This window comes from Ochotona princeps, chromosome 2 (assembly GCF_030435755.1).
Source record: "Ochotona princeps isolate mOchPri1 chromosome 2, mOchPri1.hap1, whole genome shotgun sequence".
Lineage (NCBI taxonomy): Eukaryota > Metazoa > Chordata > Mammalia > Lagomorpha > Ochotonidae > Ochotona > Ochotona princeps.
The window spans coordinates 54353616-54863111 of NC_080833.1; the positions used below are offsets into that span (position 1 = coordinate 54353616).

The 509496-nt window shown below is 38.0% G+C and overlaps 2 protein-coding genes across 5 annotated transcripts; both read left to right on the forward strand.

Annotated features, from left to right (window-relative positions):
• The first annotated feature begins 9461 nt into the window (after positions 1 to 9461).
• LOC131477924 (cAMP-specific 3',5'-cyclic phosphodiesterase 4B-like) lies at positions 9462 to 380594 on the forward strand. Its single transcript, XM_058681101.1, has 6 exons — positions 9462 to 9558; positions 19894 to 20132; positions 362426 to 362620; positions 372416 to 372452; positions 372583 to 372653; positions 380486 to 380594. The coding sequence occupies exons 1-6, from the start codon at positions 9517 to 9519 to the stop codon at positions 380592 to 380594; spliced, it is 693 nt and encodes a 230-aa protein (XP_058537084.1). The 5' UTR covers positions 9462 to 9516.
• A 73983-nt stretch (positions 380595 to 454577) lies between these two features.
• Positions 454578 to 494800, forward strand: LOC101536684 (cAMP-specific 3',5'-cyclic phosphodiesterase 4B). Of its 4 annotated transcripts, none has more exons than XM_058657729.1 (11): positions 454578 to 454758; positions 455279 to 455391; positions 477364 to 477457; positions 482741 to 482919; positions 484056 to 484154; positions 484298 to 484462; positions 486168 to 486267; positions 488143 to 488297; positions 488415 to 488537; positions 489236 to 489418; positions 492614 to 494800. In XM_058657729.1, the coding sequence occupies exons 2-11, from the start codon at positions 455302 to 455304 to the stop codon at positions 492977 to 492979; spliced, it is 1554 nt and encodes a 517-aa protein (XP_058513712.1). In that variant the 5' UTR covers positions 454578 to 454758; positions 455279 to 455301; the 3' UTR covers positions 492980 to 494800. The 4 variants fall into 4 exon arrangements, with proteins under 4 accessions (XP_058513712.1, XP_058513698.1, XP_012783482.2 ...); XM_058657715.1 differs by lacking the exon at positions 454578 to 454758 and adding an exon at positions 454788 to 454916; XM_058657724.1 differs by lacking the exon at positions 454578 to 454758 and adding an exon at positions 455005 to 455023.
• The last annotated feature ends 14696 nt before the right edge of the window (positions 494801 to 509496 follow it).

Here is a 509496-nt window from a genome sequence, read left to right on the forward strand (position 1 = left end):
TGAGCCAAAAGCAAGATTACTAAAAGCTGCATCCCAGTTATACTACTAACCTAGGGTAAATTTTGATAAAACTCTGTTTCATCTATAAAATAAGGGAATCATCCTATGTGGTGAAAGTTACCAAGATGATATTTGAAAACATGATGTTTGAAAAACAGTTCTTACAGGCACTCTATGGGAGTATCATTAGGGAGATTGTCCACTTTTTCTTTTTTAAGTGCCAGAACTTCTTGCCATATGAAATTTTAGAATAAGCTCCAGAAGGAAAGATAGATAAAAATGGAGATCCTCAGGCTGCTAAGCTGTTTTGTCTACTTACAGTTTACCTTTGTAGTCTCGTCTCCTACATGCGAAATGTATGAGGTGCTTGTCAAATTCATGGGTGAATTCATTCTGAAGACAGTTAACTTTGGCATCCTTAGATATAAACAAGAAAATTGTACTTTCTGAATACAATTTAAATATCAATGAAAAAGTCACTCTGTGGTTATTTATGCTGTATCCAAACAATACTTCATAGCATGCTGACATTGCTAATTTAGTTTTAGCCTTCAGCTTTTGAGATTAATTCTGTTTTTCCTATGTCTGCATCCAACCTGAATTTCCTGACATTTTAGTAATGCTGGGGCAAAATGTCTGGGCAGAAATTGAGTATCTGTCTAAATATATAGAGATCATGCAGACTTAACACTTCGTTAATTCAGCTAAGCCAATAAATATACTGTCAAATTCACTTGAGGTCCTGGAAAGATCTCTTCTATTTTTGTGAAATTCCTCATTGGAAATCTCTTACGATGTTGTATTTATAATTCTGAGAAAGGAGTACAGAAATTTTGTGAAAAAGCTTGCTTGAAACAATAGTGCTTTGCATTTTCTTTTTTCGTCTACTCTAAAGAAACTAGTATTTCTAATTATTCATTAGGATGTGGGATCTTTGCATGTAGAAAGAAGAGTTTGACCTGAGTCTTGCCTGTTTTTCAAACATCACAAGGAAGAGGTTTGAACAGCATGGTATAGATGGACAGTTGTAGAAGTCCATACACACAGCACTTAATGAATGAATGTCAATTGTCCTTGGCATGAACTTTAAAAAAAAGATATTAAATAAAGACCTAACTTAGAAAAAAAATCTACTCTTGGATTCTTGTTCATGCATATGATAAACAAAGGCAAATTATTATGCCTTCTTTCGTTTTGTTTTAGGTTGAGGTTTCATACACATAAAGTAAGTGTTCTAGTTTAATGTAAATGTCTATGAGATTATGTAAAGAGTGGCTGTTCAGAGACTCCATATGTTTTGCAAACTGCAGTCTTCTCTGTTTCATCATTTCTAAAAAATCTGTTTCCTTTCTTGTATTAGACTCTGATTTTCTCCTTAAGTATCTTAGTCTTGACCTGAACTCACTTGCTGCTCATTACCTGAAAAATAATGGTTGAGTGGAAGCAGTGGAGGGTAATGATTGATTTCATTGGATCTGTAGGTTTAGTTTCTGGGAGCAAATCCTACCTCTGTCTTTTTCTAGATATGTGAATCTGGTTGAGACATTACCCTTTCTCTCCCTCAAAATTTTCATTTGCAAAGTGCACATAGGCCAAGTTGTGAGAATAATGTGAGATGATACTTTTAAGGGGGAGAGAACAGTGCCTGCTTTACTGCTATGTTTTTCACCCTCTGAAAGATATATATTCTGTCAGGATTTATGAGCTGATGCTTGTAGATTACCAGACATTTAGATTCTTTTTCCTGCCCCTTTCTATTTGCTGAGTTTGGATCATTGTGTTTTCAATAAATGCAGAAAAACGTACATTTTCAATAAATATTTGGCATAGATGATACAGTGATCAACAGTATTCACTATGAGCTTCTGAAATGTATTAGAATAATCAAATATATATTATATATATAATTGTGATAAATACATAATTGTGATAAATATATGGCCAAGAAAAATAATTTGGTAAGAACTTTTAATAAGTAGGGGAAGTCATGAAAGGCTTTTCTGTGGCAATAGTGTTAAAGCAACAGGCTGAATAATGGGTTAGCCAGTCAAAATTCAGGGTGTATTTTGGTGTGTAAAAAGTTCTGAGACAACTAAGAATTGCTCTAGAAACCCAAAATGAATGTCTTCTAAAGATACATAAAGACTGGTATGATTAATCATTATATTAAGGTTGTGGATTGTTCTTAAATTAGCAGAAAATCACAACAGATCTAACATAGGAAAATAATATTAGGATTTTTGTATTCTTAAAAGATCATTCCTCAGGATAGATTAAGGAGGAGTAGAACAGTTCTTGATTACGGTATGTGCCAAAGTACTTTAGACCTGTCACTGAGGCTTTCCCTGATAGCATTTGACTATAGATTTCACCTCCACTCCCCTTTTCTCCTAAAGATCCCATTGTATGTTCCTACCAGAGTGTCTCCTCAGTGCAACGTGGACCTGAGATATGCCAAAGGCACTTTCATTTGTGTGAAGAACAGTCGTGAAATCTTCTGTATAGTCTCCTAAGACTAGACATTAGCCATTTAATGGTCAAGGACTATGTCATAGTCATCTTTATATTGTCATCTAGCAAATCTTTGTTACATATCAGGTTCTCATTTTCATTGTTAAGTAACCAAATGAAAATATATTATCAACAATTTAGTATGTATACAAATAAGGTTTTGGAACATGGCTGTAATTTAATATTTTAGACTCTCATTGAAAGTTGATAATATTACTTGGGATCCAGAATAGCCATAACAGGTTTATGAAGATTAGTAAACAGCTCTGAAGCAGAATTTGAGAATCTAAATTTGAGTATCAGCAGCCACCCAGGAAATATTTATTAAGTGAATTCAGTATGTTTCAGCCATATTTGCCCTATGCATCTGTTTGTAGACCTTTGATAATATATTTTAAGAAATGGTAAAAATTCCTCAATCCTTCCTAAATCTTCCCTTATAACAACTTCAGTGTGCTATAGTGATCAGTTAAATATGTAAAGAGAGCTTATGGTATCATTCTTCACAGATTTACACATAGAGCATGTTAATTTGTTCTTCCTTATATCAGGTAAAATTAGAAATACCTGAGAAATAAAGGCAATTTATATGCACCTTATATTTTAAGTGCCCCCAGCTATTTAGAATATGGAAAATCATTCAGTTCTTTTTTTCAAGGTTTTATTATTTTAATTTAAATGCGAGATTTACAGAGAGAATGAGACACACAGAGCGAGATCTTCCATTAACTGGTTTACTCCTAAATAGCTGAACACTTGAAGCTGAGCTGCTCGGAAACAGGAGCCAAAAGCTTCTTCTGGGTCTCCTGCGTAGGTTCAGATGTTCAAAGACTTGGGCCATTCTCCACTTCTTTCCCAAGCCATAAACAGGGAGCTGAATCAGAAGCAGAGCAGCTGAGATAGGAAACAGTGCCCATAAGGGATCCAGGCTCTAGAGGCAGAGGACTGGCTTGTTGAGCTACTGTGTGGGTATCAATCATTCAGTTCTTTAAAAACTTTTCTAGTTTGTATTTACCACAAAGAAAGTCATTAAGAAATCCACTAAAGCATTATTTAAACAAGGAGAAACTTGGGACTAGTTTTTTCACTTTCTTTCTGCTGTACTGTTATAGGAATTTAACGTGAATCAAACAAATTATATATTAAACATTCATTCTTTCTGTTTCACCATTGTGTATATTGATTTCAGTTTGAACCACATTAGTAATATAAATACAACACATTTTGTAGTGGAAATTGGTTTTAAGTCATTTTTCAGGAGACACATTTTACTTAGAGCAGTATTTAGCATGGCTGCTTTGCCGTGAGACTATTAAAAGAATGCCATTATCTCCTCATTACTTATCATTTTTTTTGGTTGAGCTAATGGTGTAAGTTCATTTAGTTATTAACACTTTTCAGTTTTCTTTTTTTTAAATCTCAGAAGTCCTTGGTGCTAATTACCTCATTGAACAAGCTGATCTTTCTCTCCAGAAATACTTACATTTAAATGTTAGATGCACAATGTTATATTCTTGAGTTATTGTACACAAAAATGACTTTTCTTATTACCTCTATAGTGCCTCAAATTTGTAATCCTGATTTACTGAAAAGGTCCTAAGATCAGTAGATACAAACTCATGAAAGGAATTTAATATATTAATTGAAAAAAATGGAAACAGAGGAGGGAATGAGAGGTAGAGAAAGGAAAAGAGTTAGTGAGTTGGAGCATAAGAGAGAGAGAAGTCATCTACTAGTGCAGTCCTCAAATATCCACAACATCTAGGATTGGTTCAACTAGTAAATGATAGCTTTATTTCTGCCTTTCTGTATCTTTTTCTCTACCTCTCACATAAATAAATAAATAAATAAATAAATAAATAAATAAATAAATAAATAAATATTTTCTGTTTATTTATTTATTTGAAAGCCAGAGTTAGACAACGTGTGTGTGTGTGTGGAGGGGGGTGGGAGACAGAGGGGAGAGAGAGAGAGAGAGAGAGAGAGGCTGTAATAGCCAGAGTTGAGTTGATCTGAAGCCTGGAATCAGGAGTCTCTTCCTGGTCTCTCACATGGATGCGGAGGCCTAAGTCCTTGGGTCATCTTCCACTGCTTTCCTAGTTGCACTAGCAGGGAGCTGGTTTGGAAACAGGGCTATCGGGATTCCAACTGGTACCCTTTGGGATGCTGGTACTGTAAGGCGTGGCTTTATTTAGTATGTCAAAGTGCCAGCCAAAATTTCTTTAAAAAGTGAAAAGAAAGGCACATTCCTGGTTCATTTTATCATTACCATTTCATAAATAGAAATTCTTACATCTGAAAGTGATGAATAGGAAGCCAGAAAGAGCAACAGTAACCCAACACAGTGGGCAGTCATCAAAGCTCCCCATATTTTCTAAGGAGCGCTGAACAACAACAAAAATGATTAGACACCATTACTTCTGAATTGGACAGATTTTGATACCAATCATTCTAGCAACACAAACCTTATATAAATAGACTAGGTGAAAAAAATAATGGAAGCAGTTGTTGGAGAAGTGAGTTATTGGCTTACTGAAAATTAGAACCACTTCTAGGGATGTGGATGTCTTTAACAAAGGGAAGTTGAGGTTGTTTAGACCTTAGGCTCCCATTAAGAAAACAAGAAGGATTTAATACAGAAAACACAGTAATGGGATCAGCTAGGGAATCAGAGTCAGTTAGCAGTAAGAAGCAACTGCCATTTTCAGGGATAAAGGGAGAAAGGGAAGAGTTTGTGGCAATGTGGGAGAACAAAGGAAAGATTACCCTGGTGGGAATGGGGTGGGTGATCAAGGATGTCATCATGAAGCCAGTAATGAGGTCTCTGTGAGAGATGTCATGTGGGTGGTTATGAGTCTTCCAAGAGAGGTACTCAAGTGTCCATACTGCAGTAGTGAGGAAGAGGACCCCTTCTTTTCAAACACCCTTCTTCCCGCCTCCTGTTAGTGACCCAGCACATATGGGACAGCAGCAGAGGAGCACCTGAGACAAATGTGATATCTCAGCCCCAAAGAGCAGTTTAGAATGATTAGTTTGGGGCTGGAAGTCACTGCTAAGTAATGAGAGCATTTTATTTATAAATCATTCATTCATACAGAAGATTTTCTAACATGTTTCTTGTGCCTTTTTAAGCACGAAGAGTGAAAGAAGTGGAGGGATATATTGGGGCAGAGAGGAGAAAACCTAGTAATGTAATCTACACCTTCACCTCTCACTGTGACTTTCACTAACCTGTCATTTGACAAATCAGGAGAGGAGACTGTTAAGTGAAGTTCTTGTACCAATAGTTTTGGTAGTTTTGGAACCTAGAAAATTTGTTTCTTCCTAATGTCACATGTTAATGTTCTTCCTATTTTCCACTAAGAAAAGAACTAACATGTGGACTTGCCTTGGAGCAAGCATTAGGGTATATTCTGTTTTTGCTGGAGAAACTGATTCGCGACAGGGTACAGAACAATACGGCATTTGTTCCTTTTCACTAATCGTCTATTCTGCAATATGTGGAATGAAATAGAACTAGAAAGGGAAAGGAGAGAAAAGGAATTAGAGAATAGATCATTCTCTCTTTTAACTACTAGTTCTGTATACCATTTGTTGGGCTGGGAAATACTGGCAACAGTAGGTTGTTAGCTGTCAACCTAAACACAAGGTAACAGATATCAACAAACAATCAGCAACAAAATAATATGTGTAGTCCCTGTTCTCACAGTGTTGAGAATTACCCACATGAGTGAGGACATCAAACCAGTTTTATCTCCTGAGAGCAATGTGAGATAACGCCTGTTGACTTTTGTTTCTCAAAACTTCAACACCATTCTAAAAAATAATCTTGCTCATTTATTCTTTGAACAGTTATTTACATAGGCTCTATTTGTGTCAGTCCCTGGGCCAAGCGCAGAGGAATATTGTAATTTTACTCTGTGAATTTGGAAACCTGGGGAAGCAAATTAGTATAAGTCATGCCTAGTGGAGAAAGGGTTATCCTTCCAAAGCGATTGGTGAGGTACTGTTGGGAAGCTGCTACCAGACCTGCCCTAGGAACAGTGGCCTGGAGTAGACTATTTCAACCATTGCTGTACTTCACCCATTGGGACCTCTCTTTCTCTTGACCTCCAGTCTCCTGTAAGTGCCTTCATTGGCTAGAACACCCAAGATCCAGAGGCCTGGAGAGATGCCTGGCCTCCCAGGGCACAAGCTGGGAGATCTGGGAATACTAGGGAGGGTTTTGGTTCCACATGGGCAAATGAGTAATGTCCAGAAAATTATGTATTCTCTTTCTTTGCTTATTTTATGGAACAGATGTTCTTTTTTCCCTGACTACAAACGTAATATGTTTTTATTTTGGGATATTTGGGAGATGGCCATTGGAAGGCGTTCCTAGTTGAAGACTGACAAATCTGTCTAGTAAACTCTGAGATGCCAAGGATTATAAAACATGAAATTTATTTTAATGGCTAAGACCTCACAGCAGTATTCATGGTCATGAAAAGATCTGATAAAGACCTGGAACATTGAGTTTTTACCTGTCATAGATTGTCATTTCATGGCATGATTTTACGTCTATGACACTCTTGTAACACTGAATTCCTTTCTGTATCTTTTGATAATTGTTTTGTCCCGTATTATCTACACTAAAAAAATTCTACCTATTTCTTAATAATGGGGGGAGATGCAGATACTTCACATAGTGGTTAAGTTGTCTCTTGGAATCCCCATATAAAAATGACTACATTCAGTTGCAACTATTTCCAGCTGTAGCTTCCTACTAAGAGGTAGTGGTGATGGTCTCCTGGATTCATCCTAACCCAACTGTGGCTGTTGTGAGCATTTGGAAAGTGAACCAGTTGATGAAAGTTCTTGTTCTGTCTGTCTCTGTGCTTCTCTGTCTTTCATATAATAACAAAGTAGTACCTAATTTTTTAAATTTAAAAGAAAGCCCAGCTTTGGCTCCCCATCCTGTCTTGCACTGACCATCAGCATTGCTCAGGAGCCCCCAAATTAGCTCAGATAGACTATATAGTACCTTACTGGTCTGGCTCCCATTTGGCTTTTCCTAGACCTCACCAGGTAGAATGTAGAGTTCAATTATTCCTCACTTGCTAAGTTATTGGGAATTTCTCTGCTCACCTGCCTAAGACTTATCTACTTTTCAATTGTTAATATGTGGCTTGTTAGAGCTATTAAAATGTTTTGATTACCCTAAAAAAACAATATACATTATAAACTCAAAATATGAAAACAAAGCCTCATATAACTCTTTATTCTCAAATGTTTAGGGTTATTGTCATTGAATACATAATCTATCCTGTATGTAAATGATTTTTTAAGCTAAGTACCATTCTTAAAGGTAGTTACCATTCTTAAGGTAGTTAAGACAGATGGAAACTTCAATGTTTCTGCTAATGAACTACTTTTGTTTGATTTTGAGCAGATTTTGAGTAAAAGCTTTAAAATCCTGTCTGCTGCTCTTTGGTCAGCATCAGAACACAGTAATTATGACCATTCCTTTGTCTATGATGAGAAATTCTTGTTTGTGGATTTAAATACTTAACAGCGCTTCAGTTTTCTCTGCCTAGAACATATATAGAACCAGTGTTTCTTCCTTCCTCAAATCTCTTACCCACTTTGTCAGTTTCGCTGCCAATTCCTGCATAATACAGTCAAATTAAGTGTTAGAAATTCACCCTGGTTTCCTGGGTGATGGTACAATGCCACTATTTAGTATTCCTAGTCACATAACATATAATTTCATCATGCTCTTAATCTATATTTAACTTCATGTTAGAGAAGCAGACATTTCTAATCAGGCATATGTTAAGCATTTAAATGTACAGAATGAAAATAGATAGAAGTGCTTGAGTTTTGCAATAATATAGAATGTTTTGATACCAACACCTGCTAAATCACTATATGAATTGACACTTTTTGGATTGATAACTTTTGTAGTGTGTCTTTTCCAGTTGGCTGAACTCAGAATTCTTCATATTTGCTTATAACTTCTAATATGATTAGACTTTAAGTTTGAATCTGCTTTTAAGGCCTGAGTCTTCATAAACTAGTTGTGAGGCTTCAGAAACTAGTAACTAGTTTTCTTGTAAAGGTACACAAACAGAGTGTACCCTTAAATATTGGGAATGTTGAATTTTTTTCTGAAGTAACTTTAAGCAACCTACACAGAACAACTGTCATGAATGGCCGCATCCTTACCTCAAAATTGTCAGATTTTGATTTAAACCAGGAAATGGTAGATCTTTCTAAACATTGACTGCTAAAATTCACTGTGATGGATATTTGCCTATATACTTCTGTGTAATAGGGGTTTAAACTGGAGGTGTAAATTGAAATCACATTTTTTCCTGTCAAGTGCATTTGGTAATGTTATGCTTTTCTTTATATTTTTTACTTATTATGACATTATCAAGGCACATTACTTAAATTCTGACTGTCATATTTAGCTGTTGCTTTGGCCAAATAATTTTTTGAAGCTGTCCTCTTTCAATAAGGGAAAACATGAGCACTATTTTACTTGCTTTGAGAGGGATTAAATGAAATTTATTATGAGAAAATACTAGGCAATCAATCCCCAGATGAATACATATGCTTCGTATATTTTCTATGATCACTAATCATTTGGTAGCCTAATTATCACTCTCTGTTCTTATTCTTTCTTCAAAAATAGTTTTGTATTGATTTCTTTGAGTTTTGTGTTTTGTGAACCTTTTTTCCCCTATCTGTCAAATATGATTATCTTGGTCAATAGTGTTGCCTATTTATACATATACATTTTAAGCATTTTAAATGTCCATTTAATAGGGGCAGAAGGAGGAGGAAGGGAATCCCAGAGCTTATGAAATTTATCATTCAAAAATATTAATTTAGATACTATACTACATATTTGTATTTAAGCATAGAGATAATCTTTTTTTTTGTATTTTTTCTCCTGTAGATCCACAAAGCTGTGTTGAATAACAGTCATTTTAAAAGCCAATATTTTCTACCTCTATAATGAAGAAAAGCAGGAGTGTAATGACAGTGACGGCGGATGATGTAAGTTGCAGAATTGTATTCCCCTCACGCTTCATCTATCAAGTAAGGAAATAATTCCATGCTTGTGTTCAAGAGCAGACAAGGGTGTTGAAATAAGGGTCCGACTAGACATCTCTGTGGCTGTTTGACCCAGCGTTCTGCAAGGTGAATGGCAAGACACTGCCTAACCTGCTTTGACATGGCTGTATTTCAGTGTGGTGAGCATCATCTATAGAGCACCAATCTCTGATCCATGCTCATATCTTACTCTAGCTAATTCCTCTGCCCACTCTTCTTGTGTCCTTTAATGACATCCTTCCATACTAACCCTTGAAAATCACTTACTAGAGTAAGATCTTGGCAAGTATTTCTGAAAAGTTTGTGACACACATTTTATCTAGGTCTTTGCTAGCTAAGAGTGATCCTTGACCAAGCGGCATAGCTGCATTGGGGTATTCATTCAAAGTGCAGAATCTCAGGTCACATCTCAGATTTGCCAATCAGACTGCTATTTTAACAAGTCCCAAGGATGACTGAATACCCAGTGTGTGATTGTTGGCAATGTCCTGCTGCTAGTCATCTGACTAAGGTGTAAACTCAGCAGCTTACAGCTTTGGGTCTTTGTCAGCTGAGATTAATGAGCTACTTGTTTCCAATTTCCCACTTCCTTATCAGTGCTTCTCTAAAATCTGGTTCTTACCTAGTTACAGTTTGCAGGTGAACTGAAAATTACATGTACCACTATAATTTGTAAAAGTATGGAAGAGGAAATGAAGCAGCTTGGTGGAATGCAATAGGAGGAGATATTACATAGGCTGGGAGGGAGGGAGCCCTGTGAAAATCTGGAAAAACATTTCTAGTATAGGAACATTAAGTGAAAAAAAAACTCTGATCACATACAAGTCATTTTGTTTGAGTCTGTAGGAATAGATAAATGATAAATGAGTGAATGTGATTCCTTATATATTTGTGTTCTATGTATAACTTTTTTTTTAAAGATTTATTTCATTTTTATTACAAAGTCAGATATACTGAGAGGAGGAGAGATAGAGAGGAAGTGGAGCTGCCAGGATTAGAACCAGCGGCCATATGGGGTCAAGGCGAGGACCTTAGCCACTAGGCCACGCTGCCGAGCCCTATGTATAACTTTTTAAAAAAAGATTTGTTTTATGTTTATTGGAAAGTCAGATATACAGAGAGGAGAGACAGAGAGGAATATCTTCTGTCCAATGGTTAACTCCCCAAGTGACCACAACGGCTGGAACTGATCCAGTCCGAAGCCAGGAGCCAGGAGCTCTTCCAGGTCTTCCACGTGGGTGCAGAGTCCCAAGACTTTGGACCGTCCTCGACTACTTTCCCAGTCACAAGCAGGGAGCTGGTTGGGAAGCAGGGCCACCAGGATTAGAACCGGCAACCATATGGAATCCCTGGCGTGTGCAAGGCAAAGACTTTAACCACTATGCTATCACACTGGGCCCTCTACATATAACTTACTACAGTAAGTAAGTAAGTCTACATAAGACTTACTACAGTGCATGTCATAGGAATGTTACCCATTAGTGCTTTGCATTTAGGAACCAGGTTCCAGAAGTAAGATGTAGGTTAATGCCATTCAGTACTGAATTGAAGCAATTAATCACAATGAATGTGAAGTAGTTTAGTAGAGTTAAGGAAGTTGCAGGATTAGAAGTTGAAATGAGAAAATGAGTAAAGAGGCTAGGGGAGAAGAACCAGGAAATATCTATGTAAGTGAAGGAAAGAAAATGTGAAGTATATATATTAGGAAAATTATGCGTAGATCTATAATGATTTTTCAGCAACATAAACTGGTACTTTTAATTTTGTTTTCCATTAGCCATAAAAAATTTATATTATTTTGCTTGGAAATGCAGAGTTCCAGAGAGGAGAGACAGAGAGAAAGATCTTCCACTCATGGGCTCACCCTAAAATGTCCTCACTGACCAGATCTGAACCACATTGAAACCAGGAGTTTCCTCTCAGTTTCCCAGTGGATGCCAAGGCTCAAGAACTTGACCATTCTTCACTTCTTTCCCAGGCCATAAACAGAGTGCTGGTTTTGAACTGGAGCACCTGACAGCACAGTGCCCATATAGATGCCCATGCCACACATGGAGGCTTAGGCTACTACATCATAGAGCTGCCCCACGTTTAGTTCAGTTCTATTCATGAATGTTGGAAGTTTGTTTTAAAGAAGCAAATGGAGTCAATAATTGATGAAAATGACCTTAAGACAAGCCATTCCTATAATTATGCTTCTATGATGAAACTGCTGTTTTCAAAAAAAACAAAATTACTTTATTATTGTCACATGGAGCATCATAATATTTTGCCTTGATCAGAGTCCTAAGTATCATTTCATATTTCTCAGAATTTCTGTTTCTGATTTTGTGAAACTTAGAGAATACTGGCCTATGGTCTTAATAGAAAGTTTATCTGGACATAGGAGGTATCCTTGGAAGTATGTATCCATTTTATTACCATAGCTTTATTCTGAGACACTAAAAATTTAGACAAATATTTAAAATTTCTTAACATGGCAAAATATTGTAGTACCTGCAACACAGTCTTGACCACGAAGGCATCAGTGAGCCTCATTGGGAAAGCTCAATGGTCCTACCCTGCCTTTTTCATTGTGAGAACAGGAGGAAGAGATCAGTTACACTGGAAATAATATGATTTTTCACCAATGATTCAGAAACATGAAAATAATCCCAAATTAGATTGTTTACTTTGGAATTATTCAAATATAACGTGAACTTTGAATTGTGAAAAAAAAACACTGTAAAAGTTGTAATTGGAAAAATCAAAACAGTGGAATAGGGTGAGGACAGATTTAAACAGACGGAGAAACATTAATCAGGGTGAAGCAGAGAGGGCATATTCCAGGAAAAAGAAGAGGACAGACTGATGGCAGATGGACACTTGGGGATTAAAGGATATAGGAAATCAGCAGAGACAACGGTGTGGTGCTTTAGCGACCTGATATGACAGCAGCATTCAGCAAATGGCAGTCTGAACTCCACCTGCGGCTGGAACTCCGCCAGCAACCAGATGGGAAGGGGAGTTTACCAGAAATTCAGGAGGTGAACCCAGAAAAAGAGCTGCCTATCCTTTTGGTTTGTTTAATTTGTCCAGGAGCAGAGACAGAGCAGAAGATCCCAAACAGATGGTACAGAAACAGCGTGGATTTCACAGCCCAGACCCCCACTAGAGCTGAATTGGGTGCCATCTTGTGTAGTGAGACAAAGGCTATGGGACAAGATTGTGCATACACTAAACTGGGAATGAATTCATTTTTCATTCAATGAATTGCAATGACATGGCATCCTATAGGTTCCACCAAAAATAGGTTCAGGCAGCCCCCAGATCTAACAATCAGCAGATCAAGAACTTCACAAGTGGCACAGAAGGCATCATTTTGTACACTTGTGGGAAAGAGTCTGAGACTGCAAGGACAACAGTGAATTGCACATGTGCTGAGCTGGGAGTGAACTTACTGAGCTCAGTGCATTGCACTGGTCCCACATCAAAAATAATACAACTCAAAATAAGTCTGTGTTGCCCTCAGATCTAATGGCTAGCAGGTTCCTGCAAGAACAGCACCATCAACAACCTAGTTTTTCAGAATGCCTAGTGTATCCCTGATCCAGGAAACTGCATAAGCCAAAAGTAGAAGAAAGGTTGTATAGGCAATGGTGCACCCACAGCACAGGATCACAGGACATAGAGAGTGGCAAAAACGGAGGTTGGGCTACAGAGACCATGGTACAAGTCTAACATAAAAAGCCTAAATCTGAAACTCACTGGAGGGAGTGGCACAAGTGACTGCAAATAAAGAACCAGGTACCAACTGCAATAAGTAAAATTCATTGTATACCTGTGGGTGACACAGCTTAGAAACCTCCCATAAGGTGAAGACACAGCTAACCAGAAATACAATGACCAAGAGCAAAAGAAGAGACAAAGGCACAATGAATATTACTGAAGACTCCCCTGCAAAGCAGCAAAAGCCTTTGCCAACCTCAGAGTAAACTGAGGAGGACATCGAGAAAATGGGAGATACAGAATTCATAACACTTGTTATAAAGCTTCTTATCAACAAAGAGAAGCACATGCATAAATTTAAGAAATATGTCACAAAGGAAATAGCAACACTGAAACAAATCAAGCCAAATTACTGGAAATGGAGGATGCAATAGAACAAATTAAAAATACAGTGGAAAGTCTCAATAATAGAATGAAGAAGGCAAAAGAAAGAATCTCAGAATTGGAAGATATTTCTTGTTACCATGGGGAAACAGTCAAAAATCACGAAGCAGAGCTGAGTCAAGTTATAAAAAGTATTCAAGACTTAAGAGACACTATTAAAAGGCCAAATATAAGTTATGGGAGTTCCAGAAGGCACAGAAAGAGAAGCTGGGTAAACAGCATCCAGGAGGGTCATAGAACTCCCAACAGGGTTGCCCAAAAACAATCTTAAACATTACACATTCAATTGAACATAAAGAAAAGATCCTTAACTGTGCATGTGAAAAGAATCAATTGAACTATAGAAGAATGGTAATTAAAATCACAGGAGACCTCTCACAGGAAACTCTTCAGGCTAGACAGGAATGAAGTGACAAATTCCAGATTCTAAAAGCAAAAAATTATCGACCCACAATAATGTACCCAGCAAAGCTTTCTTTGTTTTTGAAAATGAAGTAAAATTTTTACACAGTAAAGAAAAACTGAAAGAATATGCCTCTTCCAGAACTGCCCTACAAATGATACTTAAAGGGCCTGGTGGCGTGACCTAACTGCTAAAGTCCTCGCCTTGAGCGCTCCAGGATCCCATATGGGCGCCGGTTCTAATCCCGGCAAATCCACTTGCCATGCAGCTCCCTGCTTGTGGCCTGGGAAAGCAGTTGTGGACGGCCCAATGCATTGGGACCCTGCACCCGCGTGGGAGACCTGGAAGAGGTTCCTGGTTCCCGGCATCGGATTGGCGCGCACTGGCTGTTGTGGCTCACTTGGGGAGTGAAACATCGGACGGAAGATCTTCCTCTCTGTCTCTCCTCCTCTCTGTATATCTGACTTTGTAATAATAAAAAAAAATGATACTTAAAGATGTTCTCTTGACAGAGAAAAGGAATTGCACCCACCAAAACCAAAGGCAAATGTGAAGAACATCCTAGTAAAATAACAGCAAAAGACTAACTTAATGAACAACTCATTGCCAAAGGACAGGACCAGATTACTTACCCTGAATGTAAATGGATTAAACTCATCAATCACACATCATAGATTAGTAGACTGGATTTAAAACACAATGCCCATTTATTTGTTGCCTGCAGGAGATATATCTCACCAACAAAGATCAGCAGAAACTGTATCTCATGGATTTTGAAGTTTTTGTTTTTGTTTTCATTTCTTTAAAACAGTTTTATTTCTCATATTAAATTCTTCACTGACTCACAGCTCATAGAGTAGCATCACTTTCTTCAAGAAGGTTCTTGATTTTCTTTCTCATTTCTTCAGTGATGCATTAGTTGTTTAGCAGCATATTATTTAACTTCATGGCATTATAAATTTCTTTTTTTCTTCCTGTTATTGATTTTGCTTTGTGGCTTTTCACTTGGGGGTACCTATAGTGACCTTGTAGTGGAGACTGTCATGTCCACATGTGAGAATATGGTGCAGTGTGCATCTCTACTTCCAGATTGACCATGGACTCCCAGTAAAAGTGTTGGATATGTCTTGGCAATGGGATGCTGGATTCTCTGCCATTGTCCCTGCCCATAATGATGAAGTTATGACTGTTTAGAAGAATTATACTGTTGTAATGAAATGGGGGAATTCAGTGGCGGGGGAAGATTTGTGGAGGGGTGTAGGGGATATGGAATTGTATCATAAAATGATAATAATAATGAAAATTTCCTACAAGAAGGGCAAAAGTTATAATTGCCATATATAATGTTCAAATTAATATTTGCCACAAATATTTGCTTTAGTGAGTAATGGAGAGTATTAGAATAAAGATAATTAGAATAGGAAAAAAAGGATGAGATCTGAAATTGAAAAACAGAAATGACTGCATCACATATTTGAATTTGAGGTTATTATTAATGTGGAATAGCTATGTGAATTATGTGCATGAATCTTAGTGTTTGAAATCATTATGATCTCATGATTAATGAAAGTTTATGAAACATTATTAATGTGCTTGCCTTTAACTTAATTTACAAAAAAATCATCCTCTTATATTCCTGTTGGGTGGCAATTTGTTTTCACATTAATTAAGGTCTTATGAAATAAACCTTTGCTATTTCACAAAGTCTTCAAGTCTATGAATTCAAGCTGGTTGGCAAGTTAGTTTGGGAGGTTTTTTTTTTTTTTTTTGGTACTTTCCAAGTTAAGAAATACTAAATAAATATACAGTTAGTTCACTTACAACAACTAAACATGATTGGTGATATTTACTTTTTCTAAAATAGAAAAATACCCAACAAGTTAATTAGGAAACACTGGTGGTTTGTAGTTTAACTAAATGCTATGTTTGTGTTCAGCAGTATGTTGTGACTTACCTAAGAGGTGAAGTATGTAACCAAGACTGTGGTTTCAAATAGCCATTATTTTCTCTGTATTTCTTTATATGTTTCTGTATATTTGAAGCTAGATTTATTTTTTAAATTATTGATTTATTTGAAAGGCAGAATGAAAGAAAGAGAAAGAGAGAAGGTGAGACAACGGGACATGCCTTCCCTTTGGTGGTTCATTCTCAGAAAACCAGTTTCTGAGAATGGGCCACAATGAAGCCTGGAGACAGTAGCTTCATCCAGGTTCATCTAGGTCTGCCATGTTGGCACATATATAGACCATTTTCTATCACTTTCCCAGGCACATTGTTAGGGAGCTAGAAGTGGAGCTGCTGGAATTTGAACTGCCACTCATTGAGGATGCTGGCCCTGCAGGCAGCAGCTTAACGCTCTATGCCACAGTATACTGACACTATTGCATTGATTTAGTTGTGAATTTTAGATTTTGTTTGTTCTTAAGTCTCGTCAGGAAAATTTTGTATGTTCGTCTCCTAAATTAGATTTTTGAGAAAGAGATTTACATATACCCACACTATATCCTTCAGTCTCTGAATTGTCTTTATCTGTGTTTTTCATAGACAAGCATACACTGTGCAGTAAGACCTAGTCCTATCTGGTCTCATGTGGATTAGCTAAATATAAATTATTGAAATAAAGGTGTGAGAGCAGATAATGTCTCTTTTTGTTACTCTATTTTTTCTAAGTGGCACAGCACAAGACTGTAAAACATATACATCAAGTATGTGCTGAATGAACCCAGCTAGACCATCAAACTTGGGATAATCATCTGTAGGCCAGCAGGTTTTGTAACCCTATCCAGCTTGGTTTGCCTCCATTGCCAGCTCTCATGCTCACCAGGGGGAGCAGTGACCCAGCAGAGCAGCCCCTGCAGTCTCCCTGTTGGGTTTGCCATTCTGCGCCTCTCTCCCACCCCGTCCAGACTTATATGTGCTGGTTGGTGCTCTGGCCCAGTTGACATGGCCTGCCTCACCTCGGCATTCAATGATGGGTGCTGCAACCTGGCTTGTCTTGGTCTGCCCCCAGTTTCAGCTCATGCTGGCGGGTGCTACATCCTAGCCCAGCCTTGAAAGTTCCCAGTCCCAGCCCTCATGTGAACTGGCTGGTGTTGTGGCCCTAGTTCTCACCTCTGACAGTGGTTACTGTGTAATAGCCCAGCCAGGCCTGTCCCTAGACCTGACCCAAATTTATACTGGTGGATTCTTTAAGCTGATCTGGTCTGGGCTGCAACCAACCAGTCTTGGTTCTTGTACTCACTTGCATGGATTGTGTCCTGACAGAGAAGTTCCCCAAGCTCCTCTATCAGTTAACCTCCAAGTTGCTGATCTCTGACACAATGGTGGGTCCTTGGGGCCCACCTTCTATCTCGGCAGGAATAGTGGCCTCGCCTGACCAGCACACACCCATTCCAACTCTTAATATTGGGTGGTACAGCTTTTGTATGATTCAGCGGGTGCTGAGACTTAAGCCCAGCCTATCCTACACCCACTCTAGCTCTTGCAAGCATTGATGAGTGCTGGAACCTAGCCCAGTCAGGAATACCCGAGACCCATTCCACACCTATGCCAAGGGACATTACAGCCATGACCAGTACACCACCCCCATTCTGGTTCTTGTGCTCACAAAGTGGAAACCCAGCCTAGCAGGGGCATCCCATTAGCTCCCTCACCAGACCCGCTCCCAGCCACAGATCTTGTGAATGCCACTGGTTGCTCTGACCAAGCCCTGTATTACCTGTCACCTAACTTGGTCTTTGCCATCAGTTGGTGCAGCCTGGCCTGGCCTGCCCCTGGTGTCAACTCTTGCCGGTGTGTGCTAGCCTAACTATGCCCAGCCTGCCGCCATCCCTGGCTTTCATGCAGACCAGTAGGTGTGATAGCCTAGCTTATTCCAGTGTGGCCTGCACTCTGTCCTGGCTCTTGGACATGCCAGTGTGTTAAGGTTTGACACTACCACTCCAGCCCCTTAGTGGCAACCCACACATTTGCTGACAAGGGAAGCAGCACTTCCCGACCTGACCAACACTCAGCTCTGACTCACATACTTGCCAGTGGGAGCTACAACCCATCTGGATAGCTCCCCGAAATCCCCCAACAGACCCACACACCAGACCTAGATCTCCTGCATGCCAGTGGGTGCTAGGCCCTTATCAGCAGTCTGTCCTACAATCTTGGCCTTTGTGTGTACTTGTAGAAGTTGTGGCCCAGCCCATCCCACACCTAATTCTTGGGTGTGCCTGTGGGTGCTGCAGCTTGGACCAGCCCAGCCTGTTCCCAACCCCAGTACCCATTAGTGTTGGTGAGTTCCATGGTCATGCCTAGCTCGCCCATAACTATCCCCTGTCCTTGAGCAAACCAGTTGGTATGGCAGTCCTATAGGAGTGAGCTCTCAAATCCCCACAGAATCTGTTCTCAGACCCAGTCCTTTCACGTGATGCTTAGTGTCATGGCTCAGCCTAACATGGTCCATATTCTGGCCTGGCACTCACTGAGGTTACTGTGGTTAAGCCATGCTTGCCAGCCCCTTTATCCATGGCTTTTGTGTGCACTGGTAGGCAGTCATTGATACCAACAATCCCAGCTCAGTTATCCCACATGGGCAGGTGTATTAGTTAGGCCCTGAAAGGTCCTCTGGGTTCCCTCTTGTGAACCACTTGGTTACAGCCCTCTTGTTTGCCTGTAAGTGCAATAGCCTGGCTGGTGGTCCCCCAGAACTCACTCATCACTTGTCATGTTCTCCCTCAGCAGTCATCTCTTCCACACATCTCCAGATCTGCTTTCTTGAGCAATTCATAGCCCCCTATGCCCATGCACATGGAAATCCCCAAGTCTGGTTATCCAACAGTGTGCCTGCCTGGGCCCATGCATGCTCCTGCATGGATCCTCAGACCCTGTCTGCTGGTGTGCTGGTATCTACCCCCCCACATATGCTGGCACACTGGTATAGTGAACACAAATTTGGCATTAACCAGGCCCAAGATGTCTACCAGCTATTAGCTGGTTTTCTCACAGTAATGCAGCACTTGACTGAGTACAATGCAACCTAGGCAGTTGCCTATAGCTGGGGATAGCATTAATTTCCAAAATATATTTTCAGTTGAGCAAATTGATTTTAGCAAATTAAAGCAGGAAAAGAGATAAGAATCCCACCAATCTAAATGCTGTAAATCACAAGCATTATCCACATGCCTTAAAATCTCCAGAAAATATACAACTGATAAATTTAACTCTAAAAGTTGAAAATCAGCCTCCCTTTAACTTGTGTCTGAAACTTTGGACACCAATGTTGAATTCTAGTTGTGAAATGATGAATTTGGAGTTCATGGCAGTCTGATTCTTTTTTTTTTTACAGATCTATTTTATTTTTTATTGCAAAGTCAGATATATATAGAGAAAGATCTGTATGTTGATTCATTCCCCAAGTGGCTTCAATGGCTGGGGATTAGCTGATCTGAAGCCAGGAGCCAGGAGTTCTTTCGGGTCTCCTATGCAGGTGTAGAGTCCCCAAAGCATTGGACCATTCTTGACTGCTTTCCCAGGCCACAAGCAGGATGGGAAACGGGGTCCCTGGGATTAGAACCAGTGCCCATATGGGATCCAGATGTGTTCAAGGTGAGGACCTTAGCTGCTAGGTCACCGCGCCAGACTCAGTTTGATTCTTTAGTTTTTTTATTTCATTCCATCAATTTAACTCCTTGTTTTCATTTTCTTTTTTTTCCTTTCCCCCGTGATTTCTCCAGAATGCTAAAGATTATTTTGAATGTAGTTTGAGTAAATCCTACAGTTCTTCGAGTAACACACTTGGGATTGATCTGTGGAGAGGCAGAAGGTGTTGCTCTGGAAACTTGCAGTTACCGCCGTTGTCCCAAAGACAGCATGAAAGAGCGAGGACTCCTGAGGGAGATGGCATTTCCAGGCCCACCACGCTGCCTTTGACAACACTTCCGAGCATTGCCATAACAACTGTAAGCCAGGAGTGGTGAGTACCCACAAGTTCAATGTTACCTTCCAGTTGCTGCAGATATAATATCATGCTATTAAAATGTGAGTTCACTCTGGGATAACTAAGACAAGTGGCATTTTGAGAAGCTGTTCTACTTTGGGTAGCAAGTTGCGGTCTTTGGAGTTGTAGAGCTATTTTCTGTTTCCTAAGATTGGAAGGAGTTTGTTCTAGACAGAGCTCACTTAGGTGGAAATGAGAACCGTTTGCATTAACAACAAGGGAAGGCAAAACTACTGCCTCATATCTGGATATAGAAAGGACTGTTTACTATGCATCAGTACATTTTAACTTATAAAAGCAAAGTTAAGTAGGACTACTTTTAGGGTAACATCTATAGTAAGTGTCTTCAAAAAAGATTATAAAAATTTATATGATGAAAAAGCTATTTATACATTTCAATCTAAAATTACTTTTGATTTCATTTCCCATAAAAATTTTGAGGTTCCTTGCCTATGTTGTTTCTGTTGTTATATTCTACATATATCCATATCTTCGCTTTAGTAATCTGCTAATGTTCATCTATAAAACACTTCCATGTAATTCAAAGGGGAGTGAAAATTGTGGTGTAAGAGATGCTTGGGCAGTTTTGCAATTTATGTTTGCGAAAGAAGCTATTTAAGATTAGTGTTGAAATTTTAATCAAGAAGATGAAATCTTATAAACAGTTAAAATTACATCCCAACACTGCTTGGATATGTGTTTTATCATGTACGTAGCCACTAAACTTTTCTGCCTTTATTTTCTTTTTTTACATATAATTTAAAGTATTTTCCAAGAAGTACTTGTTTAGATACTACAGCTTCATTAAGATGAAAAAAGTTTCTCTATTTCATGAGACTGTATATTCAAGAATACAACACTTTTAAGACCAGCACTTGTTTAAATCATTTGTTAAGAAGGATTAAACATTAAGTTATGGTGCAGTGTGATTCTGGTCTTCGTGCTGTGCCGCGTGCTGAGTTCTGCAGTGCTGCTGCTGCTACGTAGTCCAGCAGGTGTTGTTTGAATTACACTGGGTGTCTCAGTCATTTGGTGTTGATTTAATATTCTATGCATTAGATTACTGAAACTCCGGTGGTCACAGTTATTAGCATGAAACATTTCATCAAGAAAAGCCGTGTGTGATCAGGAAGCATGTTAAATAACTGCATGAGAGGAAGGTTAAGAAATATTAGAAGCTATGACTTACACCTGCTCGCTGAATTAATGAACAGTCATGACTGATCAAGAAGATCTAAAAGGGACATATGGCTCTCAGTTTACTCAGTTACACAGCCTATGGCCTAATTTTGGTTATGCTTTGGCATAATGATGGATTTGGAGATTTAAATTTATTTTTAGATTTGTTTGTCAGGAAGTTGGCAATGGTGCAGATGTATCAGTTGTTGAAACATTAAATGGCTTGTTTATCAATGAGTAAATGATGCTTTCTCTGATTACCTTACTACCATGTCTGATTCTCGAGATTACCCACCCCCAAATTCACCATAACCAGGCAACACAGAGGTGGTGACTGGCATAGCAGAGTCCTGGTTGTCATCAGTGTCAGTGATAAATGCCTCGTGAGGTATTTTGAATGCCATCCTGGAACAATATTTCTTGAAAAACAATATACCCTGTAGAGTGTGAGTTCTTTTAACTCAAGGGCATGCTGACAATTGTGGAATTCTCCTTTCTCAAAGATATGAAACCTGGACTCTAATGCTTGGAGCAGTCTTATTTTCTTTTCTAGGCTGAATGTTTTTATTTGTACAATACGGCGAGCTCTACTCACCTCATAGTCAATTGTGAAATTTAAATGAAGTAATCAGTATAAGGAACTTGGCTTAATAAAATACATATTTTAGGCAACCGCCAAGTGTTAGCTTTTCTTCTCCTGATCAACATCTAATAAAGTTTTTCAAATTTAGAAACCATGTTCAAGTATCAACTACCTCATTCCGACAGCCAGTTGTTTAGAGGGAAACGGAGGATTTTGATATTTTCCAGGCAGTTTATGTTACATCATCACCTGCAACTACCCCACATAAAAGTTATTCGTTCATAATCTGTCTGTCTTACTTAAGTTAACTAAGTATTTTTAAGGTATGAGAATATTTGGTCATTAATGTTGCAACTAAAATAGTTTTACACATCCCTTCAAAATCCTTCCATTGGAAAGTTTGATTCATGACTGGTTGTATGGCTGGTGTGATATAAACATTGTTTGATTACAAGTTAGAAATTAGAAATTCAGCTATCATCATTGCCATTGACTTGATGAAATCTCACATAAGGAAGGGGCAATGAAAATATAGGTTCAGTCTCCATATCTGGAGCGGCAAACTTTTTTTTTTTCTGCAGAGTCAAAGAAGTAAATACCAGAGGGTTTCAGAGAGTTCACAGAAACTGTGCATATCTACTTAAGATTTTAAAATTAATTTTGAAAATAGTTTTTGAAGGAAACAGAAACAGAGAACGGGAATGTGAGGAGAAAAAGGTTAAGAGAAAAAGAGAGAAAAAAATTCTAAAAAAAGAGAAAAAGAGTGGAGTAAAAGGAGGGAGAGAGATTTTCCATTCACTAATTTGATCCCCAAATGCCCATTGCAGTCCACATAGGGCCAGGCTGAAGACAGGCCTCTTGAACTCAATATAGTTTTCTCTTGAGGGTGTCAGGGATGCAACTATTTTACCCATACATCACCATCCATATCCCAGTAAGTGCATCAGCAGGAAGCTGGTTTGGAAACAAAGATGTGTCTTTGATATGAGATGCTGCTTTCCTATCCGGCATCTTATCCATGTATTAAATGCCTGCTTCCACATTACCCTTTTAAAAATTATTTTAAATTATTTTCCATGATACAGTTTCATAGGCATGGGGATTCTACCCGTTTCCTTGCCTTTCTTCCACTTCATTTTGCCCTCCCACCATTTTCTACCGTATTATTACAGTAGTATAATCCTTCTGCTATAGTTTAGCTCCGTTTTTTTTTTTTTTCAATGAAGTTTTACAAGTCCCTCCATATTGTCAGTGTTGTGTGCTTAGTACTCCTGTGGTCTCAGTATTGCCTTTATATTGTGAAAGTAGCCATGGACAATATGTCACTGAATACGTGTGACTCTGTTTTAACAAAACTTTGTTTTCCACAAGTAGCAGGCTAGATTTGGTTCAGCTTGCAGTGTTTCCTGACTGCTCTTGGAAATGAGTACAGACCACTAGAATGCTGGTCCTGGTGGCTAGTCACCGTGGTGACTACCATGAACAGAACTTGGTACTGAGTTCCTGACTTGTATGCTAAATAAGGCAGATATGGGACTATGAGGTCTGGATGAAGCCATTACAGAGTTTGAGTAATTATTACTGAAAAATATTACCAATTTTCATAAACATATATAAAAATGGATATGACATGTTTTGGGCAAACATGTTGCGTGTTAAATGCCTATGATATAAGCACAATGGTTTATTTATTCCAGAGCAAAGGATAATTAGAAGCAAACCTAACCTAATTTTATTGGGTTCCTTCTATTTTGTTGCTTTTCACATGAATTTCTTTGTATTTCATAAGAAAGAAATGAGGCAAGAATGTAGATGAAAATACTCATTTCTAAATGTTGTGCATCTAGCACAGTAACTAGTACTCAAGTATTGTTTGATGCTATTAATTATCAGTGACTTTTTTTTTGCCTTAGGCAGACTGAGTAGCAGAAAATATTCCTTTTCTAATTATTGGAAGTTCTAGGGTAGGTCTTGTAATCAGCTTGAAATATGGCAAGAGAAACTTAGAGATGGGGTAAAATGTTCATTTATTACTGACAAATTTCATATTAGACTGTAATTTATGTCAGTTGGAGACTAATTCCTAACACCAAACATCATAATTACCTCAAATCACCACAAAGTAACTGGAGATTTGGGTCTGGTTAGGCTTCCTGCATTCCCCATACACTCACAGAGGGAAAATCTATTCTTTTGGAATACAGAGAAAATCTGTAGAAATTTGCTTATGTGAGAAAACTGTCCATGAACAGTTTTTCCTTTTGAAAAAAAATAAGTAAGATTCGATTATTCCTTTTAGGAGGTGAATGTGGATGGAGACTGGGAATGTTGTGCTGATGACCTTGTTGATACTTGGAAGTGTATTAAACAGTTATAAAAATATGCTCTTTCAAAAAATATATACTTTTTTGCGAGATTCTCCAAGTGAAAAAAAATTCTTTTCATGTAAGGTCGAGGGTCTTATGAGGTGTTCAGCTATTCCTTAGAGGTGTCAGCAGTACACAGGAATAGTTTACCTGGCAAATAGAGATTGCTTTTGATACCAACCACTGTCCTTTTAAACATTTGAAGAAAATAGAATCTGAAATCAAAGTTTCTTGTGTATATAAACTGCCATTCAAAGGAATTTATGTCTCAAATTTATCATATTGTTTTTTATTACTTTTTAATATAGGGGGAACAGATTTCATGTATTTTGGGTGATAGTCACACTTTACTGCCTTCCAGTCTCGCTCCCTGAATCATTCTCTCTCCTCTCCATCCATCTCTCCCTCCCACCCTCCTTCCTTCCTCCTTTCTTACCCTGCTGCCTTCCTTTCTGCCTTCTTTTTCTTTAATTTTTGTTAAAAATGTAATTTCAACTCAATATAATTGCAGCATTAAAGCATCACTAACCATACTATTCAACAAATGGAAAAGTAGGTAGACCACAACTCCACAAGGGTATAAACCAGGGCTTAATTGTCTCATTTTGTTAGTGGATTCTTCAGGCTTTGTGTAGAGTTTTGTAAGCAGCTGCAACCTGAGCCATCTTCCTGTATCAAGGCTGAAGCTTTTAAAAATGTGTGGCAGTTTCTTTATTTTAAAACTTTGAAGTTTCTCCCTGACTTTTGGCTTCTGGTTCTATTGTGAAAAATCAGTTCTCTGTAATTATTACTGCTTTTTTTTAAAAAAAAAAACTTATTTTATGACAAAGTTCATAGGCTCTTTTATTACAAATACTTTGGTGTTTTTTGTCTACATTAAAGCAGTCTAACATTGACTTTCTTACTCTGTCTGGAACTTGTTGGACCCTTGAGTATGTAAATTCATGTTTTTAGAAATGTAAAATTATTTGCCATTATTTGTTCAAATAGTTTCTCTAGCAGCATTTCTCTTCTGCTCTTTGGATTTTGGTTAAATATATTTTTGATTTCATTATATTCCATTTCTTAATCTATTTTGTAAGTGTTTTTATATAACATACACATGGTGTATTTCAAACAGGTTATAAAAAATATGTATTGTGCAAAATTATTCATGGTCTTCAAAAATTTTACACTAAAATAAACCTATATTTAAATTCAATTTTTAAATGAACTTTTTGAACTACACTTAAAACATTCTGATCTGCCTTCCCATTTGCTAATTCTGTTTTAAACTATATTTAATTTGTTACTAAAACTAGCATAGTAAGATTTTCCATTTTATTATTTGGTTTTTTAAATTTTTTTACAGTTTTTATTTAAGTCCTTTAATATATACAAGACAACTTTTTTCGCTTCCTATTCCTTGCAATATTATTTAAAAATTTATATATAATAATTTCTGAATACAATGCTTTAAAATGAAAAAAAAAAAGATTAGTCATCATCTTAATGCTTTAGGGTCCAGGCTAGCTGTGGCTCACTTGGGTGCCTCTCACTTGGAGGTTAGAATCAAGTATTAACTTGATTAGACTAATACTGTGGTCATGCTTGATTGGATGGGTAGTAAGTTGCAGTTCTGCCCCCAAGCTCTCTCACAAAGGTCTTGGCAGGCTCAGTTTCTGTCTTTCTGTTGACTGAAAACCTTGCCTTAATGACCTCATAGAATGACATGAGGGGTACTCATTGTTAATATGTTTTCTCCAGAGCAAGGACTTTGAGAGTAAGAGGCCAGTAGAAAGTACGTGGGATAGAAGTCAAAATCTTTTACAACTTTATGTTTGGAAATGATATCCTGTTATTTTTACATATTCCATTCTTTAAGCACAAGAGGTGGAGATTTTGCAAAGAAGTGAGTACAAAAGTTTAAAAACATTGTAAACTAATTTTGAAGTTGGAGTTCACACTGTAGATATCCCAGGCTTTTAAAAATGATAAGACTGCTTATTTTACTCTTTGTTTATCTTAATCTAATGATTATAATGAGTCTATGTTCTACTATTTCTTTTCAGGTGATTATCACTAATAATTTTTGCATATCTTTGTATTATTGGTATCTTTATTAATATGAATAGAACAGATTTCACGCATCCTTTAGGTACTCTTTCAAGAAAATAACCACATATCCATTTCTTCCTTTTACCTCTCCTCTCTTTTTCCACTCTTCATCAATTTTTGCAGCATGATTTCAATCCACTCCATAGTCACAGGCGTAGTTCTCCACTAGTGGTTATATTCAACAAGCGAAAAATAGGAGGACCACAGTTTAACAGGAGTATAAACAAGGTCTAAAAACAATAATCATATCACAAAAGTTCTTTTTTCATTCCTATACTTCTTTTGTGTTCTAAAAGAACTGTCACATTTTACAGAAAACATGGTATTTGTCTTTTTGAGACTTGCTTATTTCACTGAGAATAATTGTGTCCAGTTGCATCCATTTTGTTGCAAAAGGCAGGCTCTCAATCTTTTCTACGGCTGAGTAGCTTTTTTTTATTTTATTGTGTATACATAAAATGTTTGCCTTATCTAGTCATTAGTTGGTGGACATTTGGGTTGATTCCACATCTTAGCTGTTATGACGTGAGATGTTGTAAATATGAGAGTACAGATCACACTAATTTGATTTCATTTCATTTGGGTAAATTCCCAGGAGTGGGATAGCTGCTTCATATGGTAGATCTATTTTAGATTTCTGAGAAATCGCCAAGCCATCTTCCGTAATGTTTGTATTAGTTTGTATTCCCACCAGCAGTGAGGTCGGGTATTATTTTTTCTAGATCCTTGCTTGATTTCTGAATTATAACCATTCTAACTTGAGTGAGATGAAACCTCATTGGCGTTTTTATTTGCAGTGCCTGATGGCTAGTGGTGCTGAGCGTTTGATCATGTCTGCTTGCAATTTGAATTTAATCCTTTGAAAAATGTCTATTTATGTCCTTTGCCCATTTTGTAACTGAATTGTTTTTCTACTTGTGGAGTTTCTATAGCTCTTTATAAATTCTGGATATTAGTCTTTTACCAATTTCATAGTTTGCAAATGTTTTCTCCCTTTCTGTTGGTTCCCACTTCACTTTGTTGAGGACTTCCTTTACAGTATGAAAGCTCTGTAACTTGATACAATCCACTTTGTCTAATTTTGCTTTAAATGCCTGTGCTTTTGAGGTCTTCTCCGAGAAGTCTCTCCCCGGTCAATATCTTTCAGATTTTCCCCTATGTTTTCTTCTTGCAGTTTGATGGCATCAGGTCATAGATTTAGATCTTTAATTCATTTTGAATTTGTTTTCGTGTGAGGTAGGGCTCTTGTTTCGTATTTCTGATGAATCTTTTAAAAATTATTAAAGGACATTCTTCATACACACACTTTTGATAAAATTTTAGTAATTCGCTACGACCATGTATCTAGTAATAGAATGAAGAAATGTAACTTTACTAGTTTCCTAGAAACCCCTTGAATGCTCCCTCCCTGTCACTAACCTCTCACTTCTAATAGCAATGTTTGGTTTTGTGTTTTAACTCTGTGTGGACATAATCACAGTGCTCACTATTTTGTGTGACTTATTTTCCTATTTTCTAGAGTTAAAAGATATTCTTAATCTGAAATATTTTGTTATTTGATTATTAAGGTGCTTTGGGGTACTGGAGCATTGATAGTCTTTCTGGAAACATCCTTGTCCCTGGATCTCAGTGATGACCTATCAAGGGCTCCTTCTCCTCTGCTTGGATTATCACCAAAGAACGTTTCCTTGCAGTCATCTGCATGAACAGAGTAGTGACTTTGCTTTTATGATTGTCCAATGGGAATAGCCCTTTGCAAAACGAGTTTGAGAGGATGTCACTGTTGAGTCCTTCACCATGGGCTTTACTGGACTTTGATTTCATCTTTCTCCTGGTCATAAAGACCATAAAATCACTGTTCACAGTCACTCTGTGGCAGAGGTGCTCAGGGCAATAGGTACTTTGGTGAGAAACATTTCCTTGCATTCTGACTTGCTGTTTCCTTACTAACTTGTTTCTTTAATTGTGTCAAGAAAATAAGGGGATAGTTTTTACTCTTTTTTTTAAAGATGTTTTAAATTTTTTATTGGAAAGGCAGTTCCACAGGGAGCAGAGATGCAGAGAAAGATTTTCCATTCACTGGTTCCTCAAAGTGGCTGCAATGGTTGGAGTTGGGCCAATCTAGAGCCAGGAGCCAGGAACTTCTTCCAGGTCTTCCACCTGGGTGCAGGATCCCAAGTCTTTGGGCCATATTCTGCTGCTTTCCCAGACCACAAGCAGGGAGCTGGATGGAAAGTGGAACACTCAGGACATGAACAGGTGCCCATGTGGGATCCTGGCACTTGACTGAGGAGGATTACCAATTGAGCCATTGTGTAAGCCCGGTATTCATTCTTATAAAGCAAAGGCTTAAATGTAATGAATGAATCTCACTTCACCAGAAAGTTTTCATAGCTATTTGCTATGAGTCTCTTAAGTTCTTTCATGTGATGTTTTGTTTCAGCTGTAGAATTGCTTTTAGTGCATTCCTGAACTGAATGTTGCTGTTACTTTTGAGTTTGTGCTCCTGTGGACCTAGTAAAGACCCGAATCTTTGACATAGTCTTTTTTTTTTTAATTATTTATTATTTAACTTCAGTAATTACATTGTATTATGTGACACAGTTACATAGATACTTGGGTTCTCCCCACCCCTCCCCAAACCCTCCCACCATGGTGGATTCCTCCACCTTGTTGCATAACCACAGCTCAAGTTCAGTTGAGATTTCCCCATTGCAAGCGTATACCAAACATAGAGTCCAGCATCTTATTGTCCCGTCAAGTTCAACGGCTTCTTAGGTATACCCTCTCTGGTCTGATGACAGAGCCAGCAGAGTATCATCCCAGTCAATGGAAAGCTCCAACATACCATCAGCAAAAATTTACATCATTATGGAATTAATTGACATAGTAATGAGTAACCAATATGTTAAAAGTAAATGCGGGTTCCCAGCCACCTTCTGTGACCACCTCACCTATACATCAATTTTAGTTTATACACAACATATAACATTCAAAACATAACATGTTATACATAACATCATATCATCTTAAATTAAGGCAAACATGTGGTATTTAACCTTTTGGGATTGGCTCATTTCCCTTAGCATTATGGTTTCCAGTTTGGCCCATTTGGCCACAAAGAACTGCATTTTGTTTTTTTTAATAGCTGAGTAGTATTCCATGGAGTAGATGAACCATAGCTTTCTTATCCAATCCTCTGTTGATGGGCATTTTGGTTGTTTCCATGTTTTTGCAATTACTGATTGTGCTGCTATGAACATAGGAGTGCATGTTGGTTTCTCATAGAACAAGTGTTCTGGATATATTCCTAGGAGTGCTATTGCTGGATCATACGGTATGTTGAATTTGAGTTGTTTGAATATTCTCCATACTGATTTCCATAGAGGCTGTACCAGCCTGCAGCCCCACCAGCAGTGGAGTAGGGTTCCCTTTTCCCCGCAACCTCGCCAACAAGTGTCGTTGGTGCTTTTATTCATGTGGGCCAGTCTTACTGGCGTTAGGTGGTACCTCATTGATGTTTTAATTTGGATTTCCCTTATTGCCAGGGAACTTGAGCATTTTTTCATATGTTTGTTTGCCATTTGGGTTTGTTCCTTTGTGAAGTGTCTGCCCATTTCCCGTGCCCATTTCTTGAGTGGGTTGCTTGTTTTGACATTTTGGTTGTTTTGTAGCTCTTTGTATATTCTGGATATTAGCCCTCTATCACCTATGTCGTGTGCGAAGATCTTCTCCCATTCTGTGGGTTGCCTTTTTACTTTGTTGATTGTTTCTCTAGCTGTACAGAAGCTTCTTAGTTTGATGAGGTCCCAATTGTTTATTTTGGTCTTGATTTCTACTGCATCTGGAGTCTTTTTTAGGAAGTGAGGGCCTACCCCTAAGTGTTCCAGTGTGTTTCCAACATTTTCTTCCAAAAGTTTGAAGGTTTCTGGATGTAGGTTTAGATCTGTTATCCATTTAGATCTGATCTTAGTGTATGGTGAGAGATGTGGATCTATTTTTTTGTTTCTGCAGGCTATCAACCAGTTGTCCCAACAGCATTTATTGAACAGACCTTCCCATTTGCCTGGGTTGTCGTTTGTCTTTTTGTCAAAGATTATTTGGCTGTATCTGTGTGGGTTTCCTTCTGGCGTTTCTATTCTGCTCCATTGATCTTCCTCTCTATCTTTGTGCCAGTACCACGCTGTTTTGATAACCACTGCCCTATAGTATGTCCAGAGGTCCGAAACTGTGATTCCCCCTGCTAACTTCCTGTTCTTCAGGATAGTTCTAGCTATCCGTGGTGTTTTGTGCTTCCAGATGAACCTTTGGATCATTGTTTCCAGTTCCATGAAGAATGTTTTGGGCAATTTGATTGGGATTGCGTTGAATGTATATATTGCTTTTGGCAGTATAGACATTTTAATGATATTGATTTTACCTATCCAGGAGCATGGGATGTTACTCCATCTTTTGAGGTCTTGTTCAATTTCTTTTTTAAGCAGTTTGTAGTTTTCTTCAAATAAGTCTTCTACATTTTTGGTTAGATTTATTCCCAGATATTTCATACTTTTCTCTGTTATTTTGAATGGTATCTTGCTGGTTAAGTCTTTTTCCATCTTGGGGCTGTTCGCATACACTATGGCTGTTGATTTTTGTTCATTAATTTTGTACCCTGCCACTCTACCAAACTCTAGTACAAGTTCTAGCAGTCTCTGTATTGAGTCTCTTGGCTCTTCTACATAAAGAATCATATCATCTGCGTATAGTGAGAGCTTGACTTCTGGACATAGTCTTTTAAAGACATTATTTTCTGCTAGTATCCAAATGCTCTTGGCTTTGAGTTGTATGTTTACTTATTTTAATAAATGTCTGTACTGTTTCAACATCATTTTAAAGGGGAAAAAAACACCCAAGTTTGTAATTACTTGATCTAATTCTTGTTTTACTACTTCTCCTTAGTACATGTGAGCCTACACAGATCATTTAAGCTCATTTATGTTCCCATGGATATTTGATTCTGACATTTGTTATTCAATAAAATTGTAATATTTGAGATCTGAATTTATGAAAGCCTCCATTATACAAATAAACCTTATCATCATGCTACTTTCCAGAGTAGATGATGCAACTTGTGAGACATTTTCCCATCAGGTCAGTATTTACTAGATCTTTGAACTCTATTCTGTGCTTTTTGATTCTGTTTTCATATGCCTTATCTTAGTTCTGCTTTTTTTTTGAAGTTTAAAAACTACATTTGGACAGGAGTTTTTCTTTTAGAGCAAGGAAAAAATTGGTATATTAAATTCCATTGTAATAGTATTACTTGGAATAACTCTTAGTAATTCACAGTGTTATTATATTTTTCTTTTTTTAAGATTTATTTTATTTTTTTAATTGGAAAGACAGATATAGAGATGAGATACAGATCTTCTACCCCTGGTTCACTTCCCAGGTGGCTACAATAGCTGGAGCTGGGCCAATTCAAAGTCAGGGGACAGGAGTTTATTCTAGGTCTCCCACACAAGCACAGGGTCCCAAGACCTCTTCTACTCCTTCCCCAGATTATAAGCAGGGAGCTAGAAGGGAACTGGAGAAGCCAAGATATGAACTGGTGTCCATGTGCAATCCCAGTGGATGCAAGGTGAGGCTATCGCTCCAGGCTCAGTATTCTTATTTTTCAACTTCACACACTTCGAGCAAGGCACATGAATTTATGTTTGTTTGTTTCTTAATCTTTATACTGTTTTCTCTCTGGTTGTAAATGTAGAGGAAATCAGCAAATCCAGTTAGTACTGCCCCCTTTGTTTAGTAACAACAGTATTGGAACTTCACTATTGTATATAGAACATGAGGAACACTAAGCTAATTTGACAGTATTGGAAGCCAGGAAATGCTGTGCAAACCCTTTTTTTCCCAGTGAGTCAAGCTTTTGCTTCAACTTGTATTTGTTTGTATCATTAGAGTTCAAGCTGAATATACTAACATGACAGTGAGAAATCCTAGATACTGCTCCTAAATTAGGGGGTGGGGGAAGCTATTCAAGCATAAATCTCACCAGCTTCTTATGATAAAGAGCCCCTTCCCTCCAAATTGTCCTATGGCTCAGTTAAGGAAAGAGAAAAGTAATTATTAGCCTATTTTATATAGAATCATATATTTATTTTAAGAGTTACACAGAAGGAGGGAGAAGCAGAGAGGCAGAGAGAGAGAGACACCTTTGTCTAATGGTTCACTCACCGAATGGCCTCAGTGGCCAGTGCTGGTATAGGCCGAGTCTAGGCATCAGGAGCTTCCAGGTGTTGCTTGTGGCTGACAGAGACCCAAGCAGTTGAGACATCTTCCACTTGTTTGACCGAACTGTTAGCAAAGATATGGATTGGAAGAACAGTAGCTGGGACAAAAACTGGAAATCATAGGCGATATTACCATTACAAGCACTGTTTCTTTCTTTTTAAAAAGATTTATTGTTATTGGAGGTCAGATATACATAGAGGAGGAGAGACAGAGAGGAAGATTTTCCATGTGCTGATTCACTTCCCAGGCGGCTGCAATGGGCACAGCTGCGCTGATCCGAAAACAGGAGCCATGAGCCTCTTCTGGGTCTTCCATGCAGGTGCAGAGTCCCAAGGTTTTGGGCCGTTGTCGACTGCCTTCCCAGGCAAAAGCAGGGTGCGGGATGAGAAGCAGGGCCAATGGGATTAGAACCAGTGCCCATATGGGATCCTGGCATGTGTAAGGTGAGGACTTCAGCTTCTGGGCTACCACGCTGGGTCTGCAAGCAATGATTTTAATTGTTACGGTGCTGGTCCACAGGGTAAAATAGTTTGTTATCTAAAAAAAAAAAATGAAATTATAATCTGATTGCCTTTTGCTTTTTTTTTTTTCTCACTTTCTTATGGCTTTCTCTTTAATGGCTGAGTAGTATTCCAGGGAGTAGATGCACCACAGCTTCTTGAACCACTCCTCTTTGGATGGGCATCTGGGTTGTTTCCATGTGTTTGCTATTGTAGATTGTGCTGCTGTAAATATAGGAATACAGATCCCCTTCTCATATGCAGTTTTCATTTCCTTTGTATATATTCCTAAGAGTGGGATAGTTGGGTCATATGGCAGGTTTATTTGCAATTTTCTAAGCACTCTCCATACTGATTTCCATAATGCTTGTACTAACCTACACTTCGACCAGCAGTGAAGGAGGGTACCTTTCTCCCCACATCCACATCAGCAGATGTTGTTAGTAGAGTTCTGAAGGTAGGCCATTCTCAGTGGAGTTTGGTGGAACCTCACTGTTATTTTGATTTGTATCTTCCTGATGGCTAGGGAGCCTGAACCTCTTTTTATGTCTGTTGGCCATTTGCATTTGTTCTTTTGAAAAATATCTGCTCATTTCCTTTGCTCATTTCTTCACACTTTTTTTTTCATGTCCCTGTGTTTCTGAAGCTCTTTGCAAATCCTGGATATTAGTCCCCTATCAGCTGTGTAGTGTGCAAAGATTTTTTCCCATTCTGTTAGTTGCTTCTTCACTTTGTTGATAGTCTCCTTTGCTTTGTTTGATGTAGTCCTATTTGTTTATTTTGGCTTTTACTGCCTGTGCCTTTGGTGACTTTTCCAAAAAGTGTTTTCCTAGTCCTATATCTTGAAGTGTGCTTCCTATGTTTTTCTGTAATAGTTGGATGGTTTCTGGGTGTAGATATAGGTCCTTGATCTATTGAGAGCTGATTTTTGTATAAAGTGACAGGTGTAGGTCTTGCTTCTTACCTCTGCAGGCTGCTATCCAGTTGTCCCAACAACGTTTGTTGGAAAGACCAAGCTTTTTACCCTGGATTGTTTTCAGTTCTCTTCTCAAATCTTAGTTGACTATCCATTTGTGGGCTCCCTTCTGGTGTTTCTATTCTGTTCCATTGATCTTCTTCTCTGTTTCTGTACGAGTACGAGGCTGTTTTGATGACCACTGCTCTGTAGTATGTTCTTGAGGTCTGGAATTGTGATTCCTTTAGCTTTACTTTTATTTTTCAGGATAGCTTTTTTGATGGATACCCAGAGTGCTGGAGGCGAGGAGCTGGGTCCACTCCAGATCTGGCATGTCGTGCAGGCATCAGCCAGGAACAGGAGGGGCCGCAGGAGCCAGTTATGTCAATGGCCTGGTGGGATTCCAGTCTACCAATGACACATCTGAACAGACATTCCTTAGTTAATTAAGGCATGTACAGCCCATTTGCCAGCCCTCATGTCCAGAGGAGTATATAACTCCCCAATACATATCTCAGCTGCCCTTTTCCCTCTTTCCTCCACTTTCCCGCTGCTTTGTGCGAAGGGGGCCCAGGAGCGGATTTTCCAATAAAACTTCCATTACAACTTTGGAAAACTTGCTGATATTACTCCACCAGCGGGAGGTTGGCAGTCATCATCTAACACTTTGGATATTAGTGGTCTCTTGTGTTTCCAGATGAACTTTTATATCTTCTTTTCTAATTCTGAGAAGAGTGTTGGGATTTTGATTGGGATTTCATTGAATCTGTATGTTACTTTTGGTAAAATGGACATTGTGATGATGTTGATCCTGCCAATCCAGGAACATGGTAGGATTCTCCATTTTTCAATGTCTTCTATTTCTTTTTAAAGTGTTTTATAGTTTTCATTATAGAGGTCTTCCACACATTTAACTAGTTTAATTCCCACATATTTAAGATTCTTCTCCACTACTCATGCAAATTGTAAGATCAATAACCCTTTCCATACTGTTTTTGCTGAACCCATGTGTTTTGATGTTTTATTTTTATTTTCATTTCTTTCAAAAGTTTTTCTCTTACCAAATTCTTCACTGACTCAAAGATCACACAATAGTATTATTTTAGCCAAGAAGCTTTTGTGTTTTCTTTTTCATTTCTTCATTGATACCTTGGTTATTCAGTAGCATGTTGTTTAACTGCATGGCGGTGTAAATTTTTTCTTTTAACTTCATTCCTGTTCTTGAATTTGTTTCATGGTTTCTCATTTGAGGGAAAGTATAGTAGCAGTATAATGGAAACTGTCATATCCAGGTGTGAAGATATAATGGAGTGTGCATCTCTACTTCCAAATCAACATGGACTCCAAATGAAACTTTTGGATATATATATTGACAACAAATGCTGGACTATCTAGTATTGTCTGTACCAGCCATGTCAGGATACATTTAAATAACAGGCTGATGGATTTATGACTGCTTATGAAGAACTATACTATTGTAATAATATGGAGAAAATCAGACAAGAGTTTGGGGAGGGGGCTGGCAAATCCTAGACCCTGTAGATTTGTACCATAAAATTAAAAAATGATAATAAAACGAAAAATTTAAAAAAAACTGCAAAATGAGAAGAACCTAAGCCAATATTCAAATGATCTCCAGAAGAGCCTGCAATATTATATATACAATAAATGTAAGATTAAAACAAAAAAATTGAGCATAAATCTATGAGAATTATAACTGGAAAATGTAGCAAATTCAAAATATTGTTCTTTGAAAAAACAATACAAGTGATAAATTTCCCATCAGCCAAGACAAGTAAAATAAAACCTGTCACAAGAGCAAAGAAAAAAACCCACATATTGCTAATTAAAATTGAAATACATGTGATCATTAAAGACATTGATTTAAAGACATGTAATCTAATCCAAAAGGAAGCACCTGATTACAATAGTTTTAGTGGATGATTACACTAAACATTCAAGGGGGAAAAAAAAAAACGCGCCATTTTCCACAATATTTTTGAGAACTTTGAAAAAGTGGAGCATAGTCTCACTTTATGAGATCATCATTATCTTAATAACCAAATCATATTAAAAAGTTAGGAGAAAGGAAAATCACTGAAAAAAAATCTGTGATCCTAGATGCAAAATCCAAAATCCTAAAGATATGTTATAAACCACAATCTATCAATGTACCATGATTATAGTAGTATATTCTTAGTACGTAAAAGCAGACTAAAGAAGACAATTCACATGATCATATCAACTGTAGCAGGAAAGGCTTTTGGTGACATATACAAACAATTCGTAATAAAAGCTCAGCAAGCTAGGAAGAGACAGAATTTCTCCGGCTTGTTTAAGAAGCTACAAAAGCCCTGCATCTGATATAATATGTAACGATGAGAAACTGGGCACTTAATTGTAAGGTCAGGACCAAAGTCATGATGTGTTTGACAACAAATTTTGTTTAATATAATACTGAAAGTCCTAGCAACTTCAGTAGACATGGTTGGAAATAAAGGATAAAAAGAAGAAATTAAAAGGTCCTTGTTTTCAGGATAATGTGAATGTGTATGTAGACAGTCCTCAAATTTTTGAAATTAATAACCAAAGTTTACCAGATACATGGCTAATATACATAATAAACTTATTTCCTATACAATGGCAATGAATAGTTGAAATTCAAAACTATTTTAAAAATGCAAGTTCCAGAAGTGACATAAACAAGATGGCTAAATAAGATTCTTTCTGCTGATTTATTAGCAGCAATTCCATAGCAATTCACAGAGAAATTGTCCATGAGAAATGAAAAAAAAATTAGAAATCTAATTGAGGAGCTTTTTTTACACAGACACATAAAAACTAATAGGAAGATTTAAGATGCCCATTCACTCACATAAGTTTGATGTATTTTCATTTGATTGGAAGATATCCCAAACTCCCACTTGCTGCCTGCAGAGTAGGGGCTGGCCATTTGTCCTAATCTCACAACTTACTGGGGTCTTCCCATAGGACTGTCTGCTTTTTGTCAGTTAGGAATTCAGCATAATCTAACCACGTAGATAGTGAGAAAACAGAAGTTTGGATTGATAGACTTTCGCCCATCTTAGCAGACACATCCTCAGGTGGTCCAAATTATCCATAAAGCAGATAGAGTATAACATCATTCAAAATTTCAGAGGCTTTTCAAGGAGCTGGTCTGTTTTCTGATCAGTTTTGGAGTACTAATGGGCTTGGTACAGTCTAGATGTCTGAAGAACAAAGAGACCATGCTGAAATAGTGTTTGTTACAGCTTTTAGTTACTATCACCAAATATGCGACATGTCACTCATGAATGAAGCTCACAGCTTTGGAGGCTGGTAGTCTTAACAGCACAGTGTTGACTACATGACCGCTGATGACTACTGCCCATTAGCTACATCATTCCATGGTGCAAAAAGCAACAGTGGGATCTTGTACAAGGAGAGAAAGTTAATAAATATCACCCAAGAAAGAAACTGAGATCTCACAATCAGTTTTGGAATGCATGATTTCGAATTAGTAGGGATGCCTCACTAGGTAGCTCTTCAATTTGAAATAAAATTATGCTAAACAGCAACAATAACACAAGGAAATATGAAATTTGTTGGTAATTACATATACATATATACTGAAAAGTGTAATGCTGTAACGGTGATGGGTAAAATAACTTTAACTGTAGTACCAAAGTGAAAGGTAAAAACATTTAAAGTCTCAAAACATTTAAAACAACTATAAATATTATTAATCAGTGCATGATATAAAGTTGCAGTTAGAGAGAAATAAAAACAGAATATTTGTATGCAGTTGTACTGTAGCTCATATCAACTTCAAATAGATTGTTATGACTAGAAGATATTTTATGTAAGTCTCATGGTAACAGTAAAGAAAATGGTTATAGAAAATGTAAAACTTAAAGAAAGGAATTACGGGCCCGGCGGCGTGGCCTAGTGGCTAAAGTCCTCGCCTTGAACGCGCTGGGATCCCATATGGGCGCCGGTTCTAATCCCGGCAGCTCCACTTCCCATCCAGCTCCCTGCATGTGGCCTGGGAAAGCAGTCGAGGATGGCCCAATGCATTGGGACCCTGCACCCACGTGTGAGACCCGGAAGAAGTTCCTGGTTCCTGGTTCCTGGTTCCCGGCTTCTGATCGGCGCAGCACGGCCATTGCGGCTCACTTGGGGAGTGAATCATTGGATGGAAGATCTTCCTCTCTCTCTCCTCCTCTCTGTATATCTGACTTTGTAATAAACTGAATAAATCTTTAAAAAAAAAAAAGAAAGAAAGGAAGTAAATCATAACAACACATAAAACTTAATACACAAAGGAAGACAGAAAGAAAGGAAAAATAGTAAGAAATATGAGTTATTCCAAAAAATTAACAAATATATATGAAAAATCACATAACTTTTATGGAAGAAATCCAGGATCTGTAAGTGGAGAGACACTCTATGTTCATGGATTAGAATATTCAAACTTGTTAGGATAAAACTTGACCTATAGATTCAATGCAATTCCAAAATCCCAACAAATCATTTTGTAGACACTGACACACTCATATTAAACTGTATGGAAGGCAAAATATCTGGAATCAACAGCAAAGAGGAGGAGAAGTAGAGGAGAAGAGAAAGGGAAGAAAGAAAAACAATGACAAAAATTTTGGAACTCATATTTGATTTTAAAGCCTTATGATAAAACTTGATTTGAGTTCAGAGATGATTTTGTTAGATACACTACCAAAAAGATACCAACAAAAATGATGAATCACACCTCATTAAAATTCATGACTTATGTTCTGTGAACTACAATGTTAAGGGGATGAAAAGACAGTCTAACAGAACATATTTTCAAAATATATATTTAATAATGAGTGCATATCCAATAAATGTGCCAGAAACTTCAAAACACAACAACCAGCTCATTTAGAAAATGAGAAAATCATCTAGAGCAGCACTTTGCCAAAGGAAATATGCAAATAAGAATACATATTTCAAAATATGTTCAACATCTTGTTTTCTTTTGGGAGTTATAAGTTAAAGCAATAAGCTAGTCTCCTATGCACTTGTTAGAATGGTTACTATCCAGAAAACTGACAAAACCAGTTGCAGGTACAGATGAATAATAACAAGAACTCTGCTTGGTGGTGGGATATGTAATGACAGAACCATTTTGAAAGACATTTGGTCAGGTTTTTTTTTACAAGATTGATTATAGGAATGACACAGAAGCCTGCACAGATGTCTGGGTATTTATTAACTTATTTCAAAACTTACATATATTACAGAATCCTGCACACAAACATTTATAGCAACTTTATCCAAAAAGGCAACCAAAATCCAGAAGAGATAAGATATTCTTCAAAGGATGAATTGATAAATAAATGGCAATACATTGAAATAATGGAGAATGCTGTCTGGCTGACAGCAGTTTTTTATGTTGAAACTATAGATTGAGATGTGACTTTCTTGTGAGAAAACTGAGTTTAAAAAAAAGTGTTCAAGGTTAGAACATGAAGAATGTAGAAATTATTTAATAAATTCACTGGTTTTAAAAATAAGGTGATTATAGAACTGTATTTTACATAGTAATAAACAGTATAGAAATTGCAAGGAGAGAACTTGAAGTTGGAAAAAGAGGTTTTGGAGTGAGGTGGTTAATAAACATTGAGGAAATTGAAAATGAACACCGTTGTGCCTGTCTGCTGGCAACTGATCACCCTCCTCAGATTTATTTCTAATAGATTAAATTTTTCTGTGAATTAAAATTTTCTGTCTCTTAAGGGTCGGAGATAGTACTGGAGAGTTTGTATTTCTAACATTTTCCCAGAAATTATTGATCATATTATCCGTGGATCACATTTTTTTTGAATAATGGGCTACATTTTCTCAGGTTGGGTCATCTGCTGAAAGGAAGTGGGAATGGGTCTTCAATTTTTCAGTGTTCTTTCAGCCAAATGCAAGCATATTCCACAACACTGGTGCATGCTGAGGCTAGAGGTTTAACCTGGGTACATTTCTTCCTCTAATCCCAAGCCAGTTGAACAGTGGTGGTGGTCAACTTTCACGTGAAATATTAGTTACTTAGTTGAGAATGCTCAGAGCTTAATGCTAAAATAGAACTGTGGTCAGCTCCATTTTTCAGTCAGACAGGAATAGGTACAGAAATAAAGAAGGCAAGGAGTCGTGTTTCAGAGCTTTCCTGATGTAGTCCTTCATAAGAAACTGTTCTGATTTATCTTTGTTTCTTCCTTAAATAAGATATAAATAATATCACTGGTCTCCCACCTCCATCTGCCAGAGGGCTATGTTTTGATTCTCTGATGTTCCAGTTGTGAACATGATTCTATTTGGGCATCTATTAACTTAGACTTGTTGTTCTTAATGTTCCCTGCCCCACCTTTCACCCTCATTGGAGAGAGTGGTGTTGACTTTCAAGGTGCTGCCTGTAAGGCTGAGAGCAATTTCAGCTGTTCTCGTTGTCATGGAGGGGAAGGCATTGGCCCACTGAGGTGGCAGCTCCAAAATGAAATGTGCTGTTTTCCTCCCATTGTCTGTCACAAGTTGAAAGTCCTAAGAGCTTTCAGTGAGAATATTTTAGACAGATCCTAAGCCCTCTTTTAAAGATCAGAATACCCACACATGTGATATGCAAGTGCTGGAGATTCAAGAAAAGATGGTGTGAGGGTGGAACACTGATGGCACGCACACGTGTTCAGCCCTCACCAGACTTCTCCTCCTCTTGAAATCTCGTCACAACAGAAACTGTGTTTGTGATTTGTGCATACACACTGTAGTCAACAATTCAGCAACCCAGATTTCCCTCCAAGCTCCCCATCCCAGGAATGTGAGATAAGCGATACTGAATACTGAAAATTACACATTAACCCCTCTACACCTCATTGTCTGTAATTCTGTAGTCAGTGTAGGTTTACATATAAAAAAAGAGTTCCTAGAATAGATTTTTGACCTTTCTGATGGTAATATTTGTAGAATAGATAATATTCTGGCTATAAAATTATAGTGTATAATGTCCTTTTCCTCCTCTATTGTATTTATACTTAATGTCACAATAACCTTGTGCCATGGCATTATCCATTGAAGTAAAAGAAAAACAACCGAAATGGCTTTAGTGAAAGGTACTGATGCCTATTGCTATCCAGGGTTTGATAATAAAGAGAAAAAAAAAACCTGTATTTTTTATATTTGATGGCTGACAACTTGAAGTTTTTACTTCTCTTCTTTCCTGTTTACCTCACATTTAGGAAAGAAAAAGAAAGTTGAATATGCCTTCTATTGATGCTTGTTGAAAATTCAAGCCACATAATCTCTTGCCCCAAGACTGCCATGCCAGACCCAATCTCCTTTATCCATACTAGCAAAGCTAAACCACTGTCACCGCCATTTCAACTTGTTTTACTTTAGAGTTGACATATGTCCTTTTCCTTGGGGATGTGTGAGTAGCAAACTTTGTTTCATATCTATACTTTTTGTGTGTTTTTCACCCTAGCACTATAAATATTTGCATAAGTTATCCAGTGTTCAACAAGAAATGTCATTTACCGAATTTTAATGCTGTTTAAAATTTTATAGATGCTTTATTTCTTTAAATGTATAGTCATTTCAGACCAAAAACAGTGGTAGTTTCAGGAGATTAGAAAAGGCAAACATGTTAATTTAAAAATTATGGAACAATCTTATGTATTTTATGGACAGAGTACTATGGAAAAGCAAAAGAGGGATAAAATAGCTTTTTGGGGGGGGGTGAATAATGTGTATGTAAGGTCATAAAACCAAACCAAAGCAAAACAGAAAACTACCAGGATTGCTTGTTAAATAAATTTTTGTTTAGCTTCGTTTTGCTGGAGGACCAGATGAGTGTGTTGAGATGCAAATGCAAAGGGCTTGAAAGGTCTCTGTGCACAATGGATTTCATCCTGAGGGCACTGGACAGTTGCAAAAGGTCTTTAAGGAAGGAAATTAAAGGAGAATGTGCTTATTTTAAAGACTTTATTTGATAATGTAGAAAGCAGGCAGGAATGGAGACAGAAACCTGATTTGCAAATGCCAGACTTATAATGCAGCTGATGCTAGTGATGCTGGTTCTCTGGAGTTTCCTGACCAGCAGGCCCCGAGACCACAGAGGGGTGGGGTGACGGTGTTCTTTGGCCACAGAACCACCGAAAACAAACTGGGGAGGGATGTTAGTCTTAAGATTAGGATCTTACAAGCTTCTATAAGGACAAAAGGGGAAGACAGGAGGGGAGTCCCAACAATACTCCACCCAGCAATCATTGCGATTAGCTAATAGACATGCTAGTCTGTCTGGACCCTCCAATCACAGATCATGTTCTGCACTCAGGGTGGAAACTGTGCTCAAGCCTTTGGTAGGTAAACCAGATCACGCACACGTTAGCACCTAGGCTGAAAGCTTTGCCTCAGGACATATTCATCACAGAAAAAGGGTCACAATTAGCACAGCTCACCCAAGGACAGAGAAGAGAGGCTAAGGTAAAGCCCACTGCTCTCACCGCATGCCCAGGGAACAGGCCAGGATGAGGTCAGGGGTTAGCCAAAACCATGATCAGGGGATTCTCCTGGGATCACGGTGTGCTGCGTTGCCTAAGGCTTCACACATGGGCTAGGCAAGCAGAGATCCAGGGGCAACTTTCCACAGCTGGCACCAGTTCACATCCCTGCCACTTTGCTGCCAATCTGGCTTCATGCTAATCCACCTAGGAAGACAGGAAAGCAGACCCAGTGCTTGGACACTTGCCACTCTGTCATAGATCAAGATGAAACTTCTGTCCGCTGGCTTTGGCCTTGCTTGGATCTGGGTCACAGGTTCTTTTCGAGGAATGAACCAGTGGATGGAAGATCTCTTACTCTGTCTCTCCACATTTCTGTTGCTCTGCCTTATAAATAAAGGAATAAGCAAGTAAATAAATATGGTAAAAAAAAAAGCCCTACTTTCAGACAATATTGCTTTAGGCCAAGTGAATGATGATTATGATGGCTGAATCAGAGAAGAGGCTTGGAGATGAACTAAAGGAGACAACGTGTTCCCAGGTCTCTTCTAGGGGCTGTGATACAAGGTTGAAGAGGATGAAGGAATTCTGTTTTCCTTTTACCTTTACACCTCCCATGGAGGAGAATATCTGGTATCCATTCTTTCCTTTTCTGCAACACAAAGAAAACTCCAGAGTTGTAACTGAGTATGTGATACCAAAGACATAGATTGCGTTTTTCTGCTATCCTTATAGTTTCCTCTCAGACTAGCTTGAACCCAGGGACAAACTAAATTCTGGCCAGATTATGATCCAGAAATGAAGAGACATTCTTCTTTTCCTCCTTATCCTCCCCTCCCCTTTTTTTCTGGTGATATTTTGATGGATGTATATGTTGTATAATGAACAATCATTATGTATATATCTGTGCCCTCAAACATTCAATATTCCTTTATGGTGAAAACATTCTAAATCTGTCTGTATCATTTTTACTGCAGAGAAATATGTGGTATACTGTTACTATTTGTTATCAGTCTACTGTGCAACACAATATTATAATTTTTCTGCCCCCTATTATAACTTAATATTCAATCAAAAATTTTTTCACATTCTACACTTCTAAATTTCCCCAGCCTCTGGGTTTTTGTTGTGCTGTTGTTCTGGTGCTGGAGCTCTCCGTTGTGTAATGTGCAAAGATCATCTCCCATCCTGTTGTTCTTTTACCTCACAGAAGCTTCTTAGTTTGATGTAGTCTTATTTGTTTATTTTGGTTTTTACTGCCTGTGCTTTTGGTGACTTTTCTAAGAAGTCTTTAACAATGCCTATATCTTACAGAGTGCTTTCTATGGTTTTCTCTAATGGTTTGATGATTTGGAGTTCAGATACAGGTCCTTGATCCATTTAGAGCCAATATTTTTATATAAGGTGACAGGTGGGGCTCTTACTCTTACTTCTACAACAGTGTTTGTTGGACAGACGAGGTTTTCCTCTGAATTATTGTTAGCTCTCCTGTAGAAGCATAGTTGGCTGTACATGTATGGGATGCCTTTTGGGCTTTCTATTATGTTCCCCTGATCTTGTTTGTTTCTGTACCAGTACCAAGCTCTTTTGATGACCACTGCCCTGAAGTATGTCTTGAGGTCCGGAATTGTGATTTCTTCAGCTTTATTTTTATTCTTCAGGATAGTTTTGGCTCTTTGTGGTATCTTGTGTTTCCAGATGAACTTTTTTTTTTATTAACTTTGTTATATCTGATAAAAATATTGTGGGAATTTTGACTTGGATTGCATCGAATCTGTATGCCAATCCAGGAACTTTTAATGTCATGTTCTATTTCACTGAATATGTAAATTGCTTTGAGTTATATGCATATTTTTAATTATTGATTTTTCCAAATCATGAATTCAGGATTCCTTTAATTTCTTTGTGTTTTCTTAAATTTTTTCATCAATGTTTCATATTTTGATTGAAATTTTTCTTCATTATTTGGTTAAGTTTATTCCTAAACATTTTTGTAACCATTAACAATGGGATTAACTCTTTTAAGTTTCTTTTTCAGATAATTGACTATTATATACCATAATTAATGCTCTTTGAATGTTGACTTTGTATCCTGAAACTTTATATTATTGGATTCATTTATTGTTTCTAATTCTTGGTAGAGTTTTTTTGGTTCCTTTGTACAAGCTCATATGACAAGCAAAGAATAATACTCTGACTTCTTCTTCTCCTGTTTGAACTCCCTTCACTTGTCTCTTGCCTAATTGCTGTAACTTTGTTCCAGATTCCAGAAAACCTTACCCTTTCCTCTAGAAAAGATTATTAACTGTTAATTCATTACGTGTGGCTTTCTAGGGTGAAGTGTGTTCTTTCAATATACGCGTTATTCAGTTTTCATCATGAGATGTTGAATTTGTCAAACATTTTTACTCATATATTAAAAATAATCATGTGATTTTAATCTTCCATTTTGTTGAATGGGGCATTATGCTAATTTGAGTATTTTGAACAATCCTTGCATACTTATAATAAATCCAACTTTATCAATGGTAAATAAACTTTAGAAGAAATTTTTAAAATGTTATAAATAGGAAATAGCTTATGTATTTCACAGATAAAATCTATGAAGATAATAATTTTCCTCTCACCTCCTGCCTCAAGTCCATTCATTCCTTTACTTTTTTGTACCTTTTAAGTTGCTGCGGCACATTTTCAGTTTTCTTTTTAATCACTGGCTTAGTGCAACAGTAACCAAAATGTTCAACAAATAGAAAGCAGAAATACTATCGTTCTACAAATATAGACAAGAACTATAAACAGTAACCAAATTATAAGATGTCATTTAACTCTTTTACTTTTTCTTGTTATTGTGTATTGACTATCACATATTAGAGACAATATATGACATTTGTCTTTAATGGACTGGGTTACTTCACTAAGCATAATGATATTCAATAATATCTATTTAGGTGCAAAACATAGTATTTCATTCTTGAATAATATGTCACTGTGTAAATATATATATGTGTATATATATCACTTTATCTAGTCATCATTTGATGAGCATAGTGTAGCTAATATGAATTGATCTGCTATAAACACGGAAGTACAAACAATTCTTTCATATACTACCTCCGTTGTTGTGTCCTTGTCTTGTTTTAGTATCAGTGTAATTAATGAAATACTCACCTCATAGCATGAGTATGAAACATTGTTTCCTGTTCATCTTCTGGAGTAATTTAAGAAGAATGGGTGTTAATTCTTTGAATATTTTATAGGATTCAGCAGTGAATCCATGCTATGTTAGATTATTCTTTCAAGGGAAAATTTGTGTTTCTGCTTCAATCTCAATACACATTATTGCTCTGTTGAGATATTCTGTTTCTTAATGATTCAATCATAGTAAAGTATATGTGTCCATGAATTTATAAATTTTTTTCTGTATTATCAAACTTATTGCCATGTAATTTTCCTGGTAGTCTCAAGTGATCCTTTATGTTTCTGAAATATAAACAGTAATATCTGAATTTTCATCTATGACTTAAAAAATTCTTCCCTCCCTTCTTAATCTAGATGAAAGCTTTTTCAATTTTTCCTTAACTTTTAAGATAACCAATTCTTCATTTATTTTTAATAATTGTATTCTGAATATTTACTTCATTTTCTCTGAGTTTTATTATTTCTTTCCTTCTGCTCATTTTAGGTTTGATTCATTTTGTATTAATAGTTTCTTGAGCATGAGATAAGATCTAAAACTTCGGAGTGCAAGTACTAGCTGAAAGGATCTATTAGGATCTGCCAAATAGGAGGCTGTGTCAACATGCCACTTAATAGCTATGCATTGTCCTATGGTTCTTCGCTGTTTCCCCAAGGTTAAATAGGTGTGTTAAGAGTACTATTGGCCAAACAGGATTGACCTAAAGCGGTCTTCACCACAACACATGATCATCAAGCTCTCTTCATTCGAACTTAAGAAAAAAATCCTTAAATGTGCACATGAAAAAAAAAGTCAATTGACATATAAAGGAATGCCAATTAAATTCACAGGAGACTGCTCACAGGAAACTACAGGCCAGAAGAGAATGGAGTGACAAATTCCAGATTCTAAAAGCAAAAATTTGTTGACGCACAATAATGTACCCAGCAAAACTCTCCTTTGTCTTTGAAAATGGAATAAAATTCGTCCACAGTAAGGAAAAGTTAAAAAGATACTTAAAGATGTTCTTTTGACAGAGAAATGGAATAGCACCCACCAAAACCAAAGGCCAATGGGAAGAACATCCCAGTAAAATAACAACAGAAGACTAAATCATTGAACAACCCATTCCTAAAATGACAGGACCAAATTACCACCCATTCATATTAACCCTGAATGTGAATGATTAAACTGATCAATCAAACATCAGAGATTATTAGACTGGATTAAAAAATAAAACCCGTTTATTTGTTGCCTACAGGAGATGCATTTCACCAACAAATATCAGTGGAAACTGTATCTCATGGATTTTGAAGTTTATTTGTTAATTTTACCTCTTTAAAACACTTTCTTCTCGTTAAATTCTTCACTGACTCATAGATCATACAGTAGCATCGTTTTCTTCGAGAAGATTCTTGATTTTCTTTCTCATTTCTTCAGCGACATATTAGTCATTCAGTAGCACGTTATTTAACTTCATGCTGTTGCTAATTTTTTTTCTTCCTGTTGTTGATTTTGTGTTGTGGCTTTTCATTTAATGGGATGTATAGTAACTGTGTATCATATCCATATGTGAGGATACAATGCAGTATGCATTTCTACTTCCAGACAAAGATTGACTCCCAATGAAACTGTTTACTACATCGTGACAATAGAATGGTGACTCTCTGCCATTGTCCATGGCTGCAATGATGAACATATGACTGTATATGAAGAAGTATACTATAATAATGAAATATTTGAACTCAGTGCAGGGTGAGGGAATTGGGGAGGGGTTAAGGGAAATCCCAGCACCTATGGAACTGTATCGTAAAATAATAATAAAAAAAGTAAAATTAAAAAAATAAAAAAGTAAAAGAAGAAATAAAAAAATCTTTAAAAAAAGTATCCAAATGCTGAGTAGGTAGGCAGCAAGGCTGGATTGAATTTGGTAATTTGAATACCATTTACGATTTCACATTCTCTTATGAGATTGTGCAGAAACACATCAAGCATGCTACCAGACTTAACAACTACATTTGTTGTTTTGTAACTTTTGGTCTTTATACCTGCAGATCCGTAAGAAAAACAAACAAAAGTTACTATGTACAATGACTGGGGTAAATGAGCCTTAATCTTCTTGGTATAGGAGGGATGCTGCTAAAAGGAAAATAGGAAAACGAATCCAAGGCAGCATGATGACGAATGAAGCTGCTCCTACCTTTGGGTCTGGATTTTCCTTTTGAGGACTATACAACTATACAATACCTATGGATTTAAAGTGTATAGCTCATTCTAAATATAATGGCCCATTGTTACCTTCATGCTTGCACCTCACTTGGAAATTTAAGTTTATTACATTCCTTTCTAAGTTAGCAGTTTGTGAATGGTGTGGTGGCAGTGTTTCTTTTTCTGTATCTATAACGTGATCCCTTAATTCAACTTTATATTATGTGAGATTTCAACTCATTTGCACAATTGCTTTGAGTCTGTTGGTAGTGGGTTTCCTGGCATACTATGCATGGTAAAGTTAAATGCAGACAGAAAATGCGTGTTAGTTCTGGCTAGTCTAACTTTTTCTCAGAGGAAAAGAGTTCTATGTAATCAAGTTACCACTAGGTGGCAGGTTGGTTTCTTTGATGGGTGGGATAGCATTGCTTTTTGTTGTTAGCTGATCCGATCGATATTCCACAGCAGCAGTTACTGGATCAGCTTGGAAGAGCTGGAACTCGCGCTTTCATTTTCATCCGTAGCCTCTGTCTCTACCGCTGTGAACTCTCCACAGTGGACTCTCCACAGTGGACTCTTCTGTCTGATAAGGTCGTTACCCACGCAGCAAAGTGGCCAAGGACAGAAGCTCTGCAGCATTTACTGCATAAAACAATTTTGAGAATCTTTTACTTTCTTCTTCAGGAGATTCTCTTGTAGGCATGAATTTACAATATAACAACCCCTACACTCTGTGTGCACTCTCATAGTGCCATCCACTTAACTCTTATTAAGATTCTGCCATTCATGTCCTCGTCCTCATACTTGAATGATATTTTGAAGGCCCTAGTCTGTCACTTAAATGATTGTCATTAATCCATGTAATTCAATTTCAGGCTGCTTATTTTCTTCCCCTAGCAACTATTTTTCAAGGCTATTCTGCAATGAAATAGTGATGCATTTTCAGCTTACACATACATATTGAATTTATCTATACATACACCAAACGAGTTCATTCTTTTATCCATAGGTCATGGAAAACACTCTGAATTCAGGCATGTGAAAATAGAGAGTACTGTTGTTGCAACAGTAAAGGTTTGATGCCATGGAAGGTTCGGGATATTTGTGCTGTTTCTTTATAATCTGTGGACCATTCTCACATCCTTGCAGTGGATTGCTTCTCAGGTCGTCTGACCCTGTGATTAGTTAGGTTTATAAGCATCCATGATATTATTGTCAATATCTAGTAAAAACCTCTGAAAACTACTGCTCTGTCCGTAGCATTTCTTGAATTCTATGGAATAAATATTTCCACTATGGTTCATTTCAAGTGCCTGATGTGGAGTTTGAAAGCTATGTGCTGGTACAAACTATCTCTTCGACTTCACTGTGTTCAGTTGGTCACAGGTGGCCATGGACACATGACCTCTAGTACAGATGTGATATTTTTAATTTTCATTTTAAAAGGTGTGTTATTCCTGTGCAAGGGTGTACAGTGCTTTAGAGCCACCCCTTGGTCTTTGCTACAACAACTTGAGTCATAATTAGCTACTGAGAATATTCATCCTGATGTTACATTTAGGGGGAACCACCAATACATACTGTGAGACAGATAAGCTTTGGAGTCATTTGTTATTTGGCTTCCAAATACACCTACTCCTACCCAAAACAATGTGATAGTGTTTGGAATCTTTTTCTACCCAACATCAGTCTATATTCAATAGTTCTGAAAAATCTAGGTAATTCACAAATCTAGCCATGGGGTTGCAAGGTTTTTGCTTTTCTTTTGTTGATGTATTCTGGAATATGAAAGTGATTCAGACATAAAATTTTGCCAAAGGAACATGACTTTTCACTGGGAGTGACTGGCAGCAATCTTTTGCTTCTCAGTCACTGATGCAATTTGAAACTATTCACATATATCACAGTAACCTTATTGACTGGCTATCTAGCCTGGAAATTATGAATAACATGTTCTAAGAGCCATTTCCATAAACTCTGTTGGTCAGGCCGTACTGACCTATTCCATATTTGCTGCAGATCCTAGTAATCCAGCCCCCTTCCCAAAAGGTACATGCTGACACTGGGCCTTTGCTATTCTCAGACTCTGTCATCCTCACTGTTATTATGAAACTCAGTATCATGACAAAGCCTACTGGAGTGCTCCTCTAGCCTTATTGCTTTTATAAAGGAAGTGTCTTTTGAAGCTCTTCAAGGAATATGGCTAGTACAAAAGTTTGTGTCTTACAGAATGTAATAACACCTTGCATACATGAGCCTTCCAGTCTGTTAAGCCCCTCATCCATGGCTTGCTTTAAGACTTAGGGCATTTCCACATATAGGCATTTCCTTTTCAAGCTTTCAAAGGTCATTACAGTAGCCTGTTATAACTGTCACTAGAGCTCCTGTTGAGGTGTTAAATCCCATATGACTGGAGAGTAACCTCATATTGGAAAAAAAAACCTCTAATAAAGCTTTAGATTCTGTCCTATCCAGATATAACCTCCCCAGTAACCACTACAGTTCCTGATGGTAACAGGACTGTTTTCCCTTTTCTTTACTTTTCTTTAGTTAATGTATTCTGAATTAAGAAAGTGAAACTTTAGGAGGGTCCTGAAGCTTTGTGAGCTTATTACTTACTTATTTATGTAAGATTTACAGAGAGAGAGAGAATGAGACAGATAGATAGTTAGAAGGGTAGATAGATAGATAGATAGATACATAGAGAAACAAATTACCACAATGACTGGGTACGGACTAATTCTAAGGTAGGAGCCAGGAGTTTCCTTTTTGTCTACTGTGTGGGTGAAGGGACTTAAGCATATGAATCCTCCTCTGCTGTTTTCCCAGGCACATTAGTATGGAGCTAGATTGAAAGTGGAGCAACCAGGATGAACTAGGACCTAAATGGGATGCCAGAGTCATAGACAGCTGTATTATCTGCTTAACCACAGTGCTGCCCTTTGGCTCAGTATTTCTTATGTCAGATTGTGTTGAAATTTGACCCTTATTATGAGATAAAGGAGGAGAGATAAAGAAAATACTAAAAATGCAAACAAAGTCATCTAAGATGTATGCCTCATGTGAATCCTTTTTCTAACTTTAAGAAGTGTGTGTGTGTGTGTGTGTGTGTGTGTGTGTGTGTGTGTGAGTGAGAGAGAGAGAGTGAGTGTCAGCCTAGCTGTATCTTCCATTATGGGAGAATTGGCCATTTCTAGATAGATACAGAATTCTGGATAGCTTCAGGATTCAAGGTTCCAGTCATATCTACACAGATTCACCATTCAAGGGTCAGACTCCAACTGCTTCCCCTCCAGCATCCGATTTGTCTAGTAGTCCTGTTTGGATGAGATTTAGACTGCTGAAACTCTGCTAACAAATACATTTCTATTTAGTTCTTCAGTCATGGCAGCCTTCCAGCTACAGGGGAATATTTCTCTAACTGTTGCCAGGGAGGCCCTTTTCCTCTCATTTCTTGCTTTGATATATGATTAACAGACCTGAGCCTATTATTTTTTTCTCCTCAATTAATCATGCTTACCCATAGCTTACTGAATCACATACTTGTCTTAGCCTTATGCCTCCAAAATACCAAAACTACTTTTCCAGCTGCTATGTTCTCTTCTTTTGTACCCATCTTGGGTCCAAGAATGGTGAAAGCCAGACCAAAGCACAAGCATTCTGGAGATTCTTAGTCCTTCACCTGCCATCAGTCACAGGTCCTCTCTTGGCTATCCATTTGGAAAATGATTATCTTCACATTCTCCATCCTGACAGGTTCCAAGGAAAACTTCTCATCTTAGGTTGAGTTCCTCACAATAAAATCTGAGGTGGATGCTCTTGCTTAAATGAGCCCTTGATGTGTAACCTCAAAAGAAGGGGAGGGAAGGAAGTCAAACACAGCAGTAGCAAAATGCAAGCAAGAAATGTGGCATTGGTAGAGAATAGCATCCTTCTTTTTTTTTTAAGATTCTATTTATTTATTATTGCAAGGTCACATATACAGAGAGGAGGAGAGACAGAAAGGAAGATCTTCTGTCCAATGATTCACTCCCCAAGTGACTGCAATGGCCAATGCTGTGCTAATATGAAGCCAAGAGCTTCATCCAGGTCTCCCATGTGGGTGCAGGATCCCAAGGCTTTGGACTGTCTTCGACTGCGTTCCCAGGCCACAAGCAGGGAGCTGGATGGGAAGTGGAGCTGCCTGCCAGGATTGGAACTGGCGCCCATATGGGATCCTGGCGCGTTCAAGGCAAGGATTTTAGCTGCTAGGCCACTGCGCCGGGCCCAAGAATAGCATCCTTCTTGAACTACCAGACACTATGGAACAGAAATTACATAGCAGACATGGAGACAGAGAGGTCAACCTTATGGAGGCTGAGTTAGCCTTTGTTGGGCAGGGGAAGTTGGCTCCCATTCGGCTCGGGAATGTTCTAGAATAGAGATAAGATTTTTTGTTATTACTATCAGTACTCTTAGTAAATATCAAATGGTACAGCCAGAAAAGAAATATGGCTGAATACTGACATTGTTCAGTACAACAATGCGTAACTATTATATGTAACGATCAGCAAATTCTGAGTTATTCTGTACCCTTGGTTGGAAATCTGTTTCTTCTAAGTACTTGGAAAGTTTCTCTAGGCAGGGATAGGAAGAGTGTTATTTATCTCCCATCTCATTAATTGTATTATAGTCAATCCTTTGGCAATAATTCTGAAGTGTGTAATTCCCATATCTGCCTAGGAACTCCCATGCAAATGCAGTCTTTTCTCCTGGACTGCTGTTGACTCTTTTTTGTTCGTTTTAATTTATTATTTTATTTTTAATTTTTATTATTATTATTTTCCATGACACAGGTAGAGTACCAGACTGAGAGTGTTTTTCCAGATTCCCCCCCGCCCCCATACATTCTGTCACTTTCCCCTCCTGTTTCCTTACCTTACTTTTACTCTACAATGACTGGATCAGGATATTATAAACACATATCTTTTCATATTCGTTATCCTATTTGGATGATATAATGTGAAAATTACCAATTTAGTTTTCGTGTAGTGACAAAAATAACTCCAAACTTGTATATAAAGAAAGAAAAGGAAGGGAGAGAGAGAAACGTGGCAGGGGAAGAGAGAGAAAAGGAGGCAATGGAAAGCATGGAAGGGGAGGGGAAGAATTTAAACAGAAGTAATGCGCAGGTGTTTGAGAGTAAGATTTGTTTTTTGTTTTTCAGGTTAAGTTTGGGAACTTGTGGTTTTTAGATCCAATAGCAATCACAAAAGGCATGACGTCATTTCAGGATTTTGATGTTCTTGAGTGTTTTGGGAATTGGACATTTTCACCAAAGTTGACTTAACACAGTTTGCAATGAGAATCATTCTGTTTCTAACTCCCCAAAGTGACTGCATTGTGCTAAACTAATTGTATTTGTTCCATCAGTCCTGGAAAGATGGTAATGCATGCAAAGTGCATTGGAGCTATGAAAATGCATGTGAAAATGAAGTTGCTTTGTTGATCCTCTCATTTTTAATTTTATTTCCTCAACCCATTAATCCTGAAATTTTTTCCCCACTTTCTGCATTCTTTCTTTCCTTCCTTCCTTCCCTCCCTCCTACCTTCCTTCCTTCCTTCCTTCCTTCCTTCCTTTCTTCCTTCCTTTCTTTTTCTTTTTCTTTCATTCTTTCCTTCCTTCCTTCCCTCCCTCCTACCTTCCTTCTTTTTTTCCTTCTTTCCTTCCTTCCTTCCTTCCTTTCTTCTTTCCTTCCTTCCTTCCTTCCTTCCTTCCTTCCTTCCTTTTTTCCTTCCTTCTTTTCTTCCTTCTTTCCTTCCTTCCTTCCTCCTTTCCTTCCTTCCTTCCTTCCTTCCTTCCTTCCTTCCTTCCTTCCTTCCTTCTTTTCTTCCTTCTTTCCTTCCTTCCTTCCTGTCTCCCTCTCTCTCTTTCTTTCTTTCTACAAAATTCCATCCCAAATTCTGTATTGGACATGAACTTCACAGTGAGGAGACACATCCTGAGCCTCCAGTGTTTGGTGATGATGGTGGCAGGTGGCATATGAGGTTGCCTAGGAGACAGATGATGGCAGAAACTGGTGAGCTCCATTCTTGTCACTTAGATTCTCTTCTCCCTAAGGGCGCTTGCTTCTGTTGGCACAGCAGTCTCAAAGGGTGGTGGTTCCCAGGCGATAATCTCAGCATTGGTGGAGAAAAATGTCAGAAAATGAAAATCACTGACTCCATTTGGCATCTTACTTTTAAACTTTGGTTGAGAGATCATAATTTTATTCAGTCCTTCAGGAGCTGCTGGGCCCTGCTTAAAGTTTGAAACACTATCTGAGGAAATCTCTTACTATTTGCTTTAATTCCTTTTTTAAAATTTATTTTTATTGGAAAGTCAGATTCACAGACAAAGGAGAGACTGGGAGAAAGATCTTGTATCCCCTGGTTTACTCCCCAAGTGCCCACAATGGCCAGAGCTGAGCTGAGCTGATCTGACATAGGAACCAGGAGGTTCCTCCAGGTCTCCCACACGAGTGCAGGGTCCCAAGACTTTGGGCCATCCTCTACTGCTTTCCCAGGCCACAAGCAAAGAGCTGAAAGGGAAGTGGAGCAGCTGGATGCAGGTTGATGCCCATGTGGGATCCCTGCATGTGCAAGGTGAGGACTTTAGTCACTAGGCTACCATGCTGGGCCCTGCTAATCTCTTTTGATACCATCTTGCTGGCTTCAGAAACTGATCTTCAACTTAAAATTTCAGGCTGAACAAACTCCTGGTTGTCATAACACAGTTGCAACATTCACACTAATTTTCCTAATGACTTATCACTAAAAAAGGGAAATTAGTCCCCAGCGTAAAGTATGATTAGCTACAATGATTCATGAGAACTGAAAATGTATTACAATGATTAAAAGCACCACATTTGTAGTCAGACCTCTTTGATCTAGGCTTGTCACTTAATCATGTTCCTATTAAGCTTTTGCATCTGTGAAATAATGAGGATAATAATACCTTCCTTTTATGAGGATTGTGAGAATTAGGTGAGATAAAGAAAAGCAAGTAGCAAGTGCCTGACTCATAGAAGGTGTTCAACGAATGCTAAAAAATTGCAACTTAGTCATGATTTGTTCATGGATCCACATCAGCGTGGGCCTCTTAGACTAGCTCTCAGACACCTCCCCAAGGCATTGCAATACCCTTCACTCTTGGACTCCAGATGTAGCCTTGAAGATGCCCTGAATCCCTGTTGCCGAGGCCAAGGGAGATGCAGGGAACTACTGCAGTGCAAATTCTGGTTTTTGTCTGTTTGCTTTGCCTTAATACCCTTTTCTTACTTAGGCAATTGTTTTGGGGAAAGTATACCTGCCTTTGACATTTACACGACATGGACATGGACACACCTTATTTGTATTCTTGAACTATACAAAACTGGCTAAAAATCCTTTTTTCTTTGTGTCAGCAGAGTACCAGCCTTGTCATCCCTGGATTCAGACTGTTACCCTTCATGATAAAAAAGACTTTGGGGGGTGATTAAATTAAGGCATTCATACATGGAGATTTTTCCTAAGTGACTGAGTCTCATGGATTCACAGGAGTTCTTAGAGGGAGGCACAGGAGTCAGAGAAAAAGATGTGACAAAGGAAGCAAAATCTGGAGTGAGATGAAGCTATGAGTGAAAATGCAAGAGCCAATTAGAATCTGGGAATAAAATGGGCAGATGGATTTTCCCCTGGATCTTACAGAGTGTGCAACCTTGTTGAACCATTTTGGGCTTCTAAGCATCTGAACAATCAGACAATATTTTTATGCCATTCAATTTGTGATATTTAATTACTGTAGAAGTCAGAAATGTTAAATTTCTTAATGTGCATATAGGTTTTTTTTAAGGTATTAATGATTTAATTTAATGCTTATTTGCATTTCAAATGATCTTTGCATTTCAAATGTTAATCTAACATTTGAATTAAAAAGATATGATTCAATAGTAATGTTTATTCTGTAAGTTATTTTGATTGCCTTTATTTCAAAACAGTTATGAGTTAATGTTGTTTTTCAATTGACGGTATTGAAAAACTAGGTTGCCTTTCTTGGGTTATTGGAGTTCTTAGATAACTTTAAAAATTAATTACAATGTGAGTAAATGACTCTAACAAGGCAGTAGCAACTGAATTTTCATCAAACTCTGGGATTTAGAAATAAATGATTAATTAATATGTCATATACACATATTTTCATAGGATCATGTATAGTACATCAAAAGAACTGGATTAATCACTTATTTAATTTAAGCAAATAGATTATTATTGTATTTAAATGGATCTTCAAAATGTTCAAGGAAATTGTGTATTATGGAAAATCTATGTATGGATTTCAAAAATATTTCTCACCAAAATAAACCTATCCTTTTAAAATATGTTGTGCATTTGAGAGTCAGAAACACACACACCCACACACAGTGAGAAAGGAAGAGACAGATTCAATCAAGCATTTCCATTTTCTGGTTTACCCCCCCCAAATGCCTCTTGTGCTCAGGACTGAAGTAAACCAAAACTAGGAGCTGGAAATTCATCTGTCTCATGTGAGTGGCAGAGCCCAATTACTCTCCAAGGTCTGCTTTAGCAAGAAGGTGAAAGCAGGAGCTAGAGTTGCATATTGAACCCAGATACTCTGATGTGGGGCCTGGTCTTCTGAACTGGCATCTTATCTACTAATCTAAATGCACACTCCAAGCTTATCTGGCCTTCAATGTTATTTTCTGTGAAATTTTTGAAATGACTTTTGTATGTTATGATTTTCAAGATCCGTAAAGCAATATTCATATGTATAGTTTTGCTTAAGCCCCTCCTCCACAATCTTTTTAATGTTGGAATACTGAAAGGAGATAATAATAATAAAGTTACATCTAGATCTATACTCACCAGAATATGGTGTCAAGGTTATTTGTTTATAAATCTTCTTCATACAATCATTTTAACTTTCTAATTTTAAATATCTTAATTAAAATATGATGTTGTTGCATATTTCATATGTAGTTTAGTTCAATTTAGGGAAAAAAAGCATACCTTTTTTCTTTTACAGTGAAGTAATAGAATTTAAATGTGTATTTTTGTAAGTGTTTGTAAGTTTTAAGCAGGAAGCATAGATTTACAGTGAACCAATTTGTGACTACCTCAAGAACCATGAGAAAGAAAACAGACACTTGATGTTACTGGAAAATGGGATGATGTTATGCAAGCATCTGTTGCATCCAGCTTCGAAGGACTTTCAGGAATTAGTTTGTGTTTTCTCTTATCTCTGTTTCCCTATACTCTGAGGTGATGGCTACCAGATGTCATGTTCATACAGCATGTGTATGTATCGGCATTCATACACAGTGGCCTTTAGCTCTATGATCTGGGCCGGGAGATATCCAGAAGACCATTCCTGGATATGGGCAGTGTATGATAAGTCAAGGAAGGTTATACCGTGACATCTGCATCTGCCACTCAGAGATGTGTCTTCTTTGTATTCTGTGAAAAATGATGGCAACAAAGGCTTAATCAAGGATGGCAGCATAATGTAATGAGCCAAGTGGCCCATGTATGTGCACTGACACACACACATGCACACACCAATTGAAAATTAATTAGCTGTTTAAACTGTTGTTAGTGACAGTTGCATGTGAGTTACAAGCCCAGGTCTACTTCTTACTGAGCTCATTCTGGTATTTAAGCTTGTTTCCTGAAGTACATAGTTTATCCTTCTTTCTCTAACTTAAACATCTTGGTATTTGTCATCCTACCTGGCCCATATTTCACTTCTTTGAGGAAGAACTCCTGATTCTTTTTTGAGTTTTGTACTCACAATTCTAATGTTACAAGAAACACATTATTAATTGGATTACATACTACTCATCCTTCTGGCCTCTGAATTCAGAGCACAGATATGATGTTTGGCTGTTTAATGCGTTTATGAGGCCTGGGTACTTGGAATTGTGAGGATCTAAAATTGAATAGTAAAAATACTGTTGATTTTTAAAGAGAAATCATCTGCTATTGTAATTTAGTAAATATAGAGCCATAAAAATGGGCCTGACATTTTTAAGTGTCTTGAGGTCTCAAATGGATAGCACCCATGACATTATAAAAGGAATCCTCAAAAAAAAATTCTACTTTTCTTCAGTAATTTATTCAAAACAATGACTGTTTCATACTGTCAGCAGATTCTTTCTGATATTTAACCTGAAGCAGTAACCTGAAAAAATGGCAGGTTGAGCCTCTGTATTCACTCTGGTTTCCAAGATCTTGTTCTCATAATTGGGTTATATTTAAGGTTTGGGAAAGTTTCAATTCAGCACATTCGAAAGTACAATATTTTTAGTTCCTTGGGCAAGTGGTCCTGTTTTAATCCAAGAAACAGAAGGTAGTGTTTTTACTAACAGTGTGGTAGAACCTCTAATACTGTTTCACATTCTCTGAAGTCATTGTGTCATTCACAAATAATTCACCTTTTCCTCCAGGTTCTCAAAGCCCACATTATTTTTACTTAATGCTCTTAAAATTTTCTTTTGTTAAAAAGCTTATTTTATTTATTTGAAAAGCAGAAGTACAGACAGGAAATCAGAGGAGGAGGAGAGCGATTGAGAGGTCTTATCCATTGATTTACTCTCCAAATGGGTGCAACTTCCATGACTGCGCCAGACCAAAGACAGGAGCCAGAAACTTCTTCCAGGTCTGCCACATGGGTGAAGAAATACAGTAGCAAGAGGCTTGGCTGCTTGGCCACAAGTGGGACAGATAGAAACGGTGGCGATTTGGGATGTGGCTTCTAAAGTAGGGAGAAAGTGAAGGAGAGGAGAAGGAAACGGATATCTTTGATCTTCTAATTTGTTTCCTGATTGGACTTACTAGCCACAGCGGGGTTGGGCTGAAGTCAAGAGCTGGGATCTTCATCTGGGTATCCCACATGAGTGGCAGAAACCCTGTGCCACTTCACTGTTGCCTTAGCAGGGAGCTGAATCAGAAGTGGAACACTGGAAACTCAAATTGGCACTCACATGGAATACTACATACTGATATGTGAAATGATGACTTGGCTGACTATGCCTCAACACTGGCCCCAAGCCAGTTTAATTAAACAGATATCCTTGTTTGCAGGAAAGCACACGCAGTGTTACAGTACTACTGTTGCAGTGCTGTCTTAGATGTAGAGATAGGAGAAAGAGATTACAATTCCTTAAGTTTCTAAAGGCTTCTTCATTATCTTTATTGTGCCTTTCCAGTGTCTAGAAATTGCTAACAAGGTTAACCAACTTCAAATGTCTATTTGAAACTTGTTTTTATTAATAGAAAAATAACAGATTTTGTTTATTTTATAGATAAAATTTAAGAGTATAATGTTATTTTACTCCCTCCCTGTTTGTTTTTTTTAAAGTTTTGCAATAACATATTTCTAATTTACTATATGGTCTTAGGCTTAATAGTCTGCTAAATATAGAATTCTGCAAGTAAAATGTAGAAAGGCCACTGTTTCACAGAAATATAGACAAAGGCTGCAAACAACAACCAAATAGCAAGAGATCAATTTCATTTATATATGTTAGGGTTTTTTATGTTTTGTGCACTGATTACTAGCCAGTGTAAATCACATTCATTGTGATACATGTCTCTTTGGATCTTGCTAATTCCACTAAGTGTAATGGTCTCTAGTCACATCCATTTTGTTGAAAAAGACAGGATTTTATTGTATATACCTTGGTAATATTCCATTGAGGATACCTAAAATACTTTCTTCATCCATTCATTAGTTGAACGATATCTTATCTCATCTTAAGTATTGTGAATTTAGTGGCAATAAACTTCAGGATGCGAATAACCCTCTTGTACATTGATTTTATGTTGTTTGGGTAAATTCCCTAAAACTGAGATTACTGGGTCGTATAGTTGATCCTTTTTGGATTTCCAAGGAGTCACCATACTGCTCTCCCTAACAGCTGTATCAGTTTACATTTCTATCAACAATATTATCTATTATTCATCCGTATCCTTGCCAACATTTGTACTTATGGATTTTTGGAAGATAGCCTTTCTAATTGGAGTGAGATGAAACATTGTAGTTTTCATTTGTATTTTCCCGAGTGCTAATTATCCTAAGTCATTTTTTCATATGTATTTTTGTCATTCCTGTTTTATCCTTTGAAAAATGACTAACCCTGTCCTTTGCTCATTTCTTAGTTTGTTTTGTTTCTTTTGAGTTTCTTGAGCTCCTTATCTTTTTATATGGACATTAATCCTTTATCAGATGCATAGGTTGTGAGGATTTATTCACATAATGTCCCTTGGCTCTTCACTTTGAAGTGATTACTTTGCTGTGATTACTTTTTAGTATGAACTAAAAGCCCCATCTTATATTGTATATAAAAGTCAAATTACAGTAACTCAAGAATCTAAATCTAAGACCTGAAGCAATCAAATTATCAGAAGAAAGAAGAAGCACTGAATGACATTGGAATAAGCAAAAACTTCTTGTGTGAGATTCAAATAGTACAGGCAATGAAAGTGAAAATATACATAATGAGATTATTTCAAACCATGAAACCATTTGTTTTTCTATTTTCTGTGACATTCGTGTGTCGGTGCTTTGTTCATTTTCTTTCTTTATTAATGGTTTGAAAGTATTTTTAATATATTTAAATACTAATATGATCTACCTTGGTGAGCTGCAAATATCTTGGTCCAGGTTGACTTGTTGTCTTCCTTTTCTTATAGTGTTTCTTGATGATTAGAAATTATTTCTGTTGGGCCTGTCATGGAAGCATAGTGGCCAAAGTCCTCGCCTTACATTTGCTAGGATCCCAATGGGTACTGGTTCATGTCCCAGCTACTCCACTTCCCAACCAACTCCCTGCCTGTGACCTGGGAAAGCAGCAGAGGACAGCTCAAAGCCTTGGGACCCTAGCCTGCATGAGAGACCAGGGAAAAACTCCTGGCTTCTGGCTTTGGATGGGCTCAGCGCTGATCTGTGTGGTCACGTGGAGAATGAACCAGTGGATGGAAGATCTTTCTTCTCTCCTTCTCTCTGTAAAATCTGCCTTTCCAATAAAAACAAATAAATTTTTAAAAAATTACTTGTATGATTTTTGATGTAGCTGACTTTTAATTTTTTGTTTCATATGGTCAGTGTTCTGTGCCAACCAGTTCTTTTCTATCCTTAATTCAGAGAGATATTCTTTTGTATTTTCTCTAAAAGTGTTGAAGTCAAGCGAAAAAAAAGTACGAAAAAGTATGAAATCAGCATACTGTGTGTTAATTCAACCACGTCCTGATAATTTGCACTGCTGTTTTTATTATGGTAAGATTCCAGTTATGCAGGGATCTGTTTCTAGCCTCTATTCTTATTTGTTTGTCCTCTGTGTTTGTCTCTGAGATTAATTAATAATGTATGTCTGCGAGTCAATTTCCCTATTTTGTTATTCCTCAGAAATTATTATTTCTGTGCCATTTATTTAAAATTTAAAGATAGCTGATTGTGTCTTATGAATACCTATTAGAATTTTGATTGTGATTACATGAAATCTGTAGAACTATTTGGGAGAACTGTCACTTTATGTGGTATTGAATCTAGTCACTCGCATACATATTTTATATTTCTTTATTCATTTGTGGACTTTAAAATACTTAGTAAAGATTTATAAATTTTACAACTGGATTTTACAGTGTTCTATTTGATTTTTATTTTGGTGCAAAGCACATTAGTTTTTCAGTTAGTGATTTTTCAAGGAACAAGATTATAACATTATGATTATGACATTACAGCCAACTCTGTTACCATATTACTGTCTATAACAACTTGTATAGATTTGCTTGTCATTTACATATAAATCCATTTTCTATAAATATCAACACTTTTGTTTCCTTATTTCTAGCCATTATGCCTTTAAAATTTATTTTATTGTTTGAGGTGAAAAGAGAAAGAATCTCTTATTATTAGTTTCACTGCCCAAATGCAGATGATGTCATTCAGGAATGCCTAGAGCTGGGGCTGGGCACGCAGTCTGGCCTCCTGTGGGTAGCAGAGACCCAACCAGCTGAGCCGTCCTGCTGCTTTTCAGGATGAGCATTGGCACTGAATTGCAACGGAGAATGATGCCCGTACTTGAGCCTAGGGATTTTGATATGTGATGTCAGTGTCCCAAGAAGCATCTTAATAGATTTACAAATGTTGTCCCTAATCTTCAATGAAATTTGTATTTCTATAATTTTATTGAATGTTTGTAATAGATGCGTTTGTCATTCGTATTGTAGATGACACTTTAATCAGTCTTAAGAATTGTATTTATTGCTAGTCTGTTATAGTTGTCTTGTTTTAGATTATGAAAATAAAAATATCCTTGTATTCTTAAGAGTTGTAATATTTTGTTTAAATCGGGTATGGGATAGACATTAATTTTTTTGAAAACTTCATATTTTGTCTATTATTTTTATAGTATTACACTTTTGCTTTACATTATAATCAGAAGATTGATGATCTGCTGCATAATTTATCAAAGAAATAAAAAGAAAAAGACATTATTCCAGCAATAAAATAGGCAAGGACTATAAGTATTAACCAATTATAAAAATATTCAATACAAAATGTTTGAAGTAGTCAAAAAAATCATTAAAACTACAGTAGTGTATAATTCTTAAAAAAATGGCAAGTGCTAGAAAGGTTGTGGAGAAAATGATACCTTAGTACAACCATATGGGGGAAAGTTTGAAGATTCATCAGAAATCCAAAAATAGATCAACAATATGACTCAGCTTTTCCACTGCTGGGAAATTACCCAAAGTGAAATCAGCATATGAGATAGTTTTTGCATCTCTGTGTTTATTGCAGCTCGATTATTGTAAATCGAGCTAAGGTATGGAATCAACCCAGATGCCCATCTACTGACAGAAATGACATCGATGCAGAGCTGGCTACAGGGACATGAGCTTGTGTCACAGGGTGCTATACATTCTGAAAGTCCTACTGTTAACGCTGTCGTCTCCATGAATGTCATTATTATTACTTTAACAATTATTTATTCCTGAAGTAAATACTCCAGTTCATTGATTCTCTCCCAAACTGCGCACAATGGTTGGGGCTAGGCTAGGGCCAATCTGAGGCTGAAGCTGGTCATTAAATCTGGATGACCCTCATGGATAGTAGGAATCCAACTTCAAGATTCACAGTTCCCGCATTGCAAGGTCTATGGTAGCAGGATGTTAGAATGAGGAACGAGCGCTGTGAATTGAACCTAGACACTCTGAAGTGGGTCATGTGCCTTCTGAATTAGCGTATCAACTACTAGGCCAAATGTCTATTTCCATAAGACCCAGTTTTTATTTTTTTCATGAACTTCCTAGATAGAGTATCTATTCTTGGGTAGAAAGTTTGGTGTAGAGGAATATGGTCTTCCAAAGTCTAAACAATCTGGGGTTGGATCTTGCCTTTTGTTTTCTGTGTTGTATGAACCCTTTTCCTCATTGGAAAAATGATGGTAAGAAGGCAAACAACCATTTGAAATTTTATGATGAAAGTATAATTGATAAATATCAATACAACCATGTGGGATGCAGCTGTTGCAGGGAATAGCTCTACCTGTTACACCACAATGCTGGTCCCTAAATATATTCTGTAATACTACTCTGATATGTCATTACAATTTTAAATTTTCCAACAGAAGCCTTATTTTAATTATTTTTTTAAAGATTTATTTATTTTTATTACAAAGTCAGATATACAGAGAGGAGAGAGGAGAGACAGAGAGGAAGACTTTTCATTCAATGATTCACTCCCCAAGTGACTGCAATGGCCAATGCTGTGCCGATCCGAAGCCAGGAACCAGGAACCTCTTCCAGGTCTCCCACGCGGGTGCAGGGTCCCAATGCATTGGGCCGTCCTCGACTGCTTTCCCAGGCCACAAGCAGGGAGCTGGATGGGAAGTGGAGCTGCCGGGATTAGATCCGGCGACCATATGGGATCCTGGTGCATTCAAGGCGAGGACTTTAGCAGCTAGGCCACTGTGCCGTCAGGCCCAACAGACCTTAAAAATAGCATGTTCACAATTGGAAGTGACATTCCATAAACAAAACACATCTGTGCTACAAAGTGTCAACCATAGCTTTGAGGCCTTTTCTAGTATAAAATTCCCTGCATAACCTGATTTTCAATCCCCAAATTGTCCTTTAATACTTCTTGGCAAGACTTAGCACCCAAATAACTTTCTGTATGCCTTCAAATACACATATACACTCTGTTTATTGGTGAATGGTAGCCTTTCCTTAATGAGGGAAAGGAGGTGTGGGGCCTTGGAGCAAAGGGACTTTGTCTCATGGGTTCCATCTCCTCGGCAGCTCTCTGCAGAACATTTTTATTTCACCAGACTATACAGGTAGAATCTACAGGGTCCTCCTCATGCTTGTCTGTCATTCATTTTCATTGAATGAGAATGTTCCTGGTGACAGCTGCTGAGAGAAAAAACCAAAAGTCAGGATGCAGAAGGGATGAGTGTAATCATTTTCTTCAAAAACCATCATAATAGAGCATCCATCACTGACATCAGAATTGTATTTTCCCACAGTTCTAGAGGTTTGATGTCTAAAATAAAATGGCCAGCAGGGCTTAGTGTCCTCTGAAACTCTGTGTTTAAGAACACCCTTCCTTGCCCTCATCCAGCTCTGGTGTGGCTTGCAGATCCTCAGCAACCCTTGGCTAGGAGCTGATTACAGCCCCCCACGCTGCCGCCATCACCACATGGCATTCTTGCTGTGTGTCTCTATCTTTACTTGCATTCTCCTTGCCTCACCATCAGTCATGTTGGATTAAATGTTTTATACAGTTACACTGTAGTCTCACATTGATTTCATCTGTAAAGTCCCAATAAGAGTTCATCTATTCCCTGCCGCACTTGCATCCCATATGGTTGCCGGCTCAATTCCCAGCTGCTCCACTTCTACTTACCTTACTACTAATGGCCTGGGAAAGCAGAAAACAGTAAGTGGCTGGGTGCCTGAATTTTGATAGCTTCTGGCTCCTTACTTCATTTTGTAGCCATATGAGGAGTTAACCAGTGGATGCAAAGTGTTCCTCTTTGTCTCTAATTTTCTGTGGCTCTTCATCTAATATAAGTGAATCATTTAAACCATTTAGGTCTGGTTCCATTCCTGGGGTAGCAGAAATAAAACGCTTTGTGTATTTTATTTTCTAACACTAGGGGGCAGTATTGCTGCACTGATCATTTCATGTATCTAACACAGTACTTTGCAGGTTTCAGGACATGGCACCTCTTTCTGGTGGGTAATCATTTGGGAATTCAACAGAGGTTGACTCAGCCTATTTATTGTTAACATCACATTACTTTTAATGCCAGCTTATAAAACAAAACTTGTGATGAGGGAAGACATTTCAAATGTTGTGTATTTGCTTTATTGTTGGCGATTCTGTAACTTCTGAGAGTTCTGGTTCTATCCTGTTGTAGAGTGTCTACAGATGCTAATAGTTTAGAAATCTAAATTCCTTTAAGGGAACTTTATATCATGTTAATGGGAAACAAGGAAGAATCCACTCTTTGACATCCAGGATGAATAACCTACAAATGGATGAACTTCCTGTGGAATACGATTTACATGTTTACAAGAGGTTGAAATTTGTGTCAAGTACATACAAGTCAATTTATTTGGCAATAGAGGGTACAGTTGTCATTACAAGAGTAACAATAAGTACCTTTCGCTCCTCAGTGTAACCTAGGAATGCTGTTTCAGTTAAATTCCTTTTCATAGAAGAATCATACAATGTGCATATTATGGCTTCCTTGTTTTTATTATTTTTTAAAGATTTATTTATTTTCATTACAAAGTTGGATATACAGAGAGGAGGAGAGACAGGAAGATCTTCCATCCGATGATTCACTCCCCAAGTGAGCTGCAACGGCCAATGCTGTGCCGATCCGAAGCCGGGAACCAGGAACCTCTTCCAGGTCTCCCACGCGGGTGCAGGGTCCCAATGCATTGGGCCGTCCTCGACTGCTTTCCCAGGCCACAAGCAGGGAGCTGGATGGGAAGTGGAGCTGCTGGGATTAGAACCGGCGCCCATATGGGATCCCTGCGTGTTCAAGGTGAGGACTTTAGCCGCTAGGCCACGCCGCCGGGCCCTATGGCTTCCTTTTTTTCAGATAAGGCAGCAAGCATGTGCCTCACCCTTAGGCTGTGAAGGACATAGACAGCAGTGCTGAACCTATACTTGCCCCTCTGCCCCACATTGCCCAGCCATCGGTAAGGAAAAGAGTTGAATCCAAGTGATTCAATAACAGATAGTTCTATGGAACATTCAGTCCCCTTCGTTGCCTGACCCATCCAGGTTGTGCACTGGATTTGATGACCTTCAATCAAAGACAAAAAGTTATTTGAAGTCTAAATTTTATAAGTTTATTTTTCCTCTCAACTTTTTATACTGAGCAAGTGTTTAATGTCTTATATCTCTGAATATCTTTAATTAATTTATGTTTTATTTGACTCAGAAAGAGAGAGAGAGAAAGGAAAAGAGAAAAATCTTCCATCCACTCGTTCAATCCCTAAATGCCTGCAATGGCTGGTATCTTCAGTAGCTGGGGCTGTGCTGATCTAATGCCTGAAGCCGGGAACTTATTCTCATTTGTTAAATGAGTGGCAGGAGTCCATGGACTTGAGTAATCTCTGCTGTTTCCCACCGTGTGGGACCTGGAATTGGAGTTGAGAACAACGACTTAAACCCAGACAGTCTGATAAGAAATGTGGGTGACCCACTTGATATGTTAGCCACTGTACCAAATGCCTGCTCCCTGAGCATCTTGATCTCAGTGGGAGCACTGTGTGGGAGATTCCAGAAGAGACTGAGACTTTTTATAGTTGCCATTTCACTCTGCTTGCTGGTCAGTGGCTGAGGGCTGGAAATTAGGGTTTTGTGTGTAGCACAGTAGATTCACACAACACATTTTCCTCTGAGGAGTCTGAGGCACAAGCTAAGATTCCAGAATAGAATGTCCCTGCTTCCTAATGATTGGACTTCTTGGACTAATACCATTCTTCATTTCTGGCCAAGGAATGTGTCTGTTGAGATTTATAGCACCATGGAATCAGACTGGCTTGTGTCCTAGCTTTGCCAATTACTGCATCTTGATTCCGAACAAACTTCATGGGCCTCGTATAGGAGATGAGTTTTTTCATCTGGAAAAGACAGATAAGAATAGTAGCAGTTTCTCAGTCCTGTGAGAAATATAGTTAAGCATTACAGCACACATATAACCATATATATATATATATACAAATAAAAATGCACAATGGATATTTTTATGAATGTACCCTGCTTTGTGATCCGGTCACAGCTGTCTTTAACACAAACCCATCACTAGTCTGAGCAGTGCTCAGTGAAGCCACTGGGTGTCTCTATAACACTTAAAGAGTAAAAACAACAACAACAAAGGATTGCGAATGTGCTTGTAAATTCTAAAGCCTGGTAAAAATACCAAATCACTACAATAGCCCCCTTCTGTGAACCCAACTCCTTGACACACATCTAGGCTTTGCATTTACCTAGTCAGATGAAATCAGTACACAGGTATTGAGCACCTAAGAGGTGCTAGGGAAACATTCAGTAACTTTAAAGGTGTTTCCTAAGAACCCAAATGTGCTCTCAGAACACATGGATCGTATGAAGCATGTTGCTGATGGTATGAAGAAAACTAAAACCTTAACAATGGATGACTTTCAGTCATTTCCCTGAACAGGAATGAAAGAAATGAATGAGTTATGCAGGCATCTTCGAACACAGTTCTTGGAAGAGGGAGCAGAAAGCCAGAGGCCTTCAAATGAGGAAGTGTGCTTGTTATGTTTGTGAAACAGCAGGGATGCCTGGGCAAACCATACTGATTAGTGGGTTTCCTGTGAATTCATTTCCCTTTGAGAGATAATGTCCATTATGATGTTATAGTTTCTCTTCTATAGGTGCTCATAAGAAGAATGATGGTAATTAGTGCTTGTGTTTTCTTGCTGTGTGCTAAATTAGTTCTTATAACCTTACCAAATAAATGTAATTTTCTGCTGCTATTCAGATAATCTAGTGAATTTTCTTAAGGTAAAATCCAGTAAGTTGGTGAGGCAGCAGTATATTACATTTAAAATTTCCGTCTGCAGGATCACTCTAGGAAAAGCCAGATGAGTGAAAAATGCACAGTTGTGTTTCTGATGTTGTGGAAAGCTTGCAAGAGGAGTTTCTGGGTGACTTAGCACTGTCAAGGATGAGGGTTAGTTTCTTAAGTGAGGAGGGATGGGGTAGGAGTGGAGAGAGAGCCTCCTGGCAGAAACAAAGTGCAGAAGTTTGGAACCTCATAGTGTGTGTAGGGAACAGCTAACTTAATGGCATTAAATGAGAATGAAGAGTCCAAAACAGTAAATCTAATAGTCAAATTGCTGTGTGCAAGGGGCTGTTCCACCACTGAAGAGTGATTGTCCAAATATTTGACTTTGACCTAAATACAGCAGAATCTGTCAGGATTACTCTGTTGGTGGACTCAAACAGATGAGCTGGTTGAATTGGATTCTCTTTCTCAAAATTTTATAGCAAGGGTGTGGAGAACATAGGTATTCCAAGGAAGATGGTCCCAACTGAGAACTCAGAAGCCAGTGGAGGCCATGTGAAAACTAATTAGAAGGTTGTCTATAGATAGAGCAAACTGGAGCCAATCTAGAGGAGCAGAGAATGTCACGTAATCTCTGAGAAATGAAAATTGCACATCCTCAGCTCTGTTGCATTTCCAGTTACCAGTTCTTATGACCTCATGAATCAGGCACTCTCCTCATCTTAAAATTAGAAGCATCATGGAGTTTTTGACCCACACTGTCAGTTTTTAAGGTGAAAGTGGGAACTAATAATACTAGTTGGAAAAGTCCTGGGAAAGCTAGCATTGTATGTGATGGTGGCTCTCCAGAAAACAGCAGTAGCAGTGACAACAATGGGCCCAAGTATGACTGATTGTGTATGCCAGGTTCCATGATGTCAGACTCCCATGAGGGATGGTTCCCTGTTACCAATGGGATGTCATCTTGCTTGAAGATTTCCCAAATTCTTCCTTATGGTGTGACAAAGCCAACCCAGTTCACCACTACCTGTGAATTGCCTTACCTAAAACACTCTATCCTGCACCTCTTCCTCTCTAACTTTTGTTAGGGCTTTTGAGTATATTTGATCCTTGCAACTACAAAAAGAGTAGACTAGTAATGCACTCGAGTCTGAATATGCAGACAGCTCCAAGCCTCTTTTAAGCTCCTTGAAGTGGGAGACTGTCTTAATTTTCCTTTTTCTTTCTACCCCAAATACAAAAGCTGTCAGCATCTTCTGAATTATTATTAGAGGCATCTATCATTGAACACTATAGCAATGCTACCCAGCTGTGCTCTATAATTTTCTAGTTAGCAGTGGGCAAATAAATTCATGAAAACAGCCATCTTATTTTGTTGGTATATTTTAAGACCTGGGTTCTGACTTTCTCACCCAGATCTGATTATTTTCAACTCACTACCCCTGTTGAAATCTAGGATTCTGTTAGCAGAAAGTGAATCTTGATAATTTAATTAAAGGATAGAATTATTTGTGGCCACATGGATAGTAACTGCTTGATCAGGCTTCTCTTTCGCCTGTTCACATCTCCCCAAGGCAAGCACTGGCAGACTCATTCACTGTTCCTCATTCTTCAAATAACATAATCTTTGCCTTCAGACATAAATTAGACTTGAAAGCTTATTAGTTTGTGTTATACATGTACATTTCTTTTTCAAATAGAGATGTAAAATTTTTCCTTTTTCTTCCTATTTGTGTGTAAAATATCTTTATACTGTTTTGTTTATTAGCAAGGTAGTAAAAGAATTCAATTTTGGTCAGATTTTGTAAAAGAAATTTTTTTTCTGTTTCTAAGTGATAAAAATGAAAGACATTACCTCAGAACATCCTAAATGGGTTAGGGTTAAATGATTGATTTGGCAATATGGCAGTTACAGTGAAATAAAATTTATTCCAAGTGAAGTGTGTGTGTAATCTGATCTCTCTCTATTTCTTTCTAGCTCTCACATGTCTTACACACACACACACACTTTCTTCTGTAGCAGTTCTCAGTGTGAATAGAATTAACTGAAATTGTGTTTCTACCAACACTATTCTTTTAAAGTAGATTGGTTAAATCTTTTTTACTTACAACAGTTTTCCAAGGTTATGAACCATGCAATAAGATGATGAAAATATTAGAAGTTTTTCAAGACATATTATTCCAAAATACTGTAAAAAGTAAGCCAATAACTCATACTTGTACCTGAAAATGCTTAAATCTCAGGTTTTTTTCTGTAGGCCCGTAAATTACCATCAAGAAGGCTGAAAGTTCTTGCTACTAGTATTTATGGTTGTAAATCATGATGTGAAAATCAGTTTCGGATTTCTATATGCTTACATTGTATCAATTCATATTTTTGTTAATGTAAATTAATGACATCACAAAGTTAAATAATAAGTAATCACAAAGTATGCACATCATGTTATTTTGTATACTCCTATGAGATATTTTCTAAATCATTGCTTATAATTTTGAAAAAGAACCAAAATGTTACATCTAATAAAGGGATATGATTTAATTTACACTCAGCAAACAGACTGCAGTGTGACTACTTCAAACCTTGGTGTACAAGAATATACTAAGTGGTGAAAACAAACTCTGAAACATTGTGGTGATGTTTTTTTTTTTTTTAAAGATTTATTTTTATTATTGGAAAGCCGGATATATATAGAGGAGGAGAGACAGAGAGGAAGATCTTCCGTCCGATGATTCACTCCCCAAGTGAGCCACAACGGGCCGGTTCCCGCCGATCCGATGCCGGGAACCTGGAACCTCCTCCCGGTCTCCCACACGGGTGCAGGGTCCCAAAGCCTTGGGCCGTCCTCAACTGCTTTCCCAGGCCACAAGCAGGGAGCTGGATGGGAAGTGGAGCTGCCGGGATTAGAACCGGCACCCATATGGGATCCTGGGGCTTTCAAGGTGAGGACTTTAGCCACTAGGCCACTCTGCCGGGCCCTGTGGTGATGTTTTAAACACTGAATGATAAATACGAAACTGGAAAAATGATGTTGGTGTTTTCACTTATTAAACACCGCAAAAGAAAGAAAGAAAGAAAGAAAGAAAGAAAGAAAGAAAGAAAGAAAGAGAAAGAAAAGAGAGAGAGGAAAGAAAGGAAGAAAGAAAAAGAAAGAAAGAAAGAAAGAAAGAAAGAAAACATAAGAAAGGAATTAGGGAGGGAAGTATTCTTGTTTTTAGAATTGTATTTTTGAAATATGTGAAATCTGTTCTCTTTATATAATCAAAAACATTTAAACTATGTTAGCAGTGGTTGTAACTGATACAGTAATTAAAGTCATGTCACTTTACTGTCCTAGTTATATTTTTAATTTGTGTTCTGTTTTTGCTGTCTTTAAAATCCTGAGCAATATAAGCTCGAGGGACCATCACAAATCTTCACAAGTGTATGGGAGCATCAGCAGGTGCATGAGAAGTGCACGGTATGAGTGGATTTAAAAAAAATTGCACCAGGGCTCGGCAGTGTGGCCTAGTGGCTAAGGTCCTCGCCTTGATCCCATATGGCCGCTGGTTCTAATCCCGGCAGCTCCACTTCCTCTGTCTCTCCTCCTCTCAGTATATCTGACTTTGTAATAAAAATAAAAAAATAAAATAAATCTTTAAAAAAAAAATTGCGCCAAAATAAAGTTATCTTTTAATTCAATTTCCATGAACCTTAAAATTATCATCTTATATTCTCAATACAAGAGCATGTAAATATTTCATGAAATTTCTGTCCTTTGTTCAAGATTAGGTTTTAGAAAGGTGAATGGGTGAGCTAGAGGCAAGAAGCATCTTGGGCAACCTAAATCAATGGCTGCTTAAAGAGCTAAGGAAGCTCATCTTCCCACAGAGCAAAGAGAACAAAGCTTTTACTGTAGTATTAATTAGAATGCAGCTTTGCATAGTCTCTGGTTACAAACATCAGTGAAATTCGTACAGGATCCTATTCTCAAAAGGGCACAAAGCACATATTGTTGTCAGAATATATCCAGTACAGAAAAATGACATCCTTGGAATAAAAATTATAAACATCTTACATGGAGCAAACCCATGAAACATGTTTACAGGTTTAAATATTCAGTCATGGTGAACAGTTCCAGAGATCTTGTCAACTGGTTTTAGTTCTTGTTACATAAAACTAATGTCCTTATATCTCAGGAATCTTAAGACTTAACATTTTTAATAGTTTATCCTAGGAGATTTAAAAAAAAATGCCTGGAATGTAAATATTGTCAACCATGGTGGTTCCTAATTAATGCACAAGGTAATTATGAATTACACCTTGCTTTCATTTGGGTAGTGCAGTGGTTGGCATGGTGTGTAAGCTTGATAGGACCAGCAAATGTGCTCCCTTGAAGATTTCTCATCTATCCCTGCTATTGAGTAGAGTGGTGTGATCGAAAGAGTAATGAACTGAGAGACCAGATCTTTGGTTTGAATCTTAGCCCTTCTATTATCGTAAAGTATGACATTTTCTGTTTGTGATTCCATTTGTCCATCTTTTTAAAAAGATGATTTAACTAGATTAACTCCAACAGGTGTTTGTTTCAGATATGAACAACCATGATTCTAAGGTTTTTGGTTAGGTTTTCTTTCCTTTCTCTGTCTTTTTGAAAAATGCACGCATTTGTTAATGCACGCAGCATATGCTTATTGAATTTCTTTGGACCTCAGTTATTGTGCTAAACTGTGCAAAATAAACCTGCAAGCAGGTTGCTTTCAGTGTCTGACTTTGGGCTCTCATTCTGCTGTGATTATATTATGCATTACTTGACAGCCTGTAATTAAAAACAAACAAAATTTTTTTTCTCATAGTTTAAAGTACAATCTTGAATGAAAAAATACTCCTGTTGGGGAGAACTTTTTGGTCAACCTTTAATGAGGTAGAGGAATTTATGAAGATTAAAATCATAATTCACGTTTTCTCACAGATTGGGGCAGAAAAATGACAAAGTTAACATTTTCTGCTTTTTAGTAACATTCTGGGTATATTTCATATTATTATTTTAGCATGTATTTAAAATGCAGTTTGTAAATTCTATTTTATAAATTCTTGTGTTTTTAATGTACCATCAAACTGTTTACTTGATGGAATATTTCAGTAACACATAATGAATTATATTTTTATGTAATTATTACCCAACCTATATTTTTATTTTATTACCTAAACTTTTATTTAAAATAGTCATAGTTACATTTTGGTGTAACATAGCTGTTTATTGCTTTGATCTAAAAGTATGCATGAAATAGAATATAATAAGATTTTTAGTTTTACTTGAGAAATGCCCTGCTTTCTCTGTAAGTCAGGAACGACTGACTAGGATGCAGAATCTTCCAAATTCTCAGAAGTTTGAACACACTATGATTTTTCTCCTTGTTTACACCACACATTCATATTGGTGTTCAACATTGACTGAGCAGTTAGTGTCTCAAATCTTTTCCTAAGTGTGAAAGGGCAAAGAAGTTGTGGCAGGTCCACCTAGGAAACAGATCATGGTTCTGAATGAGTCACATGCCCCATAGTCTCAAAAAGCAACCTGAACCTGCTCTCCTTCTATGACTGAGAGGAGGACGGCTGGGAACACTCATTACCTTTATGCTGCAGCATGGAATGAAGGGATTGTTTTCAGGCATTAGGTTGTTTAATTTGCCGGTGGCTCAATTAATTGCTAACTGCATGGCAATGTACTTAGTTGGGAAGCCATTTAAAATACATTAAAGTATTAACTTTCTTGAGCAGTGTATTACAGTATATAATCCACTGTAAGAATTCTTCCAGAATCTTCACATTTTAGATTTCTGGCAGTGTTTGTAATGGTATATATTTTTGCAGTTTTCTTGAGGAATACAACTTGCTTTGTTACCATGATTTGTATAAGCGTTAGAAAAGATGAGAAAGGTTTGGTTATGGGATTATTGGTTTGTATAATTCTTCTTTCTTTTTGGGTTTTCATTAGGCTTTTTTAGGCTTTACTTTGACTTTCACTTTCAGCATTGTTCCTTTCAGGGAGCCTGTGGGTGCTTACTCATTTTCTTTTGTAACTTGGTTTTGATCAGAAGGCATCGGAAATTTCACATAGAAAGATCCTTTGAAACTTACAATATTTCTTGATATCAATCTTGAAGATTCATTTCACTGTTCTGCTTCCTAAGGTAAAACAGTGAATAATGCATAAGTATCTTTTGTTTTATATCTTTATTTTAATATACATTAATAATGTTATTAGTTTATTGATGTGTCCAACATACCTGTTTATTGTGTTCTTCCTACGTAACAGGCACCCAGATTGACTTAATTATAAGAATATCACAAAGGTAAAAAATGGAAAATGCACTTTAATTATATCATTAGCGTCAGGACTAGACTAGCCTGTCTCCTATGTTCTTTTGTACAGGATGATATCTGAAGACATTTCAAAATATTTGTGGAGAATGAGCTAAAAGGTACACTAATTTTGGTGGAATTAAATATATATATATATATTAGGAGTCTTTGAAATATTCATGGAAAATGAATATTGTGAAAAAATTAGGCATGGATTGCAAGATTTTTACACCAAAATAAAGTGATCTTTTAAGTCCATTTCCCATAAATGTTTTGAAATAGCACTGAATGTACTTGAAAGATTACTGACATGGAGGTAAGTGCATTATACAGCACACTTCAATGTTTTGGTACCATGCTTCTTTTTGTGTGTCTACATTGGCCCTATGCTTTGATGGAACATAAAACTTTTTATGGGGTCCAGCGTAGTGGCCTAGCAGCTAAAGTCCTCGCCTTGAACACACCTAGATCCCATATGGACACTGGTTCTAATCCCGGCAGCCCCTCTTCCCATTCAGCTCCCTGCTTGTGGCCTGGGAAAGCAGTCAAGAACAGCCCAAAACCTTGGGACCTCGTACCCACATGGGAGACCTGGAAGAGGATCTGGGCTCCTAGCTTTGGATTGGCACAGCACTGGACATTGTGGTCGTTTGGGGAGTGAATGGAAGATATTTCTCTCTGTCTCTCCTCCTCTCTGTGTATATATCTGACTTTGCAATAAGAATAAATAAATCTTTTTGAAAAAACGTTTTGATGAAAGAGGCCATTTTTTCATGGATTTTATGTACAAGGGGGAAAATAGATGTATTGATATATAATTGACAAATAAACAGGGTAATAAACTCTACAGTAAAAGAATATTCCATGTGTAATGCAAATACCAAGATTGTGAATAGCTGATCTGGAGGTGTCATTAGAACGTTTCAAGAGAAGGGGAACTGAGTGCCATTTGACATGGGTCGGGTCCTAGGTAGAAGACTTTGGAAGAGAGGGAAGGAATGTCACTGGAACTACATCAGGTGGAATGATTGAGTAAATGCCCATGGAATAGGACTTTGTCTTCAGCTTACTCCAAACTCAGAAGAGATCTTTTCTAGATAAGAAAAGAGAGAATAAAAAACTCCTTAAGAGGCATTTTGTAAAGGATTGGAATTTATCTTGTAGGTACCTGGGGTAATTAATTCTATAAAGCAAGAGAAAAGCATGGCTGCACCGTTGGTTGGAAAAGAAGAGGAGAAACTGGTAAATGGGGCTTGGAGGCACTCACAGGTTAAAACATCTCAGCATTGTCAGTTTAATTCTCCAGTGCGTAAGTTCTAGGCAGTTAATATGGGTGACTAATTCTTATGCTCTAAGTTATAATATTATGACTATGTACTTAGAAAACGGCAGCTGGTCTTTTAATAACCTGGTTGCTTTTTTTTTTTCATGAAATGTCTCCATGAAATTTTCTTTGAAGTACCATTACATTTGTTAGAAAGCAGTAGACATTAATAGCAGTCATTGCTGCTTTCTGTTATGAAAATACATGTAGAACAGAACACTTATTTGGGTATTTCTATCAATAGACACTAATGGGTACAGTGGGGAAATTTCTCAGAGATTCATTTTTATGAAGAGGCTTTAGTGACTTAAATGCAAAACCCTATTAGTAAATGAGGGAGAGATGATACCATACACATCAACTTTTTGAGAATACTTCAAAAATTTAATACAAAACTGGAGTTAAGAGGTTAGTCTATTTTGGTGCAACATTTTTTCTGATCCATGCATTTGAAGGCCTTTCAATGTTAATGGAACATATGTAGTGTAAGGAAACTGTACGTAGATTTCAAAATGACTTGCATAAAAGTAAATCCCATTTAATTCTGTCTTTTCCATAAGATGTTTGAAGTCCTCTTGCCGGTATCCATTTTCATAGTTTGGATAATTGAGATTGAGGTTTGTTGCAACTACTCCAAAAGTACAATAGGATTGCAGTGTCCAGAGAAGATGCTCTTATTAGTAATTTCAGCTGTTTTTGACAAATCAAGAATAAAAATGGAGGATGAGTTGTGCTGGAATTGGCTAAAATGTAAGAAATCATGGCTGGAATGCTTAAACAGGTTCTTTGCTGAATTTCTTGTAACTACAGTAATTATCTCAGAAGTGAGCATCGTTATCAAAAAGTGAAAAAAAAGCAGTTCATAATTTTTTCTTCTTTGAAGTTTTAAATGCCACATCTTGTATCTTATGAATATAAAGGCTATTATATGTACTACCAAGATATAGATACCATGGTTATGTATGCTCTGATTCGCTTAGGGCTTCTGCATTGCTGTACTTTAATTATCAAAAATTTGTTTCATTTAGTGTTTCTGCATTGTTATTTTTTTACTTTCAAAAATTCCTTGACCTAGTAATAGTTGCACTATAATTGTCTTATACTTTTTATCCCACTAAACATAGAAGAAAATAACATACTCCATTGTTTTAATTTCTCTAGAACCAGTTGAATATATAATGAATTGTCATTTTGTAGAAATTTTATACTAATTAGTATTTTGTCTTGAATATTCTTTGATTATATTTAGGTAAAGGTTTAGGAGCAAAGTGGTTTGTTGGCTGAAAATCTATGCCTTCTGGTTTACTCAGGAAATCTTAGGATTCACCAGCTTTGAGTATCAGCTAATTGATAAATACTGGGAAAAATACCAGCCAAAAATGAAGTTTCGTTTTGCTTTAATTGAAAACCCATGTAGGATTGTTCATTACTGCAGTTTCACTTCCATAGAAGTAAACTAAAGCGAACTGGATGTTAAAGACATGCTTCAATGTACAGATAATTGTGAATGAGCATAGATTTGCCAATGCAGACATTCAAAGTAAGCTATTTTTTATATTTACCCTAAAATATTTGAATATATATTTATATTTTATTTGTAAAATAGAATTTACTCTAGAAAGTAATTAATTTAATTCAATTTGTTTATTTTTTGAGTTTTATTTGTTTTAAAGTCAGAATACATATAGTGAGAGTGTTGGAGAGAGAGAGGTATCCTTACATCCACTGGTGTATTTTCAAGGGTCCACACCTGCCAAGGCTGGATTAGGTCAAAGTCAAAAGTCAGGAGCTTCCTGTGTCTCCCAAAAGGGTTCAGGAACCCAAGGGCTGGGTCACTATCTACTGCTTTCCCAGGCACATTAGCAGGGAACTGAACATGAACAAGCACCTGTTTGGGATTCTGCACTACAGGCAGCATCTTAAGCCGGCATGCCACGCTGCCAGATCCTATTTATTTGTTTAATTACACTATATTTGTGTGTGTGTGTGTGTTTTAAAGATTTTTTTAAACCTGCAACACAGAATTGTAGAGGAGAGAGGGAGAGTTAGAGAGAGATCTTAATCTGCTGGTTCACTCACCAAATGACTGTAATGGTAGGGCTGAGCCAAGACAGGAACTTCATTGAGGTCTCCCATGTGGTTGCAGCAGATAAATGATTTGGGCTATCTTCTGCTGCTCTCCCAGGCACATTAGCAGATAGTTGGACTGGATATGGAGTAGCTGGGATTAGAAAAAGTGCCCTTATAGAATGCCAGTATGGTAGGTGTTAGCGTAGCCTGAAATGCCACAATAGTGGCCGCAGTAGTTAAATTTGAGAGGTTTAGTTGGAGAAAGAAGTTAGGATTGGGACATATATGGGCTTGGAAAAAGCTCTCAATGCTTGCTAGTTTTTGACTTTGAGCTTTTGCCCATGAATTCCTAAAAGTATATAATTGGAAATGGAAATACTTATCTTGCAAATTTACTAGAGTAGTTGCACTCAAGAATTAGCATTTTTCTTTTCATTTATTTTTAAACTGGTATTTAATTCTGAGGAAAGGTTTACAGGAAGTCATTGTGAGAATAATATAAAATACCAAATTTCAACCTTTTAAGGGAGATTGTCATAATTTAGTTGAGATGACAGATACATTCTCCCATTGTACAAATATGAAATAATAATTATAGGAGGATAAAACAATGCAAAACATTTACAGCAAATAAATGTAGTGCTCAAATAATTTCTGTCAATGTGATGAAAATTTTAGAATATTACTGTTCTTTCTTTTAAACTCTGTACAGATCCTGTTCCTCCACATGACTATGATACAACGATTTTAGAAATTTTTATTTATATAAGAAAGAGTGAGAACGATAGAGAGAGAGAGCCCTCTCACCAACTGGCTCACAGTGCCCCAAATGTCTTGTAGCTGAGAAGTCAGTCTAGGTCTTCCATGGAGGTGCCAGGGACTCATCTGTTTGGAGCTTTAATTGCTAGATCAGTGTCTGCATTAGGAGGAAGCTGAAATTGTGAATGGAGCGATGAATTGAACCCAGGTGTTCTGGTAAGAGATGTGGATATACTAGTAGGTGTCTTTTTTAACAATTTATTTTTAAAAATAATGATTACATGGTTGATCAGGGTGGGAAGGATCAAAGTTTAGGGAAAATTGGCTGAATTCGTTGCTTCCAAATTTGCTATTTCTTCTTGTTTCTCTCCTTACCCCAGTAACAAAGGGGATTACCGCTCATGACTTTCCATATTTCCCAATACCCAGAGATGAGGAACTGTCACCTCATATCAACCCAGAGTCTCAATGTTTGCATGTTCCAAGGGTTCTGTCCAAGTGGTTTGGACAGTTATGAAATGCTACTGAGTTCACCGATCCAGGGATGATGTCGCCCTCCCAATGTCGATTGGCTCTATTCACCGAAATTTTTTTCCTGTCATTGTTTGTTTGGGTTGTTGTTCAGTTAGTTCTGTTCTGCTACAGCACCAAATGTGCTTATTCTCCTTTTACAACAGGGCCTGTGTCAACTGCTTCACTTTTTTCATGCAATAGGCATGTTATTGCTGGCAAGTCCAAGAAGCTGGGCCAGGTGTCCCAAACATCACTGAATCCTCCACCCCTGGGGCTCTCGAATCCGGTACCCACCTATTATGTGGGTCCTGAGACCCAGAACAGGAGAGACAAGCCCCACCAGATTCCCCACCCTGGGGCTCACGGAACCAACATCCACCCAAAAGGTGGGCCCCAGTGTCTAGGCCAAATGACCCATACCCCACTGGTTCCCCTGTCCCCGGGGCTCAGGAACCCATGCCCCACCACACATTTGGGCCCCATAACCTGAGCCAATCTACCCTACTCCTGTCAAATCACCTGTCATTGGGATTCACATATGTGGCCCCCACTTGGGCAAGGCTGCCATGACTCGCCTCTCCTGAGCTTCTGCAGTCTTATTGCACTGCCTGGCCCAGTCTAGTCCTCCTCCCTTCCCCCCTCCTGTTGGTGGGTGCTGCAACCTATCCCAGCCCAGCCTGATTGCTGTCCCAGTCGTGATATGAACTGGATGGTGTTGTGGTCCAATCTGGCTCCTTCCGCCCACTATGCTCGTACTCAGATCTGCCAGTGGGTGTTATGTGCTGGCCCGGACTGGCCCAACCCCAGACCTGACCCACATGTATGCCGGTGGGTACTGTAACCTGGCATGGTCTAGGCTTCTCCTTGCCTTGCTCCTTGCACCCTCCTGCAGGGTCTGCATCCCAATGGAGGAGTTTCCCAAGTTCCTAGGAGGTGTCTTAATCGTTTTACACCAACTACTGCCTTCTAGAATATCTTATGTAGTTTCAAAGAAGTTCACCAAGACCATTATCAATATCTGGTATGTATAGCCATAGTAAATATTAAATGGTACTGTTTATAATCATGGGATTGCTTCAACTCAGTTCTGAATTAAAATCTCATTGTTATTTTCAATGAACCATCCGTTAAAAAATACATTGGCTCTTAATATAGAAAATTCTCAGATGTTAACACGATTACAGGTTCTTATAATGAAACATTCTGCCTTACTTGGGTGATGTCATTCCCTTCTCTTGTGTACAGCAACCATTACTAGTCACAGCATTCTTTTGTACCAAATTCAGTCTCAAAAACCGTATTATCTCATTTTTCAAAAAGTCACAACCTATTAATTTGGCTTGGCATGTGAAGAGACTGCCTATTTTACATCCTGATGTAAGCATTTTTGAGTTTGAAAACGTCTCTGCTCACTATTTTAAATGAAGCTTCCTTCTAGCCCAATTACTTTATATTTGTGAAAGATACCAGATTTAATTTGTTTTTTTATTTTTCTGTCTCATTATATGCTAGAACTCTAATAATAATATCTCTAAAACCATGGTTGAATGCAGTGATTCTCATACTCATTGCTATGTGTCCAAATCATTGAAAGACTTCTTAATGTCCTGTGTCACCAAAGCATGTCAATTGTAAACCATGGCAATTGTTAAGAATTGTAAAGAATACCTTTAGAAAATACATAAAACTTCTAGTGATATTGGTGATACCAATCATAGAAACATACATGTTGAACAAATAGTGTAAGGAAAGGTATATAGAATTATAGACAAAAGAGCCTTGGTGCTTTGACTATAAATTTCTTGGGCCTCACTTTTCTCTGTAACCCAGTGTGTGTAATGCAATTAAATGCCATACCATGGGTTTCTGAGCATTACCACAGAATCATTTTATCCATTTACTGGCCATATTCCTGTGATGGAAGTTTATTACTTTTTTGTACTTTTGATTTTGCACTTTGCAGGGAAAAATATGTTCTAACATTCTTCTGGATTCTGTACAGAAATGGAGACAGTGATGTGTTGCTCTTCCTCATTCTTCTAGGAAATGTCACACATTCTAATATTAAGACATATACTCAACATTACTGTAAGGATTACACCATAGCTTTTCTTTGTTCTGAAAACCTCACTTTAGGCTAGGAACAGAATTATAGCACTTTAGAAAAGTTGATGAAATGCAATCCAGTAGGAATCTGCAGACGAAAGATGAGGCACGATATTCAGGCTGGAATTTCCCTCTATGTTAGGAATACTTACGGATGGACATGATAAAATCTGTGAAACTTAAATTTTGCAACTTTATTATCTAGGTATATCACCAGATTGAATTGCAAGTGCAGTACCATTTATATTCTAAATGATAATTTGCTCTCATGTTAATTACCAAGTAGACTGCTTGATATGAACATTTACATGTATGGATAAAGGTTTGTGCTACAGAAACGAATGAGTTGCCTACGGTTGGGTTAGGTTGACTCTCAAAGCACAAAGTCCTATTAAATAATTCATTCACTTACGTCAGTCTTCTACTTGATTGTTCTTTAATTTTTCAGGGGTTTAATTTTTTTCCACATAAACTTTTTCACGTGCAGGTTCTTTATAGTTTACTGTATTTTGCTGCTTGGTTCTTAATGAAAATATCAAGAATACTCTTTAAAAAATACATTTTCTGTGGCAAAATAGTTTTTAATTAAAATGCGTGTTTGTATAAATGCATTAGAGTATAAATAATAGCTGAGAAATCAAAAGATAATTACCATGCTTGTCATAAATCACCTTGACAACAAGCTCAATGTTTTGAATACTAAATCATTTAGAATTTCATGCAGATGTACAGGTCTCTCACCTTGGCATCTCATCTTTTTTAAATCCTTCTGAGATTTTACCATTATTCAAAAATCTCATTAAAGTTTGTTGCTGTACTAGATATTTTTGTCTGTCTAACTCATTTGTATTTGAAACATTTCCTCAAGTTTTTACCATCATCATCACCTGCACCTTTTTCCAATATTTATTGAGCTGTAGATATTTAGGAAAACAGTATTTAAAGAACACTTTGATCATTAGAATATGGGAACTGCCCTCCAGAAAAAAGTGATTTGCAGAAAAAAGTCTTCCTCCTAAGGGACTTAAACATCACTGGGTCAGTTACCATCCCCCAAAGTGCTCTTGCCTCTTATGTTAAAAGGAAAAGAGAGCCCTCTCAGTAGATAGTGTTCTATGCAGATTGCTTTCCTGCCTTGGCAGAGCTCTTGTTTCTCCTGTGAATCATTCCTCAGTACACAGTGTTACCATTGTGTTATCTGAAAGAGCGAATCCTGCTGGGTGGTGGTGCAGCTACTCTGCTGGGAAGGTCACAAGTTCATGTCTGCTTTGCCTTTCCACTAGTAAAAAGTGTTCTTGCTGGGGAAATAGAATTGAAATCTTTCTCTGCTAAGGGAGGTTTAGGCCTTTCATGGAATCCCCTAGCAGTGGTGGCTAAAGGGCCATTAACGGTGGTGAATTCCAGACAGGGTTTACCCATGCCTGCTTTCTGCCTTTTTTGTGTGTCTTTTAGCATTTCTCCTTAGTAACTGCATAAGCAAAATTGCTTGGGAAATTGGTTGAAGTGATTGACAATGAAGCAGATGGTGCTTCATGGGAGCTGGGAGCAAATGTTCCTGTAGTTTAACTAAGTAACCTTTCTTTATTCCACAGATTTATTATATACTAGGCATCATTTTTAGGTGTTAGAGTTAGTGTGCTAAGCAAAACATGAATATCTGTGCTCATGGGACTTTTATTTTAGTGAGGATGTCACTGTTACCAGGCAGTTATAGAAGCTGTTAGCAGAGTAAAGTTGAGGAGGGAAGAGAGTGGGTGGGAACTGTTCTACACAGGGTCATTATGGGCAGCCTTTCCCGTAATATTGTGAGCAGGTGCCTGAAAGAATAAAGGACAGCCTGATGAAAAATCTAGAGGAGTTGGGCCCAGCACAGTGGCCTAGCTGCTAAAGTCCTCACCTTGAACGCCCCGGGATCCCATATGGGCGCCGGTTCTAATCCCGGCAACTCCACTTCCCATCCAGCTCCCTGCTTGTGGCCTGGGAAAGCAGTCGAGGATGGCCCAAGGTCTTGGGACCCTGCACCCGTGTGGGAGACCTGGAAGAGGTTCCTGGTTCCCGGCATCGGATCGTATTGGCACAGCACCGGCCGTTGCACTTACTTGGGGAGTGAATCATCGGATGGAAGATCTTCCTGTCTGTTTCTCCTCCTCTCTGTATATCTGACTTTGCAATGAAATAAATAAATCTTTAAAAAACCAAGCAGAGGTAAAAGCAAACACTCCTGCAGGGGAAGTGTCTTGGTCTTGAGTCTGGCCATGTATAAATTTAACATTTATTGAAATAGGAATAAATTTGTGGATAACTTAAGGAGATTTGTAATTAAATTTAAAATATCACATTAAGAAAAAACTTATCTTACCACTTAAAAAATATGATGTTATGTATAACATGTTATGTTAGGTATGTTATATGTTGTGTATAAACTAAAATTGAAATGTCAATGAGGTGGTCACAGAAGGTGGTTAAGAACTCGCATTCACTTTTACCATATTGGTTACTCATTACTATGTCAATTAATTCCATAATGATGTAAATTTTTGCTGATGGTATGTTGGAGCTTTTAATTGATCGGGATGATACTGTGCTGGCTCTGTCTTCAGACCAGAGAGGGTATACCTAAGAAGCCGTTGAACTTGACTGGACAATAAGATGCTGGACTCTATGTTTGATATATGCTTGCAATGGGGGAATCTCAACTGAACTTGAACTGTGGTTATGCAACAAGGTGGAGGAATCCACCACGGTGGGAGGGTTTAGGGAGGGGTGGGGAGAATCCAAGTACCTATGAAACTGTGTCACATAATAGAATTAATGAATTAAAAATAATAAACAAATTTTAAAAATAAATAAATAAATAATTATGTGCATGTGATGCAGACATAATAATTTTGTTACAAATCTCTTTCCATAGAGACATCAAAAGGTTGGAACAGCATACTTCAAACTTAGTGTACTGTAAGTACTTTTTTTAACAACTGAAAATGTACAGAAAACGTTTGGACTGCCTAATTTTAGTATTCAGCTGTTGCTGTCACGATTCAGAAACCTGGATCACTGCCTTAAGAGGCACATTTCCTTAGCTGTAAAAATCTGATGGGATCCACAACTGAAATCATATTCTGTGATTTTAGAATATAAAAGGCTTCACTAAAAGGGGGAGAGTGGTGGTGTTTTCTTCATTTGAGTCTCATTTGTGTTCTCAATATGCATTATTTTGAGTCTGTTCATATTCCCATGAAGAGCTAATTCTATTTTGTTGCAATATGTGGCAAGCAATGTCCGTTTATTTTAATGGATACTGTTCAATCAAGTCACAGCATGTGTCAGAAAATCCAGAGAACTGAACCTAAAAATGGTCCTAGTCACAGATAGGAAAGAGGAATTTAAAAATCCTGACATGTAACTGTGATGGTTAATGTGAAGTGGGATCCTCATATGTCTTCCAAATGCATTTACATTAGTAAAAATGAGAAAATTTAAAGAGATTACACAAAAGCCTTAATAACAGTTTGGTTATTCACCTCGAAAGTTTGTTAGCAAAAATAAAAATATTTGATTGTAGGTAAGTTAGCACAAATTAAAATGTAAAACTCTAACCTAGAATTTGCAAAATCAATATAGTTTTCACTTCAAAATTCTATTCATGGTAGTGATAACTCTGAGAATTTAGCAACTGACCTAGGAATCTCCAACTATCTATCTCAGGTGTGTTTCTTAGAAGGTAAAAGAGACTAGAAATGGAATCAGGGCAACATTTTGATTTCAAATATTTAAGGTCGAAAAGAAGAATATTTTAACAACATGTGAAAGTCAGAGAGAGAGGGACAGAGAGTGAGTTCTTCCATCTGTGGATGCACTCCCGAAATGACTGAAACACAGCAGGCTAGGCCAGCTGAAACCAGTAGCCAGGACCTTCATCCTGGTTTCCCAATATAGTGCAGGGGCCCAAGTACTAGAGCCATCTTCTGCTGCTTTCTCGGGTGCAGTAACACCTGGATGGGAAGTGGAGTAACCAGGACTCTACGAGGCCCTGTATGGGGTGTTAGCGTTACCGGGGGGCTGCCTAACTTGATATGCCACAATGCTGGCCACTCAAAGTAACTTCTAAATAATTAAATGATAAAGTTAGTCTGTTACTTGAATAAAACTTATTTCATCTTCAAATTACATTATGTTGTTCATAGTATCAAACTTTGTGGTGTCCTGATCGATGACTTTTTAATAAGCATTCAGCACACTAGTTTTGCAATGTAAAATGAGAGAAAATGTTACAAAGTATTTATCATCTTATTTTGGGCATAAATGCATGCTTCTTTTCTGTTTTTGCTTTGTTTGTTATGAAGTTAGAAATCAAGTTTTGAAAATTGGTTCCACTAGGTTTCAATCATGACTGAGTGAATGGGGTTGTTAAGTCAACCTTTCTGTTTTTCAGTTTTTTTATCTGTCCAGAATAGCTTGTATTCTTTGAAGAGGAATAATGGAATTTAAATGTATATGTATAAAAATGCTCCACTGCACATTCAACTCTTAATAAATGCTAGTATTTACATTTCATTTTCATATATTACATTCAAACATTACATTTTAAAATCTGTCTTCCTTCCCACTTTCTTTGAAAATTATTTTTCATAATACGTTTTTATAGTTATAGGCATTCTCCCCTTTCATTCCCCTTTCCCGCTACATATGTTCCCCTCTCACCATTTTCCCCAATATTATTACAGTAGTTCAATGCTTTAGTAACAGTTACAAGATTAGCAATTGCTATTTAAGTTCATTATGGCCTTGTTGCTACAGACAAAATAGAGAATTTAGTAATATATTGATGAGGTATATTTAACTATTTCACTAGTCCTTTTACTCAGGAGCAGAAATACCTACTGCAGTATATCTTCACTTCCTAATACGCTAATCGCCATTATACAGAGCGTTTGTGAGAATATATGTATGTACTGTTCGCATATGTATCTGTTTTGTATTTTGCAAGAACACTGCCTTATATTAAAGAGAACATATGATATTTGCCAGTTGGGATTGTCTTATTTCACTGAGCATAATGGCCTTCAGTTGGGACCATTTCATTTCAAATGGTAAAATTTAATGCTGAATAGTATTCTATGGAGGTGATGGACTATAGTTTTTTTTTTAATTGATTTTTTTTTAGATTTATTATTTATTATTATTGGAAAGCCAGATATACAGAGAGAAGGAGAGACAGAGAGGAAGATCTTCCACCGATGATTCACTCCCCAAGTGACCCACAACGGCCGGTGCGCGCCATTCCGAAGCCAGGAACCTGGAACCTCTTCCAGGTCTCCCACACGGGTGCAGGGTCCCAAAGCTTTGGGCCTTCCTCGACTGCTTTTCCAGGCCACAAGCAGGGAGCTGAATGGGAAGTGGAGCTGCCGGGATTAGAACCGGCGCCCGTATGGGATCCCTGGGCATTCAAGGCGAGGACTTTAGCCGCTAGGCCACGGCGCCGGGCCCTATAGTTTTTTTTTTTTACTTCTTTTATTATTGTTGTTGTTGTTGTTTTATTATATAGTTTCATAGACCCTGGGATTTCCCTTACCCGCTCCCTAAGTGCCCCCCACCCGCCCACTGAGTTCCCCTATATTATTACTATAGTTCTTCACAAGCAGTCATATTCCATCATTGCGAGCATGAACAAGGGCAGAGACTCCAGCATCCTAGTGTCAAGATACAGTTAACAGTTTCATTGGGAGTCTATCTTTGATGCGAAAGTAGAGGTGCATACTGCATTATATTCTCATATCTGGATATGATAGTCTGCATTACAAAGTTATGGTTTCTTTATCCATTCCTCGTTCAATGGGCACCTGGGTTCTTTCCATGCCTTTGCTGTTGTGGAGTGTGCCTCTATAAATATAGGGTTGCATGTCACTGTCTCATGTGCAGTTTTCACCTCATTTGGATATATTTCCAGGAATGGGATAGCTGGGTCATATGGCAGATCAGTTTTCAGTTGTCTGAGCACTGACAATGCTGACTTCCTTAGTGGCTGTACTAGCCTACACTTACACTACCACTAAGAGTGGAGTCGGGTAGTTTTTTCCTCCACATCCATCATAGCAGGTGTTTTAAGTAGATTTCTGAATGTATGCCTTTATTACTTGAGTTAGGTGGAACCTCAATGTGGTTTTTATTTACATTTCCTTGGTAGCTTAGGAGCCTGGGCTTTTTTTTCATGACTGTTAATCATCTGCATTTATTCTTTTAAAAAATTCATGCTGATTTCCTTCACCAGTTTCTTCACAAGGTTATTGTTTTGTTATTGTTTCGTTTCTGAACCTTTCTGTATAACCTGGATGTTAGTCCCCTATCAGTTGTGTAGTGTGCAAAGATTTTCTCCCTATCTGTTGATTGCCTCTTTGCTTTGTTGATCATTTCCTTGCTGTACAGAAGCTTCTCAGTTTGATGTGATCCAAATGGTTTATTTTGGCATTGACTGCCTGTGCCTTTGGTGACTTTTCTAAAAAGTCTTTACCAATGCCTTTCCTGTAGATTAGTTGGCTATACATGTGTGCAATCACTTCTGGGGTTCCTTTTCTGTTCCATTGATCTTCATCTCTGTTTCTGTACCAGCACCAGTCTATTTTGATGACCACTGCTCTGTAGTATGTCTTGAGGTCTGGAATTGTGATTCCTCAAGCTTGATTTTTATAGTTCAGTGTAGTTTTGGCTATTTGTGGTATCTTGTGTTTCTAGATGAACTCTTGTATCATCTTTTATATATTTGAGAATAATAACTGGGAATTTTGATTGGGATCATGTTGAATCTGTACATTACTTTTGGTAATATGGACATTTTGATGATGTTGATATATCATTCCAGGAACATGGTATATTTACCCATCTTTTAATGTCTTCTTTTATACCTTTTTAAAAATGTTTTGTAATTTTTATCATAGAAGTCTTCTACCTCTTTGTTTATTTCTGGGGATGTTTAAGGTTCTTCTGTGCTATTTTTAAGAGACTTTATTTGCAAGTTGTTTGTGTATACTAAGCAATCAATTTATGTTTCTTGACTTTATATTCTGCTATCTTGCCAGACCCTCTTATGAGTTCCAATAGATGACTGAGTCTTTTCACTCTCTTATGAGTCAAATCATCTCATCTGTAAACAGGGATAGTTTGACTGCATTCATTTTATTTCTTTTTCTTGTCTTAGCTCTAATAAGGACTTCCAATACTATGTTGAATATCAGTGATAAAAACGGATGTCCTGTGTAGTTCCAGATCTTAGTGAGAAAGCTTCCAGTGTTTCCCAATTCAGTATGATGCAGGCATTCGTTTTCTCATTTACTGCAATTCTTGTGCTGTAGATAGTTACTTCTATGCCTATCTTACTTAGTGTTTTTTTTTTTTCATGAAATGGTGTTGTGTGTTTTCAAATGCCTTCTTGGTATCTATTGAGAAGATCTTGAGAAAAATCAACAGAATAGATACCCTACTATCTATTTATTTCATTTGTTTTATTAATAATAAAATAGAATGAAACAAAGAAGAAACAAATCAATAGAATCAGAGAAAAATGGTATATAGCATATATAGAATAATCTAGAACTGCTACAAGCAAGTATATGCAAACAAATTGGAAAACCTAGAAGAAGTGGCTATATTTCTGGACAAATGAAATTTACTAAGACTGAATCATGAGGTGATTCAAAATTTTTATAAATCTGTAACCAGGACAGAGGCTTAGTCAGTAGTCAAATCCCTCCCAACAAAGAAAAATGCTGGACTAGATGGCTTCACTACTGATTTATACCAGCTGTTTCAAGAAGAACTTACCTCAGCATCCCACCAGTATCTAAAACAATAGAAAGAGAGGCATTTCTTCCAAATTCTTTCTATGAAGCCAGCATCACCTTAATATGAAAGCCAGATAGAGAATAAGAGAACTACAAACTGATGTCCTGATGAATATAAATGCAAAAATCTCAACAAAACTTTTGTCAACAGAATCCAACAATACATCAGACAGATTCTTCATCTAGACCAGGTGGAATTTAGCTTTGACATATAAGGATAATTTAACGTACAGAAATCAGTAAATGTATATCAGTGATGTATATACTGGTTACTCAAAATCATGTCAATTCCATAATGTTGCAAATTGCTGTTGATGTTATACTGGGACTCTTAACTGACTGGGATGATATTCTACCAGCTCTAACTTCGGACCCGAAATGGTCTCCCCAAGAAACTGTTCAACCCATCTGGACAATAAGTAGCTGGACTCCATGCTTGGTATATGTTTGCAAGGAAAGAATCTTGATTGAATTTGAACTGTAATGCTGCATCAAGGTGGAGGAATCCACCAGGGGGGAGGGGGGGGGGAGGGGTGGGGGGATTCCCAGAGCCTATGAAACTGTCACATAATGCAAAATAATTAATAAAAAAATTTTTAAAAATGTGATGTATAACATCAACAAAATGAAATAAAAACCTTTCCACTTTCAAAGAAAATGATTCTTTATAGTCCTATGAACCCATCCTACCAACATATACATTGACTTTTGTGTTTCCAGTTTCCAAAACTCTGAAATAATACATTTCTCCTTTTTTAAGCCTCTCTGTGATGATACCAGGAATTATTAAGGTAGTGTTATAACAAATACTTTATAATCTGGAAATGCCTTTTGATTTGGTTTGTTCAGATACTGGAAGAAATTTGGAGATTTTGATGGAAATGTCTATATTGCTTTGAGAAAACTATTGGTAAAACCCTGAATGTTAAAGTTGCTTCTATTAAGGCCTCAAAAGTCAGAAACATTTAATTGGAAATAGGTGGGAAGATCATCTTTGAAACAAAATAGCAAATAATTCGGCCTAATTGTGTTCCAGGATTTTTTAAATGAGAAGTAGAACTCCTAAATGATGGTCTGGTGTGAACAGATTTGTGGCCCAGTGGCTTAAAACACTGTTTGATATGCCTGTATTTGCTACTAGAGAGCCAGTTCCAGTCTCAGCTACTCTTGACAAATCTATTTTGTTTAAAAAAAAATAGGTGGTACTGTGTGATCTATGAGTCAGTGAAAAATTTAATAAGAGAAAAGAAGCTATTTTGAAGTAATGAAAATAAAAACAAAAATATAGAATCACGTTTTCCAATAAAGTTTTTTGCTTTGGTTTCATTTCTTCATCATCATATCGATTATTCAGTAGCACGTTATTTAACTCCATGGTGTTGCAAATTTTTAAAAAATTTATTCCTGTTATTGATTTTGCTTTATGGCTTCATATTTAAGGAGATGTAGAGTAACTGTGTAATAGATACTGTCATATCCGGACGTGAAGATGCAATGCAGCAAGCATCTCTACTTCCAAATCAAAGAATGGCTTCCAATAATACATTTAAATATATCTTGACAATAGATTGCTGGACTGTCTGCCATCTTCTGTACCCACAATGTCAGGATACATAGCAGAATGATGGACTTATAAATAGCAGAATGATGGACTTATAACTACTTATGGAGGACTATACTATTGTAATAACATGGGGGAAATCGGGTGGGGAGGAGAGATTTGAGCATGAGGTAAGGGAAATCCCAAAACCTATGGAGTTATATCATAAAATTAAAAATAAAATAGAAGGAAACTTTTAAAATATATAAATACACTACTTGGGAGAACACCGGGGGCGGGGGTGAAATGATGACTATTTGCTGAAAAGTCTAGGTGTGTGATTCATGCATCCAATTAACCATCTCAGCAAAAGAAAAGAATGTAGAGGTAGTTGTTGAGAAAAGAAGTAAGGAGGTACTTCTTTTTTTGTGAATTGAACAATTTATGTGAAATCAGCAAAAATTTTAAAAAGGTTTAGATTGGCCAAAATGCCACCAGTTTAGAATAAAGGGAGTATAGAAAGGATGAAAGAAAAGAGTTCTTTTTTGATATTCTACAGGCAGGACATGGATTGATAGAGCTGTCTGTCTGTAAATACGTATTATCTTCCAGAAAAAAAGGAAGAATAACCCTGAGTGAAGTTCAGAGCTCCGTGGACCTGTCACTGTTAACACAGGTCCAGACAGCATATGCCTGAGTAGCTTTAGATAAAGAAATTAACACATGAAGTATAGCTTTTGGTCTTTATTTTCTAATGCCATAGAGAAGTTTGTGAGGCACATAATCAATGGAAGTGACTATGAGGCTGATGTTGAAACTTTCCTATGTAGTGAACTGCCTTGCTAATGAAGACATGTATTTATAGGAAATTTTCACCAAATGCGAAACAGAGAATAAGTTCATTAAAAATAACATTATCTGGACAGGTTCATCAAGTCACACTGCAATACACTGCAATAGAAATTATATGAGGCCTTTCAAGTTTGTGATTTTTATGTTCAGTAACAGATATGCAAATATCAGCTGTAACCCAAACTTCCCCACAGGAATCACATTCTTGGCACAGAGTGCCTACTCAGTATGGTAGACTTAGTAGCAACATACCAGTAAGGATGAGGAACAGATTATGTCCCTTTTGGTCATGATGCTTTGAGATACCCATGCCACCACACACAGCAGTCAAAAAGTATTGTTGCTTGGGAATTGATCAGGATTAGATACAGAGTAGAATTCAGTGTCCACTTCTAGAAGGATTTCTCTCTGAATAGCTATAAAAGGCATCGAGACTTCTGTTGTGGCTTGGAGATAACAATGTTCAGTGGCTCGGAGAACTAATTACAGCAAGAGTGAACTATACTAAATGATCCCAGTTACAGATTCCGCAGATGAAAGAAAATGACATCAAGAATGTAAACACTGAAGACTTTGACAGGAGAATTGATAAAGCAAAAGTATGAACTATAAATTCAATTTGAAAGTTTGGAATTATTTTTAAACTGATACTGTACTGAAGGATTTTTTTCCAAGTAATATTGGAACAATATGGTCCATTCTGTCTTTATCATCAAATACAGTTTTAGTTTTTGGACAGAAAGTACAGAGCATCTATTTGAAGAATCTGAAGGGTCAATGCTAGTAGACATATTGGGGAAGAAAATCCAGTTATGAGAAAAAAATCCACCATCATTGAGAATGGGCAAGTCAGTATATAGATAGTTAATATGCATAAGGAAAAGTGATCAACATCATTTATTAGGGAGATGTAAACTAATACTAGTATAAAATACCACTGTCCTTTGATAAGAATGGCTAAAACGCTAGCACAAAGAAGTCCTGATGAACAGCAGAGCACTGGAATTCTCATATATTACTGATAAAAAATACAGAATCATATAACAAACATTCAAGAACACAGTTTAATTTTATTATCAAGATAAGCATATATTTAACATATGGCCCATGAATCCTGTTCTTGGCTCTTCATTATGTAGAAAGAAACCATATGTTTGCAGTAAAACTTGCATATGGAACTCTTCAAAAGCTCCAAGTCAGAAACTGTCCAAATTTCTTGTAGCTGTTGAATGAATAACCAAACTATGGAATACTATTTAGCAATAGAAATGAATAAACCATCAGTAAATGTGACATTTTTGCTGAGCTTAAAGTATGTTTGCTGTGTTAGGCTGGTTTCACTACTTATACAACCTTATTAAAAAGATGCAGTTTCAATGATGGTGAACAAAGAATGCTGGGGAATAGGGGTGGGAGGAGAATATTAGCATACAAGTTTAGGATGAGAACTTTTGGAAATTATAGACTTGTTTTGCACCCTGGTTGTGGAGATTATTTCGAGGGTCTAAATGTGTTAAGTTCCATACAACAGCATATAAAAAGGTAGATTTATTGCCTGACAAATTTAGGCCTTTTTTACTTTTTAAGATTCATTTATTTTCAGGCCCGGCAGCGTGGCCTAGTGGCTAAAGTCCTCGCCTTGAACACGTCCCGGGATCCCATATGGGCGCCGGTTCTAATCCCGGCAGCTCCACTTCCCATCCAGCTCCCTGCTTATGACCTGGGAAAGCAGTCGAGGACAGCCCAATGCTTTGGGGCCCTGCATCCACGTGGGAGACCCGGAAGAGGTTCTTGGTTCCCAGCATCGGATTGGCACATACCGGCCCGTTGCGGCTCACTTGGGGAGTGAATCATAGGATGGAAGATCTTCCTCTCTGTCTCTCCTCCTCTCTGTATATCCGGCTTTTCAATAATAATAAAATCTAAAAAAAAAAAAAAAGATTCATTTATTTTCCATGGAAAGGTAGATTTACAGATAGAAGAGAATGAGTAAGATTTTCCATCTGCTGGTTAATGTCCCAAGTGACCACAAAGAATGGAGCTGGGACCATCTGAAGTCAGAAACCAGGAGCCTCTTCCAGGTCTCCCATGTGGGGGCAGGGTTCCAAGGCATTTGGCTATGCTCTGCTGCTTTCTCAGACCACATGCAGGGAGCTGGATGTGAAGTGGAGCTGCCGGGAAATGAACCAGTACCCATTTGGGATCCTGGCACTTGCAATATGGTTAGCCAATCCATCCCTGCTTGACAAGCTTAAAAATAATAGAGGTAAAAAATAACCCTGAAAACTTTACAAAAATAGATTCTTTTTTATGATTCCTGTTATAAAGCTTAGTGTGCTTAATTATAAATTGTACCAAGCATTTGATTTTACATATGATAATATTGTATTGTTTTGATTACATGAAATTTTCATTTGAAATTAACTTTGAATTAGTTCTTATCTAGGATTTCATAGCCAAGCCTGACAAAGAATATTCTGTTTCTTTGAATTTCAAAGTAACAAGCAGTCATTATTAACTGAATTATTAGCTGGATATTAAAGTTTCTAGTGTGAACGTATTTACAATAAGCCCACTATTTATGTGTAAATAAATCTTAAATTTAAGTGATCTGTTCTTGATCTAACCCAGCACTTTTGACATGTTGTTCATATTAATAGATAATCTGCATTTCCTAGTAATTCTTAATATTAAATGTTACCTTAGGAAAACTATTAATTCTCTAAAATTGCTTATATATTCTTTTTTTAATTTTTTTTCTTTTTTTTCTATATTTTTATTAATATTTTGCATTATGTGACAGTTTCATAGGCTCTGGGAATCCCCCCACCCCTCCTCCTCCCCTCCCCCTGGTGGATTCCTCCACCTTGATGCAGCATTACAGTTCAAATTCAATCAAGATTCTTTCCTTGCAAACATATACCAAGCATGGAGTCCAGCTACTTATTGTCCAGATGGGTTGAACAGTTTCTTGGGGAGACCATTTCTGGTCCGAAGTCAGAGCTGGTAGAATATCATCCCAGTCAGTTAAGAGTCCCAATATAACATCAACAGCAATTTGCAATATTATGGAATTGACATGGTTTTGAGTAACCAGTATGTTAAAAAAAAAAAAAAACAAGTCCTAACCACAACCTATGATATATTCTTAAACATGAAATTGATTCCTGAATATTATTTTATTCTTAACTTTAATGGAGTGATTTTTATTTAATTTTCATATGTGATTATTTTTTCCATGATCTATGTAATATTACAGTTAATTAGATTTACATGGGTGATTATTTTTATTAAGATTGTTAACATTAGTAAACTGCAGACAGGGTAGAAAATAATGAAAAGATATGAGCTCATTGTAGTGAAAGATGTTTTTCTGTATAAGCCTTTGTTTCCAATATGTATATCCTTCCTATTACATTCATTGAAATAACCCTTTCAGTCTGATAGGCTTTTTGGGAAGTGAAGCATTCTCTTTTAGTTTGGTTTGGAAAACATCTTCCATTGAAATTTCAATTCTAAAGTAACAAACAGTCATTATTAACTGAATTATTAGTTGGATATTTGAGAGTTTCTAGTGTGGACATACTGTGTTTCGGTGTCTGATTCATTCTTTCTAATATATCTCAATGTTAAGAATGACCTGGCAAACCAAAGCAGAGACTTCGTCAGCATTTTCATTCTGTGTGATTTTGCCTTCTCAGAATGTACCTACTAAAAGAAGCACCTGATTATTCTGCCAAAACCATAGTAAGGGGTGTGCTTGATAAGTCTGTCCTGCCAGTTTGCAGCCTGAGTAATAGATATTAAACATGCCAATATTATGCTTTTGCACTGCATGGCAGTGAAGATGAAAATAATAAAAATAAGTGTTATTATTTTCAAAAACCAAACTACTTTGATTTAGTTTGGAATAATTTATAAGCTTAAGTAGAAAAAGGGCATCAAACTGGAGTAGTTTTGGGAACACTAAGAAAAATATAGTACTAACAAAAGCGCATAATTTGGGTAACTAACTTCATATTTTATTCATACTTTAATCAATAAATATTAATCAGAATGCAGTGTCAGGCTGTAGAGATACAAAGATGAATCTAATAGCTTTTGTCCTTGGAGACCATTTCAATCAAGGCAAGAGACAGAAAAACATGTACTAAGATCAGAGCATTCTGAGAGTCTGACCCAACCAAAGCTTGGGGCTACAAATGAGTAGGCACAGCTACCTCTCCCTTTACAAGTTGGAAAGATTTTATTGAAGAGTTTTCTTTTGAATTTAATGGTAATGAGTGAGGCAATGTATTCCTGGCAAAGGAAATAGTGAAGTCTAGACAGTGAATATAATACATAAAATTATGAAAAAAAGTTGCTGCTTAATAACACTTTGGTTTTTATCTAACATGAAAGATATTATGCCATATTTGTAATAAGATCCATATCTCCTGTTGTTCTGCATGGAGAAGACCACCATTTATTTATGCAACTACTGTTTATTTCAGTAGTAAGATTCATGTGCCAAGTACTTTTCTGTTAGTTGGAATTACAGAAGTAAGCAAAAAACCCCTTTCCCTTCTGAAATTTAAATTCTAGAGGGAGTAGTTGAAGACAAATAACTGATTAAGTAGTATTTACTGCATCATTAACTGGGAAGTATTAAGAAAAAAATAAAGTGAATGGGGAAGATGGTAGTTTTAACAGAAGACTTAAGCAATGTAGTGATATTTGGGTAAATTCTGGAAGAAGATGAGAAAATAAGTGAAGCAAAAAGCTTGTCCAACATATACAACCATCATTGAGGACAGTTTGGATATTCCTCAGATATCTGAGAATCCATCTGCCACATAACCCAACAGTACCACTCCCGGCAATTTACCCAAAGGAAATGAAATTCGCACATGAGACAGTTCTTTGTACACCCATGTTTGTGGCAGATAAATTCAAATTATTAAGATATGGAATGGACCGAGATGTTCATCAGCACATGTCTGGATAAAGACAATGTGATAAACATACACTATATATAAATATATCCTGCCATAAAGGAGAATGAAATCCTGTCTTTTGTAACAAAATGGTTGGAACTGGAAACCATTATGTTTAGTGAAATAAGCCTTCCCTCCCCCAAAAGCATGTGTTTTCTCTTATCTTTGATAACTAGTACATTCAGTAAAGAAATGTAATCTATGTGGGGGAGAGTGATGTTTTGAGATTTGATTATTATTTATAACCTTGTTTATACTCTTGATGAATAATGGGGCCCTTTTATCTGTTTGCTATTGGGTGAATTCTTTATCCGATGAAGTATTAAGGCTGTATTTGAGATTGAGCTGAAAGCATGCCATTGTATAAATATTTTTTGAAGAAAGTAAAAAGAATGAGGGGGGTTGGTGAGGAGGGAGGGCCAGGTGGAGAGTATCACTCTACATATCAATCTGTATTTTGAAACATAAAGTTTGTTTACTTTTTATAGATAAAAAATCAAAATCAAAATATGTATGAAGGGAAGAGTGTGCTAGGGGAGTAAGTCAGAGAGGAGCTATAGTTGGAAATGGGAGAGCTGATATAAGAACCTTGAGGACTTTGGACATTAGTGTTTACTTTTTGTGATATGGAGTCACACAAGGGCTTCAAGTGGGGATCCTTTCTTGAATAGAAGTGTCTCTAAGAACCATATGATGTCAAGTATGGGCACCTATGAGATAAGCATCTAGGCCACAAGAATCCCATTTTTTCATTCTTCATTTTGTGACACAGTTTAATAGGCACTGGGGTCTTCCTTCCCTGTCACCATTTCCCTCCCTGCCCCATTGTTCTTCCCTCCAGTCTTGCAATGTCTTTTGTGTACCCCCAGAAGTCCATCATATTGCCACTGAGGTGTATCCTACCACTGTAGCAGGTTGTCCGTTTCTCTGTGAGTCCATCCTTGTACTGCATGCATGGGGACATACTTCTCTCTGGACATGTTTATTTACACTATGCTTCCATTATATATCCCCTGAGGTACATTCCACCACAGTTTCATTGAAAAATAATAGTGGATCTTCACCTCCGTGGTGTTATCAGACTTGTAACAAAGGTACCAATATGACCCTAGGGTGGTGCAAAAGAATGCTCAACATCTTCCTGTAGAAATAAATGCTAACATGTGACCTGTGTGGCTCTAATGGGAGTAAAATAAGGACGAGATCATCGTTACCCATGGATACTAGTAATAAAAGTGATAAAAGGGACATTGACAATCTCTGGTGATCACACGCAATTGGTCTCATGATATATTGAGTATAGTTCACATCACAAGATCTTTTTTTTTTAAGATTTATTATTTTTATTACAAAGTCAGATATACAGAGAGGAGGAGAGACAGAGAGGAAGATCCTCTGTCCGATGCCTCACTCCCCAAGCGAGCTGCAACGGGCCGGTGCTGTGCCGATCCAGTGCCAGGAACCCGGAACCTCCTCCAGGTCTCCCACGCGGGTGCAGTGTCCCAATGCATTGGGCCGTCCTCAGCTGCCTTCTCAGGCCACAAGCAGGGAGCTGGATGGGAAGTGGAGCCGCCGGGATCAGAACTGATGCCCATATGGGATCCTGGGGCTTTCAAGGTGAGGACTTTAGCCACTAGACCACGCCGCCAGGCTCCACAAGATCTTATTATGTGTGATACAAACAACTAGAAAGTGCAATAAGATACGATTCACAGGTACAATTTTTAGATTTGACATCAGATTATATTAAGGTAAACATATGATATCTGACCTTTTGGTATTGGTTCATTTTCTTTAGCATAATGGTCTCCAGTTGGGCCCATTTGGTACAAACAGATGCATTTAAATTTTTTATAGATGAGTAGTATTCCATAGAGTAGATGAACCATAGTTTCCTTATCCAGTTCTCTGTTGATGGGCATTTCAGTTACTTCCATGTTTTTACAATTACTGATTGTGCTGCTGTGAACATAGGGGTACATATTGCTAACAGGTCCTTTGGCTATAGTTCCAGAAGTGGTATTGCTGGGTCATATGATAGATGGACTTTCACTTGCCTGAGTGTTTTCCATGCTGATTTCCATAGTGGTTATACCAGACTGCAATCCCACCAGAGTGCTTCCCATTTTTCTAATGATGAATAATTAAATAGCATCATGTGGATGAAAGTGAAGCATTTATACAATGCTAAAAGATAACATGTTAGATAACTACAAGCATTTAATAATTATGAAGAAAGACATCTAGTAATATGACAAGAACACCAAGAACATATATTCTCTCTTCTCCTCAGTGACAACATGATGGACTTGTGAACATTCACGAAAGACACCCATTGTAAGACTGGAAGGGAGAACAGAGAGGAAGGGAGGGAACTTAAGACGGGAACTTAAGAGGGAGAGGAGAGGTCAAGGCCTATTAAACTTTATCATAAAACAATAAAAAATACTGAAAAAAATAGATGCTCCAGTGGAAGTAAATTTGGTTATTGGGAAATTCCTGAAAAGCCACAAGCTTCGTGTCTTGATGTTCTTATCTGAAAATAAACATTCAGTCTACAAATATTTATTGTCTAATCTGCCATTCTGTTTCATATTGTAGGAGTACTGTATTGAGCAAGACTCAGCCTAGTACTAAAAGTTCATACAATTGATATTTTGTGGAAGAAAATAATAATACTTGTCTTATGTTTGTGAGATCATAAGAAGTAATTTACTAGAAGTTTTCACTACCATGTCTAATTCTTAGTAGGTATACAATAAATCTGTTAGGTGTACAATAAGTTTGTTTAGTCTCTATTCTTAGAAGTTGCAGGCAATTGGGCCTTTCACAGAAAGCTAATTGGCTTATTCAATTGAATATTATATTTTTCAGTCATTTAGAATGATTCTGTACCTTCACTTATTAAAATAGAATTAGAAAAGTCAAGAGAAACTGCTATTGTGATGAGCAAGTTATATGGTTATGTACTGTTGTGTTAGAGAACATACCGCTGGAAGCTGCCATAGTTGGCGTACTTTTGACCTTAGTACCTTGTCTTGGCTGATGGCAGGGATCTGGTGTATCTATAACTGGATGGTCTATTTCAGAAAATGAGAAACTAGATAGTGAAATACAGATATAAAGTATCTTTAAACAATTGAAGCCTGTCAATATTGAAATTTTATGTTTATTTGTTGTTAAAAAAAACTTTTGAATAAATTTTGTTTCCCCAAATATCCAGTTCTTTTTAAATTTGCAACACTCATGTTGAGTACAGTGTTATTAGGCGTAACATATCACTAAAATTATAGTTTTGTTTTTAAAATACTCTGCTTTTGTGTGAGTCAGATGTAAAATGATAACTGACATAAAAGTTTTTTAAAAATGTATTTGGGTGACAGGGAGAGAACAAGAGTTGCCATCCACTGGTTTACTCCCCAAATGCCTACAACAACTATGGCTGGACTGGAACTAGAAACCGGAAGTATGGAGAGCACAGTGATGTTTCCCGAGGTGGTGACAAGGGTACAACAACTTGAGAGGTCTCGGCTGCCTGCCACACTGTGGTTACCAGGAAGTTAGAGGGTGGAACTGGAGCTGTGCAGCAAATCTAGGTACTCTGGTGTGGAAGGTCGGCATCTTAATTACTATCTAAATACCTGCTCCTAAAATTACTTTCCATTTCAATAAAAATACAAATCTTCTGTAATATTTGTAATAAACAATACACTATTTGATTATTATTTACCATTTAACTCTATTGAAATCCATCAATGTTATGTTTCTGTTTTTTTAAAGATTTATTCATTTTATTACAGCCAGATATACACAGAGAAGGAGAGACAGAGAGGAAGATCCTCTGTCCGATGATTCACTCCCCAAGCGAGCTGCAATGGGCCGATGCGCGCTGATCCGATGCCGGGAACCTGGAACCTCTTCTAGGTCTCCCACGCGGGTGCAGTGTCCCAATGCATTGGGCCATCCTGGACTGCTTTCCCAGGCCACAAGCAGGGAGCTGGATGGGAGGTGGAGCTGCCGGGATTAGAACCGGCGCCCATATGGGATCCTGGGGCTTTCAAGGCAAGGACTTCAGCCGCTAGGCCACTGTGCCGGGCCCAATGTTATATTTTTGTGACAAATTCTTTATTCTTACAGTTTTGATAGCCTGCAGATACCAGGAATTTTATTATTTAAAATCGAGGCATAGTTATAATTAGCATCTTGAAATAATTCCCAAGGGCAAATATCTGGGTGCCAATACATTGGCTCAGTGTTGTTGATTTCTTCATTTGAGGTGCCATGGGCTATGAATTATATGTGGAAAGGAAAGCTTTCATTTTATTCATCAATTTCCTTTTAGGCACTTGACAGAAAGCTTAAACTTCACTTGCTTTCTCTCCGGTTCTCTTCAGAATAGTGCTCTTTGCTGAAGCACAGCTGAGTGTTTACTTAAGCTAGGCTGTTATTTATTTATTTTTTCTCAATTGCATCTTTGGTTTCTCTATTCCTCATAGTGTGTCTCACATTTTTTTTTTGCATGTTGACTTTAGACAGAAATCTTCATGAATTTATCTGGAAACATGTTTTCTCAACCTTCAGAGATAAATAATTCAGCCTTTCAAGCAGTCTGATTAACTTATAAGTTTAGTAATGCAACTAACTCTTTCTGAAGTCCTACTTTTTTCTTGACTAAGTAGACTTTAATTTACCTATTTTGAGAACTTTATTTCTTAGAATGATTTTTAAATGCCTATAAATGGATTTTGGCTATTATAGTAGGTAGAAAGAGTAATATATAAAATAATGTTTGATATCATATAAAAGAATGAAAAATTAGAAAATATTTAGAGTCATACTACTATGCTGGTTTAGGTAAGATTATCTTTACATTTTGAAATTGTATCTGTATTTTATATACAGTTAAAAGGGTGCTGAAATTTGCCTAAATGTTTTGTGGCAGAAATTCTGAAAATGCTTACTATATTTTGTCAGGTTTAAAAACTAAATATGAGAAATATCCTGTGTGATTTAGTTTTTATGTTTTGCTAGTAAATCATTCTGAATAAAAGCAGAATAACTTCAGTTCATATTATTAGAGGAGTATCCTCACTTTTTTCATAATAGAGCAAAATAATAATGTTATTTATATTGTCATTCATGATATCACTGATCATATGGGTCCTCAAATAACACTGTTTAATATATTCAGGTATACAAATATAAACCTTTAGGCCTAAGTGTGTAAAAGTATAATTTTTTAGTTGAATGCTGTCTCAGTTGGGAGAAAAGCAGGGTTTTAATTTTAGTTCTAACATGAACTATCTGTGGAACTTTGGTAAGTCTTTCGAGTTCTCTAGCTTTGTCTTTTGAATGAGAATCTTAGAGGGGGCTCATAGGATTCAATATGTATTTAGATATGTAACAGTGCTTTTATTCATAATATATCTTATTAGTGATTGAAAAACCATTTGTAGAGAGTCCCTGCCAACAGCTAGGTTAAGCTTCCTCTGTTATGCTTGATTCACTTGCCCAAGGCAAGTTTGGGATCCACTCCTACCAGGGGTCTCCTCACGTATGCTCTGTTCAGACAGTTAGCATATTTTTAGCCGAAGTACGTAACACAGAAAGGATTTTCATAGTTCATGGAAAATGGACATTATAAAAAAAATTAGGTATGGGATATGTTTGATACCAAAAGAAACTGAGTTTTGAATTCCATTTTCCACACACTTTTTGAAGTTCCCATGCTTGTGATTGATTTTATGAGGGCAGAAGACCTCATACATTCACAAAAAATGAATGTTTCTCCCTTTTCCCCTGAAGCCATACTGTGAATCAGTCTCTTTTGTCATTCTGGCTGACAAGCCCTGGTTTTGCTTTGTCAGATCAGGTTGAGATTAGTCTGACCCCAGTTGCAATTATTGCCTCTACACAATTTTCACAGAAGTCCAGAATTTCAAGTATCATGATCTTTTTTTTTCTATTTTTGTGTGCCTTTTAAAGTACAGAAGCTGCATTCTGTTGCTTCAAAATGGCTTTTTAGGTTACAATGATCCATCATAGAACTTGAGACATTTTTTTAAACTTGCATACGTGTATGTATGACCTGCATCCCTTGTGTGCGCAATGCACACATATACACTCCTAAGCATAAATGCCCTTGTACGAGCATTGAGTCTTGTGCCCCTACTTGTAAATCACAAACACATACGTAGTGATAACCCTGGTACCCTGTACTTTCTCTAGAAATAGTCCTATCCCCAACTTGTTTCCTCTATTTCAGTTTTCAAAAGCTATGACTGTCATAAGTGCTCTGTTTCTAAATTCAGTGGCAGTGTGAGCAACTTATGAACAATGAACTTAATTAGAATGAATAGGGTCATATTTATGCCAATAGAAATTAGTTTTAAATTCTTTGAGAAAATGAACCAGAATCGATGTTTTCCTGTTTGCTGACTTTTTTTTGTTTGTTTTTGTTATGTTAATGTAGTTTGGAATCTTCTGAAGAAGGAAGAGAAAAAAAAACTTTGGCAAATTAGTGCTTCCATTCAGAGATGGAATGTGGAAGGCAATTTGAATTAGACTGACAATCCCCGCTGATCAGTTTTCACTGTGATGAGGACAGTAACCTCACACACTGTGAAAATCTGAGAGATGAGGGGTGTTGAGGGGGAAACAGAATGTAGTTGTTTAAATAATCCTGAGCCAATAGCATTTGGTAGGTGGAGTTACTGTTGTGTGCATTACGGAGCAGGATAATTCTCAATGAAGACTTTAAACATCACAAATGCTGGTTCTGCTTTTTCAGTGAACAAAGCAAGTGGCTAGGGGACTAGGCATTGCTTACTATCCATTCATCAATGAAGGTTGTCTGATAAGATTTTAAAAATACATGTAAAGGATTTATCAGAAGCTGCTATGAATATTGCATGAGTTGATTTATTCAGCTGAATGAATTGAGTGTGTGTGAGTGTGTAGCTTGCAGACAAACCTCATCCACAAGGAGGCTACTGACATAGGAAGCACTTTGGCGCATTTTCAGAGGGGAAAGCCAGCCTGATACAGCTCCTTGTGACAGCCTGACTTGCCATTCTCCGAGTATGCTGCTTTTGCTCTGAACAGCTCCTACACTGGAGCCACAGCTTCCCAAATTAAACTGGAAAGAGTTTGCAGACTTATAAGCCTTCTGACCTGCAGCAGTGTCTCTGGTATGTTGGAGGTTTTTGTTTTGCATGGTGAAAGCTAACACTCCTACAAGACATGACAGCAAAAAATTCTTCAAAGGAACTTACTGCTTCTGAATCTGAGGTTTGCATAAAGACTTTCAAAGAGCAAATGCACTTAGAACTTGAGCTTCCGAGATTACCGGGAAACAGACCCACATCGCCTAAAATTTCTCCACGCAGTTCACCGAGGAACTCACCATGCTTTTTCAGAAAGTTGCTGGTGAATAAAAGCATTCGGCAACGTCGGCGCTTCACTGTGGCACATACGTGGTAAGATGGGATGTGGAGGCATGTGTGGTGCTTTTCACATTCTAAAAGTAACGACAGTGATTTAGAAATGTAGAAAATGGGACATTCGGGTTTTATTCTTAATACGGAGCATGGTTATGATGTGAATGGGTCAGTTGCAGAATACATAAATGCACAATGTGCTAAATTGAGTGTGTTATCTGCTGTTTCCATATTTTAAAATATGCTGTATTGTAACATTAAAATTGCTCCTTATAAAGATACATGGTTGATTCTAGTTAAGTAGGGTGATGAGGAAGTTTTGAAAGGTTAATTTAAAAAAATTGATGTGGTAGGTGACTTTGTTTTTGTGGTTGTTAAATTTCAATAACTATATTTGTATGGAAGACTACATGTCTTAATCTTAGTTTTAATTTATTTCTGGAGGTGATACATAAAGTCACACTTAGTGTAGCACCATGGTTACTGTGCATAAATCAGTGAGTTTCTGATTGTTGACATACATGTTTTTGCTGCTTAAGAAAAGAGAAGGCTAAGTTTCCACCTCTGAACCTGTATGGTTAGTGGTTAATACTTTATTTTTGATCCTACTCTTATGTTCTCTTTGATAAACTCTTGTTTTTAAAAAATTGCCTTCAGCTTTATGGATTTTTGGGAATGCCAACTAGACAAATTCAAAAACCTCGGGTAAATTATTTGCACAGTGATTTCTATCTGTAATGTATATATTTACCAGGAACATAAGTAAGCTAAATGAACATCTTTAAACCAGTTTAATAATGTAAATGTAGGGAAAACACAATAAATTAGATCACATTTACTTTAAAAAATGTCTAGGCCACTTCAGATATCATTGAAGAAGAGATTTTCTTTTTAGTTTAAGTTGATCTTCAAGATTAGTCATGTATATTTCAGTTTTACTTCATAGTGTCATGGCAATAAAAGGAGCTAGATCCTTGTAAAGGAAAATTCCTATGATGGTGAAATTATGGTAACACACTAGGTTTCCAAAGTACGTATAAACTAAAGGTACTTATTTTTTATAATGAATATATACTTAAATTTTGTACTATTTATCTAGAATGTTTGCTTCCTCTACTGGACAACACATTAGCAAATTAAAGTTATTCTTAGAAAGATATAGCTTGCCTTTGTTTGATACCACATGCTTAGCAAATATATAGCTTACCTGGCTAACCATAATGTGGTCACTGATATTAGAAAACTGGGTAAAGACACTGGACTGTTGTTTATCTACTGCTTCATTGGAGAATTTTGAGCGTTCATCTTCTGGATGAGCTAAATATTATTGCATGCAATATACATGATTAACTTTTCAAACCTACCAGTGCTCATAACATTTCCAGAAATAAAAGGTTGATGTATAAGGGAGTAAACTGAATTGTGGAAGTCTTCTATCTTGTACTCGGCTCCACCCATAATGTGTGTGCTTTTTCTTATTGCTAACTGGTATAAGTAAATAGGAGAGATACTGAGATATGTTGTCAATTAGTTCTCATAAAAGGACATATCTGGAAAATACACAATTAGTTAGGAGTTATGCTAAGGTATTGTTTTTACCAAAATAAATTTAACTTTAGATAGCTGTTTTTCTTTTATCAGCAAGTCTTCTTAAGACTGCAATATTTTCCTTAATGTAGAGTTTTGATTCCTGAATACAATAATGTGACCTTTCTTTCTCTGAAAATAGATTTTGGTGTGCTAGGAACATGGAGCTATAAATACTGGTGTTTTTTTCTTCTTTTCAAAGGAACCCCAAATTTAAAATCATTAAAGAGCCAGTTTTACTAAAGCATTATACAGATTTCCTTGCAGCAAGTTGCAAAAAGAACAATGCAATGATATTTGAGGCTACTTGAGTTAAAATAAAATTGATCACACTTGTCAAAAAAGAAACTATATGAGTTTGATGAAATGTACCATGATATAAACTTAAATAACTCATTATTCATCTAACTTATAAAATAACTTTCTTTATGGCTATGATTCATTTTTTCTCTCCAAAATGTCATATCCCCTTCTAGTGTTTCTTATTAAAACTCTTTTATTTTCTTTTCTGCTTCAGATTATCTCTATATTTATATTTACTATTGTTGTTTTATCTGAGTATAAGCTTAAATCCTTTGAACTTATTTTCATGAAACATTCAATGAAAATAATTGTTGAAAAATATACCTATATTGTATCTATTTGAATGACTTTCTCTCCTAATCTTACAAAGTATGTGCCACTTTTTATATCATATGAAATAGTTACATGAGGAAATAATATAAGCTCTTATGTTTATCACTTTATCATGATAAAATGCAACCAGTCTTTCATGGTAATGATTGATATTTTCCAAACTATACATTTAAGTTATAAATTCCAAGGTGCACACTTAGAAATCCCTAAGAACATGTTATTACTTCATACTAGACAGTAGTCTTTTAAGAAAATTGGATTGTTTTGATTCTACTGTTAAAATTAAAGTAGTTTTCATGAAAGAGATGATTGAAAATGATGTAGTTTATATCTAAACCCATTCATGAGTTTTTTTTAACTTTGACTTATTTGTAAATTTCTTATTTTTCTCAGATTAATGTGTAGTTCTGGCTTTCAGAATTCAAGATAGGAAGCATGGGCTAATGGCAGGAACTTTAGAAAATGTTTGTGAAATTCTGACTCTGGTATTACTTTCAAAATATCTGAAAAACTAGATATTTAATATGTTGTCACTAATCAAGGTATTTACATAATCTCCACTCTGGAACAAACTTGAGTGTTTTCCTCACCATGTGTGGGTAGCATAATACTTAACCCATTTTTAAAAATGGCATTTTGCCCTCATTTTAAGGCTGGGGGGTGTAGCTCTATACCTTCATTTACTGCACCATCTTTCTAGTTCATAATCCAGTCATTGCAATATATTTCCTCATAATTGCGATGTTCAAGTAATGGACGATATATACTACCCCCCAACAGATACTAAACATATATGAATGAATATGAAGATTACTATTAAATGATCCTGGAGGTTTTCTTTTTTATTTCCTCAAGGCCTGTAATTGAACACTGAGCAAAAATAAATAAAATATCTGATTGAATCCACAAGCATTCCAATATTTACTGTATTTTAGATTACTTTGCAAAAATTTTCACAAATATCACAAAAGCACTCTGACTTCAACTATTTCTGAGTGGTTGGACTCCAATAATTGTTACTTGGCTTTGAACCATCACCCTATATTTCTAAGTTCTTTTAATTCTTAAGCATAGGGTGGGTGTCACACTAAGTATATTGGTGAATGTTACCTCCATTCCATCCATTCTTTTTTTATGACTTATTTATTTTTATTACAAAGTCAGATATATATAGAAGAGGAGGAGAGACAGAGAGGAAGATCTTCTGTCTGATGATTCTCTCCCCAAGTAAGTGCAACGGCCGGTGCTGTGCCGATCCAAAGCTAGGAGCCAGGAACTTCTTCCAGGTCTCCCATGCGTGTGCAGGGCCACAAGGTTTTGGGCCGTCCTCGACTGCTTTCCCAGGCCACAAGCAGGGAGCTGGATGGGAAGTGGAGCTTCTGGGATTAGAACCGGCGCCCATATGGGATCCCGGGACGTGTTCAAGGTGAGAACTTTAGCCACTAGGCCACTGCGCTGGGCCCCATTCCATCCATTCTTAAACACAGGATACAGTATGCTTTTAATTATAAGCACAAAGAAAAATAGCTTTACAGATTTTTCTCTTTCCCTGTTTGGTTCTACTTCTATCTTGGAAGCATTCCCTTGTTTTTTAAAAAAAGTTTCATGAATTTAATATTAGAATAGGAAAGTATGAAATAGCATAGTTTAGACACGAAGGAGTCTTAAACTTGGCATGGTAAATCTGAATAACGGGAGAAAAGTTGAAAAGAAATTCATAAATACTAATTTGCTTCAAAACCGGTCATAAGTCCATCATCCTGAAGGACTATGTTATTGTAATAATGTAGGAGACATCAGTTGTGGGAGGAGAATGGCTAAGGGGAAATCTCTGAGCCTAGGAACTGAATCATAAAATAAATAAATCAGAAAAGGAAAAAAGATTCATCATCAACAGCAACAAAAAATACTAATATGGTTTAGATTTTCCTAAACTTCAGGCATACTTACTGTATTTGATTATTTCATCAGGTTGTAGGCTGAATCTGTTGAGCCTGTTGAATCTGTTGATCCTGGTGTTATTCTCTGACTTTTTTGGGGTATAATTTCCCAGTGATATTAGAAAGTTTTGAGATATGTATATACTTTTACATAGTCATCAGCTAAACATAGTTTGGAAAAAAAATATTTACAGGAGTGTATTATTCTCCAGTTACTGCCCTGGCCTTGGGAGACAGTGAGAAAGAACTATTGTCTTCAAAACATCAAAACGAACTTTCACTTTAATGGCTAATCAGTAGAGTATAAATAATAGTATTGAAGGGTCAAGTTCAACTTTCTGTGAGACTACAGAAGAAATAACTGCCACTCCACTAAGGAGATGAACTATGTTAAGGAAATTTGACAGAGGAGATAATTTGTGGGCTTGAAATAGGAATAAGTGTTTTCTAGAACAGTGGAGGCAAGTGAAAAAAGCATTTTTCTTTGACCAGTGAAGCAATAAAAGAAAATCTCATTAATAGTGTTAATAATAATAGTTTTCCTTTATTCAATATTTATTTTGTGTTTAACTTCGTTTGGAATGTATTTACCTATGTAATCCTTTTACTAGCCTTAACGATCTGTCCTATTGTTTATGTTTCATAGGCAAAAATTTGAGAGATGACAAGTTCTTTGAAAAGCTTACACAGAAGTGAAGAGCTTAACTGGTCTTTGTTTCTGTGTATGGAGGAAAGTATGCATAGTTTACTGAAATTCAAACCTAACATACAAAGTGAGGAAGACAGGAAGTATTCTAGGACTCCTATTGCCAAGACAAGATTTGGTCCTTTTGTCTATCTGGAAGGTAGAGGAGAACATAGGACGAACAGGAACTGAAGTACATGAAACCACTTAGCAAGGTCATGTCCCCAGTGGCTTAAAGAACTCTTAGTAGTCCCATCTCTCAGATACATTGTTAAAATGAATCTTCACCCTTATTCAATCAATCTATAAGACATCAGCACTTAAAGAGCTTCATGAGTTTTGGGGAAACATGTTCTACTCATCCAATAGGGAATCAAAAGTTATTATCTCAGTTTTTGCCTGCAATATGATGTTATGCATAGTACTAACTGGTATACTGCCCCACACGCTAGAAGCTGTAGTAACCAAAGTGGGTAGGAAGTACCCTGTTCATTCAGTCCTAATTTACAATACGTGCTTTGTGTTATGCTTAGGTGCAGACCCCTGGTGGGATTTATTATGGGAATTACTTTAGTCTGTTATCTGATTTGAATGCCACTGGAAATCTATGCCACATACAGCTTCAATTTTCTGCTTTAATCAAAGCAAGCGTTTTTATCACTTAGTTTATAAGTGATGTTTTTCTGGCTTTTTAGTGTCCTCAAGTCTTCAATATATTGAATTTTAAGAATACTTACTGTGATAAAGGTTTTCTGAAGTAATGGTGATGTCCCTAGGACACATGCCAGATGGTAGTCTAGCCACTTTTCTGCTGCTTAACTGCTAAGGTTTAAAAGCACCTTTGGTGAGATTCCATTTGCTTTTTCTTTCCATTCTTGCTTACATTATCTCCCAGTTTTTGCCTTGGATATTTGTTGTATTTCTTGCTCTAAATCACTGTCAAGAGATTAACAACATCTTTCTAGGAGTCGTTAAGTGATTCTTAGAAAGGTGTCTTAAAATGCTTTCCATGGTTTCCAAGGCCCTCCATTATCTGGCCTTGGGCTATAACTGATCTCATTTGTTCTCTGACCATGTTAGCTTTCTGTTCTTTAACATGTTTCCATGTCTGGCCCTTTGCACTTGGTTTTTTTTTTCCTTCTTATTCCTGCTTATTATTTTACTTATTATTTCAAAGGCAGCGAGACAAAGACTTCAGATATGCTGCTTCACTTTCTATCAGCCAGGGCTGGATTGGGGTCAAAACCAGGATAGTGGAACTCAATCCGGGTAAGAGGGACCCAGCTACCTGAACCATTACCTTCTACCTTCTAGGGCACACTTTAGTAAGAAGCTAGAACTTCTTACTAATGTAAGTCCCAGTGTAGCTGGAACTCAAACCCCGGCACTCTAGTGTGGTGCATGCTCGCATTGCCAGCAGTACCAGCAGTTCCTTAATTGTCTTCCACATGTAAGATTCGTTCCCTAGGTATTTGCATAACACTCTTATTTGCATTCAGGCATCTACTCAAGTACCACTAATGTAGACCTTCACTGAACTCCTGTATCTTCAGTTGCTTGCTTTCCTTTTCCAACTTCCTGCTTTGCTCTATTTTTTCTTCCTACTGCTTACTGTTACTTGGAAATACACTCCAGAGGTGTTTGTTTTTATATTGTCTTTTTTTCCCATTTCATTATCTGTCATGCTTGCTGAATTGCATGAATGCAGGGAATATCTGTTTTTTGTTTTTTTTTTTAATCTCAGGAAACTACAAGAAGGCTGACATCTAATATATATTTATTGAAGAAAATAAAAGAAACAATGAGTATAGTTTCTCTCTATTTTTAGAGAATAAAGAACAATAATGACACCACTGTGTGCAAATCATACTTTGTAGGCTATCGTGCCATAAAACAAATATTTGTCTGTAAGTTGACATGGAACAAAAATTTGTCTATAAAAATATTTTATTTGATTATTTTTTACAATTAAATAAAATAGCACAGTTGGAACTTCATCTCTGGAAAATTCTACATATCTTATGAATTTTCTAAGAAGAACCTGTTTGTTATTTTCCTTTAAAATGTTTACATATTAGATGTTGGCATAGTTAATCATCTGTTTTTCCACTGGTGCAGATTTTACAATATAAATAGTTGTAGTAGCTACAGGATCTTGAGCCTTTCATAGGGTTTCTCCAGGAAACGTGGAAGGTTTATGAGATGCAGAGGGAGAAAGGTGCAAATTAATATTCTTTTTATTCAAGAAAAGACAACAGCAGGAGCAAAACTTTTCACTTATTTCAGTCTGGTGTTTTTCTAAAATAGGAGGCTGAGGACCTCAGTCACTTGTAGTAATTTATCTGACACTGATTGAAATCCACTGTGTGTTTAAAGAAAGAAAAAACCGAATTTGTTGATGCTGAAGTTTTCTGCTTGCTTCTTGTTACAACTCAAGTATTTTCTTTTCTTTAAGGGGAACAGGAGTGACTGCTTCTGAACCCTTTGTGCAAGTTCCAGAGCACCTGGGGACTCCCCTGATTAAGCTTTTCCTAATCTTCATGACTCCAGTTCTCACAAGTCTGGCTTACTGGAAGTTATGCAAACTGGAAATAAAGGGGCAGGGAGTGTTGTGGCCTCAGGAAGAGCTTGTTTCACATCGTATTTATTAGACTATTACTGCTCTGGGAACTAGCTGGAAAGTTCTTTTAAAAATTGTTAGAGTTATAAGCCAGTCTAGACTACCCCCCCCCGAAAAAAAAAGAGAGGGAAAAAAAGCCAAGTTCAGCAAAATTATGCTTTAACGCTATATAATGCTAAATACTGTAATGAAAATAGATACGAGACAGCTGAATAGTAATCTATAGCCATTTTAACGTGTATAGAACCTGGTCGTGTATAAGCTAAAACTGAAATGTCAACGAAGGAGTCACAGGATGTGGTAAAGAACTTGCATTTTTTTTAACATATTGGTTACTCAATACTATGTCAATTAATTCCATAACATTATAAATTGTTGCCGATGTTATGTCAGGGCTTTTAATTCATAGGGATGATACTCTGCTGGCTCTGGATTTATCTGGACAATAAGATGCTGGACTCTATGCTTGGTATATGCTCGCAATGAAAGAATCTCAACTGATCTTGAACTGTGATAATGCAACAAGGTGGAGGAATCCACCATGGGGGGAGGATTTCGGGAGGGGTGAGGGGAATCCCAGTACCTATAAAACTGTGTCACATAATGGAATGTAATTAATTAAAAAAACACATTTGAATGGCGATGGTCTGATTTCTAGCCTGACTGAGCACTTAGAAGAATTTTCATGTAGAATCTGCAATGTCCAAGAAACTGGAAATCATCCATCTAAAAGCTAATCATTGGAAAGAAATAAAAATCTGTGTAAATGTGTTTGGAAGAGTCCCAGAAATTTCCAGACAATTTCTATATTAAAATTATTAGCAGCTAGTATGTCCAGGAAGGACAGCTGCTAAATGAGGACCATGGATTATCTGTAGGTCACTTTTAGTAGAAATGTACAAGTTCAGAAAGTTGAAAGAGTCTTACTATGGACAGCTTTTATCTAGCATTACTAATCATTAATATATTCACAACTTGTCTCTGTGTTTTTATTCATTTATAGTCACCAGTATGATTTCTTTAGCTTGAAGAAAGCACATTTGGATGACAAACAGTAGTTTGGAATCAAAAGGGATCCATATAGGTTGATTTCCATTCTGTCAGCATGTTCTCATATCCATTGAAGAGTTGGTTTCTTGGTATTGCATTAACATACTGACAAATTGTAAATAAGTTTTTGGACCCTCTGTTTTAAAGATAAAAATAATTTTTGGGCCACCCTGGTTTTGAAACAGTTATAGTGGAGGTTTAGAGGCATTAGGCTTAGAGGTAATAGCTTTTACTTTCTCTGGTGATAAATTATTGGTTTTAAATTTCAAAGTGAATCTTTATAACATTCAAATTTTCCTTCCCAATGAGAGATGCTATTTATTTTTCTAAATGTACAAAATTGATATAGTTACTATGGAACTATGAGAATTGATCTTTGTATCATGTTGGTGTTACATTAACTTGTAACCCTTTTGCTCATCTATTATATATTATATTGATTTGTTAGTTTTGTTCTATTATTCTTTTGTGGATTTGCTTCCTTGTTTTAAAGAGTTATAGAAAGGAAATCACATATACACAGAGGATGGAGAAAGAGAGCAAAGGGGAGAGGGAGAGTGATATTCCATGGGCTGATTCACACCTTAATTGGTCACAGTTGAATTGAATTGTGCCTCGCCAGTGTCTGCAATCTGGCACTCCATCTGACTGCCACCAGGTGGCAGGGACCCAACTACTTGAGACAACTTCCTATATAAATGATTTAGATCATTTAACTGCCCTAGACCCAGAATTCCTTCGTTTGTAGTATGGTCAGAAGAGCCTCAGGGTCAAGTATTTCAAATGTGAATTTAGTTTTAAAAGCATTAACTGTATGTTGCTAGGTTTCTATATATTTTTGATATAATGTATTAAAGTACTTGACTTAATATTCCATATATTATAAGGTGCCTAATTCTTGTAACTGGTTTCATTTTATTAAACCTTTGAACACACTCAGACACCCAGAAATTATGTTTATTTTTCGAAAAGTATTGCTGTGCATGTAATGTGTCAATCTGAGAGAGGCAAAGCGCATTAGGGTTTGTAAAGAAATAAAATTATGGTATCCACATTTTGACCATTCAGTTTACTGGAAAAGCAATGTCATTTGTTTTTTGTTTTTTTAAGATTTATTTTATTTTTATTACAAAGTCAGATATACTGAGAGGAGGAAAGACAGAGAGGAAGTGGAGCTGCCGGGACTAGAACCAGCGGCCACATGGGATCAAGGCGAGGACCTTAGCCACTAGGCCACGCCGCCGAGCCCAGTCATTTGTTAATGTTATATAATAATTGCATCCTAATGAATTTTATATGGAAACATAGTGTGAACAGTTTATTTCTTCAATAAAAAAGCTTTGTAGCCTTGTTTTGCTTTCATTAAAACAAAAATTGATGTTGCCTTTTTTATTTTTAAAGGTTTAATTAGGTTTTAATCACTTAAATGCAGTTCTAGCAACGTATTTCCTTCCTTCTCTTACATCTATCTTCTTCTCGTTTCTTTTTTTTTTTTTAGTTTTTGAGATAACACACTAAATTTGCATTACAGTAAAAAGGCTTAATACTTCACCAAATAAAAAGCTTATTGAATAAGAAGCAAAAGACCTCAATTTAATGGCAATATATTCAATGGCTACAAACAATAATTGAATGGAAATTGATCATTTAACCCATATAAAGTAAACTTTAAGGTAATTACAAATCATTAAGTCTATGTTAATATAACATTTTTTTTGTTTTTAATAAGATTTATTTATTTCTATTGGAAAGTCAGATGCACAGAGAGGACAAGAGACAGAGAGGAAGATCTTCTGTCCGATGATTCACTCCCCAACTGGCTGCATTGGTAGAAGCTGAGCTGATCTGAAGCAAGGAGCCAGGAGCTTCTTCTGGGTCTTCCACTTGGGTACAGCATCCCAAGGCTTTGGGCCATCCTCAACTGCTCTCCCAGGTCACAGCCAGGTAGCTTGTTGGCATATGAGGCTGCTGGGATGTGAACCAGCACCCGTATGGGATCCCAGCAGTGCAAGTCAAGGCCTTTAGCTGCTAGGCTACCGGGTCTGGCACAACATTCTTAATCATTGTTTTGAAAAAAGATATAAAACAATCTTTCATAAAAATATTTTTATATTTATTTAAGCAATATACAATATATTTTTTACAAGTCATATTTTTAAGTCATTTATTATTATCCAGTGTGTGACAGAGTTAGGAAGCTAAGCATTTTGAAATCATTGCATTCATTTGCATCAATAAATGTAAAAGCAAATCTGAAAACACAAAAGCAAAACCCAAGAAAATGACTGTCTATTTCAGGATACCCCATATAAAGTCAATATAAAAATCCAGTGAACAACTGCCTTGGAAGGATTCCAGTGTCATCAAAAACTCATTTATCCCAAAATGTTTCCTTGCTACCGTTTCCATTTCTTCACTAAAGCAATAAGCTTGACCTGTTTGCACAGCTCCAAGGATCAGAGAGTGCTTTTGTGGCTTATTTGTGTCCTGATTGCGTCAGCAGTTTATACGGTTTAACTCAGCACCAGGACTATTTAACCTCTGTGAATACTGGCCCAAGCAAATAGGACAATAAATAATGGGATCTGGGTGTCTCTTGTTGGTGGCTTATGTACCCAAGGCTTCCTTATGAGATTTTATCATTGACATTTATATGTGGATGTTAACACTGCAGAAATCACTGTGGCTTTTGTCCTTACCTATTATCTGGATGAGCCATGGGAGAACTCCCCCACAAAACATACTTGTTTATATTAAACAGAATAGAGACGCTAGGAGGATTTGTGATATAGCAGCCGACCCTAGGCATTTGTATTGCAACTCTACCAGATCCTGGTTGTTTCAGACAAACCATTCCACCTATTACAGCTCCTCCTTATGCATCTGAAAACTTAGAAAAATTTTATTTGTGTTTCATTAAGCCTTTGTGAAGACTAAATAACATAGTATGTAGACAGCAACTAATGCAATCCCTGGTTAATGGCAGCCAGCCAGCAGATATTACTTGTTTAACGTACTCAGAGTTATGATTTCAAGAATTTATATAATATTTATCATCATATTAATTGCTTAACTATTTTAAGTACCATTGCTTCATTAGCTAAATTTCTATTAAGCAATTTTAATGGCTCTTATTCATTTTTAGAACACTTACATATTACTCCTTTTCAAGAGGTACTGCTTAATCTTAATAGCCATTGTAAGCTTTCTCATCCCAAAATAAATTTTGAAAATTAAAAATATAATTTCTCATGTGTTATGAAGTGTAATTGGCACTCATTTTTACAAAGAGAATAGCAAATCATTTTTTGCTTTAAAATAATTTTTCCCCTTTTAAATTCTAACTATCTCCTTGAATTTACTACTTTTCTTCATTTGTCAAAGTAGATGCCAATGGAATACTATTTCTCCATTAATTTCAGTAGATTTTTGCAGACTAAAGAAAAATTAATAGTCTTTAAAAAAAAAAAAGAATGTCTCTGCAGTTGTTTTTCCTAGTCAGTAGAGTCTAAGCTCTTGGTAACCTGTTTATATAAGGAAGTTTACTTGTGGGAATCTAGAGTCAGATCATCTAGACATGCATGCTGGCGCCACTGCTAACAAACTAGTTCTTATTTATTTTTTAACAAAAATTTAGTGGTGACAAAATAAGTTATTTAACAATTGGGAGCCTCAGTGTCCTGATCAGTAACAGAAACAAACACTATTGATTATTCCCCTGGTCACATATTTTAAAATATTAATCGGTATTAGTCAGAAAACATAAGAGAACATAAGAGAAAGAAATTTGTGATAAATTATTACTAATTTGTAAAAGGCAGACTGCCTTACTGAAATACTGCAGGTGTGTTTGAGTTGTTTGTAAAGTGCATTTTGTTAATAACATTGTTACATACTGCAAACACGTCTCCAGATTTCTTTTCTAAAAGGAAGAAACATTCTTGATGTAAGGGACTAAAATGAGAGACCATGTGGAGACGTGGCTGATCTAAATTGCATCTTTGTAACCTAACTACTGCATGGGTCTATGTCACTTCCAGAAAAATTATAGCAAGCTCTTATGACCAATGTGCAGTTCATTGAAAGTTGTATTTAATCTTTATTTAGATGAATTTACAGCATTTAATTTACTAATGTTTTTATTATTCAATTATTTTAAATTATTTAATTTAATCGCCCTTTATCTCTTGATTATTTCCACGAATATTTAAGGATGGAGGTATAAATAAAGGTTGTGGCTTCTATTTTGACAAATAATTACTTCTAACATTATGTTCTATCAAGTTGATTCTGACTTCTGCCAATGAAAAGGCAAGAAATAGGTCTTTAAGGCAAGGTGTTCTGTTTAAATGAAATGATGCCTCAGTGAAGATCGGCCATTCAAATAAACTCAAGGTTTAGCAACAGTGAAAAAAAAAAAAAAAAACCCAAACAACAGTATACTTTGATGCTTCACACGAATTGTGTCAAGTTTCTACATCTGTTTGAAATAAGTGTTAGAGTTTTAAGAGTCCATCTGGTTGATGCAGATTTATTAAGCAACTACTTCATTCAAATAAAACTTCACTGAATTTCATATTATAATGGAAAAATCTCTTTCTTAGGACTCAGGTGATTTGAATTTTAAATTCAACTGAATCCCAGATTGCTAGGGAGTGTATATGCAGACACCTGCTCTGCCATGCTTACCTTATATGTGATCATGTGAATATCCAATGTCATTTTCTGCAAAACACCCTGATAGAGGTGTTCAGAAAAACATGGCTCCTAAGATATAAGCATATAATTTATTTAAATATGTTTCAGTTTTAAAATGCCTTGTTTGGTGTATATTTTTTGAACCCTAGAAATGCATTTGTCAAGTACTGTAGGACTATGCCTATCCAGCTGTCTTGTTGACAGTGAAAACTCAGCACATCCAAAACTGACATCTTGGGTTTTGCACCTCCACCCCATGCTTGTTAACATCTGTTTCCAGTTTTCTCCACTTTGGTAAACTGCAATTTCATGTTTTTAATTGCTCGGGTCAGAAGCCTTGGAGTCTTCTGTGACACTTATTTTTCTCTCGGATACTTCACATTTCAAATGCATCAGCAAGTTTTATTAGCTCTACTTTTGTAGTGGAGCCAGAATCTATTTCTTGTCACCAGTTGCCACAATTCTGATCCAAGTCACCACAAGAATCTTTTTATCTAGACTGTTTAACGAACTTATCACCTGATTTTTCCTGCCTTTACTCTTCCCTATTTACAGTGTGTTCATTTCATAATTGCCACAGCAGACATATATAATGGGTGAGCAGTTGTGCAACTCAAAATCCCCCAACAGCACTGCATGTCACTCAGGATAGAGCACCTCCTGTGTACCCTACTTCTGTGTTTCTGTTGATCTCTCTCGGTTAACTCTTCCCCGTTACAGCCACACTGCAGTACTTAATTTTTCTAAGCAGGATCCTCCTCATCAAGCCTGTGCTTCTTCTTGATTCACTTTTTTCCAGATACTTACATTAACCTTCTCCTTTTCTAGGTTATTGCTTGAATTCACCTAATTCAATGTTATTCCTGATCATCTATTTAGATGATAATTCCAATTGTAGCTTTCTATTGTCTTTCATTTTGCCTTGATTTTTCTTGAGATCTTATTGCTGCATGATGGATATATCTGTATGGATGTACCTATAACTACTCTACACTTATATGTCTTCTGTTTATGTATCTTTTTATCTGACCTGTTCTGCTTGAATATAAACTCCATCAGATAAGACATTATTTTGTTTGTTACTAAATCTCTAAAGCTGGAATAAACTTAGTGCATGGTAGATAGTTAATACATATTGAATTAATAAGTAAATTAAAGTCAGATGGTTGGATATTTTTGAGTACCTTTCAATTTAATTTTTTAAGATTTATGTATTTATGTGTATATGTATTGAATTATATTGGAAAGGCAGAGAGGATAGATAGATTTTCCACCCACTGGTTCGCTCTCCAAAGGGCTGCAATTGCTGAACTGAGCTAATCTGAAGTTAGGAACTTCTTCAGTGTTGCCTTCATGTGCAGGATCTCAAGGCCTTGGAGCATCTTCCACTGCCTGCTCAGACCATAAGCATGGAGCAAGATGGAAAGTGGAGCAGCTGGAACACAAACCGGCCCCCAAGTGGAGTCCCAGTACTTGAGAGGAAGGATTAGCCAATTGAGCCATAGTGCCTGATCCAGTACCTTCCAGTTTAAATGTTGAACCATCATGTACAATGAAGCAGAGAAAAATGAACAGTTTAAAATATAATCTGGAGAATAAAATGATAAAAAATAGTTATTGCCATCAAAGCAGGAATTTTATCAGCAATAATAAATTTTTATTTTATTTTATTTGTTTTTGCTTTTTCCTTTTTATTAGTCAGATATACAGAGAGGAGGAGAGAGGATATACAGAGAGGAAGATTAAAGCATATTTATTATTTATCATGATGCAGTTTTATAACTGTAGGGGTTCTTCCCTCCTTCTCCCCTTCTCTTACATTTCTGTTTTCCCCTCTCATCCTTTTCCCCTGAACTTTCACAGTGGTATAGTCCCTCAGTAATGATTATAAGGCTAACTTTTCCATATGTTAACATATCATGACAAGGTTTAAAATCTGGTATCATATGGTATGTGCGTGTTTCAATGGAAGTCCTACTTTTATTCAGGAATAAAAATGTGTACTACCACATAACTTTACTTCTCAGTAGTCTAGTCTCCATTATAGACTTCATTTGTGAAAATATGTGTATATAATTGATTACCTGTATCTATTTATTCTGTACTTTACATAGAGGTAGTTTTATGTCAGAAACTGCATATGTCATTTATCCTTTGGGGACTAACTGATTTCACTAAGCATAATGGTCTCCAGTTGGGACCATTTTGCTGTAATTAGTAGGAATACATTTTTTTCAATGGCTGAGTGATATTCCATAGAATAGATGTTCCATAGGATTTTTTTTTAATTCACTCATCTGTTGATGGGCGCTTGAGGTTTTTTTTGTGCTGCTATAAATATAGGGTTGCAGGTCGCTTTCTTTGTAAGCAGATTTCATTTCATTTGGATATGTTCTCGGGAGTGTGATAGGTGGGTCATAGAATAACCAATTTTCAGTTGTCTGAGCACTCTCCCTATTGTCTTCGATAGAGGCTGCACTAGTCTATACTCCTGGCAACAACAGATTAGGGAACCCCTTACCTCCCATCTTCACCAGCAGTTGTTATTTGTCTCTGTATGTAGGCCATTTTCACTGGAGTAAGGTGCAACTTCATTGTCGTTTTCATTTGTCTCTTTTGAATGGCCAGGGAACATGAGCATTTTTGCATGTGACAATTAGTCATCTGAAATTCATGTTAGTTACTTATCATAGATTCTGTTTAGCAATTTTTTAATCCATGCATAGCATTTTTACAATATGAATTTTTACAGGAAATGTTTCATGTGTTTTTGTTTGTCTAGAGAAGGAGATAGCATGACAGGTATACTAAATTCGTAGTGAGAAAAGAAATCCATATTTATTATATTTTTAGTAGTTGAGATATCTTAGGCAAATAACTAACCCAGTCATTTTACCTGTGTATCCACTAGGATATCTAAGTTGCTTTTTATTTATGAAAGTTAGGTAATACAGTATATAATGGTAATTAATTAATGTATGATTTTTTCATATCCAATGTTTAACTGCATATTCTCAAGTTAGTCTTTTATAATGTATTTTCTCACATAATTTCTTAATGACTTTCTAAATTCCCACATAATTTACCTTCTGTCATTGTTGTTCTGTAAAACATTATGGTATCTTGTGATGTTGCAGTCAGCCTCACCATTTTCTCAAAGATTAATTGTCTATGTTTCCTTTCTTTTATAACTATTACAAATAGTTGTTGAAAGTTTGTTTCCTTCAGTCACACAAGAAAAATTGCTGTTATCACATCACGAATATGTCATGTGTCTGTAGAAGTGAAAAGGGTATTTTCTGAATGAATAAATTTACAAAGAATTGTATGTACATTAAATCTGCGACTATTTTTTTTCTCGTGGTGCTACAGCAGGTCTATTGAAACAACAGCAACATGAACTTGTTTTCTCAGGAAAGCATATCAGGAGTGTAAATGTTTTTTGAAGGGCATTATATGGTAGAAAAATGTGAATAATTGTATTAGATTAAACTCCCTGAAGACAGATATTTCTCATTCACATTGCATGATAATTAGCAAGTACCTGTTGAATGAAAATTTTATTTTTTTACCTAAGATTTCTATATTTTGGGGGGTGTATGGTACAGACTTACTTTAGTTCTTATTTTGTCATTCAGGTATTGGCAGATACAGGGTGTCATAAAAATATAACATCTGAATTTATATATTATGAGGGAACCCTCACAATACTGCTTTTCGAACAATTAGTCTGTTTCTAAAATGTGAATTATTATATAATCAACATTAGCAAAATGAAAAAACAATTTCTTTTTGTTTGATGTTAATGTAATGAAACAGTGTTTATGTCTGGCTTTCTAGGTTACACTAGCTGAAAGTTCTTCTTTCCAGATATGCAATAAAGAGAAAAATTGAATCCTAAAATTTATTATCTTCTCTATCTTCATATTATATTAATGATGATTTTTAGGAGTATGTAGTATCTTTTTTTTTTTGATCCAATGCTTTTTCTTTCTTTTCCTTCCTTTTCTTTCTTTCTTTTTTTTTTTTTTTTTTTTTTTTTTGTGAACCACTACTCCAGATTTTTTAGCCAGGTTTTCACCAGTTGGGGATTCTTAGAGTTGTTTAGTTTTAAATGAAAGCAATCTTTTAAGGAGTTTATGTTCTAAATATTTTCTGGTTTTGCAGTAGCATACATCAGATGTAGTCATTGTGTTTGGATTGGGATTTTCATTTTTAACATGTTCTCAAATTCTCTAGGCATTTAATGTTTCCATCTGGTCCTCATAAAAGATTTCACATTTGTAATGCAGCTCAGGTTCCTGCTCAGAAAGCATCATTATAATTCTACCCATGATTCCAGTGTGATAGAACAAACACTTCTTTAAATTTGGAATTTGTTTTGCTCTTTTATTCTTTTTTATAAATCTAGGAATAAATAATACTTATTCATGTTTCTCCATGAAAATAACCATAGGGTTCACTCTGTGGAAACAGGCTTAGTCTCACTTTTTTTTCTATGCAATTTAAAACTGCTAAGGCAAGAGAAGTAACCACATTGTAAGCTTACCACAACGAAACTTAGCAGTCGTCATACTCTTTCTCCATTTCACAATCTGCTCTCAGTCATCACAGATGGACAAATATTTCAGAGGAGCTGAATATATTCTTAAAATAGCCAAATAGGATTCCCCATTCTCTATATAAATAGTAGTTTTGAGCAAAGTTCACAACTTCAAGCAGTCTTTGCTCTGAAGTTTTGTGAATAATATGTTTATGAAGTTATTTAGTGAGTACTTACATGACCATCTAACGTTTTCACAAATGTGAACGTATTTCATCCTCATGACTATATGTATTGGGTTTCTACATTCAAAACTGAGGAAAACAAGACAAAATGTCTCAATGACCATAGCAACCAGGTGGTAGAGCTGGAAATCAAACCTGGGTGGCCAGATTACTGACTCTATGATCTTAATTAATTGTACTGAGATCAACTGTTGAGTTACAGAGTTTATGGAATTTGTTATTACTTTCCCAGAATATACTTGCACAGTCTGTGCAATTCTTCACCAGACCCTCACCACTGCGCTTGACTCATAGATCATATTCAATGTATATTTGTTTTGGGGCTTAATCTAAAAGAATTGAAACAATAACCAGCCTTCCATAGTTCGAAATGGGTAGAAATAAAGGCAAATCATAAGTCTCCAGGCTGCTCTTCATTCAGAATTGCTAAGGGTCATATCCAAGAATAATCCACATTGAAGATCTGTATACTCAGCATGATAATTCAGATCCACTTTATTAACATTGAATCCAAAATGAATCAAAACCTAAGTAACACAAGAGTCATAAGTGTAAAGTCATTCCCAGATGTCAGGAAGAACCTCATGAGACTGGATTGGGTGATTTCTTGGATATGAAATAAAAAAACATGAATAACAAAAGTTGAAAAATTGTGTGCATCAGCACTGGCAGCGTGGCCTAGCTGCTAAAGTCCTCACCTTGAACATGCCAGGATCCCATTTGGGCGCCGGTTCTAATCCCGGCAGCTCCATTTCCCATTCAGCTCCCTGCTTGTGGCCTGGGAAAGCAGTCGAGAATGTCCCAAAGCTTAGGGACCCTGCACCCGCATGGGAGACCCGGAGTAAGTTCCTGGTTCCCGGTTTTGGATCGGTGCAGCACAGGCCGTTGTGGCTCACTTGGGGAGTGAAACATTGGATGGAAGATCTTCCTCTCTGTCTCTTCTCCTCTCTGTATATCTGACTTTGTAATAAAAATAAATCCTTTTAAAAAAACTTGTGTGCATCAAAGTATATAATAAATACAATGAAAATGCAAATTACAGAAGTTAGAAAATACTTGGAAATCATATATCTGAGTTTGATATGTACAATATTTAAAGGACTCATACTATACAACAAATTAATAATTAACCTGAATTAAAAACATGTAAAAAATTCGGAGACTTTTACCACAGAAATATAAATGGCCAAAAAATACACAAAAAGATGTTCAACAACACTAATTATTACAGAAATACAAATTCAAACCACAATAATAAATTACTTTTCACCAACTAAGGTTGTTACTATAAAAAGCTCAGAAAACACCAAACATGATCACAGAAAAACAGGAAATAAAGGCAAAAATAAACAAGTGCCTTAGATCAAGCTAAGGACCTTTTCTACAACAAAGGAAACATTAGATAAACAAGCAACGAACCGAATGTGAGAAAATGTTTAAAAAGTATACATCTAATATTGGATTAATATCAAGGATCTGTAAGTAGCTCAAGAAACTGAACAACACCAGCAGCACAAGTCATTCAGTTAAGAAATGGGCTAAAGATATAACAGACGTTTTTTCAAAGGATAAAATGCAAATGAGCCAACAGACACAAGAATTTTTGCTGAATCATTTATTTTATGGAAGATTAAGCTTGTGATTATTATTAAGAAACAAAAAATATGTGATCAAATAAATAAACGAAACGTAAGAATGGAAGGAGGAGTGTGGGTGTGAGAGAATGAAGGTGGGAGATTATGGTGGAAAGGATTATTATGTTATTAATTCTGTATGTATGAAATACAAAAGTTGTTGTCATAGAATTGAAGGAAAAGAATAAATGAAGAATGAGATTGGTTTGAAAGATGGAGGGAGACAAGCATGCTTTTCTTCATAAGATTGTATATGTTGAAATCTGCTATTATATTAAAAAGTTTTTCATAAGATTTGAATTCATTTTGGCTCATTAATTTTTGAATCAATGTGTATTCAGTGTTTCATGTATTTCCAGATAAGTGTTATTCTGCCTTTGTTTATTTCCTTCTTTTTGTTTATATTATCTTTGACACCATTATTACATTGTTATATATATTTAATTCATTCTATTTATTTGAAAGGTAGAGTTGCAGGGAGGGGAAGAGAAAGAGAGATCTTCTATCCACTTGTTCACTCCCCAAAGTTTCAAAACAGTCAGAACTAGCTGATCTCAAACCAAGATCCAAGTTTTTTTCTGGGTTCCATGTTGGGGTACAGAGACACAAGCACTTGAGGCCGTCTTCAGCTTCTTTCTCAGGCATGTTAGCCTAGAGCTGGATCAGAAGTGAAGCTGCTGGGACCAAAGTGGCACTGTAGTCTTTGCCTTTACCTACAAAGTCACAGCTGGCCATCAGCTGTCAGATTTTAATATCTGCATCACTTTCTTTAAAACAAATATCTTCTTTGCCAGGAAGAACACAAACATTAGAGATGTACAAATAATATATATCCATATACACATGTAGAGTTAAATAAAGATTTGATTGGCATTGTAAAGAATGGTATGAAGTGTAATCTATTTGGTGGAAGGAAAGATCATTAACCATATAAAAAGAATGAATAATTAGGAAATTTGCTAGCCAAGAGATGCAATGCAAGAAAGAAACTAAATACAATAATGAAAGGCAGCAATGGAATAATCACTTACTTGTTAGAGTCCTGATTTCTATATTTCAATATTTGTATTCTAGATGTTAATGATCAGTTACTCCAGAAGAACTGAATTTTAGTGTTCCCTTTTAGAAAATAATAAATATATGGGGATTAGAATAATGCTTTCAGGCCTTAGTAAGAAGTGTGTTGGGAGATGTGTTTGAGGAGAGATTAAGTAGTCCTTCAAATATTTCAACTTCTGCTGGAGTCCAGCTCCAGCTGAGTTCGGAACTCGAGAAGGGTGCATGGATGAGACGCAAAGAGGAACGAAACTGAACACTGTAATTCCAGGATCATAATGGACAATGCGAGAAAGTTATCTGCTTTATTTATACAGAAACAGTCAAACTCTGGCTCAGACTTTTTACGTCATGGTCAAGTGGGTATTTCCGAGGATAATTCTGCTGTTTGTTTCACCTTAAAGGAAGTTCTCAATAGATGCTGCATATCAATCAGTAGCAGATTCCTACTACAATCCTCATTCTACAACTAAATCTTGAATCAGTTAAGGGAGGAAATGCATCACAGGAGGGAGTTAAAGGTCAAGAATGGTCAGTGGGGGCAGCAGAGACAGAGACAGAGACAGCATGAATAATAAAAGGCCCTTTTGCTAAAAATCTTATCAGCAACATCAACTTCCAAGCTCACATTGATAGTAAACACCAACTCCACAGTGGTAGACAATGCCTAAATAGATTATGGAATTCTCAGCGGGGTTGTCCGTGTCCATGCAAAGGGAGGTGGAGCTACATTCAGGTGGTTGTAGAGACATCCGCTAGGCCCTGTCGTGCAGTGGGAAATTCCTTGCGGCCCTGCCTGCAATGGAACAATACTCTTCACACCTTGCTGTGTTCCACACCCACCGCACGGACTCCTGGCAAACTTCATTATAGTAAATCACTTGATTTTGAAACAAGTCACATTATCAAATGCAAATTAGCATTATTTTGTAAAAGTATGTATAAAATACAGTCTTAACAAGGTAAATGTGTTTGTGTTATACATTTACTCAACTAATATCAATTGAGGTTGCAATGTGTGCTAAGGCAGATGAAAATGTAAATAATAATTATTAAAAAGTTTTGTGATAAACATTGAACTGAGAATAAAATGCTCTGTACTGTAATAATTACTATTATTTAATATTTTGTGATGAACCTATCTATACAATTGAAAACACCATTTCTTATATTTTTCACTTTTGGAAATAATTGTACTCATAAATTGATGATGGAAGTTCTTAATTACTATTTCCACATTTAAATGCATACTGATACGATGACATATGGTTTTGATGGCCTGGTTAGCAATGCTGAAATGTTCTCTGGCATTGCCTGGGGTTTGTAGTCAGCTTCATATTTTATTGCAATAATAACTAAATGGATTAGTGCTTTTTCTAGTCTATAACTCACTAATTAAGGAGCCAAAGCATAATTTATTTAAAAGGCATTTTTTAGAGCAAGTAAATTGTTCACATGGAATTTTTAACCTCCTATGCATATTTATGGCATGCATAGGCAAATTTTCTTAGAAAATTATTTTTGATAAATCACATACTTTGCAGACCAACATTTCATGTAGTTCTTTGGCATACAGAAAAACAAATAATTGGGTGCATATGCAACAATGTATATATTTTTATTTGAATTTTCATGTATAGTGTTAATGTAAATTCAAGCAGTAAATTTGTTTTTATCCATTCTGGGGTCCAGCTGAAATAGAAAATGGTAGAATGGTAGTCAGAGAGATGGCAGAGTTAAGCTGTGTTTCTCTGGTTTATTTATTCACATTACTCAAGTGTCTGGGTTGGATTCTTCAGTTCAAGGCAGCCAGTCAACTGGACTATATGTAGAGAAGTCAAAGAAAAATGGTCATAATCAAAAAGCATTTGTTGAAACACTGATGGACAATATTCATTTTTTATGAAGTTGTTGACTATTGAGAAGATACGTATGTTTTTTTTAAATGCCTACTTGTAATTTCTCCAGAATTTCGTTGTTGGTCAATAGATAATCGGGCCAGAGCATGTCAGTTGTAGTATATTAATATTAATTCAAGTATCTGGGCAGTGTGATAGTTGAAGACTTGAAAAGTAGAGTTCCAGTGATGTAATATTCCAGTGAGAACTATTACTATTGGGTGGAAAAATTAAGAAGTTAAGTTACCCATTGGTAACTTGGAAAGATCCCAGTAATGCCCAAGGGAGGCTTTGGCCTTGGTAGCTTTAGGCCTACCACATTAGTCCCTTTTGTCCGGTGAAACTAAAAGGCAGTGAATGTAGTGGTACTCAATTTGCTGTCATTATGGTGTGTGGCTCTAGGACATCATCTACATCCAGCTAAAACCTTTGACTTTTATACCAGATCGTGGGCCATATACTCCTTTTCCCAAAGTTCCTATACAGTGAAGAAGTTAAACAGACTTATGAGGATTTCACAATGTTGGATACATTCTGTCTCTGGGGGAAGGTGCAAATGACTGAGGCAGGAAGAATGTTGCCAATAAGTGTGGCGTATGCTCAGCTCCAATTAGTGTCAAGGTCAATCAATTCAGAGAAGGAAGTTGTTGCTTGGCTCCCTAGAACTGCTGAAAGATTTCATCTGATAAGCAACCCTCCAGGAATGAGAGTTTTCAAATATTCTGAGAGGAGGAAAGGAAATTTCAGGTTAAAAATGTTTAACATCAGCATTCCTTTGATTTTACGGAAAGTCATTCTAAGATACATTCTTTATCCTTAAATAGCTTGTAATCTACCTGAGGGGAAATATGCATACATGAGCTAACACCAGAATAATTACCAGTCAGGTAGTTTAAAAAAAAGAAAAAACAAAAGGAATGAGATAGAGTTTAAATTTACTAGTGATGCCTAAAAAATGATGCTTAGGAAATACAGTTTTACAAATGAGATTTAGTATTGGACACAACTAATTAAAGCATAGTATGGGGATTTGTCCCTAGCGTTGCATTACTATTTTGTTTCTTATGTTTGTACTCCGTGAGTGTAGATTCCATGTGCTTAACTGAAATACTGAATTTGTAGGAGTAAACCCACAATAAAAGGAAAACAAAATATACAAGGAGATCTAAGTTATACACATCTTGATCATTGGTGAGTAAATTAGGATGAGTTTTCCTTATTTCATATGCTAAGTATTCACTACCACTTATTATTCTACTTACCTTTGGCCTTTTAGAATCTCTGCTTTGGTAGATTTGCCATCTAAGTATATACCATTGATGGGGAGCAGAGTTAATTACATTTGGAAAGGGTCCTAGAGGCTGGAAAAATCACCTCTAATGGGTACCAACAATAGATAAACATTTTCCATAGTAATTAGGTTTTTAGGAAAGAAATTTTCAGACTATCTCTATATAATACAAATTTAACTTCACAATATGTTTGAGTTACCAATACCTTAAAAATAAGCTACTTTTCTTCCTACCCAATCTGGTAGCCACCCAGCTTGTTTATCTCTGACAGCAGTTCACCTCGCTCAATGTGAATATTTGCAAGGTGGAGAAGATCTACGCCAAAGGCGGCCATTCCTAATGACTAACTTTAACAATAAGAAAGATTTTATATTAAGGTATTTGTCTCCATGTTGTAATAGGTAAACCTATGGCCTGCAAATCTGACATTCCGTTTATGTGCCAGTAGTGTCCTGGCTACTCCACTTTCAAATAAGCTTTATGTTAATGGCCTGGTAAAAGCACTGAAAAATGGTCTAATTTATTGTCCCCATGCTGCTGACTTGGGAGAATTGTAAGAATTTCCTGGGTCATGGCTCTGGTCTGGCCCAGCATGGGCCATTAGAGCCTTCTGGAGAATGAACAAGTTGATGGAAGATTTCTTTATCTGTAATTTTGATTTTCAGAATAAACCTTTCAAAGGAGAAACTCCGGCAGTTCCAATATTTATGAACTTATATCCAAATTATGAATAATAAATGAACTAAACGTTAAATATCCAACACTAAATAGACATTTAATTTTTAAGATTTATTGATTTATTTGAAAGGCAGAATGATTGAGAGAGGGAGGAAGACACAGAGAGCATAATCAATTTTCCTTATACTAGTTCCTTCCTCAAATGCCCATAGCAGGCAGATCTGGGCCGATAGAAGACAGGACTGAGGAATTCCACCTCATCTCCCACGTGGGTTGGCAGTGCGCAAGTACTTTTGTAATGTTTCTGCCTGCTCAGATTTATTAGAAGGAAGTGGATTGGAAGCACAGCAGCTAATATGTGAACAGTCCGTTGGATATGGGATACTGGGGTCACAAGTTGAGACAGAATCCAATGGGCCACAACACTGGTTCCTAGATATATTCTGAGATTTGTATGCAGGTATATTTACTCTAGAATTTATTCCTATATCTCAGGAAAGTGACCTACGAACCCCATTTTGGGTAACACATCACATAATATAAAGATTAGTATCTTGGTTAGCTGTTCAAATATATAGCCTCTCTAGAAATTTACCTTTTTACTTATCCATTATAGCTTAGTTCTTTCAATTTTGAGTCAAGTGGTTGCAATATGTTAACATTTAAGGTTTGACTCAGGGATATATTGGGACCTAATGACTTTTTTAAAATGTCTTTCGAAACCACATTAAGAAACTTAGAGTACTTTAAGGAAGGGTATGCTAGAACCAGTTCCTGAAAAACATTTAATATCCAGTATTATATTAAGACTTAAAATCCTGTTACATTACACAAAAAGGAATGGAAGTCTGAGACAATGTCTGAAATTTAATATTTTAATTCATTTAGAGATTAATGACCTGATCTGAATATCATATTACATAGATCTAGGAATTTATTTTTTACTAAAAATAATTTGTTTTCAAGGCTCAAATGTAGAGATGCAAAATATAAGAAATGGAAACAAAAAAAATACAGAAAATAACTCCTTTTCTCCCATCTCCTTACTGGCTGCTATGCCATTTTAGATAACCAGACTACAGTTTTAACAGGATGGAAACTTAACTCATTCTGCCTCAGAAAAATTCTCCTGTGGAAGTTTCCCACTTTTGTTTATGCTGTCACTATCTTTTAAATCTTCTATATCCTAAATTTTAAGCTACCAAATTCTTTTAGTTCTTCCCAAAATCTGGCAAGCTAATTATACTACTCAGCAATGCTTAACACTTGGTCTTCTTACTATTTATAGTGGCATATATTTTAAATCTAATTATGAGATCTGGAAAATTCAATAGTATTTACTTTTAAGCTTAGTATTTCAAACAGACTTTAGTTTTTACATACCTTGCATATATCTTTCAGAATATAATCTTTGAATAAAACACATATCCCTTGTGCTCAATGGAATGTTATGTGTTTTTTTCACTGTCTTTCTTAGGCTTACAACATCTGAAAATGAATCTTCCTATGTTGCTTTGTATACAAAAGTATTAATTCAAGTTCAGGTTAGCACTGTCAAAAAGTTATTAAATGACCATGAAGCACAAATGATTTTTTTTGTCAAGGGTTTAATATAATGCAGAATAAAAGATTATGGGTATGGTCAGGACCCATGGCAATACTCACTGTAGACACTGATCTTTGGTAAATGAGTAGTCTCAGTCAGATTCAAGATTGGAATTAATAATGTCAGCCGCACCTTTGTGGAACCAGCTGGGATCATGTGTCATGACCTCTGGTATGCCCAGGTGGCCCTGATTAGGTGAAGACATGGCATGAGAGCAGAGCTTAAAGATTAAGCTGCCTGGGCTCGGCACAATAGCGTAGTGGTTAAAGTCCTTGCCTTGCATGTGCTGGGATCCCATATGGTCGCCGGTTCTAATCCCGGTGGCCCTGCTTCCCATCCAGCTCCCTGCTTGTTGCCCATTTGAGGATGACCCAAAGCCTGGGGACCCTGCACCCACGTGGGGGACCCTGAAGAGCTCCTGGTTCCTGGCTTTGGATGGGCTCAGCTCCAGCCGTTGTGGCTACTTGGGGATTGAATCATCGGACGGAAGATCTTCCCCTCTGTCTGTCCTCCTCTCTGTATATCCGCCTTTCCAATAAAAATAAATAAATCTTAAAAAAGAAAAGATTAAGCTGCTAGGATTGGGGTAAGGTTATTTGGGTGTACACCTATGACTTGAGTCTACTAACTATACTGACAGTGAAGAAATAGTCAATTTATTTTTGTTTTGCTTACTGAATTGTAAAAATATGTCTAATAAGAGCACTTAATGTATAGGACTATTATGAGGATCCCACAAGTTTGTGTATATAGTAAGTAATTAGGACCTCAGCAGCCACATGATAATCAGTAAGTGTTTGCTAGTACATGTATTCATTTAAAGTATTTGGCATAGTGCCTGACACAGAGTGTATACTTGGTAATGTTAGTTGTTATTGCCAGGAACGCCATTCCAATTTCTGTGAACCTTATTTTAGATGTAGGTCACAAAAAAAAATTAGAGTATATACTCTTCACAACGAATTCATGCTCTTCACTTCAATGAACAAACCAAACAATAAGTTTAGCAGATGGGCTGCTGAGGAAGGGTCTAGGCTTTCCATTGTAATACCACAAATATATCTGCAAAGGATTGTTATGCAATACATGGCTTAGGAAGCTTAATTTTTTTTCACAGCTGAACAACAAGATTTCTTTGAGTATCTTGTTGGCTGTGTCCAGTGATGTTGTGAAAGTGCATATTCAAATTCCCAGCATTTATTTTGCCTGTCAATTTTAATGTATTTTCTTTTTTCAGCGTTGTAATAAAGTAAAATTTAAAGTTTAATGATCAGTTAGGACATTTTCTCTAATTTGATAGAATGTAATTTAATGTAAAAAGGTTTGAGTTGAAACACTTTGAGATAATTTATGTTTTAGAGTAAACTGTTTTTCATTTTACTACTGTCAAAATGTTTTATGTTTAAAATATAAAGCTTATTGATTCTTATTTCATAAGTGTATTAGGCAACTTCAGTGTTAATTCATCTACAATGTTTATGAATTCTATTTTTACTTTTTGATTAGAAACACAAGAAATATATACTGTAATAGGTACTATGGACAGTCTTTTATTCTCTAAAAGATTTACTTGTTTATTGAAAACACAGTTATATAGGGAGAGGGAGAGACAGAGAAAGAGAGAGAGAGATCTTTCATCTCTGATTTACTCTCCAAATGACCTAGAGCCAAGACTTCATCCAGGTCACCTACAAGGGTGTCAGGGCCTCAAGGAGCTTAGTGTCTGGTTTCACAGACACTTTGCAGAGATCTGGATTTGAAGTGGAAAAGCCAGGACGTGTACTGGCACCCATATTGGATGCCAGAATTGCAGGTGGTTTATTAACACATTGAGCCATTGTGTCGACCCATGTTCCTTTCAATGTGTAAGGTCTGACGGTTTTTAATGTGTTCCCAAAATTGTGAAACGAGCATCTTAGTCAGATTACAATGTCTTCAGCAGCCTAAAAAGCAATCACATGCCACTTAGCAATAAATCTCATCATCCCCATTTAGCAATCCTTTCTGTCTTGATGAAGTTACATACTGTAGACATTTTAAATGATTAAATGAAAAAATACATGATTTGTAATTTAAGAATATAAAAAAGGTTTCACATACCATAACATTTTTGCCTTGCACCTGCACTGTAACATATCAATACTTCATTCCTTTTTATTGCAACAGCCTTGTACATTGAACGATTATGGACACTTTTTTTATTTCTTGGTTATTACAAACAATGTTACTATAAACACTTTTTTTTCATAAGTTCATGTTATTTAATTTTTCTTGGGAGTTTCTGGTAGTAGAATTACTGGGTCGTGTGATAACACTTCATTTAGTCTTTTGAGAAACTGTCAGACTGTTTTCCAAAATGCCTACACATTTTCTATTCTCATGAACAGTGCACAAGGGTTGCACATTCTTGATGACCTGTGTTATCTGACAGTTTAGAAATGCAGCTATCACAATATATTGAGGTTGACTTGCCTTGTGGTTTCAATTTATATTTATTTGATGGCTAAAAGTGTTCTGTATCATTCACATAACACTGAATATATGTATACATGTATGTATATATATGTATGTGAATATAAATATAGATATACATGGGCATGTGTGTATTTGGAAATACATCTATATTCTAATATTTCACATTTATTATTTATATAGTTTTTAATTTGGAAGTCAGAAAGACAGGAATAGACAGGCATAAGTTTCCCTCCCACTGACTCATTGTCCAGAGGCACACAGTGGGTGAGGCTCTAAGGTCTTGGAGGTATGGAATTACCGACTGTGGACATCCAAGTGTAAGGCCACTGTACATGTAGGTGAGGCATGGATCCTGAGGGACACCCAAGAACAGAGCCACTGTACTTACAGGTATGTAAGGGATCTGAAACCTGGTGGTTTGGAGGGGAAAGACCTGAAAATCTTTATGGGTCAGACTGATGCACCAGCCCACATGGGAGTCCTGGTTGGGTCTGTTAGCATGAAAGATGGCCGTCCAACACACTGCAACACACACAGGCTATGGCTGGGATCATGTCGGGCAGGGCTAGATCCCAGTACTTGATAGTGTGTGTCAGATCAGGGAATGGGTCACATTAGACTAGGCCATGACACCTACCAGCACACAAAAGAACCAGGTCCGGTGGTGGATTCTGTGGGGGAATATGTGGGTCCAACCCTATGGAACTACAAGTCCCGCTGGATAGCTTGAGAGTTTGGGATGGTGATGGGCTGAGCTGTGTGAGCATGAAACTCATTGGTGCTCACCAATACTGGGACTGGGAATAAGCAGGGCAGGTCGAGGCTGCAGCACCTGCATGAGCACCCTAAAAAAGGGTGTGAGGTGAGCCAGTCCACACCAGCTCATACAAAGGCCAGGACACATAGGGCTAGCCATGCTGGGTAAGGACTAAGTACCTGCTGGCATGTGTGAGATCTGAGATCTGGGTCTGGGAGTGACCTGAGTGGGGGAACCTGGGAAACTCCCATACTGGATCATAGCTCCCACTGATGAGCACATGGTCTGGTCCTGGGTATTGGGTAGGCTGAACAAGGCAGCTTCATCCGATGGTTTTGGAAAGGGGCGGACTTGGCAGGCAGAGCAAACCATAGCTGACTGGCAAGTGTAGAAACCAGGATGGAGTGCAGGCCATGCAGAGCTAGGCTGCCATACCTACTGGTTTGCATGAGCCAGGGATGAGAGCAGACTGAGCAAGGCCAAGATGCAGCACCTGCCAGTAAGAGTTGGGATTGGGTGCCGGCTGTGCCTGGCCATGCTGCAGCATCAGAGGGCAAAAACCAAGACAGGGGAGAAACTATGCAAAGCTAGGTGAGAGTAATCAGTGGCACATGCGAGATCTGTGACTGGGATCAGGCCTGGTTGGGGAGCTAAGGAGACACGCTGGCTGAGGTATGGGACCCACCGGTGAGTGCGGGGGCCAGAGTGGGGGCTGTGGTCTGGTCTGGATATGGCTGTAGTCTTCCTTGGCGTGGGTGTGGACTGGGTCTTGGATGTGGCAGACTGGGCTAGACTCTAGCACCCACAAGTGACTTTAGTTGGTGTAGGATGGGCTCAGCCATGTGTGAGCTGTGTCTGGATGTGGAATAAGCTTGGCTGGGCTGTAGCACGCAATAGTAAGAACCAGAATGGGTGAGGGCCAGTCAGGAAAGGCTACTGTTCCTGTTAGGACAGGAAGTAGACTAAGTAGGGCTGGCCCATGGACCTACCAATGTGCATGAGATCTGGCATTGGGAAAGGTTCTGACGGAGGAAGTTTGCAACGACTCTGTCAGGACACATACCCTGCAGGTGAGCACAATAACCACGATAGGGAGCAGCCCAGACCACGACAACTTATGGTCCCCAGCGGCTTACCTTTGGCTCAGGTGTGAAGCAAGCCAGACTGGGCCAGTTCACATCATCCCCTGGCAAATCTGAGAGCCAGAATGATGTGTGGGTCATGCCAGATTGGGCCGCAATAGCAGCCTGGTCACATTAGGGCTGGGACTGGGGGCTAGGTGGGCTGGCTAGGCTGTAGTACCCACCAGTGTGAGCTAGGGGGTTGGCCTGGGCCAGGCCACAGCACCCACTGGCGAATGCCAAGGTGAGGTGGGCCATGCCAGATGGGGCTGCAGCGCACAATTAGCACATATGATACCTGGGGGAGAGTGGGCGAACCCAGTGGGGGGTTACAGGGATTTCCCCTGCTGGGCCACTATTCCCACTGGTGAGCATGAGAGCTGGACTAGGGGCACACCATGCCGGGCAGGGCTACAGCACCTGTTGGCCTGCATGTAAGCTGGATCGTAGACAAGCCAGGCTGGGCGGACTGTACCTACTGGTACATGCATAAGCCAGAGAGGGTGAGGATTAGTTGGGCTTTGCTGCAGCATCAGCTAGCAGATGCTGGCACGGAGGGAAAGCTCTTTCGAGCTAAACTGCAATACTACCTGGAGAGTGCAAGATCCAGGAGTGGGAATGGGCTCCGTAGGGAAATAGTGGGCACTTTCCTCTTGGGTTGCTACTCTGAATGGTAAGAATGAGAACCAGGACTGGGGCAGGCATGGCTAGACAGAAAGTAGCACCCACCAGCACATGTGTGGGCTGAATAGTGGGGCTGGTTGGGTTGAACTAGGCTTCAATGCCCATTGACATGTACGAGAGCTGGGATGTGGGACAGACTGTAAATACTGGCAAGCCCGAGAACCAGGGCAGGGGGCAGGCCTGGTGGGGCTTACTGCAGGTCGCTCTGAATAGGTTACAACTCCCACTGGTTTGTGTGGGGGCCGAGTGTGCAGTGGGCAGCATTGGGATGGATTGCTGTCCCGACCTGCAGGACATTACGCTCAAACCCTGAGGGTGAACTGGGAATGCCAGGCTGCTAGCACCTGGGCTGCTGGCCCAAGAAACACATGAACACACGTACTTGGTGAAAAAGAGTGCCAATGCCATTTATTTTACTGTCTCTCTCTAATAGATATAGATATAGATATAGATATAGATATAGATATAGATATAGATATAGATATATAGATCTTCTTTTCTAGGGGAGGAGGAGAGGGGGAGGGGTTTCCTGGAACTAATTATCTTCATTGAAGCAGAAAGGAACTAATCATCTATATTGAAACAGGGGAGAAACTAATTGAACAGGAACAAGGGTGGAGGTTCTGTTCCGCTTGCTTTGCACGGGATGTTCTAGCCATAATATCCTACTTGCTGTGGTCCTGTTTGCCCAAGGTAGGCTTTGCAATGCAGCAGGCTGTCAGGTAGGCCAAGTTTAAGGCCCATAAGTGTGTGACTCCTAACAGACTGCAACATCCAATAATTTGCGTCGAAGACAAGACTGGAGACAACTGACCCAGTAACTGCCAACTAACAATTTGCGCATAGGCCGATTTGGGCGATGGACTGTGCCAGACCCTGTCACGAATCCGGTCTTGGATCACCTCAGATGAAGTTTCTTTGGGAATTCCCCAACTGCATCACTTCACTCAGAATTCCAACTATGGAGAAAATTGCAGGTTCCATGGAATGCATATGTCAGATTTGGATCTCCTCAGTGCATTATATGGAGCAGTGAATACCATATCCAGAAGTACATGAAAGATATGGCAGTACACTGGAGCCTGCAGAGGACACCTGGTATCATAACAGAGAACATAGGGTGGAACAAATTGATCAACTACCCCAGCAAAGAGTTGGTAGTGAATATCTGGGCAAACAGAGATTCTAAGTTGTGCTGTGTCAGCTAGTGGAGCCTAGAGATAGTTCATCATGTTTGGAGTGGCAAGATTGGCAGCAACGTAGAACTGTTGAACCACTTGAGCATGACCCTAGGAGCCTGCCCCACATTGGGGACCCTGCAATGGTTGGGAGGCTGGGTGTGGCTTCTCCCCTTATTTCTCCGCTCCCCCCAGATACAGGAAGGGAAAAAAGGGAATGTGAAAACAATGGTCTCACTCATTTTCCTCTAGCCCTTAACTCTTTGCATCCTAACCAAATATGTAAAAATAATGAAAAGATATTTCATACAATATAAGAAAGGGAAATCTAAAAAAATTATATAATGGATTAGTTCCCTATAGCTAGACATAATTTCATGACATATATGAACCCATCAAAAAGTAAATTTGTAATACTGTGACTAGTAAAATGATGTAACATTTATTTCAAAACTGCTACAAATGGTGTAATTCATTGTCTAATTTAAAGTCTTTATAGATGTCTTAAATATATAATCATTAAATTATAGTACACACAATGGGTATATTGTGTTTCGGATAAATTTGAGTTTAAGTAATATTAAATTTGAAATCATTACTTTTAAATTTCTGATTCATTGATATTTATGATGGCAGTGATGTTGCATGAAAGTCCCTAAAAGTATACTTTTTGTTGCTGACTACACATTGTTAATACTAATTTCAGAAGACTTTAGTAGTTTAATTGACATTGTCAAGTATAATCACTGAAAAACTGTCAAACTGAATGTGTAGTGTCCAATACTGAAATTTCAGGTTTTTAGTAGACCAAAATAATTGAGTGGAGAATTACAGGCAAGAGTATCACACTCTTTCTACATGGATAAATCAGAAAGAGGAAAAGATTTTTCTTTGTAAAAACTCTGTTCCGGCATTTCTGTGGAGAAGAGAGCTTTGTGAAGAGAGTGGTGCAAGATGAGATGACCAGGACAGAAAACTGACTCAGGGTCAATAAATAAACATAGTTTTGTCAGAAGGAAAGCTAGTTTTGGTGAAAATTAGGTGCAGTACACCCAAAATAAAATAAGAAAATCGTATTTCTAAAGTTGCAAATTTTTGAATTGTATTTTAGATGGAATATGAAATAATTCAGTAACCCACGTATTTATTTTTTGTGTGTATTTTGCCTATTTTTCCAGAATTGGGCTGCAGTCAGACAGTGAATTAGAGCATTTGTTTTATTGTTAATTATTGATCAGCTGCCTGTAAGGTTCATTTTCTATTAATGCAGAGGTGGAATTGTGTTATTTTCCTTGCTCTTTGGTTCTTGATGAACCCCATATGTTTCTGGTGCTCAGAGCTCTTCAATTATTCAAGCATATCATGGAAAAAAATCATGAAGTTAAAAAAAAGTCTAGATCAGTGGTTTTCCAACTTCTTCCCTTATTACCACTGAAGCATTTTTTTCAAGTTAAATTATCATCTAGAATCAAAAGTTTAAAGTGTGTTTAAGCAGAGCTGCTTGGTTTGTCTGTTGGAGGGAATTTTTTTTTTCTATGGCTGAGTTAATTTTGTATCCATCTCCAGAAGTGACTCAGTAAAAGCTTAAGACTCCCATTGAACAGAATTTTAAGTACACTGCTGAATTTTGGGTTTGGAGTTAGGATAGAAATGATCTAGATACACTAATCCAAAGTTGTTGGGAATATTAACTAATACTACCACCATGAAAGGCAATATGGAGATTTCCTCAGAGTTCTGAAATAAATCCACCATAAGACCCAGCTTTCCCACTCCAGGGAATTTATCTGAAGGAAATGAAATCAGCATATGAGAGGATCACTTGTATTTCCATGTTTATTTCAACTTAGTTTACAATAGCTAAGATAAGGAATCAATCCAGATGCCCATGAACTTATGACTGGATCAAGAAAATGTGATATACATATACATGATGGAATCCTATGCAGCCATAACAAAAAATGAAACCCTGTCTTTTGCAACAAAATGGGTGCAACAGTGCGTTTTATTTATGTTCATTAAGCAGCAAAGCCAGTGTCATCACCTCTTAGATGGTGGTTGGATACTAGTTACTGTGTCCCTTTATCCCTTGAAACCACTTTAATCAGCTACTCTACAGAATCATCAGGTAAAGACTCTAGGAGAAGGTAGCCGATATGAACAGAGTAGAGCAGAATATACATTGCTTACACCATTGCTCTGCTTGTCTAACTGCCTCTAGAGGCCCTGCCAGGTTTAGCCTCAATCTGTCATGCAGCTAATGGCTTCTTTGGGAGCTGCAGCAGATTCAAAAGGGGTAGAATGCCTTATTGACTACCCACTGCCAGAGCTGGTGAGAGTGTTAGATTTAGTAAATGCTTTAAATGTCTTCGTTAAAAAGTTACTTGCCACTGGGCAGTAGTTTTTCTGAGGGAACATTTTAATTTTATTTAGAACCAAAGCTTCAGTGTGTCCTTAGCAGTCTGACAGCAAGACTAACTCAGGAAAGAAGCCAGAGAGGACGATGAGTCAAACAAGAGAAGAACACCAAATGGGAGGAGTGGTGGAAGAAGCTGAAAGAACATTTCATCTGTTTCTTTTTCTTTCCTTTATTTTCTATTCCTTTTTATAGTTTTGTGTTAAGCTTTTCATTCAAATGATCTTGTGCTACTTGGACTAGTTGTTAATATTAGACTTTTTGGCTAATTAGCATATGAAATAGATGGAGACAATGAGGATGCTTCTGTGAGTACTCCAAGGAATGGCAGGTGGATTAACCCAGGTGACACAGGTGACACCTGTGTCAGCCCCTCCCTTCACCTGCAGTGGATTTTCTAAAATTCCTTCCTTTAATGTTATCTTAATGTGCTTCTTTCTTGTTCCATTTTTCTGCTTGTATTAAATCCTGTTTTTCTACTCTTCCCCCTTATCATTTTCTATGTTTTTATGCTTTTCTTTTTTCTGTGGGAATTAGGTTCTCTTCTCACCTCTTTTGGCCCCTCTAAATGCATTTGATACCCTTAACTCCTATTTGATTATATCGTGGGATTTTGAGTTACATGTTTAGGATATTAACTACAGTGATTTAATAAAGCTTTGCAAACTCAGTTTTCCCTGAAATAGCAAGTAAGTTGAAACTTTAAAAATTTTGTTGTTGTTGTTTTGCTGTGTAATCTACTCCCACACCGGACTCTAGCTTACAGTATCTCAATAGAAAAAGAATCATCAGTGCCAACTTTACCTGTCATTTTAATCTTATTAGATAGTACATTTAATTTATGCAAGATGTTATGGAAATAAAAGGGTTTCCTGACCCTTTGATTATATACCACAAAATTTCATATACTGGATTAATTATAAAACCATTATTTGAAGCATATGCAAAACATGAAAAGGATATAAAAGAGAAGAGAACGTGCAGACACTGGGAGATCCTGTGCAAGCATCCATCTTCAACTCACTGGTAATTTCCGTTTTTTTCCTTGTATGTTTTGGAAGAAAAATGCATTTTTCTTCATACATCTTCAGACCAAAGGTATAGGAATTTATATTGCATGTGTTAGAACTTGGAGATTATCATAATTCCTTTTTATTTCTATCCGTGTTCAGCTTCATCTCCTCTAGCCTTTACTCTCTGGTCATAAAATTTTGATCTTATCAGTTCACTTTGTTCTAGAAAGCCCCTGCACTTGATTAACTGTCATTTCTATCTGATAAAGCATCCCCAACTATGTGCTGAAATGTAGCAGAGTTTAGGGAGTGATAAACTCCTTCTGGTTACCAGTGTAGCATCCTAATGTGCAGTATCAATTTTCTTCTTGTTACGGTATCTTTCTGGTGTTATTGTGATCATCCTTATTATTATTATTGTTATTATTTTGCATCCAAGCCTTCCAATACTTCTGTTCCTTAAGTGCTTAGGAAGCATAGTTCAGCACAATTATACCTGACAAGGTGAAATTAGAATTTGGCTGAATTACACTGATATTATTTTCAACATTAAAACATCTCTTTTTCTGGTGAAATAAAAATACTTTTCTGTTTTCTTTGTTTCACCTTATTTTTTTTCTCAGGGAGAGCTATTGCTAGTCTCTTAGAATCCCACATAATTGTATTTCTACTTGTAGTACACTCCGTGGATCAATTAATTATTCATGGTCTTGTTCCCAGAATAAAACTGCTAACTTCCGTGAGCTAGGAGAATTGTGTATTTTTACATAGGGCAGGTACCTAAAGTAGGAGTTGGAAAATACTGAACACATGTGGATATTGTTATTGACTGAATGCCTCACAAGAGCCAGTATTTCATTTCTGCAGTGTTTTTCCACATAGAATCCATCCCCCACCCGTAGCTTCTTATTGTCTTTCTAAGTAGAGGACTTCATAATTTGAAGTGAACCAATATTTTTCTTGATGAAACCAGTTTTTTGCCCAAAGCTGGTGGTTGTGGCTTTTTAAAACACAGGATCAATGATGATTGATTCATCTAATAGTCTTTCTATTTAGCATTCGATATGATATATGCAGAAACATTTTTTGTTTCTGCAAGCTTAACATGATGTGGATATTTGCTCTTTCTATGTATCTGTCGGTCTTTTAGTTGATCTATAGTGACATGTACAAATGTGCACTTTGAAGGCAAATAAATATTGCTTCAAATATTCTTAGATTTGACTAGTTGTGACCCAGGAACAAAGTGTAACTGAGTCTCTGTTTCTGTATTTTCTCTTCTCTTACAGTGTTTATGACAGGATTGCAAATAATATCTCTGAATTGATTAATTAGTACCCAACTCATAGTAGCTATTATTTTTGCACATAGGCATAAATGATTATTTCTTGTCATAAGTGGTTTAATACTTCCTTGCTAGTGGAAAGGTATGTATGCTATCTCATCCCTGGTTGTACCTAAGACTCAATGTCCACCTTACAGGTTTTCAATTGGGTTGGGATAACTAGCATATTAGCAGGAAGAGTGATTCTCTATCTTTATGTTTATGTCCAACTTCTAACACACAACACTTTCAGCAGAATGCTCCAAGGATGTTCACAGTCTGGCTATTACAGAATGGAGAAATAAGCACCCTTTATCATTTACAGGAACTTAAACCCTATTTTAGTACTGCTCAGTTCTCTCCCCTCAGCTAGAAGAAAGAAGGGGGCTGGAGTCACAAATGTACATTTCTTCTAATCTCCAGAGACAGATGCTACAGATAGGAAATAGTGTTACAATTCTTTAATTAAGAGATTGAAATGACAAGTGACACTTTTTTCAGTTGAATAAACATTATAATATTTCTGCTCAATTTTTTGCCATGTTTTTATTATCCATCTCCAAAACTAGATCACAAGGTGACACTTCTCTTTTATAAATCAGGCACCCAAGGAAGCAAAAGTTGCTTGCTTTGGATTTTCTTTTTTAATAATAAGAATATGCTGAGGCACAGGGTGTTGGAAAATAGAGTAGGTAAGAGATTTGATGAAAGACTGGGAATAAAAGCAGATGCCTTCCTGGTGCAGCATAAAAAGGCAATCTTGAAATGCTTGACACTTTCTGAATGAATTTTTAAAAGAAGTAACTCTCAGGAAGTTGAGTGTTTTGGTAAGGGAGACCTGAGATAAAGTACAGGTCTACAATTTGAATCTGTTTTCAGAGAGGACCTTTGTTGGAATTTTGTGCCTATTTGGGAATTGGAGACTGAATTCAAATCACTGGGAGTGGAGAGGGGATCTGAATAGCAGTTGGAAAGACAATACCATCATTTATTCACTTGAGAATTTTGCTTGACTTGTAATGTGCCTCTGCTTTGATAGCCTCCTCGTTTTTCAAAGTGTTCAGTCCATCATTTCTAGAACTGATAGTTTATAGGAGCGGGGTGCACCTTGAAATAATTCTTACTGAATAAAATTACTCTCCTCTAAACTGACCTATATGGACATGTTGCAAACAGAAGGAGTGGGTTGGTGATATCTGATTATCTGCTGGACAAGTATGCTGAGGAAAGTAGCATATGATCCAAGAGTACAGTGATCCAAAAGTAAACATCTGGCTATCGTCCTGCTTACTGAAATATCATTTAGAATGATTCAATTTAGTAGTTGGCTTCTAAATTTCTTTGCCACCTGGAATTCACAGCTGTTTAAAAAAAAAACCCAAGGACTTCTTCAACAATCATGTAAGCACTACATACTGACAGTGTTCCTTGATAGCAATTTGTTGCTGATTGCATCCAATGCCAGCCAACGGTAGTGTAGCATATTATACATCCATCACTCTACCTTACTGACCTTTGTCCCTCTTCTTCTCCAAGCCAATGATCCAACTATATTGAAATATTTCCTGCTTCTACAACACACTGTTTTGTGTATGTTGTTCTTTAGTGTTTGTTATCCTCATTCTAAAGTATCCTGAAGACATGGCTCAAAATTATATAGGTAACCTGGCCAACTATAGAATGAAATTAGAGTTAACTGCCTCTGCTGTGTGTTCCAGTGCCTTTTACTAGTATTCATCACAGTGTATAGCATGGCATTTTCCTGCTCCACTTTTCCTGGTTATAAGTGAATAACTTGAGTAGCAAGTCTGAATTTTCCTGTGGCTTTGAGACACACAATAGCTACTGTGCAGTGATTTAACATAATATGTGACTCAGTGGGTAATCAGTGTATTGAAAGTATAAATAGATTTCAAGTGTTTTATATAGTGGATATGTAACATGTAAATATTAAACACAAGACTCTTTTGAAGAAATTAGACCTCTTGAATGAAAAAACCCTTTGGTTTAAAAGTACAGTTAAGTTAGCCACTTTAAAATGTGACATCATGAAGGAAGGTTGCTAATAATGTAGAAATTTGTATTCAACCAAACCTTTATTGATCTCCCCCCTTTTTTATTCAATTCAAATGAATTGAATAAAAGGCTGCTTAAATGGTATGACTTAAATGAAAACACTTAAAACTAAAAGTTTATTTTTATTTATCTGGATGGGACAGATGCATATGCACATGGAGTTGGGGGGATGAAAAAGGAGAGAGAGAAAGAGAAAGATCTTACGCATTGGTGCACTCTCTAAATACCCTGATGTCCACAGCTGGGGTTGGACTGGGTCAAAGCTGGGGGAAAGGAACTCATTTCAGGTCTTCCACACTGGGAACTAGTAAACAATTACTTCAGCTTTTACCTGCTGCCTCCAGGATATTTATTTGCAGAAAGTTCTGTTACTGTGTTCTAAACAATTGGCCAAATATCCATTCCAAGTGAACAGTGTTTCAATGGTACTATTTTCAAACCCAAAGCAGTTTGTCTTCTGAAAATAGTAAGATACAAGACTGTGACTTAATGTGTAATGCTGTTTAACAGTAATGAGAGAGTAAATGCTAAAGCCCTGAATAATGTTTTATGGTATTTGTTTATTTGCTGTTCAGAGTTTCAGAGAGACAGCAGTAGAAACGGAGAGATCTTCCATCTGCTGATTCACTCCCCAAAGTGTTTCAATGGTTAGAGTTAGACAGGCTTGTAGCTGAAAGGCAGAAATTTCTTATAGATCTCTCACATGGGTGCAGGGGCCCAAGGCCTTTGACCATCTTCTGCTGCATTTCTGGACCGTTAGCAGGGAGCTGGATAGAAAGTAGAGCAGTTTGGACTAGAACTGGTGCCCATATGGGAAGCAATCATGGCAGACGGAGGATTCACTGCGTATTTAATGACAGTCATTCTTTCCATGTGTCTGAAAAACACTTTTGGATGATAAATTTACTTACTGAATGTAAAGAACAGAATAATATAAAGTGTAAATATGGTTGGAGTTGGGAGGAAGTGTAAGAAAATAGAGTCAAACAAATGTCAGTGCAAATTGTGACTTTCTTATACCTTGTTACTTTAGAGCTCTAAGAGTTCAGTAAGTTACTTTTCCTTTTTGAGCCCCTTTATCCTTATCTTGTACAAACTGATTCAAGTTATTAGTAGGTTCAAAGCAGATAATGAAGGGAAAGCATTCAGCTGAGTTTCCATCATAGCACACGTGACAGTAAAGTTCCTTTGCTCTCTTAAGGATCTTGCTCCTAAAGCAGCATGTTGTAATGGTTTTTGATTCATTCTGAATTTAAGTCATTTCCCTGGCATTAGAAAGTTACTGAATGTTAAGGGACAATTGTTATATTAGAAATAATTAATATTCTATATTTGCAAAAGCAGTATTTATTGTTATTAATTTTTATATTTGATATATTTGATGCATTACTAAAATGTTTGAGTACTTCATGCTTCTCCAAATACCAAAAAAGCACGAGCCCAGTAAGCAATGAGTCAAAGTGAAGCTGTGCTGCAGCAATGGTGGCGTTCTTTACAGAGTAATCTATTATGTTTTATATTTTCATAATGTGTGAAATTCATATCTCCTTTCCATGAACCTAGGATTATAAAATGTATGAGGTAATTGGTGAGTTTCGGATCATGAATCCAGCTTTAAGACAGTCTCATGAAAGAAAAGGGGTGCAGGTGATCACCAAGCCTACTGTGTTGTTCTGGTGCTTACTGAGCGCTTTTGGAACAAAAGCAGGAACACGTTTGAGCCCTTTGACAAAAGCTCCTAGGAGCCTGTGAAAGAAGAAAAGGAAGTTAAAGACTATTGAATTTTTGACCGGTTATAAAGTGAAATGTACAAGTCAAATAATTGGATTCATTTCACTATTTCACTCCATCTCTGTTGAATCTTCGAGCCAAACTGGTAGAACAGCTTATATGACAGCGTTCCAAGTAAATGGAAAATTTCCCAAGCTCATGCTGGTGAGGAAAAAGAAGGCCTCTTTCAAAACACTGCAAAACTCAGCAGTTTGGGTTTCATTAAACTGCCTTAGTGGTTTCAATTTATATAACTTTCATATGGAAACTTGATGGGAGCATTGAAGCTAGACCTCTTTTTTGTACTTGAGAGCAGCTGCTGTTCCAGAGGTCTCTGTTAAGTTGCCTAGGACACTGTAGATTTTTTTTTCTCTTAATAAAAGTGTTTTTCTTCCCAAAGACCAACAAAGCTGTGAAAGTCTAAGTTGTGAAAACTCATTTTTAATGTCCATAAAAGAGGAAATCCAGTTTAGTCTTCTCTTTAAAGTGCAGAAATCTTGGATATTAACAAAGGATCCAGGCAGAATCAAAACCAAACAAGCAGCAGAACTGCTTTCTGTAGTGAAAAGGGGATGGTGAAAGAACTTTTCTTTTGTTTTAAAATATTTCAGCAGCAAACGAGAGAATTAAGTTGAGCTGAGTGATTTACAGATAACTAGGAATCAAAGATTAACAAGAATAGAAGTTGCAATTTACAAAATAAAAGCAAACACACAATCAATATGTACTTTGGTTGTGGAAGGGCATTGAGAATCGTTGAGGATCAATTGAGTGCTGTGCTAAGCTTCTTACATGTGTTTTGTCATATGCCAAATTGGCTTTAACCTTATTTTAGCTTTTAAAGAGACTAAGCAAGAAACATGGTGGCCTTTTAAAGATACCATGACTTAGTGGAGTGAATCCAAGATCCAGTCTGGTAAGTTTACATCTTCACAAACTATACCTTAATCATATATTGAGATGTTTAAGTTACACCTCACAGTTGTATGGATTTATACCGCTTGGGATGCCAGCCATTTACATTACAGTGGTTGGAGTCAAATGATGGCTTAGTTCCTTACTCCAGGAACCTAGAAATGTACATACTCAGATCATCAGGTCCTGACACTGTATAGGAAATATGCATTGAATTTCAAGGTTTCTTTTCTTTTTTTTTTTTTAAAGATTTATTCATTTTATTACAGCCAGATATACACAGAGGAGGAGAGACAGAGAGGAAGATCTTCAGTCTGATGATTCACTCCCCAAGTGAGCCGCAACGGCCGATGCGCGCCAATCCGAAGCCAGGAACCAGGAACCTCTTCCGGGTCTCCCACGCAGGTGCAGGGTCCCAGTGCATTGGGCCGTCCTCGACTGCTTTCCCAGGCCACAAGCAGGGAGCTGGATGGGAAGTGGAGCTGCCGGGATTAGAACGGTGCCCATATGGGATCCCGGGACGTTTAAGGCGAGGACTTTAGCCGCTAGGCCACACCGCTGGGCCCGAATTTCAAGGTTTCTAGGTGTTTGGCACAGTTGTTAAGGTGTTCTCTAGGAGGCTGGACTCTGCTTTGGGGTTGCCTAGATTTGAGTCCAGATGTGTTTTAGCTTCTAGCTTCCTGTTAATAAGCATATCCTAAGAGAGAGCAGGTGATGATTCAAGTATGAAGATCCTTGGCACTGACGTGGGAGTCCAAAATTGAGCTCCAGGCTCATCATGGCTTTGTTCTAATCCAGTGCAGCTGTTGTCATATTTGGGGAGTAAACCAGAAAGTGATAGGTTTTTTCTCTTTCTCTCCACTTTTCAAGTAACATAAAGATAAATTAATAAAAATGATAAGTCATATTTATTTAAAAATTATTGTCTGAGACTGCATGCCTAAAAATTTCATAGCACCTGGAACTAAGTTTCTACAGGAGTGGAAAATGAAGCATTACTTTAGATGTGAAAACGAATGTGTTGTTTGAGGATTTAAAGATTCCTATCTGAAGATTTAGGACTTGTTTGGATGACTTTAGCACAGAAATCATAAACTTGATAATTTTTAAGTAATACTGGAAGCGTTGTCTGTATCTTTAATTAGATAAAAGCCTGGCATGCAGATGAATTTGAGGAACATCTGTGTAGATACAAACACATTTTAAACAAAGCTGCATTACATTTATTTAATGCTTCATGAGGAATAAATGAGAGAACCATATTACTAAGACAGTTTTATTTCTGTGAGGGAAAGTTTTATTTTTAGAATTTCTAATAAACATCTTTCAAAATGATTTATATTATCCTACCTCATGTATTCATTTCCTTGGTAAAATTTTACATTTCCAGGAATCTTGGAACACCTCTATAAACATGAACTATTAAATCATTCTGCTAACTTACATTGATTCAGTATTTTTGAAAGATAAACTTGAGTAATAACCAGCTAAGTTTTTCAAAACAAAAATTAAATTATTGAGTACTTTGTAATAATGACATATTTTAACCTTTCTATTGCTGGGTTAAAATGACCAATTAATATACAAAGGAACTTCATAGCTTGGAGTGAAAGCTTTATGGATGCATTATTTTGTAATACACATTTTTCATGAAACTGTTGAAAACATCCTCAAATTTGACTGATCCATTTACATTTTAATTCTTTCTCCCTTGCTGTAAGTGAAGCTTCCACTATGTGCATCGAAAAACCTATGTTTTTTCCCCCCAGGTTGAATTTTTTTTAAAGATTTATTTATTATTTTTATTACAAACTCAGATATACACAGAGGAGGAGACAGAGAGGAAGATCTTCTGTCTGATGATTCACTCCCCAAGTGAGCACAAAGGCCGGTGCTGTGCCAAACCGAAACCGGGAACCAGGAACCTCTTCCGGGTCTCCCACACGGGTGCAGGGTCCCAAAGCTTTGGGCCGTCCTCAACTGCTTTCCCAGGTCACAAGCAGGGAGCTGGATCGAAAGTGGAGCTGCCAGGATTAGAACCAGCGCCGATATGGGATCCCGGGGCGTTCGAGGTGAGGACTTTAGCTGCTAGGCCACGCCGCTGGGCGCCCCCCAGGTTGAATTTTAGTTTGTTGATTCTCCCTCGCTTCAGAGTCTCAAAATACTACTTGGCCTACTCTTTGAAAGCCTACCGTGTATTCTGTAGGTCCCCAGAGATAATACTAATTCCAAAAGAGAAGGCTGCCTTAGAATATGAGCAAATTTCCTAAGATCTTCCTAGCATATTCTACCAAATAATAAATTTAATAAGTTTACTAAAATTATTCTTATAAAATCCTCCTGCCAAATGTTCTTTTGATATGCATCCCCTATTTTGATTCACTAATGTAGGTAGAAGTTTATGACACAATAAACTGGAGGTACTCTCTTTTTGTTTTAAAGATTTATTTATTTTTAATTTAGGGGCTGGTCCCCTCACTGGAAAGCTACTCCCACTGGAGAGCGTGGGCTGGTTTGGGGACAGACCACACTAAGCATGGCTACAGCACCTGTGCGCCGCATGGGAACTAGACCAGGGAAAAGCCAGGCTGAGCAAATTATCCCCTACTGGGGCAAGCATAAATTAGAATGGATGAGGGGTGTAAGGACCTAGCTGCAACACCAGCTGGCAGAAGCTGGCTCTGGGGACTAATTCTGTTAAGTCAAAACGTGGAACCACCTGAAAAGTGCATAAACCGGGACAGTGAGCGACCCAGGAGGGAAACAATGGGTTCCCCCCTCCTGGGTCACTGCTCCCGCGGAAGGACATGATAACTTGGAAGGGGGCTGGGGTGGCTAGACAGAGAGGAACTCAACAACATCTGTAGGGGCTGGATGGCTGAGCTGGTTAGTTAGAACTAAGCTTTAAAACCCAGGGACAAATACAAAAGCTAAATGGGATGTGGGACAGACTGGACTAGTCTGCTATACACACAGGCAAACCAGGATAGGGGGCGGGCCTAGTGGGGTTATTGTGGGTTGCCCCGACTAGGCTGCAGCCCCCACCTGTTGACGCAAGTGCAGAGTACGTGCTGGGCAAAACCAACCTAGTCTGCAACACCCACGGCTTCCAGAGCAACTCCAGTCCGAAAACAAATCAGCCCAGGAATGGCACCTACAAGCTGATTGTGGCGATGACCAGCTGGACTCAGAACCCTAGCCAAGAAAAGACAGAGGACAGAACGGGTCAATCAACTATCTCAGATATACGTTGGCAGCGAAAACTGGGCGAATGAAGACTCTATGATGGACAGTGTCAACCAGTGAACTCTGCAACAACCGCATCGAGCTGGGAGTGGCGAGACTGGCAGTGATTCATAACTAGAGAAATATTAAAACCACTAGGGGTTGATTGCAGCTAAATAGTCTCCCCAAGAAGCTGTTCAATCCATCTGGACAATGAGCAGCTGGACTATGTGCATGACATCTGTTTGTAAGGGAAGAATCTTGATTGAATTTTAACTGTAATGCTGCAACGGGGTGGGGGGCCCACCGTGGGGGAAGGGCATGGGGGGAATCCCAGAGCCTATGAAACTGTCACATAATGCAAAATAATTAATAATAAAAAAAGATTTATTTATTTTTATTGGAAAGGCAGATATACAGAGGAGGAGAGGCAGAGAGGAAGATTTTCTGTCTGATGGTTCACTCTCCAAATGACCGCAACGGCTGGAGCTGAGCCAATCCAAAGCCAGGAGCCAGGAGCCAGGAGCTCTTTGGGGTTTTCCATGCAGGTGCGAGGTCCCAAGGCTTTGGGCCGTCCAACTTTCACTGTTGTAAGCATTTGAGTAGTGAATCAACGGTTGGGTTGGAAGATCTTCCTCTCTGTCTCTCTTCCTCTCTGTATATCTTTCCAGTAAAAAAGAAATCTTTTCAAAAAGTAAGAATGATATATATATCATGATATATGTGTGTGTATGTGTGTATATATATATATAAAAATAAAATGTTTTGTAGAAAAAACAGCTGGACAGAGGCAGAAGAAGTCATATTTATAAAATTTTGTGTATATGTATATATGTTTAATTCAAATGTATCTTTCTTTTTTTACTTATTAATTATTTTTGATTTTATTGTTATTTTATGAAACTGTTCCATAAGCTCTTGCATTTCCCTGACCACTGCCAAATATCCCCCATTGATTTCCCCCATATGATAGCAATAATATAATGCTTCATAAACCTAACTCCATCATTCTACTATTTAAGTGTATTCTGAAATTATAGGAATAGAGAATGGCAGAGAGCCAAACATCCTATTGTCAAGATACATTTAACCTTTTCATTGGGAGTTATCTGATTTGGAAGTAGAGATGCATACTACATTGTATCTATATGTGATTGTCTCTACTACACAGTTATTCTACATCCCCTTAAGTGAAAATCCATAAAACAAAATCAATAACAGGAATAAATTTAAAAAATTGCAGTGCCATGAGTTAAAATACATGCTACTGAATAACCAATGTGAAGAAATGAAAAAAAAACAGAAAAGCCTTCTTGGAGAAAGTGATGCTACTGCATGACCTATGAATCAGTAAAGAATTTAATAAGAGGGAAAAAACTATTTTTTTAAAAGATTTTATTGTTATTGGAAAGCCGGATATACAGAGAGGAGGAGAGACAGAGAGGAAGATCTTCCGTCTGATGATTCGCTCTCCAAGTGAGCTGCAATGGGCCGGTGTGCGCCAATCCGAAGCCAGGAACCAGGAACCTCTTCCGAGTCTCCCACATGGGTGCAGGGTCCCAAAGCTTTGGGCCGTCCTCGACTGCTTTCCCAGGCCACAAGCAGGGAGCTGGATGGGAAGTGGAGCTGCCGGGATTAGAACCAGTGCCCATATGGGATCCTGGGGCGTTCAAGGTGAGGACTTTAGCCGCTAGGCCACGCTGCCGGGCCCAGAAAAAAAACTATTTTGAAAAAGTGAAAATAAAAACAAAAACATCAAAACAAATGAGATATGGCAAAAACAATATTGAAAGGGCTATTCATCTCATATTTTGCAAGGAGGCTGCCTATATATTTGTCCTTTTGGATTGATTTATTTCATTGAGCATATGGCTCTAGTTAGAACCATTTGGCACAAATGGTAGAATTTCATTCTTTTTAATGGCGGAGTAGTATTCTATGTAGTAAATGTACAACAGTTTCTTTATCCACTCTTCTTTGGATGGGCATCTGCGTTGTTTCCATGTCTTTGCTATTGCAGATAGGATTACAGATCCCTTTCTCATATGCAGGGTTTCATTTCCTTTGGATACATTGTCAGCACTGGGTCATATGGCAGGTTGATTTTCAGTTCTCTTAGCACTCTCCATACTGATTTCCGTAGTGGTTGTACTCGCTTACAATCCCACCAATAGTGAGGGAGGGTACCTTTCACTCCACATCCATGCTAGCAGGTGTTGTTAGTAGAGTTCTGAATGTAGGCTAGTCTCATTGGTGATAAGTGGAACCTCAATGTGGTTTTCATTTGTACTTCTCTGACAGTTAGGGAGCCTGAGCATTTTTCATATATTTTTCATATTTGTTGTTTTGAAAAATGTCTGCTTATTTCCTTTGCCCATTTCTTCATTGGGTTGTTTGTTGTACTGTGATTGAGTTTTTGAAGCTCTAAGATCTGAGTGTTATTCCCTATTGGTTGTGTAGTGTGTTAACATTTTCTGTCATTCTTTTGGTTGCTTCTTCGCTTTTAATCATCTTCTGTGTTGTAGAGAGCTTTTTAGTTTGATGTAGACCCGTTTTTTTATTTTGGCTTTGACTGCCTGTGATTTTGGTGACTTTTCTTAGAAGTGTTTCCCGGTTCCTATCTCTTGGAGAGTACTTCCTATGTTTTCCTCTATTAGTTTGATAGTTCTTGGGTGTAGACTTAGGTCCTTGATGCATTTAGAGCTAGTATTTATATAAGATGACAGGTGGGGGTCTTGTTTCTTATTTCTGCATACTGCTATCCATTTGTCCCAACATTATTTGTTGAAGAGACAGAATTTTTTCCTTGATTGTTTTCACGTTTTTGTCAAAGATGAGTTGGTTGTACATGTGTGGGCTCACATCTAAATTTTCTGTTCTGATCTTCTCTGTTTCTCTACCAGTACCAGACTGTTTTGATGACTAATGCTCTGCAGTATGTCTTGAGGTCTGAATTGTGATTCCTCCAGCTTGATTCTTATTCTCCAGGATAGCTTTGGCTATTCATGATTTCTTGTGCTTCCAGATGAAAGTTTGTATCTTCTTCTCTGTTTTGAGAATGTTGGAATTTTGATTGGGATCATGTTGAATCTCTATATGACTTTTGATAACGTGAACATTTTGGTGATGTTGATCCTGCAGATCCAGGAACATAGTAAGTTTCTCCATCTTTTACTATCTTCTTTTATTTCTTTTGTTTGTTTGTTTGTTTGTTTGTTTTATAGTTTTCATCATAGAGGTCTTCCATATCTTTGGTTAGATTCATTCCAAGTTATTTAACATTCCTCTCCACTCTTTTAATGCGGAATATTCTTACAATTTCTTGTTCAGCGTTGAATTGTGTATACTAGCACCTTCTATTTGTGTTCATTAATTTCATATCTTGCTACCATGCCAAATTCTCTTATGAAACTTATGAGTTCCAATAGTCTCTTTGAATATTGTGGGATATATGATTCATTCAAAATATTATCTTTAAAAATGAATCTTGAAGAATGAGTAGCAATCTAAGAAAATTTTAATATGTATGACTGGCAATGAGACAATATATATATGGAAACAGAAGTTATGCTTCAATAACTAAGTGCAGTGAATTAATACTATCACTAAATAATAGTGATAGTAGAGTGTGGGATGAGAGCTACATTATGGATGAGCCCTGATAGAAACTGGCCTTGATTTTATATGTGATAATCTGTCTCTGCATTATTGGCTGAATTATTCCTGAACAAAATTGCCCAAAATACTTGAATGGGGCAATACTTGAGGCAGAGAAAGTATTTAGGATGAATCTAAGTGATCTACTCTGGATATGGTGATTTACATGGAGACAGATATGGAGAAGGAGGCTGTTCTAAGAAATATTTGATCAATCATATCAGACGTGAAAATTTTGAATATGTACATGGATCAGCAGGAATCAATACCAATTTTGTGGGATCTGGAACATAATGTAATTTGTGAAAAACAAAGCAACGTTAGTAATTAGAATTAGACATGCAAGTCATAGTAAATTTCATAAGGTTGCATGTTTTAAGAAAATGAGACAAGCCACAAAAGTGGCAAAATTCAGAAAAAAGATACAGATATCATTTAAAACTCAGAATGTGTTATGATCTCAATTTTATATGTCTAAACTGTCTGTAATCATTTTAATGTCCTCCAAAATGAGAAATAAGGCAGAGGTTACATTATAGTTCTAAGAGAATAGGAGATAGTAGGATACATGTCGGAACCATTTGTTCTTGGTAATGAGCTGAGTAGTCATTTCTGGGAGATTGTCAACACAGAGACGGTCTTACTCTTGTCCCTTTCTACTTTGCAAGTTTTCATTTTGTTTTGCTTTTAGTTAAGAGGATTCTAATCACCAGAAATTACATCATTTTGGTTATATAAAAGGTATAATGACTATGATTGGTAATGATAAGGAGTTTTGGAGACTATCTGATAAAGAAAATAGTCTCTAATCTTGGCTTACACAGTAAACTTTCCCATTTTAATCTTTTGTGCATTGTCAAATAATTAGCTCCCTAATATCCTAAATACGATGGGATTTCACACTATCTTTAAGAATGACAATCGCAATTTAAAATAAGTTAATGCTCATAGACTTTTCTGAATTTTTATTAGCTTTTTATCTAATTTGAAGTGTACAAGCAGAAATCAGATATCCAAACTGAGAATAAACAGGATTGTATAAATATCTCTCTTAGAGAGTAGTATTAACCTTCCAGTATTAGGTTTGGTACCTTTGTATTTGTGAAGCAAGGAAACATTCCAAGGAGACGTGTGGCAAGGTGTGGTGATAGAGGCCATTTTTGAAAGTTTCTGTCTTTAATTAGAGAAAATGCAGCACAGGGATAGAGGACAGAGACTCTGGAGCTTGACTGATGGAGCCAGACTCTACACTTCGTTTCTGACTATTGTCAAGTGTATGACAGCTGTCTTACTGGAACGTTGAGAAGATATTAAATGTTAATCTATGGAAAAGTCTTAGGAGGAATTTTTTAGATAGTAAAGCCTGACACTGCAGGGATTAGATCAGGCTTTGTTATTGCTATCTGAGTATATAATACAGTTTTCCTTAGACTCTCCTTGAAGTCCCTGTGCCAGGGAGTCATTCCTGGGTGCACTGAACTGAGTGAAATGAAATATTCTTGATGTAGCAGAAACTTCTGTATTTTTTTTTTATGTCATACACTCTTAACTCCAGATTGACAAGGCTAGGCTATGAAGACATTTGAGAAATAGTCTCTCTGTGTGAGGGTAAATGAAAAAATATTGTTACTGCCTTTGAGCTTTCAGTGAATATGACTGTAATTAAATTGTGTTGACTTTGGCCTGTCTTACTTCCGGTGGTGCAAGGTCAGATCCTTTGAAGAGGCCAGTCAGATAAATGTCACCTCTACATTATCTGCCCTGTTCTACCAAGGAAAATGTACCCTGTTTGCTTAGCGTTTGTGGTCTTGTTCATACTGGTGATGACCACCAGCCACCTTTGAGTGTGAATAGGGCTAACAGATTGTTGAGAAACAGACGAATTATTTCCACGCCCTGTTGATATAAATTTGGTTCTTTGCATCATAGCTAAGGTTATCCTTGTCGACCCTGGTCATTTTTGAACTTGTTTCTAGTAGCTTCTGTTATTTTGTGGCATCAGTAACCTGTGTACTAACTCTGGGAAGAAAATCACCCACCTCTCATTGCTAAGCCTATTGCCCTGTCCTTGGGATGAAAGGTTTAGGTAACTGTCGTCATTGGTTCCTTTGGTGTTTAATCATTGAATTTCCATTATCCAGCCATTGCTTGTATTTGTGACTAAATATTTCCTTTTGAGATACCCCCATACTACAAGCTTTCTAGATGAGCTGTTTCCTGACAGCAAAGGAGCAATCAACTCCACCATCCTCCTACATAACAATGAATAATCCTTTCTGCAGAAGATAGTACAGGCTCCCACGATGGCTTTGGGAAGGTGGTAAAGGATTTTGACCAGATTTTATCTGATTTGGGAAAGTATAAAAATATGGATATAGTATTCAACATGCTCTTTAGTAGTTATCTGGAACATGTAACAATTGTGTTAAACATAATTTATGTTGCAATTGAAGTATCCAAAGTGAAATAATTTGTGGAGCTTGTAAATGTTACTGACAAAAGGAATTCCATGATTGTCTACTCTGGCTCCTTCATTTTGTAGTGAAGCCACCCAAGGCCAGGTAAATTTGCTTATTCAAAAGAATATAGCCAAAGTGCAATGGTGACTTTGGAATAGAGTCATTTGATTCACTGTCCCATGTTTATGCTCTTCATTTCCGAATGTTTTGCACATGGCAGCAGGTTTAAAACTGTGTAAATATTGTTTTGTCTTGGTGTGTGTGTAGGGGGCTCATCCTGAGATCACTTCCTTTCTAGAGGACATGTCAGATCAGGCATTAAAAAGTTCATCTATAGCAAAGTAGTGACAAATGTAGGTAGAGTAACTTACACTGTTGATGTATAAGAAGAAAGCTCCTGTCAATTAGTTCTAAATCTTTATCGAATCTATTTACTGTCATTGGTATAAAAATTTATTGGCCTTCTGAATGGTGGAGCTTTTCCTGGATTCTTTATATCCTGTGTTTGACTTAAATCTTAAAATATTCATTATCTGCTATTTTGAGTTAAAAACTATAAATCTATAATGGGAGATCAGATTCTATTAAAAAGTTTCACCTGAATCTGATGTCTGGTCATGAAAGAAAAGTCACTTCACCTTTCTTTGCCTTAGTTTCCCCATATGTGTCTATAAGTGACCTTGTCTGGAATTTGTTTAAGCTATTATTGATGGCAGTTCAGGTTGGATCATGCATTCCACGTTTTTCCAATGGCTAGCTATTGAAAGTCAGAGAAACAGAGCCCTTGTGATTACTGTTTGTTTCGTCAATATTAACTCTGAAATAAAAGTAGTGTGGTATGAGTGGCAAAAAGGCGTTTTTATGTCATGTCACCACATAACTGATCACAGAGGAGAATCTGTGCATCAGATGTGGGATATTTTTACAAGTTTTTCAGCAAGGCCTCCATTTTGTATTTTCAGAAGTAAAACTTTACATAATTAGCATGTCATAGATTTGCATTACAATTAGTATGTTGTTAGGCAGGATATTTTCTAAAACTGGGTCACACAAGCATGGTTTCCTAAATAATTCTTCAAGGGAATAGAAGGAGAAATTGAAGTGACAGAAACGGATTTAAACTCATTTGGAAAGTACTACGGAGTCCTTCTGTAGGTAGAGATATGTAAGGTAGCCAAATCTGCCTGCATAGTAACAACCAAAAAGATTGGCTCCAACATTTCTTGTGTGTTACTATTCATATGTTGTGTATCACTTCAAAATACTCTGCATTTCTTTTCTGCAGAAATGCATTGCTAACTTTTTTTTTTTGGATTAAGATTCCTAATCTTCAGCTAAGAATGAAGGAAAATCAGCATGGAAATTGCACAATAAGCAATACATTGTGTGTTTTAAAATGCTCTTAAATGATTAATTTGAAAGGGAATCATGTTGGGGGATAGGCAATAAAAAATTACTTCTACCTAGTTTTCTTTTATTCAGAGACTCACAACACAAATTTTTGGAGATAGATGATCTATAATGAATTAAAGTGTAGTGGAAACAGACTGTTTCTAAATATTGTTGTGTAGTGTTTTAAAAGTGTGTTTCCATAAATTCTGTGTTTAACTGATAAACTATGTTTAATTCAGTATCAGTAAGTAATTCATTGATTTTTTTTTACTACTGATATTACTTCCTGTGGGCTCTGAAAAGATATTAACCTGAAATTGAAAAATTGTTCTCTTATTTTAAAAGTTCCACCTTTACATTATAAAATGGACGGACTCAACATGAACCAAAACATATACAGCTTTACTGCCCAAAGATCCATTCGGTTTTTCCCGTCTGACCTTCACTGATTATGGGCGATGAAAAGGAGGGTATTCTGCCTGACTGTGAGTCTGTGGTGTTAGTGATTATGAGGGGGGAATATTGTTGTTACTATTAGACATATGCGGTTCCTATTGTGGGTGCACACAAGCAAACTGAACGTTGAGAACTAGAAAAGGAATGGGAAGAGGAGATGCCCTCAAATTAGGACAGAAGAGAATAATATGAAGTATCACTTTAGGAAAGAGCAGTATCATGTATAACAGGGGACCTAGATACTGAGAATTCCCAAATGAAAGTTTGAAAAGAGTACAATCGCTTTGGTAGAAACAAAGAAGTTATGCCTTTTCTAATTTTTGAAATACCCAGAACAAACGTCCTCGCCCTACATGTGCCAGAATCCCATTTGGATGCTGGTTCATACCCCAGCTGCGCCACATCCCATCCAGTTCCCTGCTTGTGGCCTGGGAAAGCAGTATAGGATGGCCAAAAGCCTTGGAATCCTGCACCATCATAGAAGACCTGGAGGAGGCCCCTGGCTTCAAATCAGCTCAGCTCCAGCCATTGTGGAATACAAGATCTTTCTATCTGCCTTTTCAATAAAAAAAAAAAAAAACTTTGAAAAAAAGAGTTTTCTCCTAAAGTAGATATATCCTATCTTCTTGTTGTGAAGACTGCTTGTATAATTCCCAAGTCTTTCTTAAAAATATTATTTGAGAGAAAACAAAATAAGGAAACTATTCATGCTTGTTCCAGACTATACATCTGAATACTGAGTTTAGGAATTTTTCAGAAATTAGTTAACTTTATTCATGTTTCTATTTAATTAATATAATTTAAAAATATTTATTTTCAGATTTTGTGAATAGAAGAGAGACAGAAAGATCTTCCACTCACTGATTCACTCCTTAAATGCTGCAACAGTTAGGGACTGACCAGGGTAAAACCAGAATTCTGGAGCTCAGGTCTCTTGCTTGGTGGCAGGTACACAGCTGTTGCTTTCCAGCATATGTATTAGCATGAACTGGGCTAGGAAGTAATTAAATCAGGTACCTATTACATAATGAGAATCCCTGTTGGTGGCTTAACTTCTGCACTAAACAACTGCCCCAACCTTACATTAAAGTGGGGAAAATGAAACTTAACACTTAGTGGGAAAATTTATGAGTGAACCTAATTAAAACCCTGCTCAGTAGAATGTACACTTCTTTTTGGTTGGAAAGATTAGGCTTGTAATCTATGAATATTCTTATATTCCTTTTTCAAAAAAGTTGAATGATTTGATGATGCTTGTATACCAGTGGTAGAGGGAGAAACTTTTTAGTAAACGTGTATAAATATATAGTTGGTTGATGATGTGAAAAATGAATAAACAAATGTTATTAGAATGTTACTTTTGACTCTTAAGATCTATACAGGTTTGATATTATTTAGTCATTTGCTAATTCAAACAGATTCTCAGAGTAAAATTTTGTTTTGATTACTGATTACTGGATAGAATTCGAAAGGTTGTAATCCTAAAAGATTTGATATATTTGGAAATATTTGCCTATGGGATAATATCATTCATTTGTTTTAGGAGACAAGGTGATGCCCTCTTCAAAAATAGGCTTGCCCTAGCTCCTACCCTCTTATTCAGGGTCATAGTGCTCAAAAAGCCACCTGTTTTCATGGTTAATGCAGGGGTTGTTCTGTACTGTGCAGAACAACTGATGTGCCATTTTGTTGAACAATATCATTTTGTTGATGGCAGGGTTTGATTTGGTACTCAGCTTCTTTTCTTGATGATTCGGATTTCTCCCCTCCCCCTGCAAGTGTTGAGTCAAACATCTCTTCTTAATACACATCCTGTGTGTTACCTTCCAACTCAGATCCTGGCTTATGGAGAACACATCTGGTATCCTGGTATCATGTACTTATTTTTATTGCAACTAGATTTTCAGATAGAAAAAGATAGTTAGATGATAGATAGATAGATATACATTTGAAACATCTTCCATGATAATATCAGTTTACAAATATACATTTTGCCTCAAATTACCTAGATCAGTGTTTATAAAGTCGTAAAAGAAGCAATGTTTGCGAAATGTATATGCAGAATTTTAGTCCCTACATGAAATTGAGACAATGCTTAAAGTGATATGGTTAATATACTTTGGATATTATTCATGTAGATGAAAAAGCTGGAGCCAGGGAGCTCCAAGGACTCATTCAAGACTATTCTGGAGGTTAAAACACAAAGGAGGCTCATCACTCCTTTAGCTTTCTGTGTTCAGAGGGAGGATGTTTTGTTTTGTTTTCTCCTTTGCTTCTCTGTACCTTTAACCTAATTTCCTTCCTCACATCCCCTAACCTACAGCTGTTTCCTGGAACTGTGTAATCCTTTGGCAGAATTGGTTTGGAGTGTGGTGGGTATAAGGACATACATAAAGCATATGTAAAGCTCCTGTAATTCGATCAGTACATGACTGTGTTTTGAATGTGCTACATTATAATGTGCTTTTTGAAACATATACCTTTGTAGCTTCTCTCTGAAACGAAGTGTGGGTTAACCGAAGTTCTTCTTTGTTTCCAAGAGGCAGGCTAAAGTTTCTTCATGTTACCCTCAGGACTACACATTTTTACCTTTTTCCCATGAACATAAGAAGTGCAATAGATATTTCCGAGACATTGATTCAATAAAGTATCTAACACATAGAGTTCTCATTGAGGATAGGAACAGATAAAGGCTTAGTAAAATAGCTAGTTTGGTGTCTGGTACACGGTAACTATTACTCATCTTTAAAAATTATTATTCTGTTCATGGATGAAAACACATTGGAAGGCAGCTTATTTATACACCCTGCAATAATTTGATGAGATAAGAAGGAGATGAATAACTGTGGTTAGTACTCTAGGTCAGGAATAAGAACTTATTTTTAAATTCATCCCACGCTTTCCCTCTATAGCAATGCTTTCTTTGTCTGGACTGTGCCCTCCCCCTGTGCATTGTTACTAAATGTTTAAGAAAACCAGATATTTTAGCTTACTGAGCTCTGCTTTTTCTTATAAAATTAGTGTTAGAAATCTGAATTTTAAGAGTAGAAAGTTCTGAGATGAAAATTGCATCAAACTGGGAAAGATTTTAAAGCTGAAACATGATATGTTAGATGTAGATATTCAGTAGACAGGAAAAGTTATGATTGTATATTCTGCCAACAAAAAGATAAATATCAAAAATATTTCATTGTGCAAAACACAGTTTTGTATACATATAGCAATAGTAGTGTTTGTTAAAAATACCCATATATAACTTTTACAGAAAAGAAATAAACTTCTGTGAGGGCAGTAAAGAGGGACAATGGTATTTTTAATTTGTACATTTCACAGCATTGAGTAAAGTTTATTATTTGGGTTTATTTTACAGTACAATATACAGGTGATGTTTACTTTAGAACTGACTGTAATTTTCTATGGTATGTGATTTCCAGGCTGATGGCATTTCTATAGGCAATTACACAGCTAGAAGAACTAAGAATTTTAAATTTGACTTAGCATTATGTGCATGCAGTTTTCATTCAGGCTCTTGGTCTGTTACGGTGTTGAGGAAGGCAGGTAGAAGGTTAAAGAGGGTGAAAATTGGGTGCCTTTCCCAGGGCAATATATGGAAATGTGATCTCTTTTAAACTCCAACAAAAAGAATATTAACCTTGGTAATATCTTGATTTTTTATTTATTTATTTATATGATGAAACCTGTGTCAGGTTCTGACTTCTAGAATAAATTTGTATCGTGTTAAGCTACTGCGTTTATATTTATTTGTTAGAGCAACAATCAAAAACCAATATAGTATAGTACACATTTCATGTGGCACTAGGGCAAAAATATATATATATATAAAGGCATACTATTTTGAATGTATGTGCATTCACTCTGGAATGGTGTCCTGGCAATGTAATGCTATCACCATCCATTACCCAAGGCAAGTTCATATGTGAGAGCTTTCAATTTGTTGCATCATGAAATTACAAAAGGGAAACTGTTCCCTTAATTAATGGTTATTTGCCAATTGGTTGGTGTCTATAGGCAACTATGCTAAGCATTGAAGATTCTGTAAATAATAGTAGATGTGCATCTTACCATTCCTACATTGTTGCAATACAAGCCATCACTAATTGTGCCAGATTTGCCACCTTTTAGTGCGTACCATTTTTGAGGATAATGACTGCCTCTGTTTTTAATCAACACTGTCTGGGCATTGTTATAACAAAAGCTATCAGTAAAGAATGGAAGTCTTGAAGAAGGAGAAGCAGGAGGAGAAGAAGAGTGGAAGACTTTTGAAAGCCTATTCAGATCTAACTAGGTCAATTGACACTTTCCATTATGATGTGGAATCAGAAGAGAGTTACTTTTTGCTTGATTACATTTTTTATAAATATAAATATCTTTTTACTGTGAAACCATGACGATGTAAAGCAAATTCTGATTAAAATCCCAGGAAGCAAGAGAAAAGACCAAATAGAATTCCAAGTCTAGACACTTATTTGGAATCCAACCATGGTTTCAGACATAGTGTTTAAGTAAATTCCTCTGTGAGAATTTAATCAGAAATGACAAATCTGCCAAGAATTATTCTCTAACTACTATAACATAATGTGCTTCATGAATGCCAGCAGTTGTTATTTGATTCAGAAGGCACCATAGCCAAAAAATTACCTCTTATGCTTTACAATCTGCCCTCATTTGTCACTGGATTATGAAACCTCAGGATTAAATTTTACAGGACTAATGGACATATAAACTTTCCAGTATTCTTGGGTACTGCTTCTAACTTTAGATATCATGCAAAATCAGTTGGTAAGTAACCCTCTAGTGGGTCAAAATATTATAAATATAGAGAGAAGCAGAAAAGAAAGAAAATCAAATTATAAAGTAAGTGAGGTAGAATATTAACATTGTGAATGTCCGAGCAAGGATATCTGAGTGTCCATCATACTATTATTACTTTTATTATTTGTTTGAGCTTGAAGTTATTTTTCAGGAAAATTCTTTAAAATTAAGTGAATTATAGTGTTTTTTTCTGGTGAGCTTTTAAAAATTCTGTGATATTACATGTATGATTTCGTGTTACTAAGAATGCAGCTTCATTGCACAGAAAAGTCTGGGCCTGTCTCACAGCCCACATGGGCACCCCCAGGGCCTGTCTCACACCCCGCATGGGCACCCCAGGGCCCCACTCACACCCCCACATGGGCACCCCCAGGGACCGTTAAAAAAATAGTAATTCAACTTAGTATTAGATGTAAAAGCCAAACTGCTTATAATGTCTTTCTGATACAAAGTAGAAATAAAATGAACTAAACTATACTTCAAAAAAGAAAATCCAAAATTATATATCTGCTTTGCTCTGTGATTCACATTATATTTCTATTGGGCATTGCTGCTTAGGATATATTGATGATTCCCATTGTAGGAAAACAGTGGAATCCATGATTGGACTCTTAAATGCTAAGTGTTAGGTTGGTGGCTCATATGTGATGAAACTATTCAGGTTCAATTCTTCTTATTTTCCTGAGTCTGGTGAAATCATTCTTATAAAGAGAGTTGTAGGTATAACAAATAAAAGAGAAAGAAGAGATCATCCTTGCATGCTGTCAGAGCAAGTGAAAAAATTGAGAAAAGAAATGGCAGCTTATTCTGTAATTTGTAACTAGAAACTTTGTCTTTGCAGAGAATTTCTAGAAACAATCTGTTGAAAATGATTATGACAGCCTGTCTATTCAAATAAATGTGGCCTTTGTTGAGAATTGTGAATCTAGAAGAATATGATAATGACAAATTTTAGACTTCTTTGAATTAAGAGGGAAAAAACTTGTAGGGTGGATTAAATATAGTGGTTTTACAGTCTTGATTTTTGGTGTTAACTGAAACTGATTTTCAATATGGCGTCTATGATTTTATTATGTTTTATGTAATCATGGCTTCGGAGGTAGTTTTCCAAGTGCCCATGGTTTCTAGAGAAGCAACCAAAGATATTTTATTTCCTGTATCAGCTCAGACTATCTTCCACTTAGTATTTTATTTTTTTAAGATTTATTATTATTGGAAAGCCGGATATACAGAGAGGAGGAGAGACAGAGAGGAAGATTTTCCATCCAATGTTTCACTCCCCAAGTGAGCCGCAACGGCCGGTGCGCGCCAATCCGATGCTGGGAACCTGGAACCTCTTCCGGGTCTCCCACGTGGGTGCAGTGTCCCAATGCCTTGGGCCGTCCTCGACTGCTTTCCCAGGCCACAAGCAGGGAGCTGGATGGGAAGTGGAGCTGCCGGGATTAGAACCGGAGTCCATATGGAATCCCGGGGCGTTGAAGGCGAGGACTTTAGCTGCTGGGCCACGCCACCAGGCCCTCTTTTACTTAGTTTTACAAATAAGGAGAAGAGACAATCCATCTTAAAATGGATGCAGGGAGACGAGGTTGAATCACAATGTCTACATGCAGTTGTAAGATTGAAACCAATCTGTCAAGACTTTTTTGAAGTTTTGTTGATAGCTCTTATTTTATAGAATTGTAAAATGTTGATATTACCATCTGGTCTTATTTGACCTGATATACCAAAGAAAGCATGAGCTCTGTATTAGCAAAAGTGAGATTTTCAATATCCTCTTTACTGCTTATGAGTATCTGTTTTAAATGTTTTTAATTTCCTCCAGTAAAAGAGGGACATAACTGTGCAATTCTTATGTAAGCAATTTAAAAGTAATCATACATAGTCCCCCAAATGAGTCTTTGCTTGTTCTAGTAGGAGAGATGGGAGGTGCCTTATTCATTTGGTTTCTCAAATATTGAGTATCATGGTTACTCCAGCATTTGAAAAGTTGTAGTATTCTCTATTCTAAGTCATAGAAAATGTGTAATGTTGTCTAAACAAGTAACAGATCATCAATATAGCAGCTACTGTTTTATTATGATAATGTAATCAAGACATGAGAAAACAAATCTAAACATTATATAACATTATGGTTAAAACATGAAGTGGAAAATAACGTGTTTTTTTTTTTTAAAGATTTTATTGTTATTGGAAAGCCGGATATACACAGAGGAGGAGAGACAGAGAGGAAGATCTTCCATCCAATGTTTCACTCCCCAAGTGAGCTGCAATGGGCTGATACGTGCCAATCCGATGCCGGGAACCAGGAACCTCTTCCGGGTCTCCCACGCGGGTGCAGGGTCCCAAAGCTTTGGGCCGTCCTCGACTGCTTTCCCAGGCCACAAGCAGGGAGCTGGATGGGAAGTGGAGCTGCCGGGATTAGAACCGGCGTCCATATGGGATCCTGGCGCATTCAAGGCGAGGACTTTAGCTGCTGGGCCACGCCGCCGGGCCCGAAAATAACATGTTTTTAAAAATTTTTTATAAAATGCAATTTTCTACTTAGCAATAAATTCCTTGGTGGTAATCATAGGAACTGTCGTAGAAAGAGTACGTGTATTAGATGTAATACCATTCATTTTGCATCATGATGTGTTAACAGATGGCATTTTGTTAATTTGAAAGGCGGAGTTAGAGATGGCATTGGCCCTAGAGTATGGACCAAATTCTGTAGCCTTCCTTGGCACCTTAACAAAGAGTTCTGTAGGAAGCAGAATAGCCAGGACTTGAAGAACCATCACTGACAGGGGATACTATCATTGAATGAGCCTGACAGCAGCCCCAGCAACTGCATTTTAAAGACGCACTTTGGCAGACAACTTGAAGTTCTGCATAGCTCACTTCACAGAATTTAAAATACTGTAATATGGTGAAAATAATTAGACTTACTCTGAATGACTTTGGTATAGCATGAAGAAGAATGTGAAGGATATTTTGCTCAAGTTTAACAAAATAGATTTCTAACAAGTATTTAACAGCAAAATTTGAGGCACTAGGTTGCCCCGTTCATCCATGAGAGTACATGTTAGGCAGAAGTTTGATGATTGTCTATGCAGTATGCTAAAATGAGATTTCAACCTTAGATAGAATTTGAGTAGAATACTAGGCAACCTAGTCTTAAACAATCCTTTAGTGTTAAGATTCTATGAAAAGAATGATTGATTTGTTTTATGAGACTTCTCAAAGAAACTGCCAGTGTCTGTGTTGCACTGAATAATGCAAATCCAAGTCAAGCACCCTTATGTATTTATTTAAGGTTGAGGTGTATTTGTATTACAATTCAGTGCAATCTCTTTCACATACCGGCTTCAGTGCAATGAAGAACACATTTATTATATGGATCCTTTCATTCCAGGAGATGTCCTTTTCATGGAGACAAATAAAGAGTGTGGTGTTTCTTCAGAACTCCCATGTACAACATAGGCTGGTAACTGGTAGTTCTGTTACTTCTGCTCATCTTTATTTTGATCTTATTAAAAATACAATCAAGCAAAATCTCAAGATGCTTATTTATGAACTGCTGTCTCGTGGTAGGCTTCATTCATTTTTCACAATGAATACTTGCAAGATACCAAACTTAAACCTCTCAAAAATAAAATGGAAAATATGTCTTTAGTTTATTTGTCAGAAAGAGAACATGTTAAAGCAAGAATGAAGGATTGCCATTATTTACTTTAGTGATTCTAAAATATGGCTATTATTTGGAGCTGCTTGGAAACGAATAAGGCTACTACTGTTTATTAATAGGATCTGGGCCCCATAACAGGATTCTGACTCAATGACTCCACAGTGATGGGTTCCGTTTTTTTGAAGTCTCAAGTCAGTCCAATGGGAAACCAAGGGTGTTAAGCACTAGTGTTTCCTAATTATTTTTATGTTTGTAACATGTGCTCTAAGGCTCTGAGTTTTGGGCAGCCAGGATTTTGAAAGGCACTGAAAGTCATCTACTGATTGTTTCAATGGAGCACACTCACTTTTGCTGAATGATGACAGATTCCAGTGTCTGCCAAACATTCCCAGCTATTGACCTGACACTTTAGTTAACATCAAAAATGACTAAATAGGATCTTGACCATATGCTCTCACACAATCTGTTCAAATTGAGTAGATCCTAGTAGACTTTCCAAATGTATCATCTTTTTCGCTATTGCAACAAGCTGTACCTTACTAAAAAGACAATTTTATGACATTCATTGGTAAAAATTCCACTTAATAGACATTCCATGTCTTTATTTATTTATCATTGGAGCCAGAGGAGATAACACAGTCATTGAGCTTTAAAGGATTGTTTGTCTAGGAGATTTTTAGACAAATGTAAGATTACATCTTTGACAATTACAAAGAAACTGTATGAGTAAAATATAAAAGGAGGAAGGCTGGACATGGCTTCCCAGATTACAAGGATAAGCAGGGCTTAACTAAGCAAAGGATGATAGGGAAGATCGTTCTTAAAAAGTAATGCTGAAGGTTCTTCTATAGTAACTTGCTACTCACTTGTGAAAAAATAATTAACAAATTGGTCAAAATGTAGATGCATGCTCAAGAATAATGGCTACACTAAAGGATTTTCATTTTGGGTCAAAGTGACACATTACAAAATTCAGAAATGATTATCTCAGTGAAAATTTGGCTGCTAATTCAATTAAGCTCTAAAATTGTACAAAAAGGTAAGAAACAATATTTTTACAGATGATATTTTAGTGAGAGATGCTATAATACTCTAATAACAAATACTTCAGGTAAATGATGTATGATTGTAAGGTGAAAGTATGTCTAAAAGATTAAAAAATATTAATGGAAAGGAAAGTGGGGGCGTGGTAAGTAGCGTGGGTGTGGTAGGAAGTGTCATTGTGCTACTAAGTGTGTATTGTGAAATACATGGAATTTGTTCACCTTATAGACTATAATAAACAAATAACTTCCATTGTTTTGACAGGGACAGTTTTCAGAGAACAGTCTTAATTCTGTAATATCAAAATGTAAAATGAACTAGTTAAGATGACTTACAGAATATATTGTGTCTGATACAAACAACGTCCATTAAATATAACATTTTCCTTTCCATTTTTAAAATAAAATAAATTTCTCTTAATACACTTTTAAAGTTGTTTTCACTAATACACCGAGAAGAGATTTTATGCCTTCCATAGAAACAGCTTCAAATACAGAGCTATTCTTACCACTGCCATCCTTTCCAATGCTCTTTTCTCCTTCCCTCTTTTCATCAATTTTTGCAATCCTAATTTTAATCCACTCTATATTCATGGGCTTAACTCACTAATAACCATTAAAGTGTAAGAACCATTGTTCAACAAGAGGAGTATTATGAGAATGTAGACAGTCTAGTTGGTCTTTGCAGCATGCCAATGTACTCTGTGTGTCTATGGAAAGACAGAGAGTGATTGGTGTATGTGACTCTCAGTTCTATTGGGTTTACATGATTGATGGCATTGATCTATGAGCATGTATTTTTAATTGAATAGTTCTATGACCTCCATTCCTGTTTCTTCTGATCATGAGGGAATATTAGAAAGCATATAAATAGAAGGAAGATATACTTGAAAGATGAATTAAAGTAAATATCTATTTGAAACTTTTATACTTTGTTATATTTCCTCTTTTCCCATAGATGTTCCAACCCTCTATCTTAAGTTAGAAATTTTTTATCTTTTAAAACTAAATATCTTATTAAATAGGAAGAGAAGTTATTCTAAACCTGCAATATCATCAAGCCAGTGTTCAATTATTGGTGAAATTTCAACTTGGACATCCTTGCATAAAGAAATTTTCCCACCAGTCTGTCTAAATGATATGAGAGGTGATGTATTTTTCCTGAAGTAACAGAGTCTAAAGATATAACGAAAAACTGTTTCTTCTGGACTTACAGCCTTTGCATTTGCTTTTCCATCATATCAACATGTTGTCTTCTTTAGAACAGAAGTGGCTTTTCCGTTTTAAATATGCAACTGCAGGGTTACTCTGCCTGAAGTCCTCTTTAATGACTTCCAGGAAGTGTTAGTTATTTCCCTCATAGACACTCAGTCCATCTCCCTTCTAGATGATATTCACTTTTGTTGAACAGTTTATCCATCTTTACATAAAAATCTAATTTTCTCAAAGTTAGGTACCCTACTGAGTGTTGTTGTACTTCCTAGTCTAATTTTGACATGTAATATGCACTATGCACTAAAGAAGTGTATATCAAAATAAAATATATCATGGTACAAATGCTTGAATGAATGTAAATAAAGATGTTAAGATTCTGGTCCCCAAAGGGACGTTGCAGCTTACTAAATAAGTGGCAAAACATTTTGACTCTTGAAGAAAAGCTATAAAAAAGCATGGTGGAGGACTTTCAGGAACTGGTAATGTCAACTTATTTCCCAACAGTTTGGGGGAGGATGATATTTTGATGTAAGAGTAATAATTTATTTTTTGAAGTTTCTCAATGACAAAGTTGAATTCTAAATTTATAGGAATCAAGAGTGCATGATCTGCCATCATCTGTTTATCTAAGTTTGTGCGTTCATAATTTATGCACGCATACTTATGAGTAACCAAATGTTTTTACCTCTCATTATGAGTGCTTTCCTAATGTTGAAAACCTTTAATAACAAGAAAAATGATAAGATAATGGCCAATAGGCCAATTTGACTGCCATACTAAAAATATAACGATCATAAAATGTTGTGATCTAGATGTGAATTAGCATGTCTATTGACCTCTCAGGTAGATAGCACATATGTCTGTCATTTCTTGCCTTCCATCAGTTCTACAAGATTATTCTACCTCTGAGATCTTGGGATCCTATAGCTATAATTGTAGCTATTTAAAATATGATTATAGAGAAATGATTTAACTAGGTTACATCAAAGTCCAATAAAAAAACTTGCATTTAAAATAGAGCAAAGACTTATAAAATAATAATGTTGGATAAGGAATCACGTTCATTTTTTATTTTAATGTTTCTTAAATTTCAAAGTACAAAACTTCTGATTGTGTTAAAATAGATGAAATATCAAATGCAAAATTAGAAGCCAGGCATTTTGTGGCAGATACTCTTCATAAAGTGGTCCATAAAGAGCATCTAATATGGTTTCACTGAGTCCTCTGAAATGAACAGGCACTTTCCTATTTAGTCAGAACTGTCAATAATGAACATTGCAATGAGGTTTGGGAAAGATCAGAATGATTTGGAATCATTTACTGTTATGTCAGTGCTTTTCTCTTAAGAGAATCTATAAATTAAAAAAATGATATCATTTAAAACATTAAATTCACTTTTTATACTGTAGTTGTTTCCCCCCCCCCCCCAGGGATGGGCGATGTCAGAAATATAGTGAAAATAAATCCATCTCAGATGATTTTCAATTAGGAGATGTTATTGCAAGAATTATTTACAGAGGTATGGGTATGTCAAGGGGCAAAGCAAAACTAAAAGAGAAACAATGAACAGAGGACAGTAGGAAGTCTAGATGTAGCAGGACATAAACTAAAATTGTAAGTTCATGAGCTGAAAATGAAATGAAGGGTAACCCAATAGAACTTTGGAAGTGGAAGGGTATGTCTTCTAACAATGCGAAGAAACAAGGAAAGGACAGCAGGAAGAACAGGCATGGAGAAAGGGAAGTGAAGATGACAGCCTCAAGCTAGAAGGGAGTCAGAAGAAGTAGACATGGCTTGTTTCTCATTTACCCTTCAACTTCCTGATGATATTAACAATTGGTCATATCCTAACAGAGGGGCAGGTGATGTGGCAAAGCAGGTTAAGCCATCATTGCAGTTGCCCGTCACTCGTATTGGAGATCTGCTTTAAGTCTGGGCTGCTGTTCCTCCCATTCAGCATCCTAGGAGCCAATAGATGATGATCCACTAATTGAGTTCCTGACACTCTTGCAGAAGATCCAGAAGATAATCCAGGTTCCCGGTTTCAGCCTAACTCAGCTCTGGGTGTGGTGTACATGTTAGAGGTGAGACAGTGGATGGAGAATCTCTCTCCTTCTCTCTACTCTGTCTTTCTCTCCCACATGCTCTTTCTGTTTGCATTTTCTTTTTTATCTGTTACACATAAATAAGCAAATCCAAATAGAAGTCTAAGGAAACATCCGTCTTAGACTATTGTGGGTGATTTCACTGCCTTCTTTTCTTCTGGTTTGTTGATCCAGAATACCTATTTTGTCTCCTCATTCTTATTATGGAAACATGCAGTATGTTTTATTGATTTCTTGGACTCTTGCTCTCCTGTCTTTATTAGAATGTTATCTCATGTTTAAACTTGAATGTCATTTCATATCATGAGTAATTACTAAAAATTCAGAGAGAGCATTATTTATTTTGGTACTTTTTGTCCTATCAGAAGTTAAAAATGTTTATTTAGAATTTTCCAGAATTTGCTTTTCCCACTTTAAAACTCGATAATATAAATATAAGAATAAGGTAAAAATTCTGGTTCCTTTTAATAAACATTAGACATTTTATATATTTTCTCATTACTGACATTTAAAATATTTTACATATTTCTTTAACTTTTTGAATTTTTTCTTTCAAGACATTAAATGAAAGCCCAGAATTTACATACATTTTTGTTGTAAATATTACATTAATTTAATTTAAACAGCAGATAAATTGCTTTGGTGTCAGCAGAGCAGCAAAATTATGTAAAAGTGAATTAGTTCTTATTTCATACCAATCTTTACTTCACCTATTCATTTTTCATGGAGAAACATCTTAATTGAATGACTATTTCCAGATATCATTGATTGTACATAGCATCCTGATTTCAGAAAGGTTTGCAAATACAAAAAAACCCTACCATGCTTTAGAAAATTGATGAAATAACTTATGATTTGATTATTGTCAAGGCACTTTCCTTATAGAGAGGAAATAATTTGTGATCTGGGATTTATACACTCAGGCAAGCAAAACAACCAAAACATCTGAGTCCTAGTTGGCACTTTTATTTGTTGCTCTACTTTTTTTTTTCAGTTAGTCCAATTGTGTCTTGAAGGCAGAAATTGTGTTACATTTCAACATTCTCTGTAATGTGATTACAGAGTAGAATCATTAAATGTTAATGATAGAAGAGTCATTAGACAACATTTAGTGATATAATTCAATCTCCTCATGTATAAACAAGGCCACTTAGATAGTCAGTTGCAGAGTAGACACTGAAATTCAATTCTTAAAAATTTGGTGCAATAGTTTGTCCATAATAATGTAGTTATTATGTGGTAGGTATCAGTGGGCGGCAGCACATGGTCTGCCATATGCTTACCACATGCAAGTATTAATTCCAGTATTTCACTTGGATACATTTTATTGTAAAGTAGCCTTAACATTTCTTCAGCGATACATTGGTCATTAAGTAGCATGTTATTTAACTTCATGGTATTGTAAATTTTCTGTTTTTCTCTCTGTTGTTGATTTTGTTTTATGGCTTTTCGTTTAAGGGGATGTATATTAACTGTGTAGTAGAGACTATCACATGCAGATGTGAAGATACAATGCAGCATGCGTCTCTACTTCCAAATGAAAGATGGACTCCCATTGAAACTGTTGAATGTATCTTGACAATAGGTTGCTGGAGCTTTATGACTTATTGTGGAAAACTATACTTTTGTAATCACATGGGAGAAATTAGTGGCAGTTGGGAATATGGGAAAGGAAATCCCAGAGCCTATAGAACTGTAGCATAGAATAGTAACATAAATAATTTTTTTTAAGAAAAGGCTTCATTATATCCTGTATTGCCGTTAAGTATATTTGAGTGTCAATAGTTTTTACCCTAGAAAAATGTCATTTATTTCCTGATATAAATGATTCATACAGTCTTCTACTGGATGTTCATGTTCTTCCTGCCAGCAACAAAAATTACAGTTATAAAAGTATAAGTAATTTGTACATAAAACTCAATGCATATAGATGACTTGATAGTCTCTGTATTCTTATAAAGCATTTAATTTTCACTTTCTAGAATGAACAGCCTTTCATACTTACATAATTTTGTTGTACTAAATGATGAGATGTTACCCTCTCCACTTTGCTGCCCATTTCCTAAGTTAACTATAGATTTTACTGTCATGTAGCTACAGTGGAATTCAAGAAGAGATATGTTGAATGCAATGTTATTTATTTTGTTGGAAGACCTACTTTCTAATGTATTTTTAATTTACTGTACTCGAGCATATAATTGTCTAAATCTACTTTTGTATTACTGATTACATGAAAAGAGAAGGCTTACAATATGGACATAATAGTCTTACCTGCTTCCCTATATCCCCTGAACCTTTTTTACCGTAATTAACTATGTAAAGATTGCCAACAATATAATAATAAAAAAAGGCTTGGCTTCAAGCTTTGCAGATTGGATGAGAAGTGCTTATTATACAATTTCCCAAGTATTCAAAGATAAAATGGTTTTCAGCATAAATAGGAAAAGATTGGTTGTATTTCTATTGAGTATAAACAAACCTGATTTTTGTCTTTGAAGTTCCCATACTTTGACACTGAATGTTGAAGTGTTAATGTGGATGTGATGTGTGAATATTAAGAAAAATGTAGAGCCCGGCAGCGTGGCCTAGCGGCTAAAGTCCATTGCCCTGAACACGCCAGGATCCCATATAGGCGCCAGTTCTTATCCCGGCAGCTCCACTTCCCATCCAGCTCCCTGCTTGTGGCCTGGGAAAGCAATTGAGGACGGCCCAAAGCTTTGGGTTCCTGCACCGCGTGGGAGACCTGGAGGAAATTCCAGGTTCCTGGCTTCGGATCGGTGCAGCACCGGCCGTTGCAGCTCAGTTGGGGAGTGAATCATCGGACGGAAGATCTTCCTCTCTGTCTCTCCTCCTGTATATATATCCGCCTTTCCAATAAAAATAATAAATCTTTAAAAAAAAGAAAAATGTAAATGAAATTGAAGATTTCAGCTGAAATTATATACTGTTAAAAAGCTGCAGAATATAATATGCAGAGCTTGAGGTCCATGTACATCTTTCGATGCTTTATATGTTATTTCTTTTCCATATTTCTCTACTGTTTTTTTTTTTTTTGCAGAAAGCACACAAAGTACAGTATTTGTAAGGTTTTTCTTTATTCTAAGGCCTCAATATGGATTTTAGCTCAACTGTTAACTAACGATATGATTCTGGGTGCGCTCTTTGAACTTTTTAGACTTAATTTTCAAATATGAAAATAATGGAATTCCCCACAATTACCATGAAAATTGCACTTGTGCTGGCATCCTATATGGGTGGCAGTTTGTGTCCCAGCTGTGTTGCTTCTGATCCAGCTCTCTGCTTATAGCCTGGGAAAGCAGCAGAGGATGGCCTTGGTCATGGGCCTCTGCGCCCATGTGGAAGGTGGATCAGTCCAGCTATTGCCATTATTGCCAGATTTCTCTGTTCCCCCCCCCCCTTTCTGTTAAATCTGGCTTTCAACTAAGAAGTTTAAGTCTTAAAAAAAAAGATAATGGTTTGTTGTTTTATCAATGTACAGTCTTGGATTCACTTTAGCTACTATTTGTAATTTGTTATGTTTACATTGAATTTGTTATTTGGAATGTTTACATTGAAAGTTATATTGAATGCTAAATCATATAAAATAGAGCAGTCAACAGTCCATGTTGTGAGGGGCATATCTATAAATATTCTTATCCTTCTATAAAGCCAGAAGCATAATGCAGCTTAGAGAACTCAGAGGAGAACCACAATTCAAAATCAGTGAAGCCAGTCCCAGGGAGGCCGACTGGGAATCAGTAAGCATTTTGTAGAGTGAGCACACAAGCAGTGCTTGTTGGAGAATGGTGCAGCTGGATTCAAATTAACCAATAACCACAAGTATAGACATGGAGATGATGAGTAATTGCTGAGATTTTTAAAGATGTGACTGTATCTGAAAGTGTGAATAACACTCAATCCCTCATTTTCAAATGCACATGTTTTTAAAACAGGAATTTAGAATTAATCTTACCATTAATTAGTGTTCTATTTTCCCCTGTTTCAACTAATTTTGTACCTTAAAATCTACTAATATATCTAGACTAAGGAAATAAGATGCTTTGTTATATTAAGTAATGAAATGTAAGCAATTTGGAATTAAAAATAAATTATCAGTTAAATGTGATCTCAGTTTTCAAAGGGCAGTTTACATAAAGCAATTATGACATACACTGAAGTGGAATCTGAGAAACAATAGGACCTTCAGAAGTACTAGTCCAGGTTATGGGAAAGTAAAATGCATATGAGATGAGGACATTATATTTTCCAGTTAATTCCAGAACCACAACTTTGTTGTTCATGGTTTACAGCAAGTAGGTATATGTTTAGTTCATTTGGGTTTTAAATGTAGGTAAATTTCGTCTCACATGGCAAGTGCGTAATTTTGAATTAGCATTTATGTTGTCTCCACAAAGTCCTGATTTAGAGCAGAATTCCATTATTTTAAAATATAAGTCCTAAACAAAACTTTGAATTGCATAAATGGGTGCCAAGACCAGATGGAAACCTAATATATATATATATATATATATATATATATACATACACATATATATTAGAATAATATATATTATATATATTATTAGTATATATGTATGTATATATATACACATATGTGTATATATATATATACATATATATATATACACATATAATTAGTTAGAATTGTTTTAAAGGGAGTTGTGAGAAAAAGTGCTATTCTTAGAATGGTTTCCAGATAAAATTAATTTGTTTGGTGATTGTGTTGACTCTTACTGCAACTTTACATGGTTCCATATTGTGTATTTTAACTTGGACCCTGAAGTTCATTGGCAGGCCAGTTCTGACTCACAGCTCTTATACACTTTCTAAACTAATTCCCTTTATTGCATTTCTGACATCCAAAGTCCATCTTTCTCTCAACATCCTTTTCTTTTCTGCTCTTGTAGTGCCACCCACAATACTCCCTCCATTCTGAAATATCTTTTTTGCCTTTTTTGTGGGTCATAAAATCTTCAAATCCAATTCTAAGGCACAACTAAAATACTCTGTTTCCAAAAAGGCAGTTTTCTTGATTATCACAGCATTAATTCCTATTTTCTTCTGTGCCCTGGTTCATTTTTGTACTTTTTGGTTTTATTATTGGGTGCAATTATTTCTGCATTACACCAATTTCTGTATTACCTTAAATAACCTATAATTACCTCCATTTATAGTAGGGGTTACACCCTTATTGAGCACATATTACATTTACTCTCTAGCTGAATGGAGATGAAATGGCCATGCTTCCTGCTTCCGCCCTCTCCTATTTCAAGTCTAGAGATGACATAAAGAAGAATCTGAAACAAGGCATATCAGTGCCACTCTAGACATATTTCAAAGCATTTGGGGGGATTATGTGAATAGCACCAAAGTTAACCTTCATTTTAGGTAACAGCAAAACACTGGTTAGAAAAAATTTTCAGGATTAAGCTAAACATTAATCTGTAAATAGCTCCTTCATTTTTCAATTTAACTCAATTGGAGTGAGATTCTGTTTTCTATAGGGCTTTATTTCATAAGTTTATGGTTAGGAAATCAGATTTATTTCCTTTTAATTATTGATGCAAACTTTAATCCCATGGTTCTTTATATTAACACAGGTGTGTAGTATAATTACTATGCATCTGTGCTCATCTACTATGACTGTGAAATCTTGATCAAAAGGTACATGGTATTTCTGAACACTTCTTACCATAGACTTCTGTTTAGGGTCTATAAACACTTTAAAAGATCCTGAATTCTTGGGCACAAGTGTTATGAACTATGCATATTTTTAATTTCAATATGAAAAGTTCTATTCAATTTTAGTTGGAATACACAAGTATTCTACTATTATATACACTGTAACTATATGGAATAAAGAATTTGAAGGTGGATGAAACAGATTTGCAGCTAGAGAAGGAATATGTTAGTCATCAGGAGTATCATAGAGGGGAAAATTGTAATGTGGGGTGGCGAGAGGTGATAATCTGAGAAACAATGGCAATAAAGAATTGTCAAGTAAGGTGTTCCAAACAGTGCCTATTTGAAATTGTCTTTGCTCAGAAATTTTATAATTTTGACTAACATTTTTGGGGAGGTGATTATTTAGGCTAGGAAAAAAAGTAGACAACATCAAATTTCCATGGAAACAATTACCATAAAATATTGATTGACAAAGATATTAGGAAGTAGGAAAGAGAAGAAATAGTTGCCATAGAAACATGGGCATTCAGAGACATGCACTTGAAGTGATTCCTTCTTATTTACTTTAGCTAAAACTGATTTAAATTGCAATACCTTGATCTGCAGTTCATTATTTAATAATCCTTGGCAGAGAAGAGGAATAGCACCTACCAAAACCAAAGGCAAACGGGAAGAACATCCCAGTAAAATGACAACAGAAGACTAAACCAATGAACAACCCATTGCTAAAATGACAGGACCAACGTAACACCCATGTATATTAAACTCTGAATGTCAATGGCTTAAGCTTAATCAAACATCATAGATTAGTACACTTGATTAAAAAACAAAACCCATCTGCTTATTGTCTGGAGGAGACACACTTCAACAAAGATTAGCGGAAACTATATCACATGGGTTTTGTTATTCTCTGTTAGTTTCATCTCTTCAAAACACTTCCTTCAGATTAAATCATTCAATGACTTGTATATCATACGTCAGCATCATTTTCTTCAAGAAGGTTCTTGATTTTGATTCTTCAGCTACACATTAGTCATTTAATAGCATGTTATTTAACTTCTTGGTGTTGTAAATTTCTTTTTTCTTCCTGTTGTTGATTTTGTTTTATGCCTCTTCATTTAAGGGGATGTATAGTAGCTGTGTAATGGAGACTGTCATGTCTAGTAACATGTCATTTAACTTCAGGCATTGTAAATTTTTATTTGTTGATTTTGTATCATGACTTTTCATTTAAGGGGATGTACAGTAGTTGTGTAATGGAGACTGTCATATCTGGTAACATGTCATTTAACTTCAGGCTTTGTAAATTTCCTCTTTTCTTTCTATTGTTGATTTTGAAACATGACTTTTCATTTAAGGGGATGTACAGTAGCTGTGAAATGGAGACTAACATTCAGATGTGAGGATATAGTGTGGTAAGCATTTCTGCTTCCAGACAAAAATAGACTTACAATGAAACTGTTTACTATATCTTGACAATAGGATTCTGGACTCTCTGCCATTGTCCAGGCCCGCAATGAAGGACATATTACTGAGTATGAAGAACTATATTTTAGTAATGATATAGAGGAACTGGGGGGGTGGAGGGAACTGGGGAGGGGATAAGGGAATATGAAACTGTACTATAAAATAAGAATAATAATAAAATGTATAAAAAAATAATCCTAAAGTTTTATTTAAGAAGATTGTTTTTCTATCTTGATAAATAATATTCACAGGGATTGAAGAATTATTGCTTAATCTTTGATTCTATAAAACTCACTAATATATAGCATATGAACTGTATAAATTATAGGAGTTCTGCTTTATAAACATAATCTTTTAAATGTACACTGCATTAATTGATGCTAATAATGATACTCCACTGAAGAAGGGCATAAACTAAAGTATTAATATAATATCATTGCAAGTGTTATGATACAACAAAAACAGGGTCACAAAAAGATCCCTTTTGGGTTCATGACTTGACTTTGGTTATCAATCTATTATAGAAATATGAATAAGTTATCATGAAGAACATATGTCCACTGGTGATTATAGAAACTAGGTGGCTCAAAGATATTCCATATATGTATAGAAATGTATCTTACAGAAGTTTTAAACTGATAAAGCAGGATATTCAATTTTAATATTCCCTGTATATTTGTGGAATTGAATTGTAAATCTCCCTTTGCAGAGGACTTTAGATAATATGTCCTGGGGTAATTCCTTGCTTTCTCAGTCCTATAAAACTGACATATAAAGAGCTGGCAAAGGATACGTGATTTCTTAGTAGATATCTCAAGTGTCACACTTAGGTTGAGTTACCTTTTTCAAGAATTACTTTCCCTGCCTTGCAGTCACCTCTTTCATCTTTGGCCGTCTTAGCTTTACTTTCCAAAAGGAGAATATGTAGACTCTCTTATGAAGGGATCTTTGTCATTATTAATCCTTTATATGTTAGAAAGTAGGCTATTAGAAAGCATGTTTGGATGTTCTAAGAATGTGTGCTATCCATAAACTTAGGAAAACATAGCATGCTGATTTTTCAAACTATGTGGGCAATGAAGAATCATGTTTTGAAAGTCACACAGTTTTACAGAGCGGAGGAATCAAGAGGTGATCTTGTCAGTCTTTTTCATTATAAAGTGGAAAACCTGAGTTTCTAAGAGGTTGGATGATGTACCTAAGGCCTTGTCTCCAACTGGTTTGTTTTCTCTTTATGATATCAGTGAAATCTCCGATACATAGTATATTTTAGCTTGCACCTCTCTATCTCTGTTAACCTATTCCTAAGCTACCACAAGTAAACCTACACAAATATTCAACACCTCATGCAAAGGAAATTTCAAGTCAAATCCTTCACTCCATGCTCTGTCTATAAAGAAAATTCTGTAGATCGGTAAATATCATGTGGGTGCTTAAAAAATAATGAAACCTAGTGAAAAGTGTTTAATATTTCTTAGGGGAAAGAATCAGGTATTCTCCAAGCTAGTATATAGCTGTATGCAGACATTTATTTAATGCATTGAACATGGCAAATTAAAACATCTAAACATTCTAGATTCTATGTTCTAGGCACTGGTATGATTTGCACAAGTTAATTTAATTCTAGAGACAATTTGCTGAAGTAGCTATAATTGTATTACCACAATTCCCCCAGTGAATATTTCCTGCTTTGGCTATTTCTTTATGAACATTACTTCCCAATATTGTAAGTTGTAAGATCCTTGCAGTCTAGAATTGTGTTATTTATAATTATGATCCCAAGACTTAGTGTTATGCCTGACACTTAACATTACTATCAGTGTATCATTAAATACCACATTTTGAATAAAGTAGTCCGTCTCTTGAAACAGATTTTCTCAATATAATTTTCCTCTAGCTAGTATGCGCTGTGTGATCTTGGTCAAATATCTCACCTCTATGTGCCTCACTGTTCCAGTTGTCAAATGTGACAATGATGTAATAGTCATACCTAGCCTGTTCTAATGATTGCCATGAACTCTGTAGTATTCTAAGCTTTTAGAAAAGCTATCTCTTAATTGTACCTTCTCATGAATTTTATGAGAATTAAGTGAGTTACTCATGTAATGCTTTGAAATTGCTCTTGACTCACACTACTTTCAGCTTTAATCATGTTTTTATTCTCTAACATAATTCCTTTGCTTTTAAGTTTTTAAAATCTACATAAAGTGAACAAATTTCACATATACCACAATACAGAGTCATCAGGTTATTGATATTTCTCACTCACCCCACTGTTGCGCCTTCTTCCTTATTTCTAATTTATTTCTGATTTTCATAATAGCATACTTTCATTTCACTTTGCAGTCACAGGTTTAACACTCCATTGAGTAAAGGTATCAACACATAGCAATAATAATAATAATAATAATAATAATAATAATAAATCAGCAATAATAGTAAAAAATAAAAACTACTACTTCTCAGGATTATAAACAAAAACTGCACACAATAATCAAATCCCTGAATTTGACTCTCATTAAATACTGAAACAGTTGGCTATTTTTATTATGACCGTTTTATTAAAGAGGAAATTGAGAAATAGAGAGATTATGTCAATTGTTCAAAATTACAATTATGTGGATTCTCAATTAACACTATTAAAATGGGTAGGTTGACATACTCACCACTGAGTTTTGCTATCTCTTTGCCTTTCTCTTTGCCTTTTCCTTGCGTCTTTCTCAATGACAACTGAAGCTTGGTGGACTCAGGGATGTGGACAGATAGATCTAGTTAAAAATATAACATTTTCTAGATTAAAGTTGCCTGTTGATAACACAGGTACATTTATTGGTGATTTGGGGGCATTATTGGATTCTGATAGTTTCTGTTCTTATATGCTTGCTAACCTGAGGGTTACACAAGAAAGCAACATTGTAGTTGGGAATTTAAACTGTATGCATGGAGATGTGATTTATACAAATCTCTGACCTTGAAAAACTCAAAATTTCTCCTGTGAAAATGGAAGGTCCTACTTTCATAAGTCATCTCTTCTAAGTCATCAAATGTCTGGGAAAAAAGTTTCACAAAAGCTCAATATGAGCTAATATATTTTGTACAATCTTGTAACAGCTGAATTGGAATATATACATAACAGGTGAGTTGGAATATACATGTAGAAAGAGGCAAGAAAACAAAATCAGAGTAACATTGAGACAGAGGAATATGAGCATTCACTTCCACTCCCAAATTCGTAACATTTATTAAACTGTGTCTTCATTTCACACTTTGGCTTATCTCTTTTACTATTGTCATTTATGTCTATTTCACTTGACGCGTATATTTCACTCTACTCAAATTCTTATATTGCTGAGGTTAGTATGCTTTCTTTTTATTTTCTCTAGATACCTTGTTCACCAAAGCAATAGATGAGATACTTTGGTGAGTATCTGTTAACTGGCCATGAGGATTAAGCCTTGATGAACTTGATCCCATTACTTCAATCTCTCTTTTGATGGGATTTTCTTCTTTCAAAGCCCATTTCCTTGAGTAGAAGAATGTGTAGGCTGTGGCGTCCTTTGATTCCTTTTCATGCTAATACACCTGGAAAAACAGTGCAAATGGCCCAAGTGCCTGTCCCCAACACCCATATTGGTGATCCTGATGAAGTGTCTAGATTCAACATTGTTCAACCATGGATGTTGTGACCAGTTGGAGAGCTGAACCAATGAAAGGAGAATTCTCTATGTTTCTCTTTCTCTCTAACTTTGTCATTTGAAATCTTTAATATAAAATTTCTGTTTGTTAGATAAGTAACCTAGGGTAAATTGCTTAAATTTACTGTGCCTCATTTTATCACTTTCAAGTGCAGGCAGTGATAGTACCTACTGTACAGGGATTTTATTGGCACCAAAGTGAGATAATTCACATGAAGTGCTTACAAGTAGTTTAACAAAGAGGGCTTAATAAATGTCCATGATTATTATTTATTGCTTTCATAGAATGCTATTTACCTGTTCAACTTTTAAGAGCAAAATTGCTTTAATTTCTTATTCATGAGTGAACTTCACTTTAAAACATTGCAAGAATTTTGTAAGTGTGCAATACTATGCTAAACACTAGGTGAGACAGAGGGGGTATTTCCCCCCATGGAGTCCAGAATCTAGTGAAAGAGAAAGATGATAACCAAATACTTAGAAGGAGAATCACTGTGATTATGTTTGAACTTTAACTTGTTATTCGCTGTGTAGTCTACTAATAAAGTTCAGGCTCCCTAGCTGTTAGGGAAATAAACATAAAAACTGCATTGCGGTTTCACCTTACTACAGTGAGATTGGCCTACATTCAAAAATAAGCTAAAATACCTGTTGGCATAGATGTGAGGAAAAAGATACCCTACTCAATTATTGGTGAGGATGTAGGCTAGTTTAACCACTCTGGAATCAGTAGAGTGCTAAGACAATTAAAAATCGATCTATCCTGTGAACCAGCTATCCTACTTCCGGGGATCTATCCAAAGGAAATGAAATTTGCACATGATAAAGTGACCTGCAATCCTATATTTATAACAGCACAATCCACAGTAGCAAAGACATGGAACTCAGATGCTTGTTGAAAGAGGAAGAATAAATAAACTGTGGCACAACTCCTCCATGGAATACTATTTAGCTATTTTTAAAAGGATGAAATTTAATCATTTGCAACAAAATATTCCCAACCAGAGACTGTTAAGCTCAATGAAATAAGCCAATCCCCAAAAGTCAAATATCATATGTTTTCTGATATAAAGCAATATTAGCAAATTGGAAGTTAAGATACATTGCAGTATACATCTATACTCTTGAATAAAGGGAGGACTCCTAAGGAAACTGTTAAATATATCTTGCAGTATGATGCTAGATTTTCTACCATTGCCTTTACCTACAATGCCATGATGCACTTAAATAGAAGAGTATTAGATTCATAACTGTTGCTGAAGAATGACACTATTGTAACAATATGGGGAAAAGGGGGAAGAAAGTGGAAGGGGAGGTATGAAGAGAAATCCTTATACTTACAAAACCATATCATGGAAAATAATAAAAAATACAAATGCACAGTCTCTCCTTTTAGTTTTCTGCCACCTGTCACATCCTGTACCTTGTCATTTTGTGTCATTTATCACGACAGCCTTCTACTTAGTGTTCATGGCTGTAGCATTTTCTGTTTCAGCTATGTCTGCAGAACACATTCATCTTTTTTAAAGACTACTTTAAACAAGTCACTGCCCAGTTCACTAACTTTGAATAGCTCACTGTTCTTCCTTTTTCAAGTCCAAAGTTATCTGCTGACTTACAAGACCACCCAGCATGTGTCTTCAATTTAAGTATATGATCACGTTGTCTACTTCTTACCAGCATAGGTATTCTAGTGTGGAGAAAATTTGCTTGTAGGACACTAAACCCCACCTTATCACTATGGTCATGGAAATTACTAACCTGTGAGTGCTTAAGATATGCTGGTTTTGTATTAATTCTGCACACAGTTTATCTATAGGTTTTATGAGATCAAAGCTCTTCCAAGACACTATTACATGTTTTTTTTAAAGTGGATTCTGAAGAGTTAAGGAATCATATTGACAATTCAAATCCCAAATCTGCTTCGCCTCAAATTTTCTTCTGTTTTTTACTTTTTCCCTACCCCATTTTGTTCATTTGACCTGGAATTTTTTTCTGCTTTTATCAATCCAAAATCTTAAATCATTCCCGTGACTGGAATGCCAGATTAAGATTAAGTGCATTACTCTATGCTGGTCTTCATTTACTAGCTAAACTGTAAAGAATTTATATGCAAGTACTCTTCGTAATCTCTTAGATGAGTTGCAGGATTTCTGAGCATTAAATGAATGTACAATGCATGCTTGATGACAAGAATATTTGTCTTCCTTACTTTTCAAGTTATATTTTTCCTTTATTAAAAAAGATTTATTTAACTGAAAGGCAGAATTAGAGAGACAGAATCTTCACTCTTACAGTCCACTCCCCCATAACCACAAAGCTAGGTCCAGGAAGCAGGATCCTTTCTTGGGTTTCAGATATGTGAGGCAGAGATCTAATCACTTGGATGATTTTCCACTGGTCTCCCTAGCACATTAGCAAGGAGCTGAATTGGAAGCATAGCATCTGATACTTTAACTGATGCTCATGTGGAATGCTGGAGTTGGCAGTCAGTGTTTTACTAGTTATGCCATAACATCAGCCCCCTTTTGATTTAGATATTTGTTTTCATTATTTGAAAGGCAGAGTTACAGAGAGGATAGACAAAGAGAAACTGGTTAAATTCTTACCTTGAGTCTACATGCCTGGTACAGGAAGGAGTCAAGAGTAAGACAAATTTCAGCTTTGTTTTGTTTTAATAAGGAAGCTTATAAGATATGAGACTATAATAATATAACAAAATTGAGATGAAAGAAAATAGAAAATTAGCAACATAGACAATGCTGATGAAAAAGGTACACACAACTTAATGTAGGAGATAGGTAAACTCAGCTTTTTAGTAGCCCAAATAGAAGCTCTGTCAGAAAATTTAGTGTCTTTGAAATTAAAACCAATCAATTGTTTATTAACAGTAAATCAGTTTTTGGTATCCAGACAGAAATTTCTTGAAATGATTCTCATTAGGAATAAATTGATTAAAGTAGTACACAACATCCATGCCAACATTATTATAGTGTTTACCATCAAAAATTTCACAGTAATCTTGCTTATGTAATGCAAGTCAGTCTAGCCAGTGACATCATAACAGAAAACAATAAGAATTCTGCAGTTGCAGATCAGGGCAAACCTTTAAACCCCAAGAAACTCATGCAAGGCTAAGGACTAAGGGACTGTCTATAGGAGAAAGCTTGATTCTATTCAATCCTCTAGTAGTCTGGAGCTCAGATACAGAAATCTGGGGAATCATACTTTTCCGGAGCGTTCATAGCTGGTAGGACAGGTTTTTCAATATTCTTTTTAAAGACATGTGACAATCTCTTAATTCTAGTTAGAGGTTTATCTTGATTTTTTGTAGAATATCATGTCCTGACAGTGGCTACCACAGAAGAGTCTTCCTGATGGGAACTTGGTAAAATCTGAGCAAATTTTGGGAAGGTTCTAGGGACTCCAATTTGGTTGAGAGAAGTACTAGTTGGGCAAAGATACTAGTTGACCAGTTAAGACAACAGTAATGGGAATGTGGGGTTAGGCTGATGAATTTTGAAGTGTGTTCAAGTATATTAAATGTGAACATTAGTGAGTATGAGACTCGACACATGCCTGTGCCAGACCACGTTCTCAACAATTCACCAGTGGTGGTCAGTGTGAGAAAAAGAATTCCCAGGGGGTGCCTATGAGCCTTGTTCTCATGGGACCTATACAACAGTTTCCTTAGCAAAGGTCATGGGCAGCTGCATCTTAATAAACTCTCCATGCAATTCTCTTGTAGTCTCACATTTCAGAATCACTGTGTCAAGTGAGGTTGCACCTACAGGTTTTTGGTTAAGAATTTGCTCTTTGGATGATATTGGACATAGAACGGTTTTACAGGGTTAGGTTCATTTAAATAATTATGAAACATAGAGTGATGAATTGGCTTTGGAACTAGTCACTTAAAAAAAGTATTTCATGAGAAAAGAGAAGATAGGGAAATTTAGAAATCTTAATAATTGGAGAAGGTACAAATTTAATGAATGAGGATGTTTTAATATGAGCCACCAGCACATCCTGCCATTTACCTTGTTATGAAATCGCTGTGAGAACATCTGAGAAGTTTTATTTTGGGAGAAGGAAAAACTATAGTGCCACCACATGCAACTAGGGAAATAATACCTTGTCATCAAGCAAAAACACAAGGGTAAATTGCCATAATAAGCCTACTGGTTGGCACTCTGACTCCAGAATGTTCTTCTGGCTTGGTACATTTCACCAACAAAAGCTTGAATTTCCAGTGGTTGCAGTGAATGTTTCCCTTTATATTGACTGGTTCTGGTCATTCATGGTAAGGGTTGTTTGTGCTAGACAAAACGCAGGTGTTGTGACTGTAGTTTTGTGCAGCAATCTTTGAACAGGAGGAGCTCAGTACGCACCTACATGTGCTATTGTTTCGTTTATTTATTGTGGTGATTTTAAATAGAGAAATAAAGGAATTGAGGAAAGGGTTTTAGCCAAAGCAATCAGGCAACTTTAATAATGAAATGCTACCCAAGCCTCTGCAATAGGAAATCTTGCAATCCCACTGTTAATGTTTTTCTGGCTATAGGGATTCATCAAGCTTATTTTATCTGCTCAGTGGGGCTCAATGCCTCTACTCTGGCGAGAGGGAGGGAAAGATGGCGAGCGGCGAGGGAAGGGGAAGCAGAGTTATTACTAAGGTAATGAAAAACACCCCCACATATAAGCGGTGTTAAGGAAAATATGTTGCTTTGGTCTCAAATGCTAGTTGAAATATGTGAGTAAAAATGCCAGAATAGCTCTCATGGGCAACACTTTCCTTTGTGCTAATTTAAAATTCCTCCAAGAGCATGCAGTCAGGTGTGATGCTGTAATTTGTATTTTGCCACCTGAGATTTGAATAAAGGAAATGGTTGTTACAATTCAGTAATAGGTCAGCTAAGTTCTGAAGCTGTCTGACTAGGGTGAGCAGTTTATTATTATTTGCTTTTAAAAATCATTACCATTCTGATGTACTGCATTCTTGAATTCATTTTCTTACATCATTAATCATTAGGGAATTCTAATCCAGTGTTGATACTGTTTTTAGACCAATAGTATTTTTTAGTTATTATTCCTGTTGCATTTTAATTTTTAACGTATTTAATTTTGTATTTACTGGTGGAATTTTCACACTTTGCTTCTAGTTTCTGAACCTAATTAGTTTCTTAACCTAATCGTGTTGCTTGCAAACTACACCATTAGTTCCATACAATTAACATTCATTCTGTACCTCATCTCCATCTTAATTCTTTTAAAACTTTAGGCCCATATTAAGTTCCAGGATAATTAATTCCATTCACAGCATGTTGTCTGGTAGAGGAGATAGACTTATAAAGGAATAATTCCAAGACTCGGTGATAAGGATAATAATAGAAGTGTTTGAAGAGAGATTGCGTGGTTCAGAAAGTGATAATTAAGTTGAATCTAAAGATCTCTGTGTTGATTCACAAAACCTTGAGGGGAGAGGTATTCATGCCGAGGAGAAGCCTGTCAGTCCAAGGGCATGTTGTTAAGGATTTTCCTTGTTCAGAGATGGACTGGTGATTCTGTGATTGTGAAAAAGGATTAAAGGAAACATGCTAACTCCAGGAAGGTAAGAACCAAATTGCAAAGGGCCCTATGCTTTGCACTGCCGGTCTTTGGCTTTTCCTTGTGAGTACTAATAAAAGACTGCATTTTTAAAAGCACCGTGGAAAGATTACTCTAGCAAAAGCAAAAGAATAGATTTGGAGGAAATTAGATCAGCAACAGGGAGATCAATTAAGAGTTTAGGTTAATAGCTCAAGGCATGGTGGGCTAACGTCCTCACCTTGAACTTGCCTGGATCCCGTATGGGCACCGGTTCTAATCCTGGCAGCCCCACTTCCTATGCAACTCATTGCCTGAGGCCTGGGAAAGCAGCCAGGTTGGTCCAGAGCCTTCAGATCCTGCACCCGTGTGAAAGACCTAGAAGTTCCTGGCTCCTGGCTTCAGATTGGTGCAGCTCCGGCCTTTGCAGCCACTTGGGGAGTGAATCAACAGATGGAAGATCTTCCCCTCTGTCTGTCCTCCTCCATATATATAACTGACTTTGCAACAAAAAAAAATAATAATAAATCTTAAAAAAACCAAAAAGAGTTTAAGTCAATATTTCTAAAGATAACTGAGAGACACCATGAGTTGAGCCACGATCCTAGGGATAAAGGTTTGTTTCTTTTTTTTTTTTTATCTTTTAAGATTTATTTATTTATTTATTTATTGAAAAGTTAGAATTACAAAGAAAAAGAGTGACAGAGTTCTTTCAGATATTCCATCCACTGGTTCACTCCCCAAGCAGCTGTCATGGCCAGAGCTGAGCCAATCTGAAGCCAGGAAACAGGAACCTCTTCTGAGTCTCCCACGCAGGTGCAGGGTCCCAAGACTTTGAGCCATTCTGGACTGCTTTCCCAGGCCACAAGCAGGGAGCTGGATGGGAAGTGAAGCAGCTATGAATGAACCAGTGCCCATATAGGATTTTGGTGCATGCAAGACTCAGACTTTAGCCACTAGGCTACCACACTGGGCCCTAAGCATGTTTCTAAGCAAATAGATAATGAACTTTGTGACAAAATGGTTGAAGCAGAGGAAGGAAGAGAATGTGTGTTAGGCCCCTGAGAGAATTAACTAGTACTATATCAATTCACATGTCTGAACCTAAGAATGTTTATTTTTTAAGGGCACAAATTAAGTTTACCTTGGAAATTTTGGATACTCCTGAGTAGAAATGCTTAGCATTTAGTTAGAAAACAAGGCCTGTAACTCAGGAAGAAAACGTGATTGAGTGATATGGATTCTGGAATGTAAGGACTTATATTGGATTGCCCAAATAGTGACTTTATGCTGTGATTAACGTAGCCTATCCATGCTTCTCCCTTAATATAGGTGAAGGCAATAGAATTCTTCCCACAGATATTCCAATCATTAATAGATTGTCTTTATATAGAGTTTTATCCCTTCAGAGATTCTACTTGAATAATTTTTAAAATATTTTTACATCTGTGACAGATAATTCCACTCTTCTTTATTTAACTACTTTTTAATGGGATAAATGCAGTGAAAGGCTGATTTTTTTTTGGTCTTTGTTTGTTTTTTACTCTTTATTCAGTGTCATCCTATTAAAGATTCAACAAGGTAAAATGGAGAGTGCACAAAGCCTTAAAGTCTGATAATCCTGGTTCTTTTTTTTTCTCTTCCGCATGGAATAATGTGATTGCATATCTTGTCTCTTCGTGTGTTGGATTTTAGCTTTTAGTTCCTGAAATATAAGTAGCTAAACTATATCAAGTCCAGGCAGAAAAGAGTTATGGTACAGTTCCCCTATGTCCCACTTTCTTGGCTTCATAAACTTGGCAAAGGGAGTTCACAACAACCAGGGTTCTTGAGTGGTTATAATGAGCAGAGTTCTTCATGTAACCCATAATATACAAGTAGGATGACTGAGAAATAAAACTTGCTGCATTACGCCACTGAGATTGCTACTCTACTCAACACAAAATCTCCCAATATAATTGTTAAGTAGGTTACCAAGCATGAGTTTAACTGCTGGATCTGTAAATAATTAAGTAACTGTAAACCAGTTATATAGTTTATTTGAACCCCAATTTTTTCAGTTTAAACTGGAATTAATGGCACTGAGTTAATAAGAAGTATGCAAGGATAAGAGACCAGGTATGCAAAGCACCTTATAAAAAGTCATTCTTTACATTGTAGACATTCTGCTATGCATCCATTTTTTACACAAATATTAATTTCTCATTTTTTGAAAGATTTATTTATTTTTATTAGAAAGACCAGATTTGTAGAGAGAAGGAGAGACAGAAAGATATTCCATCCATTGACTCACTCCTTAAGTGGTGGCAAAGGCTGAAGCTGCGCTGATCCGAAGCCAGGAGCCAGGAGCCAGGAGCCAGGAGCAAAGAGCCAGAAGCCAAAAGCCAGGAGCCAGGAGCTTCTTCTAGGTCTCCCTTGCAGGTACAGAGTTTCAAGGTTTTGGGCCAACCTCTATTACCCTCCCAGGTCACAACCAAGGATCTGAATGGGAAATGGAGCAGCTGTGACATGGGATCCTGGTGATACAAGATGATAATTAGCCACTGGGACATTGCACCAAGCCCTAGACAAATATTCATTTCTGATAGGTTGTTTGCACAATAGCTTATGGTGAATATTTCTTTCAAACTTGTGTCACCTTCGGATTTCTTGAATATTTTATCTATAAGTTTAAGTGAAGAATATGGCCAAAGGTATGACCAGGTGGTCTTGCCAGCAGAGTTCTTCTCACAGATACTCAACTTAATAATATAATGTCTTTACAGAACTTTACATGTAATTTGTCTTAAACTATCCCTGAATTCATCATCTTGCCCTTGATCAGTAGAAATTTTTGCAAAATTACTATGTAAAAGAATCACTTCATTGGTCACCTTGTTTATTCTACATATGAAATACTCACACAAGACTCTTGAAAATTTGTAAATTATGAATATTTCAACTTTTTTCCTCAAACTTTTTATTTTGTAAACACACACAATTTAACTGTATTCTTTGCTTCAATCCTATTCCTACATCTTCTGTTCTTCTTACATGAAACTTATCTCTTATGATTTGGTTATCTACTTATGCCATCCCTCTTTTTAAAAATCCCATTGGTCATACAAAAAGACCTACAAAATTAAGTTCATACATTCTTTATGAACAAGTTCATTAGTATTTGTTTGAAAAGGTTAGGTTACATAGAGACAGGTAGAAAAATCTTCTATTTTCTCCTATACTTCTCAAATGGCTGCCACCGTCAGGACTAGGTCAGCCTGAAGCCTGGATCCATGAGCTTCTGCCAGGTCTCCCAACATGGATGCAGAGAATCAAGCAGTTGGACCACCCCCATTACTTTCTCAGGTATATTGGCAGGGAGTTGCATTGGAAATAGAACAACTGGGATTCCATATTGGATGCCTTCACTGCAGTCAGATGTTTACCTACTACATCACAGTGTTGGCCCAGTGTTGCTAAGCTTACACATTTCAATATGACTGAAAATTCAAATCTACTACAGAAGAGTTTTTGGTACACCCTTGATTTATGCAAATGGCAAGTTCAATGGAAATAGGGAGAAGATGTAGCTGAGATTGCATTTCATGTCATTTTGCAAGGCAGAACTAGGCTGATATTGCAAAAGATATGAGAATTTGGGGACTAATGAGACTAGAGAAAGATGAAAGTAAGAATAAGGAAACTTTTTTTCTGAAATGACCTTTCTTTTCTAGTGATGATGTAGTCAAACAAAAGGCCCTATTTTTCTTCCCTGAGGGTAGTATAACATGTGAATATATTTAGATTCTAATTAGGTTTATAAAAACATCAGTTACGCTCACAGTGTTTTTTAGGTGCAGGTCAGGGTATAAAAACATGCATATAATATTTAAGGGGCATTCTGAGTGGCCCTGTACTCTGAGAAGAAGCTTGTGTTGAATGGTTCAGGAGATTGATCTAGTATTAACTATTCTCTTCTTGAAATCATAAGGATTGTTAGAGTCTGACTACTCAGAGCTATAACTAATCACATTCTCACCCAATCTTTAGATGCAAAATTGTTTTCATGTATATGTACATATACGTAATGCTATGAAACCTATGGTTAGTGGGATTTTTACATTCTTTGAGTCACAGTCTTCTATTTCTCAGTATGACAGAAACCTAGACTATTGAAATCCATGTTTTGAAAATATTCAACTGCAAGTGTTTTTTTTTTTTCTTTAAAAATTTCCCTTAGTTGAAGTGACAGTAGTTCTCACCAAACCCATTTCTCTGGGTTGTCAAATTAATTGGAAGAAGGAAGAATATGTGCATTGGAGGCAAGTCTTCCACATGCTCATGATGTCACGATGCCCCTTTCCATCAGCCCTGGCAGCACCATATTGCGCCACCCCCTGCTCCCTGCAACATATCTACCTATTGCTTTTCAGAAGTGACAGGCAGTTTTTGTTGGGTAGAAAGTTTTAACAGGCAGTTAAAATGCCATGATAAGTTTAAAAAAAAGTAACTATACACCATAATTTCATTTTCTAGCTTCTGTTCTATTCAAGCCAAGTCTACTGTGGTGATCTTCATGGAGATAATTCAGTGGTCTCCTAGCAACCAAGTTTCCTGTGGTTTTCTTGGTTATATGAAATGGCATAACTCTTCTGGGCAACTTCAAAAGCATAGAAGAAAGCCCTTCTAAAGGATGAGATCCCCAAAATTCAGGTTACTGCATGCTGAGTGCCCATTAAGAACAGATTTCTTTTTGTGGAAATTAATGACACTAACACCTGATAATGAAGGTATTGTAAAGACCAGTTACGATAGAGTACACATTCTGTTTTTCATTGTCTCTATCTGTGCCTGAAACTGAAATAATTTTGCATACTTTCTAATTTACTTCTAAATTTAGATATAGCTAGCCCAAAGCCTTGGAACACGGCACCTGCGTGGGAGACCTGGAAGAGGATCTGGGCTCCTGGCTTCAGATTGGTTCAGTGCTGGCCATTGTGGCCACTTGGGGAGTGAATCAACAGAAATAGCAATCTTCTTCTCTTTATCTCCTCCTCTCTGTGTATCTGACTTTCCAATAAAAAAAATTGTTTTTTTTTCTTTGTAATCCTTTTTTTAAAAAAATTTTTGACAATCTTTACATAGTTAATTATGGTAAAAAGGTTCAGGGGCTATAGGGAAGTGGGTAAGACTATTATGTCCATATTGTTTCCTTCATGTATCTGAGGTAAAGGGGGATATTGAGGGAGAAGCCCCACCCAGTTTCCCTCCCACCCCAAGTCCCGGATGTGAGATACTTGCTCAGGTGGTTTTAATAGTTCACCAGTTATGAATCGCTGCCAGTCTTGCCACTCCCAGCACGATGAGGTCGTTGAAGAATCCACTGATTGACATAATCCATCATAGAGTCTCTGTTTGCTCAATATTTTCACTGCCAACATATAGCTGAGGTGGTTGATTGACTTATTCTTTCTTCTGTCTTTTCTTGGCTAGGGTTCTGAGTCCAGCAGTTCGATTGGGGAGATCCCCAAAGAAACTTTGAGGTATTCCCAGACCAGATTCTTGTATATTCTAGCAAGCACAGGGCCCATCACAGTCCATCACCATGATCAGCTGGTGGTTGCAATTGCTGGGAAAAATAAATACATCTTTAAAAAGAGCCATAGAGATCAGTGAAGATGACAGGGAACCATGTAGGGGATAAGTAGGCATACGTAAATGATTAGAAAAGTAATGTTCCATTGTATGTATATACCATCATGTCTTTGACTGTTCTTATCACTAATTATTTGAAGGCAAAGACAGTAGGTGTAAACTGTAGTGTAGATGCTCATAGAGGCTGGGAAGGGTAGGGGAGTATGAAAATAACAGATTCTGATGACTTATGCAAAAATACAATGAGGTAGAAGGCATTAGTTCTTGTATTCTATATCACGGTAGAGTTACTATAGCCAGGAAAAGTTCATGGTGTATTTCAAAATAACTAGAAGTGTTCAGAGATTTCCACCACACAAATTTAATTTGCAAGAAAGTAAGAATGCTAATTAAAGGGATTTGCTCATTGAATGTATTCTTATTCAATTATCTTATTATACCTCATTAATTTGTACAAATATTGCATGTCACTTACAGTAATTTTAAATCTAAAGAAACCTATCTTTTTATCCCATTGTCCACAACTATCTTGAAATAAACTTAGAGACAATGTCACTAAATACCCCGGATATCATGATCCCCATGACTCTATTATTGAATGCAGAATTTTCTTGAGGTGTAAAATTGCTCTGATTTAGTATAATACATCACATTTCTACTCTTATGTGCAGTGGTTGGGTGAATGCGCCTTAGTATCAGGTTGAACCTTCTATTTTGACTCAAAACACCTGGTGAAGCAGGCAAAAATTTTTCCTGATCTTGTTTCCCTGAGGTGTCTACTTAACTGGCAACACAATCTAACTTTTCTGAAGCAAGCATTTTCTTTAACCATCAATAATAGAACCATTTATTTGTGTGTTGGTTTGTTCTGTTATTTTGCTGAGTTTTCCTCAAAATAAAATACTTAACCATCATTTTGAAATCATATATTTGAGGTTGGATTTATATGTTTTTACTTCCAGATGAGGAGAAATAAAGCACTTGGTCCTTATGTCTCATATAGCATAGAGTCAAATATTGAGGTCATTTGAAATGCCTGTTAATGTGTTTAGCAGACTTCTAGATAGTATGGATATTTCATTGACTAAGTCCTTGGCATCATGGGAAATAAACAAAAGAATTCTATCATGAATTGTAATTCATAGTCCAGGTGTGATAAATGCCTTGAAGTGAAACAGATGTGGCAGGGGAGTGCAAGGCAATCAGGAAGGACTCCCAGGGAAGTGACATCTCATCAGAGACATCATAGATGCTGAAGAGTGCTGTGTGGGTGAAGAGAATTCAAACTGAAGGAACAGCAAGAACCAAGATTCTTAGACAGGTAGTAGGCTTGGTAGGTTGGGAGAGTGGCTAAATTTAAGATATGATTATAAGTTAGTGATTAATTAGTTTTCCAGATAATAAACTGAGTTTTCAGTCCTCATATAACACAAGAGGATTTCAAAGATCTGTCATTTACCTAATAAGCACTTGCAGTTGAAACCAGTTGAAATCTGGCCTCCTTTAACTTGAACAATTGTATTAGAAGCAATTTTCTTTCAGTCTAAGATCTATTATTTCAAATATAAAATACACTCTCTTGGCATAAAACTTCTAAAATCATTTTAGAATTACTTAAGTCAAGAAACTGGATCAGTTTCAGTGTGAAGATTTTTTCTCTGTGGATTGCACTACATTTTATAAATTATCAAATCATAAAATTCTGGAATTTAAATTATCTCCCAATTCATCAAGAGCATAGACATAACAGCCAACATTTATAAATGCAGCTGCCATCCTGAACACTTATATCTTGGTGGAGCAGGTCTTCAAAAAGTTTATAAAAACTGTTTATTGGGAATATACCATGCGTGGATTTTGAAGAATTTTTAAAACATATTCACTAGAAGGTTAGAGCTACAGAGACAGAGGGAGAGGAAGAATGAGGGAGAGGAGAGGAGGAAAGAAGGGAGGAGAGAGCATCCTATCCTCTGGTTCATTTCACAGGTGGCCACAATGGTCAGGAAAGAGCCAAGCTGTATCTAAAAGCTAAGAGTTTCACCTGGGTTTCCAACATGGGTATGGACTCCAAACACTTGGGCTACTTTCTGCTGCTTTTTCCAGGTCATGAGCTGGAAGCTGAATTGAAAGTGGAGCAGCAGCGACACATACTGATGCCTATATGGGAGTCAGGGATTTCAGGCAGTGGTTTAACCCACATGCCACAATTAAAGCAGTTGGATTTAAAATTATTTTACATTAAATGACGAGCATTGTGGCTCAGTAGATTAAAGCACTACTTGTGATGCTGTTATCTTTTATCAGAGTGGTGGTCCAAGTCCTGGCTGCTCCACTTCCAATACAGTTTCCTCCTAATGCAATTGGCAGTGCAGTGGAAGATGGCCCGGGTGCTTGGTCCCTGCTATGTATGTGGGAGACCTGTAAGTAGTTCTGAACTTCTGACTTCTGCCTGGCCCAGCCTTGCTGTTGCAGTTATCCTGTGAATAAATCAGCAAATGGAGGAGTCTCCTCCTCTCCCTCCTTTTCTTTGCCACTCTGCCTTTCCAATAAATATGTAAAAATACATTTTAAAAATGCTTTTCACAAAATAATTTTTGCTTAATTTCATTTTCAAAAACTGTAAGCCTTCTTGTTTAAAACATTGTGTTCTTGTGAACTATGCAGACATTATTGTAATCTCTATCTATCTATTTATTTACAAAAAAGACAGGCAGGAAGAGACAGAAAGAAATATCTCATTGTACAGTTCACTGCCAAAATGCCTGAAAGCATTTTTCTGGGCCACATTAAGTCCAAGAAGCAGGAGCTGAATCTAGGATTTCCATAGAAGTCCTAAGAACTCAAGTACTTGAGCCATCACCACGTCCTGCCACCGTGAGCCCTAGAAGAAAGCTGGAATCAATGACTTGAAATAAAATACCCTGGCATGGGATGGATCACCCCAAACAGCATCTTAACTACTCTGACAAATGGCCACATCTGATCGCTGTTGTAAGACGGGAAAATAGAGAAATATAATTAATTTCTTCAAGGCCACATTACTTTTAAGCAATGAATCTATACAGTCTGACTTCAGATTCTTCGCTTTTAACCATTTAATAGTAGATGGTTTGGAAAAATGGAGACTAAATGGTTAAGTAAATATTCTGAGATCACTCCCTTATGAAGCAGAGATGTGATTTTAGCCTTGTGTTACAGACCCTGCAATTTGAGTTCTTAATCAATATTCTGTGCTGTTATTGACCCTAGAAAGCACCTACTTTAAACTCCACACTGGAAAGCCATGCTATTTAGTGGAATGTACATGAAGTTTTTGAACTCCACAAACCTTTGGTTAAGTTCAGATCTGTAATTTTTTTAAGATTTCTTTCTTTTCTTTTTTTTCTTTTTTTTTTTTTTTTTTTTTTTTTGGAAAGGCAGATATACAGAGAGGAGGAGAGACATAGAGAAAGATCTTCCGTCCGATGGTTCACACCCCAAGCGGCTGCAACAGCTGGACTGAGCCAATCCAAAGCAGAAGCCAGGAGCTCTTCTGGGTCTCCCACGCGGGTGCAGGGTCCCAAGGCTTTGGGCCATGCTAACTGCCCTCTCAGGCCACAATCAGGGAGCTGGATGGGAAGCAGGGCCGCTGGGACTAGAACTGGCGCCTGTATGGGACCCCGAGTGTGCAAGGCAAAGACTTTAACCACTGTGCCATCGCACCGGGCCCCAGATCTGTACTTTTATGTTAGAATCTTGAGCAAGCCATCCAATTTTTCTAAATCAGTTTACAAAATTTGGATCGTCATAACATGCCATACTGTGCTGCACACAGATGCAAATGATAAAAAAATTCTAACAGCACTGAATATATATATAAGACAATTAACATGATCCCAATTGTTAAATTGAGTAATCATTAAAATTCATGGGAACTCAGGAAATAGTAGTTATATTACATAGAATACCAAGAATAAAAATCAAGTTTCCTGATGATTGTACTTCTTGCATTGAACTACGTGCAAATGTAGAATCAAGAGTTTTTGTTGTTGAAAATGAAATAAAATTCTTTCACAGTTAAAAAGAAAAAACTGAATTTGCCTCTTCCAGAACTGCCCTACAAATGATGTTTAAGCATGCTGTCTTGACAGAGAAAATAGCACCCACCAAACCCAAATGCAAATGTGAAGAATTCCCAGTAAAATAACAACTGAAAACTAAATCAGACAATGAAAAACCCGTTGCTAAAATGACAGAACCAAATTACCAACCATTATTATTAACCCTGAATGTAAATAGCTTAAACTCATCAGTCAAACATCATGGATTAGTGACTGGATTAAGAAAAAAAAAAAAAGCAAACCCATCTATCAGTTGCCTAGAGGAGACACATCTCACCAACAAAGATCAGCGGAAACTATATCTCATAGATTTTGAAGTTTCTTTTGTTTTCATTTCTTCAAAACAGATTTTCTTTCTCATATCAAATTCTTCACTGACTCAGAGGTCATACAGTGGCATTTCTTCAGCGACACATTAGTCATTTGGTAGCATATCATTTAACTTCATGGCATTGTAAATTTCTATTTATCTTCCTGTTGTTGATTTTGCTTCTTGGCTTTTCATTTAAGGGACTGCATAGTAACTGTTATTGGAGACTATCATATGCAGATGTGAGGATACAATGCAGTATGTATCTCTACTTCCAGATCAAAGATAGACTCCCAATGAAACTGTTAACTATATCTTGATAATAAGATGCTGTAAGCTCTGTCATTGTTCATGCCTGAAAAGATGGATGTATAACTATTTATAAGAATGATACTATTTTAATAACAAAGGTTAAATCAGTGTGTGTGGGAAGGGATGTGGAAAGGGAAATTAGGGAAATCTAATAATAATAAATAAATAATAAATTTTAGTATTGGTAGGAAACAAAAAAAACAAGACATGGAAAACTCACATGCAAATTTCTGTTTATTGTTATTCCTCAAAGAACTGAAATATTATTTCCAATAACTAATGCATATTACTTTTATAATATATATGATTTCAACTGTTACTGAGTAATGTACTATGTAATATTTTGCTTTCCCAATAATATTATAAAGTCCTCACACAGGGATCTGTTTCCCAGTTTTTTGTTTTGTTTTCTTTTTTGCTTATTTTCTTCTGTATTCTTAAGCTTTGATTTCCAGAGTAGGAGGTCTTTTATATCAGCAAATTTTGTCACCTGCTTTGAGTGTACATGTGTCTGCTTTTTGTTTATTTGTTTTTAAAGATCTATTTATAGTTTATTGGAAAGTCAGCTATACAGAGAGGAGGAGATACAGAGAGAATGATCTTCCATCTTTTGGTTTGGTTTATTCTCTATATGGCTATAATGGCCAGAGATGGACCAAACCAAATCCATAAGTCCAGAATTCCACCCTGGTGTCCCTTGTAGGTATCATCAGCCTAATCATTTTGCCCCTCTTGGAGTGTCTTCCCAGGCACGTTAACAGGGAGCGGGATCAGAGGCAACGAAGCTGGGACTTGAAGCAAGACTCTATTGTGTGATATGGGCTTAACCATCTGCTCCACAGCATCAGTCTGGACATTTTAGAGTGTTTAGTATTGAATTTTATTTTATTATCTTTTCTAATTTTTTAAATTTTAAAATTGTTAGATTTTTGTCCTGGCTCAGCAGGACGACATGAGATCAGTGTGGTTTCTCTGAATCTTGTTGTTGATTTTTTTCAGAGTGAGTCCAGAGTAACCATTAGTTAGGGCTAATTAACCTCTATATGGTAACATGTGGTGACTCATATTGGTGTTTCACAGAAGCACAGTGGCTGGTGGAAGCATAAATTGGTGAGCTATACACGACCTCCAAGAATTTTTCAGAATGAGTTGCTTTTTCAACCTTGCAAACCTCCCTCTCATACAATTACATATCTATTTAATCAGCTTCAAGTGGAATCCTTAGCAGTCCTTCCCCGTTGGAACTCTGTCTTTCCATCTCTAGATCCTTGCCCCCTTTAAGTCCTTATTTCCTTCCCAAATCAGTGTGAATGTTAGCCTTTCTAGGTTCCCCACTCTGAACTGCAAGTTGCACATTGGGCACTCATGGATCTTGCTTTTTTACTTTTACCATCTCTCTATAATTATACATTATTTCATTGGTTTCTTCCCACTCAAGTTTCCTAGTTATTCGAGGTGTGTATATAAGGTGGAGGTTATGGGTGCATCTATGTTATTATTGCGTCGTGGCTAGAAGTATAGCATGAAAGAGATCTGTGGCATGATTTTCCTTTTCACCAACAATTCAATTATCTGCATGCCTGTGATTCAAGAGGTTAGTTTGGAAATTTAGCTCTTGAGTTTAAAACAAAAACCTAGTTATGAGTGTTAGCACATTGAGGAGGTGTTGTGGCATAACAGAATCACTACCTCCCATAAGGATTGGGATTCAATCAGTGAACCTTTTAAAGTCAATGAATAAATATAAGTATGTTCACTTTTAAATGTGCCAGCCATAGTGAGTACTTAGCAAGTTCAGGTTAAATGGGAATCTGTTGCAAATATAATTAAGCTAGTGTCGTTCCTATTTTCTTGCATATTGAAGTGAGCAAGAAGTAGGTTAAAGGCAATGTATCCCAGTCCCACACACATGGTGATACTTACACTGTACAATCTGTTGTGGTTGGTGCAAGAAAATAAGTTAGGCAGAATTTGGACTTGGTCTTCATGGAGCAATTGATTCAGAAACTTGTAGAGGTCTTTGTGGATGGGATTTTACTTTTATGTTTTCAGGAAAAATAGGCATGTCTACTTAAATATTTTTATTTGGAGATGATATGAAATGTAACTAGTCCCAGACATTAAATTGTATAAATCAAAACTTTTCTTACAGCACAAGATAAATGTTGTAGTTAGTTTTTTCTGGGTCCGTAACTGGTGAAATGAATAGTCTTCTGTATTTGGATTTTTTGATGTTTTGAAAGGTTGCTACTTACTACTTTTAATTAAATTTTGTGGACTTATGCAAAAAATCACACAGGTGATTTCTAACAAATTTCCTGTAATAATCCATATTTTTCCATGTTTTATTTGATATACATATATCACTAAGAAAATTAAGCATACATGCATCTTTTATTAACACTTATAAAAGAAATAGAGTTTTCAAGATCAGGTAGGTTCATTTATCCAATTTATGAATGGAAGAAAGCAGAGATACACTTTCCTGAATCAGAAGATGAATTTCCCTAAGAATGGAGCTTAGAATTGGCTAGAACTAGAAACCAGAAACCTCCTGGCCAATTAATTCACATGCCAACCTTTACTGGGTTTAAATATGGAAATATTGTACTTTATTGCTTTAATATTAGAATTTCCTTCCACAGAAGATATATCAGAAAATAAGCAGAAGTCTAATCCTTAGGAAATTAATTGTATTGAAGTATATTGTGATTGATGATGAGAATTTTATTTTCTGGAACTTATACATTAAGGCTTGCTATTAATAATAGAGTAATATCATTTTGCCGCCCTTGGAATATTGAGCTTAATTGTGGAGCTATGTTATAAAAGTACATTGTTAATTTTGCTACATACTGTCGTCTTCTGTTTAAAAATCATCCTGACTCTTTACGGAAAGGTTCAAATTAGTTTTGACCTTGCTTTTGATTATGGAGTAAGTGAAATTCTGCCATGTGGAAGCCATTTACCTTAGTTCCTCTTTATGTTATAGGAAGCTCTAGGAGCTATGACAAACCTAATGCTAAATTCGTCTGTCTAAAGGGCTGGAACTTCAAAAGACATTGCCTTTGGGGGTCAGTGGAATGGTTCAACTGGCTTATTCTCCACCTCCAAGCCTGACATTCCACGTGGGCAGCCTTTTGTGTCCTGGCTGCTTCACTTCCCTTCTAGCTCTCTGCTTGTGGCCTGGACGGGTGGTGGAGGATGTCCCAAAGCCTTGGAAACCTGCCCCTGTGGGGATCAGGAAGAGGGTTCTGGTTCCTGGCTTTGGATCTGCTCAACTTCAGCCATTGTGGCCATTTGAGTGGTGAGCCAGCAGATTGAAAATCTGTCTCTCCTTCTCTGTATATCTACATTTCCAAAGAAAACAAATTTAAAAAAAAACATTGCCTTTTAATTCCTAGTTTATGTCTTTTTAATTCCTAGTTTATGAAGCCAGCATAACTTCGAAAAGTGGCCTTTGAAGGTCCTTTAATTTTCATGTTTGTTTTTTGCCTTTACTTTTTACTCTCTGGTTGAACAATGTACTAAACTACCTTGTCATTAAGCCTGATGTTTCCTGTAGCAAGACAGCAATTTCCCAACCTCAATTCCCTTTTACATTTCTATGATCATTCCTGATTCTTTAAGGTCTCTTCCTCTATGGTTACAGTTCTGTTTGCTGGTTGAACTTGCTTAAATTAATTTCCTTTCCACAATTCTTTGAATCTAAAACATTGACTACCTTTGGCTATTCTGTCTGCTGTTTACAATTTTCATGCTGTTCTTTCTCTGTTTCTCTAGTTGACAGAAAGCTAATCTTGTAATTATTACTAGGGACTTTACTGCTGTGATAATTCTAAGAATAAAATGGAGAAGGGAAAACCCCTATACCTACAAAGCTAAAAAAATTAAAAAGTAGTTATTACAGAGTTAAGGGTGTAAAGAAAATGTACATTTTATTCATCTGTGCTCCTGCTAGTGTAAATATATATGTATAATTAAGTTCTTTGTTCTTTGCCTATTCCCTATACCTACAAAGCTAAAAAAAAAAAAATGTGGAGCCGGCAGGGGGAATGTGGGCTCCCCTGCTGGACAGCCACTCCCACTGGAGAGCATGGGTTGGGATGGGAGCAGACCAGACCAGGCAGGGCTGCAACATCTGTGGGCCTCATGTGAACTAGATCAGGGAAAAGCCAGGTTGGGCTGACTGTTCCGACTGGTGTAAGCGAAAATTAGAGTGGGTGAGGGTTGTTTGGGCTTAGCCACAGCATCAGCTGGCAGAGGCTGGCATTGGAGGCTAAATCTGTCAAGTTAAATTCCAGAACTACCTGGCGAGTGCGTAATACGGGAGTGGGAGTGTCCTAGTAGGGAAATAGTGGGCTCCTCCTTCTTGGATTACAGTCCCACTGGAGAGCACTGTTGGACTAAGAACCCTAGCCATGAAGTGCCAGAGCCGAGCCTCCTAAGAGGCTTAGACAGAGCAGTGGGGAGCATAACTAGGTGCACATGGAGGATATGACAGTCTATCGGAACCTGCAGAGGATACCTGGCACCACAACAGAGGACAGAAAAATCAATCAACCACCCCAGCCATGTGTTGGTAGTGAAAAACTGGGCAAACAGCGACTCCAAGGTGAACTATGTCAGCCAGTGGATTCTGGAGAGATTTCATCGTTCTTGGAATGGCGAGACTGGCAGCAATTCAGAACTGTTGAACTATCAAAACCACTTGAGCAAGACCCTCGCAGCATGCCCCACTTCGGGATGTGGGATGGGTGGGAGACTGGGTAGGGCTTCTACCTTTATCTCCCCCTTCACCCCAGATACAGGCAAAAAAAATGTGGAAATAACAGTCTTATCCACTTTCCTGCAGCACTTGAATTTTGGTGCCCTAACTATGTAAAGATTGTCAAAAATAAAGAAAAAAATGGGAAAAAAGTAGTTATTACAGAGAGTTAAGGGTGTAAACAAAATGTACATTTTATTCATCTGTGCTCCTGCTAGTGTAAATATATACATAAAAACACACACATCTGTGCACAGTCTACATAATAGATAGGGTTCAGTTTTACCCTCAAAAAAGGAATATGTTCTATACCTGTTGATAGCAGTATCAGTTTAGTGTGGTAGTTTTGAATGAAATTGGATATTCTAATGGCTTCTTGCTAGTGTAAATATATACATATATATGCACACATGTGTACACTATCTGTTTACGTAGAAGTCTGAATAAATGATTCAGTTTTACTCTGAAAAAAAGAATATTTTCTATACCTGTTGATAGCAATATCAAGTTAGTATGGTAAGGTTTTGAATGAAATTGAATATTCTAATGAATATCACAAAAAACCATTTTTGCTTTGTTTATAAAGTTTTCAGGATATTTTTAGCCTATAGAGAAATAACAAATAAATGTTAATAATGAAACACTGGGTGTGGCATTTTCCTCCTGTGCAGTCAGTTAGAACATTCTATCTTCCATGTGGTCTCTGAGTGACACTCACTTTTATTACAAAGTCTGTTACTCTTAAAGCATATTTTTCATTACTTACCAGGAAACACGCTAATGAGTGAACATGTCCACAACATTCAAATTAATTAAGATATACTGTTCATTCTTTCCACTGTGCACCTGAAATGAGGAAAGCACAATGAAAAACTTGAGTTGTTCATGTCAACTCATTTCCCCTTACTGAACTTGAAGTCATCATGCATGATGAGACTAAAATCATTTTTGATTTTTGCTCTTCTCAAATGTTTATAAAGTATGAGGGGAAAAGTGTTTGCCTGAGCTTAAAACTTTTCTTGCTAACATCAGTATGGCAAACAAAAAGCATTTTTTGTAATTCTTTGACACAGGAAATGATATATGGTCTTATAGATGAATTCATTTCCAGGAAAAACACCGAAATATTTTTGGTGTTTTTTCCTTTAGAAGTTTTCATAATTCTCAACCTTTATGAGACAGAAAAAGCAAGTCTTTCTAATGACAAATAGGATACTCTAAAATCCAAAGCTTTTCTAGCTTCCAGGTGAATATGATCAATCCCAGTTATGTGTCAACCCAAGAAAATAATACCTGTTTTGCAGCTCTTATTTATGCAAAATAAATGTCAGTATAAAACAACTATAGACAATAAATCTCAGCACATTATGGTAAAAGTAGACCTAAGACATTTAATGTCCCTATTTTTCTTTTTTTTTTTTTAAAGATTTATTCATTTTATTACAGCCAGATATACACAGAGGAGAGACAGAGAGGAAGATCTTCCGTCCGATGATTCACTCCCCACGTGAGCCGCAACTGGCCGATGCGCGCCGATCCGAAGCCAGGAACCTGGAACCTCTTCCGGGTCTCCCACGCGGGTGCAGTGTCCCAATGCATTGGGCCGTCCTCGACTGCCCTCCCAGGCCACAAGCAGGGAGCTGGATGGGAAGTGGAGCTGCCGGGATTAGAACCGGCGCCCATATGGGATCCCGGGCCTTTCAAGGCGAGGACTTTAGCTGCTAGGCCACGCCGCCGGGCCCCCTATTTTTCTAGATTGGAGTTCTACTGCACATTAGGCTAACCATAGTTAATATGTTTTATATTTCTATTTAAAAAGTCTTAAAAATAGAATTTTGTGTTCATATTTAGCTTTTTTTTAGTTTTTAATGCATTCCATATAGTACAGAAATATAGTGCTAAAAGTATATGGCTATAGGTTGATTTGCTCATCTTCTTATGTAGTGGCTCTTTTATTTCAATTTGCAGTTCTGTAGAGTCGTATCTAATTGGTCTTGCTGTGAATCTTATCTTTTTGCCCTTAGTTATTTGTATCTCTCTCAGTAAGTTCTTGTGATTCATTAATCATCCATAAGAGATGGATTACTTATAAACACTTGAGATTGTAAATGTCCATTTCAACACTGCTTTGCTGCGTATCACAAATAATGAAGTTCCAGTTATTAATTGTAACTCCTTCAGTGCCACAAGGGTCATGCGCTAGCATCTCTTCCTACAAGAAGGTTTTAATTCCTGTTTTCACCACTCTCATGATGCAATTTTGTTTTTGTAGCATGTTTGTTAACTTCATTTTGATGAAAATTTATTTTCACCCCGCTATGGATTGTGCTCACTCGTTCTGTACTTTAGGGGACATATAATGGAAGTGTAAGCAGAGACTGATAATGTTCAGAGATGGAGACAAAGTGCTGTATGTCTCTATGCAAACAGACCAGAGATGGACTCCCAGTAAAAGAATTGAAACTGTCCTAGCAGGAAGGATACGGACTCCCTGACAATGTCCATGCCGACATTGTTGGGAAACACTTCAATAACAACATGATGCACTTGTGACTGTCCATGAGAGACATCCATTGTAAAGCTAGAAGCGAAATCAAGGTGGGAGGAAGGTGGGAGGAAGGGAAGGGACCTTGGGGAAGGGTACAGACAACCTCAGACCCTATGGAACTATATCATAAAACAAAAGAAAGTATGTTTTTAAAAAAGTGTATATCAGAGTTCCCTGAGGGAGAATTTTGGATATAATTATCACAAAGAAGTGTTAAATGTTAGAGAAAATGGATAGATTTAGCCTCATTGGACATTATACTAAATGGATATGTATAGATTTTTGTTTTTTTTTAATTAGGCAAAGTACATTCATTTTACAATTTTTTATTTTATTTGAATTACTTTTAAACAAATTCAGTGTGAATTTTAGGTACAATTTGAAGAGAAGATATTCCGTTCTTGTTTCCATTGCAGCCTCCTTCTATAGCCCTTTTTCTCTCTCTCTCTTTCGCTCTGTCTCTCAGTTTTTTTTTGTTTTTTTCTAAGGTAACTTGTTTCAAATTTGCTTTAGTAAAAAGGCTGAACTATTCACCTAATAAGAATTTTAAATTAAAAAGAAAAAATAGGGCCCGGCAGCGTGGCCTAGTGGCTAAAGTCCTCGCCTTGAAAGCCCCGGGATCCCATATGGGCGCCGGTTCTAATCCCGGCAGCTCCACTTCCCATCCAGCTCCCTGCTTGTGGCCTGGGAAAGCAGTCAAGGATGGCCCAATGCATTGGGACCCTGGACCCGCGTGGGAGACCTGGAAGAGGTTCCTGGTTCCCGGCTTCGGATCGGCGCACACTGGCTGTTGCGGCTCACTTGGGGAGTGAATCATCGGACGGAAGATCTTCCTCTCTGTCTCTCCTCCTTTGTATATCTGACTTTGTAATAAAATAAATAAATCTTTAAAAAAAAAGAAAAAATATAGGAACACAGACAGATGACTACAAATAGTAACTGGATGGAAAAATGGCCATTTCACACATATACAATAAATTTTAAAGTAACAACAGCTCATTCAAGCTGTAATACTATAAAATTCTTCATCATTGGTTTTACAAATTTAAGGCAAAGTATTTTAAAAAATACATTTGCAGCAATACTGATACACACAGACGTGTACACATACACATACATGTATATATTTATATATACACATTGAAATTGTGGTTGCCACATGTGTAAGAGAATGTGCAGTGTTTGTCCTTTCTGTCTCATTTCACCCAATGTCATGTCCTCTAATCCATTTTGCTGCAAATGGTAGAATTTCACTCTGTTCTATAGTTGAATAAAATTCCATTGTACCTATGTATATATGTATATATAAATGTCTACACACAAATACACAATAAATATGGCATATGAATATACCATATTAATGCATATTTATATAAACAGCATATCTATTATATATCATAATGTAATATGTACACTTATTATGTAAAATATATATGCCACATGTCTATCAGATTCTCTGTCTAAATATGTCACATTATCTTTATCCTGTCATCTGAAAATAGACACCTTGGCTCACTCCAAGTTTGGGCTGTAATATGGGCTGCTGTATACACTGTGGTACAGATATTTCTTTGATTCATTGTGTTCAAGTTTTTAGGGTACAGACCCTGTGGTGGGATTGCTGGATCATAAAGCACATCTATTTCTGTGGGGGTTTTTTTTGTTTGTTTTTTCAAAGATTTATTTATTTTATTACAAAGTCAGATATACAGAGGAGGAGAGACAGAGAGGAAGATCTTCCATCTGATGATTCACTCCCCAAGTGAGCCGCAACGGACGGTGTGCGCCGATCCGATGCCAGGAACCAGGAACCTCTTCCGGGTCTCCCACGTGGGTGCAGGGTCCCAATGCCTTGGGCCGTCCTCGACTGCTTTCCCAGGCCACAAGCAGGGAGCTAGATGGGAAGTGGAGCTGCCGGGATGAGAACCGGCACCCATATGGGATCCCGGGGCATTCAAGGTGAGGACTTTCAGCCACTAGGCCGTGCCACCGGGCCCTCTGTATTTTGTTTTAAAAGAACTCTCACATTATTTTCCACAATGACAGCACTGATTTACATGCCCACCATCAGTGTATAACAGTTCACTTTTCTCCATGTTATTTGCAAAATTTATTACTCTCTGTGTTTTGGATTTTAGCCATTCTGATAATGGTGATATGATATTTCATTGTGATTTTGATTTGCATTTCCCTGATAGCAATGTTGATCATTTTGTCTGTATATCTGACTTTCCACAAAGAATAAAAAAAAATCTTTTTTTTAAGATTTATTTATTTTCATTACAAAGTCAGATATATACAGAGAGGAGAGACAGAGAGGAAGATCTTCCATCTGATGATTCACTCCCCAAGTGACCACAACAGCCAGAGATATGCCAATCCGAAACCAAGAGCCTGGAGCCTCCTCCAGATCTCCCACATGGGTGCAGGGTTCTAAAGCTTTGGGCCGTCCTCGACTGCTTTCCCAGATCACAAGCAGGGAGCTGGATGGGAAGTGAGGCAGCTGGGATTAGAACCGGCGCCCACATGGGATCCCGTGTCTGTTCAAGGCGAGAACTTTACCCGCTAGGCCACCGCGCCGGGCCCTATTTTTTCTTTTTAAAAAGGAACTAAGATGTTAATTTAATTAAATTTTCTTTATTGGTAATGGCAATTCTTTCTTACTGTATTTAGGATTCTTTCCCTTGAGTATCTCCTTGTTAATTTGATCACCATGGCATTAGGTAACTAAGATCCTGTAATCAATACACAGGTCCTACAGAACTAATTCAGAGTATCCTGATGGAAATATATCTAAATAGACCAATATGTGTCTTGGGAAAAAATTTGAATCTTTTCATTTCTTAGATTTTCTTTATGAAATGACACATTAAATTGCAAGCATGCATAGTTCATTAGGTTGAGATAAATTACCAGGAATAGCATGGCTTGATCATGTGATAGATTTATTTTCTGAGGAATCTCTATACTGTCTCCTATAATAGTTGTACTAGTTTATATTTCTACCCACAATGGGATAGGGTAACTTGTCCACACATCATCAGCAGCATTTATTGTTTTCTGATTTCTGTATGATAAGCATGCTAACTGGACTGATGAGAAATATCATTTTGCTTTAATTTGCATTTTCCTAATGATTGGTATGTGTTTATTGGCACATTTTATTTAGGTAAAATATATACAACATACTATTGATCATTCTAACCACTCTTTCAGTGTACAATTTAGTGATAGTAAGTATGTTTACATTGTTGTAGAGCCACTACCAGCCATCCTCAAAATATTTTCATCTTCCCAAACTTAAAATCTTTACACTTAATGTAATAACCCAGTTGCCTACCCCTTCAAACTGCCACCCAAATCCCTGGCAAGACCACTCTACCTATTGTGTCAACTAGGTACTTCTTACAGCCATTATCATCTAATGTTTTTCCTTTGTGTCTAATTTATTTTGCTTGGTATATGTTTTCAAGATTGCTAATATTGTAACATTGATCAGAATTTTCTTTTTTGATACTAACTGATAAATTCATATATAGATGTATATACATGCACACATTTGGGTAACTTTTTATAAAATAACTATGAACATTGGCATACATGTTATTATTTGAAAAAAGAACTGTCTTTTAACATTGGCTTTGCAATGAAGTGAAGTGTTTCTAAGAGTTCTAATCAGCGATTTTTCTTGTATCTCATTTATTTTGTATTAGAATAATGTTTTTTTGTTTTTTTGTTTTTTTTTAGGATTTTTTTTTTTATTGTTAATTATTTTGCATTATGTGACAGTTTCATAGGCTCTGGGTATCCCCCCCTCCCTCCCCCTCCCCTCCCCCCGGTGGATTCCTCCACCTTGATGCAGTATTACAGTTCAAATTCAATCAAGATTCTTTCATTGCAAACATATACCAAGCATAGAGTCCAGCTACTTATTGTCCAGATTGGTTGAACAGTTTCTTGGGGAGACCTTTTCTGGTCTGAAGTTTGAACTGGCAGAATATCATCACAGTCAATTAAGAGTCCCAGTATAACATCAACAGCAATTTGCAATGTTACGGAGTTGACATGGTTTTGAGTAACCAGTGTATTAAAAAGAAAAAAAATAAATTAAAAAAAAAAAAAAAAAAAGGAAAACAAGTCCTAGCCACAACCTATGATTAGCTCATTGACATTTCAATTTAGTTCATATACAGGACCGGCTGCTCTATACCTTAAAATGGCCATAAGGCACCATTCAGCTGTTTCGTGTCCATTTCATCTTAGTATTTAGCCAGTTGTTGTGTTGAAGTAAAATTTTGCTGATCTTGGCAGATTTTAGGATAATCCAGACTGGCTTGTAACTCTAACAAGATATATGTCAACATTTTAGGTGCAGAACATTTTTTTTTTTTTGGGGGGGGGGTGTGCAGGAAAATCCTCAACACCATGGTGAGGAGTAAAACTAATCTTTGTGACCCACCCAGCGAGGCATGAGCCAATCCATGCCAGCTCTTTCCTGTCAGATTTCAAGTTCTACTTTCTGTTGTTTATTTATTTTAGGGGTTTTTTTTTGTTTTTTTTGTTTTTGTTTTTTTTTTTTTAGTTTGTATGATTGTTTGTTTGCTGTGAGGGGTTTTCGAAGCGATCCCGATGGTCATTGCGAGGGAGGGAGGGTCCAGAGGTGGAGCCAGGCTCGGACCAGAGAAAGCTCTCCTCCCTGGTCCCGAAGGACGTTTATTGTTCTTCTGTTTCTGCAGACCACTCAGGGCTTCTGGTTGTCTTTCCGATGACGTTGGTTTCTGCACGATAGTGTTTGGACTTCTTCCATCCCCTGTGGAAGCTCCGGTTGGGGGTGGGTGACCTCAGAGTACTCGGCCTCCGAGGGCATCCAATTCCCTGTGGCCTCCTTGGCAGTTGGGATATAGTCCTTGTTGCTCGTATTAATAGTTTGTGGTGAAGGTCTGGGAGTCTTCATGGTTGGGATCCAAGCTTCCTCCTTACCACCTGCTCCACTCTGGAGTGCTCCCCTGCTCCACGCACATGACTTCCTGTTAAGAGGTTGTCAGGATCGCACCCGATTCCCCCCTCATGCATTGGTATAGTAGTTTTAGTGTTGTTTAGTGCCGCTTTGAGTCTGTTATCTATGAATTACCAGATTTGATCTTGATAGGCTATATTGTACTTTTTTCTCACTCTTTTTATGGTCCTGAAAGATTTCCCTGCACTCCCCCCATTACAGGTTAACATAGCGTATTGAGGGTATAGTAGGTTTTACAGATTTTCGATGTAGATCTTAAGTATTCTGACATTAATTGTTGGTTTATAGATTATATCGCCTTATCTTATTGCATTGGATACAGGTTGTTAGATTGCACTAATATTACAATATACAGGTACTGTTTTCCAAGTTGTTCTCTTTTCATCTCAGATTAAGGCAAACATGTGGTATTTAACCTTTTGGGATTGGTTCATTTCTCTTAGCATGATGGATTCCAGTCGGGCCCATTTGTCCACAAAGAATTGCATTTCATTTTTTTTTAATAGCTGAGTAGCATTCCATGGAGTAGATGAACCATAGCTTTCTTAGCCAGTCTTCCACTGATGGGCATTTTGGCTGCTTCCAGGTTTTTGCGATCGTAGATTGTGCTGCTATGAACATAGGCGTGCATGTTGGTTTCTTGAGTAGAAGATGTTTTGGATATATCCCAAGGAGTGTTATTGCTGGATCATATGGTATGTTGATTTTCAGTTGTTTGAGTATTCGCCAAACTGATTCCCATAGAGGCTGTACAAGTCTGCACTCCCACCAGCAGTGGAGAAGGGTTCCCTTTTCCCCACATCCTCGCCAGCAAGTGTTGGTGGTATTATGTATGTGTGCCATCCTTACTGGAGTTAGGTGGTACCTCATTGTTGTCTTCATTTGGATTTCCCTTATTGCCAGGGAACTTGAGCATTTTTTCATATGCTTGTTTGCCATTTGGGTTTGTTCTTTTGTGAAGTGTTTGCCCATTTCCCGTGCCCATTTCTTGAGCAGTTTGTTTGTTCTGGTGTTTTGGTTTCTCTGGAGATCTTTGTATATTCTGGAGATTAGCCCTCTATCACCTATGTCGTGTGCGAAGATCTTCTCCCATTCTGTGGGTTGCCTTTTTACTTTGTTGATTGTTTCTCTAGCTGTACAGAAGCTTTTTAGTTTGATGAGGTCCCAATTGTTTATTTTGGTCTCGATTTCTACTGCATTTGGAGTCTTTTTTAGGAAATGAGGGCCTACCCCTAAGTGTTGCAGTGTGTTTCCAACATTTTCTTCCAAACGTTTGAAGGTTTCTGGATGTAGGTTTAGGTCTTTTATCCATTTAGATTCGATCTTGGTGTATGGTGAGAGATGTGGGTCTATCTTTTTGTTTCTGCAGGCTATTAACCAGTTGTCCCAACAGCATTTATTGAACAGACCTTTCCATTTGCTTGGGTTGTTGTCTGTCTTTTTGTCGAAGATTAATTGACTGTATCTGTGTGGGTTTCCATCTGTTGTTTCTATTCTGCTCCACTGATCTTCCTCTCTATCTTTGTGCCAGTACCAGGCTGTTTTGATGACCACTGCCCTATAGTATGTCCATAGATCCGGTACTGTGATTCCCCCTGTTAAGTGCCTGTTCTTCAGAGTGGTTCTGGCTATTCGTGGTTTTTTGTGTTAGAATAATGTTTTAAAACAATGGTTATCAAACTTCAGTATGCATCAGGATCACCTAAATAGATGACTTGTTTATATATTTACATATCCAAATTTCATTTATGGGAAAGGCAGAGAGGTAAGGAAACAGACAGGTGGAGTAAGATCGTCTCTCTTTCACTTGCCAAATGCCTGTAATAGCCAGATCTGGGACAGACTAAAAGCAGAGCCTGGAACTTCATCTGTGTTTGCATGTGAGTGGTAGGGACTTAAGTAGATAAACCAGTATCTTCTGCTTTACACAGAACACATTAACAGGACACTGAATTAAAATCACATTCACTGAAACTTAGCAGACACTCCAATTTTGAGGGATGAAATTTCCAAGAAATGACGTAAGCCACTAGGCCAAATGCCCAGTGCTGTAAGGTTTATTAATCACAGACTACTGCTGGACTCCCAATTAACGATCCACTATGTTATAGGCAAGGTCTTAGAATTTACATTTCTTTTTAGATAGATTTATTTATTTTATTTGAAAAAAAATCACAGAAACAGGGAGACAAAGATATGGTGCATCTTGTGGTTCGGTCCCTAAATGGTTCCCAGGGTCAGAGCTGGTCCAGTCCAGGCAACCCCATGTCTTTTTCAGGGTGCTGGATCAGAAGTGTAGCAGCTAGGACATGAACCACACATGTACAGGACACTAGTGCTCCAAGCACAGGTTTAGACTACTACACAACTGTGATGGCCTCAGAATTTACATTTCATGTCCATTACCTACTAATGCTGTTGCTGAAGATCCAGGGACCATATTTTGAGAACTGTCTCATAGAATTGCCTTAGATGTTAAAAAAAATTTTTTTTTTCTGGTGTTAGGGCCTGGTGCAGAAGCCTTGTGGCTAAAGTCCTCACCTTGTATGCATGCACCAGGATCCAATATGGGCACTGGTTCTAATACTGGCTACCCTGTTTCCCATCCACCTTCCCACTTGTGGCCTGGGAAAGCAGTAGAGGATGGCCCAAAGCCTTGGACCCTGTACCCATGTTGGAGATCCAGAAGAAGCTCCAGGCTCCTGGCTTTGGATCGGCTCAGCTTCAGCCATTGCAGCTCCTTGGGGAGTAAATCTATGGATGGAAAATCTCTCTGTCTCTCCTCTTCTCTGCATATTTGACTTTCCAATAAAAATTAAATAAATCTTAAAAAAAAAAAAAAACCTTCTGGGGCCTGGCACAGTGGCCTAGTGGCTAAAGTCTTCGCCTTGAATGTGCCAGGATCCCATATGGGCGCCGGTTCTAATCCCGGCAGCTCCACTTCCCATCCAGCTTTCTGCTTGTGGCCTGGGAAAGCAGTCGAGGACGGCCCAAAGGTTTGGGACCCTGCACCCATGTGGGAGACCCAAAAGAGGCTCCAGGCTCCTGGATTTGGATTGGCGCGCACTGGCCGTTGTAGTCACTTGAGGAGTGAATCATCGGACAGAAGATCTTCCTTTCTGTCTCTCCTCTCTGTATATATCTGACTTTGTAATGAAAATAAATAAATCTTAAAAAAAAAACCTTCTGGTATTGGTTTTACCACTAGCCTTATCTCTTGCAATAAACAACATTTTCTTACTTTAGCTACAAACTGAAGTGTATACATAATTCTATATATATATATATATATATATATATATATAGAGAGAGAGAGAGAGAGAGAGAGAGAGAGAGAGACAGAGAGACAGAGAGAAGTTTGGTGAGATTTAAAAAAAAAAAAGAAAAAGTTTACAAATATGTTCCTCAATTTAGAAATAGCACCAGTAGTGATCCTAAACTATTCAAAGGACAGGAATGCCGCAGGTTTAATAGTTAATATAAATTCTAGTTGGTTCATGGTGATTCCTTAAGAAGGAGACTGGAGAATAAGTGCCTCTTCTATCCTGCTTTTATTTGTTCTCAGTTGGACGCAGGGAAAAATTGGGAAAAGAGAACCAAGTGCTGTAAGTGGTATAGGTTAGCTTTCCTAGCCCAAGGTTATTGAGTGCATGTGAAGGGATCCAACAGGGTGTGTTCATCACAATTAAGTTCATAAATATAAGAAGCAGCTAGTGGAATAATATGTCATTCATATATGCATATCAATTATTGCTTAAACAATTACGAAAATCTGTAACAAAGTCATAAATTAGTGACAAATTTATTTAAAGAGAAAAGATGTGCCTGAAAAATAGTTAATAAAGGCTAGAAATTTTCCTTAATTATTTCCAGGTGGATATCCTTATGTTGTTTCTAGTTGTGCCTTTTATTCAGGACATTTATTAAAGTTTATAATTTTATGTTTTGGGAAATTGTTTACTAAATATTTAGTTCACCTTTTATTAATGAGTACAAAATCATGTCATGCTTTCCAGTGATGTGATAGGAAGCTCTGATAAATATCTATTGAATTAAGTAAGTAACCAAATAAATACAAATATGAAAAATGGGTTGCGGATTAGTAGTTCAAATTGGATTATAAAATTTACCAGAAATATGGCATGAACAGGATGCCTCATGGAATGCTTCATTTATTTGACATTGCCAAAATGACAATAAAAAGCACGATGGGGTATACCAAACTCTACAAGACCCTCTGCTCTTGGTAGTCCCTGATGGCCCTAGAGTCAGTCTCATTGAGCTCCTGTTGTCATTCGTGTTTTCCTACTGTGTCTGTAGCATCAACACATCTACACCTTTCATGTTTAATCAGTTTGAAGTGTTTTCAAATATACAAAAGGGCAATTGGTTTATAAATCAACAAATCCACATAATAAGCACGCAGAAGAGATATTTCCCTCCTCATTAAAAACAAAAAAAGAGGAAATGTGTTCGGAGTAATTTGATGACATTCTCAAGCTATAAGTGCAAGTAAATATCTACAGAACTTAAAGTTGCATCTTGCATTTCCAAACCAAATTATTTCCCCCAGACTCCAAGACTGTACTGCAGTTTATCTATGGAGATTGTAACAGCTTCTGAAGTGGACAAGTTCCTTTTTTGTTCTTTTTCTCCTTTGGTGTAGAATTTTTGAGACACAACTGGGATTTGCATTTACAATTTTCAAGCTCAGAAAGGTGTTTTCCCCCATGGATTTGAATCAAATGTGTGAATAGCATCCAAAAAGGTTAATCTGTTTACCCAACTAGAACATTTTGCACTGCCGAAAAACACTAGGAGTTATATTGCTAGTCTGTACCACAGCCCTGTGCTTTGAGCTGTTCTATTTTCATTTGGCATTTCAAAGCTGGTGATCAATTTACCATTATAATTGTCTCCAAATTTTACTTTAACTGCCACTTTGTGAAGGAAAAACATCAATTTACATTATTTCATACAGTTGGTAAATATCTAATGATATAGAAAACAAAACTGGGTTTTTTGCTGCTCTATGTTGTCATCATTTTCTTATAGAAGATCCTGTTATTTTCACACATGTATTTTACATTTCTGTGAGGTACACAATAAGATAATTCTAACCATTGAATTATCCAAAAGAATGAAGAATAGGAAAATGAAGAAACTGGTTATAAATGTGTGCTGAATATTTGTTTTAACAGTAATTGCAACTAGATTAACAGTTTTATTCTATGTACAAGATGTTTCTCAATTTTTATATAGTTTTTTTTTATTTATTTATTTTTATTGAAAAGTCAGTTTTAGAGAGAGAAGGAGACAGAAAGACCTTCCATGCACTGGTTCACTCCTGAAGTACCTCCAACAGCCAGATCTGAGCCAATGTGAAGCGAGGAATCAGGAGCTTCTTCTGGGTCTCCCAAAGCTTTGGATCACCCTCTACTGCTTTCTCAGGTCACAAGTAGGGAGCTGGATGGGAAGTGGAGCAACCAAGACACAAACCTGCACCCATATGGGATCCTGGCACATGGGATCCTGGTAGCCTTTAGGTACAGCACAAGGCCCTCATATATGTTCTATAAAATAAAAATTATAATCACTTTATACACTATCAGGTCATTGATTTTTAGGAATCATAAATGTGTCTTTATTTGAACTATTTAAAATAGTAGAAAGAAAAAGCATAATCAGTGATTTTATATTGAATGTATTGCTTTGCACATCAATAGACAATGCTAATAGATACATATATATTTGTTTTGAGCTATGCTCTATCTTTGCAAAAAACATCCTAGACAGATGTTCATTGAAAGCCAATATGCTAATATGATAATCTATGAGGTGAAGCCTTTGAAAGTGATTAGAGCATTAGGGCAGAATCTGCATACATTGAATTTGTGCCCTTGTTTTTAATTTTTTGGATTTTTATTAATATAAAGAGAATAGGGTAGGTGTGGGGGCATAAATGCTTAACCAGTGCCTGCAGCACTGGCATTCCATGTAGACACTGGTTTTAGTCCTGGTTACTCCTCTTCAGCCAGGGCCCTGACTGTGGCCTGGGAAACAGCAGAGGATGACTCAAGGCCTTAGGCCCCCTGCATCCTCATGGGAGACCCAGAAATTTGGGCAACTCTTTTTCTCTCTCTCATTTTGTCTCTCTGTCTCTCTGTCTCTCATGTGTGTGTGTGTGTGTTTGCCCTTCTCTCTCTTCTTCAATCTTTCAAGTAAAATAAATAAATTTTAAATAATAATGATATAAAAAGAACAGATTTCATTTACTTCACAAAAGTAGTTCTTAGAATTAACCCCCCTCTCTTCTCTTTTATCCCTCTCCCAACCACCTCCTTCTCTTCCTTGTTTCTTCTTTTTTCTTTTAAAGATTGATTTATTTTTATTGGAAAGGCAAATGTATAGAGAGAAACAGATACAGAGAGAAACATCTTCCATCCAGTGGTTTACTCCCCAAGTGGCCACAATGGCTGGAACTGACCTGATCCAAAGCTAGGAGCCAGGAAGTTCTTTTGGGTCTCCCACAAAAGGAGGATGGAGGATGGAGGATCCCAAAGCTTTGGACTTTCCTTGACTGCTTGCTTTACCAGGCTACATGCAGGGAGCTGAATGGGGCGTGGAGCAGCTGGGATTAGAACTGGAGCCCAGTTGGGATCCCAGTACATATAAGGCAAGGTCTTTAGCCACTAGACCATGGCACCGGGCCCCCTTGTTATCTTTTCATTAATTTTTTTTGCAAAGACAAAATTTTAATCCACTCTGTAATTACAGGTTTATATACACCGCTAACCATAAATTTCAACATGGAAAGTAGAAGACCACAGTTACACAGTAGAAACAGGGACTAACAGCAATTTTACCAATTCTTCCTACACATTTTTGCATTCCATATCAACTGCTAGGTATCAGAGAAAACAGATGATATTTGTCTTTTTGAAACTGTCTTGTTTCTCTGAGCATTTGGTTTCCAATTACATCCATTTTATTACAAGTGACAGGATTCCATTCTTTGTTTTGATGTAGTAGATGCCATAGTGTACATATATCACATCTTCCTTGTGCAGTCACCAGTTGATGGGCATGTGGGTTGATTCTACATATGAGCGTTGGAACTATTGTGAATTGAACTGCAGTAAAAACAGGGATAGAGATAACTTTCAAATGCGGATTTCCTAGAAGATTCTCCAAACACTATGTCCCTTCTACCACATGAATATACAATAGGATTATATATTATAACATAATTATAATTATATTATATTATTTATAAGCCAGAAAGTAGGTTCTCATAAAACATTAGCTCATGACAGATTTAGCAGCTAGATAGTGTCTTAATCTTGGACTTCCGAACCTTCAACTATGAGAATTTTTTTTTTAGTTATAAGCTAGTTAGTTTGCAGTATTTTTTCATAGTATTGCAAATGCACTAAGTCATGAACTCTTTCAAATAAGACAAAGCTGGGCCCAGCATGGTAGCCTAGCGGCTAAAATCTTCGTCTTGCACACCTGGGATCCCATATAAGTGCTGGTTCTAATCCTGGTGGCCCCACTTCCCATCCAGCTCCCTGCTTGTGGCCTGGGAAGGCAATCGAGGATGGCTCAAAGCCTTGGGACCCTGCACCCATGTGGGAGACCCGGAAGAGGTTCCTGGCTCCTGGCTTTGGATTGGTTCAACTCTAGCAGTTGTGGCTGTATGGGGAATGAATCATCAGATGGGAGATTTTCCTCTCTGTCTCTCCTCCTGCCTGTATATCTGAATTCCCAATAAAAAGAAATAGCTCTTTACAAAAATAAGATGAAGCTAAGGTTTGAATGTTTAAGCTAATTTTTTAGAGTTCTATAACCAATAAGAAGTAAATAAATCACTAAATTTAAAAAGTAGATTGTCAAAATGAAATCTAGTGAAAGGTAACAAGCACTAACACTTATTTCTGAACTTTATTATTAGTCTAATAAAAATAAAACAGTTGGTGTATAAAATCACTCAAATTATGTTGAATAATTCCCTGAGAATAAAGATTATGCCTCACTCAATTTTGTCAAACAAATTTGTCAAACCAGTGTTCTGGAATGCTACTATCTCAGCCCGAAGAATTCAAAATGTTACAATATTTTTTAATGCATTATAATGCTTAAGACATGAAAACCAAAGCCAGTATTCTTTTTAAATAAAGATTTATTTTTTATTATTATTGCAGCCAGATATACAGAGAGGAGGAGAGACAGAGAGGAAGACCTTCCATCCAATGGTTCACTCCCCAAGTGCCCGCAATGGCCAGAGCTGAGCCGATCTGAAGCCAGGAGCCAGGAAGTTCTTTCCGAGTCTCCCACACGGGTGCAGGGTCTGAAGGCTTTGGGCCATCCTCGACTGCTTTCCCAGGCCACAAGCAGGGAGCTGGATGGGAAGTGGGCTGCTGGGATTAGAACAGGCACCCATATGGGATCCTGGGCGTGCAAGGCGAGGACCTTAACCACTATGCTATCGCGCCGGACCCATAATGCTAGTATTCCATTGTCCAAATTCCAATGTCCTATGAATTCAGGATCTTCTAGATATACTAAATTTACATTGCAAATGCTATTTATTGACTCTTACCTTTTGATTACATTATTCTTACCTTCATTCTTTCTTTATATATAACGTTATTTTAATTTTTGCCATTGGTATCATTTTATGTTCATAATTGTGTTTGGTTCCTGAACCATGGAAAAACTTCCTGCAGATGCTTCCAGAATGTGCAAAAAGCACATAACGTCATGGTTGCACAAATATTAAAACGCTGTTAGCTATCAACCTACTTTTTGTCTTGACACTCATTGAAGTTGATTTTAACTTGCCTGGGCACATCCAGATTTTGAGAATCTTGTCAAATTATCTCTATTTCTTTCTGTTTATCTGGATCTCTTTCATGATTTAAGCTTTCCTCCAATGTTTGCCAACTCTTGGTTTTCCATTCTTACTTTGAAATCAGTCAGTGACAAAGCTAATTTAGAGCTCAGTATTAAAGACTATTTCTAGCTCTAGGTAACCAGGCAGAAAATGGGCAGAACTTCCAACCGGGTACTTTGTTCTGGACTCTTTTTGCATCTGCCAGAAACACACATCTTGGCAAGTAGCAAAGCTCTAGTTTTCCCTTGGAGTTTATTCCTATTCTATTCCTATAGAGAGTTAGAATGCTGTTCCAGAGGACTGAGTTAGAATATAACTATCTGAGGGTCTATGAGGAGACTTTTGGATATATATTTTTTCAATATTAAAATCTACAGTTCGTTATGACTGCCCTTGCAGCTGTAGCCAGTTCCTTATGATTTGTTCCTCCTGAATCCAGTTGTTTTTTTGTTTGTTTGTTTCTGTTTTTTTGTTTGTTTGCAAATTGCTGATTATCCTCCCATTATGCATTATTGCCCTCTTCATCATTTGGTATTTAACACTGTCTTGAAATTTCCATTTTTATTTGTAAAATCTCAAAGGAGCAAAAGGAGAAAACTTCCGTGGATTAAAACAGACACAAATTTGGAAGAATAATTATGTGAGCTGCACCATGGACAAATAGATGTAAACTCTATGTTGAACCACATTAAATTCCTTTGTCTTGAGAAAAATCCATACTAATTGCAAAAAAAAAAGAAAAAAAAGTATGACAGGATAGAAATTTTTAAAAATTGAATTCATTGGATCCAGGTATTTGAATATTAATTAGAAACTGCTTATAACTCTCCTCATAATTGTCTATAAATAAGCATTCTGCTGTGGCATTTGTTTAAGGCAGTTTCATTACAAGATTTGACTGTCTGAAGAATCTTCATAGGCTATAATTGTATAAATTATCTGGTGAGATAATACTTAATATTAGTGGATATTATTGTATGTAGGACCGTTGCTGCTGCATACCAAGTGAAGCTGCCTCCTCCACATTGGCAGTCCCTAGGTGGGTGGATGTGAGCTCTGGCTGCTCCATTCTACTGCAACTCCCTGTGAATGTGCCTGGTAGCCAGCGGAGCATGCCCGCGATGCTTGGGGGCCTGCACTCATATGAGAGAACCAGGAAGAAGCTCCTTGCTCCCGATCTCTGCCTGGTCCATCCCTGGTTGTTCAGGACATTTGGAGTGAGATCCAGTGGATGGAATATGTGTCTGTCCCTCCCCTCTTTCTCTCTTTGTAGACATGTCATTAAAATAGAAATATTTTTAAAAGAAAAACATATTGTTCTGGTGTACAGAAAAATTGGCAAAGGAAGTGTACAGGTTAAAAGAAATATGGTGGTAACTACATTCTACCAAGACTTTAAAAATTCCCTAAAGCTGAAAAAAAAAAAAATCTCAAGGATGCAACTTTTTCTGAAGTATTTTTTATCTCCTTCTGACACTCATTCTGAAGTGTGTCCAGAATGAGTCCTCAGTCTGATATTCTGACGTGTTTTCCAGGATACCCAGGCACAATGACATGTAAAACATTAGAGCAGCAAGGATTTTTATCAAATTATTTAATTTTCCTGATTTTGGATATTTTCCTTTTTCATATGTCATCCCTGCTGAAAAGAAAATGCATATGGAAACTGACCCATACAGTGTTTTTTTTTTCTAACAAAATGAAACTATGGTTAGTGATATTTAAGAATTGCATAAATTCAATCTTTACTTTTTCCCATACTATATTTTCTTTACTGTTGCAAATGTATTTTGGGGGGGAGTGCTCATTTTCCATTTTTTGTTGCTGATAAAAACCTAACCATTTTTTTTTCAGTGTGACATCATATATTCCTTCTTGAGTAAAGCCTTCTTGTATTCTCACAGGAACCTTTGGAGCTGTACCTCCTCCAAAATATCATCATCTTTATTTATATACATCACTTCAGTGTCTGCTTTTAAAGCTTTTTCCATTTCAATTAACTGAAAATTTGCATATGTTTTAGAGAATATATCTATACAATGTGCTGACTAAGTCTCAAAGTCTCACTCCTTAATATTTCTTGATTTTCGGAGGCTTCCAACTCCACTTTTAGTTCTTCATGAAACATATTATGGGTTGTTATGAACTGTATTTTATCATGCTGAAAATCACTATAACTCAGTCTGATCTAACTGAATTTTGATACCTGTTATCCAATCACTCTTCACTCCTTTCTTAGGCTGTGGTAAAATTACCATTCTGTTTTTCCGCTGTGATCAACTTCTTTGGCCTTTACACCTTAGAACATTTCTGGATCATGCTTATTTTGTTGAATATGCTGCCTCCCAATTTCACTTAATTTATTTCATGTGTCAAAATTTCATCTTTACTATGATTAAATGAGATTATATCATGGATATATACTACATTGTCTTCTGTCTTTATTCATCTATGGGTGAACAACTAGGTTGACTCAGTTTTGGCTATTTTGAATAACACTGTAATATACATGAGAATGTAGATTTTAAAAAAGGCAATTTCACAGTTCTGGTAAGGGAGGTTATAATATAAGCTGATTGTACTGTTTGGATTTTGTAAGACTGTGAACTCTCCCATCAGGTCTTCAGCTAGACTCAGGACCCACAGTGAGTCACTGATTTCCCAGCAGCACAAATTTCAGGCAGTTATACCATGGATACAGACTGTCAGGGTCTTTCCACTTTCCTCTTTACGATTGTGAAAAACCATTTCTAGTCTCACATTGTTCCACATTCCCTTATCACATTGCTGTGATAAAAGAAACCAATTTTAAGATGTGTTATTATTTTCTTTACCAGACCATCTTGTGTCTGTGATCCATGGTTTCTCCCATTAGTATCCATAGTATATTTCAGTGCTTTCTTCTGGAATATTCCAACCAGTTGCTGATTATTGTTGGTTTTAGCTTCTAATCTATTTGTTGTTTGTGTGTGTGTGTGTGTGTGTGTATGTGTTTGGGGAGGAAATACATTCTGGTGTCTCTAGTCCATTATACTGGAAGTCCATTCAACTTTATTTTTCATGTGCCAAAACTTATCAATTAGATATGCAGTGATAACTTACAGGTTAGATTTTAGAAAGACCTCAATCATAAAAGAATGTAATTCTGGATTTATGTGAATTTCATATCTTGGGTGGCTGAGTTGGGCTCTAATTGTTCATCTCTGTTTTTGGTTGAAATCCACAGGTGTTTGAAAAAAACGATAAAAGAATAAAAAGGCTAAGGGTTCATTATAGGAGAAACTTTGACATGTTTACTATGTAATTTGTGTATCTTCAGATACTCAGCAGTGAATTTTCCACTGTGATTTTGGGCAATGTGCAGTTACACAGAGGCCTTCAGTACAATTGTTCCCATAGAATCAGGAAAGAAATGCATCTTCTTATTTCTATAGAAAAGTTGCATTGTGTCTTACATAGTCCAGAAGCCAAAGTAGAAGAGCAGATCTGTGTTTCAGATTCTTCCTGTAAATGCTGTTACTGCCACAATTCCAGTTTCTCTTCTCCTAGACCAGACTGCTATTGGAATTTCTATGTAGCATAAGAAATTCTACAAATGTACTATAATATAGACATTGCTACTGTTATGGATAATACTGTTTTCCCTGAAGATGTTAGGATCGTAAGTTCCAGTTCCTGTGAATGTCACCTTGTTCAGAAATAGGGATTTTGTAGATGATCAAATTCAGTTGAAGCTATTATTACTGACTCAATAAAAACTGACTAAGTCTTTATGAAGAATTGCAATTTAGGGCCTGGTGTGATAGCTCAATTGGCTAATTATCTATGTGCAAGCGCCAGGGTCACATATGGCTACCAGTTTTTTGTCCTGGTTGCTTTACTTTCTATCCTGCACCCTGCCTATGGTCTAGGAAAGCAATAAAAGATGGCTCAAAGCATTGGGATCCTGCACTGTTCTGGGAGACCCGGAAAAGGCTCCTGGCTCCTGGGTTTGGATCACATGGGCTCCTGTTGTTATGGTCATTTGGGGAGAGAACCAGCAGATGGAAGATCTTTCCCTCTATCTTCCTTCTCTCTGTTAAATCACACTATATAAAAATAAATCTTTTTTAAAAATGAAATTGCAAGCATTAATGTAATGATTCAGTGTTTCAGGTAAATGCCTTAAGTATCTGACCTAATGCCATTGTAACACATCTTCCTGGGATGTTCACACCAGATATTCCATGCTGGAGATCACAGCCTGTATCCAACATGCAAATGAGTTTTATTCATTTGTGCTATGTGTACTTTATTAAATTAAAAACATTAGATGCTGAGACTGAAACATTGCACTATTTTACGTGAAAATCTGAATCCATGCCTTGCATTCCCAACAGTAACCATGTGCTCTTTGCACCTAGCTTCCAATGAGACACATTCACCTCTGAAGGGATATACTCTCTCTCATTTACCTCGGCCTCAGCCCTCTCTATCCTTCCTACATCAGGCTCTGTTGCTGTTTCCTTTGTGAGCAGCTCCTCCTTGGGAATTCCCATTAGATGTTATGATAAGAATGCTAATTTTCCTCCTGTATGCTCTGACTGCATAAAGTTTAAGTCATTTACTGTGTCTACACTTGTTAATCAAGTTTACTGTGCATGTTTACATATGTTGATGTCCTGTAATGATTAGAAACCTACCCTGTAGCATTATGTACATTACGGAAATTAAATCATTGTTCATTAAAAATCTTTTTTATCCACCATTTAAGACACCGATCTTTTGAGGATAATTAGGTCTATAAAGATAAACCAGGAAAGGATGATGTCTCAAGAATGACTACTTTGAGAGAAAAAGATATTGAGACATAGATTGAAGGAGAAAGTGAAAAGCATAAAAACAATTGCAGGTTGAATTCGTTGAGATCATGGAGAGGAAGGAAAAAACACCACTGCTTGGGGCCATCAGGGGATGTTTACAGTGTGTGGAGTAGTGCATTTATATATGACATTTGGAAAAATGATAGAATTTGATCAAATATGAAGAAAAATGAACATTTGGATCACTTTGGAAAAATTGTTCCATTTGACTGACTGAGAGAGCTTGTAAGGAATAAGCTAGGAAGGATCATTGAAGCTATCCAACTGAGGTATGAATGTCAGGACTGACAAGTTTGGGCAGCTCCAAAATGTCAGTTTCTTAAAGGAGCTATATTTATTCTTTGACCATGACTAAGAATAAAAAAGGCTAGCCACTGCTATTAACATCTAGCTTAGGTTTCAAGATGGAAAATCTCTTTTCTTCCATTCTTCGGTTTTCCTTCATTCTCTGAATAGTGGTTTTATAGAGAAGTAGATCGGAATAGTTTTTGGTGGACAGTTCTAGAGTAGCAATACAGCAGTGTTTTTTTCTGATACAACTTTCCCCAAACTTCTAAAATGGGCATGTTTGCATTCTTCACTTTCACAAAGTTGCCTAAATGGCTCATTTGCTAAGCATCATTGCTGTTCAATGGACTAGTTTCTCATCTTGAAACTTGAGTTAAGTAAATCACTTCTTTTTATATTTGTTTCTATTTCCCTTTCACCCTCCCAAATTTCTCTCTGTTTCACATTATCTTTGTCTGTCTCCCTTCTTTTTCCTTTTCTCTTTTTCCCTCATTTTTGTCCCTGCTTGCTTCCTTCTCCCTCACTGCTTCCTTTTTATGATTATAAGACAACACAGAGCTTAAGATAAATGACTTCACATTCATATGGCACACACTATCATGAGTCCTACTACTTAGTGATTATAGAGCACTGAGTCACAGTTTAACTTCTTTGAGTCTCACTTTGGTCATTTGCAAAAGAGAAGATAAAAGCATATACTTCCCAGAGTTATTGAAAATATTAATGTATTAATGCACATAAAGCAGGACAGTGCCAGATACATGTTAAGTACTCAGCAAATGTTTGCTGATGTTATTACAGTTGAGTCTTTTGCTTTTCTTTTTCATATGCATTTCATTTATCTTAAAAATAGGAAGAAAAATGACCCGTAGCTGTCCCTGTTTAGTGCCAAATCTCTGATTTGTTTTTGTATTGAAGATACTTTTGTTAGTAATGGATAACATCTAAATTTGATATCATAACCCATGTAATTATATAGAGTGTATTATTGAGTATTGATTGGTGGGTGGTTCTTATGCTCACAGTTCTAAGATGAATGTTATGAAAACATGTCGGTATTACAGATTCTTATTTGTTTTTGTGCATTGAGATACAAAATCTTGACTGTGACATGACATTTTATGTGTAAGGGACAAGAAGATTTTTTGAAACTTATCAAGTCACCAAAGACTTTGTCTTTTTGTTTTTGTTTCTTTTTTTGAGAGGCAGAGACGAGGTAGAAACAAAGAAATGGAGAGAGAAAACTTCAGTTCTACCCACTGATTTTTTTTTAAAGATTTATTTATTTTTATTGGAAAGTCAGGTATACAGAAAGGAGGAGAGACAGAGAGGAAGATCTGTCTGATGATTTCACTCTCCCAGTGGCCTCAATGGCCAGAGCTGAACAGATCCAAAGCCAGGAGGCAGGGTCCTCCTCCTGGCTTCCCACACTTGTGACAAAATCACCGTATCCCAGAGTCTGCAACAACAGGAATCTAGAGTCAGGAACTGGAGGTGGACTTCGGGGGGAGGCTCAAGTATTCGGCCACATACTCTCCCTACTTCTTCTTCTTTTTTTTTTTTTTCCGTTTCTTGGAAATATTCACCCTATCATACCTTGGCATTTTAAAAGGTCAGTGTTTTTCCACACACGGGTAAACATATTTTACTTGAAATAGGTGGAATGCTAAATTTTTTTTTAATGGCAAGAAAGTAGAATGTGATTTAAGTTTGAAAAAACAAAAACAAAAACAAAAAAAAAGCATGACTTACACCTATTCTAAAAGCCTAGAGTTAAACAGTTTTGATACCTGAAATCCTAACAGGTTTAGCATGAAAGAACACCAAATTTAATAGTCTATACTCTTTAGAACGCTATCCTTCCATGATACATTTGTATAATCGTTCATGTTATTTTGTACACTGTTTTCATCAACACTTGCAGGTATTTGTATCATACCTTCTTGTTTGATGTTCCAAGTTGAGATGTTGGGATACAAGTGAGAAAGCAACCACCTTTACTCCTTCTTTTGCTTTTGCTTCCCACCTCGCCCCAAAAGCATTAATATCATTTTGCTTCTGTCAGACTGGCAAATGTTGTAAAATTCTCACACAACAGATGAGTTCCACCCCCTAATCTTCAGTCTTCAAATAAAACAAATTAATGATCTTTATTTACCATTTATACATTGAATACATTTCAACCACAAACCAAATATTTTTCAAAAAAAGTAGAATGGGTTTTTTCATATGTAATCATGAGAACAATCTTAGCCTCACTATGGCTTTGTTATTTGACATATACACTGCAATAACATTAAAAACGATGCATAACTCTAGTTTAGCTCATAAAAGTTTTAAAAGTTTATGAATATGAAACCTCTTTGGAAGTATAAAATTCAAAATAAACCTAATGGATTATTTTCATTAGCAAATTCAAAGAAAACGTTCTATATTGAAATAAGCCTGCGTGATACCAATATGTACTTAGTTACATTTCTTGGATGATATACATTTTTCTCATGAGGTGATATGCTTAAGAAAATCAGCATAGGTGGGGCTGAAGTTCTCACCTTGCATGTACCAGGTTCCCAGATGAACACGTACTCATGTCCCGGCTGCTCCACTTCACATCCAGCTCTCTGTGGCCTAGGACAGCAGTAGAGGACAACCCGAAGCTTTGAGACCCTGTACCCACATGGGAGACCCAGAAGAAGCTCCTGCTTTCTGGCTCAGATCAGCTCAGCTCAGCTCCTGCCATTGTGGCCACTTGGAGAGTGAATCAGCAGGCAGATCTTTCTCTCTGTCTCTTCTTCTTTCAGTAAATCTACATTTCCAATAAAATAAAAATATTTTGAAAATAGTTAAAATCTGCTTTAGTGAAATAGGATTGGTATAACAACAATATAATTTCAGATTTGAGAAAGAACCAAAGCAGGACTTTCTTTTACCCTTGCTTGTTTTAAATGGAAAATGATTATTCTCTTTGGTTCATTCTAAAGTCATAGCACATCGAGAGTAATACAAGATAGAATCTAATTTTACATGATGCAAATTAGGTAAAATGCATAAGTTCTGGTTCAAGGAAGAACACATGTGTTTGCTTATAAATTTTATCAACTGAGAACTTTGAAAGAGTATATGGTTCTTATATTTCCGAAACATCCAGGTAGATGGTAGAATGATGGGATAAATTATTGTTGAAAGTGATTTTATGGATCATCTAATCAGTTAAGTTGATGGAGAACGTGAGACACAGAAAGTCAAATTGCTTTTTCTTTGGCCACATGAACTTTAAACGCTGAGATAAACTTTTTAATATATTGTTTCCTGTATTTTGCCTGTGAAAATAAAAAAATCTCACTAAATGAATCTCCCAGAGTTCAAATACTTTTACTCAACATTCCTGCTAAGTATCCTTCCAGGATTCTTATTAATTGTTAATATAAAAGCACGTATCTTTACAAACACATTTTGTAAGACACAGACATCCAAAATTAGGTTTGAATCCAGGCTCCTTTGTGTATCACACAACTGTACTTGGGTCCCTGCTGCACATATGGGAAATCTTAGTTAGGGTCTGATCTCCTAGGTAGTTGTCTTATTCAATCTTGGCTGATGTACACATTTGAGGAGTGAACCAGCAGGTAGAAGATCTTTCTGTTTGTCTCGTGCTCTGTCTTTCATATAAAATGAAAACTATTTATGTGTTTTAATCCATCCATCTTAGTCCAAACAGTTCATTTTCTTTTGCAATGCTAAATTAGCTAAAATATTCAAAATTAAGTAACTCATAAAGAATAACAGCTTATTTGAATCACATTTTCAGGGTTGAGGAAACCCAAAAGAATGACACAAGCACCTGACAAGTGCCTTATTCATGAATTATAACATGATAGTGGAAAGGATGACACAGAGAGATAGAGCAAGGCTTTCACTCAATCCTCTTCCCTTTCTTAAAAATCCGCAGTATCATCATGGAGGCCAACCTGAATTATCTTTCCAAATCTTACCTTCAAAACTGTTAGCCCATGAACTAGGCAATTAAGTTTCTATCATATGAACTTTCTGGGAGACACATTCAAACCACAGGACTACGTGTGTGTTAGCATTGTGGTGTTAAGTAATGCTGATGAAAAGATAAGAGGAGGTGACTGGTCTCGAGGACCTTTTAGTTTAAAAGTAGGTTTAGGGACAGAGATGTGTCATGACTTGAAATGCAATGTAATAAATCATGAGAGGCCTGCATGCAGGTACAATAAGGAATAATTACTCCTTTAAGAAATGCGCTTTGAAGAGGTGTTTGAGTTGAACATAAAATAAAAAGGTCATTTCCTCATGCATTTTCTTCATTTGTGGTAGTTTTCATATACAGTATAGAAATACTTCAACGTATACTGCATCTTGAGATTTCAATATTGCTTATAGTCCTTGTTTATTTATTCCTGCTGCACTGTGGTATTTTCTCCTTGCTTGTTGAGCTCTTGGGCCTATGGAACATCGAGCCTTTAACTATAAAGATGTTAAAAATACATTTTCACTAAATTTAAAAAACAAAGAATGGAGTCAAAAAGGAAACAAGGGGGCCTGGCTAATGTCCTCGCCTTGAACGCGCCAGGATCCGATACGGACGCCGGTTCTAATCCCGGCAGCTCCACTTCCCATCCAGCTCCCTGCTTGTGGCCTGGGAAAGCAGTCAAGGTCGGCCCAAAGCCTTGCAACCCTACACCCACATGGGAGACCTGGAGGAAGTTCCTGGCTCCTGGCTTCGGAATGGTGCAGCACCGGTCGTTGTGGTCACTTGGGGAGAGAATCGTTGGAGGGAAGATCTTTCTCTGTGTCTCTCGTCTACTCTATGTATCTGACTTTGCAACAAAACTAAATAAATCTTTAAAAGAAAAAAGAAATAAGGAAAGAAAGGGAATTATATTCATAGAATTGGATCCATGACTACATTAATTCTGCTCTCTTTATGTTAATTTTTGTAAATCTCAAACAGTGATCGGGATTTTATAACTTTTGAGTAAGCTTTTGATATGAATATCAGATAAAAATAAACCATTTAGAGGTAGAATCTTCCCTTCTAGTACTTGTTTGTCCAATGTTCCTTGAACTGTTATCCATGATGCCATTAATCTTTTTAAAAAAAGATTTATTTATTTATTTTTAAAGATTTATTCATTTTATTACAGCCAGATATACACAGAGGAGGAGAGACAGAGAGGAAGATCTTCCGTCCGATGATTCACTCCCCAAGTGAGCCGCAACGGGCCGATGCTCGCTGATCCGAAGCCGGAAACCTGGAACCTCTTCCAGGTCTCCCACGCGGGTGCAGGGTCCCAATGCATTGGGCCGTCCTCAGCTGCTTTCGCAGGCCACAAGCAGGGAGCTGGATGGGAAGTGGAGCTGCCGGGATTAGAACCGGCGCCCATATGGGATCCCCGGGCTTTCAAGGCGAGGACTTTAGCCGCTAGGCCACTGTGCCAGGGCCCAGATTTATTTATTTTTATTACAAAGTCAGATATACAGAGAGAAGAGACAGAGAAGAAGATCTTCTGTCCAATGATTCAGTCCCCAAGTGACCAAAATGGCCGGTACTGCGCTGATCTGAAGCCGGGAACCAGGAACCTCTTCCGGGTCTCCCACACTGGTGCAGGATCCCAAAGCATTGGGCCATCCTCGACTGCTTTCCCAGGCCACAAACAGGGAGCTGGATAGGAAGTGGAGCTGCTGGGATTAGAACCGGCGCCCATATGGGATCCCGGGGCGTTCAAGGCGAGGACTTTAGCTGCTCGGCCACTGTGCCGGGGCCCGACGATGCCATTAATTTATAATAGCCTCCACATACTGAAAACTAAAGCTGTGATCATCTAGAGCTTTGTTTCAAAAAATAGGACAAATAAATAAAATGATTACTTACATTCAAATCATAAACAAAAGAAAAAAATGTGTCCTTTAGACTTATCCTTTCTGAGGACTGAGAGGAACAGAGAGCAGTGTAACTATTGCAACCAAGCTCTATCAATGAATGGTAAAGCTTTGGGGTGATAGTATGACAAATGACAAATATTTCTATAGGTGCTAATTCTTTCCTCTGTTGTATTTATTAATTATGAAAGCTAAACTGATAATTTTATGGTGGAGAACCCTAGCAGATTTCACCTTAATTATGTTGTCAAATTCAATATTGATGGTAACGACACACATAAGTACACTTAAAGAGTGCATCATTCTAAAGTGACTGGTTCTTTTGAAAATTAACAAGATCATGAATGAAAAACAGGAAGGAACTATCAGACTGGACATGAATGATAAAAAGTAAAAGCTAAATGCAATGCAAGTCACTGGATTTGATCATGAAAGTGAAAGGACATTATGGATAAACTGATAAAATACTAATAAAGATGGAAATAGGGTTAATTTTAGCATGACATGCTATTTTTTAGTTTTAATCAATGTACTATGGATATACAATATGCTAACATTAGGGAAACTGGTTGAGGGTTGAAATGTACACAATTTTCAACTTTTTTTCAGATTTTTTATTACTTTTTAATTCAATAATTCAAAAAAGGATCCCTTGAGAATCCATCTGATTAGAAGTTGGAAGATGGCATAAAATGTCCAAACCTGTTCTAAGCCATTGCATTAAGGGACATTTGAAGCAAAGAGATATATGTGTTGCTGTAACATATTTACTCTAGAGTTCAAAGTATAGTTTAACACATATGAATATTTTAACCAATATATCATTTTAAACTGTAGATTATTCAAATAATGTCAGAATTAGTTTTAACCTGTAGAGTTCCTCATCTATGTTCATATCTTTAAAAAATAGCTCATAGCTCATATAAGAAAAGAGAAACAGCATATATCTGCCCGAAAACATCCAGGAGGTTAATTCTGGGGCATAAAATAATGTAGGGCTGTAAGTATCCTTTGCAGCAAAAAAAAAAAAAAATTCCCTTTAAAACAAATATTACTCCCCAGGAGATATTATTTGAGAAAATACTGACTGTCTCATTACGCAACTTTCTAATAGCCAATATTTCTATTACTTAGCTGATGCCTTTGTCAGCTTTTTTCTTTATTCCAGAAGATTCTTTTTTGTCAGCCAATGATTTCAGTCAGAGGGTTTTCTAAACCATTCAAGAGGAAGGGTTCTTAGGTAATTGTATTTCAGTATTCAAAATGTAAGATGTCTGTACTTCTAAACCATGTAAAGGTTTATTTGTTTGATATTAACTGAACTAAATGGTTTTTATTGTACATTATTTATAATAATATCATGTGTTTGAAAAATTCCCTTACTTTAAAATAGGTAGATTCTGGACCTAATTACCAAATTTTCTTTGCTTAAAATTCTGTGCAATCAAGGTGAAAGGGTTTGTTTCCAAGGAAACAAATGCACTCCATTTTTATCACAGAAGATGTTTTCTGCAAGAAAATTCCCTAACCAGTCTCCAGGGAGATACCATGTCATATGATAGCTCTCGTTGGAGATTTTTCCAAAGACTTGATTTTATTTTTGTTCCCTATGAGTCATCCTATATTCCTGTAATAATCATTGTATTCAATTTCAAGCAAAATTAACAACTGATCCATTGTGATCTCCTCATTACAGTGTTAAGATGTACATTTTTGGAAGAATGTGATTTCCCTCTGACCATTAGGTTCCATTTATGTGGAGTCGAAAGGGCATGTATTCATATGTTCACTTGAGGAAAACGGGCTGCTCTGCTAATGATATTTTGTTATCCTGAAGGCTGGAAAAGAACTTCCGTTTTTATTGGTATTAATCTGAAGACATACATTGCTGCTGCTTCTTAAAGAAAGCCTAAAAACACCACATAAACAACATAGCTTTGCATTCTTTTGTGATTGAATAAAAATAAGGAAAGTGAGCAAATCAGACTCAGGTGGTTCTAGAAATTTGAGCCCATGTTCTGACCTCTTGCAGTAGTTTGTCTTGTCTATGTAAGTGCTTGCAGTCAGAGACAAGTTACAGTTTGTTTTGTGGGCTAGACCTGCAATAAAGGAAGCAGTACAGAAATGTTTCATAGTGTGTAATTAAGGAACGAACTAATTCACTGTTTAGCAGTAAATAGAAAGCTGAAGTTAAAAAAAAAACACACACACAAAGTAGCTACAGCCTTAAGACAAATGGAAATGGTCTTAAAAGTCATCTTCTGCCCCTTACTAATTCTGTGATTTGGTATACCATTTAAACTGGTCTGCAAAATGCCATTTCAATCATACAAGCAATTAGCTAAAATAATATGTGTAACAACTATGTTTATTCAGAGAATTTCAAAATATGAGAGTTAGTCCAAAGGAGCAGTGAGAATTCTTACTTTGTGAAAGCAATAGAGCTTTCTCTTAAAAAAAATACATACATATATATTGCATTGCCCTTGCTTCTATTGCAAATCTCATAGTTGAACCAATTAATATGAAGTAATTTAAAAATATTACCTTGCTAACTGTGTAGTCAAAAAGGTAGAATGATTCCTTTTTAAATTCTGTGAAAGACTGTACTTCTGTTGGTCCAACAATTACTGCATCTTTCCCACATTTTGCCTTCCAAAGTCAAGTATGCAGCTGTGTAAACCATCCTACTTAACCCAAGTCTTGACATGACTTTGGTTGTCAAAATAGATGATAGAAAGAGTCCATATGGGAAATACTAGCAAGCTCATTCCGGGACCCCGAAATATCTCATTGTAAAGTATAACCTATATAGTCATATATTTTGTGAGGAAAAGAGACATACATGAAAGAAAACAATAAATACCAGCAAGATCAATAAAGCATTCATCCACTAATTTTTCATTCACTCTTATGTGCTAAATATTTATGGAGTGCTATGTGCTGGATGCTATGTGATGAATATTATGGAGTGCACATTAGTACTGTTATCTGAAACTACATGAAATTTGCAAATATAATTAACTTCATACAATGGACACCATTTGACACAGCCTTGATCTACATTAGGGATGGAACCATACTCAGTATCCAAGCTGCCCCCAAGACACTTGGAGGTTAACTCCATATCCAAAAATTTGCTTTGAACCTTAGACAGCCACTTCACTGAGTCATGCTCCCTCCTGCAGGCTTACTTAGTGAGTGCTTTGTGCTATATCACACTTCAGTTTGGAGTATCACTAAAGGCCAGCCCAGTACAGAGTTTGACCAGAGTTCAGGCAAGGCTCCTTATGTAATGGAATCATTGTCATTTCCCTTTGCCAAGTCCTATTTCGCTCACATTCGTAGATATGTGGTTTCCAAAAGCACTAGCCAGTCAATCTCCTCTACATAAATCATAAAGATGCAGTTTTATCTTCTAGGAATTTATTTTTAAAATGTGAATTCTGAAGTTAGAGAAGTTTTATTGCTTTTCCCAAGCTCACATAGGTAATGAGTGGTTAAATCTATTTCCAAATGGTGTGCATGTGGTAAAAACCCAGCAATTAGAAATGGATTTGGGTCAAGCTTGACTTATGAATCAATGAGTAAATGGATAAGTTCTCACTTTGTAAGTGCTGGGATCCCATATGGGTGTGGTTCATGTCCTGCCTGCTCCATTTCCCTTACAACTCCCTGCTTGTAATCTGAAAAAGCATTAGAGGATGGCCCAAAGCCTTGGGATCCTGCACCCACTTGGGAGATCTGGAAGACGCCCCTGGCTCCTGGGTTTGGATTGGCTCAGCTCTGACCATCTGGCGAATGAGCCAACCGATGGAAGATCTTTCTGTCTCTCCTTCTCTCCATAAATCTGACCTGCACTTCCAGTAAAAATAATTAAATCTTAAGAAGAAAAAGGAGAAGGAGAAACAGAAGGAGAAGGGGGAGAAGGGGAAGAAGGAGGAGGAGAGAGAAGAGACGGGGCAGGGCAGTGTAAGCTGTTTCCTTTGATGTCAGCAACCTGTGTGGGCACTGGTTCTTGCCTCAGTTGCTGCATTTCTAATGCAATTTCCTGGTAATATGCCTGGGAATGCAGTTGTCTCCTACTTTCTGAAGTGTTTGGGCCCCTACCACCCAGTTGGGAAACTTAAATGAAGTTCCTGGTTCCTTGCTTCATCCTGGAAAAACCCTAGCCATTATCGATACTTGGGAAGTAAATCATTAAATAGAAGACGTCTCTCTCTTTCTGTATCTCTATTTGTAATCTTGATTTTCAAATAAATATTTTTTCAGTGGGAATGGAGTTCAGGGTTTGAAATACTACGTTTTATGTTCATTCAAGTTAATGGAATAGATCTTTCCCAGAGTGGCAGTCAGAATGTTTCACAGTTGAAGAGATGTACAGAAGCAAATCAAAAGGTGCCACATTACCTAGTATTGCTTCAGGGTTACACAGACATCAGCAAATAGCACTTCTCTGTCAGCTGATGTATAAGTGCTGTGATGTCAACCACTTCAAGACCCGTAAAAAGAATGTTTTAGGCAAAAGGCCAGTTAAATCCCAATAAAAAGGACTGGAGCAAGCTCTACAAATCAAACAGAAGGGAAGAATATGGGAGTAGAATTAGTGATGGGGAGGCATGGATATGACTTTGTGTTGGAGAAGAGCTGATCATTTGTGGAACATAGAAGAGAATTTGAATTTCGTTCCATGTATGATAATTTGTTAGTGTGTCTTAGGCTTGATCATGGCACTTGTATGACATCACGCTGACTTTGGAGTGGCATTAAAGCTTATGAACAAGTGTAGCAGGCACCCAAACCTTACTTAACATGTACTGAAAGAGCTGGTGAGGGAGGAGAGCAGTAGAGCAGGGAGAACATCAGTCGTGTAAAGGATCTACATTTAGTATTTAGCTCTCTTCCTTTCCACCTGGAAGTTAAGCTTTGAGTGCACATTTCCGCATTTATAAAAGAGAATGATAAAGTTTTTCTTAGGATTCCGTAAATTTTGTTCAGTACCACAAGGTTGCTGCTCCCTATTTGGTGATAGAGATGAACCTGGAGAAGATTGTGATATAAATTACACTGGTTTTTCTCTGATCTTTTTTTTTTGTTGTTGATATGAGAAACACCAAGAATTAAACTTTGACCTTTCTTTAAAGAGAAAGCGAATTGCTTTATCTTCCTTTAGGTTCCAAAAGGAATTAGAAGTGAAGGGTTATTGAGGCCTTGTTATTTCTTATGTTTTTCATCACCTTAACATTGTTTACCTCAATCCTACTCTTTTTTTGTTTTTTTTTTTGGTCTTCAGAGCATGTAGAGAAACCTCAGGTAACAATTTGAGCTCCTTAGAGAACATTAAGGAGCGTGAGTGTTCCCTTAAGGCTCCTCTTCCTTGCGTTGGCAAATTTGCAAGAGCAAGGAGCTACAGCAGATCAGGTCACCCAATTTGTTTATCTGGTTTAGTGAGACCCAAGGATTTGGTGTGCAAACTCAGGGCCAACAGTGCCATTTCATGGAAAATGTTCTGTAGAAAATCTGTCCCTCTGAGGTACCAGCTGGAGGCAAGAGCTGATAAACCACATCTTCTTCCACAGAGAACAAGCAGCAAAGATAAACAGTCCCAGTAATCTCCTCACATACTTCAGTTTTATTGTTTTTGTTTAAAGGGCAGAGAGTGGGAAGAAGAAAAAGAGGAGACCTGCAGATTAGGATGGAGGTGCAGATTTTTTTTCCTTCAGTGATTGTAGTTCAGTGCAGTGCTATTCATGGTTTTCCACAAAACTATAAAAATAGCAGTCCCTTCCAGCTTACCATATACAGGTAGATGCTAACATTGCTATCAACCAAGTATCTGAAGAAATCCTCATTTGCTATTCTTAGCACAGATCACAAACTTTAGAATGTAATCAATATCATTGTTCAATTTCAATAACATTCTAATTGCTGTCGCCACATTCTATTCTGCTTACTGGGAAGAAAACTTAAGCTTAGATCACCCTGATGTTCTCATCTTCTTACTAATAGATAAGAACCTGTCTTTGGTCACCGGTCCTGCTGGATGACGTAAACTTGAGAGGAAGTCTGCTGTCCTCATCCCTGTAGCTATTTTAAATCAGCTCTGATGCCTTTTGTTGAATCCTTGCTGTGACTGGAGTTCAGGAAGCTTTAGAATCCTCTGACCCTATCTATCTAGAAACCAAAAGAAGACATATTCCTTCTAGGGACTTGACACTTGTTGATGGTATTGTTGGCAAACAGAACCTAGAACCATTCTACTCCCAGGAACTGGTATGAGGAGAAGAGAACTGGTAATTCAAGTTGGGTTCTCACTCCCTTGCATGTCTGCTTTATCTGCTGTTCTGAAAGTATTCTGGTATCTCCCACTTGCCCTTTGGGGCAATGAGTTTACCTCTTACTTTAATGAAAAAAAAAAAAGAAAGAAAAAATGTAAATCATTGTTTCAAATATCTTGTAGGATATGGATATTTGGCCTAGAGGTTAGGATGCGAAATAAGACAGTGTAGACACACAATGCAGTGCCCAAGTTTAACACCTGGCCTTCTGCACCTGATCCCAGCTGCCTACTAATTTAGACCCTAGGAGTCCCAAGCAGTTAAATTCGGGCAAAGGCAGACCTGAATTGTTGGAGATCTATATTGAATTCTTGGCTCCTGGATTTGACATTCTGGCTGCTGTGGACATAGGGGGAGGGAACTGGTGAATACGAGTTCTGTTTCTATCTTTGTCTCTCTGTCTGCCTCTGAAATAATCATTTTTAGATAAAATTCATTTAATAGACAAAATTAGAACAAGACTATTAAGGATGCCATTAAAGAATGGTGATCTTTTCTAAGGTGAGAAAGATCCAGCTGAATGTGTTGAAACCAAAAGAACAATTTTCTTTTCATGCCAAAATTATGCTGGCTTCCTAGGGAAAACATACTCTGATTCAGTCTGGGAAACAATGTGTTTTAGGCAGAGCATACGGAGTTGGCACTGTGAGTTGCTTTGGATATGCCAATGTGATTATGTAGCAGTTTAAAACCTCTCTTTAATAATAGGATACATTACAACAGATATGGAACATAAAACAACAGAACTCTCAAAGGTACTAGGGCTTATCTGCTTTTATAGAGCTTAGCTAGCCCTTTGTTATATTTTTAATGCATTTAATTCTGTTTCAGATATTTCAGGGCTAGAGGAAACCCCTGTTAGGTGTTAGACGACACCCCGCCCCTTGTTTCTAATTTCCACTTAGATTCAGCATCTAAGAGGGTGCTGGTGTGACTCCCTGGGCAAATAACTAGGGATTCTGGATCTGGAGGCATAGGGACACTTTGTTTGGTGATCTCTAGCACCTTGTTCAGCAATCTAGGGCTATTTCCTTGTGTTTAACATGAAAATTAAATGAAAATTTAATTAAATTAAATTGTTTAGAGCCTTTGTTTAAAGTTTGAGGAATGTTTGTTTCTTCTACTTGCCGTGAACTGAAATCTTAGCATGATTGTGAAGTGAAATCAAAGTATACCATTGTAAGAGTTTTTTAAAAAATGAAAGAAATAAGGAAGGAGAAGGAACACTTGCGTGAGGAAGGGTAGGGTGGGAAATACCACTGTGCTCTTAAATCTATATTGTGAATACATGTATTCCAGTTATAAAATATCTGATTACCCTGAGAATTGCGTGAAATAATATGATAAAAGGTAGTTTGAAAATAATGTTTTTTTTTTTAATTTATTCATTAATTACATTATATTATGTGACACAGTTTCATAGGTACTGGGATTCTCCCCATCCCTCCCCAAACCCCACCCCATATTACTACTTCCTTCTTTCCAAAAATATTATGTGTGAAGGGGTCATGTGCCAAACACTTTGTGTGGTGTAGACTTTAGATCAGTGCACAGGAATACCTCCTATTATTGTGCTTTGCAAGCATTGTTTTACAGATTGAAGGCTTGTAGCATCTCTGCATTCATTACATCTATAGGTGCAGTTTTTCCAAGAGAGAGTTTATCTGTGTTGGACTTTGGTAATTCTCAGAATATTCCAGATGCCTTCACTATAATCCTATCTGTTATTACCTGAGATCAGTGATATTTGATATCATGATTATAATTATTTTGGAGCACTATGAACCACACACCTGTAATTATAAATTGGTGAATGACATGTGCTTCATACCCAAGAAAATCTTGGATTTCCCCATACCCTGGGACACAGCAAAATTTATTTTGAGCTAATTAATAACCCTGTAGTGGCTGCCAAGTGCTCAAGTGAAAAAAGTTGCAAACCTCACATTTTTAAATGAAAACTAAAAGGATTAACTTTTGTGAGGAAAGTGTGTTAAAATGAGGTAAGCAAAATGCTAGACTTCCTGCATCAAACAGCAAACCAAGATGTGAATGCAAAGCAAGATTCTTGAAGGAAAGTAAAAGTGCTACCATAGTGAGTATATGAATGATAAGAAAGTGAAATAACTTATTTCTGATACGGCCAAGATTTGAGCGACTGAGCAGATCAAGCCACTCCAAGCTTTCCTATACCAAAGCCTAATCCTAACCAAGGCTGTAACTTGCTTCAACTATATGAAGACTGAAGGAGGTGAGGACACTAGAGAAACCAAGTGTGAAGGTAGCAGAGTTTGATTCACAAGGCAGCAGCAGTCTTCATAACAAGGTGCAAAGTGAAGCAGCAAGTGCTGATGCAGAAGCTGAAGCAAGTTATCCAAAAGTTGTGGTTAAGAAAACAGATTTTAATGTAGGTGAAACAGCATTGCATCAGGGTACATCAAGAATTTTATGGAAAATGGAATTAAAAGATAACTTTATTGTGTCACAGAACTATCTTGAAGATCATACCAAAGTTTTTCATAATATTCATTGTTCTATGAACATTTTGAAGATCAATTATATTGCAAAACATCTAGGACTTTTGTAGCTGCCAAGAAGTCAACACCTGCCTTTAAAATTTTAAAGACATGCTGACTGTCATATTAGTGACTAATGCAGATAGTGCTTTTAAGTAAAGTCAATTCTCATTTACTATTCCAGAAAATGTTACAGCTCTTACAAATTACCCTAATTATACTCTGCCTATATTCTGTGAAAGGAAAAACAGACTGAATGACAATACATCTGTCCATAGCACAATTTAATGAATATGTTAATATTTACCTGTTTGAAAGAGAAGCAGAGAAGGACAAGGAGAGCTCTTCCATCTGCTGGCTCACTTTTGTAAATGCTTTCAATGGCAGGTGTTTTACTAGGCTGAAGCCAGGAGCAATCTTGGGCTCTTTCTTGGATGGCAGGAATTCAACTCTTTGAGTTATCGTTATTGCCTCCCAGGGTGCTCATTAGCAAAGAGCTAGAAATAAATGTGAAGCCAAGATTCAAGCCTAGCTACTCCAAAATGGGATACAGACAGCCAAATGATCTCTTAATGACTGTACTAAGTGTCAACTCTTTGACTATTTTTATAGAGTATCATTTTGCTTATTTTACTTATATAAAGCAACATGTTTCCGTGTAAGAACATAAGGGTACTTTCCATTTTACCCTCCTTACTTCTCTTGCTACCGCCACCGTCCCTCCACCTTCATTTCTTCTTTTTCTTTGAACTGTTGATATACTTTTACAATTTATAATCACAAACTTAATCTTCTACTGAATAAAAAAAAGTCAGCCTACAGTAATGGAAGTATTAAACGAGGCCTATAAACACTTGTCAAATCTCAAGATGTAAATTTCGCTCAGATATATTACCTTCTTGGTGTCCCTATATTACTATAAATTACACAAATCAGATACCTTTCCTTTTGGGGTTGGTCTATTTCACTAAGCATAATGGTCTTCAATCGAATCCATTTTGCTGCCAAAGTCAAAATTTTGGTTTTATTGTGGTTTGTAATATTTTGTCAACTCCATATATCATATTTTATTTACCCAGTAATCAGCTGGTAGACATGTGGTTGATTCCATGTAAACGTAGGGGTACAGATAACCCTTTCATATGCTAATTTCATTTTCTTCGGGTAAATTCGCAGGAATGAGATGGCTGGGTCTTATGGTAGATCCCCATACTGTTTTCCATAATTGTTGCGTTATTTACATTCCAAACTAGTAGCATATCTGAGAACATTTTCTCCATATCCTCACCAACTTTTGCTATTTTCATGCTTGGATGCCAGCCATCAAAACTGGGGCTGAGGTGAAATCTCATTGTGTTGTTTCATTGCATGTCCCTGGTGGCCCTGTGTATCTGTTGGCCCTTTGTATTTCATGATTTGTGAAAAGGCTTGCTCATACCCTTAACCCGTTGGTTACCTGGATTGTTTCATTACTGTGAAGTTCCTAGATCCCTTTATATGTTCTCAACATTAATTATTTAGCCAATGAATAGTATGAAAGTATTTTTTCCACTCTATTCATTGTTTCCTCACTTGGTGGATATTTGCTTTGCTTTGTAGAAGGCACTTAACTTGATATAATCCCATTTATCTATTTTGGCATTTATTACGTGTGCTTTTGGAGTCTTATTCAATCCCTTAAATATTTTAATATCACTATAGAGACTACCTGCTTAGGATAAAATGTTCTTTCAAAAATGTTACTGTTCACTGACAATTCACCTGATTACCCAAGAGTCCTGATGGAGGTAGGCTATGAAATTAAAGTTATTTTCATGCCTGCTAACACAGTACATAACCTGAAACCCATGGATCAAGAACTAATGTTGGCCTTTTAAGTATTATTTAGGAAATACAGTTTATAAGTTTTTCACTTCTATAAAGGGTTATTCCCTTGATCAATATGATCAAATAGGTTGAAATCTTGTGAAAAGGATTCATTATTCCAGATGACACTAAAAACATTCATGATTCATGAAAGAAAGTGAAAAAAATCACAATTAACAGAATTTAGAAGAGATTCATTGTAAAGCTGCAGATGAATTTGAGGAGTTCAGGGCTTCACTAGAGGAATCAGTACAGGAATGTAAGTAGCAAGCCAATTTGAGTTTGAAGTCAGCTTGAATATGTAACTGAATTGCTGCAATCTCATGGTGAAATTGTAGTGGAGGAAGAGTCGCTTCTATGCAAGAGCAAAGAAAGTAGATTCTTACCAGCAGAATCTACCCCTGCTGCTGATCCTGGGAACACTGTTGAAGTGACAATGCATATTTATAATATTATACCTACTTAACTGATGAAACAGTGTTAGCATTTGAGAAGTCGGGTTCCAGTTATGAAAGAAGTTCTGCTGTGAGTAAAATAGTGTCAAACAGCATGATAAGCTACAGAGATATCTTTAATGAAAATAAGAATCAATTGATTCAGCAAATGACTTATTGTCTTATTTTAAGAAATTGTCATAGCTCTTCTAACTGTCAGCAACCAACACCGTGATTACTCAGCACCCATCGACATTAAGGCAAGATTCTCTGCCAAGAAAAGCACTATAAATTCATTGAAGGCTCAGATGATTGTTGGCATTTTTTTAGTTACAAAACATTTTTAATTAAAATATATACATGTTTACACATACGTAATGTTTCAACCTTAGATGACTAAAATATCATGTAAACAAAGTTTATAAATCAATAATTGTGATTTGCTTCATTGTGATTTTCTGAAATTGAACTTAAAATTGTTCCCAGAGTATACCTATAGATAACTAAACTGTGATGGCTTTACTTAAACTGGTCTTTGAAGGAAATGAGTTAAAAGACAGACAAGTACAGTGTGGAGTATTATCTGAAGAGCTTGAAATTTCATATGAGAGGTAACTGTGCAGTCTGTCCGAATTACCTTCCTGAAGAAACTGCTTCATAAATTAACTCTTATTTGGTGAAGAGTTACAGTGTGAGATAGATAGGTGAGAAAGGCAGTGAAAGGTGCAACAGAACGAACAAAGTGCTGCAGCAAACATTCATGTGCTGGTATGAGTTAGTGGAAGCATGTCCAAAAATATATAAATATACCTGGAACACTCAATTTGAAAGAACACAATGATGAAAATGAGGAGGAAGTTATAATTCCAGAATTAAAAGAACTGAGACATAATTCTTTAGGTAATGAGAAATTATTGAGATTTACACTGCCAGTTTTCATTTTTAGTAGGTAAACTTGCTAACGGAATCACTGTGTCAGTTGTAGATTTGAGAAAACAAGATCAGAGTTAGTGTTAGCTTTTGTATGCAATTAAGTTCTTACACACAGCTTAATTTCCCGCAGCCAAGTCCTTTCTTCAGGATAAGTTTGCCTCTATTAAAGCCAAAATACCAGATGCAGGGAGGTACCTAGGAGATTCTTTATTCCAGCAGGATAAGGACCTGAGTTGAGGCAGAGGGAGGGAGAGAGAGAAGGGGACCCTCTCCTGCTATGGTGGCAGGATGGGGCTGTAAAGGAAGGGGAAGGAGACAAGCTGAAGGAGAAGTAGGGGGAGGGGAGAGATCTGTTCTGAAAAGCCACAGCATACTCAGGGGAGGGAGGAGGAAATGAGGAAGAGAAAGTGGATGGGAGGGCAGCTTTGAAGGATTGGTGAATGGGATTGTCGGAGCCATAGGGGATTGGTAGATGGAGTTCTCAGGTAAGACATCATGAGGTTACAGCCCATTGGTGAGCAACCAGAATGGCACGGATTTTGTGAGCCAGGAAAGGGGAAACAGATATCTAAAATAGTACAGAATCCAAAATGGTAAGGGCCTCCAGGGCTGATGTTGAAGTCACTCCTCACAGTTAGACCAGTTAGTCTGGTTGTCCACTGCTGAAATGATAACACTTAAATGAACACAATGACAATAAGAATATAGTGTAAAGAGTAGAGTAGAACTTGGAGATTGATTTGGGTCTTTTAAGTTTGACTACAGTATAGAAACTGATGCCAATCATGGAGAATTAATAGAGACAGGAATAAGTTAAAGTGAGGATGAATTTAGTTTGGAACATGTATTATTTGAGTGGTATATGAGAAGCATGTATATAGAGCTGCATGATAAGATGCCGGGATTACACTCATCAAGCTCAGACAGGAGCTTTAGCCAGTGATACAAAAGTAGTCATGCATTCAACAAGTGCATCTTATGAAACCAACATCATGGAACACTTTAATCACTTGTGGTTAATCAATGATCTCAGTTTAGTAGTTGAAATATGTGAACCCATAGTGTATGTGAAGTTTAAATTTGGCATTTAAAGTTAGAACTTCTACACTCTCACACTTTGGATGTGCAAAAGGTGGAATAAGAGTGGAATAAGTAAAGGTCAAGGAAAGTCTCTCTTGAATGGCACAAGCTTAATCTGACATTGACTTCTGGTTGTTATAGATGTTGCAAGGTAACTCTTTCCCCTTGTGGCCATTTTCATGAGTTCCCTGAAGAATTCTGTATTAAGCTATGTTGAGAATTTCTCTGATAGTGTTTCTCCTTCACCTTGTTGTTTGTGACACCTGCACTATAAGGATGCATTAGTATGATTCTTATGTAAGGTAACATTTATCATTGCAAGTTCTGTTCTGCTTTGGTGAAACAGCACTTTATTACAAAATTTGCTATTCATTGACATCTGTTAATTTGTTATACTAACCAAAACTAAGGCATAATGAAACCCATTTTTATATCCTACTAGAAAGATTTGTGAATCCTTATGTTAGAATAATCGTTGAAATGATTTGAGCTTCCATTCTCCCAACTCTCCTCCTGGAAGCGAAGATGAGTAGGAAGTTACCAGAAAGCTGACAGAATCTACATATCGGATGCTGTGACAAGAGTCCATTAGTTAAGGACTAGGGTAAGAAGAGGTCAGTTTTCCACAATGAGGAGATAAATTGTTGCTTCACAAGAAGATCTAGTTGAACTGTAATAACTTTTGAAATATTTGGATAAAGGAGAGATAATAGATACTGAATGGAGGCTATGTGAGATAAAGGTAGTTTCTAGATTGGAAAATTCTTAAGTAATATTCACAGGATGAGAGAAAATAGGCATTGGTGGGAGCTGATATGAGATCTATGAAAGAAAATAACTGGTGGTAAATTGCTAAAGCTAAGTATTTTCTCTTGTAGGTACTTTCATAGCCTCATTTAGGTATAGGAAGATCAACGGCTTAGCAAAGAGGTTAGGACTGATTAGAAAGAAGGATACATTATCCTTTGAAAAAGGTTTGGTATGACGTAAACCTTCATTTTGATGTCTATTCATGGTGGCGAAAAGTTAAAGGATATTACATCTGAAGGTTTTAGTTTAGTAGGGGATAGTCTGTTCAGTGTGTGAATCACTGTCTGAGTCATGTCTTCTAATTCACTCATTTAAGAATGAAGCTGTATGGACTGCCGCTATTATACCTAATAAGTGTGGAAACTGATTCAGAGCACTTATTTGACTTTCTTGATGTTATGTTGGTGGCTAATGCTGGAGTCTAGACTGCATTAGGATTCTCCAGATTATTAGGCTAGAGGCACTTCACAGTTATTTTTATGTTTCATTTTTAAAATGTATTTTGTTTCCATAAGGCAAACAAATTTCAAGTATGTTACACATGCACATACAGAGGTAGCAGCATATTGATACTTCTTTTCCTACCATCCCTCCTGTCCATGCTCCTTGCCTCCCAATTCACTATTTCGTTGTTGTTGGGTTATTATTATTTTTTGTTTTCACAACAACATGCTCTCAGTTCACTACACAATCACAGGCTCAACCCTTGATTGCCAAAGAGTTCCAAAAATAGTAAGTAGGAGAAAAACACTGTTCCTGGAGAGTATAGATAAGGGTTATAAATAATAATCAAATCTGGGTGTGAATGTTGCTTGTACAGATATTTTTTGCACTTTGCTTATTATCACAGATCATAGAAAACATATGATATTTGTCTTTTGGTGACTGTCTTATTATACTAAGTATAATGATTTCTAGTTGTATCCATTTTATTTATACTTTCTCAAGAAGGAAGGATTAAAACCAGAAAATTGTAAGAATAGTTCTAAATTTGTGCATACTGTATTACATTTCTCTTTGTAATTTTATAGCCAAACCTTAGCAATTATTTACCAAACATCTAATACCGTCCAGATTCTGTGATAGGTAGTATTTTGAGAAATAAAACTTACAGTTGCTACTTAGTGGGTGATTTCTATGTTCTGGGAATTGCTACAAGTGTTTTACAGATATCAATGAATTCTTATCATGTCCATATTACAGAAAAATACGCCAAAACTGAGTGACTGCAAATAACAAATTACAAACTCAGGCTTGTCTAGTTTTATCTGTTACAAAGTACAGTTTCTATTCTCAAGGCCATCTTCTTTGGTTAAGCAAAAAAAAAGCAGAATTGAGCTTTTAAAAGATTTATTTATTTGAAAAACAGAGTTATTGGGGGACAGAGACACACACAAAGAGGGAATGAGAGAGAGAGGTTTTAATGTTCTGATTTACTCCCCACAAAGGCTGCAGTGGCCAGGGCTGAGCAGGGCCAAAACCAGGAGCCAGAAAATTCTTCCAGATCTCCCATGTGGATACAGGAGCCCAAACCCTTGAATCATTTGCTGCTTTCTCAGCCATATTAGCTGGAAGTTGAGTCAAAAGTGGAGCAATTGGGACTCAAACAAGTGCCCATTCATGATGCTGTCTTCACAGGCAGCAGTTTAACCCACTATGCCACAATTCTGGCCCTGCAGAATTGATTTTAACAAATCAAACATTCAATATAACAATAACATTTTCAAAGAAAAACACACAACAAAATGACGCAGAGCATAATGAATCCCCAAAAGACTTGTGCAGGCACTGGAGATCTGCAGAGAGCTCCATGTAGACTGGGTCACCCAGAAGTTATGAGGAGGATGATTTTACTTCTAATCTGGGAGAATTTGGAATGACAATGTTGATATAATTTTATTGGATCCTTCAGGATAATCAATGGTAATTTTCTGATCTTAAAATATGTAACTTCAATGAAATCTACAAAGTTTTGTTTGTCATTTAAAATAACGTACTGATTCTTGAAGTTCAGGCATGGACACCTTTGGAAATCCTTCTGTCTACAGCATCTTCCACAGTGATGCTCCTAGGTGTAGTCTGAGACAGAATGCTAGTAGCTGATGTACATTCAAACCAATTCAAATAGCAGCTTAGGAAAAAACGCTATTAAACAGGTAAGTACAAGATGGAGTAGTAAATACCTTGAAAAAAGGCACTTGCTTTTTCCTTTTTAATTTATGTTCTTGGTACCTATTTTTAACTCAAAATCAGACAAAACTGATGCAAATGTGGAAAGCACAGTTTGGTATCATGTGGATTGCCCTGTCACTTCTCCCATGCAAGGCTGACCTTCCAAATTCAGAAAGGTCACCACTTGATGAAGCCTTCTCAGTGAGGGCCAGGAACTAGGAAAGGTCAGCAAAGCCTTTCGGATTTAAAAATAGAGAACCAGGAAACAAAAGACTCAGTGCAACTTTTTACAACTACAAATTAAATACAAGGAATGACACATCATTACATAAGTAGCATAAAATATATTTTAAATGTCAAAAGAGCTGAAGAGTCCTTAATCACATGAGAACATCTTAAAAATGTGCTAAACATTTCAATTTGTACAATATAATAAAGGTGAAAAGTAAAAATGGCAAGGTTTTATCATGCAAAATACAGAAATCAGTCATGTTTCCCTACTGTGTATGTGAATTCTTCTGCTTATGTTACCTTACTTTAAAAATATTTATCTTCAAAAATCCTCATGAATCTCATGGGTACTGGTTTCATTTGCATACTACAGGGTGCCATTCAGCATGTGACAGTGTTCAATACGATATGTGTGCACAGTGAAATTACACTGAAGTCTCGTGTATGAGGATCTATTTTCATGGGAGCTATGTGTGTATTGCAGATTGTTCTGCTACTTAGAATATGATTCCACATACATCTCTGCTCTCTTGAAAAATCAGCTCTATGGCAATTGGTTTTCCTACTTCTGCCACCCACTTACATTTTAGATCTCTGTTTTCAAGCTGGTGCTATATATTTAAAAACATCTTGTATTAACATTTTAGGTCTCTCTCTGGGCACAGTAGTTTCACATATGCTGTTTTTTGGCAAATATAGGATTTACTATTTTCTGGTTGTTGAAGATATCAATCTAAGAAAGGCTAAATTTTTGGATGTTATATATATAACGGGAGAGATGTATATCTACATGAATTTGTGTGTGTTCATGTATAAGCTATACTTAGCTAATTTACTCTTCACTTATTTGTTATATATTTAATGAGCTTCTACTGTTCCCTGAAAGACTTGCATACTGAGAACATTAAGTCATTAACTGACAAGATCCTGGATTCAGAAAGCTGTCAGAATACTGACTGAGAGAAACTTGGAAGGGTACATTGTGGTAATACTGTAGTAGCAGCCAGCAGTGCATCTTAACAGCTTAGGGAATACACAGAAGTGAAACTTACTTGAAACTAGGGCAGAAACAATAAAGCATGTTTTCTGGGAAATGATTTTATTTTAGTGAACAAGGCATTAGAAGTAATTGGTTTCTTCAAGATTTTTGTATTTTTGGTGCCTTTTCACATTGAATGAATTTTGTAGTTCAGTGGAAGGTGAGAAATGAAGAAAAGGAAAGGAGAGATATCCCAAAAGAAGAGTGTGAAGTCCTATTAGATGATGTCTGTGATTTTCCATGGATGAAAGCTTTCATTACATTGTTCCTTAGGCTAAACTTCTTAGAATCAGAACAGTGTCCATCTCCCAGCCTGTGGGAGAAATCACAGTCGTGTTACAATGGAACATAATAGAAGGGCTTGAAGAACATTTTAAACAGTTGCCTTTAGAACAACATTTTCCTTGGGTGGCGCTGTTTGTAATCACACAGGCTTCCTATCCAGGTCACTCATTGCTTAAACTAGGACAGAAACACAATGTTTTCTGCACCTCAGGTATCAAGAAAGCAATAAGGAAATAAAAATAATTAATGTAACCTGCAAGAAAGTCAACAAGTCGTAGTGTTACAGGATTCAAAGGCACATTGACTGGTTTATATATTGCTTTGCTTGCCTTGCTCCAAAATTAGAAAGATCCTGTTCTTTCCCATTAAATCAGTATGCAAATATTTTCTGATAAAGAAAACCATAGGAACATGGATTTTGTTGCAGTGTGACAACACATTGGCAGAGTGGTTTTTTTTTTTTTTTTTGCTGTTGTTGACAGTGCAAAATTAGAAAGCAAGAACAATACAGGGTTCATTTAAAATATTCCCACTGTTATGAAGAAAAAAGTTCTGGATGCGTGTGTGTTTATAAATCCAAAATTTTGAAAAAGAAACATAGTAAAGCTGTTGTTAGTCATACACAAAGCATTTGTGTGTGTTGGACAAGATTTTGCATTCCATTTGAAGGGCCACAGGAGTGTATAGCTTTCATTCTGAAAGGAGCCAGAGAGCAAGAATGTTTGAGAATAACCTACAACACTCACATCATCGCTCAGGGAAGTTTGCTAATGCTTGAAAATATGGATAACTAGCACAGAAAAGCTTAGGCAGACAGTAGGGCAGTTATAACCTGATTTCCATGTATTATACCAGGCATGCAGGAAAAGCTGTTGATATAGTGTGGAGACTTACAGGGAACCAGCTAATGGGGCTTTTTTTTGTTTTTTGTTTTTTAAAGATTTTATTTGTTTTTATTACAAAGCCAGATATACAGAGAGGAAGAGAGACAGAGAAGAAGATATTACGTCCGATGATTCACTCCCCAAGTGAACCGCAACAGCCGGTGTGCGCCGATCCGAAGCCAGGAACCTGGAACCTCTTCCAGGTCTCCCACGCGGGTCCACGGTCCCAATGCATTGGGCCGTCCTCGACTGCTTTCCCAGGCTGCAAGTAGGGAGCTGGATGGGAAGTGGAGCTGCCGGGATTAGAACCGGTGCCCATATGGGATCCCGGGGCGCGTTCAAGGCGAGGACTTTAGCTGCTAGGCCACGCTGCTGGCCCCAGCTAATGGTTTTTAATCAGAACCAAAAAAATGCTTGAAGAATCAAAAAAGTATCACGTCAGTGCAAATGATAATTATTCAGACTCTGTTTGGTAGGTACTGAACTGCATTAAAAGATAAGACTATGCTCTTATACTTAAGGGTTCGTCTTGCAATGGAAATAGGCTCTTTCAACAACAAACCACTTTATGAATCATTTGTATATCAAAATGCTGATTCATTTTTATCAGCAGAAATAGGAAGTCTTAGTTGAGTAGATAACATTTGAATGGAACTTTGGCACATTTGAACAATATCTACAGGTAAGAAATTTAAAAAATTGGGGCCCAGCACAATAGCATAATGGTTAAGGTTCTTGCCTTGCACACGCCAGGATCCCATATAGACACTGGTTCTAATCCCGGCAGCTCCATTTCCCATCCAGCTCCCTGCTTGTGGCCTGGGAAAGCAGTTGAGGACGGCCCAAAGCCTTGGGACCCTGCACCCATGTGGGAGACCCGGAAAGAAGTTCCTGGCTCCTGGCTTCGGATTGGCGCAGCACCGGCCGTTGCAGTCACTTGAGGAGTGAATCATCGGACGAAAGATCTTCCTTTCTGTCTCTCCTTCTCTCTGTCATCTGTCTTTCCAATAAAATAAATAAATCTTAAAAAAAAAAAACAAAAGAAATTTTGAAAATTAGGAATAGATAGGGAAGGATTGGGTCTCAAACCTGTAATCCAAGGTAACACTCTGATTAAGGTGTAAGGTAGGGGTTGGGGTGGAAACTTTAGTAAGTAATTGGATCAGGCCAGTGTAGTCAGAAGACTCTGTGCCAGCCTCGTACTAGCAGAATAAGTGACGATGCCAGATAGTGATGTAATAGGAATGGTTAAGTATTTTTTTCTCATGATCAAAGCCTTAATTCTAAACGGAAAAGTTAAGCACCCACACAAAATCACCTGTCTTCTCCGAACTCTCTTGTAGTTTGCAGTAGCTGCACAATATGGTTTAGGCCAATGAGTTGAAATAAAACTGTGCTTAAAAAGACTACAGACACAGCAAATACCTGCCTTTTTCATGCTCCCTTATACTCCTCTTTTTTTTTCAGTTGACTGACATGGGCAACCACAAATTACCAAGAATGACTGACATATTATTATACTAATAATCATAGAGAAGGAAAAAGAGAAGAAATCTAGTTAGGCTGTTACAATGGTTGAACTGCCTAACTGTACAGGCTTCTTGTTTGGGCAAAAACTAGGCTCATTCATTTGAACCACTGTGCCTAAATTTCTGCTAATGCAACTAAATTCAGTCTTGCAGTATATATGGCTTACAGGGAAAGTGAACATGGGTGAACAGAAAAGCCCTATGAAATGTGAGAAGGAACAAAGAGACTTTCTAGATTTTCTAAATTCTATACTTTACAGCCAGGATTATTTTTTTTTCCTGTTAAAGAATTGTGTGTTCTTAGAACATCAACCAATGCATCATTCAAAAAAATATCTATCATGCCCTCTGAGAGGTATTGGGGATTGTTCTGGATACTAGAGATAGAAAAAATGTTATGGCGTAAATCTTTGGGAAGTGCATGAATTGAACACATCAAAAGTGTCCAGGTTAATCATCAATACTCAGAATTTGAGCAATGTAATTTAAGAACAATATTCTGAAAAATAATAGACAATGTTTTTTTTCCAGGCACACCAAAACTTTGAGGGTATAAATGAATTACAGATGCATTGATGCCACAAGGGAAAGGAGACCATATCATTAGTAACCTTGCATTAAAAAACATAAAATGTATGCTTTTCAGGAGGAAAATTAATTGAGTAGATGAAGAAGCACCTCTTTGGGATACATATAAACTTCACAAATAAATAGCTACAGATTACTTTTTTGTTTTGATAGTCTTCTAAAAGTTCTAATTTATTCTTTTGAAAATTACTGTGCTTCACCCTACTTCTAGATTATTAAAGTAGTAGAATGACCTGAAATGTGAAACAAAACCTCTTAACACCTAATAATATTCCTTTAACCATTAGTAGTAATAACCAAACAAGAGAATTAGTGTATTTGTTAACAGAAATCCATCAAACATTATCTATTGCCTACCATGTGTCAGACAGTATGGCAGGTGATTAGAAAACAGATGAGGTGCTTATCGTCAAGCTCATGGGAGCCTGTGCGTGCAGAAGGGAACAGCTAGGTCATAGGTGCCTAAGATAACACAAAGAAGTATTTGCATGGTTAACTGGTAAGACACCCAGCTAATTTGATGCTAATAGTCTTTAAGAAAATTTTGACTACAGCAAGGTTATTGCTCTCAAACAGTTCGGGAGAGTATATTGATACAATGGGAAAAGCTATCATTTCCGTGGACCTTACTATAAGTAAGAGGATGATGGTTCCCAGGGGTGTAAGTGTTCTCTTACAAGCTATGAGGACCTATGTATTTCAAATTCAAATGGAAAACTTCATGAGAATAAAGCTGACCATTCATCCACCTTTGCATGATGCATGCAGTGTATAATGTGGTCTTCAGTCTCGGTGATTTTTGGATGTCATTTCCAAGTGTTTATGTTAGTAGCAAATATGTGGTTTTCAAGTTATGGTAAAGAATTCCCACAAAAGCTTTTATGCTTTATTATTACATGCCCTTTAGACATGTGAGATGAGAAAATGAAGAATGTGCCTTCTTAACTGGTCCACTACCACTTTGCTTCCCGTAGAAAATGTTTGTGCTTTTCTGGATAGAAACTGAGTAATGTCTTCTATTTCTGCAGAGTGATATTGTCAGGTCTCACAGTATCACATTAAGAAAGGGTGTGTGTATGTGTGTGTGTGTATGTGTGTGCATGTTTTGAAAATTATTACTTCTGTAATAACGCAATATTTATTTGCCTTGCTTCTCAAAGGTCAAAGAAAAGAGCCATTTTACAGGTCACTGTGCCCACTGCTTATATCTGGAAATAATTTCCAACACCTGATGATAGATGTCTTTTTCTTCACACCCACAATTGGGGTATGTCAAAAGTACTCACCCTAAGTAAGAGTTAGGTAATAATAACAGCATGTAGGCATGGCTTTCAAAATCTTGTATATTAGCTTTCATTTATTTGAAAGAGAAAAAAATAACAGTATCTGCAGTTGGACCAGACCAAAGTCAAGAGCCCGAGAGTCTGTCTTGGTCACCCATGTGAGTGGCAGGGACCCAAGTATGTGAACCTTCATTGGCTGACTCAGGATACACATTAACACAAAGCTGGATAAGAGATGGAGTAGAAACCCTACTCCAGGCACTCCAATGTGGGATGCTGAATCCCAGCCTCATTACTGTCCCAAACATCCAACCACATAGCACTGTTTTTATGGACCGTTTCTACCAGGATTTCTACTAAGGTAAGCCACTAAACATTGTCACTGCTGAGTTATAATTCCTGGGAACATTGTCAGAACCTGTGTGAATGTGTTCCCAGAAGTTACATCATCAACAATCCACACAGTCAAACCTCATTGCACTGAGTTAAAATATGTCCATCGTGGCATTTTTTTTTCTTTTTTTTTTTTTAAAGATTTATTTTATTTTCATTACGAAGCCAGATATACTGAGAGGAGGAGAGACAGAGAGGAAGTGGAGCTGCCGGGATTAGAACCAGCAGCCATATGGGATCAAGGCGAGGACCTTAGCCACTAGGCCACACTGCCGAGCCCATCGTGGCATCTTTAAGAATATCATTGTTATGCTGAAAAGTCAAGGATAGAATTTCTTGTAAATTTTGAATTTAAAAAAGATTTATTTATTTTTATTATAAGGGCAGATTTACAGAGACATGGAGAGATAGAAAGGAAGATCTTCGATCTGCTAGGTCACAAATAATGGAGCTGGATGGGAAGGGGTGCATCAAGGATATGAACTAGTTCTGATATGGGATCTGGCACTTGCAAGGGAAAGGATAAACCAATTGAGTTATCACATGGGGCCCTAAATTTTTGCTTCTATTCTAACATATGCCTATTTGTTTTATGACACCAATTATGTTTTAAATTATTTAACAAAGAGGAAAATTAATATCCCAGGAAAAATCACCATGTTTAAAAACACACTTTCTTGTACCTATTGCAAACTAAGAGTGATTTGTACACAAAAGATAGTTTCTCAGAAAATAACTCCAGGGAATGGAAATTCAGTCTGTTTTGATTTTTGCATCTGTGCTGTCCAGGGCTAATATACAACTGTATTAATAAACAGTGAATGACCCTGAAGTAACTCAACAGCCTGTGTAATCCAAGTGAACCAATTTGATGGTTAAGAAAAAATTTACATGGAAAAAGTAATAGCTTAGATTTGATGTCTCGCAGTTACAGTATATAGTAGAAAATGCTTACACACCAGGCTGTGATCTTCTCTTGACAAACACTGTCCTTAAGTGGCCTGTTTTCATAAATGAAAGCCAATTCACACCAAATGTTTATTTCATTATTTTATATTCATCTTATTTGGTATACCTAATAGCTACATCAGTATGGAAATATCACCTCTTTGCCAAGGATGGAACCAAGGTTTAATATTGCATTATCCAACATGACAGAATTTTCATGGCAGAACTATTCATGGCAGAATTTGAGAAGGTACTTGAACCCGCGCCTACTAGTGCATCAACAGTGCACTGTTCATGGCACCAAACACCTTCCACATGCCCACACTCACATTTTTTTCTCAATAACCGTATACTCTCTGGAGAGAGGAAAAACAGTCCACTATGATCACATTGCTTTTCTGGTTCAAATGTCTCCTGCAGAGTAAAAGTTGCTTTCTCAATCCAGTTAATCTTCTTGTCAGTTCGAATTCAATTGGTCGTCAGGATGGAATGAGCAAATTAAAGATGACAAGAATAGGGTGCTTCTGGTGTGGGAAATGCTATTTTATTCTGCTGCTTGAATTTCCACTTGGAAATACTGTAACAGTCAGGAAGAGCAACTAGGATGTGATATTCAGTCATGTAGCTGGAATCCTCAATGATGTGGTTTATTGGACAGTGGTTAGGTCACTGAGCTTTCCTCCCAACCTCCATGACTGGATCAAGCCCCCACTCTCTGAAGTCCACTAACTCATTATTTTAGAGTTAAACATTTGTACAAGTTTGAGAGTCAAATCTTGTTTTAGCCATAATGGATTATTATGAGCATGTATGTATAATATGTTGCATGCAACTAAAAGGGTAGTTATTAGCTTGTATGCTCACTCTGTGGTTGATCTTTTGAGATACTGCTAAGCTTTCCCCAAAAGGCTGTACCATTTTGCAATCTTTAGCTATCCTAGTGGATATAAGTAATATATATTTAAGGTTTTCATGTAGCTCTTCCTTTGATAATGTTGGTTAAATATCTTTTCATATTCTTTTTTAGGAAATATTTTCATTTAGAAAATATTGGTATATGAAAATAGACAAGAGAAATTTTCCATCTGCTGATTCTCTTCCCAAATGGTCACAGTGTCCAGGGCTAGGAAACAGTTAAAGCCAGGAGACTGGAATTTCATCTGGATCTATCATATGTGTGGCAAGGTCCAAAAAACTTTGCTCTCTTCTGCTGTTTTCCAGGTTGCATTTGTAGGCAGCTAGATCTGAAGTGAAACAACTGTTATTTGAATTGGTACCCATATAGGATGCCAGCATTGTCAACTGTGTCTTATCCCATTGCGCAAACATATTTGCCCCTCTTTTAATGTTTCAAGGGACTTTTGTATATATGTTTAGAAAAATATTTATTTAAATCCCATCCCCATCTTTAACTTGTATTATTTACCCTAATTACTGAGTACTTTAAATACTGTGGATGTAAATATCTGAGAGCAATTATGTAATTCTAATAGTTTCTCTCATTTTAATGGCATTGTTTATATAAAATTAATTTTGATGTGTAATTTTTTCATGCATCACATGTTTTGGGTATTATATCTAAGAAGTCACTGCCTTGCCTGAGAATATCAAGATTTATTCATGGATTTTATTATAAAAATTAAACATTGGGCATTTATATTTGAGATTCTGCTACATTTTGAGACAATTTTTGAACATGTATGAGCTAGAAACCTAACAATACTTTTTTTGTGTATATGTTCAGTTGTCTACACACCATTGTTGGAAAGACCCTTCTTTCCTTACCAAATTGTCTTGTCATTCTTATAGACAATCAATTGACCTTAGACATATGAGTTAGTTGTTCATTTCTCTATATTTTTTAAAGATTTATTTATTCTAATTGGAAAGGCACCATCACAGAGAGAAGGAGAGGCAGAGAAAAGGATCTTGATCCACTGGTTCATTCCCTCAATGGCCATAATCGCTAGGGCTGAGTTGATTCGAAGTTGGGAGCCAGGTGTCTCTTGGGCCTCCCACGTGGGTGCAGAGTCCCAAGGACAAGGACCAGCTTCTGCTGCTTTCTCAGGACATGAGCAATCCAAAGTGAAGCAGCCAAGTCACAAACTGTCAACATGATTCAACATGATTCACATCTTAACTCAATCATTTCCCACTGATCTATATGACTATCTTTATGCCAGCATCACATTGCATGACTACGAGTTAAATTTTGAAGAAGTTTTGAATTCCCCAGCTGTGTTCCTTTATGAAATACATTTGATCATTTTTGAGTCCTTAAAATATAATGCAGATTTCTGCACAAAAAGGTCATTGGGAATTTCATATTATAATAAATAATTAGATTGCTTGAGGAAGTAGTATCATTTTAAACATAGAAAGTCTTTCACTCAATGTACGGACTGCTGGCCTATCTATTTCATTCATTTTCTTCCATAATGTTTTAGACTTCTCAATGAACAAGTGTTGTACCTCGTTGCTAAATTTATTCCCAAGTGTTTTATTTTTTCTGAAGTTATTGCACATTACCTGTGTATAGCAATACAATTGGTTTTTAAATATCAATCTGTAATATTTATGACATCATCTATTAGTTCTAATAGTATTCTAGTGGATTCCTTAAAATTTCAGTTTATAAGATCATGTCTTCTTCAAACATAGATAATTTTACTTTTTCCTTTATAACATAAGTATCTTAATTATTTTTCCTGACCGATTGTATTGGTTAAAACCTCCAGTACAATGTTGAAAATGATTGGGGAAAACAAACACCTTGTACTGACCTTGTCTGTTTCCTCTTATTTTATTTTTTGATAAGCATTTTTGTTAACTCTTTTTTAAATATTTGATAAAATTCACCAGAAAAATCATCTAGCATTGGGCATTTTGAGTGTTTTTTGATGAAGGGATTTATCAAAAGAGAAAAATTAGAACAAAGGTTGGGTGGGTACTAGGTCTGTGAGCTTCATGGGGTGGAGGGTATGGTGTGTTATGGGCTGCCTGGCCCAGGTTCTTGGGCCTGCCTGCATGATGGGCACTAGGTCTGTGAGCCCCAGTGGTGGGGGGCTTGGGTCTCCTGGCTCAGGTCACTGGGTCTGCCTGCATGGTGGGAGCTGGGACTGTGAGCCCCAGGGTTGGGGAATTCTGTGGGGCCTGGGTCACCTGGCCCAGGTCTATGAGCCCACCTGTGAGAACTGGTCCTCCTCAGTGTAAGGGATGGAGTGATGACAGCAGACCAGGGTGCACGTAGAGAACATGGTAGTCCATTAAGGCCTGCAGAGGACATCTGGTACCTCAACAGAGAATCGAGTACAGTACAACTGCCCCAGCCAAATGATGGCAGCAAATTTCTGGGCAGACAATGGACACTGGAAGGGATTCCTCATTTATAGATTGGAAGATCAACAGCATTTTGGAACTATTGCATCCACCTGGACAGAACTCTTGGAGCATGTGTGCCCTGGGTTGATATCGGGTGACCTTTCCACATTCTCGGGTACTAGGATGGTTGGGAGGCTGGGTATGGCCTATCCCCTTTTCTCCCATCACCCCCCAGAAATGGGAAGAAGAAATAGAAAGTCTGGAAACCATGATCACACACACTTCTCCCTAATTCTAGATCCTTCCCACCCTGATCAACTATGTAAAAAACACCATCTAAAACAATAATTTAAAAAACTTAAAGTAAAAAAGTAGTTGGTTGCTTTTCCTTGTGGTAAATGGAAAGCCAAGATGGTTAGAGCCAAACTGATTCCCATTACGTGCATTTAACATTCTTGTTTCTTAGACTGGTTCATGATTCTACCTTATGTGGAACTTGCTTAATCTCTGCAGCTTCATTCATCTTTTGTTACACTGTAAACATCATTCACACATGCTTAACTAATGATAATAGCAGTTATTCTCTTCTAGGTACCACATTAAGCCTTCTACATACAACCTTAACTGTTAGATTCAATATCCTGGAAATAAGAGCCCTCTGATTTCATATCCTTGTTCATGAAACCTTCATTCCATAAAATGATCTATGTCTTTATTTACCTTATTTCTGCTCAGACTCTGTCTTGTGCAGTTGGCTAATACCTATTCCTTATGACCTAAGAGTCACCTCAAATATTACCTTAGTAATGTAGGTTTTATTTTATGTTCCTAAATAAGTTATCATGTAACAATATGGTATTTTTATTAGCCCACTTCTCTCCTATTATAAATTCTTTAATGGCAGAAAGCATTGTTTCATCTCTTTTTTTCTATCAGAGCATCCAGCACATGGTAAAGACTCAGTGAATGTTTGCTGAACTAATGGATAAATCTAGATTTCCAGAATGAGCATTCCCAGCATTTTTCATAACAGATTTTACTGTATTGTTTTCTATTTTTTCACAGTACCTTATATGACTCTGGTAAATGCTTACTGAAGTTAACTCTACTGAATGACAAATTAATATTATAATGTCAGTAGCACATTTTGAACTCTGCTGAAAAAGGCACCATGAAAGCCTCAAAATAGCTATAATAAACAGAAATGATAAAAATCTGTTTGGATGACATCTCTTTTTGAAAATACAGAAATAATTCTGTTGTGTTTTGATATATAATTACAGTTGTAGATTTTGGGTGTAACAGAGCTATGCTTTGGGATTCTGGTGATCATAACACTGCTTGATACTAGGGAAAGGGAAATGCATTCTAAAAGCTTTCAATGACAAGCTTTGTTTTCTGTGTAACAGCAGTTTCTGGTGTTATTTTCTTAAATGCCTTACAATGTGAGAAACTCAGAAGTGGGGACTCCAAAGACAGGAGCAGGTTTAATGGTTTAAATGTTCTTACTCTGTCACACGACAAAGTTAAGCAGGCAAAATGGAAACACTGGCTGTGACAGCAGCAAGCAGCATGCCGATGCCACTTAAGCAAGTGTTGCGTCTTTAACATGGCTTGTCAGTATTAGGGTTCTCCAGAGAACAGCAAATTTATCTATCTATCTATCTATCTATCATCTATTTATCTATCTCGATAGCAGTTGTGGGGTCCTGCAAATCTAAAATTTCTGGGGAAAATCAATGTGCTAGTACGTCAGGTTACAGTTGATGTCATAGACTTCATGTCATAGACTTCAATTGGGTCTGAATTCTCTGCTCAGCTAGCAGTTATGCTGGTGTCAGCGATGCGGTTTTAAGCCAGAATTGTCTTTGGAAAGCCTGTTTTATTCTAAGATCTGACTTGATGAGATCCTACCCATAACACTGAGGGTATGTATTTTCTACATAAAAACAACTAACTGGCTGTAACATCAACAACACACCTCACAGCAGCACACAGATTTGTGTTTGATACAATTAGTGCATACTACAGTCTAGCTGAGCTGATGCATAAAACACTTCCCAGAGCGCTTTGTCTCCTGACACCTCATTAACTTTTCCACCTTGTGTCTCCTTGCATCCCACTCCAGGCTGCTACTTGCTAACCCTGCTCTGAAGGAACCCTGCCTTTTGGCTCCTTTACTGATTGGTTCATTGGTTACGCCTCGGCTTCTTTCATTTTGTCTCCAATCCCTGCTTTTCTGGCTGTCCAAATGCTATTGTCTTCAAATCTTGCCTGCTTTCTGTTTTAGAGATCACTCCCATATTCCCCTGAACACCCACCCAGTTGTATTATCACTGTATATATTCATAGCAATCAGTCCCCTACCTTTTGTCCAGAACCTCATGATGCTCCGTTTTGTTTGAACTTACTTGTACACCAAGAATATAATCTTCATTTGTCTTTCAATCTTTATCTTTACTCTACCTAATGTTTGGGCCTGTTTGCTCAATGCCAAGAAACACAAAGACCAGTTAGCGAGTTTCTGTTGGGGCAGAAAAACAAGTAAGCTTAGGTGTTCAAAAGTATTAGTTTTAACTACATTAATTTTTTCTTTAAAAATGTAGCCATTTTCCACTCCAGATTTTCTTACCTCGGTATTCTGTATATAGACATGAGCCAGAGCGTGGGCTTGTAGCAAAAGCACTGTCCTCATGAGTCTTGTGTAAGTGTAATGTATGTGGTGTGATCTGAGAGGCCTCAAGGAGATCAACTGTTCCAAAAATAATCCTAGTTGCTAAGACGCCTGACATGGCACTACTGATAATTCATTCATTTTCATTAAGAGTTAACCTATATCCAAGTTCACGTGGAAGGAACTGCTAAACACCTATGCTGACATCTCTTTGAAATCCCTTTCTTTCTTTACCTCCGCATTTTCTTGCACCGTTGGGATACTGATAAATTTCCTCTTGGAAAGCTCCCACAACATAAGGGTATTAGGGCCCTTCTCTTTTGTGCTTGTTACAACCATTTTCACTCTGTATTGTTCCTTTGTTTATTGTTTACTTGAGTTCCCCACTAGGCTGCACTGTTAGTGGAATGAAATGTATTTTCATCTTCTCTGTTATCCCTGTATTGATTACTGTACCAAACTTAGGAGAGGCTGTTTAAGGATCTGTAGAATGCTCTCCATGAGGATGGATCTATCGGTTATCTTGTCCTTGGATAGTGCAAGCCAGGAAACGGTCTAAGGAATAGACTTGATCAAAGAGTATTGGAAAGTAGAAAGCAGAGGAGAAAGAGAAGTCCTCAGGAAATCACTTTTGTGTTTGGGATCATCCTTGATCCTTCCCTGTGATAGCGTCTGGGGTCTTTTGTTGTTCCATTCAGGGTTGAAGTGCTTTGTGAATTAAAAGTGTTCTTTTGTTTTGTTTTGGAATAGAATCTGAAGCACCCTCAGCTGACAGGAGCTGTTCAGGAGGCATTTTGTTAAGCGAAAGGTTCTTTAACATATTTTATTTACAAAAGCAAAAAAAAAAATCATGCTTTCAAAATATCTTCCACTTGTGCTTGAGTTGAGGACACAGACCTCGCTCTCATTCATATCTGTCTCTCCCAGCCACCTCAGCTGCACTCAAAGAGAAAGCTAGCAAAAGCAGATGGAAAGCATTATTTTTCTAGTTGCTTGTGTTTGCAAGGAACACCGAACTGTACAAGTTTCCTCAACTTACAAGGCCATACTTACAACCATACATCTAGACTGAGTGTGGAACTCAGATGGAAGACAAGACCAGAGCTCTTGGAATCTACTGTTTTCTGTTTCTCTCTCATTAACGAAATGTATTTAATCTTTCAAGACATTATTGCTGTCATTAGTTGCTCCTCTTGCTCTGCATACCCCATGTATCTCTTAGCCTTCTTCAAGTCTTATACTTTCTGTGATTTCTGCAAGCTCAGAACTTCACCTGACCCTGTAGAGATGTCCTGTGTTCCTAAAAAAATTGATTTTTCTACCAATGTGTTCTTAAGCTTAATTTCTATCAGGAATCATCTACAAATGTTTAATTTCTCCTAACCCAACCAAGAGTTCATTATGTAATAGAATTATCTGTCAATTGGGCGTTACTAGCAGATTATTCAGTATATATAATATACTCTATACTGTATATAGGACATTTATGATGGTAGGCATTGCATAAAGTTCTGGGATGCTTGGACCATTTTCTGTTGTTAATTATACAGTATAACAAATTGGTTAAGTTTTAAAGGAAAGAGGTTAGTTTTGACTTATGATTTCCACCCAATGTAGATGAACCTCTTGTGGTTGGTTCTCGCTTACTAAATCTATAGGCAACACAGAGCACTGTGAGAGAAGTGCACAAAGGGCCTAGCCAAAGTGGTTTTCATAAAGGTTTCCTTCTTGAGAGAATCACTAACCCATTACTTGTATAGATGGATTAATCAATTGATAAGGGCAAAATCCCCATTAGCTCTTAAAGGTTCCTTCTGTCTCCATGTCACCAAATATCATGGTGGTGATTAAATTTCAATGTGAATTTCACAGGAAACAAACTATATTCAACTCATAGCATGGGGATTCCATCATGAGGAGATTATAATTGTGTCCTATTGTTATAACTGCTAATTGATACCCTCTCTCATTTCACCTCTTCAAATGTATATTGGAAAGGTTAATCTTTCCAAAACTTACATCAAGCTGCTTTAGTCACTGCTAAATTATTAATGACATCTGTTATCCTAACTAGTGTAAGAATGTTTATTGCCTATGATAACTCTATTTCCTGATTCTGGCGAGTTACTTACACTTTATTAGGAATACTACTACAGTAAAATTTGTTCTGTTTTTCTAGGATCTTGTCTTTGTATATGGCAAAATAAGAAGATATTTGAGAATGAAACAAACATAAATTCAAGAGACAAGTTGATAGGATCCGTTGTCTAAATGATACGTTCTTAATTAATGTGTAAACCTTATGAAACCTAATATTGCTCTCTACATGTAAACATTGGATATATTCTTTTAAGGGTTTTTGTTTTACCTTATTTCATTCCAAAGGCCATTTCTAAATGCTTGTTAAATGTCAGACACAATACAAAAACTCAAGACAGAGGTAAATTTGAGGGCACTTAAAACTGAATTAAAACACAAGCTTATTTTGGTGTGAAATGTGAAAGACGTGAATATTAAAAGGTTAAGATTTAAAAATATTTAAATATTTACTTATTTATTTGGAAATGCAAATTTACAGAGAGAAGGAAAGATGGAGACAAAGGTCTTCCATCTAATGGTTCATTCCCCAAATGACCACAACAGCTGGAATTTAAAAATTATTCTCTGGCCTGGTGCCATAGCCTAGTGGCTAAACTCCTCACCTTGAACGCGCTGGGATTCCATATGGACCCCAGTTCTAATCCCAGAAACCCCGCTTCCCATCCATATCCCTGCTTGTGGCCTGCGAAAGCAGTCAAGGATAGCCCAAAGCCTTGGGACCCTGCACCTATGTGGGATACTCGGAAAGAAATTTCTGGCTCCTGGCTTTGGATTGGCACAGCACTGGCCATTGCAGTCACTTGGGGAATGAATCATCAAATGGAAGATATTTCTCTCTGTCTCTCCTCCTTTCTCTATATGTCTGACTTTCCAATAAAAGTAAATAAATCTTAAAAAAAATTATTCCATGGCTCTGTTTCCCTATTAAATACTGCCACGTTTCTAGCCCATTTGCAGCCAGTATCATTCAATGCCTCAATTTGCCTCTTCCTAACTTATTTCTATGAGTCTACTTCCAGCCAGTTTTTAAATTTCACCTCTCCACACAAATTATTTGTAGAACTTAGATAGTCAAATGGCTATTGAAAGTGATGCAATTTTATAAATCATTTCTTAGGTATTATTTATTTGGTGAAGACTTATGTATTTATTTCAAAGTCAAAATGATAGAAATTTATAAGGGATGGAGAAAGGGAGGGCGGGAGGAGAGAGGGAATGAGAGAGAGAGAGACAGAGTGAGAGAGAGAGAGAGAGAAATTCACACCTCCAAATGACTACAATAGGCAGGGATAGACCAGGCTAAAATCATGAACTACAAACTCTGTCTGGGTCTCCCAGTATGATTGGCAGAGCCCAAGCACTTGAAATATCATCCATTGCTTCCCAGGCACATTAGCAAGAAACTGATCGGATCAGAAACAGAGAAATCAGAACTCAACCAGCTCTGTGATATGAGATGCCAGGATCTCAAATATCTGCTTAACTTCATGTTCCACTATACACAAATCTTGATAGCTTTTTTAAAAATCTTGTTTCCAAAACGTTCTTTTAAAAACTTTTCTACTTTACTGGGCAACTTCCTTTAAAAAAAAAAAAACTTAGTTTTAAAATGAATTTTTAGGGCTCGGCAGCGTGGCCTGGTGGCTAAGGTCCTCGCCTTGATCCCATATGGCCGCTGGTTCTAATCCCGGCAGCTCCACTTCCTCTCTATCTCTCCTCCTGTCAGTATATCTGACTTTGTAATAAAAATAAAATAAATCTTTAAAATGAGTTTTTAGCAAATTCTATAGTTTTCTACTTTACTGGGCAACTTCCTTTTTAAAACTTAGTTTTTAAATGAATTTTTAGCAAATTCTGTGTTGCTAGATATATTATTATTATTATGCACTAAAAAGTCATATTCTGACTGACTTCAGATCTGATAGAAACGGGTGAGTGAAAGGAACATAAAAGGGTAGGTTAACTGGTACATGAACAATTCCATCCTTTTTCAAACTCAGTAGCAACTATTGTTACACACAGAGCAGCTGTTGTAAGTTGAACACAAACAAGAAGTAGTCAGGAAAGTGCCTATGATGTCATCATAAATATTTATTTTGGGGGCGTGATACAATGTTGCAATGTGGGTTTAGACTGTGAATGCTATGTAGATCAAATTATTAGGCACTTGCATAACCTTTTATAGTTTATAAAACACCTTGTTTATTCTGTTTAATCTCAATTGGACACTTATATTTTTTATAAAAGCTGTGTTGTACCTTCATGTTTAAGTTCTCTCCTGAGTCTCCCATGTCCTTCACTGGAAAAAAACCTTGTGTGCCTTGTTTTCCACAATCTCCTGCTGATCACTTGAAATGTGCACCTTCTCCCTTCAGCCCTTTGGGAGACATTCTTCTTCATTTGGCTCTTCAAAATGTCCAAGGAAATGTTTTATTTTGAACAGCCTATGAATGCGATCCAGAACACTTTGCATCAAAATAAGCATCATTTAACTCCATCTTTCTCTGGATTTTTTTCCAGTGTTCTGTATTTTTCTGGTTTTTTAACACCCTCCAGACCCTAACATATCTCACAACTCCGTTGTTATCTCTAGCCACAGGCTTTAACAGGGGCTTTGCATACAGCATTCACCTATTATCCATAAAGATTGCCATCTGACAGAGATGAGCCAGGGAGATTTTCCAAATAAAATTTTTACAGGCATTCTGAGGGGAGAAATTATTATAAAGAAGACAGACCAGAATCATAGAAGTCCAAAATTCTTCTTTCAATCTCTTTCTGAGGTTGGCGCTGACCTTACACTTCCACTATGTAAACCAACATTTTTTTTTTTGCTTCTTTTTTTTTAGCTTATGTCCATTTTAGTTGGACACATGGCAATTGCAATTGCAGGATCTCTGAATAGTTCAGGACACTGTATCTCTATTTTATAAATGTAAATCCTAAACTTGGGCAAATTAAATTACTTATTACTTATGAAGTAGCTAAATTAGATTTAGGTCAATAGGCTTCTAACGTCCCCCTGCTTTATTTACTTTTTGGAATTTCCATACCCCTTCCATCTCTAAAAAGGAATTAGGATTCTGCAAGTAGTTAATTAAATGGCATGATCTTTTTGTTTTCATGTGTATGGTGACAGGCATCTATATTTACAGACAGAAAACTTTAGCCGAATTTGCTTAAGTTCACTTATAAATTGACCATGGTGGATTCAATGACCTCTAAGATTTTTTTTTCCAATGAAAGTTTTATAAATTCAATTAGATTATTAGTGCCTGTGAAGACCTAATTATACTGATTATTTCTCTAAGATTCATTTAAATATGAAAACAAGGTCACCAAGGGGAGGTGCCTCGATCAGACTTCATGATTATTAGCCAAGTTGACTTCCAGCCCTCCAACTCAAGAGCAGTGCTGTGAGAACATCAATATGTTGTTATTTCAAGATCAGAGCCCTATCATAAAGGACATGTGTGTACTGCTAATAAGGAGTTAAAAAATATTCACAGCTGGTCTAAAGATGGCTTATTTATCTTGAAAATTATAGTGTACACTTATAAATCTTAGAACTATTATATTGGAATTTGATCAGCACCTTCCTTTGGCATTGAACTTGAGCGCCTAGTGATTCCTAAAAACATGTGGCATTTGATAGATGCCCACATTGGAAATAAAATTGGTACAGTGACACACAGTCAGGGATGACACTTTCTAATAGACACAGGCATGCAGACATGAAAGAAACATACACTTACACACACACACTCAATAGTCTTTGTTTTCTTTAAAATATATTCTTAAACTGTGTGCTAGGGAATTGTTCCTTGTGGAAGCTTTTTGATACTTGCACAAGTCCAACTTATCAACATAATCTTATTCTGAACATTTCTGTTTTTTTTTAATATTCAATAATTCATTTTTAATGCACTTTTACTCTAGATACTGTATCTTCTTATCATCATTAGTTTATATATATTTTTTTCCTTTAATATTCATTTATTCATTAATTACATTGCATTACATGATACAATTTCATAGGTACTGGGATTCCCCCCCCCTTCACCCCAAACCCTTCCCCCATCATGAATTCCTTCACCTTGATGCATAACCACAGTTCAAGTTCCGTTGAGATTCCCTAATTAAAAGTTTACACCATACAGAGTCCAGCATCCCACTTGTCCAGTTCAAGTTCAACGGCCTCTTAGGGAGGCCCTCTCAGGTTTGTAGGCAGAGCCAGCAGAGCGTCACCTCGATCAATTAGAAGCTCCAACATATCATCAGCAACAGTCCAGGTATGATGAGGCTGGTGCAGAGTCCACTGATTGACATAGTCCGTCTTAGGGTGTCCCCTTGTCCAGTTTTCCGCTGGAAGCATAAAGCTGAGGTGGTTGATTCATCTACTCCATTTTCCATCTTTTTTTGATTAATGCTTTGATTCCTCCATTTTGTTCAGGGGAATCCCCCTAAAAAAAACTTTGAGGCATTCCCAGTCCAGGCTCCTACATGTACTACTAGTAAGCACAGTGCCCGCCACCATCCATCACTCCGATCAGCTGATGGTTTTAACCCCTGGATTGGTTCTCTTCTGAGCCCCGACCTCTATTGGAACCAATGAGTATCGCATCTCTCCCCGGCTCTGCCCATCACACTCTCGTCCCTCACCTAAACCAGTGGGAGGAGTGCTGGTCGGGTGTTGCATTCCCTACTAGCACAGGCCATTTCACCTTGGCATTTTGTGTTTTGTACTGTTTGTTTTTTTTTTTTTTATCGCAACCAAACCCGGCCAGGCCCCCACACAGTTTCAGCACTTGGGCTTGCCAGTGGATGACGTGAACCGACTCAGCCTGGTCTGCCCCAACCCGAGCCAAGTGTATTCCAGTGGGTCACATTCCAAAGCCTCTTCTGGGTTATTTACCTCCATGCTTCTTGCGTTTATTTGTAGAGTCAGTGTCCTGTCAGAGGAACTGTTCAGGTTCCTCCCTCCGACTCCTTCATGGTGTCGGGCTTCACGCATTCCAGCAGGTCCTTCGGCCAGCACCGCTCTTCAATCCATTTCTGTTTTAACTTTCACATCTTTGGATGAGAAAATCACTTAATCTCAAGTATCTTTACTACTAAATTTATAATTGCTTCAAATTCATCTCTATTTGGCACTTTATTATTTACCAGGTATTTTATCTGCTAATTACATGTTTAAATTTGCCAATAAAATCTATCAGATCAGTGGAAGTATTATTTATGCTTTGCCTATTTTTCTATCATGGTTACAGGAGCTCCGTTATTATTTGCCTTTGCAGATACCAAGCCTCAGAGAATAAGTTACTTATTTTGGGACATGCAATTTGTAAGTTGTATGTGTCCCTGGATAAGTCACTTATTCTACTTACGTCTTCACAAGCTTAAGAAAGGACAAACACCAAGGGCTTTTGAGATGATCATAATGCGTGGTATTTAAATTCACTCACTCTGTGACCTTGCTTTGATGACTTAATTTCTTGGATCTCTGCTTTCAATATCTTTGAAATGGAGTTATTAGGAAAAAAACTGTATGGTGGTTGTGAGTACTAAATGAGAAAATAAATAAAATGTTTGTTATTCCGCAGTGTCAATGTAAGCACTCATCTTTGGGAAGTATTTAGCAAATCACCCTAGTTTTAATCCAAGTATTTTTGGTTGATGGGAAAGAAAGTGCCTAGTCAGTGTCGACATATGAGATATATGGAAATCCCCAGTGTTTAGTGAAACATTTATACTTTGATTGTTCAGGTACATCTGGGCTCCAGAGAGATTTTCAACTTGTAATTCAAAATTATAAACGAATGCACAAGGGCAACTTCTGGGATTTTTCCGGTTGTTTTGATGGTCAGATTCATAGATTTGTATGTTTTTCTTTTTCCAATTCTAGTCATACTTCATAGGTGGGTGATTTCTAGCCCATAGACTGCATGAGGCCCAGAAAATGATTTGTTCTGGCCCTGACAAAACAGTAACAGATTGAACTTGAAATTCGATAAATCTATAGTTGGAGAATATTTTAGCTAATTGTTTGTAAGCATTAGAAAAGTGGTTCAGAAAAACTGGTAACAAATGTTAGCAAAGAGGCACAGAAACAGTGAAAACAAACTCACAGTCAAATAGAACTTACCAGAAAGAGGAATAAATTGGAAGAGGTGGCCAATTACCCAAGCATAGATGGAATGAGCACAAGGCAGAGGCCTAGTCCTTCAGCAGACTGGGTCTTTTATTCTTGGAGCCTTGGTATGGGGGAATTTTAGGAAAATGGAACAGTGAGTAGAGACCAGGACCAGTTTCTTTCTTTCTTTTTTTTTTTTTTTTTTAAGATTTATTCATTTTATTACAGCCAGATATACACAGAGGAGGAGAGACAGAGAGGAAGATCTTCCGTCCGGTGATTCACTCCCCAAGTGAGCTGCAACGGGCCGATGCGCGCCGATCCGAAGCCGGGAACTTGGAACCTCTTCCGGGTCTCCCACGCGGGTGCAATGTCCCAATGCATTGGGCCATCCTTGACTGCTTTCCCAGGCCACAAGCAGGGAGCTGGATGGGAAGTGGAGCTGCTGGGATTAGAACTGGCGCCCATATGGGATCCTGGGGCTTCCAAGGCGAGGACTTTAGCCGCTAGGCCACGCTGCTGGGCCCCGGGACCAGTTTTATAGGGCATTTCAACCTTGGTAGCTGGCATGTTAGCTTGTTCTTTAAGATGCAGTGTAAGAGCCCCTAGTGGGATTCTCTGTTTACTATCTTGAGGGCATAAGGCACAACCTTGTAGTCTTGCTCACTTCAGTGTGGCCTATGAAGTATGTTATAAATATTCAAATAGCTCCTGGCAAAAAAAGGCTTCCCACTCTTATATCCCCTTCCCGCCCCACAGACACAGAATCTAGCATCCTTTGTCTTGCAGGGAAGGGAGATCTTTTCTCCCTGCTTCCTTGTGCTGCCTGGGTCTGCTTTCTAAAAGTATGTGTGAACTCCAGGAGAGCTTTCATCAGATTTAGGCCAGCTTCTCTGTCTTCCATGATCTAGAGTCTCAGCTTGCTGCCCATTCTGCACTAGCTTTTTGTCATAGTTTGATGAGGTGGTATTAGACCTTAAATAAACTGAGGAATTACATAAGAAATTTTTGTTTTGGGAGGATAAAACTGAAAATCATCAATTGGTTTTTTTTATCTCTAAGAAACATAAGATCGAGTTCAACATGGTTTGAACTAATAGCTTTCCGTGATTATAGCCAGGTCACAGAGCTTTTCTTATTTCAATGTTACAGTATCCTCAGTAAAAATAATAATGCCATCCTTCTAGGCTTATATAACTTCCTATTGAAAGAGCAGTAACCTTAGACTCAAAGAATTGTGCCCAAATTCCTTTCTTATCTTTATAATTTTTAATTGTTTCTGAGACTCATCTGATGAATAGATTTGATAATACCTAATTCAAAAAGTAATGGGCGGGCCCAGCAGCATGGTGGCCTAGCAGCTAAAGTCCTCACCTTGAGCACGCCAGGATCCCATATGGGCGCTGGTTCTAATCCCGGCAGCTCCACTTTCTCATCCAGCTCCCTGCTTGTGGCCTGGGAAGGTAGTTGAGGATGGCCCAGAGCTTTGGGACATTGCACTCACATGGGAGACCTGGAAGAGGTTCCTGGTTCCTGTCTTCGGATTGGCACAGTACCGGCCATTGCGGTCACTTGGGGAGTGAATCATTGGACAGAAGATCTTCCTCTCTGTCTCTCCTCCTCTCTGTATATCCGACTTTGTAATGAAAATAAATAAATCTTTAAAAAAAAAGTAATGGGCATGGTAAAGAAATTTGTTAGTAGGTGTAGGTGACAATACCAGACATTGTATCCCATGCCCTGATCTTTGTTCTTATTGAATGTGGATGTGAATTTCATTATCTGTGGAATAGACCAAGGATGCTTTTTCTAGAAGAATGTGGTGTAGATTAATTGCAATGATTCACGTCAAAGAACTTTGGAAACTCTAAATAACACTTAAATTAACTATTAAGACTGTTATTAATATCAGAATTATTTTAATAAGAGTGTGCTATTCTTAATTTAAACACTCCTGATGCTTTTATTATTTCTAGTTCAAATAGTAAAGTGTCTGATTTTTCCTTATTGAATAATTGCCGAGATAGAGATTGAAATTTTTCAGTCATCAGTCCATAAGATTTTGTTGAGAAATACAATATTTGTCATGTTTTAGCATGTAAAACTGTCGTAAATGAAACAGCATTAAAGATTTCATTGAACATAATGAAGTTAAATATTAGTGAAATAATTAAGTTCTGCATTCCTTAAGTTCTGAGTGGCTGTCTTGGTACTGCAGTTTTTCAGCGTCAGTCTGTGTAAGAACCTCATGAGGTCTTGGTGGGTTATTTACTACTGAGTGAGGCTAATGCAAGACTGTTTTGGTGTCTTTAGTGCTCCTGGTTGCTGATGGACTATCTGTGTGACTTTATGTTCCCTGGTGAGTCTTAAGTACACATTTTTTGACATATTTGTAAGTATGGAAGTCCCTGTCATCAATTTTCTTTCCTTTTTTTTCACCCATCTTAGCTGAAAATTGATATTTAGTCTGCCAGTAAGATTTAATATATTGGTAGATCAAAAGAACTGTTTGCCAGCATAATCCTAGAATATGCATTCAATGTATGTCATTTTTTTATTCCTCCATCCCGAGGAAAGTCTACTAACATAGTTCGACTTTTTCTGAAAAGGCTCATCATCTCTGTTATTGTCAGTAAGGAATACTGCAAGTAAAAACAAATGCAGTCAGAGGATTTTGATTTGAACCAAGACTTCTTGATAAGTGATCTTGAGTAGGTTGTGTCCTAAGGAACTCTGCTCCTTTAATTGAAATTTGAATCCTTGCACTAACATGTTAAAGTATGTCCTGAGATATGTCATGTAGGCTCATTTTTTGGGGTTATAAAATGAGAATAAAAATAGTTCTTCATGGGGTTGATAGTTTTGTGAAATAAAGTTGGAAAATTATGTTTTCTGGTATATTAATTACAAGTCATTAATAAAGCACTATTTGGAATGGATGCAACTCAGAGTTCCTTACTTTTTCTAAGACTAGTATCTCAGATTTAATGGATTTCATTTGGGAAGTTCAAAGAAATTATTATATTTCACCTATGGTATTCAAAATAAATCTCTTTGACGAACTACTTGTAGGTGGCATAGATTTTTATAGAAATAATCCTAAGGAATATATTCGTGCCAAACATAAAACTAAAATAAATGAGATCACAAATGTTTTAAGATGTGAGATAAATACATGGAACCATTTACAATTCTATATAAATTAGAAATGAATAATCTGAAAATTAAATTAAAAATAATTACATTCACCCTAACATCTAGATTAAAACTATGGGGAATAAATTTTCGAAAGAATTGCAAAGTTTGCATGCAGAAGAGTAGAAAATATAGTTAGAAGAAATTAAACAAGACCTAAATAAATGAAAATACACCCCACATTCATAGAAACAACTAATCAGTTTTTAGGTGGCATTATTTGCCTCAATTGGATTACATATTACATATTAAAAACAGTATCCCAAAGTGGCTTTCTTTAGAAAATTGACAAGCTATTCCTAAAATTTATACAAAAATAAATATTCTCTGGTCCTTGCCTGGTTCCGACTTTGGGTCCCCACCCTCTCTCATAATAACCATCAGGATCGCTCCAGAAACCCCACAAAACAAACAAACAATCTAGAATAGACAGACAGAGAACAACAAGGAAAGCTTAGAAACAGACAGGAAACGGTCAGCAGGGATGCACTTATACCTCACTGGGTGGGACACAAAGATTAGTTACTCCTCACTGGGGTATGGAAGATTTCTCTGCACACCCCTCCTAAAACTGTTCTGCACCTCAACTGTTGACATATGTCTTGTTAGAGTTATAGAGTTAGACTACCCGAAAAACAGCCAGATTCAGCAAAATCATGCTTCTTCTCTACAAACTGCTAAATACTAAAATGAAAATAGACATGAGACAGCTGAAGAGTAATCTATAGCCATTTTAAGGTGTATAGAACCCAGTTGTATATAAACTAATAGTTGAAATGTCAATGTAGAAGTCACAGGATGTGGTTCAGAACTTGCATCCTTTTTTTTTCTCTTTTAACATATTGGTTACTCAATACCATGTCAACTAATTCCATAACGTTATAAATTGTTACTGATGTAATGTCGGAGCTTTTAATTGATTGAGATGATACTCTGCTGGCTCTACCTTCAGACCAGAGATGGTCTCCCCTAAAAACCATTGAACTTATCTGGACAATAAGATGCTGGACTTTATCCTTGGTATATGCTTGCAATGAAAGAATCTCAACTGAATTTGAACTGTGATAATGCAACAAGGTGGAGGAATCCACCATGGGGGAGGTTTGGGGAGGGGTGGCGGGAATCCCAGTGCCTATAAAACTGTGTCACATAATGCAATGTAATCAATAAAAAAAAGAAAGACCTGAGACTAAAAACAAATATATATATATTTATATATATAATTTATATATTTATATTTATATATATAATTTATATATATATATGTATATAAGTGAGCCATAGTAGTCAAGACAAACTTGAAAACAAATTGGAGGGCTCAAATTCATCAATTTGAAATCTAATAAGATAGTACGGCACAGACAGAAGACAAACAGATCCATGAAGCACAACTGAGAGACCAAAAATGAATCCATGAGTTCATGGGGCCTGTGTCACAGTACAGTTGGCTGAATTCCATTGTGACACCGGTATCATGTATTGCAGTATTAATTCGAGTTTTATTTGCTCCACTTCTGATTCAGCTACCTAAAAATGCACCATGCAAAGAAACAGCACATGGGCCACATATTTGCTTCTTGTAAGTTGTGGGGAGACTAGGATGAGTTTCCAGGTCCTTACTTTCAGGGTGGCCCAGCCTTGCTTTCAATATGGCCTAGCCTTGGCTATTGTGACCATAGAGCAAGTGAATCACTGAATGCAAGATCCCTTGCTCTCTCAGTCTCTATATTTCTCTGTCACTGCCTTTCAAGCAAATAAAAACAAATAAATCCTTTAGAAATCAACAAACCTAAACACTTGTAATCATTCATTGTTGATCAACATACCAAGACAATTCAATGGGGGTTAAATAGACTTTTTTTAACAAATAGTGCCAATGCTGAAGTATATCAAGATGGAAAATATTGAAGTTAAATCCTATTTCAAACCGTGTATAAAATTAACTCAACATGATTATGGACATAAAAGCAAGATATAAAACTTCAGGATCTTGTGGCCACTGCTATGATCCTATGGGTTAAACTGTTGCTTGCAATGCAGGCATTCCATATTAGAGTGCAAGTTTAAGTCACATTTGTACCACTTTTTGCTAGTATGCTTGGGAGAGCAACACATGATAGCTCAAGCACTTATACTCCTGCCATCCATATGAAGAACTAAATGAAGTTCTTGGCTCCTAACTTTGGCCTGGCTAGACCTGTTTGCTGCAGCCATTTGGGAAGAAAACAAGTGAATGGACAATCTTATTATCTCTTTTTCTTTGTTGCTTTGACTCTCCCCCCTTCTTTCTCTTTCACTCCAATTTTCAAATAAGTAAAGAAATGTTAGCAAATAAAACTATAAAAATAGTGTAATAAACTATAGGCATTACTACAAAATGAAAGGATAGCCTACAGTGTGCTAGAAAATATTTTTAAACATGGTGACTGAAAGCTGTTTTCAGAATATATAAAGAATTCATATGAACAGAGCAGAAAGGGAACCCAGAGCAGAACAAGAGGAGAAAAGGAAATCTATGTCCTAGTCCTGGAGACCCCCAGAAACCTCCCAAGTGCTTTTGCCACAGAAGCAGTGGATATGTCATGAAGTATTATCAGTTTGGGCACCAAGGACAGTATCCCGACTGCCAAGGAGATCACAGGGAATTTGAATGCCCTTGTAGGCCGAAAACTCTGAACTCAGCCAGTTCCTATCAGATCTCCCACATGGGTTTGAAGCTGCCAGAACCCTCCACATAGGGTCTGATGACATTGGAACAACAGACAGGAGCTCCAGAAGGTCCTCAGAGATAGAAGAATTGTAAATTTCTTTCTGGACTCAGGAGGGAAGCTTTCTCTGGTCCTTACTTAGTTCCAACTTTGGCTCCCCATCCTCTCTGCTAATGACCATCAGGGTCACTCAGGAGCCCCATAATTAACTCAGATATAGAGAGACTAGTATAGAAAGATTTGAACAGACAGGAAAAAGTCAGATGACCTATAATTACTCAGTCTGTATCTTACTGGTCAGGCTTCTGACCTGGCCTTTCCTAGAACTCACTAGGTAAGATGCAGAGTTCAGTTATTTCTCACTAGCTAAGATGTTGGAGATTTCTCTGTGTACCCGCCTAAGACTATTCTACTCCTCAATTGTTAGTATATGGCTTGTTAGAATTATAAATCAGTTTTGGTTATCCAAAAATGCACTTAAGTTCTATAAAATCTCGAATGAATACTATAAACTGCTAAATATAAATACACTCATAAAAAAAGAAAGTAACGGCACTAACCAAAACCAAAGGCAAATGTGAAGATCATCCCAATAAAATGACAACAGAAGACTAAATCAAACAATGAACAATCCTAAAATGACAGGGCCAAAATACCACCTGTTCATATTAACTCTGAATATAAATGGCTTAAACTTATCAATTCAACAACACAAATTAGTAACTGGATTAAAAATACAAAACCCGCCTATCTGTTGCTTACAGGAGACATATCACACCAACAAAGATCAACAGAAACTATATCTCATGGATGCTTTTGTTCTTATTTTCATTTCTTCAAAGCAGTTTTTTTCTCATTAATTTCTTCACTTACTTGTAAGTCATACCATGTCTTCAAGAAGGTTCTTGATATTCTTCATTGTTTCAGTTGTGTATTTGTCACTCAGTAGCATGTTATTTAAATTCATTGTACTGTAAATTTCCGTTTTTCTTCCTGTTGTTGATTTTGTATTATGGCTTTTCATTTAAGGGATATATAGTAACTGTGTAATGAAGACTATCATATCCTGATGTGAGAATACAATACATCCAGATCAAAGATGGAATCCCAATGAAACTGTTAACTATATCTTGACAATAGGATGCTGGGCTCTCTGCCATTGTCCATGCCCACAATAATGGATTTATGACTGTTTATGAAGAACTATACTACTGTATTAATATAGGGGAAATCAGTAGGGTGGAGGACTCTTGGAGAGAAGGGAAATCCGAAAACTTATGGAACTTCATCATAAAATTATATATATTTTATGATATATATCTATTAAATATATAAAGAACGCTTATGTCAACATAAAAAGTTACATACCCAATGTAAAAAATTGGGCAAAGAATTGGAGTAAATATTTCTCCAAATAAGATAGACAAGTGGCTAATTATCATATAAAATATGCTAGATGCTATTTGCTGTCCAGCAGTGATGGACTTGGTGCATGGAGCCTACAATAACACACGTGGACTCGGACTGATGGTTGAAAGGCATCAGACGTTATATACCAAGGATCATATAGGATAAGGGAGGAGGTATTCAGCTTAAATACTGAACCCATAGGTTGTTTCTGTACCCTTGTTTGGAACTCTTTTGTTTTATATATGCCACCAAGTGTTCTCATTCACATGCTATAAACTCAGTTGTTCTCATACAAATGTTATCCATGTAGTTAAAGGAATGATACCGACTCAGTTGTTCTCATACAAATGACATACAATCAGTTATACAAAAGGTATCCATCCGGTTGTTCTCATACAAATATTATGGTACCAATAGTAATCCTGTGCTCGTTGATCTTCTAAGCAATATACAGATTCAACACAATCCCAATCAAAATCCCAACAACATTCTTTTCAGATATAGAAAAGATGATACAAAAGTTCATCTGGAATCACAAAAGACCACAAATAGCCAAATGTATCCTGAAAAATAGAAATCAAGCTGGAGGAATCACAATTCCACACCTCAAGGCATACTACAGGGCAGTGGCTATCAAAACAGTCTGGTACTGGTACAGAAACAGAGAAGAAGATCAATGGAACAGAATAGAAACACCAGAAGGGAGTCCACACATGTATAGTCAACAAATCTTTGACAAGAAAACTGAAAACAACCCAGGCAAAAAACCTGGTCTCTTCACCAAATGCTGTTGGGACAACTGGATAGCAGCTTGCAGGATAAAGAAGCAACACCCAGGGCCTGGCGCAATAGCATGATAGTTAAGGTCCTCGCCTTGCACATGCCAGGATATCATATGGGCCCTGGTTCTAATCCCGGCAACTCCACTTTCCATCCAGATCCCTGCTTGTGGCCTGAGAAAACAGTCGAGGATGGCCCAAAGCCTTGGGACCCTGCACCCACGTGGGAGACCCGGAAAGAAGTTCCTGGCTCCTGGCTTCGGGTTGGCGCAGCACTGGCCATTGCGGCCACTCGGGGATTGAATCATCAGATGGGAAATCTTCTTTTCTGTCTGTCCTCCTCTCTGTACATCTGCCTTTCCAGTAAAATAAATAAATATTTTTTAAAAAAGGAAGAAACAAGCCCCACACCTGTCACATTCTACAAAAATCAACTCTAAATGGATCAAGGACCTAAATCTACACCCAGAACCATCAAACTATTAAAGGAAAACATGGGAAGCATACTCCAAGATACAGGAACAGGGAAAAACTTCTTAGAAAAAACACTAAAAGCAAAGGCAATCAAAGCCAAAATGAACCAATGGAACTACATCAAACTAAAAAGCTTCTGTACAGCAAGGGAAACAATTAACAAAGTGAAGAAGCAACCAACAGAATGGGAGAAAATTTTTGCACACTACACAAGTAATAGGGGACTAATATCCAGGAATTACAAATGGCTTCAGAAACCAGGGACAGAAAACAAAACAAAGCAAAACAACAAAAGAAAACAGCCCTGTAGCAAAATGGGCAAAAGAAATGAACAAAATGAACAGACATTTTTTTAAAAAAACAGATTCAAATGGCGAACAGACATATGAAAAGATGCTCAGGCTCCCTAGCCATCAGAGAGATACAAAGGAAAACCACGTTGAGGCACCACCTAATTCCGGTGAGACTGCCGTACATTCAGAACTCAACTAACAACACCTGCTGGCATGGATGTGGGGAGAAAGGCACCCTCCTTCACTGCTGGTGGGAGTGTAGGTAATACAACCACTGTGGAAATCAATATGGAGAGTGCTTGGAGAATTGTAAATAAATCTGCCGTATGACCCAGCAATCCCGCTGCTAGGAATATACCAAATAGAAATGAAATCTTTATATCAGAAGGGGATATGTAATCCTGTATTTGCGGTAGCACAATCCACAATAGCAGACATGGAAACAACGTAGATTTGCGTACAAAGAAGAGTGGTTAAAGAAACTGTGGTACATCTAAGGTCACAATGTCCTTCTACAAGATGCTATTGGCAATCAGGGAAATGTATCCCAAAACCAGCTAGCTACCAATTCATATCCATTAGGATTGCTACATTAAAAAAAAAAAAAAGACAGGTAAATGCTCGATAGCCTAAAAAGAGCTCATGAATCTCATCTATCATTAGTAAGGTTTTTTCTTAAAATCTGTTATGTGTTCATTGCAATAGCAGCAAGGGAAAAGGAGAGACAGAGAGAAAGTTCTTCTGTCTGTTGCAGCCAGGAACCAGGAACTTCTTCCAGGTCTGCCATGTAGGTGCAGGATGCCAAGGCTTTAGGCCATCCTCTGCTCCTTTCCCAGGCCACAAGCAGGAAGCTGGATTAAGTGGAGTTGCCACGATACAAACCAGAACCCATATGGGAATGCAGCACATGCAAAGAGAGGGTTTAACCACTGAGCCGTCATGCTGGGCCCTATTCACAAGTTTTCAAGTGATGTAACCACATTGGAAAAATGTTCGCTATTTTCAAAAATATTAAACATGGAATAATAATAGGATTCAATGATTTCATTCCTAGGGGTATGTCCAGGAAATACAAGCACACATATCTACACAAAAACTTTCATATGAGTGCTCATAGATATGCTATTAATAAATAATAACTAAAAAGTCAAAATAATCTGAATGCCAATCAACTTAAGGATGATACAATATCTCCATGCCATATAAAATGCTGATACATGGTATTACATGAATGAACCTTGAAAACTCTGTAAGTGAAAGAAATCATGTACTGTATGATTCAACTTCTGTGAATCAAATTCATAGGAACAGGGAAAATCTTCTTAGAAAAGACACCAAAAGCAAAGGCAATCAAAGCCAAAATGAACCAATGGGACTACATCAAACTAAAAAGCTTCTGTACAGCAAACAACAAAGTGAAGAAGCAACCAACAGAATGGGAGAAAATGTGTAGTCAAATTCATAGGGACAAAAACAGATTCATGATTCTCAAATGCTGGGTAGGGGTATATAGAGTTTCTTTTGGGAAATAATAAAGTGATAAAATTTAATAGTGATGAAAGTTGGACAATAGTAAATATACAAAAACCATTCAATTATAAACTTTATAAACATAATGACACCATGTAAGTCATCTTAGTTTGTATAATAAAATGGGTGCTTGAAGCTTTTATATAGTTAAAAGCAAAATAAATATCTCCATTTTAACAGTAAAATCTAGTCATTTTCTTTTTTAAACTTTTATTATTATTATCATTTTATGATACAGTTCCATAGGCTCCTGGGATTTCCCTTATTCCCTCGCCAATTCCACCCTCCACTGAGTTCCTCTGTATTATTACTAAAATATAGTTCCTCATACACAGTCATATGTCCATCATTGCAGACATGAAAAATGGCAGGGAGTCCAGCATCCTATTTTCATATAGTAAACAGTTTCTTTGGGAGTCCATCTTTGTCTGGAAGCAGAGATGCATGCTACATTGTATCCTCACATCTGGATATGATAGTCTCCATTTGACAGTTGCTGTACATTCCCTTAAATGAAAAGTCACAATACAAAATCAACAATAGGAAGAAAAATAGAAATTTATAATGCCATGAAGTTAAATAACATGTTACTAGCCATGACAGTCTCCATTACACAGCTACTATACATCCCCTTAAATGAAAAGCCACAAAACAAAATCAACATCAGGAAGAAAAAAGAAACTAACAACACCGTGAAGTTAAATAACATGCTACTGAATGACTAATGTGTCGTTGAAGAAATGAAAAAGAAAATCAAGAACCTTCTTGAAGAAAATGATGCTACTGTGTGATCTATGAGTCATTGAAGAATTTAATCAGAAGAAACTGTTTTGATGAAACTAACAAAAACAAAAACATCAAAATCCATGAGATGTAGTTTCTGCTGGTTTTTGTTGGTGAAATGTGTCTCCTGTAGGCAACAAATAGATGAGTTTTGTTTTTTAATCCAGTCTGCTAATCTATGATATTTGATTGAGCTGAAGCTATTTACATTCAGGGTTAAAATGTATGAGTGGTAATTTGGTCCTGTCATTTTAGCAATGGGTTGTTCATTGATTTTCTGTTGTCATTTTACTGGGATTTTCTTCCCATTTGCCTTTGGTTTTGTTTGGTCCTATTATTTTTCTCTGTCTAGAGAACATATTTAAGTACCATTTGTAGGGCTGGTTTGGAAGAGGCAAATTCTTTTAACTTCTTTACTGTGGAAGAATGTTGTTTCATTTTCAAAGACAAAAGAAAGCTTTTCTGGGTATGTTATCCTGGGCCAAAAATTTTTTTCTTTTAGAATCTGGAGTATGTCACTCCATTCTCTTCTTGCTTGTAGAGTCCTGTGAGACATTTCCTGTGAGTTTAATTGGCATGCCTTTATTTGTCAATTGATTTTTTTTTCACGTGCACATTTAAGGATCTTTTCCTTATGTTCGATTGAAGAGAGCTTGATGATCACGTGTCTTGGTGAAGATCGCTTTTGATCAAGCCTGTTGGGAGTTCTGTGCCCCTCCTGGATGTTGTTTCCCAATTCTTTCTCTAGATTAGGATAATTTTCACTTGTTATTTCATTGAATACATTTGATTTTTTAATTATAAATAATACATATTTATTAAAAATTCAAATACAGAAATAAAAGCACAATATCACACCCAATATACAGGCAGCCACATAAATCCCCTTCCCTCTAATCCCATTCCCCAGAGGTTATCACTGTGAACAAGTTAAAGTATATCCTTTGAAGCATTTTCCTTTGTATATACAAGTATATATAAACACACATAAATGCACTTTTGCCTTTTACAAAAATGAAATCATGTAAATGTACATATTGATCTTCAATTTCTATCTTCATTCATTCAATATACAGAAAATTCACAACAAATCTGATTATCAGTCCTCTTGGGTTTGTTTTCCATTATTAAAATTCATATTCAAGCATCAACTACAAAACTCTTGATAATATACTTCCTGCCATCTTTGAGTCTCATATCTAACCACTCCAGTATGAAAAGACTGGAACATAAATTACCTTAAATTCTTCCTGAAACAAAGGCAGTACAATCAAACAAACAAACAAACTAGGAACACACTCTGTCATTCCTAGATTTTGGCCTTTTCACTTTGTGTTACATTCTGCCTGGACTTTTCCATCTGGCAAGTCCCTAATTCTTCCAACAATCAGCTTAAATTAATTCCATGGTGATGTAAATTTTTGCTGATGGTATGTTGGAGCTTTTAATTGATCGGGATGATAGTCTGCTGGCTCTGTCTTCAGACCAGAGAGTGTATACCTAAGAAGCCGTTGAACTTATCTGGACAATAAGATGCTGGACTCTATGTTTGGTATATGCTTGCAATGGGGGAATCTCAACTGAACTTGAACTGTGGTTATGCAACAAGGTGGAGGAATCCACCATGGTGGGAGGGTTTGGGGAGGGGTGGGGAGAATCCCAGTACCTATGAAACTGTGTCACATAATACAATGTAATTAATGAATTTAAAATAAAATTAAAAAAATAAATAAATAAAAATGATCTCTAGAAGACAAGACTTCCCAACTTTTTTCAAGACATAATCACTTCTCTATTTACCCCAATACTTCATAGCTAGCTTCTTAATTGTACTTATCTCACAGTACTGCAGTAATTCATTTACATGTTTTGAGTTACCTTTCCATCCAAAGGATCTGATGGAGTGTTTATCTTGGAGCAGGTACTCAGCAATTTAACTGTTGAGGAACCAATGCTTTAGGAACATTTGCTGAGTACCTACTATGCACAGAACCATATCCCAAGCACGAAAAGAAACTTACCATTTTGTCCTAAGGAACTTACCATTTTCCTATTATTTCCCCTGGGTGAATGGGGGAGGGACAGAACACATTTATTATAAGACCACATATTGCTTCTGACATATAGTTGGTTTCAAAAATCTATAGTCATTTGCCTCAAATTCATTTAGGAACAAGGCATTGCATAATCAAATAAATCACAAAATAACGGGTAGTTTGTCCAGCAGGTCTGTTAAATGTGGCACAGAGCCTACCAGATCCCAATTCTCTGTCCCAAACCATGGGAAGCTTCCCGCCGTCTCCCTCATAGGACATCATGCTTTTTTCATTTTCCATGCCCATTCTTGTGTTCTCCTGAAGCACACGGGCTGTTTAGGTCTTACACCACCAGATCTCACATCAGAGTCACTTCCACTCTCACTCAGCTGGATAGCAGAGAAAGGATTATCTCCTTCCTCATCACTTCCAGCATCTTCCTCATCATCTTCTCCTTCAGACATAAGCAAATCCTCATATAGGACACTGGCTTGAGAGTGTTGCACAGTTCTCTCCTCTTCATCTGCAAGATCGCCATCTCCATTTTCATATTCCTGAATTACTGGCTTTTCTGCAGTGGCAGTGGGAATATCCAGGACAGAAATATTGCTCTCATCTTGATATACAGAGACATCTCAAGACATACTGAGGGATGTGCTGGTATCATACAAATCAGGAGGCTAAGGTGTGTAGGGCCCAGGAGTCATAGGGTCGAGGCTTTCCATTGAATACATTTGTAAACTCAGCTTTTCTTTCTGCACCTTCTGGGACTCCCATAACTCTTATATTTGGCATCTTAATAGTGTCTTTCAATTCTTGAATACTTTTTTTGGCCTGATCCAGCTCTGCTTCCAGCTTTTTGTTTGCTTCCCCCTGATGACAAGAAATATCTTCTAATTTTGAGATTCTTTCTTCTGCTTTCTTCATTCTAATTTGAAGACTCTCCACTGTGCTTCAGATTTGCTCCACTGTGTTCTTAACTTCTGATATGTCAGCCTTGATTTGCTTTATTGCTGCTATATATTGTATAACAAATTCCTTAAATTCTTTGAAGTCTTGTATGTGCTTCTCATTGTTGATCAGAAGCTTTAAAATGAGTTTTCTGAATTCTGTGTCCTCCATTTTCTCGATGTCTTCCTCAATTATCTCTGAGGTTGACATAGGGTTTTGTTCCTTTGCAGGAGAGTCTTCAATAATATTCATTTGGCCTTTGTGTTTTTGGTTCTTGGTCATTGTATTTCTAGTTATCAGATTCTTCTCCTTGGGGCAGGTTTCTAAGCTGTGTCACCCACAGGTCTACAGTTCGATTTTACTTATTGCAGTTGGTGCCCAGCTTTTTGCTTGCAGCCAATTGCGCCACTCCCTCCAGCAAGTTCCAGGTCTGGGTTCTTATGTCAGATTTCCACCATGACCTCCGTGTCCCCAGCTCTTGGCTCCCTAGTCTCTGTCTCCTGTGATACCATGCTGAGGCTGTACCATTATCCTTGGTGGTCATACTGAAAGTCCTTGGTGAGGCTCCGGGAGTCTTCAGGGTTGGGATACAAGCCTCCTCCTGTCTCCCTGCTCCACTCTGGGGTCCCCCCCTGCTCTATGCGTACGACCTCCTGTTAAGAGGTTGTTAGGATTGCTCCTGATTCCCCCCACATGTCTTTGTAGTTTTGCTATTGTCTAATGCTGACTCGAGTCTGCTGTCTCTGAGTTACCAGTTATGATCCTGCTGGGTTATGCTTCTCCCGCCTTTCTCACACCTACTGGGGTGGTGTAAGATTTCTCTGCTCTCCCTCCCCATTTCCAAGTATCATAGGGCCTTACAAGTTTATTAGGTTTTACATTTCTTAATGTAGATCATAAGCAATCTGACTCATATCGATTGCTGGTTCATTGGTTACTTCACGATGTCTTATTGCATGAGATACAGGCTGTTTGGGGTTGAAATAATAATACTGTTTTCTGGATTGACATCAGTTCATAACAGCCACATCAATCACAACAACAACAACAACATCAACAACAGAGTATAGCACCCTGATAAAATAATGTGCCTCTGAGTAACCGACACATGCTTAATTAAAAGGAAACACAGAAGTCTTTTGGGAAAAATGATGTCATCATCTGCTTCATGAGCACGTGATGAATTCCGGAGGGAGGCGGTAGCGCTTGGGCCTGGGAAATAGCCAGGGACCCCTCACTGCCTCGCGGCGGTGGTCTTGGCATGCTGGGTCCTCGTTCTTGGGTCCGGTCTGGCTGGGCCGCTCCCCCTGGGCTGCCCCTAGCCCTGGGGGGCGGCCAGCCATCCCCAGGCCAGCAAGGTTCCGGTCCCTCCCCCACTCGCCCCACCTCTAGTTTATGGCCAAGGGGCGGAGCTAGCTCTCTAGCCCAGTCCGGAGATTCCCTCGTGGCGGGCTTACCCGGAGGGAGGCGGTAGCACTTGGGCCTGGGAAATAGCCAGGGACCCCTCACGATGGTGCTAATCTTGCTGGAACTTGTTGGTCTTTAGGTCTGGCTGTCACATGGACCTATTTTGACCCATATGATGCCATAGTCGGTATTATTTTCCTGCGGGGCCAATGTAATCCCCTGAAGTCTGAGTTCTCGTGAGCTCAGTGAATGCACAGCTTACTGTTGTCCCTGCAGTATTAAACATTTGCCACACTGTAAGAAATGGACCCTGATGTGCCACTAATAGAGTTCTTGATCTGCTGGCCGTCAGGTCTGAGGGCTACTTAGACCTCTCTTGGGTGAAACCTGTAGAATTCCATGTCGCTGCAGTTCACTGAGTCAGAAATGAGTTCACTCCCAGCTCTGAGTATGCTCAGTCTTTTCCCTTGCCTTTGCCTCTTTAAGCAAAATGGTGCCTGATATGGCTCTAAGGGGCTGACTCAGCTGTGGAATCCATCCTGTTCTCACACTGCCCATCTGGTACCTGCCGCTCTATCTCTGCTCCTGGTAAACTCAAACAGACCAGCAGGATGGACAGTTCTTTGTCTGGGTTCACCTCCCAAGCTCCCAGGGAAATTCCCTTCCCACCTTGTTGCTATTGGGGTTCCGGCTACCAGTGGAGTTCAGATCGCCCTTAGCTGAATATTGCTGCAGTATCAGTCATTGCAACACCACACCATTGTGTCTGCTGCTTTTCTGTGTCTGTCAGCCTCTGGGTACCCCTCTGCTGTTCTGTCCTCTCCTATTTCTTGGAATGTGCCCTCTCTGCTTCAAACTGGCTAGTATTTCTCCGTCTGTTTAAACATGTCTTTATCCTATTCTGCGATCTTGAATCCTCCTGCTAATCTAGTCATTTTCTAAGACTATGGCATGCCATGGGTAATGTGAATCATGAGGTGAATTAATAAATGTCTTATTTAAAAAAAAAAAAAAGGGCCAGGCGCGATAGTATAATAATTAAAGTTCTCGCCTTGCACGGGCCAGAATCCCACATGGGCCCCAGTTCTAATTCCGGTGACCCTGCTTCCCATCCAGCTCCCTGCTTGTGGCCTGGGAAAGCAGTCGAGGACGGCCCAATGCTTTGGAACCCTGCACTCGTGTGGGAGACCTGGAGGAGGTTCCTGGCTCGCGGCTTCGGATCGGCGCAGCACTGGCCATTGCGCTCACTTGGAAGTGAATCATCGGACGAAAGATTTTCCTCTTTGTCTCATCCTCTCTGTATATCTGTCTTTGCAATAAAAATAAATGATTTTTTTTTAAAAATTAAAAAATAAATGTTCTATTTAAAATTTTTGTTATCAGATATTAATATCCTTTTAATGGCATATTTCATCCATAATCTAAAAATAATAATTAATGTTGTTCTCATAAGTAATCAAGCTACCTCATTACATTAGATGAACTCTACTCACAAATTTCTTTGTGATTCTTTCTCAATAATTACACTTTGCAAGCCACTAGAGACTAAAATGTCTTATTTCTGTAAGAAAATTACCATGAGGTGCTGGTGCAGTGGCTCAGCTGGCTAATCCTTCACCTTGAAGCCTGGATGCACTATGGGCATCGATTCAGTCGTGGCTGCTCCATTTCTCATCCAGCTCCTTTTTTCTGGCCTGGGAAGGCTGTAGAGAGTGGCCCAGTGCCTTGGAACCCTGTACCCACGTGGGCAACCTACAAAGAAGCTTCTAGCTTCTGATCAATTCAACTGTGACTGTTGTGGCTCTTTGGGGAGTAAACCAACAGATGGAATATCTTTCTCTTTGTCTCCCCTTCTCTCTGTAAATCTGCCTTTCTAATGAAAATAAATCTTAAAGAAATAAAATTACCTTGAACATTCATCTTGCCCCCAAATATTGTTTTCATGAACATCACTTCTATTTAATCACGTACTAGACCAACAATTTTCTCTCTTGCTAGTTGTACTGCTTGGACTGACACTTTTTTTTTTACTATCTTATCAACTATCTCATTTTGCAGCAGAAATTTATCAAGCATATACTTTGCACTAGGCACTCAAAAAGGCACTAAAATTAAAGTCATAGGAAATACAGAGTTATCTTATCCCTGGAGTCATATTCTAGTGCAAGGATACAAATGATACACCTCGTACATAAATTGCATGCTATCATGATGATAAGTATTGTGCTCAGAGGGAGAGAGAGAAGAGAAAAGTAAGCAGGGTGCAGGAATTGTTGCACTCAGGCTAGATCTCATTAATAATGTCTCAGAACAGCTACAGAGCAAATACGGAAGAGCATTTTAGGCAGAGAAAGCAGACACTGAAAAATTCCAAAGGCAGAAACCTGGCTCGCATGGTCAAGAAAGAGTGAAGGGCCACACTGGCTTCTGGAGTTTGAGGAAGGCTGAACCCTGGGGTTGGTGAGATAATGGCGCATTTTTTTTTAAGGACTTCTGGGTCATTTTAAAGATGTTGCTTTCATTTGAATGAAATGGAACTCTGTTTGGAACAGTTTCGGCTGATGTGTGATGTGACTTGAGTTAGATTTTTGATTAGTTGTCCTGGCTCCTCTTCTGAAATTAACCACAGGCAGCATGAGGGCAGGGGTTACAGTGGGGATGGTGGGTAAGAGCGCAAGAGGAAGTCCAGTCAGAAAAGCTAGTTTTCATTTCAAGGCTTCCATCTTTGGTGAACCTGTATTTTTATAGACGTGCTGCCAGTATTGCATCAAATGAGTCCCATCTTAATGCTACCTTCTCGGAGACATTGTAAAGATTGGGAATCTGATATACAGAGATCACTCTGAATCAAAGAATCCAGGCTCCCTTCCCAGGAATACAGATATAATTAAAATGGACAAGGTTGAGAGCTAGAAAGAGATACCAAGATGAGGGCATTAGGGCATGCCTTTCATTTGATTGTGAGCCATTGTTGATCAGTGTAATAATTGTATTGTGAGATTCAGAATGCTGGGACACTTTTCATCTCTGTTGAATGTCTTTGGAGTATAATCTGCCACTCTGGATGATATCTCTCTTTCTTCAGGGACCATGGGATCTTTGAAGTTATTACTGTTCATTGTAACCAGTGATCACTGTGTTCTTTAAGGGCGATTCTGTTAAGAGGCCAGGCTTCCTGGGACAGACAGAGGTAGAAGTTTAAATGCACACCAGCATGCTAAGAACAGTCAGGGGAATTTATTCCAAACCTCAAAGTAGATTTAATTATTCCAGTTGCAATGTTATTTCTGTATATAACAGACATTTTCACTGCTCTGTAATCTTCTGTGATGAAAAAGACTTATAATCTCTCCAGGGTTTTCTCTTTTGTTGGAGCCCAACATATGTCATTCAGGAAATCTGACCTCGTGTGTTAGGTGTTCCCTGATAGTGCACTGAATGGGGTAAACAATGCAGAACGAGTCAGACAGGAGGTTTGATAGCTGCAAGTGCAATGCAAAAGGTAGCAGCAGAGGGAATTTCACTTCATTAATCTGATGCCTGTGCACTTCAGCTAAAAGAAAACCCAAAAACATACTGAAAAGACACCAGGCATGGAGAAGAAAATGCAAAATGAGCAAGAACAAAAAGGATACTCTTTAAAGGGAGATTTTTCTAAAATTTTTTGAAACTTAAATTCTTTCCTTCTCGGAGGTAAATTGGAAGAGATGCTATACACACCGTGGGAAACTATCATTCAGATGTGGCTGCAGATCGATTTTCTTGTTTGATTTCTAAAGGAAACAAAGATACTCCTGTTGATTGCATGCACTATGATTGCTAAGTCATTTGTATTCATATTGAGAATGATATCTATTCCGCAACGGAAAGTGACATACCATGAGAACGGAAAATAGAAGGACAAAGAGCTCAGTAATGACTCTGTGGCAGCAAGAACACAGGGAAATCAATGAGCATGAACCAAGTTGCTGAATACTGGGACGTCAATAGCACACCAGCTCTTCAGGATGTTGCATGTTAGTGATCTGCCTCCTCGGCGACATTCATGGATATGGTAGGTGCCGGTGATGCTGTGAGCAGCAAACTTTATCAGAAAATTCATGAGTAGGGCTGGTAAGTGTTTTTGTATTTACATCACAGAATGAGACATAAAAATAAACAAAAGTCTGTGGGAAAACATTGTGTTTCCTGAAAGGATACAATTTTTTAGTAAGAAAAATTTTGAATAACTACAAATATGAAAAGTTCCTTTATCTTATTTTGAATTACACAAATAGAGATTTGGAGAATTTAAAGAAGATTTTTTCTAGTAGAAATAGAGAATTGAAGAATTTCAAGTAGAGTTTTTCTAGTAGAGTAAATTATCTGTTTTCTTAGGCCTGTGTAAAATTAGCAAATGATATTCATAGTTCTTAACTTGAAGCTTAAAATAAAACTCTTTGTTGAAAGCTTTACCCCATCCAACTCTTAAAAGCAAAAATTAAAATAATGAGCAATTACTGTAAGTTGTCAAGAATGTTAAAGCCTCCCTATTATGTATTTTTGTGTGACTAAGGAATATTTGATGTTTTTCTAATCTTATTTTTCTAGCTATGGGAGAGATTTTAAATACTTTGAAATGTTGAAAGTATTTGTGTTGGTAATGTACTTTGTGTCTCTTTTGCGGATAAACTCAGTAAGAAAAGTGGAATTGTGGGTAGGCAGATGATTTGATTAGGACCATGGATTTGTGTGAGGATTTGTGTGAGCTTTGTCCTGATTTAGCTTGGTGTAATCTCATAGTCTAGATTTATAACAAAAAGGACAATGAGCGCACATTTTATGTGTCAGCCTTGCTTATTTAAGAAACATGTAACTTGTGAACTGCTCTGACACTAGGTTTCTAGAAATCAGACATTATGGCAGGGTTAATGCTTTTGCATAGTGCATCACACAGGCTTCAGTGAGCATCCAGTATTGGAAAGATACTAATGAGAAAGTTGTCATTGCGAAATGTTCTTGATTTTGAACATTACTAATTCTCATAAATCAAACCACAGTTTTCCCTGATCACAATTTTTTAATAGGATCCAATGAAAAGGCTAGAGACAGGAAAGGAAAATGAGCATAGGTTTTAATTTTTTTTACTATTCTTAGCCAAAATGGAGTTCAAAAGGAAATTTTGAGCAACTGGATCAAAAAAGATGCCTTTCCCCCCCCAGTTTAATAAGAGTATAACATTTAAAATAGTCATGTACTTCACAAAGAGAGATATAAGGGTTCTGTGGTCTTTTAAAAAGCACAATTTCCCCTAAAATGTGTTATTAATCAATTAAATAAATAAGTAATTTTTAAGAGATTCCACAGTTGGCTTATCCACCCCTCAATCACCTGCAATGCTGGGGCTGGAAGCTCTAAATTAAGGAGTCAAGAGCCTGTACCATCCATGTTTCCCATGGGAGTGGTACTACTTGATTCATCACATGTCATTTCTCAAGGTGCACAATCAAAGGAAGCTGGATCTGGGAGAGAAGCCAGACCTACAACTGAGGAATACCTGTATGGGATGCTAGCACCTCAGGAGGTCTTAAGGCCAGTCACAGCATCAGTTTATTTAAAACTGGAAAGCACTGGGTTAGACACTTCAGCAGGTACTTGATGATTTTCAAACCTGTCATAAACAACTGATATCCCGGGCATTTCCTACAAGGATCATATGTTAAACAGAGATATAATTTAAACTTGGCTGACTGCACAGCCTTCTTGGGGATAAAATGCTGATTTCTATCCCCATGGCTCTGGAGCAGTGTGGTTGGTGTGATGTTGCCTCTGTGACCTCATCTGTCCAAACAATGCTAAAATTTCGGAAAGGGGCGGATTAACCCTCACGCTAGCACATTAGCTTCAATTCTTATCCTGAAAGCAAGAAGCAACCATTTAATCTTATATGTGGACACAGAGGGTACTTCCACAGGAGTAAAATTGTATTCTATTTTAGGAGGAAGATCAAGCAACTACTTCTACACTCACAACAATCCATTGTGTCTAATGCTAATTATACAGGAATCCTAACCTTAATATAGGTGAGAAAGCAAAAGTAGCTCTACGTTTTCATTTACATACACATCAATTTCTTATATGGAAACTGCCATGTCAATACATAAGAGAAACTAAAGAAACCACCTAGGAAATCCTTTGGCAATAAGAAGAATAATTTGTGTGGTTAAATTGCTTTCCCATTTATTTGATTTATGTGTTTCCGTTTTGTTCTGAGTGAGTCCCTAAACTGGGGCATAACTACACTCGGTATGTATAATAAATGAGATTATATGGGCCTGAGTTAAAATAGTGTTGACTCTTATGGCAATCATATTCAAAACAAACAGATTTCTAAACATTCCCAAAATCAACAATATGTGTTTATTCCTTGAACATATTGTGAGGGAGGAAAATATGATTATCTTCTTAGAATTGTATTTCTGAAATTATTCTATTTTATTAATATAATTGTTAAAAATTAATAGTGCACAATCATGGAGTAACTAGAGTATTAATTAATTTTTATCCCATTGTAATTACTCTTCTATATTTATAAAGCAACTTTTCTGTAAAGTCTGTTCAAGGAAGTCTGCTGAAGTTACATAGTTTTCTTCCTCTAAAAAGTAATAAGATAGGACCCGGCGGCGTGGCCTAGCGGCTAAAGTCCTCGCATTGAATGCACCAGGATCCTATATGGTTACCGGTTTTAATCCTGGCAACTCCACTTCCCATCCAGCTCCCTGCTTGTGGCCTGGGAAAGCAGTTGAGGACGGCCCAATGCTTTAGGATCCTGCAACCACATGGGAGATCTGGAGGAGGTTCTTGGCTCCTGGCTTCGGGTTGGCACAGCACCGGCCGTTGCGGCTCACTTGGGGAGTGAATCATTGGACGGGAGATCTTCCTCTCTATCTCTCTTCCTCTCTGTATATCTGACTTTATAATAAAAATGAATAAATCTTTAAAAAAAAGTAATAAGTTTACCTGAAACTTGACGCACCCTCAAAAAAAGCGGGGGAACTAAAACTCCTAGAACGTGGCATTGTGTATTTTTTACTGCTAAATACCAGGGTCTAGCATACAAGCAATTATTAATTTAGAACCCTGAGTATGATTCCGTAGAAAAAGATAACTTTTTTTAGTTAAAAGAAAGCCCTTTGCTTTAATTACACAAGATGGATAATTCATAAAAAGGAAAAATAATTAAATATAAAAATAAAAGATGTTCCTAAGACCAGTCCCCATGACAAAGATAAAAACCAACAAAATGTGAAAACTCATGCAAATTAAAATATGTTCTCTTTTGCTGAACACTGATAGAAACACTGGAAAATTTCATTTCAATTAACAACTAATTTATTTATAAATATTCATAGCACTAAAAAAAACTATGCTCATGTCATTTCTTTGTGGAAAACCTAAAATTATTCTACCAGCTGAATGCAGGAAGGGATGTTAGCTGTTTCCTAAGAGCTTCTTCAGGATCAAAAAAGTAGCCTTGTCTTTTGTTGCATATTTGAATCAACAAAGCACAGTTCCATTGGCTGAATATGGACTAGAGAAAACTTTGGATGGTGGTCAGCTGGTCAAGAAATAAGCTTCGGGCCCGGCGGCGTGGTCTAGCGGCTAAAGTCCTCGCCTTGAAAGCCCCGGGATCCCATATGGGCGCCGGTTCTAATCCCGGCAGCTCCACTTCCCATCCAGCTCCCTGCCTGTGGCCTGGGAAAGCAGTTGAGGACGGCCCAATGCATTGGGACACTGCACCCGCGTGGGAGACCCGGAAGAGGTTCCAGGTTCCTGGCTTTGGATCGGCATAGCACCGGCCCATTGCGGCTCACTTGGGGAGTGAATCATTGGATGGAAGATCTTCCTCTCTGTCTCTCCTCTGTATATATCTGGCTGTAATAAAATGAATAAATCTTTAAAAAAAAAAAAAAAAAAAAAGAAATAAGCTTCTAATCTGACATGGAATGACATGTAAGAACCTCATATACAAAACAACAGACTTGAAAGCGGGTGGGATTTGAATATGCCTCCTCCTCAAAGCCAGCTCTTTTTTTACTGTCGTTCAAGTGAATAAAAAATAGATAAACATTTAACATTGTCAGTGCAGGTGCATCCAATGTGCTCTTGGAACATTCCCTGTCTCATATTGTGGCTCCATAAAGTAAGCTGTGTTGTGCCAATCATGCTAAGTCACTCAGACAGCTGAAATTCCCTCTTCAAGTCATAGATTAATTCAAATTTCTTGTTATAATTAGAAAGTTCAATAGAGTACACATTTTAACTACACTCCTGAACTAATTCAGATGATTAGAATACAGATGAAATTAAGCATTTCAGAAAATAATCACATTATAAAATTAGTATTTCTATCAGGTTATTTGTGATAATTAATTAAAGGCTATTTGAGTTACTGAATGCGCTGTTACTGAATATGCTGAATCAACTTTCAGTAAAATGGTACTACTGTAATTCACATAAAACAGGTTTTTTCAAACAAAATATTTCTTAAGTTCATAAGTTATTTAAATTTTAGTACAGATGGTGTGCAAAGAATCATGCTAATCACCACTAACCTCACAATTAACCTTTCTTTCCTTAATTATAGAAGAAAACTACATTGTTTTCTTAATTGGACATCTGTGTAGTATGCTCAGTGTGTAGTGACCCTGATGATACAGTACCTACTAACAATTGCTTTTTGCATAGTTTGTTGTTAACATGAACACGTGTCTATGACAATAATCTGAGAAATACCAGGAATAGAGCTCCATGAGACCCTGAGAGTTAGCACAGCCTTTCCAGAGGTTATGACATTAGACATTATTCTAACAAAATGACAAGCATCTCATGTAAAGAGAATGGAAATGGTCCTAAAAATCCATTTGACTGGCCCAGAGGAAAAGGGAGCCTACAATATAACGTATGTGGATTACTTCTATTCTCTCTGTTCTCATCTTATCTCCTATCACAAACTAAAATGTAGATGCCATTAAAGCAACAATGTTTGTCTATTTTGCTATTAGACTTCAAATGCTTAGACTACTTCACAGTATATAATAAATGTTCAGTAGTCACTTGTTAAGCAAGGGAGTGTGTGTGTTCGTGTGTACATGCTATAATTGTATGACTTCAAAGTTAATATTTACCCAAGAATTCAAGTGAGGTTTTAAAAAAATACTCATTCATTTGAGCCCATGCCCACGCCAGTAGGTATTATTAGTAGAGTTCTGAATGTAGGTCTTCCTTACATGAGTTTGGTGGAACCTCAATGTGGTTTTCATTTGTATTTCCCTGACAGCTAGAGAGCCTGAACATCTTTTCATATGTCTATTAAACATTCGGATTTGTTCTTTTGAAAAAGACCTGTTCATCTCCTCCTCCCATTTCTTCATGGGGTTGTTTGTTTTGCTGTCCCTGGGTTTCTAAAACTCTTTGTAAATCCTGGATATCAGTCCCCTATGGGTTGTGGAGTGTGCAAAGATTTTCTCCCATTCCATTGGTTGCTTCTTCAGTTTGTTGATCATTTCCTTTGAAGTACAGAAATGTTAGTTTGATTTAGTTCCATTTGTTTGTTTTGACTTTGATTACCTGTGATTTGGTGTCTTCTTCAAGAAATCTTGTCCAATTCCTTGATCTTCAAGAGTGCTTCCTATGTTTTCCTCCAATAGTTGGATGGTTTCTGGGGTAGATTTAGGCCCTTGATCCATTTACAGCTGATTTTTGTATAAGGTGACAGGTGGGAGTCTTGCTTCTTACCTCTGCAGGCTACTATCCAATTGTTCCAACATCATTTGTTGAAGAGAGCATACTTTTTCACTCGATTGTTTTCACATTTTTTTCAAAGATGAGTTGGCTGTACAAGTGTGGGCTCCCTTCTGGGGTTTCTATTCTGTTCCATTGATCTTCTCTGTTTCTGTATCAGTACCAGACTGCTTTGATGACTACTGCATTGTGTAGTATGTCTTGAGGTCTAGAATTGTGATTCCTCCAACTTGATTTTTATTCTTCAGTATTGCTTTGTCTATTCGTGGTCTCTTGTGTTTCCATATGAATTTTTGTATCTTCTTTTCTATTTTTGAGAAGAATGCTGTTGGGATTTTGATTGGGATTGTGCTGAATCTCTATATTACTTTTAGTAATATGGACATTTTGATGATGTTGATCCTGTTGATCCAGGAAGATGGTAAGTTTCTCCTTCTTTTAATGTCTTCTTCTATTTTTTAATGTTTTATAGTTCTCTTCATAGAGGTCTTCCACATATTTAGCTAGTTTAGTTCCTAGATATCTAAGATTCCTTTCTACTATTTTAAAGGGGACTATCATTATAATTTCTTTCTCAGCCATACAGTTATTTGTATATATTAGTGCCATTGATTTGTGTTCATTAAGTTTGTATACTGCTACCCTATCAAAGTCTCTTTTGAGTTCAGTTTGTCTCTTGACTGAGTCTTTTGATTCTCCTAAGTAGAGAATCATGTCATCTGCAAACAGGGATAATTTCAATTCCTCATTTCCAACTTGAATTCATCCTTCACTGCTGGTTGGAATTTAGGCTAGTATAACCACTATGAAAGTCAGTATGGAGAGTGTTTAGAGACCTGCAAATAAACCTGCCTATGACTCAGCTATCTCTCTGCTAGGAATATATTCAAAGAAAATTAAATCTGCATATGAGAAAGGGACCTGTAATCCTGTATTTACAGCAGCACTGTCTACAATAGCAAGGACATGGAAGAAAAACAAAAACCCAGGTCCTGTCCAAAGAGAAGTAGATAAAGAAAATGTGGTAAATCTACTGCATGGAATTAGTCAGTCACTAAAAAGAATGGAATTATACCATTTGCATCCAAATTTTCCCAACTGGAGACTATTATGCTCAGTGAAAAAAGTCAATCCAAAAAGCACAAATATCATATGTTCTCTATGATTTAAGGCAACCTTCATGCAAATTATAAGATCAATAGCCCTTTCAATACAGTTTTTGCTGCAACTCATGGGTTTTGATATTTTTGTTTCTATTTTCATTTCTCCAAAATAGTTTCTTCTCTCTTATTAAATTCTTTAGTGACTCATAGATTTTGCACTAGCATAATTTTCTCCAAGAATTTTTTGTTTTTCATTTCTTAATCGACACATTGTTATTCAGTAGCATGTTATATAGCTCCATCGTGTTGTAAGATTTTTAAATTTTATTTTAGTTGCTTTTGTTTTGTGACTTTTCATTTAAGGGAGTGTGTAGTAACTGTGTAATAGAGACTATCATATCCAGATGTGAAGATGAAATGCAGTGTGCATCTCTACTTCCAAATCAAAGATGGACTCCCAATGAAGCTTTTGCATATATTTTTGCAATAGGATGCTGGACTCTGTTATTGTCTGTACTCACAATGTCACGATAGACTTAAATAGCAGAATGATGGACTTATAACTGGTTATGAAGGTCTACACTATTGTAATAATATGGGGTAATAAGGTGGGGGAGGAAATTTGGGGAGTGAGTGAGGAAAATTCCAGAGCCTATGGAATTGTACCATGCAGGGTCATCCCTATACCCATCAGCTTAAGCCATCCCCACTGTCCTTAAGGATGCATATCATCAGGAAGCTAGAGTTGTTGAGTGGATCTGGGACTTGAACACAGGTGCTCTGTTATAAAATATGGGTATGCAAACGCTTTTTCCTCAAGTGCCTTTGTAGAAACAATATCTAAAATGCCTTATATTTGGCCCTCATAACTACTTAAGAATATTTGTCTGAAGACATAGTTTGCTTGATAATAAACAAAATCACTCTACAGTTTTTATTTTGATGGCAGTAATATTTCAAACCTGAAAAATCTAATTGCCCTATAGCTACAGGCTGGAATAAGTTAACTTTAGGTTTCTTTTAATTAAAGCCAGGTAATAAATGTTCATTCTAGGTGAGATTTAGACACATGTGTTCATGAGTGTTTAGTGCTGAGTTGATTTCCAAGTAAGCAGCACAAATGGTCCTACAACCTTATCAAAAATGGGTTGTCATGGTGTCTTCCTAATAGAGAAAGCTTCAAAGGATTCAACCCAAGTTTTGATGGACATTGTTTTCCAGCTATATTCAAGAAATGTTAGTCATGTGACAAAAATTACCTTCCAGAATACAAAGCATGCAGTTTAGAACTGAAATTATAGTTCACATTTTAAAATACATTGAAATCTTAACCATAGTGCTTATCATTCCATTTAACAAGTAACAATAAAGGGAAGAGACTATGTATGCATTTTTTCTCTTTTTTTATTTTATTTTATTTATTTTTTTATTATATTTGACAATCTTTACATAGTTAATTACGGTAAAAAGGTTCAAGGGCTCTAGGGAAGTGGGTAAGACTGTTATGTCCATATTATTTCCTTCTTGTATCTGAGGTAAAGGGGGATATTGAGGGAGAAGTCTCACCCAGTTTCCCACCCACTCCAAGTCCCGGATGTGGGGTATGCTCTGAGGTACTTGCTCAGGTGGTTTTAATAGTTCACCAGTTATGGATCACTGCCAGTTTTGCCACTCCCAGCACGATGAGGTCGTTGAAGAATCCACTGATTGACATAGTCCATCATAGAGTCTTCATTTGCCCAGTATTTTCACTGCCAACATATAGCTGAGGTGGTTGATTGACTTGTTCTTTCTTCTGTCTTTTCTTGGTTAAGGTTCTGAGTCCAGCAGTTCGGTTGGGGAGATTCCCAAAGAAACTTTGAGGTATTCCCAGACCAGATTCTTGTGTGTTCTAGCAAGCACAGGGTCCGTCACAGTCCATCACCATGATCAGCTGGTTGTTGCAATTGCTGGGTTGGTTCTGTTTTCAGTCCCGACTTCCACTGGAACCAATGGGTGTTGCAGTCCAGCCTGGTTCTGCCCAGCATATACTCGGTCCTCACACAAACCAGTGGGAGCTGCAGCCTAGTTGGAGCGACCCACAATAACCCCCACCAGGCCCACCCCTACCCTGGTTTGCCAGTATGTGTAGCAGACTAGTCCAGTCTGTCCCACATCCCATTTGGCTCTTGTACTTGTCAGTGGGTATTAAAGCTTAGTTCCATCTAACCAGCTCAACTATCCAGCCCTCACGGATGTTGTTGAGTGCCGCTCTGTCTAGCCACCCCAGTCCCTGTCCTAGTTTTCATGCTCTTTTCTCTTTTATGCTATTTGAAATGGCTCAAAACAGATGTCATGTTCTGAAATTATCTGCTAATGATTCTCTTCTTTTCCATCCCCAAATTAAAAAATAAGTAAAAATTTGTTAGATTGTGGTTTTATTTTTCTATTTTTAGTGGAAATTGTGATTTTCAGAGAGAAGGAGAGACAGGGAGGAAGATCTTCCATCCACTGGTTTACTCCCCAATTGGCTGCAATGACCAGAGCTGAGCCTATCCGAAGCCAGAAGCCAGGAGCTTCTTCTGGGTCTTTCATGTGGGTACAGCGTCCCAAGGCTTTGGGCCATCCTCAGCTGCTTTCCCAGGCCACAAGCAGGGAGCTTGGAGGGAAGTGGAGCAGCCGACATATGAACCGACACCCACATGGGGTCCCAGTGCATGCAAAGTGAGGAAGTAGCCACTACGCTACTGTTCCGGGCACTATCATATTGTCTTAAAACATCAGATACTTACGTTATGCTAGTTTAAGGTAATTTATATGTGTTCATCCATTTTTCCTAGCAACCTGTTAGGTATTCTTATCCCTACATGAAAAATTTAAAAATAACGCTTCAAAAATATCACTTTTTCCATTTTCAATACACAAGAATTGAGCAAAATCTGAGTGAATCCCTCATTTGAATGATTCAAAAGCCGTAGTTTCTACCATGTGATATTACTTTTCAATACTAAAATTATAGCTAATAAATATATCTAAATGATTTTGTGAATAGATGAACAAAATATATTTGTTTCCTAGTTTATTTAGAAAAGTGTAATACTTTTGACTAAATTTATGATTGTTTACAAATTCGGTAGTCATCAAAAATTTACGGAATAGTTGCTATGATCAAGGAAGGACTACTGAAGGCTTACTGTGTGCCTATCTGTTGTAAATAAGTGGAAGACTTTTACATGATATCCAATTAATTTGAATAATGATGTGTATCAGTGTTCTTTAAAACGTTTGTGGAAAGAAATATATATTGTGAGAAAAATCTGAGTCTTTAAAAATATTTTTTGCCCTTAATTAAACATCTTCTAATTATATTTTGTGTTAAATTTTTTAAGTTTCCTGTCATATCTGTCATTTGTCAGCAAGATTTAAGATTTATCTTCACTTCTTATTGTTTGATGATTCAAAGTTACAAGATTCACTGTGATTTGTTATTCTTACAAAATCTCAGTTGCTGTTTCTGCTAATATCAGGCAACCATTAAATGGTGGGATACCTAGAGAGCAGTACTATTATTATTCTTTGTATGCAAATGAGCAGTGAAGTCTGGGATAAAATAAGCTCATTACGGGAAAATGATGGGATGTAGGACTGAACACAGAAACAAATGTTATATTGAGAAAATGATCTGGTTTATGACCTGGAGGGGAAGAGTTATCTATCTAAAAGGGGAACCCATTTCATGGGTTTAGCACATATTAGAAATATATTATTAGGAAGTAAAAGTACTATAGCAGATGCTTAATAAATAAAAGCTCATCTGTTTGCTATCATTAAAATCATATTTTCCAGGATGTCACAGAAGTTGATCAATCTTTGCTGAACGGGTGAATAATTGAATGACCTGATATTTAGTTCATTTGGACAAGCATAGTTCACTGCAATTTCTGGATCAATGTAACAGGCTTCATATTTGATACAGATTTACAGGTCCCCAGAATGTGTCAAGTTTAAATATATCTCCCTGAATCTCTGTTCTAGCACTCTAGTATCACTTCTCATGGCTGAAGAATCCAACAAGTATTTCCTCAGTTAAAACAAGGTTCGTGGGTGGAGAAACTGGGGGCCTAGCTAGCTAAGAAGCTGCTAAAGTTCCTTTCCTGTTCATGACTGTTCATAATGTAAATCAGCTGAAATCACAAATGCCACTAATATTTCATTCATTTATCATTTTGTAAGAACAGCATATCAATTGTACCTAGTTAGAGAAATAGAAATGAGTAACATGTGGTGGTTACCCTTCAGGATTTCACAGTCACATGGGGAGGAAGCAGACATATAAATAAATACATGTATAGAAGTCTGGTAAATGTCTGTCATAATAAAAGTGTTTGTTAACAGGAATAGGAAGGTAAAAATGGAGGTGAAGGACAGAAAGTACATGACAGCATGACCTGGCAGGGCAAGTTGAAAGAATTAAAACATTATGGCTTGGATGAATACTGAGAGTCACACCAGGAAGGTAAAGTTAGACAGTTAATGAATGTCCACATCGTACAAGGTGTGCTGTGAAATGCTAAGAAACAGAAATGGTTTTAATCCAAGTTTTGAGGAGCCATGGGGATTTTAAGCAGAGACTATCATGGACAGATGTGTAATTTAAAAAGATGATCTTGGAGCTAGAGCTGCAGGCAGGGGAACCATTAGGAAGCTGCCCAATAATCCAAGAAATAGCTAAGGAAAGTAATTTGAGAAAGGGAAAAGAAATATATTCCTCTCATGCTAGATAACCAGTTGATGGTTGTTGCTTATGACACAGGCAAGGTTTGGTAGGCCGCTGGCTGATAGGACATGTCTCACAGCTATGATGGACTCTTAGCTTACTTTCATCGATAAGTATGATGGTGATTTGACATTGAAGATAAGAATGATTCTTAAATCGTGAGCTTGGTTGACTCTGGATTATGCTGTGAATGTGTGTGTGTCTGTGTGTGTGTGTTCCTACTACCCATAATCAAGCATAATAATAAAACACATTTTAACAAAGCAAAGTAAGAATTGTCGCATTTAGGTTGCCTCAGAGATATTTTATGCACGTATTTTATTTCATTGCTAGTGTGCAAATGCAGTCGTCCAAGGACATGTATCTAGTGAGAGGTGAAGTTGGGATAGAAACTAACTTCCATCAGGATTCGACCCCCACATCAATACCATTGTGCCAAGCAAAGCGAATGGTGAATCCAATAGTTTATGTAGAGTTAGGGCTGGAGCACTTAGAAATATCAGTCGTATAAATAATGTCCCAAGATATCTGCTAGACCTCACTGTGACTTAATGACAGCTTCAAAGCTTAATAAATGGAAGAGGGTAAAAGAGAAAGAACCATCTGCTTAAATTTAAACAAGCAGGAGCATTTTAGACACCCTAATGTGGGTAAACATGACCGGATTGAAAGAGCAGTATTAATCTAGAGGACCTAAACTCTGCTGACATTTCAACATCCATTGTCTTATTGGTTCCTCGTTGAAGGAAAGGGCTCCTGTATGATGGCCTTGCATATTTTGGAACTTATTATTAAGTTTGAGAGCTATCATAATTAATTATGTTGGCCAATATGATAATACAGAGTACATTAAGAATGATATCTGGTGGACAATAAACAATTGTGACAGAACTGGGCCCAGTGCAATAGCCTAAAGGCTAAGGTCCTCACTTTGCATGCACCAGGATTCCATTTGGGCACCAATTCGCATCCCAGTTGCTCCAGTTCCCACCCAGTTCACTGCTTGTGGCCTGGGAAAGCAGTAGAGGACAGCCCAAAGCCTTGGGACGCTGCACTTGTGTGGGAGTCCGGAAGAGCTTCTGGCTCCTGACTTCAAATTAGCTCAGCTCTGGCCATTGTGGCCACTTGGAGAATGAACCAGGGGATGGAAGATCTTTCTCTCTGTCTCTACTCTCTGTAAGTCTGACTTTCCAATACAAAATAAATAAATCTTATGGGAAAAAAAAATTATGGAAAAAGAGTGGTGTCTGTTCTTTTTCCTTTGTTCCTTTTAACCTTCTAGACTAAATTACTTCAGATCCTATGTTAGTTGGGCTACATAACCTTGAGAACTGTATTGGTGTTTTCTTCCCTATTTTTACCTGTGGTCTTCTGTCTACTCCTTTTATACTTATTTTGCCAAAGGCATTTTTTTTAATCAACAAACATGCCAGTAGGAATTGCAATTTTTCTGTATTCTTTGCAATTGGTAAGATATTTTTATGCCTGGTTCTCCAGGATAATTTTAAAAACAACAAAAACCTTAATTTTAGGGGTATTTATTAGATTAGCTGACTACTTTTGATATTCTCAGTAGCTTAAAATTTTTTTCTTTAAAAATATAAGGAAGAAAAAGGAAGTTTACTGTTCTTCTGTTTCTGCGGACCGCCCAGGTATCCTGGTTGTCGTTCTGATGACCCTGGATCCTGCAAGGCAGGAATTGGGCTTCTTCCATCCCACATTGTAGGTCCAAATGGGGATGGGTGACCTCAGAGTTCCTGGCCTCCGAAGGCTCTCGTTTTCCCCCATGGTCTTCTTGGCAGTAGGGATGTAGTCCTCGGTGGTCATACTGAAAGTCCTTGGTGAGGCTCTGGGAGTTTTCAGGGTTGGGATACAAGCCTCCTCCTGTCCCCCTGCTCCACTCTGGGGTCCCCCCCTGCTCTATGCATATGACCTCCTGTTAAGAGGTTGTTAGGATTGCTCCTGATTCCCCCCACATGTCTTTGTAGTTTTTCTGTTGTCTAATGCTGACTCGAGTCTGCTGTCTCTGAGTTACCAGTTATGATCCTGCTGGGTTATCCTTCTCCCGCCTTCCTCACACCTACTGGGATGGTGTAAGATTTCTCTGCTCTCTCTCCCCATTTCCAAGTATCATAGGGCCTTCGGAACTAGGGAGAGGAGCTTTCTCTGGCCCTTGCCTGCTTCCAACTTTGGGTCCCCACCCTCTTTTGTAAGGACCATCAGGATTGCTCCAGAAACCCCTCATAACAAACAAACATATGAACAAACAAACTAGAATAGATAGACAGAGAACAACTAGGAATGCTTAGAAACAGACAGAAAGCGGCCAGCCGGGATGCACTTATACCTCACTGGGTGGGACACAAAAATCAGTTACTCCTCTCTGGGGTGTTGAGGATTTCTCTGCACACCCCTCCCAAAAATGTTCACCTAAACTGTTGACATTGGTCCTGTTTCAGGTATAGAGTTAGACTACCCGAAAAACGACCAGGTTTAGCAAAATCATGCTTCAATGCTATAAAATGCTAAATACTAACACTGAAATAGACAAGAGACAGCTGAATGGCAATCTATAGCCATTTTAAGGTATATAGAACATGGTTGAATATAAACCAAAATTGAAATGTCTATGAGGAAGTCACGGGTTTCAGTCGAGAACCTGCATTTCCCTAGTAACATATTGGTTAATCAATACCATGTCAATTAATGCCATGATGTTGTAAATGGTTGTAAATATTATGTTGGGTTTTTTACTTGATTGGGATGATACTCTGCTGGTTCTACCTTCAGACCAGAGATGGTCTCACCAAGAAGCCATGGAACTTACCAGGACAATAAGATGCTGGACTTTATGATTGGTCAAAACCTCCAATGAAAGGATCTCAACTGAATTTGAACTATGGAAATGCAACAAGGTGGAGCAATCCGCCTTGGGGTTGGGGAGGGTTTGGGGAGGGGCGGGGGATTTCCAGTGCATAAAAAAAAATGTATCACATAATGCAATGAAATTAATAAATAAATTAATTAAATATATATGTATATATATATATGGAAGAAAAAACAGTGGAAACCTTTCCTTTAAAACTATATAATTAGATTAAGTGCTGTATTTTTTCAGATTTTAATATGCTATTATATACTCAGGCAAGTGAGACTATTCCTTAAAAGAGAACTTGCAGTCAGTAAATAACATGTTATGTTTAACAAACAAACAAAAAAAGCAGTTGGTTCTGTTTTCTTCTTTTTGGTTTTATTTTGAATGCTTTTGAAAGAAATCTTAATTCACAGATCAGTTTTCTTAATGTCAGTTATCACCAGGTTTTTTGTTCTTGTTTGTTTCCTAAATGATAGCAAAGTTGGCATGATATACACCTATGTTTTTTTTCCTGGAAAATTCCTGAAAACTGGTTAAAGATTATTGTTAGGTTTTTATTAGTGCTATTAGAAGATAGTGTTTCATTGTTTTGAATTTTTTAGTCAACATATACAAAATAGTCTTTAATACTTTGATAAGGAAAATATTAAATAGCTCCCATATTTAAATGAAATATTTTATTAAGCAATCTCTTATTTAATTCAGTTTTAATTGTAGTATTAATTGTCATGAAGAAAACATTCCTAGGGAAGAAGCTGAGCATCTCATCTAATTGCAGCTTTTACTGCCTGGAGTGATAAAGTGCCTTTGATTTGGTGCTGAGCCAGGAGGGCTTGATTGATAATATCTGTCTCAGATGTCACCCTGGGAGAAAAGAATAAAACCTCAGTAGACTTGCTGCATTGCAGCTGTCTCAGCTGCTCCAATTTCTCTGTCCCATTGACGTCATTGGGAGGTTTCAAATCAGTCCAGGATGTCTAGTAAACCTGCACATAAATGAAATAAAGAAACAGAAAAACACTGATTCATAACCCAGCCCTCAAAGCAAAGAGGTGGTTGCTCTGTTCTCTCAGATAGCAGGCAGATGTTTTCTCCTCTCCTGTAATTAAAAAAAATATGTCATTAGCCATCTAGAATTGTGGGAAAACCTAACAGGAAGAATGTGAATTGTGTAAGCCCTACTGCAATCAGATTATATCACAATGAGCCAATTTGTACAGGGTTCTCAGATATCATAACCTGTATCCAGCTTGTCTTTGAAACCAGGGCTATGTGAAGCAGAAAGTGGCATGAAAAACAGCTTTTCCTGGAGACAGTACCCCCTTACATCCCAGGCTGGCTCCCAGCATTAGTTTTCTCCTTTTTTAAAAACAAAAAATTTTTCTTTTTGACTCTTTTCTTTCTTTCCTTCCTTTCTTTCCTTCCTTTCTTTCTTTCTTTCCTTCTTTCTTTCTTTCTTTCTTTCTTTCTTTTCTTTTCTTTTCTTTTCTTTTCTTTCATTCAAACTGAATTCTGAATAAGAGACCCATGTAGACATGGATAACAGTAATGTTACAGTATACTCCAGGGAAGAGTACCTGCTTTGGAATACATGTTTTTGAAAAAGCTCTTTCATCAGCTTAGTCTATAAAATATATGATGAGCACTAACACTCAATATAGCACCTTTTCTAGACCTTGTTACATGGCAGAAATCCAGCAACTTGTCCAAGATTAATGTTAAAATACATTTAGATGATTATTTTTATGTGTTGGGCAATTTGAGTAATGTGAGAAGACTCATGATTTGCCTTTCCTGTTCTCACTGAGACATGGAAGGGCAGAATTCACCATGTAGTTTCCATTTCTTATTCATCCACAGGTACCATGACATATGCCTCAAATATAAATAAATAACTAAAGCACTGTGAGTTTGTAAAGTATTGCCCAGTTTATTTTCCTACATAAGCCCCTTAGATGACACAGCACAATAGATACTACAATCATTGCTATTGTTACTGATATGGTTAACCTTTTGGAATAACTTTAACTTAGAAGATAAGCATTGATCATTTATTAAGACAGACTTTGGAGAGCTAGAAGAACTCTGAACAATAGATCTAGATCCATACATAAACAAGACAAAAGTAGATGGAGACCTAAGAGACTGGTGACATGTAACTGGATCATCACAAACTGTACTTCAAACTAATATTTAATAATTGATGATATTTAAGTAGATAATGAATGAGGTCATCATAGGCCAAAAGAACTGAATGAACAGAGTCAACTTGACTGTGTGATGAGGACTGAAAGGAATGATACACAATTTTGAAACTAAAGACTGGAATCACATGAAGGCAGTCAAGGACTATTATTGGCTTGAGATTAAATGCCAAGGTAAGGAGATTGTAGCAATTGGGATACATTGGAAAACATAAACAGAGAAGTAAAGAAATTTTTAGAATAAATCAGTTAAGCATCTGGAGTAAGGTAGAAGAAAAGAAAATCTGAATCATGTTTCCATTTCTGCAAACCTTACAGAAAGTTCAATAGAAAGACGGTTGGATTTGGGGTGGGGGCATTTTGAGAGACCTTTGGTACACTGTGGAAAAACACTTTTAGCATTTGAGATTATGATAGCGATAGAGTAGTTGAGCTGGAAGAAAATTTGGTAAGACATCTAGTCCAACTTGCTGCCTGGAGCCATGTCACAATTGAACCATAAAAAAACACTAGAAATCTTTTTTTAAGGAATATTTTCACATTTTTCTTGGCATCTTTTGCCAGTTCCTGAAGTCTCACCTGTCAGCAGATCATTTCTCCTAGCTAACCTAACTCGCTATAGCCCTAGTTTGAACACATTATCTGCTACACTTTGAGGTTAAAAAAGAAGTTTATAACTGTGTGCATAAAGATTGTTGTTAAGATGTTTTTTAGCTCTTGTCCTAAAACCAAATTACTTGAAACTTTGCTCATAATCTTTTTGTACAGTTTTTTAATAGTCTTCCTTTATACTTCTGTTTATCTTCACTTCTTCATTTTCTCAAATATGAGACCAGAATAGCATAATAGCACTTTTGGGATTCATACACTATGAATTGCTTTGTTGAATAAGCTTTATTAACATGATATATTAGGTTTGCTTGTATTAAACCAAACACAATGAAATGTTTTCCTTTTAAAAATAGAAATCTAAACATTTAATTGATAAGAATCACAAGGCAATTCCTTAAAATCTCAATTTTATAAAAATTATGAACTCAAAACTAATAATGGAAATTGTTGGACAAATATGCCCACAACTCCTTTCCTCTAACTTTCTACTCACATCCTAAGCAGAAACTTGATATAGTACAACAATAACAACTTATAGTACCAAGTAATGCCAAAATTAGTTGTAGAGGTAACTAATTATATCCTAAATATTTAAGTCTGCTTATCTCCTATGTTATAGAAAATGATAACAGTAAAATTAATGAGTTCCTTAAAAGCAAGACTCAGTTTTACTCATATTTATATATCCATGGTCTTACTCATATTTATATATCCATGGTCTAGCTGAATTTGTAACACTGATCAATGCTCAATTAATGTTTGAATATTGCTAGCTTGCTTGTGAGAATTGAGAGATTAAAATGGGATTATAAATATCTCTCTTAATGATTTTAAAAGCTATTAGTAATGCATAAAACATTTAATTGTGACGTACACTGGCTGTTCTAGGAACATTTCTGTTATTTGTGGCATATCTTGTGAAAGGTTACCTAAAAATGAGTTTTCTTAATAATAGGTATTCAATGGTTAAGGAAACTATCACTTGACCCAGGTGAGCAGAAGATTCTGGAGACCCTGTACTCCTCACATTGACTTTGTAGATGAAAACCTTGCCATCTTCTCTGGTGAGAAAAATTGTCATTGAGTCAAAAATAAAAACAACTACAACAGAAATGCAAGCTTGAGTAAAGGGTGAAGAAAATAACAAAGTGGGAGAGAAAACCATAGCAATCTAAATAATTGACTTTCCCAAATCTGATTTTTAAGATTGAAGTCTGGTATTTCATCAATCCCTCTTACATTTGCCAAATTGGAATATCACTCTTGATAATTTAATTTCCATGGATCTGGAGGATATAGAAATTTGTGAGTCTCCCACTTAAAGCTTAAATTAGATTTATTTCTTTAGAATACAGATTATGTTTAGAAAACTTCTGTTTTATTCTTTTCTCTTTTGTGCATTTGAATCAAGAACATATCTAATTACAAATTCAACCTAGAATGATATTTTTGGCCACAACAGATGACAAATCAATTTTCTTCACCCAAACAAAAAGCAAATAGTGTATAGATGTTACCTCCCATAACCCGCAGTTTTTTTCTACTGTTTGTGGGAGTTCAAAAGCTAGCCAGAGACACATATACCTTTTATGCTTATTTAAAACAGAGTGCATTTGAATAATGTTTCCTATAGTTTAATGATCGGTGATCACAGGTAAAGCTGCTTCCGGTAATGCCAACATGTCATATTGGCCCTGATTCTAACCCTGCTGCTCTGTTTTCAATCCAGCTCCACATTAGTGACCTGGAAAAATCAGCTGAAGATGACCCAACTTCTTGGGATGTTGCTACTCATGTCTCTCTCTCTCTGTTGTGTTAATCTGGAGAATTAACAGCAGATGGAAGATTCTCTATCTCTGTCTCCTCATCTTTAAATAATCTTTTAAAAAATGAAATAAAATATGCTATAGACATACTCCTGAAAATACAGTGAAAAAAAGTCTTTTTGACTTGTCAGTATACTGGAAAGAGATACTTTAAATCTCAAAGAGCAAATATTTCTTCAAAATTTCCTAGCTGAAGACACAGAATCAACTCAGATGCCCATCAACTGATAACTAGGTAAAGAAATACATAGTGGAATATAAATCAGAAATAAAAATGCAATCCTGTATTTTTGCAACAAAATGAAAGCAATTGGAGACCATTATGCTTAGTGAAATAAGCATGTCCCAATAAGACAAGTAGGTTTCTTCTGATATGTGGTAGTTATAGCAGAATACTGAATAAACAAGCAAATGAAAAACTAAATAAACAACTAAATAAATAAAGTAAGAATGAAAAAAGCCCCTGACTGTATCTTGGAATGTGTAAGTTTGTGTGTGGGGGTGTGGGGGTGTGGGTGTGTTTAATCAATCTCAAAATAAACAGATTTATTTGAGATAACAGAAAGCAAATAAAAAGTCATAAACAAATATTGTGATGCCCCGATCATCTAGGACTTATCCTGACAGTGCTTAAAGTGCACTAGCATTTAGTAAGACAAAGAAAGAAGACCTTGCTGCCATGCATTTCTATTCAAAGTTATTGCATTTTTTTTCTAGAATAAAAATGAACAGGTTTCAGTTGAGCTGGCAAATCAGTGTGCTTGAACTGAATATAGAGCAAGCCAAAGAAACCACATTACTTTTAATGCTTTATTTGCAAAAGGCTTTTTGGACAAATTCCATGATTGCTACAAGTAAGACCTCAGTTACATTAAGAATGTGAGTGGAGACCAATAGGCTTTGTGATAAAACACTATTCATGTCACCAATACAACTTTGAATCGGGAGACTTACAAACAAATCCGGTGGCTAATATTCTGCAGTTAGCCCTAGTTTCCTTTCCTGTTGAGTCTTTTGCATAAGGTGCTTTCCTTTTTAAAAGATATTATATTATTTTGATTCAAAAAGAAGAGTTACAAAGAGATCTTCCATTTCCTACTTCACACCCCACTTGGCCTCAACAGCCAGAGCCAGCCAGTAGGTATAAAGCAAGGAGCCAAAAATTTCTTCCAGGTCTCCCACTTATTTTTAAGGTCTCAAGCACTTAGCACTTTCCCAAGCCATTAGCAGGAAACTGGATAGGAAGTGGGGCAGCTAGGATTCCACCCAGTGTCAATATGGAATCCCAGTACAGCAGCCCAAAGCTTAACTTGTTACACCAATGCACAAACCCAGTAAACAAGTGATTTGTAAAACTTATGTAAAACTCCACTCTGCTGAATGATTAAAAGTAGCTGGGGTTAGACTGCTGTATCTTACCTTTCTATTATATTATTACATATATAGATATGTTTAATGTTTTTTCTGAATATGAAAGAACTACTTAATCATTATGAAAAATTTATTAAAAATAATCAAAAGTAAAGCAATCCTTCCTTCCCCTCCTACCCATAATTTCAACTATCCACCACAATCCAAAACAATTAATGGAAAATTCCAAAAATAAAGGATTCATAATTTTTAAATTTATGTTCCTAATAACATGAAATCTTCACCATCCAACTCAGGACAGGATTCTTGGTTTTGTGCAGAGCATCTGCACTATGTAGTCTGCTTACCCAACCATGGCAGTTGAGAATAAGTGAGAAAGAGAAGGGAAGATAGACATCATGGTCTCATAATTTTTAGATCAATGTTATAATTATTTATTTTAATATTAGTTAGTATTGTTGATCTTTTATTGTGCCTGATTTATATTTAAACCTTGTCATAGGTATGTATAGGTGTGTGTGTATCAGAGAAACATAGCATATACAGAATTCAGAATTAGCAACTGTTTCAAGAATCTCAGAGTGGTTTTGGAGCATGTTCCTGCTGATAAAGGGAAACTACCATATGAACAACAGCAACAACAAAATACTGCATTTGATTAAACACTCAGAAAGCATAGTCAAGCTTGATAAAGTAAAGCGTCATTTATTATAGGTATTTGGAAGTACCGTAGCAACTCTGTGATAGGAAAGCACATTTTTCCAGAGCCTCAAAATCAGTTGGGACTCATTTGTGACTCAGCTGTGTGTGCAGAGAAAAGCTTGCTTATCATTTCATCCTATCTATTTTATGTTCCGTATCTTACGCTTTAGGAAGAGACTAATGGGCTCTACTTTGGTCAATAACCCACCCTCGCCCAATCATGTACAGCCAGGTGGTTGGAGGAGTATAACGAGAGACCACAGTTGCTTCCACTACACCCAAGTGATATGGGGTGAGCATTTTCCAAAAAGAGGACACTGAGCAGACATTCCGACAAAGCTCTTATATAAACATGTAATTTCTCCATTCAGAGATGATTACTAGTAACTATTTGATATGCATTTTTCTGATTTTCCCCTTTCACGTATATATTTTAATGTTAATGCAATTTTAATCTTGCTTTATTTCAAATGCTACTCAAATGTTAATACTCACTCAAAATATGTTTTTGCTAACAATAGCAACAAAATACCAACAGTCATAGTAAACAGCATACTGCAATTTATTGTATCAGTGTTAAGAACTGTACAGCATCATATTCAATCTCAGAGTGGAATAATAGTGCCCGACCTTTTAGCAATGTGCCATAGGTTATGACACAGTTTCACAGCTGTCATTTTACTTTATTTTCTCACTAATGCTGTAGAAGACAGTATTAGTTTTAATTATATAAAATAGGAAGCAGAAATATGCTGTAACTATTATGAATTTCTGGTTCATTCTCTGTAGCCTTCCCTGATCTTTTTCCACATTCACATAGGCACTCTGTGCTCGGTTGTGCTCCACAGCAGTCATTTACCAGGTAATAATAATCTTCCCCTATCAGGGACTTTCTGAACACTCACAGTAAGTGCAGAGATAAAAATGGAAGGGAGAGAGGAAAGCTGACGCAACATTCCAGGATGTCACTGAGTGTTGCTGGGGGTGATGAGGCACAGCCTAATCAGGCACAGTCTTAACCCGTAACTTCAGTTGCTCCTCCCTATGGTCCCTTCTTTCAGGGACCTGTTTTGCTCTCACCTTCCAATACATTTTCCTCTAGGGAAACAGACCATACCCCACAGGTACATCATGCAGTCATGGGTGAGGTTCAAATGACCTAGTGTAGTTTTTCCGTTTGAGTGTCCCTGAAAGTTCAGCAGCAGAAGCCAGTGTGGCCTGGAGTATAAACAGATCTATAGGCCATGAAGCAGTTCAACTCAGCTTTTCATCTCAGGGGATGTGGAGTTAATCTGATAGCCCTAGAGAGTAAACAAATGAAAACAAAAGGCCTGATCCTGCTAGATGTGTTAGTTTTTAACCACTTGTTATACTAAAACAACAACAACAAAACCCTTTGAGTGGGATAATGAAACAGTGAAATACGGATTACTTGTTACAATAATTTATTTATTTTGCCAGCATCTGATCTTGTTTAGAATGAATGTACCAGTCAGTTGTCACAGGTAAAGAACCTGGCATGGGGCAGAGCTGAGATTGAAGCTAGGGTATGTGATGGTGGCTAGAAACAGCAAATTATCCCCAGGGCCGACTGTATGGAGTTGACACAAGTGTGGTCATGTGAGGAACCTAGAGACAGTTGGTCTTGCAGCTCAGTGATTGATTTCCTTTGTTTCTGAAACTCTAACCTGGAAGTCTGATACACGTAGGTTAAACAGAAGATAGGTGAATGAGTGTACATCATCATGTGGTTTACAATGCATCGGTAACATATGCTGCCATTTAATGCATCATGCCTGATCTTCATTCGAAAAATTCAAAGTTGAGGCCATTTTTAGAGGAAGATTACCAAGATTTACACTGAAAGGAAATTAGAATACTTTGTTATCTTTTTTTTTTTTTGCCCTAGCATTTCTCAAAATAGTAAGTGGGTGAATTAAATAAATTACAGGAGAAATTTATAAATTTTCAGTTCACATTTTATGTGAATGGAGAGCTAAAAATTGAGATTTTTAATTTTGGATTAACTTGGCAATGTCAAATTGCTTTTTTATTTCCATTATTATATTTTTTAGTCTTCAAGTGATGTTTTATTAGCAACATGAAGACTTATGAGTTTTTACATTTGTTGATTAAATCTCAACTGCAGGATTAGAGCAAATTAGATGTAAAAATCAACCCCAATTAATTACATAGCTGGCACTTCGCTATTATAAATATTTATGATCCATAGGTCACTGAAGATATAAATTAATTTACCACCAGTTGAGACCAGAAAGTTAAAAGATATTTAAGAGCTATTTTTTTTTATTTTCTCAATAACATTTTACCTCTATTGCTAACCTTAAACTGGCAAGGATCTCAGAAAGAATCATATATTCAGAATTTTCTAAAGATGTATATAAGTTATTAGACAATGTAATCTGCTTAATTTCTTATGTGATACACAAAAGGGAGGACACTGTTCTAGGATGTGGTCTCAGATGTAATGGTGAGTCATTGCCGGCAGCAGTCATAATGATAGAGGAATCTATTTATTGTGATTCTCTAAGACTTATACAGTGAAGCCATGCTGAAATTATATAATTATTCCTCCTGGATAGATCTTCTTATTGATTTTTAATTACAAAATGCTCTTAGTGCTGGCATATCCTGGAATCAAATCTTCAAAATAGAATAAAGCACCATAAGGCTTGGTCTCAGTTTTTTTCCCTCTTTATATTTGACTTTATCAATTAATAATTTGGCTTCCTAGGTGTTTAGTATGACTTGACTCAATTAGTTAATTTGAACTAAATCCTAAGGGAAACCTCTTCTGTTCACAATGATGTGATGTATTTTTCTACTTTTTATAAATGTTTCCTGAACAAATTAAACACCCCATGTCGCTAATGTTCTGGGCCCTAAGTGTACTCTCTTCAGTATTTCTTGTCAGTTTTGGTCATTGCTCATAAGTGGTTACTAATTATTATTGTAATTCTGTCTTCTAGGAACTTTGAGGGACAAGCACAACTTTCTTTACATAAGCTATTGTTGGTGTGGATGGCTTCTTTGCCTCTCCTGTGCCCTAACAACAGCTCAGAGAGTGTCACATGTTAAGCTGTGACAATAGAGAACTAAATGTGTCCTCAAAGAATTCAGGATGTGGGTAGCACCTACTTTCACCAGCACCTGTCAGTTTCAGAGAGATGTTCCCATGGAGGTCATTGCTATGTGCTTAATTGTTGAAGGTTTTTCTGGGGTGTTTACTAAAGCAATTATCAAGAGAAACTACATGGTTATCTCCCCTTTCACAAGATTCCCATTTCTTTATAGTAGTAAGTATGGATTTCTTTAAGTATAAAATTGTTGTCATGATTGAAGCCAGGAAATAAACTTATTACATTCTATTCGTAGTTTTTGTTCCTCTAATGATTTAAATATTACAAATCAGGCCTTCTATATTTTGTTTAATAGAAAGTTATTAGAAATCAAAAGTGAACCACAAGAAGTAGACCAGTAGAATAGATGTAGAAAAAGCACACAAAGTCATACTGTTCTGAATAGTTTTCTTGAGCTCTCATTTTATTTTTAAAAAGATTTATTTATTTTTATGGAGAGGCAGCTTTAAAAGGAGGAGAGACAGAAAAATCTTTCATCCACTGGTCCACTCCTCAGTGCAGCAATGGCTGGAGTAGGAGCTGAACAATCCAAAGCCGCAAATTCAGGAGCTTCCTCAGGCCTCCCGCACAGGTGCAGTGTCATCCTCCACTACTTTCCCAGGCCACAGTAAGTGAGCTAGATGAGAAGTGGAGCAGGTGAGACATGGATCAGAGCCCATATCGGATGTTAGTGCTTGCAGACAGAAGATTAGCCAATTGAGCTATCACCAGCTCCATATCTCATTTTATTCTGCTAGCAACTTCTTGCGGACATATTGTATATTCTTCCATTTACAAATGGAAAAAATTAAGTGTAAAGAAGAGGCTTGCATGCCCAAATTTATAGAAACTAGAATACGGCAGCAGATCAGGACTGTCATGATTCTAAAGAGTGTGCCTAACTCTCCTCAACTTCATGTTGTTTCACCACACCTGTTGTATACACATCTGTGTACATTATTGAATGAATGTATGATATATGTACTTTGTCTTATGCTTCAGCCATTTTCATATCTGCTGTGGAATGTGACTTTGAGCCTAGACTGACTTTTTTTCAAACAGCAATCTGCATATAGTTACTACTATCTACTTTGATTAGAAGCTTCTGTGTGTGTGTGTGTGTGTGTGTTTGAGCGAGAGGAGAGACAAAGAGAGAAAGAGAGAGAAAGAGAGAGAGAGAGAGAGAGAAGCATTATTTATGGTGCACTGAATCCAGTTCAGCTGTCTGTTGAAATTATCATTTATTCTGTTTCAACTATATGTTGCATAGTTTATACATGATTTTCTTTAACTCTATTGTAAAACTTGTGAGGATGCCAATTCTTTATAATATGTTACAAGTTTCTCAGCGTTGTAGAACTACCAACTGAATCTTCTCAGGGATCAGATTTACACTCAGATGCCTGATTCCAAAGTCTGTATACAGTTTGTGCTATGGCAGACCTTATGTTTACCACACGTGTATGCCACTCACCTATGATTTCTAAGTTAGTTTTACTGATTTATAATTTACACAAATTGCACACATATTCAGAGTGAAGCGCTTCATGACACTTGAAAAATGGATGTATCCTTGTAATCACAACCTCATACAACTTGCACATTTCTACCACCTATTGCGTTACTTTGTGCCTCTTTTCAGTTTCCATCACTCCTTTTATAAGAATACCATTGGTGTAAGTGCTAACAGTATAGATTAGTTTTGCCACCTCTAGAACATAATGTCAAAGATAATGCAGTATATCCTCTGTAGTATCTGCTTTTTCAGTCCAACATGACATTTCATGAGATGTGTGTTTTTTTATACTAATGATAGTAGCATTTTGATGTTGTAATAAATAGTAGCACATTGTTATCATTACACCAAATTTGCTTTTCTATTTACTTGCTAACAGGCATGTGATTGTTTCTAGTGTTAGTCTAATGTGAAAAAGATCACGTTAATGCCCCCATCGCAATTGTTCAGCCCATGGGCATCATTAACCCAAAATACTATGTGAATTCTGCATTTTCCTTGGAGGACGATCTGATTGTTCTTCACACAAATCCAATTTCATGGAATATAACATGGATTTGGCTTATTTTATTTTTATTGCAAAGGCAGATATATAGAGAGAAGGAGATACAGAAAGAAAGATCTTCCATCTGCTGGTTCACTCCCTATGTGGCCACAATAGCTGGAACTGAGCTGATATCAAACCAGGAGCTAGGAGCTTCCTATAGGTGTATCACGCAGGTGCAGGGTCCCAAGGCTTTGGGCCATCCTCTACTGCTTTCCCAGGCCACCAGTAGGGAGCTGGAACAATGGACCAACTGGGACATTAATCAGCGCCCAGTGGATTCAAAATGAGAACTTAGCCCCTAGGCTATTGTGTTGGGCTCTGAGTTATTTTTTGAAACCTGTGTTAACAGGAAGCATTTTTTCTCACGTGTTTGTTTACACATTTATGAAACTTTTCCATTTCAATTGAGATATGCCTTCTACTTGATTACATTGCTTTTCAATTGTGACAAGGCCATTCAATTGATTAAATTGCATTTATGGTCAATGATTTTCCTATTTGTCACTGTACCATTCCGGTTTCTTAGTTCCAAGCAACTGAAACCAATCTTGAGTTTCTGAAAAAGAAAGTGAAAAAGTGGACAGAATGTGGTAATTATACAATGACCAGAAACCTGAAGAAGGTTTGGACAAACAGACAAGAGAAAGGGAAGCTTTCCAGGACCACTACAGCAAAGGTCATATGCAAAATATTACCACAGCTGCTGACACTAGACTCTTCAGTTAATCATGCATTTCTCATTTTCCAGTACTTATTCTGCGTCTTTGACATCAGATAGCTGGACCTAAGTGAGGCCATTGATACAATGTTGAAACTGAAATAAAATGACAGTAGTGTTAGGCACACGAAAGGTGTTGAGCCAAAAGTGCTTGCCTTTTAATTGAAGTAAGATTTGCTCAATTTTTCACCTGAAGATGGAACACAGCACCAAAGAATATGCCTGACATTAAGACAAGGAAAATAAGATAGACTGTTATACATGGATGTCTTAAAGAAGGACTTCTGGGACACAGTCACCTGAGTTCATAATAATTGAAGTATTTAGTTTTTCCTAAAGATTCAGACACTCGCATATGCAACTTCTTAGTTGCATAAAAAAACATGACTTTTATCCTGGCAATCACTTCTCACACTCTTTAGTTTGAATAGGTGTTTTATACTTTCACTTCTACTCAAACCTTCAGTATCTCCTTTCCCATACCTACTCTCACTGGTGATTTTTGAATCTCATTCATGGGGTACATTGAAACAGTGAGAAGAAGATTTTCAAAGACTCCCAATTATTGGCATATCCAAAGTCAGATATCTTACCTTCTTGTCAAAAGGTGAATTATTCATGCTTCAATCTAGGACCAATTAAATAATAATGCTGTATGTTGGGGAAAATTATCTTGGTTTCTTAATACGAAAATAACATTGCACCAAGTGCTATGTATGCGTCATTTAATACTCTCAGCAACATTTCACAAAGATATTTTATTTAGTTCTGATTTATGAATAAAGAAATTGCAGCTAAGGATGCTAAGAAACTTGTCTGACTCCGAGTTAAGAAATACAAGGCAACAGACATGTTGGCTTAATACTGAAAGACAGCTTCATAATATTTTTCTTTAACTTTGTGATATTCTTCATTGTGGTAGATATTATAGCACTACTGTTCAATAGATCTCTTTAGAAGGTTACCATTATCCCTGCAGCCTCTCTCATAGCTGGTTGATATTCTTGCCTAAAAGGAAACTGAAATCTTTATTTGCAAAAGGCGTAATCTTTGAGCGTCTGAATGCATGGAGCTCACAGAGAATTTTCTGTCCTTCTCCCATCAAACAGGGAGTATCTGAAAATACTCCATAAAATTCCTTGGATTTCCTCAGTAGTTTCCCTATTACCCTTTTTATAGCAGAGAGCATGACCCAAAGCCTATGCACCAATTTGAATCTGTAGATTGCCTCATCTTCCAAGGAAATAGACAATGAGGTGTTGCACAAGAGTTATAGTAGGGTATCTTCTCTTTCCCCATTGCTTTTCATGGCCACAACTAGGAACCATTGTTTTTCATAGATGGAAATAACAGCTGAATCTTTGAATTCTTTATCATTTCCAAAGTAAAGGCTGTATTTGACACAGTTCTCCCATATTTCTCTCATTTACAGTCCTTGGACTTTGATTTCCCTTCTCGTTCTTTTCTCTTCCACTATAAGGACCATGCTGTTCATGGTATCATGGATGCATACTCCTGCTTTAATAACCTTTGTTCTGGGACTGGCACAGTAGCCTGGTGGCCAAAATCCTTGCCTTGTACTCACTAGGATCACATATGAGCACTGGGTTGTGTCCCAGCTGCTCCACTTCCCATCCAGCTCTGTGCATGTGGCGTGGGAAGGTAGTAGAGGACAGTCTAAAGCCTTGGGACCCTGAACCCATTTGGGAGTCCCGGAAGAGGCTCTGGGCTCCTGGCTTCAGATCAGCTTAGCTCCAGTCATTGAGATTACATGGAGAATAAACCAGAATATGGAAGAACTCTGTCTCTTTCTCTCAGTAAATCTGATTTTTCATTAAAACATTAATAAACCTCAAAAAAAACTTAAAACAACCTTTGTTCTGGCCATTTCCTTTTTATAAAATTCCCACATCCACATATTCAAAAGTCTAACTCCTCACCTCTACCAAACTTTACTGTTCTCACATGCGCAAGGAGGCCTGGCCGGCCCCATGTCTCTTAACATAACTCCTGATTTCACTCTTCTATTTTTACTTCTCATTACACATTATCACTTTCTAATATATCACATGATTCACTTACTTTTCATTCATTTTCATTAGCTTTTCCCCTGAATCGAATTATAAATTTCTTGCTGTAATTTCTTTTGTGTTCACTGATGTATCAGAAGCGCCCAGAACAACCCTCATCCATATTAGGTTGTCATTAAAGTTTCTTGGCCTAAACCAGATCTCTACCACGGTGTTCTTCCTGAGACTTGCTTGAGATTCCAGATGGTCTCTTAGTCTGTGCTGATACATCAGAGATCTCAAAAACAGGAGTAAAATGGGACAGCTGCAGGTACTACAGCACAACAACATAGCACAGTAGCAAGGTCCTCTCTGGCTATGGGACTTCCACAATGCTGAAAGTTTGGAGTGAATGTTGTGTCACAGTACATTAAGCCATCAGTCGGGATACCTGCATCCTATACTAACTGCTGATTCAAGACTTGGCACCTCTGCTTCCCATGCAGCTTTCTGTTTGGCCTAGCCCAACCCTGAATGTTGTGTACATTCAGGGATGAACCAGTGAATTTAAGAAATCTCTTGTCTCTCCTTGGTCTGCCTCCCACCCTGTGTGAAAGTGTGTGTGTGTGTGTGTGTGTGTGTGTGTGTGTGTGTGAAAGAGAGAGAGAGAGAGAGGCAGAGAGAGGCTCTAACTTTCAAATAAATAAAGAAAATGAATAATTTAAAAATAACCAAAAGGAGCTGAAGTCTTTTGAGTCATTTGGCCAGTTAAGTCTAGACAGCACACTTTAATGTGGTAATCATTGGCTCACAAGTCTATAGAGGCTCATCAAGTTTAGTTTCTATTTCTCAATGATAACTCAATGAAACCTTATTTTCCAGATGTGAATTTTTATTTTCCTCTCTTTCCAATTATATTCTGCCCATTTATTTTGTCCCTAGAGATTGTGTAGTTGATTGCCCTATATTTTTTGAAAGTATTCTTTCAGTGTACATCATTGAACTGCTAAAGGAATCTTCTTTCTGAGGAAGCTCTATTTCCATAACTGTCTGTGACTGAACTGGATATCTGCACAGGACAGCATGAATCAGTGTCCCAAGGAAGCAGTAAAATGCCTAGAATGTCTTCCTCTTCAAAATGTTTTTTCTACCCTGCTAGAGAACATCCTTCCAGCTTATTCTTCTTTTGGCATTTTAAGTCCTAAAATTACTTCAATATTTACCCAAAAATGCCTATTAAGTCTGCAACTGGGAACATTGGCACCCAAACCTCATAGACAAATGTTCTGTGGGATATCTTTATCCCTAGATTTTTACAAAATACGCATGAAATTTCTCTTTGTATAGTAACTTTAACTAGATATAATCATTATTACTGCAAAATCATGGGTTACAGAGCATCTGCATAAGTTGTGCTTTTATCTTTTTAAAACCTGTGTATAAAATTTAAATAAATAAGCATTTGCATGCTTGATGGCTGAACCCCCCAGTGTTAACTGGTGTCTTCTCTTTCATCACATCTGAGGTGATTCAAATGTTCATGGAATAAAAAGGAATCATAAGATCAGTGTACAAAATCATAGATATTCATAGAGGACTCTTAAAAGGTATGAAAAGTTGTATCCTTAAGTCATTATACTGGGATTGTGTTTTTTGCATGAAATTATTTTTCTTTTAATTTCATTTTTCCAAAAGTTTTGGGAAGTGCCTTTTACTTACTTTGACGTGGAATTTAAGACTATAGCCTTTGTGGGGTCTGGCAAAGTAGCCTAGTGGCTGAAGTCCTTCCCTTATATCCCCTGTGGGTGCCAGTTCATATCCTGGCTACTCCACTTCCCATCCAGCTCTCTGTTCGTGGTCTGGGAAAGTAGTTGATAAGAGTACAAAGTCTTGGAACCCTGCACCCATGTGGAAGGCCAGGAAGAAGCTCCTGCCTCCTAGCTTCACATCAGCTCAACTTGGTCATTGCAACCACTTGGGGAGTGAATTAGCAGATGGAAGATCTTTCTCTCTGTCGCTCCTCTCTATACATCTGCCTTTCCAATAAAAATAGTCTTAAAAAGAAAAGACTATAGCTTTTGATGCCAGTATAATTTTAATAGATTTCCATTTTTCACTCACTCATTTCTTGGTAACATTGATCCTGAATGATATTTTGGAACTGAAGGTATTATTAATGGATGAATTAATTTATATTTACAAAAACATATCACCCATCACTTTTAGGACACAAGTTTGAGCTAATCAGCATAATACAATGACTCTACACAGTTCAGTCCTGCTTGCCTTTCCATACCTTTCAGTCAACCAGAGACCTGCCATATAAAAATAATAATTCTGTATAAAGAAACTGAAGTTCCACTTGAACTATGTTTTTGGGAGACACATGCTATAATCATGGACATAAGCTAGTGAAAGCTAACCAATAGTCATATTTTCTTCAGTGAACACGTTTTTTGATTTTTGGTCCACAAAACATCCCATGCCTTCAATACTACAGTAGCTCTTTCCTCTAGGAAACTTTCCTCTAGGAAACTTTTCCTCTAGACATCTGGAATCATCACTATTTGTAGACTGTTTTTAAAACGTCTCTAAACAAAAAGGAAAATTAGGAGCTTGCATTGTGGCACCATGGGTAAAGCATGTACCTGAAATGAGAGCATCCCTACGGGTACCATTGAGTCCTATTTCCTCCACTTTCTTTTTTTTTTTTTTTTTTTATAATCTATTTTATTGTGTTGTTGTCAATCTTTACATAGTTAATTACAGTTAAAGAAAGAAAAAGAAAAGAAAAAAAAAAGGTTCAGGGGGATAGGGAAGTGGGTAATACTATTATGTCCACATTGTTTCCATCTTGTATCTGAGGTAAAGGGGGATATTGAGGGGGAAGCCCCACCCGGTTTCCCGCCCACCCCGAGTCCCGGATGTGGGGCATGCTCTGAGATATGTGCTCGAGTGGTGTTAATAGTTCTCCGGTTATGAATCGCTGCCAGTTTATGACAGTAACTTTATGACAGTAACTTTATGACAGTAAACATTCTCATTCTATAGGTGAATCATTTTGGCAGTCATTGAACGGCATGGTTTTATAGACTCATATACACACATTCCCACCTTGGGAGGTGCAATAGAGTATGAGAAACAGAAGTGACACAATGAAAAGAACCCAAGTGTTGATGTTTGAACTCCAAATTTGTTGCTGCGCTCTACTATAATGAGAAGGAATTCTACTTCTGTAGCTCTTTATGTCTCCACATGAGGAAGGTCTAAACAGGAACTATAAACTGACCAAGTTACTGCTGGTGGTCAAGTAACAATATTCTACTTTCTGTTGTAGAAAGGCATAGATTCTTTTGGAATACAAAGCAATATGATGATTTTGTTCTTGTATCTTCAGGGGCAAGGGACTGGGTCAAAATCAAACATATTCTTAGGAAAACCATATAGCCTATCCTTCATGAAAGGTAGCTCATTAGCATGGACCTTAGGGGGATCAGGAAGAGCTGCCTGAAATCTTCCTCCTTAGAGGAGACAGCCTTAAAAAAAATCAAAGAGGTGATGTTCTGGCAGGTTTGTCACACCATGTCACAATATGTGGAACTGGGAAGAATGAAAAATCAAAGGCCAAATATCTAGCTAGTGATTTGGGAGGTGAAGGCATGATGTTTGATAAGAGATTGGACATTTATTTTTTCTGAAGATTTGTTTCTCTAAAAGTGTTATAGATAGTTAGAAAGAGATCATACATCCACTGGTTTACTTCCCAGATGATTGTAATAGCCAGCGCTGGGCCAGATAAAAATCAGCAGTTAGGAGTTCATTTAGGTCTCTCACATGGGTGCAAAGTCCAAGTTTTTCTTCTGCTTTTCCCAGGCCAGTAGCAGGTAGATGGTTAGGAAGGAGAGCAGCCAAGTGGTGCCCATATTGAATATAGGCATGAAAAATGGCTGTTCTACCCAGTTTGTCACCATGCAAACTCTGTACGTTTATTTTTTTAAAAAGATTTGTTGTTTATTTTCATGTCAATGTCATGGAGGGGATGGGGGCAGTGAGCAAGAGAGGCTAGACAAAGAGGGGAGAAGAAGAGAGGGATTCAGTGGTTCACTCTGCAGATGACCACAACAGGAGCCAAGAACTCCATCCTGGTCTCCTTCATGTATGATGGGCCCTTGTCGCGGCTAGCTGAGCCGGCGTAGTAGGCACGGTGAATGTCCGAGCGAAAAGCACCGACACACGGAGACCAGGATGATGTTACAAGTGCTGGGAGCCGTCTCTCTCGAGCCGTCCTCCACAAGCCTCTTTATTACCATATTATCTCCTCTTTCCCCCAAGCCCATCAACAGGACAATAGGACGCCAATGAATCTGCAAAGGCTAGGTGCTACTGCCTTAGGCCTGATTCCTGAGTGATCAGCTCAAGGAGTGTAAATCAGCTCCACAGCCCACAACAGGCCCTCTTCTGTTGCTTTCTCAGACACATTGCAAGCAGATGAATAAGAAGCAGAGTATCCAGGCCTCATGCCAGCCCTCCATATGGGGTACTGTGTCCTTAATAGCAGCTTAACTCACAGTACCATAATGCTGGCTGGCCCCAAGATTGGAGTTTTATAATACCAAGCATGGCACTTCTACCACGAAAAATGCTTGCAAAATGATGAGATCTTCCCAGGATGTTAGTGTAATGTTACAGATAAAAGAATCAAAATCAGTACGAGTCAATTTGAGTCAGTTTGACTATAACACTAGTGCCCAAATATTTGGTATAGGTTTCTGGATTTATTGTTTGGTGTGTTTCTGGATAAGATGGCATTTGAATTGGTAGGTTGGATAAAACAATTTAGTCTCCCCAGAATGGTTTGGCTGAATATCCTATTAGATGTTTCTCTGGGGAACTGGTTAACCCAATCTATTTTAAGAGAGCAATTAGAAGCAAAAAGGTCAGTCATCCCCAACTATTTTGCAATGAATTGGCTGCAGTAGTATTATAAAAAGATACCACTTTTCAAATGGACATTAAACCACATCTCTGAATTTCCTACATTGCTTTTATGGATTTGATGCTAGAAATCCCAGCTAAGTACTTTTTAAATACAATATATTTTTGCATGAAGGTTGTCATATCAGAGAAAACATATGATATTTGCCCTTTGGGGACTGACTTATTTCACTAAGCGTAATGGTTTCTAGTTGGGACCATTTTGTTGCAAATTGTAGAATTTCATTCTTTTCATTGGCTGAGTAATAGTTCACAGATAATAGGATGTTAGAATTTCGACCATTGTCTATACCTCCAATGTCATGATACACTTAGAAAAGAATGATGGATTTATGACTGTTGTTGAAGGACTACACTTTTGTATTAATATATATAGGGGGAAAACATTGGTGAGAAACAGGAGATAAGGAAGAAAAAAAGGGAAATCCCTGAGCCTTAGGACCTGTGTCATGAAAAATTTTTTAAAAATAAATTAAATCAAATTAATAAAATATGTTATTCTTACCAAAACATTCCATGTTAGACAAGACAAGGCAATTTGTTCATGATACTGTTCTTTTATTTATTTTTTCTTTTATTTTTAATATTGTTTACTTATTTGAGACCAACACATGCCCATATGGGTCTCTGATTAGGATGGCAAGCATTGGGGTATGGAGGAATGTGGATGGGACAAATATTTAAGTTCTTTTTTTTTCTCCTGTGAATTTTCCAAGGGTATTATTTGGGTGGTTTTTATAGTTCTGAGATGTTGTTGACTTTTTTGCAGCAAGGTTGAGAAAATCTTTCCAAGGTCTATTGATTATCCAAGTCTACCTCAGTGCATCCACAGACCCAGGCATTTGCTGCCAAGCTTGACCAAGAGAGTTGACACAATTTGTTCTGCTTTCCATCATCTGACCAGGCATTCCACATTCTCTGCTGACTGATATAAACTGGCTTCTATGTCCTCCAGTGCATCTGGGCATGCTGCCCACTGCACAGGAATAAAAAACCAAACAGGCCTAGTCCAGACAGTGCACTGCAAAACTGGACCATAAATGTTGATTTTCTCTGCAGTCAGGGTTTGAGTCCAGCCATCTATTTGGGTTGCCCCTCCAAAAATCCAGACCTCTGGTGACCTCAGACTTAACTACTGTGTGCTTAACCAGTGCATGTTCAGGTTTGGTCTGTCACCTGCATCAGCCCTTATACGTACTAGTGAATGAGGCTGCCTGGTCTGTTTTTTCTTCAGCCCGATCTCTCACACAAAATGATGAATGCTGTGCCCTAGGCAAGTCCAGTCCAGTCCACCATAGGTCTGATCTTCATGCACACCAGAGGGTGTTGTGACATAATTTGGGCAGACCCCAATAACCCCCACCAGGCCTGCCCCCAGCCCCAATTTTTGTGTGTGCTGGCATACGCTGTGGCCTAACTCAGCCTGGCCTACATTCCATCTGGCTCTTGTGCATACCAATGGGTTCTGTGGCTTAGCTCAATGCTATCTATCCTCAGACCTGGTTCACATGTATGCCAAGAGGTGCTGCTGCCTTGTCCAACTTAACCTGTCCTCAGTTCTGGCTCTAGTACTCACCAGCAGAAGCTGTAGCCTCAGGTGTGTGTGTGGGGGGGTGCCCATGGGAGTTTTCAAAATACTGGCTGGTAAGCCTATTTCAAGACATCTTGAAAAATGCCTCATAACATAATCAGTTTAGCTCGGGATAGAATTTGAATATTCACTTCTCCACTAATCAATGTATGGTATTCAAAACGAAAAAGGAAAGAGGATACTAAAGCACCTAATTTAGGCACAGGAAAAGGGAGGATTTTTGGAGAAGAGGGTGTCACAGTCATTGCTTTGCCTAATTCTTTGTGAATTATGATGTGATCTTCGGATGACGTATTCTCCATCCCAGTCTTCGTTCATATGCAGAGCAAAGTGAATTGAAGACATATCAATATTCTAGACTACACCATTAGATAGAAATGGTCTTCCTTTTAAGGAAAATAAAACTTTGAGTTAAGTTACTCTTTTCCTATGCCATATTACCTGCTTGCTTTATTTGCTTTGGGTTTATTGTTCCAAAGTGAAATAAAAGAGAAGTCTTTAAGTAGGAGTGCAGAATTCAGTGGGTTATGATTTCAGTTTACTTTCCCCATATCCTTGCCCATGTGTATCGTTTGTGTCCACATTCAGTCCGCTGGATCTGTTTCTCCTTATTCATTTTTGAAGGTCACAGAAGTGCTTTAGTCATTGTTTACCTCACTGTTGGAAACACAAAACACATCCTGCTGGGATGGTAAATGGCATTTGACAAAGATTTATTCACAGACACGTAAGCAATGTTAAGGGATGCAGGAAAGAATAATGAAATTCCCAAGGAGGAGCACGAATGGGAAATGGTTATTATTACTAGACCTGAAGAGGCAGGATTGGGAAATGGGTTTTGTGTGTATGAAAAGCAGTGGCAGTCAGACCTGCAGTGCCAAGGAAGAAGGAGGAACAAACGTGCACTGATAGCTTTCTCTCCTTGCCTGTCTGGCTGTGAGTGTGTCTTCTGTTGGCGGAACAGAACCTGTGTTTAAATGCCTACATCACAGTGAAAGGTAGAAGATAACTCAGATGCTGGGTATATGGAAAAGCAAATAGAGAAGAACTCAGGTGTCTTGAGTCCTGCCATTTTTTTCATTATTCTGAGTCTTGCATTTCATATTAAAGTATTACTTATTTTCAGAAAAATTCCTGTCTTATTAAGGCCTGAATTTTATTATGCAACTGTTTATTAAGTACAGACTAATATTTCTAGTACTGTAACTGTACATGAGATCTTCCAAAGTATATTCTGTTTACCCATTTTTGTAAGCCTGAAGGGGAATCTGCTATTAGATACATTTTACAGTTAAAAAATGCTAGAATTTGTATTGATTAGTGCCTTAACACATTAAGCCACCATTTGATTTGAGATACCTGGATCTTGTATCTGAGTTTTGGTTCAAGTCCAGGTTACTCTGCTTCTGATCCAGCTTCCTACCACTTATGTAGGAGATCCTGATGGCGTTTCTAACTTCTGGTTTTAGTCTGGCCCAACCTCTGCTATTGCAGTCCCTGGGGGAGTGAACTAATAGATAGAAGATTGATTCTCTTTCTCAGTCTCTACTTCCAACCCTGCCCTACTACTCTACCTTCAAGTAAATAAATAATTATTAAAAAATAAATCTGAGAGGATTTAAACTTTTCCTGGTTCTCATAAGTAGTAAATGGCAGAACTAATATTTAAGCTAGGCTTTTTGATACGCAGTACATTTTCTTTCAATGCACCTCAGCATGGATAAACTGGCTCTAATCTCTTTAACATGAAAGTATTAATACTTCTACTAAATCATTCGTCCCATTCATTAATTCAACCACCTCTCTCCTCTATATGTTGTCTCCCTTTCTCCATCCATTCTTTCTCTAAAAACCTTAGATGAGTATCCCAAGGCAAGAGATTGACCATTGAGTTAGCACTTTCCTGCTACACCCTTTATCTAACCTTAAGCCACACCCATTAAGTTTTCGAGCCTTAGATTTTACATCGGAAAATTAAAGAGTTGGGCTAGCTTGGTGGCTTCAAACCTATTGTTTTAGTTATGATAACCTTAAGAAATAAGACGTTACTTAGAAATTTAAATACTAATGAAATTGCAAGTCTCTGGATACAGCTGGAGTGAATACCCCTGGAGTCCTGTTAAGTGCTCTCCTGGAGACTCATCTCATGTGAGTTTATCTTATGGGATTTATGTAGAATTCTCCTCATTTCTAAGATTCAATGCAGTTCTGAAAACTTACCTGGGTCTGTAATTGCTCTAAGGCTCTATGGAGATGAAAGAGCAGGATACAGAGTTCTAGCCATGTTTTCAGTAGCAATTAATGGCAACAACTGGGTCTAATTTCTAAAGAGAAACTAGAAAAAAATGGATAGTTTACAACTTCTCAAATTAGTGGACTTTGACCAATTTGTGGAATCACTGGATTTTTCCACACTATAATTCATGTGATATTAAACTCTGACTTTGTTTTCTTTCTCTTCCACTTTCAATTTATACCTTCTTTTCCAAACTAAAGTGGTGCATTTGCTTTCAAAATGACGCCAAAGATGAAGCTATAAAATTGAAAAGAATGTTTCCAGCTCTTGGTAGAAAATGGGCTATATTTCTTCTGCTGTGCCCCAGATAAGAATAAAAATAAGAGACAAATTGCATTTCACCTTCCAAAAATATATAACTTATGTGTACCTAGTATCTAGTAGAAGCCAGAAACTGCAATAACACTTGCTGAATAAATATATATTGTTAACTGTTTATAAACCCCTTCCATTTTATAGAGAATTTCTTAATGGCAGCTATGTAACTCCTAAATGTCAAGACTCACACTGTGCATGCAGTAGTTGTTTATTAAGTATACTTTAACCAATTCAAAGAAAATTATATGTATAATTCACACAGTATTATTTGTGGTAGAATGATTATTTCCTGAAAGTAGCATTTGAAAAGATCCTTGGAGCATCAATGATATTTGAAAGGTGGGACAGAAGTACTTTCTAAGTTTTAGAGTAACAGGCAAGACCAAGAGGCAGGAAACTGAAGCTGAATCATTCACATGAAATGACAGAAATTCAGTATAGTTGTAATCTAAGAGCTAAAAAGAGAAGATGTGGAAAGGTACAGCTGGAAAGCCAGTTAGAGGCCAAATCACTGAGAACTTTCATGGACTGATGAGGAATTTGATTGACATGGAAAACATGCATGGATGATCAAGAAATGGGTGGTTTATTTGTAAATGATCTACAAAATTATTAATTACAAGATATTTATGTCCAATGGATTTATGGGACAGAAATCCAAGAAAAAGAAAACATTCGAGGAAATAATATTAGTCTCGTAATTATCATTTCAACAATTCTGTAAAACTGTTGAGTGCCCAGTTAGCAGTTAACTCTCCACGACAAAGGAAATACAGGAAGACTAATGTTGTTCCAAAACAGGACCACCAGACGGAAAACAAGGAAAAAAACAGGGTATTTCCAACTGAGACTAGTCTAGATCTTAAATGCCCTGACAAATGGAATTCTCAGGCAGTCCAAGGGCAGAGTCAATAAGAGAAGGACTAGGGCATTCCCTCCAAATGAAACTTGAAAGGTTTCCCAATCTTCCCTTGTAGAACTACAAGGCAGGAAAATAGAAGAATAACTCATCTGTCTTACTTGCTGTTTCTTCTCAATAGTGGCCTGGTTTTCAGTTGCTGAAAGTTATCCTCTTCCTAGATAATCAATCCTTTTCAATATCAGTATTCACCACTCACCTCTAACCCAGGAAAGTTTAATCTTTCTATAAATCCCCTGAGGTTTCCCTATCCTTTGGAATGCTGTGGTTTTCCATTTTATTCAGAAATGGGGTGGGAGAGCAGAGAAATCTTCCATCTCCTTAGAATGTGTGAGGAAGACATGAAGAATAACCTATCAGGACCATAACTGATAACTCACATACAACAGAATCGAATCAGTATTAGACAATAGTAAAACTACAAAGGCATGGAGGGTATTCAAGAGCGATCCTGACAACGTGCTAACAGGAGGTCATATGCACAGAGCAGGGGGGGGACCCCAGAGTGGAGCAGGTGGACAGGAGAAGGCTTGTATCCCAACCCTGACCCCCAGATCCTCACCAAGGACTATCAGTATGGGCACCAAGGGCAATATCCCAACTGCAAAGGAGACCACGGGGAATTGGAATGCCTTCAGAGGCCAAGAACTCTGAGGTCACCCACCCCCATTTGGATCTCCCACATGGGATTGGAGAAGCCCAAATCCTTTCTTGCAGGATCCCAGGTCATCGAAACAACAGCCAGGAACCCTGAGCGGTCTGTAAAAACAGAACAGTGAACTTCTTCAGGATTTAGGGAGAGGAGCTTTCTCTAGTCCTTGCTTGGTTCCAACTTTGGATCCCCACCCTCTCTTGCAATGACCATCAGGATCGCTCCGGAAACCCTCAAAACAAGCAAGCAAGCAAACAAACAAAAAACTAGAATAGATAGAGAACAACAAGGAAAGCTTAGAATCAGACAGGAAATGATCAGCATGGATTCACTTATACTTCATTAGTTAGGACACAAAGATTAGTTACTCCTCACTAAGGCATTGAAGATTTCTCTGCACACCCCTCCTAAAACTGTTCTGCACCTCAATTGTTGACATATGTCTTGCTAGAGTTATAAGCCAGTCTAGACTATCTGAAAAAACTGCCAGGTCCAGCAAAATTATGCTTCTTCTCTATAAATCGCTAAATACTAAAATGAAAATAGACACGAGACAGCTGAATAGTAATCTATAGCCATTTTAAGGTGTATAGCAGCCAGTTGTATATAAACTAAAATTGAAATGTCAATGCAGTAGTCACAGAATGTGGTTAAGAACTTGTATTTTTTAACATATGTCAACTAATTCCATAACGTTATAAATTGTTACTGATGTAATGTCGGGACTTTTAATTGATCGGGGTGATACTCTGCCGGCTCTACCTTCAGACCAGAGATGGCCTCCCCAAGAAATCATTGAATTTATCTGGACAATAAGATGCTGGACTCTATGCATGGTATATGGTTGCAATGAAAGAATCTCAACTGAATTTGAACTGTGATAATGCAACAAGGTGGAAGAATCCACCATGGGGAGGTTTGGGGCACGGGGAGGGGTTGGGAGAATCTCAGAGCCTGTGAAACTGTGTTACATAATACAATGCAATTCATTAAAAAAAAAAAGAATGCTGTGGTCTTGGAAGAAATCCTTGAGTACATACTATTCTATCACTAGACTACAACATTCATGAGAGCAGAGATCATGATAGATATCAAAGTATTGCAACTTTATGGTCTTAAGTACATTTTGGTTGAGAGATTAGAATTGTACGAATAGCAACAGGCTTTTGAAAAAGATGGTTGTTAGGGCTTGGTGCAATGACTCAGCAGCTAAATCCTTGCCCAAATTTCATCTGAATGCTGATTTGTGTCCTGGCTGCTCCACTTCTAATCCATCTCCCTGGGAAAGCCACAGAGGGTTGTCCAAGTCCTTGGGATCCTGGACTCATGTGGGAGACCCAGATGCGGCTCTTAGCTCTTGGTTTCAGATCAGCTCAGCTCCAGGTGTTGTGGCACTTGGGAAGTGAATCAGTGGATGAAGAACTTTCCTCTGTTCCTCCTCTCTGTAAAACTGCCTTTCCAAGAAAAATATATAAATCTTTTTAAAAAAAATAGTTGTTAATAGACTGTTGGAATAGCAATAAGACGTTCTTGGGACACTCACATTGCTTACCAGAATGGCTGGTTTGGAGTCCCAACTCAAGACCAACTCCAGTTTCCTGCTAAAGTGTACCTTAGGAAGTATGAGCTGATGGCTTAAATAAGAGACCTGCTTTGAATTTCTAGCTCCCGGATTCAGCCTAGCACATGCCCAACTATTATGGACGTTTAAGGAATAAGCCAATTGATTTGTTTGTCTCTGTGCCTTTCAAAATACACATTTTAAAAAATATTTAATATATGTACAAGGATAAATTTCACCAAGCTAAAACTGATTAATAAACCATCATAGACCAAGAGGTTAGGGCTGATATGCTATTGAACACTTGTTATCACTTTCCTAATTTGTGGTCTCGGTAGTAGACACTGTTCCCTGTATTTATTCTATTTGTTGTGTTAAAGAACATGCCATGCGAAAATGAAATTCAGAGATACCTACAAGTCACAATGCCACTTTTTGTTGTCCCCATTACCTTTGGACTCTACACTGAATTTTTATATTGAAATGTGTTTTAATGACTCCTGAGTTGGGCAATAACATTTGAAGAATGTTATCTTGTGTTACAAAGACAGAGGTTGGATTGTCCAAATGAAGTACTAGGTTGAACATCTTCAGTTCAAATCCCGGCAAGAAGACTACTCTTGAGTAGCATTTTCAGAGAGGCAGAATGAGTCAAAGAATATGAATGGAAATGAGCCTCATCCTTAATAATAAATCAGAGAAGAAACAATAGGGCTTCTAGTCACCCTGTGTATAAGAGTCTTGGAGATTAAGAACCAAAGGCTACATACTTTTTACAGTTCTTGAGACTGTTATGATTGCTATAGTATATAACTGTTAGGACCTTTTGACAGTTTTCCTGTAAAATGGTTAGCATGCTTACTATAAAATGGTTAGCTACCTACTTACTTCCTAAGGCAACAAGGGAGGGGGGCTAAGGAAAAATCCTAAAGCGATGGGAAGGAACACTACTTAAGGATACAGGGAACTAAGAAAAGGGAAATAAAAATAAAATCCATAAATTATATGTAAACTAGGAGGTGGTATCATTCTGAACAGATAGCTTCCCAAGTATTGCATGTTTTACTTAGTACTAAGAAGAGCAGAGTAGCTGCTAATAAGAATTCACTTTGATCTCCTTCTACTTCAAAGCATATAACTTTAGATTAGTATTCAGTATTCCTGTGTGCATGTATTTTCCTTTTAGCCTCACCTCACTTTCATTACAGAAAGCATTTTATAGCTTCCAACCTGTCTCTTCATGAGTTCCAAGGGATGAAACAGGAGACATTCTGGAGCCTAGCACATTAGTAGCATCTTAAGCAGGATGAAGTTGAAGGTCTTTAAATGTGAACAGTAGTTATCAAACTTTATTACTGAAATTACAAAGAAACCGTGCATGCTATTTGTAGGCTAAGACAAGGATGACACTGGAGCCTTTTGCATTATGAATTAGAATGGATGTTGCCTTTTTAAGCTATTGCTTTTTAAGTTTGCTAATTTATATTTGTCCTTCATTGATCCTTCCTTGCATTTTAAACTGCTTTTCCCTCTGCTACTATTCTTAATGGCGTAGCCTTGGATACACTGTGATTGATTTGGCAAATTTAGAGCTTTAGGAAGGTGCCCCGGAGTTTTTGTTGAGAGCTTTCTGGAGATGGATAATAACACCGATTGGAATCAATAGTCCCTTAAAGTGGAAGAAGTTGAAAATGTTGCCAAGGCATCAGCGAATGACATGAAACTGATACCTACACTTATTCTTCCAGTTATGGCTTGGTTATTTCTGCCTGAAATGATAAACAGACACATTATTTTTGTTGACATTAGTAATAGCAATCACAGTAGTAGTGTTTATACAATTTATATGAATATATCACAGCATTTTGGCTTCTTACAACAGACATTGGCTTGACAATCTTAAACAAGGTAGGATTTATGTAAAAGATACAGATGTATTTACATTCATCAAAAGACTAAAGAGGTAGACCTAGCAACAGACAAAAATCAAGACAGCCCTAGATATAAAAATTAAGATGGAAAGGAACTCTTGCCATTTTTTAAACTCTATTCTGCTAACCAGGATTAGTTTCCATAAATGGTGCAACTTTTTGGACCAGTTGAGATCACCTGCAGGCCTCTTGCTTGAATTGTGTAGAACCTGTAATTTGTTTTAAAAAAATAAAATCTGGCAACAGATTTTATCTGACAAGGAACACAGAATTGGTTAAAAATAAACTGAGATATTGTTAAATGCAGGAAAAAAATGCTGGGAAATCACAAATTACTTTATCTTTTCATGTACCTTATGTTACATAAAAATGTAAACCATATTATGCTACTTAACCTTTACAATAACATCATAAGATTGTAATTTAGTATTATAAATATTTTATGGGTTAGATAATTTGGGATGTAATATATCAGATAAATTTTCCCAAGTTGTCTGACAATTAAGCACCAGAATGATATGAAGACCAGATTCCCTGATTGCATGTTTTATGTTCTTTTCATGTTATCTTTTCTTTTGGTTCTTTGATAAACAGATAGATAAGATCCTTGAAAAACTTTGGTCCAAAATGTGTTCTTCTCTCTCCTAATACTTCTGCTTTTCATCATTGTTCCTCTCAAATTTCCATTTTGCTTGTGGTTAATATTAGCAAAACCTCATGGAATTCTACTTTTTTTTCTTGATATTTTTTATTATATTTTTTACAGTCTTTGCATAGTTAATTACGGTAAAAAGGTTCAGGGGCTCTAGGGAAGTGGGTAAGACTATTTCCATATTGTTTCCTTCATGTATCTGAGGTAAAGGGGCATATTGAGGGAGAAGCCCAACCCAGTTTCCCTCCCACCCCAAGTCCCAGATATGAGGCATGCTCTGAGATACTTGCCTAAGTGGTTTTGATAGTTCACCAGTTATGAATCGCTGCCAGTCTCGCCACTCCCAGCACATTGAAAAATCCACTGATTGACATAGTCCATCATAGAGTCTCCATTTGCTCAATATTTTCACTGCCAACATATAGCTGAGGTGGTTGATTGACTTGTTCTTTCTTCTGTCTTTTCTTGGCTAGGGTTCTGAGTCCAGCATTTCGATTGGGGAGATCCCCAAAGAAACTTTGAGGTATTCCCAGACCAGATTCTTGTGTGTTCTAGCAAGCACAGGGCTCGGCACAGTTCATCACCATGATCAGCTGGTGGTTATAATTGCTGGGTTGGTTCTGTTTTCAGTCTCGACTTCCACTGGAACCAATGGGTGTTGCAGTCCAGCCTGGTTCTGCCCAGCACACACTCGGCCCTCACACAAACCAGTGGGAGTTGCAGCCTAGTCAGAGCGACCCACAATAACCCCCACCAGGCCCACCCCCTACCCTGGTTTGCCAGTATGTGTAGCAGACTAGTCCAGTCTGTCCCATATCCCGTTTGGCTCTTGTACATGTCAATGGGTGTTGAAGCTTAGTTCCATCTAACCAGCTCAACTATCCAGCCCTCACGGATGTTGTTGAGTGCCTTTCTGTCTAGCCACCCCAGCCCCTGTCCTAGTTTTCATGCCCTCCCGCGGGACTAGTGACCCAAGAGGGAAGAGCCCATTATTTCCCTCCCAAGTCTCTCTCAATCCTGGTTTATGCACTCTTCGGGTGGTTCTGTGGTTTAACTTGACAGAATTAGCCCCCAGTGCCAGCTTCTGCCAGCTGATGCTGTGGCTAAGCCCAAACAACCCTCACCCACTCTAATTTATGCTTGCACCAGGAGGAATAATCCACCCAGTCTGGCTTTTCCCTGTTCTAGTCCAGATGAGGCACACAGGTGTTGTAGCCCTGCTTAGTCTGGTCTACCCCCATTCCAGCCCAAGCTCTCCAGTGGGAGTAGCTGTCTGGCAAGGGGACGACCCCCTTAATGCCCCTGCCTGCTCTGCCCCTCTCCTCCTGATTCTCACGCGTGCTGATTGGGTACAGCGGTCACATCCAGTACAGGCAACCTCACCTTGGCATTCCGTATTGTGCACTGGTTTTTGTCACGACCGAACCTGGCCCGACCCACACTCTGTTCTGGTGTTTGGATTTGCCAGTGGATGACATGAACTGATTCAGCCTGGTCTGCCCCCGACCCATGCCACATGTATGCCAGTGGGAAACTTTCTATGGCCTATTCTGGGCTGTTTCCTATCATGCTTCTTGCACTTACCTGCAGGGACTGTGTCCTGCCAGAAGAGTTGCCCAGGCTCCTCCATCAGAACCCCTCCCAATGCCAGATTTTATGCATACCAGAGGGTGCATGAGCCAGACCTACTCAGTTCACCTCCCGTCCTAGCAGGAACAGTGGCTTTTCTTGACTGGCTTTCAACCCATTCTGGTTCTTGCTGTTGGATGTTTCAGCCCAGCCCTGGCTCGTCCATACCCACATATGCCACACATATGGCTCAGTAGTGGTTGAGACCTAGCCTAGTCCATTCCACATCTACCCTGGTCCTCCAGTACACCAGATGGTGTTGGGGTCTGGCCTGGCTTGGTGCATCCAGTCCCAGTCCACACTTGTGCCTTGGGAGACTACAACTGTTTCCTAGTTAGAATGCAGCCCCCATTCCAGCACACGTGCCCTTGGTGGGAACCTCAACCCAGTTAGGGTGTCCCCTTAGCTCCCCAACCAGGTCTGTTCCTAGCCATAGATCACGTGCATGCCAGTGGTTGCTCTGACTCAGCTGGTCTCAGTCCCTCACTTGTCCTGGCCTCTGCCTTAGACACTGTGGCTTAGCATCCTTAACTCATGCAGACCAGTAAGTGCAAGAGCCTATCTCAGCATGACCTGTGCTCCATCCTGGTCTGTAGTTTCGCTTGTAGGCTAAGGTTTGCTCAGTCCTGCCCAGTACATCCCATTCCATTACCAATTTACACATTAACCAACTGTTGGAGCTACTTTGCCCAGCTTGTCCGGCCCCCAGGTCTGGACCACATGTTCACCAGCGGGAATTATGACTCGCCAGGGGAGTTTCCCAAGTTCCTCCACTTGGTCCACTCCCAGAACCAGTTCTCATACATGCCAATGGGTTTTAGGCCAGTGCCCGGTGCAGCCTGGCCTTCCATTTGGCCTTGTATGAGCTGGTGAATGTTGCAGCCCAGCCCAGCCCACATCCTATTCAGGATGCACATTTGGGTGCTGCTGCCTTGACCAGTCCAGGCTGTTGCAGGTTCCTTTACCTGTGATTGATGGCAGACTCCTTGGTCACACCTAGCTTAGTCCATCACCACCCAAATTCTTGAGCTAACCAGTGGGGCTAGAATTTTCACAGGGTGTGGCCCACACATCCCCCACAGAATCCACCCCCAGAAATGGTTCTCTCATGTGCTAGTTAATGTCATGGCCCTGCCTGCTGTGACCCCTCTGCTGATCCATCATCATGTCAGCCCCGACCTTTAGCTTTTGCATGAACTGGTGTTTGGTGCTCAGCATTGTTAAGTGATTACAAGTTCTTCAAAGGAAGAGTTACTGTCATTGGGAATCTTTAGGATTGACTCACATCCCAGAAGCACAGTGGGATCAACCTGGAGCTACCTAAGCAGCGATTCAAAGAACCAAAACCCCAGATCTCCCCAGCCGGGCGGCCAGCAGACACAGCCTGGTGCCAAATGGTGCACTGGCCCCCCGGGCACAGCTCACCATGTGCACATGGTGGCTGGAGTCGGGATCCCAGCAAGATGCCCCATCCTGAGGCCCCCCAGCAGCCAGGTGGCTGCTGGAAGTTTAAACTCCCAGGCCCAAGGTCGTGCCCCTCCCCAATCCCATTCACCGCCCAATGAGGGCGGTGGGTGGACCCCGGACCTGCCCAGTCATGGAGACTTCCCCCCTCGGTGTACTCACCCTGAAGGAAGCAGCCCCCGAACCCAGGCAGGCCCGGGGAGAGCTCACCACGTGCACATGGTGGCTGGAGTCGGGATCTGAGCAAGACGTCCCATCCTGAGGCCCACCAGCAGCCTCCTGGCTGCTGGAAGTTTGGAATTCTACTTTAAGTACTTTCAGTTTTTAAAGATAGACTTTAGGTATTGAGTGCATTGACAGATTCTCTTTTATCATCATATCTACAAATATGAATATGAGTTTTGCCTGAAAACCCTGAGGACTCTAAATTAATAATGACAAACATTAAGAAGTTTAATCTTTCAGATAAAAAGACAGAAAAGCCAGATCTGTTATGGAAGCTTTGGGAAGGGCTCAGCAAGCCACGATCCTTCCAGGTTTCTGTTCTATCATTATGGGTGAGGTCATCTGTTTCAAAATCTCCTTGGCAGTCATCATGACTGCTGAGTCCATAAAAGCAGTAAAGGTTTTTCAGGTTGGAATAAAGAAGAAAAGCTTAAGAGCAAGGAGAATTTTTCCTACATGTCTGTGCACTGAGAAATCTTTTTAGAAGTCTCTTCCAAAAGCTCTGCATTTATTTCATTGGCCATAACTCAGACACACGGCAATCTAGTCCAAAGGGCAAATGTAATGTCTTTTTGTGAGTATTTTTTTTTTCATCTTTAGTTAGCAATAAAGTGCTGTGAGGTTAAAATGAGACACTGCAAATGTTTCTGAACAAAGGACTTGCCAAATAGCAGGTGCCTAACAGCATTTAATATTTTTTTTGAAACCTGGACTTCAACCACCTGTTGCCTCTATTCCATCCCCTTTATTTTGGTGGGGGGGGGGGGACTCTATAGACTAAAAGAGAAGATGAGAATTTTAAATGCAGTTAGAATTTAAAATATCAACACTTGAACTGACTGAATGACCTTAGGGACAATTCTACCCCTCTGATTCTTGCTTGCTTCACTTTCAATGTGAATAATATACCATATAAAATTGTTAAAAATAATACAATATGGTGTAAAAAATATGGAAACTACTTCCAGTCTTTATAGATCTCTATTCCTCTTTGCTTGAACTCATTTCAACTTCCTATTCACGCACCCTGCCCCTTTCAATATTTCTCACTTCTCTTAGCCTCTCCCTCATACATTCTTTATTTGTGGTTTCCACATCAGCTAAGATTCCAATGTTTATAATTAAAATAGCTTCTTTGGGCCCAGCATAATAACCTAGCAGCTGAAGTCCTCACCTTGCACATGCCGGAATCCCATATGGGCACTGGTTCTAATCCCAACAGCCTGCTTCCCATCCAGCTCCGTACTTGGGGCCTGGGAAGATAGTCAAAGATGGTCCAAAACCTTGGGACCCTTCACCTGCTTGAAGAGGCTCCTGGCTCCTGGCTTCAGATCAGCACAGCCCGACTGTTGTGGTCACTTGGGGAGTGACTCAATGGATGGAAGATTTTCCTCTCTGGCTCTACTGCTCTCTGTATATCTGAATTTCCAATGAAAAGTTTAAAAATACACCTAGCTAGTCATCAAAATTCTAGCAAGTTTTCAGAGCTGTTTAAACCAATTGTTGTATACTTAGAATTATTGAGAGAACCCTTGAACTTGGATTGGGAATAATTCTAAATACTTACCGCATGTCACAGGTCCTCCTATGCTCCAGGTATTTTCTAACAATCATTTTATCCTACCTCATCTCTCTGTAAACCTCCAAATCATGATCATCTGCTCACTGTAAGAGAAATCACAAGAAAACAAACTTATCTAGTTGTAAAATCTAACCATATCTGTTGTCTTTTCTTTCTACTCAGTGTGTGAGCAAAGTCTACTTTCTCTACTGTATGTTGAATCTTATCTCACCTTCTCAAGGTCTTCACACCTAACATCTGTCTGCTCCCTGACCTTGATCATCCGGTTGTCTCATTCTCAAACATACAAGTACAACACCAGAGCGACTTAAATGGAATGCACAACCCTCTCCTATTACTGTTGCATGTTTAGCCTTCCTTTCACATCAAAACTCTTTCACAGCAATCTCATTACCTCATTTCACTTTAATCAGAAAGTTGTCCACTGTATCTAATTGAAAATGACTTCTCCTGAATCCTCCTTTTTTAACAAAATTTATAGCAAATTATCAGTACTTAGGCTTTCTAAGAATGATGCAGTTAATCCAAACAAATAATTTTCCAACCTCACATTTTTACACTGTTATTACTTTTTGTTTGAGAAAGAGAAATGGACAGACAGACAGGCATGCACACACACACACGCAGTGAGAGAGAGAGGAGAGACTCTTCTTCCTCTGGTTGTTTCCCCAAATAGCCACAATGCCAGAATTGGGCCAGAATGAATCCAGGAGCTGAGAACTCAATGCTGTTCTCTCATGTGGGAAGAAAGCCCAAAGCCCTTTAAGCCATCACCTACTTCCTCCCAGGGTTTTCATTGGCAGCAATTGTACTTAGAAAGCACAGGCAGGGCTTTAATTCAAGTACCTCAGTATAGGACACAGACATCTAAACCACTATCTTAACTACAACTTCAAATGTTAGCCGCTACTCTCAAATTTGTAATGGTGTTCCTGAGGGCTATGAGTTCCCTTACCTTAAGTAGATTTAATATGAATTAAGTGAGACAGATCCGTATCTCCTTGGATATAGACACATGAGTTCCAATGGCATTTCTTCTGATGGATTTTGAAGTACAGTCACAGCCAAGATCAACCTAGACTTAAGATCTGAAAGATGTGAACAGCACATGAGATCATGGAAGGATGCTGATGCCAACTGTGAAATCTTCCTGGAATATACTTAAGTTTTTGTTTATATGAACTCATACTATTGTTGAGTCTCCAGATTTACAAGTTAGAATTCCTCATTTTTGTTTGAAAACAAAATCTTGTTTTCATGAACTTGTAGCAATTTCTAATTAATAATTTCCCCACCAGTGGGAAGAATGTAACACGTTCATTGTGTAGGTCATGTTTATCATATAAAAAGCGTGACTAATTGGATCATTCTTTTCTGTTTCTGCAAGCACTATATGTGTGTGTGTGTGTGTGTGTGTGTGTGTGTGTGTGTGTGTGTGGAGAGAGAGAGAGAGAGAGAGAGAGAGGAAAAATATTTTGCCAAGAAATAATTGGTAATTTGAATCCTATAATTCTCTGTTGTCTTGCTTCTGTATTTTTAGGTCCTTGGTTTTACAGAATGGGTAAGAATAAGTAGTTTTGGAGTAATGAATCTCAGGGACTATAAATTCCCACAAACCTTTTTATCCAGCCCCAAAATTATTATAAAGCAATTTGATTAAATATTCTTATATTTTACCCCAATAATCACTTCCTGTTATTTTACATTCAACCAATTTTATTTAATTGATCTATACTGAGGGTCTCCTGTGTGTAAAGCTCTATATTAATCACTGGTGGTGCAGCAAAATAGCAAAATAGGGCATAATCACAAATGTTATGAGGCTGCATCCTAATCAAATGAAACTGATGGAAATGAGTAAAAAATAAATGATCAAGATAGTTTCAAACAATTATAGACATAATAAAATGAAAGCGTATCATGATATACTGGGGGATGTTGCAGATTCCAAACATCAGGAAGACCATCATGAACAGGTGACTTTTGCTGTGAGGTCTCACTACTCTGTATAAGCTGCTATGTCAAGAACTAGACAGAGGATGCTGAGGAGAACAAATAGAGAGGACAAAGAGCCTGTGTCAAGGAGATAATAGTTTTTCAAGGAAAAGGAAAGCCAGTGCAATTTATATGTAAGATGAGCAGAAATCAGATCATAAGGACTCTGACAGGCTATAAAAGCAACAGAAACAGACGCTTTAAAGCCTGATGTCGTTGATATCTTATGGCTCCATACTGGTTACTCTGGATTGTATTTGCAATTCAGTATTGGAAATAACACTAGTGATTACTAGATATGATCAGGCATGGTATTCCATATTTGCTAGAAATGGAGCCATCAAGTCTTGCTGATGAAAAATGTCAGTTGAGGGAAAGAGAGTGGGTAATGGTAATTTCTGAGTTTTTGGCTTGGACAGTTGAGAAGATGAACATGCCATTGTTTGAAATGGGAAGGACTAGAGGAATTCGGGTTTAGTTGTAAAAACAAGGAATTTTGTTTTGGTCATGTGAAATCTACCATGCCATGTGTAAATGTTGAGGAGGTATCGAAACTAGGGACCAATGACTACATTTGCATCAGGCTTCTCTATTATGTAGGTTATGAAATTTGTTATTCCATATCTCAGACATGATTCCCAAGTTGTGTAGATCTCAGAATCCTTAGTGACATGATGAGGTTAAAATATTCTTTACTTCATAGGCTGAATGCAAAGATTAAATAGATGAATATATGCAAATTGCTTAATAAACTGCCTGGAAAATACAAATATTGATACATATTGTATGTTATTTATTGGATACTAACTCAAAAGTATGCTGTTTGTATACAGAAATTGATGGAATTCTTCCTAAATGCTTATATCATTCCTATCAACTAATTATACTACAGGATGCTGAGACTAGATGCGTAAGACACAGGTTTAGCTTTCATGTTTCCAAAACCATGCCCTCTTATTTAGATCAGTCTTGATTTATCAATCTTACAAACATTCCAACAAACCTGAAATACATGTGTCATCAACTGCATAGTTAACAACTTTTATTTGAAATTTATCCTCTTAGACTAAATGTGATTTGACCTCTGTGTGCTGTTTTCCTCATCTCTGGCTTATGACAGTTCAGGCCTTCTGATTGCTAAGCTGTAATAACTTTGGTCATCTTAATCCCTGTTTTCTGCTCAGATTCTTTAGGAAAGCTTATATAAAATGACTTTGTTTTGTTGCCCTCTTGCCCTCACAGCTACTTTCATGCTTACTCAGTTTGATCACTGGGTCCTACTGGGTATTGCTCAAATACACTGGGCAAGATCTTGCCTTTGCACTTGCTGTTTCCTCGGACTGACCTCATATATCCCAGACCTCATATATCCCAGATATCTGCTTTGCTGCTTTCTACCCTGCTTAAAATTGAGACTATCCCAGTACTTCTTTTCTTCCATATCCTTCCCTCCCCTCTCCTCCCCTTCTTTCCACTTCCGTTGTCTTCCTTTCCTTTCCCTTTTCTATTCAGTGTTCCCTACAGGGACAACTTAAGGGTTACTTCTACCCCAAATAGTTTGCTCATCCTGACATGCACTACAGTTCCAGAAGTTAGTTTTCGTCACATCATTGCTTCTATCCAGTAAATGTCCACCAATCCTCTGCCTACTGATTCAGCAACATGACATTAATTAAATTTATTTTGAGCAGCAATATAAGATATTCTTCGACACTGACTGAACAGGTATATGTTTCATGCAATGAGAATTTCAGTGAGAAGTAGTATAAAAATTTATACTGCTAAAATAATATTTACAAAAATTCAGAGCACATTTTGCTTGTATTTTCCACCATCCTGGTGCTTATCTTCATCTTGCTATCTATCATTTACATGTTGAGTCCTCTGTTCTAGGCCTTAATATATTAAAGAGGAAAGGACACGCAAAGGATAAAAAGGAATTCTCGTGATATCAAGATTTTTCTATTATATGTAGAGCTATCTAAATTTTCATTTCTCATCTATAAAATGGCAGTTTCACATGATCTGACTTAATATATGGGAAGGAATAACTTCTCCTATAGTCTGTGCACTGACCAAAATTATGTCCCCAGTACATTCTTAACTGCAAGGTAGAGCAGAAGACAAAGGTCTAGAAGTCTGTAGTAGCCAGGTCAGTGTATGTCATACATAGTTTGGGTCTTCTTGAATTTTCAGTGCTCAACCCCCTGATGTTGGCCTACCCTCCCAAATCCCCTCTGTCCTTCACAGATTGATGTATTCTAAACTCATTACTCAAGTCTCCCACACCTTGACAGCTTCCTTGGACATGTGAGAACTTTTGTGTCTACCAGATGATGTCCACACATCTGAAGAAACTGCACCTCAGAGCAGACAAAATTGTAGTCAATAATGATGAAATCTCAGGCCTTGTGTCTAAAGAAACCATTCTGCCACCTCTGACTGCATCTGAATCTATGCACACTAAATAATCCATACAGCAAGCTTTTAACTTTCTCTCCCACTCTTTTATGCATGAGGAAACTAAGTCTCAGAGGTTAAATCCAGTGTCAAGAGCTAGTAAAATGTAGAGCTTATTTTCAAACCAATTCTGTCCCCATCTAAAGCTTCTCCCTGGCTGATTGCATTAAACTGCTTCAACAATCATCCCTGGCAGAATCATTCCTAACTATCTTCAAAATCCCTTGAGTCACTTCTCTGTTTCTTAACTGGTTGATTAAAAAGGGAAACTTGAAAGATTCTAAGCAGTCACCCCAAAAGTTAGAGAAGCAAAATGTGCCCTTATTTCTGGGATTTCCATTCTGCATGCTAGATCTTTGCTCACACATGGCTTTGGATTTATGGAAATATCAGAAAAGATATTCTAGATGGAGTCACAGCCTAGGAGTAGAAAGAACATAAGCAAAAGTAAACTTGGCATTGGGCAAGTGCATGATTTAGCTCAGTTAGTATAAAGAGTGGTGACACATAGCTTAGAAAATTAAGTGCAAAAGTTGAAACCATGACATTAACTCTTTAATTATCTCTAAAGAAGTTTGAACTTTCTTCCTTTGGCCACAGTAGGTATATTAGTGATTTTGACAAAAGAGAGATAAACTATACTTTGTACTTTATGCTATGACTTAATTTTTAAATTGCCTTTAGTATGGAACAAATGTGATAATACAACTATAAGCACTACAAAAGGAATTGGAAAATTTTGTGTTTTTTCCTATCATAGTTTTTCTCAGCAATGAGACCTACAGTTCATGCATCAGAAGACCTGGCAACATTTTCAAGAAACAAAGTGGAAAATCATCTCCAAACTCAAATTTCCTAGTAGAATTAAATGTTGCTGCAACTCACATTATGCCCCTCAACTGTATACAAAATTAGTGTGTCTGTGGGTCCGGTGCAGTAGCCTGGTGGCTAAAGTCCTCGTCTTGCATACGCCAGGATCCCAGTTGGGTATTGATTCCTGTCCTGCCGGCCCCACTTCCCATCCAGTTCTCTGCTTATGGCCTAGAAAGAAGTCAAGGAAAGCCAAAAGCCTTGAGAACCTGTACCCATGTGGGATACCTGGAAGAGGCTCCTGGCTCCTGGCTCCTGGCTTTAGATTGGCTCAGCTCTGGCTACTGCGGCCTCTTGGGGAGTGAATCAATGGATGGAAGATCTTCTTTTCTGTCTCTCCTACTCTCTGTATATCTGACTTTGCAATAAATAAATAAATAAATAAATAAATAAATATTTTTACAAATCAGTGTGTCTAAATAGCAAATCTGTATGAAAAATAGAATGAGGATTATGTTTTTCTTGTTTACAATAGAATGACCCAACTGCAGAACAGAATAAAAAAAACACATCATTAAAAACAGAGATGAAATTAAGTGACTCATTTATATGACTTAGTGATAACATGTAATCAATTCAGCTGGGCTATTTAAGGTAGTGATATTTATTTGTCCAAAATAATGTGGCATTTTTGAGGTGGCATAGGAGACAGAACATCCTACTGTGGGCCAGAAATCTAGCAATAGAATAAAAAAATTGGAAGATCCCTCTGGTTTTTGTTGTTGTTGTTTTTAATTTCTGAAGTCGATGTTTTGTTAAAATGGAAATCCATATTGAGCAACTTGGTGCAATGAGTAAGAGAAATTATTGACAAAACTGAGATGTATCCAGGGTGCCTCTATCAAATAAGTCAATTATTTAATTTGTTTAGCTGTTGGTGAGTTATTCAAAGAGCAGGAATGCAGGAGAAGCCATTAAAAGGAATACTTTGCCAATGCATTTTCTCAAGTACTTAGGTTTGAAGGCCGTCATTGTTATTGAAAAGATGGATTTGGAAATCAACAATGATCATTCGAAAGGCAAAAATCTCAGCAGCAATCGATAACTGAAGATGAACATGAAAGTAGGGATTGCTCTGTCCACTTCGTTACTTGGATCCTTATGTCCTTTCTTTGAACCAATAGCTCTAGAAGGAAAAACTGAAGCCTGTCACAATGACTTAGGTTGTTTGTACTCTGTGTGCTATCCAGTTGTGTAGTGAAGGATTGCCTCTGTGTCTGAAGGATACATTACTGGTGAACCCATCCCCCAAACTTTCCTGCTTCCCTCATGCCTTGGCTTTGGGGAAGGTGAAAATGGACTGCCCAGCCCAATAATTGCCATGCTGTGACCTGTTCATAGGCATTTGGTTTAAATTACAGGAAGATTTCATTTCTAAAAATAATGACAACAGAAAAGCCTGCATTGCTTGAGCCCTCTAATTGAATCACAATACCATTTATTTTTGGAATGTTGACATATTGAAATGCTTCAGATGCAAAATCAATGCTAAGTAGCTTTACAGAAATTGAACACATTTTATGTAAGACCACCAAAATGGCCGAGAGCAATGATGCACCAAAGTAGTGTAGCGAAGAGGCCTTGTATCCCTGGAAAAACTGTCTACCTCGCTGGCAGCGTCTGGCACCAATCCATACCGTGTCTTCAAATCTTCTTCCTTCATTAAAGTGGCTGTGTTCCTCTTGAGAGGGTTCAAGTGTTGGATTTGTATGTATATCTGGATTTACTACCCATCATATTCTTCCCGAGTTTCGCACTGTTAATACCACATTAGGGGGCAAGGTTAGAAGATAAGCGTTAGGGCCCGGCACAGTGGCCTAGCGGCTAAAGTCCTCGCCTTGAACGCCCCAGGATCCCATATGGGCCCCGGTTCTAATCCCAGCAGCTCCACTTCCAATCCAGCTTCCTGCTTGTGGCCTGGGAAAGCAGTCGAGGATGGCCCAAGGCTTTGGGACTCTGCACCCGCGTGGGAGACCCAGAAGAGGTTCCAGGTTCCCGGCTTCGGATTGGCGCAGCAGCTGTTGTGGTCACTTGGGGAGTGAAACATCGGACAGAAGATCTTCCTCTCTGTCTCTCCTCCTCTCTGTATATCTGACTTTGTAATAAAAAATAAATAAATCTTATATAAAAAAAGAAGATAAGCGTTATTGGTGAACTGAGTATTTCAAACTGTAACAATGATAACATCACAAAAAAAAGAACATGATAAAGAAAAGAAAGAGAAATTCAGGGGTCTCCAACATCTGAAGTTTGGGAAGAAGCCAGAAATCCAATGAAATGGGAGAGAAAGCCAGAATAAAGTGATATCCTGGAAGTGAGATTATACAATAATTTAAGACAAATATTGCTGACATGCAAAAAGATGTTGGTAGAGAATGGCCCACTGCTTTGGATATATGGAGAGCACTAATGATCCTGGACCATTTTTGTGAAGTATTGTGGCCCAATTCTGACTGCAGTGATTTGAGAAGAAACTGCATGTTGAGGAAATAAAGACAGTAATAACAACAAACTTTTTGTTTTCTGCTCTGTGATGTTCAAGAGCCACTGAATGTTAGATTTGTCTTGCAGGATTCCTATGCTTTCATTTTTGTTCTTTTAACTTTTAAAAATAAATTTTATTGTCTTTATTGAAGATTTATAGCATAATCTTATAACCTTCATAGTAAAGTAGATTAATAATATTTATCATATTACCTAGTTACATTTTTGTAAGGAGACTAGCTCAAATTTACTTAGGTAATGAAACTTCCTAATGCATTGATACTATATAAAGTTGATAACGAAAAAAAAAGAAATTAAAAAATAAACTTACCGAAGATAGTGGTATTATGAAGAGGGTTAAGCTGCAATGCTCACACGTTATATCATAGTTCTTATTTGAGTCCTGGCAACTTCAACCCTGCTAGTACGCCTAAGAAGGCAGCAGAAGGTACAAGTACCCCTGTCCCAATGATCCCCTACCATCTACACAGGAGATTTGGGTGGAATTCCTGGCTCCTGGCTTAAGCTTGGTCAAGCTCCAGTTATTAACATCATTTTGTGGGTAAGCCAGCATACAGAAGACCCTCTCCCCTCTCTTTCTTGTAAGGCTATTAGCAGAGTTCTTTATCAGAATTGGAGCAGAAAGGATAGTAACTGGCACCCACAGGTTATGCCAGCATTGCAAGTGGCAGCTTTACCTGCAATGACACCTTCTGGGACCCATTCTAAATTTCTTTACATTAATGTTACTATGGTACATTGATTTGTTAATACATTGGTGTTCTTATATTTAAAGAGGATTATCATAAGCATAATTAAACCAGACTCTTTTTTTTACCCATTAAACATGTCTGTTTTTTTAAGTTGTTGGCATCTAGACCATTTATTTCTATTTAAAGAAATTATTATGGGCAGGCTTAGATTTACCATTTTGCTACTTGTTTTCTATTTGTCTTATCTGTTGTGTTAGAAGAAAAAAATTGGACCAATTATATTCAACAGTTTAATTATGCAAAGGAAAATTCGTGAATATGATCAAAGCAGAATAAATTCAGAGCTTTTCTTCATGATGGTTGGACATTAAGCCTTTGACTACAAGTAAATTAAGAATATGTCATCTCAAAAATGAGACAGAAGCCAGGTTTGTTAATGCTAGGTATTTCCTTACAATACAAAAAGACATATGTGGTGACGTGTTCAATTAAATATTCAAAAGAGGGCAGTTTGTGGTAAGGCTAGAACCCCTCCTAATTCTGTGTCCTTTTTTTGGAAATATTGGATGTGGTATAGTAACTGGTACATAACAGAAATGGGAATGTTCTTCCCATTGTCATTTTATTTTAATGACATTTGACATTAGAAATGTCATCAGGGGTGGGAGGTATACATGATGTAGCCATTTTGGATATTTCCAACTAGTACTGATTCCAAGTTTGCCCAGCCCACACTGTGAAATGTTTGGTTTCAGCTACACAAAAAATGTGTAGTTCATGGGGGTGGCACTTCATCATGCATGGGAGACTCACCGGTACAGAAAGGGAATCTTGAATTGAGCAAAGAAAGAAAAAGGATTCTGAAGGGTACACAATAAGGGAACGTCATGTTAGTTGGGCAGGGCTATCATACAAGTCAGCTGCGGCTGTTAAACTGTGAGTCTCCTGGAGCTGTCAATCACAGCTTTCCAGGATCATCAGGGAGCTGTCCAACAGTGGGTTCAGCTGGGGCTGCCGGATCTCAGCTGCTCTGTCTAGCTATCTGTGTTTCCACAACAGTCACAACTTGTCATTTGCCTTATTTGGACATAATTTCAGCACTTGGCAGCCTGTGATTGAATTTTAAATATTTATTTATTTATTTACCTTTGAAGGTAAAAGTTACAGAGAGAGAGAGAGAAATCTTCCATGTGCTGGCTCACTCCCTGAAAGGTGACAAAGGCAGTGCACACAGCCCAAAGCCAGGAGCCACGAGCCACAGCTTTTACTTCATCTCCCATGTGGTTATCAGGTGCCTTCGCACCGGCACCATCTTCTGCTGCTTTCCCAGGCCACTACCATGAACTGAATCAGAAGCCAAGACTCAAACCAGTGCCCACATGGAAATGCTGCACTGCAAGTGCCAGTTGTATCCATTATGCCACAACATTGGTCCCAGTGAAGTGAATTTTGATTATTGTGGTTGGATGAGACACAGTTATTTCTTGTAAAAATGTACTCCTAAGTTAAGATTTTTCAGTTGCTTTACATATTAATTTAGGTGTCAAATCATTATTTCATGACTCAGAATACAAGGTCATCCTCAAGTGAAATTCAGCATAATTAGCTGTCCATTATATTTACTTACCTTTTTGTGTTGTCGGATAGATAAATGCCATATGATTTCATTTTCTTGCCTTTGTCTTTCAGCTATAACTTTCTTTTAATGATTACACTACAATTTATACCACAGACTAGCTTTTTTCATTTTACCGTAAACAATATCCCCTTCACATGTAGTATAAGGATATTTCTATAATACGTTTCTGTTTCTTCCTTGTTTCTCCTGGTTCTTTATCATTCAGCTTATTTGTGTGTATGTTCTGAAACATCTTTAGTTTTGCTCTAAGTCATTATGTTTGCTTTTGATTTATTCATATTAGGGACACAGAGAATCAGTGAAGTCTTTTATACACCAATACGTTCCCCAAAACTTAACTCAGGTCTCCCACATAGGCAGCAAAGATGTGGCTGCCTGAAGCGTCACTTAGTGCATCCCAGCGTCAGGAGCATGAAGCCACGGTCAGGAGCCGGAGCCATGAATCAAATTCAGGCTCTGGATGTAGATCCTAGCCAGAAACTTCACTGCTGGCTAAATGCTTTACTCTAGTTGATTAGCTTTTAAAGAAATGTTAATAATAAGAAAAAAACATTGCTTTTGTAAGGCAAGATTTGCATCTGGTGTCATTTTTCTGTGCCTGATGATTTCTTTAACATTGTTTGTGCTTCAGTTTTGCCTATATGTCTGATGGAAATCATGTTGTTTGCTTTTTGTTTGGTTTTTTGTTTGTGGATTGGTTTGTCTTAGATATAAATCATTAGTATTTACTGTCTTGCAGAATTGAAAATGATGATGCAGAAGACAATAAACTTGCTGCGGCAACACAGTCCAAGAATAGGCAATAGATAAAGATTCAGAACACAGAGACTGGTTGCCTAAAAGCATGGATATATACCCAAAGTGAAAACGAAAGTGACAAACCAGAACTGATGTTTACAGATGCAAGTGGTGGGCTGATGTGTAAATGGATCTGATCAAGGTCGTTTAAATCCAAGATCTACCACTCAGAAGCTGAGTGGTTATTAGCAAGTTATTTAAATGCTTTGGACTTCAGTCTTCACATGTATATAATCAAGTTTGTTCCTTTTACACAAAGTCATTTAGGAAATGAAATGATATAATATAGGCCAAATGCTTAGGACAGGGCCTGGCATATTGTATATACTTAATAACTATGAGAAAAAAATGTGTACACTTTTCCTGCTTTGCTGTCTGAAAAGGAGAAAAGATTCTTGGGTCTCATTTTCTCATTCTATTTGCTCTTCCCCTCTCTCACTCACTTCCCCTTCCATACCAAAAGGGCATGTTTAAAACCCAAATGCCAAGCTGTCTGCAGGTGCACTGTTGAACTCTGATAGCATTTGGAGGCCAGATGTTAACTGACGTAAGCACTATTAAGTGTGATGAAGCCTGCAGGCTGAGGCATTGATTTCCAACTTTATGATTATTATTTAGGTGCATTGTCATTCTTTCCATCCACCCATCCATATGAACAAAGAAATGTAAGACTTACTTAACCTCAAGCGACTGTAACTTATTTTTTGAAGTATCCTTAAAATATTAAGGAATGCCATTTTATAAGTGAACGACTGGAAAGGCATCTTCTGTGTAGACCCTGACATCCCTCTACACCTGCCTCACAAAGGTCAACGAACTGTGATGTTTAACCACAAAAATCAGAAATAAGCCGACAGTAATAACCAGAAAGCACTACAACTCTGTGGCAAGATTATCCATTAATACTGTAAATTTGAGTTTGCTTAGGACTGGTATGTGACCTGGTCCAGTGACAAGAAATGAATCCTTCTCTAAACAAAGAAATACATTTAAAATAGAATAATAAGCTGAGACTCTTGAAAATCACTGAAGTGATTATTGGTTGACCTATCCAATTATTCACTCATTGACACAGTAATCTAACAGACATTTTTTTCTGAACTAAAAGTATCTTTAAAAGCTTTTAGTGATAGTTAATGTATTGTTAAATATAAGGGTTAGGCTTAGTGGGGCTTAAAGTTTTGTGAAAGTCTATATATCACTCACAGCCCCTCATAGTATGTGCTGTGTGTAGTGGTTATTAAAGACAGTTTATAAATTCCTTGGTACCTAACCAGGCATTCTTTCATGTATTCATCCATTACATACTTGCAAAGTATCTATACTCTGATAGGCATGTACCTTAGCATGAGTATAAATAGTGTAAAAAATAGGAAAAGAATATTCTATGTTCTTGAGGAACCTAACTCTTTCAAGGGACTAGTAGACTAACAATTGCACCCAACAAGTACTATAGTAGAGATAGATAAAATTTCAGACACTGCCATGTGGGATGATGCAACAACTAACTTGGCTTAAAAAGGAAGACTGAAATACAAAAAAACAAAACAAAACAAAACAAAAAACCCTAAATCTTTAGCTATAGAGATGGTACCAAATGTAAACCCAAGTTACTGTCTGACACAGTTCTTTGGTTGAAGAATGTGTGGAACCAGTGATAGGATAAAAATCCAAGGACAAGCTGTACTACAACCTTCAAAAGATCTCATCTCAGATGACACTAGGAGAGAGAAGATGTGTGGTGTTCCCTGTCACACACTAAAGAATAGCCTATGCGGCTAAACAGGTGGACCTAATGAACTCCTAAACCAGAGAACACATTCTTCTCGCTATCTGTCTCCGATGGGCTTCATAACATTACCATTATTCAAATAATCTTATTTTATTAAAATATTTTTGTCTTCCTATTCCCCAGAATTTTGTCTATATTATACATTGTTGATTTCTTAGTTTCAGAATAGTGCTTTAATTTCATAGTAGCTGTTAAAAATATTTTTGAAATGTTAATGATCATCACCATTAGCATAAAACCACACTTGAGAACCAATCCTTTTGCCAACTCCAAAATGCCTGCAACATATTTAATTTAACCTTGGCAATTTTATAACTAGGGCTTCATTTCATTGGAAACAAGATAAGGGTGTAAGTGCCAGTACAAGGGAATTCCTGTTTTGTTTCAGTTTGTTCCCCACTGAGAAGCAGCTGTAAGCCCTCCTGAGTTGACTCTGGTTAAGTCTCTCTGTGAGAAAAGCAGTTATGATTTTGGGTTTGATTTTCAAAACCTTTGGGAAGAAGAAAAAGACATGGGAAGCTGCTTCTAGAATTCAGATGAGCAGAACTTCAGAGTTTTCCCTAATACATGGAAGAAAAATCATACACTAACCTCAGAAGACAGACTTGCAATATTCTGCTGTAGCTGTCACCAGAGGAGGTCTGCCTTCCTTGACCTAGGCTGTGAAAGCTACAGTATGGGGCTGTGATTTTGCACAGTGAAGTGTTTCATCAGAAATGGGGACTGGCAGGAGTCAAAATGAATTAATTATGTAAAAGAGGTCACTGTTAACTGAGGGTAAGACACAACCTTATCCATCTTTCTCAACTGTAAGAATCAGAAAACACAGTGAGAGATGGTAAACATCAACTACTAAATTAAGTGTGGTAGTTATTTATTGCTATCAAAATGGTAAGCAAGAGTCTAAAGATGTTCATTTCTAATTTACTGACATAACTTTAAAGAATATAGCAATTATGTGACTATATCATCTGAACCCACACACAGTCTGTGCACAAGCATATGCACAGGCAAAATAATTCTTCGGAGCAAAAATTCCTTGGTAGAATTCCTGAGATACTATGGAGCACATGAAAAGAACCTAGGAACGTCAGGTATGAACTCCAGAGATCTTAACCTACTACAGGTTTTAATTCAGGTCAAACAGGCTTTTTGTCAGATGAGAGATACAAACTGAGATGCTTGCCTTCATTCAACAAATATGCATTGTGTTCAGCGTGTGATAAAGCTCACCTCTGGGTTCCGCGAATGTAAAAAAATAAAGGCTTTGTTCCAAGGGCGCAGTCAGTGAGGCAGGGTTCGAAGTGAAGAAGTGGTGTGTAGGGACGTGGAGGAGACGCCTCTTGGCACACATTGGATGACCAAGTTAAGGTGGTACAATTCAGGACCTGTCAAATGATAATTCAGAATTTGCAATCAACTTCTCTTTCAAATCAATAATTTCTCCTTGATCTTGTTTTTGGCCCTTTTTTTATTTAGGATATACTTACTTTATTGATACTTAGGGGTTTGTCATATATGTTCCTGATCAAACACATTTCTGTCAGATAAGTTTCTACTTAAATTCTACTTTCGGTAAGAGAAGTTTACTCTGATACGTCATTTATGTGACTTCTATTTTTTAGAAACCGAGACTTTTTCATACTTAAAACATTGTCTATACTGATAATATTGCAAAAACACTTGAAAAAATGTGTATTCTGTACCATTAATTGTAGGATCCTTTAAGTGCCATTTAGAACCAGTAGATGTTGTTCTAACCTTCTATTTTCTTACCAAGTTTCTATTCTATCAGCTGTTAAGGTTTTGCAATGAGATGAAGAGAATTAGCCTGCAGAGATGTTGGAAGAATGTAATGATGAAGATACTTACTGAGTATACACGTAATTTTTTTAAAAAGTAAAAATAACACAGCAGCACTCTTTCTCTGCAAGTGGCAGAGTCGCTTTGCTGACGTATAAATTTAAATCTCATTTGTAGTTTCTGATCTTTTCAGTGGGATTGCTAGGATAAGCCAAGGAAGCTCAACCAGAGGATGGCTGAGTTGAAAAAAGAAAAATTTCCTGTGGTTCAGGAATGAAGTATTTCTAGGTGTTACTCCATGAGTCTTTGTTACAAAAGTTGGGATTATGTAGTTAATTGTGAATCAGGAAATCATTACCTTGGGGACAACTGTACCAAATTCAGCAACCACCTGGCTTAGCTTGAATTCTCGCAAGTAGAGCTTCTCTTAGTGTAATCACAGGTTTCATGGACACCTTGTAGTTCTCGTATTTATACTTCATCTTCCCTGCCAGGCTTATGAATAAGTCTTAGGTTTTATTTCTTGCCCCAACACTACCAAGCAACCACTCCTGGTAGCACTGCAGCCTGAGTAGCACAGCCTGAAAAAGCTGTGGTGGTCTCCTGCCATCTGCTGGTTAGCTTCTGCTATCAGCTCTCTGCTGGCTCTGCAAAGATTTCTAGGAAGTGAAAACCACTGGGAAAAAGGAAGTGCTTCGATTAACAAGGAGAGGAAAAGAGTACAAACAGAAGCTGGGTAGCAGGGCTTCTCCACTTGTGAGAGTTTGTGTGAAGAGGTCACCAACTCACACATCTCATTAACATCTCAGCTGATGATATTTCCATGCATGAATGTTTTGTTTTGCTTAATTTTTTTTTTGGCTCAAATCTAACACATGTGTTATTTTCAAAAATGTTTATTTTACTTTTATATCATAGCCCTGCAAAGCTGATCAAATAAATTAATGCCACATCTCTACACATGCATCTGAAGGAGAGTGAAAAGTTGTGCCTGATGAGTTGAAGTGAGGACAGGAGGCAAGGGAGAGGAAAAGACATTTCCCAGTAAGTTACAGTCTTAATTAGTTCAGTTGACCATTTTTGAAGACTGGTTACCTTCAAGATTTGATCCAGGTGCCTGGGATACGTAACTGAATAATACTGAGTCCCATTTATCCTGGAGGTATCAGTCTATTGGGGAGCAGCTAAATAAACGAGGAAAATCCCCACATGCAATTGTGTTAAGCGTGATTGTCGCTCTTTATCTTTGGGTTCCATACCCATGGATTCAGCCAACTGCAGATGAGAAATGCTGGGGAGAGAAATTGTGTCTGTACTGAACATGTACACATTTTTCCTTATTATAAGTCTAAAGAGTGTAGTGTAGCACATATTTAATAGTATTTCCATTACATTAGGTAGCATAAGTAATTTAGAGATGATAACATGTGTATGGGAGTGTTCATAGATAATGTGCTAATACTTGAGCATCCACAGATTTTTGATATCCAAGGAAATGAGATCTTTGAAACCTTCCAAGGAAGACTACATTGTTGTCTCCATGAACCTAGCAGGGAACAGACGATAATACATTAAAAATGAATGGAAGATGTGGCATCAGAGAAAATTTACTAGAAACAGAAACACAAGTGAAATTTTAAAGATCGTATCTTATTGGAGAGACTTTAAAAACGGCATTCCAATTACAACGAACACTGCTTTCACGCAACATTACCCCCTCCACATTGCTTAGAGAAGTTGAAACCCCCAACATTAAGTCTCAGAGGATAATTGAGTCAGTCCAGGAAGATCAGCAGAGGCATGAAGAAGCCAGCACATCCACGTGGGCGGGGGGGGGGGCAGCTTACAGATTCTTGGAGATCAGAGACCAGGCTAGAAGGAGAAGTCTTTGATTCTAGAAGAAAGCCACTTTCAAGGGTACTTCAGTCCATTTGTGAAACTAGGAAGACAGAAGTTCTGTGCAAATGGTTGAGCAATATCCTCCCTTAACCTATCTAAAATGTCTGTGTGACATCTGAATGTTAAAGTATTTAGAAGGCCAGAGAAATCAGCTGCAATGTTACTTAAAATCATAAGTATGATGACAATGGGCAGGAAAAGTATTTTTAAAATTGTGAAACACCTAGGCCATTGCATAGTCCACGGAAAGTGACAACTGTAGAAACTGCAGTTAATGATAAGGACTTCTTCAACAAATTAAAGGTACGAACATACAGGAAAAACATTCAGACAAAAATGCTAAGCTGCTAGTAATCTTCTTTATTCTCGGTGTTTCATACGGTGCTCTTATATTACTTTCCCAATAATTGTTTTTAAATACAAAAAGCCTAAGTATTAAATCCATGGTCTGGGTAGGGATGAGGCAAAAATTACTCTAAATAAACAAGGATCTATACATGTATTTGCTTCTGTTGTTTCAAATACAGTTTTCTCCCAAATTGTATCTGTGTCTCTGTAGTGTATGTACTTTGCTTGTTAAGTCTGTCCTCTGCCTTCCCCATGCCCACACCCTCTTAGCTCCCTGGATCTGTGGGACGTATTGTGATGTCTGTCTGCTAATTTTGCTGTGACTGGGGCTGGTGTCTGGTTGGTGATTCATGTTTGTTCCCAAGTTGTGCATCTGTGTTGGTTGCTTTGGAACAGTGCCCCAGGGAATATGAAAGACCATTTGTCTCACAAAGACTGCTGCTTTGCCCCAGAGGATTATTCCCTGGCTTATTCCAAATACCAGCATGCTCTCCCATGAATTTAGGCAGGGTTTAGGAAGAATGAAACAAAATCAATAAGAACAACGTGGGGAGAGCTGGGGTGCCCAGCATAGCTTGAGCTCATGTGCAGGAGTGAGATTCTTAGGTCTTAGCACTAAGAACTGATGGCAAGGATGCTCGCTTCTGGGATAATGCTGTGTGGACTGACTTTCTACTCCTAAGGAACAGCTCTAGTTAAAAAGAGGACAGGGTGAGCCCTGGTAAAAACCCTCAAAGGAAAAGTTTTTAAGAACTTTCTAGGCATGCCACTTGGCACCTATTCTAAGATTTTAGCATAGAAACACATAGTGATACACATAACATTTAAGGACTTGTGCTATTTGGGCAATGGCCAATTCAATGGCTTCCAGCTACAGTGGGCATGGAAGAAGCTCTACCATTGTAGGTATCAGCCATTCTGGTAAGTGTGTCTCTAAGAAGGCTGATTGACCTAGGAAGGCTTGGGGCAACATCTGGATGTCCATTTTTTTAAAGGGCTTATTTATTTTATTAGAAAGCAGATTTACAGAAAAAGGAAAGACAGGGAGAAAGATCTTCCATCCACTGGTTCATCCCCGAAATGTTGCAATGGCTGGAGCTGAGTTGATCCAAACCCAAGGCTTTGGACCATCCTCCACTGATTTCCCAGGCCACAAAGCAGGAAGCTGGAAGGGAAGCAGAGCAGCCAGGCACATGACAATGCCCATATAGGATCCCAGAGCTTGCAAGAGAAATATTAGCCAGTAGAGTCATTGTGCTGGGTGAAGTTGAAAATTTTTAATATCTTTACAGATATACACGAGGAGAGTAACACAGGAGTACCTGTGAAATGTAAAAAGATTCCTTCCTTCTCATCCTTAAAGTTGGTGTATTACCTTCATCTTTTTCAGAATCTATCTTCTTTATCTCTGAGAAGGGTTTAGAGCTGTCACAAGGAGCTACTGGTTCTGCAAGGATATAGGTGGCACAAAAGGGCTCTTATTCAAAAGGGGAGCTCATGATTTTTGTTCAACAGTACTGCAAATCTCTCCCAAGGGGAGTTTTCAAGTTTGGTTCATTATATCTTCATTTGCTGCAATGTCTGTGGCTTACAAAGTAGTTCTACGTCTGGGCAGGCTGACAAACAGGCAGGAATAGATGAAAGATTGCCTGCCCCACTACGGGCATGCAAAGTATGAAAGGCAGCCCTATAGCTGACCTTTAGCCTGAGATAAAAAAATAATCTGACCAATGTATCTTGAAAACCCAGAGACCATATTGGAGTTTATGATTCCTTTTTGTCCTTAATCTAAAGATTCTCACTTGCTGATTTTTAACAAACACCTGGAGTTTGTGGGTTAACTAAGAGCAGCTTTTCAAAAAGATCTCTGGAGAAGCATTGGAATCCTGTATGCTGTCATTTCTCCTCCAGATTCAAGGAAACCTACAGATTCAGAGCAATTTGCTGCCTCTCTTAACTTCATTTAAGATAGCCACCAAGTTATTGTAGTCCAATATTGACTCTTTTTTATTTTACTTCTTTTTATTGTTATCATTTTATGATAGTTCCATAAACCCTGGGATTTCCCTTATCCGCTCCCCAATTCCTCCCCCCATCCCGAGTTCCCCTATATTATTACTATAGTATGGTTTTTCATGCACAGTAATATGTCCATCATTGCAGACATGAACAATGGCAGGGAGTCCAGCATCCTATTGTCAAGATGTAATAAACCGGTTTCATCGGGAGTCCATCTTTGTCTGGAAGTGGAGATGCATGCTACATTGTATCCTCACATCTGGATATGATAGTCTCCATTACATGGTTACTATACAACCCCTTAAATGAAAAGCCACAATAAAAAATCAACAATAGGAAGAATAATAGAAATTTACAACATGCTACTAGATTAATAACATGCTACTAGATATGACAATCTCCATTACACAACTACTATACATACCCTTAAATAAAAAGCCACAAAAGAGTCAATAGCAGGAAGGAAAAAAAAAAGAAATTAACAACACCATGAAGTAAATAACATGCTACTGAATGACTAATGTGTCTCTGAAGAAATGAAAAAGAAAATCAAGAACCTTCTTGAAGAAAATGATGCTACTGTGTGATCCATGAGTCATTGAAGAATTTAACCAGAAGAGATGAAGCTAACAAAAACATTAAAATCCATGAGATACAGTTTCTGCTGATCTTTGTTAGTGAAATGTGTCTCTTCTAGACAACAAATAGATGGGATTTGTTTTTTAATCCAGTTTATTAATCTATGACATTTGATTGATGAGTTTAAACCATTTACAGTCAGGGTTAATACAAAAAGATGTTAATTTGGTTCTGTCATTTTAGCAATGGGTTGTTCATTGATTTAGTCTTCTGTTATTTTCCTGGGATGTTCTTCACATTTGCCTTTGGTTTTGGTAGGCACTTTCCTTTTCTCTGTCAAGAGAACATCTTTAAGTATAATTTGTAAGACAGGCTTGGAAGAGGCATATTCTTTTAACTTTTCTTTACTGTGGAAGAATTTTGTTTCATTTTCAAAGACAAAGGAGAGTTTTGTTTTACATTATCCTGGGCTGAAAATTTTTTGCTTTTAGAATCTGGAATATGTTGCTCCATTCTATTCTTGCCTGTAGAGTTTCCTGTGAGAGGTCTCCAGTGAGTTTAATTGGCATTCCTTTATATGTCAGTTGATTTTTTTCATGTGCACATTTAAGGATCTTTTCCTTATGTTCAATTAAAGAAAGCTTAATTATCATATGCCGTTGTGAAGATCGCTTTTGGTCAATCCTGTTGGGAGTTCTGTGCCCCTACTGGATGTTGTTTCCCAATTCTTTCTCTAGATTAGGGTAATTTTCCCTTATTATTTCATTGAATACATTTGTAAACCCAGCTTCTCTTTCTCCACCTTTTGGGACTCCCATAAGTCTTATATTAGGCCTCTTAATAATGTCTTTCAATTCTTGAATACTTTTTTTGGCCTGGTCCAGCTCTGCTTTCAGCTTTTTGTTTGTTTCACCCTGGTGACAGGAAATATCTTCCAATTTTGAGATTCTTTCTTCTGCTTCCTTCATTTTATTTTGGAGACTCTCCACTGACCTTTTTTTTTTAATTAATTGCATTTCATTTTATGACACAGTTTCATAGGCTCTGAGATTGCCCCGACCCCTCCCAGTGCCCTCTTCCCATGGTGGATTCCTCCACTTTGTTGCAATATTACAGTTCAAATCCAGTAAAGATTCTTTCATTGCAAGCATGTACCATGCATAGAGTCCAGCATCTTATTGTCCAGATAAATTCAACAGTTTCTTGGAAAGACCATCTCTGGTCTGAAAGCAGAGCTGGCAGACTATCATCCCAACCAATTGAAAGCCACAACATAACATCAACAACAACTTACTACATTATGGAGTTAATTGACATGATATTGAGTGACGAATATGTTAGAAAATGAAAGTTCTTGACCACATCCTGTGACTACTTCGTTGACATTTCAATTTTAGTCTATACACAACTGGCTGCTATACACCTTAAAATGGCTATAGGTTGCTATTCAGCTGTCTCGTGTCTATTTTCATTTTAGTATTTAGCAGTTTTTAGTATTGAAGCATAATTTTTACTGAACATGAAAGATTTTAGGATAGTCTAAACTGGCTTATAACTCTAACAAGACATATGTCAACAGTTGAGGTGCAGAACAGTGTTAGGAGGGGTGTGCAGAGAAATCTTCAATGCCTTAGTGAGGAGTAACTAATCTTTGTGTCCTACCTAGTAAGGTATATGTGAGTCCAAGCTGGCCATTTCCTGTCTGGTTCTAAGCTTCCCTGTTGTTCTCTATCTGTCTACTCTAATTTTTTTTTTGCAGGGGGAGGGGGCTCTAGAGCGATCCTGATGATCATTGCAAGAGAGGGTGGGGATCCAAAGTTGAAACTAAGTAAGGACCAGAGAAAGCTCCCCTCCCGACTCCCAAAGGGAGTTTACTGTTCTTCTGTTTCTGAGGTCTGCTCAGGGCTCCCAGCCATTGTTCTGTTGACCTTGGATCCTGCGAGGAAAGATTTGGGCATCTTCCATCCCATGTGGGAGATCCAAGAGGGAGTGGATGACCTCAGAGTTGTTGGCCTACAAGGGCAGTCCAATTCCCCGTGGTCTCCTTTGCAGTTGGGATATTGCTGTTGGTTCCCATACTGATAGTCCTTGGTGAGGATCCAGGAGTCTCCAGGGTTGGGATACAAGCCTATTCCTCTCTGCCTGCTCCACTCTGGGGTCCCCCTCCCACCTGCTCTGTGCATTTGACCTCCTGTTAAGAGGTTGTCAGGATCACTCTTAATTCCGCCTGTATGTCTTTATGCTTTTGCTAATGTCTAGTGCTGATTTGAGTCTGTTATGTATAAGTTACCTGTTATATTCTTGATAGCTTATAATGAACATCTTCCTCACACATTCTAAGGAGGTGGAAGATTTCTCTGCTCGCCCACCCCATTACAGAATAACATAGGGTATTAAAAGTGTATTAGGTTTTACAATTCTTTGGTGTAGATCGTAAGCAGTCTGACTCCCATTGGTTTTGGTTCATTAATTACATCACAATATCTTATTGTCCACTGTGCTTTTAATTTGCTGCACTGTATTCTTCATTTCTGATATATCAGTTTTCATTTGATTCATTTCCAGTGTGACATATTCCTTGAATGCCTGCTTTACGTGCTTCTCATTGATAAGAGGTTTTGTAACAAGTGTTTTGAATTCTGTATCCCACATTTTCTCTATGTAACAAGTGTTTTGAACTCTGTATCCCATGTTTTCTCTATGTCTTCCTCAGTGAACTCTGAGATTGGCAAAGGGTTTTGTTCCTTTGCAGGGGAGTCTTCAGTAATATTTGTCGTACCTCTGTCTTTTCTTTTGCTCTTGGTCATTGTACTTCTGGTTAGCAGAGTCTTCTCCATGGGGCAGGTTTCTAAGCTGTGTCACCCACAGGTCTACAGTTTGATTTTACTTATTGCAGTTGGTGCCCAGCTTTTTGCTTGCAGCCAATTGTGCCACTCCCTCCAGCAAGTTTCAGGTCTGGGTTCTTATGTGATTTCCACCATGACCTCCATGTCCCCAGCTCCTGGCTCCCCAGTCTCTACCTCCTGTGACATCATGCTGAGGCTGTACCATTATCTGTACAACCTTTCTCCCACGTCTGGTTGGAGTAGGTCCCAGCATTAGGGAGACACCAGGTGTATTATATAGCTAGGCTGTTGATGGTGCTAATCTTGCTGGAACCTGTTGGTCATTAGGTCTGAGGGTCACATGGAGCTATTTTGACCCCTATGGTGCCATCATCAGTATTATTTTCCTGTGGGGCCAGTGCAATCCACTGAACTCTGTGAGTTCTCACGAGCTCAGTGCATGCACAACTTACTGTTGTCCCCTGCAGTCTTAAATTATTTGCCACACTGTAAAATATGGCCCCTGATGTGCCACTACTGGAGTTCTTGATCTGCTGACTGTCAGGTCTGAGGGCTGCCTGTCTTGGGTGGAATCTGTAGGATACCATGTTGTTGCAGTTCACTGAGACAGAAATGAGTTCACTCCCAGCTTATCCATAGCCCTTGCCTCCTTAAACAAAATGGTGCATGATATGGCTGTAGAGGGTGGACTGGGCTGTGAAATCCACCCTGTTCCCACACTGCCTGCCTGGGACCTGGCACTCTGTCTCTGTTCCTGGTCAAATCAAACAGCCCAGCAGGATGAGAAGTTCTTTGTCTGGGTTCACCTCTGGGGCTCCCAGTAAACCTTGTTGCCGTTGGAGAGCCAGCTACCAGTGGAGTTCAGATCGCTGTTTGCTGAATGCCACTGGGGTATCAGTCACTGCAACATCACACCATTGTGTCTGCTGCTTTCCTGGGTCTGCCAGTCTCTGGGTACCCCTCTGCTGTTGTTCTGTCCTCTCCTGTTTCTTGGAATGTGCCCTCTCTGCTTCAAACTGGCTAATATTTCTCCGTCTGTTTAAACGTGTCCTTACCCTATTCTGCCATCTTGATTCTCCCTCAACTGATTTTTTTTAAAAAATTCATTTATTTTTATTGCAAAGTCAGATATACGGAGAGGAGGAGAGACAAAGAGGAAGGCCCTCTGTCTGATGCACTCCCCAAGTGACCACAACAGCCGGAGCTGAGCGAGTCTGAAGCCAGGAGCCTGGAGCCTCTTACAGACCTCCCTCACTGGTACATGGTCCCAAAGCTTTGGGCCATCCTCAATTGCTTTCCTAGGCCATAACCAGGAAGCTGGATGGGAAACGGTGCTGCTTGGATTAGAAACTGTACCTCTATGCCCATATGAGATCCTGGCACATGCCAGGCGAGGACTTTAAATTCTAAGCTATCATGCCAGGCCCTCATTGGATATTTATGTAACTACCACAGTTTGTGTTTGAATTCAAAGTGATGAAGAGGAGCAGGGATCTTACCCAATTTCCATGTGAACCATTCCAGGATTCTGTGTAATCACATAACCATTTATTATAAACAAATGCGTTGGAAGATGTGAGTCTTCCTATTATTGCTCTATAAGTCACTAACCTATGATTTTATGCAAGATATTTACTTATCTATAAGCCTCATCAAATAGAGTAGGATCATCTTATTTATGTGATAGTGTCAGGAGTAAATGGAATACTATGAAGATACATCAAACATTCATGGAAAACGGGATTATAAATTTAACTGCCCCAATACCCTGGGAGGGGAAATGGCCACCAGCTATCAACCCAGGGTCCCTGATGCCCCGAAGGTTCTTCCCAAGTAGTTTTGGTATTTCTGAAATGCTGGTGAAATCACCAATCCAAGGTTGAGGAACTCCTTCCAGCGTTCACTATCTGACATGGTCTACCTTAGAGTCTCCATATACCCAGATATTTACTGTCATCATATGGCTGGGGTAGTTATCCTATTTGTTCTGTCCTCCTTCCTCTGCTATGGTACAAGATGTCCTCTGCAGGTCCCAATGGGTAGTCAGATCCTCCAGTGAGCATCTGGCCAACCATCCACTGCTCTATCTTTTCCCCTGAGGAGGCCCAGTTCTGACTCATGGATTCCATGGTCAGACCACTCATCTTGGAGGTGAGACCCCAGACCCTTTTACTACCCCACCTGCATCATCCCAAGGCCCCTGCAAAGCCACACACTAAGTCCCCACAATCATGCCACCGGGCGACCAGTGAGCTTCCCTTGGAATCATTGGCAACCCAGTTCACCTGACCCAGGCCCTGCCAGACCCTTGGCCTCGGGGGTTCTTAGGTCTGGAACCAACCTCCCAGGCTGGCTCAATGACCTGGGCCAGCAACCCAAGTCCTGTTGGTCCCTGCCCCAGGGCTCATGGACCTGGCACCCACTGCCTCCAGACTGGCATGGTTTGCCTTACCTGGACATCAACCAGCAGGTGCTACAGCTTGGCTAGGTCCAACCTAATCCCAGTTATAGCTCCCATTGGTGGGTGCTGCAGCCCAGCCTGGCCAGGCAGACCCCAGGCCTGGTCCTAATGTGAACGCGCTGGTGTTGTGGCCTGACCTGACCCATCCTGCACCCTGTCTGGTTCTCACATCTGCCAGTGGATGTTATGAACTGACTCAACCTGGCCTTGCCCCAGACCTGACCCATATGTTTGCCAGCAGGTGCTATAATATGGCCTGGTCTGAGCTGCTCCTTACCTTGTTTTTTGTGCTCACATATGTGGACTGTGTCCTGACAGGAGTTCCCCAAGTTCCTGTATCAGGTCTCCTGCCAGCAGCAGGTATCGCAGACACCAGTGGGTCCTTGGCTCAGGTTGTCTTAGTCCGCCTTCTTGTCCTGGCAGGAACAATGTCTTTGCCGAACTGGCCCACACCCTTTCTGGTTCTTACTTTTGGGTGCTTTGGCCCAACCACACTTGGTCCACACCCAGACACAACTCTCATATGGTTCAGCAGGAGTCAAGATCTAGCCCAGCCCATTCTATACCCACCCTGGCTTTCACGAGTACCAGTGGGTATTGAAGTTAACCCAGTCTGGTGCTCCCCAGACCAAGTCCACACCCATGCTGAGGGAGACTACAGCTATGTCTCAGACTGCTGCCCCCATCCTGGCTCTCATGCTCACCATAATGAACCCCAAAACAGCTGGGGCATCCCTTACTCCCCAGCCAGGCCTATTCCCAGCCACAGACGTTGTGTGTGCCAGGAGAGATTGCAGTTGTACAGGGGTGAGCCCACATACTACCCCGCTTCCCCTGATTGTAGCCTCAGACCTCTCAGTCCTGATTCTCTCATGTGCTGGTTAGTGTCATGGGCCAGCCCAACCTTACCTGTCCCTTGTTCCAACTGTCACTTTTGGATATTGTGATCTAACACTGCCGGGTTAAGCCTCTAGCCCTAGCTTTAGTGCGCATCAGTGAGTGGAATTCGGTGGCGATTGATGCTGTCTACCCTAACTCAGTCTCCTGCATGTGCTAGTGCTTCAGTCTGACCTTTAAATGTCCTCCCATTCCCTCCTCCAAACTGCTGAGTTTCAACACGCTTGCTTACCTGCAAGTACAGTGACTTTGTCTATCGAAGTCCCTTAGTAGGCATTCCTCACCTGGACATGAACCCTCATGTCACCGCTCACCCCAACCTGTGCAACCCTCTAAGTCCTCAGAGCACACCAGTGGTCAAGAGAACCAGGCCAGGCCAACATTTTAACTTAGGGCTCTCCCTAGCCCTCCCCCAACTCCATCTGGGACCACGCATGTAGGGAAATTATCAGGCTTACTCCAACTCCCTGATGTGAACCCCTATGACCCCATATGACCCGGCTGGCTCCATCCCCTCTGCCCCCTGTATGCCTGCCCGCTCGGGGCTGCCACACACATGTGCAAAAAGGCCTATGTTTCATTTTCTATGATATTTTTGAAATACACTACTATATCAGAAAGCATTTTGAACTGAAGAAATATAAGCAAAATGTATCTGAATACAGTAGATGTAAGAACTAGTGGAAGAAAATAATAAAAGTTAAGAAATAAATGAAGGCAGCTAGAGCAGTATAAAGGAAACCCACTGTTGTGGTCTAACTTGGAGAAGAACATCCCTAGCACTATATACCCTTTGTGCACTGTCTGCAAAGCTTTACCTGGGAATTAGTAAGAGTTCACAGAACTTCAAGTCAAAAGAATTATTATCTGTCTAAGCCTAAGGGATGTTGTGTAGAGCAGGCAAAAATGTGTATGGAATGATGGAGAATGTGTGAAGTACATCATAGGTAGGGTAGTATCAGGATGGGGAGAGAACTAGCAGCAGACGGAATTTCCGCTACACCCATCTTCATGTATGGTCACTGGTTAGAGCATACTTAATGATTCTGGGCCTGCAGGCACCTTTGAGAGTGAGGGAGAATGATCAGGAATCTCAATGGTATAATTCACAAGTAGCCACTGAGTATAGCCTCCATAGAACAACCTCTGCATGCCTGTGGAATCATTAGGTGTTGTCAGATCAGTTCTCTCTGTAGTTGAACCTGTACATGGATGTGAATCCTCAGGGTCGACCTCTCATCTAATCAGTCAGTGGATGGTCTCAGGAAAACTTTGCTCCTGAAACATTTAGAAATGTGCATGTGTCTATGTTGTGTTTTTGAAGACACTGTGGTATTTATTAATGCCAGAAAGAAGATTTTTACTTTTAACTTATTTATGTTCATTATTAATTTTATTTATATGCTAGTTATTTATTTAAGCCAGGAAGACTTGTTTACTAGGTGCTTCACTGTCAGACAGGAAGGGCTATGCTAGATACTAGAGCTGCTAGTTATCACCAAACTATTTTGCAGTTGCATCTTACTGCAGATTGATCAAAGTTGTTCATGTTGCTGAACAACTGTGGGGTCAGCTCCTGACTTTAAAGTCTGGCTTCACCGTTCACTGATGGTGGAATTCAGCTGAATGACTGCACTGATGGTGGAATCTGTTTCCTTTAGACAAAAGAGAATAATAGCCACTGCCACTCAGAGCTGTTTGGGGAACTAAAATTTTCCATAAAGTGAGATACTTTCTGTACTTATCACATGTGGGTTCTCAAAGTATGTTAGATGTCCTTTTTGGTAGTTCTCCTGTGACCAGAGTTTCCTGCTTTCTTTTTAAGCTTTGATGTGGAAAATGGCCCTTCCCCAGGTCGGAGTCCGCTCGACCCCCAAGCCAGCTCTTCCTCTGGGCTGGTGCTTCACGCCACCTTCCCAGGACACAGCCAGCGCAGAGAGTCCTTTCTCTACAGATCAGACAGTGACTATGACTTGTCACCAAAGGCAATGTCAAGAAACTCATCACTTCCAAGCGAGCAGTAAGTACAAGCTCTGTATGGCTTCCAGTCTCACACCTACCTCTTCTTTAATCCTGTTGTGACAACAACTGTTGCCCTTTAAACTGCACAAACAAGGAAGGAGAAAAATGGACATAAATAGACATGACAGTTAGGACTGTCTTAAGGACATCACGGTATGTTGTATGAGCAGTACGTAACCAGGAACTGGATCCAAAGGCATGCAGAACCTCAGGTACCATGTTGAGTTTCCATGTTTTATTGACCCTGAAAAATGCATTTTCTTAACTGCTGAATCATTTTATGCAACTAGGACTTCAACACATCACACTTGAATACGTAGCTACACGTAGCTTCAGCAAGGGAGGAAAATGATGGTTGGTGCCATGCACACCCTCCTAAGGACATTTATGAAGCTGTCATCTGGTCACATGCTTGTGTTTGTTTTCAGAAATATTAACATAATGTCCGCTTGTTTGTCCAGATTGTTGGTGAGACACAGCACTCTCTACCACCAGATTAAGGACAATTGGTGATTTTTTTGTTTTGTTTTGTTTTGTTTTTGCTGCTATTAATTGTAGATTTCTATTTTAGGAGCTATGACTGAGTGGTGTTACCTATTTATTAAATTTTTGAAATTAAGTAAATTTGGATACTGAAGTCCGTGCCTTAAAAAGGACTCTGGCATACATACAATTGTACTTAACATTTTATGTCATAAAAATATCAGTAGCTCCCTTAAGTCTCTAGCTTGGAAAATTCCACCAGGTTCTCTTCCATTAGTGGAAAGGAGGTCAACAAGGTTCACTCTCTTGTGGAAGAGGCAAAGGGCATTTTAAAGCTAGTGGCAAGAAAGATATTATGGAGGACCATCAATTTTAATAGAAACTCATCACCTAAAATATCTCAATCACTATGTAGGTCAAAATTCACTTCTTCACTTATTTAACAAGTGTTTGCTGAGTTTTTCCGATATTTCTTATAGTGTGCCAGGACCTGGGGGTAAAAAAAAAATGAAGAAAAGAGTAGAAAAATCACATTTCAATTAAAAACAGATCTGTTCTTTAAAAGTTTGCATGCTCCCAGAAAGGTGATAGCTACAGATAAATGCTAAGAACACACAGAGGCACAGGTAATTCTGCAAAGTAGAAGGAAACACAATGAGAATTAAATATGGGGCCAGGTTCATTTCATGTCTCTTTTCCCTGTTAATCTTTATAGCAAGCCCAGCAGGTTGATACTATTATTATCCTTACTGTAATGATAAGGAACTTGGAACTCTGAAAGATTTGAGAAACTTGTCCCTACCACGACCGTATCTTATACTACATCCAATGATGGTGGTGTTAGCCCATTTTATGTTGCTGTAACAACAACAACAACAACAACAACAACAACAAAACAAGGCTAGGTACTTTATAAAGAAAATAGGATTATTTGACAAATAATTCTGTCACTGGCAGGACCTAGCAGCCTGTTGTTAGCCTGGTGGCTACATATCAACATGGCAGAGAAACATAAAAGAATCTAGCTGGGGCTAAGTGCATGGAGTGACCTTGATTTATAATAATCCATTCTCACAACAATTAACTCCATAAACCCACTAAAATCCCTTTAGAGTTCATCATTTCAAGGACTAGGTCCAACATCTTGAAGAGCTAGCTGCCTCTTCCATCATCATACTGCGGTCATGTGATTCCAACACATGAATTCTTGGATGGCACAATAAAACTGTAACCAAACTACAGCAATGACCATGTTAAAACCTTATAGATTCCTTTAGCATATGTGTGACCAACTGAAAAATGGCATTTCTCCTACCAAGTATAGAAAATGTGTGGATACAGAGTGGAGGCATGGAGATGTAGACATCTTGGCTGTAGATCATTTTAGGATTGGCAGTTTGAGTACTAGATATTCTACCCCACATCAAAATAAAAACCCACCTAGTTGTCATCATGGGAGAATATAATCAGTGTTGTGAACTCCAAGTAATTAAGACTTCGAACTCAAAATATGTTACAGAAAAAAAAGACTAGCTTTGAAACTTGTTATTTGCTAAATTAATTCTCTGTGACTATTTCTTCAAACAAAAATTCAAGATTAAATTCTGGTGACACATACTTAAAATCACAATATTATAGAAATCTTTGACATGAACAGACCTTAGGATCACATTTCAACTCGGTTACAATTGTTGAAATAGATTGGTCTGGTTGACTCCGCATTCAATATCCTTGGTAGCAATGACTTATTGTATTCTCAGTTTCATTGAGCAGTAAAGTACACCCCCAATCTTAGAACCTATGTATTGCCAACCTTAAATTTCGACCAACTAGCATAGGACATATGTGAATTATCTAGCATTGTGCTCACTTATGAGAGACAAAGACTTAAGAAAAAATGGAGAATATACTTTCGTGATATAGAACAGCCTTTTCTAAGAAAAGAGTTGGCAACATAATGACAAGAAAACTGAAAACTGAATATATTAAAACCCTTGCATGAATAAAAATAGTGTAAGATTTTGCTATTTTAAATGTCTCAGCTCTACAGTAAAAATTTTAATATATTTCTCAGTTCAGAGATTTAACTTGTGAACACCACAAAAGGTAGAATTTGGATAATTATACCGGTGTCTGATATTTCATTTATCAGAGTCATATTTGAAAATCTAATTCCACACAGGCATTTGGATCTAAACTGAAGTGAGGCTGTTACTGCTATTGCACCTGATTATTGCTTTTCAGGATGAAATGAAACAAAAAGAGAAAGAGCAGCCCTCAAGTGTCTCACTGCCTCAGCTGCCTCCTCCTGTGAGAAAGGAGGATGCTAAACCACCAGCCTCCATGTGACGGTCATTGGTGGGGGCTGTAGGAAACCTGCCTGGGAGCTTTTACAGAGACCTCAGAAACCTTGCAAAATTCCATTGCTTTAGATTCTAGTAATAGAGGAAACCTTGACTTGGTAAAATTTCTAACTACTTTCAGAAGACTAAGAAGAAATTATCATTGACTAGACCAAGTGAATAGAAGAGGGAAATAAAAACTAAAAATGATAAGGATTCAGTGTTGTTGTATAGCAGGTGAAGTCCTGTCTGATGCTGGCATGCCGTGTGGATGTCCATTTATGTCCTGGCTGTTCCATTTCCGGTGCAGTTCCCTGTTAACAGCCTGGTAAACACTGCAGAAAAGCACCCAATCACTTGGGCTCCTGACACCCGTGTGGGAGATGAAGCTCTGGGATCCTGTCTGTAGCTTGGCTCACCTTTGGGCAGTGGTGGCTACTTGGGTAGTAAACCAGTGTATGAAGACCTCAGTCTGTCTTTCCCTCTCTCTGTAACTCTGATTTTCAAATAAATAAGTAAATCTTTAAAAAAAAAAACCTGACTTCATCTTTTAGTCAAAAAAGAGAGACCAAAGTAATAGTTTTCTAGTAAAACAGCACAATACAACCACTGGCTTCCCCAGAGGAAACTGGATACTTCCCCAGATGTGGCAGTCAGCTGCTCGTTCCCCACAGTGTTGATGGTTACCATCATCTCTCATGCAATGCCTTGCCACACTGATGTACAGATTTCCCAATAGGCTCATGAAGTTCTGATCCAGTGAGGTCAGTTTTATTGCCCAAACTGTGGCAGAAACCACTCTGGACAGGATGGAGTTTTGCTCATCCACCTGCACTGTCTTGGGAATGGATATGTTCATTGGATCATCCCGTTAGCAACATACTGCGCAGAAAAGGAGCTTTGTAAAGTCGTCATTTACATAAGGGCTAGTGGTCTCTTGAGACATCTGTGAAGGCAAATGAGGACTTGGCATCAACCCCACTAAAAGTTAAGATGTGTTTAGTGATTTTTTTACCAGAAAGTACAATGTGCTTCCTAAGGCTTTCGTTAGACTTGTGGTCACCACACTTACTAGCTTTTAAAACATCACATTTGCTTTATATCTCTAAATAACCTGTAACAAAATATCTACATGGTATATATTATTTAAAATAGTACACATTCCTTTAATTTAAAGTACTTTCTGGTACTTTAACTGAGTTTATCACCACATACCAAATGTGGTGAGCACTGTAATTATCTTTTAAAAATAAGACTTAAGAACATAGAACAGTTGAGTAAGTTGGCCAATAAATAGAAACCAAGGCTTAATACAGTATAAGTGACTAAAGCTCACAGATATTCATCACATACATTGGCTTTAAATTAGACTGAAAATGAAAAATGTAGCTTAGATAAGATTTCAAGAATTTTACACTAGGGTAAACTTATCTCCTAATTCTAGTTCACAGGAATCTCTTGAAGTGTCCTTATAAGGTTGATTAGGGCTGTACTTATCTTTTCAGCTGCTATGAGCATTGCATTTATTCTCTTTCAACAAATTTATCTAAATTTTCTGGTATTTTGATAACAAATAAGACATTTCCTGTGTCCCCAAGACTGCTGAACAAAAATTTACTAAGTTAATAGGCAGTTTTTATGCCCTCCGTTGAGGTCAATTGTAGAGAGTTGCACACAGGACTTTGAAATGTCAGTCCAGCAAGGCAGAAAGCCTCCTGAGGATATTACAGCTTCAGCTATAGCAGTTAGGCAGGTGGGAGGAAGGATGCGCAAGAGGAAAGGGCATGGGCTAACTAAAACTTTAGGCATAAGAAGTGTAGGCAATCACAACTCAGTATGGTTGGGGCAGAGAATTTTAGGGATGGGGAAGTTATAAAAGATGAGGCTTCAGCAATAATCAAGAACTTCTTCATGAAGGGCATCTGTTGAAGTAGTCTGGATTTCACCAGTAAGCCGTGGGGAGCTACCAACGGCTTTTAAGCAGAATAAACACATAATGAGAAGTATATTTTGATAAATGGCTCCAATTCATTATGAAGACTAATTTGGAGGTTGGACACATCTAAAGACTAGCACTCAGGAGCCAAATGGACAATGCTTTATTTCCTCATGTAAGAGAGGAGAGGGTTCTAAAGTGCATCCAGTGTGCAGGTAATAATACTTGCAAGTTAGGATCAGCAGAGGGCACTGATTGATTTGGCCATGAGACAAAGGGAAGCTGCAGTCTAGGTCAACCTACTGGATGGATGCAACATTTCCCGAAATTAGGAACATTCCCTTATCATATGAAATGTTGCATTTGAAAGTGCTTTACAAATGGTTAAGTACAAGATAAATATGAGTTATCTTTATTGCAACATTAGCAAACATAAGCATATTGAGTCTCTTACTAGCTGGGAAGATCTACATGCAAATTCTGATAATAATAAAATACTAACTTTAGCTAAATATTATTTGCCTACCATTTTTATTTAAAAGTGTGTGTAAAAGAGAGAGAGTGTGTAGAGAGGGTAAATCATTTAATTTTCATAAAACTGCATTTGTAAATGGAAAGAGAAGTTGACAGAGATTACATAATGTCTTACAACTAGCAAAAACAACAGCTGAAAAATGAATGTTAGTGGCTACTCGACCTGTGTTCTTCTTTTAAAGATTTATTTATTTTTATTGGAAAGGTAGATTTACAGAGAGAAAGCGAGACAGAAAGAAAGATCTTCTATCCATTAGTTCATTCCCCAAATGACCTCAATAGTCTGATCTGAGCTAATCCCAAGCCAGGAACCAGTAGCTTCTTTCAACTCTCCTGTGTGGGTAAAGGGTCCTTGGCTTTGGGTCATCATCCACTGCTTTCCTATGCCATAAGCAGGGAGGTGGATTGGAGGTGGAACAGCCAACTCATATGGGATGCTGGTGCTTGCAGGCGGACGATTAGTCCATTGAACCATCATGCCAGCTCCTGGGTCTGTGTTCTAAACCAGTGTGGTACACATCTCTCTGTAAGGAAGACTAATAACTGTAGATGGAAAGTACAATTCTCCTGTGTGGAAAAACAGAAAAAAGTGAAAATAATTAATGAAATTCACAATGTACCAATGTGTTGCACAATTTTACTGTAGAAATTCATTTTATTGTTTTTAAAGCTAGCTTGCGCTCAATTTGACAACCCAATTCCAAGAATGGATTCTAAAATTAAAGTTCTCATCTTGAACTTTTTAGTCAAGCTGTAATGTGCTGGTTCAGTCACTAGGTGTTGCTCATGTAATTGTTCTGAATATTTGGTCTTTGTCCTGAGAAAGATGACTCTAATGACGTGGGAAAATAAGAAATACATCATTTTTATAACCAATCAAGTATTTCATTACTCCCATTTATTTTTATTCTTACTAGTAGTGTGTCAATTCATGATCTTAAAAAATTCTGGCTAATCCCATAGGTAATCTAGCTATAAATGAGCAGATATTTTGTTTATTTTCTAATGTTTCACAAGTTGTTTGACAATTTCTGTACCAGCTGTTGTCTGATATACAGCGCTCGCTTTCACAGCTAAAATCAATTAAGGGAGCCAGGATTGGTATCTATAGACCCCTATCTTTGTCTGAATGTTCTGCTTTCCTGAAGTTCAAAAGTATTGTAAATTTTGCTTGTCTCACTATGATCATTAGTTTGTGTAATTCACTCAAGAATCCATCAGCTCTAGGCATATGTATGGATTTGCTTCTATTGTGTGTATATTTATCATGTATTTAAAGTCCAGAAGTTAAGGAAGCATGGAAGGACTATGTAAATGTAAAATCATTGCCCTGGCAGGTTGCAAGATAGCAAGATCTTTCTCCAATCCCAAAATCCATGTAAAAAAAAAAAGCTGGGATAAAGGCAATATTATGAGGCAGTTCACCATACTACATTAATCATGATTGCTGCCTTCCTAATTTCTGTTTTTTAACTTGTCACTTTTTCTGTCCACTTTTTAAGACCTGTAGCTTGTTATTTGGGCCCACATTCCAAATATACTGCCATCAAAGGAGCCATTCTCTGCCACTGCTATCCTGCTATCGCAGGTAAATCCTAAATCTATGGCTACAGGCCCATCAATATAAATATCTTAAAGCTTAACATGTATTTTAAAATGCAATAAGTGCCTTAAAAATGCTCCACTTCTGTCCCATATTTTATTGTTGTTGATGACTTAACAGTTTTTTCAGTTATCCATTTTCTAAAATGAAAAATAAAATCTGTTTCTTTCTGCCCCTTTTGCAATTATTTGGTGCATCTTGATCTGTAGGATCTATTCAACTTCACTCCTCCTGTTTTTTTATTCCTACCTAGACCCTTATCATCTGAGTCACTTCAGTGTCCACCTAAGAATTCCTTCCAGATTTCTCTCCCTCCAATTCATCCCTTATTATCAATAGCATTCTACTTTCTCCTTCTTTTAAAAAATCATCTGTTCATCTTTAATATTAGGCAAGAACTGCGAAATACTTTAAGGGTGCATTAGTACATTTCAGGACTTCTCTGATGACTTCTATAAGACATCTTCCTACCATTTTTATAGTTCCTCTATCTTAGAACTATTTACATTGGGGCAGGATAAACCTTTGTTGTTGGAATCACCAAGTACATTGTAGAATATTTGTTAGCATCCTATCTCTATATACTGCATTCAAGTAACAGCTTCTTGGCCCTGCAATTCTGAAAATCAAAAATGCTTCATATTGACCAATGTCCCTCTCAAAAAAACTCCCTCCCACTGCAAGTTAACAACAACCATTTCACTATTAGCTCATAGTAGTCACTTAATTCTCAAGTGCTTGCATATGCATAATTGTATTTATAGACGTTTTGTGTTCTAAAAATATTTCTCACTTTTCATCTCACTAAGATCCTGTTCTAGCTAATTTCTGCCTACTAACTTAAGCCCAATTCTATGATCTCTGTCTAAACTATCCATAATGTATGTGTGGGGACACTCTAGGCTTTTCCTCTACAAATATCTACATTTAACATGCCCAGCTCCACCTAAGCTGGCCCAAACATCTAGGTAACCTCATTCAAGATCTTTCCCAATTCTGTGTCTCTGCTTTACCATTCTTGTCACTGGTAACAACTACTACACCTGCCTTGTTGGACTTGGCCCTTTAAAGTCGCATTCCTTCTCTCTCTGATCTGAAATTAGCCTCTTTCTTGACCCCGTTCTGTATCCATTATTTGTATTGCTTGTTCTATATTTTCAATGTCTCCGGCAGAGTTTTTTTTAACATTTTTCTGCCTCTCCAATTACATTTAAATTTCAAGAATCTTGAAGTGTGTACAATTTGCTTTGTCAGCTATGTGGAATGGAAAGCCTAGTACCTGAAAGCATAGATTTGGAGCATCAGACAGTCTCAGCTCTTTCACTTACTATTCATGTGTTAATTAATCAAACTTGATGTCATCTTCAAAATGGGAATATTAAGCATAACTGCCTCACAAAATTGTTGTAGGAATTCACCAAAATAATACAAACCAAGTGTTTAGCACTGGGCCTGGCATACAATAATCATAGATCATTCATTGAATTATCATTCAAAGTAAGTACACAAAAGTTTGCTAAGTTAAATTAAAGGAAAAGTAAGTGAAAAGGAAAATATCATATGAAAGGAGAGCCCAGGATGGGAGTTCTGGTTCAGAATATTAGGTAGCCCTTTCTGGATGACTGTATCCCACTTTGGAACTCCAGTTCAGGTCCCAGCTCCTCTGCTTCCAATACATCTTTTGGCTGATATATCCTGGGAGGTAGTGAAAGATGATACATGTGCATTGGTTCTTGCCACCCATGAGTTAGGCCTGGATTGAGTTACAGACTTCTGACTTTGGCATGGTTCAACACCATTGTGGCTATTGGGGAGTGAACCAATAGATCTCTGTCTTGCCTTCTCTCTTGTACTGCCTTTCAAAAAGATAAAAAATTAAATTAAATCAAGTATTTGAATAAGACCTCATGTCAAATGCCTAAGTTAGAAAAAGAGGTCTGGATTTCCTGGCCTCACATAAGGCCTGCTGTAGGGCAGGCTTTCCATGATTATCAGTTACCCTCACACAGCTAAACAAATATGGCACCACATTCATTATGAGGACATTATGAGGACAGAAAAGGGAGAGCAGACTGACAAAAAGTCATTGTCACGAGCTTCTATACTGCTGTTAAAATTTCACACTATTGTAGAAAATTGGCACAATTCTGTGACCCAAGCACAGGCCAACATGTGTTTTAATATCTTCCAAAGAGAGCTTGCTGAATGTGAGCTTCTGTAGATTTACTGAAGCACATGCCATGAAAGGAGACAGTGCACTTCTGAAATCATTTTTGTCTTTTCCTACATACAGATTTACATAACAATTTAATCAACTCTTTGGAACAAAATCAGTGGCACTAGCATGGTTGCAGACTTTACACTCCCATCAAAAGCTTTCCTGGGGTACTTTAAGAAAAAAGTTATATTAAAAACAAAAAGTAATGGGATTCCCAGACAGAAATCTGTGTTTAAGTGGCATTAAAGCTGTGGTTCAAATCAACAAAATCCAGGAAATCCAAAGTTAACCTTTATCCAGCCTGTTATACCATTTTTTCCAACTCTGTGTGTGCCTTTGAGCAACCCTCCCTTTGAATTTCCTGGCTCTGACAACCAAAATCCACTGGTTGCTTTGAATTACAGCACTTTGGGTCGGCTATTTAATGAGACTATACCCTGAGGATATACACTTACTTCCAAAAGCTTTTATGTGTAGTCCCTATAAATACAGGAGTCATGAACCTGGTGTTTTTCCTTTCAAGAGCTCAGATCCCCATAAGCTTATTGTTGGATACAAGTAAAAAGACTTGTTTGACATTTGTGTTGCTAACATGGATAAAGTTTAATATTATAGTTTATATGTTACAGTTATAATTCAAATGCATCTTTAAATGTTTTCTTCTTTCTTCTCACCAGACATGGCGATGACTTGATTGTAACTCCTTTTGCTCAGGTATGTGTCATTGCTGTTCCTGGCTTGCTCTCACTCTGACCCTGGGTGTGGTTTCTAAGTGTGGTCTCTGACCTGCCCACTTGTTTCCTCCTTTGGTCCCTAACTAACTATTGAAACATTTTCCTCATAGGTCCTTGCCAGCTTGCGAAGTGTTAGAAACAACTTCACTCTACTGACAAACCTTCATGGAACATCCAACAAGTAAGTACCAATGTTGTGTAAAGAATCACTTCTGTAAAGGCAAAAGAGATTGAACAGCATTTACAAAAAAGCACTTTACAGCAATTGCATCAAGATTTGTCCTGCAGCTTTATTTAGATACACAATGAAAACAGAGTGGAGTATCTATGGTGTTTTAGAACTGATAAAAAGTCAGGAATTATCTAGTCTAGATCTTATTAAGCTTTTTATCTGCAACTCTTTTAACACAGTGTTCGACAAATGAAAAAAAATGAAACAAGGATTTTGTGTTATTGACTGATATTTGCTAGTTTGGCTAATAGTGATCATAAATTCTATTGTAAGTATTTTGAATGTGTTATCAATGAATTCAGACATGTACAATTAAAGGTAAAAGGGCCAAAGTGTTCTAGTCCAAGTTGCATACTTTTTGATAATTATATAAGCAGATTTATGCAATTTGCTGAATATGAGAAAGCTGTTCTTCACCTCTGCCCCCAACTAACTGCATAAACTTGATCATTGCAGTTGGCATTGTTGACCCTTAGTCTCCTGATTTGTATCAAGAAGGGTTGGTACTTGATAATGCCTCAGTAAATGCCTCCTCCAAAATAATTCCAGACTATGAGAACTAATCTAAGTTCTCTCCATGCAGTTCGCTCATTTGCATGTTTAAAAATAATAATGGAAACCAGATAATAAAAGGATACTGGAAAGAGAGGATAGAGAAGCACTTGGTATATTGATTCAAGCTCCTTATTGCACAGAAGGAAAACCCATAGCCCTCAGAACCCGGAACCTGCTCACTTGCTAACATCCCTGCCATAAGCACATGGGAGTCAAAACCTCTTCGTCCTGATTGGACATCCAGTGCCAACTATGCAGCATTCTATCCCTCCACTTTCTATGCATGTCTATCAGTGCTGTTTTGCTTCATCCAAAATTTTATAGCATACCTAAAAAGTTGAAAGGGGAGTTCATCCTGCTTTGAATACTCACTTTTTTTTTCACCATCCACTGACTAAGCACTAAGCCTTTTTGTGACACACTCAGTCACAATCTTTCCCCTCATTGATTCCCCTCTAAACTATCATCCAACCTTGATCCTGAACTTTCTCACACATCACTTTCAGGCTGGCAGGCCTGTAGTAGTTCACACTTAGAGTTAAGACAAAGTGTAATTGCTAATGCCTGACTCCCAAGGAAATTCATGAGCCAGGTCCAACTGACAGTATTGTATTTTATTATACTTGATATAATACACAGATTGAGAATTCTTAATCTGAAAATCTGCAAAATCAAAAATTCAAGCTGCTTTTTGAACTCTGATGTGATACCACAAGTGGGAAAATTCACACTGATCTCCTGTGATAGGTTATAGTCAAAATGCAGATGCATAAAAAAATTATACAGAATTATCTTCAGACCATTTTGTGCAAAGCGTATGTGTAACACCTATAAATTTCATGTTTAGATTTGGGTTCTGGCCCAAAAATATACAGTCAAATATTTCAAAATCAAAGGAAATACAAAGTCCAAAGTCCCAGATCCCTCAGTTATGGGACACTCAATGCGTGTATGGCATAGAGAAGCCCATCTCAGCCCCTTTTGGAGTATTATTCCTGTGATTCTTTTATCAATTCTTTCACCTTAAATTATTTATTTAGCATTCACTGTTCATTTATGCATATATAATATACATCTAAAAATATTTCCTGGGCATCAACCATGCACCAGGTACTGGCAACATAACAGTGACTGAAACAGACAAATTCTTTGCCATTCAGGGCATGTATTAGAAAGCACCTGGGTTTATGGTGCTGAACATCAGATCAGGTCTCTAGCCACAGAGGATTATGTTCATCAACTGTGGTCTAGTTTTTCCCTGCACTCTCTCTTTTTCCATCCTAATTATAGATTTGCCATTGTCTCTAAAATGTCTCTTTCCACCTGGCAGTATCTGCTTAGCCAAATCCTGCTTGTTCTTGTGACTCATTTCTGTGATCATGTTCACCAAGTTACTTTTCCTGATCCCACCAGGCCTGGCTGAATGGGCCTGTGTTTCTTGTGTGTTTGTTTGTTTTGTTTTGTTTTTTAGTCCCAAAGCACTCTGCCAACCTCACAGCACTCATTTGGATTCCTATCCACCACAGACTGTGTGTCCAATGTGTTTAACTTTCTTTCAGTTTCCAGAGCTATCAGAATACCTGACACATAATTTGAGTTGTATCATACTTTTGAATTTCTGAAGAAATTCGTACTGAGAGAAGAACTAGCAAGTATTTAGGAAAGTGTGCTTCTTCTCTAAACCAGTCTTTTCTTGTTCCAGAGTAGGGCCTCTTGAAACACACTTGCAGGTGCACTTTTAGCACCTGTCAATTATATAGTCAAGCAAGTTGATTACCCTCTCTGTATCTCAGTTTCCTGTTCTGCAAAATAGGGCTATTGCTTGGATTAAAGGAGTTGATATTTGTGAAGAACGCCTAAGATACATTGCAGCACAGTCAATGTGGACTACTATAACTGGTGATTAGATTTCTCTGGCTGAATCAAGAAGTAGTCGAACACTTTGAGGTTTTCAAAGTGTTGCAATCATCATAAATCATGTTCATACAGAGGTATTGGTAACTACACTGCATAAACAAACAAAGCTTAGGGAGATTCAGTAATTGCATTTGCCATACCATTTCCAGTGAGCAGAAGAGCCACACATGAAACATGGCATCCTGACTTGCATTACAGGTTCCCTCCCGTTCATTGTGCCAAGTCCTCTGGGTGATGGGAGGAAGTCCCCAGAAGGCTTTGGATAGAAGAATTTTTAGTAGAAACTTAAGGAATAGATGAAGATCACAAATCCTGAATGCAGAAACATTACTAATGTTTTCAGGAATTGAATTTGAGGGAGAAGTTCTGGACCAGAATGGAAGCTGAGATAAGGGTGATGGGATGATTAAGGAAACAGTTCAACAACCCCTTTAGCATGGAATGTCTCAGAACCACTACATCACAGCTTCATAGAGAAGCTGTGTCAAGGCATGTGTTTTTCTGATTAGTTAACATGAGCTTAAATGATCTTGCTTATTAATATTATTGATGCATTTATTCTAACCATCAGGCAGTGTTAGCTGAAACCACTTTTTGAGAATCAGCTCTTTCCAAAATCTAGGGTGTTTTTGAACACATGGACTTTCAAGAACAATGTATCCTCAAAACATGATTTATATATGCGGAAGAGACCCATAGTGCATCCTCACACTGTGGCCTTTTAAGCCATCTTTAAGCCAAAGCAACCATGCATACCCAATTGTAAAGGAGTTGCCTCTTATGATCTTACTGGCATCTATATCCATAATATGTAGAGTTGATCTGATTACTGATTACAAGCACTTGCTTGTAGCCAACATTAGTCAATGCAAACTGAAGACAGGTTACATTCAACAATAGCACTTCACTTTGGGCAACTGAGAAGGCCTTGGTTTAGCTCAGGCTGAGAGCTGGAGGATGGGTTTCAGCCAAAATGGGACAACCTGGCAGGGAGTACATTTAATTCACTCCACTGTATTCCTAGATAGTCAGTGTCCTCAGATAACTAAACAATTTATCAGAAGAAACTGAAGATAAGAATATTTACCAGGAGGCAATGTAACAACTGACTCCCCACTCTGCTACATTTTTACTCAGAATTTACTTTCTGAGTTATTTGACTTAGGCTCCAGGATGCCACTCCCTGTCTTGAATGTAGCTTTTAAGAGATAATTGTGTCCTTGGAGTGGTTTTCATGAGACATCCAGAAAGTATGGTTTATTGCATGAAAAGGAACTCCCACATAGAACAGAACTACACTTCTCATGAGTTAACATTCCTTTTATCTTTTGGCTCCTTTCTGTGGATAAAAGTCGTCTATTGTCTGTCTGAGCTTTACCACACAAGGGGTGCAAATCTAAAAATTCCTGTTGAGGTAGTTTCCTTGCACCTCCCTAAAGTGTCCCACAGAAGGATGCTTGATTGGGCCCTGGTTTCTTTGGCTGCAACTAACTACATCTCCTTTGTCACAGACATTAATTTGAAAATACAGCTTTCATTTGGAGTTGTTAATTCATATAAGCATCCCTAAAGCATTTGCTGGCTTCCAATCCACCAGTGGAGTAATAAGGTGGTTTATGAGTGAAAGTGCCCAACACACAGCAGTCGATAACCAAAAAATGGGCTGTGAGGAAAGGGACCTCATCCTTAATCATTCAGGGTGGTCTTAGCAATATCAGGAGAATCACCTGTGGCTATCAGTAAATCAAATAACATCTTTGCTTCAACACTTGCCTGAACATAAGTTAATCAACATGCATGTAATCTTTGGGAAGGTATTAATAACCACTTATTTTTTTCAGTCTATATCTGAAGTGTCTTTCATTGCTTTATGTACTTTGGCATGGGATTTAAATTAGCTGAGAATCATAAAATCTTGAGCATTCAGAGTTGAAAAGTGCCTGGCCAAATTTCCTCAAATAAGTGGGGAAATGTAAGTAAAACCCTACAAACAGGACCCAGCACATTGTAAATCAGCAGTACATGTTAATTTCTGCCTTCTTTCTCTAAGTGAGGAAGAAACCAAAAATGCTCAATGGGCTGCCTAAAGCAAAACAGTTGGAAGGGATTAGAGCCAGGATTAAGATTCCTGTATTCTTATTCATAGACCAGTTCTTTCTTCACTGTGCTATTCAGGGATGGAAAGCATTAATGTCTGTGGCTGTATTATCCTCACAATTTCTGTTGCCATTCCCAGCACTCAGGTATACAATTTCTTATGCCTTTTCAGTAAGTAGGGGGCCATTGGAAAGTAGGTAACTTATCTTATTTTTCTTTGGCTATCTTTGCAGTTTTTAGTTGATATCCTCATGTCCTATAAGCAATGTAGCCTCCAAAAGTCACTCACATATTTTAAAAGTGTTGAGCTGCTTCTTTGTACCAGGCATCATTAGTAAGTGATAAAATTAATAAACATAGTCCCTTCCTTTCCAAATCTCACAAGGATGAGCAAAGGGTTACTTTTATGAATCAGTAACTCTAAATAAAGTCATACTTTCAAAATTAACATCTGAACTATAGGGATTTTTCTAATTCATGCTCTTACCCCACCCCATAAAAAACAATTGAGTGAATCAATTATTGTTTGTAGCCGTGCCGCTATGAAAATGGGAATTTCCAATATTTTTGGACTCTAAAATCAGTTTCTCATACAAAGCTTTGCATTTAGGGTTCAGGAAAAGATGCACTGAAAATATGTGATTAAGCCAATGCTTAACATGTGTTCAATATATATATCATACCAAGTATTATGCCAATAATATGTATGACTCAGTCTAAGGTTAAATTTGCCACAGATACATTAAGGAAACAGATATGAAAATGGGAATTGCAATATGACTTGAGAAGGGCTTCAGAGGAGAAGCATAAGATACTACATAGCCTGAGTGTCATCCACTGCACCCCTGATGGCTGGGTTGAGTCCTGGAACAGGTGAAAAAAATTAGTCACTTAAAGCAGGAGAGAAGCATTCCACTTCCTGAAATGTGTATAGCAACAAGACAGCACAGTGTGTTCAGGGAATTGTAGACAGTGCATAGAATCAAGAGTGTATATGGAAAAGAAACAGATCATTCATTCAGGTTGATCATTTTGTCCCTCCAATCACTTTCACTCTGTGCATACTTTTGGAGTCCATACTATTCACCAGGCATATTGGGCGGGGCTCATGAAGAGCTAGATTCTGCCATGAAAGACTCAGACTGAGATAACAGATGTCCATTTGACTTCTAACATGGAAAAATGACCCTGAAGGAACAAATAAAACATCATGGGAGATTCAAGGAGGGGCAGTTTTAAGCTGACGTTATGACAGCCTTTGGACAAAATAGCAACAGATGTTGGAAATGTAGGTGATATATACATAGTACATCAGAGGAATGATCTGATTAATGGCAGAAAATGAACAGCAGGAAAAGAAGAAGAAGAAGTGATGACGTTGGGCCTTGGCAAAGTCCTTTCCTTGCTTCACACACTCATTCATTTGTTTATTATTCCATTCAACAAGCATTTAGAAAGTTCTTAGCATATAAAGTTATGTTGGGTGCCAGGGACCCAGTAGTGACCAAAAGCTTCCTGCCCAAATAAAATTTACATTGAATCTAAGGAGTAATATACTGAACTCCAATTAGAGCATATTTTAATTGCAACGGTAAAGTGTTTAAAGAAGAAGTGCAAGATTCATGAGAGCACACAATCAATTAATGATTTGAGATGAAATGTCAGGAAGAATTCTAACAGTGAACCTGGAAACAGTGTCTTGGGGCCCTAGGGAAAAGGACTTTGTCAAACTAGAGAGTTAGGAATTTGATCTCTCAGATTTCGTGAAAAATGACCCTTGGTGTTAGAGCAGGAATTATCAACAGATATATAGTGAGGGAAAGCATTCACTTATAATTCAGGAAGGCTTAGCTGTGATTCTTGACTATGTCAGTAATAAATCATATTTGCTTCAGCATGTCTCTAAACTCCTCAGAGCTGCACTTTCCTTATCATGAAAATAGATGCTACTGCTCTCAATAAAAGATCAGAAGTAGCCAGCACAATCACTAGCAGAGGAAAGCAACCATTGCATTATCATTCCCTTTCCCTGACACACATAAAAACTTTCAAGCCACAAAGGATAAAGGAATCTTGCCTAGAATCAACCTGTTAGTAAATTGCTGGTGGATGCAGACCCTGTTCTTCAACTCTGCAGCCGTGAGATTCTGTTATCTAAAAGTTAGATTATTCTGAAGGGATCAGAGATGTAGGTGGAGCAATTGAAACCTCAAAAAATAATTATGTAGCCCAAACATGGGAATAGTTTTCAGCAACATCTTTTCAGGCCTTTCTATGTCACTTAGCATTTGATTTCTTTCTCAAACTTGCCTGTTCATGGCAAGTCACAAAGGAATAAAAAAGGATAGATTCCTAAGTTTTTGTTTTCCAAATACTGAAATAGATCCTTCAGAGTTGAGGAAAATAAACAGCCTGTCAACATGAGTGTGATGCCTGTTTGTGTTTGAGAACCAGTGGCCTAGGGTCCCACTCTTCTGCTCGTTTCTAATATCCTATGAGTCCTGATGTGGCAAAGAATCCTTAATACAAGTGGCACTGAGAATATGGTCCCTAGTCTTGCAGGACCAGCACTACCTGACAACTTATACACGAACATAAAAAAACTCTGGAGCCCATTCCAGGATCAGAGTTTGATTCACTTGATTCTTCACATTCATAGGCTTGTTTAATGTGCAATAAAACTCAGTGCCTCTGTGAGAAGGCTGTTTCCTAAGTTAGACAAAATGAATCACTCTTCCCAGGAGCTATGTGACCTCTGATGAATGATTACACCTCTCTGGTTCTCAGTTTCTTAAGGCAAAAAAATCATGCAAATCCTAAAAAAGGCTCCCCCGGCTTTATCTCTTCTGTAGCACTGCCCCGAGAGATTAGGATTGCCTAATTAGGAGGGAGTGACAAAAATGGATCTCTTCTTCCGAGGGCCTCCTGGAACAGCACAACCTAAAACAGAGGTCCTGACTGGGGACCTGGAGTAAACAACTTCCTTCCTGGAGAACTGAAGCATCCCAAGTCTGTGTGAGGGAAATTCCAGACCATCTGGATGTGAGAGACTTGCAGTCATCTGCCCATGTTACAGCAGTCTGCCTTCCAGAGATAGCATTATGTCACTAGATAGATCATTGTGGCCTGAAAAACTCCTCAGTGATCATGGGGGGGGGGGGGCTGAGGGATGACACACCCAGACTCAGTCCTTCTCTTGTCTATCTCCACAGGAGATCCCCAGCGACTAGTCAGCCGCCAGTCTCCAGAGCCAGCTTGCAAGGTAGGCAATGCCATGAGGTCCACCTCATTGCTCCAAGTCGTAAATATGCCTCTGGTTGAGACTTCTTCAGAGTGATGACATTTGTTTGCATACTACAGCCCTTGAAAGTATGTCTCTTGGTGGCTTTTGTCAAAGGCATACTAGAGTTTGCTTCACTCCGTATGAAACCAAAGCAGTGTTAAGACTTTGGCCATGGTACACCTGACCTTGCAGAAAGTAACAGATATGTGGTAAGGCTGCTTCTCAGAAACAGGCCAAGAGGTGTAACTTTATTGATGGTGCAACTTGACCTCTGCTTGCTGACCCGCTGAACTCTAGGAGAGCTAACCTCAAAGACCCCAAGATGCCCTATGTTGGCCTGATGATGGTCTGTTTGTGGTTTCCATCTGACTGCCAACCAAAGATCCCACTTGAGTATACATACTTTCCAGGTGTGAAAAACCAAGATTCTGTCCAAGTCATTTCTCTTGGAGCTCATCCAGCTCTGTTTCTCAGAGGTATTTTCTAAAAGCCCCTGCCTTCTCATCTTCTAGGACCATGTGTCCATCCACTCTTCATGAAGCTCTGAGCATTGAGGAGAGAAAAGACCACCATGAGGAACACCAGGGAGAAGTGTTGAGTGTAAATTCCCTTGTTATAAGACACAACCAAGCACTTGACAGTTTGAAGCCCAAATGGCATTTTCTTCCTTGAACCAGTGTCCTGATCACAGCAGTACATGTCAACCAAATGATAGGCGAAACAATTGAACTTGTACCAGATTGGCCTGGCACCGAGCATAGCCAGGTACACTTTCCCACTTCTGGCATACTGTTTCCTTCACTTTGTTCTTGTCCTCTTCCTTACACAGCTGTGGTATTCTAATGCCAGTGTCATACATTTGAACTGAAGAGTGTTGTAAAAACTAAACTTCTAAAAGCAGGGAACATAGGAGATAGATTCCACTACTTCATGGCTTCTGAAGTATTTATGGTACACATTTTTAAAAATATTTTTATGAGGAAAATTGAGAACAAGAATAAAAGTGAAAGAAACACATTAAGTCAAGGTGAGTTTACTCTAGGGCCCTCTGATAGGAAAAGGAAAAAAGTAAATAGTATTCTATCTGTGGACTTCAAAACCCTGCTGTGCTGGATGCACTATTTCCTTTAGAAGTTTTATAAAAGGAAACAAACTATAGCGCCTCAGGCTATAAGTGGTGTTATATACTTGGAGATCAAAGGAGCTGGTTTTGAAACTCCTATCATTTCATCAAATTGGCCAGCTACTGAAGTATCGCTTCTGGTATTCCTGTTAGCCACATTTACTAAGATGTTTTTGACTTCAATTTGAATATTTAGATTATTTTTTTAATCTTGTAATAAACATTGACAAACATTAGAACATGAGATATTTATGGGGCTGTAAATGAGCTCGTTAGTTAAAGATGTTGGAAAGATCATTTTGTGATTATTGGCAAAGTTAACTAGAGCTTGGCAACTCGAGCTTCTTTAGCTTAATTCTTTTAAAACAATGGGATAAGAAATCACAATGCCTTTTAGGTGATTTGTTTCCATCTGTTTTTGTGGCAAACAACAAGAATTCTGGCTTCAGATTGGGAAGAAAATGTGGTGATACCGATTATTACGTAACTACAGGTTTCAAAATCTTCTTAACGTTTGACCACAGTCAGAAAAGGAAGGAGGAGACACACATCCCGTGTTTTGTTCTTATTATCAGTTTAAATAAGCCGGGCAGATTTTTCCTGTTATTTTAATATTTATCAGCATATGACAAAGAGGTGTGCTTAAATAGAAACTTGAAAGGGGAATGAAAAATAAATGGCTGAGAGCAAGCGGAAATGAGAACCAGAGGGTAACATTAAAATATTTTTCATGATAAGAAGATCAGGTTTTCAGTTGTCAGTCCTGCAGTTGAACCTACACATTTCATCTGAAATATAAGATAAAAGGCATGAGAATTCCATAATAATCTAAAGAGATTTGACAACCTAGTGTGCTAAGAAGGCCTAACTGACTTAGGTCATTGTAGTCTTTCATAGAAGTGAATTTGAAAAGGAAGGAAAAATCCAAGTTTTCTCAAAAGACTTCTCTTTTTAAAGACATACAAAGGAAGAAGATATAATTGCCCTTGAAAAGTATTTGTACTTTTTTTTGTACCTTTTTTGTATTTAACTGTAGTTAAAATGCTACATTTACAAATCAATCATTGACATACTCAATGTGAGATTAAAGGAAATCTCCCAATCAGATATGGCTTTTTTCCTCCCTGTTAAACCAGTGCTCTTCTCAGTTCTTCCAGAGGCATAAAAATTTTCCTCCACTACAAAGACATATTAATTTTTTTAATTGGCATCATTGCTCTTTTTCTGTGTTGTGAGAAAATTTGATTCCAGAATGCACAATCATCTGCGGATTGTGTGTCTGGTCCATGGGGCTTAGGCTCTAGAAATCAAGCATCATACTGGCTAGTTCTGTCATGCGTGGCACACTAGCATAGTTACTTTCATCTAGCAAGAAGATGATTTATGTTGAATTGACCAGGAGCACCATATAAAATTAAGACTTCTGTCTGAAGGGAAAGGCTCATAAAATTAAATTAAATTATGGTAATCAGCAATATTTTCTTCCTCTATGGTTAGGAGAAATGCTCAACTGAGATTTTATTTTTTTTACTATTAAAATCAGTTACTGCGTTAAAATTCAAATAAATTTGAAATACTTGCTATACCTGTTTATCCATGTTAATGTGTTCATGCAGCTTTTGAGCAAAAACAGATAAATGTAGGAAGTTGGAAAGCAATATCAAAGTAAAGGAGAATTTGTTTCACAATTTTGGAAAACTATTTTATTTTATTTTTAAAATAGAACAAAAGATGGACCGATAGCTCCCATTTAGTGATTCATTTTCCAAATACCCACAATGACCAGGAATTCAATCTAGGTCTCCCAATGGGTGGCAGGGAACCGACTCTTTGACTCATCTATACCATCTCCTGTGACCTTCATTAATAGAAAGCAAGAATGAGGAGTGGGGCTGAGACTGTAACCCAGGAACTCCAACAAGGATGCACTATTGGTAATGGTGAATTTTAAACTCAAGAAGAGAAACAGTGTGGAAGCCATGTGATTCCCATTTGAGGAGAAAGGTATAGTAAATCCTCATGATGGTGTCAAAAATGGAGTTTAAGGAGCATCTCAATTTGTATCACATGTTGCCTTTTCTCAAGAAAGAATGCCAGAGTTTCTCTATCTGATGATTAGAACTAAAAACAGAGAGGAGGACAAGGAAGATAAAAGAAATAGAATTTTAAAATAAGGACTTGTATTATGTCACCTGTGCATATTCAAAATGAAAAACTGACATAATTCTCAATATTCAGACCCCAAAATTACTTTCAACAGCAGAATAAGATAACTGATGAAAACAGAAGAACCTAATTGCTTCACTTGTCCCACCCCATCCTATCCTTGCTCTTTCTTGCATTTCAGTACTGACTACAAATATGTGGTTAAAGTGAGAATTGCCAGAACAGATAAATGATCAGTGTACAGTATATTTGCTTTACAAAAGGATTAGAGAAATAAGCCTTGTGATGACCACACCTATGAGTAATAAATATGCATCTCAATTTGTAGCAATACATATTGTACATGCAATATTTTAGCAGTCATTGTGGGAGTTCTGTACTAATTTTCTTGTTCTGAAATTTACCAGTTAATGTATTGAGCGGAACCATTACCATGTGCAACAGATCAGCTGCAATGAAGAACAATCTGGAAGTCTGTAGCTCATCCAAAATGACTGCAAACCACGTAACCAAATTGTCTAGCCACTTGTCTGGAAGAACTAAGGCCAGATGGTGAAGACACAAAAACTATCTTTCCCCAGCCTGAGTATCCACCACCTTGGTCTATTGTGGTTTTCAACACCATCAATTAGAATGTAATTTAAGGAAAGACTTTGCTCAGAGAAGTAGCAGGGGATAGGATAGGGCTTTCTAGGTTGTCCAGTGTGAACAATAAACTCAAATTTTTTCGGTGTAACAGGAATTCAATTCTTTTAATATATATCCAGACCATTCTGGGGAGAAATAGCTCTCTACCAGGTGATAAAACAGAAGAGCCTCCCTTGACAGGCTCTTCCCATTTCTGGAACAAGCTGCCAGGTATTCTTGTGTGAGAACAGTTGCAGGGTCTACTGAAAGAGAAGTGTGGTGTGTTATCTTAGATGCTAAGAAATTCAGAACATGCAAGCCCTCTTACTCCAGTCCTCATACTTTGGCAGAACATGAAGGGCCTGAGATGTGAGCAGAAGGCACAGCCACAGGTAAAATAGCTCTGGGAAACACAGCTGCCTGAGAGCTCAACTACGTCAGATGCCTAGAAATGAAGTCTGGCCTAAGCAAAACCTGTGCGTGGTTTCTACATTAAGCAAGAACGGTCGGACAGGATTACAACACTTGTGAGCAAATATGAATAAAATCGATCCTATTACCAAAGGTTGTGACCACTCACAATAAAACAGGAAGTGGAGGAAATCCCTAACCCCCCCAAAATTAAAAACACTATAGAAAAAGGAAAAGAAGAAATAAATAAATAAAGGGAAAGAAAAGACAGAAGAATGAGAAGAAAGAAATGGATAAAACCAAAGAAAAAATATAAGGAAGATATTTTGTTTTCTTTGGTGTTATTTATACTGTGTGGCCTGAATTGTTTGATAGCTTAATTACTCACCGTGGGTGTGTTGGCAGCCAACATAAAGAGAGGAAGCTACATACACCAGAAAATCCTCAATAAATCTGAGAATAATTCCCCGAGTGGCTGCTGCTGAAGAATTGCTTTTGATTCCATAGTTCTCTTGTGAAAGTGTATCCCAGAGCAGCAACACTGACCTATTCATATGGATTTACAATTATTCTATATGTGTCTAAAATTAAGTTGGAGTTATTCTCCCTAGGGATTCACAAGTCAGCAGAGCGCAAAGAGTTAATACGCTATCCTTGGACAAACATTGCCAAAAATATCACCTTACACATTAACAGTTATTTCAGTAATTTCAATTGAATTCCTAAGTTTAGCATGATTCTTTGTTCGTATTAAATGGGACCCAGTGAGACCCGCTGCATCTCATCCTCCACCAGCCTCAAGAGTTGAGTTCGCTCCGCGCTGACTCCAGTTCATGTTTTCGTACTGCTGAGAAGCACCATCCACCCAGCCCCCCCTGAAAGTTGGAATCATGCATGTTAGTAAGTATTTCAGTTATGCTATTGACGTCAATGGAGTCATTAAATAGATTGCTGGCCCTCCCAGAGGCAAATCACTGCCAGGGACCTAGATACAGACACGTTTTTTTTTACAAAGACAACCATCAGGCTTTGCTATAGCAGTAAGCCAGAAAAAGGGAGAAGTTTATACTGTAGCAGACCTATCTCCAAACAGTTTCTTTCTCTTGCACTTTAGTTCCGGCCTTTCTTCCGTTGTTACAGTAGGTTCAGGAAGATATCAGATATTGTTGCTTGAATGTTTTGTGTGCAAAAGCAGCTCCTGTAATTGAGCGTGAAGGGAGGGACCCCACTGCTCAAAATGAGTCTCACCTTTTGCTCCACACAAGCCAGCCTGGTGTTTACTAGGTGGAGTCTGCTATCTTGGTGATCACTATTGTCTGCCAGCAAGGTTGCCGTTTGATATGTAGCTCCCAGAGTAAAGTTTCCTACATCCTCCTGCCCCTCCTTCCCCCTGCCCCCTGCCCCACCACCGCACACAGATTTTTGTTCTCTCTACCACCTCTGAGTGGCTGTGGCTGCAATCCCTCATCCACGAATGGATTTTTCTGTCCCTAGTTGTGTGCTGTACGTGCACCAGGACTCTGTAGCAAAAGGGTGGAGGAAGAGAGGCTGGGAAGAAAGCTTGGCTTCTCCAGTCAACCTCATCTGCAGCGCTCCCACAGGAGGCTGCGCATGTGCCAGTGGCCTCCCAAACCCCAGCTGTTGCCTGCATCAAGTCTGGTCATGCCACACCGAGACGAGTCGGGGACGGTCCTTCAGGCAACATCCGCCTTCTTTTCTGAGTTTTCTTGACAGCTCTGTTCACCCTGACAGCCCCTGAGACTCAGAGCCAAAGCTCCAGCTTACACCTGGACCCTGCCTCCTCCCAGACTCTAAGCTCAGGAGCCATCCTGAGCAGACAGACATCTTCAGGTCTGATTGCTTTAAGAACCTCTCTCCCTCCCCATTTTGCAGCCTGGGCCCTCGCTTCCCTTACTTCTCAGGCAGTAAACAGAATGAATCTCTGACGTCAGACCACCTAAGGTTGCCCTCTTGGTTCTGGAGACCAGATGCACCTCTCCCTTCTTTCCTCATCTCGTCACTGTTCCTTTGGCTGTAGTCCTGGTATTGAATAAGATTCCTATATACCCTTTGGTCTCTCGTCTCCAACCACAGCCGAGTCCTTCACTCTTCTCTCTAATCTGCCCTCCTGCTTTTCTGCAGTTTTGTAATGAAACACTTATGGTAACCTTTCAGCCGAGTTGATTCTTCTTAATTTTTCTCCACTCCATTCAATCTACACTGTAATACTGGAATCATACTTCTCAGCTGTGGCTATTTTATGTTCCTCTTTGGTTCTTCTTGACCTTGAAGATGAGGTCTTACCAGGTACACAAAGGCCCTTAGAATTTTGCTCCTAACATCTACTTGACACTCATCTTCCGCTTTTGGCCTCCACCTCCATGCTAAGCTAGTGACTGATGCGCTCTAAATGAGTTGTTGCTAAAAGGTTTCAGGCCCTTCTGCTGTTCTTTGTACCTACTGTCCCTAACTGGGTTGCACTTTTCCATAGATACTGTACACATATTCACACCCAGACACACATTCACTTGCAATGTCACTCTGCCGAAGTTCTTTTTAGTGTCTGTTCTTGGCTTCTGGAGTCTGAGATAAAGTATTTAAATCATTTCAAGCCAAGTCTTGGGATATAATGTATGTTTAGGAAGCACTACTTAATTGGCTTGTTCCCAATCTGCAACCTTCAAGAATTAGCATAAATATAATTTTCTGGAGGTGCCCTCCCCCAAGAATACCCTCATAATTATTTTTAATGAAGTTTTCAAAATCCCTATTACTGAACTTTTCCATTACATTGTAATTATTTAGTTAAATATTGTGCCCTTCAAAACATAGAGCATCCCAAGTACAAATTGTAATCCTTTTTTTATATCTTCAACTTAGAACACATAATCTAGAATACTGTATATGTTCAGTAAATGTTTATGGAGTGGAGAAATACAGTAAGCGAATGAATGCCTTTGCAAAAGTCAGGAAATGCTGGAAAGGAACTGGGGCTCCTATTTGGTTTGTCCTGGTGTGACTGAATTATTCAGGTTCTCAGGGAATGCGTGCAATGCACATGACCACCACTAACTCATCTTGACTGCTCGTTCCTTTCAAGGCACTGCAAGTGAATTCTTAAGATCCATTGTTTCAGGAATAAGTAATAGTGTTAAAACAAGCAGAAGAGCAGTGGCAAAATATAACTCACACATCACAATGTAATATTCTTTCAGTGCATAGCATGGTGGCAACCACAGAGTGAGTTCTCAAATAGCATATTGAATGAAATTGAATTGGAAACTCAACTCACTCTCTCACAAGTCACTGCTAAGAGACTCAATTTATTTGTCTGAAAATGGGCATTTTAATATTCTAATTCACATGATTATTGTAAGGATTAAGTGAGAAAAATTGTGAGTGGCAGTTTAGAGTAAAGAATCTACCTGTTTCAAATTTCAGTGTGATGCATGCAACCTTAGGAGAATCTACATTAAGCCTCTCTTGCAACTCCCTCCTGTCCAAAATTAGGATGAAAATCCTACATATCTCATTGGTAGTTGTGAGATTAAACATACTAATATTTGCAGAGTTTTTAAAAAGGGGTCAGTATGACTACTGGCATTATCAGTACTGTATCATTTCTAGAACCCAGCAAAATGTGGGCAAACCTGGAGTATTTAGGGGCCCAGGCCTCTGGTTTCACTAAGGAACCAAAACAGAATGCTCTGCTGAGAGTGACCACTGCTTCAGGGCATGTTGTCATTTGTCCTTTTTTTCTCCTTGCAACTACAAAAAATTGGCTACGTAGGAATATATTGAGGAGTCGATACAATGACGCAACCGGCTTATCCTCCACTTGCTAGTGCCAGCACTGCATATGGGCTCCAGTTCTAGTCCTGACTGCTCCACTTCCCATCCAGTTACCTGCTTATAGTCTGAGAAAGCAGCAGAGGGTGGCCCAAAGCCTTGGGTTCCTCCACCCATATGGGAGACCTGGAGGGCAATCCTGCTCCTGCCTTTAGATCAGTTCAGTTCTGCCCATTTCAGCCATTTAGGGAGTAAGCCAGCAGATAAAGATCTTACTCTGTGTCTCTCCTTCTCTCTGTAAATATGCTTCCTCAATAAAACATAAAGCATATTTTTAAAAAATGAGAATCAATTGTAAGATTCTCTAAGACACACTCTAAATCTGATGAGACAGGCAGGAGAATGGAGCTGATACCGAATAAAGGAGATACTATATGAGAATGGCTGTTTCTCTTCAAAGCAGAATACAAAGAAAAGTGTCAACTCACTTGGGATTCTGGTAAGCCTGATTTTAGTTAACTGAGAGGTTTCTTTTTCAGAAGACTGGAGAGGATGGCCCTTTATAAGCAAATATAATCACAGCTGTGTAACCAAATACAGTTGTGTTTAAGGCAGCATTTGACTTGGCTCACAGGTATCCAGACAGGCACAGCATTTGCAGGGCAGGCAGTTGAGCAAGGAGTAGCAGCAGGAGCTGCGTCCCTTTGTAAAGAAAAAAACCACAGGCAGAGTTCAGCGTCAAAAGGGATTTGACTCCTTTGAGGGAAGGCACCCTGGATCTACCTCACCCCTTTTCCTCTCTTCATTGCAAAGGAAGTGGAGAAAAAAGGAGGTTGGTCAGTCTGGAGAAGAATGTGCATGGACGTTTGCTAGGAGAAAAGGGAGGAAGGAAGAGGACCGTCTCAGTTCCCTCTTCTGCCTTCCGTGTTCCCAGCACAACATAATCCCAGGGGCAGCGTGAATTCTGCTTGCTTGCTTCTGATTATGAAGTGGCCTGCAGAGCTGTTCTCGGAAGCCAGGAGCCTTTCAGGCAACAGTCTTTCACCCGGGAGAAGAGAAACAAAGCAGGGACTGTCCCCTTGAAACAGAGAACAGGCAGCAGAACTCACTGGATCTGTTTCTTCGTTTATTGTCTTGACTTCTGAGCCAGAGCTGTTGACAGTTACCAAGAGTGACCCCCTCAGTGTTGTATGTACTTGCCTACCCCGTCTTGGGCTGTGTCCATGGAGTAAGCTGAGGCCAGGACAGTCACTCAACTCATCTGACCTGTGGAGGCAGCTGGACTAGACAACTCAGCCTTTGTGCTCCTTTGCTTGTGCCATGAGCTTTACTTTTCTGGGGGCTGGTCTGGTTAGTGAAGAGACTCTCACCCCACATGCCTGCCTCAGGTTTCAGAAGAGAGAGATGCAGCAGTTCTGTGCTAGGCACCATGCATTCTCTCTCCAGATTCTCCCAGCTAATCTCTCTTGGAAATAGAGTGGCTCTTTTCACAGAGTTGAAGAAAAAAAAAAGGAGAAGGAGGCTTAAGGAGTATGTGGGACTTTTTCAAGACTACACAGTTAGTAAGATATAAAGTCAGAACTGAAACCTGTGTTGGTGTTTCATGAAAACCCAAGCTTTTTCCTCTAAAGTCTAAATCATGCTTTTCCTTCCTCCATCCTACTGGAAACGTTGGATGTTAAACTCATGGAAGGAAGATAATGAGAGCATCTCAATCAGAAAGCAAGCCGAATTCTTGGGTTATCAACAACTTTATTAATTTCTACATGATAGCAGACTCTAATTCCTTTGCCACCTATCCATTGAATTCTAAGTTGTAAGCAAATGTGTAAATCCTGACAAAAATTTTTCTCATGCCTGTCATTATTGATTCATTTGTTTATTAAGCATGTATGACCATTTTCTACATGTCACCACTGTAGAATCTATGGAGGCAATTATGAAGAAAATACATCTTACTGGTTCTATGAAATTAACAGTCCAGACAATACTACATAAATACATTGTTACATTTTGATCAATGTGATGCAGAAAAGTGCAGAATGTTCTGACTTTACCCTACTTTTACCTGTAAGAATGGGACTAATACTAGTGTCTACCAATATTTTAAAAATTAATTACATTTAGTAATATTTAACATTAGCTGTCACTTTCATTGCTGCTACCTGCTATGGGGAAGTAGATGTTGAGACAGGGAAGACCCTTGTAAACAGCTGACCTTAAAGTTGACATCTGAATAATGAGGAGTAACGAGGGTGAGTGGAAGGCTCCTGAAAGACCACCCAGCATTTCAAAGTGCTACAGTGGGAGATCCGGGTTGCTAGAGCAGCAGTGAGACAAGAGTTCAGAGAGGCTGGGAGAGCCAGGGAAGGTATAACATTGGCAGGTAATGGCCGACATGTAGATATCATTGTCAATTCAGTTGGAAGCCATTAAAAGCTACTGACAAATGGATTGACATCTACATCTTAAATTCAGACCTTGTCTCTGAGTTTCGGGTCTGAGTTCCTGGGGCCTCCTCTGCGCTGCTAGTCGCAGGGATTTCTTTGTCATAATATCCTCAGCTCCTGTGTCTCCACTCCTTCAGGGTTCCGAAGCTAGGCTCTGGAACTAGACTGCCTGACTTCAATTCTGTTCCATTCCTTTCTTTCTGCATGACTGCAGACCAGCTATTTATTACCTGTAGCCTCTTTACAATGGGGATAATAATAGAATCTTACATACGAACTGTTAATGAGAGCAAAATTATTTGGGTGTGAAACATTTGTAATAGTGCCTAGCACACAGAAATCATTGAAAAAACGTTATTTATAATGTACTGCATTTGTCTGTTTTCTTGACTGCTCAGACTGTTAAACTGTATGCTCAGTGCTAACATAGGACATGTGCTCAAAAATATGTAAATTGAATAAAGACTGGCCAGTGCTGGAGTACAGCATCTTAAACTACTGTCTGCAGCACTGGCCTCATTTATAGGCACTGGTTAAAGTAACTAGCTGCATCACTACAGCTACAGTTGCCTGGTAATGCACCTGGAAAAGCCACAGAAGATGGCTAAGAGCTTGAGCCCCTGTAACCACAAGGGATATCCAACCTGGCTCATCCCCAACCATTACAACTATCTGGGGCATGAACCTATGGATGGAAAGTCTCTGTGGATCTCTCTCTCTCTCTCTCTCTCTCTCTCTCTCCCTTTCAAATAAATTTTTAAAAAAGAATGGGAAGAAGAGAGAGGTAGTAGAATAAACTTCAAGCTAAAAGAGAAAAACACTGTTCTACTCATTGGAAATGGGGCTTCCTTTAGTTGGTGGTGTATTGTTGATGAGGAGTTTGCTTTTTGGGACAGAGAAACTGAGACTTTGCGACAATTAAGCTGCTACAACTTTGGGGAACTTGAAACAAGTCAGTGGAACAAAAGCTTGTTTCAAAAACTGTGATGCCAATCTGGGCTGCCACATGCAGGAAAAAAACAAAACAACAAAACAAAACAAAAAAACAGACCTGTGAGAGAGTCATGTCATCTTACGAGGTTAGGTGTTAGTTTATCTGGAAGGCAAAGACAATGATAAACTCCTGCAGCCCTTGGAAGGACAGTCCCCCAGGAAAAGCCAGCCATTTGCCAGGAACGTAATGTCATTTCTTTTCATCCCTGTGTTGCCAGTTGTCCCTTAAACAAACAAAGGCTGAGTTCTACGAAGTAGATGCACACTTTCAATTATCTGTGGACTCAGATATTGTGTTATGAGAGGTAAAAATTTTATTTTTTCATGTGTCTGTACAGGGTACTAGCCTTTATAACCAACTCTGAAAACTCCAGTTTTTTTTCTCATTATGTGTGACACTTGTGTGCGTATGCAATGATTTGTCACATTTTTATCCCAGGAGAAAATAAGAGTTTTTTAATATGCTTTTTGCCAACAAAATGGATGTCTGTTCTCACTGACCTGGTTTTTCAGAGTTTCTTCTCTTACCCCAAGTTGAGGCATTTGCCTCTGTGCATCCATGGGTCCTGCCTAGGCCTTCTCTTCATTTATCCCTCTATGGGTACCCCTTACTCTCCCAAGCTGGTATCTGCACAGCCCTCTATAGCTCTTCTAAAGGCTTGCCTCTTCAAAACCTCACACTTCTAGTCTTCCTTATTGTTAGTGATTTCTCGCTGCACTTACGTTATGTTGGTTCTACAAGTGCTGTGGAGCTTCAGAAAAGCATTCAATTTCTTTACAACATAGGTATGTTTCCCTCTGTCATTCGTCTCTTTGCTTAGATGTGTGTATATGCTTCTTAAGATGACATCTTTTTTTGTCATGGCTATCACTGAGTCAGGAGGCAGGAGGGTATGGACTCAATAAAATCCATCTTTGGTCTTAAAAAGGTACATGAAGATAATGATTATGTCAGAGAAACATAAGTAATAGAATTAACTTAAGGCTTTAGCCCATGAAATTGTGAGGTTGGCAGGCTTCAAATTTGTAAGGCAGACTAGAAACTCAGGAGTTAATGACACAGTTTTGAATCTGTTTTTTTTAGGTAGATACCAGGTTTTGCTCTCGAACCCTGAAACAGAGTAAGGTAGGACTACCAGTGTCATCTAGGTCAATCTCCCAGACGTCAGTTCCACTGCTTGCAGGTGTTAACCACATCTGCAAACATCTTCCCAGCCATACCTAGATAAATGTTGATGCAGTGAGTGATACCACTGGCTACCCAGGGCGACACATAAAAATGGAGCATAGCAGGGCCTAGACAGCCCAACCCACCACCAAGAGCAGCAATAACAAAATACTGTGTTAGGAGTTAGGCTAGAATCATACCCAGTCTAGATACAAGTAAGATATCTAAAATCCAGGAAAATGTAAAATTCTATATTTCTTCTGACTAATAAAGATTTTATTTCAAGATATGGTAAACTAAACACTCATCCTAGATCATACAGTTGTTTTACAAACCAAAGGATGGGGCCCGGCGCGATAGCGTAGTGGCTGAAGTCCTCGCCTTGAATGCGCCAGGATCCCTTATGGTCGTCAGTTCTAATCCCGGCAACCCTACTTCCCATCCGGCTCCCTGCTTGTGGCCTGGGAGAGCAGTCGAGGATGGCCCAAAGCTTTGGAACCCTGCACCCGTGTGAGAGACCTGGAAGAGGTTCCTGGCTCCTGGCTTCAGATTGACTAAGCTCCAGCCATTGTGCTCACTTGGAGAGCGAACCATTGGATGGAAGATGTTCCTCTCTGTCTCTCCTCCTCTCTGTATATCCACCTTTCCAATAAAAATAGATAAATAAATAGAAATCTTAAAAAAGAAAACCAAAGGATGATTTGGAAGTGTAGCAGTACGAAATGTTGCTCTTTTGAATGCCTTGAGCGTTCCCAGAAGTAGTAGCATCCAGGGGCAGCAGCACCAATGCATTGCAGCTCCTGCCCCTCTTTACCAAGCATTCTGAGATAAAAGCAATTCTTAGCATGCCAAATGGTGCTCAGTGTCTGAACTGATGAGCATACTCAGTTAAGAGAAATATCTGAAAAAAAGTTATTTGGGGTTAGATATAAGGTGGCATTCTCTTCATGTGTGTTCCTTACTTCCCATAGAGCAGTGTTTGAAACACTCATTAACTTACTTAGACATGTCAATGTCAATACAGCTTATCAGCTTGTGCTTGGGACTTCTCTGTCAAACCTGAACATGAAAATGTCCTTGCCTTTATTTGCCTTCTAACTCCTGTGTTCCTGTCACCGATAGTTCCTCCAGTCCTTCTGCAGGGCAGGCTGACCCCAGGCAGCTCTTCCCAGCCGGCCTCAGTCAGAGCCTGCTGCTCTCACCCAGTTAGGGCTTTCCGAACCAAAGGTGCCTGGTTCCTGTAACTGCCTCTGGTCTTCAGTATCTTAGGCTAGAATCTTCAGAAAATATGAGATTAAATGCAACTTGGAAACAAGCAAGTGTTGCTCAGAGAAGGCTGAGAGTGATGGGAACAGTAGATTTAAACATGGTCACGGCGCTGTATGCATCTTTTAAGTAGGTGTGGGGTGGGCGCCAACTATGTCACCTGAGAGCACAAATAGTCCACACATCTGAATTTCTCTGAGCCTGCCTTCCATGTATACTTCTTTCTTCTCATTCATCTTTTATAACAAAGTGTTTGCAGCAAATTACTGAACAAAGTGTACTGTTGATATTTTCTGGGGTTTAAGGAATTAACATCTCACCATGTTCTTATTCCAAAAATCTTTCCTCCTTTTTTTTCAGTCTTGAGTCCCTTGTTTTCCTCAGTTGTGGAAACGCTTTGGTCTGCCTCCTTCTCTGCAGCAGTGGAATATGCTTCCACTCCCCCACTTCTTAAGTGTGTTTGATGGAATCATTTGTTTCCCCACTCCTCACATTTTTATTGAGGGAATTATCCCCTTTAGTCGGCTCTGAGATGTTTCCTGCACCATGATTCTAATATGGTAGAAGTATGGCTTGACAAATCAGTGTCAACTCAGTCTGTCCTCACAGTTTTTTCTGGTTTCCAAAGAGCTCTATGAAGCATGTATATCAAATGCCAGGCAGGTGCTGGGGAGGTGGTAGTATGATCTCAGATATTTATAAAGTACCAGATCTCCTAGTAGGAACACCACAGAGATCGCTTTTCACACTCTACATCATTATCCCATTAAAAAAAAACATTTATTGTTTTTATTTGGAAGGCAAAGTTCTATAGAGAGAATTAGAGACACACACACACCCAGAACTTCCAACTGTTAGTGCACTCCCCAGACAGCCAGTCACAACAGCTGGAGCTGGGCCTGACCAAATCTAGGTGCTACCTTTGAGTCTCCCACGTGGGTACAAAAGCCTAGGGACTTAGTCCCTCATGATCTGTCTTCCATGGCCATTAGCAGGAAGCTAAAGTAGAGCCTCCAGGACTCAAAACAGCACCTGTATGGGATGCTGGCACTAAGACAGGGGATTAGTTCACAATGCCACAGAGCCTGCTCCAATCATCCCATTTCTTAAACCAAGGAAATATGCCTCAGTGAGATGGTTAGCAGTATGAAGATTCTCTGCTGGTAAGTGACACAAGAAGGGTTTGATTTCTGTCTTGTTTGCCTGCAAAGCTCATACACCTGGCACCAGTCCTATGCCTTATCAGGTAAGTAAGAATAGTGCAAGTGATGCCCACACAGGTACCCGTCTTAAAGGTACATGCACCTTCACAATGAAGTTTACATTTGCTGTCCCAGCTACTCTTAGCTTTCTGTGGATCACACCCACTTGAGCCTGGTTTACATTAAATTTGTTCCCTTTTCCAGATTCTAAAACTAGAGGGAATTTAAGAGAAAATAGCTTTCAAGTTCATGTCTTTCCGTCAGGGTAATAACTGAGCCAACAGGGAGATGAGAATGCCTTTTTCTCTTCTAGGAATAAGGCACATTTGCTACAAAACACTTGAGTTTCATAGCCTTCTGTCAGCAAGAGTAGGCAGGGGAGAATGTTACAAACTTTCAGAGTAGTGGGAGCCTGATTTCCAACCAGGGCATGAATCACGGCTTGAGAGATCTCCTTGGCCTCTGACATCACAAGGAAAGAGCATTAGATTTCAGATCTGTAGTGAAACTGTAGGCGTACCTTGCTTGCACACAAGGGAGGCAGCCGTCCAATTCTAGACTAGCTCTGGAAAGTCCCATTTTGAGTGATTTGTTTCTTAGTAGTCATTGTTGAACTTCCCTCCTTCAAATGAAACTGTGTGACTTAAGTGAGAGAGCACTGAGCTGGAACTCAGGAAATCTTAAAGCTGTGGTCCAAACCAGGTGTGCAGCCTGAAATAAATCATTTAATGCTTCCTTTCTTCATCACCTTTATTTCCAATTCTTTTGAGTCTAGAATCTAGTCTTACAGAACCTTCAAAGTTCTTAGAGGGCTCCAGGGCCAGACAGAGTGGTGCATGAGTTCTGAGATTGGGTAACTCCGTGTCAGGGAAACAAAAGTCCTTGAGTCAAAGCACATGAACCTGGAGTTCCAGCCCAAGTCTCTCTGAACTTATACAAAAGCACCGGCTTCGTCCACACCCTCCTGTCCTGACGTTAGGCTAGATAGTTTTCCCATAGTGCAGTATGGCTTTATTATTTTCCCAGCCCTTGTTAACATTGTAGTTGGCACAATTCAATAGCAAACATTCATTAAGTGCTTATAAGTAACAGGGAAATAACAATGAAGGGGACACAGTGTCTCAAGCATTTTTACAAGGAGATTTTGGAGCCAGATTGCCTGGATGTAGACTTCAGTTCCACGGCCTTTTATGCTAATTGCTTCCTAACCTCACTCCACACCTCAGTCTCGTCATCCTCATTTACTTTGCCTTTAAAAGCTTTTTGGAGTGGGTGCTAAGCTAAGAGTCAAGATGCCTGCATCCTGCACCAGCATACTTGGGTTTGCTTCCCAGCTTTCCATGCTCTGGGAGCATCTGAGGCACCAGTCATTGAGGGCTCCAGTGATTGAGAAACCCAGATGGAAGTCCTGGCTCCTCGGTTTTGCCCCAGCCAAGTCCCAGTCATTGAAGGCATTCTCTCTCCCCTCTCTCCCCGCTTTCTTTCCCCTCTCTCCCTCTCTCTCTCCCTCCCCCTCCCACACACACCACACACTCTCTCTCTCTCTCTCATACTGTCTACTTCTTAGTGAAATAAATTAAATGTAAAACCATCCTTTTATGAGCTATTGTAAGGGTTAAATGAGTTACTGCATGTAAAACATGTGAATAGTAGTAGCCATAGAATAATGACTGAATCCATAATTCCTGTCATTGCTGCTATTATATATGTTGGTCATTCTCCTTGTGCCAGGAATCTTGGTATGTTACAACTGGATCTTTTGTCATTTGCACTTAACAAATGCTTGTTGGATCCAGTTACTAGCAAGTATTATGATGCTTGTGTGGAGCAATGGGTCCTTGTTAGAATCCAAACTTTTCCCAACTCATTTAAGAAAAATAATAACACCTGAGATCAAGTATGCATATAATTTTGAAGATTTTTCTCTTAAAATATTTCTGTTCTTTTCAGTTTCCCATTGTTTAGAAAGAGTTACTGGTGACATATGCCTTGTTAAAGCTATAAGACAGTTTAGACTATCCTAAAATCTCCCAAGTTCAGTAAAAATTATGCTTCAACACAAGAAACTGCTAAATACTAAAATGAAAATCGACACGAGACAGCTGAATAATATCCTATAGCCAGTTTAAGGTAGATAGAAGTCAGTTGTATACAAACTAAAATTGAAATGTTAATGAAGTAGTCACAGGATGTGGTTAAGAACCTGCATTTTCTAACATATCAGTCACTCAATACAATGTCAATTAACCCCATAATGTTGGAAACTGTTGTTGATGTTATGTTATGGCTTTTAATTGGTCAGAACAATATTCTGTCAGCTATACCTGTAGACCAGAGTTGGTCTCCCCAAGAAACTGTTGAATTGAGCTGGACAATAAGATGCTGGACTGTATGAATGGTACATGCTTGCACTGAAAGAAACAAGACTGGATTTGAACTGTAATACTGCAATAAGGTGGAGCAATCCACCATGGGGGGACACGGGGAGGGGATGGGGGAACATCAGAGCCTATGAAATGATGTTATAAAATGAAATGCAATAAAAAATTAAATAAAAAAACATATATAGTTACTTAATCAGGCAAGTCATCATAGAAAAGGTGTGATAGAACAGCAATAGAAAGTTGTGTCTTTCTTAAAAGAGAGTTCTCTTGGGATAGATTGAGGCACAGCACATTAAGCCACAACTCGGAATGCCTGAATCATCTCTCAGAGGACTTGCAACTCCATTTCCAATCCAGCTCCCTGCTGATGTGCCTGCAATGCAGCAGATGCCTAAAATACCTGGGCCCCAGCGACCCATGTGAGAAACCCAGATCGAGCGTCTGGCTTCTGAATGAAGCTTGTCCAAGCCATAGCTGTTGTGGCCATTTGGGGAGTGAACAGTGGATGAAATACTTCTCCACCTCTCCCCCTCTTTCTCTTGCTTTTTCTTTTAAAAATAAAATGAATAATCATTTTTTTAAAAGCGAAATCACTTTTAGAACTCTGCTGTCAGACCAGAGAATATCACCTACGAGTGTGAGTTTTTCTATGTTAGAATCAAAGAGAGAAGCAGAGAGAGGAATAAGAAAAGCATTCTTTTATTCATTCACCATATTCACTCATGCCTTCAGTCTAAAAAGATTCGAATGTACCCACCACAGCCTGAATTGTGTACTATGCTGAATATGAGTTTATAAGATTGAATATGACTCTTTTCTTCTCTGGAGCTCAGTTTGCTGAGCAGGTGGTATGCATGACAGTGTGATTAAAATTTGCAGAATCATAGATTGTGTGGAAACACAAAGTAAGGCAAATTGTTAGTGGGATCCTCCTCTGGGTATATAACAATGATCTGTATTAAGATTTACTTCAGGGCCCGGCGGCGTGGCCTGGCGGCTGCGGTCCTCACCTTGAAAGCCCCGGGATCCCATATGGGCGCCGGTTCTGGTCCCAGTAGCTCCACTTCCCATCCAGCTCCCTGCTTGTGGCCTGGGAGGGCAGTCGAGGACGGCCCAAGGCTTTGGGACCCTGCACCCAAGTGGGAGACCTGGAGGGGGTTCCAGGTTCCCAGCTTCGGATCGGCGCAGCACTAGCCGTTGCGGCTCACTTGGGGAGTGAATCATCGGATGGAAGATCTTCCTGTCTGTCTCTCCTCCTCTTTGTATATCCGGTTTTCCAATAAAAATGAATAAATCTTTAAAAAAAAAAAATTTACTTCAGACATTTATAAATTGTGTTTTGTTAAATTTGAAAATTACTTTCCATGCAATTCATTACATTATTCCATTTTTCAGTGATTTTGGCCCAATTCAGCACACTAATGAATTTCAATTAGGGCCACTAAGCCAAGGAAAGAATAGGAAATATGTAAAGTTTGTCTTATGGCATTGGTATAATTTTATAAGATGAAGTTACACAAAGAAAGCAAACCATGAATAAAGTGTCAAGGCCAAAAGACTGAGGGTTTGGTGTTTGAATGAAAACCAGTCTGAAAGAATTTTGAAGGAAAAAGAGAGGATTGGGAAGTGTTGGGAATTTAGGCATGAAAAACTAGAGACTAATGTGTGCATATCTGTCACACAGGTTGAAAGTCCATTTTAGTGCATGGAGGATTTTTTTTCTGTGTGCAACCTATTTTTTTTTTCAGCCAGGGATTATAAGAGCTATGCATGGAGCTTTGGTAATAGGAAGCAATATCAGGCGTGGGGTCAGAAAATGTGGAAGAGATGGTGAATTGCAGTCAATTATCTGAGGGATCTTGAGCAAATTTGTAACTATTTCTAAGCTTTAGTGTTCTAAGCCATTCATTCAGCAAAATGAAGCCTCCTAAAAGCAACAATAAAAACCATCAATGATTTTTATTGTTCGTTACTCTAAACCTCTAAGCCATTCTCTCGTAACAGTTAAGCTTCACAATTATTCCAGAAAATCTTAAAAAGTTAAAACTAAATTTACACATAAGGACCACCATTTCTACCAAATGTTTACACAAGTGAACTGAAAATATACCTACACAAAGTACTGGACGCAAATGTTCTTAACAGCATTATATGTAGCAGCCAAAAATTCTCAATAAACTAGATGTCCATTAAATTCTATATGGCTGCATAGCAGATATTTTGTTTATACATTAAAACCATATTCAGCAACATTAGAGGTACATGATATAGGCCATATGGATGAATTTCATCAATGCTGTGCTTATTGAACAGAAGCTGAGCAGAATATATTGTCTATCAAATGATTATATTTATCCAAAATAGAGTCGAACAAAAAGATATTAAGGAAAAAATGAATTGCTGATTACTCAGAACTGGATCAGGGAGAAACAATCAAGCTGAGTCAGTGATCATATTACAGTGATAAAAATGTTTGAACTGATTTGTAGTGATGTCTGATCCATTTAATAAGTCTAAAAATCACTGAATTGTGCATTGGAAAATGATATGTAAATACCTCAATATAGTTATTTAAAAATAAATAAATTCTGTGTAAAGTAGGTATTATCCTTTAGAGATGAACATAGTGATATTTGCAATTATATGATTAAAAAAAACAGTAGAAATAAAATTCTAAACTCTCTACCTGATCTTGAGTACATGTCCTGGGTCCTTGTTCACACGGTGTGAAGCTAGTTTTGTAATTTGGCAGAAAATGGAATTAAATGATAAGCTTGTTTTGTGTGCAAACATTTTCTTAGATCCATGTTCAATTTTGCTATAGTTTGCATTTTCCAAGACTATTGGAGAGCTCCAGTAAGTATAGGTCTCAAAAATTTTTTTAAATATTTATTTACTTTTATTGGAAAGTCAGATATACAGAGAGGAGGAGAGACAGAGAGGAACATCCTCTGTCTGATGATTCACTCCCCAAGTGAGCACAATGGCTGGTGCTGTGCTGATCTGAAGCCAGGAGCCAGGAGTCAGGAACTTCTTTCCAGGTTTCCCACATGGGTGCAGGAACCCAAGCCTTTGCGCCATCCTCAACTGCTTTCCCAGGCCACAAACAGGGAGCTGGATGGGAAGTGGAGCTGCCGGGATTAGAACCGGCGCCCATATGGGATCCTGGCATGTTCAAGGTGAGGACTTTAGCCGCCAGGCCACGGCGCCAGGCCCAGGTCTCAAGATTTTTTTTTTTATTATTAATTACATTGCATTATGTGACACAGTTTTATAGGCACTGGGATTCCCCCCACCGGTCTCAAGATTTTATTGCACTAAACCAATCGTTTTTTAATTCCATTTGCTATGGACCCTTTCAAGTACCTTTGTATTCTTTCTTGTATTATAATGTGGTTAAGAGAGCGTAACTGTCTTTTGGATTACTTGTATGATCACATTCTACATGGAATAGTGTTGCAGGGTGCGAGCAAGTTCATACCAGACATGTCTAAGGCTTATTAAGGAGTCTTTATTAACCAAGCGTGGTGATAATAGAGCACAATAGCAAATCACAAGTCCATACATCAACCCAACCAATAATAATCCAGCCAATCATAATCCCAAAAGAAACAAATGGTCATCATACTTAAGTCCATCCATTAAGCTGAAGACCTATGTCCCAGCTTCCCCAGCAATAGAAGTTACCCTAAGAGACATACAACAAATAACCTGGACACACAAAGAACCTGGACACACTCACAAAGAACCTGGACACACTCACAAAGCTGCAGACATTCACCTTTCCCTGGCTTCTCTGCCCACATTCTACTACTGCTTGGCCTCACCCTTCCTGGAACTCCAGATAGTACACAGACCAGAAACAACATTATTATAGCCATTGTCCCACCTAAGCAGCACACAGGGACCATGCTCAGGGGATTACCTGTCCTGGGTCAGCCAAGAGTCAAGGTACTAGCGTAATGGAAGCACCTGGGCAGAAAGAATGAGAGCCCCTGCTTCATAGGCCTTTTAAAGGGGCTTGTGAGGGGAGTGGTTACACGACAATGCAATACCATCCCCTCTCAGTTGATAGGTGAGTCACAGGTGGGCAGGAGCGAATACCTAAGTGTTGTGGGCTAAGGAGTTGATTAGTACTCATTGGGATGGCAGGAACAGGAACTGGGCTTGTAGCTAAAACACCTAGACTAATTGGACTTCCAATATCCTGGCTAATTTAGGATGTGGGGGAAGTGGTTGAGGATGGAATTAACATTCCATTGTTGTTAGGACTCACCTTCAGGACAGAGGGTAGAGAACACAGCCAAATTTCATTTGCCCACTGTCAATGGGTGCTGGCTATCACTGGCTGTACCCCATAACAGTAGGTGCATGATCTACTCTCAGAAAATCCTAGCTGACTGGTTTGGATAGCTGTTGACCCCATGGGTTGGAGGGGGATGAGAGAAGATATGTACAAAGCTGGCAAGTGATCCAGGCTGGAAGCTCCAGAAGCATAAGTAGGAACAAACAGTGATGCGAAAGGTGAAGCCAAGCTGGGGTTATGCTTACTATTAACCGTATCTTAACTTCTCTAAACAATCATTTAGCATGCTTGGTTTTATTAGCGAGAGAAGACAAAGAACAGAGATCTTCCTTTCCTTCAACAAATAGCTGACACCCTTTCCCATCATAAACTTTGTAATTCAGGATGTAAAACCAAGCCCAATAGCCTAACCCAGCCAGAAGGTTAAGTAAATAAATGCTAAATAAGTGTAGACTTTTCCCCTTTGCCCATGAGTCTCCATAGCAGAGGCCATGTGCTTTTGGCAATTGAAGTTGGCAAGTCCATTTTATTTCCGGAGTAGATTTTGGGGAACATCTTGATCATGAAACTTGGAAGAATCAACAATTTTATATATTGTGCCTCATATTTTTCTAGCATGAACCACTTATTGATACTTCTGGGTTACAGGTGAGGGAAAATATCAACCATTTTCATCTTTTATTTTTGAAACCCTGGTAAAACTCAAAAAGCAGAAACTTGGCTTGCAGCGCTGGCAGTTGCAGGATGAGGTGGCTTAATATAGCTCTTCTTTTATTATTTTTTATAACTGATACTTTGTGGTACAGATGTGCCTGCACTATTGTGAAACTTTTTAATAAATAAATCCACATCTCCTGAAACAAACAAGGGAGCATGACAGTGATGTTTGCTCTGTATACATTTGGTTTGTTTTTTCATCATTTTCTAGGTCCAAGGCTCTGTTTCTTCCCATTGCATCATGAAAAAAAAAGTGAGAATTCACAGTTTTCCTATTTCGGCAGCATAAACATGGGACAGTTTGTGGTCACAGAGTCAGTACTACTTGTTCCAGAGGACTTGGTCACAAGCCAATGGAGCTGTGAGACTCCTTAAGGAGTACAATATTGAATCTGGATGTATACAGCACTTAATCTGTGGTAAAGAGAATTTTCCTAGTATCCCTTGGTTTTATGGAGTTCACCTCTTGAGTCACCTTTCCCAAAGAATCAGGAAAAGCTAGTGTGTAATTAAGCGTTCCACCTTGAAGTAGCTTGATGAAATCCTAAACACTGCAAAACTAATATTGCCAGCATTGTTAGCTACTGTAAAAACCCAGTCACAACTCATTTGAAATATTCATGTAAGACACTCTGTGAACAACAGGGATGTGACCATTGTAAATAACGAGAAAGTAGAGTCCGTGAGTGCAAGCAGGGATGATATTAAAAAAATAATACATTTGTATTTCAATGACAGTAAAAGTGGTTTTCCTTTTCATTAAGACTTTGACAGCTGTTTTATTTCCAATCTCTGGCAAATTTAGCTTTCAGCTCTGAATTCAGTCAATTTGACCTAATGCTGAGGACATTGGAAAAGGCATGAATCACAGGATTAGAAATTTTGAAGTCTGAATCCTACACCTCCCAGGTGTTTATTAGCAAGACTGTAAGCTCTTTGAGGACAAAGTCTGGTTAAACGTAAGTCAGAATTGAGCTCACTGCCTACCATTTGGTAGGCACTCTATACATACTTGCTGTAAATACATCAACTAATCTGCAGCCCTGGTAAAGGTAATGTCTGAGTCCTGAGTCACTCCTGATAAAAGAAGAGTAATGACACCTGCCACATGGTTCCGAGAAACTGCCTGAAATGCTGGTTGGGAATGAAATGCTGCAGCTTGTTATCGGGGCCCAGATTCTGGTCTGTTTTTAGCTCTGCAGCTATAAGCAAAACTTGCCTTTGTCTCAGTTTCCCAAACTATCAAATAGAACTAATAATATACCTACCTCTAAGATTTATTATCAAGATGAAAGGATAGGTGTACAGTTCTTAGATGAAGGCCTGGTATATAGTATATTCAAGGAAAATATTTTAAAAAACAGAAAATCAGTTTGCCATGAGAATAAGTTATAAAATATTTGAATTAGGCCATCACAGAAAATATTAAATAAATGCTAGTTTAAAGAACTTTTTGCTTGATTCTAAATTCTTCAAGCAGTAAGCAGTGGATAATAAATGTCCAACAGGGAGTGCAATGATTAACTGAGCGCTCCTTAACTGAATTACATGGAGCTAGAATACATATTTTTGATTTCTTCAGATTTTGGAATACTTGCACATACTGAATGAGCTATCTTAGAGGTCTAAATGTGATGAAATTCATTTATCATTTGTATGTATGCAGCCTAAGGTAATTTTATACCATGTTTTCAGTGTGCCTGCATTTTGGTTGCAGCTTGTTGCAAAGGAGTAGGTATGGATTTATTTGCTTGTGGAATTACATAGTTACTCAAAATTCTTAGATTTTGGAGCATTTTTGGATTTCATATTTTGGATTAAGAATTGAAGATGCTCAATCTGAACTGGTTTTCTGAGGACAAAGAAGACCCTGCAGACTAGAAACATAGGGAATGCTTTCATCAGAATGCCAGCTCGAGACTAAATGGCAGTGGTAAGGAGTTCCCAGAGGAAACCAGCAGTCTTCAAACCCTGGGGGAAGGAAAGGTCAAAGGTCAGGCCCCAGTCAGGAGCAGTTCCATCACTGGACTTGGCATTTGTCCTTTGGTATGATCCAACACTTTAAGTGAGTTTGTTGAAAGCTCTGCTTTAGTTCTACAATTTTACCTGATCATATTAACGTTTTGATGTTCGTTTATTTGCATATTAGTCTATTGAACAAGTATTTATATAGATCTACCGCATGCCAGGAAGTTTATTATTCTGCGGGTAATAAGCTTAAAGTGAGTCTCAATTCTTTGGGACTAGAAGTGGGAGACAGATTTTAAATAAGAAAATAAACAAACTGACAAGTGGTTTGAAGAATATTAAGATGGTTGTCACCATAGAAAATAATAGGAAAAGAAAGAAGATAATGTAATACGGAAATGGGAAAATATCTCTCCCCAAGGAGGTGACATTTTCACTGAAGGCCAGAAAGCTGAAAAGGAAAATGAGGATTATTCCAAGCAGGAAATGTAACATTCAAAGGTCTTGAGAATAGTGTATTTGAGAAAGGTTAGTGTGGCTGTAAAGTAATGAAATTGAATGAGTAGTAGAAATCTAGGTTGGTAGCAGGTGGAAATGCCCAGATCTTGTAGGATTCTGTAGGCTGGGATAAGCAATTTGATTATGTTAAAGCAATTGGATATCACTGGTAAAAAAATGGAAAAAGTGGAGGAGAAGAAGAAAAAACAGATTTGTTAAAAAGTTCACTCATACTAAAAGGTATATATAAATTATATTGGAAAAAGGGATGTGAGAGGAATATTAAGGCAGTCTAACTATTGGATGATGTTTGCTTAGCCCAGGATGGTGTCAGTAGAGAAAGTGGACAATTGCACAATCTGTTCTGGAGGTGGGATAGATAAAAATAGATACTGTAGCTGGGTTGGGAGCTGAAGGGTAGAACTAGAAAGGTTAGGAAAATGTTCATGAATGATATTCTGGCTTTTAACTTGAACCACTGGGTGCACGTCCATGCTACTGACTAAAGTGGAAAAGATTAAAAGAAGAAATATTGGAAGGTGGCGTGAGAATAAAATTGAGAGCATGGTTTGATTATTAAGTTTGAGTGGTATTATGCCTCCAAGAGGTAATGTCACAGGAATATGGGCAAAATTAGGCTAGAGAGAGAGGTCTGGAAGCTTTCAACGTTTATTACGAAAAATCCACAGGCACGAGAGAGTTTAAGGAGCATAAAAGCAGGGTCATTTCTGCAGACAACAACATTTACATATTGCATAGTGAAGAGGCAGATGGGGAAGAAGATAGATATGGAATGATCAGAGAAGTGACAGAAACTCTTGGGAAGTCTAGTGCCAAGGAAGCTGAGAGGGAGAAAAAAAATGTATTTTAAGCAAAAGCTAACCCTTTCTGTACATTGAGATGGAAACGTGACCACTGGTTTTGCCAACATGAGTGACACCAGTAATCCTGACAGCAGCAGATTTATGGGCTCACAGATTTATAAAATAAGAAAAGCAAAGATTCCAGAGTGAGTTGAGAACAGTAAAACATACTTGTATGTCACTGAAAAAAAAATTTAGAGAAGAGGTTATTAATGGAAGGGAAAGGAAAATAGTTAAAGGAGCAATCCTAAATGAGATGAAGGATAGTAAGATCCAGAAAAGAAGCCATGCTATTGGCCTCTGAAAGTGTCAGGCACTCCTGCTAAAAGGTAGAGGAAGGAGGAAATGGGTTTAGGGGTGAAGAGTAATTGTCACTGCTATGACTAGTATTTACTGTGTTTACTATGTGTCAGGTGATGTTCTACGTAATTTTCATTTATTTACCAGTCCACATAGGAAGTCATATGAGGTAGGTTTCTCTACACAGTGAATCAAAACTGAGTTATATAGTGGTATAAATGGTAAGAAGATAGGAGGGAAGATTTGTGAAGAAAAGACACAGTTGTACAAAATAAGCACTTGGTGAGACACCTCAGCAGTGTTAAAAGTTCGTTTGAGATTTAAAATCACCAGTATGAAAGGAATCTAACACAAAATACAGATGGGTTTGCCACTTCAGTCAGCAATCAATATTCAGCTTAACTGATGCTCAATATGGAAAAAAGGAATGATTTCTAATGCAAATATAATAACCAAATATGCCAGCATTTCCCACTAGCATCCCAGCTCTAGATGGAATTAAATGAAGTCTTTTTAAATATGTAGCCAGAACTCATCTCCTGCTCAGAGAAAGGAACTACAGAGGCTAAGAGAAGGATGATAGCTAAGATGAACTGTAGCTGCCCGTTGGATGGCAGAAACTTAAGTGCTGGAATCTGAGCTTTGTACCTTGAGGAGGCACAAACGGCTTGCCAGATTTCTCGCAGTTGAGTAAGGCTACCACCTCTACATAAGAAATCAACATCAACTCTTCCCTCTGCCTGGGCTTAATGAAACGAGAAAAGGTGCCTGATCTTTGCTTGCCATGGGATGCTTTGAATCAACAACAAAAGCAGCAGTTAACATTTATGGATCACTTGTTCAGGAATATGCTCTGGGCTAAATACTTTTCTCTGCAAATAGCTCCCTTCATCTTTAAAATAATTTGGTGAAATAAGCATCCTTATATTTTCTGTATTACATGCATACTAAAAACAGTTTATGCATACATGAACTTTCGGGAGATTAAATAGTTTTTTCTAGGATGAGAGCTCCCGAGAACCCAATCATGGAAGCCAGGCAGTCTGATTTGAGAAACTGCTGCACTTTTTTTTTCGGTGAGGGCAACATAATAGCAAATCCTTGCCATGCACTATTTCAAGTTACTGTGCATTTATACGCATTTTCACACATTGCCACCATTCTATAGATTTTATTTAGAAAACGTAGTTTTTATTTTCTTATGTTTGATTGTTACACTTCAATGTTCTCAAAACGAAGGACTATTTCAATGGAAGTGACTATAGGATTAACAAATTTTATTCATATTTCCTTCTCTTGATAGTAACCAACCTTTTAAAGAAAAAATATACATGGCTCTTTTTTGTATGCCTGTGTGACCTATCTGAATAAAATTTCCCTGAAAGTCAAATGTGCTGACATATCAAACAGAGCGTAATCTCTGTGTACACTTAGAACTGGAAATGACCTTACCTTTTTACACTGTGCAATTACGAACTAAGATTTGAGCTTTATAACAAAATCTAAATGAAGTGGACATAAAATGTTACTTTCACTGGGTATACTATCTAGATTATCTGTGGATATAATGATGATGAGCTCATGATAATAATCTTACGATAGCTGGACATAGCCTGGGATTTTTTTTTCTTTGATAAATGAAGGATTCTTTATTTTTTCCTGGATCCATCCACATACTCAAGATATAGTTAGAGCCAAGTGGTGTTCATTAAGAGTCAACCTACGAAATTTAAGTTTTTGGGTCAGCGCTCAGGGAATCTGCATTTTAAATAAAGCCACCAGTGAGTCTAAACTAAAGTTTAAGAACCCCTGAATAAATGTATTCTAACTGTTTGATTCTTTCCTTCCTTAATAAGAATGACAAGGATTAAATAACTTCATGAGAAGGTTGAAGATCACAACAATAATAAAGACAAACAGTTGGATATGTGCTGACCCTGGCCTCATACCGCTTCCTGTGTCTAGGTCATTTACAGAATTCTGAGGCACTGGCTACCTTAGTGATTGGAGGATCAAATGAGAAGGAGTTAAATAACTGGCCCTAGATCACCTAGTCACTAACCGATGAAATGAAGACCAAGATTGGTTCAGGAGCTTTTAAAGGCTAAATCACTATCTGGAGACATATAATCACGAATATAAAACTGCTTTACCACTTCCATGTTTTAAGCATGATGTCAGTAATATTAACTTTGCATGATTATTGTAAGAATAACAAATGGTGTACACATAGCACACCTGTATGTGCATACCTATCAGATAGCAGACACTTACTAAATGGTAGCTACCATTGCTAAATGTGGTAAACTAGAAAGTTGACCACATATTTCATGAGTGTTGTTAAAATCGTCAGCGAAGGTACATAATGTAAACTTGCCCCATGCAAAATACACTCTCCTCTCTTTCTTATTTTAAGCATCCAATTTCTCTTTCAGATCATCAGCCTTGCCACCTCATTCTCCACCATTTTAGTTGTGATGTTTGCTTGAGACTCCCCAACACACTCTGATTCTAGATAGTCTGGAAAGTAACATGAATGCTTCTATTGTCTTTCCATCTTTTCTAAGTCAACATGAATATTTCTGTTGCCTTTTCTAGGTTAAGTTGAATGAATCTAAGCTGTTTTCCCAATGGCCTTAGGAGTGATGTTTGCAAAGGGCCAGAGCTCCCTGGGGGTAGGTTGAAAAAACAAACCCAGATAGAGGATTTTGGTGACCTACCAACCCAGACATACCATAATGACCTCTTTGAGGATGACATAGTAATCTGGTCTATGACATTTGGGTTAGCGGTTCCAATTGTGACATACGATGATTCAAGTTTACTTAAGTACACACCAGAGCTTTACAAAATGACCTTTCTGAGGTCTTGAGGTCAGGCAGGGGAAGGAGGAGCATTGGAGCATTCTAAACAAAGCCTTCTTTTTTACACTGCTCACTTGGGCGAGTGTCCCCTCACATACAGCAGTCACTTCCTATGGACTTCTTGGCAGAGTGGCTAAGATGGAACAGAAGTGAAGGCAAATTGTTAAATTCCCCCCAAAAATCACTCTTTCTAATAAATGTTAGCCATGGAATTCTACATCAATGAGTTAACATTTTATTCCACTTTCTTTCTTCCTTTGTAGCCACTTTAAAGGCCATAATTGAGTATTTCTTGACTGCTATGTGTATTTCACTTTCTACACTAGGTATATGAAGGGCAGAGAATGGGCTAAAACTGTTGCTCAACAAAGGATTCATTTTTCTAGTCTAAAAAATGGGGCACTTGAAAATCATCAATGATTCTCAATTCAATGAATAGTTATTTTTTTATTTTTTTATTATTTATTATTTTAAATTCATTAACTACATTGTATTATGTGACACAGTTTCATAGGTACTTGGGTTCTCCCCACCCCTCCCCAAACCCTCCCACCATGGTGGATTCCTCCACCTTGTTGCATAACCACAGTTCAAGTTCAGTTGAGATTCCCCCATTGCAAGCATATACCAAACATAGAGTCCAACATCTTATTGTCCAGTCAAGTTCAACGGCTTCTTAGGTATACCCTCTCTGGCATGAAGACAGAGCCAGCAGAGTATCATCCCAGTCAACTGAAAGCTCCAACATACCATCAGCAAAAATTTACATCATTATGGAATTAATTGACATAGTAATGAGTAACCAATATGGTAAAAGTAAATGCGAATTCTTAACCACCTTCTGTGACCACCTCATTGACATGTCAATTTTAGTTTATAAACAACATATAACATACATAACATGTTATACATAACATCATATCATCTTAAATTAAGGCAAACATGTGGTATTTAACCTTTTGGGATTGGCTCATTTCCCTTAGCATTATGGTTTCCAGTTTGGCCCATCTGGCCACAAAGAACTGCATTTTGTTTTTTTTAATAGCTGAGTAGTATTCCATGGAGTAGATGAACCATAGCTTTCTTATCCAATCCTCTGTTGATGGGCATTTTGGCTGCTTCCATGTTTTTGCAATTAGTGATTGCATAGTTATTGGGGCCAGCACTGTGGTATAGCAGGCTAAGTTACCATCTCTCAGGCTAAGCTACCATCTGGACACTGGCTCAAATCTTGACTGCTCCATTTCTGAATCAATACGCTGCTGATGTGCTCTAGAAAGCAGCAGAGCATGGCCCAACTTCTAGGGCACCCTCTCCTGACTTGGGCTTGGCATAGCCCAAGCTGTTGCAGCCATTTGAGGACCAAGCCAATGGATTGAGGATCTCTTCCTCTCTCCTACCTTCCATACCTATAACTCTGCTTTTAAAATGAATAGATATATTTTAAGAGAAAAAAGCATGCATATTTTCTGAGCATATTCAAAATTGCATTTTCAGTTTGACCATAAGAGAAAATATTTTCAGAAACTTAAAAAATGTAGCTTGGAAATATCTTCGTAGATAATATATATGTAAATAGCACAAAATTTCAACAAAGAAGCCATCTGAATCCACATAAATTCAAATTGTGATAAATATATCTTCTCAACCATATAAAATTAACTGAAAAACTGTGCCAGAAAATTACTATGATTTATTCTTTTGATTTAAAGTTGAGGGGAGTTCAAAATCCAGAGAACTCCCTTCAAGTGTGTTGGTGTCTGTATAATTCTAGGAAGAGAAATGCTTAACAAAGAGATAAATCATTAGTACTTAGGAGATAGTTATTCTATTGCTGACTTGATATTGTTTATTTTTAGGTGAATGAATATATTGATCTTCAAAAGATTTTATAATTAATCCTACTGACATTTGCAACAAGTACAATTGATTTAGGTCTCAAATGACTTTTTGACTTATTTTAGTCATATAGTAAGATGAGCAATTTTTTTAAAAAGATTTTGTAATAATTTTCTCTCTGACTCTTGACCTTTGAAAAGAAGTTGATAATACAGAAGAAAGAAATATTAAGCTCTTTCTTGTTATGGACATATTTTACATATATTTTAACTCCTTTTAAAATTAATTATAAATAACCACTCAAAACAGGTTGGGCATGAAGTCAAAAACAGAAAATGAAAAACAAAAACCAAAGAATCTGGCTAGAGATTGTTTGAATTAGAAGAGAAAGTAAATAATAAAACCCAAAAAGATTTTTTTTAGAGGAAATCCCTGAGTGAAGAAGAAAAGCAAATAAAGGTACGTCATAGAGTGTTTCTTGATTCAGACCTTTGCCCTGTACCTGGGTGATTCATCTGGCAGAAATATGGCCGGGTCAGAGAACTTCTGGTGGTCAGATTTTGTTGGGGTCATTTGAAACTTCATTTCTTGTATGTACATTTTCTAGTTCTTCTGAAATGAATATGTTTAGTTGTAGCCCTGATTATTGGAGTTTATTCATATGATCACTTCAGATTTAGGATTAAACCATGTACTTGCTACATGGAAGATTATTAAGAAACTGAGGCAGCTTTAGCCCTAGAGGTGTCAGTCTCACAATGGAAACTGATGGGCAGCACTTTTTCCCTTCCCTTTTTCTCTTTTCCTATTCTCCCATGCTATTTTGTTATCTTAAATACATGCGGGCCAAGACCTGTTATGTTAATTTTGTTTTTGACTGTATGATCTCTTAATATATTCCCTTCCTTCCTGGATTTCACGTGTGCTGGATGGGTGCTGCATTCACATCCGGTACAGGCAACCACGCCCTGGCATTCCATAATGTGTACTGGTTTTGTCGCAACCAAACCCGGCCCATCCCACACTCTGGTCTGGTGATCGGATTTGCCAGTGGTTGACATGAACTGATTCAGCCTGATCTGCTCCTGACCCATGCTGAATGCATGCCAGTGGGAAACTATTTTTTTTTTTTCACCAAGAGCACAAGTTTTTTTATTGACAAAAACCAGTCTTAATCAAACAGCCCGAAGCCCATGTCGTCGTCAGACTCCGAAATTTTTTTTTTAAAGTTATTTATTTATTTTTATTGCAAAGCCAGATATACTGAGAGGAGGAGAGATAGAGAGGAAGTAGAGCTGCCGGGATTAGAACCAGCGGTCATATGGGATCAAGGCGAGGACCTTAGCCACTAGGCCACACCGCACACGTGAAATCCAGGAAGGAAGGGGCAGAGCTGGCGGGGGGATTAAGGGGCTGGTCCCCTCGCCGGTCAGCTACTCCCACTGGAGAGTGTGGGCTGGGATAGAGACAGACCCGACTAAGCAAGGCTATAACACCTGTGCGCTGCATGTGGACTAGATCAGGGCCGCAGCATCAGCTGGCAGAAGCTGGCACTGGGGACTAATTCTGTCAAGTCAAATCACAGGACCACCTAAAGAGTGCATAAACCGGGACAGAGAGACCTGGGAGGGAAAAGTGGGTTCCCCCTTCCTGAATCACTATTCCCGTAGGAGGGCATGAAAACTAGGATGGGGACTGGGATGACTAGATAGAGAGGCACTCAACAACATCTGTGAGGGCTGGATGGTTGAGTTGGTTAGATAGAACTAAGCTTTAATACCCATTGACGGGTACCAGAGCCAAATGGGATGGGGGACAGACGGGTCTTCTGCTACACATACTGGCAAACCAGGGTGGGGGGCGGGCTTGGTGGGGGTTAATGTGGGTCGCCCCGACTAGGCTGCAGCTCCCACTGGTTGATGTAAGGGCCGAACCAGACTGGACTGCAACACCTATTGGTTCCAGTGCAACTCGGGACTGAAAACAGAACCAACCCAGCAGTTGCAACCACCAGCTGATCGGGCTGATGGACTGTGCCAGGCCCTGTGCTTGCTAGAACATACAAAAAACTAATCTGGGAATACCTCAAAGTATCTTTGGAGATCTCCCCAATCGAACTGCTGGACTCAGAACTCTAACCAAGGAAAGACAGAAGACAGAACGGGACAGTCATTCATCTCAGCTATATGTTGGCAGCAAATTATGGGGCAAACGGAGACTTTATGATGGACCATATCAATCAGTGGACGACCTCATCGAGCGAAACGGGCAGCGATTCATAGCTAGAGAACTATTAACACCACTTGGGCACATATCTCGGAGCATGCCCCATATCCGGGACTTGGGGTGGGCGGGAAACCGGGTGGGGCTTCTCCCTCAATGTCCCCCTTTACCTCAGATGCAGGATGGAAACAATATGGGCATAATGGCATTGCCCACTTTCCTATCCCCCTGAACCTTTTTTTTCCTTTTTTCTTTTTTTTTTTCTTTTTCCTTTAACTGTAATTAACTATGTAAAGATTGTCAACAATACAATAATAAAAAAAATAAAATTAAATTAAAAAAAATATATATATATATATTCCCTAATTTTTGTCCTGTCTGCAACTGCCCCCTAAATACACATATTGTTAAATTTCCAGAAATATCTCTCTTACATTCAATGTTTCCTGCAAAAGTATTTGCCATTTCTCAACACCGTGTTTTCTTTCACTTTTCTGTACATGTTGTTTTCTCTGTTCAGAGCACTTTGAGTTAACTTTCTTCACCAAGCTCATTCCTGCTGGCTAAGATTCAACCCAGAGGTAAATGCATGTTTGTGTCGTGTTTTCTGTATATCCTGGGCATCCTGAGCTTGTCTTCATATCACTGTCATCATGCTATATTATAATAATCTATTGATATGTTTTCCTCTCCACTAGATTTGTTGAGGGAAAACATCTAACTCTTTATAACCACAAAATGCTGTTTAAAATTTGATGTATATCTGATTAATAAAGTTTGGATGAATGAGATCCACAGATTATAGGTTTATTGTGTAGAGTGAGTTGACTTCTTGGTAAGCCATCCTCACTTCATCATAGATAATAAAGCAGACTTCAGTGGAAAACAGTCATCTATGTTAGAGTTCTTGTACTAATCCTTACAAGAATCTTTTTTCTGTTACTCAGAGAAACAGAGTAGCAACGCAGTTAAGATCTCAGACTTTGGAACTGCACAAAATTAAATTTGGATATTATATTATGGGACACTAGTTCTGTAACCTTAAGCAAGGTATTCAATTTTTTAATCCCAGTTTATTCATCTTCAGAATAGGAAAGATAGCCACATATGAGTGTTTTTGGAAGTGTCAGACTATTGTTCAATAATGGTGCATAAGTACCATGAGGACAGAGCTTCTTGTCAGTTTGGTCCATTGCCTTGGATTTAGACAGTACATGGCACACATTGCATTCACACAGTACATGGCACACAGTACACTCACTCAAGTGAATGCTTTGCTCATGATAGGTTTACAATAGTTCGTAGCAGCTGTTAATCACATAAAGTTCTCATCAACTCTGGCACTGAATCCTTGATGTACATAATTCCTTATCCTTTTGAATCACATCTTAGGCTCCCTATTATGCTATGGGTCATTCTTCCAAGAGCCTGACATCCAGTAATGCAAAATAATGATAAAAACACTTGTCCTTCGAAAGAATGTTACTCTTCAAGCTGGTAGGTCAGAATTAACTTCAGTCATTTTGAATTCTCTTTTGAATCACCACACATGAGCATTTGATTCTTTTGTTTCCTTCTTAAGCATCCCTTAGCACTTCACCACTCACTGCATACCAGATTCACATAGATTCTGAGTCTGAGTCTTAGGAAGAATGCTGAATTTCTCAGTGTTGTTAGGGTTATTTCATCACCATCCCCTAAAATGGTTTTGTGTAAGACCCGCAAGGATGGGAAAAACCATTATTACCTAATGTCCTTTCACATCATGAATAAGTATTTGTATTCCAGGATTTTGTTTTGGGCCTTTCCCATTATCAGTAGTGTTATAAGCAACTTTTTGGATCATATAACAAAGGGTTTGTTTTAGGCACTTTTAAAGTTAATTAACTTAGATATTTCTCTCCAGTTGCTACTGTCATCTATCTCTGCATATTACATTTCTAACTCCCCCCCAAACAAACCAGCAAATAAACACATTTTAAAAACTATTTCTCAAATGCTTCAACAAATAATGCTGAATGAACTAATCACATTTCATTCTGTGATGGACTAAATCAGTAGAATAAAATATCAAAGGAATGCTCTTATTTACCTTCATTTTCTTACTCATTAATCAAAATAATTTCTTAGATAATAATATTCATTTCAGAATCTTTTCAAGTGCAGGGTTAAATACGTGATATTAGTCCATTATTGTGTTTAGGTCCATTGCATAGGTTGAAAATCTGGGATAAAGAACATTTTGTCCCATTACCCACCGATTGTATGTAACTTTCTACCAAAATCTATTTTATTCATTTGTTAATGGACATAGGTATCCTTTCAAAGTGTACTCATTATCATAAATTCCTTAGATACAGTACTAAGAAAGTAGATGCAAAACAGAGCAGTGTATCACATGGCACAATGTCTATCTTGCTAAGTTATTCAATGGAGCAGTAATACATTTGTTCTCATTCTAACTTTTGTTTTCACATTTAAAACTATTACAAAGTCACCACTGTCATATTGTTATGTGTTGGGGTTTGTATTAAAGCTTTGAAGATAGCAATGAACTTTTGGTGTAGTGGTTGACTGCCCACAGTCTTTCTCAGAATACCTGGGTTCCAGCCACTGCTCTGCTCAGTTGCTACCAGAGCACACACTGTGGGAAACTAGATGTTGGTTCATGTAGATGGAGTTCTGATTCTCCTGTGGGAATCTTGGATTGAATTCCTTGCTCTAGGTTTTGACTTTGCACAGCCCAGGCTGTTTGTGAGCCATTGGGGGCAGAACTGTCTGTTCTCCTCTTTTTGCAAATAAATACATATTTTTAAAAACTTGGAAGCAAAGGGAAGGAGTATGTTTGGGGGAAAAGGAAATACTTTCTAGTGAGTGAAATTATGAGAACTCATCTGATCCTCCGATTGTTTAGTTGGTTCAGTGAGGGGTGACACAGTAGATCACAGAAGGGTCGAACTGTCGGAAGAAAAGGGGGTGGTTGGCATTTCTGAAAATCCTTGTGGTAGATATTTTACGGGTATGTCCATTCTTACATTATGAATATGGGGCAAAAATATAGTACCTATCATGAAGATAAATTAACTGTTCCCTATTCTAACAAATTTAATTAGCTGCCCAAAGCCATAGAACTATTATGAGCAGAATCTTAATTTTAATCCAAGCCTTCAAACCTAGTGCTCCTTCCTCTAATTGCACAGTCTCAGAATTCTCCAGTCAACTATTTGCATGCATTACACTTGACATCTCCTAGGTTTCCACTTTAACACTGTCCCTGACAATTGTGAAGAGAGTTTTCTTCAATCCTATTGAATTTAAGACAACATCTGTTCAACCTTCTACCCAGAATGGCTCTTCCAAGGACACTATTGTAGCCTTAAATATGTTTTACATGAAGTCTGTAGTGATTGCACTGTTTTAGTAATGAAATGTTGGCTTGCAGAAGCAAATATTACAAGGGAAAGTAATGTATTATGATATGAATACAAAGTCATGAATATTACAACCCAAACAAAAGCACATTTGAAATGTTTGCTCTACAACATGAATACAAACATCCTTCCTCGTGGTATTCTTGCTTTTAACCATGGAGAAGACTTTTAAGGGTCCTATTTCATTCTTAGGATGGATAGATTCACCCTGAAAGAAATAATAGCCATCAGAAGCCACTAGCTTCCTTGAATAAATTCACTTCCTGATAACTCTAGTTTCCATCTTCTCAAGACATCTTCCATCTTGCCAAGACTTCTGAAGAGATCCTGACAATGAAAGTGAATATTCCCAGTGCAGGTCTAGATACTTGTTCAGCCCTCAGAGTGCATTCCTGAGTGTAACTGGGACATAACATAATTTCTCACCCATAAAGAAACTTGAAAACCACAGTAGGGTGGAGAGGAGAGTGTGACACCATTTCCCTGTTCAGAGATTAGTCACTTATCTGTGCTTTATTGATCATGGGCTACTCATTTATCTCAACTCTTTGATTTCACATGCTGTAGACTAGAGATTTGAATTAACTTCCCTGTGCTCACACACAGCTGAGTATGGAGTATGTGCTAGAATGCACACTTCCTGACTCCCTTTCCAGAGTGCTTGCCACTCCACAGTCTTCACTTAATCATTCATACATTTATTGGGTTCCTACAATGTATTAATAGCTATGATTACAAAAAGGAATTAGACACAGAACCGGTGCTCAAGGCTATTACTCTGACTTCTGCTTTTGACTTCTCAGAGGGGCTGAGTTACAATGGGAAATGGTTGTACACCTGTGCAATCTCTTCAACCTGTGGAGAATGTATTAGACAATCACTATTGGCCCTGGGCAGTCAGACTTCCAGTGTGCGAAGGTATTCTTCCTAAATGTCCTATTCTTTGGGTCTTTTGACTTTGTTTATTGAGGTATTTTGCTTAAATGTAACATTACTGATAAATATTTCAGTAAGATCAAGCTCTGCATTATACACAGAGGCACTATTTTCTGTCTAGCAAAATAGGATGTGGTATGTGTACATTTGTAGTGTGGTTCTCTAAGATGCTTGGAATGAAAGTGCCTATTTGCTCATGGACAGACCAGAGGATCAGCCACATATATATTCTATTCCTCACATGGCTGCACAGTGCAGGACACAATCAGTATTGGATGAACATGTTTTTTCTAATTGGTTATTTTTAAATAATTTCATAATACTCTTACTATATGCAACACTCAACTTGAAGTCCTACTTTTACCAGCAAATATTTCCCATGTGCCTGATTAACTTTTAACCCCATAAGAAGTCAAAGCAATGTGAGACAGAGAGATCAGAGTTCTTAAAACATTTTACATTATTTTTGTTGCTGTAATTCTTGCTCTGTTTGATCTTGAGATACAAAATAACTAGTGATATTAGTTAGCACCATATCATGAGGTTGTCTTAATGACCTGTCAAGACCCTCAAAACTAGTAAAACATTAACATGGGGCAGGATACACTGTCTTCTTGCCACTAGAACAGTGTTTATTTTTTTTTACCACTATTGGGAAAAATAGTCTGTCCATTTTTTAAATGAGAGAGGAATTAGGGGAAGAAATTTTTATGAACACATAAATGTGAACTCAGGAGAACAACACTGAAATAAATGAAAATGTGAAAGTTCACTTAAATACTATTTAGAAGTAGACTGGGAATCCATTTCACAGCCTTTCTTCCCTATGGGCATAATTGTACTCATTTGCCAAATGACAGGTTGGGTGGCTACACTCATATGAGTTATAAGATTTTATTTCTTGCAGGGATTGCCACTAGACTTCTCCTAAATAATGACTTTGTAATGGCAGGAATGCAGGCAAACATTTACTGGGTTTCTACAACTCTAGAGAGAGCTCCTTCAAAAACTTGGAGCTTACTATTCATTCAACTGGTTGAGTTTCTCTGGAAGGTGACCATTAGCTTCTCAAACCACAGAGGCTTGGACTGCTCAATTACAGAAAGCTTAGGATGACAGAAAGATAAGTACACAGCTCCAAAGGGTAAAAATGGGAGAAGCTAAACTGCTTCCAAAATCCATGCACTGCCTCATACTGCTTTTCAGAAGAGAAAACCCTGAGGTCAAAGAGACCCGTTTGCTTTTGAAGGCAGGAGACATGGAAGTGTATGGTTCACTCAGACTATAGCATCTCTGCTTGTCTGAGTGATACACACAACACCCCTCCTTGTTTCCATATTTATGAAATGAGGAAGAGAAACAACAGAGGTGTGCTATTTTTATAAACCTCCCTAATAGTCATCTAACCTGTCTGCTTCACAAAAGGATTGTGTTATTATAAGGACTGGGAGAATCTAAAAACGTATTTTTTGGCTATTGATCACCTATTTAATTGACTGACGTGATAGTAAAATTCTGGATGGGTAATGGGTGATAGCAGCAGTGAGTGACATGGGCAGTAGCCAGAGTCATAATAGTAATCTCTTGCATTCCAAAGGCTTTAAGGCCCTTTCTCACACATAGCTCATTAGACCACTACAAAGTCTGGTGGAGCAATTCTTAGATCCACTTGAAAAATGAGAAAATTGGATGTTCCAGAAATTGAAACGATTGATTAGGTTACACACACACACACACACACACACACACACACACACAAACAGTATGAACAACTGAAGTCAGAGGTCTTACTTCCATGAGCAACTCACCAGAGAATGAATAGCATCTACAGTAACACTTTTTAGCTGTAAGCAGATAATCAACACTTGACCATGATGCTGTTAACATGTGCCACAGATCTCTATCATTTGGAGACCTGTGTGTCTTACAGCTTTTTGGCCTCTCCTTTCTCCATCAGTTAATCTGCGTAACTCCCTCATATTACCACTTGGAAATTACTTTCTCTAAGAGGTTCGAGAGCTTCTTCAGCTGTCCATCCTTTGGGTTTCCATCCCACCCAAAGATGAACAGTTCTCTATCCTTACAACTTGTCTTAATTTGCTTAGACAGTAGATGCTAAAGACAACTATTCATAAATCATTCATGAATATCCAGTTTTTCACTTCTGATCCTAATACCTAGAAGAGAATTGGATACATGTTTCTTTGGTAAATGCCTCCTGGTTCACTATGACTGGAAATGATTTCTGCTTCCATATCATCTTCAGGTTGAGGAGTTAATTGAAAGTTCTCCCCTCGCCCTCACCTCAGTTATGTTAAAATATAATTGGCAGGAGCCATAACTGTAGCATAGCAGGTAAAACTGCCACCTGTGAGCACTATTTTGGGTCATGGCTGCTCCATTTCTGATTCAGCTCCTTGCTTATGTGCCTGGAAAAACAACAGAAAATGGCACAAAGACTTGGGCCCTGGTACCCACATGGGATTCCTGGAAGAAGTTTCTGGCTCCTTGCTTCAAACTTGCCCAAGCTCTGGTAACTATATGGGGAGTCAATGCTGAATGGAAGATCACTCTCTCTGTCTCTGCAATTCTACCTTTCAGATAATAAATAACATTTTTACGATGATTTAGTCCTTATTGTACTTTTATCAGAGCCACATGTTGGGCATTCTTTTTGACCACCCTAGCATCACATTGATATCTTTGTTTTTTTTAAAGATTTATTTATTTTTATTGGAAAGTCAGATATACAAAGAGGAGAGACAGAGAGGAAGATCTTTCGTCCCATGGTTCACTCCCCAAGTGAGCGCAATGGCCAGTGCTACGCTGATCCGAAGCCGGGAACCTGGAACCTCTTCCGGGTCTTCCACGCGAGTGCAGGGTCCCAAATCTTTGGGCTGTCCTTGACTGCTTTCCCAGGCCACAAGCAGGGAGCTGGATGGGAAGTGGAGCTGCCGGGATTAGAACCGGTGCCCATATGGGATCCTGGGGCGTTCAAGGCGAGGACTTTAGCCGCTAGGCTACGCCGCTGGGCTCAATACATTGATATCTTTGTTACAAGTTCGTTAACTTGATGGAGATGAAGGTTCACTATTTGTTCTCCCCGTGGTGGACTGTACCTAAGGGGATGCATAATAGAAGTGTAGCAGAAATAAATATGTCCGTAGGTAGAAACAGAGAGAAGTATGTCCCCATGCAGGCACTACAAGGATGGACCCACAGTGAATGTCTGATAATCTCCTACATTGTTGGGTGACACCTCAGTATCGCATGATGGACTTGTGAAAACTCATGAAAGACAACAATTCTAAGACTAGAGGGGAGAACAAGGGTGGGGAGGGAACTTAGGGATGGTGAAGAGAGACCCCATTGGCTATTAAAATATGTCAAAAATAAAAAAAGATATAATTGAGAGGTAAAATTATGTATGTTTATGATGTGTAATGTGATGTATTTGATCCTTTATGACATTTCAAAACGTGACTGGATCAAGCCGTTTCACAGCACCTTCCATACTAATTTTTGTTTGTTTGCTTTCATAGAGGAAAGAACATTTAATATCCATTCACCCAGTAGTTTTCAGATATACAACACATTCCTATTATCTGTAAACACCATGCTATCTAACAAATATCCAAAAATCACTGCTCATGTTTAATGGAAAGTTTGTTCTTTTTGATTAACTTTTTAAAATTTTAATTTATTTTTTCTTTTCTTTATTTTAAAAAATGTTATCATACAGTTCCATAGTCTCTGGAACTTCCCCCTCCCCACTCCCTAATTCCCTTTCCGCCACTGCTTTTCCCTGTATTGTTGACTTTTAAAGCAATCCAACATGGTATGTTTCCCAGAAAGAGACTCTCTGAAAGTCAAACTATCCATTTACCTAGAAGGTTGGGTCATTCACAAAGGCTTGGAGAGAAACAAGAGTCTGCTAAGGCTGCAGGCCAGTGTTTATGTTAACTATATGTGGGAAGAGGTAAGATCAAGTATTTTTGTACTTACTTGAAAACTGAAGTGTGACACTCAGTCTGCTCCTGTGCCTGCTGCCATTTCTGGGAACTAAGCTTCATGCCAGACCTCTAGCTGTGAGAAATCAGTTTGGGGAAAAGACTTGAACTTGCTTATGTAGTTATTTATAATTATACTTTCCTATTTTAGGTTAGGTTGGAAGGCCTGAAATACATGCTGATGGTGTTTCCTACTTTGTTTTAGATTAGAAGGTCCCACTGAGATTTTTTATTGAACCACAAGGATAGAATATGACAAACACAGGAAATGAGAAACAAAATCTAGGACTCACAAGTCCCAAACACATGGAGCCCAGCATTTAGCCTAGTATCTGAATATGCAAGGTTGTTTCAAATATTTTGAAATTGATTAATGTATGGCTATTAACGATTATAAAAATAAATTGATTAAGTCACGTCAATGAGGCTGATTCTACAATAGTAGAGTCTTAAAGAACACATTGCACTTGATGAAGGATGGGGGTTAAAGACATTGTGCTGAACTTATAGAAAAAGGAGTCATGTGCTATTAAACAAACAGACGCAGCTGGATTCTGGTAAAACACTATTCACAAAAATAGAAAGTGGACCAAATGGGTTACACCATAGTTCCTTGCTCTACTATAACTTGTAGCTAAATCCCACTTTCATTATTTCATCTCTATCTGAAAATCCTTCTCTAGTTTCCATTTTCTAGAATTGAAGCCTAAAATCCTTAAAGCTCTGTTAGGATTGAACAGTACTTTCATGCCTCCTAATCCTTTCCCTCCTCATGATCTTCCTCCCTCTCTGCACTCAAATCACTTTGTTCTATGCAGATAAAACCATGCATGAAGTTTTCTGTTAGCTGGGTCCTGTGAAGTGAAGTAGCAATCATATCAGTATCATCTGAGAAGGTTTTTATTAGGTTACATGGTACTCATGTGCCATACAAACTTATGTTACTCCTACACTTGATCTTAGGCAAAAGGCTGAGAAGCAATGCTATAAGTGAGAATGGAGAAAGTAGAAAAATCTAGCCTCAACTGTTTCAAACTATCCACAACTTCCCTCAAACCTTCTGCTTTATAACATTACAGAAGTCCTGTTTCCTTCCAGAATCTTTCCCTGATGACATTAACCTACAATTAAGCTTCTCTTTTGATAGGCCTCCCCAGCCCTCATTTATCACAAAAGCCATTTTTAATACCTGTACCCTGTTTTGGTTACATAGACTTTCAAGAGTAAGACATTATTCTCAGTGCTAGGAATGCAGCATCTCACCAACTAATTATTCTATTTCTACAAACCCATTTAAAAGACCCTACTTTCTGGAGATGACATTGTAATAACAGGGAAAAAATGAAAATCGGACAGTTGCATGTGTTTTAAGTATGGATCAGAGAGTTTCAGACAATGGAAAGACAAGGTAACAGGAAATAATAAGTGTTTGGTGGGGGTGACAAGAATGGATAAGAGGTGCTACTTTAAATAAAGTGGTCAGGAAATGTGTGTGTGTTTATAACTGAAGATTGGAGTGCAAAGATCTTGGGGAAGAGAATTGTGGGAAGAGAAAACATCACAGTTTTACCTTTCACCTCTACAAATGCCATTGAATATAGAACGTCAAACAGCTCACAGAGACAATTAAACACATACATCCCATTTAGTATTTTCAGGAATAATACAGGTAAATTTAAATTTCAGATTAAACAATGAGTAGCTTTTATTATAAGGACCAATTGCAGTATAAAAATTGTTTATCTAAAATTTAACTGACCACCCATTGTAATACTAGAGAGGAAATCAGTGGGAACAGGGAGGGAACTTGGGGAGTAGAACAGGAAATCCTAGTGCCTATGGAACTGCATCATAAAAAACAATAATAAAAAAATTAAAAATTTAAATCCAGATATAGTTTTGAGATGTTCCATAATAAATATGTTCCATTAAAAAAAGAAATTTAGCTAGATGACCTGACTGTGGATTTTTTATTTGTTTTTATGCAAATCTGACCACCACACACTATACCAATTAGAAAAGTGAATCAGGGCAATTGTGACTAATATCATCCAACGCTTATGGAACTGAAGTGGTATAAAATTGTTTCCATTTTTTATTTCTCATATATAGTAAATTTTAAAATAACCACAATTCAATAAAAGGATAGTAATTGATAATTTCTAATCATTTTTTGGAAAAAATCTAAATATAAAGCTACAGTAATTCAGTATGGTGCTGTTGTTTCAGATGATTTTTCTTGATGGATAGCAATATGTCTCTGACAACACTGCAAGGGCAGACTTGTGACTTTTTAAATGTCTATATTAAGTTCAATATTCAAGTACTAATGCATTCTTTTGTCTCACTTATATTGCAAGCCTACAGCAGAAGAATTCTGGTGGATTCTGAAGGAAGGTGACACAGCCTCTGGCCTTAAGTGCAATAGAAAAGTTAGCAAGTATAGGCCATTTTAAATCAGCATATGTCTTGATAAAGGGCCACAGCAGAGGTACACAATGAGTTGGACTTTGAGCAGGGACTGACAACTCCCACTCGTGGAAAGCGAACAAGTCTTCATTAGGAGTTATTATATGACTTGCTTGAAGGTTAAAAAAAAATCAAGAAGGAAATGTAGAGAACATCATCTGGAGGAAATAGTTCAAACCAGAAAAACTGGTGAACAAAATGGGACTTGAAGGCAATACGCCCATCTCTGTAGTTGAGCATGAGAAGTTAGACCAACATTATAAAGAGCCTTGAACAACAAATAAAGGGCCTGGAATACATTTGATAAGTCACGGGAACCATGAAAGATTTTTGAGCTGGCATTTGAGGTAATAAGCACGAAAAAGAAAGACCAATCTAATGGTGGAGACAAATATGGTATCCAGAGAGCTCAATGAGGGCTTGACTCAAGCTATAACAGGAAAGGAAAGATGGGACTGCATGCAATAGATATTTTTAAGGTAGAGTGCCTTGAGTATGACGAATAATGGTTTACAAAAATTGAGGAAAATAGAGGCATTAAAGATAAACCTGGGGTTGTAAATTTAGATGGCTAGGAAAATGAATGATGGAGCCATTAATAAAAATATGGAAGTGAGAGAGAGGGATAAATGGCAGGTTAGGGGGTAAATGATGATTTTAACTTTCCTAAAAAGGGCATTACAGCGTTCCATCGCTATAAAAGTCATCACAATAAATCCTGAGGCTTAATTTCATGTAAAAGAAAATTATTTGCCTGTAATTATTCACCAATTTAGTGGGTGAACCAATTTTGGAAATATGACATCTTGTTTTCCCTGAACAGGTTTCTTCCATAACATAATGTGTACAGTCACTCTGATTCCTTATCTTGTTTTCTTTTCATTACATGAAATTATCTGATTCATTCTTTGGGACGCCTGCTGTTGCTTGTCTTTTCCTGTCATTGGAATGTCATCTTTAGAGAAACGTCACACAGATGGACTTACAGAAATGACATAATCACATGACAAGATGCCACAGTCAATTGGAAAAGTAGATGCAGCACTTTGATAATAGGTCAGGTTCAGTGATTTGGGAAGCATTTTAATGAAAATAACTAGCTATACTTCAAGGCTAAAAAGCAAATGAGATTTTCAAAGAGGTGTAGTTTGTCTAAGTCCAATGTGACAGATGAAAAAGAACATGAAATGTTCAATAAATTTTGCACTTAGAAAGCCATCAGAGGCAGAGATTGGAGAAAGAGAATGAAACTGAATAGAACAGGCAACAAAATCAAGCAACAGGATTATAAACATTTTAAAAACATTCTTTTCATTTATTTAAATGCTTTTATGGAGAGAGGGTAGCAGTAGTAGAGGTAGAGATCCTCCGTATACTGATTCACTCCCCAAATGACACAACAACCAGGGTAAGGCCAAACCAAAGCCAGGAGCCAGGAGCTTCATTGCAATCTATCCCATGGTTGCAGGGACCCAAGGTCTCGATCCATCTTCCAGTGCTTTCCCAGGCACATTAACAGGGAGCTGACTAGGAGATGGAGTATGTGGTACATGAACCTGTCCCTATATATATATGCCTGCATTGCAGGCTGAACCTGTTACCCACAATGCCAATCCCTGCAAGATCATAGATGTTTAAGTGAGAGACTGATGAGGAAGTGTAACCAGGATTTAAAAGTGTTTCACTGGAAGGTATCAGTAAAAAAGAGAAAGATAGGATATGGTTAGAGCAGTGCCTGATGCAAAGCTTTTAGAGGCTCCTGAAGAGCAGGAATATTAAGTATGTGTCAGTTGAAGCAGCGAAGGCCTTTGAGAGGAGTTTAAATGGCTGAGTGAGCTTGTAAGAGAAATGATCAAGAATTTGCAACGAAAATGGTGGTGATAGAGAGGTGGGAACTGAGAAACACCAAAAATGGATTTAAAGTGTTCTTGATACAGGAGGTGAATAGAATTTAAAATAGGATTTCTTGTGTCACTAAGATAGGAAGTCGTGTTCTCCATTAAAAGTGATAAAAGTTGTCACGGGAATGTGTGAGTAGTGAGGATTATTTAAACACAACACTGTGGGGATTCAGGAGGGAGATAAATTTTATTTTGGAGGGTACAGGGAGGGCAGTAGTCTGGCATTGTGGTATGGAAGCGTCTACCTTCAGTACCAACATCCCATATGAGTACTGGTTCAAGTCCTGGCTGTTCCACTTCCTATTTAAGTTCCTGCTAATGGCCTTGAAAGGCAGCAGAGGAGGCCTTGGGCCCCTACATCTATGAGGGAGACCTAGAAGAAGCTCCTGGTTTCTGCCTTCTGGCCAGCCCAGCTCTGACCACTACAACCATCTAAGGGAGTGAACCAATCAATTGAAAATCTCTCTGTCTCTCCTTCTCTCTCTCTAACTCTGCTCATCAAATGAAAATAAATTAAGCATTTAAAAACACTTGGGACCCTGCTAAGGCTACAGAAAACTGTGTAAAATGAATCAATCTAGTGATGCTTCTCAGCTGTCGATGTAGAAGGGTAAATGTGGACAATGAGATTTTCCAAGGAATCCCAAACTTGTGTTTGTTTAAATATTACTGTAGATGATATGCATGTCAGGTAAAGAGACAAGCACACTAGGCAAATGTGGGGAGAAGAAAAAACTTTATCTTCCAATGCTTTCCTAGGTACATTAGCAGGGAGCTAATAGGAAGTGGATTATGTGGAACTAGGCGAATGTGGGAAGAAGAAAACAAGAGAATGAAGTAATACACAGGGTCAAGATGAGATTTCCACTCTGCTTTATGCCAGGCACACAGCTGGCCCTTGCATACATTAGTTCATTCCACCCTCCTAACGAGTAATCACAGCCTTATGAGATAACCACCACTACCCCAGTTTCTCAGATAGACATCTTCATACTCAGATTGAGCAAGAAACTTACTCAAGAATGCAAACTGAACTTGAAAGAACTTCAAACCATGGCTACTATTGTCTGTAACAGCTGAGAAGAAAATGGTTGAGTGTGAATGAGGAATTTCAGAATTAGGAGTAGAGCACTTTCCAGTGGTAGGCTCAATGTGTAGCAGTTATTACAGAAGCAATCAAACCGTTAGTGATGGATCATGTGGTGCCAGAAACAACTGTTTTTTAGAAGCTTTTTAATGAAATACAGCATATGGAGATAAAACTACACAAACTCCACCAGTAAATGTCAGTGAATTGTCATGAACTAAGTAAATCAGTATAATAAGCACCCACTTCAAGAAGTAGCTCATGGTGAAGGCAGTTGACACTGTGATGAAGTTGCTGTTTGGAACCCTGTCTTCCCCGGTTGGAGTGCCTAGGTTTGGGTCCCGGTTCTGCTTCTGATGCCAGCTTCTTGTTACTGCACATCCTAGGAGGCAGCAGTTGATGGTGCAATGTCTTTGTTGTTGAGCATTTGTATGGGAAACCTGGATTGAGTTTGGAGCAAGTGCCTGACTTTAGCTTTTCCTAGTTTTAGCTCCTGTATGCATATGGGAAACTGTCTTGAGCACGGAAAATCTCTGTGTGTCCACATGTTTATTTCCTTTTCTTTCTCTTTTTCTGTAAAATAAGATGAGTTTTTAAAAATTAATAAATCAAATAAAAGTAAAATAGATCGTTACCAGTCCCATTCAAGGACCCTCAAGTCTCTACTAGTCACTAAACTTCCACGTTTAACACTATCTTGCTTGTATGATTAGTTTTTGCCTATTTGACTTTGTCAGTGGCTTCCAATTGCATGAGACAACTAAGCACAAGATTATTTACTTTTTTTTAACCTTGTGCTTTATTTGAATAGAAAGTGGGGGGTATTTGACAAATGTCTCATTTATAGAGTAATGTTAAAATTGCACTCAAATATGCTTTGTAGAAAATTCATTAAAAAGTTTGGTGGGATCTATTCTGGATTACTGCAGCTAACCTTATCATCAGAGAGAAGGCTCAAACTTCAGCGTACTTTGTATAAACAGAGTCCACTATGGAAAGAAGGGGCTCAACGAATGAACCAGATTTTCATAAGAAGTGAATAGGAAATCTATAATCATGAGAGTTTGGGATGCTAAGAGTCACCCATGTACTCTTGGTTGTTTGGAAATAATGTACACTTAGTCCTGGAATAAGGATTGAGAAAACACCAGCTGCTGTTCTGTCCTAGCTATCTGGGAAGACCCTATGTTGACCATTCTGTAATACAAATACAAATAATTAGATACACTTTAAGACACAAGACATAATGTTCTGAAAAAAGATGTCCCAGAACAGCAAAAATTTAGAGAAATACATGGTCAGTGTAGCAAATGGGTTTTTAAACCACCAAATGACTCACACACCCTTGAGACTGAGTTTCTTCTATAACATGGAGATAATACTCCATTCGGTTCTCAGGTCTGCTATGAGACTCAAGCAATCTGCCGTGTGAGAATAGTTTGCAAATTGCAAGGTGTTAATGTGGTCTCTGCAGATATGTCCTTTTCAGTTGCTCTTTGCAGGTCAAAGGAAAGGGGAAAGGCCCAGATTAGAAGCACCACAGACACTTTAGACAGGTGATGCAGAACTTTGTAGTCAGTCCTTTGTAACAATACAGGTGCCACTACTTACCAGTGGCTGGGTGACTTTGGGCAAGTTTTTTTTTTTCTTTTAATTATTTATTATTTTTACTTCATTAATTACATTCTATTATGTGACACAGTTAGATAGGTACTTGGGTTCTCCCCACCCCTCCCCAAACCCTCCCACCATGGTGATTCCTCCACCTTGTTGCATAACCATAGTCCAAGTTCAGTTGAGATTCCCCATTGCAAGCATATACCAAACATAGAGTCCAGCATCTTATTGTCCAGTCAAGTTCAACGGCTTCTTAGGTATACCCTCTCTGGTCTGAAGACAGAGCCAGTAGAGTATCATCCCAGTCAATTGAAAGCTCCAACATACCATCAGCAAAAATTTACATCATCATGGAATTAATTGACATAGTAATGAGTAACCAATATCTTAAAAGTAAATGCGAGTTCCCAGCCACCTTCTGTGACCACCTCACCTACACTTCAATTTTAGTTTATATACAACATATAACATAACATGTTATACATAACATCATATCATCTTAAATTAAGGCAAACATGTGGTATTTAAACTTTTGGGATTGGCTCATTTCCCTTAGCATTATGGTTTCCATTTGGCCACAAAGAACTGCATTTTGTTTTTTTTAATAGCTGAGTAGTATTCCATGGAGTAGATGAACCATAGCTTTCTTATTCAATCCTCTGTTGATGGGCATTTTGGTTGCTTCCATGTTTTTGCAATTAGTGATTGTGCTGCTATGAGCATAGGAGTGCATGTTGGTTTCTCATAAAACAATTGTTCTGGATATATTCCTAGGAGTGCTATTGCTGGATCATACGGTATGTTGATTTTGAGTTGTTTGAATATTCTCCATACTGATTTCCATAGAGGCTGTACCAGCCTGCAGCCCCACCAGCAGTGGAGTAGGGATCCCTTTTCCCCGCAACCTCGCCAACAAGTGTTGTTGGTGCTTTTATTCATGTGGGCCAGTCTTACTGGCGTTAGGTGGTACCTCATTGATGTTTTAATTTGGATTTCCCTTATTGCCAGGGAACTTGAGCATTTTTTCATATGTTTATTTGCCATTTGGGTTTGTTCCTTTGTGAAGTGTCTGCCCATTTCCCATGCCCATTTCTTGAGTGGCTTGTTTGTTTTGACATTTTGGTTGTTTTGTAGCTCTTTGTATATTCTGGAGATCAGCCCTCTATCACCTATGTCGTGTGTGAAGATCTTCTCCCATTCTGTGGGTTGCTTTTTTACTTTGTTGATTGTTTCTCTAGCTGTACAGAAGCATCTTAGTTTGATGAGGTCCCAATTGTTTATTTTGGTCTTGATTTCTACTGCATTTGGAGTCTTATTTAGCAAGTGAGGGCCTACCCCTAAGTGTTGCAATGTGTTTCCAACGTTTTCTTCCAAAAGTTTGAAGGTTTCTGGATGTAGGTTTAGATCTGTTATCCATTTAGATCTGATCTTAGTGTATGGTGAGAGATGTGGATCTATTTTTTTGTTTCTGCAGGCTATTAACCAGTTGTCCCAACAGCATTTATTGAACAGACCTTCCCACTTGCCTGGATTGTCGTTTGTCTTTTTGTCAAAGATTATTTGGCTGTATCTGTGTGGGTTTCCTTCTGGTGTTTCTATTCTGCTCCATTGATCTTCTTCTCTATCTTTGTGCCAGTACCAGGCTGTTTTGATAACCACTGCCCTATAGTATGTCCAGAGGTCCGAAACTGTGATTCCCCCAGCTAACTTCCTGTTCTTCAGGATGGTTCTAGCTATCCGTGGTTTTTTGTGTTTCCAGATGAACCTTTGGATCATTGTTTCCAGTTCCATGAAGAATGTTTTGGGCAATTTGATTGGGATTGCGTTGAATGTATATATTGCTTTTGGGAGTATAGACATTTTAATGATATTGATTTTACCTATCCAGGAGCATGGGATGTTACTCCATCTTTTGAGGTCTTGTTCAGTTTCTTTTTTAAGTAGTTTGTAGTTTTCTTCAAATAAGTCTCCTACATTTTTGGTTAGATTTATTCCCAGATATTTCATACTTTTCTCTGTTATTTTGAATGGTATCTTGCTGGTTAAGTCTTTTTCCATCTTGGGGCTGTTCGCATACACTATGGCTGTTGATTTTTGTTCATTAATTTTGTACCCTGCCACTCTACCAAACTCTCGTACAAGTTCTAGCAGTCTCTGTATTGAGTCTCTTGGTTTTTTTTTAGTCTCTTTAAACCACAGATTCATTTCCAGAGTGGCACTAACACTTCGATTTGCCAACAGGAATGGGTTATTGTAGATAAATCAGTCTTCAAAACAACTTGTGCACAGAATTATACAGATAAATAGTAACTGCCACCATAATTCTGTAATGCTAATAAGCAACAGTAATAGCATTATATCCTCAAACAGGCACTTGTTGGTCCTAATGTTCAGGGCATGTGACAAACATTGACCTTCTAGGGCAATTGTCAAGTTCTTCCATTGTTTGATGATTTTTCTAATTTATGGGAAACCTTCCAGGCTAATAGAGAGCAGGTCTGGGACCCTGGCCACCTATACTGGTGCAAGGCTCAGGCACTGGAAAGCCTCATTAGGCAGGACTCTCCTCCTCTCCACTCCTGCCCAGCCAGGTAAAACTCTGATTTTTTCTGGGTGGACTTGACAAGCCTTAGCCTCAGGCAGCCTCAGGGCTGCAACTGATAATTGTTGATACACACTCACCTCCCAGCTGAAGGATCAGTACACAGAGAGGCAGGGAAACTTTCTAGATTGAACCGGAGATGAAGCTGATACTAGAACCCATGTCTCTAAGTGCGAAACAGAGCTCTTTTCTTCAACATGATGAGGCTCAAGAGGAAGCTTCGTATCTGCTATTTCAGTGCAACTATAAGATTGTTGACTCCCTCAGAATTCATTTTGAATTGTATTTCTCATGGAACTCAATGCTTTGCAAGTAACTATTAGTCAAAAACATATTTTTAAGTGGAACCGACTTTTTTGGATATCCTCTTCACACATTCCAGTTTCAGAGCAGACAGAAAATTTAAAGATCATTTTTAAGCAGTCTGTTTCATTTGTTGGTGCCATTGTATCGCCTGAGGTCTCATGTCCAGGTGAAACCCTGCTCTAGTTGCTCTGCTTGTCAGCTTGTTCTGGCACTCTCACAGCCCTGATGTAGAGTTGTATGCTGATGCGTTTTGTTGAAACAATACAGCATGATAACTTACAAAATGAGACCTTGGGTCAAAATAGAACAGTGATCCTTGCTAACATCTACTAAATACTCTTTTCTTGCATGTAAATTGGGGAAGATGGTAGCTACTTCATATTAAACATTAACACAATGTGATGTCCTTAGTATAGTGACTGCATATAGTGAGGCTCAATGAAGATCTTTCCATTAGGTTGTGTCACAACTGACATATTGGAAGGTCTCTCCTCTGCAGCTGTTGTCTCTCTTAGCTCTCAAGTCTTGCCTTAGTTACTTTTCTGTCCTTGGGATCTTGGATTGTTTTGTGTGGTAGGTAGCAGATAACTCTATTTACAGAAAAGAGCAAGGATAAGAAAGGAAAGAAGGGGGGGTGGTGATAATTCTGAGATATACCTGAACCTAAGAACCTTAAAACTTGGGTTCAAACCTATTCTTTAGCAGTGTGCTGTGGAGACTTCATTTCTCACTGAGAGCAAAATGGGTTTGTACGGTGACAAGGACCATTGGAAACAGCATATGTGAGAGTGTTTTGTAGACTAAAATGTACTTTCTGGATTTGTGAGAATCGCCATCATTATCGAAAGTTCTTTTCACTGTCCCCTTTATGTTATTGTTCAGTTACTGTCCATGTGTTAAGACAGAAGGCACTGTGCTTGGTGTTAAGGAGAGGTCTTTGTGTTAAAATATTTGCAATTGGGGGCCCGGCGCCGTGGCCTAGCGGCTAAAGTCCTCACCTTCAAAGCCCCGGGATCCCATATGGGCACCGGTTCTGATCCCGGCAGCTCCACTTCCCATCCAGCTCCCTGCTTGTGGCCTGGCAAAGCAGTTGAGGACGGCCCAATGCATTGGGACACTGCACCCGCGTGGGAGACCCGGAAGAGGTTCCAGGTTCCTGGCTTTGGATCGGCATAGCACCGGCCAGTTGCGGCTCACTTGGGGAGTGAATCATTGGACGGAAGATCTTCCTCTCTGTCTCTCCTCCTCTCTGTATATCTGGCTGTAATAAAATGAATAAATCTTTAAAAAAATTTAAAAAAATAAAAGATTTGCAATTGGAAGGGAGGCTATGACCCACAGGGTGTGCCTGGAGGCATGACAGGTAGTTTGGGTGGGGACCATTGCTCTGAATCTCACATCCTGAGTGAGTGCCCTGCAGCATTGGTCTCTGAGGCGAACCCAGAATGCATGTGCATGCCACGCTTGCTCAAGCTTGCATGTGGAGTTTCTGCCCCTGTCAAATGCCACCAGCATCATGTTCTCATTTTCTTCCTAACATATATTTTAATACAGCAAAGTGTATTCCCCATGGTACACTGCACAGCAGGGGGCAGAGGGTGGCCCAATGACAGCTGAGTAGAATGTAAGGACTGATTTCTCAGAGCCCAAGCCCCACTAGCAACACTCCACATATATATCTCTGCAAATCCCGAGACACACACATTAAGAGAATTTAATTTCAGTTCTTCTTCTATTCCATCAGAGACTGTGACACCTTTGCGGTAGTAAACATAGCTCTTGATTATAAGCACTCTTGGAGAGCATCACCACATCTCCCCATATCTAAATCCACACTTCTGTAACATATACTTCTCTGCTGAAGGAAGTATTTGAGTGGATGACAAGCCTGCTTTCTCCATTCTGGAACCTGGGTTTCTTCTGAATGCCTGAAAGGATTCATTCCCATGTTTGCTGTATGGGTTTATATCGCTGCAGTAACAAAAACTACACAAATGCAGAGGCTTAAAATTTGCAATGCAAATCAAGGTTTTGGTAAGACTGCACACCGTTTTAGAGATTCTAAAGGAAGATCCATTATCTTGCCTTTTTCAGTTTCAGGAGACTTTGCATATTTTTGGCTCCTGCCCCACTTGCTTCTTCAGAGTCATCAGCGGCTATCCTTCTCACTCCCCGACATCCCTCCATCACTGTGACACTGAGTTCTAATTCCTGCTTTTTATATGTAAAGATATTTTTTATTATATTGGGCCTGCCAGATGATTAAAAAATAATCTCCCTATTTAAGGTTAACCTGTTAGCAATCTTCATCCCGTCTACTATCTTAATCCCATTATGCTGCACAACATAACATATTCAAGGGCTGCAGGAATTGGGCTGTAGACCTCTTTGGGTGGCAATCATTCTGCGTAGCACAGGTTTTAAGAGTGTCTTCAGGACCTGAAAATGTCTCTGTAGCAGCATTAGTAAATTGAGGCCCAAGGGCCAGCCTCATTTTTTGAAAAGACAGTTTTACTGGAACAGACCCATATACATTTGTCTATAGGTTGTCTGTGGCTGTGTTTACAATAGAATGCAGATTGGAGTATTTGCCATAGAAATTGTGACAATCCACAACCTGATATACTTACTGCCTTCCTCTTATAATGGTTTATTTACATCTGCTCCACAGCACTCCCTGTAACTCTGGGTCTGACGGTTGTAACAGCACCCACAGATCTTGTGAGGGCTCCTTCATGTTGTGTTTTTATACTTCTTGCCCCTCTTTTTACATTCTAGCAGTGCTCTGCATGCCTCTCAAACTCCATAAAACTACTGAACCTTCGTAGTAATTCCAAAACGAAGTCAAATCTCTTAATTTTTATATATGTTCTCTTCTCTGCCTGGAATGCATTGATCTTCTTTCCATATCTCTTGCCAGGCAAGCTCCTGTTCATCCCTAAAATCCCGCCAAGGCGTAGCCTGCACCAGGAAGCTTCCCTGAAGCTGTTGCCCCAGGAGAAGTGATGACTCCTGTGCTTGAAACAGACTTCTGGACTCAAAGCGCCTGGTCTCTTTGTGGTTACATTTGTCCTTTTTGGTATCGCCTATGCTCAGCTGGGGAAACTCAGTTTTTTCACTTTATCTTTTCTGTCTAAAGCGTTGTTCTTGCAGACGGCCTTTCCCTTCTCATGGCTCCAATCTCATTCCCTGTGAAGGGAAAAGTTGGGTTAAACAAGGTCGCTGTCTAACACCTTTCCATTTTATGGCCTTTGTTGTCCCAGAAAAATTGATCTAATTTCTTACAGCTTCTGAAGAGAGAAATCCCCTTTATCTAGTGTGTGCCCTGTCAAGTTTGAAATCATCCAAGATATGTACTACTCATAGCTTTGTGTTGACTGTGTGGCCCCTGGGGACAGAAGAAATGGGGAATAAGGAAGCAAAAGGGAGCAAAGAGCTAGTTTGATGATTTGGGGACATCTCTTACAGACATTAGTTATTTTTCTTCAGTAACCAACTAGAAAGTGGCCCACATGGCCTACAGAGCAATAATCCTTTGCAGTAACTCATGTCTGGCATCTAACCACTTGCTGGAGACCCACCCTAAACCCTTGTTACCATATGGGAATCAGGCTAAACTCAATGTGGTCCAAATTAACATGTTTCCCTTTCTCCCCCAACTCCCTCACATCTGTCAGCGGTTCTGCTTTTGTGTGCAACTCCAAGCCTAGAAACCATTGTTGTTACCTTCCTCTAATCCTCTGCATCTCATCTGTAGTGAATATACATTTCTTATCCCTGCACATACCTTAGAATTTAACCCTTTTCTTCCTTTCTGTTGTCTTTCCCTAATTTAGCTTCCATTGCTGCAAGCTCAGACACCAACAGCAGGGTCTCCCAGCTTTCCAGCCCTAACTACTCTCTTTGAGAAACATCTTATGTACTTCCGCCAGTCTGATTGTCCCATCTTCCCTCTTTCTTACCCCACACTTGTCTAACAACAGGCAAAAGTTCCTTGCTGTTTCCTATCCAATACCTATTCCTCTGCCTAACTTCATAAACTGAGCCTACTCAACATTTTCAACACTCTGTTCAGTGAGAACTAGCTCTTCTCTTCTGTACGTTTCATTTGGCCGCCATCTGTTTCTTCCTGTGACAATCTTTGAGCTGAAACTCATTTCTCATTTAGATTCTGGGCACTTCCACAGGCACTTACAAAGTGCTTGTTCTATTCAAGGCACAAGCACACCTCTGCCACTCTGTTGCACAGCTTGTGACCTGCCCATGCTGTTTCCATTCTGCAACTGTGTTCCTGCTCCTCTCCTGGACCACACATTTCTTGAGGAAAACAGCAGCTATGTCTTTTCTCTGGGTATCCACCACTAGGACTTGCTGTTAAGTTCAGACACCAGGCTACCTTCCCATACCCATTCACTGTTTTCTCCCCACCCACGTTATCATTCATAAATTTATGACAAGTCCACTTTATAAAGTTACACTGAAGATTAGATATATTTTGGTCACATGAGCCCTTGATTAATGACTGTGATGATGACATTATCCTTTTCATGCACCCTTCCTGCAGCCTTCAGGTTTTTTTGTACCCAGACTCTAGAGCATTTGGAGTTACAGATAATAGTGAAATGGATTTTACCACTCCTGGATATGGGTATGGTTCCTGCCACTAAGTCTTGACTGGAAAATTCAACACTCACTCTCACAAGATACAATAGTTTAAAGCACCCCATTTCACCTATTCCCAAGACAAGCATTTCTTAAGTGCCTGCCAGTTAATAGGAACCATTCAGGGCTTTCCAATAGCAACGCCAGTGTCCTTTCTTGTAAACGAGTCATTCCCTCTTTCTCAACTCAGACCCAGCTCTTCTTACGTAACAGGAAGTGTGCAGGATGGGAACTGTGCAACTCAAAGCTTTCATGTAAGGTCCTGTATTCTGGCCATGGAAACATCATTGACTCTCCACCCGCTTGGGTTATTCCTCCAAGCCTGTAGCTGCCAGGTGCCAGCTGGAACTCAATTTAAAAAAAATAGTAATTTCTAATCTACACTACAACTACTTGAAAATAATTCAAATTATAGTTGTAATTCATTCATTTAGTAACTTCAATCAGTGAACAGTTCAGTAAAATTGCTAAATAAAAGCAAATGCTCAGAAAAGCTGACAATCTCACAATATCTGCTGTTTTACAAAATTTGTAGTATAATTTATTTTCAGATTATTGTTCCTTTTTTGCTACGACTTAAAATAATTTTTTATGATTCAAAAAACCTTTTAAATTACCATTACATGGTAAACACCAGAACCACCAAAATAAAAAACAAGCAAGTCTTACTAATAAGAAAGTGAGTTAAAATATTACTGTAGTAATCTATTCTCCACATTTTCCCAATTTCATGACTACTCTGAATCTGTATCCAATTTTTGTATATATGAAGCTGTCGTAGAGTGGCCAGAATGGCAGAAGTGACATACAAAATGCTCATGGCTCTGGTCTGTACGTGTGTATTCAGAGAGAGACTGACTTAAACCAATATTTTCTACCTAGCCTGCACATTTATGTTGGCAAGATTTCCCTAGTAAATATTGGCTTCAACCAAACAGTGAAATCTTTAATCACATTTAAACAGACCTTGCATTATTCTGCATTAAAAAGTGTTAGAAAGGGAATAACAGGGAAAAGAGTAAATAGGTACAGCTATGATTTTTCAAAGATAGAAATGAAAAAAAATCAGAATTAAGAGAAATTCTTCAAGGGGAGAAATGCCAAAGAAACCACTGCTGAAATACAAAATTTTGTTTTTCTACAGTCTGGAGCTGGGTTCACTTAAGTGACGTACTTTAAAAACCAGGGGAAAATAGGGCAGAAACGGAAGTACTACTAAATTAGGAGAAGTTGGCCAAAGAAAGGGCAGCTAGCTGTGACATAGACACTGTTGGCTTCTTTTCTGCTTCTCAGGCCATTCTTGTTTGCTGCTGTGTCAGATTGGGTTGCCATGAAACTTGTAGCCTACTTTTTTATTTCATTAGAGGTTCTGAATCATGCACGTAAAACAGCTACTTGTCTGCTCACATTGGCCACAGAAGGCAGAGGTAACATTTCCTGCTGCACACACAAGTCTGATGCTCAAAGAATCATTTGGATATGTCTGTTTTGTGCCTTGGTTTACATCCAGTGGTTCTGATTGGATCTGTTAGAAGCGCATTCATTACCTGCTGCCTAAGTGTTCTTTCCCTTACTCTGACTACCTCTGTACTCCCCAGATTCACATCCCTCACATTTTACCTACACCCAAAAGCTGCTCCTCAATTTCCTGAAAACTTCAGGACTGGCCCTTTTATTTTTATTATTTGTAAGTCTCTGAAATCTGTGATTATACCTGCTGAATTAAACCCTTGTACTTCACATTTTAGGGTAGAGGATGTAATTTTGAAGAAGCAGGGATCCTACAGGGATCCTAGTGAAGGTTGCATGAAGAAAATACTATTTTTATTTGTTTCTTTTCTCTTACTCTTTAAAAAAATTTATTAGCTCCCGGGAGAGAATGAGAAAGTAATTTCTAAGAAAAAGGAAAGGAAGACTCAGATAGAATATCATCAAACCTACCAGAGGATGGGAACTTCCTGGAATAATTCTGGAAAGCAAAAACAAAAATAAAAATAAAAGCAAAACAAGAAACGTTCTTCATGGTCGCCTTGGAGATGCAGCTTCACATGTCTTGAATTTCGCATGCACAGAGGCAGCTCTCTTAAAGACTGGTTTAATGTGACAAGTAGCATCTTTGAATTCAGCCTGGCTTAGCTACCGAGTTCCAGCTTGCACTTAGTGTGTAGCCTCTCTGTGCCTCAGTTTACTCATCTACTCATCTATAAAATAGAAATAATAACTATTTACAGAAGTTGTTGCAACAATTAAGTGAGTTAACAAACAAAGTCTCTCGTGCACTCACTGACTTATGGTGAGTCAAAATAAACTTCAGCAGATCCAAATGTCTCCTTGAGGTTTACCCAACAGATCAGCCATGAAGCATTCCTGATAGCACAGGAGCCAGATTGCCTAAGTCTCATTACTGGCTCCATTAAGTCTGTGACCCTGGGAAAGTTACTGAATTTCTGTTTCTCCTCTATAAAATACAGTGATCTTTTATATGTAAATAATACTCGGGTCATCAAATTATATTAAAGGTTATATTATTTACTGGGTATGTAGTGCTTAGAAACAGTGGCTAATACTCATAAATGTTGGCTACAGTCATTTTTATTACATCTCCTTCAACATAAGCACTTACTGTAGAATGAATTCTTTCCTTGGATTATGCAAGTCTAGCCTTACAGCCTTATGATCCAAAATAATGTTATCCAATGGAAATAAAATATAAGTCTTATATGTACTTTAAAATTTGGGGGTAGACACTTAAAAAGAAGCAAATTAAACTCATTTTAAAAGATGTTTTAATTAACTCAGTACATCTCAAATATGATAACATTAGCATGCAATGTAATCATTTGAGTTAGTATTTGAGTTCATTTACAGCGTTTTTCCTACAAGATGTTTGATGAACCTAAATACATAGCTCACATCAGACTAGCTGCATTTAAAGTGCCCAAGAGCTACATGTGTCTTGCAGCTACCACACTGAACAATGCAGAAATTCCAGAGCTTCAGTTATTTCATTTGTAAAATGTAAATCAGCTTAACAGCTTTGCTTACAAAGAAAAATCTAACAAATGTGAAACTACTGTATCAATTGGGGAAGTCGTTATTAGCAGATTTTTCACTGTTGGCCACACTTACACTGCCAACTGCAATATCATTTTCACGAGTTGATATGCCCAAAGTGCTGAATGATGTATGCTCCAGGATAGACCCAATTAGCCACTTTCCTATATATAGACGAGAGATTTTAGCTGATAATGTTTCAGGAGATTAGAAAATGTGTAGTCCTCTTCCTGTGCTTCTTCACTGTTTTCACTCTCAGCGGAAAATGCATTTGCTTCTACTCCCTACTGATATTTTAAAGGTCTTGGACAACTTGAATTCTAAAAATAAAGATAAAAATAGTACATTGTATTGCCTGGGAACACTTCTTAATTTGACGTTTCTGTATTTCTTAAACTCTTAACTGTTCTTACAAATAGTGATCTCTTACATTAGTAATTTATTTAATTTTTACTCTCTGTTGTGTCATATGATTCTTATAGCTCTCTATTTTCAGATCAGTAGTCAACTTTTTATTGTCTATATAGTAGATAGCCAGTAGGAATCATAAAGCTTTAATTCAAATTTCAAATTTCTGGGTTTTGTATTACTAGTTAAGAGTTGTGATTGAGCTATTTAAACTGTGAGCTTCAGTCTTCCTCTGTAAAACAAAGATAATACCTCCCTCACAGAGTATAATGGGGATTTAGAGAGATGGTGCAAAAGAAAACAATTGATAACTACAAACCGTTAGACAATTGTAAAATGAAATTAGGAGATTTGCAAATCACTTTGTTTTTGCCATCTCTATGTAAGGTTTCAATGGCTTCCCATTTCTTGCCAAAGAATGCCCAACATCTTATTTTACATGGAAACTGCTCTCACAGTCTGATCCTACTTTTGTGAATTTATCCTACCCAAATCCTTGACTCAAACAAACTGTTTTCACAAATAGGACTGATATATTTGCCTTCCTTAAACAAGACTGAATGGTGTGGCATGTTCCTATCACTGTTTTTCATGCTGCCAATGGCTTCACCTAATTTTTTTAGTCTCTCAAAATTCTCTAGTTCTTAAAATTGTTATTTTTACTTTACTTGAAAGACATAGTGATACAAAGAGCGAGTGAGCGAGAGAGAGCGATTTTCCACACACGGGTTAAATTTCCCTAGAGCCCGCAACAGCAAAGAGTGGACCAAACCAAAGTTTGAAGCACAGAATAAAATTCCAGGTCTCCCATGTGGATGATAGAGTCTCAGCTATTTGAATTAGCACCTGCTGCCTTCCAAGGTGAAAATTAGCTGGAAACTAGAATTGGGAGCAAAGCTGGGACTCAAAATAGGTGCTCTGATACATGTTGCAGGCATCACAGCCACATTTTAAGTATTGTGCCAAATACCCACTACTCTCCCATTCACCCATTTTTTTCTACCTTACCTCCAAATGTCTCCTAATATCCAATTCTCTCATGCCCTTAAACTCTTCTATTGCCTCTGAACCTTGTATCTTTCTCATCTCAGCTGTAAGAATCTATTTAGGATTTTTTTTTATATTTGATACACAGAAACCAGTGATGACTGAATATGGTTACTCAAAGTTAAATAACAAAATCTGTGTGTGATTTTGCATAAGTCCCACGTGGAGGCAAAATGTCTTCCATATGAAAGGGAGCCAGCCCAGAATCTAACCGACAAGAATACAAAAGAAATACTGAGCTCATTAATTGTGGTAACTATGAATGAATATGTCAGCAAAAATAAGGTGGTTTGTTTGAGACTAAGAAAAAACAAGAGAAAAGAATTTTCTATGCTATAACTTTAGTAATGTTCAGTTTCAACAGCCTCTTTCCTTCTGGAAATGGGTACCCCAGGTATTGATATGTTGGACAAGAAAACAATTCAGCCAATATTTTTGAAATTCTACCAGATAGTAGATATTGTGCTGTATAACAGACTATCACACACGAAATAATCCCTGTCGTCAAGAAGCCTAGCTTTTGGTAAGTGCAGTAGAGCAAGAATAGTTCTAATAAAATGCAGTCAACTGGAAGTATAGCTCTGATCATGACATAAGAAGGCTAATAGGAAGGACACTTCATCTAACCCCAGATATCTACAGAACACCACAGATAGATCTCTAGGTTAAGTCCTAGAAAATAAGTGAGAGTTAGTTCAAAGAAAGAAGACGTTTAAGCCATCAATTTTTCTGCTTTGATTTGATTTCATGCTCACCAAGCAATCTTATGATTAGAATTTGATCACCCATATATTGGAGCATCCAATAATGGGCCAAAAATAAACAAACAACAAAACAAAATAAAACCATGAAAATGGGTTTTTAAAGTATAGCTGTCTAAATTTTAATTCGCTGGTTTCTATAGTGGGTAGTAAGCTGAATTAAATTAATAAAAAATGAAGACTAAAAAAAATTACATTTCTAGAACTGAAAATCTGAACTGATTGTGACTTTTGCTAGTCAATCAAACACCATGGCTTTTGAGATCAAATGATCTCAACACATCAATATTCAATGTATTTCTCTCTTTCTCTCTCTTCCATCCCCATTGATGCTAAATAGACCTAGCCTTCATCTACAAAATACTGCACTTAAAAAGCCCTATTAAAAATGTCTTAGCACATTCCTGCCACTATAACAAAAAAACTAAAGAAACGGTGATTTATGAATATAAAATGTTTTTATGGTTCTGGATGCCAAGTCCAAGAAAGTCCAGATGCCAGCAGGTGCATGGTCAAAGAAGGGCTCCTTTTTGTAATTCAAAAGGAAGTGCCATGTTACTGTATCTCTTACTGTTGACAGAAGATGTGTTCTTATACAGAGGAAGAATAGGAGGGCAAAAGGGTCTAACCAGCTCCTGCTAGATCCTTTAAAGAGTTGCTAATCCTACTCCTGAAGGGTTGGTCCATTTGACTTATCCACCTCCTCAAAGTCTCCCTCTTAAGACTATCACAATAGTAACTAAGTTTTAGCACATAAAATACTATTAGCATCCTTTCTATATGGACAAGAAAACTGAAACAGAAAGTAGTTAAGTACCTTCTCCAAGGTTTAATAAATACAAGTGCTTGTACTAGAATTTAAACAATCTATACTCCTACATCTTGTTTGTGAAGGATGTGACATGTGTTCACTTTATAAAAGTAACTCTAAATATATATAAAAAAAAGAACTGAAGCAGTCCAGATTCGTAGAACAAGAGCTTAACCAATGCTGTACACTCTTTTTTTAAATTTTTTATTTTTATTTATTTATTATTATTTTCATTAATTACACTGTATTATGTGACACAGTTTCATAGGTACTTGGGTTCTCCCCACCCCTCCCCAAACCCTCCCACCATGGTGGATTCCTCCACCTTGTTGCATAACCACAGTTCAAGTTCAGTTGAGATTCCCCCACTGCAAGCATATACCAAACATAGAGTCCAGCATCTTATTGTCCAGTCAAGTTCAACGGCTTCTTAGGTATACCCTCTCTGGTCTGAAGACAGAGCCAATGCTGTACACTCTTCACAGTTCTTTCTGTTTTGTATTACTTTATTAGAAAAATAACTGCACTGTAGCATGCCTCCATTTCTGATAACTTTCTGGTGCCACTTGTTTTAATGGCAACATGAGTGAATCATTAAATTCCTTGAGCATCCTTTCATGTTGATGAGACATGTTTTAAATGGGAAGACTATAGATTCTCATTAGTAAGTGAATTCCAAAGCCAGAGTTGTCATGAAATCAGATTTTGGTAGGGCAAAGGGGAAGCAGAACAAAAGGAACAGTGCTCTGAGGCTGACACATCAAAGGCTTAGTTCTGCTTTGTATCAGCCTACTTTGCTGAAGCAAAGAGAACCTTAGACTGTTCGCAATAGGTCCTGTGGCTTAGTAAAAATGATAGAATCACATACCTTGGTTCTTTCTCTCTTTTATTCCTTTCCTCCCTCCTTCCTACTCTCTCTCTCTCCCTTTGACATATCCAATCTCAGTTTTCTCACATGCTTAATGAAAGATGTGTGTCATCATCCTCATAATAATACATTTTGATCTCATGGGGTTTAATTTTCAAGGAAAAAAAATCAGATGCAAGTAAAAGTGCTTGCTAGACTGTCAATTTATATACACAAAGCCAAGTTGAGACTGAAATTTTTTTAACTTACAGTCTTGGAGGAATTTGCTAAAAAGATTGGCATCAAAATGACCCACTTTCTACTGTTATTTCCCTTGGGGGCTGTGAACCTCTTCTGTGAATCCACTCAGAGTGAAGTCCCTGTCATGTGCAATTGCAAAGCCCTTTATTTCTTTTTTTTTTTTTTTTTTTTTTTCAGATTTTTTTTTTTTTTATTTTTATTACAAAGTCAGATATACTGAGAGGAGGAGAGATAGAGAGGAAGTGGAGCTGCCGGGATTAGAACCAGCCGCCATATGGGATCAAGGCGAGGACCTTAGCCACTAGGCCACGCTGCCAAGCCCAAAGCCCTTTATTTCTAAGGACACATTAGCAAAGTCCTGCCCAAATGGTGACCACAAAGGATACAAACGTTGCCTTCAGAAAATTGCATTCAGAGTATATTCATGTTCTCCAGTTCCTGTGGTTTGTTCTAAGAATGTTTTACTCGATAAGATGGAGAATGTCTACTTGAAATGTTGAACCTTAACACAGGTGTGTTTAATTGACCAAATATTTGTCAAAATATGATATACTGCTTTGGGCATGGTGACTAATAATGAAGAAAAGATACTGCTAAGGATAAAAAGAGGAAAGCCACAGGTAGAACTGCCAAACAGATTAATAAGCTCAATAAAACATCACTAAATAGAGGCTGATTTCTATATACATGAAACTACTTTATATTTTAACAAATATGGCACGTTGGGAAGGAAGGTAAGATTGAAATAAGCATGTTAACATCAAAACATTCAGTTTGACAAGGAAACCTCATTTAAGGATAGCTAGAGGACTAGAAGCTTGTAGATAAAGTTAGACTCATAAAGTGAATGCAAATTAGCCAATCAACACACTTTTTACTTCCAAAGACTGGAAAAGTAGGGGAGGAAGATGATCAGGCACCTACCTTGAGAGATTTGCCACTTAGAGAATGGGAAGAGGATTTCAATAAAATCATTCCATGTAATGGGCAATACCACCTCTGCATTATCTTGTTCATGGCTGTAATTTATCATTCCACTATGGCTTAGTACATACTAGATGCTCAATTTGTCTTCATTGAATGAATCAGCAAGCATTTTTCCAAACAATTTTCTTATCCTACAGCCACTACCCTGTTGTATTAGAGTTTAGTTAGGAATTTAACAAATTCTAAGCTAAGACACGTATCAAGAAGTCAGTTTTCTGACACTTTGCTGGGAGTGGTACATTTTAGTTTTTCAAAGCCAACCTTATCCAAACTCCCTTTCCTAGAGCCACACCAAGCCACTATCCAACTTAGTCATCTAAAAATGTCAATGCACTCTTCAAAAAGTGACCCAGGAACTTAGAAAAGATGGTGGACATGGTGGGAAAAATTCCTAACATGTTTTACTAAACACTGTGCATATGTTGACTCACTTTGGTCTCACACTGATTTAAGTCATGTTCCTATTTCATAGATGAAGAAACAAGGTGCAGTGTGCTCCTTAGTTTAAGATCACGCTGCTGCTTAGTGGCGTAATCTGAATTTACAGTTAGGTCAGACTCACTTAAAGATGTTCCTCAGAACTCTAAGTAGGAACGTCCTGGTCTGTCCTGTTACAGCCAGCATGTTTTTCTATTGTTATTGTTATAGCTTTTCAGCATTGTTAAAATTGCTTAAACTTTGTTGATTCCGATTTCTAAAATTCAACAAAAGGAAAATGTTCCTTTTTTAAAAAAAATCTTAGTTTTATTTTTAAGTTTTTTTTTTTTAATGTAAAAGGCAGAGCGACAGAGTAAGGAGACAAAGAAAGAGACCTTCCATCTACTTATTCACAGCTCAAATGCCAGCAATAGCCAGAACTGACATAGTTCAAAGGCACAAAACCAGAATCCCATCCAGGTCCCCCATAAGGGTGACAGAAACCCAAGCACTTGAGCCCTCATCCACTGCTTTCCAGATGCCTAAACAGGAAACTGGGTGCAATGCTGAATAGCTTAGACTAGAAACAGCCCTACAATATGGATGCAGGCATCATGAATTTTAGCTAACCAGTTGTTGCCACAATCCCCACCCTCTGTTCATATTTTTATGAAGTCATCTTTCTAAAAAGCTTGCATAGAAATCAGGATTACAGAAAAAAAAGTTTGTAAATCACAAGTTTAGAAGTCTATGTTTTTATAAAATGAACATGCCCAGGAAACTGTTACCCAGAAGAAAAACTACTCATAGATCTTTACTGGCACCATAGAAGGCCCCTCAAGTCTTTTCTGATAACTGAACTTTTGATATCACACACACTAGTGTTTACCACTTTGAAATTTATACGAATAGAGGCATACTTTTATCATCTACTTTTAACGATTTCTCTTTTGCTACACGGTTATGAAGTCATCTATGCCATCCCATGTAATATTGTTCCAGTTGATTTAACCACTAAAATAGTCTTGCTCTAATAGGAAGAATCCAATTATGCAAGGCCTGTAAACAAAGGATTATATGCATTTTTGTGTGTGCTTTCTTTGGCTATATTCAAAGGAGGTTTGACAGATATGTTTATTATCTGATAGTTATGTTTAATATATATACATAGCTGTGTCAAAATTGACTTAGGAAGCAAATAATCCAATTAAAATGATTACCCATCTAAAGAAACATTTCTCAAAGAAAAACATTAATGAACACAACAGGTAAATAGGAAAAATATTCAACATTGCTTGTGTTCAGGGAATTGCAAACCAAAACCACAATGAGATGTCAACTCACACCAGTAATACTGGTTGTTATAAGAAGACAAAAGATAAAAAAAAAAAACATTGGTTAGAATATGGAGAAAATGGAGTTTTGCACACCATTGCTGGAACATAAATTAGTACAGATAAATTGAGTAAACAGTCAAAATTCCATCAAAAAACTAAAAATAGATACACCAGATGAGTGATAATCTACTGGGAATATACATCCAATGGAAACAAAATCAGCCCATCTAAGAGACATCTGCACTTTTCCATTTTTATTGCAGAGCTGTTTCCAATACATGAAATAGAAACAACCTGTGTATCCATAAAAAAATGAAAGGACAAAGGAAAAGTGGTACATATGCAAAATGGAATACTACCCAACCATGAAGAAGATGAAGTCTTGTCATTTGCAATAACTGGGATGGTACTAGAGATCTTTTGTTAATAAAACAACTAAACACAAAGCCAAATTTACACAATCTCATTCATATCTAAATTCTTAAAAATAGCTGAACTCGTAAAAGAACTATCATGGAGGTGATTAGAGGAGGGGAAGAGGGATGGAAGGAATGGGGAAAGATTGGTTGACAAGAACTAGATTAAAACTAGTAAAGACTAACACATTGAGGTATTCTGCTGCACATTGGAACTGTAAATAATGTCAAGGAGCTGTATTTCTCTATTTAGAAATACACCCTCGTAGCAATTTTGATGCTTTACTATGAAGAAATATTAAATGCCTGAAAGGAAAAACATATTTACTATAATTGAGTATTATACAGTAAATGATTGCAATATAGATAGCATCATATAGTACCCCACAAATATGCATATTTTTATATGTTTATTAATATTTGCAGGTGTTGATATTGTGGTTTAGTGAGTTAAGTCATCTGTTGACGTGCCAGTATCCCCTATGGGTGACAGTTTCAGTCCTGGCTGATCTACTTCTGATTCAGGTCCCTGCTAATATGGCTGGGATAAATCAAGTTCTTGGGGCTCTGTACCCATGAGAAAGAAATGGACGAAGCACCTAGCATTGACCTGGTCCAGCCTTGGCTGTGGCAGACATTTGAGAAGTGAACCAGTGGATGGAAGATCTTCCCTAGTTTCTGTCTATCCTCCTCTCTCCACTAATTCTGGCTTTCAAGTAAATAAAAATTACCCAAATAAAAATAATTTAAGGGCCCGGAGGAGTGGACTAGCAGCTAAAGTCCTAACCTTGAACGCCCCGGGATCCCATATGGGTGCCGGTTCTAATCCCGGCAGCTCCACTTCCCTCCAAGCTCCCTGCTTGTGGCCTGGGAAAGCAGTCGAGGACGGCCCAATGCTTTGGGACCCTGCACCCGCGTGGGAGACCCGGAAGAGGTTCCTGGTTCCCGGCATCGGATTGGCGCAGCACCGGCCTGTTGCGGCTCACTTGGGGAGTGAAACATCGGATGGAAGATCTTCCTCTCTGTCTCTCCTCCTCTCTGTATATCCGGCTTTCCAATAATAATAAAATCTTAAAAAATAATAATTTAAAGCATTACATTTAGATGTGATTTGTAGAACATTATATTTGGGTACACCACTACTGCTTTCACTTACTTATTATGTGCAATTTGGGGCAGTGTACTTCTTTCTCTGAGATTCAATTACCTAATGCAGAAGGCGTGAAAATACTTAAGATTCCAAAGGTGAATGATATTCAGTGTGTAAATAGCCTCTGTTTTTACTTTTCCAAAATATGAAGTGAATAGTAAAATCATATTTATCTATGAGATGACAGGACCAGTGCTTACAGCACCGTGAGTTGTCATCAGCTTGGCTGCTGACTTCAGAATGGCCAAAATCTTTGACTAGGTTTTCAAATCATGAGCAGATCACAATTTGTGGCCAAACTGAGTTTCTACATAGTGCATCTGTATCCCATTTGTAATAATAAATGTTTGTGTGAAATACTTAAATGTTTGGGATCTATTTTGCGTGTATTCTCCCATTCTGCTTTTCCTGTGAGAATTTAATATTTGTCTTACTCTCATTTTACACTTGAAAACATTTGCCTCAGAGAATTTATACAGTTTGCTTAAGGCTATCCATTCAAAGCAAGTGCAGGATGAGAACCACATTAGGTCTTCTGGAAAAAAAAAAAAATTACACATTCTTTCTGTGCTAAGACCCATGTTAGGTAGGTGATCCGAAGCCTGGGGCCTCCTCCAGGTCAAAAAGGGAAGCAGAGACTTGCGAAATGACAACATTTAGAAAAGTAATTACGCAATTGAAAATAAAATACTCCCTAGGGTAAGATGTAACTTTGAATGCACCATTTTGATGGTTACATGCACTGGAAGTGCTGAGCTAAATCCTCAGTTTCATAGACAAAAATACCTTCTTTTAAATGAATTGATTGTATTTATTTGAAATTCAAGTTGACAGTAGGAGATGGAAAGACAGAAGAGAGGAGAGGGAGGGAAGAACAAGAACTTTTTCCACTGTTGCTTCACTATCCAAATGGCCACAACAGTTAGGGGTAGGCCAGGCAGAAGCCAGAAGCTTGGAACTCCATCTGAATCTCCTGCATGGGTGGCAGAGGTCCAAGTAATCATGCCTTGTTCCATTGTATCACCAGGAGTATTATCAGAGAACAGACTAAGAAGCAGAGGAGCCAGCAGCCAGGATTTGGACCAGCAATCTGATATGAGATGCTGGCATTGCAGGGGGAGAGTTAACCTAGTATACCATAAAACTGGCCCTAGACCAATATGTAATCTTGCCAGGGATGTGAAAGTAATTATTTGTTCTAATAATTCAACTTGCGGCTTAAGATAAATTAGAAATAACCACATAGATTTATTGATTCATCCATAGCCAATTCCTGATAGGTTTGTGTCTGTTCATTGCTTTTGGTATTTCAAGATCTCAAAGAATATTGCTGACTGGGCCCAGCACAATGTTTCAATGGCTAAATCCTCACCTTGTAAGTGTTGGCATCCCATATGGGCACCAGTTTGTGTCCTGGCTGTGCCACTTCCCATCCAGTCCCCTACTTATGGCCTGGGAAGGAAGTGGTGAGTGTCCAAAAGCCTTGGGGTTCTGCACCCATGTGGGAGACCTAGAGTAGGCCCCAGGCTTTGGATCAGCTCAACTCTGGCCACTGCAGCCATCTGGGGAGTAAACCAACAGATGAAAGATCTTTACGTCTCTATGTCTCTATGTCATTCCTTCTCTCCATAAAATATGATCTTTCTTTTGAATTAAAGAAGGAAGAAAGCTAGGAAGGAAGAAAGTTAGGTTACCAGCCTTGGCCCTGCAAAATGGCTCATTGTCCACCTACAAGTGCCAACGTTGCATATTGGTGGCAGTTCATGTCTTGGCTGCTCCACTTCCAATCCTCTCCCTGCTTATGACCTGGGAAAGCAGCAGAGGATGGCCCAAAGCCTTGGGACTCTGCACCCATGTGGGAAGCTTTGGTGATTGTGGCGATCTGGGGAGTGAACCAACAGATGGAAAATCTTTCTCTGTCTCTCCTTCTCTCTGTAAATCTGCCCAATAAAAATGTATAAATCTTTTTAAAAATAATATTATCAATGTTTTCCTGTGCATAACCTCTGCATGTGAGAACAGCTACTGAGCTCTGAAATATGCATGATTTTTTATTTAGGGGGATGCAGATTTTTTTTGTTGCTCTTTTCAACTTTATTCAATAAGCTTATATTTTGAGGGTTAAAAAACACAAAGCAAAAACCATACTTAGAAATGCTATTGCAGGGCCTGGCATAGTAGGCTAGGGGCTAAAGTCCTCACCATGCATGCACCAGGATCCCATATGGGCATCAGTTCATATCCTGGAAGTCCCATTTCCCGCCCAGCACCCTGCTTGTGGCCTGGGAAAGCAGTTGAGGATGGCCCAAAACCTTCAGATCCTGCACTTGCGTGGGATACCGGGAAGAGACTCCAGGCTCCTGGCTTTGGATCTGCTCAGCTCTGGCCATTGCTGCCACTTGGGGAGTGAACCAGTGAATGTCTCTCCTCCTCTCTGTATATCTGAATTTCCAGCAAAAATAATCAAAAGAAGGAAAGGAAAAATGATATCACAAAGAAATGTTGCAATAATTGAGAGTATGCTTAAGATCTCCTTTGACAAAAGAGCTGCTTTAGTATCATGTATTATTACCAGGCTAATATTAATTGCAACTATTCTTTCATTTTTCTCTCAGTTTCTAAGTGTCAAATGTGTATTTATAAACTGACAGCCTAAGAGCCTTTACTACTTGCTGTGAAAAAAGGGAAGTAGGAGTAAGAGAAGGGAGATTAGTTCTTACCGTTCATTCCCACTGTAAATTTTTAGAAACTAAAGTCGAATACATGACTGTCCACGGTAACATTACCTACTTTTCCTCTCTTGAGACTTGTTTCTAGGGTGTTAAATCTCTTCCTTGTTTAGATCATTTTATACAATTCAGGAATAGGAATAGTATCCTGAGAGCATGACCTGTGTAGTTGTATTAGGCTCAAAAGAGTTCCATATTTTCTCTTAAGAAAATAAAGATTTATTTATTTGTGAGTTCAAGATACATATAAAGAAAGCGAAAGCAGAGAGAAGTCTTCCATCCACTAGTTCACTACCTCAAGTGGCCACAACTGCCAGGACTGAGCTGGGCTAAAGCTAGGAACCAGGATCTTCATCTGCGTCCCATGTGGGTGGAAGCGGCTCAAGGACTTGGGCCATGTCTTCTGCTTTCCCATGCCATTATCTGGAAGCTGGATAGGAAGCAGAGCAGCCAGCACATGAACTAACACTCACATGGGCTGTGTTGCAGGCGGGGGCCTTACTGGCCAACCAGATTTGCTTTTAAAATTTGTAGCAATTATATCTCTGAACTTGTGTTTTGAGAGTGAAATCTGATTGGAAGATGAAATCTGTGCCAGTGGCTTAGAGTTTTGTTTATGTGCTGTTGTACTTTCTACACTTGTCTGTGCTATACAGATACTTCCACCGTTCTTCTGATCCCTGATACCCCAGTGGTCATGTGACCTCTTTCTTCTTGCCACAATCTATGACCAACACTGCCCTCTTTCTCAGCAGGGGTCTTGACATATTCAGGAAGAAGTTGAGTTAAGCGTGTGTGTCTTGGAAAGTCTCATGTGGGGCATAACAGGAATTGTCACTCCTCTGGGTGGCATAGCTGTAGTGTAGTAGACAGATGCCGTGTGTTGGTGGCAGTGAGCCTGCTGTCAATGCTTGATCTGGAACTTTAGTACACCTCAGTACAGAGGCAACAGTATCCTTAGGGGTATCCCTGAGTACCTAAGGGATTGTCTGCTCTGGAATGCAATATAGAAACCATGGCATGGAGAAGTGCTTGACTTGCTTTTCCAGGGTCTGCTCCTGGCTGGGACACAGCAGCAAATGTTGGCAGCTGCCAGGAGGAGGCACACAGCAGTTGGTAAGAGTCACAGAATACAGAGTCTCTTGTTTCTTGTGAAGGTTCTATGGTATCCTATGCCACTCAAAATGTGGTATGAAATAGTAAACCAAGTTAATTGTGACAAGTGTGCAATAACAATATATAATGTTAACAATAAGGAAAGTGGGGTATGTGGGGCTTTCTTTTCATCATCTTTGCAATTTTTCTACCAATTTGCAATCATTTTAAAATAAAAACTTAATTGAAAAAAATAACAAGAAGCATCATGACAGATTGAGAGAGAAATGCAGGAAAAGTATAACGCTTCATTCATTATACCTGTAACAGCATATTATCTTGTTTTTGAACAAGAGTTTCCGTACTTTTATTATAGAGGGTCCTGCAAATCATGCAGCTGGTTTTTACTATACAATTCCTTGCTGAATATACCATTTATTTTTGTTGGCCTGAAAATGAGGGAAATGAAGAAAATTCTCACCCTGTCTATCAGTCAGTTACGTATCATTTTGTCGTAATTCAAGAAACGTACTGGCCTTTGTGCTCATTTGGAGAATGAACAAGCAGAAGACATATCTCTGCTTGTCTCTATCTCTTCCACTCTCTTTCTGGAACATTCCCTTTCAAATAAATAAATAAATCTTTTTAAAAAAATTTTTTTAAAGATTTTATTATTATTGGAAAGCCGGATATACAGAGAGGAGGAGAGACAGAGAGGAAGATCTTCCATCCGATGCTTCACTCCCCAAGTGAGCCACAACGGGCCGGTGCGCGCCAATCCGATGCCAGAACCAGGAACCTCTTCCGGGTCTCCCACGCGGGTGCAGGGTCCCAAAGCTTTGGGCCGTCCTCAACTGCTTTCCCAGGCCACAAACAGGGAGCTGGATGGGAAGTGGAGCTGCCGGGATTAGAACCGGCACCCATATGGGATCCCGGGGCGTTCAAGGTTAGGACTTTAGCCGCTAGTCCACTCCTCCGGGCCCAATAAATAAATCTTTTTAAAAGAACAGAATAAAAAGATGCATGTGTGCATGCTGGGTTCATAGAAATGACAAGAACTAAGCCATGACCATAACAACCAACTGGTGTATCTCTGAAGGGGTCTCCTTTTTCTGATGCTTCTATTGGTATAATTACTCTATCTCCTTGGTCAAGCTTGAATGGAATTCAGATCCCTTTTTTTCTTCGTGATCTATCATGCTAGAGCTGGTGTGTACATCAACCATTCCACATGTCCAGAGCAAATTATTGACTGCGCCATCATCCTAGCACTGGTGTGACTGTGCACACCACAATCCTAGCACAATCACAGACTGTGATCTGGACGACACCAGCCCCTGAAAGCAAAGAGCTGGAAAGCAGCTCAAGTTTTGCTTGTATTAGAGGCAGGGGATGAGGGTAGGAGGGCTGTGTCTCTCCAGGAAAAGCTTCCTTGGGAAACATGTTTTTCTGGCAAGTAACAGCGGAAGCAAAGTGCTGTTCTGGACTCCTCCAGGGTGAGGGAAGATCTCCCTTTTGAGGTAACATTGCAAAAGAACATTCCAACATTGGGAAAAGAGGGAAGAAAGTCATGTGTCAGTCTAGCTTGAAGTGAGTTTTATTAAGAACACCTCAATTCTCATCTGCACATTTTTGAGAGGTGTGAAAAAAAATGGAGGAAGTTGCCTGCAGTGGTTTAGTGGTTTTTTGAGTATGACACACAGGATATTGAATTTTAACCCCTGCTTCATCCAAAGAGTACTCACACTTCAGGGCTGAACAAGGCAACTATTCTTTGAACTGTGCATCTGTGGCCAGGTGATTCCCGTCTGTTTATTCCTTTTTAGCCTCAAGTATTTGAGTTCCACATTCGAAATATTATTCATATAATAATAAAAAGCCTAAGTAGTGTGGCTAGGAGTTCTGCATAAATGTATAAGCAACAGGCTCCAAATATGACAGAACTGTTATTTTAAAACACAATATGAGGCTTGTAATTTTGTTAATGACTACTGTGCACTTGTGTTCCAGAAACCGAAGTAACGTCACTATATATTGTTCCCTTGTGTATGTTGGAGCCTGCTTCTTAAAACCAGCTGTAGCTTCATGAATCCATCTACCATTTATAAAATTAATTTAGTGTTTATTAACATGGGTTTCTTAAGTCAATAACCTGAAGTATTTGTTTAGACCCACAGACTTTTGGATATGGAATAACATGTTGTGAATATGTCATGAGAGTTGTAATTGTGCCATCAAAATGTGATCTTGAAAATGCTAGTTTGGAGGCTGGAATCCCTGAGAAATATTTCCAGAAAGTGTAGATTCCAAGTGATCAATCAGAGTCCCCAGCTTTAATCAAAATGAAAATCTGCACCGTTCACTAGTCTAGCTCCACCTGAAAGTCCGGGTCAGAATTTCCCTGTGATCCTGGCACCCGCAGAAGGGAAGTTTTAGCTTTGTTTAGTATAACAAGAGCTGCAGGACTCCCAAGCCAATAAACGTGTTCACGTCAAACTCCAGACAGTTTTTCTTAGCCTGAACTCTTATCAAGGGAGACCTCATTTTGCCTCTAATTAGAGAGATTCAAGAGAAAGAAATCGCCTGTGTCTCCTACTGGTGCGGGTCAGCATTTGCCGAATTAAAGTGATTCCGACCTAATGCAGCGCCGCCCCCTCCCCCCTTTTCCACCGTCCCGGAGTGAAAGACTGCTTTGCTTTTGAACGTAAGGGTCAATCTTCCTCCCCACCAAAATTTCGGCTGTTTCGTTTAGAAGAAAAGCTAGACGAGGAGAAGCTTTCCTCATTTCTCCACTAGACTGCAAACACTCAGAAATGACATCAGGCAACCCGAAGAACCCTGGATGACTAAGGTCCTCAGAGTGTGAGAAAACTCTCCCTGCTTCTCTGCCTTTGGTTTTCGGACACATTTATGCAGATGAGCTTGCCAGAGCCGGCTCCCCCGCCTTCTTCCTCAGAGGAAGTTTCTTGGTAGATCACTGTCACCTCATCCAGGCGGGCGGGGGCGCGGGGGGCGTGAAAACTTGGCCGCCGCGGGCGCCCTCAGCGCCACGGTGATTTGTTCTCCTGGTGGAAAGAGCTGGAAGGAAGGAGTCGGCGCGCAAATAATGAAGGAGCACGGGGGCACCTTCAGTAGCGCCAGCATCAGCGGTGGCAGCCGGGACACTGCTATGGACAGCCTGCAGCCGCTGCAGCCTAACTACATGTCTGTGTGCTTGTTTGCAGAAGAATCGTATCAAAAATTAGCAATGGAAACGCTGGAGGAATTAGACTGGTGCCTCGACCAGCTCGAGACCATCCAGACCTACCGCTCAGTCAGCGAGATGGCTTCTAACAAGGTAAGAGGCGACCCTGTCACGCAGCGCAGTGTGAGCCCTGCAAGGGGCTCTGGTTGCACCGTCCCCTACCCAACCACCAACTCTCAGAAACTGTCGGCTGGTGTTGTGGTACTACTGCTGAAGTTTGAAGTCCTCAGTTAGCTGTCCTTGGCTGTGGATGCAGTTCAGAATCTACCCAAGACTACAAGGTTCTGTAAAGCCTATTGTCAAACAAATGGAAATCTTTGTTGTGGTGGTTGTTGCTGTTGTTGGTTGTCTTTTCCAATTATCAGCAATCTAAAAAGTGTATGTATGCCACATGTTGCCCTGCCATCAAGTGTTGCTTGTTATAAGGAGGAAAATTCTCTACCCTACTTCTGTCAATGAGAAAATGATTTGCCCTCAAGTTTGAAAAACTTCCGCTGAGAAGCACATAGTAGGATCTGCTAACATTTCATGATGCTGCCACCAACCTAAGTGAATAGAAAGAATTGATCTCTGAAATAGAAAGTAGCTCTTTAAAAGTTTGCTGGCTTTCAAAGTGGAATCATTTGAAACTAAATCCCACTCATACTGCAAGGGGAAAAAAGGTTTTGTTTACAATCTCTAGACAAAACTTAGTGTTGAAGAGCTTTAATTATCTATCATTATATCATTTGTTTAATTAACACCTGGACTGAGAGTGCTAATTTACTTAATTTATGTAGTAAGAGTTGTTTGTTGTTTCTCTGTATTTGAACTTGAGGATCTTAACTATGCAAACACAGTAAAGGGGATCAAGTTATACATATGCATTTGTACAAGTTATACCTATGTATTTGCACAGATACGTGTGTATACACGTGCATACATCCTGGGACACAAAGCTTTAGTGTCTCCCCAAGGCACTTATGGAGAGTCCTCACTCCCTCTAGCTGGAGGAGCAGTGTCTGTTTTGGGTCCTCGGGCTGGGAAGAGGCTGGGCTCCAGCACCCGCCTGAGGAGCTCTGTCTTGGGCTCCAGCCCTCTGTAGTCCTGAGGTGTGCTTCCGAGTGGGAATCCCTCCTTCCTCTCCCAAGGCCTTAGAAGTCTCACCTTTGGATGGAGGCCTGCTGGCTCCAGCTCAGAGGAGCACCTTTAGGAGAGCATGAAGGAAGGGAGGGGGAAGTTTATTTACTCCACAACTCTGTTTATTGGTTTAAAAGGACAAAAATAAGTCCCCTTCTCAGATTTTTAAGTCGAGAGTTCAAAAGTTGGGGAAGGGAGATAGGCAGGACACATAGGAAGTTTAACTGTGTGAAGACTGCTTCTGAAGTTCTTCATTGAAGGCTTTAACTCAGGGACTTTCCAGGGTGCTGTGGCTCTCAGCGGGCTACTTTCCCATGAGGAGGGCTTAACTATGTAACTTTCTCAGAGCTTGTGGAGACTTCATTGAGGACTTTCACTCACTTTGGTGCATTAACAGATACTCTGGTGTCTGTATTTTGTGATAATTGATTGTTTTATAAGATATAGATCCATTACTTAGTGGTAACTTTCAGTAGGTTTCACCATGGAGAAACTTGTGGCGGTGCAAAGGTAAGACAGGCAAGTAACTGCAAAAGGTAAAGAATACTTCCTAAGAAACTCCAAATTGTCCTTATTTTTCATTTTTAGTTTTGATGTGTATGCTATAGCATTGTAACCAGATTTGTGTCTAGAGTACTGGCATTGAACACTATCTCTCTTGCAAATTTACCCAAAATAATTTCATCTTCATTATTAGTATTGTGAGACACTGAGACCAGAGACCATGTAGCTCCTGGTGAGAATTCCAGTCCCTCAAGGCTTCTGTCCCTCCTTTATGGCATCCTGTGCAGGAAGCAATGAAAGTTAAATAGAGTTAACCCTAAAGAAAGGGCCAAATCTCAATGCTCAGTTAGCTTAAGTAAAAAGCATGTCACTTCAAACTGTTTTCACTGGAAAGTCCGTAAGACAAAGCAGGGGAAGAATTATGCCCAAGTAAGAGTTGAGGTTAGTTTCAATCTTTTTTTTTTTCAAAGACCTGATTGCTTAAATACTTTTTTTTTGTAAAGTCTAAAGTATTTTGATAATTGTCTTGAATGAAGCATGAGCAAACTGACTCACATATAATGTGATAAGAATTCTTTGATGACCACTAAGAAGACATATCTATATCTATTCTGATATTGCTATAGATTCTGGGGAGAAATAAATGATCTGTTTCACATAAAATTTTGTTGTTGAAATAATTTGAAGTTTGTATCCAAGTTGCTGTTTACAAATATTATCAACAACATCATTGCTATATTATGTGTCCTTATTTGGTCATATTTTGCTTATTCTTATTAAGTAAAGGGACTGTGGCAGAACTCTAATTTGCAGAAGTAGAAGTGAGTATGAAGACATTTTTTATACTTTTTGGGTTTTTTTTTAAAGATTTATTTTATGTAGTTGAAAGAGTGACAGAGAGACAGATACCTCCCACCTAGTGGTTAACTTCCCAATACCTGTCACTGCCATGTCTGGGCCAGGCCAAAGCATATTTGCAAAATCAGGCCAAGTCTTCCTTGTGTGTGGCAAAAACCCAACTACTTAAGCCATCACCTAATTTCTTTCATGGCGTGTTTCACAGGAAACTGAAATCAGGAGCCATGTCAAGTGGCTCCAGTGGTAGGTATTCCAGTGGTCGAGGCTTGAGACCTAAGCAGCATCTGAACCACTGTGCCTGCCATCTGCCTCTAGAAAGTGTGCTTTCGAATTGGACTGACTAATCGTTTGTTCTATACAGCTGTTCCAAAGCTCAATATTCACAACAACAATACGAGGATACAGACGATGCCTTTTGGGGCTGTGTTATGCCACAGCAGGTTAAACCTCAGTCTACTATACTGGCTTCAAGTGCTACTTCAAGGCCTGGCTGCTCCACTTCAGAGTCAGCACCCTGCTAATATGCCTAGGAAAGCAGCAAAATAGCCTGAGTGTGTGGGCCTCTGTTAACCCATGTGGGAGATCTGGATGGAATCTCAGGCTCCCAACATCAGCCTGGCACAGTCCCAGACATTGTGGCCCTTTGGAAAGCAAATCAGAGGATGGAAAATTTCTCTTTTGTCTCTGTAACTCTGTCACCTAAATAAATAAGTAAATAATATTTTAGAAAAATATACCTTGCTCTCTCAGTTGCTGTGCAGATCATTTGAGATAGTATGTCTAAAGCATTTAGCAAGGCCCTTGGAATGAAGTAGTAATTTAGTAAATGGCAACTTATTCACAGTATCCACTACATTTATACAAAGAATCTGTATCCTTAGCTCTTTCAGTTAAATAACCTCTGAGTAATCACTTAAAAGTGATAACAGGAAAGCCAGTGTGACCCATAGGCTGGTACATAAGGGTACTTTAAGATTTGATGGATAATAAAACTAAAGATAGCTTTTTGGTACAAAAACATTTTAAACTCTATATATACAAGGGGTCTTCAGAAGATTGGTTAAAAATGCATATTGTGAAAAAAAAAAGCTGTATGGACTTAAAAAATATTTTGCACCAAAATAAATTTATCTTTTAACACCATTCTTCATTAGTCTTTTGAAGTATCCTTTTATTTGAGAATGACAGAATGCTAGTCCACATACCAAAGGGTCACACCAATATGTTTGATGGAGGAAAAGCAGAAAAGCAGTTTTTCATATTTATTTCACCAGGGGAAGGCTGTCCTTTTTTGTTTTGCTCTTTTAATTGCTTTATTTTTGTTAACTAACATTTTGAAGACAACTGAGCAATTCAAAGATTGTAGCTGACTTTGATAAGTATGCTATGGAGTCCAGGCAACCACCTAGAACTATTTCTGTGACTTAAAAAACAGTCTTCTCCTTGGCCAGCAGCTCTTCCATCCCTTAACAGCAGCTACAGGCCAAACAAAATTTCAAAATGTCAGAGACAGTGGTAGCCATGAGGGTCAGTAGTGCAGATTGTCCTCAACTCCCCACCCTCCTTGAAGGTACAAGAAGGAGGAGAAGGCTCAGCAGGCGCTGTATAAGGCAACGGTCTTATGTTTTTCAAGAGGGGAAGGATATCTGGTGAACCTTCTGCCAACAGTTCAAGTTCACTTAGCTGCACTAGAGCTGTTTTGCTTAAAGACAGATTGTCATGGACTTGCTCATTAACTTGTGTGTTTTAGCTTTCATCACCTCCTGAATTAAAAGAATAGTCTTACGCTTCAGCGAAACACATCAAGAGCATGAGTTCCTCTGTGGCAAAACAGTCATATGTTTTGAAAACAGGATGCTTTGTCTCTGCTTTATAAAAAGAGGAACGGAAAGAGAAACAGTATAGAAAGGAAGAAAGCAAATAAGCTCAGCAGGATCCCCAGCCCAACAACGGCATAAACACTGACCTGTCTTCCTGACCCTCACTGTGGCTCAGTTCCTGACCTTGTGTCACCAAAGCCATCGACGTCATTGGAGGAGGATAGGAGGAATGGCACAGCTGCTGTGAGGGTGACTAGAATTTCCTGTCTCCTTCCTGACAGACGCAGTCAGAAGAGTACAGAGTTGCAACAACAGTGGCTGAGGAAGGACCAGCCCAGAACAATCCCAGGGAGACCTAACTGGGACTGGCAGGGTGAGAGGAGGGTTTCCTCTGGTTTACTGAAAAACACCACCTCTCACCTTGACTCCAACTGGAGGTTTCAGGTGAAAAATGTCAAACAGGTCATTTGCAACCGACATGTTGAAAGGTTTTACAAAAGAATGTACTGAGCCATTCAATAAGGAGCTGTATTCAAGCAACTTGTTCTGTCCTAACCTTCCTTCCAAATGCCTTCCACTGAGGTGCTCAGCATGTGCTAGCTTTTCCATGTTCATGTGCAGTGCAAAGGTTGGGGCTCTGTTAGTGAAAATGAATGATCTACTGTTGAAAAGAGCAGTCCTGCCTATCAGAACTTTGTTTGAAATGAAGTACCAATACTTAGATCTTCAGTTAATGTTTGCTAAGGAAACTTAGGTGATAAGAAAGGGAGACACGGGGTCAGCTCTAGATAACATCACAGAAGTGAGTCCTCCTGGGTAACTTATGCTATGATAACGAAAGCAACTAATTGCCTATACTCATAAGCTAACTCAATAATCACTAACCAGGGGGAGTGTTGAACTCAGCCAAACCGAAAAGAAATAGACTTTACTGACCAAAAGATTCATCCCTCAGAAACGCACTAGCCAGGTAACTAATCCAAGTTTGTCTATGATTAGAGCAGTGCCATCCTCAGTGCAAGGTGGATCTTCTCTTTGATCTTGCTCAAGCTTCCCTCCAACCTAAAAGACAAGGAGTTGGCTAGCCCACGGGAGCAGATGTGTTTTCCCTTGTAGGCTACGGTTTGCATCTACTGGACTCCCACACTGTGATCAAATGCCTTTGAATCCACTTCTCGGGCCTCTTCCCTGCATGTGCTACAGGAATACACATGTTCAAGCCCAAATGCTAACCAAGAGGCTGATATTTGGGTTTGGGGAGAGTTGTGTAGGACAGGACTCACTGGGTCTTGCCCAAGAAGTCCCTGGCAGTCAGGAAAGGGAAGATAGGACTTGACCAAGCAGCTAGGACCGCCTGTACCATCATATCAAGAATTCCTTATCCAGTCTGAGCTCCCAGGTCATTATGAATGAATATCTTTCAAGAGAGGAATGTAGGAGACAATTCATGTCACGTCTTTACATATGACTATTCAAGCTTAAAGTATGCGTCCCCACAAAAGTGGGAAGTACCCTGAGCTGGAAGGCAGAATAGAAGGAAATTAGCTCTGACAGCCGGGTGGGCACTCAGATGTCTTTGCTTCCTCTTTACTAAAACTCAGATTTGTATGGGATAAAGTCCAAAATTAAATAGAAATCATTTTATACAGTATAAAATATAGAGCCACAAAGCTAAGTGGAAATAGCCCAGGAATAAGCCACTTCGACATTCTAGCTCCACCTTTGTTTAGTGGTATTGTCATAGAAAATTAAATCACTTTGAGCCATTACAATTTCTTATCTATAAGACAGAACATTTGAAAAAAAAGACTGTTTCTATGGTCTTATGTAACTCTTGTCCTTATTGATAGAATAATAATCATAAACTACCAAGCTGATCTATATTGTATTCTCTATATGCAGATTGTGCTAAGATCTTTTTCTACAGTCTATGATTAATATTCAGAGTAAACTTTTAAAATAGTGTTGCTATTATTATCTCTGTTTTATAGATGAGCAAAATGAGGTTTAGGGAGTTGAAATAATTTGCCAAAAATAAATAAAATGAGGGAGGCAGAATTTACCCAGGGCCGTCTGACTCATCATCAATGATCCAATGAGACAAACAGGAAAAAGTTTTGACATATTAATTTTTAGGAGAACATTGTAATGGTTGGTGGGATATCTTATTCTTCTAACTGGTTGTCACTACTGAGGTCTATTTCAAAATCCTAGTCTGTGAATAGCATATTCTCAGCCTCTAACCCAGCCATTAATTACTACAAGTTCAGCTTTCCTTACTGCAAAGCATAATCTACCAACATAGGGAAAAGGATTAAAAGCAGTTCTAGGAAATGATGCAAAGCACTTCTAAAAATGCAAATGATTTTATTAATCTATTAATCAATTTTAGGCCAGTTTACTAAATTTCAAGATATGCTTATGTTCTAAAATTTCTCAACATAGCCTAAGATAAGATAGTAAAGTTTTGCTTAATAGACGTTCGTTAGGCTACCCTCAAATTCCCTTTAGAGTTATCACCTAAAATAAAAAAGAATATAGAAATAATTCCTAGTTTTAATTTATTGTCATTGTAATTTCATCTTGTTATTATGTCCTTTCCAATGCACGCAACATGATCACAAAAAGTTGATGCTTCAATAAAAATTTATATAGCAACATTTGCTACAAAAAAAACTGTAGACTGTTTTCCATTGACTTTTTATGAAAACAAAGATGAATGGGAAGATTAAGTTGTTATTCTTTATCTATCATTGTTTCAATTACTCTCAATATGATAAAATCACTGTATTATTGCGTATGATTCAATATTGAAATTCTTTCTGAAACTGATAAGATCAGATTTGAAGTTTATTTAGTGCTTGGTAATAAATGTGATTTACAATCTATTATGCTTAACATAAATATGTATGTACTGGTATTTATAGGACCAGTTCCTTCACCAAATTCTAATACAGTTAGCCTAAACTTTCTGCTAACTCACGTGAAATACCCTGAATGAGCAAATCTCTACTGCGCAATTACAAAGAAGTCAGGGGACATTATCCGTGACCACTGCACCTCTGGTTGATTGACAAGAGAACACTATAGTCTCTTCACATGGGAAAATGTCAGAGAATTGTGTTTAAAACGCTAAGATAAATCCAGATCACTAGTTTTTAAAAAATACATAATTCAAATATATTACTGGAAAAAATGTTCCATTTCTTTTTGTTATACTTCTTGTCTTTAATTTTATTTTCGTCTTTTATAATGTCTCCCAGTTTAAAAGGCTCTCAAGTTCTATGCCATTGTTATTTATCAAAGAAAAGGCAAGGGTGGAGTTTGCTCTTTTAATATCTTTCAGGAGGCTTACTTCTTAGCAAAAATGAGCTCAGACAGTGGAGTTAGCTGAGCTATCAGGAAGCCAGGACTTACTAAACCAGAAGATGCCAGGACAAACTTATGCCATAGTCAATAGGTTTCACACTCTGCAAGGCACCGTGCCAAGTGTCTATGTGGGTCCCTGCACATCCCTGCACTTGAGTGTTTTCTCACGAACCTGCCAGCCTGTCTCTATCTTGCCCACTTGTACGTGATGTTTCCCTCAACTGGTGCCAAACTGTTTAGTCTCTTGGATATTTTACTGCAACTTCCTTTGTTTGATTTACTTTAAAGTAGCCAAGTGCTTCCACAAAGAAAGGACTGTTAAGTTCTTTAGAAATGAAGAAGACAGTAAATCCCCTGTTCTTTTGTTTTGTTTTGGGGAAGTTCTTGGTAATCTTTCTGTTCTAAGGAGTGGATTTTAAAGCTATAAATCAGGCCATGCTGCTCATCAGTCATAACATTTTTCCTGCTGCTAATGACTTACAATTTGAAACTATACTGCTTTTGAAACCCAAAGCCCTAATGAATTGAAGTTTAGCAAATTTACTAAACTAAACATTCTACTTCATGATTCAATTACTTTAACTTTTAATTTTAGTTATCCAAAATATAGCAGTTTTAATCATTAAAAACTTTGTATGGCTACATTCCATTCACTCTGCTAACAAAGGAGGCACCATGTTAAATCACAAGTGATTGTAACAGTGAAATTAGAGTACAGATATCAAGACTAAAACTGATTAAGATTATTTAAAAGTTTTAGATTTGGGACATGTCATATCCGAAAAGGTAAATATTAAGTAATTATTTTGAAAAGAAGGCAGAAAGAAGAGAAATTGTCACTAAAGATAGGGTTTTTTTTTTTAAAGATTGATTTATTTTTATTACAAAGTCAAATATACAAAGAGGAGAGACAGAGAGGAAGATCTTCTGTCCGATGATTCGCTCCCCAAGTGAGCCGCAACGGCTGGTGCTGCGCCGATCCGATGCCAGGAACCTGGAACCTCTTCCAGGTCTCCCACACGGGTACAGGAATCCAAGGCTTTGTGCCGTCCTTGACTGCTTTCCCAGGCCACAAGCAGGGAGCTGGATGGGAAGTGGAGCTGCCAGGGTTAGAACCGGCGCTCATATGGGATCCTGGTGCGTTGAAGGCGAGGACTTTAGCCGCTGGGCCCTAAAGATAGGTTTTCAACTGAACTATATGGTATTGCTAAATCTGATCTAATAGTCCGAAGTGAAATGTTAATTTAACAACTTTGGTGTTTTTTTTTTTTTTTTTTTTTTTTAAGATTTGTTTACTTGCAAAGCAAAGTGACTTGAACAGGGGGAGAAAGGCAGAGAGAGAGAAGAAATAGGAAGAGAGAGGCAGTTTCACTTCCCAAAGGGGTCTAATAGCCAGGTGTAGGCCAAGCCAAAGCCTGGAACCAAGACTCCATCTTGATCTCCCACATGAGTGGCAGGCACACAAGTACCAGATCACCTTCCCGTGCCTTCCCAGGAGCATTAGCAGGAAGTTGTTTTAGAAGTGGACTAGCCAGGACTCAGATATGGGATGTATCTGTGCCAAATGATCACCCCCTTCTTTTCTAGGTTCTAGGTTCTTACACAAACATCCCAGTGGAGTGGGTTTCAAAAATGTTGATAATGCCCCACTAAGAAGTGATGTCAGTATTATGAATATATCATAAACATTTAGATAAAACAAATCTCATTCATTGTATATAGAGACACATATTCATAGATTTAAGTAGCTTGTGTTTTTTAGTATTTGTTTCTTATCTGAATATCCTTCAGCCCAGCCACATATTAAACAGATACTGAAAGATATTCTATCATAAAATATGGATAATAAATGAACTAGTAATCTGATTATTTAAGTGAGGAGATATAGGAGGAAATAAAAGGAAAATGACTTGGAAAAATTGATCAACTTGGTAGTAATGTTTATTAAGAAAATTTTTCCATGCCTAAAAAAATCCTTAACAGTCTTACTTTAGCTCTTTTGGTATCATCTCATTTTGAATAATAATTTATATTAAGAAGCAGTATGATTAAGAGAGAATTTTCTTCCATATAATGAAAAAAATAATAAGTTCTAATTTTTAGTGGGTAAGATTAATATTATTGTGATAATACATAGAAAGATTGAGGTAGCAAATTGATTTGAGAGGATATTAACTTTGTGAAAAACCCTTTTAAAGAAAGGATAATTATCTGCCTGGAAGAAAAAAAAATGAGTACATGTGAGAAAAATCGACTAAAATCGTAGTACCTTCTGTTGACCCAAATCAGTAGATTTCCCATATCCTCTCTATCTTTGATGTCAGAAAATATATTGAAACCATGACTTAAAGGTACCAGTAAGAAGAGTTCTGTTATCACTAAACAAGGAAGAAATACAAGCCTTCCCTACTTTCTTGCAATTTCATTGGGTAGAAAATGACCCTTTGGCTAAAACACATTCTCAAACCCTGAAGTATGTACATTCTCCTTGCGTGCTGAACTTCTTGACTTCCTTTTCTGAAATCATGGCTAACCTACTCTAGTTCCATCAGCTTTTCGTAAGCCATCCCCTTACCTATTTTATGGATGAATACCATAGCTGTAGCTTTCAGTATCTCAGGTTTTACTCATGACTCTTGCTGTTTACAAACTCTCAAGGTTTGAAATCATGTTTTGAGTGTTCAAGACTCCACTTTGCTTATGGTTTTAGAGCTAAAAAGTACCAAGGAGTCACAGCTTTGTTGCAGTTGAATTGTAAGGAGGGAAGTGAAAAGCCAATAAAAGCATTGTCTGTTAGTGGTAGCTGATTTTTGGGTTATTTTGTAAAAGCTGTAATTCCACTTAACTTGACTTGGTCATTTGAGAAATTCATTGACCTTTTAATTTAAAATAGAGTATCCAGCTTTAAATAAGGCCTAGAATATGGACAAAGTCTCATTGATGGCATAAAATGATAGTGAAGATGGAAATTTTTTAGCACTTAAAAATAAAAGCTACAAAACATTCTTAAGAGTATCCAATAATAATGTGCATTTCAACTGTGTGCTTTTCTTGGTCTGTACGGTTACCCGGGAACCTCTTGATTGGTCACTAAAGAAATACATTCCGATTTCTTACCATAGATGGCCAAAAGGGTCAGTTGAATCAGCCAGATACTACCGTTTATTTAGCTGGAAGGGCGTGGTGCCCTCCCTGCCTGTAGCCACTCTCTGTCCATTGTGATTGTTCCTCTTGGCTCAATTCTTGAATTGAGTCAGATGATTTAGATATGTATGTGTTTACTGATGCAACAGATATGTTTTCCTTGGCCAGGGCAGTCCATTATTCGTGTTCTTGATAGGGTAAGTGGCCACTGAGTCTTTCCCTGCTTCACTGTAACACTCAGGATTTGGTTTCACAAAGCTTATTCCCCCTTTCTTATTCATTGTTGGAGCTTCCCTAAGAATATTCCATTGAGACTCACTGGAAATATTTTTTAAAACATTTAAGAATGGGTTCCATTTAACTTGATAGAACTTGTTTTCTACTTATGAAAATTACTTTAAAATAATCTGACACTAACTTTTTTGTGTGATTTTAGATATTGAAATCAATTGTTGCCTGACTCTGTATTTCACATGTCTAGCATAGTGAACCTTGTATTGCTTTTCAAGAAAAACTCTTCATGGTCCTTAAACAGTCCTTAAATTAGAGAATATTACCAAAAATGCAGAAGCAAAATATGAATCCTTGGGCCAGAATTGATTCTTTGTGTGTGTGTGTGTGTGTGTGTGTGTGTGTATTTTGTTTTGTTTTGATTTGTTTTTGGTAAATGTAATAATGGAAGAGCAATTATTAGGAAAATTTTTTTCTTTTATGATCATGTGACCTGATCCAGAAGTTCGTTTCTCAGATAACTCTGCATCTACCCGAGATTTAGGGATGGGACCTTGGGGAGATTTTGAAACCTAATTCTTCATTCACAGCTTATCGCTGTCAGTGCTACCTGTGATGTCAGAGCAGACCTTGTCAAGTAAAACGATACTCTCTTTAAATATGTACCTGTGTATTATTTTTGTGTTGCCAGACCCAAACTGGCATGCTAATGAAACACAACTGAAAAGCCCTTTCTTAAATACACTGTGCTTTTGCCTTAGTTCTGTAATACTCACCCAGAGGAAACTTGCAAATTCCACATTTTCAGATGTGGAAATGAGAATAAAGAAAAAAGTATCTCATTCAAGCTTTTCAAGTAGTAAATATAGAGTGTTTTTTTCTCTTTACTCCAAAGTTGAATGACTTAAATTTTTTTAAAAGGAAATCTGCAAGGCAGATGATAATATTCTTCTGTAATTTCTTAGCAAAGCATATACTCAGAATTTTGAAGCTAGAAATTAGTCAAAGCTCCTTTGTTTGTTTGTTTTTGCTTGTCAGTTTAGATGTTATCTCTTGGAAGAGATCATAGCTGATTTCCTTACCTGAGCAGCTTGTTGTTCTTAACTTTTGCTGCTGCAACTTATGGTTTATGGTTTTTTTTTTTTGGTAAAGCTTTGTTTTGACTCATCTCCTACACCACAGCGTGACGCCACTGTTACCCTGTTCACAACTGGGGACAGCACATAGCTGTTCTGGGCTCCTTGTAGGCATTCAGAAAAATTTTTAGATCAATTACATAATGTTCAGAAACTTGATCGAATTTATTCAAAACCAAATAAACTGTTAATGGCAAATAAAGTAGCATCCATAAATCTCCAGTTCCCTCTTTGCCCCCCAGTTCAGTTTTTCTACATGGAGTTGCCCACTGAAACCTGTTTCCTGTTTTGTCAATGTTAAGTTGGCTCACAGTGAATGAGGTATTGCATTACCCCAACCAGGTAGTGAAAGCAGCTGCTCCTACAGTCAAAGTCCAGATGTCTAAGCACACAGTTGTTACAGACGACAGTGGTTTTCTTTCTAGCAGACATATCAAGCACATTTTTAGTTGTGTGTGTGTATTTGGAGTCAGTTGGTTGATTGATTGGATTTGATGTTATTTGACGTACCTTTCTCTCCAACAGTTTGCATCCAGTAAACAAGCTGAGCCTTCAAAACCTGGCAGTGGAGGCTGCCCTTACCTAAGGGAGCACATATGTGCCTGTCACTCAGCCACTCCCCATATCTGTTGTGCCGGGAAAACAACAGCCTAATTATTTCACCATTGTTTGGTTATGTTTTCTATCCTAGCACGCTCTGACACTCCCTTTAGCCTAGTCACATATTCTGTTGATTCATATGTTAATTCATTATCTGCACTATGCAAATCTAAGCAAAATGCATAATGGTACACTAATACTTGTGTCCTACTTACATAATCACTCATAGATTTTGTTCAATACATGAGGAGTCCTCAATTTCTTAGTTTGAGGAAACTGGCCAAGTACAGAAAAATGAGTAGTGTTACCAAGAGCTTGATGCCTCCGAATATGTTTTTTAAATGGTATGACTTTAACAGGAGGCCACTTACAGCTATGATTTTTATTTGACAGGCTTAATCTATGTTTCTGGCAAGTCTGGTTTGCACTTCTGAGACTGGGTAAATAACATGAATGTCAGCCAGCAAGTCTGAAGTTTCGTGAGTAATGTATATGACATAACAGTGTATCACACCTGCAGCCATGTATTGTAGGATTAAGTAGGCAATTATATAAGTTGTTATAAACAATGAGATAAAACAGTTTAGGTGCCAAAAAAAATCAACTGAAACTTCCACCCAAAAACCAATCTAAAGCGAGGAAGGTACTATTCATTCAAATCAAACTCTTAAAATTCAAAGATTAATCTCACTTCAATTACAAATTCTATGGAATAAAGAAAATCAATTAGATGTCCCACAACTTGACAACCGCTTCCCATGTATTGCTTCTAAACTTCCCATGTTAAATATGGAATAACTTAATTTGTTAGAACTCAATGCCCGGCTCACATTCTCAGACTTGTACAATACGGAATTTCATTTCCAGGCTCAGTTGAATACTCACTTATTCCCTTGCCATGCTGTCATAATGTTGGATTTGCTGCTACAGTCTCCTTTGTGCTATTAGAGTCCACTGCTATGGGCTTAGCAGCAAATGCTCAAACTGCTTCTGTAAGCTTCTCATGAATGCAGAAAACCTACATGTACTGGGATTCACTGCTATTCAAAACCTTCCTCAATCACTTCTAAATTTTATGACCTATTAGTTAATCTGAACTCATAAGAGAAAGAAACAAAATATGAAAGGATTATAATACTTTTGTGTTTGGATGAAATTACTGTCCTTTCACTTCAAAAACATGTTTACACTTCCAACCTGTAGCCAATTCTTTTCAGAGTGCAGTCATATATTCTAGCATAGGATAAACAAAATACCCAATAGATAACATATATGCTTTCAGGAAACAAAAAAAATGTGCCAAGGGAGCTCAGAAGTTTTCATTATTAGTCGACGATCTCACAGTTGAAGCTGAAAACTGCCACACTAGTGAGCTCTCCAGGCCCGAGACACTCCTAATTTAGAAGCATGATACTGCAGACTGGTTTTGAAGCACCCATTGTCTTTTATCCCAGAGTGACAGTCACTACCTGAAATCAATGTAATTAACTTGTTACACAGTAGATGCCACATGGTATTTTTCAGGGATGGAGTGGAAATGTCAAAAGTAAGCTATGTCTGATTTTTGTACTTGCAAAATAATTGGAATTTTCATAAGGCAGGGTTCCTAAAACATCAAGAGATGTAGACTAGAAATGGAAAGCTGTTCTTACATAGATTCATGTCTAATACTTACTGAGTTATTATAGAAAGCAAGCAAAGTTTCTTAGTTTTTGTAATTGTTTTCAAGTGAGATGCAGGGGTCCTGAAGCACAGTAGTCAGAAGGGGGCAGCTCATGTTCTCACCCATGGAAAGGATTCTCATTGGTTACACAACTGCCTCTGTCCAGGCTTCAGGCTGTGAAATGTTTCAATAGAAACCTTTGTCATCCACTTTGGAATCGTATTACTATCCCATGGCCTTAGAACTGGCTCTAGAAGCTTGGGTTTAATACTTACTGCAGAAACAGGTGTAGCTGACTTAAAAGGAAAACTAGAAGAGTAACTAAATAATGTAATTTTTTTCAGTTGTTATGATTTTTATCATCTGTTGAAATACCAAGCCAGTACCCCAAATCTGCCAAAGTACCACTTCTCTTGGTCTCTATCAATAGATTAAAATGGAGAGATCAAGTATATGAAATGAAATTACAGTGTTCCAAAACAGGAAAAAGGACAGATCTTGTGTTTCTCACCAGAAGAGCCCTTTTTTTCAGAATAGTAACTTTGAAAATTGTAAACTTTTTAAAAAGAGAAGTGCTTCTGAGCCTGATATAGTGTCAAAATTGTATGACATTAAAATTCAGTGTCTTCATGGAATAGTTAGACAGGAAATGTCTGAAACATACCTAAACTAAAAAAATAATTGATTGTATGAAATTCAAATTTAATCGGTGTTCTTAGATTTTATTTGCTACACCTGGCAACTCTATGTATGTGGAAGAATAGATGTATGTAATTTGTAAACACTATACAAATATATTAAAAGGCAAAGCAGAAATATGAGTCTTCAAATATATGTCTACTTAACCATGTCACAACAGCCACTTGCAGAGTTAAGGGAATGAGAAATTTCTATAAACATTCTTAAGGGAATTAGTTTGGGTCTAGGAGAGGTTTTTTGTTTGGTTGGTTTTCTTTTTTTTTTTTTTAGTGTTTCAATAACGTGTGTCATATCTTTTGACATTTTCAGAAATTCTAAGAAAAATGGACAGCAGCAAAGGGAATAGATCAGAAAAAATATCTATTGTGGGAGCTTTTAAAAACCTAGTGTGAAGATAACAGCAATTGTCGTCAATTGAAAAAAACTGTTTTTGATTCTCTATATGAAAGAACTAATGGTTTGTCCTTACTTTGCATTTTAATATGTCACTTGAGCAGCTACTTGTCTGTCAACCAAGAAGTGGAATTTGATTTTTGCTTCATCATAAATTCCATAATTGTTGCAAAATTATGATACGGATAGGGTGTTTGTTTTGCTTTATTTATCATGAAGTTCTATCTTATTGGGTAGTCAGGAAGAGAATCACTCAAATCTAGCATCTTTGGGAGACTTATTTCTGCTTTGGCATATGAATACTGAGACTGATCCATTTTCCCTGTTGGGTGAGAGGTTTGCTGCAGATATTAATAAATACAACTTATTTGTTCAGCTGACCCACTTATAAGGTAAGTAGAGGTTCATGGGCAATGGCATGCCCATTATTCCTTCTTTAACCATGTCACCAACCCACTCAGCTCAACTTTACCTGCCTCTCAAGTAAAACTAACATATGACTTAGGAAACTGAATAAAAAGTTTCAGGATGTAAAGTTTGTAGGAGATGATATGTGTGGGTGTTATCAGATGATCTGGAAAGCTAAGAATTGTGGACATTGCAAGTTTTATTAAGAGATTTGGAGAAAGTATGTGATACCCTTGTTCTGACGTTTGTTCTTCATTTTAATGTCAAATTTACAAAGTGTCCAAGCTTAGAAATTGAAGTCTATTTTATTTAATTTTCATTTCTTCCATACAAAATAAGTGCAGAAAAAGTAAGCTTTTGAAATTGAAAAGGACCTTAGAAATTAGCTCTCATCCAACGTAAAACTGAGCTCAAGTTACAAACACCCCCGAGAAGCTAATTCATCTTACATGAGAGTACACATCTGTTTAAGGCCAGAGCTCAAAAAGACAGAAGCTCTGCTTACCAGCTCTCACAAACTAATCTCACCACAGTTTCAGATTCTTTCTTCCTCGGCTAATCATTCAAGATTTCAGAAGAAATTTTCAACTCCTTTGCTTTCCCGATACCTGGGAATTCTTATTAACTTATGACTAACAAAGTATAAAATGTGAGTCAAAAGTTAGTCCCTAATAAAGTCATTGTGACTTTAATGACTTCGGCAGTTGTTTCATACTGCAAAAACAGGAAGATCTCATACAATAAGGCGCCTGTCTCACAGCTGGGCTCCTGCGTAGATGGCCACCCACCAGAGTAACTACTCAGGCTGTCTTCCTCTCCTTGGCACCTTTATTTTCCGTTCTTAGAATTTTCTCCTATTGACTCTTTGGGAGGTTTATCAATGAAAAGAAAGAACTGCTTTAACTAGTCTTCAGTAGGCTATATGCTATTTTGGATCACGTTGGATTCACTCCAAAGTGATTACCAGGACACTTCCATCTTAGAAGTAGTCACATGCACAGTACCAACTCCTTGCATTATCAGTCTTCTGGATTGTTTTGTTCTTAGAAACCAAATTGATGGATGTTAGGTTTAGAATGACTGAGTTCACCCCAGCCCACCATTCCTGTGTGATTAGTTCAGCTACATTTCACTGCTGAGTTGGTGCTTGCTTGCCTGTGAGTCTGCATAAAGCTCAAACTGAATCTTTGATGAGAAATACAGAAAAATGATGACATATTCCATGACTTCAGAAGAAACAGGCATCATCTCTGTCGTAGCTTTGAAGCTAAAGAATAATTGAAGCCATCAAAGAAAAAGCTCATCATTAAGAACAATAGATTTTTTATCTTTTATTCTATATATTTTAAATAACTTCTATTAAAAGTGGCCTATTAAAGTCACAGATTTTGTTGATGAGGTATATTCTGGGCAAACAATAATAAATCATTCCTGTAGCAAATGACACTTTCTTGGCTTTTCAAGAAAACGGTTTCAACCTCTAGCAATGTTTGTGAATCTACCATCAGGTATAAGCTTACAGAGGCATTAGAGGAATTTGTGTTACTAAGGGTTCATTCACAAACTTTGCTTGTCTGTGTTGAGCAGGGGATTTGGCCATTTCCTCTGGGGACATTATTTCTAGGTAGGCTCTAACTGGGATTCTTGTGAAGGTAGATTCTTACAGAAAAATAGGATCTATGTACATTTGACCCATTTATTTTTGACATAGGGTGCTCCTGTTCATGAATGTCTCTACTGTATTTGATAAAAATTTTCCATCACTTTCAGTTCTATAATTACTTGGGACACAGTTCCACTCAGGAACTGTTTTACCCTGTGTTTGAGCTGAACCCCTAACGTGATAAATAGGCAAGGAGTCCCTAAGAATCTTGTGTTCTAAAACTCTGAGGGATGACAAATATTTGTCTCCCTTTGTTGGTGACTTATTCTGGTAGGCTGAAATATTTCCTATCGAGTATTTTTCTAAGTATCACAGAAGTTCAGTTTTCTGGGAACTATTAATTGCTGGTAAGTGTATGTCCAATCTGAAAGAAAGCAGCCACAAAATTTCATAGAGTCATGACAGATTATGATTGGAAAAGTATGACTCTAAAATCGTACATCATCCTCAATTCACATATGGCAGGTAAAGGGACTCTTAGTGAAAGCTGAGAATTAAAGTCAAGCATGGTCAGCTGTCTTGTGGCTACTTCTGGCTCATCAAAAACAGCTTCCATCTGGGAATCAGAGAACCGAGCTACGCTGAGCTCCTCAGTTCTCTCCCTAGCCGTAACCTCAGAAGTAATTTCTGTCTGCTCCATTTCTTGATGTGTCTCATCACACAGGCAAGCACCAGTCTTACTAATAGGACTCTGCATTACTAGACTGTAGCACATACCCACATCTGCCCCTTGTACAGAGCAGGACAGAAGTGGGCCCTTCATAAATGCTTTTTGATGACAGCAATGATGGCTTTAGTCAGTGCGGTTGGGCCCTCCCTTGTGGAGGAGGAAAACCAACAGTTGTTGCTAAGCAACATTTAAAAAGACTGGCTCGGTTTCTGACACCAAGTGACCTCCATTACGTACTTCATTATGTTGTGTGTTTTATGGTTGCTTTAAGTTGAGTGAGTTTTGGTTGTATGGTCGTGCTTTTAGCAAAAGGCTCATTGGAGAATAATTTAGACCTGAGAAGGAGAAAGGTGGTATAGAGGAGTGTGCCGACCTCTTTAAGAAAAGCAGAAGAGGGAAGGAGTATGATTTACTCTCACTCCGTTTCCTCCTCCCACCCTGACAGTGTATTCCACCAGGACTCTGCCATTGGAAGTCTTTAGTGATCTTTTTGACTGTTTCACCTGCCATTATCTTCTGAGGTAAAGCTCCAATACGACTAATCAAGAATTGGGCCGAGTCTCTCCAGACTGCTCACTGTTAACTGTTCTGGTTAACCATTGTGTCCTAATATATCTCAATCATTCTATTAAAAAGAAGAGTGTTCATTTGCTCATTTGTTTTTCTTAGGGTACTGCTATCTCTTGATTGCTTTGCCTGACCATTTTCAGTACATATTCATTATTTGTATATATTGATCAAATACATTATTAACTGCCATGATTGATGTCATACAAACCTAATTAACTCCAGAACATGCTTAAGTATTTTAAAGAGAGTCTAAAAGTAACAAAATAAGGATGTTTATCTGAGGGAATGTTGTATTGGTCTAAGTTTTTTTCTTTTAATGAATTTATTTGAAAGGCAAAGATACAGGGAAAGAGAGGAAGAGACAGGGGAGAGATCTTGCATCTGCTGGCTCACTCCCCAAAAGGCTGAAATAACCAAGGCTGGGCCGGACCAAAGCCAGCAGCCAGGAGCTTCTCTCTGGTCTCCCAGCTTGGCCCATCTTTCACTGTTTTCCCGGGCATATTACCATGAAGCTGCATGGAAAATGAAGCAGCCAGGACTTAAACCAGTGCCCATACAGGATGCCAGCATCATAGGTGACAGTTTTAGCTGCTATGCCACAACGGTGACCTTGGCTTGTCTTCACAGAGAACATTCTGAAAGAGATCATCCATCTCCAAACTTTTTACATGATACGTTTACTACAGTCCAAGAGAAGTTGCTTCTTTGCCGGTGTTAAATAGAGTAATCGGAGCATTTAACATTCCCTTTCTCAGCTTCTAATTCTTTTGTATACTTTCTGTCATTTGAAGACTAATGAGTGGGGACCATTGTGACTCAGCAGTTATATCTTAAAACACAAATACCTGGGAATTTATGTGATTCACCTGAATTAAAATTGCAAAGAGGCTCAATAAGCAAAATGCACTGAGATAATTGATTCAGAGATGTTTGGTTACAGCTACTAACACGTTGTCTCCTGGGAAAATACACACAGAAACCAGCAGAGTTACCCAGAAAAAAAAGATGGCTGTGCTTCTCTGAGGACAATGCATAGTGCAGTAGCCTAGCAGGCAGGAATTCTGACTTGCATTAGCTTCACCCTGACAGGCTAGGTCTCCTTGGCATGGGCAGTGGTGTGCCCAGGGGCTTGGATGCTTGAAGTAAAGCTATTGTTGAGTGCAGAATGCTCATTTGAAAGGGAATGCCTCACAGGAAAGAAAGCCAATTGCAAGTTGGGGCTGTTGCTATGGTGCTTTGCTATTCCTTCAATATGCTGCACATGAACTCCTGTGATTGCAAGGGTAGGATAATAGAGGGGAGGGAGGAGAGGAATTGAATTGGCTTGGTTTGGGAATCCCACTGCAGTAGGGTTCTATTCTTAGATCTTCTTGCTTATTCGCTAAAGCTGACAAGGACAGGTAAGGGGAGAGGATGAAGGAGGGAGCGAGAGGGAGACAGACCTCTATAGGAAAGGAATGCCTTTTTCAACATGCCCTAGGAGGCTAAAATAAAATGAAAATAATGTAGCCTCTAAACATTTCTAAAATAATTATGAGATATAGCACTGAAATACCAAGTAAACAGTCATTCACATCCCAAAATAATTTGCTGTTCAGCTAGCAAAAAAAAAAATTTTCCCAACACATTCTAGATCCTAGATGGAAAGATTAAAGAAGTTTAACCTAATTGTCAGATGCTTCTAATATGCATATTATTGAGCTGAAGGAGTGCAGAAAAATCACATGTTGCATATAAGCCACTTTTCAAGCAAAATAAGTTAAATCCATTCTCATTCATTTTGTTGTGAAAGAAGGGGAAACGCATCAGCCTACCATCTGTGGGCAAATAATCCTCAGAAAATCCTGTTAGAAACAAAAAACATCGTGTATACTGGGAACCTAGTCTGCAGACAGACACAATGCTAACCTTTTTCCATGCAAGAAAAATGTTCAGAAAGTAAATCAATCAACTGCGCCATCTCTGAAAGAATTGGAGGGGCTGAGCTTTGTGCGCAGCTGCATCAGCGGACAGCAGGACAGCAGTGGAGAGAGAGGGTTAAGGAACACCTAGTCGAAGTGGGGGAGGGTAGAGACTTCAGATTTGCTGAAGTATTCATGGGGCTTCCTCCATTTTCATCTTCTGCTTCTCAAAAGATGGCTGTGTTTCCCTGTCTGGCAAGTCCTCAGGAAAGAAGAATTGCTGCTTCGTTGCAGAGTTCAGCTGAGTAGGACTAATCTAGAGTGGAAACCCCTTCAGCCTCCAGGGCTATTCATAATTCATAAGTGCTGCAAAGCAGCCAGCTGAATACATTTGGACAGGCTCTTGCTCCTTCGTGCAATGCCTATTTCATTACTCTCTCCTGCCAGGAAATAAGCAGAGAGCACGGGCTTTTTGTAAGAGTGGAGTGCGAAGATGGGTTTTGCCTGGATTAGGAAATGCCATCAATTTTGGAAGCTTTGTCTTTTCTAAGTTGTGATTATTTTACCACTGGATCTGCAGGGCTTTCCTGCTCCTTTTGGGACTGCTCTTTCAGAACTCTGAATTCTTATCCAAGGGATTTGTGGATTGTGGCAAGGAGAACATCCAAAATGCCTGAGGCAAACTATTTGTTATCTGTATCTTGGGGTTACATCAAGGTGGGTTAATTTCATTATGTTATTTGTCTTTGGTAGACATCTACATGTTTTCTGTAAAGGAGAAGACAGCTGTAATATTTTACCTTATGTATTCATTTGATCCACTGGGGTGTGTAACTGTAAAATAAGTGCATATTGTATTACATTGTATTTAAACAGGTTGTGCTATATTTTAACCCTATTCATTTTAGTCAATTCTGTTTTTAAAGGATGCTTCTTTTCTTAACTTTCCTTAGAGTTTCATATAGTCTCATATCTCTGTGTATCAGATTATTAAATTAAAATGTGTTTTAATTGCCAATAAATGCACTTTTAAAAATAGTTATGTATTTAAATGAAATTATCTTGACCTGTATGAAAAATTGTTTTTTGTGGTGCATCTTCAAGTAAAATTAAATGTCAGTTTCCACAAATCTTAAGCAGGTGATGTTAGAATAATGTAAAATGAAAACGCATTATGTTTGGTAGAACCGATATTGTTTATTTAGTGATATCTGCATGTTCAGTCTGTTGGTACCAGACAGTAAAGTTGAAGAGAATTTAAAGTCGTAAATTTTTGTTTCTCAGTTGGTTAATGCATGTTTGTGTTTCATTAAACAGTTCAAAAGAATGCTGAACCGGGAGCTGACACACCTCTCAGAGATGAGCCGATCAGGGAACCAGGTGTCTGAATATATTTCAAACACCTTCTTAGGTAAGACATTAACTGGGGAAAATCTGTCCCACGATGCAGCTTTCTCTTCATTATTTTTGGCAACTTATCAGCCATCCCTTATGAATTTGGAATGAGGCTAAGCAAAAAAGCCAAATTCATCTAAAGTAACAACTAAGCCCAGTTCTTAGGGGAAAAAATTAAAAGATAAATTATTATTCAAATAAGAATGAAAATATCTATCAAGTGCAGAAGGCTATCATGAACTGATTGGATTTACATGACACAGTCCCCTGTCATCTCCTTCGCCATCTGCATCTCTGTCCAGTCCTCAAAGTACTGGGGACCCAACCACCTAACCTGAGAGACAGCTCCACCAGCTTCTGACAAGCTATTCCCTTTGTTCTTATGCTAACTGGGTTTCCAAAGCATTTTATAAGGCCTACAGTTCAGGAGTAAGTCTAGAGTGATTTGGTCCATGAGAATGAGCTTTGAAAATAATTTGAGGAATGCCTTGCCAGTTTTTAAAATAAATGGGCAGGAGAGAGGTGTTGGGTTTTCATATCTCTTGAAGTTAATTTTCTGCAACCAGCATCATTATCTTCCCAGTGTGATCCTCTATCTGGCTTTCTCTGTTGTTGCATTGCTAGCATTCAGCCCAAGACACTAACTGAAAAAAAGGTCTGTGCAAATCATCCCCAGCTAAGGCAGTTCTCCTGTATGTATTTGGAATCTTGATTGAATAAGGACTGCAGAATATGCAAATTGGTACTTCAAAGAAATGAGTGGCATTCAGATTCTGATTATGTTGACTTTCAATTACTGCTGAGTTAAACCTGTTTGTAACAGCTCATCTTCCAGGGAAGTAGCCCTGTTACAGCTCCGCAACATATGCTCCCTTCCTTTTGGCACGGTCACCAATCAGATCTGCTAGCATTCTTCTCAGTGCTTTACGGAAACATGTACCTCTTCAGGTTTTATGTTTAAAAACCAATTTTATTTCTCTAACACCAAGACAGTTCCTGCTGCCAAAAGATCAATTAGCTTTCCCTTTGAGCAGCCTAGTACAAAGCTCACTGTGTTACTCTGCAGTTGAGGGTTACCCAACACAACGGACAAGTGGAATGTGATGTCAGCAGCACCTGGTTTTCTCCAGCTGCAGTTGCAACAAAGAACAAAGCAGAGGATATATTCAGACATGCTCATTTCCAGGGGTGGTTAGTGTATCTGAACAGAAAACATTACATCCTGAGTTCTTTCAGCTTATTTCTCGCTCATTATTCCTTTGGAGACAGGGGTTTCCATTGACCATTTTAGGTATACCCTATTCTGTGACAACTGCCCTCCAGCTTGTGAAATATAACTAGCAGTGTTTTGGGGACATTTATATGGATTAATGACAATCGGCAAAAATAAAATCAGTAGCTGCAAGATCTCACTTTTGCTTTCATAGATGTTGCATTTTAAACTACCAGGGCTTGTGTATCTTCTAAGATGATTCTTTGTGCTAGTGTTAAAGTTGCATAATGTCTCTAAGCCCTTAATCATCCAGAACTAGATTCTTCATTTGAAGTCTTCTTCAATGTACCTACCAAGGACAAGAATATTTTAGTATGCCAATTAATGTTCTTAATCAGCTGAGGCTATGAAGAAAACAAGATCGTAAAATAATAAAAATGAACTCCAAGTCTCAAAACTGTATCTTAAAAATGGGCAAATATCAATCCTTTTGTGAATATTGTAATTTGCTATTTAGGTCCACTTCCAATAACTTGGATTCTCATTTTTCCAAACATTAAATTATTAAGAGCAAATTGTTGAGGAAGGTTATTAGAATTTCAGTCTCTACAAACTGTAAGCACTAAGAGGTTGGTGCAACAGTATGTATGTATGTATATATGTATGTATGTATGTGCTTAAGTATGTGCATGACCAACCCCATTAAAAACAATTGATAGTTTAGGATTTTAGATCTTCTTGGGGAAAAAAATTAGGGCAAAAAAAGCCATTATGTAAACAAAATGTGCCTTAGTTGCAGCATTTTTGAAATGGGAGTGCTGAAATGGATGATGTCACAAGTTCCTTCCAAATCTGACATTATATGATTGATTTGCAAAGAGGTCCCTGACAATCTGGATTCACTGTGTTACAATGTGACCATCAAGAACAAGCAAAGCTTGATGCCAACGTGCAAATGCAGGACATGGGGCTTTCAGGTCTGTTGGTGCTGAGCATGGGGACTGGTAGGGGCCTCCCTAAGGGACCATCAAGTCTTCATAAGCTGTCAAATCTGCAAGGGACCTCAGAGGCATCAGCAGAGAAAACAGAGGCCCATAAGGATGGAAGAGCTTGATGAAAATCAGTTGCCCAGGATGTTCCTGAGTAAGAACTGGGACTTAGCTCTCTTGACGTCTGAACCTACCGTGCCTAGCACTCTTGTAACCAACAAAGAATGCTAGTAAGAACCGTGACCATATGGAAGAGTCCACATTTAAGGACATTAAAGTTATGTGTACATTGCTTTGAGGAAAAAAGTCTTTTAAGAACCAGGATTATTAGATTTATACATAGAAGGTGTTTAAATTTCTAGTAATTCAAAAAGGCTTTTGCCAGAACAGCACAGCTTGGTCAGTGAGCACAAAATGAGAAAACCTCAGTATTTTATGTTAAAAAATATACCAATAAGAGCCACTGATTACTGGGATGCATCATCAAGGGAAGAGATACCTCCGTATATCTGAGAATCAATGCAACTTATTTTGTCCCATCTGAACAGGTGGTGTTTAGTGACAAGGCAGAAACCAGGCTAGAGACTATTTACTAATCCAGGCATTTTGGGATACTGTTCTATGATAATGGGCACCAGCTTATGGGGATAATATCTAAGTTCAGTGTAAATAAAGCAGAACATAGATAAAGTGAGCATAAAAAACCAAAATGTATAGATGTGATACCACAATTTGGTTAATACTTTATAGACAGGAACAGTTATTTTTAAATTTCCTACTTAACATTGTAAAGCCTAGAATTTATAATTTCAATATATGAGTACAAGAACTTAGGAATTTCATGTATTTAATGGTATTAAGATCTAACAAGAAAAGCCCCTCAATTTGATTAGATACCCTCTCCAGCCTCTCTCTGTTTCTTTCACTCTTTTTCCACATCGCATCTGTTTCTTATTTGTTTAATACTGGCCCTATTGCAAATGCAAATGCATCAAATGTTTAAGGTGATATGTGGTGCCTCTGTTTCAGGTTACTTCCGCACGATGCTGGCTCAGCGTTTAGCGAAAGGAAATTCAGAATAGTGAAGCTTAGCAGTGGCTCCACTGCCTGCCCAGGGAAACACCCACTAATGGCAAATTGGCACTACCCATGAATAATGGTCTCCTTCTTTATTGCCATGTTCCAGACACTGGAGTGGTTCAGCTCAATTACTCAGTGTTGCACAGGAGTTTTAATTAAACAAAGGGAAAAAGCTGCTCTTCCCACTGCAGATGGTTATGTCTGCTGTGGCACAGAAGGTTCTCACAGCCTCTTTAACCTGATGTAAAAAATGGGATTGGGAAAAGGCTCTTCATTTTAGCCAAAACTACGAATAATTAAGAATGAAGTGACAGGGAAGAAAAGTAACTTCAAAAATATTATAATACATAGTTTTTATGCCAGAGATTGCACAGCAGGAAAGCGAATTTTTCACCCACAGGAACCTCAGTGCCTGGATGCTATGCTATTAAATCACCGTGTCTGGGACAAAATAATTGCAAAATAAATATCTGTTAAATAAGTTGCCCTTTGAGCTTGGGAAGTTGCTGACTTCATCTGAAAAATGAAAGTGTGGGATTGTTATTAGTTCCCAGACCTGACCCAGATTATCCGACTCACTCAGGAATCTTTTAAAAAATACACATTCAGTAGGATTGCTGGGTAGAGCCCATGAATCTGTGCTTTTTGAAAGCTTCCTGGGTGCTTTTGATGTCAGACTTAAGTGGGAAACCACTAAACTCACTGAGGTGGTCCCTTGCAATCCTTCCTAAGAATAAATCACAGGCTTGTGGATAGGAGTTGTGGGGCATTCTAAAATATCCTGGGATCCTAGAGGTGGCAGTGCTGCAGCCAGATAGTGAGAGGTAATGAGGCGGGTACTGTCTGTGCTTGCTTAGATGTGATGGAATGTCCTCTGGCTCCTGGGAGCAGGCAGAGTTCCATGGCGAGAACATGTGATCATGCCATCCTCTGCAAGGGTCTGGAAGCAAATGAGCTGGACCCCCAGCGTGCCTCCTGGAAACGTGTGCTTTACAAAGAGAAGTGTCCTCTTTGTCAGAATGACTTCCAAGTAAAGATCAATGCGAGCACTGCCGAAAGCTGCATTAACTCTTTCAGCCACAGGGTATCACTTAGTTCAATGGAGTAGCAATTAAACAGTTTAATCCAATCACTGCCTCTGCAGGCACGCCAGCATCCCTGTGGGCTTTCAAGAGTTAATGCAGTTTTCAGAAATCTCTGCATTTCTCAAGAAGCGTGATGAAACATTTGGTTGCTGATATTTGAACAGTATACCATAAAGGCAAGCGCTTTTACTGGCAGATAGATACTTTTTAAACCAATCTCTGTTTACATTGTTTCAACTGAACTTAAAAATATCAAATAAGATGAGCATAGATATTTAATAAACGTTAATATGTGCATAAGCATAATACCTTATAATGACGTTAGAAATGATAGATCTTTTATTAGTAGTAGAATGAATGGATACAAGTCAAGAAATAAAACTGAAATTATAAACCTCACATGTTAAAAAGTAGGATTTGAAGATTGTGAACCACTTATTTCACTTAACATATGTCCTGCCTAATTAAGTGTACCCAGCTAAATCATATGGATTTCCTAAATTAAAAATTAAACTATAACAGAATGAACAGAATATAAACCCTGTTTTTATTAATCTAGGTTTGGTGAGTGGACATTTTCATTATACAAACATAGAAATTATGCACAACTGATAATAAATCTACATGGAAATATCTATGCTGCATTTTAAAAATGTTATCAGTATAACCTAAACTACACAGAAAGCAGCATTATTAGGCTTGAGTTCTATCACTACTACTCCTTACACAAGTTACTACAGCTCAGTTTGCTGAAGAATAACATGGAACAACAAATTCCCATGTTTTCCCTCACCCACTTCACAAAATTGTCTTGAAAATCCAGTAAGAGAAGCCAAGAGAGTCTTTTATAAGATCCAAGCCTCATTCCATAATGCTGCCATGTATCCTCACTGCCATATGTACTGAAAAACATATTCCTTGGTCTGTTACAGATAAGCAGAATGATGTGGAAATCCCATCTCCCACTCAGAAAGACCGTGAGAAAAAGAAAAAGCAACAGCTCATGACACAGATAAGTGGCGTGAAGAAACTGATGCACAGTTCGAGCTTAAACAATACAAGCATCTCACGCTTTGGAGTCAACACAGAAAATGAAGATCACCTGGCCAAGGTGTGTATACGCTGGGTTTGTGTGCACATAGCACTTTGGTTTACAATAAAGCTCTGCTCGTGTAACAACAAATGGTAGGTATTGCTTTTGGCGTGTGTGTGTGTGTGTGTGTGTGTGTGTGTGTGTGTGTGAAAGAAAGAGTTGAGTTCTGTAATGGACAATTTCTCATGAATCAATAATCCTTCAGAAGGGACACTGGGGGAATTTCAAGGGAAGACCAATAACTGGTCTAGATTATCATACAGGGACATGTGTTGGATCAGTATGCCAAGTCCCAATGGGAATATCTGTATGGTCTGGCTGGGCTGGGCAGAAATGGAGACACTGACAGCACTGACTTTGGAGCCCAGATTCCACATGTAGAATAAGGCATCGAGAATTCACTCCTTCTCTAGGCAGTCATGCAGAGGGACTATGGGAATATGAAATGAGCCTTTGTGAGCAAGTAAACATTCAATGACAACTTTGGAAAGTGTCATTGGAATAAACTTGATGAAACACTATGCCGATCCGCTGTGGGAGAACCTGTATGTGTTACTCCAGGAAGTTACTCAGAATGAGATAAATTGCTCCTTAAGTCAAATAACCCTGGAATAATCCCTGAGCACAGGCCTGAGTAAAGCTTCCTTTAGGTCTACTGTGGCAGAGCAGTCCTGCGATGTGATTGACTGGCCTTCCTCATGACCATTTACCTCATGTTCAGGCTGAGTTCTGCACACTCTGGTGGCTGCATCTCCCTGATCTGATGCTCAGTGACAATAGCCAGAGGGCAGAGTAAACTCCCTAAGACTGTTCTCAGACTGCTAAGAACGGGTCAGAGAGCTGAGAGGGAGGACCCAAGAAATGGGGCTGAAATGATCATTATTCACTATAGCCATCTTTGAAAGGCTCATGCATAGCAGTGAAATTTATAAATTGATCAACACTCTATTTTATTTAAAAAATGTTTAGAAACTTGTAGTTGTGAAAAGTGTATCCAATCTTCTAGATAATTCCTTTTTCAGACAGTCAATTAGAAAATTATACGTAGAAATTGGAAAAACTTAGGCAACCTTTGTTCAAAAAATAAATTTTAAGAAAAGAGACAAGCTAACAAAAGTGCCTTTGGTCATAAATTCCTCTCATTTTGATTACAGGAGCTGGAAGATCTGAATAAATGGGGACTGAATATCTTCAATGTGGCTGGATATTCACACAATAGGCCTTTAACTTGCATCATGTATGCTATATTCCAGGTAAGCAAACAGGAGTGAAATGTTGATCAGCCAGCTCTATTGTTCTTTATTATTTTTTCTCATCCCAGTTTCCTCTTTTGATTTAAACTCCTCTTGTCTTTAAACATCCACTTATTTGTGTCCTGATCCATTTTATTATGTAGGAAAGAGACCTCCTAAAGACATTCAAAATCTCATCTGACACATTTGTGACCTACATGATGACTTTGGAAGATCATTACCACTCCGATGTGGCGTATCATAATAGCCTCCATGCTGCTGATGTGGCTCAGTCAACACACGTTCTTCTTTCAACACCAGCTTTAGATGTGAGTAATTATGATCTGTTTTATATATATGCCTATCCTGCTTGTAAAATGTCATGCAATATTTATTGACAAAATTAATGTAACTGAACTTGCATCATTGAACTAGTGATTTATTAAGAACAATATCCATCAATTGTATTACTTATAAAACTGGATTATCTCTCATTCTGCTTTGCCTTTGAGTATCAAGCAAACCTTCCCTTAATATTACTTGCAATTGGGAATTATCTAATTATTAAACAGCTAACAGATTATTGATGGCAGAAGCCATGCCTTACTCATCATTGCAGTCCTAGTAAGGGCTACAATATGTCCCAAAGTGCCTGGTACATATCATATCCTCCATACCCATGGGTTGGTATGAATCACCCAGCAACATCCCAGGCATTGAAGAGGGAATTACAGAGATGTAATATCAGTTGTGCTTAGGATTCCTGCTGGGAATAGATATGCACTGGCTTATTCTTCCAAGAATTCATAAAACTAATTCTCTGAGGTGAAAAAAAAAGTAACTAAAATTCTAGAACAGAGGAATTAGTAATGGTGAAGTGTATATATATATATATATATATATATATACACACACATATATATATAGTAACACAAAGTTCAAAAATTCAAATATATATATTTGAATTTTATACATTTGAATATATATATTTGAATTTTTGAACTTTGTGTTACAATTTTATATAGACTGGGATTTCCCCCCCAAATTCCCACCCCCCCGACAGATTTTCCCCATTTTACTACAGTGGTATAGTCCTTCATAAGGAATCAGAATTCCATCAGTCTCTTATTTAAGTGTACCGCAACATTGCTGGTGCAGACAGTGTCAGACAGTCCAGCAGCCCATTGTCTGCACATTTCCAACAGCTTCCTTGGGAATCCATCTAAAGAGATTTTCATTGTGTCCTTAAGTGCTAGGATTGGTCCTAATGTGAGAGGTACAAATTTAACTGGTATTTGAAGAACCAAATGTTTTAAAAAGTCACAGATGATGAGCAAAGATATTCAGTCCCCAAATCAGAAAGATGTACCTGATAAGTACTAGATAATTTAGATGATTATACATGGCTGGGAGTAGAGAAGTCATCATGATATTAGCCTGAAGGGCTTCTAGTGGGGGTGTTAAGCTAAGCTTAACAATTTTCTCAAATCTTGTCCATGGTAAACATTTAGTGGATATGTATTGTTTGAGTGAATTGATGAATATTTCGATGTTTGTGACCAGACTATAAATTTAGCTCTGGGAAGCAATTTGTTGTCTCTTATGATCTGTAGTTTGTTTTTTTTTTTTTTTTTTTTCCTCTCAGTGATTAAGCTGAAAGCATAAGAACTTTTTTACATCTGAGACTGGAGCCAGTCTGGCATGCTTTTTTCAACTTGTATGTACTTGTGTTACATAAGTAATGTGCTGTTATACCACTGTTCCAAGAAGCAAACAAGATGTGTATACACACACAATAAGCATTGTGCTAATGCTTTCCAAGCCTCAGACTGAGGACTTGCTGTGAGAATGAGCTTTAGCTCTCATCTCTATCACTGCATGGCGATGATGATGAGCAGAATATATATTTAATTAACATACTGAAATAAAATCACAAGTTCATAATTCTCTTACCAGCAATGAAAAGGGAGTATTTTAAGAGTAAAGTAAATAACCAGGATGTGGTATTAACTGTGTTCTCTCTGTTCCTTCTAGGCTGTCTTCACAGACCTAGAGATTCTGGCTGCCATTTTTGCAGCTGCCATCCACGACGTGGATCACCCTGGAGTCTCCAATCAGTTCCTCATCAACACAAGTGAGTTCACCACTGGTACAGATAATCGTATGATTCGCTGTACTTTTTACCTCCCGATGTTTTCGTTATGGATAATAACAAGGGCAATGATGAGGTAATACTTCCATTGCACTCTGACTGCTCAGGCCTTTCCTGGATACCATGTGCAGTCTGGTAACACAATGTGTGAGGCACATGGAGCATTTGGAGAGGCTCTTAACGTTTTCAAAGTACAATATGAAAGGAAAAAATAGCACATGTGGAAATATCCAGAAAAGACAAGGCAAGCTTTGGTAATAAGGTGCTCTCACACAGAGCACAGCAACCCGCTGGTGTCCCCTCCGGGGAAGCAGGCACAATGTTGGATTTGAGCATGGCAACCTCCAAAAGAAACAAGATTCTCCTAAGAGCACTGGACCAAGTTTCCACAGTTCAGGAAGAGGGATAATTAAAAGGTCCACAAGTTCCACATGTTCTCTTCCAACTGCATAGGTTTGTTGATGGATGGTCTGTAGCTGACTGGGTAACTACTGTAACATTTAGACTTGATCTGTCCTTAGAAACCCAAACATGATTCAGGGCTTTTGTCATGCTCACACTGTTTGGTTTGCATGCTAAGAAAGATTTTCCATTCTCTCATAGATAATGCATTATCTTCAGGTTCTGAAAATCTAAGTACTTTTTTTTTTCTGCGAATACTGATTATTGTGCTGTGGTCATGACTAACATCAAGTGCTGACGTTTTTATAGAAATGATGTTTGAACTACTTGCTACGAAAGAGTCCTTGTCATCATTCCTCATTTTTAATCATCAAAATATTTGAGTATTATAGGTTTAAGATGTCATCCTGTTTTTCTTTCTTTTTTTAAATCTCATACCTTTACTGAAAAAAAAAATCTAAATTTTGAGTAGCTGCCTATCTCCTAATGTTATACGAGTTGTCATAGTGTGGAGCCATGATCCCATTCATATCAAGGCTCACAAAGAAAAAGGAAAAAATGAAAATGGTCTTTCTGCTGCAGCCCCCTGAAGCACAGCAGCGTATAAATCCTGCTTTTGGCTTTATACCCTTGATCACAGTGTGAACAGGGTAAGAGTGGTCAAATGACTTCATGGAACTTCCTGCCCTTTCTGAAGATGTTCTACAGAATCCACTGTTAAATCAATTGCAGATGCAGAGCAAAACCTGCAATTAATAACACATTGCCATCTTATTCTTGACAAAGAGAAAATATGGTTTCATGATTTTGGTGATCATATTCCCACATGTACAGTTTTATCTAGCCAAACAGTCTTTGATTCTTTTATGTAAAAGACAGGCTGGATCTCTGATATAAACAATCAAGAATACAGAAAAGTTATTAAAAATATTGTTAGTTTATCCACCATATTTACACAGTGTCTCAAAAATCTGTTATTTAATAAAGTGAATTTTTAAACCAGTATATTTTATCTTCTTTGAAAATCTGAAATGCAGCTTAGCCACGGATTAAATACAGCAAAGTGAGTGTGGTTTGAAAGTCTTAACACATTTGAGAAAGTCTAATGATCTGTTGTTCTTTGCTAAAGAACAGTATGTTGGGAAATCACAAACTAAGATTACAAAAGTATCTTTTAGCTGCTTAGAATCATACTAATGTCAAATTCTTTTTCTAAAATACAGAATGACAAAAAAAGGGGCTTTAGAGTTAGTGAATCTTAATCAAAGAGTAAGTTTATACCCTAATATCTACAGGAAAAATTGTTGTTGTTGTTGTTGTTGTTGTTAGAACAGGCACTTCTCTAGGAGGAAATGGCAAGTGGATGGTGGTTCTTGAAGTGATTTGTAGATTTCATGTTGAGGTGTTGCCAGTGCTTTATCCCTTTGTATTTACTCATCATTTTGTTGTTATTAGATTCAGAGCTTGCTCTGATGTATAATGATGAGTCTGTGTTGGAAAACCATCACCTTGCTGTGGGTTTCAAACTGCTGCAAGAAGAACATTGTGACATCTTCCAGAATCTTACCAAGAAGCAGCGTCAGACACTCAGGAAAATGGTCATTGACATGGTATGGAATTCAACTTCTCTTTTCCTAACATTTGTCTTTTTTATACTTACACTTACTTATTCTTTTGGGCAGACTGGATTTATTAACAAGTTTTGGGTTTTTGTCTTTTTTTCCAAGGTGTTAGCAACTGATATGTCCAAACATATGAGCCTGTTGGCAGACCTGAAGACAATGGTAGAAACAAAAAAAGTTACAAGTTCAGGTGTTCTTCTCTTGGACAACTACACTGATCGTATACAGGTATTTCGTTTAAAAGCAAAAGACTTTACCACAAAAACAACCCAAAGCTGTTCAAAGAAGAAGAGAAGGAAGAGAGACTTAAATTCAGTTTAGTTGCATGTCCTAGGCTGTTAGTACATCTTTGAGACTATTTTAAGAACAAGCTAAGGAAAATGAACATTCAAGCTTGTCCTCCAATTTATAAGGAAAAACATAGCCCTATTTATTGAATTACTTAGTTCTAAAAATAAACTGAAAAATCTATTTGTAATAGGACATACGTGACTGCTGGTCCCAAAAACATGTATTTTGATACAAATCCCATAGACAAGAAATTTGTTAGTTCTGTTTTGGTTGTACAAATTGTCATCAGATGGTCTCCTCTTTCCACAAGTGGAAAATATGAAGACATCCACTTAGTAATTCTTTGCATTCTTTCCAAACTGTGGAAAGGACATCATAATAGCATAGCATTGGGCCTCTAACACCCCTGTCAGCCTGAGAAGGCGTATATGCTCCCCTTTGGGTCTGTATAATGTTAAAAAAAAAAAAAACTGATTAATACCATAGCAAGATTGCTTTTCTTGGATCACACGCCATAATTATCATGCAACTAAAATGTTCTTGAATTTGGTCCCAAGTGTACTAGGATGAGAGATAGGATGTGTTCTGGCAGTATTTACACTTAATTTAATGAGGTTTCCCCAACTCGTTTGCAGGTCCTTCGCAACATGGTACACTGTGCAGACCTGAGCAACCCCACCAAGTCCTTGGAGCTGTATCGTCAATGGACAGACCGCATCATGGAAGAATTTTTCCAACAGGGAGACAAAGAGCGGGAGAGGGGGATGGAGATCAGCCCGATGTGTGATAAACACACAGCTTCTGTGGAAAAGTCCCAGGTAGTTACAATGAGATTTTCAAAGCTTCTGTGAGTTCTACTGATTATAGAAATAGAGAGTTCAAACTAGTCCCTTTCCTTTTATAGAAGATAGATACATGGATAGAACAGAAGACAGACAGATGGGTGGATAGGTAGATAGAAACATAGACATCATGAAAATGAAGCCATTGTATATTTTGTTCCATTACACGTATGACAAATTTCCCTTCTTCATTATGCACAATTTCACAGGACAGGGGTAAAATTATCATCAGAAACCCATACAAATTGACACTGTATTGTTAACTGCCCCTGATCATAGTAAGCCAGGTGGTTGAACTGAGTGCTACTGCTCCCCCATCACCCTCCCCACTAGGTTTCTTCCAGCTTCGTCTTCCCCCAAGAGCACCATTCCTCACTCCTAATCCAGTACCTTGTCATTGCTGTCTCTTATAATCAAGCTTACTGTCACCATCCCCAGAGGTAGACTCTTCTTCCTCATTGTCAAAGCCTTGTCACATGTCCCATTTCAAGACACAGCTACACATTTGGGCACAGGCTAACATTTTCCGGTTGTGTCCAAAGCTACAAATTCTCGCAGACTGAGTATAGGAGAAAATGTTCTAAAGGAAAAGAGAGGAGAAATGCCCCAGGCACCAGTGGTGAAGAGTATGTAGCACTAGAGGTACATGTATCCATACACAGCCTTCCAGGACTACTGAAATGTCATCTTTTAGGAGAAAAAATGGACTAAGCAGTTGGCTGTGATTCAGAATGGGTTCATGTATTTGTCCAAAGTCTTTATCACAAAAACATCAGGATACTTGCTGTGGTGTCAATTTCCTTTCCTTTCTACTACAAATCCCAAATTGACATATATTAATAATAGCAATATACAGTTCTTTTGTAATTATTTTATTGCTTCTTAAAAAAACAACTAAATCAGTATAAATCTGTAAAAGTGAAGGATGCAATAAAATTCAAGAGGACATTGAGTTAATCGGGGCCAGTTAAGATTCTAAAGCCTGTATTAGAACGAATCAAAGTAAAGAAAAATAACACCCCTTCACTATTAACTGTAATGTTTTGAATTTATTTGATGTTCGTTGGCCTTTCATCACATTTTTCCACACATCGTCCCAACTGGAGCCCAAACAGCCTCATGAATTAGATAAGGCAGCTGTTTTCCCAGTTTGTCAGGTGAAGGAATTGTTGCTTGTTAAACTTCACCAGCTTCTTGGTGACCCAGCTCTCCTCCTCCCAGAGTTCTTCACTCCCCAATGTTGTGGATTGGCCTCCCTGTTGCCACGACTCCATCTTCTCTCCTGCAGATCAGCTCTATTGAATACTCTCTGATGAGTCTAACAATGAATCCCTTTCCTCGGTGCTCTTATGATCTGCAGAGTTCATTTAACCCATTACCTAGGAAAGAAGCAACTAGCAATTACCCGTCAAAAATAGTCCTAAGCATTTTTTAGCAGAGGTAAAGCAAATGAAGAAAGGAAATGCCTGCACAGTGTTCAGCTTATTCAGTTTTCCACAGTGCCTTGAGTTTGTTTCAGGTCTCTGGAAAACATCTTGAAAATAGTCTCTAAAATCCATTAAACATGGGCCCAGCGCCGTGGCCTAGCAGCTAAAGTCCTCGCCTTGCATGTGCCGGGATCCCATCTGGGCGCCGGTTCTAATCCCGGCAGCTCCACTTCCCATCCAGCTCCCTCTTTGTGGCCTGGGAAAGCAGTTAAGGACGGCCTATTGCTTTGGGACCCTGCACCCGCTTGGGAGACCCAGAAGAGGTTCCAGGTTCCCAGCATCAGCGTGCACCGGCCCGTAGCGGCTCACCTGGGGAGTGAACCATTGGACGGAAGATCTTCCCGTCTGTTTCTCCTCCTCTCTGTATATCCGGCTTTCCAATAATAATAAATCTTTTTAAAAAATAAATAAAATAAAATCCATTAAACACATTTGAAGAAGCAGATAGAATGAAAAAGGAGTGAGTAGGTGCAAGAGAAATATCTGAATCACTCATAGTCAATTTCTCATAACCAAATGTGGATTAGAAATGCCCTGACTTTGGTGTGAATATTATTTGTTAAGTGCAAAGTGATGAATGTATTTGAAAAATACCTCTGAGAAAGACTTTTTTGTATGTGATAGAGCTTCGATGCAGTGAGTGGCCAACTATTAGAATGATAACAAAGAGCAGTTTGCAGTGGACTGGAAAGGGAACTACTGAATGTCCCATGGATGACCTTGCTCATCTCCCTCTGTGTCCAAACCCAGCCTTCTCTCCAGCCCCCCAGACCATGACAGGGGAATTCCATTCCCTCATTCAACGAGTGCCTATTCTTTCTTTACCTGCCCCTTCCCCCAGTATTTCCTGTTTGTCCAACAATGTAGAGGTCAGCATAAGGCCACAGAGCTAGCTCATGCAGGATGCATAGTCTCTGTGTAAACCATAACAGAGCCATAACCCTCATATTTATTCACAGGAACACCAGCGAAAGGAATTGCTTAATTGTTTTTATTCGCCCTTCTTTCTCCTGATGGAAATGACTGTGTGCACTGTGCATCCAAAACAATTGCAGATGTATTCACAGAGGGAGCCTTTGTTTGTTGGGACCTGAAAGATTTTAAGGGTTTTATCAAACTCTGCTACAAGCCAAACATATCCCATAGAGCTTGAGGGACCAGCTCCCCATTATTCTAGCGCAGTGGTCAATGTGAAGCTATCATGAAAGTACATTGAGTCAGACTCCCTTAGACCTGGGCTTTCCTTCTTCAGAGGATGACTCACAGAACCCAAACAGTGGAAAGTCATTCCCAGCCAGGCTTCCATCCAGACTGCTTGAGGAAATACACTCTGAAGTAGTGAGACAAGCAAAGGCTGTGGAATCAGATCCTGGCTGCACTAAGTCCTAGCTCTACCACTTACAAGCTGCACAAGCTCTGACAAGATCTTTAATCTTAGTAAGTCTTAGTTTCCTGTTTTGTAAAAGAAGGTATCAGTACTTACTTTGCAGGATTAAGAGGGATAATTCATACATTACATCCAGTGCAAAACCAGCAATACAGAAAAGTGCTAAAATTATTATTATTATTATTGGTAAGCTTCCTGGCTTTGCTGCTGATCTCCCTTTGTGTGAAGACCAGGGCAGCTTATTAGATGTTCAAAAGCTCATGACAATAACAGATACATGATCTCATTTTTCTCCAGGTTGGTTTCATCGACTACATTGTCCACCCACTGTGGGAGACCTGGGCAGATCTGGTGCAGCCTGACGCTCAGGACATCCTGGATACACTAGAAGATAACAGGAACTGGTATCAGAGCATGATCCCTCAGAGTCCCTCTCCACCGCTGGACGAGAGGAACAGAGACTGTCAGGGCCTCATGGAGAAGTTTCAGTTTGAACTGACTCTGGAAGAGGAGGATTCTGAAGGACCTGAGAAGGAGGGTGAGGGCCACAGTTATTTCAGCAGCACAAAGACACTTTGTGTGATTGATTCAGAAAATAGGGATTTGCTGGGAGAGACTGACGTAAACATTGCGACAGAAGACAAGTCCCCAGTTGACACATAATCTCCCTCTTGCTGTGGAGAAGAACATTCCATCTTTGACAAGCATGCCAACTATGTGGTAGGGTCAGCCTGCCATGGGGGCCAAGGCCTACACAGGATAAGGGCCACCTGGCCTTTCAAGTTACTTGAGTTTGGAGACAGAATGCAAGTTCATGAAGCAAATAGCAGCTCAGGAAATTCCACACTTGACTTGCCTTGCTTGCAAGCATGGTGGAGAGCTGAAGCTTTATGTGGTAGTACAGGCCAGTGTTGATCACAACTAAGATGGCTTGAAAACGGAAGACACAAAACTGAGAGATTTTTCTGCACTAAGTTTCAGGAACCTGTCCTTGCTAGTGAGTGAACTTACTAATAACATCATTGATAAACTTGCTCACCTGTCCCCTTGTCTGCCAACCTGTGTGCCTTTTTTGTAAAGCATTTTCACGTCTTTAAAAATGCCTGTTGAATACCTAGAGTTAAGTATCGACTTCTACACAGATAAGAATTTAAAGTTCACCCAAACTTTTTTGGCTTTCTGGGAGTTAAAAAAAAAAAAAACAGGAAAGGAAACTGTCTTCCTTCTTTCTTGGGCAATATCTTTCACGTTGCTACAGTTAATTGCTAGCAGAGAGAAAGGATGCACTTCTAACCACATTGTGTTTCTTTCCCCTGTGGTCCAATCCAGTTCCACAATTGGCCTTATAATTTATCTCGCTTGCCTGCTTCCAACAGTATCTCTTCTCGTCTAGAGTTTCATTGTTTTGGCTGTAAACAGAATAAAGTTGAACCAACTAAGGGGCAGGAGGGGTAGTTGTGTTGTTCACCGTGGAAGTCTGTGTCATGCTCAGCTCACCAAGGCAGTGTGCCCTGATTTGTACTAGGTGCGTGTGCCACTGCGACTTGCATGATCCCTGTCTCCTTCTCCCCTCTTCAAAGACGCTGTTTCAATTTAATGCTGCCATCTTCCTCTTGCACTGCCTTCTGCACTAACACCTCCATTCCTGTTTATAACCATGTATTTATTACTTAATGTACATAATGTAATGTTTTGTAAGTTATTAATTTATATATCTAACATTGCCTGCCAATGGTGGTGTTAAATTTGTGTAGAAAACTCTGCGTAAGAGTTCAGAATTTTTCTTGTAAGATTTTGTATTGTGTATTATATATATATAACCCAAACGCTGCTTCAGAGAGATGCCCTGCTCAGCAGTAATGACTGGGGGTTTTGTCCAGAGTCTGCCTTTTCCCTGTCTAAGTTGCTAATGATGCACAACCCCTTTATGAACCGATTTTGCAAACAGGATTCTCACATTAGATACTAAATGGTTTATACTGAGCTTTTACTTTTATATAGTTTGATAGGGACAGTGGGCAATGGGACATAGTTTATACCCATGTTCCATCCAAATCTGTAGACGCAAGAGTTGGGTTCTAACCGGGTTCTATTATAATTGTGACTTCGGTTCAAAAAGAAACACTACATTTGCTCACAGAAAATTTTACTGCGAGTTTGCAAACTACTGACTGAAGAGCTAGCCTCCTGCCTGCCGTGACCCAAGGATGTCATGTTCCCATTCATTATAAAACAATAAAGCAATGTGAATTTTTATGATAAAATGTGAACTGATGTAGTATCTTAAGCAAATGTGAAGCTTCTTCTGATAACACTCATTAGGCCTCTTCCTGGTGTCAGTTTCAGTTTGTAACATATGTTTCATGCTTCAGTTCAGCATTGTGACTCAATAGATAACGAAAGTAGCACAATTGGGCATGACCAATAGGTTTGTGTGTCTATGAACACTGCATTGTTTCAGGTGGACATTTTATTTTCTCAATGTTTCTCACAATGTATGTTATACTATTATATATTGTGTTCAAATGCATTCTTAAGAGACTTTTATATGAGGTAAATAAACAAAAGCATGATTAAATTAGACTGTTCTGATTGATTCTAATGCATTCAAAGCATTCTAAATTACCCCACCCCACAAGAAAAACCAACTATCCTGCCTGGCCAGTCTTACACAGCTGAATTTTAAGAATCCAAGTCTTAAAGTCGCCCAGCTCAGAACGTTTCACTTCTTTCTTTGCAACTGTTCACTCAGCTCAGTGGTACAGCAGGGTGGTTTGTGAAGGGAAGCAAACAAAACCACTTGATTCACCGTGAACCATTTCCTTCTCTTTAAGAGTTTAAATACCAGATTAAAAAAAGTCGGGGGGAGGACTCCTCAACTTGGCTGAGTCCTCTAGAAAAGTAAATCATAGGCTCATAAAGCACCAGGGAAGTTTAGTCGGGTAGTCTTGTTGACTCACTTGACAGATGAAGAATCTAACATCCGAAGAGTCATCTTCCACCACAATCCACAGAGTGCGGGTGGACCTTTGGATCTTCCCAATGATCCATGAACTCTCTGTGATCGTCTGGTTATGTTTTTCTTTCTGGAAAGAACTGATCAAGTATCATAGATAAAATACACAAATGCTTGGCTAGAATCTTAAAGTCAGCATTTAAAAATATATATATTCTTGAAGAATGTGTGTGTGTGTGACTGAGTGGTAGGGTGGGGGGAAGAAAAGAGAAAGAGAAAGACAAGACACAGAGAGAAAAATATGGAAGGTTGCAATGTAAAAAAAAAAAATCATTGAATGGCCCTTCCACAGGGAAGTGTCTGTGAATCAGCAAGGGGGTGTCTTATTGACCTCTACCCTATAAGCTGAAGGGCAAGTGAAAATCAGCCAGTGCTGTAGACCCACTCTACCTGCTAGCCGTAGAGTCAAGTCTCGCAGCATTTTCTGCCATCGCTGACTTTTAGTGGTAACTCATCGTCTGAGCGTTCACAAATTCAGTCATAAACACGACTTTCCAATGCCCAGAGCTGTAAATATTTTTAAACATTTGCAGTTCTGTATTCTGTAAGAAGTGGTTCTTACCTTGTACAAATCAGAATCATGTGGAGAATGGTTCTGGTTTTGTTTTAAATACAGTTATTTGGCCAGCCCACCTTTCATATTTCTGAATTAATTTGCCTTGGGCAGCCATCAGATTTTTTTCCCAGATAATTCTTTTGTTCAGGCAGAGAACCATTGCTTTCAAGCTAAAAACCATGATTCTAGCTAAGACTTTCTTGCACCCCAGTTAGAGAGTTAGAGAGTTGTTCACTGTGCATTCATGCGAGGCAGCATTTCATGTAAAATAGAACTGTTTTTCAACAATAATTTAGGTTATGTCTCGTGTGTGTGTGTGTGTGTGTGTGTGTTTATTTTTGCTTTTCTCAGTGACGTCTTGTGTCTGGATGAGTTGGGACTTCATGATTTTGTTATTTTTTACACCCAGGTCTCAATCATATCCAAGTGAAAACCCAGATCAAGCCAAGATAATCTGAATGAGGCCAGGGATCTGTCTGGTGCTTTCCCCTTTGCATAATGCCTGACCGTATTCCCGGAAAGGAGTTGATTAGCCAACATTTATTGAATCAATATGCATGTCGATGACAGTAAAAGGATTTAACAGGAAGCTAAGGAGAACATACATTCTATGTATTTTAACCTTCTGTTTCTTTCACTGCTTGGCAATGATCTGTTTTCAGATCTGTCTCCTCACTCAACAGTGCACCTCTCAAGAGAAGACAGTGATTTTTGTTACTTCTTTTAGTCATTCTAATTTTCTCCATCAAGCACTGTTCATTTGATTATTTGTGAAGTTTAGCCACCTACTGGATTTTCTAGAACCTCTGCCAATATCTCTTTTTGCTCTCTGTTAAGCTGTGAGAATTTGAAAAACCAACTTAAATTTTCTGATATTCAGTTTTTCATCATTAAATGGAGCTGGAAATAGACAACTACATGTAGAGTCAGACATAATATTACATATAGTAGGTACTCCATAGACCTTTCGTGTTTTGATAAATGTACTTATGGGAGAAGGGATTAATAAACAATAAAAAGATTTAGGAAAAAACACCTTTGTCTCTAAAAAACATAGTCCACACCACATTTTGGCTAAGTTTATTGAAGAACCCACGTTTTTCTACAATTATGCACAGTTCCAAGAAGATAAATGCGTTCACTCCAAACCACTAATATGAAAGTATGCTGACACTGATAGGTTCAGTGAGTTGTAAGAATGTTTGTGAATGGTATTATTCACCCTTATTCATTATTGTAGATCACTTCAAAGAATATATGTGATTGCAGGCATTCTGTTTAGAATATTTAACAATATCCTTTTGAAATCACCAAAATTGTTAGGTTTCTGAGTGGGGAACAAATTATATTCCTCTAAAGCCTAAAACTTTCTTTCTGGTCTCTCTTTCTACTATTGCCAAGCATTATGAGGGTCCTCAGAAAGTCCACAGCAAATGCATATTCTGGGACCCAGCGCAGTTGCCTAGTGGCTAAGGTTCTCACTTTGCATGTGCTAGTACCCCATATGAACACAGGTTTGTTTCCTACCTGCTGCTCTACTTCCCTTCCAGCTTCCTGCTTGTGGCCTGGGAGAGCAATAGAGGACAGCCCAAAGTCTTGGGACCTGCATCCAAGTGGGAGAACTGGAAGAAGCTCCTGGCTCCTGGCTTTGGATCAGATCAGCTCTGGCCATTGTGACCACTTGGGGAGTAAACCAGCAGATGGAAAATCATTGTCGCTGTCTCTCCTTCTCTCTATAAATCTGAATTTCCAATAAAAAGTAAATCCTTTTAAAAAAGCATATTTTGAAAAACTGCCATGCAGATTTCAAAATTATTTTGCATGCCAGCACAGGGACTCAACAAGCTAATCTTGCATTATTTGGGGCTGACATCCCATTTGGGTACATATTCTAGTTGCAGCTGCTCCACTTCCCTTCCAGTTCCCTGCTTGTGGCCTGAAAAGGCAATAGAGGATGACCCAGGGCCTTGAGACCCTGCACCACATGTGGAAGACCTGGAAAAGTTCCTGGCTCCTGGCTATGGATCAGCTCACTTCTAGGCTAGCTCCAGCCATTGGGGCCATTTGGGGAGTGAACCAGCAGATGGAAAACTGCTCTTTGTTTCTGCTTTCCCTATAAATTTGCCTTTCATTGTTAAAAACAAACAAGCAAAACAAAACAAAACAAAAATCCACACTATTTTGCACCGAAAAAAAACATCATTTATTTCCATTTTCACATATCTTTTGGGGGGGTATTTTCGTACATGCTATTTGTATTTTAATCTTCTTTTCTAATTAAAAATAGAATCCACATTTTTTACTATGTGGCCTTGGGAAAACTTGTATGACCTTTTTGTGCCTCTTCATCTCTAAAATAAACCACCTGCATTGTAAGACTATTTTGAGAGTGAAATGGAGCTGTTAAGTGGGGAGGATTTCTGGAGTAACAGTTAAGAGGTCTCTTGGGTTACCTTTTTCCTGTGTTGGAGTGTCTGTGTTCAAGTCCCATTTCTGCTTCCCATTTGCCTCCCACTAATGTATACTCCAGGATACAGCAGGCACAAGTGGTTGGATCCCTGTCATCCAAGTGTGGCCCACATTGAGTTCTGGGTTCTAGACATCAGCCTATCCCAATCACGGCTGTTTCAGACATTTGAGAATTTCTCTAAGACATTTCAAAAAAACTGGAAATTTAAAAAAAAATAAAATTAAAACATTTAGACTAGTGTGTAGCCCATTGTGTACGTATTCATACAGGTTATTACATATGCAGTTAGAGGTGGCTCATTTGTTACCCTGTAGCTTCTTCAACTATTTTTCATGTGACTTTGTGTACCATTCTGGTCAATCATCCTAATTTGCCCAAATTGACTGGGCTTCTCATATGACCAATATCTCAGAACTAAGGACCATGTTCATTCTTGGTAGGGCACAAAATAACATTCTTCTTTGTTATGGGCCTTGTTCCAAAATTCAAGACTGTATTCTTTGGGAGAAATTTTAGTTACTCACATGGATGGTTCATTAAGTGCTAATATTTAAACCAAACCATTCACACTTTTTTACATGAACCATTCAACTGAATCTATTCCATTCTGTACTTGTACACTGAGTTTCTGAAACCAAGTGCCAAATTAATATTTGTCTGATATATTTCAACTGGAGGAAAAAAAAGAACACAGGAAAGATTTCTTTCAGTTCTCTTTCTTTCTTTTTTCTTTTTCTTTCTTTCTTTCTCTTTCTTTCCTTTCTTCTTCCTTCCTTCTTTCCTTCCTTCCTTCCTTCCTTCTTTTTTTTTATTAAGATTTATTTATTCGAAAGGAGAATCAGTAAAGACAGAAATAGGGCCTGGTGCAATGGCCAAGTAGCACAATGGCCTAGTAGCTAAATCCTCTTCTCGTATGTGCTAGGATCCCATAGAATCCCACGTGGGCCTTAGTTCATATCCTAGCTGCTCCACTTCCCATCCAGCTCCCTGCTTGTGGCCTGGAAAACCAGTAGAGGGTGGACCAAACATCTTGAGAACCTGCAAGCATGTAGGAGACCTGGAGGAAGCTCCCGGTTCCTGGCTTTGGATCAGCTCAGCTTTGGTCATTGCAGTAACTCGAGGAATGAATCAGTAACTGAAAGATCTTTCTTTCTATCTCCTTCTCTCTGTAAACCTGCCTTTCCAAAAAATAAACAATTTTAAAAAAAGACAATGGATAAACAGAGAGAGAGGGAGGGAAAGAGATCTTACATCCACTGATTTAATCTGTAAGTGGCTCCAGCAACTGGGCTTAGTCCAAAAGCCTGAAATGAAGATGATGAAGCCAAGAGCCTGAAACTCCTTACTGGTCTTTCACATTGGTAGCAGGGGCCCAGGTACTTGGGAAATCTTCTGATGCCTTTCTAAGAGCATTTTCAGGGGACTGAATCAAAATTGGAGTGTGGGGTTGAGGGGCAAAGAGGTCACTAAGTCAATAAGATGGTGACTAACAAGGTCATTGATAGGCAAGATGGCGGCCAATGACAGAGCCCTGGGCCTGAACCAGGGCAGGAGTCACGTCGTTTCAAAGAAAGACTGATTGGCCAGGGCCATTTCACTCACCTACCTCTGGCCTATGGAAGGAGGCTCCTGCAGTCATGCTGCTAGTAATTAGCTCCTAGTTTCTCCCCTCCTGGAATTCCTGAAATTCCTGGCCTGAGGCTATCCCTTACCCTATATAAGAATCTGAATTTCCCCAATAAATTGGAACTGCTTAGACAGAACCCCTGTCCATCTGTTTGTCTCTCGCGGGCCAGGAGACTGGGTGGCAGGGAAAGGGGTACTAAAGGAATCTGTGGGGGAGACCTCGCAGTGGAGGAGCCAAGACTTGAACTGACATTCCAAATGTGATGCTAGTATTCCAGGCATGCGTCAACACATGGCCACAAATAATCAAAATAGTTTTCAAAAGATTTGTTTTATTTATTTCATTAGAAAGGCAGATATATAGATAAAAGGAGAGACAGAAAGAAAGATCTTCCATCTGCTGGTTCACTCCCCAAGCAGCCACAACAGCTGGAGCTGAACCAATCTGAAGCCAGGAGCCAAGAGTTTCTTCCAGGTCTCCCATGCAGGTGCAGGGTCCCAAGGCTTTGTACTTGGGACTTTCCCAGGCCACAGGAATGGAGCTGGAGGGGAAGTTGAGCAGTCAGGATGCTAACTGGCACCCATATTGGATCCTGGCAAAGGTAAGGATTTAGCCACTAGACTACCGTGTGGGACCCAACTGAAATATTTTTTTTTAAGATTTATTTTTGTTACAATGTCAGATATACAGAGAGGAGGAGAGACAGAGAAGATCTTCCGTCCGATGATTCACTCCCCAAGTGACTGCAACGGCTGGTGCTGTGCCGATCCGAAGCCGGGAAACTGGAACCTCTTCCGGGTCTCCCACGTGGGTGCAGGGTCCCAAAGCTTTGGGCCGTCCTTAACTGCTTTCCCAGGCCACAAAGAGGGAGCTGGATGGGAAGTGGAACTGCCGGGATTAGAACCAGTGCCCATATGGGATCCCTGCGCGTTCAAGGTGAGGACTTTAGCTGCTAGGCCACGGCGCCAGGCCCCCAACTGAAATATTTTTAAATCCCTGTGACAGAATCAGTTTTGTTACCTTAGAGTAAGTACTTCTTTGGAGTCTCAGCTTTCTTTTCTATAAAATGGAGAAATTACATTCATATCAAAAATCATCTTAACACATTAAGATAACATACAAATTCTGTCATATTCCATGGGCACCCTAAATGAGAGTAGTCAGTACTAACACAATACTATGATGATTAAGTGAGATTCTGTCTGTATGGAAAAATCTTGGTGTTATGGGTTTTAATATATCACTTTGAATTGAAAAATAATCTTAAATTCTGATTCTGATGATTTGAAGCTAAGTGCCCCCCTACATTTGGAATCTGCATGTTGAATTTGCATAGAAAGATAGAAAGATAGATAGATAGATAGATAGATATAGATAACATGTTTTACTTTTTATTTACATTGTTAGTAAAAATGTTTACCAGGCGAAGGCTTGGACGAGAAATGGAGAAAAGTCAAACCACCAATTGTCTTCCAGACAGACATTGTATGTGCTTATTACATATCAGTGGCTATAAGGAAATATATTTTAAGTGCTAACATAGAAGTACACATTTAAAAATGCAAGAATGGGAGGTAATGAGGAACATTTATCATGGGAGAATAAGGTTGATTCCATAGGAGAAGTGGGAAGTGAGATAATTTTTGAGGCTCATTCACTCATGCACTCATTTAAACACTCTTATTGAGTACATTGTGAGCCAAGGAATCTACCAGCCAAGGACTCTATTAGACTGCTGCTCGATACCGAGATGTACAAACAGAAAAATCTTACCTTTAGCTGCAGTTGGGAGATAAGCGTAAATAAAAGTTTAAAATGAATATATTATTAAGAAGCAATGCAAGTTCTACAAAGAGTGGAAACTCAGTTATATAAGTGCAATAATAAGAAATACTTGTGGCCGGAGTATGAGGAAATGGGGAGGAAAATATTTTTTGACTAAATACAATTTTACTAAAGTCCTGTGGCAGGAGGCAGCAGAGCATCCAGGAGGAACTGAAAGAAGATTGCGCAGACTTGAGGTACAGACTGCGAAGAAGTGATGCTGATGAGGTGGCACAGGACAGGTCCCTTAGGACTTGGGGAAAGGAGAGGAGTATTATAAGAATTTTACTCTTCCTTAAATGGAATCCACCAAAATTTTAAGCAAAGAATTTGTAATGGTCAATTTCTATTTTGGAAACATCATACTAGATATAATGTGAAGACAATAAAGAATGAAGGAGATGAGAAAGCAGCCTGTTGCAGTTGTCCAATCCTAATAAGCTCATGTGTTAGACTAAGCTGGGGCTGAGGGTATGAAAGAAATGGATGCCGGTCAAATTTTTTAGGCATTGCCTTTGCGTGTCTTAGTGAGAGAGCTTATTAAAGGAGAAAGTGGGAGAAATGGCCAAGAATAAATCTTAAGTTCTTGATTTATGTTATTAGAAAGGTGGAGGAAATGCTGTCTTAAAAATTAAAAAAAAAAGTAAGGAAGGATTAGTTCGCAGGATTTAAATTTGGAGGTGTTGAGTTTTGGATGCCTTTAGACATCAAAGCTCTTGCGAAGTAAACAACTGAAAATGTCAGTCTGGATGTGAAATGAGAACACCAGGTCAGTAAATATCATATAGACAATGCATAAGACACCAAAAGCTAAGAGGAGAGTGTGAGAGAATAAAGAAGGCGAAGCCTGTAAGGAGACAGAAAAGGAAAAACTTAATAGGAAGTTTACTAAAAGACTCAAGTATCCAAGAGAGATTTAAGAAGGAAGCAGCCCATGATACTAAATCCTACTGAGAGATGAAGCATTTTTTTTTAAGTAGTGGTGGCGGAGGGGATACCCATTTTATTTAGAAGTACAGACTTTATTGGGTAATTTAAAGCCATGCTTACTTAGTGAACTGATGGCACAGGAGCTGGTTCTCAGTAAGTGAAGATACAGGGCAGGTGAAAAAATAGAGATAATACAAACATAAAAAAATCAGCTATGAATAGGAAGACTGAGATCAAGTGGTTTCTAGAGGAGAACGAGATGTAGGCAAAATTGTCTTTTAAAGTGTGAATGAGACTTGTGTACGTTCTAATGAAAATGGAAAATATCCTGACAAGAGGAGGCAATGGAAAAGTCAGGAGGGAGATAAGATCATTGGTGGCGATGCCTGGGGTGGCAGAAGGAATGCGACCTGAAGCATTGATGGAAAAATCAGTTTTCGAAAAAAGTTCACTTTCTCCAAAAACCACAAGAGGAAGGGAACAGATAAGTTGATGTACATGTACATTAAAGACAAATTAAAGGAGTTGTTTCTTTTGTATCTATGTATTCTCCTTTAAAGACAGACTTCACCTTTTATCACACACTTTCTTTTTTAAACAATAGGACTACTTAGTTAAAATCAAGTTAAGACCCTCTCGGAGGTTGTTACAAGGACTCAAACACCCAATTCTTGAACCTGAAGGTAGGTATTATAACTCAGCAAGAGAAAAGGTGGTATTCTTCAAGTACATGAGGATTTTTTCTATGACAAGTAATTTAGCTTATTCTAACTGGTTTTCAGGATACTATACAGGCCCACAAAAACTATGGAAAGTTTGTGGACTCAATTATATTAACACAAGGGATTTTCTGATCCACATTAGTGGCGGAGTGTGAACTTCCTCCCATCAGATTGAGGACCCTACAGAACGAAGTTTCCATGCATTCAATTATTAAATGCAGGAGGCAGAAAGGGAGCTGCTGGAGTCCAGTTTTCCTGTGGTGAACTAACCTAACCTCATACAATAGGAGGCAGGGCAGGCCAGGTAGGAGAGGAGGTAGGAAGGGCGGGGCACGGAAACTGTTTCTGCAATGTCCACTGTCAATGAACCTGACAAGTAGGTGCTGGTTATCAACTGGCTGTACCCCACCACAATCTTCTTGCCCCAAATGGATACAATTTATAAATAAATCAAAGAGATAAACTCAGACTCTGGACATAATGTATTGAGAATGACATAGAAATGATAGTTATTCAGATTCCATCAGGACATCATGTATACATTTATACAGACATCAGCTATGTTTCATAAAATACGTAACTAACCATTGATCAAAAATGTTACAAATTATTTAGGGAGGTAGCAATTGGAACTAACCTGACATGGTCATCATTCACAGAACACGCATGTTAAATGATCACATTATACTCCATAACATAACATGAACAACTCGAATTTTTCAAAAAAATTTTTAATAAGAAATATTTCAACTTAAGCTATGGTAAATCCTCAGATGGGGGAAGTGGTTGCTTAAGGATACTTTGTCTTCCTAGGACTGATACATGGGGAAAATTCAAGCATGAGACAGGAGACTAGACATTAGGAATTACTTCTTTGATGTTTTTTTTCTACATAGCGTGAGAACCACTTGTTCTGCCTCTCATTACCATGAAATTCATTCCCCTTTGGAAAGGAAAGATATGAAGAAAAAGTTCTCTGGCTAGAGTTATTCTCAGCATTATGTCACCTCTATAACATTTACCCAAATTTTAAGACTACTGTTCTTGTATTTGCATTTGTGTTTATGAATGTGTGTGTGTGTGTGTGTGTGTGTGTGTGTGTGTGTGTTTTGCTCACCTTGATTTTCACCAGAGCTTTAAGTGTTGTTTACCGTACTCTGTAATTTTTCATTTACCTTAAAATCATCACCAAGAAGTAGCCTACATGACCCTTCTTTCTGGCCTTGATTTTTATATTCATCCTGAAAAGTATCCCTCCTATCTTAACTTTTATGCCTATCGTTTTACAACCTGAGCTTTTTGTAGATCATTTTTGTATGTCACATGAGTTTTTCTCACTTTTTTCCTAATTTTTAGGAATATTGGTCACAGGCATTATTGTAGTCATTCATAGGCGTTGTTGTCTCTATCACAAACTCCACCAGCTCCCAGAGCAACCTCACTACAACCATTGCTTTCATAGCTATCTCTACCAAGTCCATCAAAAAAAAAAAAAAAAAAGAAATTGGGGTCCAAAGGAAAATAGTTGGAAGCTAGTCAGGTTGTCCCATTGGAAAAGGGTAGAGATTCTGAGAGCTCTCTGGGAGAATAAGGACTAGACTCTACCCATATATAAATGTACTTCACCAAGTTACTGGGCTTTGCAAAGTTGAAGTTGGCATAATCACCTTCTCCAAAACCGTCCATCATCTCCCCAACAATCTCTTTCTCTGGTTACAATTACATGGAATTGCAGTTTCCTTAGTCACTTCATCAATCACAAGGAAAGTTTGCTGCTTTTTGGAATAAACTCTCTGAGATGTTCTTTTATCAAACCCCTTTCAATTTTCATGTTTCTTAGGTAGTCAGAGCCATCTCTTTTGCATCAAATTACTCTCTTTTGATATCACTGTATCTAAATGTTCATTCTTGTCCAAAAGGCATCTATTTATTTACTATTCAAATGTGCTGTGAGAAAGAGAAAGGTGAAAGAAAGAAAGAAAGAAAGAAAGAAAGAAAGAAAGAAAGAAAGAAAGAAAGAAAGAAAGAAAGAAAAGAGAGAAAAGAGAGAAAGAAAGGAGAGAGGGTCCTAATACCATGACTCAATAACTAAATCCTCACCTTGCACGTTCTGGGATCCCATATAGGCCCTACTTCATGCCCCAACTGCTCCAAGTCCCATCTAGGTCCCTGCCTGTGGTCTGGAAAAGCAGCAAAGGATGGCCCCAAAGCCTTAGGGTCCTGTACCTGTGCAGGAGACCAGGAAGCTCCGGGCTCTGAATCAGTTCAGCTCTAGCTGTTGTGGACACTTGGGAGTGAACCAGTGGATACAAGATCTTTCAGTTATCTCCTTGTCTCTGTAAATTTGCCTTTCCAAAAAAGTAAATACATTTTTAAAAAGAAAGAAAGAAAAAGAAAGGAGAGAGAGAAAGAGAGAAAGATCCTCCAACTTCTGGGTGACCTCCTCAATAGCTACAATGGTTGGTGTTTGGCCATGTGAAATTCACGAACCTAGAACTCCATCCAGGATTTGCATGTGAGTGACAGAGGTCTATATGTTTAAACCACATTACTTTCCCAGGTGCAATAGCAGGTGGTATCTCAGAAACAGAGCAACAAAGACTCTACTGATACCTGGTGCTTCTGTATTGGGTGCCAGTGTGACCGGCAACAATTTTTTACTGTGCCACAGCATTGGCTCCAATAAATAAAACTTAATTCACATACATACATATTTCACTCAACAGAAACCGTTTTTTATGTTCTATTTTGTGTTTGTTTTTCCTTCCTACTTATATACAACACCTTCAGCTTCTATGGATTTGAGTTATGTTTAATGTTTCTCCCTAGGGCCTGGTGCAATGGTTCAGTTGGATAATCCTCCTTCAAGTGTCAGCATCCCATACGGGCACCAGTTTGTATCCTGGCTGCTCCACTTCCCACCCAGCTCCCTGCTTCTGGCCTCAGAAGGCATTAAACGCGTGCCCTCAAATCTTGGGACCCTGCACACGCTGGAGAAACCTAGATGAAACTCTTGGTTCCTGGCTTCAGATTGACTCAGCTAGAGGCATTATAACCACATGGAAAGCGAACTAGTGAACGAAAGAGCTTTCTCTCTCTCTCTTCTTTTCTCTGTAAATCTGGCTTTCCAATAAAAATAAATACATCTTTAAAAAAAGTCTGTCCCTAATTTGGCTGAGGGATTTTCTTACTGGCACATCTGTCTTTATAACTAGCTCAGGCAACTAGCCATGCTATGACAAAAGACACACAATTTGGTGGACCAGAAGTTCAAGATCAAGGGCCACTTTCCTCCCAAAGCCCCAGAAGCAATCCTTGCTGCCTCACCACTTCCAACTTCTTAATAGTTCCGTGCATTCCTTGGCTTCTGGTCATGCACACCCAAACTTCACCTGTCTTCTGTTTCTTTTCTGCTTCTGTATTATCTATAACAGAATATTTATTCATTTATTTTTAAAAATTTTATGTTTAAGAAGAACATGAGAGAGAAAAGGGAGAAATATAAAAAGAGACCTTCTGTCTTCTGGCCAAGGCTAGCAAGGTGAGTTAAGATCCTGGAAGCTCATCTGGGTTTGCTATCTGAGTGGCAAGGTCTCAGGCAATGCTACCTTGCCATGCGCATTAACAGGAAGCTGAATCAGAAGTGGAACAGCCAGAATTGGAACAAGTAAAACGCCAGCAGTGGAACTGAACATTCTGATATGGGATGGCGGCCTGTTAATCCTCCCTTCTGCCTCTTTGAAAGGTAGTTTTTTAAAGACTGAGTTTAGGGCTCATTCAATCACCCAGCACGAACTTATCTTAAGATATTCAATTACATCTGCAAAAGATCATTTAACCTTTTTTTTCAAATAAGGTTATATCCACATATTCTATGGGACATGATGTGGAAATGTTTGGAGGGTTACAATTCAATACACTACAGGGGTGCTTCCAACTGGATCCGGACTATAATAAAAATTTCTGCCTCAGATCAGGTAGAAAATGTAAGGGAATACTCCTAAGTTCACAATGACACTTCATCAAAATTAATGCAAGAAGCCCAAAATGAACAAAATTAAAACTTTAGGGAAATACAAGCTCAATATTCCTGACTTTTTCTTCCTATATTCCAGAAATAGCTTGTGTTTCTGAACCACAGTGAGAACAAGCTTAGCCAAGCCCACCCTTTCTCTCATCACAATATGTATTACCCTTCTCAAAATTGATGGCCCAGGAAGCTTGGCCCCAGAGACTAGGCTACAGGGAACTGGGATTCATACTTCCAGGGCAGGCTTCTTCATCTTAGGAACTGTGCAAACACCTTCTGAGAAGCTAATTAAAATGGGAGCCAGTGCTGCCAAATCCGGGAAGCTTCCAAATAAGCAACATGAGGCTGCCAGAAAGTTATTAATACAAACACCCTGTTCCTCGCAGTGGCTGACAGGGAGCAGCGCGCTCCCAAGGATAAATTCACTCTGCCAGGTGAATGTGAGCTGAAAGTTGCTAAGCCCTGCTGCCTACCACAGCATGAGGTGAATGAAAAACACTCACTACATGAATAAATAAATACTGGATGGATGGCGGGTGGATGGACTCTTGAAACAATAATAAAACCGAATTCCCTGCTTCTCAGTGCCATTAAGAAAAAAAGAATGCTATTTACATTTGATTCGTAGGCTACCACTTAAAGCTAAATTGATTATACTGATAAGTAAGTTAGACTTAGTTATAAGATGAAAATAAGAAACTAATGTGAAATAGCAACCTCTGGAAAGTGTAATGAAATAATATGCATTTACAATAGCTCCACTAAAATGCTGTTGAATACTTAGGAACAGATGTTAAGCACCATTTCAGATACCTGCATCCCACATCACATAAATCCCTGCAGCCCACATAAAAAGACCTATTTTCTTTGGAAAGGCAGATTTACAGAAAGAAAGAGAGACATAGAGAAATCTCTTCTACCTAGTATCTGGGTTTTACAGTCACCTCTAACTCTTGACTCCGGCTTCCTGCTAATCAGCCCCACAGAGGCAGTGACGACAGCTCCAGTAATTGAGTCTTCACTAATCTCTTAGAAAAAGTGAATTGAGTTCCTGGTGCTTGTCTTTGACAAAAGTACAGATACGACCCAGGAGCATCCAGGGCTGAGAGAGGTAGCTGGGGCAGCACTTTCTGCAGAGACCAAGGTGGGACCAAAGCACGCTGCTACTTTACATAGTACTAGGAGTCCTCACCAGAGCTATTAGGCAAGAAAAAAAAAATTAAAGGAATTCAAATTTCTATTTGCAGATGATTTGCTCTATACATAGTAATACCAAAAAACTCAATCAAGAGACTATTAGAACTTATGAAAGAACTTGGCAAAGTATCAGGAAACAAAATCAATTAATATACAGCAACTGCCCCAGTATATCAACAACTCCAGGGCTGAAAAAGAACTAGTTAGAACAGTCCTTTAAAATACTAGAGAAAGATGTTAGATACCTTGGAATAAACCTAACCAAAATATGGAAGATCTCTATATGGAAAGTTATAAACCATTAAGGAAAGAAACAGGAGACAGCATTAAAAGATGGAGAAACTGACCCATGTTCCTGGATCGTGAGAATCAATAGCATCAAAATGTCCATATTGCCAAAAGTACTACACAGATTCAACATGATCCAAATTAAAAGACCAGGAATACTCATGACAGAGTTGAAAAATTGATACAAAAATTCATCTGGAAACATAAAGGATCATGATTAGCTAAAACTATCCTCAAGAATAAATATGTTCAGGCTCCCCAGTAATAAGGGAAACACCAATAAAAACCATGCTGAGGTTCCACTGAACTCCAGTGAGAATGGCCTACACACAGGATGTTCTAATGACATGTACTTGCTATTATATATCTATAACTATATATAATTCTTATTTACATATGTATTGTATACATATGTAAAATGCAGTAATTAAAGAAAAGAATAACATTACACAATAACAGAATGTGCACATGAAACAGCAGTAAACAGAACCACTCACATACAAGGGTTTAGCAGATATCA

Coding starts and splice junctions, on each gene's coding strand:
- LOC131477924 (XM_058681101.1), top strand. CDS start 9,517: ATGAAGAAAAGCAGGAGTGTAATGACAGTGACGGCGGATGAT. Junction 362,621..372,415: donor TCATCACTTCCAAGCGAGCA/GTAAGTACAAGC, acceptor TCTTCTCACCAG/ACATGGCGATGACTTGATTG. Junction 372,654..380,485: donor CTTCATGGAACATCCAACAA/GTAAGTACCAAT, acceptor CTATCTCCACAG/GAGATCCCCAGCGACTAGTC.
- LOC101536684 (XM_012928028.3), top strand. CDS start 455,161: ATGAAGGAGCACGGGGGCACCTTCAGTAGCGCCAGCATCAGCGGTGGC. Junction 482,920..484,055: donor ATGAAGATCACCTGGCCAAG/GTGTGTATACGC, acceptor TTTTGATTACAG/GAGCTGGAAGATCTGAATAA. Junction 488,298..488,414: donor GGAAAATGGTCATTGACATG/GTATGGAATTCA, acceptor TTTTTTTCCAAG/GTGTTAGCAACTGATATGTC.